Below are 576,716 nucleotides of genomic sequence, written 5' to 3' on the forward strand. Positions count from 1 at the left end.
GGCCAAATCTCACACCCCAGCACCTTCCAGGGCTACAGTTCCTGTCTCAGCCTCAGCACTTGAGTTCCAGCCCCCATTTCCCAGAATACAGAGGCCACCCCAAAATCCCCGAGGAAGAATAGCTATGGGTGAGGCACCCAAAGGGACACTGTAACTGGGATATCGGTGGACAACGCAAGGTCTTTCCTGCAGATCCAAGGGGACCCTTAAGCCTGTTGCCTTCTGCAGCACTGGGAACAAGCAGTTCTTCCACTGTTACTAATTTCTTGAGCCAGACCCTTGGCAGGAGCAGGGGAGGACACAGAGGTCATCCAGGAATTGGTTCCCATTGTGTTGAGTGTTTGGACTGGACATCTAAGTTCACTTGAAGCCCTCACCGGCTCAAAGGTCTACTTTCCAGCACCCCTGACTCTCCATTTCATGCCCCCCTTTAGTCAGCACCCTTCTAAAGAGGCATCTCTAATCTGCAAAGCCTGGCAGATCTTGCACGGGGTGGGCAGAGAGCGGTAGTCGGTGACCCAGTGGGGTTCCCTTTGGTGCCTGTGACTTGTGCCGTTTGGACTATGTCCTTGCCCAGCGCTGGATAGCACAGACCATGACAGCCACCCAACCCGTTGCCTTCCAGCCTGCTCAGAGAGCTCAGAGACTGAAAAGCAAGATGTAGAGAGCACATTGGGTAAGTGGGGCTCACCCTGGAGGGACCAGACATGACCATCAAACACTTCCAGGGGTGTGTCAACCCATGGACCCCCGAGGTCAAAGCCAGAGAGGACCTCTGCCTGTCACCCACAGGCACAGAGACTGTGAGGGAGCCGAGTCTCATACGCCCACAGAACCAACTGCCCTGGGAGGTCTCCCACGTCCCTGGGGCCTCGGAACCACCAGCAGCAGCCCTTCTTCCTCAAAACCCATGCTCACCCCACCCCACCCCGCATTCCAGATCCTTCTTGCACTGTGGCCTTGACCCCCGCACCCGCCCCCCACACACACAGACACACCGAACTCAGCGTGGCCTGTTTCTGAGCCAGGCCGGCCAGTTCAGCATTAAAGCCAACACAGAGTCCAAGGAGCCATAAAGAAAGTTTAGAGACTTTTAATTTGCCAGCACGACTCTGGCGACGGCCAGTAGGTTGAACAGTTGAGGAGAAGGGCAGCTGCAATAAAGGCTTATTGTTCCTCTCTGAGCCACTGCTCTGTGACTCCTTTCTTAAGTGAGACAAAGGGAACCCAAGGCCCATAGGCATCCACATCCACAACCCTAGAAAGCTGGGCCTACAATTAACCAGTGTGCCCACAGCCACCGCAAGCCAGGCCTCAGTGTGGGCAGGACTCAGAGGGGAGGGCGATTCTGAGTGCCGTCGGGTGGAACTGTACTCCAGAGGAGGGGTCTCTGCCACTCTGGAGCTCCAGAAGGCTGAACAATGAGAGGGAGGGACCCAAGAGTCTGCCAGGAAGGGACTGTGCTTCATAAGAGCAGCTCCCAGGGACCCTGGGAGAAAGAAGCCTCATTTTCTGAGTCCTACCCTACAGGTGGGAGTGTCTCTGGAAAGGTTTCCAGCAACCAGAGAGTCCATCTCAACAGAAAGTGAGCCTCTCCCTCATATCAGAATCCTCTTGCCGGGAGGGTGCCCAGAGAGACAGCTGAGCTCTGACCAGAGTGGTCACTTCCAGAGCCCACTGGTCAGTGTTAGGGACTGCAGGCAGGCCATACAAGCAGAGAAGGGGAGGCGTAGAGCAGAGGCATGTAGGGACCCCTCCAGAGACATGGTCTGCACTTGAGATGGCTGCCTGCTGCTGTGTATACCTGAGAGCCAGATATCCTTGCCCCTGGGGAATGGAGGCTAAAAGGTGGCACTGGGTCCTTAGGCACCGCTTGCTGTGAGCACCTGGCCTGTATCCCATGAGCTGTCATGTTCAGGAACCCAGAAGGGAGCCACCCTGTTTGTCTCTTCCATCCTGTGCTCACCCACCATGAGACCTGAAACCTGACAAATGCATCCTGGTAGCTGGTGCTAAGAGAAACATCTTTCCTCACCTCCCCGCACCCCCCACCCCCACATCGTCCCCTCTAGAGATGCCTTACTTCATTGCCCAGGACATTAATGGCTTTGGAGACTTTGTTCAGCCAGTGAGCCACTGAAATAATGGCATTTTCAGGCAGCGAGGCTGCTGGCCGGGGAAGGGGTCCTCATGTATAGTTGGCTTCCCAAGGGCTCAAGGAGCTGATGAGAGCAGCAGCCTGACCTCTGCTCTGCTGGTCCATCCGAGGGCCCTTGCCTTCAAGGAAGGGGTTAGCTTTTCTAAGTTTGACATACCTGGAGCTAGATGCTGTAAGGACAGATGGAGACCCTGAAGGGAGGAAGACATTTTATCCAAGAAGCAATTATCGGGCCTATGAGGACTGCGTTCCATTGTGGGATGCTTCCCTCCACCCATGAATTACACTGCTGCCATTTGGGTGGCGGTCACAGACTCAGTTCTGAGGCCCCTGGGTTGGGGTCCCTGCCCTTACCTAAGCAGGTGCCTACGATTTTCATGTCTGTACACAGAGCTTCGGCTCTGGTGGCATGGGGGGGCACAGCTGAGCCAGCCTCCCACCTCCCGCTGCCTCTCTGCCTTGGGTAATTGGATTGGGGAAAGGGAGTATTATTTACTAGTAGGAAGGACCTATTCCTCTTAAGCCTACCCTCCCTCCCTCCCACATCTCTGCCTCACCAAAGAACAAAGATTGGGGGATGAAATAAATTTGATAATAACCAATAAGGACCCCCAGAGAAAATAAAACAGCTTTTATTAAACTTCTTCCAAGACCTTTTGTACTGAGCCTCCACAGGCTCTCAGCATTGCACCTCGCAGGCCTGGATCCTTTTCTGGCCAGCTTGGGGAGCCCCTGGTGTGACCCCAACAGCCACTCCTACAAATACCCTCACTGACTCCCTCCATTGGATGTCCCAAGTCCTTTCCTGTTTGACAAGCATTCAGGACCACAGAAGAGACTGTTTCAGCTATGTGTTGCTGGGGCCTGGGAGTTTGGTTGAAGTGGCCTTGCACGCTAGGCCAAGGTTCTGGGTGACCTGTAGTGACAAATCCCCAGTTCCAGAGAGGAAAGAGTCGAGGGTCGGGGCCTGCTGCCATTCATCCCTGAAACCATCTCTCCAGGTTGAGTATGGCACGATTTAATGCCCCCCCCCATCCCTCCATTCCTGCTCTGCATGACAAATTGTTTTAATAAACATAAACCGAGTAATAATAAAGTCATAATAAGCCCGCGACTCACCTTATATCACTGCAGTTAAATCCTCCCATAAGCCAGCGCTGGTTACAATGACAATTATGGCCGGGCCAATCCGCAGGCAGGCCTGCGTGTGGACAGATTTAATATCGTTTGTAAATATGATTAGTGGGCTGTCATGTTATTGCAGGCTGCTATTTACATTTCTCTCCGGGGTTATACACTCCGCCAAATCAACATTAAGTAGTGGGTCTCTCTCCTCCTTAAATCATGCATTCCCCCACTGCTTGCGCCTGCTCCTGCAAAATGAAGAAGGGAACCTGACGGACGACAGGCGCGGGGCAGGCTGGAGCCGAGCCTGGGCATTTTCTGAAGACGGATGGGCACAGAGCTCACTGGTGGGTGCCCAGGCCTGCTGCAGCCCCCTCCCAGCCACCGCCGCCCCTGCCCCTCTCCCTGCCTGCTGGCTTATGAAAAATGTTCAAATAATGAATGGTTGTTGTTTACAGAAGTAATTTCATGCTACATTTCCATTATTGCCTGGATTTGTTTAGCTTCGCACACTACACCACTGCCTACCGTGAACTTTTAAGGAAATATTGCCTGTGCTTCCCGTTCTGCCGTTCCGCTCCTAATGGAAGCCGCTTGCATTGGAGACATATTGTGACATCTCGTAACTGTGCAAATAAGCATCCTTAAACTGCTAGGGCCAATTAATCACTGTTGCAGAAGCTGATCTGGTCTAGGGGCAGCACAACCCACCCCACTAGAGACCCCAGGTGGGCAGAAAGAGCTGAAAAACGGGTGTAGAGTGCAGGGACCAGGCCCGAGAGACCAAGGTGGCACAGTTGTGCTTCCAGATCATTCTAAATCACGAGAGACAACACAGGTGTGCTGTTCTCCTGTCTTCGGAATAGTTCAGTGTGAGCTCCTAGGCCAGAGCGTGTAGAACGGCCGCCCTGGGAGCCGGCTTGGAGGAACTGGATAACAAATGATCGCCATATGCTTTCTTTAGAGAGCACTGTGCAGAGGACTTCATCTTCCTGTGATGGCTGAGGTCACAGTTCTGTTTGAAAGAGTTTTCACTGATGTAGTTTGAGGCTTTCGAGGCAACAGGTCTGTTTATACACAGAAACAACCCAGAGATTCAGATCAGTACTGAGAGTTCCCGTCTCCTTTCTCAACTGTGTTACAGTGACTATCTCTTTTCTCCACTGCATCACACAGTGACCATCTCCTTTCTCCACTGCATCACACAATGACCATCTCCTTTTTCCTCTGTATCACACAATGACTGTCTTCTTTCTCCACTGCATTACACAGTTACCATCTCCATCTCCTTTCTCCACTGCATCTACACAGTGACCGTCTCCTTTCTCGACATTCTTTAGCATCCCTCATACTACACCCAAGTCTCTAGTGAGCTTAAAGGCCAGGCAGTTTTGGAGCATGAAGACTGGAAAGCCAAATGTTACTGATTACTTATGAAAGGAAAGGAAGTAAGCATTGGGTGAGAATATGAGAAACCACGTCCAGGTATGGTGTGGGATGTGAACTTTCTTCAGAGTACTTGGTCTCCCTCCTGACTCTCAGCTGACCAGGAGCTAGGCACTATGGAAGGACCAAGATGGAAGCTTTAAGAAGCTATATTGCTAAGGCAAAAGCAAATCATGGATTCATTCAGCAAACACTAGGTTTGATAGGTACAGAGCAGTACCAGAACAGGGCACTGGATAGGTTCCCAGTACTTATGAAATTTACACTTCAATGAAAAAGCTGCAGGGGGACTGGAGATATGGCTTAGCAGCTAAGACACTTGCCTGCAAAGCAAAAGGATCCAGGTTCGACTCTCCAGGCTCCACGAAAGCCAGATGCACACGGTAGCACATGCATCTGGAGTTCGTTTGCAGTAGCTTAGAGACCCTGGCATGCCCATTCTCACTTTCTCTCTCCTTTTCCCTTTCTCTGTCTTTAGTCAATAAATAAAATAAATTCTTTGAGGGGAAAAAAAAAAAGCTGCAGGGCCACCTGTGTGTGGTCTCAGAGACTGCACACTGAACAAATCTGGGAGAAGGTTATAGGCAGGAAGACTATGATGTGACTCGTGTTTTCTGGTATCATGCAACTGTACTGCCCTAAAATCAGACAACAAAGAAATCAGATAACTTAAGAGCAGGATGAAGGAAATAGTGTGGTATACAAAACAAAAATTGATTAGGAACATGGAGTCACTTTCCTTTCAAGAGGAAGTGATGCTTTGCCTCAGATAAAAGCCACCATAGGGCGTATGTGCAAGTTCTTACTGAGCCCGTGAGCATGCACGCCTGTGCCCATGTTCCTTTTTATTAATGGCTCCTGAATGACATGATCCCTCTTCATAATGGCCTGCAGTTGCCAAACTTGGCATAATACATATTGATTATTTTAATAAAAATAAATAAAGATACAGGGTTTAAATTTTTTTTATTTATTTGAGAGAGAGAGAAAGAGACAGGGAGAGAGAAAGAATGGGTGCACCAGGGCCTCCAGCCATTGCAAACAAATTCCAGACACATGCTCACCTTGTGCATCTGGCTTACGTGGGTCCTGGGAAATGGAACCTGGGCCCTTTGGCTTTGTAGGCAAGAGCCTTCACTGTTAGGCTATCTCTCTAGCCTGTTTTTTTTTTTGTTTTGTTTTTTTTGTTTTTTTTGTGAGGAGGGGGCATCAAAGTAGGGTTTCACTTTAGCCCAGGCTGATCTGGATGGAATTCACCATGTAGTCCCAGGGTAGCCTCAAACTCACAGTGATCTTCCCACCTATGCCTCCTGAGTGTTGAGATTAAAGGCATGTGCCACTATGCCAGACTGTTTTGTTTTCAATATTACATTTATTTACTTGACAGAGGAAGAGAGGAGGCAGATAGAGAGGTGTGCCAGGGCCTCCAGCCACTGCAATCAAGCTCCAAATGCATGTACCACCTTGTGCATCTGGCTTACATGGGTCCTGAGGAATCGAACCTGGGTCATTAGGCTTTACAGAAAAGTGCTAACTGCTAAGCCATCTCTCCAGCCCAGCCTGTTTTGTTTTGTTTTAATCCAAAGAGAATTGGAAACATTTGGGAAGATTTTCATCCAAAGGGTTAAAGTAGTATACAGTTGGTGCTGAAATGACCACACATCCTATGATCTGGAATGTGTAGGTAAGTTAGTTGAAAGCTTATTCTCTGGTGTGTGTGTGTGTGTGTGTGTGTGTGTATGTGTGTGTGTGTGTGTGTGTGTGTGTGTGTGTGTGTGTGTGAAGGAAAGATAGAATGTGTGTCGTCCCAAGGGTTTGACTGTAGGCCCAGGGGACCCCTGGTTGGAGGCAGTGTGAACAAGGACCTCAGAGTGCAGCACCCCATGGTAGCCTTTCCTATCTGCAAGTACAGACCAGGAGGAGGCAACGGCCTGAGAACTTCTAGGTCCATAGGCAGCAGAGAGGAGCCTTGTGTAAGGGATCTCGGGCTTCGGAAGTAGAAAGAAGTATTAATTTTCCACTGTTAGGTGGCTCTGGGATCTCCACCACCAGCAGTTGACCTCCCTGGCACCACCTCTCTCGTGGAGGGCCCTGCAGACCTGTGGTGCCCCCTGCCCGCCTTGTTCGGCCACTCCATGCTGCTGTTCTCCCAACCCAGCTACTGAGAAATGATGTGTGTGGGGGTCTTGTCTTCTGTCCCCTGGCCCCGTTCAGAGGTTTGAAAGGGCGGCAACCACGGGACAGAAGAGACCGCAACTTGATAGGCACAGCGCTGGTGTGCGGGCAGAGGGCAGAACCTTGCCAGCAGGCCACGTTGCTACTGGGTTCTGCATACCTCCCCTGGCTGCCAGACTCCTCTCTGAGCCTCAGAGCTCATCCCTGCAGGAAGAAGGAAAAACTCTACCTAGGTTCAGGGAGGCATTGGAGACTGTTAAAATGCTGAATGTTAAAATTACTGAAGAGGCTTGAATGGATATAGTTACTTAATGATCTCAATTTATATCCTGGACTTTTTCCTAGCCAATGTAAGGTAGCTGAAGAAATATCAGATTTAGTACAACTGAGGACTATAAGCAGTGTCCACTTCTTCCACGACCCCCTGAAGCAGTTCGCCTCCAAGAAAAGCCCACAAGGAAATGTCCTCTTCATGGGTGCTGAGTAAGAAACCTGGGCTGTCACCAAACATGAGAACAAATGTGTATTACATGGGAACTGTGGGGATGGCTCAGTGGATAAAATGCTTGCTGTGCAAGCCATGAAGACCTGAATTTAGATTCCCAGTATCCATGTAAAAGACGGGGATAGGGGCACAAATCTGTAATCTCAGCACTGGAGAAGCAGAGACATTAGGCTCCCAAGGTCTTGGTGGCAGGATAGTCTACTCTAGACGCATTGGTGAGCTCTAGGCTTAGTGCAAGACCTTGTCTCAAAAAATTAGGTAGAGGGCTAGAGAGATGGCTTAGCAGTTAAGGTGCTTACCTGCAAAGCCTAAGGACCCATGTTCTCTCCAGATCCCACACATGTCAGACACACAAAGGTGAGGCAAGTGCAAGGTCGCACATGTCCACTAGGTGGCGCAAGTGTCTGGAGTTCAGTTGTAGTGGCTGAGGCCCTGGTGTGTCAAATCTCTCTCTCCTCCTCCCTCCCTCTAAAATAAAAAAAAAATTAAAAAATGTTAGGTGGAATGACTGAGAAAGACACCTATTGTCAGCCTGATTTGGAGGTGAGATCGGGGTCTAGGCTTCCTGCAACCTGGGGGGCGGTGTTCATGGGGGAGGGAGTAGCCTCACTCCTGCCGGCTGCCAGGTAAGATCGGGGTCCAGGCCTGCTGCAACCTCCGGGGTCCCTTAGTCATGCCTGACAGCTCAGGCCTGCTTAAACCTCCAGTGGCCAGGGGCCCTCAGCCTTGCCGACAAAACGCTTCACTGAAGGGTATTCTATTTCTGGGTAATTTTACCAAGGCAAAGAACCTCAGCAGTAAGGATGAGACAACTGACTTCTGGTCCTTGTTGGCTTTGGAAGGCTGCATTCCCAGTCACTGGGAACGGTAGGTGGCCACCAGTGAAGAACTGATTCCCCTGGGTCTGGAATGTTCTCTCCAGCTTACCACCCTGCAACTCTCAGGCCCTAGCAGCCAACCCTTACTGAAGGAAAAGTGCCCTCCACCTATACCTTGCATGGACTTCCCTGTCTCTGCTCTGGGTCGTCCTGGCTCATCCTGGGGCAGAAGCCAGGGCCTCAGGAAGATGCTAAGTTACTCCACTGCCAGAAACTCTCCATGGCTCCCCGTTGCCTGGAGGTTAAGAGACATCTTTTCTAAGACATTCTAGACCCTTCTTGATCTAGTCATGGCCCAGCTTTTCCTTTTCTGCCCTTCCCTTTTCTCTGCCATCAATCCCTCTGCTCCTCAGTACCTACTCTGACCAATTAGTCTCATATCTCTAAGGCTTTATGACCACATCCTGGCTTACATGACCGTGCGAGGCCGGAGGGTAGAGGCGTTCGCAGCTAGATAGTCTTTCTTTTATTTTTATTTATTTTTTTTAATTTTTTAATTTTTTATTTGAGAGCGACAGACACAGAGAGAAAGACAGACAGAGGGAGAGAGAGAGAATGGGCGGGCCAGGGCTTCCAGCCTCTGCAAACGAACTCCAGCTGCGTGCGCCCCCTTGTGCATCTGGCTAACGTGGGACCTGGGGAACCAAGCCTCGATCCGGGGTCCTTAGTCTTCACAGGCAAGCACTTAACCGCTAAGCCATCTCTCCAGCCCTTTTATTTATTTTTTAAGACAAGGTTTCGTTTATCTCACGCTGACCTTGAACTCCCCGTATAACTGAGGATAACCTTGAACTTCTGATCTTCCTGCCTCTACCCTTTCAGTGCTGGGATCACGCCCCATTTATATGGTGCTAGGAATCAGACCCAGGGACTTGGGCATCTTAGGCAAGCACCTTACTAACTTAGCTGCATCCCCAGCCCTTCATTAATTCTGCGTGTATGTGCGTGCGCGCACACAGGTGGAGGCCGGAAGACAGGGTCAGGCACCATCCTCAGAAACTGTCCGCTTGGTCAAGACATGGTCTCTGATTGGCCCGAAGCTTCCCGATTCAACTAAACTGGCCAGTGAATCCCAGGGGTCCTCCCATCTCCACCTCCCCAGTGCTGTGATGGCAGGTGGGCACTATAACACCTGGCATTTTCTGTGGGTACTGGGGACAAGACTCAGGTTCTCATGCTTGTGAGGCAAGCAGGTTAGCAACTGAGCCATGTCCCCAGCCCTCGTTCATTCTTTAGTTGAAAATGTGACAACGACCTGAACCCAAGCAGTGACTTCTGGGAGCTGCTTATCTCTCAGGAGAGAAAGAATGGCAGACTCTCCACAGGGCAGGTAAGAGATCACCTGGCAAGGGTCATAGGCGTGTGCCTAATGCGCAAAGAGGAAAACCACCCTGGAGGCCAGGAAAGGCTTCACACTGATGCTCAGCTGAACAGACACCCCAGTGCGGGATAGGAGCCATCCAGGTGGGGTCAGGGAAGGACATTCAGCAGGGGAAAGCACAGAAAAGGAGCGGAGGGCAAGAACCGCACAGCACGAGTTTAATTGGCATGGTTGGGGTGGGCTGGAAACAGAAGTTGGCTCTTGCCTCCACGGCCCATGGCTGGGGGCTGTATTGGAGACTCTTCTGACTAGTGGAGGGTGGGGCAGTGATGACGCAGGGGACCTGGCCTAGAAGAGGCAATGGGGACAGATCAGTGGCACCTGGTTGGTTGTTGAGCAGCGTGTTATGGCTCCTGTCCAGAGGATTCTGTGCATCAGGTGTCTGGCTGCTACCTTGACATTCTTAGAATGTTGTCTTTGAACTTGTCTCATGTGTGAAGCCCAAGGGAGGGATGAGAGTGTCACTGTGGATGCTTAGAGAAAAGCCCTGCGGCCACCATCTCCCTGACTTGAGTTCTTAGCAGCTGGCTCCCTGTTGCCTGGTGCCCTGGGCCGGCTGCCATGCTTCACTGTAGGTAGGACAGTCACCATGGACGTGGAGTATCCATGCTGCCCGGGGTCCGAGCAGAGGCACGGAGGAGCCAGGTGTGGGTGCTGCATGAAAGCAAGGCGGCTGCTAACCCCACCTCGGTTCTGACAGCTCCAAGCTGTGAACCACACTCCAGTCATGGGGCCGAGCTCAGTTCCTGAGCAAGTCATGGCGTGAAGAAGGCTCTGGTCCCCTGGTGCTCACTAATCTGCAATGGGCAGGTAAAAAGAGGAGGTTGACTGCACCAGTCCAGCAGCTGGCTGTCATTCTGCCCTGTGCATAGTGAATGGTGTAGTGGCCCCTGGCTGGCTCACTGGCCTCCAAAGTACTGTGCTTGGACCTTAAGTCAGTCTCTCTCTCTCTCTCTGTCTGTCTTTCTCGAGACAAAATCCTACTAAGTAGTCCCAATTGGCTTAAAACTTGCTATGTAGACCCGGATGGCCTTGAACTTGCAGGGATCTCCCTGCCTCTGCCTTCCTCTGGAATTCTAAGTACGTACCACGGCAGCTGGCTTTCATGTGATTCACATGAATGAAATTTGGTCTGAAATCCAATGACAAAAGTCAGTACCCAGTCAGTGCCATCACATGGACAGAGGTGGCTGCTGGGCTAATCAGGAAGGAAACCTTTTGAAAGAAGATCAGAGACAGCCACAGCTGTGCCAGGCTTAGCCACTTGGGAGTCCCTGCTGGCAGAGACAGGTTGCCATCCCAGACATAGGGTCTTTTCTTTTTTTAATTTTTTTGTTCACTTTTATTTATTTATTTGAGAGCGAGAGACAGAGAGAGAAAGAGGAGGATAGAAAGAGAGAGAGAGAGAGAGAGAGAGAGAATAGGCGCGCCAGGGCCTCCAGCCTCTGCAAACAAACTCCAGACGTGTGCACCCCCTTGTGCATCTGGCTAATGTGGGTCCTGGGGAATCAAGCCTCGAACCGGGGTCCTTAGGCTTCACAGGAAAGTGCTTAACCACTAAGCCATCTCTCCAGCCCATAAGGGTCTTTTCAGTGTCCACGGGTGAGGAGTAGATGAAGCATGTGGGGTTTCTGTGAACTGGAACTAGGAACCAAGCCAGAACTCCATGGAGACCAAGATAATGGACTCCCATGAGAAGCTCCCACTAGCTTTCATCCCAAATTAGGCTACACCCATTAAAATAATGCTTACCTACTTTAACCTGTGCTGATATCCCTCTCCGTTGGAGAATCTCTTTTTGCTTTTCAGAAAGCAGCAAGAACCAAGGACAACCATAAACTACAAATAAGACAAGAATTGAAAGCTGTCTCCCTGTAGGAGATGAACCACCCCTCACACAGCAGCCAGGGCCCAGGTGAAACCACAGAGGACCTGTCAGGATGAGCAAGGGCTCTGCTTCCATGGAGAGCCTGATAGCCTGGGCCAGAGTGAGGAAGACAGACACAGAGGACACTCAGAATGCACCAAAGCAGAAATCCAGACACTGCTGAGAGCTCAGCACTAAAGTAGACTTAAAACACACCCGCCACGGTTCAGGAAAGTTTGTGGAAGAGAGGGCAGAAAGACTATAAGAGCCATAGGGTGGGGAGGGAATATCCAGAGACACAGCCCTCCCCACAACGACAGACGGCTGCTCCCACAATTCATAATCCACAACTCCACGGTGAATACCAGCAGTCCACTGAGCGAGGCCCTCAGTGCAGTGGGGGGCAGGGAGGAGGGAAATGATGGTACCAACACATGATGTGTCCATGCAAAGCTTCTACTTAATTAAAAAAGGGGGGCTTCTGTCCTTCCACATGGCTTAGGTTGCCGTTAGGACCTTCACTAAGGTGCTTCCAGAAACTACGCCGGAGGTTTGACACTGCTACTTAGCCTGGTAGAACTGCAGGCAAGTCATGCAACCTCTCTGAACCCCAGACTCTCTGTAGAAGGGGTCCAGTCACTGCACCCACTTCATGATGCTGTTGGGAGGATTAAATGAAGCCCCCAAGTTTGCTTCGTAGTCTGTCTGCCATTGACTGGACCGTTGAATAATGATAATAATACAGTCAGCCCTCTTTTTACAAGTCAAAATCTCTGCAGATTCAACCAAGGATGGAGAATATTTGACAAAAAAAGATGTATCTTTCTTGAGTAAATACAGAGGTGTTTTTCATCACTCCTTAAGCGATACAGAACTATTTTCACAGCACTGACATCAAATCGCACATCATAAGTGGAGTTGAAGCATATAGGAGGGATGTGTGTAGATTGTTTGCAAACACTACTCCACTTTGTGTGAGGGACTTGAGCTTCTGGATTTTTGGTATCCATGGAGGTGTGTCCTGGAGCCAATCTCCTCTGTATGCAGGAGTGACTGTAAGAACAATTGACATGGTGTCATACTGTGTTATTATATGTTATATATACAAGTATAAATGTATGTATCCTACACATGCAGAAGTAACTACAATAACATCTGGTATTGTGTCATACTGTGTGGTAGTTTGAATGCATGGTGTCATAGAATCAAGGGTCCTATTGAAATTGAGTTTGCAGGACTAGAGAGATGGCTTAGGGTTTTAAGGTGCTTGTCTGTAAAGCCAAAGGACCCAGGTTTGATTCCCCAGAACCCACATAAGCCAGATACATACACAAGGAGGTGCATGCTTCTGGAGTTTCTTTGCAGTGGCTGAAGGCCTTGCTGCACCCAATCTCCCCCCGGCTCTCTGTCTCAAGTAAATAAAAACATTAAAAAAAAATTGGTTTGCAGAGCCAGGTGTGGTAGTGCATGCCTTTAATCCCAGCACTCGGGAGACAGAGGTAAGAGGATTGCATGAATTTGAGGTCACCCTGAGAATACAGAGTGAATTCCAGGTCAGCCTGGACTAGAGTGAGCCCCTACCTCAAAAAACCAAAAAAAAAAAAAAAAAGATAAAAAAATAAGTCTGCAGCTTTGGCCCCTAGCAGGCAGATTCCTGCTACAGTGGGTGTGTCACTGGGGTCAGATCTGAATTCCAGCCCAAAAGTGTTTGCAAAGCATTTGAGTTCTGGTGGTTTGTACTTGCTTGTGGTGCTGGCTGTTGGAGACTTCCCTCTGCTTGAATCTATGAAAGGGAGCCAGTTTCTTCCAACATTGATGGTGTTCTACTGGACTTTGTAAGCTTGAAATAAATCCCTTTCTCCAATAAGCTGTGTGTAGTGGGATGTTCACCCCAGCAATATAAAAACTCACTACAAGGAGATTTTATATATATGTGTGTGTGTGTGTGTGTGTGTGTGTGTGCAAACAAACTCCAGACACATGCAGACACATGTACCCCCTTGTGCATCTGGTGTACATGGGTCCTAGGGCACATGCACCTAGGCCCTTTGGCTTTGCAGGCAAGTGCCTTAACCACTAAGCCATCCCTCCAGCCCTTTTTTTTTAATTTTTATGCTTGTGTGTATGTGTGTGCAGGTAAGCCTGCAGATATGTGCATACATGTGGAGGACCTCAGTTGTCACCCTCAGGAATGTCATTTGTGTATGTTTTTGAATCAGCATCTCTCACTGGCCTCGAGCTCATCAGGTAACCGGTGAGTCCCAGGATTCCTCTTGGCATCCCCAGTGCTGGGCTGACATGCACACGCCACCACACAGCATCCAGCTCCCTACATTCGGATGGAAATCCAAACTCAGCTCCTCCTGTTAGCATTTTACCAACTGAGCTAAGTCCCTAGCATTTGAGGCCTGTTCTTATATACACATTTTTTAGATGGAAAAATTGAGATCCAATGACAGGAACTTATCCCAAATCATACGGCTGGTAAATAGAAGAAGCAGACTCATGACCCTAGGTGGTTTGGTGTTTATTTTTAAATATTTTATTTATTTATTCATTTATTTGAGAGAGGGGGGAGAGGGAAAGAGGCAGATAGAGAATGGGCATGCCACTGCAAAAGAACTCCAGATGAACATGCCACCTTGTACATCTGGCTTACGTGGGTTCTAGGGAATTGAACCTGGGTCTTTAGGCTTCACAGGCAAATGCCTTAACTGCTAAGCCATCTCTCGGGTCCTGTTTGTTTGTTTTTGAAAATTCTTCCTTTACATAAATGCATTTGCTTCATACTCATCAACCCTTAACCCCATGTATCCATTTGTGGGCTCTCAGATGACAGCTTGCCTCCAAGGCAGTGGATTAAGGTCAGCTCCCTGGGATCAGGTTGGGAAGGCCATTTCTGGGGAGCATGGGTCCTGCAGGGAAAGCAAGCCCATTCCTCTCCCCTCAGGTCAACTAAGGGCATGAACAAGAGCCAGGAGCTAAACCCATCCAAGGATCCAGTGATCCCTAGTGTCACATGGGTGTAAGATCTGGGCCTTGCTGTCTAGAGGGTGGACCAAGAACAACCCAAGCCCTTTATGACTATGGTATGATTTTGGGGAAAAGGTCCAATTTCAGGCTTCTGGGGAGGGAATAGGAGGAACGCCAGTTGACCTGTCCTGTGATCAGACCTCCAGGGACAGGGACCTCAGGGCCTCCTGGGTGGTGATGACAGTTACTCATCAGCCTGGTGTCCTACCCACCTGCCCACGCTTTTCTCCTCAGAGCCTCGCTGGGCCTCTTGGTGCCTCTAGGAGCTCGTAGGATCCTCCTGCCACTTCTTGGCAGCTCATTGGCTCTCCTTTACCACAGGCCACAAATCTTCCTCTCTTCCCCATCTGCTCAGACCTCCTCCTCAGCCAGACAACTCCTACAGCAGTAGGTCCTGGGACAGGAAAACACGGGGTCTTGAAGATTGCTCTATTGGAGTCTGCCAGAGCCAGCTAGCAAATATTTAGGAATTTGGGGGACTGGAGAGATGGCTTAGTGTCTAAGACGCTTGCCTGTGAAGCCTAAGGACCCAGGTTTGATTCCCCAGTGCCCACATAAGCCATATGCACAAGGTGGCACATGCGTCTGGAATTTGTTTGTAGTAGCTGGAGGTCCTGGTGCGCCCATTATCCCTCTTTATATCTGCCTCTTTCTCCGTCTCTCACTCTCTCAGATAAATAAATAATTTTTTAATTTAGGAATTTTGAAAACTGGTTATCAAATGTTAGTTTCCTAAATTCTGTCACAGTGGGATATAGCATCAAGGAAATTATAGACCGTATATACCAGTCCTGCTTTTCCTCTGTAAGTCAAGGAGCACACCACTACTTGGAGCTCTGATTCCTAAGGGCCAAGTGTTTGAAAGGGCACAGGTGCACTCTTAAGATGCTCAAAGGCTTGCCTGGCACACAACACACGTGCACACACACACTCACTCTTTGAAAAATCTTTAGTAGGAAGGAGGGAGGTAGGGAAGGGAAGGGGAAGGAAGGAAGGAAGGAAGGAAGGAAGGAAGGAAGGAAGGAAGGAAGGAAGGAAGGAAGGAAGGAAGGAAGGAAGAAGGAAGGAAGAAAGGGAGGGAGGAAGGAAGGAAGGAAGGAAGAAAGGAAGGAAGGAAGGCTGGCTACTGGAAGTTAGTTAAGAATAATCTTAGCTTTCCATGCTAAATTATGTTCCTACCAAATCCAGAGTCGATCGATGAGAAGGTGGAAATATAGCAGATTGGTTACTACGGCAACAAGCCTTTCTGTTTACCAGGAGAGGAGGGGAGATGACAGGGTTCAGTTGAGCCAGGTGTTTGTGAAAGAAAGTGAAAGCTTCTCTCAGTCAACACAGGTCCCCGGCACAGCTGGGGCGCTCGGCACTGGGAGGCTGATGGGTGAGCTCTCATTTCCCAACTTAAGAGCTCCATGAACGCCTTCGTTGTTGGCTTTCCAGGAGAAAGACAGATAAAAAGCTGAGACATCTGCCTCCCTTGGGTGCCCTGAACCCGGGTCAGAGCCAGTGAACACAGGGATCCAGGGCCTGCCTTGAACACCTAGAAGGGCAGGACTTTGTTGCTGTGGCCTGGAAGAGCCTCCGCCTGTGGAATGGGCGGCCAGCAGGGTACAGCTCTGTACCCTCCGAACTATAGCTGGCAAAACTCATGGGACCTCTTAGAGAAGATGGTTGTAAATTTCTTGAGAGGAGTCCCAGCTGAACCCCAGAAGCAGCAGCCCTCCTGCTTGTTCAGGCCATTTTCAGGAGCCCGGGGGAACCCTGGAGCAGGCCGTGCGGAAGGCTCGAGCCAAGCCTGGGACTGGGATGCTTAGGGGCTGGGAGGATAGGAACTAGACTGAGAGCCTGTGGGATTCACCTGACCACTCCCCACTTGCAGGATCGTCTCCCCACAGCACCGTCTTCCTAGGCTAGGCACCCCACCTCCCCTCTCCTGCCCTCAGCTGCCCAGCCCGCCTGCTAACTCCTGCCAAGGGCCCGGCCTTTCCTGGCCTCGGGCAGTGCGTGTGTGCTGGCCTTATCCTCCAAGGGGCAGCAGAGAGCGCAAGCTGGACAGCCCAGCGGGCCAGCTTCATTGCGGTCCCTGCGGTGCTGGGAGCCTCGGGGTAACTCACCGGCCTCTCTGGTCCTCTGTTTCGACATTTGCTTATTGGAGCAACGACTCACAGTGGTCTCCCTGTCACTGCAGGGAATCTAAGAGGAGGTGGAAAGGCAGCTGAGGGGAAGGAGGATCACTGCGTGTGGGGGGTGTGGGGGTGTGGGGGTGTGTGTGCTGCGCAGCCCGGCTGCACAGGGAGGTGAGCTGACAGCTACAGTCAGGCATGGAAGGAATGGTGGAAGTTGTGGGATCCTGTGAGAACTGGACATGGCGTAGCTGGGTGCCTTGCGTGCCCAGGGCTACCTCTGTACACCTGCCTGGTTTTCCTCCATTCCCTGCTTGACTTCTGCACTCATGGATCTAGGATTTCTCTTGGTAGAGAAATAACACCCCAGCATGTGGGGGACCAGCAGGTCCCCAAGCCCACCCAGATCCCGAGCCCTCAGCTGTCCCCTGGGACGGCTGGAGCTGGCCCTGGTCTCCCCGGGAGGGCCCCGAAGTAGAAGAAACCAATGAGCCCAGCGCTGGCCTCTGCTGAGCTTCACCGGGAAGCCCCGAGGGGTTTATTTGGATTTTTTAATTATCTTTTTTTTTTTAAACTTTTTTTCTCCTCATGAAAAAGTTTTAATATACACAGTAAATTAAGCCCAGAAAAAGGGAGGGGGGGCACATTTCATCTTTAATCTATTTACTTCTGAATATTTAACATACAATTCTGGCACCAATCACCAAATTTAACTGGAAAATTACTCACTAATCTGTTTGCTTATTTGGAATAATTGGGTCGGCTGCCAGCGCGAGGATTCCCCCCCCCCCCCCGTTTAATATCTCAGTTAGTAGTCCAATTTCAGCTTGGCGGCATAATTACTCTGACAGAGCTGTAGCCACGGGGCCTGTGAGTGGGGCTGCTTTTAAACCGTAAATTATGAAGGATTAGCATTTATGAATTTTAAATCAGGGCCGGGGTAGGAGACACTAAAGCTGCTTAACGCTGGGGAACAGCCGCCTCCACTCAGCGGCAGAAGCCGTAACCCTTCCTCTCCCACATCAGCCACGGGACCAGGGGGACAGGGCTGTGACCCCGCGGGACGCAGAGATCTGTGCTGTGGGAGGCAAGGGACACGGCGGGTGCTGAAGCAGTGAAGGGGACCCTGGGGATCGGAACTCCTAGGTAATGTGGTGTGGGTGGGGGGGTTTCCCAGCAGGCAGCAACAAGATTCCACTCCTCATTGCTCTGAAGGAGGCTGGAAGTGACAACCTAGAAGCCAGCCGAGGTCAATCCTTGCAGCCCCCTGCCTACACACACACACACACACACACACCTGCAGCCTCCCACAGGGTAATGGGCCTCTCCTTCTCCAAGAATCTGGGGCTGGCTGAATGTGACTTCCTGGTGGGCCCACCTCTGGATAGGTCAACAGTGCCCTCCCTGCCAGGCACGCCAGGGCAGTTCTTACCCCGCCCCCTTTTCCTGGATTCTTATGTGCCACTTTTTGACACCTAGTGACATCGTCTGAGTTGAAACTAAACCTATTTGATGTGAAACCAAGCTGTGTCCCTTGCTAGCTATGTGGCCGCTGTGGACGAGTTACTTCATCTTTCAGAGTCTGCACAGCTCACTGAAGAAGTTCTTACCCTCGAATGACCGCAAAGGGACCTTCGGGGACCCCTGTGTGAGGCGCAGGACATGGTGCTTGGCACACAGACTTGTGGGTTCAGTCAGCTACGTGCTCTTTGTCCCCCCCACCCCCAAATCCTGAATCAGTGTCCTGTGTCCACTACCCTCTTCTGGTCTCTAATCCCTCACATGGCAGAGTACGTCTCAGTGTGTGGTCTCAAGGCCTAAGGGACTCTTCTTAGAGTCTGTTCCCGTCACCTGACCTGGCGGGGCAGGTACAAGCAGTTCCAAGGTGGGTCTCAGGCTTCTGCTGGGCTCTGGACACTGATGACCACCTGTGAATTCTTCAGGGTGAATAGATTTGAACGAGTGGGGTGCCCCACAAATGAAATAGCTTTTCTATGACTTAGTTTTCTATTCCAAAAAAATGAGAATGATAACAGAAGTATCTCACCAAGGAAATGTTAATAAGGATATAAATATATCCATGAAATATATATTATATCTATCTATCTATCTACATATATATATATTATATATATATTATATATATATATGTATGTATGTATGTATGTATATATACATCTCCAAGAAATAAATGAATCCATGGAGTCACAGCTGGAGCGCAGTAAGTGTCAGCTGTGCTTGTTACATATTATCCATACCAGGGAGGTGACTGTGGCCTCTCCGTGGGTCCTGTCTATTCTGAGGATGACCGGCCCTGGGCTTTGGGGATCCCCAGCTTGCCAACAAAACCAGGTGGAAAGGAAGCAGGGTCTGAGTGGGTGGGGCGTGGCTGGAGACCCGGCCAGACCACACACCCCACTGCACCCAGGCTCCAGCAGACCCTACAGTGGTCAGGCCTCTGCCTGCCCCACCCACTGGTCTTGGGGCCTTCCTGTGACCTGCAGCTTTGACAGAGGGCCACCCAGGGACCTGGTGGAGATGCCAGGGCCCAGCGCAGACTGGTGGGGCAGAAGAAAATGTACCTGGGCTCCTCAGCCCAGAGACACTTAGGTGTGAGCCAGAACTCCTTGCCAGACGCCCACATCTCTACCACCTGAGTTCTTGGGCCTTAGGCTAGCATAGGCCAGGGGAGAGCCTGGCAGGGAAGTGGGCATGGGGGAAGCCAGTCTAGAGACCCTCAGCATGAAGGATGAGCGAGTTGAGCTGCTGCTAAGCCCGGAGGTGTGACATCTAGGCCACTGGGCCTTGCCCTGTCTGATTGTCTGCCGCCCCCACCTTCAGCCATATGAAATCCTAGACTGTGGTGTGCACAGTATGACAACCTACCATTGCTTTAGTGTGAGTCCACGAAGGAGAAATTGAAAGGGCTTGCCTGCCTTTAAGTAGCCCAGTCAGGTTCACATACTCTTGTAGAGTCGAACTGGCACATCGCCTGCTCTCTATAAGGGTCCGGTGGTTCCACCCAGGCTCCAGACTGGATAGAGAGTTTCTGGGTATTCCTTTATTATTTATTTATTTGTGTATTTATTTTTGAGACAGAGTCTCCTATAGCGCAGGCTGCCCTCAAACTCACCGTGCGGCTGAGGATGGCCTTGAACTTCTGACCCTTCTGCCTCTACCTCCCAAACTCCGGGATTACAGACATGCATGGCCACACCCCATTTAGTTGGTGCTAGGAATTGAACTCAGGACCTTGCGCATGCTAGAAAAGCCCTCTATTAACCGAGCTATATTCCCTAGCCCCTGGAAGGCGTTTGAGTGCATGTGACACGCTGGATGGATCTGACTGCCCAAGACCATCCATGATCTTAGGGCTAATGACTGGCCAAGCCCAGTTCCAGCAGCCCTAGCATGGCTGGAAGTGGGGGGTCCTGGGCCAGGCCTCACATGCCACTAATGTTCTCTTAAAAAATGGCCTGTACAATCATTTTACCTTAGCAAATAAATCTTGAGTCTCCCTTTTGTTTCTTTTTACCATCTCCCCAGGGATTGTGGCCCTCACAGACCACGTTTTTTTTGGGGGGTGGGGGGAAGGAAGCAAAACGGGCAGGAGGTGGCCACAGTGGTTGTGTGTGTACCAGCCGAGGCAGGCTGTGTTCCCAGGGGCTTCGCAAGATTTCTGGCACTGCTGGTCTTCGACCACGCTAGGATGCTTGATGGATGGGAGGCGCCGGGTTTGTGGAGTCCTTGCTGGGCTTTGTGATAACTCATTATATTTCTTTCTTTACAAATTGCCCCATTAGCACTCCTGAATTGAATGGAACCATAAAGCCCGGAGCATCCCAGCCTGGGCTGAGCCTGAGCCATGAATTACCTGTGGAAAGGCTTGAGGCAGATGGCTGGAGCAGGTTCTAAATCTGCAAGGGAAATGGGTTTGTTTTCTTTAAATTTAAGAGAATAAAAGAGTTCTAACCAAGTCCTGCTGGATTTAAATAGCCAAGATCTGCCTCGCTGATCATTGGCTTTCAAAGCTGGGGGCTCTGATCGCTGTTTGAGGGGTTAAACTCTAACCCCATTAAGCCATTTATGGAAAGCTGACCACAGAGAGGGAAGGAGGCACCCCCTCTTCTGCAGCTTCCCTAAACCCCACAGATTCTGAAATTGCTTGTCACTCTCAGTCGAAGGATTCTAAACAAGTAGGCACTAATCCCCTCTGTTAAGGAGATACTTATTTTGTCTGAAAAACTTCAAAGAGCCCATGACAGACACTCAAAATCAAAATTAGCATTCCAATGAGGATTTAAAAAATAATAATTCTTACAGTTCTGTAGAGGCGAGGAGGAGAGGTGAAGTGACTGGCCTGGAGGCTGAGGAGAAAAGCAGAAGGGGGGTACCTTTTATCTGCCCACTCTAGCCCGCGTGCAAGCCAGGAGCTCTTTAGGGTCAGTCCTTGCCGTCCAAGATATGGGAGTCTCCCCTCTCCACAAAAAGGGAACGGCTACTCCACCATCCACACGCTCCAAGATGGACAGGCAATGACCATGACCCCAAAGGCTCATGCAGATGAGAAAATCAAGGCTGGGCTGCAGTGGAAACCCAGGGGCTGCCTTAGGGTGGCTTGCCTAAAGGTCACAACGATGTTCTCTGCTTACAGGGTTTTGAGGTGTGTGGAGATGTCAACAAGTGTCCTGGGGCAGGTGAGTGGTAGACTGTGCAGCCCAGTTGCCTTGCGAACACACCTGTTTGTGAAAAGGTTGTATCTAGGGGTTAAAACAGCGATCGTGATATTCCCTTCAAGCCGGGCCGTCTCTCCTCCTGTACCCAGTGAGCCATTACCCACCCTCAGGCTAACCCTGGCCCTTTTAAACTATTTCACCCCAGCCTGCCCCACAACCCACCCATGCCGAGGACCTCTCCAGCCCTCTCATCGCAGTCACCGGACATTTTCATTTCCCGACAGACCCTCTGTTCTAGAAACCCGGCTTCCAAGACACTTAGGAGCCACCCATCTGCAGAAGGGTGTTCCACGCCCACAACCTCACACACGAGTTTACAGTCCCTTTCTTTGTGAGACCGTACATATGCCGCGGGGTTGCCTGCCCACCCCCCAGTCTCTGGCTCAATTCCCCCACCTTCTCATGGGCTCTTGACAGCGCCACCTGGGATGACGTGCGACAGGACAGGTAGGTCCCGGATGATATACCAGGGATCTGGGTGGCCAGGGCTTCAAGAGGAAGCCACCAGGACCCTCTAGCTGGGGAGGCAGTGCAAGTATCGAGAGGGCAGGCAAGCCTGGGGCTGGTAGGGCCTGCCTCAGGTCTGGTGACTCTCGTGTTCCTTCCTGGTCCAGGTGGCCTTGGTTACGGGTTCTGGTAGCAGTGTTGGACAGCACGTGAACTTCAGAGAGGCAAAGAAGGGAATACAACATGGAGCACCTCTCCTCTGCCCACCCGTGACTCCCTCTGCCCAGTTATACACACACACAAGGGAGATCCCTCAGAAGTGCTGCCTCATGCAGGACTACAGTCCAATTGGTTTCTGGTACCAGAGGAGTCTGAGGAGACTTCCAAAAGGCCTGTTGTTGGACATCAACCTTTCCAAGGTCTCTCCAGTGAGTGCGACCCTTTCATTCCCACTACTCATGCCAGGGCTTCTCAGAAACCATGTAGGCCATGGTTGGCCAATAGAAATATGAGGCAATAATCACATTTTAAAAGTTCAAATCAGGGGCTGGAGATATGGCTTAGCCGTTAAGGCACTAGTCTGTGAAGCCTAAGGACCCATGTTTGATTTTCCAGATCCCACCTAAGCCAGATGCATAAAGGTGAGGCAAGCGCAAGGTCATACATGTCCACTAGGTGGTGCGAGTGTGTAGAGTTAGATTTCAGGGGCGGCTTAGCAGTTAAGGCATTTTCTTGCAAAGCCAAAGGACCCAGTTTCAATTCCCCAGGACCCATGTAAGCCAGATGCACAAGGGGGCACACACTTCTGGAGTTTGTTTGCAGTGACTGGAGGCCCTAGTGTGCCCATTCTCTCTCTGTCTCTTTTTTCCTTTTTCTCTGTCAAATAAATAAATTAATTTAAAAAAATTTAAGTTCAAATCTGGATGGAGAGATGGCTTAGCAGTTAAGGCGCTTGCCTGAGACACCTAAGGACTCATGTTTGACTCTCCAGGTCCCACATAAGTCAGACACACTAGGTGATGCAAGCAGGCAAAGTTGCACATGCACACAAGGTGGTGCACACATCTGGAGTTCAGTTACAGGGGCTGGAGGCCATGGCACGCCACTTCTCTCTCAGCTCACTGTCTTGCATTTAAACAACGACAACAACAACAAATAAAAGGCCAGTCTGTTGTGCTTGCTTAAAAAAAGATCTAAGGGACGTGCATGGTGGTGCACGCCTTTAAATCCCAGTACTCAGGAGGCAGAGGTAGGAGGATTGCCATGAGTTTGAGGCCACCCTGAGACTACATACTGAATTCCAGGTCAGCCTGGGCTAGAGCGAGACCTTTCCTCAAAAAAAAAAAAAAAAAAAAAAAAAAAAACAACAACAACAACAATAAAAAAAACCCAAAATTCAAATCAATGTAATCACTCATTTGTTGCATTATATTGGGTTTATAAACTCTACATCATCATCATTTCAATATGTAATCTGTTAATCAGACTTTGTCAGTACATCAGATACCTGAGAGAACACTACACAACCCAATGTGAATACCAGCAATCCCGCTGAGGAGGGCACTCAGTGGAGTGGGAACAGGGAGTAAGGAAATGATGGTACCAACATGACGTGTCCATTCAGAATTTCCACACAACAAAAAAAAGGAAAGATTTATTTTGGCTCACAGTTTTAGACGTCACAGTCTATGGTTAGCCTTATGGCATAGCAGAGGAAGAGGGCTTACCTCATGGCAGCCAGGACGAAGAGGAGAGGAGGAGGAGAGAGGGAAGAAGGAGTTGAAAGAAGACGAGGAGGAGGAGAGAGCAGAAGAGAGAGAGAAAAAGAACACTGGGAAGGGGTCTAAAATGAGATCTATGCTTCTACGGCACACCCCTGTTAACCTTCTGGAAATTAGGCCCCACCTCCTACATCTGACCACCAAGCCATAACGCTATCATAGCATAAATCCACCAAGGAATTAGTCCATTGATGAAGTCAGAATCCTCATTGTCCAGTCGCTTCGCCAAAGGCTTAGGTCTGGACACACTGCTTGCATGGTGGGGTGGGGGGGGGGCAGCCTTCAATACATGAGCCTTTGGGGGGGGGGAGACACTTCATATGTAAACTGTAACATAGCCCATATAAATCTTTTACTTTTTCTTTTTTTGCCTTGGTGGAAGTTGAACTCAGACACACTTTTAGTGAGATATTTTACATTCATTTTTAAAATTAATGAGTGATAGAAATTTAGTGTGGATTTTATGCTTTCAGCAAATCTCAGTGCCTAACAGCTGTTTCAAGCGGCCCATAGCTACCTGCGCAGGTGGCTGCTGCTCTGGCAGAAGGTGGCACCGAGGAGGAAGGTAAGAGGGAGGGCAATGGACGCGCCCAGGGTCGAATGCCAACTGGGTGTTGAGATGAAGTCCTCCGTCTCCAACTCTCAGCCCTCCCACTGCCCGGGAGCCCCCGAGTAGATGGGGGGAAGGGGAGGGCTCCAGTCCACGTCACATGCTGGGTCTGCTGCTCACCTAACAATATGGACTGGGTGGACTAGGAAGCACTACCTTGAACACAGGACCCCCTGACTTTGCCCTCTTGCCCTGAGGCTGTGGAAAGAAAGAATGTAGAAACACTAAATGCGCTTTCTGGGACTGGAGAGACGGCTCACTCAGTGCAGTGCCTCACAAGCATGAAGACCTGAGTTTGCATCCACGGCACCCACATAAAACGTGAAGTGTGGTGGGTGCGGACCTTCAGTCCAGTACTGGAGGGGAAGGGACAGGGGAACCCTGGGGCTCACGGTCTAGCTAGTCCAGCTGAACTGGTGGGCTCTGGGTTCAGTGAGAGACCCTGTCTCAAAGAACAAGGTGGAGAATGGGGAAGGATGGCGGCTTGACATCGACCTCTGGCCGCCACACGCATGCACGCACGTGCATATACACATACACCTGCACGCATATGAACACACCACATATATGCTCTTGCAGTCAGGTTCACATTGCTGCCAGAAATCACCTGAACGAGAACAGCTTTTGGGGAAAACAGGGTTTGTTTTGGCTTACAGTCTCGAGGGGAAGCTCCACGATGGCAGAAGAAAACGATGGCATGAGCAGAGGGTGGACATCACCCCCTGGCCAACATCAGGTAGACCATAGCAACAAGAGAGTGTGCCAAGCACTGGCAAGGGGACACTGGCTATCACACCCATAAGCCCGCCCCCAACAATACACTGCCTCCAGGAGGCGCTAATTCCCAAATCTCCATCAGCTGGGAACCTAGCATTCAGAACACCTAAGTTTATGGGGCACACCTGGATCAAACCACCACATATGCACACACACCATATAAATATGCACACGCCAAGTAATTCTAAAAAAATAAATAAATATTTAAAGTCACTTTGTGCCAGGCATAATGTGTCTGCTACAAGCAGGGTGCCCACCCAGGAGGAGCCAGCAGTTGGAGGGGCGTCAATGACAGCACAGCGTCTACACGTGGCTTATTATGGGGAACCCTCAGCACATGGTGGGGCTCTTACTGAAGACAGGCTATTTCCTTTTTGTTTGTGAGATAGGGTCTCATGTTGTTCGGGCTGACCTCAAACTCACTGTGTAGCTGAGGGTGACCTTGAATTTCTGATCTTCCTGCCTGCACCTCCCAAGTGCTGTGATTACATGGGTGCACCACCACTCCTGGCTAGCAGGACTGGTTATTTATTTGTCTTTTGTTGGGAATTGGAAAGGGACATACTTGAGCTGGGTCTATGGGACCGAGAATCTTCCCAGGACAGCTCTTTCTGCAGCTGAGGACCCACTCAGCTTCCAGAAACCCCGGGGTCTCCGCACTTCCTGTCAGGAGCAGAGAGAGAGAGCGTCTTCAGTCAACACCAGGTGGGTGGCCCAACCCTCCCATAGTCTCGTGAGGCCTGCAAAGCCTCCTTAGACTGGCTGGCTGTGGCCTCAGCAGTCCTCGGAGGCAGACCCAGACTGCCCTCTTCCTGGGTGCCACCCAGAGTTCCTTGGCAGAAATCCCTGCCTGTGAGGAGATTCCATGGGTCTATTCATGGGCAGGAGAGACAGCCCAAGTCTCCTGGGCCTCAGGCCAAAGTTGGAGTCCCGCCTGGGCCTTGGTCTGGCCGGGCTTCGAGGCCCACACCCCGCAGGCAGGGCCTAACTGCCTCTTGCCCCATCTTGGCCATTAAGCCCTGCTGCCAGTAATGAGCGTCTCGCGCTCCACAGAGGCTCAGAGGAGGCCTCCTGGCAGCCTGGCCTTGTTCTCATTGTCCCGCTTCAGCCCAAATGCACCAGGCCCAGGCGTCAATCGTGATCAATGAGCCGAGGATGTGCTGACGCCGGCCCTTTCATCTTTTCTCAAGGCCAGTGTTTGAACTTCTCGGAGCTAGCAGCCTTCCCAAATGGGCTTGTCTTCTAAGAAGGCGGCCAATCTCCCTTCCCTTGCTTCCTAAGCAGGCTGATCCTGAGAGTTATTGAGACACCAAAAAAAAAAAAAAAAAGGAGACGTTCAAAGGCAAATCTAAATTAACGTTCTCTTCAAACTGGGGGAAAGTCTTATTAAGTCGCCGTGTGTGAATCCCGGCCTATTTCTGTCTGCAGACCTTTCTTCCTTTATGCCACACAAATGGACACATCTTATTGATTTTCTTTCAGCCTGGATCACCTCCGCCACTGTGAATATGGGCGGACAAGTGCCTCTCCTTCCTTCCCTGAGGGGCTGAGGAAGAGTGGGTGTGGGCAGCCCAGGGGGACCCCGTCTCCGCGCTGTGCTGGCTCCGGGCTTCCTTCCCGCAGGACTTTGCAGAGCTGCCCGAGGCGGCCGTGTCCTCACAGCGGCCGGGGGAGGTCCCTGTTGTGGGCCTGCGGGGAGGGAGGCTGTGGAGGCTCGGGAGGAGGACGTCCTTGCCCTCGGCCTCTTTCCTCACTCCCCGCTTCTTTCCGCGTGACTTGGCCTCTCCCAGCCCTCGCCCTTTCTTCACTCCACCCAGCCTTGACTGCCTACTGGAATATTCCGCATGCACAGGCCCATCTCAAGGACCCAGCGTGGCTGTTTCCAGACACAGATAGCTCTCCCCCCAGCTACATTTCCCAGGCTCCTTCCCTCACCTCCTTCGAGTCTCCTCTCAAGTGCCCGTCACTTAGTGAAACTTCCTCCAGCCACCCCGTCTAAACTCTCCCCCATCCCTCGGTGCTCCCTGGTCCTCCCTTGCTCCGCTCTGAATGGCTCTGACCACAACTGACTTTCTTTGCTCGCGTTGTCTATCTCCCCTCACCAAAATCTACATGTCAGCTGGGTTTAGTGGTTCGCGTCGGCAATCCCAGCGACTTGAAGGTGGAGGCAGGGGAATTACCGTGACTTGGAGAGCAGCCTGGTCTACATAGTTCCAGGTCAGCCTGTGCTACAGAATGAGACCCCCCCATCTCAAAAAAAAAAAAATTCCCCAAACAAAAATAAAACCACATAGCAGGGATTTGTTCTCCTTTCCTCGCCAAAAAATGACTTACAATGGTATTCAGTGTATGAAGAAAGGCAATTCATTGTCCCATACATGAAGGACCATGGCAGGCCAGGACGGGGGGGGGGTGGGGGGGGGGGGAGGGGGCGCCCATCAAGAGCCTCACCCGCCTTCTGTGCCCCACCCACCAGCCTCCAGAGGGCGCCTCACTGGCCACTTGGCCTCACACCCCTCTCCTGGCCTGAAGCTTGGCTTGGACACTGTCCCCTCTTTGCACTCAGGACAGATAGCCTCTATGTCCAGGAGGATGCCACTGATCTATTCACAGCAGGAAGATAGATGCCCAGCTGGCCAGGATGGCATCACATGAAGGTTCAGATCCTCTCGCTATAAGCCACTCTCCCAGGATGGAGTACCCTGTGGGAACCCTAGGGCTGTCACCCATTTCCCTTGCTACATATAACCACAGGCAGGGCAAGGAGGTATAATAGTCACTGTTACCAGCTATCTTGCCCCCCCCCCCCCCCCCCCCCCCGCCACCACCACCACCAGTTTCCATCTCCTGGCCTCATTTCTTCATGTGAAATATGGAAGACTTGGATCTGACAGTCGATGGCCTTCCTATATATATCCCTTTCGGCCAGTAGGCTGAGTCTATGCCTGAATTTTCTCCTTGCCCACCCTAGGGCCTAGCTTGGAGAAAGTTCTCCATTGGTGTTTGCTGATTGAACTTTGATGGGATTAAAGAGAGCCCACAAGTGTGCAGTCCATAAAAGAACCACCTGTTAGCCCCAGTCCCAGCTGAGGAACCCCCACCACACACGCACACACACGCACACACACGCACACGGAGATCCCACACACTTGCTTGCTGAAGACAAGCAGACAGACAGATGGAAGCCAGGCCTAGGAATTCTTAGGGGGAAAGAAGCTCATTTCTGAACGTGAAGCTATAGGCTGTTGGCAAGACAAAAAAAAAAAAAAAAAAAATCTCAAAATTAAACCAAAGGAGGGGTTTGGGGAGCAGTGGGGCTCCGCGGGATTTATTAATGCACGCCTCTGAGTGATTCTTCCTCTTGCAATCTAGCCACTGGGTTAGCACCGACTTCCAAATTATATTTAATTGGACAATTATTCAAACTGAAAAACCTGCACAGGAAACGAAGGCAGTCCTTAATAAACACCTTGTCTGCTCGGGCCCCAAACAGGCAAGTCGTTTACTGACCCAAGAGGCACAATTTTGTCTTTGGTAAATTTATTTTGAAGTAATTGCCGACTCCGGGAGTAACCATTTTTCAAAAAGAAACTTGGCTCCAGCCAGCAGAATAATAAATTGTTCCCTGACCCGTGTGACGCCTAATTCCATTAGAAAGATGTGCGCAAGGAGGGCGCAGGGCGGCGCGCAGGGGACCGGGATGGCTCTGCGGGGCCGCGGGTGGCTGCTGACTGGTGACCCTGGGAGCCTCGCCGGGCCAACCTGGACGCAGCCACAGGGGCTGGCCACACTTGTTTGTTACCAGGTCACTATTGCCTTGATCCCAGATGAAGATCTCTCCTCCTCCCCTGAGGCATCCATGCACCAGCTTGGTCCCCATTTCCATCTCCCCGGCCCCCCGAGACCCCGTCAGCTTCTTGGTTCTCCTGGAGAGGTTACGCAGAACTAGAAGACCTGGCCCAGGCGCCCTCCACGCAGCCTTGTTGGGACAGCACAGGGCCCGTGGGGCCAGCAGCTTTAACACGTAGCAAGGTGTTTCTCAATAGCATATCCGGGCTGGAGGGATGGCTTAGCAGTTAAGGCCTTTGTCTTCAAAGCCAAAGGACCTAGGTTCGATTGCCCAGGACCCACGTCAGCCAGATGCACAAGGGGTGCATGCGTTTGGAGTTCCTTCACAGTGGCTGGAGCCCCGATATGCCCATTCTCTCCCTCTCTTTCTCTCTGTCAAATAAATAAATAAATAAGTAGCATATCCATATTCCAATGAGCGCCTCCCACAGCCTGGGAACTACATGGTCCCTCTTGACTTCTTTTTAAACAAACACAATTTATGAAAGCTGGGGGTCTTTTGTAGGAGTGAAAAATAAAGATTTCAACTTTGTTTCCTTCGGGGAGAACAAGTTTCTTTCCTTCCATGCTCAGGACAGTTCGATGTTCCCAAACACATGTTTGGCCTAAGCGGTCTCTGCCAGGGCACGGAACTTTGTTCTGGTTCACTGATGTGTCCCAGGGCCACAGCAATGCCTGCCCTGAGGTGACATAAAGTAGGCAAGCCAGGTGCCCCTCAGCGGGCACGCTTCCCTTAGGGCATCCAGGCTGGTTAAGCCTCGTGTTCTGTGGAGCTTTCCCCAACCACAGAGCAATTGAGAGAGAGAGCCTAGGGCTCTAATTCCTAGGGCTCCGGTCTCTCCAGTCCAGGCTGCCTCACAGTACCTGCCTGCTCCCTGTGAGGGTGGAGCAGACCCTCAGAGAACACCTGGGGCCATGCACCCTCCTTTTACAGTTTGCGAAACTGAAGCTCCAGAGCTGGGTCTTGCCCCAGGTCAAACTTTGAGACTCTGTCTCCCATGCTCTTGGGCATCCACATAGCCTAGGGCAGGGCTAGCCACCATCACTATCTTTGCCCCTCTAGGAACCAGAACTTGGATTTTGTTGTTTTATTTTGTTCTGAGGCGGTGTCTCTGGTAGCCCAGGCAGGCTTTGAACTTACAAGACCCTGTGTGTGTGTGTGTGTCTGTGTGTGTGTGTGTGTGTGTGTGTGTGTGTAGTCAGTGATGACCTTGAACTTCTGATTCTCTTGCCTCTATGTCCTAGGTTTAGCAGAATGTGCCACCACATCCATTGTGTGGCTTCCTTAGATCTTGAAGGCCACATTGTTAGAGGACAGGGACCTCACAATGGAGAGAGACCACCTTTGTTCTAACTCCTGGACCTTTCTACTGCCTCCCAGGCAGCCTCAGGTTCCACCATAACCCTATATTTCCTTTACCTAATAACGTGATTTCCAAAAACCACATCACTTCTCAGAGACTTTTTCCTTGGCTGAAAAATGGAATGGTCAATGGAGCCCAACTTGTTAAATTGTTGTGGAACCTTTAGGAAGCAAATAAATAAATAAGTAGCATATCTGTATTCCAATGAGCGCCTCCCACAGCCTGGGAACTACATGGTCCCTCTTCTTTTTAAACAAACACAATTTACGAAAGCTGGGGGCCTCTTGTAGGAGTGCAAATAAAGATTTCAACTTTGTTTCCTTCGGGGAGAACAAGTTACTTTCCTTCCATGTTCAGGACAGTTTGATGTCCCCAAATACATGTTTGGCCTAAGCGGTCTCTGCCAGGGCAGGGAACTTTGTTCTGGTTCACTGATGTGTCTCAGGGCCACAGCAATGCCTGCCCTCTCTGGAGGAAAGTGGGTGACTAGAGGGTGGAACTTGAGGTTTCATAACTGGGTCCTACTTCCATCTCTGCTTTGCTTGCTCGCTGCAGATGCTGTGTGATCTGTGTGATCAGTCACCTCACGCTCCCACCACCTAGCTTCCCACCGTGATGGACCATAGCCCTGCTTAAACCTTAAAAAGACTAAAAATTTTTTTAAATTTTTAAAAATTATTTATTTATCTATCTATTTATTTATTTTAAGAGAGAGAGAAAGAGACAGAGAGAGAGAATGGGCACACCAGGGCCTCTAGCCACTGCAAATGAACTCCAGATGCCTGTGTCCCCTCGTGCTTATGTGAGTAGCAGGGAATTGAACCTGGGCCCTTTGGCTTTGTGGGCAGGCACCTTAACCGCTAAGCCATCTCTCGCAAACTCTCTTTTACTCATGGTTTCCCATGCTATAGTCTTGGTTACCAACAAATAATCATCTTCAGAAAAATATTAAATGGAAAATTCCATAGGTTTTAAAGTGAATGCCGTTCTTAGTGGCATGATAAAAATCTCACACCATCCTGCTCTGTCCTACCTGGGACCTGAAATATTCCTTTGGCCGAGGTGTACGCTGCCTGCCCGTTAGTCACTTATGCTCTATCTTGGTTACCATATTGACTGTCCTAGAGTCACAGTGGGTGGGGTCAAGTAACTCCTATTTTACTTACAAGGACCAAGGCCGGTGATGCAAAGGAGCCGCGAGGGCACGAAACCTGGAAGGACAGACTCCTTCACAGGACTATACAGCAATGCGAAAAATGGTCACCAGATGCAGGCTCTGGTCCTATCCAAGATTTGAGGCATCTGTTGGGTCTCTTAGGACATATCCTTTCTAGGTCAGTGGGAGAATCCCTGCTTCTTATACTCGTAGGCTTGGGTGTTGATACCAGGCTGTTTGTTTCTGCGGTACAGAAAGGAGACCTTGATGGGCTGGAGAAGTGGCTTAGCGGTTAAGCCACTTGCCTGCAAAGCCTAATGACCCCAGTTCGAGGCTCGATTCCCCAGGACCCACGTTAGCCAGATGCACAAGGGGGCCCACTCATCTGGAGTTCGTTTGTAGTGGCTGGAGGCCCTGGCAGGCCCATTCTCTTCCTCTCTCTCTCTCTCCCTCTCTGTCGCTCTCAAATAAGTTTTTAAAAAAATTTTAAAAAGAAAGGAGACCTTAAAGCTTGCCTGAGTGGGATCACACACCACAGCTGGCTGGTGACCTTGGAGGTGGAGAGGGCTCTGATGCCCACTGCCGAAGCCATGCTGCCTCAGTAGGAGTGTCCTCTAAGACACAGGGCCCTCCCCGGGCAGCAGGTGCAACCTCCTCTCTCCCTCTGGGAATTGTACAGTTCTCTCGTGCCTGCGAGTTGCTTCAGGTCGCTTCCTCGGTTTCCACAATGTCCAGATCAGCTCAAGATCCCACAGAGAGGCCGTCCCAAAGACTTCCCCCAGTGAGGCTCTTTCCTTTCCAAACCTCACCCCTTGGCCACCCCACAGGGTTCCCTGCTAAGCCCCCAGAGAAGGGTGAAATCAGAGCTCAATGTACCAGGCATCCCCAGAGCATCCTATGAGAGGCTTCGTGGAGTCAAGTGACAATCTAATGTCCCACGATGGTTCAAAGTCCCGCCACCAGCAATCCCTATCATCGAATCCAACATCACTCAGGAGCTCGTGGCTAAGAGCAGGTGTGCAATTGCCATGTCTCTGTTAGCACTATTAGAGGCCAGTCTTTTGCAAAGAGAAGACAATATACCGAGGCCCAGATCAGGGGAGAGGCCGATCCACTTTCATCTCTCTTGCTTCCTCATAAAAATGTATGTGGAACATTTGTGTCAAGGCCTAGGATGAGGAAAATGCTAGGAGACATCATCTTGGTTGTCATGGAGTTAACACTCTGTGGGAGACAGACTTTGAGAACTGTAAGGAAGCCGAGGAGCCAGAGAACGTGCAGCTTCACCAGGAGGGGGTCCAGGAAGGTTGGTGGCCTCTATGCAGGATGGGTGCTGAGAACCAGCAGGACCTTGCAGGCCACGCTTAGAAACCTGGGCAGCATCTAAGTGACTCCTCTACAGAGAATCTAGTGGGGAGTTGTATGAGGTGAATGTGATAACACTACAGTATGGAAACACCAAGTGGGGAGGTGTAAGCTTCGACACGCCCCACGTTCATTCCACAAAGGGAGAAGGAGTGAGTCTGGAGGCAAGAGCACCCCGAGGACAAAGATGATGGGCAGAAATACAGAGGAGGGGCCGCTCCCCGGAAAGTGGTGGTGAGGCTGGAGAGAAATGAGGCTGGGAGCTGTATTTACGAAGTAACTGTTAATCACAGCTCTGTAGATTGATTATTGAGTGTTTGATCTCATGCCTTATGAGAGGTGAAGGGTGGTATCCTGAGGTGGATCCAAGAGAAAGGACTATGGGGTACCGTAGAGCACTGCCCTGCGTCCACCCTTGAGGTTCCACATGGCCTTCAAGACTCTGAGGCCCTGGTGAAGTGTCTCATTTTGTCCTCCCCTTTCTTTACTTCCAGAGCAAACAGCTGGCCATGTTCATGAAAGGGGTACCTCCTGGTTGTCTTGCCTTCCTCAGCTCTCATCTTTCTTGCTGCCACCTCTCTGGACCAGGCACATGGCCCCTTGGAGCCGCTTCCTTCCCAGGGCTAGCTAGGAGTCAGGCTAACATGAACTCTCTGGGGATAGTCAGAGACAGAAAGACTTATATACACACAGTTCTACATTCTGGATTCAAACCCCACTGAGTATGGCAGGCACAAAATTGAAATATTTTCTCCATTCACGTGTGCAAAATCATAGTCCTTTGTCTTCCATCACTCACCTCATCCTGCCTTTGAGTTCATGTTTCAGGACAGAGCTCAGGGGCTAGGGAAATGGCTCAGCTGTCAAAATGCTTACCATGCAAGCATGAGGACCTGAGTTCAGAGCCCCAGAGCCCAGGTAAAAGCCAGGTATGGCAGCGAGCTCCTGGGACCTCAGCACTAGGGCGGTGGAGCCAAGCAAACCCCTGGCACAAGCTGGCTCGTTAGTCTAGCTAAATGGGTGACATCCAGGTTCAAAAAAGACTCAAAAATAAGGTCGATGGTGATTGTGGAAAACACCCAGCATTGGCATCTGGCCTCCATATGCATGTGTACACATGTGATACTACATGCACACCCACATGCAGAGAGACATGCATACACGCATGCATATGCACACACATACACACACACGCAAACACACACACACACACACACACACACACACACCACAATATATAGGAGAGAGAAAAGAGAGAGAGAGAGAGCATTCTGCCTTTCCCAGTTCAAAAGTTTCTTTCTGGGGCTGGAGAGTTGGCTTAGAAGCAAATGTGCTTGCCAGCAAAGCCAACGGACTCAGGTTCGATTCCCCAGTACCTGTGTAAAGCCAGACGCACAAGGTGGTGCATGGGATGGGAGCAGCTCGAGGCTTTGGTGCACCTATATTCTCTCTCTCTCTCTCTTATCTATCTATCTATCTATCTATCTATCTATCTATCTATCTATCTACCTATCTATCTATCTACCTATCTACCTACCTATCTATCTGTATCTGCCTCTTTCTCTCTCAGAAATAAATTAATTAATTAAAAACTTTTAATGTGCCTTTCTGGTTAACTTAACATCTTATGCATAAATGTTGTCTTTGGAATTAAAGATCTCCTTGAGAACTGTTTCTTTCTTCTTTTATCCTACCTCTCTCTTTCCCAGATGGCAGTCACATGCCAGGGCAACTTGTAGCTCTCACAGTGCCAGGGAGAAAGGGATCACACATGCCCGATGCCCTTTGGGCTTCACTAGTATCAGACAGCTGGCTGGGCCAGCTTCTGGTGCCCACTGACGTGCCCAGAACCCTGCCATCTCCCTGCTGGTGAGGTTGGGACCAGTGAGGTTTAAGCTAGCCCATGCTATGACGACAAACTCTGCCCAAATCTCAGAGGTACACATCAGAGGTTTATTTCTTGCCCGTGTTACAAGCCAGCAGGAGTCAGCTGCGGGCTCTCTCCGTTGCCTTCACTCCAGGTCTGGCTGACAAAGCCATCCTTGCCTGGCACAGTGACCATGGCAGAGCGAAGGAACCAGTCAGGAGGACTTCATGTTGGAGATTAAATGCTCCACCCTGAAGTGGTATATGGCATTTCTACTCATATTGCTTTGCCTAGAACTCATCATGTGCCCCCCGCCCAGCATGGAACGAGAAGCTTAATCCTGCCACTTGCCAGGAAAGGGCGCGGAATCATAATTAAGCCTTGACAAGCAGGGATGGGAACGCAGCTCTGTGGCTCAGTGCTTGGCCAGCGTGTGTGTGAGGCTCTGGGTTAGAGCTCAGGCCCAGCAAAGGTAACCAGCCAAACACAAGGTAACAACCCAGGACACACTTAGGTTCCACAGCGTCCTTACAGGACCCTTGACCTCTTTGAATCCACCATCACTGTCCTCAGGGCCTCTTCAAGGCCTGGAAATACTGATTGCTCTCTCTGCGTTATGGCCAGTGTGACGATACCCTTTGGCTAAGTGCCTTGACCCCTTCGCCTGCCATTTATAAACCACTGCTTGGGTGGTATCTGGAAGCAGAGGAGCTGGCCTTATGAGGACCCTCACTGGGAAGCTCTAAGCCCCTCCTGGGACACCCTTCTCCCCTGAGCTTTCAATACCAGGAGCAGCCAGGCCCCATGGCGGTCCTTGCTTCATTTTCTCTTCCAGCAGAGGGCAGCAGAGGGCATGTCCCTTGTGTCAAATCCTCCATCTTCTCTGGGAGGCATAGTGAAGGATCTAAGCCCATTGGACTGACTCTGCTTCATTGAAAGGAGTTGCAGGAACTTGGAAGCCTTTCCTGTCTCGGCTTAGCCTGGGGTGCGGCATCTGTCACACAGGGGCACACATCCAATACAGAAGTCTGGGGCTGGGGAGCTGCCTCAGAAGCATTAGCTATGACGCAAGGACCTGAGCGACCTCAGCAGCCACACAAATGTGAGGCAGGTGTGGCGGCCCACCTGTTCTCCTGGGCTCAGGTACGCTTGCTCGCTAGACGAGCTGCTGACACGTCAGGGTTTAAGTGAGAGATCCTGGCTCAGTAATTAAGATGGAAAATTGGGGAAACCACTTCAACATATTGGCATAAGCAGTGACTTTCTGAATATAACTCCAGCCATTCAGGAAGCGAAACCACTTCTCAACTGCTGGGACCTTATGAAACTGAAAAGCTTTTGTACAGCAAAGGACACTGTGAATAGAGCAAAGAGACAACCTACAGAATGGGAGAAAAATCTTTGCCAGCTATCCATCTGACAGAATTAATATCCAGGCTATACAGAGAACTCAAAAAACTAAATAGTAAGAAATCAAACAACCCAATAGAACTGAGTAGAAGGTTCTCAAAAGAAGAAAATAGATAGCCAATAAACATCTAACAACATGTTCTATATTCTGAAGCCCCAGGGAAATGCAAATTAAAACCACACTGAGATTCCATCTCGCTCCTGTCAGAATGGTTATCATCAAGAAAACAAATGACAATAAATGCTGGTGAGGGTGTGGAAAAAGAGGAACCCTTCTACACTGTTGGTGGGAATGCAATCTGGTCCAGACATTGTGGGAATTGGTGAGGAGGTTCCTGAGACAGCTAAAGACAGATCTGCCACATGACCCAGCTATACCACTGCTTGGCCTACAACCTAATGTCTCTATTCACTGTCTAAGAGATTCTTGCTCATCCATGTTCATTGCTGCTCTATCCACAGTAGCTAGGAAGTGGAACCAGCCTAGATGCCCATCAACTGATGAATGGATAGTGAAGATGTGGCACGTTTACACATGAAGTTTTATTCAGTGGTAAAGAAAAAATGAAATTACGAAATTTTCAGGGAAACAGATGGATCTGGAAAGGATTATACTAGGTGAGGTAAGCCTGGCCCAGAAAGTCTAATACTGTATGTTCTCTTTCATATGTGGATTCTAGTTACAAAATGTTTATTTAAATGTGAGTTGGAGTAAAAGTCAGTCAGTTGTAGAGGCCAAAAGGCTAGAAAGGGGATTTGACGGGGAGGGCAGGGAGAAGGGGGAGGGCTTAAGGTGAGGCTATTGTCGATATGCAGGCAAAGGGGCAGACTGCAGGGGTGGAAAGGTGTAAGTGGAATTAAGGGACAAGGGACGGGATGAAGGAAAGAAAGGGTGGGAGGAGGGTTAATCAAAACTTAAGATGTTGGGCTGGGGAAATGGCTTAGCAGTTAAGGCATTTGCCTAGGAAGCCTAGGGACCCCAGTTCAATTCCCCAAGACCCGCGTAAGCCAGATACACGAAGGGGCACACAAGTGTCTGGAGTTTGGTTGCAGCGGCTGGAGGCCCTGGAGTGCCCATTCTCTCTCTCTGCCTCTTCACCCGCCCTCAAATAAATAGATAATATTTTTAAAAATTTAAGATGTTAGAAATAAGCCATATGGACACCTACTTCTTTGCTAGCAATAATATATGTGTTAAAAAAGAGAGAGGGGGCTGAAGAGATGGTTTAGAGGTCAAGTGCTTGCCTGTGAAGCCTAAGGACCTCGGTTCGAGGCTCAGTTCCCCAGGATCCACATTAGCCAGATGCACAAAGGGACGCACGTGTCTGGAGTTTGTTTGCAGTGGCTGGAGGCCCTGGCGTGCCCATTCTCTCTCTCTCTGTCTGCCTGTTCTGTCACTCTCAAATAAATAAATAAAAATAAACAAAAATTTGAAAAGAGAGAGAGAATTTGGGCAGAAGTATCCTATGGGCATGAATAATGGTGTACCCAAAAGCCATAGATTGGTATTAGAAACATTTCAGTGCTGGGGGTAATATACCTCCCAGCAAGTTGTTGTCCACGGAGGCCCCTGATGCCTCCATACCATTACAGGCCATCGCCAAGGCTCTCAGTTGTCCACCAGAACTAGAGGGTGAGACCCTATTGCTAAAGCCTCGACATGCTTGGGCTGCAGGTAACTGAGAAATGAAGCTGGAGCTGAGCTGGAACATTCCTCCCTGCTGACCTGCTGACAGAATGCAGGAAAGAGCTATGCAGCCTTTGGGGAGAGAGAAGTCACCAATGGTGTTAAACATCAGTGGATCCTGCAAGCCTTACCGCTGGCCAGCCAGGCCAAATGTGCCAACTGGTACAATAGTGCCATGTCTATTATGAGGAAAACCAACTAAGGGCTCTCTGATTGGACTGCAGGCCTACTCCATGGAAGGGAATACATGCCTGACGCTGAAAACCTAAGGCAAAAGCCTATGAGTGGGGAGGTCATGAGCCCTACGGGAGTAACGACAACTGTTATCTGGCTAGATACACATATTCTGCCCGCCAAAGTGACCTCTGAGCATCTATATTTTTGCCCATATATTAATGCTACTCCCGCTTTTGGTTAGAGAAACTTCTCTTTCCAGATGGCGATGACCACTGGGGGCACTCAAAAGTCACCATACTCCTGAGAAGTGACAGTGGAACGTTCAGCACTAAGGGACACATCTCTATCACACCCTCTAAGGCTCTAAGTCTCTAAGGGGGCCACTGTTGAAAAGGCAGCGGAAGGAAGATAAGAGCCGGATGAAGGGCAGGATTGCTTACACTGCCGCCATCCACAAGGTGGTCTTGACGTTCAGAACCTCACAGTGGCTGATGCTGCCTACACAAGACCTTCCTAATGGAAGGGAGAAGATGATGGCATCAAAACAGAAGAGAGACTGTTTGGAAAGAAGAAGGGGCTCAGCGGAGTGGGTGTTGTGGAGGAGGGAAGGTGGTGAGGGGATTATGATCATGGTGTATTGTCTATATTTATGGAGGCTGCCAATAACAAATTTTTGTTGTGTTTTTCAAGGTAGGGTCTCACTCTGGCCCAGGCTGACCTGGAATTCACTCTGTAGTCTCAGGGTGGCCTCAAGCTCACGGCGATCCTCTTACCTCTGCCTTCTGAGTGCTGGGATTAAAGGCGTGCGCCACCACAGCCGGCTCAATGACTAATTTTTTTTTATAAGAGTGAGAGAAAGAGCGAATTGGCACGCCAGGACCTCCAGCCACTGCAACTGAACTCCAGACACGTGCATCATCTCATGTGCATGTGTGACCTCGAGCATGCATCACCTTGTACATCTGGCTTAGATGGGATCTGGAGAGTTGAACATGGGTCCTTAGGCTCTGCAGGCAAGCGCCTTAACCACTAAGCCATCTCCCCAGCCCAGTAAATAGTTTTAAAGAAGATGTAAAGTGGTTGAGAACAATACCTGATACCAACCTCTGGCCTCCACAGGCACGCATGTATACATGCGCCCTCATGCATACGGGCAGCCCGACCCATCCAAACACACACACACGGGAAAAGAATGAAAAACAAAACAAGACTCTGCTCTCTTACACACATGCTCATCAACCTGTGCACCCCTCAAAGAGCTGGTGCCTCTGGCTGAGCGACGGGTGTGGGAGGTGACCTACGAAGGGGAAGAAAGCCACGTGACTGCATCACCTTTTACCTTTGGTTGGAGTTGCATGAGATAGGCAGCCTGCAGTGAGTCTCCTCACTCAGCACTCAGCGACCGCCGCTAATGAGCCCAGGTTCAGCCAGGCCTGCTTCGTGGCTGCCGGGAGTTCCTCTCCTCGAGAACAGCCCTGGGACTTGACTCCCCCTGAGGACACCGACTGTTTTCTGGCTAGTCCTCTTTCTCCTGCTCATTTCTAGCTGTGTGACCTCAGGTAAATTGGCTAACTTTGCCAAGCATCATGCTCTTCATCTGCAAATTGGAGGCAGTAATGCCCTCTACTTCATAAAATCAGTGCGTCAAGTTACATAAGGCCACTGGAATAGTAGCTGATGAGGGAAGGGCTCTGCAAATGTTAACTTCTCTCATGATTGCTATTTCCCCATTTTCTCTTCTTGGAGAACCTGTTGTCTCTTGGAGCCTGTTTCCCAGAATCTGGCTCAGTTTGGGATAGAGTCACACTCGTTGCTACTTCATGCCAAGCTGGTGGCCTCTCAGCCACCTCAGGACTCACATGGTAGCCCCCCCTGGGGTGCTCTGCTCAGGACCCCTCATATCTCCGCATGCCTGTGAATTCCTCCCCTTCTTCAATCTCTTCAAATGCAACTGGCTGAGCCAGATGCTTGGAGCTAGCACCTCTACTGCAGACCTTGGCTAATGGCCCACAGGCGCTAGAGGACAGAAATCCAACTCCCTTGCCACGGTGGGAAAAGATAGATGTGGCAGCACATGCCTGTGGTCCTAGCACTTGGTGGGGAAGGGGGGCTGAAGAAGGGGGGTCAAAAGTTCAAAGCCGGTGAGATCCTGTCTTTCAAACAAGAAGGGAGTGAGGGAGGAGGAAGAGAGATAGGGGGTAATGGTTTGCAAATGAATGGCCCCATAGCCTCAAGTGTCTGTTTAAGCTTTCTCTTTAGTCCCCAGCTGGAGCCCCTGGGAGGGGAGCCTTGCTGGAGGAGGTGTGGTTCTGGGGCAGATCTTGGGTTGATTAGTTTGGCCTGCTGGCCATTGAGAGTAGGCTGGCTTTGACACCTCTCTGTCTCTCTCTTTCTCTCCATGAAATGAGCCAGCTTCCCCTGCCATAATGAAACTTCCTTTTGAAACTGTCACTTGAAATAAACTCTTTCCTCCCATAAGCTGCTTCTACTCGGTGGTTTGCCCAGCAACAATAAACGAACTGCTACAGCAGGCAAATGCAAAATATAATTTCCCAGGGCTCCTTCTGCAAGCTCAGATGGACACTTCTCTCCAGGAAGTGACACGTCTGAAGTTCCTGCTAACCCTGCCTACCAGCTTGGCTTCTCCCACCTTGACTTTTCAAACTCCTGACAGGCTTCTCCTGAGGGCGCCTCTTCACCAGTCGCTCGCATCTTCATCTCAGGGTCTTTTCAAAGGTCAGTGCCCAAGAGAGCCATAGTAGCCTGGGATGGCTAATCTCTAGTTGTAATTTTAAACATATATACATATACATACATACATACATACATACATACATATATATATATATATATATATATATATATATATATATATATATATGGTACTTATTTATTTGCAAGAAGAGAGAAAGGACACACACACACAGAGAACAAATGAGTGCACCTGGGTGTCTAGCCACTGCAAATGAATGCCAGAGGCATGTGCCACTCTGTGCATCTGGTTTTACGTGGGTACTGGGGAATCTAAGCCGAGTCTTTTTTTAGGCTTTGCAGGCAAACACTTCAACGGCTGAGCCATCTCTCCAGCCCTCTAGTTGTAAATTTGACAGGATTTAGAATCATCATGGAAACAAGTCTCTGAATGTATCTGGGCGGGATTAGGTTAATTGAGATGGGAGGACAGCACCATTCCACGAGAAATTTCAGGAGAAAGCGAGGAGAGCGGCAGCCTTCATCACTCTGCTTCCTCACTGTGAACGTGAACAGCTGCCTCGAGCTCCTGCTGCCAGGCCTTCCCCACCATGATGAACCATGATCTTGAACGATAAACTGAACAAGCCCTGCTTTCCTTAGGTTGCTTCCTGTCAGGTATTTGGTCATGGTAACAAGAAAGGAACCGACACACCCCATAGTTTAGACTGAGCATCACCTGTCTGCTGTTGACACTGGCTGTCTGCATGGCACTTCGCATGTTTTCTCTCACTCCCCTCAGAGATGCTCTACCCCATAGGGCACATTACTTTATGGCTGAGGAAACTGGAGCTTGGAACAGTTATATGACTTGTTAAAGCCCAGCCAGAGGGTATATGATGGAGCAGGATGTGGGTCTAAGCCTGGGATCCTGTTTAGCTCGTCCTCCTTCAGCCTACCTCAGAGTGCGTGGGCGGATGGGAGTTGGGCCCAGATTCCCACAGCAGGAGTGGAGGAAGGTAGTGGAAGGGGAGAGCCAGACCCTGTCTCCCGTCGACAGGGCTCTCACCTTAAAGGGGATATGAGCTAGTTTATACTGGAGACAAATATGAGTGACGTTGGCCCCGGGAACACAGTTAGGTTACCCCAATTCCATGTCCCAACATGTTAACAATTTTATGAAGGTTTTATAGTTACAGAACAAAATAAAGTCATAAATCAAGGAACTTCTCAAATACACTGGCTGATCATCGGATAGGCGGGTCACAGCAAAGTGGGGAAATCTCCACCATAGGCCTCCGATGCTACCTGACGACATCCTCAGTCCTTGGGTTGGGGGAAGCTGAGGGGTGTATTTGCACATTCCAAAAAGGTTACACCTGATCAACAGATAGTCGTAGTCACCAGGATGGCAGGTCAGACACAGAGGTGGGCGATCGATGGCTATTCAATGGCTAAAGGGTGAGCCCAGGGTAATTCCGCTCTGATCCTGCAACATTCCACCTCTCTGCGGTCACAGGAGTTGTAAAAGCCAATTCAGCCCCATTTGAAGAAAAGGCAGCCCTTCTCTGGGAACTTTAGTTCACAGTCCTTTCTTGGGGGCTGAGGGGGAAGCAGGAGAGGAAAGCAAAGAGCCGAAAGTGTTGTATGAAGAGTCAGGCTGCTGCCAATACACGATAGGCTGGGCGGAGCTGAGCCACCCCGGGCACTAGAACTGACAAGAGCCAGGCCCAAGGCTGCTTGCTCCCTCGACCTGCGCTGGGAGTTGGTGACATCTTACTACTCCCTTGCACAGGCTGTGGTAGGCTTCATGCCAGGCTCGCCTGCTCAGAAGCTCCCACGAACGTCCCAGGGCACAGGGAAGGAGTGGGCTGGATGGTGTGGGTCATGATTGTGAGCAAATACAGGAGTGGCCAACCTGCCGCTGAGTGACCTGCATCAGGGTTAAGTGGCAGATATGGCTAGTGGTCATGACTTTGGGCACAGAGGACAGAAAGGGGAAATAAGGACTGTTGTCCCCTCAAGATAGCTCATGCTGCCCATACTGGTATGATGCAAACGCCTGGGGACCTTCTAACTCACAGCTGTCTAGCCCCCAAAACTTCTGCCCCAAGAAATTGTGTAAGATAGAGCCCACGGGACAAGAACAGGGGAAAGGGATAGCGCACTGGGCTGGGAGGAAGGAACTCCCTAGCTTACTGAGAGTGATGTGTCTGTCTTGTCCTCTATCTGCGTCCCCAGACAGGCCTCTGAGAAATAAGGAAGTGTCCCCTAAACAAGGAGCCCCACACCCTGACATAAACATAGTCCCCAACTCTACACTCACCCAGGACAAAAATATCTTTCCTCTCAAACCAAACACCATTCCATTCCCTAGAGCTGGTCTCTCTCTCCCATTCAGCTAGAAGTTTTACTTGACCCCTGACTTTGTCCAGCCTACCCTAAAACCTCCCTAACAGGCCAAACCCTGAACCTTGTTCTGTCTCCATCCTCACTTTAATGTCCCTCACTGTGTTGGTCATTTTTCTTGTTGCTATGACCATATACCTCCTAAGAAGCAATTGAAGGCACAGTCGATCGTGGTAGGGGAGTCACGCAGCAGGAGTGTGACTCGGCTGGTTATGTCGTCTCCACGATCAGGAAGCAGAGAGATGAATGCTGATGCTCCTCTCACGTTCTTCTTCACCCATCCGGGAGCTTGGCGATGCCCACATTCAGGGTGGGTCTTCCCTCTTCAGTTAAATCTTTCTGGAAACCCCCTCACAGACACACCCAGAGGCGTGTGGTTCTAAATCACAAGTTACCAGTGAAGATCAGCCATCGCACCCACCTTGCAACATGGGTCTTGACACAAGTCCATAATCACCACGTGCCCAGGGCCACGGCTTTACTGGACACACTGGGCACCTGGTGGCTAGCAGCTGCTTCCTATCCCACTCTAATGGCTGGAAGGGACACCTTGGACCAGCTGATGCTCTGAATAGTTCTGGCCATGCCTGCACCCATAATAGATGAACTTGGGAATTATCAGCACCCTGGCCTGTGGGGAGGGGAGTGTCACCAATTTCTCTGCTTTTCACTTCACCATAATTTCTAAAGCACAGGCAGCTGATCTCGCACATCTTTGACTTTCTTCCTGCCCCTGTGGTTCCTTTGGGCCAGACTGAGGTGCATTCATTTTCCAGATGCTAAAAAGCTCTCTCTACTGGCCTCTTAGACAGATGCCATGCTGGGCCCACTGGGTCCTGGCTTCAGTCACACTGCTGGTTCACTGAGACCTTGGGCCACCATGATAACTGCTTTTTCCTTGGAGCTGAAGGAGACACGTGACGGACATGCAGTTGGAGCTACCTACTCCTTTGAGAGATGTGACAGAAATCCTAAATCCTCTGAGGTGCTCAGGGACCGAGGACAAAGACCGGCTCAGATCTAGGCAGGCTCTCTGTGGCCTCAGTCCCATTGCCATTGCCGTTCACAGTGGTGCAACAGACTGAACGGGAGCTGCCTTTGCTTCTATCAAAGGACCTCAGGGTCAGGGCTGGGAAGGTTGTCCGGCAGTGACAGCCCCTGTTCGCAAAGCCTGCTGACCTGGGGTCAGTTCCCCAGCACCCATGTAAAGCCAGAATCAACAAGTGGAACAAACATCTGGCATTCCTTTGCAGTGGCAAGAGACCATGGCATATGTGTGTACAGACACACATGTTAAATAAATAAAAACCTTAGGGATAGAGAGATGGCTTAAACGTCAAGGCACTTGCCTGAGAAACCTCAGCACCCATGTTCAACTCCCCAGATCCCATGTGAGCCCGACACACAAGGTGGCGCATGTGCAAAGTCCTGTTGCACATGTGCGCAAGGTGGCACATGCATCTGGAGTTTGATTTCAGTGGCTGAGGCCATGGTGCATCAATTCTCTCTCTCCCTTTCATTAAAAAAGTAAATCTTGAGCTGGAGAGATGGCTTAGCGGTTAAGCGCTTGCCTGTGAAGCCTAAAGACCCCGGTTCGAGGCTCGGTTCCCCAGGTCCCATGTTAGCCAGATGCACAAGGAGGTGCACGTGTCTGGAGTTCGTTTGCAGAGGCTGGAAGCCCTGGCACACCCATTCTCTCTCTCTCTCCCTCTATCTGTCTTTCTCTCTGTGTCTGTCGCTCTCAAATAAATTTTTAAAAAAATTTTAAAAAAAGTAAATGTTAAAAATGTTTAAAGGGAGGGCAGTGGCTGTGTGAGTCCTTTTAGAGCTAAGCATTGCCTGGGGGAAAGGGTTGTATGTAGGGAGACAAGCCCGCAGGCAGCAGGCAGCGGGGTGCTGAGGCTGGAAGGGTTACCCCGTCACTGAATGACTTGAAGGCTGAGCCCACGTGGGAGACTAAGTCTGCCAAGGTTAGAGCCCCAGAGTTTCAGCCCTGGGCTCAGAAGCACAAACCACTGGGGGGAGAAATGTGACCCTAGGACTGGTTGCTTCAGCCTAGGTGCTTCTAGGGGCGTCAGGCCAAGGTACACGGTGGGAGTAACAGGCTAAGATACTTCCTCAGGTCCATAACTGGGAAGGGAATAGAGGCTTATGGGGAGACTACATACAAGATAAAATTCCCAGCTAATACAGTATCCAATTTAGGAGAAAATCTAGGAGGAGGACATCCCATCAACCCTCTGATTGTTTGCGGGCTTTGAAGACTGCCTGTAAAACCTCCTCGGTAATTAAGTAGAATGATTCCATGTTGCCACATAAGTATGGTTATTGCTCCTCAGTGGCTGCGATTAATATAAAAGCAGATTAAGGAAGCCATCATCAAGGCATAATGAGTTTTAAAATATTAATTAATATGTTAATAACCATTCTAGGTTCAGGGTGAGGTTTGGGTGCTGTTAGGAGATTATTTCTGCCAAGGACCCAGGAATGCCAGCATCCTTCCCTGCTCACGACTACAGTCTCGAGGGGCCGTGAGGGAGCGGGAGCGGAATGAAACTCAGAGGTCTGTTTTATTACTAGCTATGCTCATTCCAACGTCCCCTCCCAGAGTGACCACAGCGGATGGATGGAAGTGCGAGGAACGTGGATAAGTAGGTTCAAGGCATTCCTTGGGCCTATCACTCCCGCTACCATAACTATGGCCTCCACAACCCTATCTGGCCTGAAAGAGAGTAAGAACTCCAGGGGAGGGTTGGGTCCATTTCTCTCAGCAACCTGGAACCACCAGCAATAAGAGAAGGCTACGGGGCTCAGAGCTCACACCTTGCATGGGCTACTAAGATGCTATGAACTGGTGCCCACCCACTAAGTACAGCTGTGCCTGTAGCCCAGGCAGTGTCTTGGGTTCTGAACAAGCAGGTTGCCAAGGTTACCTCTGGAATGAGCTGGGAAGACAGTGGTCAGGGAGGACATACATAGGAAAGGAGAGAGTCCTTCTTAGGAGACTCAGCCTTTAAAAATATATTTATTTATTTATTTATTCATTCATTTATTTATTTGTAATAGAGTGAGAGAAAGAGGCAGCTAGAGTGAGAGAGAATGGACATGCCAGGGCTTCTAGGCACTGCAAATGAACTCCAGATGCATGTGCCACCTTGTGCATCTGGCTTTATGTCGTTACTGGAGAATCAAACTCAAGTCCTTAGGCTTTTCAGACAAGTGTCTTAACCACTGAGCAATCTCTCCAGCCCCACTCAGCTTTCTAAATGCACATGTATTTATGCATGGGTATGTTCATATGTGGAGGAGTGCATGAGTGTGTGTATGCATATATGTGGTTGTGCATGTGGACATCTAAGGACAACCTTCAATGTCATTTCTTAGGAACTGTCTACTCTTTATTTTGGAGGGGATAATAAGCAGTCAGAGGTTAGGTTTGAAACAGACTTCGGAGCTAGGGGGATATATGCTGAGCTGGGGGTGTCGTGGTTTGAATAGATGGCCCCCAATATATTCAGTATTGGAGGCGGTGTCACTGGGCAGATCTTAAGGTGCGGTGGTGGGTTTCAGATTTCAATCTAAAGATATGCAAAGTGTGCCTAGCTGGAGTTCCTGAAATGCGCTGTGCTGTGTGGCTTTTGGCTTTTAGGCCTGTGCTTCTCTCTCTCTCTGCTTGGTCCTGTGAAAGCAGGCCAGCTTCTTCTGCTATTATGGAACTTCCCCTGGATCTGTAAGCTTCAATAAATCCCTTCCTCCATAACTGTGCCTGGTCTGAAAGTTCATCTCAGCGAACCTGAACCTGTCTGCTACAGGGGGTCATGGTACTTTAGGCCAAGCTGGCAAGTGCCAGGTCAGCCAATTGTCGACTCTTTTTGATACAGGGTCTCTCACTGGTCTGGAACTCACAAAGTAGGCCAGACTGGCGGGCTGGCCAGCAAGCCCCAGGGATCTGCCTGCCTCAACTTCCCTGGTACTGGGAGTACAAGCTTGTGTCACTATACCTGGCTTTTTATGTGGGTTCTGGAGATGGAGCTCAGGACCTCACATTTGCAAGGCAAGCACTTGACTCACTGAGCCATCTCCTGGCCTGACACTCAGCGTTTGTCTCTCGACTTCTGGCCCGTGATATAGGCCCATCCCCATCTGTCCCCGGCCTCTGAAGCCATCCAAATAGGTTAGAACAAGATGCTAGTTGACCCCAAAGGCATATTTTGGCCCCAAATTCACATCCTTCTCAAATCCCCATCTCAAGTAACAGCCATATCATCCTGACTAGGTCACGTGAGTGTGTCATGAACACACAGTGGTAAAAGCCCTTGAGATCTGAACCTTATAAACAGCCTTCTCCCACCATTAATTTCCTACAGAGAAACAGACAACCAAAATTAAATCCCTTTCCATATGTGAATCCCTGTCTAAAATTCTACCTTCCCTATTATTTTTCAGGCATTTTAGAGAGAAGGCCTTCCTTAGGGGATGCCTGGGGCCCAGGGTACCTCTTTATTCTTGCAGCCTGAGTGGAATTCTCAAGTTATTTTCAAGGTTGTATTGAGCTAATAACATTCTCTCATTTATACCAGGTTTCTTAAAACTCCACGTGAAGGGGCTGGAGAAATGGCTTAGCGGTTAAGCGCTTGCCTGTGAAGCCTAAGGTTCGAGGCTCTGTTCCCCAGGTCCCACATTAGCCAGATGCACAAGGGGGCGCACGCGTCTGGAGTTCGTTTGCAGAGGCTGGAAGCCCTGGCGCGCCCATTCTCTCTCTCCCTCTATCAGTCTTTCTCTCTGTGTCTGTCGCTCTCAAATAAATAAATAAATTAATTAATTAAAAAAAAAAAACTCCACGTGAAGCATGAACCACAGGCCCAAACCCAAGCCATTTGGAGCCATACATGGTGACTCCACTTTGGCTTTCCAAAATCAAAGGCCCTCTGGCCTCTCTATCTGCACCCAAGGGCCTCAGCCTGGTGTAGAGTCCTGAAGCAGGGAGTAAGGGTGGACCTTTCTTCTGCCTGTGTGGCACCTAGTGGATTGGTTTCCCTTTCTGCAGAATGGCCTATCCGAGCTGTGATAAGAAGCCTTTTTCAAACGGTAGAGGTGCCAAGATGATGCTGCATATAACTGTGCCCCTTCCTCTCTTCCTAGTGCTTTCTCCCTGGGAGCCAGCTCCAAGGACACAGGGGCCTGGGCTGGTGAGTGGGTGAGTGCGTGCCCCTGCCTGGCCCAGCCTGAGCTGCCTCCAGGAGTCCTCCCCCACACCTTTCCACTCCCTCGCTCTGGCCTTGCCTTTGTCATCCTTCCCATCCTTGCTTCTCCAGATAAAAGGGCATGGTGTCCGGTCCTCACCCACATGCTTGTATCCAGAACTAGGAGCCCAGCACTCCCTCTGACACCCACATGTTGCTCAGCACAGCTCAGGTGCAGCCCCAAGGAGCCCCCAGAGGTGAGGCTCCAGCATTGTGTCTTGACATCTGCCCAGGGCATGAAGAACTCCTGGAATGCTGTGAACATGGGGTTGTCACCTTGCCTCCAGGTGGTTTTCAACTTGCTAGGACAAAGGGCTGAGCCACTTCCCAAAGAGCAGCAGTTGGGCTCAGTGGCACCTGGTGGGGGTGGGGCCGCATAAGTTAAGCCCTGGTTAGTGGGGAAAGGGTCCTGGTGGGCTGCTGACTGAGCGCTTGCCACTGCTCAGCTGAAAGCTCCTTCTGTAATTGGAAGCCCAGCCTGGCAGGGCCTGGCACAGACTTCATGCAGAGAGGTGCCAGGCAGGCACAGCCTGAATGCTTGTTTCTGATCTTTTCTTGCAGGCAAAGGAGCTGCTGTTTCCAGGAGAACACATCGATTGAACGGGGCTGTCCTCTGCTAATTGCAGCTGCTGGGGTTTGACTGGAAGGTAGGGGTGTGTGTGTGTGTGTGTGTGTGTGTGTGTGTGTGTGTGTGTGTCAGGGTGGGCGAGGTGACCCATGTCACCAACTCTCCCAGCACTCCCCCCGTGCTGCCCCTGACAGGCAGCTGGTGTTCCCAGAGGCTCAAGAGCGGCAGAGGAGAAGAGGAGAAGATGTCTAACAGTTTAGGACTCAAAGTTCTGCCTCAGGTTTGGTGCTCTACGTGAATTCAGCATGGGCTGGTGCTGACCTCAGAGGTTCACACTCTGCATGTGACTGTATACATGAAAATGAGGCTGGAATGAGGGAGGAACCATCGCAAGGTGTGTGTGTGTGTGTGTGTGTGTGTGTGGCCTGTGAGCACATGTGTGTGAGGAAGATTATGTCTGCCCACGTCTGCTTAGGCCTTCGGGGGCAGAGGTTGACACTGATGTCTTCCTCAGTTGCTCTCCATCTTACTTTTTGAGAAAGGGTCTCTCACCAACTTAACAAGACTGGCTGACCAGCAAGCCTTGGGGACTCTCCTACCTCCTCCTCCCCAGTGCTGGGGTGACAGGTATGTGCCACTATGCCTAGATTGCACGTGGGTACTGGAAACCCGAACTCAGGTCCCATGCCTGTGCTGGAAGCCCTTTACCCACCGCGTCATCTCTGCAGCCCGTCCGCGTTCACACAGTGCACGTAACAAGCTATGTGGTGGATCTAAGAGCGTGGACGTGGGGAAAGCTGTCCAGATTCTCCACAGCTGGTGCCCACTTGGTTGAGAACCTGAGGGATGACACGGCTGTTCTTTGACCCGGTCACCTTCACCCACTGAAAGCAGAGGAGGGAAGGAAAGAGTGGAGCCCCGAACTGCTCCATGGTGGGCTGATTGATGAGGGACCCTGCCCTGGGGAGGAGGAAGGGCAAGGATTTCTTGAGAGGCAAACAGGCATACAGACAGACCTAAAGATTCCACGCTGTGGATGACAAGCTTGGGAGGCAAGTTCAGACGGGTTGAGATGACCACCAGCTGATGAAAGTGATACACCCTGGAGACTGTGCAGAACCCCTAGCCTTGCCAGCTATTGGAATAGTCCTGTAGGCCCCAGCCCAGGGGTCTGAGGAGTCTGAATCCAGTTCCTGCTAGTTCCAAGGCGGAGAGACCTCAGCCATCAGCTGGGACAGAGCCCTCCTTCTTGGGCAGGGGTGACTGCTCTGGGAGATGCAAGGCTACCAGTAGCATCTGGCCATGACCCACTATGCCAGAGGAGCCCATTGGGGGCTGAGCAGGGACCCCAGGTTGGTCCCTTAGGTGGAGGAAGCTGTCCCTGATTGGCCAAGGGGGGGTCCCACAGCTGGGTGGCATTAGACCAAATCAAAGGTGACGCACTGTCCCTCGGAGGGTGGGAAGAGCGGGCGCAGCTGCTCTCCTCCTCCCAGCAAGAGCTGTCACCGCACCCGGGCTCCCAAGTTCTGAGATGAACTCTGCTCCAAGTAATTACAGCTCTTCAAGTTTCCTGTCCTCTGTTTAAAGAATTCGTCCTCTCGCCCTCAATGCCCCATCAGTTCCCTAATTAGCAGCGAGCAGCGCGATTACACATTCTCCGCAGCTCGCTGGGTCCGGCCCCCCTAATGAGTGTTTGTGGACAGCTGGGAGCCGGGCCTGCCGCCCGCGAGCCAGGAGTCAGGGCCCAGGAGTGTGAGCTGTCAGCGCCGTGATGGGGCTGGAGCTGGTCGCAGCCCTGCGGGCCTCTATGAGGAAAGGCCTTGAAATATAAATGAAGATGAATATTCATATTTGGTTCAATAAGTGCCAACTATTAATATACATGTCTGTCGGGAAGAGAAGGCAGTGCAGAGCCAATTGTGCCGGGCATAATTGGGCTCCTAATTCACAATTAGCCTGGAGCTCCAGAGCCTGCACAGCCAGGGCCTGGGCTCAGGACTGGAGTGCAGGGGCTGCCGCAGGGGAAGGCAAGGCCAAACACCCCGGGGTCCCCTCCTCTCTCCACCCTGCCCCAGAGCCCTCCGCAGGAGGAGAAATGGGAGAAAGAAAAGGAAGCCTGAACCCCTTTCAGGAATCGGGTCCTGCAGTAGTTTTGGGGAATGCATAGGTGGACCTTGCCCCCCTGGGTCACATTTGAGCAGGCACCATACTCCCCGAAGCTAGGAGTCCCTATGGAGGCTGTCAGTGCAGAGGAACTTGTGCCCCAATTCTAAGCGGAGTCCACATTAGAACCTGTCTTCAAATCCATGGGAACTCAAGCCAGAAAGCTGGTATTGGGATGATTTTCGAATGCTGGCTTCTCTGAGGTCTGACTTTCCAAGGCTCAGCTCCAGAAGCCAGAGGAACAACTCCTGCGGCCTCCCCATTCAGGACCTGGTGTCGTTAACCTTCTCTTCCTCACTCTTACTCAAAGCCTCCTTCCTTGGTCCCCAGTCCCCTCCCACCTGGCCCCACCGTGACACAGCCGCCATCGAGCTTCTCTCCCATTGGCAATCACGCCCTGCAAGGCCCCAGATTCCTGCTCAGTGCTTCCCTGTCCTCCCCCACCTTAGCAGACATCCATCAAGGGGTGGGGCCTGGGAACAGTGACACCCCAATAGCAGAAATCATACTGTGCGCCCAGATCTTGTTTTTTTTTTTAATTTTAATTTATTTATTTGAGAGCGACAGACACAGAGAGAAAGACAGATAGAGGGAGAGAGAGAGAATGGGCGCGCCAGGGCTTCCAGCCTCTGCAAATGAACTTTCTTTTTTTTTTTTTTTTTTTCAGATCTTGGTTTTTAATTAGGCATGTCCACTAACACGAGCCAGGACTTTGAGAAGCGGCCGTTCCCTGGGCCGGGATAGCAAGGCAAATGAGCTTGTTGTCCTGTCAGCCAATGAGTATGCAAAGAATGCCAGGGACATTTTCAAAGGACACAGACACCAACTCGAGGGGACAATTCATAACTATTTAAAATTAAACGGTAAGCCATGAATCCATCCTGACATAAATGAATAAATTGAAATTTTAATGAGGAATGAGATGTTTGCATGGACTCAAAGATCTTCCCACATTATCATCGTGAAGGACAGGGAACACTTTTTCAGGGAAGAGTGTGATCAACCGCCCCATAGTCATGTGACCCGGCTGAGCCGCCAGGGAGAAGAGCCCACAGTCACACCTGCCCAGTCTCAGTCTGAGTGGGACTTGGCAAAATGTGGGCCAACCCTAATTGACAGATGAGCTACCAAATAACTGTCCAGTCCCCCCGAGGGCAAGAGGGACATGGACAATGCACAGTCCCCCACTGAAAGAGAATGGAGAGACATGATGACCAAGCAGGCCGCTAGCACTGCAGTGACTTCGGAAAGTAACTGTACGGCTCCCCATGGGGGGTGAGGACAGTGGGCAGGCAGCCTCTGTCTGCAGGGCTCACCTTGTTGGGGGTCCTACTCCAGGATCTTCAAGCCGTTCCTCCACTGGCCCAGTCTGCTCCTGGCTGTTGCTCCCATGGAGATATCTGTAGGACAGACCACCTCAGAAGCCCTGGGCGATAGCTATAGCATCCTGCTCCTGCTCCTGGGACAGCAGGGTGGCTGAATGACTCTCCTTCAAGGCACACGTTAACTAGCAGAGAACCAGGACCAACAGAGAAGCCACTCCTCACTGGGCCTGAATTCCCCAAGCTATCAGAAGACATGTTGATCGGAAACCGTGCCTGGCCAGCGCCCACTGCCCAAGACAAGTCTCAGGGTACATTACTTCTATCACTGCATATCAACATCGTGGCTTACAGCAACGCCCATGTGCCATTCGTAGTCTGGAAGCCTGGTGGCATGGGCTCTCTGGCCAGGTGGCCATCAGGTGTCTGCTGCCTGACACTCATCGGGAGCTGGGGCCATTCGTCTCAGTTCGTTTCTGTCACTATAGCTACAGGACCATCCATGCCACTGCAGGTCTGAGCTCACCATGTCCCTGTTGGCTATTAGTCAGAGATACTTCCAGCTTCTAGAAGCTTCTCACATTCCTCACCATGTATCCTCTGCCTTTAAACTAGCTACAGGTCTGTAAACCTTTCTTGTACTTTGAATCTGTCTGACGTCCTTCTTCTGCTGCTAATCAGAGAAAAATAATGCCAGTTATTGTTATTATTATTGGGTGCATGGGTGCACCACACACATGGAGAGCCGAGGCCAACCTCGGGGTGTTTGTTTTCCACCTTCTTTTTGAGACAGGGTCTCCCTTGTTTTTGCCAGAGCTTCCAGGTTCACCTGGCTCTGCCTCCTACTGCTGTAGGTGTGTTAGGAATCACAGATGCATGTGTTACTTTGTATCTGGCTTTACATGGGTTCTTGGGAATTGAACTCAGGCTGGCAGGCTCACAAGCAAGAGCCTTTAACTGCTCTTGCTTTAAAGGGCTGGGCTCACCTGATGGCGTATCCATCACAGGGATCCTGGGACACCTGGAGATGACATATCAGACAAGAGTACCTGGAAAGACCCAAGGAGACTGTATACCTCTTCCCCAAAGATTTATCACTGTCCTCTTCCCAGGATCCTCTTCCCAGGATGGCCTGGGCTTGCTCCTTGTGTCTGAGCTCCATGTCAGCCCTAGGGACCCTCTTGAGCCCTCCCTGGGATCCTGTTCTGTCTCATTATGGGCCACTGTCCAACAGTTACTTCAGCCTACACAGAGCCATTAACCCAGGCCTGACCAGACCTCAGAGGTGCCAAGTCACCCCTGCCACTCTGGGATGCAGGCTGAATGGCACTGTTCCTCCAGCCCTGAGTCCACGGTTCTCCCTCCCGCATCCACCCTCCACTCGGCCCTCCGCACCCGTCTGTCCTTCTCCAGTGCCTGACACCTTGTTTGTCTTATTTGCTCCTTCATGAAGCCCTGACCACACCATTCCACCGGGCCCAGTTAAATCTTGCTCCTGGGAGGCATGGTGCTTCTCTAGGAGGAGCCAGGGCAGGTGGCAAAATCCCTCGCTCTCATAACACAGTGGGTATAGAGGTGTCCCAGGGTAGGGAGTGGCACCCCAAGGTGCTGGTGCGCCCCATCACTATTATAAACCCTGTCCTATATGAAGGTCAGCAGGGACAGTCTATGCACACAGGTGTTCACCCACCGTGGGCCTGCTCAAGACGCTCTACGGCTCCTGCACACTGTAGGATGTCCCTACGGACAGCTGCATAGTGAGGCTTCCTCTGCCCAGGTGGGACATCTTTCTAGAACAGGCCTTTGCCGCCATGGGCCCAAGAGCTGGCTCAGTTTGGGCAGGCCGGCCAGCTCTTCTTGCTCCAGCTCGGCCAGTCCTCAGCCGGCACAAGCGCTGGCAGGGAAGGTGACCAGGACGAACAAGGGGTTTGGAGAACAAGGTCACATCTCAGCAACCCAAAGCTGGTCGAGCTCCCTCCATCAAGTTTTTAACTAGAAAAATAGTGTGCCCATTTCTCTGTAATACACCTCTGGGCTTTTTTATTATGACTTCATTTCCCCTTGTAATATTGGAACGTCTCTATAATTGTAAAAGTGTAATAGAATCTAATAGAATTTCATTTGGCGCCCGGAATGCTCCGTGCCATGGCCGCTCATTCGGAGTGAAATAATGATGTCTAATGCCCACACACGGCTCCCTGTGACCTTATTCAATCTTGGGGCTGATCGGGAAATATATTGATTCAATTATACACTGATGACAAATGAACTCAAAGAAAGAGGAAAAAAGGTCAGCATATATTTGAAAATGTAAATCTTAGCAATGTCTTTGGGGTTCACCAAAAAAGAGAGAGAGAGAGAGAAAGAAAAGCCATTTCGAAATGCCATTTATGGCTAATAGTATACAGTTCCAGACTCCATCAGGGAGGCTCGTTGGGTGTCTGGGAAGGCATTAATAGGGTGTCGCTTCTCTCACACTGGGATTAGGCCTAAATCCCCTCTGAGACCTTCCTGCCCTGCAAGACTTTTCTTCAAAGCTGCCTCTTCTGCCTCCCTCCCTGTTTACCGTCCCTCTTCTCTCCCTGTTATCATCCCTCCCTCTCTTCTTTCTTTCTACCTTCTTTCCTCCCTCCCACTCTCCTTTCCCTCTGTTCTTCTTTTCCCTCCTTCCAGGAAGCGGATGAAGAGACAAGGTGACATAGTCAAATCACTGAGCACATATGGACAGAGAAGGGAAGGGCTCCTGGTCGAGGGGAGTCCCAGATCAGCAGGGGTGAGCAAAGGGAGAGGGGAGGGGAGCAGGTGGGAGATGGAGGGCAGAAAGGAAACTGGGAGAGCGGGTCACAGAAGTCAGACAAGCCCCATTGGAAAACGAAGGAAGAGGCCGGCCATCCCTCACAGCTCATAAGAGTTGCACAGCTCTTTGACTCTTTTCCGGGCAGTCAAGATGTCTAAGCGAGGAGCCAAAAATCTGTATATCATCTCTGTGAAGGGGATCAAAGGACGCCTGAACAGACTTCCTGCTGCTGGTGTGGATGACATGGTGATGGCCACAGTCAAGAAGGGAAAACCAAAGTTAAGAAAGAAGGTCCATCCAGCAGTGGTGATTCGACAACAAAAATCATACCGAAGAAAAGATGGGGTATTTCTTTATTTTGAAGATAATGCAGGGGTCATCGTAAACAACAAAGGTGAGATGAAAGGTTCTGCCATAACAGGACCAGTTGCAAAGGAGTGTGCAGACTTGTGGCCCAGGATTGCATCCAATGCAGGCAGCATTGCATGACCCTCCAGTGTGTTTGTAAAATATACCCATTAAAAAGTATTTGCTTCAAGTAAAAAAAAAAAAGAGTTGCACAAACATCCACAGAGTTCACAGAATTTCTCCACTAAGAAAAAAAGAGAAGAGTAAAAAGAAAAGAGCCAGGCATGGTGGCACCTTTAATCCCAGCACTCAGGAAGCAGAGGTAGGAGGATCGCCGTGAGTTCGAGGCCACCCTGAGATTACAGAGTGAATTCCAGTTCAGCCTGTGCTGGAGTGAGACCTTACCTCAAAAAAACAAAACAAAACAAAAATAGTCACTGGGCCTGTGCTAGAGCTCAGTGGCTGAGCACTTGCCTAGCATATGCAAGGTCCTGGTTTCCATCCTCAGCAACACACACACACACACACACACACACACACACACACAGAAAATTAATTTAGGAATCAAGTCTAACCATAGGGATCTTAAATACAGTCAGTGGTATCTGAGTAAAATATTTACTTGAGTAAAACTCAAGTCCACAACTTGGTTATTTTTCCAAATTCACAATGCCTGAAACCACGACCCAAATCAAGATCTAAAATATACCTGTAGCACCCCAACAGCCTGCGCCATGACCCTTCCCATTAATTCCCTACCTTCCCCCACCCCTGGGTCTTTCTGCACCATGTTTGAGACTCATCCACATGGCTGTGGAGCAGCCGCCCTGGCTTGGCTTGGTCGTGAGTGGGGACTATGAAAACTGTAGGTGAAAGTCCTGCAGAGAAATCTTAATAATCAGCAGGGGCAATTATGAGTGCTTTGCAACCTCTATGAACTTTTATCAAACCATGAAAAATGTACAGTTGGTTAGAAATGTATCATGGAATTTTAAAATTGCAAAACAAATATTTAATGCAGTGAAAATTTTAAAATATTTTATTCATTTATTTGTGTGTGAGAGAGAGAGAGAAAGAGGAAAAAAAAAAAAAGGATATGGGTGTGGCAGGTCCTCTGACCACTGCAAACAAACTCCAGACACATGCACCACATTGTGCATCTAGCATACATGGGTACTAGGGAATTGAACCTGGGTCCTTTGGCTGTGCAGGCAAGTGCCTTAACAACTAAGCCATCTCTGCAGGCCAAACCCATTGAAATTTAAGACATCAGAAACATTAAGAATTAAAACACGTTACTTCTTTGTAGCTAGTGTAGCAAGCATAGCGCACAGAGCCTATCTGTGTAACTTACAGTAGGGGCAAGAGCTTTTGCATGCCTTGGAAAACTGTCACATTATTTTCTAAGTCTGAATTGGGTTTCCAACATTTTTCCCCCCTTGGTGTGCTTCAGGATTGTGAAGTCTTTCTGAAAGTTCCTTTACTGTGAAGGTCTTTGTGTCACTTTCCCCAGGACATCCTCCTCTTCTTAGCCACAACTTCATTCTTCATGTTATATGCATCTCTAGTGGTGAAGGAAGCATTTTGCTATTTCTCCTATAATTCCATTTATCTTTGAACAGAATGCTACTGCCAGCATAATTGTGTGTGTGCGTGTGTTTTCTTTTTAAATTTCTCTGTTGCACTTCTCTCTTTTTTTTTTTTCTTTCTAAATTTTTATTTATTTATTTGAGAGCGGCAGACACAGAGAGAAAGACAGATAGAGGGAGAGAGAGAGAATGGGCGCGCCAGGGCTTCCAGCCTCTGCAAACGAACTCCAGACGCGTGCGCCCCCTTGTGCATCTGGCTAACGTGGGACCTGGGGAACCGAGCCTCGAACCGGGGTCCTTAGGCTTCACAGGCAAGCGCTTAACCGCTAAGCCATCTCTCCATCCCTGCACTTCTCTCTTAACTGAGCCCTTCCATGCATTACTGACTTTTGCAGAACGTCACGTGAGTTCCTAACTGGGACGTAAGGGGGATCCCAGCTGTGTCTCACTGGTGCCTATGCATGAAGTGACAGCAGATCCTCAGTGGCCAGTCATAGACGGGCTCTGAGGGAGAGGCGACAGGATTGGTGGCAGCTCCAGATGGGCACCTGCCATTCGCAGAAGAGCCAGCAGGAAGCTTATGCTTCACACCATCGTCCGTGGTTAGTGACGCACCATACTGACCAGCGCCATACCGAATGCCTTTGGGGGAGGCTGGTATTATATGGAACAAACCATGGTAACTAGGAGAAGACTGTTTATATAAGCAATGTGTTGTCATTGTTGTTTCCTACTCCACTGTACAAATGTCATGATTTTTTTTTTTTTCAAGGTAGGGTCTCACTCCAGTCCAGGCTGACCTGGAATCCACTATGTATTCTCAGGGTGGCCTTGAACTCACAGTGATCTTCCTACCTCTGCTTCCTGGGTGCTGAGATTAAAGGCATGAGCCACCACGCCCAGCAAATGCCATGATTTCTTTATCCCTTCATGTGGTATATTAGAGCTACTTCTGTTATGCGTAAGACTGCTGTAAACCTGTCTTTGTCAACGTATACATTCTTTTCTATGGCTGAAGCATTCTCTACTTGGATCCCCTAGTTATTTCAAGTGACCCCAGACAAGTTCTGCCCCTCACAGAGCTTGGGAACATCACAGCCACACCTGCAAGACAAGCTGTGATTGGGCAGATGTGATCTGCGGGCCTGCAAAGCCATTCTATTCCTCCAGACCTGTTTTTCAGATAGGAAGATGGACGCTAGACCTGAGGTCACACAGGGTGATGCCAGGGCCTCTCAGCCACTCCGATGGGGCCTGGTGACCTTGCTCAGACCTGTGCCCTCCCCTCCATGCCACTCCTCCTGCGGTGGGGCAGGAGCTTGCCTGGCTCTGGGGCCACTGAGCTGGGATTCTCTTTCTTTCATTATCTTTCTTTCATTCTTTCTTATCAAGGCAGGCACCCCCCCTCCTCTGACCAACAGGAGGGTCTAGGCCAAGTCAGGAGCATAGGGAGGGAGGTGGAGGAAACTCTTGTCCCCTGACACCCAGGAAACTTTTTAGCAAAACCTCCAGCCACTGCCCCATTTTACTCTCATAATTAGCTGGCAGCTCATTAGCAGCTCATTAGCGGCCCTCGAACTGCAGTGACAGTAACAAATTCAGTGCAGCCAGGCAATCTGGGGGTGTCCCCAGAGGCCTGAGCCAGGGCTGGGCTTGGGGAGGGCTGCTGGAGATAACTCACCGTGGGGCCCCTTTCCGGAGTCTCAGAATCTGAATCCCATTCCTTGGACCCTGGGCAATGTCTCTCCCCCATCCCACCTGCATGCTGCCCTTCTTAGCACAGCTCCCTGTTGCAGAGCCGTCAGCTCCCCCGCCTCTCTTCCTTTCTGGGAGGAAGGATCCTGGCTCAAAAAATGGCAGGGGGACCTTAGAGCTTTGAGAGGGTCAGAGAGCCCAGACTTCCCATTAATGGGGGCCAGCCAAACCCACATCATTCCTGGGTGCCCCTTCTACTCCACTGGCTTCTGAATGCAAGCTCCCAAATGCCCCTGGCCTCTTGACCTGCCCGTTCAGGTCTTGGCCTCTTTGTGTCTGTCTGTCTCAATCTGCTCTGCTTCTACTTATTAACATTGATGTAGGAACGTACCGTTTGTCTGATCTGACCTAAGTATGAAATAACTATAATGGTCTGTTAGACAAAGCCTATCTGCAAAGAGTTTCTGATCCAGTAAGGAAAGAGGCCATTATCCCCTGTGAAAAGGAGTTGGGTGGGGTCAACCTTGCAGGCATTAGAGGGGAGACCCCTGCTACAGTGGGTCTGTCAGGGAGGATTCCTGCAGGAGGTTGAAGCTTGGAGAAGGATCAGCAGTTCACTGGTCCATCTGTCCTGTTGAGGCCTTCTCCATCTTCATCCTTCTTGCCAGAGCCTAGCACCCCGCCCCGCAGGCAAGCCTCTCTACCTAATACTCTCCCCACCCTGAAGACAGAGGGTCAAAACCAGCTCCAAGGAGCAGAGACCAAAAGGAGGAGGGAAGAGGTCAAAGGGAGGTACTAGGGGCTGAGTCCTGCTCAGTAGTGGCCCAAGCCTCCAGCAACCCAGTGGCCATGGTTAAACTGCTTATCTCCCTGGGGTTGCATTCCTGTCTCACCTCTCTGTGCTCTGAGGAGGTCTGTAGGGTGGGGTCACCCTAGTCTGGTCTGTGTAGGGAAACAGGGGCTCCTGGTGAGGCCCTCAAAGGTCGTGGCACAGTGAGAAAGGCCTGGACTCCAATCCCAAGATCCCAGCTCTGGCCATACATCTGCCACGGGGATCGATGGGAAGCCATTATCATTGCCACATGTTAATGACTCCAATTAATTCCCCATCTGTGGATCCGATGCAGCCTTCAGTGCTGAAGGTTAAAGGGAGGGGACTGTCTCAGGGTGAGCTTCCCTGGGGAGGGCAGTTCCAGGCCTGTGTGCTTGGCTGGTGAGAGCTGGGGATTTTGCAGTAATGAGGGGCTGAATGGTGTGTACGCACATCATGCACTATACAGCAGTCCCTTGTTAAAAAAAAGGGGGCTAGGACATATAGATACACATCTGTGCACTCTATGTGTGCCTGCCTTGGCACACATACATGGTATTTATGTGTTCAAAGTATAATTTCTGTAAATGTGTATGAACAAAGCAGCATCTGTCCTGTCTTCATACTTTATTTATGCTATCTATGTTCAAAGTGTGTGCATATAAATTATGCTTCGAGGATTGTCTGTGTGAATCCTGAGTCCGCAAATGCTGAATGAAGACATTTCTACCCGTGCATTGTATGGAGTGCCTGCAGGTACATTTCACCCATATGCGTCATGTACAGATGTGTACAAACCCAAGTTCATGTGTTTATGCGCGTGAGTCCTGACTATGAGGGTCTCTTCTGCTTTCTTCTTCTTTGGAGACCTTGATTCTTCCCTTGAGCCCGGAACTCGAAAGGTCGCTCTCTGTGTGCGGTGACATGGACCTGACACTGTCCAGTCTCCAGGTGGGCTTTGCAGGATCCACAGGAGCTCACAAAGGAAGCCCTAGGCTAAGGATGGTGCTTAAGCCAAATGACAACAGCAAGCCCTCGCATGGTGCTTCCATATGCCCAATGATGCTGTAAAATATTTTATATTTGTTTTTATTTATTTGAGAGAAAGAGGGGGGCAAATAGAGAGAATGGGCGCACCAGGGCCTCCAGCCACTGCAAATGAACTTTATGTGCCACCTTGTGCCTCTGGCTAACGTGGGTCCTGGGGAGTTGAACCTGGGTCCTTTGGCTTCGCAAGCAAGTGCCTTAACTGCTAAGTCATCCCTCCAGCCCCTGACAAGGCTTTAAGATGGCATGGGCATTCACACACTCTTCACTGTAATGCTACGAAGTGACTACAATCGTGATTTTGTTTGCAGCTGAGGAAAATGAGATCCAGACATGCAAGAAGCTTGCCCAAAGACCCACAGCACAATCAGGATAGGTGTCCACACACACTTACAGGCACACCCTTGCTCACACACAATGGGATGCACACAACATGTATATACCGGATAGTGGATGCACACTCACCATCACGCAGGCACAGTGATATGCATACACACGCGTGTGCGTGTCCACACCCGGGCTGCCTCCAGTGTCCTCACCTGTACAGAGCACCCTAGGACAGACCTTCAGCTCAACCCAAGCTTCTCTGGGGTGGTAGGAGATGGGAAATGAGCATGAGATGAAGGGAGACAGACAGAGGTGCCTGAGGAGTTCCCACTCTCCCTACAGCCAAGAAGCAGAGGGCAGGCGCCCTGCCCACCAGAGCCAAGTGGCCACTTCCCGGTGGTCAGCTCAGATCTGTTTTCTCCATCTGCAGTGGGGATAGGAATGCATCCACCTACCCTTGGCCACGCCTGTGGTGAGGACTCTCTGGGGAACGAGGGCCTCCAGCCTCCAGCCGGGTCTCATGTGTCCCCGCTCTCCTTGAGGAATGCTGGCTGCCAAGGTTCACACAAGGGAAGCCTAAAGCTGGTACCTTCCCCTAGATAAGGAGGCTTTCTGTGGGCCAAACTCTCCCTACCCTGTGCCCTCAAGGTCACACTATGTCCCAGTGCCCCCAGCAAGCCCAGGATGGGCAGCCTTCCAGACGGGCCAGCGCCAGAACGCATGGCCCGCTGCCTCCCCCGGGCCCTGGTGCTTCTTAATTAACAGAACACCATTGTGAATACTAAGGAAGAAATTAGCACATGCCAGTCATTTCCGGGTGTTTATAGATTTCTCAATCCATCCGTAATTAACCCCTCCAGTCCTGAAGGCTGGCCCTGCCCTCAAGAAGCCGCAGGCTGGCTGGGCTTGGTACCTGGCTTGGAGTGGTTTCCCGTCTGTCAGAAATCTCAGACAAGGTTTTCAGGGCCCCCAAACGAACAGCACATGCAAACATGTTACATGCTCTTTCATCCCCAAAGCCACACCCAGGAACTTAGGATCAGCTAATCACCCTTCTTTCTACAACTGTACCCCCTTCACCAACAGCACCACCCGGACTCCACGCTGTTGGGCACCTTATCCTCGACTTCTCACACGGCTTCCTTCCTAGGAAGAATTTTTCTAATTTAACTTTTAATTGTTTTAGTTGCTCTACTCTATTTTGTTTCATTGTACATGATACTGGGTTACAAAAGGACATTTTCATACAAGTGTATAGCGATTTGAGCATATTTTCCCCTGCTCTGCTACTGTTTTCTCCCTCTCCCCTCCTGTTAGACATTTTTGTTTCCCTAGACAGTTTCACTTCTACCTTCATGTAATATGTACATATATGAGTTTATATATATATATAAAATCTAGGAGTCACACATGAAAGAATGCATGAGTTATTTGTCTTTCTATGATTGATTGACTTACTGTTATAATCACCTCCAGTTGCATCCATTTTTTCCTGCAAATGACATAACTTCATTCTTCTTCATGGATTAAAAAAATCCATTATGCACATAAACCACATTTTCCTTATCCATTTCTTTAATGGTATTCTTTTTTTTTTCTTTCTTCCTTTCTTTCTTTTTATGGCAAGCCCAACAGACTGCCTTTTGTTGGTTTATACAAGAGAAAGAGAGAGAGAGAGAGAGAGAGAGAGAGAGAAAGAGAGAGAGAGAGGCAGGAAGAGAATTGGCAGGCCAGGGCCTCCAGCCACTGCAAGCAAACTCTAGACACGTGCACCTCCTTGTGCGCATGTGCAACCTTGTGCACTTACATCACTGTGTGTCTGGCTTATGCGGGACCTGGAGAGTTAAATTTGAATCTGTAAATTTCGCAGGCAAGTGCCTTAGCTGCTAAGCCATTTCTCCAGGTCTAATGATGTTTATATCTTTTTTTTAAGTATTTAAAAAAATTTAAGGGCTGGAGAGATGGCTTAGCGGTTAAGCGCTTGCCTGTGAAGCCTAAGGACCCCAGTTCGAGGCTCAGTTCCCCAGGTCCCATGTTAGCCAGATGCACAAAGGGGTGCACGTGTCTGGAGTTCGTTTGCAGAGGCTGAAAGCCCTGGCACGCCCATTCTCTCTCTCTCCCTCTATCTGTCTTTCTCTCTGTGTCTGTCGCTCTCAAATAAATAAATAAATAATTTTTTAAAAAAGCTAATAATGTAAAAAAAAATTTAAGCTTTTTTTTTTATTTTAGAAGGAGTGAAAGACAGAGAGAGAGAATTGGTGTGCCAGGGGCTTAGCAACTGCAATCAAACTCCAGACACCTAGTGGGCATGTGTGACCTTGCGCTTGCCTCACCTTTGCGCATCTGACTTACATGGGATCTGGAGAGCTGAACATTGGTCCTTTGGCTTTGCAGACAAATGCCTTAACCACTAAGCCATCTCTCCAGCCTGCCCTTGTTTTTGTTTTTGAGGCAAAATCTTTAACCTAGGCTGACCCTGAACTCACAATGATCCTGCTGGGATTACAGGAATAAACCACCATAACCAGCTTCCATTCCTTTTTTGATGGCCACCAAAGTTGGTTCCCTAACTTAGCTATTGTGAATAGTATTGCAATAAACATTGACATGTAGATAGCTCTGTGATATGTTGATTTGGAGTCCTCTGGGTAAACACCCAGGAGTGGTATAACTGGGTCATATACTGGATCTTTTCTTAGTTGAGGAGCCCTACGAGGCGGCGTTTTAACAAATAACATGTTCTCTATCATACGACACAGATTTAACATATTAATGTGTTTCCAGAGCCTATTAAGGATCGTGATGCCAAGCCTTCACGAGACATCTGGCAGCGCTCACGTTTCAGGGCCATCAGTGCACACTGCGGGTTTGAAAGGCCATTGTCCTGAGTGGCTGTGGTTTTAATTTGCCGCTGTTGCTAGTCTGCCCTGTGACTACAGACTACTATTAATTTGGCTTCATAATTATCGATTTGGTTGCTTGTCAGTTAACCCTGCAACATGCAGCCACACTCACTTGCAACAACAGGGTTCTCAGCATGTAACCTTCCGACCACAGGCTGAAGGGAAGCACTGGTGGTGCTTCACATGTGAAACATTTACAGCCTGCGGTGGCCTTTGAGGCATACATTCCTTCCCACTCCCTCTCCTGCTGCTTGTATATAAAGAAACTCATTATTGGTGATATACTCCAGAATTTGTGTTACTTAAGGAACTAACAATACATCACCAAGGTAAAAATAATAGAAGTACTATATGATTTTCGAGTTCACAGGGAATTGCTTTATAATGTGTTTAAGCTTATACTCTCTAATAGTGCATAAGGAATTCATGCGCACTGCCAGCAGCAAATTGTGTGCAACTTACTTATTTGCAAATTCTTTGTTGCTAGGAAGTAGAAGCAGATGGGGGACACATCTTGGGACTCAGGGGTTCTAGTCTGGGGAGGCAGGTATTCAGCTGGGACAGCCACGTAGAGATTTCCAGACTTCCAATGGGACAAATGTATTGCCTTGCTGAGCTAGCTACCTAGGAGGTTTTCCAAAGACACTCCAGGAAGAGAGCTTGTAGAGCTGAGGTTTCAACCCAGAGCCCCAAGCCAGACCCAGCGGGGCAGGGCTCCTGGGAACAGGAATCTCAGGCGAGCTTGTGTTCTGGGAGGAAGGGCAGGCCAACGAGCTCTGGAAGGGTCCTCCGCAGCCCTGAGGGTGGGCAGCTCTGCACGCGTGTGCGCGCATGCGTGTGCGTGTTTGGGGGAGGGTCCGGCCGAGCGCGCAGCAGCAGCTCTGGTCTCGGATGCTGGAACTGGTTTCCAGCGAGATGCCAGAGCACAGCTGCCGTCCCTGGTGCCACCTGAAAAGTGAGGTACCACCAACCGGACGGGGACTATTCCGACTTCACAAGGAGGGTCTGAAGCTGTTTCCTCTCCCTGCTGCTCCATTTTCTGCCGAAGTTTGTTCATTACTCAAAACCGCTGGCCCGGCTGTGTTCCTTTGTACCTTGCAAAACGGCTCACTTTCCTTCAACCAGGTCACAGGCCAAGTGAAAGCCCGAGGTGATGCTGCTGTCCCTGCTGCCTAGGCCACAGCCACTGCAGACGGCTCAAAAACTTTTTTTTTTTTTTTTTTTTTTTTTTTTTGCTTTTCAGGTAGGGTCTCACACTAGCCCAGGCTGACCTGGAATGCACTATGGAGTCTCAGGGTGGCCTCGAAGTCACAGCGATCCACCTACCTCTGCCTCCCCAGTGCTGGCATTAAAGGGGTGCGCCACCACGCCCGGCTCAATAACTATTTTGTTGCCACATAACCCCCTAGTACTGGACAGTTAAAATTCACCTCGTTATACATCTCCTAACTCCTGAAGGCAGTGATGATGGGGATCTCGACGTTTGACTAAGTGTATGCCAGGAAATCCAGGTTAGAGTCCCCTGCCTGTTCTTTTGCCCTTTCATGGTAAGGGTTCGGGGTTCTGCCTCTGATCCAGAGAATGGAGGCAGGTACTATGGGACACTAAGCCACAGGGGCCAGCACTTGCCTTCACCCTATGTAGGGGTCCAGAAGGTCAACCTGCAGAGGACATGCTGAATGCTGAGCCCCAAGAGATCACTCAGCAGCCAGCATCCCTTCCACGCTGGCACCGTGCCTGGCCACATCAGCATCCATTTTCCAGAGGCTTGATTTATGAGAGTGGACCACTTCTCGCTGAAGCTCCTAGAGAGCAGGTGGGCCTGTTAACCAATTAACTGACCATAACTTTGGTGCCTATGGAGAAATGGATTAGCACAGGTTCAGAGCCAAATGAACTTGAGCTACCTTGGACCCTCTGGTCCCATGCATTGCCCACCTTTGTGTCTGACTTAACATCCCGTGACTAGATCAGTCTTCTGGAATGTGCAGACAGCTCCTAGCTTCCACCAACCCCAAAGCTAAGGATGCCATCAGAGAGCATCTGAGGCCCTCAGCAGAGATTTGGCTGCTTTGCTGTAAACTGCCCACCTGACATTTCTACCGATGTCCTGGAAAAGTGTTTCTGTTTGTTTGTTTGTTTGAGGTAGATCTCACTGGGATTTAACTATGTAGTCTCAGGGTGGTCTTGAACTCACAGCGGTCCTCCTACCTCTGCCTCCCAAGTGCTGGGATTAAAGGCGTGCGCCACCACACCTGGCTTGAAAAGTGTTTTGATTTGTGACTTTCTTTGCTTTGTACTACAAAAACTTCATAAAATTGTTAGCATATTAGAACATGAAATTTGGCATAACCTAAATCGGTGTTCCTGGGCCATGTTCACACATATTTGACTCCAGAATATGCTATCCCTTTGAAGTGAGAATTTTGCTTTTTCCATTATTAATACCTCCAAACATACCTTTTTTGTTTGTTTCTGAGGTAGGGTCTCACTCTAGCCCAAGCTGACCTGGAATTTACTGTGTAGTCCTAGGCTGGCCTCAAACTCACAGCCATCCTCCTCCCTCGACTTTCAGATTGCTAGGATTAAAGGCATGCGCCACCACACCTGGCAAACATGCCTTTTATTGTTCTTCATAAGCTTTGTCTTTTGTACCACCCCCAAACCTGAGGGCCGAGCAGCGTGGCCTGAGCCATCCGCTCCAGGGGGTCATGCACTTTCCACCGTGGCCCCTGAAATCTGAAACAGCCTGCAGGTTACCTCACTTCAGGTTCCATGTTGGGAGGAGACCCCTTGCGTGCCAGGACTGCTGGTGGACATTTGGGGACCCAGGGATGGGGCTAGGGAAGCCTAGGTGATCTCTGACACACCCTCCCTTCCACTTCGATCCCATAAGTCACCCCTACCCACATACTGCCATCTAGCCCCCACGCCACATCCTCTATCACCTGCCTCCAGCAGTCCCTTACCACCCATATCCTCTCTACCTCATATGGCCGATCCGTGAGGATACCCTGCCACAAGGGACAGGAGCGGAACCGAGGGCCCAAGCTACTGCGTCATTCCCTGTGGCCTGGGATTGGAGCCTGGCTCTCATCACTTTGGACATACGGCAGCAGCTTCCTGGTGCACCAGAGCCTGCACAGTCGCTTGGGAAGCCTGGGAACTAAAAGTGGGGGATGAGGAAGAAGCACCACTGTTTCGAGGGTCACGCATGAGCCAGGACCAGGCAAGGATGAGCCGCTTACCAGGGAAGAGGGAGAGGGGATTCCTTCTATTGGCACAGGGGGAGGGCTCAGGGCCTTCCAGTTCAGATGTTAATGTGCTCCTCCGTGCCTGTGGACAGGGCACCTACACCACTCAGACACTGCCAGGTCCCTCTGTAGTAGCAGAGCTGCTAATGTGTTCTCTGGCAAGCAGACCAGTAATTTGGTCTGTACCTTCCCTCTCCCTTCCTCCCTCCCCCTCTCTCTCTCCCTATCCCTCCCTCCTCCTCTCTCTCTCCCTCCCTCTCTCCCTCCCTCCCTCTCTCTCTCTCTCTCTCTGTGTGTGTGTGTGTTAACAGGAACACACAAGTCAACACAATGGAGGGGAGAGGGGAGGGGCGCAGTCCAGGCCATACTTTGGATCCCAAACTAGACTGCTGAAGAGGAGGCCAAGAGAAGTAGTGGTGTCTGGGCAGGAGGAGGTTGCAGCTTCTCTGGCAGAAGTCCCCCTGATTTTTTTTTTAATTTTTTTTGTTCATTTTTTATTTATTTGAGAGCAACAGACATAGAGAGAAAGACAGATAGAGGGGGAGAGAGAGAATGGGCACGCCAGGGCTTCCAGCCTCTGCAAACGAACTCCAGACGCGTGTGCCCCCTTGTGCATCTGGCTAACGTGGGACCTGGGGAACCGAGCCTCGAACCAGGGTCCTTAGGCTTCACAGGCAAGCGCTTAACCGCTAAGCCATCTCTCCAGCCCCCCCCCCCCCTGATTTTTGTACCATGAACAGGTCTGAGCCTGCAGGCACCATGCTCAAGAGGACTTAAGGAGGCCAGGGGAAACCGCCCTTTGCCTAATGCTGTCCTAAAGCTGCACACGATGGCAAAAGCCAGAGGCTCACAAGAAATGTATCTGGAGATGTCCTAGGGCTGATTCTGAGTGGCACATCCTCAGAGGTACAGGGATGACAAGGAATACAAACAGTACCGTGGACCCAGGCTCCCAACTGCCCTGTGGTGTGGATTACCACGCTAGGCTCCTGGTCAACATTACTGGGTCCCCTCGGTCTGGAAAGGACCATGCACGTGAACACCTAAGAAGGCCACAGAGCCTTTTTTCTGTGGTCAAAAGTGTATGGAGGCTGTGAGAGTCGCCTTCAGTGACCTGTTCACGCACTGGGAACTTATTTTGATCATGCCAAGTCTTTCAGTTGTGTGTTTGATGTGAGACTTGAGCACATTTGTGCAAAATCATCTCCCCTCTCCTCTAAACTCTCAAGGCCTAAGCTTGCTGAAATCACACTCCAGGCTCTTGCTGGGAGACACAGGTGTTCATGAATCACTTGGCCATTTGAAACCCGGCGTTCAAACTTTGCAGCGGTCTCAGACACAAGACCAAGGAAGGAAAAGTACAAATCGCATGACATGGTGACACCTGAGCTGCTTCATATTCCAGTTCTGATACTTCTCAACTATGTGACCATGGAAATTTCTGTGTGTGCATGCATATTTGAGGGTGTGCATACATGTGGAGACCAGAGAAAACCTCAGGTATTAGTCTTCAGGTGCCGTTGGCCTTTTTTGAGACAGGTTCTCTCATTAGCCTGGAACTCACCAAGACTAGAGTCCCAGGGATCCAGCTGCCTCCACATCACCAGCATTGGGATTACAAGCATCTGTCACCACACCTAGTATTTTTTTTAATTTTTGTTTATGTTATTCAATTATTTAGGAGCAACAGATAGAGAAAGAGGCAGATAGATAGAGAATGGGCACATCAGGGCCTCTAGCTACTGCAAACAAACTCCAGATGCATGTGCCCCTTTGTGCATCTGGCTAACATGTGTCCTGGGGAATCAAGCCTCAAACCGGGTCCTTAGGCTTCACAGGCAAGCGCTTAACCGCTAAGCCATCTCTCCAGCCCCGTAGCCAGTAGTTTTATGTGGGCTCTGGGGATTGAACCCAGGTCCTCATGCCTGTAAAGTAAGTGCTTCACCAACTAAGCTACCTTCCTAGTCTGACCTGGGACAAATTTAATTTTTTTGTACCTCAGTTGTACCTCTATGGGTATAGCAACAATAGTAGAACCATCGTTATAGACTGTTATAAGGATCAGGGTGACAGGCCCAGCTCAGTGTCTGGCATTTGGTTAGTACTCAGTAAACACTACTGATGCTATTCTTGTATCATGAATCGGTGGGGGGGGGGGCTTGTCTAAAAACCATATCTCTAACATTAGTATAGTTCAAAACAGATCCTGAGAGAACTTGATGTCAAGTAAATGCATTGTAAACCAGTGCTCGACCAGCACATACTGGTTGCACCTCCTTGCAAAGGTCTCTTGCTCAGGATCTGGGAGGGTTTCAGTTCCCATCCTCCACTGCTCATGCCCTGTCCCTTGGGAAGGCTGGATATGCTGTCCCTGGTACCCTGCACTTGCTCCTGGGGATGGAAACACCCTGCTGTGCAGGCGAGGGACAGTTTTCCTCAACAGAACCTGGGTTTCAGAATCTCACCCGCAGAGGGTAGGAGACCTGTGCTTCAGTCCCTCAGGAGCAGAGAGACTTGGGAAACTTCGAGCGATGCCATGGACAGGGCATGGAGCTGCTGCAGACCCTGCTTAGGAGAGAGGTGGCTACAATACCCGACAGCTTAGAGGAGGGTTTGTTTTGGTTCATGGTTTGAGAGGGTCCATGTCTGTGAGAAAAAAACAAACAAACATGGCAATGGGACGGAGCATGTGGCAGACAGGAAGGAGAGAGGTGGGGGACACAGAAGCAAGGTACAGTCTCCACAGACAAACTCTTGGCAGCTGCTGTTTCCTTCAGCTTGGCCCTACTCCATGCCTCCTACCACCTGCCAATCATGCCATCATACTATGAGTCCACAAAGGAATGAACCCTCCCATCATACCAGAGACCCCACAACCTAATGTCTCTGGAGATGTCCCATGAACTTTTGGGGTGATGTGGGGAATTTGCAGAGCGAGAACAGTAGAGTTGATAATGCCAACTGGGACAGCCACACATACACGCAAGATGTGGCCTTCCTTTGAAGAACAAAGGCAGAGGAAAAAAAAAGGGAATTAAGTGATCACCATGCACTGCTCAGAAATTAAAATTAGTTCAAAACCCGTTCACTCAGAAAAACACAGGGTTCTGAAGAGGAAAATTGGGCTATGTGAGGCCTTTGAATAGTGGAAATTTACTTTCAAAAGCTTTTGTTAAAGGACTTTGGTGCTTGTAGAAAGGAAGTACAGGCCCAGCCAGGCCCAGGCTTCTGCCTCAGCTCCCGGCCCCTGAAAGTCCCTCAGAGCCTTCATCCACAGCCAGGAGGCGGCAGGATAGCCCACCCCAGCCAAGGGCCCTCTTGTCTGTTGCCTTCTTAGGCACCCACAGCTCAGGTTGGAATGTCAGACCTACACACAAACCATTTCAGGGGCCTAGACCATTTCAGCCCTGATATTCAGCTGGCAGTGGTGGGTTCATCTTGTTCATCCTGGACCCCAGTGATGGTACTCCTGTACCCCTTCCTCCAGCCTCTGGGACCACCGGGGGCCATTGTGTTTTTAGGAGGAATTCACTTAGGCTAGTTGCTTTTTTATAATCTGGTCGGAGCCTGGTGTGGCAGGTTGAATGTGGAACATTCCCCATAGCCCACGTGTCTATGAGGAAGCCTCATGCTCAGTCCCTCACTGGAGGAGGTGTGTCACTGGGGGCGGCCCTGGAGGGTTCCTGGCCCCCAGCTTGCCAGGCCTAGCTCAGCTCACTTTGGACGCCACCTCCTAGCTGCTACGGCAACATGTTTTCCCCAGCCTCTGCTCTGCCATGCTTTCTCCGCCACAAGGAAGTGGCCCCTTAAAATGCTAAGTCTGAAATAAACCCTTTTGTCCCATGAGCTGCTTCTGGCAGGCGATGCCTCAGCTATGAGAAGGTGACTGCTACACCTGCCAAGCAGAGACAAGCTGTCTGAGGTCAAGACCACTGTGGGATGGACAAGGTGAGGGTTGGGATTGTGCTGGGTCACAGGAGAAAACAGATGCTCAAATGGGGAAGGACAGCATTCAAAGGAGGGCTGGTTTATGATGGCACATGCAGAAGCCCAGGTCACAGGCGCCAGGGGGCTCTGGCCAGGAGCATGCCTGGAAGGTGGCAGGAGGAGCCTGCTCATAAAGAAGGCAAAGGCTGGCAGTGCCCCATGGGTGGCAGGACAAGGATCCAGGTCTGGATCTTGCTCAACCGTCCCCTGCATTCCTACTGGGGTCTCCACTGACAGAACCCAAACAACCCACGCACCATGGGAGACTAACACTGTAGCTTCAAAGGTCAGCCACTGGGCAGAGAAGGCAGAGCATTCTAGAAAGGTAGGTGTGAAATATGCAGCCCAGGGTCATTTCCCAGAGGCCACAGCCTCTTGGCATCTTCTCCAGCCAAGTGCAGCCATTATGGAATATAACTTGGGCTGGAGAGTGGCTTAGCAGTTAAGCACTTGCCTGTGAAGCCTAAGAACACTGGTTCGAGGCTTGGTTCCCCAGGACCCACATTAGCCAGATGCACAAGGAGGCGCACACGTCTGGAGTTTGTTTGCAGTGGCTGGAGGCCCTGGCGCACTCTCTCTCTCTCTCTATCTGCCTCTTTCTGTGTCTGTTGCTGTCAAATAAATAAATAAGTAAATGAAAAAATAAATAAATAAAAAAGAACATAACTTCTCTGGCCAGTTTCAAAGTCCTGCTTCCTGCTGGGAATGCAAGTTTTAACAAAACCTTTATCCTCTATTCCAACAGCAGGGATAGAATTTTAAAAGCTTCATTTTCATGACTGGCTGTTTTTGATCTGTCTAACCTGGAACTTACATTTTGGAGTCAAATAGAATTATTTAAATTGTTTTCATGAGAACAACATTTCTTTTCTGCCTGTGTCTCTGTATACCGTGAGTGTATGAGATGCAGGTTTGTATGTGTGTGGGCACATGAGTGTGCATGTGTATGGAGGCCAGAAGTCAACATCAGGTGTCCTCCTTGACTAATCTATTTACTGAGACCAGGTCTTGAACCCAGAGCTTGCCAATCTGTTTAGTCTAGCTAGCTGGCTTGCCCAGGAGGTCCCATTGTTACCTCCTGAGCTCTGGGATTTCAGGCAGCCCACAAAATCCACACATTTATATGGGTGCTGAGGGTCCACACGCAGGTCCTCACATTTCCACAGCCAGCACTTTGCCAACTGAGCCATTTCTCCAGCCCCACAAGATATTATTTTTTATTCTCTCCACCTCAACGCCATTATGGGACCAGCACTTCAAATCCAAGCTTCTCTGTTTTCATATCCTGCCTTTGTCTCTTGAGCCTGTCTAGTTTTGCTTGTGAACAGGCTGTAGTGGGGTCCATCTGACCTCAGCATGGCGTGGAGAACAAGCCATCCTTGAATGATGCTCCCTCCTCTGACTCCTGCCTTTGGGCTTGACCAGGCCACCCATGCACTGGCTTGAGGTTTCACTGACTGAACTGTTCTCAGCCTGCCCCCTCGCCCCCTGCTTCCCTAAGGCCTCTTTCTGATAACAGCTTCTGTTCTCCTCAGCTGAACTTTTCCACAGTTCCAAACCTGCCTCCCTCTTTCTTCATATTCCTCCTGCTTTATCTGCTATTTAAGTGGGAGTGTTAGTATTTGCTGCCCTTGAAACCTGTTCTGTACTGTTCTAGGTAAAGCATGTTCCTCTGGGTCATAATCAAGCCCAGTTCTCCATGTTGTAGAGCACAGAAGCTGTCACAGAGGTTGTTGTGGAACCCGAGAAGTGGTCTATGGTCATGGGAAACCAATCTGAAATGAAAAGGCTGCTTTTGTCACAGCCAAGGTAGCAAGTGGAGAAAGTAAGGGCATGTTTCTATCCCCAGCTATGAAATAGGTAGGTTGGAAAACAAAGATCAGAGATAGTCTGTTCTAAGTAGGCTCCATGCAAATAAAGAACAAATAGAAACAATACAGAAGTTCTCTAGAAAAAAAATAAGCCAAATTCTATCAGAACAACTCCATACTAGTAAGGCGAAAACATTAATAGAGCACTTTCGATGGTTAGGAGAGATAACAGAATGTGTTTCATGATGGGAAGGACAACTGGCCTTGTCTGGTGTGTAGCAATAAAAGGTGAAAATACACTCCAATGTTATAACTTTATTTTGCAGCAATTGGCTAGCTCTGGACCTTTGCTCAAGCTGACAGGGCAGAACCACTAATTTAAGGCAAATAAGAGAAATGTGAATAGTATTTTCTTTTCTTTGAGGTAGGGTCTCACTCTAGACCAAGCTAACCTGGAATTCACCATGTAGTCTCAGACTGGCCTTGAACTCACAGTGATCCTCCTACCTCTGCCTCTTGAGTGCTGGGATTAAAGGCATGTGCCACCATGCCCAGCTGAACAGTACTTAACACCAGAATGATCTAATTCCAACAGATGTTACTGTAAAGGCAAGAGCATTTTTTAATACAGGGATTTTCCATTTTCAGGTCAAGTGATTGGTTGGTTTTTCTTCAAGGAGACTCAATGGGCTTCCCACCAGATCCTTGGCACCTACTCTTCCCTGCCAGGACTGACAGAACTGCAGCTCTCCCCTCTGCCTCTGAGCACTACTTGGGAAGGAAATCTCCACTAAGTAGTGAAGCCAGGGTTCTTCTCATATAGACATAATCCACTCCTCAAAGACTGGACCACCAATGCCCAAGAGAAGACGTCAAGATCAGGAGTTGATGTGTCATGCAAGCATGTCCAACCTTTTGACATTTGGTGCTGTCATCTACAAAGTTCACATCTAAGAACCATGACATCAAGGTACAAAAAAAAAAAAAAAGTAGTAAAAAAAAACTCATAGTATTTCATGCATGTTTATGTCATAGCTCTCCTGGGGTAGAAGTGGCCAGATGTAGCCCATGGGCCATGTGTTGGACTTACTTGACTATACAGGCTACTGACAGGTCTTGAAATAATAATCCAGAAGAGAGAAAGCTCTGAAGAAGCTAGTTGTAGATAAAATTCAATTTATACTGGGCATGTTTGGACATCAGCTTTGCCCAAGGACAGTGTGCTGAACACATAGGGAAACACTGGCAGAGCCCTCAGCCTGATTAGGATAGCACACTAGTGTTCTCTGGCCTGTGCACACCACAAGGGTGTTTCTAAACTAACAAGCAGCCACACGCGCACATCACTTGGCCTTGAGAAGATCTGTAGGTGTGCATCATTTTGTACACAAACTGACAATCCCATGAGTGGTAGGAATAAAACCAGGTTATCACTGTGTAAATATAAAAGCAAATACAGATGCTTTCCTAAACATTTGTTTGGGACATCAAGAGAGGCATCTACTTACTCCATTTAACCTCCAACAGCAGAACTGCTTAACTAGGTGGAGAAGGGGCGGGGGGCAAGGCAAGTCCTGGCACTTTGTTCTGTGCGTCCAGCCTTGCGCCCTGCCCAGAGCACACGCCTCAGCTCGGCAACAGGCCGTCTTGCTACCCAGATAGTCTTAGAAGGCTTGTGCCTACCTCTCCTTAGCATAAAAATTAGTGTGCACAGGTAGCAAACTGGTTTTTATTGATTTAATTAATACATTAGAAATTTAGCAGCAAGTTAATGGCAAGTAATAACAAAATGTCCTATTTTCCTATATTTAAAATAAGTTTTCTTAAAGAATCTCTAGCAACTACAGTCACAAAAACACATGTGAGGAAATGAGGCACTTCTGCCACACGTGTGTGGTGATTCCGTGAGTCATCTTCAGATGGAGTCCTCTACTGCAAGGCACACAGAATTATTCTGAAACCTCCATTACCACTTTCGGCCTCTTGTTTTCCCTAACAAATAATTGTGCCTAAATATAAGAATTCAGAGTAAAACTGAGCAAGCATGCCCACAGCTTTGTACTGGGGGCACCTGTCCCTAAGCAACCGTGATTACCTGGGGTTGGTGTCAGCCACAGCCTGCTGTCAGGCCTGTTGGAAGCTGCCCTTTAATGGCCCGTGCAGCGCATGCTGCTTTAGAGATGCCTGGCTTCAGTCTTAAGCTGGTGCAGACGCTGGCGGGCTCTGCAGAGCCGGGGGCTGACGGCTCAGTGTGGCCTGCCTCTGCGCTCCTCTCCCTCCCTTGGGCCCCGAAACAAACTTCTTCCCGTCCTGTGCCACACCAGAAGGAACCTCAGAGTTTCTTTTTGCCTCGAGACAGAAAGGAGGATTTCGTGGTGTGCTTGGATGTGGTTCCCTGGCTTACTATCCTGGGACTTCGCTCCTCTCCCTTGAGTTCAACAGAAAGGGCTTTGCTGGAGGAGGTCTGGTCTGAGGAGCACACGTTGTCATTCGTGTCTGCCTTCCTACTGGTTTCAGGCAAATTCTCTGGAACAGAAGTGGACTACAAATGAAAGAAAAGGCCTGGGTTAGTTTTTGGATACAAAACAAGTGCACATCAGCTCAAGGAAACAACGCTTTGTCCAGGATATGCATTGGAACACTCTAGATTCATGTAGGACTATGAGAAATGCCCACCGGCTCCTTCCCCACCTCCATGTGAACTGACTCACTCAGTGTTTGGTATAGAGCAAACCATTCAGGCTGTTTCAAAAACCTTGTCCATGCAAAACAGAACTGTGCAGTAAGTATCGTCCACTTGCACACGGATGCACTCATTTCTTGTCATGTGTAGGGAGGCCTTGACGAGTACACGGGAGTGCTCTTTCTAACCTGGGCACAAAGCTGCTGCACTTGAGCCTGCCACATGCTTACCATCCCCCCACACTCACTCCGGGCATGGGCCTGAAGTACCAATCACACCAAGTAGGAAGGTCTGTAGACCTCTTGGAGTCTCAACTCCTCACTGGTAAAGGGGGTGTTGTAGTCAGCTCCACGTTGCTGGGATGAACTTCCACACCAGACACAGTTTATGGGAGGAAGGGATTTATTTGAAGCTACAGATCCAGAGGACGTTCCGCTGATGATGGGAGAAGCCGGCCCCCTTTCACGGATGCAAGCAGAGAGGCACAGTCAGGCGCCAGCACCACAAGCCAGAGCAAAGCCAGCAGCCCAACGGCAGGGATCCGGGCAGGGCTCAAGCGCTCTGTGTACCTTTAGGCTGGAAATCCCATTCGCCTCCACCAACACCTCCTCTAGCCAAGTGGCTGGAGACAAGCTTTTAATCATAAAACACCTGAGTCTATTGGGGACATACATTCAAACTATTGGGGGGGGGAGGGAATGAATGAGGGTGTGGCCACAAAAGTAATGTAGATGTTTAAAGCAGAAATAAAAGGTTGTAACTGGCAACAGCATGTCCTTTGATCACCCTACTCCACAGATAGAAGAAAACCGCCTTGAATCCTGAGGTCTCAAGGGAGACAGAGCTCACTCTGACCTTAGGCTCATTTATAGAGCCATCACTTTAATTAAGTGAAGCTGAGCAGAGAAGCTAAAAGAGCAGGGGATGTCCCAGGAGGCTGACAAGGCAGGTCAGAGCAAGCTTTCATTGACCAGGACCATTTGGGAAAGCACATGAGGCTAACATTCTGGTAAATTGAGTACACTTGGACTAATAAACAGGTTAACAATGGTCAAAGAATGTGAAAGATCCCACAAACACGAGGCACACAGATGAGTGTTTCTTTGCTCACTCTGGCCCTTGTGACACAACAACATGCTTTGTCTGCACTGGCAGACACTCTGTGAGCATCTGCCCAGTGACTAAGTGAGTTCTACACTGCAGCAAAACTGGGTCATTGTCACTCTCTGGGTCCCTTATTTCAAGAAAGAGAAGATATGTCCCATGTTTGTTTATACCACATAGTCCTTAAACGTGTGCTTTGCAAATCATCCTCAGGCCTGATTTATCAGGCTGTGCTCATTCATGAGCAGGTGATACCTCAAGAGCATTTTGTACCTTGAAATTTAATTTGTACATATTTTTAAATATTTTGTTTATTTATTTGAGAGCGACAGACAGAGAAAGAAAAGTGGCAGGTAGCTAGTGAGAGAGAGAATGGGCACGCCAGGGCCTCCAGCCACTGCAGACAAACTCCAGATGCGTGCGCCCCCTTCTGCATCTGGCTAATGTGGGTCCTGTGGGATCAAACCTGGAACCAGGGTCCTTAGGCTTCATAGGTAAGCACTTAACTGCTAAGCCACTTCTCCATCCCAAATTTGTACAAATTTTGAAATGTAAAAATGTCTCTTCCTCTACTCTTCTTCACCCAAGAGAACCTGCGGATTGTTTCTGTTGTATTATTTCAAGAAGCAGAAGATGCTTATATCTTTGCTACTCTCTGAAGAAGACTGCGTCCTGCCACGGAAAACTATGTTCACTGACGGGGCAAAGATGCAACACCCTGGAGTTCTAGGATCCTTCAGAGGGACCAACTACTTTCTGCTGTACAGTTTTGGTCTCCAAGACATGGAACCCATTTGGAATTTTCAATTCATAAAAGTTAATTAACTTTATATACAAATACTATTAAAAGACAAAGCTAAGCATATAACCCTCTCTCCCATTTGACATTTCAACTTAGATTATTATCCAGGTAGTTGAGGAAATGTTTTACAATATGCCCAGTACAGCTATTATCCTATAAACCAGGTGCAGCTTCAGTCATTTGCTTTTTAATGGGCTCGTATTAGTACCTGGCGACTGTCTCCCTCCCTGCACTGCTCCACTTTCAGCACACCTGGCTCGGAGGCTGAGGTCGCCAGTCTCTGCACACAGGTCAGCAGTGTGCATGTCCCCCCAGGACTGCACAGGCTACAATATTTTCTCTTGGAAAGAGAATCTTCATATAATTCTTAAAATCTTCTGAAAATGTGGTTAAAAAAAGAAAGAAAGAACCAAGGAAAGAAAGGAAAAAGAAAGAAACCCAAAATGTCTAGTAGATTTTGGGGTAGAAACATGACGTTTCTTTCATCATGTAGCAAGATAAGGAAAATCACACTTCTCTGCCACATGTATTTTAGTAATTTAAAGAAGTACATAATAGTTTAATAGTCACAATGTCCAAAATTTCTTCACTTCCTAGTTAACCCTGTTGCCAGCAAAAAAAACCCAATTCTGTCAATTTCCAGAGAGATTTTACGCATCTTCTGGTAAACACATGCAAGCAGTGTACCAGGACGTTCTTCCGTCATCGTTTTCTTGGTCACAGGACACAGTCTAATGCTGACAATCTCATATGGCTCAAACCTTCCCCATGGCCCTGACCTTTCTTTCACCTTTGCGCATAAATGGTAGTGCACTATACACATCCTTTTAAAAAATTTTTTTGTTTATTTTTATTTATTTATTTGAGAGTGACAGACAGAGAGAGAAAGAAGCAGATAGAGAGAAAGAATGGGTGTGCAGGGGCCTCCAGACACTGCAAATGAGCTCCAGACGCGTATGCCCCCTTGTGCATCTGGCTAATGTGGGTCCTGGGGAATGGAGCCTCAAACCGGGGTCCTCAGGCTTCACAGGCAAGCGCTTAACTGCTAAGCCATCTCTCCAGTCCTATGTACATTCTTTTATTCCTTGATTTTATTTTTACAAACCTAATGATTATTTTAACACCTATGGCAATTCACAGAGTGCTCATTCTGTCTTCAGACTGGGCAGTAGCTCTCTAGCTCGGATGCACCATGGTTTGTGGGGCTCATTCCTTTACAACACACCTTCAGGTTGTCTCCACACTTTAACTATCATAGCAGTAACAGGAGTACACTTGGCTGTGTGTAATTTTGCACACATGCACCAAACCTGCAAGACACTTTAGAAGTAAAAATCCACAAGATAAAGGCTTATGGACTGGTAATTCTGAAAACTATCACCAGATTACCTTCCATTACTATTGTGCCAATTAATACTCCTGCCCTCATCCTGAGGAGGACCTGCCTGTTTCTTTGTCACTTTGGAGCTTCATGCATGTTGAAACTGATTCTGACAATCATACTTTCATTAAGCCTCCGAATTTGCCTACAACTAGCTGCAATGAAACAAATCACAGTATTTGTTCCCTCATTCCTTGTTAGCATCAGTGCAAATATACTAATGTTTATGCAAACATTTACTGCAAGTGCTTTACCTGTGACAAGCTCCTGTCCCCACCCTTCCTCTCTGCATTGAGCTTAGAAGCAGAATTCTAATGGTTGTTTATCCTAATGGTTGTATTGTTTTTTCTTTTTAGAGCCTGAGACTTCCCTCTGGGCGCCGCCTCACTGTAACCATCCACCGAGGCCAGCCCAGATGGATGCAGAATGGCCCTGTCAGTGCTCTTGGGGCAGGCTGCACCTATGAAGAGCCCAGTCTCCCATCTGTGAGGAACATAAATAGCCAAAGCAGATTCCTGCTTCTATGCGTCTTCTAGAAATGAACAAATCCTAATTTTTCAGGAATTTCTTTTGTTAGGTTATAGACCATCTAAGTTTGTGTTTCTCTTTTCCTCTTTCATATCTAGTGGAATTAACTCCTCAGGGATCTCTGCTGTCGCTGGTGCAATTTTATTTTTGTAAGTAATAGGACAGAGAAATGAAAAGTGAAATTGCCAAGGTCACGGGATCTTACAGGTCAGAAAAGGCAAACAGAAGGAGAGGTGCTCCCTTTGGCCTGTTTGGAGGAGGGAAATGACAGAAGAATTTCAACGTTCGCTCCTAGGGAGAAGATCCTGAGTGACTATCCTGAGACTGCTGTCTATCTCTTTATCAGTCCGTGAGAGGATGAGAAGATGGCTGTATGAAGATACTATGTCTCCAAAGGACCACTGCACAGAGGCAAGAACCGGGCTGCTTCAGAGAGCATCTCAGACACCAAAGGGAAACCCTTCAATCCTTCTATAAAACCTGGTGAAACCATAAGTGAGATGTTTTACCGACTGGCTACTAATGTAACCAAGAGGTGGGGATTCCTTTAGAAGAGTGGTCTTCAGGCTAAAAATAAAGACTATTAAACTATGACATGAAGAAGGGGTAGATCCAGCACTGCAGAGCGGGAGGTCAGATCTGAGTGCGACAGCCAGGCACGGCGCTCACACCAGGGCTGTCCCCAGTAGCGTTTCAACTGTTCTTTGCCTATGACAATTCTTGTCACTTGAGATAGTTAAAGAACAGTTAGTCCTACTAGAGGCAGTGATAAGAAGATGACCTCACATGTCTCCCCTGGCTGTAGCTTTTTGTCATTTAGTACCTTTGGTCAGATTTCTGTAGCTTGTATTATTAATCTTGAAAAGGGGGTCCATGTGTGCAAGGGAAAGATATGTAACAAGAAATGGGGCTAAATATACATATTTCATCATTCACTGGCGTAACTTTAACCTGATGAACTTATCTGGTGATAACGGATGCAAAACCTGTCAGCTCTCGGCATATCCCTGAAAGTTAATACCAGCACATGATTACTAGACACTGTTACCATTTCTCTGAATTTTGAGTAAAATACATGCTATTTAAGTAAAGTGGTTTATCACCATAGCAACCACTTCTAGAGTCACACATTCAAATTATAGGCCTGTACAAGGTCCAAATGACAAAATTCTGATACAACTTTTCTGCTCTAGTTTTGCTCATGATGGTCATCTGTCTTATCTCACATGCCTGTGGTTTTCAGAAGAAAAAAGGAAGGGAAAGAAAAGTAGAAAGAAATCAACCTCCAAATATACAGACTTCTTTTGTAAGGTACCAACATAAAGATCTCAGTCTTGTGTGGAGCTAATGAAAGTAAAATGTAACTTGCTAATTAGAGAAAGATATAGATATCTTTCCATTCTTTGTAGCTAGAGCATAATTTCTATGCAGTAGAAATCACAAAGTCCAAGTGCACAGTCTGAGGAATTTTGACAAATGCATAGGCTTGTTTGTGTAACCGGCGTCACAGTCAAGAAATGGGAGACTTCAGAACGTAGGGTGCATGCAGCTCAGTGGCACAGTGCTTGCCTAGCGCACAAGGCCCTGGATTCAATCCCAGCACGGGAAGAATCGCCAGAGAGTGCCTTTGTATCCCATTTAATTCTTACAGTTTATCCTCAGGCCACAACTGTTCAGATTTGTGAACACAGTTTGTCTTGAGAAATCTTACAAACATAAGGAGTACAATGTGTGTTCTTCTGTATGTGCGACTTCTTTTGCTTAACATTGTAGTTAAACTTTTATTGAGATATTTGTAGATTCTTGTGCTAATATAAGGTTCCTAATGTTCATCTGTGTATTGGAACTCACTTTTTTCTAATAGTATTCTGTTACATGGGTTTGCCATTTTCTAAACATTCTTCAGTTAATGGACATTTGGGTTGTTCCTCCTTGTAGAATGTTTATATGTAAAAATGCTATCAATATCCTATAAATCTTTATGGGAATTTATAAATCTCTCTGTAAATTTTGAATTGCTAGGTGAATGGCCAGTGAATGTTTAATTTTACAAGTAAATTTATAAGTACTGCCAACTTATATTTTGAAAAGACTCCTCAGATTGTACCATTCTGGTTTCCTACCAGTAATGTAAGAAAACTCCACTTTTTCCATATCCTTACCAACTTTTTATTGCCTTTAATTTTGACAATTCTAGAATGTACATAGTGATACCTTATTACAGCCTTAACTTTCATTTGTCCTGATGGTTGATGACTGGGATATTTTTGCATGCTTACTGACTGCTTGCATAGCTCCTTATCTGTAATGCCTTTATCATTACTGAGGGACAGAAGTTGTCTTCACATTTTGAATGCAAGTCCTCTGTCAGATATATTTATTGAAAATATTTTCTCTGAGGCTTGTTTTTTTCATATCCATTTTAAAAATATTTATTTACTTACTTGACAGAGAAAGAAGGAGGGAGAGACAGGAGAGAGACAGAGAGAGGGGGAGGAGAAAATGAACATGCCAGGGCCTCTAGCCACTGCAAATGAACTCCAGATGCATGAGCCCCCTTGTGCATCTGGCTAATGTGGGTCCTGGGGACTCAAACCTGGGTCCTTTGACTTTGCAGACAAACGTCTTAACCACTAGGCAATCTGTCTAGCCCTTCATATCCATTTAAAAAATATATTTTACTTATTTATTTGACAGAGAGATGTGCCAAGGCATATAGCCACTACAAACAAACACCAAATGCATGTGCCACCTTGTAGATCTGACATTACATGGGTACTGAGGAATTGAACTTGGATCCTTGGCTTTGCAGGCAAGTGCCTTAACCACTGAGCAATCTCTCCATACCCCTGTTTCTTCATATTATTTTAGGGAAATGTGTGTTTATTATTGATAAAGTCCACTTTGTCATCTTTGAGAAGTGTTTTCTGTGTTTTAAATAATTTTTGTACCCTGGATAGAAGGCTTTCTCCTAGGAATTTCATGGTTTATCTTTCAGATTTCTGTTCACTCATATCAAATTAATTTTTGTACTATTTTGAGCTCCTTTTCCTCCATATACCTATAAATAAATACTATTCTAGTACTATTTATGAAAAACACTCTACTGAGTGTTGGAAGACTCAAAAATCAACTGACCATGTAAGTATGGGCCTATTTCTAGATGCTCAATATTATCCCATTTATTTACTTGTCCTTATAGGAATGCCACACAATGTTGACTGCTACAGCCATACAGTAATTATTGAAATCAGGTCCATAAATCCTTAAAAGTTGAATTTTTTATGTTTAGTTAGTTTGGCTACCTTAGACTATAAATTTATGAATCAACTTAATTTTAATCAGAAAATCAAGTATTGTAGATTTCAACTTGAATTGGTTTAAGTTATAAATCAGTTAGGTGAGAACTGACATGTTAACAGTCTCAGCTATTCCAATCCATGAACATAGGATATTTCTCCAGATAGTTCAGTCTTTTTCAGTTTTATTCAAGCATATTATGTGGGTTTAAAATTCACTGTACACAGGGTTAGTGGTTAGGCACTTGTCTGTGAAGCCTAAGGACCCAGGTTTGATTCCCCAGTTCCCACATAAGCCAGATGCACAAGGTGGTACATGAGCTGAGTTCATATGCAGTGGCTAAAGGTCCTGGTGTGCCCAATTTCCCTCTCTCACCTGCCCCTCTCAAATAAATAAAATATTTTTTAAAACTTTGTACATATTTTGTTATGTTTATGCTTTATAATAACATTTCAAATGGTATTTAAAACTCTTGTATTGCAGGTACCCATTGCTAGTGTATAAAATTATAATTGATTGTTTATATCACTAATTCACTTTGTGTATATTCCTTGGAATTTTTCATGAACACTATATTGCCATCTGCAAGTGAAGACAGGCTTATTTTTCCTTTCTATTCATATAATTTTATTTCTTTTATTTGGCTTGTTGTGTTGTCTAGGACCTCTATATGATGGGTAACAGAAGTGAGAGATTATCCTTGCCTTCCTTCTACCTTTAGTGGGAACATATTCACTATTTTACTATGAAGACTGATCCAAGTGTCACTTTTGAGTTTATTTTATAAAATTCTTCTTTATGTAAAAGAAGTTCCCTTCTATTCATCTATGCCGAGGGCTTCTCTCAGCAGGAATAGCTGTACTGACTTCTGACAAAAGAGACTTTAAACTAAAAGTACTCAAAGGAGATAAAGATGGATGCTTCATACTCATTAAAGGAGCAATTCAAAAAGCACCTATTACAATTATAAACTTATATGAAAAAAACACAAGAGCACCTAACTATATAAGCAAAGTTTAATAAACAATAAAATATATAAATCCCAATACAATAATAGTAGGAGACTTTAATACCCCACTATCCTCAATAGATAGATCTTCTAAGCAGAAAATAAACAGAGAAGCAATGGTGCTAATCAATACAGACTAAATGGACTTAACAGATTCCTATAGAACATTCCACTGTATATCTACTGAACATACATTTCTCTCAGCAGCTCATGGAACCTTCTCCAAAATAGACCATATATTAGGACATAAAGTATGTCTCCACAAATTTAGAAAAATTGATAAATTCCCTATATAATATTTGACCACAGTGAATTAAAATTAGAAATTAACAGTAACACTAGAAAACACCCCAACTCCTAAAGACTGCAACACTACAATGAATGGGTTGTTGAAGAAATCACAAAGGGCAGCCATAAATTTATCAAACCACAATGAAAACACAACATACCAAAAGTTATGGGACACAATGAAGGCAGTTCTAAGAAGTTTATAGCACTAAATGCCTACATGACAAAAACAGACAAATCTCGAATAACCTAAATATCTATTTGAAGGTGCTGGGAAAACAAGAACAGTCCAAGCCCAAAAGTATCACATGGAAAGAAATGATCAAGATCAAAGCAGAAATCAATGAACTAGAAATAAAGACAACAATTAAATTGATGAAATGAAGAGCTGGTTCTTCAAAAATAAACAAACAAACAAGATTGATAAACCGCTGGCCAAAATGATCAAAAGGAAAAGAGATTGCCAGGTAGGGTGGCACACATCTTTAATTCCAGCATTTGGGATGCAAAGGTAGGAGAATCACCAAGAATTCAAGGCCAGCCTGAGAGTATATTGTGAATTCTAGGCCAGCTTAGGCTAGAGTGAGACCCTACCTCAAAAACCAAAAAGAGAAGACTCAAATCAACAAGATTAGAAATGAAAACAGAGCCATCACAACTGATATCAAAAATATTGAAGAACCATCAGGGCATATTTCAAAACAATTGTTTCAAAACCTAGAAAAAAATGAATTCCTTGACTCATAACACCTTCCAAAACTAAATCAAGAACAGATAAGACTTCCTAAATAAATCTATTACTTCTAACTAAATTTTTTAAAAAGTAATTAAAAAGCTCCCAACCAAAAAAAGTCCAGGCCCAGATAGATTCACCATGAAGTTCTACCAAACGTACATTCAAGAAATCACTTCTTCTCAAATTATTTCTTACAATTGGAAAAGAGGGAATGCTCCCAGACTCTTTCTATGAACTCAGTATTATTCTAAATGCCTAAATCAGACAGAAACCCAACAAAAATAGAAAATCCTAGACAGTCCCTAATGAAGTTAGTCACAAAAATTCTTAATAAAATCACCACAAACCAAATTCAAGGACACATCAAAAGCATCATCCATCTTGATCAAGTAGGCTTCATCCCAGGGATACAGGGATGGGTCAACACATGGAAATAAATAAATGTAATTCACCACACAAACACAAGAATCACATAATTATTTCAGTAGATATCAAAAGGGTAAAATTATTGATATTAAAACACTGGAGAGACTAGGGTTGAAGGGAACATATATCAACACAATAAAGTTTATAATGCACCTAAGGCCTAGATCATATTTAATGGGGAAAGTTTTGAAGCATTCCTATTGAGGTCTGGAACAAGACAGGGATGCCCATTCTCACCATAATTTTTTTTTTTTTTTTCTCAAGGTAGGATATCACTCTAGCTCAGGCTGACCTGGAATTCACTATGTAGTCTCAGGGTGGCCTTGAGTTCATGGTGATCCTCCTACCTCTGCCTCCCAAGTGCTGGGATTAAAGACGTGTGCCACCACAACCAGCTCACCATAGATTTTTTAAATTTATTTATTTATTTGAGAGAGAGAGAGAGAGAGAGAATGGGTGCACAAACAAACTCCAAGTGCATGAGCCACCATGTGCATCTGGCTTATGTAGGTCCTGGGGAATCAAACCTGGGTCCTTGGGCTTTTCAGGCAAGTACTTTAATCACTAAGCCATCTCTCCAGCCCTCACGCTACTTTTTCAACACAGTTCTTGAAGGTTTATTCCAAGCAATAAGACAAGAGAAACAAATAAAAGGGATATAAATTGGTAAGGAAGAACTCAAACTAGTCCTACTTGCAGGTGACATGATTCTATATGTGAATGACCCCAAAGACTCCACCAAAAAACTTCTAAAGGTGGTAAATTCTCTCAGTAACGTGAACAGATACAAAAACCAATACACAAAATCATTAGCCCTCCTATATGCCAAAGATAAATTATAAAGTAAGAGATAAGTGATACTATCCTATTTTCAATAACCACACAAAAAAGTAACTACCTTGGAATATCACTAACCAAGGAAGTGAAAGACATATACAAAGAAAACAAACAAAAAAAAAACTGAAGAAATGAAATAGAAGAGGATATGATAAGATGGAAAGCCCTCCCATTCTCATGGACTGAAAGAATTAATATTGTGAAAAATGGCCATGCTATCAAAAGCATTGTACAGATTCAATGCAATTCCAGTAAAAATTCCAGCAATGTTCTTCACAGAGATAGAAAAAACAGACTCATTTCTAAATCCAAGCAACTATAACTACCTTGTCTTTGACAAAAGGGCCGAAAATACACCTGGGTAAAAGAAAGCATCTTCAACAAATGGTGCTGGAGAAATTGGATAACCACATATAGAAAAATAAAATTAGACCCACTCCTCTCACCCTACACAAAAGCCAACTCCAAATGGATTAATGATCTCAACATAAGACCTGAAATTCTAAATCAACTAGAAGAAAAAACAGGAAAAACATGCCAAATATAGGTATACAGAAAGACTTCCTGAATAAAACCCCAACTGTTCAGGAAACTAGATCAACACCCAGCCACTGGGACCTCTTGAAACTAAAAAGCTTCTGTACACACAAGCAAGCCGTCAACAGAGTCAATAGCCATCCTATAGAATGGGAGAAAATTATCACCAGCTATACCTCCAACTAGGTCTAATATGTAGAATCTACAAAGAACTAAAAAAAAAAAACAAAAAAAAACTAAACAATAAAAAATGCAAATAACCCAATCAAAACTGAGGTAGTGATTTGAACAGAGAATTCTCAAAGGAAGAAATACAAATGGCTATTATACATTTAAGAAGATGTTTAATATCTCAGGCCATCACAGAAATGCAATACAGAACAACCCTGAGATGCCATCTCTCTGCAGTCAGAGCAGCCTTCCTCAAATAACTGAATGACACCGAACGCTGAGGCAGTGGGGAAAGAAGTCTTAGCCCTGGTGGGGAGCAAACTTGTACAGCCACTATGGGAAGCAGCATGGAGGCTCCTGAAAAATATAAACCTGCCATTTGACCAGCTACACCACCCCTGGCACATACCCTAAAGGCTCCACTCTCCACTCGAGATACTCGCTCAATCATGTTGGCTGCAGCTCTGTTCACAACAGGTAAACTTGGGATCAGCCCAGATGCCCACCAACTGATGAATGGATGACGAAGATGCAGTACATATATACAATGGGATTTTACACATCAGTAAGGAAAAATGAAAGTGAAATTTTCCAGAAAATGGATGGCATTGGAAAAACTCATTCTAAGAAAGGTCATACAGGCACAGAAAGACGGACACCACATGTACTCTCTCATATTAGGTTCCTACCTGGGCCTAATTGGAAATGAGCACATATGGTAGTTAGCATCAGGCTCAGGTCTAAAAACTAGAGTGAGACCCGGAGAGAGAAGAAATGGATGGGGGAGGAGAGGAGGGGGCGCCTGACAGGTTGGGAAAGACACTGACTGTTGGGTGGGGCAGGTTTGTAGAGGGTGCAGAAGATGGGGAGGGGATTACTCAGAAGTCAAGATAGCGTGAATCAGATTCACAGCATGAATCATGGAAACCCTCTTCTGACTAGCATTCTACAAGACAAAACCACCAATAAAGGGGGAGGGGGCAGTTCAACAGAAGGTGGAGAAAGCTTAACCTTACAATCATGGCCTCTGGCTTGTAAATCCCAGACCCAGAATTGGGTTGCCCCTCCCACAGTGAGCTGTTGCCAGGGAGACCCATAAGGTCTCTAAAACAATGTAAGCCATTGTCCAAACACTTGATTACCTGCCAGAGCTAAAAAGTAAGACCCTATTGCTAAGACAGCTCAGGCTGCGGTCACAGGACATCAGAACACCACGCTGGAACGGAAAGGGAAACCAGCTCCTTCCTGGCGAGCCCTCACAGTGCTGCGGGAGAACAACAGTCACCAGCAGCATGAAGAAGCAGACTACGAAATCAGCCAGCCCGACACGACGTACATATTTGTGCAATAGTTGGCACACAGCCTCTATGGGTAACAACTTTTCTCTAATTGGACACGAGGCCTGCTCCGTGAGAGAGACCTCATATCTGGTACTGGAAACCAAGTCAGAATCCCATGGTCAGGAAACCCAGACTTCAGAGAGAAGCCCCCTCGGCCATTTGGAGAAGAGTGGCTTGTACACCAAAAGTCTCTCAAACAACTTTGCATATCTCCTTTAACCCAAATTGCTCTCACCCTTGGTTGGAGAATCTGTTTTATTTTACATGTGGTATAGAAAAATGGAGAAGGGACTAGATCTAGTGATAAGACAAGAAGATAGCTGACTGCCCACCATGAGACTTGCTACGTTTACCTCATCAGCCAGGTCCCAGGAGAAATGGTCGAGGAAGCAACAACATGAATACTCTTGTCACTGCAAGCCTGACAACCAGCCCCAGGATGATGGTGACAGTCGTGATGACTAAGCAAATCCTATCTAAGCAGAAATCCAGAGGCTACAAAGAACTCAACACTCAATAAAACTGCCAACAACCTGTCATGGGTCAAGGGAACATTGCGGAAGAGGGGACAGAAAGACTGTAAGAGCCACAGAATGGGTAGGAATGCCCTGAGGCAGAGTTTACCCACTATTCCATAGAACTACCTTAGGTCTTCATGACTCCACAGTGAACTCCATAATCCCACTGAGGAGGACCCCCAGGGTAATGAGAGTTGGGGTGAAAGGATAAAAAAATTAAATGAAAAATAAAAGTAGAATGAGAAAGGAGACAAAACATGTTCTAGTTAAATATGTACAGATGAAAAAGGTAGAAAAAAAGAAAAATTAAAGGCTGGAGAAATGGCTCAGTGTCTAAAGGCACTTGCTTGCAAGGTCTGTTGGCCTGGGTTTGATCCCCAGTACCCATGTAAAGTCAGATGCACAGAATAGTGCGTGTATCTGGAATTTGTTTGCAGTAAAAGGAGGCCTTAGCACACCCATACTCTCTTTCTGTCTGCTGCTTTGTCTCTGTCTCCCTCTCAAATAAATAAATAAAATGTTTTGTTTTTTTTTAAGAAAAACTGGGGAAAGAAGAGAAAAAAGAGAGAAATGATTCGATTAAAGATTTAAAGGGCTGGGTGTGGTGGCACATGCCTTGAGTCTCGGCACTTGGGAGGCTAAGGCAAGATGGTCACTGTGGGTCTGAGACCAGCACGGGGTACAGAGTGTGTTCCAGGTCAGCCTAGGCTAAGCGAGACCTGGCCTTAAAAACGCAACAAAAAAAGATTTTTAAAGGTATGGGCAAGAAAGAAAGGATGGAAAAATATTAAAATTAAATATTGAAAGGAGAAGAGATGGGAGAAATGAGAGAAAAACTACAATATATAAATGTTCAGACTAAGTAGGTATGACCCAAAAGTCTTAATTTGAAATAAAAAAGGGCTGGAGAGATGGCTTAGCTGTTAAGTGCTTGCCTGTGAAGCCTAAGGACCCCCGTTCGAAGCTCGATTCCCCAGGACCCACGTTAGTCAGATGCACAAGGGGGCACACGTGTCTGGAGTTCGTTTGCACTGGCTGGAAGCCCTGGCGCGCCCATTCTCCCTCTTTCTCTCTCTGTCTGTCGCTCTCAAATAAATAAAGTAACAAAAAAAAAAAAAAAGGAAAAGAAACAGATAAAGAAAAGCATTCAGGTTTCCTTTCCACAGAGAGTGTATGGGTAGAAAGCTCTCAGCTTTCGCTGAGACCTTTGCTGTGTGCCCCCTGGAGAGAGCACCCCTCGATTCTACAGGTGTTTGATCTTCGTCCCTCAGTGGTGACCATTCAGCTAGCAGAGGGAGTGGTGTTTGGGCATAAGCAGTTGTAATCACTCTCAGCTGCCCTAACCTGGGCAGAGAACAAGGCCTCCACCAGCACCAATTACACAGGTTTTCTTTTCTCTGCACATTCCTATGGCTGTTCTGGGATGAAGAGGGACCATGAAGTTACAAGCAAACACGCTGAATGGAAGACAGTGGACCTAGATCATCTGTACCCCTCATCCTCCAATTCTGGTGTTCTGAAATTCAGCTCCCACATATAATCACTTGGAATGGTTCATTCTGCTTCCCATCCCAGATCCCACAGCTGGTTTCCCAAATGGCTAGTGACCTTTGTGTCTTAAACTGGCTCCCACGACAAGGAGCTCTCAGTGATTCTGATTCATTGTGTTTCTCCCACAGCCACACTGGCCCTCTACTCCACCATTCACTGGACCAGGTGAATTGTCCTGGCATGATTTCTGCTCTAAGTTCCCAATGGAAAAATGTAGAGATCTTTGACTCCCAAAGCAGAAAGCTCAGACAAGACCTTTGTGAAAAGGCTGCCTGACACTGCACTGGTTCCGTCTTCGAAAGAAGGGCCCCGGTGCCAGCAAGCTATGAAAATGCCGCCCCTCTCTCTTTAGGCTGCACTTCTGCACAGTGCTGAGACCAGTGCTAACTGTATTTTCTGAGTTTCTCCCTCTTTCCTTTCCTTTCTTTTCCTTTTCCCTTTTCTTTCCTTTCCTTCCACCTCTACCCTCAACCTCGGCCAAACTGCCACAATATACTTTTTCCCATCCTATGCTCCAAAATCTCTGTGTTTTCAAGTCTCCACAATTCAACTTCACCACCTTCCCACCACCCAACTTGAAGGTCAGCTGTTCTCTCACCACACTGACTCCATCTCCCAGAGCAACACTGATTGTGTTTCTAATCCACCATTTTGGAGTCTTTCTAGGACTTTCTATGTACAAGGTCATGTGATCTGCAAACAAGGACAACGCATTTCTTTCCATTTTAGATGCCCCTCATTTCCTTCTGTTTCCTAATTGTTTTGGCTAGGGCTTCTAGTACTATGCTGAACAAAAGTGGGCATCCTCAACTTTCCTTTGAATTTACTACCCCAGCAACCAGAGGTGTGGTTTTGGGGTACAGCCAAGTAGGCATCCTGTTCTTCTCCAGATCCAGAAGAAAAACTAATAAATTTTTCCTTATTATGGAATATGATACATACTGTGGATTTTTCATATATAGCTTTTTTTTTTTTTTTTTTTTTTTTGAGGTAGGGTCTCTCTCTAGCCCAGGCTGATCTAGAACTCACTCTGCAGTCCCAAGCTGGCCTCAAACTCACAGTGATCTTCCTACCTCTGCCACAAGAGTGCTGGTATTAAAGGCATATGCCATCATGCCTGGCTTCATATATAGCTCTAAAAAAATTATTTGAGAGAGAAAGGGAAAAAAGAGGGGTTGAGAGCACAGGCACACCAGTCTCTTGCTGCTGTGAGGCAGCACCAGATACATGTGTCACTTTGTGCATCAGGCTTTACCTGGGTTCTAGCAAACTCAACCCTGAATATCAGGCTTTGTAAGTAAGGGCCTTTAACTGCTGAGCCATCTTCTCCAGCACCTATTTATGAGATTTACTGTGTTGAGATATATTCCTTTCAAACTTAACTTGTTTTATCATAAAAGTATGCTGAATTTTATTGTTTTCCTCACATCTACTTAAGTAATTGCATGTTTTTGTGCTTGATTTTTCAAAAAAATGTCATGTATTGCATTTATTTTTTAAAATATATTTTATTTATTTGAGAGGGAGAGAGGGAATGGGTGTGCCAGGGCATCCAGCCACAGCAAAGGAACTCCAGATGCAGGTGCACCCTTGTGCATCTGGCTTATGTGGGTCCTGGAGAATAGAACCAGGATCCTTTGGCTTTGTGAGCAAACGCCTTAACTGATAAGCCATCTCTCCAGCCCTATTGCATTTATTGATTTGCATAGTTGAACCATCCTTGCATCACTAGAATGAAGCCTATTTGATCATGATGATGGATCTTTTCAGTGTGCTGTTGAATTCAGTTTCCTAGTACTTACTGGAGGATTTGTACATCTGTTTTCATGAGCATTCCTTCTTTTTTTTTTTTTTTAAGAGACAGCAAGAGAGTGAAAGAGAGAGAGACAGAGACAGAGGGAGAATGGCCTGCCATGCCTCAGCCACTGCAATTGAACTCTAGATGCTTGTATCACCTAGTGGGCATGTGTGACCTTGTGTTTGCCTCACCTTTGTGTGTCTGGCTTACATGGGATCTTGAGAATTGAACATGGATCCTCAGGCTTCACAGGCAAGCATCTAACTGCTAAGCCATGTCTCCAGCCTGCATTCCTTTTTTGTTGCCTTCCTGTCTTGTTTGATGTCAGGGTGTGGTGGTTTGATTCAGGTGTCCCCCATAAACTTAGGTGTTCTGAATGCTAGGTTCCCAGCTGATGGATATTTGGGAATTAATGCCTCCTGGAGGGAGTGTATTGTTGGGGGCAGGCTTATGGGCTTTATAGCCAGTTTCCCCATGCCAGTGTTGGGCACACCCTCCTGTTGCTGTGGTCCATCTTATGTTAGCCAGGGGGTGATGTCCACCTTCTGCTCATGCCATCGTTTTCCCCTGCCATCGTGAAGCTTCCCCTTGAGCCTGTAAGCCAAAATAAAACTCTTTTTCCCAGAAGCTGCTCTTGGTTAGGTGATTTCTACCAGCAATGTGAACCGGACTGCAACACAGGGTAAGGATGGCCTCAGAGGATGAGTTTGGAAAGATTCCCCTCTCTCTAGTCTTTTAAAATAGTTCTGGAGAACTGGTATTGGGAGTTAGCATAAGTTTTTCTTTAAACACTTGGTATGATTCAGTAACACAACAACAGATCCCAAGCTATTCTTTAAAGACTTATGACTGATTCAATCTTGTTTAGTATTAGGTTTTCTTTATTTTTATAAAGATTCAATTTTTGTAGTTTGTATAGCCTGGGAACTTACCCATTTCTTTTGGTTTTCCCAATTTTTTGTTGTACTGTTCATAATAGCATTGTATGGTACTCTGTATCTCTGTAGCATTGGCTATAATGTCTCCATTTTTATCTCTTTTCATTTTTTTCTTAGTTTTAACTAGAGATGTGTTGATCTCATCTTTTCAAAAGACCAATCCTCTGTCCCAATTATCTTTCATACTACTTTCTTTAAGGGAATCTTTTTTTCATTTCATTACTGTCAGAAAAGATGCTTGGTATGATTCTGATTTTTTTTTTATCTGTTAAGACAGTCTATGGCCTAACACATGATCTAATCTGGAGAATATTCCATATACAGTTGAGAAGAATGTATATTCTGTAGCTGTTTGATAGTTTGTTTAGTAGATGCCTATTAGGTTCATTTGGTCTAAAATTCAAAAATGGTATGTTCTGTTGTTGATTTCTCTTTGAATGACCTGCTTATTGATGAAAATAGGGGACTAATGTCTCCTACCACTATTGTATTACAGTATCTCTCTTTCCCTTTAGATCTATTAACGTTTGTTTCACATATCTGGGTACTCCAGCATTGATTGCACAAATGCTTATAATTATTGGTAAAGGCTATGGAACCTTTAGGAGGTAGAGACCTAGCTGCTCAAAAATGCATGTTAATAATAATGGGGTTTTCAGTGTTATACCCTACCTCTGATTCTGCTAACTCCCTACTTTCTATCTGTTGCTATGATATAGCCAGTGGTCAGTTCCCACTGCCAATGACCAAGCCACTTCAGCCACCATGCCTACCCTGTAATGATAAACTGTATCCCCAGAACCATGAGCCAAAACAAGAAGAAAGAAAATTGATTTCAAAGCTTACTATTCATGAGTCCCAGTGATTCACCAGTCCTACTTCCCACAGAACTGGGATTATAGGTGTCATGGCCACACCCAGATGTTGATGTGGGTTCTGGAGATTTGAATTCAAGTAATCTAGGGCCCTCATACTTTCACAAGAAGCAAAGCACATTTAACCTTTGAGCCCACTCTCCAGGCCTGTATTTATTTATTTATTTATTTATTTTTTATTTTATTTTTTTTTCTTTTTCTTTTTTTAGGTAGGGTCTCACTCTAGCCCAGGCTGATCTGGAACTCACTCTATAGTCCCAGGCTGGCCTTGATCTCACAGTAATCCTCCTACCTCTGTGCCTCCCCAGTGCAGGGTTGAAAGGTGTGTGCTGCTACGCCTGGCGTCTGCCTTTGATTTTTGATATTTTATTACTGCGGGTCGTGAACTCCTCCTGTGTTGTACTTCATTGCACATATACGAACCTTCTGTAAATGGATGTTGGCTTCTTCCCTGAAATTAGGGAAAATTTCATCCAATAATTTTTGAAAAATGCTTTCTGGCCCTATTCCTACCTGTTCACCTTCTTGAATTCCTATTATGCACAGAATAAGTGTCTTGATGGTACCCCACAATTCCTATAAGCTTTCTTCATTCTTTTTCAGCCCTTTTGGGTTTTTCTTTTTGATCTTCAGTTGGGAAATTCCAAATGTTCCATCTTTAAGCTGACCGTTGAATCTTCTATTGTATTCTTTAGTTCACCCACTGAATTATTAATCCAGGATTGTTTAAATTATTTCCTTTTCTCTCCTTCTTTCTTGATTTTACATAGTTTCTCATTTAGTTCATGCACTATTTTCATATTTCACTTGATTTTCTTCATATATTTTTGGAGTTCGTTGAATTTCTAAGAGGATCATTGAGAATTCTTTTCCTCACATTTTACAGATCTCCCTTTCTTTAGGGTCCATGGCTGCAGCTTTCTTTAGTGATGTCATGGTCTGCTGCCTTTGTAATCCTTGTGTTCTTTCATTGGGCTTTCATGTTTGCAGGGGCGACTGTCTTGTCTAGCTTCTGCGCGATGCCATCAGTGTTTATACCAGCCTGTGATTTCAGTCGGAGCGGCGGTGGAGCTGGCTTTCAGGATCTCTGGGTGGCCAGGCCGCCTTTACTCAGAATTCCGTGGTGGCAACTGGCTTTGCTCTGCTCTCGGGCACGACTGCTGTTCATGCTCTGTAGTCAGGCTGACTGCTCAGCGCACAACTGCCACCGATCCAGCCAGGCTGCAGGTGTATTTGGTGGCACTGTGGTAGTCTAGGTGCTCCCGGGGTGCGATCTAGAGGTGCTTGTTTTAACTTTCAGGTGTGGCACAGCCAGTGCCTGTTAATAGTTGTAATTGGCCATTTGAGTGATGTTCTTCCCTGTGTGAGGTCTGAGGGAGGCCTTCCCAGCCCTGAAGAATGCTACATTCCAGGTGTTGTAACACAGAGCTTTGGTGTCTATCCCTAGAAAGAGCATGGAGGAAAGCGCTATTTAATTAACCCAAGCTTGGTTGTTATTTAGACTTGGTCGCTTCCCATTCAGGGTAGGGTCTGGGGATGGGTGGTCTTTGTGGTCCCAGGAAGCACAGATGAGTCCTGGCAGTTTTCAGAAATTATTGTGAGGGTCTTTCCTGCTCACTGGGCAGACTTGGGACTACAAAAGAAAGCTGGGTCTGGAGGCTGGCCTTCTAGGAATCAAGACAAAGCATCTCTACCTCTTCTGGGAGCCAAACAGACTCTGTGACTCGGTTGTATTGCTGCTGGCCGATTTGCTGTGTGTTCACTACAACTGCTGCTCTGGGCTCAGGAAGGTCCTGCTTTGTTTCTGTCATGCCCTGGAAGGTCCAGCTGTTCAATTTCTCTCAAGGTTCCCATAAGCTGACAACAGAAAGGGCTTCCCAGACAGAATACAGGGAAACTAGGTATCTGCTTTCCTTCTTTTCTCTTCTCTCTGGGGAAGCTGTAGGTTCTGAGGACCTTCCTCTGTGTGGCAATGTGAAGGAAGGAGAAGCAGTGGCCCAAACAAGACCTACTTTTTTACTCTATCAATGCAGATTTTTATTCTGTCCTGTGGAACACACGGGTGACTCAGTTTTATTCCCATATGTTGGGACCTCCACTCAGGTATTGTTTTCTGTGGACAGTTGCTAGTTGATCTCTCTGGGGTGCAAGGGAGGAAAGCAAAGGCTGGGATCTCCTACTTAGCTTTCTCACTGAGGTCTCAACATTCATTTCAGATTTTTCTATGTGTGTGTACATGTCTGTATTTATATGTATGTGGGTATACATGCACATGTGTGTGCATCCCTGTGGAGGCCAGAGGTCCACCTCTGGTGTCATCCTCAGGAATGTCTTCTTTTTTTTTTAATTTTGAGACAGGATTTCTCATTGTCCTGGCGCTTTAAAACCATGCTTGACTAGTTGGCCAGGTAGCCCCAGAGAACCACTTGTCCCTGCCTTCCCAGTGCTGGGATCACAAGCATACACCACTATGCTCAGTATTTCATGTGGGTATGACGTATCAAATTCAGGTATTCATGCCTACAAGGCAAGCACTTTACTGACTGAAATATCTTCTTAGCCCCTCATTCCAGGATTTTTATATTCCACCTTTTATTATTAAAAAGATTTGAGGAGTAGAAGTAATCTCAACATAAAAATTGATACAATGAACAATATATTTATCAAGATTTATAAAATATAAACATATAAATGTGTGAGAAGTCTATTTAAGAGGCAATAAAACTTCAGGAAAAAAAAAATCCCAACACATAAAGTATTCCTCCCAAGATACCACACTCAAACCTGAGCATGGGAAGGGCCGTAGAGGACACTGAAGGACGACTCTTTCCCACCTTGCAGAAACGGCTGCCACAGCACTCAAGCCATCCAAAGCCTGCTTGGAAGCTCCCAACAATCAGAAGTGGGGTTGCTGGTGAGTTCTGAGTATGGGGGGCTTTTTTTGTTCATGAAATCTGCATACGTGAAATGCTCTATATAGTGTATATTTGTACGCATGTATGTAGATGCCTGTGTGTATGCATGTGTGTGCATGAGTATGTACAGTATGTCTGGTTGTATATATGTGTGATTATACATGTGTATTCTTCCAAGATAGCCAACAGAAAGATAATCATCAAAGTATGTTCAACAAGAAATGCAGACATGGAGTTTAGAATATTATTTTTAAAGGAAACATAAAATAGTTATACTGCTAAACAATGCAGGGCTTATCAGACTAAGCAAGAGGAGAATTAAACAAGCATGTGACTGTAATATAATAAAGTGCGGTTATTTCACCACTTTCTAAGTCTTTATGTTATGCTCGTGGTCTACACATGTACATCTACTAGACACAGAAGTGCTCAGAAGAAAGCCAAAGTGGATCAACAGATCTCTCTCTTCCAGGGCCTCTCCTGCACAGTTTGGACAGGAATCGCAGTCTGGGAGGGCGCAGAAGGCAGTGCTGCTCCTTCCTGGCCCTGGGTCAGGGTTCACCCTGCCAGCACCCCTATGCTCTTCCTGTCTGCAGGCTGTGGAGAACTGCTCAGCAAGGACTCCTCACAGGACTTCTGAACTGTCCTGAGTCACATACAACACACTGGCAGGATGAGTAGTTTATTTATCTGTTTGGGTTTTTTGAGGTAGGTTCTCACTCTATCCCAGGCTGACCTGGAATCCACTATGTAGTCTCAGAGTGGCCTCAACTCACGGGGATCCTCCTACTTCTGCCTCCCAAGTGCTGGGATTAAAGGCGTGCACCACCACACTCAGCTAGGATGAGTATTTTATTCAAGAGCTAAGATAGGCTCCTTAATTATCAAGAGAGAAGGACAAACACATACAAAAAAAATCTTACAAACAAAAAAGAAAAAGAGTGGCTTGGGTCAACTATCACAATATACTGTTAAGAGGCTGAAACCTAGAATCAATAAAAATTCTAATAAAACTATATTGATCACAAAAAATGACTCTATATTTAGAACTAATAAGGTAATGTGAAAAATAGACTTAGTTGTTATAAAATTGTATACAGCCGGGCATGGTGGTGCATGCCTTTAATCCCAGCAATCAGGAGGCAGAGGTAGGAGGATCACTGTGAGTTCAAGGCCACCCTGAGATTACATAGTAAATTCCAGGTCAGCCTGAGCTGGAGTGAAACCCTACCTCAAAAAAAAAAAAATAATTGTATATAAAAGAAGGCTGGAACAATGGCTTAAAAGTTAAAGGTGCTTGCTTGCAAAGCCTGCCTGCCTGGGTTCAATTCCATATTATCTATGTAAAGTCACACACACAAACTGGCACATACAACTGGAATTTTTCTATAGCAACAAGAAGCTATGGTGTGCCCATGGTCTTTCTCTCAAATAAAAAAAGAAATACAAGTATATAATATTATATAAGAATAACAAAATAATGTAATAATATTTTGTGGGTAATACATAAACCAATTTTAAATTCTGTAGCCTGATAAAGTATGAAATGTTAATGTGAACACATGGGTCAAATCTGGCATGCCAACTATTTTGTTTTAAAAAAAATTTAGTTGGAATACAGTCCTGCTCAGTGGTTTGCTGTCTATGGCATTTTTCATGCTATACTACTGGAGTGGAATAGACAGACGTGACAGAGGCCAACATGGCCCTCAAAGCCTAAGTGTTTATAACAGGCTGAGCAGTCACCATGTGAGACAGCTGGATTATCAGATTAGGCATGCTCAATCCGTGTTTGCTCTCTCACAGAAAAGTCAGCAGAGTCCAACTCTACAGAACTGATCTTAAACACTAGGACATGCCAAATCTCTATAGTTTACTGGGAAAAATAGAACTTTACTAACTACAAAATGCATGTGGAAGGTCCTTTGTTACAAACAATAACAAAAAATGATTGAACAGAAAAGGAAATGTTCCAGGACTGGGGAAATGCCTTGATGTTTAAGGCATTTGCCTGTGAAGCCAAAGGACCCTGGTTGAATTCCCTAGGATCCATGTGAGCCAGACACACAAGGTGGCCCATGCATCTGGAGTTGGTTTGCAGGGGCTAAAGGCCCTGGTGTGCCCATTTTCTCTTTCTCTTTGTCTGCCTCTACTTCTCTTTCTCTCTCTCTCTCTCAAATAAATAAACAACATATATTTAAAAGGAAAAGCAAATATTCCAATGGCAGAGCGTGTGGTATATGGTCTGGAGATGTGAAATGACGGTATGAGTCCACCCTACAGTCTGAGTCATGAAATGAAGGCAAGAGTGTACCCTACAGTCTGAAGACATGAAATGAAGGCATGAGTGTACTATACCCTACAGTCTGAGACATGTTATGATGAATGAGTGTAACCTACAGACTGACACATGAAATGAAGGCATGAGGGCACCCTACACTCTGAGACACGAAATGAAGGCTGAGTGTACCCTAGAGTCTAAGACATGAAAGGAAGGCTGAGTGTACCCTAGAGTCTGAGACATGAAAGGAAGGCTGAGTGTACCCTACAGTCTGAAACAACAAATGAAGGCAGGAGTGTACCCTAAACTCTGAGACATGAAATGAAGGCATGAGTCAACCCTAAACTCTAAGACATGAAATGAAGGCTGAGTGTACCCTACAGTCTGAGAGATGAAATGAAAGCACGAGTGTACCCTACAGTCTGAGACATGAATTGAAGGCATGAATGTACCCTTCAGTCTAAGACATGAATTGAAGCCATGAGAGTACCCTACAGTCCGAGACATGAATTGAAGACTTAGAGTACCCTACAGTCTGAGGCATGAAATGAAGACTTAGTGTACCCTACAGTCTGAGGCATGAAATGAAGACTTAGTGTACCCTACAGTCCGAGGCATGAAATGAAGACTTAGTGTACCCTACAGTCCGAGGCATGAAATGAAGACTTAGTGTACCCTACAGTCCGAGGCATGAATTGAAGACTTAGAGTACCCTACAGTCCGAGGCATGAAATGAAGACTTAGTGTACCCTACAGTCCGAGGCATGAAATGAAGACTTAGTGTACCCTACAGTCCGAGGCATGAAATGAAGACTTAGTGTACCCTACAGTCCGAGGCATGAAATGAAGACTTAGTGTACCCTACAGTCCGAGGCATGAAATGAAGACTTAGTGTACCCTACAGTCCGAGGCATGAAATGAAGACTTAGTGTACCCTACAGTCCGAGGCATGAAATGAAGACTTAGTGTACCCTACAGTCCGAGGCATGAAATGAAGACTTAGTGTACCCTACAGTCCGAGGCATGAAATGAAGACTTAGTGTACCCTACAGTCCGAGGCATGAAATGAAGACTTAGTGTACCCTACAGTCCGAGGCATGAAATGAAGACTTAGTGTACCCTACAGTCCGAGGCATGAAATGAAGACTTAGAGTACCCTACAGTCCGAGGCATGAAATGAAGACTTAGTGTACCCTACAGTCCGAGGCATGAAATGAAGACTTAGAGTACCCTACAGTCCGAGGCATGAAATGAAGACTTAGTGTACCCTACAGTCCGAGGCATGAAATGAAGACTTAGTGTACCCTACAGTCCGAGGCATGAAATGAAGACTTAGTGTACCCTACAGTCCGAGGCATGAAATGAAGACTTAGTGTACCCTACAGTCCGAGGCATGAAATGAAGACTTAGAGTACCCTACAGTCCGAGGCATGAAATGAAGACTTAGTGTACCCTACAGTCCGAGGCATGAAATGAAGACTTAGTGTACCCTACAGTCCGAGGCATGAAATGAAGACTTAGTGTACCCTACAGTCCGAGGCATGAAATGAAGACTTAGTGTACCCTACAGTCCGAGGCATGAAATGAAGACTTAGAGTACCCTACAGTCCGAGGCATGAAATGAAGACTTAGTGTACCCTACAGTCCGAGGCATGAAATGAAGACTTAGTGTACCCTACAGTCCGAGGCATGAAATGAAGACTTAGTGTACCCTACAGTCCGAGGCATGAAATGAAGACTTAGTGTACCCTACAGTCCGAGACATGAATTGAAGACTTAGAGTACCCTACAGTCCGAGACATGAAATGAAGACTTAGTGTACCCTACAGTCTGAGACATGAAATGAAGACTTAGAGTACCCTACAGTCTGAGACATGAAATGAAGACTTAGTGTACCCTACAGTCTGAGGCATGAAATGAAGACTTAGTGTACCCTACAGTCTGAGGCATGAAATGAAGACTTAGTGTGCCCTACAGTCTGAGGCATGAAATGAAGACTTAGAGTACCCTACAGTCTGAGGCATGAAATGAAGACTTAGTGTGCCATACAGTCTGAGGCATGAAATGAAGACTTAGAGTACCCTACAGTCCGAGGCATGAAATGAAGACTTAGTGTACCCTACAGTCCGAGGCATGAAATGAAGACTTAGAGTACCCTACAGTCTGAGACATGAAATGAAGACTTAGAGTACCCTACAGTCTGAGGCATGAAATGAAGACTTAGTGTACCCTACAGTCTGAGACATGAAATGAAGTGAGTGTACCCTACAGTCTGAGAGTGAAACGAAGGCTGAGTGTACTTACTACATAGTCTGCATACATGAAAGAAAGGCGTACGCGTACCTGTATGTCTAGAGACATGAAGGACTGTTTTTCATATTTTTTTCTTCATTCCTACCTGTTTTTCTTCCTTTTTATCTGCAGTGTTACTGGTATTGGGGACATTTCCCCTGTATTGTTTACTTTTCTGCTTTTCTTGATTGGACCTGTTAGTCTTTGCATCTGTCTTGTTTTCCTCGTCACTTCCTGGGTTATTTTTCCATTCTTTCATCATTTCTAATACATTGGTTTGTCTCATTGAAGGAACTGTATTGCCCTGGTAACAAAAAAATCAGTGTGTTATAAACAGTTTAGATAACTCATGTCTCTTACTTAATATATTCTCCCTTAATTCAAAGATAGTCATATGGAAAATTATAATGCAAAATCAACAGCAAAACTTATGATGCCAATTAGAGCAGAAGTTACAATACAGCAACTTCCTGGAATGTACAGACCCCTTTCAACTTCTCTTAGAAGCCCAGTAAGACACTGCCCAAAAGCTAGAGTCCAACATTGACAGTACATTTATTTTTTTTATTTATTTATTTTTTTTTTTTTTGGTTTTTTTGAGGTAGGGTCTCACTCTAGCCCAGGCTGACCTGGAATTCACTAAGGAGTCTCAGGGGACCTCGAACTCAAGGCGATCCTCCTACCTCTGCCTCCCAAGTGCTGGGATTAAAGGCATGCGCCACCACGCCCGGCTTTGACAGTACATTTATGCAACACTAACATGGCCAGGCAAAACATTAAATTCAGTTAATTAGTTAAACCTTTTGTCCATGAATATACTTAATTTGAATGCTCTTCTTGGAATATTTAGATATAATGTGGTTACTTGACTCATCATACACTATAACACACTCAAATTGACCATTTTACTATGCTTTCCCAAATACAATAGCCCATTTAATGTATCAAGAAACACACAAGAGGGCTGGAGAGATTGCTTAGTGGTTAAGCGCTTGCCTGTGAAGCCTAAGGACCCTGGTTCGAGGCTTGATTCCCCAGGACCCATATTAGCCAGATGCACAAGGGGACGCACACATCTGGAGTTCGCTTCCAGTGGCTTCAGGCCCTCGCGTGCCCATTTTCTCTCTTTCTCTCTCTGCCTCTTTCTTTCTCTGCCACTCTCAAATAAATAAATAAAAATAAACAAAAGAATTTTTTTAAAAAAAGAAACACACGAGAGCTGGCAAGATTGCCTGAGAGACTGTTCAAGTTCAAGGTCCAGGACCACATCAACAATTGGCTGTGGCCACCATCTGTAACCTCAATCCTGCAGAGAAGAGAAGCTGAAGAATCACCAGGGATCACCACAGTTATCCAGCAAACTCTGCGACCAGAGAGAGACTCTGGCTTATGCAAGGACAAGCAGAAGAGTGACAGAGGGAGGCAGCTGATGGCCCCTTCCAGCCACTACAAGCAAGCCCAGCCAACTGCAGATGAGCGCGTGGGTATATACTCATGCATACACTATACAACGTTATATTACATGCACACACGTGTGTCCACATGTGTGCACACACACATGAAATATATGAATGCAGGGTTAAATGGCTTCGGCTTGACTTGGAAATATACTTAGAGAAAATTTGGGCAAGAAATTAGGATCCCACATAGGTCAACTCTAGAGCTTCAGGTGTAGACACAGCTATGCAGCAGTTCTGAATTAAGCTTCATATGTAGGTGGACTGAGGTGCTAGGCATCAGTGACACACAAAACTATGAGACAGGACCCTCTGACAGCAGCCATCTGAACACACTGGTGAGGATCTATTTAGTTTAATATAGTCACGCTAAAAATAGATCAACACTAAGTAAGGAAAGGAAACAGCAAGTCAAGATCATGTGAGTCACTGGTTCTTCTATTTCACCATGTTTCAGAAGGCCAGTGTGCTTACTGTCTCCATTCGAACTGAGGACACCACCTACTGGTTACACCTCCTCCCTTCACAACGCTTTTGCCGTTCTTTACTGTCAGCCATATCCTATATTTCCTTCTGTGCAATTTAAGAGTCACCTCTGTCAGGTATCCTAGAACTGGAAGCACATATTGGGGCAGGGACAGTAGCTGGAGAGGGTCAAAGTCATCCAAAATACTGGATCTGCTCACTCATCCAAAATGCTGGATCGCTCACTCATCCGAATGAGCTCTCTCTCCAGGGCCTCTTGATCCCTAATGAGCCACCTCTCCTCTACCGCCTCTGCGGCGACCTCTTAACTGCACCCTACCCTCCACCACACCTGTCTTAAATGCAAGTACCCTGGCTGAAGGACTGCGAGTACAAACATCTTGGCTTCAACTTGAGGCTTTCACTAGCAACCGGACAATCTGACCTAGCTGTCTGTAATCCTGGTCCTCAATGGCTCAACCCTCAGCTTTCTCTTTGATCACTGAAGGACTCATTAGTGTGGTTCACAATTCACCTTTGTGTCCTTCTAGGTACATGGGAAATTTTGCTTCTCTCCCCTTCTCCAGCATGACTTACTTCGGCCAGTGAAATGCTCCTCTTCTAGGTGGAAACTTTCACCAGCCCTACCTTGGTACTGAGAGAGGCCATGAGCCCCCTAGCCTGGCACCCCAGTGAGGACAGAGCAAATCAGCTCCCCCTCCTCCTCTCCTGCCAGGCAGTTTGCAATGGGAAGACTAAGAGCCAGGGATGTGGAGGCCGCTTGTTGCCACAGAGCCTGCACCTGTCCTGATTTAGACAACAAAGTAACGCTTAAAGTCTACAAGTCACCTCTAGAAAGCTGTAAAAAGAGCGAATGTAGTATAGAGCCACCATGCCCAACAAAATTACAATTACTGCGGAACTCATATGTGATCAGTACAATGTGACAGCCCATTTATTCTGGCAATCTTTGCTTTTCAAAGTCCTGCTATGCATATATTTCAGTTATCATGATTTAATTAATAGCACCATTCCCCCAATAAGCAGAACAGAAATTTCAGTCACCATGGTATATTAACTGTCATTACATAAAGTTCAAACTTGACTGCTACTTCTTTCATCCACAAATCAAACAGATGTGTCATGATCAGTGGCCAATCATGTCACTTCTTTCAAAGTGTAATGGTTACGCTGGCTCTTGGACACTGGGCTTCTGTCGCTCAGTTGACTCACAGACAGCTTAAGTACGCATCAGGTCACCCAGCAATTAGCTAACAAAAAAGTGGAGAGAAACAAATGGTGACGCTAAAGGTGAGATTTAAACCAAATGTAACTGGAGTAACAGCAGCCACCTACAAGACCAGCAACACTGCCCATTTCAAGAATATAGATCTAAAGCCGGGCGTAGTGGTGTATGCCTTTAATCCCAGCACTCGGGAGTCAAAGGTAGGACGATTGCCGTGAGTTCAAGGCCACCCTGAGACTACCTAGTGAATTCCAGGTCAGCCTGGACCAGAGTGAGACCCTACCTCGAAAAACCAAAAAAAAAAAAAAAAAGAATATAGATCTATGCTGGGCGTGGTGGCGCACGCCTTTAAACCCAGCACTTGAGAGGCAGAGGTGGGAGGATCACCGAGAGTTTGAGGCCACCCTGAGACTACATAGTGAATTCCAGGTCAGCCTGGATCAGAGTGAGACCCTACCTCAAAAAACAACAACAACAAAAGAATATAGATCTGCAGGCCAGGGACCTTAACAGAGGCAAACTTGCCAGCAACTGAGGAAAGGAGTGTGCCAAAAAGGATGACGAAACTCTGGAGGAAGTAATGGCTGCAAACAGCCACCATGTCTGAAGAACTTTCAGAGGTGTCTCACGACACAGAAAGCACAAAGAACAATGCTGAAAGCAGATTGAAATGTAGAAAGCTGGAACAAGTTGCCAAGGTATAAAGAAGATCCTCCCCCCACTACTTAGACTAATCTCAGTAAATGTTTTAACCCCCAAGTTCAATTCTTAGTATTTCTAAGATTCTAAAATATAGTATATTAAGTGAACACTGGTTTATTTTGATTCATCTTCAGAATATTTATAACCAACGGACAGGGTCTTGTGTTTTCATAAGGATCCTTGGGCAAAGACTCTTCCCAATAATCAGGATTTTATCTGTGTTTTCACTCTTCCCTTCCTGCTTCCTCATGTAAAACAAGGGCTGTCTACATTGCCTTAAATATGTGCTTCTAGCAGTCTTTAAGGCGCTGGGTCACTGCACACATGCCCAGGAGCTTGGGGCTAGCACTTTATGGCTACAGTATCTTTGTACTTACAGATATTGCTCTGTATCTCATTCCAGAGGGATTATGAAGATGAGCAAAGGATCTAAGACAAGAGCATCACCACCACACTCTACTACGCAGAAATGTTAGTTCTGCCTCCTGTACTTGTGATATGAAGGTTCTGTGCGATGATAACCAGGCTTCCCTTACTGTCTAAAGTCCATTAACACACTACCCACTTCCTGCTTTCTAGCAGTCTAAGGAGAAATTGCATCAGGTATTTGAACTAACCAATATATAAATGGCCAAATCTGTGTCATCATGAGCCTTCCAGTATAAGAGAAATTATAAGGGAACCAAGCAAGCACACAAAACCCAGGTTGCATTGACAGGACTTACACCTCCGTGTCGAGTGCCAACCTCTGAGCTCCCATCAGGGCTGAATCGACATCAGATACTGAACTTCTCACCATGATGCAGCAAATGGGAAGAAGGCAGCAGTGACAGCCCGGAGGCTTCCATAGAGGAGACTGGGCTTTGGGGCCAAAGCATTCCCACTTGTCTAACCAGCAAATAGTGAAGACTATTAATTTTATTTTGAAAAATTAGAAGGGGGAAACTCATGGAAAAGCTTTAGTCAAAGAGTAGGATTTAGGTTTAGTTCCCTAGTAGACAGGCCCACCGATGGAGATGTTAACATAATTCCTCATCCAACACCATCTGACATCTAAAGAAAGTGTCTATCAGTGTTTTGTAAATAATACATGACTAGTAAGTATTTTAAAATGAATTATACATATGAGCTAGAGCAAAACAATATTAAGAAAACTGGCAAACTAAAGAATACTCAGGATCTTTGCTTATAGCCGTTTTCTGTTTTTGTAAACAACTAGAACACTTCCTTTGGTGATGTTTTTATTGATAATTTTTTCAACAAAAAGTACTTTATCAAAACATATAGAGATGCTCATTTTCAAAAAATTTATAAAACACACTCCAAACAATGAGGTATCAATTGTTATCTAATTAAATTGAAATCTGATAATGCCCTGTGTTTGGGAGGGTATAAGGAAACAAACAGAATCATTTGTTAGCTTCTGTGGAAGGGTAAATTAGTAACCAATCAAAAGGCTTAATGCATGGTCTCTCTGACCAGCAATTCCACTGTTTGGAATCCATCCTACAGATAATGCTAACACATTATACAAAATGTATTTATAAGAAAATCTGTTACACCACTGATCATAATAGGAGAGATCTGAAACAATTCATATCTTCTATACTCATAAGAGACCATTTACAAAATAATGGTGTCTTCACAGTTCAAAATATTGCACTTTTAAAGAAACAAGGAAACATCCCCTATATATATTAGGCACCGTTTAATATGTATATGAATATGGACTATATATGTATATATTAGGAACCATTTACACAGTAAGAATCTATGTTTGTAAAGTGCATACAGAAGCCTGTCCAGAATGTTTGAAAGCACCCAGAAGATGCTTCAGGAATGGGAAGAAAGTTCTTGTTCCTGTTTTACATACCATTTAAATCACTTAGCATGGGTAATCTCAACTGCTACTGTTACATGACAAATAGCAATAGGATCTGTAGCAGGACAAAGTGGGATGCAGCCTTTAGATGCCCACAAAGGACTGAATGAGCAAACACCCCAATGGGCCACAGCCAGCAGAGGAGGCTGCAAATCAAGGTAACAGCAGTCACTATGGAAAGAAATTCTGTACTACTTGAAGTGTTTCCAAAGGACACGCCAGCGATCTCTTTTTGCAAGTAGCAATACTGTGAGTGGGAGAGGCTGGTTGACATTTCTAGTCTTCAGGAGAAAAGAGTTTGAGAAATTAATTCACTGTGTTTCAGAGGTGCATCTCTAACTTCAGCGAAGGATTCCTAGTCAGAGGCATAAATGAGCTCCTAAACTCCCTCTATTCCTAACCATTTGTCACACCAGGCACCCAGGCACCCAGGCACCTGGCTATACAGGGACATGCGTGCTAAGATTGTTTCGGGATAAGTGTCAACATCCTCAGTTTCTCTCACCTGCTTGAGCAGGATTGGAAGTAATCCTCTCCACATCTTTTTCTTTACGTCAGCCTCCTCTACTTCACAAGGAAAACAAAAGGCCTAGCTCTCTTGTCCTGAGTCTCATCTAAAATATTTTTTAAAGTCTCTGGAGCACTAGGGACAATTCAAAATTCTTGTGTCAGTGCAAAAGAAGATGAACCCAATGGTTTGGTAGAAAATCTCTTATAACTCAGATGCTTTATGTCTTTGCTTCAAACAAAAATGAAGAAAGATTAATTAAATTTTCAAATGGTGGCACATTAGAAATCATTTTTATGATTTATTTAATCATAGGACTTTAAGTACCTTCTCCTGGACTTCAGGTGCACTGCAAATAGATTGCAGTCCTTATTGCCTCAGAACATATTTGGTCATTAATCCATTCAAAGGCTTATTTTCATTTATTGATTCATATATGCGTGTAATATATATATATATATATATATATATATATATATATATATATATACACACACATGAATGATACATTTCCCTAATAGAATTGCACATCTAGAAAACAGGTATCAACTTGTATCCATGAACCTGGCTTTTCTCTACCCTGTCTTCCTGGGGGAATCTACTCTCAGATCTTATAGTTATCATTCCCTTGATTTTTTATTTATATCTTAATCATATCTATATGTATTTTTTTAAATAATTTTTTAAAATTTTTATTTATTTATTTATTTGAGAGCGACAGACACAGACAGAAAGACAGATAGAGGGAGAGACAGAATGGGCACTCCAGGGCTTCCAGCCTCTGCAAACGAACTCCAGACACGTGCGCCCCCTTGTGCATCTGGCTAACGTGGGACCTGGGGAACCGAGCCTCAAACCGGGGTCCTTAGGCTTCACAGGCAAGCGCTTAATCACTAAGCCATCTCTCCAGCCCTCTATAAGTATTTTTAAAGGAATATTTAATTAGGTGGTTTAATTTGACAAAATGAGTATCAGGACTTGGGACTTTTTTTGTTTTTCATTCAAAATTACATTGCTGAGGCTACTGGAAATCATGTTGAAGGGGGAATAATGAACTTTGATTGCTACATTAAAATACACACAAAAATTAACTCATGATGTGACGACAGTCCTATATGTGAGAACTGAAAATAGATAAACCTCTGTAGGAAACCTTAAGGTGGGTAAAGAATTACTGGGCAGGACTCAAAGACCATTAATCATAGAAGAAAATAAGTAAATGAGATTTTATTAAAGTTATAAGTGTTCACCAAAGACATCACTAAGAAATGGAAAAGTCATATAGTAGACTGGGGGAGAGTTTACATAAATGTGTGTGTATGTGTGTGTGTGTATATATATATGTAACTGACAAAAGGCTCACTTCCAGAACATAAAAAGAACTTGTATGAATCAATAAGAAAAGATTTTTCATACAAAAGTGAGGGAAAAGTTGAAACAGGCATCTCACAAAAAAGTACATCTAAAAGGCCAATAAGCATATGTACAGTAAAAGGTACAACAGGCCTGTAATCCCAGCACTTGGGATCGTGGGGGCAGGAGGACCAAGAATTCAAAGCCAGTCTCAGGAGGTACAGAGCAAGTTTGAGGCCAGACTGGGCTACTGAGACTCTTGTCTCAAAAAAATTAAAGGTGACCATCCTCATTTATCATTCAGGAAGTACAAAGCAAAACCACAGTGAGTCTTGCTGTCATTGCCTTTAACTTAATTATGAATTAGCAGACAATGTAATTGATGTTTAATTTGTGGAGGTTTGCTTGCTTCATGGCTCAGTGCATGATCAATTTGGTAACTTCCACAATGTTCTTAAGAAAATGTATATTCTTGGGCTGGAGAGATGGCTTAATAGTTAAACTGGCACTTGCCTGTGAAACCTAAGATTATTACCCAGGTTTAACTCCCCAGAACCCACATAAGCCAAACACACATGGTGATGCATGCAACAAGGTTGCACACGCCCACAAGAGGGCGCATGTGTCTAGAGTTCGACTTTAGTACCTAAGGGCCCTGGAGCACCAAGTCATTCTCTCTCTCAAAAAATAAATAATAATTAAAAAATACTTTAAAAAGACAAACCATTTTTATTTTTTAAAGATATTTTATTTATTTATTTATTTATTTGAGAGAGAAAGAGGCAGAGAGAGAGAAAAAAATGGACATGCCAGGGCCTCCAGACACATGTGCCTCCTTGTAGATCTGGCTTATGTGGGTCCTGGAGAATCAAATTGGGATCCTTTGGCTTTGCAGGCAAACTCCATAACTGCTAAGCCATCTCTCCAGCCTGAAAAACCATTTTTAAATATATATTCTTTTTTATTTGTTTTCATGGTAGGGTCTTACTGAAATTCACTATGTAGTCTCAGGCTGGCCTTGAACTCACAGTGATCCTCCTATCTTTGCCTCCAAAGGGCTGGGATTAAGGGGGTGCACCACTGCACCTGGCTGAAAATGTATATTCTTTAATTGCTAGGTATACAAAGGGAACATATCTACTAGGATGAGCTTGTCTATATCCACTATAGTGGTAACTACTAATTCTTCAGGTAACCTTGCAAATTTTATATACACATTTTGAGATATTTTATTGGTTACATACATGTATAAAGTCATTATATGTTTTTAAAGCTGAGCTTTTCTCACATTATCTTTCAACGATGATTTGTTTGTGTTAAGCTATGTTTAATTTTAACTCAGTGCTACTGGCTGTCTTTGATTACATGTCCCTGAGCTGTCCATTTCCAGCCTTTATCTTTCAATATGTTCATTCTGTGCTTCAAATGTGCTTTATTTATTTATTTTACTTTAGAGAGAGCAAGAGAAAGAGAGAGAGAGAAAACTGGTGTGCCAGAGCCTCAGCCACTGAAATCGAACTCTAGACACTGTGTGCCTAGTGGGCATGTGTGACCGTGCACTTGCCTCATCTGGCTAAAGTGGGATCTGGAGAGTAGAACATGGGTCCTTAGACTTTGCACCACGAAGCCATCTCTCCGGCCCCTCAAATATGCTTCTTAAAAACAGCTAGATATATATGACAATGTATCCTGAAACAGGCATTTATTTGTAACTATTTCTATTGGGAGGACACGTTTCTACATTTGTGTTTTTCTTAATCTATATACTCTTCAATACACTCTCATCCATATTCATCTCCCTTCCTGGCTGTGTCCTCAGATTCTAACTCTTATTTATTTTGAATATATTTTTTTCTTCTGCTTTGGTCTTATTTTTTGTTTGCTCACAACACTCACAAACCCTACCCTGAGGTACAGAAAGGCTCCTGCTGCACCTGGCTCTTTTCAGCATCTCCTGGATTTGTTTGTCCTCCTGGTTAAGTGCCTCCATCAAGTGTCTGAAGTGTAGGACTCTATGGCAAACACTCTGAGGTTCTATATATTAGAATTTTTTTTATCATTCCTTTTCATGTGAATGATAATTTGTACAGGTATAAAATTTAGGTTTAAAGTTCATTTTACTCTGCTATCATTAAAATATTATCCCAGTTATTCTTGCATCTGGTACTACTGCTGAAAAGTAGAATATCATGTGATTTTTCTCCTTTGTATGATTTGCTTGTGTTTTTGTTTTAAATCCTTTACTAGGCTGTAACCTTGGTTATGGGCAGGGATCAGGCAGACTGATCCTATGTCCTCAACACACAGAAGTTATTCAATAAATATCTGTTACATTTCTGGATAAATATTAATAATTGAATAAATTGTGTGTTTGCTTATGAGCATCTTAATTTTTATTAAAGGATTAGTTAAGTCAGGAGATAACTGAATAATCATATAGACATATACAAGAAAATTCAGTATTTAAGAGTAACTATAAAAATCATGGCAGCAATTTTAATATGTTTAGGAAGAAAACATACAGAAACAAAAAGTAATACCTCATGATCAGCTAGGCATCAAAAATTTTCATCATCTTAGGAAGCTGCATATGTCAAGGCCAAAGTTAAAAAGCTAATGACCAAAACCTGAGTAACAATTTGTTAAAGAACCCTGTTTACACACTAGAAGACTACCTCTGCCTTGGTCACAAATGCTTCTGTATATGGTAATGACAAAGCACAGTGCAGTAACTTGTGGTAAGTTATTTCAGGGGAAGAGTTTGTACCTTTGTACCCAGAGAATGCCGGATGATTAAAGCCAAAAGATCCACATTAAGATCAACATAGACATTTAAATGATTGCTGTCTCATTAAAAAGAAACCACCTTAAAGTCTGATGTATCAACAATTTCTTCATTTCAAAAAGCACCAGTTGTTCTTCGCTAAGGAATGAAGGGAAAACTCTAACCTGGGACTTAAGCCCCCTTTCATTGTCTCTTGTCCACTCCTTTCCCACTCATTTCTTTCCAGTATTTATCTGCCAGTTTGACTGAACTTCTGGACTTTACCATCTGCCTGCCTCTGTACTGTTTATAATTCATCTAGAATTTCCTGCCATTTATTGCCTGCTTCCTTGTGTTGAATGTTTCATATAGATACTTCATTTTCCTTCCTAGATTGCAAGCTCTTTATGTTGGAGACCATAGCTCACATGTACTTAACTATATTTTATTAACAATCACAGGGCCTGACACAATGTAGGCCTATGAAACCTGTTGAAGGAATTACCAGTGTATGTAAAATACCAATACAACTCTAAACTGGGTGCTATCTTTTTATATGCCATAGGAGAAAAAGAATTTTTCTGATTTATACTAGTAGTTTTAAAATGTATGTGGTCAAAATAAATTCCTCAGAAATATATTTTTTAAATATATTTTATATATGTATTTGAGAGAGGGAGAGAATGGGCACATCAAGGCCTTCAGCTACTGCAAACAAACTCCAGATGCATGTGCCCCCTTGTGCATCTGGCTTACATGGGTCCTGGAGAATTGAACTGATATTCTTTGGCTTTGCAGGCAAATGCCTTAACCACAAAGCCAACTCTCCATCCCCAGAAATTTATTTTTTAAATGTAAATTTTTGGTGTTAATCTGTGACCAGGCGATTTGAACCATCAAGAGGCCACTGAAATTATCAAGTAGGAAGCAATCATTTTCTAAACCACTGATAACAGGAAAAAGGAAAAAGCAAGCAAGACAAGGAATAACAGCCACATGTCCATCCAAGGGAGTCATCTGCGAACCCTGCCTTTGCCCAGAGCTGTGGCTTGGCTGTTTTTTTACATCTAACATTTAGCTTTAGAAATTGGGAGGACAATACATGTTTATTTGAAATTCCATTCACTTAAATGTGCACAGAAAACACAGTTCTTTTTGTTAGAATACTTTTCAGATATATGTCATGTCTGAAAATGTACAATACATAGGCTAAACCACAGACACGTTTTCTCCAATAAAGCTCTTTGGAAAGAAAACATCACTAAGTGTTAGGTACAGCTCTGGTTATAAAGCAGTAAGACACTGAGAGCACCATCCTACTTTCTTTTAGATTATTTCAAACAAAGGACACCAGCCAAAGGAAGTTAGATTTCAAGTGCTAAGAAGAAAGAGTTTTGCCTTTCAGAAGTTTGTCAAATGCCAGAATTCTAAATTCCATGCACTGAACTCCTTAGGAGACTCCAATATAGTACATGGTATCTGTCATGTCTATCTGCTTGGCAAGAACTGCATAGAGACAAATGTTATTGAGGATCAAAAATGGAGACTTCTGGAAAAATGACCAAAGCCAGAAATAAAGCTGTACTAATTAGAAAACAAATAATTAAATGGCCCAACCCGAATGCTGGGTGATGCTGAAAAGAGATAAATTTCTAAGGCACACCATCTGCTTTACAATTTTTTATTTTCCTGTACTACAAATCTACTCAGTATATTTTTATGATGATCTAGCTGCTAACTAATTTGCACAATTATTTTAGGCCAGAAATAATTACTGCACAGAATCCTAGGAGTGATCAAAATGGTCCACATAAGAGGGTAGGTAGAATCCATTCTTGAGTGAAGTGGTTTTTTTAGTCTTAAAGAATTTTTTATTCAAATAATTGATTTGAAATTGTCAAAGAAAAAATAGAGAAGTTAAAGGAATGATACCACAATATAGTCATGGTATCTCCACATGTGGGGTTTAGAAGCACACTGCTGGGCCTCTTCTCTGTGTTTGCTTCCCAGCTTATCTCCTTAGCCCAGTGGCTGCACGTGGCACCTACATACTCAGGACTCTCCAGTTTGTATCCCCAGGTCCACTCACAGATATTCATTACCTATGAGAGATCTTGCCTGTCACAGGAATTTCAAACTAATGCCTAACTCCGAATTCGATGCACTATCTCTAGGGGCAAGGGAATCTCTCTTCCAGTTTCCTCACCATAATAAATGGCACCAATGGCCTAGCCAATTGTTGAAGGAAAATCTTATTACTCATACAGTTCATCACCAAATTCTGTGATTTAAACTTTCCTTTTTCCTTTCTTTTGCCCTCCACGTGCTGAGGCTGAAGCACAGGGCCGTTCACACGCTGTGTGGGTGCTCTCCTAGCCCTGTCACTTACACCCCGGAAGACGCCTCATTTGTACTTCTCTTCATTGCAATTGTTATCATCCCATCCAGACCATGAGCACAATTGGCACATCAGCATCTGTCAAATTCCCTACTTTCAAGTCATTGCCATCCACTAAGCAGAATGACCTACTTATTTATTTATTTATTTATTTAATTTGACAGAAAAAGAGAAGGAGAGAAAGAGAATGGACGCACCAGGGCCTCTAGCCACTGCAAACAAACTCCAGACACATGCGCCCCCTTGTGCATCTGGCTAATGTGGGTCCTGGGTAATCAAACCTGGGTCCTTTGGCTTTGCAGGCAAATGCCTTAACCGCTAAGCCATCACTCCAGCCCCAAAGTGAACTTTTAAAAAATATATTTATTTATTTGCAAGCAGAGAGAGAGAGAAAATGTGTATGCCCAGGCCTCTTACCACTGCAAATGAACTCCAGATGCAGGCACCACACTGTGCATCTGGCTTCATGTGGGGAATCAAACCAGGCACACAGGCCTCGCAAGCAGCTCCTTTAGCTGCTGAGCCATCTCCCCAGCCCAGACTGACCTTTTAAGAATATAGTTGTATGATAATTTATATTCAAATGTACCTAACATAATACCTAGCAAACAATGTATTTGTAGACATATTGCTTAATAGAGCTCCCATGTATATCTAGTAATCTCTAGGCTCAGGTCTCAGACTTCTGAGATATTTATAGACTTACTGACTCAACCACTCACCTACAAGGATTATTCAGCAACTGTTTATTGATCTTTACAAAAACTAAGATTAGGCTATCCTGCATATTTTACAGTGCCTTAAAGACTACACAAATTTACTTCCTGCTCATATGTATTAAAACATCTTCAATGGGCAGTCAGAGGTTGGCCTAGTGATTATGCAAGCTGCAAGTGATGGTTTCTGGTGTCCTAAATCATGCTGCTTTGCCAGCCACAGTTAAGAGATTTCACTTTGTTGTTTAGCATGGCTTCTCAAACACCAGACATCACCTCTGCATTACAAGTCACCAGGAAAGGGGAGTGGGTGGGCAGAAGAAATGTGATGCCAGTTCCAAGCAGGAGGAAAGTGTATGCTCTTACACTGACATCTCATTGGTCATCAATGATAATTAACTATGAAGAGTACACAGCAGTGTTTCCAGATACACGTTCCAATCTCATAACCACATAAGAAAAGGAGAAAAAATATTGAGAGGAAGGAGTAGGCTCTTCCAAACCTGCTTCTGTGACAAGGCATTGTCTGGGAGCAGGAACAGAGTCAGTCAACTGAGGAAATCAACATGTAAATAAATATCTATTAAAGCTTTCAACCCAGAGAACAGAGCCTGTTTGGAGACCAAGGTTTTCTGAGGTCCTCAAAGGTAGGACCTGTATTCAAAAGGCTGAAAGAGTTAGAAAAGGTTCCATGACTTTAGATCACTGAACCAACTGGACTGCTTCAATAAGACATTGATGTGATAATAGACATTTCTTAGCTCTGTTCTGCTAGACATGGAATCTTCACTACAAGGAACAAAACGAAGGTCATTTAAGCATCTATAGACACACACGTAAGCAACTGTGATGATACTTGTGACCATACGGAAATGTCCATTTCAAAAATGTGTCAAGACTCAATAATAATTTTTTAACTTGTCAAAAAACAAAATTAACTAGCTCTTTTAATGACTCTACAAAACTACAAGGCCAAACAAAATGAGCAATGTCAGGAAAAGTGTTACAGTAACTCACTGTCAGCCACTGGCTATCTAGTAGCTCCTTAGCTGTGAATCTGTGTGCAGGATCCACCTTTATGAGTTGTCCCAAAACACCTTTTGCTGTAAATAAAGAAAAAAATGAACTTGTAAATCTTATCTCTCCCATTCAGGTACTAACCAGGCCTGACCCTGCTTAGTTTCTGAGATCAGATGAGATCAGGCACATTCAGGGTGGTAAGGCCATAGACAGAAATCTTATTTCTCTTAACCTCAATTAATGTCAGACATTAGCAGGTATGATGGCACACACTTGTAGCCCCAGGTACTCCAGAGGCTAAGAAAGAACAATTGCTTGCATCAACAAGTTTGTGACCAGCCTAGGCAATGGAGCAAGACTCCATCTCAAATGAAAAAAAAGCAAAACAAAGTCACTTTCCTGATTCATTAGGACACAGTCATATTACGCAGCAAAGATGCCCAGTACCATTGAAGCTGAACTGCTTGGAGTCCCTGGCTTACTGGTCTGTGGTGAAAATCAGCTAGATAACAGCAAAATTTCTGTTTAATTTTATTCTATATGTTCTGCTTTTCTAGAAGTTCTAACTATGAACAATCACAGGAAAGGTAGTATTACTATTTCCACAAGCAAATACTGTTGAATTCCAAAGTAAATGTTATGACTAGCTAGAACAGTTTTATTACTGGTCAAAATCTTACATTAATTATGTTTGGCTTAGTAAATAATAACAAATCTATACTCACCAGAATCACTAACAGAATCCCAGATTGGATTTTCAAAATTCAGTTCTCCCTTTCTTATTAATTCAAAGAGTTTTTCTTCTGTGCTTGCCAAAAATGGTGGTTCTCCACATAATCTGAACAAAAGCAAAATTTTTAAGTGTTTTCAAAATAAAGCTATTAAAATTAACTTTCTGCTGGTTTTGGATGTAGTAGTATAGCACAGTTCAGAAAAGAGCAGAAAAGAAGGGTGCTTCTCTGGATGTAAGAATGGAAGCCATAAGGCATTGAAAGAAATAGGAAGAGAACAATGCAAACACTGACACCTATAGACTAGCAACTGGGGAAACACCAAGCTTAAATGGGATTAAAATACATGAAGGCTGGGCTAGAGGGATGGCTCAGCAGTTAAGGCATTTGCCTGCAAAGCCAAAGGACCCAGGTTCAACTCCCCAGGACCCATGTTAGCCAGATGTACAAGAGGGCACATGCGTCTGGAGTTCATTTGCAGTGGCTGAAGGCCCTGGCATGCCCATTCTCTCTCTCTCTCTCCCTCTTTCTCTGCCAAATAAATACATAAATAAAACATTAAAAAATATATACCAGAAGGCTGTGAGGGTAATGAATAATAATCATACCAGCTGATGGGGAGACAGATTGATATGAATAAGGGAAAGACATGGCTAAAGATACAGAATATACACTGGGCTTATGGAAACAAAAGAATTATCTGAGTCTATCAACAGTAATCAGAGTCTAGTGGCAAGTTTTATCCATAGTCTAATACTAAACAAATGTTAGTAATAATAAAAAAACATAATAAAACCCAAAGCTGGGCGTGGTGGCACACACCTTTAATCCCAGCACTTAGGAGGCAGAAGTAGGAGAATCGCCATGAGTTCGAGGCCAGCTTGAGATTACACAGTGAATTCCATGTCACCCTGAGCTAGAGTGAAACCCTACCTTGAACACCACCCCCAAAAAAACACAAGAATAATCCTAATAATTTCTGTAGGCTCTGAGCCAAAGCCAAAAGCCATTACAACTGTCACCAGTCTTTAACAATGGTATTCAAGATGAAGGAGGTCAGGATGAAGACATCAGGTGATGAGCTGACCGTTTCAGTGTGACAAGTGGGTACTGGAACCAACATCACTAAAAGGTGGAGCAGTTTGTGCAGTGAGTGTGACCCATCTGTCCTCCTGTGACACAGGGTCTGTGTTGTTATTAGCATCTTTTAGCAGAGTATGGCAAGTTTATGAAGCTGCCTCAGTTAATCTGATGTAGGCTAAAACTATAATATGCTTCAAAATTGAGTTTAGTTCACCAGATTCCATTCCCAATAAATGTCATTGGCCAACATCATCAACCCCAACATGAAAGAACAACCCTGTAGCAACAGCTAGATGTGCCCAGGGACCTTCACCTAGAAGCTGAAGCTAGGATAGTGAGGAAACAATTCTATGTGCCTACTATTCAATTTGTAGGATATTTGTTCACTTTTTTAGACAAATAAAATGGGGCTGAGAAAACGGCAGCATGATAAAGTTCTTCCCAGGCAAATGTGAATGCTTGAGCTCCGAGCCCCAGAACTCACACAAATCCTGATGCAAGAGCACATGTATCTGCAATCCCAAGGTATCTACAGTGCAGTGGGAGGCAGAGACAGGAGAATCCTCCAAAGCTCATGGGCCACCTAGTCTGCCGCACATATATGGCAGTGAGTACAAAGAGGCCCTCCCTCAAACAAGGTGGACAGTGAGGACCAACACCTGAGGTTGTTGTCTGACCTCCACATTCACACTGGGACATACATGTGCCCCTCCACATATACAGCATGCACACACATCATACAAAGAATAATGGTACAATTACACTATATTTCCCAAATTATAGCTTATTCTTAATAATCTCTAAGTCTTTTAATAGTTACATTTTTACTTGTTTTTTTAGTTATATCTTCCAAGTTCTTTAAAACTCCTAACACAGAATATTTTCTGATCAAGCCAAAATTTAATAGATAGTTTTCATGATGATTTTCCCAGTGAATAAAGTAACTTTCATTCTAATAGTTTAAGAAACTAAGTTGGAACACAGAGCTTTTTTTTTGCCAATAGGTTCTTATCAAGAGAACTGATTGGTAAAAGAAAAATTGACAAAATTGGTATTGGTATTGTCAAAATTCTACATAATTCTTGATATTTTTTCTCTCTCCAGTTCATTCTGATCTTCCTCTCTTTCTTCTTATTGTTCAGTTTTAAAAATGCAATTTTAGAAGCCATAGAAAACAAAATGAAAGGGGCCAGAAAATGGCCTTATGCACAATTACTATCTATTATAACAAGCACAGGCCAACAAAAGCGCAGCTCACTGAGCCCATTTCCAACCAGCAATATACACGGCTGCCAATCTCTTAGCTGCCTCCACATGCAGTTATAGCTTAAGGGCTACATTTAAAAAATTCCACTTTTTCTGTCCTTTGCAATTTTATTTACACAAAATGTATCTAATGGTTGGTCAATCAGCAGCATATGGAATTTTATGACAGCAATATTCTTGCACATCCAGAAAAGGGAAACTAAGACATGAAAAATGCCTCTAACAACCTTCCTATTATTTGCTGTTGCATTCCTAGGAACCAAAACAGCAGAGGAAAGAGACCATAAGGACTATTTATTTATGTTAATTTTACCTTGAGAAATTATGTTATCATTGTCCAATTAAGTAGAAATGAATCCAAGTTAACTGATACACAAGGAAATAGCCCTGGTGGTAAAGGTAATGTGCCTGGCTCTCGATGAAGGAAATTACACATAGCACCACTGGGCTCAGACAGATTAATGAATAGGCAGTGATGAGCTACGTAAGAGTACACTGCAAAGAAAGGAAGGTGCCCTTAAGTTGACATGAAGCCACATTCTGGTGCAGAAAATTCCAAATTATACATTTAAGAAAGAATAAAAAATTAAAGATATATAATATACTTGGTTTCCTTAACACCACAAATTTAAACTATGAAGATAGTAATCATTACAGGAGTTGTTGGGCAACACTTAATTGGGCATATTAATTTTGACTTTGGTTATAGAGGAAGTCAGGAGTATAAACAATTTATTTTAAATGGTTATATTTTAATTCAAGACTGTGGCTCAGAATTTTTTGCACTATGATCCTAATCAGCACAAAACAATGATCAAAATTTTCTGAAAGCATTAACACTTTATGCACTCTAAGCAATGATAGCGCTGGACGGCTGAGTTACATCAGCAATCACATCATTCCGTCTCTATGGCCTGTGCCTTCCATTTCACACCACTGCAAAAATGTAACTGCTGTGATGTCAATATTTTGAAACGATCTGGAAGAGGTAGTGCATAGTGAAATCTCAATATGACCATAAAACTAATGTTGCATCAACACAAAAATGTTCATATTCACCAACAGGCAGAACAATGGTCACTAACTTTTCAGAACACCTCTTCGACAATTCACTTAATTCAATTTAACACCCATACTGAGCCTTGAATATGTGCCTAATATTGGATCAAATGGCAGAAATGCAAAGATGAATAATCTAAGATATTTGTCTTTCATAGAATTTAGCACATATAAAACAGATAAAACATATAGAATATTACAGTATTGCAACATAATCTGGTTTAAAAAAGAGTTATTGTTCCCACACCAAAGTGAGCAGTGACCTCTGTCAAGGTTACACATATGCATACCTCTTTGGTCAAATATTTCTGCTTTTTAAAAATTTCAGTGTTACTATCTTGTATGTATTTTAGTACAGTGTCTTAAGTTCTCTGTGGAATATAGGAATTCATATACATGTAAATATAACTCTATTCTGTAGGAGTTAGAAAAATAGAATGCTTTAATGTTTGAGCTTGACCCATCCAGGAGAGAAGTTTACAGGAAGAAACGGGTACACACATACACACGCATGCACACATCATGCAATGCAGGGTTTGAGTGGAGTAATGGAATGGCCTAGAGTTGCCACAGAAGAGGGCAGACACAAAAGAGTCCACCCAGCCCAAGACTGAAAAGATACCCTATAATCCGGTCATAATAGTTCTGCTAAGTCATGCAATGCCATCCCATGCAGGGAGCTCTGGTATGTTCTATAGCAAGGAGTAATCACTAGGGTTTTTTTATGAGGAAAGAATATGCTACCCAGCTGGTAGCAGTCCAAGTAAAGAGTGACGAGAGATGAGAGAGGGATGGATAAAAACAGGGAGAGCAGCCAGACAGACCCAGTGATACACTATAAAAACACTACATAGTGGATGCTTCAAAGGCCAACTTCCCAGGATGTGGGTCTGACTAGATCTTGAGAGAGAAGCGGGAGAGGGACACAAGAACAAGAAGCAAGCACTAAGGTCTTCATGGTGTCAAGCTAGTTGGGACGTACAGAACAATCCCTACATCCTAGATGAACCTAGAAAGAAGTCCTATCTGTACAGGCAGCTCTAAAGCCTAGCACAGTACTTCCATGATCCCAATGGACTACAGGCGAATCTCATGGGAAAATACACAGAAGCCTGTGGGATATAGCAAAAAATGGGAAGAAACAGTTTTCCCACTTTGCCTGGATCATATGGTATAATGTTGCACTTATAGATCAATGAAAGCAAAGCTGAAAGTTATAAATTCATAGTACAAGAATATCTAAGGGATGATCCTGACAACTAATAAGAGAGCTTCTGGAAAGACTTCCCAACTGGTTTTTAACTCCCTTCTTTAAACAATATGTTGCTTAGCTTTAATTTAAAGTCTATGTCATTCTATGGCAGGAGACTATTCAGTCATATTACACTGTACATTGAGTAGACTACTTACAAAAAGTACATTATGACACCTATGCTCCAAATGTCACACTGTTGGCTATAGTCGTGGGCATTGATAACTTCTGGTGCTGCCAAATAAGTAGAAATAAAATAATATTAATAATACAATAAATGACTTTTAAATGCTTAAACACAAAGCAAGAAAAATGTGCTGATGTGCTGTAATTTATTCCCCCATAGGGAAAAAAATGAACCAACAGCAGATGTTAAATGAATAATGCACAGGCCTTACCAACTGATGTCACTGTATCCTCACTCCTATCAATTAGCTTCTAATGGAACGATGGCATAAATTGTATAACTAAATGTTCAAAGCTTATTCCTGTGAAATTGTTCAGAAGTGATATTACAGACTGTGTGGCTATAGTAGAAGAAAGTATCATCTAATCTTTTTCCCAAAAATGTACTTAAATAGATATAATTTTAAAAGGACAAAATGTAAAAATATTAACTCCCAAAAACTAAGATGCATGGTTACAACTCACTTTAGTAAAAGAAAAATAAACTTTGAGCACTCCTATGATACAATTTTATTTATTTTCCACATTTTCTAAGTGAGAAAATTGAGACAGAGAGCTTACATAAGATTGTGTCAACAAAGCCCAATTAGGGGAGCAGAGATGGCTCAACGGGCAAAGGCGTTTGCTGTGTAAGCACGACAGCCTGAGTTGCGATTCCTCAGAAGCTATGTAAAGCTGGGTGAAGCAGCGCTCCTACAAGCTGGGAGGTGGAGACAAGAGACTCCCAGGAAGCTTGTGGGCCAATGAGCTTGATGTCCACAGCAGCAGACAGCAGACCCCGCCTCGAACAAGGTGGAAGGAGAGGACTAACACCAGAGGTTATCCTTTGCTCTCCACATATGTGTGCCCACATGAACACACACACACACACACACACACACACACACACACACACACATGTAACTTTTTAAAGCCAGTTTGTCACAGGATAGGACTAGGTGTCCCAGATATTGATGGCTCCTCAACTCTGTGCTCCTTGCTTTACAAAGGTGTTTACAGCAGGGTCCCTTTAAGCAGCTTTCTCAGAGTTTAAAAAAAAAAAAAAAAGTGGCACAGGCTTTAAGATTAGAGCTTTTCTTTTCCATGTTTTTCAATGGGTAGCTTTCTAGAAAGTCAATACAATACTGAAGGAACATGCTACTCTACAGATAAGAATCAGACAGCTTTCTTTAAGATGTCTTTCTTTAAGTCATAAATATAAGACATATGTATAAATTTCAAAGGAACTCTAAAATATACGACATATTCTTACATAACAACCATGTTAAGAACCCTGTGAGGTGTGCAGGCATTTGATTGCCTTTGCCAATGAAGAAAATAAGGTTAAAATTCATTAAGTGATTGCCTGAAATCACACAGCCGAATGCTTACCACAGAAAAGGTATATTTAGAAAAAAAAAGTTCATCCTACACACACACACACACATGTGCACACACACACACACACACACACACACATCTTCTATAGTTTTTGTATTTTCTCCTTTTTATGTACTGTTAAAGGAATGAAAAAGGAATAAAAGGGAGTCCAGTGACACATGCATGTGTATGTAGTCTTTAACTCCACTTGAGAACTTTACGTATTGGACCACAGCAATCATGCCGTTCCAGGGCTGTGCGCTACCACAGGGCTGTCTGTGATTAGATTCAGTGACAGCTCGCCAAGGTGATGCGGCCCGCAGCCAGGGCCGGGAGTTCCTATATTCACTTTCTCAGTCTTCTTAATTATCAGGGGCATTTCTACTTGCACTGTCAGCCCAGCCCTCAGGGAGGCAGAAGCCAGAATAACTGTGCCAAGGATCCATTTAGGAAGTCAGCAAAGCTCCACAAACCATCTGTCTTCCCTCTTGTTCTCTCACTTGTTATCAATGTAGACAACTAATAAGCAGGCATAAACTCAGGGTGCTTGGATAAATTTTACCCATGTAACTACCGACCAGATGTCTTTTGCCAATAGGAAGATATGAGCAGAATCTAAAGTAGTATTCCCAAATAAAACAATTTTAAAAAGTTTAGCCATCAACAAGACAAAAAAAAGATGAATGAGGTATAACTCTTTAACAATGAAAACAGATAAACAACTGATACAACATGCATAAAATAGCAAAACTGTTATGTGAAACAGAAGGCAGACACAAATGCATATGCACTATATGACTGAATTTACAGAAACTTCTAAAGAAGCAAACCACGTGTGCTGATAGAAAGCATCAGTAATCAGTGGGATCTGAGTAGGGGATTGACAGAATGGATGTAAAGGAACTTTCTGAGGAGATAAAAGTGTTCCATTTCTTCACTGGGATGGTGATTATATGAGTGCAAGCATCTTTCATGACTCACTGAACAACACACTTAAAACATGGGCATTTGATTACATGCAAATATTTCTATAATGTAGAATTTTTTTGTTGTTGATTTTTTGTTTTTCGAGGTAGGATCTCACTCTGGTCCAGGCTTATCTGGAATTAACTCTGTAGTCTCAGGGTAGCCTTGAACTCATGGCGATCCTCCTACCTCTGCCTCCCAAGTGCTGGGATTAAAGGTGTGAGCCACCACGCCCGGCTGGTGTAGAATTTTTTAAGCATTTAAAGAACCTGGAAAATTCCTACTTTGGAGGATGACTTTAATAACTCTCACAACTCAATAGAAGTAGGGCTGGGGAAGTGGCCCAGCAGTTAAAGGCACTTTTTTGCAAAGCTTACTGGCCTGGTTCAATTCCCAGCACCTATACAAATCCAGCTGCAAAGTGATATATGCATCTGGCATCCATTTGCAGTGGCAAGAGACCCTAAAACACACCTGCCTAAATAAATTTAAATAGTAATCAACAAAAGCAGAAAACAAACAAATTAACAATATGGAGAACTGAGTCACAAAGATGCCTATTGGATTTAAGAACATGCAGAAATTTTAATTCTCAACAAACTTAGTACATACATGTTTTAAATATCCAATACAACATCTACAGAAACTCATCATGTGTTCCATCACAAAGAAAATTCCTGCCAGGTGTGGTAGTGCATGCCTTTAATTCCAACTCTTGGGAGGCTAAGATAGGAAGATCACTTTAAGTTTGAGGCTAGCCTGAGACTACATAGTGAATTCCAGGTCAGTCTGGGCTAGAGTGAGACCCTACCTTGGAAAGAAAGTCTGCATGATACAATAACCTCCTACAAGGAAGAAAAGCATACAGAGAAACCAAAATTTTAGGCAACTAAAACACATTCATGTGAACATCAAACCCATCCCAATCCACTGGAAGCAATCTAAACACCCTTCAAATAATGCTTGCATCCAAGACAACATAAATTATAATTATAGTGCAATAAGAAATTAACCACAACCAGAACACTGTATGTTCAAGGGAATAATCAAAGAAATACTCATAGAAAACTATAAACTTTGCATGCACTTAAATGGGAATGCAACTGAAGAAGTTAAAAAACAGACAGAAGGGCTGGAGAGATGGCTTAGCAGTTCAGATGCTTGCCTGCAAAGCCTAAGAATTTGTGTTTGAATCTGTAGGTCTCACGTGAGCCAGATGCATAGTGATGCAAATGCACAATGCTGCACAAGTGCACAAGGAGCGCATGCATTTGGGGGTTGTCCACAGCAGCTGAAGACCCCGATGCACCCATGCTCATTTTCTCCCTCCCTCTCTCTCTCTCTCTCTCTCCCCACCCCAAGTAAATTTTTTAAATAGACAGAAAAAAGTCCAAGAGGACTGGGTAGATGGCTTAGAGGTTAAGATGCTTGCCTGCAAAGCCTAAGAACCCATGTTTGACTCTCCAGATCCCACATAAGCCAAACATACAAAGTGACACAAGTGCGTAAGGTCACACATGCACACAAGGTGGCACACACATCTAGAGTGCAGTAGTTGGAGGCCCTGGCATGCCAATTCTCTCTCTCTCTCTCTGTTTCTCGCTCTCTCTTTCTCTCTCTCTCACCCTCTCATAAAAAAGGCTAGTCTGTTGGGCTTGCCTCAAAAAAAAGTCAAAAGAAGGATAAAAGCACAAATGAATAAGCAAATAACATTAGATTTAAGTTGGTTCTCTAAAAGTCCCATGAACTGCATTGGATGTTATAATTTTGCTCTGAACTTACTGAAGTTGAGCACTAAGTGCCAGGCACTGTGTGAAGCACTCGACATGTTTTCTTGGCTAATGCTCAAATCAACCTATTAGGAAGATGTGAGCATCACAGACACAATCATCCTCCTCATTCTGTCTGCTGTCCTCAACCTTTCTCCTAAATGTATTAGATTTTTTTAAATCATGTTTGATGTTTACACCACTATAATGTTGAGCTCTGTGAAGACAAAACGTCATGATTTGTTCACTGTTGCATTCCTCACATCTAGGAAGGTGCGTGCACACAACGTTGAGCAGCAGGGATGTTTGATAACTGAGTGACATACACGTGTCATACACAAGTACTGCTGTGACAAGCAGGTAGTAAGTGCACAGGTGAAATCCTAAGACAGCCAGGAGGCTTCCAAGGTTGCACTGCTAATCCTATATTATAATGCCTTCTTAAGAAAATCATTAGGAACTTATAGGAGAATCTGAAAATTCTAAGAGAATATAATATGCATATTTATGCCAATTAAACTTAAAATCTCAACAAAATTAATAATCTTATAGAAAAATATAAATTACCAAAATTACTTAAGATGTGGAAAACTTAAATAACCAGCATAAATTAATCTATTAATCTATTTGGTAGATTCAAAATACAATATATTTAGCTGGGCATTGTGGTATTGCCTGTAATTTCAGCACTTGGAAGGCTGACGTAAGAGGACTGCTGCAAGTTTGAGGCAAGCCTGGGCTGCACAGTGAGCTAGCTGCAGGTTACTTTGGTTACAGTGGAACCCTATCTTGGAAAAAAATACATAATATTCCTTACAGGATAACAAATTTAAAGAAGAAAATCCTATTAATTAATACATAAGATCTATTATTTAAAAGGACCATGAGCATATAAAAAAAAATGAAAAACAATTTTTTAAGGCAAGCCCATCAGACTGGCCTTTTTTATGAGAGACAGAGAACTGGCATGCCAGGGTTAAGACACTAATTGAACTCCAGACATGTGTGCCACCTTGTTTACATGTGCCACCTTGCACATAAGTCACCTTGTGCATCGGGCTTACATGGGATCTGGGGAGTTGAACATGGGTCCTTAGGCTTTGCAGGCAAGCCCCTTAAACTGCTAAATCATCTCTCCAGCTCAAAAAATTTATTTTTAAATGAGGCTGAGTAATTAAATAGCTGGATTTTTTAGCTTAACCCTAACAGCAGCAAATACAAGGGCAACCAAAAGGAAGAAAGCTACAACCAAAACTCCTACATAAAGTAGCAGCAGAATCAATAAAGCAGTACAGTACACCAAATGAAGTCCGATCCAAAAGTGCAGGATGATTCAACATTTCCAATCGATTAATACAATTACTTCATAATATACTAGAAGAAACAGTGTAGTCACCTCAACAGGCAGAACAGACATTCAATAGACATGGTCTTACTAATGACTAAATGTCCAACACATCAATCATTATGAACTTCAAGTTAAAACTGAGGATGAGATACTACCTTACACCCATAAAACGGCTAGAATGAAAGAGGCAGGAAATATCAGAATCAGCAAGGATGTGAAGAAACTGGAACTTTCCCTTGGTAAGGTTGCAAAAACAAGCCAGGTGGGAAGGTAATAGGCACTTTGGAAACAAATCTGACAGCTTCCATAAAAGTTCAAGAGACTCAAAGTATGACTCACCACACTCTTCACAAAGGTTCATGCTCAGATGTTCACAGTGGCATTATTAACACCAGTACCATGTGGAAACAATCCATATGGCCATCAGTTAATAAATAAGTAAACAAAATGTGGCATCTCCAGACAATGGCTGACTCTCCAATGTACGGGAAGAGATTGCAGATAAATAAATGCTACAACACAGACACACCTTCGAATTACGCTGAGAGTAAGCCATATAAGTGACCATATACTGTATGGTTGTTTTTATGAAATGTTCAGAAAAGGAAACATCTAGGGAGACAAAAAGAAGAAAAGAAAGGAAAGGGGAAGGGAGGGAAGGGGAAGGGAGGGGAGGGGAAGGGAGGGGAAGGGAGGGGAGGGGAAGGGAGAGGAAGAGAGAGGAGGGGAGGGGAGAGGAGGAGAGGGGAGAGGAGGGGAGGGGAGGAAACTAATGGAGGGAGAGAGGGGAGAATAACAGAAAGAGTAGTGGTTGCTGTGGACTGGGATGAGCTCAAAACTGAGGCATGGGTCTAAGGGAACTTTGGGGGGGCAGAACTGTTTTATGACCAGATTGTACACTTCTATGACTTTATTTTTAAAAAATCGCTGAATCCTCTTTTAGGGTATTTAAATTAAACTTTAATGAAGCTGTTAAAAATCACATTTAGAACGGTCATGTGTTACTTAAATATTTTAATCAAAAATCCTTATGAAAAATGGATGGTAATGATATTGGGTAAAATGTGAAAAAATAAAACAGAAAAAAAACCCATATACATGAGGTTTGCATGACCTAACAGCAGTAAGAGTATAAGTAACTTTAAGAAGTGCCCAGAAAAACAGCAAAAGTTGCAAACTGGGCTAGGCAGGTAGCTCAGCTTTTAAAGCATTTGCCTACACAGCCTAGCAAAGGACCCAGGTTAAATTCCCAGCACCCAAGTAAAGCCAGATGCACAAGTGGCACAGGCATCTGGAGTTCATTTGCAAAGCCTGGAGGCCTTGGTGTGCCTATTCTCTCTCACTCTTTTTCCCTCCCTCTCTCTCTCTCTTATTTCTGTATATAAATAAATAAAATATTTTAAAAGTTACAAAACTCTGAGAAACAGAGAAATGTTTGAACAAATGTATTTGGTCAAACTTGTTTGGCCTAGGAAAGTATAAAGTAGCCTGCCAAGGGCCACTAAGTCAGGGCGGCAAAATCACTTTGTTCAAGTTGTAATCCATATTAATTTTTTTTTTTTTCCTTAGGCAGGACCTCACTCTCTAGCTCTTTAGCTCAGGCTGTTCCTGGAACTCACTATATAGCCCCAGACTGGCCCTCCAATTTATAGCCATCCTTCTGGAATTATAAGCCTGAGCCATACTGTCAGGTGTTTTTCTCCTTTTTTACATAGGAAAAAAAAAGACCCTTTCAGGTTTCCTAACTCACCCATGTAGATGGGAGTGCCACATGTGGTCTGCATCATGCTGTCCATCCCAGCACCATGTTTCTTCACTGCTAGGCCAAAATCACTCACCTACGAGCAAAAAGCAAGCATTCACCCAGGGCCTGATCTCCAAGACAGGACTTCTGCCCAATGCATTTGTACTTACTCTGTTGCTCTTGTGGGTAGTCCTTCCTCATATTACTAATGAGTACCTGATGTTCCCTCCCACCACCCTTTCCGGGTGCAGAAGAAACTCTGTAGAGAAGTGTGGCTTCTCAAGTCCTGAGAGGACGCCCATGGTGACTGTTCATGCCTTCAAGTCAAATTCACTTGTTCAAAATAGGAAGCTGTGTCATGAAAGAAGGCTTTACCTCTTGTCTAAAGTCCTTTTATTGCAATTTTTTCAGCTTTACTATACATACTTACCTAATTTTCTGATACTTGAGTTATGTTCCAGTGAAAACACTGTTATAAATGCAAATAATTATCCTTATCAGCACTCGCTGAAGCTCCACACTTTTGTAATTATTTATAGCTGGTAAATACTATCTTCCTTTGCTATTATTTCCTTTGTGAGTCTACAGTGTACTAATTAAAACAATTACTACACTATGAAAACCTATGAGAAGCAAATTAGCAAGAAACACCAGTCCACGCCAACACAGCAGGGCTGCAGATGCGCTGGAGATGCGCTATGCAACCGCTCAGCCTGCTCAGCCCTACCGTGGGAAGCTAACCCCTGCTCTTTAAATATCCAGCCTATGCCCTTGGCTTTCTTTCTCAAGGTGGAACATACTTAGACAAAAAGAAGAAAAGCAGCCACGCTTATGGATCACACAACCAAATTATTAGTTCTTGGTTCCCACTAAGTGCTAAGTGTAAGGTTGGGGAAATGGCTTGGTGGGTAAAAGAGTTTGTGGCACAAGCTTGAGGACCTGAGACCATTAGCATTCAGTGGCCACACATGCCTGTAACCCCAGTTCTATGAAAGACCGTGAAGGAGAATGAGAGCAAGATAGCTGTTTGTTTGTAAGTAGTCAGCCAGGACAGCGGCCCAAGGAAATGCCACTTTGCCTGCCCAGCAGGACTAGACCCTGTATCTGACCAGTCCCATGCAAGATGGCTGCAAACAACAAGTCGGTGCTTCCTGTTTCTTCAGGTTGCCAGGCTCAGCACACCTATGGTCTGGGCCTCCTAAGTCAGCCTCTTGAGTCCACCAGCCAATCAAGTTTCTCCCTTACATACCTGAGTCTGATGATGGGGCTCATCCTAATTGGATGTGTGACCCACATAAGGAGCCTAACCACGTTCTCCTGCCTTTGGGTCCCTCTGGACACATGTCAGTCTCTCTTAGTCTCTTCTCTCCTTCTTTTTGTCCTGTACTTTCCTGCCTTGTTTTGGGGTGCTTCCTGCTTTGCTACATGTACGGCTCTCAGTCTTCTCTGACTCCCAATGTGAGGGGATCTGGTGGCTTGGGGTTTCCTGTCTTTCCCGTCTTGCTTTCTGCGTGGGTGCATGCATGTGTGCATGCATGAGTGTATGTATGCATGTGTCTCTGTCAGTTTGTCTGTCTAGACTTTTTCCTATGGGAGAGAGACTTTATCTCCCACCTGAGAATTTCTTTTTAGCTTTCCTGCTAGGCTTCCCTCTGGATCCTAACTCTCCATAAAAATAAATGGTATAATTCATAATTTTCATAATTCACCCCTCTTTGAGTCCATGTTTTCAATTCTTTGCTAAATTGGACAAAGGACCTAAAAGTTGGGGTCCATGGACCTGGAATCTCCTACATATATGTGGAATTTAATCCTTCCTTAGACCCAAATTCTTGCTTCAACAGGACCTGAGAATCACTGGGGTTCACTAGTCAGCCAGTCTCACCAAAACAGCAGCTCAGAATGACAGACTCCATCTCAAGAAAACAAGAGTGGGAGAGAGATGGAGCTAAACACCCATCAGTTCCCTCTACGCTCCACAGGCATGTGCATAGGCATACAAATCTGCATACACACTATACACACGTACTGCCTACACCTTATGGAGTAAGAAAATGTTCCTAGTGAATGTGTGATATTTATTACCTCTTTCTTCTCCATTTCTTATTGATGTGTTTTGTTTCATTGTTTTGGTTTTTTTGTGACAAGGTCTTCCTCTGCATCCTATGCTGATCTAGAACTCACAGTAATCCTCCTGTGTCAGCCTCCACATGATAGGGCTGCATCTGTGTACCACCAGTCCAGGTAAATCAATTTCTCCAGAGTTTTCATAGTGGCCACAGTTGGAGTTGGGCGCATATCCTCTCTACAGATCTCTACAGATAGGAAGCACATTACTAAAGGCTTCCTGGCCCAATTCAGGTCTCTGGGGAATATCAAGTCTTTCATCAAATCTCAACCAAACACATTCTGTTTCTGGCACTCCCCGTGGTGCTCGCCATGTAGAAAGCGGACACGGGTCCTGCCCTCACGGTGTCCTCCAGTGGAGTGACTCAAGAACACTCACTCGAGTAACACAGTACTGCTTCTGAGCCTGTCTAGTGACACGGGGACTTTGCTTCTGCAAAGGTAGACACATTTCATTCCAAAATTAACACAGCCACACATTTTGAAAGCAACCACTATTAAAGTGCTAAGTAATAAATAATGTATTCTATCATTTACTTAACATTAAGAAATACTTAATTTAAGTAAAATCTTTGAGAATAAACACTTGGCACATAAATTGTGCTTAAGACATAAATATTAATACCCAGGAAATTTTTCAATAAAAAATACAGACTGTAGCATTAATTTAGAAGCAAAAGCACAGCCAAGGTGTGTTTTTCTCTAAATCTGTAGCACATTTACATCAAATTGCTAGGCCTAATTTTGAAATTAATTAGAATTCATAACATCTGTTTGCTTACTATTAACTAATGGTTTAGAATTATCCAAGTGGATGTGTGCTTTAAAAACACATTCAGTAGCACCACTTAACCTGTAAAATTATTCTTGTCAGTTACGGCCTCTTTTGTGAAATTTTTTTTTTAATTTTTATTTATTTATTTATTTGAGAGTGACAGACACAGAGAGAAAGACAGATAGAAGGAGAGAGAGAGAGAATGGGCACGCCAGGGCTTCCAGCCTCTGTAAACGAACTCCAGACGCGTGCGCCCCCTTGTGCATCTGGCTAACATGGGACCTGGGGAACTGAGCCTCGAACCGGGGTCCTTAGGCTTCACAGGCAAGCACTTAACCGCTAAGCCATATCTCCAGCCCAGAAATTTTTATTTTTTTTAGCACAAGCCACTTAGTTTCAAAAGCCACCAAAAATTACCTAAGCTGTTCTTTGCCACTTTGCTATCAAGCTGTTTATAGGCAGATATTCAATGCCATCCCAGTGCCTTACCTTTATGTTCAAGTTCAGCTCGTTGTTAGCATCAATGAAGCTGCTTTTAACCATGATGTTTTCCAGCTTTAGGTCCCTATGTACTATGTCTACCAAGATGGCAAACAACACATTAAATGAAATGAATGATGGGGAAATAATTAGAGAAGGCATGAAAAGAACAAATAAACATATTTAATGATTAGCATCCACTGCTGAGCACTGCTCGGGAAGGCCAGGTATAGTTCTTTCCTGTTTTGCAAACTTTTCTCCACATTACTAGCCCAAGAAGCCATTTTATTTGCCTTCCCCCTCTCTAGCCATTCTCCTTTTGCCCCAACATCAGGCCCAGTGAGTATACAGGAGGACCCTGTAGGTGAATGGCAGTCTCAGTTGCACCAGTAAGGTTTCCCATTTTCCTAAGTCTATGAACTTTTACATTTTAACATTTTAGTACATTATAACTTTGAGGCATGTGTAAAAACTGCATTTCAGCTTATTTTTCTATAATATCAGCATACATTTTCCTAGTCTTTATATGTTAAAATAAAAAACAAACAAAACCCTTGCATCACAAATCTCCAGGTGAAAAGGTCAGCGCTTCAGTAGGACTTTTACATATATGTAAATAAATCACCTACCAAATATTTCTTTGCAAATGCCTACTTCAGTTTATAACATAGCAATAACTTTTCTATCCCTAAAAAGGTAAGGTTAGGGAGATGGCTTAAAAGCTTGCTTGCAAAGCCAAAGGACCCAGATTCAATTCCCCAGGACCCATGTACGCCAGATGCACAGGGTGGTGCATGCGTATGGAGTTCATTTTCGGTAGCTGAAAGCCCTGGCATACCCATTCATATTTCTTTCTCTCTGTCTCTCTCTCTCTCTCATAAATAAAAATAAAACATTTAAAAAGTTACATGTGTAATTGCTGAGGAAATGAAGTTGAATGAGCCCTGGCCTGGTTATACCCTTATTGTTTATACTTCCCATAAATAAACTTCTAGACTTTGATTTTAGAATTCTTACTGTTTGTACTGTGTCACTTGTCTCTTCTCAGGTAAGCATAAGTGCCACACTGTTTGTATCAGTATATCTTTACAACACGTTTTGGTCCTTAGTGGAGTAAGTCTTCCTATGACCCCTGCAACCACTATGATTTTTCATTGTTATCTTGGTTATTCTCACCAATTTTAGAATAAGCTCATGAAAAATGCCATGAAGATTTTATTTGGACGTATAGTGAATTTATAGCTTAGTATGAGAGAACTGACATGAGCATGCTTGTTGTACCTAGAAAGCCCTCCCTTTCTTGTCTGAGTTGCTATCCTCAGATCAAATTTCTTTCTGACCTTCCAAATCAACGAGATACTCCTATGTGCCTGGGATTCTTGCAGTTTTAATAGATTTTCAGTATGAAACCGTCACACTGGATTGCAAGCTGTTTCCTCTATTCAGTCTCCCACTAACTATCCTATGTTGCTTGAGGGACAGGGTTGGGGACCTGATTCTTTCATTTTGTCAAGTCTAGGGCTAACCCCAATGCAGTGGGTGCTGAGTAAGTATCTGCCAAAGGAGCAGTGAGGGCCACTGAGGCACAGCTCTGCCGCTCCAAAGCCTGTCACGGACCCTTTGGAACAAGTATGTTCTCATCTGTAAAGGGAGAAAGTTCCAAAGTCAATGTCAGTCAAAAGAGCCCTGAAGGGCTGGAGAGATGGCTTAGCAGTTAAGCACTTACCTGTGAAGCCTAAGGACTCCGGTTCGAGGCTCGGTTCCCCAGGACCCACGTTAGCCAGATGCACAAGGGGGCACATGCATCTGGAGTTCGTTTGCAGTGGGTAGAAGCCCTGGCGCACCCATTCTCCCCCCCCCCATCACTTTCAAATAAACAAATAAAAAATGAACAAAAATTTTTAAAAAATATAAAAGAGCCCTGAAGACAGAAAGAGGAGCATGGGGCACAGCAACAGCATAAGCTCTGGAATAGTAGAGCTGTGGAAGCAGTTAGAATTCTCTGAGTGCCTTTTAAAATATAAGGGAGCCACTGTGCATGAGAAACACAATGGGAGATAACATCACCACATTTGCCAAAAGCCCTGGCATGTACACCACCAAGAGTGAGCCCTGTATGAAGTGTAGGCCTTGAGGGTCATGATTTGTCAAAGCAAACTGGCCACCTGTACATGGGTGTCACTCTGATGTAGGATTTTGATAATGGAAAAGGCTGTGCCTGTGGCTTCAAAGGTATATGGGAAATCTTTGTACCTTTTGCTCGATTTTGCTGTGCCCCAAAACTACTCAACAATTAAAACATAGACTTTTTTTTAAGAGAGAGAAGAGGAAGAGAAAAACTGGTATGCCAGGGCCTCGGCCACTGTCATTGAACTCCAGATGCTTGTGCCACCTAGTGGGCATGTGTAACCTTGCACTTAACTCACCTTTGTGCATCTGGCTAATGTGAGATCTGAAGAGTCAAATATGGGTCCTTAGGCTTAACCTTAACCACCAAACCTCCAGCCCTAGACATTTTAATAATTCTAGAACATATACATTTTAATATTATTATTATACAAGTATTTGAGGAAATTTCCCCTTAATCACTAATTTTTCTTTGTGATTTAATCATATTAGCTGCTTCTTAACTTTTAGAACAAAAATGTTCATAACTGTTCCCTTTTCCATATACACTGTAATTGTATACTATTCATATATCTATGAATAAAATTAAAAGGAAAAATATAGAAGTATTGTTATCCACTTTAGCAAGTTCTTCTGTGAATACAGATCCTAAATGCATGCACCCTTAAAGGGATGTCTGCATCTATGGAGTCAAAAAACTGCGAAGTCAACCGGGCGTGGTGGTGCATGCCTTTAATCCCAACACTCAGGAGGCAGAGGTAGGAGGATCACCGTGAGTTCGAGGCCACCCTGAGACTCCATAGTGACTTCTAGGCCAGCCTGGGCTAGAGTGGCCTACCTCGAAAAACAAAACAACAACAACAAAAAAAAACAAAACAAAACTGGAAAGTCTCTTCCTACCTTTGTTGTGAAGGTACGCTATAGCTGATGCCAGACTTTGAATGATCCACCTTGTCTCATTCTCTGAGAAATGCCCTTTCCTGTCCAGGATTTCTTTGAGCTCTCCATCTTCACAAAGCTCCATCACAAGGTACATTTTCTGACATTTAGTTTAAAATAGAGAGTAAATTACATAGTTGGTTATTTTCACAATATTTAAAATATTTATGTATATATGATTACATGTGTGATCAGACTCTTAACCATAAATTTCCTCACTAAGTAATTTTTGTGTACATGGCTGGGGAGATGGCTGAGTGGGTAAAAGCACGTGCTGCCTAAGTGTGAGGACCTGAGTTCAGGATGCACATAAAAACAGGGTGAGTAGTGTAATCCCAAGCCGTCTATGGTGAAGGGAAGCAGAGACAGGAGAGTTCTCCTGAGACTCAGAAACCAGCCAAGCTGATGCTCAACCAGACTCTGGTGAACAAGAGCCCCTGCTTCCAACGAAGCCGAAGGCAAGAGCGAGAACCCAAAGTTGTCCTCTGACCGCCACCTGCACGCCGTAACACACGCACACGCACACGTGCATGCTAACAAAAAAGAAAAGTCTTAACATACTATATGAAAGCTACTATACTGGATGCTAGAGGAACCAAGATACATGAGAGATCATCTTTACTCTCAAGATGCTCACAGTATCATGTAGCATGTGCTAATGGCGAAGTGCCTTCAGGTTGTGGAGGAGAGGCAACCTTACGTAGAATATTCCCCAAGGAGACATTAAAGTAGGTCTGGAAGACTGAACAGATTTCTGGGTAGGGTAAAACTCATAGCCTGTGGTATGTGCAAAGATTCTAATGCTTGGAAGCACTGGCTATTAAAATAACAAGTGGCTCTGTACAGCAGTAATGTCAGCTTGAGGGTGGGGAAGAGTGAAGTGTGAGGGGTGAAGCCAGAAGGAACAGGTTAGTACCAGTTTGTAAAGAGTCATGTCATAGACATCATGCTGAAGAGCATGTATCCCTAAGCCCCTTTCCAACAAAACACTGGAGATTTTTCAGCCAGTGTGTCAGGGGACTTGTTAATACCAATTTTGAATTTCTAAGTGAGTACTTTCTAGCAATGTATAGCAAAGTTCAGCAACATTTTTCTATAAAAGCCAAACCCAAGGGTAAGTCTTACAGACTTTGAAGGCCACACAGACTCTTTCATGAGTCTGCAGCTGCCTATGAGAGCAGCCATAAACAACACAATTTACTCCATAAAATGCTGTATTTGTAGATTCAGGTATTTGGTTTCATGTAATTTTCACATGTTATACTACTCTTTTACGTTTTTGTCAATGACTTGAAAATGTAGAAAACTGAGTTTATGGTCCTACAAGAGCAGGCAGTAGGCCAGATTGAGCTCAGAGACTATTTGCATGTGTATAGGGGGACCTAAGAGGCACAGACTGGAGAAAAGAAGGGAGAGAAGGAAAAGATGTGAAAAATAGCAAAGAGGAAGAGATAGCCAGAAGTGGTGAGTAATGGGGCAAGTGACATAGACGTGGCTAAAATGCCTCTGCTGTATTTGCCATCTCTTCTGAGAACATTAAGATTTTTTTCCTTGGTCAGAGAAGCTTCTTTTTGCAGTGAGTGGTGGTTAATGCAGAGACTCATAACTCATTTAAGTACTAAAAATATGTTACTATTGACTGCTGAGCCCTAAGTAGGACAGCTATGTGGCCTTCTTCAAGGTCAAGGAACATCATGAAAGAGGAGACAGAGTGTCAGAGCCAGCAGCTGGGGAAGAGCGCTGTGAAATGCTCTTTTCTGGACTCCACATGGCCATCATACTCATGAACTTGCAGCAGCTGTCGTTGCCTGCACAAGACCTATACAAGACTGAGTCCATCAACACTTCCTTAAGGATCGTGGAGGGGCTCGTGAGGCCCCACCCCTTCCTGAGGTGCTATTAATGGTTGCTGGGCAGGGTGAGTCAAGTTATAGTGCTCTAGCCACTGGTAAACTACTTATGTTCCAGTAAATAATACCACCCACGATCATGCAAGAAACTCTTATTATGTGAGGGTGCCAAAGAAACATGAAAATCAGTGAAAGTTTAGTTGGGATGAGAGATTTTGTGGGAATCAGCGGTGGGGAGGGCCATGGAGTGAACATGTTCAAAATATACATTATACATGTATAAAACTGTCAAAATAAATTTTAAAAGTATAACAGAAAAGATTTCTTTTTTAAAAAAATTTTATTAGCATTTTCCATGATTATAAAAAAAATCTCATAGTAATTCCCTCCCTCCCCCAGAAAAGATTTCTTTAGGTATCCCAAGAGTAAATCTATCTATCAAGTCACAAAAATTAATCGTTAACTAAAATACACATCTTTTCATATGTATTCAGCCTACCCTTCACTCCATGTCTCCATTCTAACGTGACTGCTAGATTCCTGTTGTTCTGGAGATTTGGGGGTCTGACCTTCTTCTAAGAGCTGCTAATCCAACTTCTGCATCCAACCAGTCAGCATTAAAGCAGGAAGAAGAGGGTCACACCCTCTCTTCCCACAGCTACAATTCTGATTCATTGAATTTCAGGCTGCTTTAGAATTTCAAAAGTAACTGCAACATCTGGCACATAAATAAGCTTTTGAACTGAGCCACACTTTCTTCGTGGCAGCACTGTAGGATCCCTGGGAACATGAAATGGTAAGTGGACTATTTACAGGGAAAAGTTGCATTAGAAGGTTACAATATAAATTGGCATCAGCTTTAAATATGGAAGCTGTTCTGTGTTATAGAAATAAAGCTTATTATTTCTTTTATAACCAAGAGAAACAAAGATGCAGGTCCAGAGCACATTTAGATTTAAAGATACCACACGTTAGTCAGAGTGGGGACAGCATTTACTTGAGATGGCTTCAGTGGGATATCAGACATTTGAGTGTATTTATGGGCAGAGTGGGAGGATCTGGCCCATGTGAATCATTGAGAAGCAATACACAAAATGACAATTACAGGTGATGATTTGACTTTAAATTCTTTTCGATTTGGACTCCAACTTGTCCCATGATGGAGTAACTGAGATAGAATTTACCATTCTGCCTAAACTAAAGAACTGGACAAAAATGTCTACAGTCACAAGTTTCACACAGGAACATCAGGCAACACAGGGAAGTGGTCTCAGAGAGACATGTGAGGCAGCGCATGACTGTCCTCTTCCTGACTACGGAGGGGCCACTTACAGGGCAGGCAGAGTGTCCGCAGAGACGGCGCACTGAGAAGAGCACTGTCTATCGTGTGGGATTAGACATTCTGGAGGCTGTAGCACTCAGCAGCAACACAGGAGGGCAGAAGAGCTGTTAGGGACCTACAGAGGCCAGATGCAGAGCCCATAGGTGCACACCCTGGGGACTTCCAGCAGGCCCAGCAGCCTCCTTGAATTGAACATGTCGAGCTGGCAGTCCAGCAAAGCCAAGACACAGGACAAATTCACATGGCAGAGCAGCAAAGAGGAGAAAGCTGGGTGGACAGAAAACGCCAATCCCTCTGAAGCCTACAGCGGGGCTAATGGGCTCAGGCTCTTTCCAAACCTGGGGAAAGAACCAGGCAAAAAGGGCAGAGGGGCACTGCCTGGAGCTCACATGTGACCAGGAAGAGTCTGTGTTCCCACTAGCCAGTAATTCATGTGACCACAGGTAGATCATGAGTACTCAGAAAGAATGCACCTGATGCTACCTCACAAGACTTAAGCAAGCTTCAAAGGTATCAAATATCTCCAAATGACTGACCCACATCCTAAAATAAAGCTCAAGAACAGCTGTAAGATCTGGGTGTGGTAGTGCATGGCTTTAACCACACCCTCACAGGCAGAGGCAGAAGGATCACAAATTTTAGACTGGTTAGGTTACATAGGAAGTTCTAGACTGCTCTGGGATACAGAGTGAGACCTTATATCAAAACATACACACACACACACACACACACACACACACACACACACACACACACCAGGAAATAAATAAGTAGAAGATATACAAAGCAGGAAAAATGTAATAGTGAAGGGAGCTTAAGCCAATCAGAACTGACCTAGTAATGACACACATGATAAAATTTTTAGGGAAAGGATATTAAAATAGTTACTATGGCTATATTCAAGGAGGAAACATTGACTATGCTGAGATGACATGGAATATGCATATATAAGCAAATCAAATTCTCACTGAAATGACTACTAACACATTGCAATGTTATGCAGAATATCAGTGCATTTGTGGACACAGGGGGAAAAAAAGAAAGAATAGAAACTGGAGTGAGTCAAGAAACAAGCTAAATAAGTGTGCAAAGCACCAACATGCTGTGAAAAATAGGAAGCAAGCCAAGATGTGTACTAGCAGTCCTCCAAAGAGGGGACCAGGGGAGACAGAAAGAATATTTGAGGAAATTGTGGCCAAAATTTTCCTACATTTGATGAAAATCATGAACTTACAGATCCAAGATGTTCCACAAACCCCAAGCTCAAGAAACATGAGAACTATGCCAAGATACATCATAATCTAATTCCTTAACACTGATTATAAAAATATGAAGCCATGCAAAGAATATTTTGGAATAAAATAAATCAAAACTTGGGTGGGATATAGCTCAGTAGTAGAATATCTGCTCGATATGCTCAAGGACCTTGGTTCAATCCCAGAACCACTGAAAAGAAAGAAGAAAGAAAGAGGAGGGAAGGAGGAAGGGAGGGAGGGAGGAAAGAGGGGAAGGAAAGGCGGGCTGAGGAGATGGCTCAGCAGTCTGACCCAAGTGTGACTCTTCCTGACACCAACATGCAGTCAGGTAAACTGACACTAGTGCGAGTTAGGCCTTGAGACCCTAACGTGACCACAGCAATGGGTGGCGAAGCCAAGAGAATCCAGAAGCTCATGAGCCAGCTAATCTACACGGTAGCAAAACAAGAGACTCTGTCACAGAGAAGGCAGAAGGAAAGGAAACCTTGAGGTTTTTCTCTGACTTGCCCAAGTAGGCCATGGCACATGAGTGTGTATGTGTGCGTGTGTGCACGCTCACACACACACATAAATTTAAAATTTTTTAAAAAGAAAGTATGAGACTAAAAAAAGTGCAGAAGACTTTTGGTATCACTGCCATATACTACTCCATAAAAGACTAGTTAGTACTTTTAGTGAATGACTTGAGATGGTGATTACTTTAAGATTGGCAAAGAAAAGGAAGAACACGAACTAATATTTGATGAAACAGATGCTTCAGGGCTGGAGAGATGGCCCAGCAATTAGAGACAGATGATTTCTATGCAATGTCTCATTTAATCCTTTAGCAACTAAATGAAGTTAAGATCATTATTGAACCTATTTTACAGATGAGAAAATTAGGTTTACAGAGGTCAAATAGCTTAGCTATGTTCTCGTGGCTAGTAAGTGGTGCAGTCAGAATTAAAATTCATAAGCAGGGCTGGAGAGATGGCTTAACGGTTAAGGCACTTGCCTTTGAAGCCTAAAGACCCTGGTTTGAGTCTCTATTCCCCAGGACCCACGTTAGCCTGATGCACAAGGGGGCACACACATGTTTAGAGTTCATTTGCAGTAGCTGGAGGCCTTGGTGCGCCCATTCTCTGTGTGTGTGTCTCTTTCTCTCTCTCCCTCTTTCTCTCTCTGTCTGTCACTCTCAAATAAATAAATAAAAATAAACAAAAAATCATAGGCAATTCGACCACATAGTCCATATGACTAACACGCCAAGCAGCAGAAGGACATCTTAAGCTCACAAGCAGTGAACGAAGACTGCAGGCAGCTAAAGTCACACAGAATGATAACGTCTAGAAAAGAAAGACAAAGCACACCGTAAAGACACAGATAACGAAATAGTTTCTATATAGTGCCACACACACCATGCCCATTTGATTACGAGGCTAACTTTGCAAAACTATATGACAATAACCCCAGAAACTATCATGGAGAGACTAAGAACAAATGTGAAAGTGATGTCATCTCTACGGAAGCCTCATACACAGCACTTGACTATGCATGAGGTTATTCTAATACTAAACATGTGTTTACAACACGACACCTAAAACATATAACTAAAGGCATCAATGGATTCACCACACTCCTAATTATACAATCCATAATAAAAGTCCTCCAGAATGTTCACATCTATCTCTAGTGACACACTCATGCCAAGGACATGAGCAACTGTGCCCCAAAGGAATTACTTTAAATGGAATAATATTCATTTTGCAATAATCACAACTTCAAAACTGCAGCACCTGAGGGAGCTTTACCTTAGGTGTCTCAAATACTTGCTGCAACTGTATGATGTGTTCATGTTTTACACTTTTCAGAATGTTCACCTCTCGCTCAAGTAACTTCACAGCATAGCTTCCAGCCTTAATCAAGGAAGAAACAGAGATGCACATATGAATGTCATTCCTACTTTCCTCATTATAAAAGTTAGCTATCTGATACTTCTCCTACATTTCTTGAGAGGTTTCTTTGTCAAACGATATCATGCACTTTGTTCCACACTCAGATTAAACACACCCCTTCTTTCTTTTGTCCAGTTTCAAGTTGTAGTTGGCCTCAAGGCACACCTCTCTCTTGGACTCTGTTCCTATACACTAGCTACTGCATCTTTGACCCTTCACAAAATTATTCCAAATTTTAAAATGGTTTTTATATTTCCTTCAAAATCACATTGATCTTCTGATGTTAGCATAATAAAAACAAAATATTCTAGGGACATTAATTGGAGATGGTTTATAATAAGTTTTTGTTTTCTTGCCTTGATTTATTTTTATATATGTATATGCACATATATGCACACACATACACACAATTTATACACATATGTATGTTTGTATGTATGTATGTATGTATGTAAATTAGACAACAGGCCCCCAACACTAACACTGTATTACTTCCTAGGTTCACTAGTTAACTGAGAAAAAGACAGACAGAGAGACCTTGCCTTCATACCAACCAAAACCTAACTTTATCACCTAAGACGGAGCCCTTATCATGCCTGGGGCAATACTGAAAGTCAGGAGCTGTCCAAGGAGCACGAGAACTTCATTCAGCATGTGGTAACTGATGGCCTACACCATCATCAAAGGACCCTGCGGAGGGCGCGCTTTTCCACCTTTATCAGCAGCAGCCCAAACTGCCAACCCCACTGATACTGAAATGGGCATTAGCTAAGGATGTGCATTGTTCTCCTTTGAGTAGGATAATAAAGGACCTATCTGTACACCCACTACCTGTGCCCAGTTTAGGAAAGTATCTAATAATAGTTCTTAAAGGAAATGGGGCTAATCGTAAGATAGACATTTTCTAGTTAAAATTTTACTTAGGGTCCTTCCTACATCATATTCCCTTTAGTATTCAGCTTTTGCCATCTTTGGATGGTAGGATACTGACCACCTGCTAGGTAGCCCCATGTAGGACAAAAGCACAGTTAAGGTTAACCTAGAGAGCCAAAATAAAGAGTGACCATGAGGGGGGGATTCTGTGTAGACTAGACCTGGACAGTTACCACAATTTCTCCTAATATCCATCTCAACAGATAATGTGTTTATATAATGCAAAAAAAAAAAAAAAGTGAATCCTTAACCCTACCTGGAAACAAAAGAGCAAATAAATAACATCACAGGCAGCACCGTGGAATGCCACCAGAGTTCTAAAGAATCACAAAGACTTCTAGAAAGCCTCCTTTTTTAAAAAATATTTTTTATATGTTATTTAAGAGAGAAAAAAGAGAGGGTGTGTTGTGTGGGTGCACCAGGGCCTTTATTCACCACTACAAATGAATTCTAGACACATGTGCCACTTTGTGTTTCTAGCTTTATGTGGGTCCCAAGGAATTGAACCTGGGTACTTTGGCTTTGCAGGCAAGCACCTTAACCACCAAGCCATTGCTTCAGCCCTCAAAAGTCTTTCAATTGCTTTGTTAAAATTGATATGTTACCACATTAAACTTAAAAGAAAAATTGGCTAGTTTTTTGATAATACATAGAACCTAATACTTAATTTTATAAATGTAATATTTATCATCATAAATCCATACTGGTGTGGTTTCATTTTTTAAAAAATATTTTTTATTTATTTGTAAGGAGAGAGAGAAAAAGAGAATGGGCACACCAAGGCCTCTTGCTACTGCAAATGAACTCCAAATGCTTGTGCCACTTTGTACATCTGGCTTTATGTGGATTCTGGGAAACTTAACTCAGGCTGTTAGGCTTTGAAAGCAAGTGCCTTTAGCTACTGAGCCATTTCTCCAGCCCTCATTTTCTCCTCTAGGACTTTTTTTTTTTAAGGTAGGGTTTTACTTTATCTCAGACTGGCCTGAAATTCACTATGTAGTCTCAGGCTGGCCTCAAACTCACAGTGATCCTCCTACCTCTACCTCCTGAGTGCCGGGATTAAAGGCATGCACCACCATGCCTGGCTCAGATTTTTTCTTTTACATATATATAATAGAGAAAGAGAATGGGTATGCCAGGGCCTCTAGCCATTGCAAATGAACTCCAGATACATGTGCTGCCATGTGCATCTGGATTATGTGGGATCTGGGAATCAAACCTGGGTCCTTAGGCCTCACAGGCAAGCACTTTAACTGCTAAGCCATCTCTCTAGCCCCAGAAATTTTTAAAAAGTGATAATGATCAGATGTAGTTTGAGATCTGAAAATTCTATTTTAAAGAAAATTCAAGTTGTTCTCCACACTGGGAGGAAATTCAATGAGAAATAAAGTGGATACACAGCAAAATAAGGTGGATACTAGTCATGAGGGAAGTGAATTAGCTCAGCAAGGAAAGAGATAATCAAATGAAAGGATAGAAGTGCATCAGAGCAACACGAGAGAGTAATGGGAGTATTTCCAGCTCAGGCGTCTCTAGCCCACAGTCCTGCACAGACTGAGCACCCTTTAGCTGCTTGACCATGTAGTTAAGTCAACCCTTCCTTTGCTTTTTCTAGACAGATTTGTCTACCTGAGTTCAGGAACTAGTCTCTTCTCAGAAGGCTAGAGAAATGGCCAGAGTTCTCTGACCATCAGTCCTGCCTGGGCCCTCAAGGCCAGACATGACATAGTGTTAAAAGCTGTGCTGCCGACCCCACCTCACATGGGCACGTTGTCTTTGGGATGTGCTACAAGGAAGCCTTACCTTATCTTTGTTCACTTTTTTAATTGCGCACTTCATTTCTGTTTGCTTGTCTACAGCTTCAAAGACCATGCCAAAGCTCCCTTGTCCCAACACTCTTCCAAAGGTATAGATTTCCTGGAGACAAAATAAGACTTCTATCTCTCTGCCATTCATCACACATTAAAAATGAACAGATAGAAAAAATGAACATATAGTACTAGTATCCACACAAGGAAAGAGAGATTCTCCTCCAAAATGAAATCTGATGGAAAACACTGCATTAGTATTGACAAATATATCTTAATTAACTAAAATTAAGTTTTGATGAATTTTGCTAAATATCTTCCTTTTGGAGGAAAACCAGAGTTTTAATGGTGAAATGTGGGAAAGTTCAAACATATTAATCTCTTTCAAATTACATATTATGAAACATTATGTGAAATATCAAAGGGATTAAAAATCTATAAAAACTAAAATATAAAGCCAGGTGTGGTGGCACATGCCTTTAATCCAAGCACTTGGGAGGCAGAGGTAGGAGGATCGCATTGAGTTCAAGGGCACCCTGAGATTACAAACTGAATTCTGGGTCAGAGTGAGACTCTACCTCAAAACCGCCCCCCACCAAAAAAAAAGGAAAAGAAAAAGTAAAAACTAAGATACTAATATATATGTGAGTTTGTAGATATAAAAATATGCACAAATAATATATTCACCCAAAAATTACCCCAAAACTCTAAGAGTTGTACTACAGTATCAACACGAATAGCCACTGAAAAGGTTATACATAAGCCTCAGTGGAGTGCTTGTCTAGCATGTACAAGGTCCTGAGTCTGATCCCAGCACCTCAAACAAAACAAAGAAGTGCTTTTTAATCTCCTTTATCTCTATTTGATATTGGTTTTCTTGTCTTATTCTTGTTTTAGAAAAGGCCATTATGGGGCTGGAGAGATGGCTTAGCAGTTAAGCACTTGCCTGTGAAGGCTAAGGACCCAGGTTCGAGGCTTGATTCCCCAGGACCCATGTTAGCCAGATACACAAGGGGGTGCACACGGTTGGAGCTCATTTGTAGTGGCTGGAGGCCCTGGCGTGCCCATATTCTCTCTCTCTCTCTCTCTTTCTCTCTCTCTCTCTCTCTCTCTCTCTCTATCTGCCTCTTTCTCTCTATGCCATTCTCAAATAAATAAATAAAAATGAACAAAAAAATTTAAAAAAAGAAAAGGCCATTATGTAACAGAAAATTCAATATAAAGTCAGAACTGAAAAGAGAATAAACACTACCCATAATATCACCAACCAGACCAAGAATCTTTCTGTGTTATCACTTAACTGTTGTTTAAAAAGAACGCATTAGTTTTCCAACAGCATTGTTGTGGGTTACAATATAAAATAAAAATCACACAATTTACCAGGTGTGGTAGCACACACCTTTAATTCTAGTAGGAGGATCACTGTGAGTTTGAGGCCACCCTGTGACTACATAGTGAATTCCAGGTCAGCCTGGGCTAGAGTGAAACCCTACCTCGAAAAAAAATTACATAATTCATCACATCTTCAATTCTTGTGAATTTGTTGGGAGAGAGGGAGTGAGTCAGTTTCCATGACGTAAATTAGCTCCAAGCATTGATGAGAATGTCTAGAATCATCACACATGGGGATCAGCACATGGGAGAACAGCCAAGATGATGCTCATGGGTGAAGCCTCTGTGTGATTAGACAACCAAGGCCTTCCCTAGAAATGCCACTCTAATTCTACGTGGCCACTTACACCTGCACCATGAAACTGGTAGCTTAGCTGCCAACATTTCCCACTGCCTACATTTCTTTCTTGTTTTTACAAAAGAAGATTTAATGCCCACTGCTGGGATTTGCAGCTTAAATCTGCACCATGGTACTCTCAGCCTATATGCTGGTCCTCAGACTATATTATCACTTTCTTGCTTGTTCTGGCTCATTTTTCCTTCTAACATGGAACAGAAATTCCTTAAGGAGGTATTTATCTTATATCACTTTAAAAACCAAGTTCTAGGGTTGGGAAGATGGTTCAGCAGTTAAAGGTGCTTGCTTGCAAAGCTTGTTATCCTGGGTTCAATACCCCAGCACCCACATAAAGCAGGAGGCAAAGAGGCACATGTATCTGTGATCTCTGTGATTCCACTGAGCCTTTGACAATTGGAGATGGAACCAGGCCAATTCAAAACTGGTGGGCCAGATTTGTTTGCAACAACAAGAAACCTTGTCTCACAGAAAGTGAAGTATAGACACCTCAACATTTTCCTCTGATCTCCACACATGCCATGGCATGCATGGACATGCATACAGACATACATACAATAACAATTTAAAAATAAAAAACAGTTCCTTCCTCTTCTCCACCCACATAATAGTGTAAGAGTGAAAGTCAAAGTCGGAAAACCTAGATGATTAATGACAAAGACAAAGCAATTTTGTTATATTTATATGTAACTTCTACCTACACTCTACACTAAAGTAAAACAGATCTCAATAAAAAATCCTATCTTCATAACATTTCCCAAAAAGTTCCACCTAAAAATGAAATGCTCATGTCTCTCTAAATATAAATAATGAGGGCTGGAGAGATGGCTTAGCAGTTAAGGTACCTGCCTGCAAAGCCTAAGAACTCATGTTTGAATCTCCAGATCCCATGTAAGCCAGACACACAATGACACAAGTATGCAATGTTGCACATGCACACAGGGGGACACATGCATCTGGCGTTTACTTCCAGTGGCTAAAGGCCCTGGTGTATCATTCTCTCTCTCTCTCTCTCTCAAATTAATTAATTAATTTAAAAAAGAATGAGTATTTGGGTATAGTATTGTAACACTGTCTACACAGAATTTTTTAATAGGGAATCACCAGTTAGATTTTATAATTTAACTGCTTTGACATCATAATATAATGGAAAAATAAAGAGAAAACATATTATTATCTCTGAGAATTTTATTAGGATGCTATGAAAATGATATTGTAGATCTACTATAACAGCAGAGAGGAAGTCCATAACCCTAGTGTAGGAACACGTGTGCATGTGGAGGTGTTCACAATGATGTTTGGAAAGATATCCATCTAAATGTTGAGAATAGATGTCTAAGGGTAGCAGAAATATAAATTATCATAAGTGCTCTTCAAACTCTTCTGAAATCTTCAAAATATTTGTAATGAGCCTGTCCAGTTTACTGGAGAAAGAAACTTCAACTATGTTATTAGTGTTACTTTTCTAAAATATGTATAAATCTTAAATATTTCATAGTTTCAAATGGGAAATCTTTAAAGAAAAATAGGATAAAACTAGTATATGCATAGAGAAAAAGGAAGCAAAGGTAATTCATGCTAAATCGGCTATATTGTCACTTTTTATTTACATTTTCATAATTTTTCCACAATGAACACATTTTACTTTTAGAAAGGCTGTTATGAATAAACTTAAGAGTAAATTTCTATATATTTTAAGCACAGGCTTTTCATTTAAAGAGAGGAGACTTTAACTTTTCAAGTCAAAACTTCTCTGTAGGTTTTCCTGGTCTCTTAAAAATCTGGAAAGACAGTTTTTCAAAGTTACGTAACATTAATGAATTTTTTTTTTCTTATAATTGTTCATGCTATAGTTCCTTTAACCGGATATCAAATGGACATGTTTTAAGTGGTTATGTTTAATTCATTTTTATATGATAATTAGAATTCTGAGAATAATACTGATACATATCCAATCTAAAAACTGGAGGGTTCACAAAGTTGAAACTGAGCCTCACTACCAGTCACCAGGGAAGTGAGCAGGAGACACGTCTACAGTCCTTTGACTTTGGCATCTTTAAGAAGTCTGCACAAGCCAGGCATGGTGGCGCACGCCTTTAATCCTAGCACTCGGGAGGCAGAGATAGGAGGATCGCTGTGAGTTCAAGGCCACCCTGAGACTCCATAGTGAATTCCAGGTCAGCCTGGGTTAGTTAAAGTGAGAGCCTACCTTGAAGAAAACAAAGAAGTCTGCACAGACTCCACTGTTGTCTTTAGGATAGCCAACAGCCCTAAACCAGCTGCTCCTGTTGTCTAATTAAAACTGCCCCACCTTTTATTAAAGTCAACTCGTACTCCATGAACAAAAAATACACTGCATATTTTATTATTTTATTTAGTGAAAACTTTACCATCTGGAAAATGGTAACTTTTCTCCTGTCAGTACTTCCTTTCCTTAGTAAGTGATTTTTAAATCATTTTTGTCATTAACCGTTGGTTTAGAAGGAACATTTCGAGTGGCTTTGGTGGCTTCTCATGTACCTGGATATCAGATCCATCATCCATCCTGATGTGAGGAACTTTGCCTTCTTCTGCTATGTTGCTCCGATACCAGTGCTGTTGGGAGGATTTTCTCTCTACGTTTAAAGTTTTTGAGGGCTAGGGCAAAAAAAAAAGTTGGTTGAAAAATAACTCTTAAGATATAATATTCCTGAGAAACCTAGTAGACCCTAATTTGTACCATAGTATCTCCTGTGTACAAATAGTTTACTGGCTCATTAGGCTAAAGAAGTAAATCACTCAGTCCCCTCTTCCCAGTCTTGCAGGGCTCCATAATTCCCAGCAGAGTAGGTGCATTAGAATTTACTCGATTCTTTGAACTCACCAGAGAAGGTGATTTCACACACCTTTGGCTCAAAATGTTTACAAAGGGCTGGAGAGATTGCTCAGTGGTTAAGGCACTCACCTGTGAAGCCTAAAGACCCAGGTTCAATTCTCCAGTACCCACATAAACCAGATGCACATGATGGCACATGTGTCTGGACTTCATTTGCAGGGGCTGGAGGCCCTGGCACACCCATATATTCTCTTTCTCTCTCTGAAGAAAGTAAATAAAGGACAAAATGTAAAAAAAAAAAAAAAAAAAAAAAGATTCAAATTGCTTATACATAAGTTGGTTAGACATTCAGAAAATATGCTCTGAATGAAAATGACATTCAGAGGTACCTCTGTTCCATTAATCATACCATAATACAAATCACAAGCAACAGCTGATGGTGAAAAGGTTCACACTGGAAGAGCGAGAACCTGACTTTTTTGTTGTTGTTGTTCATTTTTTATTTATTTATTTGAGAGTGACAGACACAGAGAGAAAGACAGATAGAGGGAGGGAGAGAGAATGGGCGAGCCAGGGCCTCCAGCCACTGCAAACGAACTCCAGATGGGTGCGCCCCCTTGTGCATCTGGCTAACGTGGGACCTGGGGAACGGAACCTCAAACTGGGGTCCTTAGCTTCACAGGCAAGCGCTTAACCACTAAGCCATCTCTCCAGCCCCTGACTTTTTTTTAAGTTACTGCTCTGACTCCAAAAGTGTACAAGAGCAACTGCAATCTTGCACAGAGCCTCTTCTCTACATATTTGAACATAGCCACATGGTTCAATGGTTATCCACGGGTTCTTTGAAATGAATGCAAATGAATTTTTGCAAAGTATACTTGATATTCAAGTAAATAATTGGAACTTTGTCAAATAATGAAGTTATAATCACACATACCATAAATTTCATTTTTCATTAGCTAAAAAATATTCAAAAATTCAGATTTAATTTGACTTGAAAACTCAATCTCTTCTATACAATCTATTTTTAAGAACTAAGAAATCACTGCTAATTGTTTAGGATCCTAGGAAATAACTTGAGCACTGGTTAAAAATATAAAATATATAACTATCTAACTTTGCTCACCACTTCTATGAGAAAGCAGTTTTCCTGTAACAGTTAAGACAATGAAGGAGCTGACAGGCTTATGGGGTGTGGAAGAAGCTAGAGAAAGGATTTGAGAAGGAGACGTCAATGTGGATCGAGACGTATAACCTTTAATATTTACCGAATCTTTCAAGGCAGTTTCTTTGCTGGAAGTTTTTTCCTTTATTCTCTCTGGTGCAACTAAAATTTCTGCACTGTTGATACTCGATGTCTGTGACATCTCCACCACCAAGACTGGAGCAATGCTGGAGGTACAGGAGTTCACACAGAGCAGTTCTGCCTGAGAGGATTCACGGGTAGGGCATTTCGTAGGCTTTTTATCCAAGCCATTGTTAGCCATTTGCACGTTTGCAACAAAAGTGACTTGATAGAGCTGCTTCTACTTTTTGAGGAAAAAAAAATTGATCAAAAGGGATATGGCGGGCTGACATGAAACTGCAACTTCCAATTGGTGAGGTCCTCAGGTTATGACACACTAGACTTCAGATGTGAGGGCTGCAGGCAGAAAACAAATCACCATTTAGCAAATTCTTATCCTATCATCCTTACAAAAATCACAGCAAGACTAGCAACTAGCACAAAAGTATCCTATATAAATGCAAAATGTTTATATTTACAAAACAGGACCACAAGACTTCTAGAAAACATGATTAAAACAGCACCTTACCAAATTGTAAGGAACTATAAAATCAACTTGGTGGATTCCTATTATTATTACTTTATTTATTTTTTTTTTCTGGGCATGGTGGCCCGCACCTTTATGAGAGAGAGGAAAAGAGAGGAGAGAGCGCTAGTACGCCAGGGCCTGCAGCCACTGCAACCGAACCCCAGAGGCGCCCCCTTGTGATCATGTGCAGCTTTATACGGTCGTGCCACCTTGTGCGTCTGACTTACATGGGATCTGGAGAGTAAAAACATGGGTCCTTAGGCCTTGCAGGCAAGTACCTTAGCTGCTAAGCCATCTCTCCAGCTCTCATACTTTTTTTAATTTGTTAATTTTTTTAAGAGATAGACAATTGGTGCACCAGGCCACTACAATCAAACTCCAGATACTTGCAACACCTAGTGGCCATAAGCAACCTTGCACTTGCCTCTCCTTTGTGCATCTAACTTACATAGGATCTGGAGAGAGATCGAACATGGGTCCTTAGGTTTCACAGGCAAGCACCTTAACCACTAAGCAATCTCTCCAGCCCTCTCACATTATGCACACTTTGCATATCTTTAGATTGAAATCTCAAACCCACTACCACACCTTAAGATCTTGCCCAGTGATACTGCCTCCAGACAGGTGGCTGCAGATGCAAACTACAAACTAATAAAACACTGAATATATTGGGGCCATCTAGTCAAACTGCCACATGACCTATTCCCACATAAACACAAAAAAAGTTAATGAATAAAAACATGACAATTGACTAATAAAATAAGGATAGCTATCATTAAAAAAATACAAGAGGTAAATAAAAAACATAAGAGATAACAAATATTGATGAGGATATAAAGATAGTACCCTAGAACACTACTGGGAGAAATATAGAATAATATATCCAATATGGAAAACAATATAGTGTTTACAGATTAATTTGGCGGGGGGGTTAAGGTAGGGTCTCACTCTAGCCCAGGCTGACCTGGAATTCACTATGTAGTCTCAGAGTGGCCTTGAACTCACAGCAATCCTACCTCTGCCTCCCGAGTGCTGGGAGTAAAGGCATGCACCACCACGCCCAGCTTACAAATTGATTTTTAGAAATGGTGAGGTGAGCTCATGCTCAGCTTTTCCCTTCCCCCAACCCAGACAGGTTTAGGCTGCCCAGAGCAGGAGGATCAGGACTGATCCAGCCCAGATCCCCACTGAGTTCTTGGTTGGCACCTCCCTCACCCAAACCAGCACTCATGTTTGTTAAGGAAACAGTCCTAGCCCCATTCCACCCTGTGTCCCCTGTAGAGCTGCTATTACTACCTTTATAGAAAGACAAAGGGATTAACTCCAGGTGGGCAAACTCCAACCAAAACAAGTAACATAAGCAACCAAGGCAAGATATCCCTGTCAAGAAGGCCCCATAGTTGAACCCTCCATGAGAATTACTTTGTGGAAATTCAGAAAAGAATTCTAAAGTGCAGTTATGGTAAACATACACAATAAACTTAAAGAAGGCATGAACCAACACTTGAGTGAAATCCAAGAAAGCTCAACAATCAAGTAAATGAGAAAGAAAGTCAAACCAAGAAAGGAAAATGGAATTCAACCAAGAGACAGAGATGCTGAAGAAAAAACAAATGGAAATTTAAAAAAAAACAAACAAACAGTAACTCAGTTTAAAAGCAACCAAGAAAGTCATACCAATAAGATAGACTGTGTGAAGGACAGAACATTAGGACTTGGGAACAAGGTAAAGGTAAATCAGGAGACTAAAATCAATCACAAGCTTCAAAACAATATGACAAGTATGCGGGACACCTCAAAAAGACCAAATGCTCAAATTATGCATACAAGAAGCATACAAGAAGGAGAACTGAAGTCAATGCAATATAAAGTATTTCAATAAAATTATAGAACAAAGCTGAGTGTGGTGGTGCACACCTTTAATCCCAACACTCTGGGATGCAGAGGTAGGAGGATCACCTTGAGTTCAAGGCTACCTTAAGACTATATAGTTAATTCTATATCAGCCTGGGCCAGAGTGAGACCCTGCCTCGAAGAAAAAAGAATTAGAGAACAGGGGCTGGAAAGATGGCTTAATGGTTAAGGCGCTTGCCTGTAAAGCCAAAGGATCCAGGTTTGATTCTCCAGGACCCACATAAGTTGGCAGCTGCATCTGGAGTGCATTTGCAGTGGCTGGAGGCCCTGGGGCGCCCATTCATTCTCCTTCTCTTCTCTCTCTATCTCTTTCTCCCTCAAATAAATAAATAAAAATAAAATACAAAATAAAAAAAACTATACAACAGAGCTAGAGAGATTGATCAGTGGTTAAGACACTACCCTGCAAAGCCTAATAACCCAGGTTTAATTCCCCAGTACCCATGTGGAGCTAGATGCATGGAGAGGCACACACATTGCAGTTTGCTTGCAGAGGCTAGAGGTCCTGGCATACCCATTCTCTCTTTCCTTTCCTCACCCCAACTCAGACATGGTGGCGCACACCCTTAATCCCAGCACTCAAGAGTCAGAGGTAGGATGATTGCTATAAGTTTGAGGCCAGCCTGAGACTGCATAATGAATTCTAGGTCAGCCTGGGCTAGAGTGAGATTCTACCTCAAAAAAAAAAAAAAAAAAAAAAAAAATATATATATATATATATATATATATATATATGTATGTATGTATATATATCTTCTAAAAGAAAGGTCTTATCCAGGTACAAGAGGCATGTAGAACACCATATAGGCAGGAGGACTAGAAAAGAAATTTTCCATGTCATATTATAGTTAAAATACTAAACAGACAGAACAAAGAAAGGGTACTAAAAGCTGCAAAAGAAAAACATCTAGTCACTTATAAAGGTAAGCTCTTCAGAATGACAACCAGTTTTTCAATGGAATTCTGAAAGTTAAAAAGACTCAGAATTGAATATTTCAAATATTGAAAGACCATGGCTACCAACCCAAACCCAGCAAAATTACCCTTTATAATAGAAGATGGAAAAAAAACTTTCCATTATAAAAGCCCTACATAAATATAAATAAGCACTAACTCAGACCTATAGAGAATATTGGGTGGACTACTTCCCACTGAAGAGAAGAATAAACATAATCAAGAGGCTATGTCGGGGGGGAGGGTAAAAGACAATATCCAAAGCCAGAATAGTTGTTAAAGCAAATGAAGATCAAGTAAACACCAAACTCCACAAAATCATCAACATTACAGGGATTAACTCATACTTTTCAATAATAACTTAGATATTAATGGACTCAACTCCCCAATCAAAAGACACAGACTAACAAGCTACATCATAAAATAGCATCCATCTTTCTGTTGTCTTAAAGAAACTTACTTTACTGTCAATCAACTCAGTCAAAAGCTGGGGCATGAAAATGAACAGAGTTCTCAAAGGAAGAACTACAAATGACCAATAACATTTTTTTAAATATTCAAATCTTCAGCTATTCGAGAAATGCAAATTAAAGCTAGTCTAAGATTCCATCTCACTCCAATCAGAATGACTATCATCAGAAAATCAAATGAGGCCTAGAGGGATGGCTCAGTGGCTAATACACTTGCTTTCAAGGCCTAGCAACCTGGGATCGATTCCCTAGTGCCACATAAAGCCAGATGCACAAAGTGGTGCATACATCTGGAGTTCATTTGCAACAGCTCACGGCCCTGACACACCCATTCTCTCTGTCTCTCTTCTCCCTATCTCTCTCTGTTTGCAAATAAATAAATACATTTTTTAAAAAATCAAATGGCAACAAATTCTGGCAAAGGTATGGGGAATGAAAACCCTTATTCACTGTAGATGGGAGTGTATACTGGTACAGCCACCATGTATTTGGAGATATTTTTCAAAAGCCTATAAGCAGATAAACCATATTGTCCAACTACACCACACCTAGTCATATACTCTAAGAGTCTGTACAATAGAGATACTTGCTCAGCCTTGTTTGTTGTTGCTTTATTTACAATAGCTAAAAAATATAACCAGCTTAGATGCACATCAACAGAAGAAAGGTTAATGAAGGTGAGTGTCTGTGAAGAAGAACATAATTATGAAATTTGCAGAAAATGGATGGAGCTGGGGAAAAAATCATACTAGGTGAGGTAACTTAGGCTCAGAAAGACAAATACCACATGTTCTCTCTCCTCTGTGGATCATAGTTGTAAGCTGTAATAAGAGTCAGTATAAAGACAAAGAAGCTAGAATGAGGCTTGGAGGGAGAGAAGTGGGGAAGGCATAATTGACAAGTAGAAGAAAAGAATACGGGGGGGGGGGAGGTGTTGAGGTCTAGGAGGGGACAAAGGAAAGGGAGAAAGGAGAGGAGGGAGAGGGATACCCAAAACTAAAGATGCTGTGAATAAGTACTGTGGAAATCCACTGCCTTGTTAGCTAATTAAAATATAAACTTTTTAAAAAATAGAAAGAAAGATAGGTAGGTAGGTAGGTAGGCAGATAGATAGATAGATAGATAGATAGATAGATAGATAGATAGATAGACAGACAGACAGACAGACAGACAGACAGACAGACAGACAGACAGACAGACAGACAGACAGATAGATAGATAGATAGATAGATAGATAGATAGAGTTTGGACAAAAGTGGGGTGGAGAAAGCTTTACCCTGAAACCATAGGTTGTTGCAGGTAATTCCCAGTGCTGGCGATGGGTCAAAATGCCCTCCAACAGCTGTTGATCAGGGAGGCCTATAAGGCCCCTAAAACAATGTAGGTCATTGCCAAAGTGCTTGGTTACCCACCAGAACTAGATGGTAAGACTGTTGCTGAAGACACCCAGGCTGCAATTGCAGGACACTGAGAAATTAAACTGAACCTAAGAAGGAAACCATCTCTCTGATGGCTAGCTGCCATAGTGCTGAAAAGTGCTATTAGCTGCTGGGGGAGAAGAATCACCAACAAGCCTTAACAAGCACTGGATCCTTCAAGCTACACAATCAACTAGGCAGGCAAGATGTGCCCACTGGTACAATATAAGTTAAGGGGGTAATCAACTGTTCTCTGCTTGGATGTGAGGCCCACTTAGTGGAAGGAAGTTCATTCCTGGTACTGAGAATCAAGTCAAAAGCCTATGGTTTGGAAGATCATAGACCCCCACGGGAACTGTTCTTTGGCTAAATAGAGATGTTATACCCACCAAAAACCTTCTAAATGTATGTGTTTTTGCCCTTTAATGCTCTTTTCACTTTTGGTCAGCAAAGCTTCTTTTTACAGGTGGTGGCAAGCACCCGGGAAACTTCAACGATGACAAGAAGCACTGAACAAGTTATCACCATCACACCTGCCAGGCTCAGGGGCACCACAGTGTTCTCTATGGGGATGACACAGACACTAAGAGACTTCAAACTCAAAAATAAGAAAATAAGAGGTTACTGGGAGCTCAACACTAAATGAGATATATATCATGCTCTTCAAGGCTCAGGAAACACTGCTGAAGAGAGGTTAGAAAGAACGTGAGAGTCAAAGTGTTGTCCTGACATGTACTAACTGTTGTACTTATGACCCCACAATGGTGGCAGGTACTCCCACAAGAACTGCACTGTTCTGAACCCATCAACATTTTGACTTGGAGGACAGAGGAGAACAAAAGAAATTAGACAAGAAAACAGGAATAACTATCTGAAAAGAGGAGAGTCCTCAGTGGAATGAAAACAGGGGAAAGGAGATAAAAGAGGAATATGGAAGAGAATACAATCAAATTATAATATGTTCATCTATTAAAGTTCTCAATAATAATTAAAAAGAAAAACAAAGCCAAGCATGGTGGCACATGCCTTTAATCCCAGCACTCAGGAGGCAGAGGTAGGAGGGTTGTTGTGAGTTCAAGGCCACCCTGAGACTACATAGTGAAATCCAGGTCAGCCTGGGCTAGAGTGAGACCCTACCTTGAAAAAAAAAAAAGAAGAAGAAGAAGCAGTAGCTGCTGGGCATGGTGGCGCACGCCTTATCCAACACTCAGGAGGCAGACAGAGGAGGATTGCCATGAGCTCAAGGCCACCATAAGACTACATAGTAAATTCCAGGTCAACCTAGGCTAGAGTGAGACCCTGCCTTGAGAAAGAAAGAAAGAAAGGAAGGAAGGGAGGGAGGGAGGGAGGGAGGGAGGGAGAGAGGGAGGGAGGGAGGGAGGGAGGGAAGAAAGGAAGGAAGGAAGGAAGGAAGGAAGGAAGGAAGGAAGAAAGAAAGAAAGAAAGAAAGAAAGAAAGAAAGAAAGAAAGAAAGAAAGAAAGAAAGAAAGAAAGAAAGGAAGAAAGAAAGAGAGGAAATTAAAATAGAACTATCATATGACCCAGAAATCTCTGCTCTGGATATATAACCATAGGAGATTAAATTACCAGTTGCTAAAGTTCTACACTTCCATGACCACTGAATGATTTGCAATAGCCAAGATATGGAAATGACCTAAATGTCCATTGACAAATACACAGATAAAAAAAATGATCACATATGACTATAATTCAGGCTTTAAGAAGGAGATCCTGTCATTTTTCACAACATGAATAGACCTGTAGGACATTATACCAAGTGAAGTAAGTCAAACACAAAGAAATAAATTACTGTATAACCTCATGTATATATGAAGTAAGAAACAAAAGAGCTCAGATACATACACAGACACAGAATGAAAGATGGTTATCACAGTGGCAAAGGAAAGGAAACAAGGAAATGAAAATCAAAGGACAAAGCAGGAGAAGTATAGTATAAACACAGTCAAGAGATCTAATATACAACATGGGATCTAAAATTTAAAACTTGGGGGCTTAAGAGATGGCTCAGTGGTCCAGGCACTTGCCTGCCAGGTCTAAAGACCTGGGTTTGATTCCCCAGTACCTATGTAAAGCCAGATGCTCAAAGTGGAACATGCATCTGGAGTTCATTTGCAGTGGCCAGAAGTCCTGAAACACCCATTGTATATTAAAAACTTTTTAAGTGTATCATATTAGAAATTTTTGCTAAAATAAATATTTTTGTTGCTCCCTGTCATAAAAAACTATGTAAAATGATAAATATGTCAATGTGTTTAACTAACTATAGTATCCACAGATAGTATATAAACATACATGTGGCCCATGATGTTATGTAGCAAACATAAAATACACACACTAAAATTTATTAAATAAATAATTTTTTTCATTTCAGGATGAAATTTAGGGATTTTAAAAGTTTAATCTTAGCTTTATTCAGAAAGCATTTCTTTTCCTTTTCATCAATTCTCAATAAATCATCATAAGATCGCTGACACTAACATAAACTTCTGAGCACTCTCATGCTCTAGCTTTCTGATTTATCCATTGCCTTACAAGAATTTGGTGGCTATATTCTGGAGGCATAGGAGTTTCTATTACTCACTGAGGAGTTTCATTTCTGCTCTCTAGCTTAACAACCAATACATTTGCCAAAATAATGTTCTACTTTCTTACCACAGCAATTCTGAAACAATACTGTAAATGGCTACATACAAAAGTTCTTCAAAGAATTAGGTTTTGAATTTTGCTTCTGTTTTGGCTGGTTGAATTCTAATTATTTTAGCTTAACAAAAGCCAAAATAGGATAAATGTTTACTCACATTTCTTTCTCGTTTATGAACTCATTTGAAAGATTTTTTAGTAAATCTGACATTTTAGAGGTATAAAATTAAGTATTACAAATCCATCTTTATGTAAACACAAAGATTAGTAGTTCTTTTTCTATCGAATCATGGAATTATATATAAGCATGGCTATAAATTTTAAAAGATACATTAGAAAATCAATGATGCTTCTAACATTATAATGTTTCTTTGTCTCTCCAAAGACTGGACATATGTATTAAACATAATGTAAGCAAATAAAACAGATTCAAATCATGGTAGTATTTAACTAATGTATGAGCTTTCCTTTGGCTAAAAGTTTTCATTTCATTTTCAGAACTAAGGCAAGTCAATACCTGAAAATCTTTGAGCTTTTATTTAATCATAAAAAGGTCTCTTACATATTGGCCCTAGAAAATACACTTATAGCAATTTCCTCAAGAAAATGAACACAAGAATGGTTTTATGAGATATAACTAGCTACAATTTTCTTTTCCAAAAGCAATTTTTCTAGTTTTCTTTGCTAAGACTGTATCTACAAGAAACCTAAGCAGCCAGCCAATTCAGACAAAAATGTGTTCTACTCAAGTGAATAAAAAAACAAACCTTTCTGGTTGTCTGATATTGTGCTGACCAGCTGACTGAATATTCACTTTTTAAATATGGGCAAGGGGGTTGTTTGCTGTGTTGGGTTTTGGGGGAGAGGTTCTAGGTAGGGTCTCACTCTAGCCCAGGCTGACCTGGAATTCACTATGTAGTCTCAGGCTGACCTTGAACTCACAGTGATTCTCCTACCTCTGCTTCCTGAGTGCTGGGATTAAATTAGTTTTCTAGATCTTATTCTTCTATTTTAAAGAACACCAGTATTTGTTTACAATTTCCATTAAGGACATGATTAGAGAAATAAGACTATATTATCTTATAAAATGATATATGGTATACTTAAATTTTAAATTATTTCAAAAGTTTTTGAAGATGTCTAATTAGTAATATGAGCTATTGTATTTTTCCATTTTGATTCAAACCATTCCTCATTGATTAAGCTGTCATATGGAGAAGTTGTCTAGCAGACAGCTTCAGGTTCACTGAGATGAACTTCCAGACCAGGCACAGTGATGGAGGAAGGGATTTATTGACACTTACAGATCCAGGGGAAGTTCCACAATGGTAGAGGAAGCTGGCCTGCTTTCCCAGGACCAAGCAGAGAGAGAGGAAACACCAGCCAAAAAGCCACACAGCACAGCACACTTTGCATATCTTTAGATTAAAATCTGAAACCCACCACCACACCTTAAGATCCGCCCAGTGACATTGCCTCCAGCCAGGTGACCGCAGATACAAACTACAAATTAACAAAAAACTGAATATAGCCACCAGGCGTGATGGAACATGCCTTTAATCACAGCACTCTAGAGGCAGAGGGAGGAGGATCACCACAAGTTTGAGGCCACACTGAGACTACATAGGTAATTCCAGGTCAGCCTGGACCAGGACCAGAGTGAGACCCTGCCTGGAAAAAAAAAAAAAACAAAAAAAACACCTGAATATATTGGGGGCCATCTATTTAAACCACCACAATTATCTTATAAGATGATATATAGTATATTTAAATTTTAACTTATTTTTGAAGATGTCTAATTAGTAATATGAGCTATAATTTTTTTTTCCATTTTGATTCATACCATTCTTCATTGATGAATATGGAGAAGTAGTCTCAAATGTGATCCATAAATTGATAGTTTTAAAGAACAGAAATGTTACTAAGAAAGCATGGCTCAAAGAGGCTAGTTAAAACTAAAATACTCTCTCCCTGACTGTGGTGGTTTGATACAGGTGTTCCCCATAAACTTAGGTGTTCTAGGTTCCTAGCTGATGGAGATTTGGGAACTAACACCTCCTAGAGAGATTGTATTGTTAGGGATGGGCTTACAGGTGTTATAGCCAGTTTCCCCATGCCAGTGTTTGGCACATTCTCCTGTTGCTATTGTCCACCTTATGTTGTCCAAGGGGGTGATGTCCACCCTCTGCTCATGCCATCGTTTTCCCCTGCCATTGTGGAGCTTCCCCTCATGTCTGTAGGCCAAAATAAACCTCTTTTTTTTTTTCCTACAAACTGCTCTTTGTTGGGTGATTTCTACCAGCAATGCAAACCTGACTGTAACAGTAAAGTGGTACCAAGGAGTGGGATTGCTGATAGACACCTGACCATGTGGCTTTGGCCTTTTGGAGCTGGTTTTCAGGAGGAATGTGGAAGGATTTGAAAACTTAGCCTGAGAGATGCCTTGCAGTGCTATAAGTATAGCTTTATTGACTATTCTGGTCTGAGCTGCAAGACTTGAATACAGTAAGAACTATGGACTATGAGGTTTGGCTTAAGAGGGTGAGAAAGAGCTTTGCTTAGACTGGGCTAACAGTTTGTGTAAGAAGCTTGCTCTTATGCCTGTGTCCTGAGAAGTTGAGCAGGATTGTTTTGTGTAGAAATAAACTGGTGTGAGCAGAGGGAACACAGAAAGAAAAATCTTTGGGTGAACTGCTGCCCGTTCAGCTGCAAATGAGATATTACAAAGTTTGAGACTGGGCTAGCTGACCTGCACTGGGGCAACAGGAAGAATGTAAACTCTTTTGAAGGGGCCTGGGCGCTTAAGGAGTTTCCTGTTCTCCAAAGTCTGCTTTATTCCCCCCTGGATTAGCAAATTGGCAAAATTACCAAATTGGCACCCTACTTGGTGTTGTGGAGTATAAGAAATGCAGGAAAGAGAGTCATTGAGTTTGCAACACTGTCTTGTGTTTTGGAAATAGCCACAGGCCGTGTGAAGCAGGTTTGATGATGCCTGCATGGAGACCCCATGGGGCCATGAAGATGAACCATGGATGGTAGTGGGGACCCTTGGAGATGCCAAGACCATGAGATGGCTGCCAAGGAGAGCTGCCAGTCCCAATGAAGTTTTCCAGGACTGTGAGTGCCTAGCTGGAGGGGAATTGGAATGCCAGAGACTTGTTGCTAGTTAGAATTATCGGACTTGGAGATTTGTCACTGGCTAGAATTGTTGGACTTGAAGCTACAGTTTGATGTTTGCCCTGTTTGTTTTAAATCTTGTATTGGTTGAATACTTCTTTGTTATGTCCAATGCCATCTTTTGCAGTGTAAGTATTTATTCTGTACTATTTTGGGATTTGGGGGAATTTTTGGTTATTATGGGTCAGTTAAAAGATCTTGGACTATGAGGATGTTTGAACATCATTGGGATTGATAAAAACTACAGGGACTTTTAAAGTTGGACTGAATACATTGTATTTTACATCATGTATGGACATCAGTTTTTTGGGGGCCAGGGGTGGTGGTTTGATTCAGGTGTCCCCCATAAACTTAGGCACTCTGAATGTTAGGTTCCCAACTGATGGAGATTTGGGAATTAACGCCTCCTGGAGGCGGTATACTGTTGGGGGTGGGCTTATGGGTGTTATCCCCAGTTTCCCCTTGCCAGTGTTTGGCACACTCTCCTGTTGCTGTTGTCTACCTTATGTTGGCCAGGGGGTGATGTTCACCATTGTTTTGTCCATCGTTTTCCCCTACCATCGTGGAGCTTTCCCTCAAGTCTGTAAGCCAAAATAAGCCTCTTTTTTCCCAGAACTGCTCTTGGTTGGGTGATTTCTACCAGCAATGCGAACCTGACTACAACACTTACTGTTTCTTTTATCCACTTTCCCTATACAACCAAAACCAACCTTTGTACTTAGACCTTTCACTGTACATAGTGTAGGAAAAACAAGAGTAAAATATCTTTTTACAGGGAGTTATTCCCCAGAGGAAACACAGAGATGCCACCCTGCCTGCCCTGGCAAAACTAGAACTGGGCATCTGTTCCAGTCTCATCCAAGAGGACTATGAGCAATTTCTCAGGAACAGCACCTGCTCCTTTCCCCAGTCTAGCACACCTGGGTAGGCTGGCCCCTCCGAATCAATCCCCTGTGTTCACAAACCAATTCTCCTCATACATCCTAACCTGATAACAAGGCTTGTCCTAACCTGATATCTGATCCATATAAAGGAGACTAACCACGTGGGCCAGCCCTCTTTTTTTCTTCCTGTGATTTCACCTGAACACCAGTGCGTAAGCCCGGCTGAGAAGAAGCGAGCACTTCTTTCCACTTGCCTTCTACACACATCTGGCTTGCTTTGGGGCACTTTCTCATTTGTTACATGTATGATTCTTTGACCTCTGAGGCCTTTACTATTTCTTAATCCTCTCTACCTTTTTTTAAACCTTTTTTATATTTATTCATTTTAGAGAGAGAGAGAGAAGGGAGAGCAAGAGGCAGATAGAGAGAGAACGAGCACACCAGGGCCTTCAGCCACTGCAAATAACTCCAGGCATATGCAACACTTTGGGCATCTGGCTAATGTGGGTCCTGGGGAATTGAACCTGGGTCCTTTGGCTTCTCAGGCAAACACCTTAACTGCTAAGCCATCTCTCCAGCCCCACTCTGCTATTTTATCTAGAGGGATCTTTTGGTTCTTATGCTTTGCCTTCCACATGTGGGTATACGTGCCTTCTCCAGCCCTTTCATCCTCAGAGGTTTCTCTTCCTTTCCTGACAGGTAAGGAGGGACATTCTCCTCTGTTTGAATCTTTTTGCTAGCCTCCCTCTTGGATCTTAACTTCCCCCACAATAAAGCTCACCATTCATAATTTTCCTGTTTTCTCAATTATTTGTTAAAATGGGTAAGAACCCAAAGGTTGGAGTTCACAAGCTAGAGGGACTTCCCCCCAAGTCCCCAAATCCAGCCATCAATAGAAGGAATTCGGTGAAATTTTAGTGTGGATTTTATGGAAAAGAACCAAAATCACTAATCACTAATGTAGAAAAATGGGCAGGTATACATTAAAGTTATCAAAGAATCATATGAGAGAAGTATATCTCAAAGGGAATGCAAGAGCTGGGTATGGTAGCATACCCCTTTAATCCCAGTACTCAGGAGCTACCCTATGATACAGAGTGAGTTCCAAAAAGGTCTGGGCTACACTGAGACCCTGTCTCAAACAAACCAAAATAAAAATAAAAGGCAAAGGACTCTATGGATTTGAAGATTAGTAAAGGATTAGACTTCTGTGTGGTCAAAGAGGAGGTATACACTAATTTTAATGTAATATAAAGGAGTTCCTAATATTGGCGGCTCTCAATGATGAAATGGGAATCTATATCTATACCAGAAGTGTCTACATAAAGGTTAGAATGTCAGCTGGTAGAAAAGCCATAGAGATATTTAAATACAGGCTAGGGCATCCTGAGGTTCCTTCTCGCACTACAAGTCTATGAGAATGAACCACACCTTCTAAGAGCTGAGATATAGCAGATGTTTATAAGAAATGAAGTAGTAAGTGACCTTACTCCTACTGTGGAAGTTCCAACCACCCACAGGCCAGACCAAACCAATGACAGTCCTAACATTTACCTCAGCCAACTGTAATTTCCCCTGCAACAGAACAGCCTCATTTGAATTTACCATGTGGGTGAGGTGGTAGAAAAATAGAGGGAGAGGACGAATTGAAAGCTACAGATGCAGAAAAGTGGCCCTAGTTGAAAAAGACATGGCTAAATACCAAAAGATAGTATAAGAAAATTACATAAAACCTTTTTTCCCTCATGAAACCAGTGGTTAATAGGTCTAAGAGTCAAAAAGTTGGCTCATGGGCTGGAGAGATGGCTTAGTGGTTAAGCACTTGCCTGTGAAGCCTAAGGACCCCGGTTCGAGGCTCGGTTCCCCAGGTCCCACGTTAGCCAGATGCACAAGGGGGCACACGCGTCTGGAGTTCGTTTGCAGAGGCTGGAAGCCCTGGCGCGCCCATTCTCTCTCTCTCTACCTCTATCTGTCTTTCTCTCTGTCTCTGTCGCTGTCAAATAAATAAATAAAATATTTTTTTAAAAAGTTGGCCCACATACATCTAAGCAGAAGGACTGTGGGTGGATGGATGAGCAGATTAGGCAGACAGAAAACTTGAATGGATCCTCTAGGAGAAGTAGAACTGTAAGGGTATGAGGACTGTGGCATGGACATTCAGTTGTGCTCCTTCCAGGAAGCCTAAACAAAAATAGTCTCATCCTCAGGAATCTTAGTCCAATAAGCATCAGATCACTAAAACCAGGCATCTGATAGCAAACTGAAAGGGCTTTCTAATTGTGTTGAGTAAGCACTGATTTAAAATTCTGCATTAAGGGCTGAAGAGATGGCTCAATGGCTAAGGTGCTTGCCTGTAAAGCCTAATGATCTGAATTTGAGTCCCCAGTAATCATATAAAGCCAGATGCACAAAGTGGCACATGCTTCTGGAGTTCATTTAAAGGAGCTGGAGGTCCTGATGGCCCATTCGAATTCTCTCCCCTCTCCTCTTCCCCTTTCCATCTCCCTCCCTTTTTAAGGGTCATGGTGGCACACACTTCTAATCCCAGCACTTGGGTAAGTGGAGGTAGGAGGATCGCTGTGACTTCAAGGCCAACCTCAGACTACATAGTGAATTCCAGGCTAACCTGGGCTACAGCAAGACCCTACCTTGAAATGTGCCTCCAAAAATAGTAATAAAAATTACATTAATAAAATATATGAATTTAAACTTTATAGCCAGAGTACCTTTCCTCTCTGTGGAATGTTCTCAGGTATACAGAAAGAAAAGATCTTTTCAAAGCAAGAAATTTTCCATGAAATTACTTCATTAGCTAAGGAGATAGGATATAAGGCTCTAACTCATATGTGAGAAAATACATTCTAGACACTTAATATCATGATCAAAATCATCATAAGGGTCAGGCTGGAGGTTGGCTTAGCCGTTAAGATGCTTATCTGCAAAGGCAAAGGACCCAGGTTTGGTTCCCCCAGGACCCACGTACGCCAGATGCACAAGCCAGATGCACAAGTGGTATAGGCATCTGAAGTTCGTTGGCAATGGCTAGAGGCCCTGGTATGGCCATTCTCTCTGTCTTTCTCTGTTTCTCTGTCTCAAGTAAATAAAAAAAAAGTTTAAAAAAATATTTTAAAAAAGCATAAGGGTCTAAAGCTATTCCTGTTAGCCAGACCTCATACCCTGGGCAACATCAATCTACAACAAACATCAACAGTTGCCATGATCAGTTTCAAAGAAATAACGTTAATTTCATAAAATACAAAACAACAAAAGTTGCTCATCTGTCCTATCACCCCTCCAGAAAAGAAACCATATCCCATTCAGCTTGCTCTTGTGTCCAGTAAAGGTCTCTGTTAAACAAGGCTGACTGACTAAAAGTAATTCACTGATTGGAAGAGTTTCAGAGCTAACAAATACAATATGAAACACAGGTGCCTACTGTAAGAAAGCCAATAATCTGGCATGCAAGTCAGAATGTATTTGTCAAATCCCCTGGCCAAAAACACAGTTACACATTATAATTCCAAAGCAAAGCACCACAACCCCTATATAAGCCAGAATCCAATCAGACTAAACTTCTACCTGTTTCACTTCTATGTTATTGTTCCAGTCAAGACTTGTTTTTTAGGAGTCTGGAAGAACATGAACACATAACTATTTCAGTGATGAACCATGTTGCCAGACCCCAGGTATTTCTGCTAGCCTTCCCTAGTCCCCAACAAGTACAGATACTGGCCAAAATTCTTATTACTAAGATCTTCACATTGAAAAAAAATCACTATTTTTCAGACAATGTAACTAGCAATAACTGTTTTATATTTCTTTCATGATAAAACATATATGTCATAGCTAAGACCAGTAATATTCATGTGACACATAGAATGCTCCTCCCAGGCTTAATAACACATCATCTCCGGTAAGGATGCTTTTTTTCTAGAAAAGCCTATTTCTTTTCCTTCCAGTGATGAGTACACAAACCTCAGACTTACAGGTGCAGCAAACCTTATCTAGGATGTCTCACTGCAGGGCTCAATGCGTCCTGGCTGCTAATGTCAACAAAGCAGAAAGGCAAAGAAAGGTCTGGCTCCAGCACAGCACCGCCAAAACAAGACTGTTCAGAGACACTTCTTGGCAAGGGTTCTGTAAGTATGGTCAGTAAGACCACGGACAAAAGCAAGAAGCCCAACTAGGAGGACAGGCCAACTGAGAATCTAGCCATCCATATCCAGCAAACACTAGTGCCTGTTATTTACTAAAGACTGTACTTGGTGCTAGGGGCAAAGATTCTCAAAATGATGTCTTGGACAATGGTAGTGAGTATGAATGAAGCAAGAAAGATATACAACAGCTGGAGAGTGGCTTAACAGTTAAGGCATGTGCCTGCAAAGCTGAAGGATCCCAGTTCACTTCTCCAGGACCCATGTAAACCAGATGCACAAGGTGGCACATGCGTCTGGAGTCCATTTGCAGTGGCTTGAGGCTTTAGCGCACCCATTCTCTCTCTCAAATAAATAAATAAATAAATATATTTTTTAAAGATTTTTTAAAAAGATATACAAAAGAGGAAGTGGTTAAGGATGAAAGTGACAGAGTGGAACTCCAGCTCTATTACTTCCTGGCTTCCCCCAAATATAAAGTGGAAAGAACATCTATAAGAAATGGCTGCTAGAAGTTGGGTGTGGTGGCACACACCTTTAATCCCAGCACTTGGGAAGCAGAGGTAGGAGGATCACTGTGAGTTCGAGGCCACCTTGAGACTCCATAGTGAATTCCAGGTCAGCCTGGGCTAGAGTGAGACCCTACCTCTATAACCCCCCCCCAAAAAAAATGGCTGCTAGAATACAATCTTCCTAGATGGCCAGGTCCAGGCCTGACACTATTCAGCCCCACACTTGAGCGAAAAGAGAGTGACCACAAATTGTTAGCAGAAACCCTTAGTGCAAGCAGGTAAATCTCAGTGGTAGAATGTCTGGTAAAAATACAAGCACTAAGTTTCATAGTGTGGAGAGCAGGCTGTAGCCAGTACAAACAAGCTAATGACTGCTATATGAACTTATTATTATTTAGTGACCTGTTTACTGAAGCCAAGGTTTCAATGCCATAAAATATACGACTTATTTCTAATTTGTACCAAAATAATAAAAAAAATCAAAATGAAGTATTCTACTCTAAGTTTCATGATAAAACATTAAGTCCTTTATTTTTTACACACACACACACACACAATGTACAACCCTATTTCAAATTTATCTCCACTTCCAAAAAAACTACATCAATCGTAAGAAACAGAACAGCAATGTTCTATCATTTGAGAGTCTAAGAACCTCAAATTTGTAAACCAGTTGTGAACATTCAAATACCAGAAGTAGGGGATGGAGAGATAACTCAGTAAAGTGCTTGCTTTGCAAGTTTGAGGGCCTGAGTTCAATATCCAGTTTTAAAATATGCAAGGCATGGTATATGCTTGTAACCCCAACATAGGGTGGTGGAGACAGGAGGCTCCCTGGAGCTTGCTAGCCAGACAATCTTAATTGGTGAGCTTCAGGACAATGAGAGGCCCCCCTCAAAGAAGGCATATGGCATTCCTGAGAATAACACCCAAGAGGGTCTTCTGGCCTCCACATACATGTGAACACACACACACATGCACGTACATTTAAAAAGACCAGAAGTAATCAGAGAAAATGATTCCCACTTACATGTACAGAAACTTAAAACTATAAATCATATGCCATTGTTAAGGCAAGAACTCATCAGGTTAATGAAGACTCAAATTCCTCACCAGGTCTCAGCTTCCTCCTGTACAATATATATAAGTGAGGCCTATATACTTTATAGAAGAATTGTTAAGGGAAAGGTATAATATATGTGAAATCCTGATACACTTTGAGCTCTTAATAAATGGAGGCTTTTATTATTGTCATGCAGATCAACCAAAACCCAGGGGGCAACAGCATCAGAAAATTATTGTAACAGTCTTAATCTCTCAACCTAGTGATCTACATGGATTCTGAGACACAAATCATCTTCTAATAAACTCATGTAAAGCTCGGAACACAACTTTTGGGAGCCTGCTTTAGATGTGTGCTGACGAGTTACAGAGGAAATGACTGGTGAACTAAACCACAAAAAACTTGTCTTATGCTAAACTAAGAATGCTATAAAGCATCCAAATATCTGTCAAACTTGAACTAACTTTAGTTTTTAAATATGTAAATGCTCAATATCAAGAATAACATTTTAGCTTGGCCAACACCACAATTATTAAAGACAAAATACTGCCCTGTTATATCTTAAAAACTGACAGAAAAGGAATAATGTGCAAATGATTAGGTTTTCAAAGAGTCATCAATATGCACAAATTTATTTATCTGATGAGTTTCTGAAGTCTTGCAATAGAATTGTGAAAGCAATGTGATTAAAATCGATACAGTACAACATTTGCTGGCACCGATATCCAAGAAAAGGCAATAAAGCCCTGGCCATGTTATTAGTAGATTATATGATTTCATTGATATGTTCAAGATTTTTAAAGGCACCTGAGAATAGAGAAGATTGCTCTTGTGGAGCCAAGATAGTTCTCTGCAACTCTGCAATTAAAAGGAAACCATTATAACCATTATTGTCCTTTTTATTTATTATTTGGTTTTTCGAGGTAGGGTTTCACTCTAGCTCAGGCTGATCTGGAATTCACTATGTAGTCTCAGATGGCCTTGAACTCACAGTGATCCTCCTACCTCTGCCTCCTGAGTGCTAGGATTAAAAGTATGCACCACCATGCCCAGCTTCATTAATGTCTTTTTAAATACGAAGATTCAAATGTCCCCTGTAACATTTTAAAACTAATATTGACATTATATTTTTATTTATTGCCTAAAATAAGTGTTAAGACTAGTGGCAAATTTCTATAGTCCCAGCTACTTGGGAGGCTAAAGCAGGTGGATCACTGGAGCCTAGGAGTTTGAGGCAGGTCTGAGCAATACAACAAGATCTTGCCTCAAAAAATAAATGAATGAATTGACAGTCTTGTTTAAAATTAAGTTGGAAGCCACTTCTGTTTAACAATGATACATCCAACTTCATATCCATTCAGTAAATACTATGTTTGTTTAGAGAAGAGTAATTATATGCTTGTTCTGAAAAGTCCATGAAGGAGAATATGAAAGTCTAAATGTATGAGTTTAGGAAATAAGTCTTTCAATAAACTTTGCTTTAAAGGAAGGAACATAAGCTGGGCGTGGTGGCACACGCCTTTAATCCCAGCACTCGGGAGGCAGAGGTAGGAGGATCGCCATGAGTTCGAGGCCACCCTGAGACTACAGAGTTAATTCCAGGTCAGTCTGGACCAGAGTGAGACCCTACCTCAAAAAAAAAAACAAAAAAAAGAAAGGAACATAACAAGAATTGTGCACCAAGCCAAAGCACTTGTATGTGTTCATGCACTGGGAGGTAACCAGAAGAAATAGTAACTTTCTAAGACACAGAAAGAAAGGAAGTCAAGAAAGTATGAATAATTATGGAGGAAAGAAAACAGTGTATCATTCTGCTATCCAGTGAAAATCTTTAAAATAAGTGTTTTGATTTCCTTAGGCCCACATCCTCATAGGTCCATATACAGCAGAAAGGAGCAAGTTCCATTTTTTTTTATAACTCCGAAAAGTCCATGGATTCACCCTAACGGGATCATGTTTTGCACTCTTCTTAAAATAATCATGGAGACCAGACAAAGGATCACACTGGTTTGGCAAAGTTTTGTCATTCACCTGTCTCTGAAGCCGCAACACCCAACTCAGGTGTAACCAACGTGTTCTACTTCTAGAGCCCTGCTACTCACTCACAGAACAGCTTCCACAAAGGAAACTAGAACTATCACCAGAAAGGGGGAATGATTAGGAACTATCACCAGAAAGGGGGAATGGTTAGGAACTATCACCAGAAAGGGGGAATGATTAGGAACTATCACCAGAAAGGGGGAATGACTAGGAACTGTCACCAGAAAGGGGAATGACTAGGAACTATCACCAGAAAGGGAGAATGGTTAGGAACTATCACCAGAAAGGAGGAATGACTAGGAACTCTCACCAGAAAGAGGGAATGGTTAGGAAGTATCACCATAAAGGGGTAATGACTAGGAACTCTCACCAGAAAGGGGATATGGTTAGAAACTATCACCAGAAAGGGGGAATGGTTAGGAACTCTCACCAGAAAGGGGGAATGGTTAGGAACTATCACCAGAAAGGGGGAATGGTTAGGAACTCTCACCAGGAAGGGGGAATGACTAGGAACTATCACCATAAAGGGGGAATAACTAGGAACTCTCACCAGAAAGGGGGAATGGTTAGGAACTATCACCATAAAGGGGAATGGATAGGAACTGTCACCAGAAAGGGAGAATGGTTAGGAACTATCACCAGAAAGGAGGAATGACTAGGAACTCTCACCAGAAAGAGGGAATGGTTAGGAAGTATCACCATAAAGGGGTAATGACTAGGAACTCTCACCAGAAAGGGGATATGGTTAGAAACTATCACCAGAAAGGGGGAATGGTTAGGAACTCTCACCAGAAAGGAGGAATGACTAGGAACTCTCACCAGAAAGGGGGAATGGTTAGGAACTATCACCAGAAAGGGGATATGGTAAGAAACTATCACCAGAAAGGGAGAATGGTTAGGAACTATCACCAGAAAGGGGGAATGACTAGGAACTAACACCAGAAAGGGGGATGGATTCTAGCCTGCACAAACAGCACATACCATTTCAATTTCTGACAATGAAAACCCCACTACTGGGAAAGGAAATGGAAATGTCTATACAGACTGTAAATGCTCATGCCCCACACCAAGTCACCCAACACCAAGGAAATGTTCACACATGCAGATATCTCTACTCAATTACTTCCAGTAGAAGATAAAAAGAGGGCAAAAATTAACTAAGAATCTACCTGTAGAAGATGGTTAAATAAAATTTAGTAACTTACTCATATCATGGAATATTGTACAACTATTTAAAAGATGATCACATCAAAAGATCTGTAGAACATTAATTTACTTTTAATTTTTATAAGGTTTTTGGTTTGTTTGTTTTTTTTTTCAAGGTAGGATTTCACTCTAGCCCAGGCTGACCTGGAATTCACTATGTAGTCTGAGGGTGGCCTCAAACTCAAAGCAATCCTCCTACCTCTGCCTTCCAAATACTGGGATTAAAGGCATGCACCACCATGCCCAGAAATCTTTATAGGTCTTTTAAGTTGGCATATAGGATAATGGATTTCATCACAATCATTTTATATAGACTTTGTTCTTATTTACCTCCCCCCCTTCTTGTTGATCTTATTCCTCTTCAAATAGTTCTTTCCATTATCCTCAAGTCACATATATTCCATCACCCTCTCACCACCCCTTAAGATCTCTTCTTCCTCTATCATGATTGATCCCTTTCTAGTTTCATGACCCACAGGGACATACACACTCCAAAATCTAGGATCCACATATGAGAGAAAACATGAAGTGCTTATCTTTCTGAGTCTGGCTTATTTCCCTTAACATATTGATCTCCAGTTGCATCTTTTCTTGCAAATTTCATGATTTTACTTTTCTTATGGCTGAATAAAATTCTATCATGTATATTATATGTACCACATTTTCTTTTTTTTAATTTTTATTTATTTATTTGAGAGCGACAGACACAGAGAGAAAGACAGATAGAGGGAGGGAGAGAGAGAGAATGGGCACGCCAGGGCTTCCAGCCTCTGCAAACGAACTCCAGATGCATGCGCCCCCTTGTGCATCTGGCTAACATGGGACCTGGGGAACCGAGCCTCGAACCGGGGTCCTTAGCCTTCACAGGCAAGTGCTTAACTGCTAAGCCATCTCTCCAGCCCCTATGTACCACATTTTCTTAATCCATTCATTTGTTGTAGGGCATCTAGCCTGATTCCATTTCTTAGCTATTGTGAATAGTGCAGTAATAAACATGGATGTGCAAGTATAAGATATTAATTTAAAATTTTTTTTTGTTTTTATTTATTTATTTGAGAGTGATAGACAGAGAGAGAAAGAGGCAGAGAGAAAGAGAGAATGGGTGCATCAGGGCCTTCAGCCACTGCAAACAAGCTCCAGATGCATGCACCACTTTATGCATCTGGATTACATGGGTCCTGGGGAATCGAGTCTCAAACCTAGGTCCTTAAGCTTCACAGGCAAGTGCTTAACTGCTCTACTATCTCTCCAGCCCAAGACATTAATTTTTCAAATGTATGAAAAGATAAGAAAAATGAATTAAATTTGACATTATACAAATAACATTTGTGTTTATAGACATTGTGGAAAGTGCTCAATATAATATACACCAAACTGTTAAGAATGGTTAATCCTAGAAAGAGACTTTTGGCTATGGAGTAGGAGAAGACTTCTTTATTTACTCTCACTTGGTTTTAATTTCTTGTAATAAGAAGCCATCCATATGTTATTTGTGCTTTCAAAAGTTAAAAAATTCCAAGAAGGTCAACTCACCTCATTTTCCTTGTATCACTGTGGAGCAGGAGCAGCTCTGTACCCATGGATGCTCAGGCTGTCATAGGCCCTGTCCTCAGACTGCTAACCCTAGATGCTTTTCCAGCACAAAGGTCTGTATATTTAACCAGCCTTCAGCAGTGTATTCCTGCTTTCTTTCTTCCTTGATGAAAAGCCCTTTTTAATTTCTCCCCGTCTGCACATCTCAGCCTCTTACCGTAATGATTTAACCCACTAGGCTTCATTCTTTTATATCTCACTTATCAGCAATCTCCTTGTCCACAGGATAAACAAAGCCCAAAGGGTTCCTTCCCCTTTCTAATATTTCTCTTGAACTTGAACTAAATTAGAGTTCTGTGTTTGAAATGGGTAGGACACCTTTTTTCCTCCAGCAATTAGAAAACATCAAATGAAACAAAGCAGCTTAAAAAAATTACATAGTAATTATTTCACAATAAGTTCTATTCTTAAACCAATAAGAAAACTATGTTCCTCTGATTCTTGGCAGCTAAAAATAGTTATTTGACTTGCCAGAACTCATAAGATGGGAAATTTCCCCACTCCATGTTTATTTCCTCTACACAATAACAAGACAAGTACAAAAGGCTATTTGAACCAAATCTAAGACCAGCAGAGCTGAGAAACAGTTCAACAGGATGGACAGATTTCCCATTGCACTCTCATAAAGCTGACCACTGCTGTTCTCATGAGCCCACACATCTTTATTTACACTGGTCTCCAAACATGTAAGCCTTGTAGGAAGCTCACAGAGCCTCTGTCAGGCTGGCCAGTCAACAAGGGAAGACGCTGAGCAGCCCTGCCGCGCATGGCTGCAGTGCTGCTCTAGCGCTGGCCCGCGTTAGCTCTCAAGAGCCGAATGTCACATTTACAGGAATCTTTTGTTTTGTTCTGCAAAGTAGGGTCCCATTCTAGCCCAGCAGGAATTTTGAAGACTAGCTGTAAATGCAACCATTACTAAAAAATTAAACTGGGGCTGGAGAGATGCTTAGCGGGTAAGGTGCTTGCCTATGAAGCCTAAGGACCCAGGTTCGATTCCCCAGTACCCATGTAAAGCCAGATGCATAAGATGTCACATATGTCTGGAGTTCGTTGGCAGTGGCTAGAGGCCCTGGGGTACACTTATTCTCCCTCTCTCTCAAATAAATATATATGAAAAAGATAAAATATAGCAAAATATGGCCAACCTACCTCACATTAGATCTAAAACAATATAAACTATATAACTATATATAAGCAATATAAACTATATAACTATATAAACTTATAATGAAATAAGTTATATTATCAAAAAAAAGGTAATGAATACCCAAATCTCATTATTTCCTAGTATTTTATCACATTTCATGCTATGCAGTTAAGGTACTATTTGAGCTTATTACATATGTATGGTGATAATACCATGTCATGGCATGTTTATACACCTTTCTAGCTCCACATCAGTGATGGTAACAAGACTGAAAACACTTATAACATGGAAATGCTAAAAATTAGGGCTTATTTATCTGGAAAGCTAGTTTTCACACTTTTACCAACATACCAGTAGGTAGCCAGAGCTGTAGTCTGTTTACCTCCTGGGCTAGTCTACCAGCCCTATTCCAGAACTCTTTTGTTCGGGCCTTAGAACCTGACTTGTACCTACATATGTCTGGTATAGAATGTAAGCTAGAGATAAAAGTCCAGTGAAGTCATGAAACCTGTTACCTGTTGAGGTGGTTTGATTTGTGTCTACCATAAACTTACGTGTTCTGAATACTAGGTCCTTGGATGGTGGAAATTTGGGAACTGGAACTTCGTGGAGGTGATACATTGTTGGAGGCAGGCTTATGGGAATTATAGCCAGCTTATCCTTGCCAGTGTTTGGCACATTCTCCTGCTGCTGTTGCCCACCTGATGTTGGCTAGGAAGTGATATCCACCCTCTGCTCATGCCATCATTTTTCCCTGCCATCATGAGGCTTCCCCTTGAGTCTGTAAGCCAAAAAAAAACCCTTTCCTTCCACAAGCTACTCTTGATTGGGTGTTTTCTGCCAGTGACGTAAAGCTGACTACAACACCTATACAAATATTTCTTCATAGAATTACTGAATCTTAGAGCTGGAGAGATGTCTTAGTGGTTAAGCGCTTGCCTGTGAAGTCTAAGGACCCCGGTTCGAGGCTTGGTTCCCCAGGTCCCACGTTAGCCAGATACACAAGGGGGCGCACGCGTCTGGAGTTCGTTTGCAGTGGCTGGAGGCCCTGGCGCGCCCATTCTCTCTCTCTCCCTCTATCTGTCTTTCTCTCTGTGTCTGTCGCTCTCAAATAAATAAATAAATAAATAAAAAAGAATTACTGAATCTTAAAGTTGGAAGGAGCCTTAGAGGATACATACCCACTCTCTTCTTGTAAGGAAGGAATGAGGAGGTATGAAAAATACTGGCTTCTGAACCCTAAGACAAGTCATCTCAGTTCCCAACTCTGCTCTTCACTACTGTGAGCCCTTTATTGGCTTCCATTAATCCTCCCAGCCCCCATTTATTTAACATGAGAAAAACAACACTAACTCACTGAGTTGCTGAGGTTTAACTTATGAATGTAAAGCTCTTGGTAAGCTGCAAAGTGTTTTACAAATGTCATGCAACCTCTGGAAAAGGAGAATTCATATTTGTCAATATCATCCAGTTTGATTTTGTTGGATATAATTTCATACTCTCTATAACTTCCACTTTGGCCTAAATTCTTCCAACACAACATAATAGTCTAATCATTTCTCCATATGACAGCCTTTTGAATACTGATAAGTAAATCTCCAGCTCCCTTGTTAGCTTTGCCTTCTTAAGGCCAAACAGCTTCAGTTTCTGCAAGCATATGAAGCAGCTCTTACCTTCCTAGACCCTCTTGTGGGGATAACTAGAAGGGCGCTAAAGAGCACTGTGTTCATTTCTTATTGCTGCTCTGATCATCACCAAACTAGTGCCTGAAACAATGCAAACATGACCTTACAGTTCTGTGGGTCAGAAATCCCACAGTCTGGCTGGGCTAAAGTAAATGTGTCAGCAGGAGTGAGTTCTTCTCTGGAAGTTTTAGGCAATAATCTATGTATCATTGCTGTGAACAAATACCTGACCAGAAACAACTTAGAGAAGGAAGAAGCTCATGTGGGCTACAGTTCCAGAGGGCAGAATCCATCATGGTGGGGAAAGCACGGCAGAACAGAAAGCTGGTGCCACATCATCACATCAGCATGAAGTAGAAAAGAAAGAGAGAGAAGGAAAGACTTCAAGAGTACCCCACTTGCTATTAAACATTCTTTCAAAATTTTTTTTTCATTAGGTCCCAGTGGTTAATCTGTGGTTTTATTGCCTGAGCAATTGGGGTTGTATTCAGAAAGTCTTTGCCAAGACCAATATGTTGAAGGGTTTCCCCTACTTTTTCCTCTAGCAGTTTCAGAGGTTCAGGTCTGATGTTAAGGTCTTTAATCCATTTGGACTTAATTCTTGTGCATGGCGAGAGAGAAGAATCTATTTTCATCCTTCTGCAGATATTTATCCAGTTTTCAAAACACCATTTGCTGAAGAGGCTGTCTCCTCTCCAATGAGTATTTTTGGCATTTTTATCGAATATCAGGTGGCTATAGCTACTTGGGCTTACATCTGGGTCCTCTATTCTGTTCCACTGATCTACATGTCTGTTTTTGTGCCAGTACCACAAAGATTTTGCACTGCAAAGGACACAGTGAAAAAGTAAAGAGGCAACCTACAGAATGGGAAAAAAATCTTCGCCAGCTATATATCTGATAGAGGATTAATATCTAGGATATACAAAGAACTCAAAAAGTTAAATAATAAGGAATCAAACAAGCCAATCAAAAAATGGGCTATGGAGCTAAATAGAGAGTTCTCAAAGGACGAAATACGAATGGCATATAAGCATCTAAAAAAATGTTCCACGTCACTAGTCATCAGGGAAATGCAGATTAAAACTACATTGAGATTCCATCTCACTCCTGTCAGATTGGCCACCATCATGAAAACAAATGATCATAAATGTTGGTGGGGATGTGGAAAAAAAGGAACCCTTCTGCACTGCTGGTGGGAATGCAATCTGGTCCAGCCATTGTGGAAAACAGTGTGGAGGTTCCTAAAACAGCTTGAGATTGATCTACCATATGACCCAGATATAGCACTCCTAGGCATATATCCAAAGGACTCATCTCATTTCCTTAGAAGTACGTGCTCAACCATGTTTATTGCTGCTCAATTTATAATAGCTGGGAAATGGAACCAGCCTAGATGTCCCTCAACAGATGAGTGGATAATGAAGATGTGGCACATTTATACAATGGAGTTCTACTCAGTGGTAAAGAAAAATGAAGTTATGAAATTTGCAGAAAAATGGATGGACCTGGAAAGTATTATACTAAGTGAGGTAACCCAGGCCCAGAAAGCCAAGTGCCACATGTTCTCTCTCATATGTGGATCCTAGCTACAGATGACTGGGCTTCTGCATGAGAATGAAAATACTTATTAGCAGAAGCCAGTAAGTTAAAAAGGAGACATAAAGGGTAGAGAAAGGAAGGGAGGAGGATACTTAATAGGTTGATATTGTATATATGTAAGTACAATGATTGAGATGGGGAGGTAATATGATGGAGAATGGAATTTCAAATGGGAAAGTGTGGAGGAGGGGAGGGAATTACCATGGGATATATTTTATAATCATGGAAAATGTTAATAAAAATTTAAAAAAAAAATTTTTTTTGTTCATTTTTATTTATTTATTTGAGAGTGACAGAAACAGAAAGAGGAAGATAGAGAGAGGGAGAGAAAATGGGCACGCCAGAGCCTCCAGCCACTGCAAACGAACTCCAGACACATGTGCCCCCTTGTGCATCTGGCTAACATGGGAATCAAGCCTCATACTGGGATCCTCAGGCTTCACAGGCAAGCACTTAACAGCTAAGCCAACTCTCCAGCCCCTATTAAACATTCTTAACTTTAAATGGGCTTGACATGAACATGCACTTTCCTTTCTCATTTATCTTTAGCATATGACTCTGGGTCTAGTAATGACTTAGAGAGAGAAAGAATAGAAAGTAAGGTTGAGTTATAAAACCTCAAGGCCATCCCACAGTGACACACTTTCTCCAGCAAGGCTCTGCCTCCTAAAGGTTCCTCAACCTTCCAGAATAGCACAACTGACTGGAGATGAAGTATTCAAATACATAAGTGTAAACGGTCATCTTATATTCAAACCACCACAGTCTGTTTACTTACTGTATTATCCACAACTAGAAAACATTCTCCAGTTTTAAGGTTTGATGTGATTAGATAAAGACCACCTGGATAATCCAGGAAAATTTTCCCATCCCACTTTAATCAGTTCTACAGCACTTCATTTGTTTTATAACATATACAGGCTCCAAGGATGTCTTCGGAGAGCCATTATTCCTCCTGCCACGAGATCCTTCAGGACTTTTATTGTACTATTTCCTTGATTACATTTGTCAACATAATTTACCCATATCCATAATCTTACTTTTAAAGTTGACACAGATACAAGACTAAATCATAGCCAGACCCAGAATCATGTATTCAAAGACAAATGAGTGCTGGAGAGATATCTTAGTGGTTAAGGCCAAAGAACCCAGGTTCAATTCCCCAGTACCCACATAAAGCTTGATGCACAGGGTGGTACATGTGTCTGGAGTTCATTTGCAGTGGCTAGAGGCCCTGGCATGCTCATTCTCTCTATCTGACTCTTTCTCTCCTCTCTCTCTCCCTCTCAAATAAATAAATAAAATATAAATGAGGAAGGAGGAAAGGGTACAGGTCTATGTCAAGCCCATTTAAACTTAAGAATATTTAATAGTAGGTAGGGTACTCTTAAAAACACTCTCAATCCCTGCAAAGCCAAAGGACCCAGGTTCAATTTCCCAGGACCCACATAGCCAGACACACAAGGGGAACATGCATCTGGAGTTCATTTTCAGGGGCTAGAAGCCCTGGTGGGCCCATTCTCTCTCTTTCTGTCTCTTTTCTTTATCTCTCTCTCTCTTTCTCCTTGAAAATAAATAAAATTTTTAAAAAACACTCTTGATCAACAATTTCTGTATTCACAAGCCAAATCAGAAATTGCTTGGTTAAAAAAGCTTCTCTTTTTAAATACATGGTGACAACTAAGAACTATATTTTAATAATCCCATGGCATTTAATAACCACTTGTAGTATAAGTTTAAAGCTGATCTTTGAATACAAAGATAAATCAGATTCCTATCACAAGGCTCTTTCAGATTCATTGAGTATTTGTCAGACATGTATAATCTGATTCATTATAACAAATGCAATTTTGCATTATGACACATTATACATTCATATATACCAAAATAAATATTTTATGGAAAATACTGATAGTATTTGTAAAGCATCTACATTCTATTCATGTCTATCTATATTATTCCCTTAAAAAAATTCTTGTCACAACACTCTTCAGCCCATTAAATTGATCTTATAGCCCAGGAATGTTCATGGTCTAAAGTTAGACCAAATTAGTACTGAAAAATATCAATCTGGACATATGACCAGTTAACTCTAACACAAAGGAGAATTAATTAAGCACTCAATAGAGGTTGATACTGTGGGAACACACAACAAGTAAATAGCTTAACTGGGACATCCAAGATCAACTACACAGACTACAAATATGGAGGGAAATTCAATCAGTAGATATTAAGAATGGGTCATTATTGGTCTCCTTTTCACTACTATTTGCTCAGACTAGGTTGAAGACAAGCTACCAAAATATTTGATACACAAATTAATGGCTAAGCTTAGTTGTAAACTTGGGAATTTCTTGAAAAAAATGTCTCAGCGGGTCACCTTAAACACTGTTGTTTATCTTGTCCTTGTTTTCCCTGTCCCTCTGGGATCAATAGTCAACCAACACAATCCCCAGTTTTCAGTCACAAAATCCACTCTGTTCAGATGCCTGCCTCGGCTTCTGATGACTCCCCAGTCAAAGCTGACACACAATCTCCCAATTCTCTAAACACTATATAGCACTAATAAGCAGCATCAAAACTTAGCCAAAATCTGGTTTAAATGCTTTGAGGAGACAAAAGAGGAGGCAGTGTTATATCACATATGCATGCTTCAACTGACCCAGCCAAACTCAAATCTCTCCAAACCCACTGATCTTATTAAAGAAAAGGAATTATAATATGTCTAAGATTTGAGATGTACATATGGAAAGCTTCTTATAATTTAACCTTCTATGTGTTTATGTGCTATATATTATTTTGATTATATCAAGAAAATTTTTCTGTAACAGTATATTCTATATAATCAAGAGAAGTTACTATGGTAATTATATGGACAATTACTAAAATTATTTTATTATTATCACAATGGTAGTTTTACCCATTGATACAATTATTTCTTTAATTTGAAATCAATAGTTGCTACAATGTGTAAAGAATTACTGCACTCATGAAGAAAACAAAACAGTAAGATCGTTGATCCTTTGGATCTAAAAGGTAGTAAGAGAGCAAATCATTCCAAGGCATGGCAGAGCATAAACGTATAATGTACAAAGTCACATTGGTGGTATAGTGGTGTGCATATCTGTCTTCCACAGTGAAAGAGCAAGGTTTTCTAATTTGGGTGCTCAAGCTGGGTATGGTGGTGCATGCCTTTAACCCCAGCACTCAGGAGGCAAAGGTAGGAAGATCACTGTGAGTTCAAGGCCAGTCTGAAACTACATAGTAAAGTACAGATCAGCCTAGGCCACAGCGAGACCCTAAATTAAAAAAAAAAAAATCAAATAGTAATTTGGATTATCAAAACACTCCAATTTATGAATTCCAAACTGGCTTATCAAAATTTTGATCATGGGCTGGAGAGATGGCTTCGCAGTTAAGGCACTTGCCTACAAAGGGTAAAGACCCAGGTTCAACTCCCCAGTACCCATTTAAGCCAGATGTACAAAGTGGCACAAGTCTGGAGTCTGTTTGCAGTGGCTGGAGGTCCTAGTACACCCATTCTCTTTCTCTCTACTCTCTTTCTCTTTCTCTTTCATTCTCTCTCTCTCTTCCCCTTGCAAATAAATAAATATTTTTAAAAATTAACAATTTTTTGGTAGGGTTGGAGAGATGGCTTAGCAGTTAAGGTGTTTGCTTGTAAAGCCAAAGGAACTTGGTTTAATTCCCCAGGACCCACAAAAGCCAGATGCACAAGGTGATGCATGCATCTGGAGTTCGTTTGCAGTGGCTGGAGGCCTGCCGTGCCCATATATTCACTCCCTCCCCCCTCTCTCTAGTAAATAAATAAAATATTCTTTAAAATTTTTGGTGATATTTAAGTGTCTTTGCAAAAAAAATGTTGGCTGAGAAGATAGCTTAGTGGTTCAGATTTGTTTGGCATATAATTTATAGAGAATCTATGCTTGCCCTTATGGAAATAGAGGGTAGAGATGTAAAACTACTAGCCAGCATCTCAACTACATACATCTAAAGTAAAATGCTATAAATATATAAAGTATGCAAAATGCTACTGCTTCTCAGAGAAGGGAGATGGTTTTCAGCAAAGTAAAAAGTTAACAGTTCATGAAAAGAAGTGGCATTTGTCCTAAATCTTAAAGGATGGTGGGATTTTCACTGGCAGATGTTAAGGACGGAGAAGCATTCCTAAAATAGGTATTAAGGATCCTAGGGTAAGAATGCTATAGAAATAGTAGAATGTTCAGAATTTTGTTGGAAGCTCATTTCTAAGCTCTTGAGCCTCCGATCCTTGAATCTATAAACTTAAATCTAACACATAAGACACTTGCTAAATCTTTAAGACTAGAACCTCTACCTGACACTGAGATCACCCTTAGGTTCTTGCTCACAAGACCCATATGACATTACTTTGTTAATTTGGTGTCTTCTTGCTCACAGGACCCATATGCAGGTGGAAAGCCACTTTCAGTCACATGTTGTCTGTGTCCTGCTTTGGATACACCACTATCTACTTCCCTATTTACTTTGATTTTTGTTGTGTTTCATGGCTATTCATTATATTAATGATATATAATGTATATAATGTAATTTATATTTAATATATTCAGGGTCCCCAAGCTTAGAAATGAGTTACTTTTCACATCAGATTTTCCAAGGACTAAAAGTGGAAAAAAGTTAAATAAGTGATGTAATTCATATCACACATTCCTTCATTTCTTAAGTGATGATTGATGCTCTAAGTATAAGTAGCAGCCTTTTGAATAAGGATGCATATAGTTGCTAATGTACACCATAACTTTCTTCTGCAGTTACCCAGGGCTACTTTCCAAAGTGAGCAAGGAGTCCCATGCCATCATGGAGTCCACTAGGCTAACCACCTGACAGCCTCTGCTCATCAGAGATCAAGAACCTGATGGCTGAATCCCCGCCGACTCAATGTCTGCCTTGTCTCTCATCAGTACAATGCAATTAATTTCAGCTAACAAAACCCTTCTATAGTCCCTTCTCATCACCTTACTTCAAAATGCTGATCAATACCTCAAAAACCACTCCCTTTCCATGTGTGTTACTGACAGCACTGTACCAACCAAAAACAGAACTGAGCCTGGTTATGAAATCATATTCTAAATAGAAACCATGCTATCCAGCTCAACAAATTCTTGTAGACCCAAGTTATCCCCTCAAGATTTTCATATTTCTATGAATTTGTTCACCCTCCTGAATTCCAGGTTGTTTGAAATTCAAAGGTATTTAAATATTCTTTTAGTTAGTTGTGATGCTTTCTATTTTCTATTAATACAATCACTACTAAAACATCTTGTACAACTTTTAAAAATTTCAATAGTACATTAAATCATTTTTGTGAGTTAGCCTGGATACTTAACCATCATGAATTAAACCATTCTATGGACAAGGGGGTAAATCTGAGCTCAAAAAATTTTAGCCGGGCATGGTGGAGCATGCCTTTAATCCCAGCACTCAGGAGGCAGAGGTAGGAGGATCGCCATGAGTTCAAGGCCACCCTGAGATGACAGAGTTAATTCCAGGTCAGCCTGAACCAGAGTGAGACCCTACCTCAAAAAACAAAACAAAACAAAACAAAAAAATTTACTAAAACTAATTTATAGACTCCATTTGGAAATGTGCAATTGCCTATAAAGAAATAATGGCCTCACGACCAAGAAAACCCAAAAGAAAGGTACTGACTATCTTCTGAAATACCAAATCCAATTAAGGTCAATCTTGGAAGTTGTGATGACAGGGAAAGAGAGAGGAAGCACTCCTAAAGTATACAGCATTTTTAAATATGTGTCATAAAATAAGCTAAAGACTGTGGTAAGAACAATTAATTCAGCCTAGGGATATTAGACTATTTCACACACAAAAAAGTGACATTTGGAGGGTGCACTACAATGTAATTCAGACCAACCAGTCTGCTGGGAACAACTAAAAAGGCTAGACCAAAAAAAAAAAATGTTTGAAGGAATCAAAGCACTAACATAAAAAGAAAGAATCACCAGGCTAGAACAGGGCAAAGGATGGCAGTGCAGGGAGGAGAGAGCTAGCCAGTGTCTGAAGAAACAGCTGATGGACAGAGATGTTTCAGATAGCCTCCCGGGAATGCAGGGATGAGAAGCAGAGGGAAGCCTATCAAGGTTGAGTACCTCAGGAAGCACCATTACAGTGAGTAGAGCTCTGAAGGATTTACAACTTACAGCAATAGGCATCAAATCCTCACAGTCCATAAAACTGATCCTGGACTGGTTATGCCCCAGGTAATGGCAAAACAAACTAATCCTCCTCTAGAGGAACATGACATCAGTTGGACCTCAGATTGTTTCTAAAATCTGCAAATATGATGTCTGACATGTGAGTGAAATTTCAAAATGAGGCATATGAACTGACCAGCAACCATGACAATTGAGAACCGGAAGAAAAACTCATCAACGGAGACTGCAGACCTCAGACCTTAACTCAAGAAGATAAAAACAAGGAAACGGTGGTAGATAAATAAAATTCTTTTTTTAATGAGCAAAAAGTGTTGATATAAAGCACAGCTCTCCCCTCAGAGGGAATAAGAGATAGTTGATTCTTGAGTAAAATATGAGTGACTGTGACCTGTGAACACAGATTTAGGTTGCCCTAACCAACATGTGCCAATATGGAAGTGGTTTCAGGAAGATTTCATAGTTACAGAGTAAAATAAAGTCATTTATCAAAGGGTTTCCCAAATGCATTGGTGGGGACATCAGAAGACATGTCACAGAAAAATGGGAACAGCTGTGCTATACATCTCAAATGCTCTCTGATGACATTCTTTCTGGGTTGGGGGAAGCCAGTGGTCTGTCAACAAAATATTCCAAAGGTTTTTCTTGATAGTAAAAGGATATTAGGTCACACAGAGGTGAGTAATGAGTTGCTATTAAGGGGGCTCAAAACAGCCCAAGATCATTTGGTGCTGAATCCCATGGCCAGGAAATGTATAGACTCCAGAGAGAAGACCCCACTGCTCTCTGAATAAGAAGCGTGGGCACACACACCAGAAAGTCTCTCAAGTAACTACACATATCCTCTTTAATCTAAGTTGTTCTCACTCTTGGTTGGAGAATCTGTTTTGTTTTACAGATGGCAGAGAAAACTCAGGAGATCCAAGATCCATCAACACAACAAGAAAAGACAGCCAACAGCCTGCCACCTCTGTACCATCTTCCAGGGCTCACAAGGAATTCCAGAGGAAGCAGCAGTGTTGCTCCGACTGCAAGTCTGACAGCCAGCTGTGGTCAATCCTAACACACTGAATCAGAAACTCAGACAATACAGAAAACTCATCACTAACCCAGACTGCTCACAGACCCACTAAGACCCAGGGACCATCTCAGAAGAGAGGGGCAGGAAGACTGTAAGAGCTATGGGCTGGGTAGAAATATCCTGAGGCACAGCCTCCCCCCCACCACCACCACAGAGACTGAATTGAGGCCTCAATTACCCAACAATAAACACCAACATCCCCACTTAAGAGAGCCTTTAGGGAAAGGGGGATGGAAGGGAGAGGTGGTATAAGACTAAAAGTTATAAACAATAATAATAATAATAATAATAATAATAAAGGATTAAAAAACAGCATGATTATCCCACTAGGTATAGAAAATACTCAGCATTATTCCATTATAAAACTCTCATAAAGGAGGTAGGCATGGTGATGTACATCTTAACCCCAGCACTCAGGAGGTTTGGCAAGAGCAGGACATGTTTGAGGCCACTCTAGACTACATAGAGAATCAGCCTTTAGTAAAACTTATCTCTGAAAACAAAACCAATGTTACACAAGGAAGACCCTCTCCACAAAGTAGGAATACAAGAAAATTATCTAAACAAAATAAAGGACATATATGAAAAGCACACAGCTAATATCATATTCAGTGGTTTTAAAAAAATGAAGGTTTTTTCCTCTTAGATCCAGGAAAAGGTGATCATGTCCACTGAGATGGGAACTGACAAAGAAAATGTAGTACATACACAGTGGAACAGAATTCAGCTTTTCAAGAAAAGAAATCTTGTGACATGGATGAGCCTGTAGGGCAATAAATTAAAAAAGCCAAACCCAGAAGGATAAGGCTACACAGTACTACTTTGAAGACTCTAAAATAGGCAAACTCAAAGAGGACAGAAGGGAGAGAGGGGCAGAAAAGGGGGGGGAAGGAGAGGGGAAGGGAGGGGGAGGAAGGGGAGGGATGGAAGAAAGGAGAGGGGAGGGACAGACAGAGGAGCAGAGAAAAGATGAGAGTGAAGAGACAGGAGAGGAAAGAGGAGAAGAGAAGAGAGGAAGAAGAGAAGAGATGAAAAAGCTATGAGTCCAAGGGTACAAAGTGCCAATCTGTCTTATGCACGGGTTTCTCATGAGCTTTGTTAGTACCTATCTATGATCTTGAATCCAAAATACCCTAGGCTACGGACAAGATTGTATTTAGGAGCCTTTATGACCAAAGACCAGAGCCTGAAACCTAAGTCCACTCACAAGACAATGACTAAGCCTCTTGCTCATTTTTGGCTATATCTGTCTGGATTACCCTATAATAAAAAAACAAACAAACATGAATTTCAACTCAAAACATCTCTAGGAAGTTTTTTGGTATGTTTGGGGCATGCAACACAGTAGAGTACAAAAGGACACATTCAGCTGGGCATGGTGGCCTGTAATCCCACAACTTGGGCAGCTAAGGGAAAAGGAGCAAGAAGTAGAGGGCAGCTTGGGCTGATACCCTGACCACTACCCCACCTCCTCAGAACACATGGAAAACAAAATGAAACTTTTATATGTCATCCCACCTTAGTTTACTTACAGGAACAGTATGTACTAGTAAACTGAGTACTCACTATGCCTACCTTACCTAATTTAATCACTGCTGCTAGAAAAAGTGAGAAACAAGTAGGAATATCTACAACAGAGAAATTAGACCTCATTGGAAGAAAGTCTAGCCATAGAAGGACCCTTCACATCTCAACAGTAGAGTCTCTGGAAATGCGAGGTGCCCACACAGCATTTGGCAAGGGGAGAGGGGTTATGTCCAAGGAGGTTGGGAAGGCGGAAGAAGAAGGATTTGCAAGTGGGAAGGAAGCAAACTTCTTTGAATTCCTTTATCCCAAAGATAACCAGCCAGGTATCTGGCTCCCCTGGGGTTACCAAAATAGCAGGGGGCAGTCTCCAGACAGACTTCTTGGCATTCAACAGGAGCATGATGAATTCTTCCGAGTCTCAATAGATTTGCTAACTACTTCAATTATAATATCATTATTTGACGTTAATATGTTATTCTTATGTTTTACAGGAGGAAACTAAATCAGTACAGCTATGTGCATTGTCCCATGTCACAAAAGTAGACAATGAATTAGGATTTGAACACCAAAAGTCTGGTTCCAGAGCTCTTGTTTTTACAATTAAACTTTATTCTAAGCTAAAGTCTAAAATTAGTACAAAAGGTCCTTGATTCAATAAATATGTATTTATTTAGGATATAAGGAGAATGATCCTAGAAGACATCAACCTGAAAATGTAACTACAGCCTCTTTGCCTAACAGTAATACAATGCTTTTTCTTAGTTGTCTACAGGAAGTAGGGCTGGGAGAGCAAGTCTCAAACAGAGAAAGCTCGAATGATTTTTTTTTTCTTCGTTAAGCCAAAGGATAGGTGGAGAGCCAGTGGCAAAGAGCCATGGGTAAGAATCAGTAGTGAGGGCTCCCAGGACAAGTTTGGTCTTGAGCGATCCATGGGCTACTATGATAGAACAATGGACACCTCAAAATATTCACACCCTAGTCCCCAAAACCTGGGAATGTGGCTTTGAGGACATGATGACATTATGAATCCCAAGAGGATGGCTGTCCTATGTGGTAGAGATATGGGTTCTTCTAAGAAGAAAACAACAAAGTCCACCAACGACAACAGGAGATACAATTACAGGAGTGCCACAGTAATATGTTAGACTTGGGTGGCTTATGGACAGTGTCACCCCTGAGTTCTACATAACTTTTCGAGAAGAAAACTGGGGTAGTGTTTACACTGAGGTCCCTTCACCCGTCAGTGAGTGTGGGCTAGCAAATACGTGGGTCCCAGGACTTCTCCCAGCCTGAGATTTCAGTCTAGGACAAGCATCTACATTCTTGAAAGCACACGTGTGCAGCTGCTAAGACTGCCCACAGAAAATGCTGTAACAATGACTTGAGCCAAGGGTTAGCAAATAGGCCCAGTGGCCAAATCTAACCTGTTGCCTCTCTTTATAAATCAGGTTTTAGAGAATCATAGCCGTGCTCATTACTTGTCAACTGCTTGTATCACTTTGGCAGGACTCTGACAGAGCCAAAGAGGTGCTACAGTGTGAACAGTTAACCCACAAAGCCTAAAAGACCATCTGGTTCTGAGAGGGAGTCAGGTAGCTAAGTACTTTCGGGTGACTGGACCCAAAAGCAAAAGCAGAAATGTCCTTAAGCCTGCCCTTGCAATTTCCACTTTACTAGAGACCAAGAGAAGGATCTCTCCTCTCCTATCTCTTGACTAAAGAAGTTTCCTAGATCTGTTTCTTCATAAACAACATGAGCCCCTCCTGGGAGGGAGTTTCCCTTTCCTAGAATTTAAATCTGATCTTGGCATTGTGGTTGGTTAAAACTTAGCTTCATGGCTGACCTCTTCCTGAGCCAGGCCCTGAGCCAGACCAATCATCCCTCACTGGCTAACCAGAGCCTGAAGGTAAGGCCCACCACAATAGGTTATAAGGAGAAGCTTACCAGGTAGGCAGGATGCTTTTGCTGGCTGTTCATCTCTCCTGACCTTCCAGGTTCCTGTCCTGGTAAGCCCTGCTCTCCCCCATGGGCTCACTACCCCTCCTGCCTCCCACACGGCAGGAGCTCTCTGCACTTTCTTCCCTTTCCTCCCTGAATCCCTCTTCATATTCCAAGGCTCATGTTTGCCCTCCCACATGGGCTCATAAGCCACATAAGGGTACCTATTTTCCCTTCCTCAGTTCATGGACCCTGTCTGTCCCTTGTATATTCCTGAATAAAAATGTGGTGTTTCATAAATTGTCATCTTCAGCCTTGTTTTATCCAATTCTTCAGTTAAAAAGCAGACACAAACTCAGGGTTTGGAGTTCAAAGTCTATTCCTGAATCCCATCACTGCATTAAAGCTCTTTACCAAAAAGCCTGCTATTCCCTGACTACTGCACTATCTTTTCCCACCTTCTATTTTCCCTGTTCCAAACATGCTCATCCCAATGGCTAAACTACAAAGTCAACTCAAGTCACTTCCATGGCATATGCAGTTTGCACTCAGCTGCGATCCGGACCACTGTGTTGAAAAGCACGGAGGTCCCGGTGGACAGAAGAAGGGTGCCATGGATGAGCATAGACAAGGTAACTCACGGTGAGCATGCTGTGCACTGGATGAGCCTAACTGTAAAATATGCAAGGTTTAAAAAACTGTTGGATGACTGGAACAAAATATGAATGCAATGCACCCATTCTTAACTGCACCATTAACAATATATAGCATCTGCTCTGATGGATGTGGGAGTTATTGTAATGATATGCAAATGTTTCACATTCATAAAAACGTAGAGAAAATAAAACCATTTTGCGATTTTATCAGAGTGTAATATGAACCAATTTTGTCATGTTTGTACACAAGATTTCTGAGATTGATGTCTGCTCTTGAGAGAATACTAATGACATTTTGAATGCTACAAGACTACATTTTATCTGTTGAAAATATTCCCATTATTAAGACATCTTTCAAAGATCCTAACTCTAAATTTGGGGGGTGATTTTTGCACATTAACACTATTTTCCCATGATGTTAGTTCTAAAATAGTGGCCCAGAACATATCAACAACAGAAATTCTTCCTAAGATTTGCATATTTATATTATTATTTAAAAGGAAATCTGTTGGTTGAGCTAGGCAAAAGAAAAATTACACAAGAAAATTGATGCTTATGTTTCTTATTTTAGGCAGAAGAAAAATTGCAGATGAAAATTTCCACTGAGAATAAGAAACAGTTAAATGCTAAAACCAACCAGAGCAATAAACAAGTAACAGAGCTACCACTGAGGAAACTGATGGTACTACAGGAAAGCTACTCACCAAGGAAGGTCCTAGAAAAATGAGGGCTGATCAGACATGGCCAGACATGAAGCTTTACCACCACTGTGTTTCCCACATGCACAGAGCCTGGCTCACAGAAAGAACTCAGTGTTTTTGGAAGGACAGAAGGAAGGAAGGATGAAAGGAAGGGAGGAATCAAAGCCAGTGTTTCCTAAGCCACTGCAACATTCCTGTGGGACTCCCAGATGGCATCTATACAGAATGGTCAGGAAGGTGACTAAGTCAGGTAAGGCTCTTTATCAGAAATGGAGGAGGCCAAGAATCAGCAGCTGCTAAAGGCTTGCTAAGGACTAGAACAGCTCTGCAAAGGACATAATGGCTCCAGACATAGCAAAAGCAAGTTTGTTTCTTTCAGTCCCATGTGCATTGCCTTTAAACATTATGAAGACAATGATATACCCCAGAAGGACATAGGGATTCTGAGACTTTTAACCTTGATGTGCAAGATGAGGTTGTATGTATTTCATGGTTTTATTTATTTATGTCATGGTTTATCTGTTACATGGTTTTTCTGGTAACCATACATTAATAATACTTGGCAAGAGGGAGGGAGGGAGGGAGGGAGGAAGGGAGGAAGGGAGAGAGGGAGGTAGAAAGGGAGAGAGGGAAGAAGGGAGGGAGGAAGAGAGGGAAGGAGGAATAGAGGAAGAGAAGGAGGGAAGGAGGGAAGGAGGGAGGAAAGGAGGGCAGAGTATCTGCTGTGTAGTTGATGGCACTTGTCCGAGCATGCTGGGTGAGAAACATCAGCAAAGCAGGGTAATTCCAAATCCTGTCTAGTGGATAAGTTCTAGAACTAGGGAGCCATGTTTATGCCTCAAAACTATGAATCTCTTGAAAAATCATTCAAAAATATGCAGGTGTGTATTTCTCTAAGGAGATTTTCTAGTACTTTCATTAGAATCCACAAAGGGTTCAAAATTTACCCCATTACCCTGCAATATTAAGCAGTACACCTGTAGTGTTTTATAAACTCTAGGGTACTTGTGGGACATACATTTTAAAATTAAATGTAGCAAGGTAAATTTTTTTCATGTTGAAGTCTGGGTCAAAAAAATTGAAAATCACCACTTTAAGGCATAGTGTTATATTTAGTGGATTGCCAAGAATTCAACTGTGGAACACATTAAGTCATCATCCACAGAAAACAATTAGACAATCTGCACTCCAGTGGGCATCACACTTCTTTGAATGGCATCGGAGCCACCAAAATGAAACTGCTATTATTAGAGAACTACTATGTACATTCCTCAGAAGTCAGTGTATCTCCGTCTGGCCCTGTTGATCTTAAGACCAGGTTCTATGAAGAGGTTGCCACTGGAAGAATTCTCCACACTGGTTATCTCTGGAGAAATGTAAAATAATAAGGAAAGTGTTTCAGGGATGAGAAGAGAACAAACATTCCCTAGGGCTAGTGAAGTAAGTCCTCTGAGCATCACAAAGGGAAAGCGAAAGCATGGAAAAATCAGCTCTACACTTGTACAACTGTGAGTTTTAGAAAAAAGTATTTCCTATACAATACACAGAGTGCATTGACAATCTGTCATGACTCCTTGTGGGAGTGTCGCTCTAGCCCCAGTGACCCCAGAGTCTAGTATGTCAACAATCCCCTTCTAAGCTTCAGCGTAAGAAAACATACATGATCCAGGCTTGAAGTCGTGAACTTGGCTGTGGGTTAAATCTGAAATGTCACACAATGCAAAAAGCAACTGTGTAAAATCTTGTGAAACCAGCTTAAAGGTTCTAATTGCCCTCATCAGTGGAAAACTACTGAAGCCACATCATCACACTTCTCCAATTTACAAAAAAACAATCTAGAAATCACCCCTTACTTGGGGTTCAAGAATGTCTGAGACAAAAGGCAAACCACTACACTGGCAACCCCACTCTTTGCCCATCTGTCGCCAAGAACACTCACTGTGGAAATTTCCGGATGCTAGAAACAGGCAGATACCAGCACAGCCAGGTTGCTTCCTACCCACCCTAGGATCCTTACCAGGCCACTTCCCTCTTTAACATGGCTTCTGATGCAATTTTAATATCTCGTTATTAAATGGAAAATATAGGCAAGGTAAGTTGGCATTTGGGGAAAGATTCAAATGTGAAAGAAAACAAAACAAATACAGGAAAAAGGAATCATCTTCAAAAGAAGGCTGATGCAGAGCTCCAAATACATGAAAGTGAACCCATGAAACAAGATGCTACAACAAAGACGATTTGAAAACCAGGAAGAGCCTTTCAAAAGTTTATGTCACTTTTAACTATCATCAAACTGAACAGATTTATTGGGTATCAAGTGATATTTTGACACATGTATACATTTTGTTCAAATCAAGGTAAGCATATCTAACTCCACAACCATCATTTCTTTGTAGCAACAACATTCCAAACCCTTCCTTCTTCTTTGAAATACACAGATAATTATTACCTATAGCCACCTACTGAGAAATGGAATAGACTTGCTTTTCCTAAGGGTAATGAACCCTTAAATTTTTAAAATAAGGATCTTGAAAATAAATCAGCAGTCAAGGGTACTTGTTTGAAAAGCCAATGGATCTGGGCTAGATTCCTAAGCCACCCATATAAGCGGGATGAAAAAAGTGGCACAAACACCTGGTGTTCATTTGCAGCAGCAAGAGACCATGGCATGCCCATATACACACATATACATGCATAAATAAATTTACCAAAAAAAAACCTAAAGAGTCAGAACATAGATTTTGAAAAAACATTAAATGGCAAAAAATGGAAAATTCGAGTGAACAGATGAAAAAATTAAAAAGAATTGGTCCAGAAGCAGATCTTACATTTGTCCAATAGGAGGTAAAGCAAATAAAAACAGAAAAATAAAACAGGAGAAAGTATGAAAGAATAATACAAATAGGCCTTCCTGGAACTGGAGTAAGGAGTGTAAGTGTCCCACTGAAGCTCCCATCGACTGTGCGGCACAGGTGATGAACACGGGCGCACATCAAGAATCGCTGCATCCCATCAGAACAGAACAAGAACCAAGAACAGAGATGGTCTGTGAAGACCCTGTACCACGTAGGTTCAGGCTAAACCACTCACCCCATCAGTATCAGCTACACTCACGGCAGGGGAGGACACCATTCCATCCTCAGGATGTGATGCCGCAGAAGTACACCACACCAGCCACCAAGTATCACCATTTGACAACTCAGCTCGAAGGCAATCAAGCCTAACTCTAAATGCCCCTTTCTCTTTTGACTGCTTTAGTTTTCAGTACTTAAATTTCACTTGGTACTTCTTTGCTGAGAAAGTCTGTGTTTTTTTCTTTTGTTTTAAGTGTGTTTATAATTGCTCAATGAAGCATTTCTATCATTGTGCCCTTAAAATCGCCAGATAATTCCAACATCTTTGTCATCTCAGTTTTGATGTCTGTTAATATCTTTTCTCACTGAAGCCAAGATTTTCCTGGTTTTGGTGTAATGAGTTATTTTCCTACTGTATACTGGACATTACTGCTTAGATGAACATGAAAAAATGGACATACAACTGATTAACAAGAGTAGTTTTCATGAGCAAACAAAAAAACAGTGAATAAAAACAAAGCTAATCAGCAAATAACCTGTTGTGATGCCCACACAAGTGCAATAGTGGCACACAGCAATGGTGGGGAACCAACTGCTCTTGATTCGGCTAACTGATCCCCTCAGTGGTACAGGACCCATAGCTGGAGCTGGAAAACAAGTCAGAACCATATCCAAACATAAGCCTGCTCTCTATTATCAAGCTACCACCAATCGTGGGCTACAAGAGGGCCTATACCTATTAAATTCTCTATAAAATGTAAGGGTTATCTCATTTGTCCTGGTGCTAACTTACTCTCTGTTGGAGAATCTGCTTCTCTTTTTCAGATAGATGTAGATCCTAAGGAGAGAGTCCCCCCCATCATACTTCAAAAGGGCCCAGGCTGAAACTAAGAAAAATTGGCGAAACAAGTAAGGGTGCTGTTTTCCTGGTGAACCAGGTACCAGCACAAGGGGGAAGGAGATCAACACAGAGAAAAATCAACTCCTACCAAATCAGAGAGCCAGAGACCCAGAGGCCCCCAACACCTCATCACTGAAGCAGACCAAAAATGAACCCAACATGGCTCAGGGAAATTTTGCGCAAGAGGGGTCAGAAAGAATGTCAGAGCCACATGTTGGGTCATGATATGCAGAAATATTTATCCTACCCATAACTATGGGCTAACTCCACAATTCATGACCCATATACCTCAACAAGAAGGGGCCAATGGGAGAGGGTAGGTCACAGATGAGCCTAATAATGGTACCAAACTGACTGTATTTGCTGAATACAAAACTAATTAATAAAAAATAAATTTAAAAATAAAGCTAATAGTTAAAAAGCCCATTCTACATGTCAGACAACATACTGAGTATGTTATAGATATTATAATCATAGATTATGTAAATATTTATATAGATATAATCATTGGATGCTTACAACAACCCTATGATGTAGGAACTATAATTATTTCCATTTTACAAAGGAGGAAACTGCCAATGTCACACCTCTGGCAAACAACAAAGCTAGAATATGAATTCTAACAGCCTGCCTCTGAAGTTTGTGCTCCTGAAATCAATATGTCAGAGATCTTTAGTATCTTACTTATCACTGCATTTTTACTTGTGTAAAAATGTCATTATTTCACTGTACACAAAAATGGGAATTAAGGGTGAAAGTTGTCATTTGAGTACTCACAGAACAATATTATGTAGTATTTTGTGGCTACCACTAAAAGAAAAAAGCTAAAAGCAGGAAATTTTCTAGAAAAAGAAAGAATAAGGAAATAAAGGCAATTTCCCATGAATTTTGCAGTGATCCAATCTCTTGTGTTCTTTCCTACACTAGTTTCTAGTGTCCAAAAACTTATTGTTAGAATAAATGAATGAATCAATCAACCCATCAATGAATGCATATAAACCTGTCTCTACAGCCTTTGAAAGATAAAGAGGTTGTCTAAGCCTCACAAAAGATACCACAGTCACAGTGTGGGCGTGAGAGATGGCTCAGCAGTTAAGGGGCTTGCCTGCAAAATCTAATGATCTGGGTTTGACTCCCCAGTACCCATGTAATCCAGAAGGCATAAAGTTGCATATGTATCTGCAGTTCATTTGCAGTGGCCGTAGCCTCTGGAGTGACCATTTTCTCCCCCACCCCTCTGTGTGTGTGTGTGTGTGTGTGTGTGTGTGTGTGTGTGTATCACTCTGCTTGCAAATGAGTAGGTAACATAACTTTTAAAGAAAAGATACCACAGTGGTTTAAATATGAAATGTCTCCCATCAGCTCATGTGCCTGAATGTCTAGTCCCCAGTTGGTGGCGATGTTTGGAAAGGTCGAGGCACCTTTTGAAGATGGAGCCTCACTGAAAGAAGTAGGCCACTAGAAGTAAGCCTTGAGGTTGTATAGTTTAGCACTATTTCCCATTCACTTGCTAAGCTTCCTGAGGGTAGATGCAATGTGACTCTAGCCACCTCCCACTCCTGCCTCCATGTCCTCTTTGCCCTGATAGACTGTATCCCCTCAAACAGGAAGCCAAAATAAGCCCTTAAGTTACTTCTTGTCAAGTATTTGGTTATAGCAATGACAAGTAATTTATATAGATCCTAAGAGGGGAAAATATAGAGCCAACCTTTCCAGATGAGTTCTCTAAAAGTCAGGGTCAGAAGCTAGCTGTTTTGTCCCATAAACTCCTGATATCTGGCCAAGTAACCATTCTGACAGTAGGGTGTTCTCTAAGAAGAAAGTTTCCAGATACACTGACGGCATAAACTAGATGCCTAACATTCACCCAGAAATTCTTCTTCCCTTGATATGCAACCTCATCTAAGAAACACCAAATCTAACCAGAAAGATTTTCATAAGTGCACTACTTGGAAAGTTAAGAAAAAAGTCTTTGTGGAGGAAAAATAAGTAATGACTTTCTTGTTTAAAAAAAAAAGTAGTGTTTTTAAAAATATAAAATGTGGGCTGGAGGGATGGCTTAGCAGTTAAGGCATTTGCCTGCAAAGCCAAAGGACCCTGGTTCAATTCCCCAGGACCCACGTTAGCCAGATGCACAAGGGGACGCACATGTCTGGAGTTCGTATACAGTAGCTGGAGACCCTGGTGCACCCATTCTCTCTCTCCCCCCCCCTTTCTCTGTCAAATAAATAATATATAAAAAATACATAATGGGGATGGAGAGATGGCTTAGCAGTTAAGCACTTGCCTGTGAAGCCTAAGGACCCCGGCTCGAGGCTCAATTCCCCAGGACCCACATAAGCCAATTGCACAAGGGGGCACATGCCTCTGGAGTTCATTTGCAGTGGCTGGAGGCCCTGGCGCACCCATTCATTCATTCTCTCTCTTTCTCTCTCTGTTGCTCTCAAATAAATAAATAAATATAAAATGTAATTCTGGCCAAAATGTATATCCATCTAGTCCTTACCAGAGACTGACACTGCCATGAAGCTCAGTGCCAGGGCTTGATGAAGCCTCCTAACATTGTACTGCATCCCAAAAGCTATTCTCTTGGTGGAGGTGACAGATCTCTCTCTCTCTCTCCCTGGTCTGACTAGGCCTTCAAGGATCACTTCATTGGTGCGCATGTGAACATGATGCAGGAGTCAACCAATTGGTCAACATGGAGATTAAAAACACATAGAGCAAAGCATGGTGGTTCATGCTTGTAATTCCAGTACTCAGGAGGCTGAAGAAGGAGGACTGGCATGAGTGTTAGGGCAGCATGAACCCCAGAGTCAGACCCAATCTCAAAAACAGCAACAAAAACTGAACTGTGTACTCACTAAAACCAAATCCAGCAAAACAGACTATATCCTGTAAACAAGAACTGTTTCCACTGTTAGCCTGAAGCTATGAGGCCCAGAACACCAGCACCAATAGGAAGCAGCAACTCAGTGGATTGCAACAGGACACCAAACCACCTGGCAAGTGAATCTGTAATCGCTTCTTAAAGAATGCCTCTTGGCAACCCATGCAACAATCTTTGGTATTAAAAAAGACATATGATTTATTTGACATTTAGCATATAAAGAAACCTGATAAGTTATAATACATCCTTCATAGCTCATTCATAACTACAGCAATATGCAGTTATAGACAAATATAAATTTTAAGCTTCTATAGATTAATATTTGCTATATCATCCTTGAGTAAGCCTCCTACTAAAGAAAAGATTTTATAATTAATTTATGCCCTAAACATTTACAGCTGGAAACAGATGAAGCAACTAAGGATTTTTAAAGAATTCAGTTCTGTTGTTGTATCTTTAAGACATGAAATTATAGCAATTCCTGAAGAAATATGCATATTTTCAATGAGCATATTATTTTTAAAATAGCCTAATTTACTATGAAAAACAAGAGGCTTTCATCTCTTCTTTCCACAAAGGGTTAAAAGAAACAAAACAGTGCTCATTTTTTTGCCTCAGTACTACAATACTTTACATTTCCTACTTTATCTACTGAAGCAAGGTAGCTAAGCAGCTACTGTCCAGATTTTTTTCATCCACACCATTGTTTTATATACAGTACATTTTCTAACCTCAGAGAACTTAACAACTACCCTAATCACAAGCTCTTTAGGCAGTGCCAAGAAGAACCCAGTGAAAGAAATCGTTATGCACAGTAGACACAACTCCTTACAAAACAGCTTTTCTAGCCAGCTCCAGTGCAGTGTGTCCCATGCATATCTTTAGATCACTGTATATTTTGAAATAAAAATATAAAATCATATAGTCTAAAGTCTGTTGCTATTTTATTTTTCATTTGTTTCAAAACTAAAGTCTTGATATTACAAGCCTTTCCAACAGACTTAAATAGTATTAAAATGCTACTTTCAATTTAAAGGGCAAAATACCTGGAAAATTAAGGTCACAATGTTAGAGAGTCTAATAGAGTATGGATTTCTGCTTGAAGTACTTCAACCAGAAACCTCAGCAATCTTAAATCTGTCTCTCCTGGATATAATAAGTTTTAAAGCTTTGAATGAATTTTCAGAGTCTGTTTGATATCTCTCATACCTTCAGAAAAGAATACAGCAGAGGAGCAAAGAGAACACTCTATAACAATGGGGTTGTTATGCAGTGCCAATAAATTACAGAGCCTTTAAAACAGAAGATGAACAGGATTAAAGTAGGAAAAACAACTCGTATTCAAAGGAGTCTGCTTAAGAACTTGTTCTCAGGTACAAGGTACTCCTGAAAAGATTAGGAAATATCTTCTTTTATTTGAGATGTTATTAATGCTGTAGATCATTATTAAATCAACTACTAATTTTAAAGTGTGGGGCTTGTTTTTCAGTATGCCTACACTAAACATGGTGTTGCAGTCAGGGTCGCATTGCTGGTAGAAATCACCCGACCAAGAGCAGCTTTAGGGAAAAAGGGGGTTTATTTTGGCTTACAGACTCAAGGGGAAGCGCCACGATGGCAGGGAAAATGATGGTATGAGCAGAGGGTGGACATAATCCCCTGTCCCACATAAGGTGGACAATAGGAACAGGAGAGTGTGCCAAACACTGGCATAGGGAAACTGGCAATAACACCCATAAGCCCGTCCCCAACAATACACTACCTCCAGGAGGCTTCAATTTCCAATTGCTATCAGCTGAGGAACCTAGCATCCAGAACACCTAAGTTTATGGGGTGGGGGGGAACACCTGAATCAAACCACCACACATGGCTAGTTTCATATACCATTATAAAACCTAAGTCACGTTTTAGACAAAGTACTACCCTGGAAATCACACAGAATATATATGAAGCAGGAAAACAATGCAAAATACATTTCAATTTTTTTTTCATTTAAAGTGTCTGTCATCTAAAACAGTGGTTCATATCAGAGGTGATCTTGTCTCCCAGGGGACATTTGGGAATGCCTGGGGACATTCTTAGTAATGCCAACTGGAGAATTGCTACTGGCAGCTAAGCAATAGAGATCAAGAGCTAACTGAACACTCAATACGCAGGAGAGTTTCATGAAGAATGCTCCAACCCCAAATACAGACAGTCCCAAGGCTGAGAGGTCCTGGCGTTAAGTCAGTGCCAAGCACATCACTGAATATGCTGAACAATCAACAAATATTTGCTGAATGCATGAATTTTAATAATCAAAAAGATGCAGTTTTTACTTGCTGGCTTCTCTTATTACTTGCATCAATTTGAGGCTGCTTGATATAAACTCTGTTTCTATTCTCAAGGTCTTAATCTACTTATCCTTCAGAGTCCTCTTGCTGCTAAATGGAATCAAACAGATGAAAAGTTACATGGATATTAAACATGTGGTTCTGTGATCTGATTTCAAGGAATTCAAAACAAAAACACAATGCTGGCCATTAACCTGTCATTCAACTTATCAGGTGATAATATTTCAAATGCCTTCAGTGATAAGAAGCTCAAAGATGTACTTTACTTGTGCCTGATTTTTGTTAGCTTTCTTTGGAGACTTTTGGTTTGCTTTTTGGTTTTGGTTTTTGGTTTTTGGTTTTTGGTTTTTGGTTTTTGGTTTTTGGTTTTTCAAGGTAGGGTCTCACTCTCTGGCCCTAGCTGACCTGGAATTAACTATATAGTCTCAGGCTGGCCTCGAACTCAGTCCTCCTACCTTTGCCTCCCAAGAGCTGGGGTCAAAGGTGTATGTCACCACGCCCGGCACTTGGTTTTGGGGTTTTTTTTAAATTTTGATTTATTTATTTATTTATTTGAGAGCAACAGACATAGAGAGAAAGACAGATAGAGGGAGAGAGAGAGAGAATGGGCGCGCCAGGGCTTCCAGCCTCTGCAAACGAACTCCAGACGCGTGCGCCCCCTTGTGCATCTGGCTAATGTGGGACCTGGGGAACCGAGCCTCGAACCGGGGTCCTTAGGCTTCACAGGCAAGCGCTTAACCACTAAGCCATCTCTCCAGCCCGGTTTTGGTTTTTGAGACAGTGTACATATTGCTATGCAGCCAAGGCTTCACTCAAATTTATCCTGCCTCAGCCTCCTGAGTGTTGGGATTACAGCTATGCCCTACTATGCCTGGCTAAAACTATATATATATATATATTTTTTTTTTTACATGTGTGTAGTATGTGTGGGGTGGGGTGTGGCATACACACATGTATGTGCTGGGGTAGCACCTCTTGGGCTTTCCTGTAGGGGCTAGATGAGAACATCAGGTGCCCTCACTCATCTGTTTTATCCTTGCAACAGACTCTTACTATTCAGGAGCTGACCATTTGAGGGGCCTCAGTGATTCTCCAGTCTGTCTCTGTAACCCATAGGACTGGGCTACAGACATGCATGACCATGCCCAGCTGTCTTTGTGGGTTCTGGAGATTCGAGCTAGGGCAGCCTCGGGCTCCCTCGGGTCCTTGTCCTGCTCAGGAAGTGCACTTCATGGCTGAGCCATCTCTCCAGCCTTAAGAGTTTTAAGTATGAAAAGTAAAACACGTTTCTAATGGGAGCAGGGGTAAGGGGACACCATGTGTGTGTAAATATAATTTTTAAAAACACTATCATTTTGTGTTTGGCCACATTTGCTGATAAGTGAGGTTTTGGTTTGTTACTGTTGTTTTTTCATTCATAAGTCAAGACCAAGTAACTGAAACTGAAATACTCTAAAACATACTCAATGTGGAACCTCAACTAGAAAAAGCTGAAAGGTACAGAAATAGCCTTTCTATCATTCTCGAGTAATTTGCAATTTCTGGTTCAAAACAATCTTCTTTTTTTTTTCTTTTTTAAAATTTTTTGAGATAGGGTTTGTCTCTAGCCTAGGCTGACCTGAAATTCACCACACAGTCTCAGGCTGTCCTCAAACTCACAGTGATCTTCCTTCCTCTGCTTCCTGAGTGCTGGGATTAAAGATGTGTGCCAACATGCCCAGCCAAAACAATCTTAAAGGAATTTTTTTTAATTCTGATGTACCCAGATTAATCTAATATAAAAATTTCACCAGAGTAGAAATCAAGTTTTGGTGTCTTTTTATCCATAATTACATATATCCCTGTTATCTAAAGACCGATTTTATTTAGAAATAACTAGAATGGGTCAAGCATAGTTGTGTACCCAGCACTTGGGTAACTGAGTTAGGAGAATCACCATGAGTTTGAGGCTAGCCTGGGCTAGTGTGAGACCTTGCATCAAAAAAAGAAAAGAAAAAGTTGGGCGTGGCAGTGCATGCCTTTACTCACAGCAGAGGTAGGTGGGTTGCTGTGAGTTCAAGGTCACCCTGAGACTGCATAGTGAGTTCCAGGTCAGCCCAGACTAGAGTGAGACCCTACCTCGAAATATAAAAATAAATAAATAAAAGAAGAAAGAAAGAAATGAAAGAAAAAGGGCTGGAGAGATGGCTTATTGGTTAAAGTGCTTTCTTGCAAAGCCTAAGGACCCAGGTTCAATTCCCTAGTACCTACATAATCCAGATGCACCTGCAGCACATGTATCTGGAGTTCATCTGAAGTGGCTAGAGGCCCTGGCATGTCCATATTATCTCTATCTATCTATCTATCTTGTAAATGAATAAATAAAAATATTAAATATTAAATAAAAATTAAAAATTAGAAGAAAAGATGTCAGCCGCTCCTTCCTGCTCCCCTCCTTTGGGGAAGGGCTTCTGAGGATGTAACTGAACATTGCTGCCATCTTTTTTTTTTTTTTTTTTTTTTTTGAGGCAAGCCCAACAGACTGATCTTTTTTTTATGAGACAGAAAGAGAATTTGTGCACCAGGGCCTCCTGCAACTGTGATAAAACTCCAGACATGTGCATCACCTTATGCACATATGAGACCTTGTGCATGCCTCACCTGTGTGTCTGACTTATGTGGGATTTGGGGAGTCAAGCACGAGTCCCAAGCCTTCACAAGCAAGCACCTTAACCACTAAGCCATCTCTCCAGCCCTACTGCTACCATCTTTTAAAAAAGAAATGAAAGAATGAACTCAAATGATCATCCTCTCCAAAGAAAATCACAACCATGAATACTTTTTTCTTTACAGATTTTTTTTCAATTGTATTACTACATATATAATAATTTTTTAGGGAAAATGACCTGAATGATTTAGTCAAAGAAACACCTCTGATAATTCACAAGTCTTCATTAATTTATATAGAACCATATACTACCTGAAACTAAACTTTAAGGACAATAGCATTAATCATAAAGACAAGAAATTCATAAACAATTTCCTTGTAAAGAATCTACCACTTACATAATTGGGAAAACAGTATAACTGAAAGAGACATAAAGAAGTGCTTCTAGCCAAAATAATAATGCCATTTATAAATTCTAAATGGATCATAAATATTAGACACTGTTCTGCTACTGTACATTATGTTAGTTGTGCTTAAAGATAAGCACTATTATGGAAAATAAAGCATTGGCTTGCATGCTTAAATACTGCCCTGGTGTTGTTTCAGCAAGAATTGCATCAGGCCAAGTCACAGCCTGGTCCTGCCTATCTCTTTTAAACTGAAGAACAATCTAAAAACCACTCAAATATTTATTCAGGTAGAAGTGAAGGGCACAACTTTTCAATGGGAAATGATTTTTAATAAAATCTTATAAATGGAAAGTTGTCTACCAGAAGTATAAATACAAATGAAGCAATGAATAAGGAAATTCAATGTGGGATTATTCCAAGCTCATCTAAGCCACATACCCTCAGAAAACCCAAAACAATCAAAGTAAGTACATTACCTAGACATGCTTTCAAATTGACTTCTCCCAACTGGAATCAACCTCTGGAGAGGAAGCTGATTTGTTCCTTTCACTCTTTTTACAGCTAAATGAGCATGTAAACCTTCAAAAGAGAGGCAACAATGGATATGACAGCACCATTTATGAATCTAAAGTAATCTCTATGAAAAAGTATCGCTGAAATGGGAAAAAAGAAAACATGAATATCCCAATGAAGAAGTATCCCTCCATTTAAAATAAAATACTAATTTCTGATCACTAACATTACAAAGATACACACACACACACATCTTCTTGGCCTTTGGCTAAGCTCAAGTGTAATATCTGTTATTACTAAACAAAAAGGATAGTTAGATACATACATACATACATAGATATGTAAAAAATCAGGCTCTTGGTACATTTGTTTAAAGATCAGTAACTTCCATTTTTCTACCTTAAAAAAATTTATCTATTTATTTGAGAGAGAGTATGAGAAGGAGAAAGAGAATGGGTGTGCCAGGACCTCCTCTCACTGCAAATGAACTCTAAATGCATATGCCACTTTGTGCATCTGGCTTTACATGGGTGCTGAGAAATCAATGGGAGCTGGCAGTCTTTGCAAACAAGCACCTTTAACCACTGAGCAATCTCTTCAGCCCAATAACCACCTTTGAAGGGCAGTTTGTCCACTAATAATTGGCTTGTAACTTCCTTTAACAAACCTTTATTAAAAGCCTACCATAGGCAAGAAGATGTGTTACACACAGTGACAGAAGCAAAGACTTGTCTGTTACAGGCTTTGACAAAAGAAATTTAATCAAGTTAGGAATATAATATACAACATGCTAAAAACTAATTTAAAAACAAGAAAACAAAAAAAACATAATCTGGAAGGGGAAATAAAATCTAGAAGTATCATACTGCTTGATTTCAAATACAACACAGAGGGGCTGGAGAGATGGCTTAGCGGTTAAGCGCTTGCCTGTGAAGCCTAAGGACCTGGGTTCAAGGCTCAATTTCCTAGGACCCACATAAGCCAGATGCACAAGGTGGCACATGCATCTGGAGTTCGTTCACAGTGGCTGGAGCCCCTGGAACTCCCATTCTCATCCCCCCTCCTTCTCTCTGCCTCTTTCTCTGTCACTCTCAAATAAATAAAAACAATCAAATACAACATAAAGCTATTGAAACTAAAAAGTAGTATGGCACTGACACAAAAACATACATGGAATTTGGTAGAAATGCAAGAGGTAAACTCATTTATAGTCAACTGCTTGTCAACAGTGCCAAGAAAATACAAAGAGAAAAGGACAGTTTCTTCATAAGTATTGCTGGGATACTTAGGTATCTTCATGAGGAAAAAAAAAAAAACTGTATACTTTTTACTTCTGCTATAGCATATAAACATATTAACTCAAACTGGAATCAAGTCTTAAATGTAGGACCTGAAACTACAAAACTACTAGAAGAAAAACATAGGAGAAAGCTCCATGAAATTGTTCTAGGCAATGATTTCTTTAAATATAACCCTGAAAGCCTGGCCAAAACAAAGCCCAAGTGGACAACGAAGACTGCATTCCACTATAAAGCTTATGCACAGCAAAGGGAAGAAAGTTTAAAGGGAGGAAGCTATCTGCAGAGTGGGAAAAATATTTTCAAACTATACCTATGGTGATAGGTTAATGGGCATTAACCAAAATAAGAAAGGAATTCAAGAACCTCAGCTGGAAGAAAACAAATTACTCATTTTAAAAATGGACAAAGACCCTGGACATTTATTTTTTAAAAAGAAGGCAAAAATGACCAAAAATTTCATGAAAAACAATGTTCAACGCTATTAGTAATCAGTGTAATGAAAGTAAAAATCACAATGAGCTTCCATCTTAACCTGCTAGAATAGCCATTAACAAAAAGACAAGTTACAAATGTTAAGCAAAAGTAGGTACTACAATATCTGTATTTAGCATGAGTATAATTTGAAAACATAAATAAAAGTCTGTTTTATTTTTAAAAAAAGGACAAAGGATCAGAGCAGGCAAGGTTATAGAGAAAAAGGAAACCCTTTTCTACCATTAGTTGGATTGTAAATTAGAGCAGCCATTACTGAAAATAGTATGGAGGTTCCTTAAAAAAAAAAAAAAAAAAAAAAAAAGACAACTAGCCAGCTATGGTGGCTCACAAGTGCCAAGTGAAATCAGGTGTAGGACAACAAAAGGTGCATGATCCTACTTATTTGTGAAACCTAAAATGTCAAACTCACAGAAGCAGAAGTAATAGTTACCAGAGGAGGAGGTGGGAAGAGTAGAAAAAGAAAAGAATTGGAATTAAGTACTGGTCAAATTGTATAACGTTTCAGTAAACCAGAAGACTAAGTTTAGAAATGGACTGTATAGGCTGGAGAGATGGCTAAGCGATTAAGGTGCTTGCCTACAAAGCCAAAGGACCCAGGTTTGATTCTCCAATACCTACATAGCCAGATGCACAAGGGGGCACATGTGTCTAGAGTTTGTTTACAGTGGCTAGAAGTCCTGATGCACCCATTTTCTCTCTCTCTCTTCTCTCTATCTCTCTCTCTCTTCTCTCTATCTCTCTCTGCTTGCACATAAGTAAAATAAAATAAAATAAAATTTTAATGTACTGAACAGCAAGATGACCACTATCAAAAGTACTGCTTTGTATATTTCAAAGTAAAAGTAAATTTCATATGTTTCACCATAAAAATGATAAGTGAGGTAACAGATATGTTTAGTAGCTTGTCTTAACCCTTCCACATTATGGATGTATATCAAAGCAACACACTGTACCCTATAAGTGTATGCAACTATGAGTTATCAATTAAAAAACACATTCAGAACCGGGTGTGGTGGTGTATGCCTTCAACTCCAGCACTCAGGAGGCAGAGGTGGGAGAATTGCCCTGAGTTCAAGGCTACCCTGAGACTAAATAGTGAGTTCCAGGTCAGCCTGGGCTAGAATGAGACCTGATCTCAAAAAACTAAAACACACACACGCACACACACACACACACTTAAAGCAGGAAGAAGTGCCTAAAAACAGTGAAAATAAAATGTCATAAGAAGTCAGAAGGAAAAGCTATAACTTGGAGCTGGAGTGATAGGAAAGACAGAGCAAATGGGACTATGTAAGGTGGGCCCAGGTATAGACAGGATTTTGACATTCTAGAAGGAGGGAGCCAATCGGAAGGGAAGGCACGGAAGCACAGGAGAAAGCACCCATGCTCGCCCACTAACAGAAAGCACTGCAGAGCGAGGACTACTGACAGCTGAAGTCGGCTCCAGAGGCCAGGACCAATTTGGGAGGGTTTGACCACTAGGCTGAGAAGTCTGAGTTTTATTAGGTAATTGGGGAGCTGGTGAGGATGTCTGAGCAGGAAGAAGAATCATCAAAGTTATGCTTTAGAAAGATCAATCTAGCAGTAATTGAAGTAACTGAACATCAATCAAAGGCACATGATATAGCACTGTGAATATAATGTAAGCCTGCAGGAATTCAGGGATTCATTTATAAAAATGTAATTTATATGCATCTTTGCAGTAACATAGCTCTATAAACTGCCTTGCTCATAGTCTAGTACCTAATTATATAAGCATCTAAAAAGGTCATAAGTACTATAAAATGATATCACAAAACCTCTTGCCTCTGCCTGGAAATCCTTCCAGCCTCTTTCCCTTCCGGTAAACTCCTCATCTTGTAGATCTAACTTAAATGTCACTTCCTAAGAAAGGCCTGCTTTAATCACTTATCCAAATTGAATCCCCCTTTCTCTCTTTTCAAAGGAACTTGGACTTCTCTTCATCACACTTACTACAATTTATAATTAGGCATTTGGATCACTAATTAAAGTTTATGTCCTCTGCTAGATTATAAAGGGAGGACTGCCTTATTGCTCATCATTAAATTCTTCAGAGTTTACGGGTGACATAACACATGTGACAGAGCACATAGTAGGCACTTAACAAATATTTTTTCTTTAGGAATGAATGGACAGCCAGTTGTGGTGGTCCATGCTGGTAGGAAATTGCTGATGACTAAATGGACAGATGTGGAGGCAAAAGCAAAGAGATCATGAGCAGCATGGCAAACTAGACTAAGTAGTCTGTGTCCAAAAAAAAAATTAAAAAAAAAAACGGACTGGACAGATGGCTTAGTGGCCAAGGTACTTGCTTACAAAGCTTAAGGATCCAGGTTTGATTCTGCAGTACCCACATGAGCCATGTGCACAAGGTAGCACATGCATCTAGAGTTCATCTGCAGTGGCTACAGGCCCTGGCACAAGCATTCATTCTCATTCTCTCTTTCTTTCTCTCTCCATCTACCTCTTTTTCTCTCAAAATAAATAAATAAATAAAACAAAAATGAAGAAAATATTTTAAGGTTACCTCTGCTAAATGTACTATTAGCCAAGAAAGGCTCCTCTTTGCTAAATGGACTTTGGTAAAGCTACCTTGTTTCAAAGAGAAAATTAAAAGTAATGTTACATTTCATTTTAATGCCAAATTCCTATATGCTAACCTCAGAATAGAAGTCTAGACTTCTACAAAGAAAACCTTAAAGCAAATGTTTAATTCATAATGTGCTTTATCTCCCATAATTTTACAAAAATAATACATATTGCAACTATTGGTGAACTGGAATAGGGAGCAGACTCTGGGAGGAATGCAGTAAGCATTATAGGCTCAATGTAGAGTATTATTACTTGAAACTGCTTAACCCAGACACAGCATGTCCAAGCCTCCATAAGAATTTCAATGTTCAACTCAAAGACAAGTAAGATTCTTCACAAACAGTTCATTTCCAAATAATATATGAATTGGTTTTCAGTCACATACTACTTGTATTTCTGTATTTCATTCCATAAACAGTGCAAGCTTGCCTTCAAATAATAATGAGCATGAGGAAGACTATCAATACAATGAACTTAAGGTCACAGAAGTCTAGAGAAGCCCAAGGAACTTCACCCTAAGGCATCTGAGACCTTATCTCAAGACACTGCCCTTTGCAAAGTTGTAACGTAGAAAAATCACGCGATTTGCTAGTACATATGAACTGGGAAGACCAAACCAACTGTCAGTAAGGATTCAGGGAAGTTGATATAAAATTGGAAATCTGAGCTAACTTGGTACCTGTAACAAAAAGGAAACTACAGAATTTAACACTTAAGGCTGTTTGTAAATCAAATGGAATACATCAATTTAAATTTAGCTAGGTGTGGTGGCACACACCTTTAATTTTTTTTTGTTCATTTTTTATTTATTTATTTGAGAGCGACAGACACAGAGAGAAAGACAGATAGAGGGAGAGAGAGAGAATGGGCGCGCCAGGGCTTCCAGCCTCTGCAAACAAACTCCAGACGCGTGCGCCCCCTTGTGCATCTGGCTAATGTGGGACCTGGGGAACCGAGTCTCGAACCGGGGTCCTTAGACTTCACAGGCAAGCGCTTAACCGCTAAGCCATCTCTCCAGCCCCATCAATTTAAATTTAAAAGGAAATATGACAAGAATAGATTTGTTCAAGGAAGTACAGTCAGTTTTGCTAAAGAAGTTCCTTCCAAAAATCATTCCATTGTGCAAAAATCTCACAACAGAAATACAGGAATCACAGAGGGAGGTACTGAGGAACACAAAGTACACACACACACACACACACACACACACGCACGCACGCACACACAATAAGAACCTAACAAAAATACTAGTACAGTTTTAAACATGTCAAGTGGTTAGGAAACACAAATATGGTACAATACACTACCTTGAGAAAAGTGTTAATTGCCTGTGAGTTGGTCATGAACGGTGGAAGGCAGGCAGGCTCTCTGAAATCAGAGGGAAAGGCTAACAACAGAGGAGGTGGGAGGCATGCACCTGAGAGGGCAGAGAGCCGCGGCCCGGGAGGTAACCTGGCTGTGTCCCTGTGCATGACGGGTCTGTTCCTTGTGGGCTGGGTTCTACCAGACGCAGTACTGTGTGTTCACCTGGTGCTTCTCACCGACAACACTAAGCATAAGCCAATGTGAAGTTCACCGATGCTCAGACTGTTTCCTAATAAGTCAGTGGCATTGCAACTAAGTCACGGTCAATCAAAATTCAAGATATTCTGAATAAGACATGAAAATCTACTTTCTTGAATAATGGCACATCCAGAAGACATAGATTGTTACTAGCAAATTTTCAGTGCCAGAGATGTGATACTGCCCAATGAGCTGTTGGCCAGGGAGGTCCCTGTTGCCTCCAAAACATAATAGGCTATTGCCAAGGACGTTGGTTTCCCGTGAGAAAGAGATGGTAAGACCTTACTGCTGAAGACTTCACATGCCTGAGTGGCAAAGTCCTGAGAAATCAAGCTGGTGCTGAGCACAAAACCTTCTCCCTCTAGCCCAGCCAACTGAAAGCGGGAAAAAGCTGCACTGCATGAGGCCCTATGGGAGACAGAAGTCATCAGTGGTGAAAACAGTGGACACTGAAACCTCAAGTTTGGCCAGAAAGGCCAAATGACTGAATGAGTGCAATAGTGACATGTCTGCTCTGGGGGAAACCAACTGCTCTCTAATTGTCCTGAAGGCCCACTCCATGGGAGGGAATACATGCCTGATACTAAAAACCTAATCAAAAGCCTACAGCAGGGGAGGTCATGAGCCTCAGGGGTATAAGGCCTGCTCTTGCCTGGATAAATGCATATATTACTCTCACTAAATTGCTCTGAAAGCACTACATTTAATGTTCATATTCATATATTAATGCTACTCTCACTTCTGGTTAGAGGAGCTTCTCTTTTCAGATGGCAATGACCACTGGGATGACCCAAAAGGCAACATAGTGCAAATAAGAAGGGACAGAGGCGTGTCCAGCACTGAAACATCTCACACCCTACAAGGCTCAGGGTCCACTATGAAAGAGGTGGCAGAAAGAATATAAGAGCCAAAGGAAGGGTACCACTCCTTACATACAACTGTCCAGACAGAAATTGGCCTCAATATCCAAGACCTCGCAGTGCCTAGCAATACAAGACCCTCATAATAGGAGAAAAAGATGATGACAACAAATTAAAAGAGAGACTAGTGGGGAGAGGGAGGGTTTATGACAGAGAGCAGAACTATGAAAGAGAAAGCGGGGTAGGGGAGGGAAATACCATGGTTTGTTGTCTATAAGTATAGAAGTTCTCTCTCTCTCTGTCTGTCTGTCTCTCTCTATATATATATTTTTAAAAAAAAATACAAAGTCACGGTTTTCAAAACAAGCCTTAAAAGCTTCAAACAGTGGGGCCTGGTGAAATGGCTTAGCAGTTAAGATGTTTGCCTGCAAAGCCTAAGGACCCTGGTTTGATTCCCCAGGACCCATGTAAGCCAGATGCACAAGGGGGTACATGCATCTGGAGTTTGTTTGCAGTGACTAAAGGCCCTGGTGCACTTATTCTCTCTTTCTCTCTATCTGCCTCTGTCTCTCTCTCTCTCTCTCTCTCTCTCTCAAATAAATAAATAAAACTTTAAAACTTCAAACAGTGGATACCAAGTAAATGCATAATCATTTTCCAATGTGCAAATGTCTTGGCTTCAATGGACTCTTAAACAAAAAAATAAAAATTCCTAAATACATTTATATAAATCCTACGGCCAAACTCTAGAAAAGGCTAGTGCCTACACAACTCAATGGAAATCTAATCTTCTTCATAAAATCACTGCTTTCCAGTGAGAAGTATACCTTGACAAAACCAATCTAAGCAGTAAATTCAACATTAGATAAAACTTAGGTTTTTGCTCAGGAATATTGGGTCTTTTCCCTGACATACAGCATGATCACCAACACAATTTCTCAACACATGCCAAACCCTGCTGCAGCCACTGTGATAACCTAAGCACAAAGCCAACAAAATAGTGAGGCCAGACTCCCCAACCTCAGCAACAGCACTTTCCCTGCCTTGGTGCTCATTTCTGGGTTGGTATCACAGCAGTGGTCATGCAATGAAAACATGCTTCACTAACAGATCTCATTTCATCTGGTTTTAATTAGGAAAGTCCAGCCTCTAGGACTGAACTCTCCTGGTAGCAGTATCAAGTATGACGTGGTCTACAAGCAGGAAGGGTGTCACTTGAGTTCTTCATGCAAAGTAAGATCTTACTTCACTGACTTATTTTGTTATTTAAGCAAAGTGATTTTACTCCCAAAATGTTAAATTCCATCTTCAAAGCCAACACGGTCACCACCATCTGAAATAATATTGTTTTGTTTTTGATTACCATAAAATCAGAACTGCTATAATAAAGTTGGAAAGGTCCAGGACACATCAAATTAAAAGCTACAGCATTTCTATTCCTTTTCCTACTGAAGAGACAACTATTTTTAGGGGTTCTTACAGAATATTTGAGAAGTCTTCTATGCCCTTATAGAAGTATTAATGATGTATTATATTTAGTAAGTAAGTTTATCATATTTTCCCTATGCATAACAGCCTGGTGAGCTTTCCACATTTAGTACAACGTCATTCCTCAGTATCCATGGAGGATCCCTTTACACACACAACAAAAACCTGTGGATGCTCAAGTCCCTTATTAAAATTGTTCTTATATTTGTACACAACCTACAATCCTCACCATAGGTTCTTTATGACACCTAGTACAATGAAATACTATAGCAGTGGTTGCTGCATTGTGCTATCTGGGGAATAATGACAAAGAAAAATGTCTGTACATGGTAAATATAATGCAATTTTTCTTGAATACTTTCTATCTATATTTGGTCAAATCTATGGATGTAGAATCAACAGATATAGAGAACCAATTACATATATTCATTCCAATTTTAATAATATAGTATTTCAAGTTATACAAGCACTCTAACAAATTCATCTCAGAATTATTTCTAATTTGTTTCCATTATAAATCATGCTATAAGCAACATCCATTTACCTATACCTTGTAAGTAAAATGAATGTATTGGTAGAATCTATTCTTAGCAATAGTATTGCAGAGATACAAAATATGAGCATTCACAATTTTGGTAAACACCAAATTGCTCTCAAGAAAGAATATGAAACTGGGCCTCATGGCACAGACCTATAACCCTAAATTATCAGGAGGTTGAAGCAAAACAATAAAAAATTTAAGGCCTACTTGCCTGGGCAACAGAATGAGTGCAAGTCCAGGTTGGGCAACTTAGTAAAACCTTGCCTCAAAATAAAAGATAACAAGAAGACTAGGAATTTAACTCAGTGGTAGAGTATTTGCCTAATCCCCAATATAAAGAAAGGGAAAGAGAAAAGAAAAAAAAAGAAAAAGAAAGGAAACAAGTGCCTATTTTACCACATCTTTCCATTATTAGATATTTTCAAGCCTTTTTCTCTTTGTCAATCTCAGAAAAGAAAAAGTAGTGCCTGCTTAATTTTTCCTTTCTTACATTTCTAGCTCCTTCATTTTAAGTGAGAGTTTTTTAATCTGTTTTCTGTAAACAACTGTTTATAATGATTTTTGTTAATCTTCTCATCAACTTATCAGTGATTCTTTAATAGTAATGACACCAATTCTTTTTTTTGGGGGGGTAGGATTAGGTAGGGTCCCAGGCTGACCTGGAATTCACTAATTCACCTGGCCTCAAACTCACCGCAATCCTTCTACTTCTGCCTCCCAAGTACTGGGATTAATCACGTGTGCTACCATGCCTGGCATCAATTCTTATTCTGTCAAATATGTTGTAACTATTTTTTACCACATTATCATTAACATAGTTATTTTACTAAGTAAAAACTTGTGATGTCAAATTATCAGTCTTTCCTTTTATTGTTACTTTACTGGGTTTAGTGTTATGTTTAGAATGTCTTTGTCTGTCCCAAGAGTATAAAATGATCTGCCCATGTTTCTTCTTAAAATAGGTCATTTTTAGTGGCTCTGTGCCAGGCACAGTTCTAAGTACTTCACATGCATTATTGCATTTAGTGGGGGCATCACATCCATGATATGGATAAAGACTCTGTAGCTACATGAGATACAACAGGCATCTCTAGGGTTGAACAGCCTGGAATGTGACAAGGCCAAGATTTCTACTCAGACCAAGAAGTTCATTAACCTCAGGCTATATAACTACTGATTCCACTGAGATAATGAGTTCACATACACGCCTGTTCTATTTTTACCACTTTATATTCTATAATGTAAATCCTTTACCCATTACTAATTTTAGAGCTTTTACATTTTCCTCTGTTTGCACTGAAGGCATAGTTATTTTACACTTGAGTTAGTCTACACTAAAATACATTCCAGGCGCCATACCAATCCTTTCCTACCTCTGCTTCTTGGTTCCTAAGTTCCCCTCCTTTCTTGCTTAGATGATTCATTTTATTCATGAGGCTATTTTCAAGTACTTGAATTCTTGGGAATATTATTTGCTACTTTTATGCAAAAAACAACAACTTAACTAGATATCCTATCTGTGGGTGACACTATTCTCTGCCCATGCACCCCCACAAAAGCTGGAGCAGCACCACTCCCCCGCCCGCTGGCTTTGGCTGGGCTGTGAGGGGCTATGCTGATGACCCCTCCCCACTTTGGGCAGTGTGCTTTGTTCTACCTGCACACCTACAGGATTCTTTAATCTTGTAGTACTTAACTGTTAAGGGCAATTTTTTTAGAATATGGTGTCCTTTCAATTTGTAGACGAAGCTTTTTCTCCTGCTCTGTGCATCTGAAACCTTGCCGTCCATTTGTTCTGCTCTCGTTCTTAGGTATGTTGGATCTTCTCTGCCCACCTATATCTGTGTTATGTTAAACAGAACTCTTAGTTGCAGCCTATGGAAGAAGCCTAACAAACTAAATCAAAGGAATTTATTGAAAGAACTCTGGAGTACCTCGTGTGACTCTAGGAAATGCATAAAAGAGTAGCAGAGCCTCAGGAAAACAAGAACCACAGACTTGAAAAACACTAGGACTAATTATCTCAAAGTGGGAGAATTTCTCTCTTACCTCTATGTCAATGTGTTTGCTTGGTTCTCACTAGTACAGACAGACCAAATTCCTCCAAATGATGCCTACCACCTACTCTAAAGCCTCACATCCCATGTTTTGCTGTCCTTAATTTCAATTTTTAAAATCCTATATTCATTCCTCTTCAATTTGAGTGAATATAGCTATTATTCTGAAATTTGTTTTCCAAAGTAATTCTTAGTCTGAAATGTACTTTATCTGATGATTAGAATAAAAACAGCTTAGCCATCTTTGGCTTATGAATTTATTGCTCTTCCACTTCTATCCTTTTGATGCTAGTCAGGTTCTGCAGCAGTCATTGCCATTTTTCTTTCTTTCTTCCTCTTCAAAGTAGGTTAGAAGTCAAGTGTAAGAAGATACTGTCCCCTTAGCATCTCCTCTTTCACTATTTTGACACAGTACTCGCTCTGTTAAGGGCTTTCCAGTTTATTCCATGACGTGCCCGACTCCTACCTCACCTGAGAAATCGGGGCCCTCGAACACTGTTCAATCTGCATTTGTTTGCAGTTTAAAGAAGTATGGGTCAGCTCTTCGCATCCTTGGAAGACTAGAGCCTTATTTTATCACATACTCCTTTGGATTCCCACCCACAATTCAGAACTGAGCCACTTCCTAGTTACATGAATATGTTGAGGTATCCATTCCATGTGTTTGCTTCAAGTAGTCCCATGACAAGGAATGCCACTTCTTTACTCTTCTGAGCAGCTCCTGAATTACTAAGACAGCTATTGTTAAACTGAGAACACAGGTTAACTATGCAGTAGGCATTTTGAGAGGCATTGACAATGTAGCCAGGGAGACCTAGTTCTGCTCTTCTGAGAGCTTAAATTGCAATGGAAACACAAACTACTCATACAAACTAATGGTCACAACAGTGACAGGACAAACGGTGAATAAAAAGGTAGTGGTTTAAGCAGAAATTAACTAGAGTACTCAAGAGGGAGAGATTAAATCATTTTAGTAGTGAATCCCTAAGTTACTTTTCTCCGCTCCAAGAGAGGTAAAGATCTCCTTAAAGCTCATTTCCTTTATTTTGTAGAGTCACTTAAGTTGCCTCCTCTAGCGATGGGCTACAGAATGAGAAAGCGTTCTCTATTCTGGGTAATAGGACCTTTGTAGTGTACAACATAGCAATACTACATTCATCTTGTAATACAAAGCCCATATGCCTTCTAGGAATGCTGCCTGGAATTCAAAGTCAGAGAAACCTGGCATGGCCCTAAATGGCTTCTGGCAAGAAGGGTACAAATGGCACTAAGGAAGTACTCACTGGGCAGGAGTTCGGGCTGGTAACTCAAGCTCAAAGTACCCAAGGGGAACTCCAGCACAGTCTGCAACTACCTTGACACTAGGTTTGCTTTGGAAAATGGCTACTATATGAATTCAGCTCTTTACACATCATATCAATATAAAGTGGACATTCTGCAGCTTGGGAAGATCACCATAAAGACAGTGGACAATCAATCCTTTGGGCTTGGCAGGACCATTCTTCAACAGCAGTCTTCTGAACTTACCGGATTCCTGGTGCACACTCCACACGTGCACAGACCTGCTCCTCCCCGCAATCCCCAGGTTCCCAGGAAGCACATAAAGTGACAGTCCTCAAGAGGGAGCTACTGACTTGTACTCAATAAAAACATGTAGAACATAATGCAATGAACTTGAGAATTAAGTGCTATGATTACCCTGGAATTTCCCAAAAAGAATACTGCAAGCAGAGATGCAAAAGACAAGGGAGAGTTGGCATAGGGAAGAAAAAAAATGAACATATTCCAAAGCAGAGTACTGAGGAAAGAACTTGACAGATCTGAAGAAAATAGAATCCCCAGCCGGCTTATGAATTACTACATGGTTTTATCCAGAAAGGATGAGCCAGGGAAGGCCAGATCCACAGGAACTTGCAACCTAAACAAAAGATCTGAGACTTTATCCTAAGAGCAGTACAAAGTATTACATTAGTTCTAAGTAAAAAGAAAAAAAAAAGTGGCGTGGTCCAGTTTACATTTGTAAATACAGCCCCAGCTGAGGTATGCCAGTGAGTGGAGAAAGGAAGGCTGAGGGAAGCCGCTGGGAAGTGAGTTGAGGAAGAGGGAGGGCAGGCAGATGGGAGCTCACAGAGTCTGTTGTAGGAACTTGGGTCATTCCTGTCAAATGGCTTCTTTCCCTATGTAGGAAAAGGACAGACATTGGACATTGGTGATTACAAAGAGATCTAAGTAAAGTTAGCCCCCAAATCCTTCTAGAAGAAAGCAGGTACCCTTGCCCTGAAATACTCTGCTGAATGGGGTTCTGCCCTTGGGGATCCAGTGCTACCTTGTACCATCAGTTTAGGAGATCTGTATTATTTTTTCAAAATAAAGCAAAGTTTTATCCAAGAGATTAAAAGCCATTTAAAAAGAAGAGCTTGCTGTTTGTTCGCCCTGGTACAACATTGGATGGACTCCTCCTAAGATCACCTTCAAGCAACTTCAGGAGAAAAAAGTGAAGGAAACTTGGGAAAGACTTTTTGCAGTTGACCAAAGACAGACCTTGACTCAAATACAAAAAAGAGGGATTTATTAAAAGCATTCTCAGCTGATGGACCTTTCACCATTAACCAGTCACTTGGGTCAAAAAACAAAAGATCAATGCTATTCCCAGGTCTAGTGATACCATCAACATGGAGGAAATGATGAAAGTCCTAGATTACAGGGGAAATTCAGCAACGGGGGCCTTTGGGAGAAGAAAGCTGACATTCTGTCCTCGCCCCTTCAAAAACATATCCCAAGCAGAAAGGGATCTAGGATCAAAGCTGTCTTTAAAGGACTAAAAGGTCTCAGAAGCACTGCTGCCTGCAGGTGTAAAAATAAAGTGACAGAAGTACACCGACAGACCAAATTCATGAGCCTCAACGCCCCTCAGGCTGGCCCACTACTCTGCCTATTAAGGCCCTGCAAAGTCCTTGAGAGGCACCTCCACAAGGGTCGTTGATGAAAAACCAAGCTAACAGAGAGAACACCAAGTAGGATAATTAGTGGATTCAGGAGCAGGGAAAACAACAAAGTAGTGAGAAGTCCAAGAGGCAGATTCACAGCCATCTAATCAGAGAACTGGGGTCTTTATGGTGATGTGTCGGCAAAGGTTAGGAAACTTCACATTTTTAACAAAAATATCCCCTCTCCAACTCCCTGAAAGTTATAACCCCTGCTTCTGTAATAATTGAGGTTTACCTGTGGGGTTAATTTCACATTGGAAGTAAGCCTACAGTTACCCCTACACTACAGGCAGTATAAAACCAAGGCAAAAAGAAAATGTCTTCTTCCACTTTAGGAAGCAAGAGTTTCAGAGCAGGAGTCACAGCCCTGGGTCCAAATCTCAGTTCTGTCATTTACAAGCATTAGGACCCAAGTAAGTTATTGAAACCCTCTGGGTCTCAGCTACCTTGTCTGTAGACAGGGATTAGAACCTCCTCATGAGACCATTACATGGGAAAGAGAGGTACTGCACTGAGGCTCTCAGCTCACAGCAAGAGTGCAACAAGAAAGCATCAGCTCTGACATTCCAGCCTGTTCTCCTTGGCGGCCTCAGGAGACTTAAGTCTTCAAGGCAACTTGTTTACCTAGCTTTGTACCCCGTCTGCTCCACCAACCTCTGCCCACAGGACGGCGTGTCCGCACTCAGTTGAAGACGCCCTCCATTTACCTGAGTCGCTATCCGAGCCTGCAGCCTGTGCTGCCCACCTCCTCCCTGTTCGGCGCTGCTGCACGCTGCCATCAGCGCTGGTGTGACAAATCTCAAGTCAAGTCAGATGGCTGCAGCTCGTGTGAAGGCTGCCTGAAAGCCTTTATGTAACCCACAGGCGCCAGAACCAGAACCATTGCTTACACCTTGCTAATGTCACTGGCCAAGTGACTAATTACGTACTCAGGACCATCCAGACCCTCCAAATAATGGTAAGCGAAGCCTCTCTCCTTTAATAAGCACAAAAGTCATCTTGAAATATTGCTTCTAAATAAGGACTCTGTTTCTGCATCTTAAGCCAATACCATTGTACCTTAAAACCCAGGTGCTGAGAAATAAGAATCTCTAGACTGGGCTGTAGAGATGACTTAGCGGTTATGGCACTTGCCTACAAAGCCAAAGGACCCAGGTTCAACTCCCCAGGACCCATGTAAGCCAGATGCACAAGGCGGTACAAGCGTCTGGAGTTAGTTTGCAGTGGCTGTATGCCCTGGTGCACCCATTCTCTCTCTCCCTCTCTCTGCCTCTTTCTCTTTCTCTCTCTCTCTCAAATAAATAAATAAAAATTAAAAAATAATCTCTAGACTGCTTTTTTTTTTTTTGAGGTAGGGTCTCACTCTAGCCCAAGCTGACCTGAAATTCACTATGTATTCTCAGGTAGCCTTGAACTCAAGGTGCTTCTCCTATCTCTACCTTCCCAGCGCTGGGACTAAAGGTGTGCACCACCACACCCAGTCTAGGCTACTTTTAAGAAAAGTCTTAGGAGTGGAGAAATGACTTAGTGGTTAAGGCACTTGCCTGCACAGCCTAAGGACCCAGTTTGATTCCCCAGTACCCACGTAAGCCAGATGCACAAGGTGATGCATGTCTCTGGAGTTCATATGCAGTGGCTGGTGGCCCTAGCACACCCATTCTGTCTATCTGCCACTTCCTTCCTCCCTCCCTCTCTCTCTTTCTCTCTCTCTCCCCCCCCCAATAAATAACTATTTATAAAAAGAAAAAGTCTTGGACTTATGTCTTAAAATCATCAGAACAGCTTTCTGTAAACAACAAATCATTTCACTTCTTCACTGCCCTGTAAGTATCTTGTATCCTTGACAGAATTAAATAAGGCAAGAAAAGGAATCTGAAGAACTAGTAATCCAAAATTGGTTTAGTATTTAACATGAGATTTATTTACAAGGTACAAAGGTCAAGGACATTCGCCTTTTCTATCCTAGACATCACTTTATAGAGGATCGTTGAATTCTGAAATTATAATCTACTAAATCAACAATGGCTCTTAAAAATAGTCATATCTGGGCTAGAGAGATGGCTTAGTGGTTGAGGCATTTGCCTGCAAATTCAAAGGACCCAGGTTCAATTCCCCAGGACCCATGTCAGCCAGATGCACAGGGTGGCACATGTATCTGTAATTCCTTTTATGGCAGCTGAAGGCCCTGGAGGGCCCATTTTCTCTCTCTCTCTCTCTCTCTCTCTCTCTCTCTCACTCTTTCTCTCTCCCTTATTGTATCTCAAATAGATAAATATAAATAAAATAATTAAACAAAATAGTCGTATCTGCATTTCCACTACAGAGGTAGTTGAGTTACTCAGGCTCAGCAGTAGGTGCTTGTCTAACATATGAGACATGCTGGGTTTGTTCCTAGCACCACAAAAAATGACTCTGTGTTTTGTTGTTGTTGTTGTTGTTTGGTTGGTTGGTTGGCTTTTTTGAGGTAGGGTTTTACTCTAGTCCAGGCTGACCTGGAATTCACTATGTAGTCTCAGGGTGGTCTCGAACTCACTGAAGTCCTCCTACCTCTGCTTCCCGAGTGCTGGGATTACAGGCGTGCGCCACCACACCTGGCTGACTCTCCATATTTTCAATTCAAGAGTCATTCTACTACATAGTTCTCTTTCTAGGCATACTTTTCAGGTAAACTAAAAATTTCACTTTTAAGAACAGAGAATAGGCTGTAGAGATGGTTTAGTGGTTAAGGCACTTCACTGTGAAGCCTAAGGACCCAGGTTCAATTTCCAGTACCCACATAAACCAGATGTACAAGGTTGTACATGCGTCTGGAGTTCGTTGGCAGTGGCTAGAGGCCCTGGAACTCACTCACACTATCTCTATCTCTCTCTCTCTCTCTCTCTCTCTCTCTCATAAATAAATAAATAAATAAATAAATAAATAAATAAATAAATAAAATATTTTTTAAAGAACTGAAAAACAATCCTTATATTACCAGGTGATAGAGTGACCTCTAGTGGCAATTACAAAAATTACTCAGCAAGCTTTCTGGGAAGTCTTTAAGTTATAGCTATTACCTACGAGGTTGCTAAAATAATGTTTCAAACACTGATAACAAGCTAGGCCTGTAATCACAGCTACTGGGGAGACTGGCAGGATATTGTAAGTTTAAGACCTTCTTGGGCTACAGAAACCAAGGTCAGCTTGGAAAACTTAGTGACACTATCTTAACATAAATCATTTTTTGTTTTAGGTAGGGTCTTGTTCTAGTTCAGGATGACCTGGAATTCACTATGTTGTCTCAGGCTGCCCTCAATATCAGTGATCCTCCTACCTCTGATTCCTGAGTGCTGTGATTAAAGTCATACGCCACCACACCCAGCTCAACATAAAACTTTTTTCATATTTTATTTATTTATGTGAGAGAAAGAGAAAATGGGCATGTCAGGGCCTCCAGCCACTGCAAATGAACTCTAGATGCATGTTCTCCCTTGTGCATTTGGCTTACAGTGGTCCTGGGAAACTGATCCAGGGTCCTTAGGCTTTGCACACAAACGCCTTAACCATTAAGCCATTTCCCCAGCCCCAATATAAAACTTTTTAAATGGAGGAGTAGACATATAGCTCAGTGGTACAGAGCTTGCCTACCATGAACAATTCCCTAGGATTAATTCCCAGCATAGAAAATAACACCAATAACAAAATTCATTTCTTTTATATTTTTATTTACTCCTTAATTTCAAATGGGAAAACACAGAATAGGGTTCATACTCACTTCTGTCATTTTCTAGCTGTGTAATATTGTTTCCCATCTACAAAATTGGAAAACTAATATGGCCTAGATCATGGGGTTAGTACAGAGATCAAGTGAGTCAAAATATGAAAGTATCCATAATTCTGTGTGGTACATGCTTCAGTGCTATAAAGTTATTTATTTTTACTTCTGGCTGTAAGAACTCATGGCTGGTGGGGCTGGAAAGGTGGATCAGAGATAAGGGCACTTGCTGTGCAAGCATGACAGTCCCCAGCACCCAGGTAAAATGCAGGGTGTGGGCGTGCACATTGTAACCCCAGTGCTGAGGAGAGCAGGGACAGGAGACTCACTGGGCATGTAGCTCAGCCAATCTAACCAAAAAAAACAGCAAGCTCCAAATTCAGTGAAGGATTCTGTCTCAAGGAAATAAAGTGGAAAAACAATAAAGAAGGATCCCAGTGCTCTCCCCTGGCCTACACATGTGTGCACAGAAGACATGTTCATACATCATACATACTACACACACACACACACACACACACACACACACACACACCAACCAAAAAAAGAGGAAGGGCTGGGGAGATGGCTTAACAGTTAAGGTACTGGCCTGAAAAGCCAAAGGACCCAGGTTCAATTCCCCAGAACCCATGTAAGCCAGATGCACAAAGTGGTGAATTTGTCTGGAGTTCATTTGCAGCAGCTCGAGGCCCTGGCATGCCCATTCTCTCTCCCTCTTTCTATCTGCCTTTCTCTCTCCCTCTCAAATAAATAAATTTTTTATATCCTTTAAAAAATAGAATAAGGGTTGCCGGGTATGGTGGCGCACGTCTTTAATCCCAGTACTTGGGAAACAGAGGCAGAAGGATCGCCGTGAGTTCGAGGCCACCCTAAGACTCCATAGTGAATTCCAGGTCAGCCTGGGCCAGAGTGAGACCCTACCTCAAAAAACCAAAAAAAAAAAAGAACAAGGGGCTGGAGAGATGGCTTAATGGCTAAGGAGTTTGCCTGTCAAGCCAAAGAACACAGGTTTGATTCCCCAGTACCCATAAAAGCCAGATGCACAAGTGGCACATGCGTCTGGAGTTCGTTTGCAGTGGCTAGAGGCCCTGACATGCCCATTTTCTCTCTGTCTCCCTCCCTCTTTTCTCTCTCTGCTTGCACATAAATAATTTTTTAAAAAAGAGAAAAAATGTTGCTATAGTAAAAACATAATTTCAGAAGACATGAAAAAACAACAAGTGTCTCTATAGAGCATATTTCTTTAGAGGTTCAGCTATAATAAACCAAGATAGCACTAATTCATTTAGTTTTCCCATTCCCAAATATATATGAACCACACATGAATATAACCAAAGAGGAGTCAAAAGCAAGCAACTATGGCTGAGAAGCACTGTGTGGAAACACAAGGATCCCTCCATGCTGTCCCCATACGAGCATGGGAACATCGCATGCTCTCCCAAACCAAAGTCAAACACAGCTCCAAACCACACGGTCCTTTCCAGGCTCTGAACTCCTTCTCTACCTCATGCCTCTAAACAACATATTAGCACCTAGCTATGCGCCACATTAATCACTGGCCTTGGGTTATCTGAATCGTCACATGGTGTAAATTTTTTTCTTATTTTTTTCTACAGTTAATTTGTTTACTCTAGTTTTTGATTGTTAGTCTGTTGTTGGATGGCTGGTTGGCTTTTTAGTTAGTTTTGAGATGGTTTCATGTAGCCAGACTGCCTCAAATTCTTGACCTTCCTGCTTCAACCTCCCACGTGCTAGGATTACAGGCATGAACCACCAGGCCAGTCATCTGACACTTATTTATGTCCTAATTAAGCTTATGCAACAGGACTCTAAACCTTTTAATAGTATACTACTGCTTCTTAGCAATATATTTGACTAGTGACTATAAAATGCCTCCCTACAAAGTTAATAGTATCTTTTCCCATGAAAAGTACAAATCAGCAATTATTTGCAGCTGACATAACTGTATATAAAATTGAAAACTATCTATAATTTCAAGATACTTCTTCACTACAAAATAATTGCCATCTCAATGAAATGGCATGTTTGCATCATAAAACAATATGACCACTCAAAGAAAAAACTAGAATTCTTAGTTCCTTCCATCACTGTCCTGGAACACCCTCATTCATTTCAGAACTTCATATTTTTTATTCTAGGAACATTCCAACTTGAAATTAAAAGTTGCAGTTCAAGCTGGGCATGGTGGCACGTGCCTTTAATCCCAGCACTTGGGAGGCAGAAGTAGGAGGACTGCCATGAGTTCGAGGCCACCCTGAGACTCCATAGTGAATTCCAGGTCAGCCTGGACTACAGTGAGACCCTACCTCAAAAAACCAAAAAAGAAAAAAATTGCAGTTCAGTTATTTAATATATGGATATGCTTATTAAAATGACTTAAGTATTCTGTTAAAAACTTATTCGTAACATTTACACATATTTAGTACAAGAGAAAAAAAAGGAGATTTATGTAACTTGAATCCTAAATTGTAAATACTGTTTTATATTTATAAAATCACAACAAGAATAACTACAAAAGTGATATGCAATTTGAACAGAGGATATCCACATTGTAATATATTTCTCTCTGCCACTAAAAGTCACTAGCAAATGCAGCATTGTTAAGATATTTATTTCAATGTAATATAAAAAAGAAAAAAAGAGCAGGTTTAAGCCGGGCGTGGTGGCACATGCCTTTAATCCCAGCACTCAGGAGGCAGAGGTACGAGGATCGCCATGAGTTCAAGGCCACCCTGTGACTCCACAGTGAATTCCAGGTCAGCCTGGGCTAGAGTGAGACCCTACCTTGAAAAAAAAAAAGGAAAAACAAGAGCAAGTTTTTAAAAAAAAAAGATCATCTGTATTTGGAAATATACAAATAATAAATCTACTTCTTGTGGCACTTGCTATTTCGCTAAGTACAGTACCGTAAAACTTGATCCATCGACATTTGCCCGACGCATTCCAGGAAATTCGCTCAAGCAGCAGCAGGTCAGGGCCGCCGCCACGGGGGGAGCCCATTCTCCTCCACGCCCTCTGTAGGCAGACCGCAACCATGACGGGCAATGCTCTCTGTTTTTCTTGTACTGAACCAGCACTTAGAATCAACCAGTCCTGAATCTACTGGGCTGGCAGAAGTTACTTCTACCAAAGACATGAGAAAGTAAGTAAGGAAAGGCAAAGGCTGAAAAACAATGTTACTTGTCTAAATTTCATCTCTAGAAGAACAGGGTGACATACACCTGTAACCCCAGCTACTCACAAGGATGAGACAAAAGGACTTTAAATCCAAGGCCAAAATTTAGCAAGATCCCATTTATAATTAAAACAGAGGGCTGGCTGGGGATGTAGCTCAATGATAGGATGCTTGCCTAGCACATATGAAGCTGAGTTCAATCCTCAGTACCAAAAAGAAAGAAAGATGAAGAAAACTTATGGATTTGCAAGATATAAGCATTGAAACAGAATAAAGCCAGATGGTCAGAAGGCCCAAATGATGACTTCTATGAGTTTGAGGCAAGAACTCTCAACCTGTCTTCACATTTTACTGAAATTGGCAAACTGGTTCTCAAATGTACTGATAAAGGCAAAAGTCCCATAAAAGCCTAGACAGTCTTGCAAAGGAATACAGTTGGAGGACTCGTACTTTTTTGCTTCAAGCTTTACTACAAAGCCTTACTAGCCAAGACAGGCAGTATTGGGGTGAGGAGAGATAATCAGCAGTTGAACCAAGACCAGTTCTTTACAAAGGTGGTAAAGCAAGCCAGCAAAGAAGACGTTTCAACAGATGGTACTAAAGTAACCCTGTATCCACCCGGGGAAAAATAAATGGGACTTCAGTTCCTGTCTCACACCACACACAAACAGTAACCTGAATATGCTACAAATAAAAACTTCTAGGGGAAAAAAAAAAAAAACAGAATTATTTCCCTGACCCATGTTAAAGGTTTCCTAGAACATGGAAAGCATTTGCCATGAAAGGGAAGTTGGCAGACATTGCTGCATCAAAACTGAAACACTTCTGTGCCTCTAAAGACGCCATTTAAACAAATACATACGTGATTCAGATCCTGGAAGATAATATCCACAATTAAATTAAATTAAAATAAAATAAATTACATTGAAAGAATTTCTACAACTCAGTAATAAGAAAGAAATCTATCTCATTTCAAGAAAAAGGCAATTGGGAAGGGATTAAAAAAAGAGTAATGGGATGATATGATCAAAATATATCATGTATGTGAATAAAATTGTCAAAATTAAATAGACAAAGGACATATGAATGTGACATAGAAAATGAACCATGAGTTATCATTGGAGTCTAAGTCCAAGGCACAATGAGGTATGTCTACACTCTCTCCAAAAGGAACAAGACGACAAGAGGAGCAGTAAGAACCCAAGCTGTAGATGGGGGAGGATCAAGTGGGAAATCACTTTGGGAGTTAGTCTTGTTTTTATAAAGTTAAACAGCCATTCTATAAACAAGTAAATCTAATCCTAAGAATTTAACTAAGAAGATAAAAACATATGCTTACAAAAAGACTTATAGAAATATGCTCACAGCAGCTTTACTTGTAAGGATTAAAATTTACAAAATAATATGGAAACCAAGGTAATATGACTCCTCCAAGAATTAACAAATTTTGGCTGGGCATGGTGGCGCATGCCTTTAATATCAGCACTAGGGAGGCCAAGGTAGGAGGATTGCTGTGAGTTCAAAGACAGCCTGAGACTACATAGTGAATTTCAGGTCAGCCTGCGCTAGAGTGAGACCCTACCTTGAAAAGAAGAATAAGAAGAAGGGGGAGGAGGAGAAGAATTAGCCAGGCGTGGTGGCACACGCCCTTAATCCCAGCACTTGGGAGGCAGAGGTAGGAGGATCGCCGTGAGTTCGAAGCCACCCTGAGACTCCATAGTGAATTCCAGGTCAGCCTGGGCTAGGGTGTAACCCTACCTCAAAAAAACAAAAAAAAGGGGGCGGGGCTGGAGAGATGGCTTAGCAGTTAAGGCATTTGCCTGCAAAGCCAAAGGATCCCAATTCAATTCTCCAGGACCCAGGTAAGCCAGATGCACAAGGGGCTGCATGTCTGGAGTTCATTTACAGTGGCTGAAGGCCCTGGCATGCCCATTCTCTCTCTCTCTTTCCTTCTCTTTCTCTCTCTCTCTTAAATTAATTAATTAATTAATTAAAGAAAAAGAAGAAGAATGAACAACTTTACAATAATGATCCCAACAATACCAACATGGATAGAACATTGAACAAAGAGCAAAAAGATTAATTTTTAAAGTAACCAATGACTTCAAGAAGATATAAATGAAAAGCTAAATAAAATAAGGATGAAAATACAGGATTTACATGAGCAAACAATAGATCAACAATCAAAAACAACAGATTCTGAAAAAAATCTTAGAAATGAAAAGCTCAAAAAAATTAAAAGATTTAATGAAAATAATCACCAGTTGTCTAGGTTAGCTTATCAGGTAGGATATATGGGTTGGAATATAAGATGTAGTCTGACATTCAGACAATAATAAAGAAAAAATAAGAAATTATAGCAAAAACATTCAAGGCCTATGAAATACGAAAAAACAAACAAGAATTTTTGCATCAAAGAGGTACAGAGATTGAGACTACAGGCACAGAATGTTTGTGTTATTAAGTAATCACAGAAAAATTCCAAAGCTAGAGAAAGTTTAGACATACAGGTATAAGAGCATTTAGAATCCCAAATAGACATAGACAGGAAAAAAAACATTCAAATCATATTATAGTTAAAATGCGAAGAGTAAAGTACAAAGAAATAAAACCTCTGAGGCTGTAGGAGAGAAGCGCCAAGTGACTCCCAGCAAACCTGTCAGAACAGCCGCAGGCCTCAGCCAGGTCCTATGGGCCAGGAGAGCATGGTCAGCCTGAGCTGGAGAGAGACCTACCTTGGACAAGAAAAAAAAAAAAAAGATGGAACTGTTAACTGTCGATAACAAACTCACTACATAGTGAATTCCAGGCCAGCCTGAGCTAAAGTGAGACCCTACCTCAAAAAAAAAAAAAAACCTGGTGACCTCAATTCCCCACTCTTATTAAATTATCATCAAGAAGCTTCTAAGTTTAACTGTATTTTAGATCAAGTGGTCATTTACACCTACTGAATACTCCATTCAACAGCTGAGGAATATATAGTCTCTCAACAGATTGTGGTACTTTCTATAAAAATAAATCATACCGGGCTGGAGAGATGGCTTAGCGGTTAAGCGCTTGCCTGTGAAGCCTAAGGACCCCAGTTCGAGGCTCGGTTCCCCAGGTCCCACGTTAGCCAGATGCACAAGGGGGCGCACGCGTCTGGAGTTCGTTTGCAGAGGCTGGAAGCCCTGGTGCGCCCATTCTCTCTCTCTCCCTCTATCTGTCTTTCTCTCTATGTCTGTTGCTCTCAAATAAATAAAAAATGAACAAAAAAAATTAAAAAATAAATAAATAAATAAATCATACCTTAGACTACATAGAAATTCTTAACAAATACCAACAAATGAAATAATTTCTCATATATTGCTAGAGCATAATGGATAAGCTAGAAATCAATAGAAAAAGAAACTACACAGATACATAGAAATTGAACAAATAACAAAAACGCTTCATGATATAGATACAGGGAATGACTTTCAGAATAGGACTCCAATATCTCAGGAAATAGTAGCAAGAATTGGCAAGCAGGATTGCATCAAATTAAAGAGTTTATACACAGCAAAAGAAATAACAAAATGAAGAGACAGCCTTTGGACCGAGAGAAATCTCTGCCAGTTATTCATCTCACAAAACAACATAAAAAGAACTCAAAAAATTAAACACCAAAAGATGAAATAATCTGATGAATAAATTGGCAAATGAATTGAACAATCTCAAAAAATAAGTATAAACAGCCAATAAAAATAGTTTTGAAATGTTCAACATCCTTGGCCATCAGAGAAACACAGATCAAAACCATATTATCAGGCTAAAGGGATGGCTTAGCAGTTAAGTGCTTGCCTGTGAAGCCTAAGGACCCCAGTTCAAGGCTAGATTCCCCAGGACACACGTTAGCCAGAAACACAAGGGAGCGCATGCATCTGGAGTTCATTTGCAGTGGCTGGAGACCCTGGAGCGCCCATTCTCTCTCTCTCCATCTGCCTCTTTCTCTCTCTGCCTGTCATTCTCAAGTAAATAAATAAAAATAAACAAAAAATTAAAAATAAAATTTTTTTAAAAACGTATTACCTAGCTCCAAAAGGAATCAGTCACAATACAATAGATATGCCTGTATGCCCATATTTATCGTGACCAAATTATGAAGTCAGCCTACATGCCCATCAATAGATGAATATATAAAGATAATTTGGTATAGATGGACTAGTGAGATGGCTCAACAGCTAAGGCACTTGCCTTCGAAGCCTAATGCTCCAGGTTCAATTACCCAGTACCCATACAAAGCCAGTTACACAAAGTGGCACATGCATCTGGAATTCTTTCACAGTGGCTGGAGGCCTGACATGCCATTCTCTCTCTATCTCCTCCCTCTCTACCTCCCCCCCACCTGCAAATAAATAAAAATCTTTAAAAGATAATCTGGTATAAGGCTGGGGAAGTAGCTCACTGGTAGAGGGCTTGCCTAGAGGCCCTGGATTCAATCTCCACTAGGACAGAAATAATAATGATGTGGCTAATGTGATGTGTGTACACACTGGAGTAATGTATTATTCACCCTTAATGAAGTAACAAATTATGTCATTGGCTAAACATGATGAACTTAAGACCATCATGCTAAGCCAGATGCAGAAAGACAAGGATCACATGCGAAAGTGAGATTTTTAAAAAGGCATGAAAATAGAAAGGAACTATTATCAAAAAAGATGAGGATTGGAAGAGGTAAGAGAGGGAAGGGAAGATGAATACGCTCAACGTACCTAATACAAATACATACACACACATGTACAAATGTCACCAAGGGGCTAGGTGGTTAAGACACTAGCCTTGAAAGCCTAATGACCTGGGTTTGATAACCCAGTATCCATATAAAGCCAAATGCACAAAGTGACACATGCATCTGGAGCTCATTGGCAGTAGCTAGAGGCCCCAGGGCACAAATTCATTCATTTTGAGTTTGAAGCCAGCCTGAGACTGCAGAGTGAGTTCCAGGTAAGCCTGTGCTAGAGACCCTACCTCACAAAAAAGTCACAGTAAAATCCATTATTCTACACAATTAATATATAATATTAAAAAGGGAAGTAACCAAAAAAGGTAACTCACCTTCATTCTACACCCTACCAAAAAAAGAAAACACTGCGGAGATGTTAACAGATGGGCAGATCAGTGGGTGCCGGGGCACGGCGAGGGAAGGGCGTAGCACGAGAGCTCCACAGTGACGGGAGCGCCAGTCTCGTGATTCGGGTGAAACTACCCATATACTCAAACTGAATGAGTGAATGAATAACTGATAAAGTCTATAAATTCTATGATATTGATGCTCTGTTACAGTTATACAAGACATTCATGCTAGAAAGATGTAAAGGGTGTGTAGGTCCTCATGTACATTATTGTGTAATATTCTATAAATCTATAAACATTTAAAAATAAAAATATGAACAACCATAAGTACTTTAAAAGAAGGTTAAAATTGTAGTTAAAATTTTTTAAATAAATTCTATGCTCAGATAGCCTTGCTGGCAAATTCTACCAAACATTTAAACAGCATTTAAAGAAATAGCACCAATTTTACACAAACTTTCAGAAAATAAAAAGGATCATTTCTTAATACATTGACATATTATGAAAACCAAAGGCACTGTATGAAACACATGACCACATCCTTCTGAAAGATGCAAATTTTCTTAAGAAAATTTTAGTAAATCAAATCCTCAACACATAAAGTGACAATTAAATGGCTTTAATTTTTAAAAAATTAAATGACAAGTGGTGGTGAGGCTGTGAACAAAATGGAACCCTCGTACATTTTTGATAGAAATTTAAAATTGCATTCCTATTATGGAAAACAGTTTGGAAGTTCCTCAGAAAGCTAAATATATACTGACCACATAACCAGCAATTCCTTTGCTAGGTACTACATAAAGTGATTGAAATTAGGAGTTATCCGCCAACACAGATAACCTTATTATTCACCATAGCCAAAAGGTGGAAAGAGCCCATATGATTAAATAAACAAATTATGGTATATTCACAGTGAAATGTTATTTAGCTGTGAGAAGAAATGAAGACACTCTAAACCATGCATGAATGACCCTTCAAAACACAACAGGACAAGTATCATGTGACTAAGTAAGACCTCTCAGGCTGGAGAAATGGCTTATCAGTTAAGGCCCTTGCCTGCAAAGCCTAAGGAACCAGGTTTAATTCCCCAGAACCCATATAAGCCAGATGCACATGGTGGCACACATATCTGGAGCTCTTTTTCAGTGGCTAGAAGCCCTGGAACATCCTTTCTCTCCCTCTCCCTCCCCCCCCCATAAATAAATGGAAAAATTGAAAATAAATAAATAATAGAAAAATTAAACTTAAATAAACAAATAAGAACTCTCTAGAGCAGGTACAGTAAGAAAGCAGAAAGTAGATGGGAAGTACCAGGGGCTGAGGAAGAGGGAAGAGCAAGGAATTAAGGGTTTCTAGCTGGGCGTGGTGGCACACTCCCAGCACTCAGGAGACGGACAGAGGTAGGAGGTTTACTATGAGTTCAAAGCCACCCTGAGACTACATAGTGAATTCCAGGTCAGCCTGGACTAGAGCAAGACCCTATCTCGAAAAAAAAAAAAAAGAAAAAGAAATTTATTTGGAAATAGTAGTGACTCTATGAATACCACTGATGAGTGAAAAATAGTTAAAATGGCAAATTGCATCTTCTAGGTAGAAAGCATGTTATACGTGTCTCACCACAATTTAAAAAAAAAAAGCTAGCATCGTGACCAAGCAGGAGGGTGCAATTCACCAGTTATAGACTAAAAGAAAGCCCATATCATCATCTCAACAGAGGCAGGCTGAGGAGGGCGGTAGAGACTAACTCAAGAAATACTTAGAAGCTTAGAAGCATCCTACGAACTACCTTCCCCACCAAGAAATGGAGAGCGTGATGGTCCTGTAACTGCCATCGTGACTGGGTTGAGAAACACCACATCAGGAAAGCACTCTTGGGGGGGGGTGTGATGTTGCTTCCAGAGACCCCATGTGGGGTCATGTAACCAAACAGAGGAGAGGGGAAATTTTTAGCAACAAAAAACTTTCTAAATGTGAAATAGCCAAAAATTCAAAATAAAATCCGCAACGAGCTGGAAATGGTTCTGGCAGTGCTCACCCGGGCTGCTTCACACAGCCTCCCTGCAGCCTGGGCTCTGGACACGCAGCGCGCACGGCCAGGCTGCGCCACACAAGCTCCTGAAACTCCTCGGCTCGGCCTGGAGACTATGAACTGCAGTGTCTTACTGTGCAATGTACAGCTGTCTACAGGTATGGTAACAAAGGGTTTAGTTATGAAAGCCAATTTTTGTTTGTTTGTTTTTTGTTTGTTTGTTTGTTTGGGGGGTTTCCAGGTAGAGTTTCACTCTAGCTCAGGCTGACCTGGAATTCACTATGTAGTCTCAAGGTGGCCTCAAACTCAAGGCAATCCTCCTACCTCTGCCTCTTGAGTGCTGGGATTAAAGGCATGTGCTACCATGCCTGGCTCCCAAATTTTTTAATATGTTCCTACCACTATTCCTCAGCATGTAAGTATCAAATTAGCATACCTCTCGATAGTAATGCATTAGAATATTTGATTTTAATATTTTTTTTTATTTATTTACTTATTTGATCGGGAGAGAAAGAGGCAGAGAGAGAGAAAGAGAGAGGATATAAATGACTGTTCCTGGGCCTCCAGCCACTGCAAATGAACTCTGGACATATGCACCACTTTGTGCATCTGGCTTATGTGGGTTCTGGGGAATCGAACCTGAGTCCTTAGGCTTTGCAGGCAAGTGCCTTAAACACTAAGCCAGCTCTCCAACCCAGAACATTTGATTTTTTAAAAACTGCTATTTCATTTGCTAACTTGAGTTTCATTTTAAAAGGTTATTAGAGCTGGAGAGAATGCTTAGTGGTTAAGCACTTGGCTATGAAGTCTAAGGATCCCAGTTCAAGGCTCAACTCCCCAGTATCCACATAAGCCAGATACACAAGGTGGCACATGCATCTGGAGTTTGTTTGCAGTGGCTGGAGACCCTGATGCATCCATATTCTCTCTCCCTTCTCTTCCTCTTTCTCTGTCTGTCGCTCTCAAATAAATTAATATATATATGTATATGTATTTAAAAGTTATTAAACAAATTGTGGCTTTGGATTAGGACAAATTTTCAAATAGTTTCTGAAATGGTCCTAAAATATATTTCAATCATTGTGTACTGCATATTTGTGTGAAGCAGCATGTTAGCACTGATAACCTTGAGATCAACATATCCTTGAATTCTGAAAGATGCTCAAAATGCTTTTGGTCCTTTGTTTTGCACCATCAACAAGAAGGTAGCCACAAGAGTAAGTGTGCTCTGTATTGAACCCAGGGCCTTGAGGATGCTGGGCGCTCTGCCACTGTGCTACAAAAGAGCCTAACTCCATGTAGTTAGCCAATAACTAACTGACAACTAACCTCACAGGTGGCATGGGAAATGTCTGCAGGGCAGCAAACAGGGACAGGGAACATGAAGAGAACCCTCGCAGAGGAAAGTGGAAGGAGAGCTATGGCTTCCTAATCACTGGTGACAGCCCCTCACGCCCAGCACAGATGGAGTCTGGGAAGCTTGCGGGTTCATGCTCATGACCTGCAGGGACAACAGAAGCTGTCTGTGCTATGAGGTGGCCTCTCTCTTTCCAGCCAATGAGACTCTGTTCTAGGCCCTCAGGATTTTGTCTCCTTTTTACTTTCCAGAGTATTTGATGTTCATGAAGCCATCTAACCTAATAAATAAATGAGCCTGAAATCCATTTTTAAATTAGATAAAATTCTTACATGTTACTACCTTCCTTGTTATATGTATGCCACAATCTGTGTTATTTCAACTGTTCTGTTGCATGAATATTCCAGAGGCTAACTTTCTCATACTGAATAATAGTAGCAAACATTTACCAAATGTCTTCTATATGCCAGGAATTGGTGTAGTGCTTTGGGGATACTGTCTCTCTTATTCTTATAACTATCGAAGATTGGATCTACTACTATTATTATTTGCACTTTGTAGATTCTGGAACTAAGAAACAGAGAAGCTAGGTAATTTGTAGAAGGTCATTCAGCTAATAAATGAAGGCTTCAAACCAGGAAATCTACTGCCAGACCAAACTCCTAACAGTAATGCTATAAAAATGAAGCCAGCAGTATTAGTTTCATCAAGTCATGAAAAACTGTTGGATGACTTAACCCTGAATCAGTGCAGAAGAATTACTCTACCTCCACAGATTAAATTTTTCAAATCAGACATTGGCTGATTAATTACAATAAAATGATCTTAAACATCATTTCCTGCTGTCCTCAAACTGAGATATAAAAACTTCTCATGAAAAAAATCTTAAGAAATAGACTTAAAAGGTATGTTTCCAGACTTTCTTATTCTGTGACAGAGAATTCAATCAGTGACAGAACTTTATGTATAGGTACCACCTTGGGCACCAGAAATTCAAACTGAACCCACAAATATGATCTCTTCTCTTACAGAACTTATATTCTAAGAGAATGAAGAGGGAGGAATGGACAAATAAATGAACACAAAACTGCTATAATGAAAACAAAGACAATGAGGTCTCAATATAATCAAAAGTGCCTCTAAGAAGATGATATTTAAGTGGAAAGCTAAGTTACAAGCATTTTGAGGGAGCCAACTTACACAGACTTAATAATTCAGCATTTTACAACATAAAATTATAGGTTAGGGGCTAGAGGGAGTTCGGTGGACAAAGCCCTTGCCATGTAAGTGGGAGTACCTGAGTTTGGATCCCCAGAACCCACACTGGAGCTATAGGAGACAGCTGTAACCCCAGCATTCCCATGGCAGGAAGAGCAGTAAAGGAACCTGTGTCATTTCTTACAGCTGCGGGTAACTCTACAAGTCTCTCAAAGTTAAAAGTTGCTTTTAAACAGCATAAGACTTAAGAGGAAGGGACAGTACCTATGTAAGTACAAGGGTAGAATACTGTGGGTGAGAAGTTTCAGTGTGGTCAGGGGAGGGGACAGTGGGGCGGAGGGAGTGGGGATGGTAACCAAAGCTAAATACATCATGAAGATGCAATAGGGAAGCCCACTGCTTCGTTAGCTCATTTAAAAGTATAATTTAATACTGAGGAGACTCAAAACTTGGTAAAAAAAAAAAAAAAAAAAAAAGTCAGGCATGGTGGTGCACACCTTTAATCCCAGCACTTGGGAAGCAGAGGCAGGAGTATTGCCATGAGTTCAAGGCTACTCTAAGACTATATAGTGAATTCCAGGTCAGCCTAGGCTAGAGCAAGACCCTACCTCAAAAAATAAATAAATAAATAAAAACGGCTGAAGAGATGGCTTAGTGGTCAAGGCGTTTGCCTGTAAAGCCAAAGAATCCTGGTTCAATTTCCCAGGACCCACATCAGCCAGATGCACAAGAGGGCGCACGCGTCTGGAGTTCATTTGCGGTGGCTGGAGGCCCTGGCGCGCCCATTCTCTTCCTCTCTCTTTCTCCCTCTCTGCCTCTTTCTCTCTCATAAATAAATAAATAAAATATATTTTATATATATATATTATATATACATAATTTAAAAGAGAGAGGGTGAGTGAGTTCGGGCAAAAGTCTCCTGTGAAGGTAGACAGCGCTGCGCTGAGCAGGCACGGGTACAGGGGAAACCGTGGTGCTGCGGTGGGATGCCTCCCAGCAGTTGTTGGTCAGGGAGGTCAGGGAGGGCACAAAATGAATCCAGACTGCTGCCAATGCTCTCGGCTCTTCACCAGAACTAGACGGTGCCTGTTCCTGAAGACACCACATGCTCTGGCTGCAGGACACTGAGAAATCAAGCTGGAACTGAGTCAGGGTGCTGTCGTAGTACTGGAAGGTGCTGCTGGGGAAAAAGCAACCAACAGTCTTGCCCACCTACACAACTGAGCAAGCCGGCAAGGCGTGCACACTTGTCGCATGACTGTTACAGGGTGACTACCTTCCCTCTTGTTGCACCTGACACCTCCTGCACAGAAGGGAGCCCGTGCCTGACCCCAGAAACCTACGAAAGCTGACGCCTGAGAAGACCGCAGGCCCTAGCAGGTCAGGCACTGCTATTATTTAGCTACATGGACATGCTGTGCTCATCAAGTGGCCCTCTGAATGCTTGTGTTCATTCTCAGCATTAGACAGAGGAGCTTCTTTTTGCAGATGACAGTGACTACTGGAGAGATTCAAAAGTAACCAAAGTTCTGAGAATTAGTGGCTGCTTAAAACTCAGTGTAAATGAGACGTCTCTACCACACCCTCAGAACACTGCAGAAGACCACAGAAAGAATTTACGAGCCAGAGGATGGGTGGAATGTCTTGGTATGCCATCTTGTAAACATGAAGTGGCTACTGCATTTATGACCCTTCAGTAGCCATCACTACCTGCACCAGACCTGCCATGAACATTTTGACATGGATTATGAAGAAGGGGCAAAAAAATACATGAAAATAGAAGAGGGGCTTAATCAGAAAGAAAGAGTTCAATGGAGGGATGGGCTGGGAAGCTGGGTGTCAATCAGCCAGCCCTGCTCTAATGGGACTTTGATCATAGGCAGGCAGCAGGGAGGTCAAGAGCTCACAGGTCTATGTGATGATGTGAGATGACACATTTAGAAGAGAACCAGGGAGGACAGAAGTCCCAAACCTATCTAGTACAGAGTTAACAGAAAGCACTGTAATGATACAGTATGACTGCCCACTCTTTATTCAGAAAGTCTTTGCCAAGACCAATATGTTGAAGGGTTTCCCCTACTTTTTCCTCTAGCAGTTTCAGAGTTTCAGGTCTGATGTTAAGGTCTTTAATCCCTTTGGACTTAATTCTTGTGCATGGCGAGAGAGAAGAATCTATTTTCATCCTTCTGCAGATATATATCCAGTTTTCCCAACACCATTTGCTGAAGAGGCTGTCTTTTCTCCAATGAGTATTTTTGGGCATTTTTATCGAATATCAGGTGGCTATAGCTACTTGAGCTTACATCTGGGTCCTCTATTCTGTTCCACTGATCTACATGTCTGTTTTTGTGCCAGTACCATGCTGTTTTTGTTACTATGGCTCTGTAGTATAGGTTAAAATCAGGTATGGTGATACCACCAGCCTTATTTTTGTTGCTCAGTATTATTTTAGGTATTCGAGGTTTTTTGTGATTCCAAAAGAATTTTTGGATTGTTTTTTCTATTTCCATGAAGAAAGCCTTTGGAATTTTGATAGGGATTGCATTAAATGTGTAGATTGCTTTAGGTAAGATTGCCATTTTCACAATATTGATTCTTCTAATCCAGGAACAAGGGATATTTCTCCATTTTCTAGTGTCTTCTGCAATTTCTCGCTTGAGTGTTTTAAAGTTCTGATTGTAGAGATTCTTTACTTCCTTGGTTAGGTTTATTCCAAGGTACTCTTTTTTTTTTTTTTTGATTCAATTGTGAATGGAAGTGATTCTCTGATTTCATCCTCTGTGTGTTTGTTGTCAGCATATATGGAGGCTACTGATTTCTGTGTATTTATTTTGTATCCTGCTACATGGCTGTAGGTTTTTATCAGCTCTAACAGTTTGTTAGTAGAGTCTTTAGGGTCCTTTATGTATAGAATCATGTCATCTGCAAATAATGATAACTTGATCTCTTCCTTTCCAATCTGTATCCCTTTTATGTGTGTCTCTTGCCTTATTGCCATGGCTAAGACTTACAGAACTATATTAAATAAATGTGGGGACAGTGGACACCCTTGCCTTGTTCCAGATTTTAGTGGAAAAGCTTCCAGTTTTTCCCCATTTAGTAATATGTTGGCTGTAGGCTTGGCATAAATAGCTTTTATTATATTGAGATATGTTCCTTCTATTCCCAGTCTCTGTAGGGCTTTTATCATGAAGGGATGTTGGATTTTGTCAAATGCTTTCTCTATGTCCAATGAGATGATCATGTGATTTTTGTCCTTCAACCCATTTATATAATGTATTACATTTATAGATTTGCATATATTGAACCATCCCTGCATCTCTGGGATAAAGCCTACTTGGTCAGGGTGAATGATCTTTTTGATACACTCTTGTATTCTGTTTGCCAATATTTTGTTGAGAATTTTTGCATCTATGTTCATGAGGGAGATTGGTCTGTAATTTTCTTTTATTGTTTTATCTTTGCCTTGTTTAGGTATCAGGGTGATGCTGGCCTCATAGAAGGAGTTTGGTAGAATTCCTTCTTTTTCTATTTCCTGGAAAAGCTTAAGAAGCAATGGTGTTAGCTCTTCCTTAAAGGTCTGGTAAAATTCAGCAGTGAATCCATCTGCTGCCCACTCTTTATAGTCATTATTTATGTGCCCAACACAATAAAAGTAAGCATAGAAGCTGTAGTTTTGGAGAAAACATTTTGAAATCTTTATTAATTAAAGTGACTTAAACCTGCATTCTAGATTCTAAGAAACAGAAAATAGCCAGAAAAAAAATCAAAGATCTTTCAAGAACACATCATTAATCGGAATATGAGAAGAACAAATCAAACTTAGTCTTAACTCAAATTTTAAAAACAAAATGGCTTCTAATAGACTTCACTTGTCATCACACTATAAGCAAAATAAGTTTGCTTCTGCCAGGCCCCCGCCTTGAGCATGTTCAGCCAGGTGCATGCACCCATTGTTTTCCAATGGAGCTACAAGTGTCCTTTCATAACTATCTGGAACCACTCAATGGCAAGAAAAATATAAAGCATTGTGTCATGCAGGGGCTGTCTTCATGCTCACATTACACTCTCTCTCCCAGTTGCAAAGGCTCTGCTAATGAAGCACACTCACCCTCTATTCTCTGCAGGTCTAAGAGCTTACTTTAGTGTACTTCATATTATATATACACAAAACTGCCCTTTTGTGATTTGGGGAATAAACTCTATAGCAGTAGAACTAGTAAATCCATTTTCATGTGGTAACTTTCGTAAGCAGGAATCATGTCATCATTTTAATAAAGGTTAAACGCCTCGGTGTCTCTCCAGGAAGTTCTTCCTGTAGTAGTGTCAGTTTTCGTTAGGAATCAAAGTTTCACTCTGCTGATTACTTACACACAGACATGACTTACTCAAGTCAGTCAACTGTGCCATAACCGTCTCCTTGCTCCTCTTACACAAGGTGATTGCAGTGCCTCTGGAGCCCTGCTGAAAGAAAAGTACTCACAAATTTCTAATTTATTACATATCCATACTTAGAATAAAAAAGCTTCCATATTGGTAATTTACTCTTCCAAAAGTGACTTTCATCATACTCATACCAACTCCCTACTTTCTTATTTAACATATAAAATGAGCTTATGTATGTATTATTCATTATATCAAAGTTATTCATTATATCATTATTATAAGAGTAAGATATTAGAAAACTTTCAAATGCCCTTTAATGAGGGGCTAATTAAATATATTGTGGTATAACCACACAGAATACTATGCAACAATTAAAACTGAAGACAGGGCTGAAGAGATTTCTTAGCACTTAAGGCACTTGCCTGCAAAGCCAAAGGACCTAGGTTTGACTCCCCAAGACCCACATAAGCCAGATGCACAAGATGGCACATGCATGCAGAGTTTGTTTGCAGGAGCTGAAGGCCCTGGTGTGCTCAATATCTCACTTTCACTCTCTCTTTCTGCATCTTTTTCTCTCTCAAATAAATAAAAAACTTAAAAAATTAAAACACTTTTTAAAAATTGAAACAGGGGCTGGAAAGATGGCTTAGCAGTTAAGGCACTTGCCTGTGAAACATAATGACTCAGGTTCAATTCCCTAGTACCCACATAAGCAGATGTTCAAGATGGTGCAATCATCTGGAGTTCGTTTACAATGGCTGGAGGCCCTGCTGTACCCATTAATTCTCTCTCTTTCTATCTCTCTCTCTCTTTCTCTCTGTCTCCCACAAATAAGGTAAATAAATATTTTTTTAAGTTGAAATAATCTCCAGACATTTTAGGCAAAAAGTATAAGACAATACCTATAGTGTACTAATATTTGTGAAAAAAGAGCAAAATTTTTTTATCATATAACATGTTTATATATATTTTTAAGATATATCATTTTGTGGTACTGAGGATCGAACCCAGGGCCAGGTCCCTTGCACGCTAGGCAAGTGCTCTGCCCCTGAACGATGTCCTCGGCCCCTGCATATGTAGTGTATATACATGTACACGGAACATCCATGACAAGTGCTCATTATTTGCTTCCAGGAAGGTACAAGGGTATCAAGAAGACAGAAACAAAAGACAGATTTGACACACAGGCCCTGCTAATTCTAAATTATGCACTACATACAACTATTATTTATTCAAAAAATGATTAAGGGCTGGAGGGATGGCTTAGCACTTAAGGCACTTGCCTGCAAAGCCAAAGGACCCAGGTTCAATTCCCCAGGACCCATGTAAGCCAGATGCACAAGGTGGTGCATGTGTCTGGAGTTCATTATCACCAGCTGAAGGCCCTGGCATGCCCATTCTCTCTATATATGCCTCTTTCTCTCTCTCTCTCTCTCTCTCTCTCTCTAAAATAAATATTTAAAAAATAAATTTTAAAGCAATAAATAGTGTAACAGTTACATGCAGAGGCTCTGTAGATAAGGTTTAAGACTCAACTTAGTTTAAGTCCCAACCCTGCCATTTACCAATATGTAACCTTAGGCAAGTTCTCTGAGTTCCATTTTCCTCATCTTGAAGTAAAAATAGTTACTGTGAGAATTAAAGCAAAATAAGTGAAGAAAACAATTCCCACAGGGACTGAAATTATTATTATTATTTAATACTGTCTTCTATATAGTACTGCAGACTTGGAAATTATAAACTTAGGGCCATCACTAAGTCCTTTTTTTGGACTTAATACTTAGACAATTTCAGAAGAAAGTCTATCCTGAAAGAGAGCTCTCTGCCCCTAAAGGATGCATCCATACTAAAGAGAAAACATGAAACATCCCCTTTTTGGCTCATCTCCTGGCACAATAGCTTGCATCCGTTGAAAGCTATCTTATCTCAATGGAGAGCTGTTTGGGAAGCGGAATGCATGGAATCTTCCTCCTCAAGCCCTGAGCACATTTTGAGCACTTAGTATTTTATTTCAAGATCAGGTCTAATCATCTCATATGACCAGTAGTCCTTTAGGAAGATGTACTTCATCTACCTGGACATGTATTACCCCTGGTCAGACCTGCAATGAACTGTGGTGCCATTTGAAGCACTAATATAGTGCTCTACAATCCAATTAGTAAGTGATTCTGAAAACACAATTTTCCAAAATGACCATAGTGCTCCCACTTCCTACCCTCAAATATAGAAAGCACTAACTGAATGTCTGTACTATTTATAGATCTTCCTGAAATAAACTCACAATAAACCAACAGTTTTCAATTGCTACTCCCACAAAAGCTCTTTATTGGCTTGATTTTGAAGACCAAACAGGGGAGTATTTTTTTCAAAAAATCCATGTGATCAATAAAGTAAAAAGCATTTGCATGATAAGAGATCTTTATAGCATATCTCTTGATATCCACTTATAACAACAGGGACAATGGACAACTAAACCATACAGATCAGTTACGTAAACAAATGTGCACATGAACATGTGAGTAGGGCAGGGCTATGGCTCAGCCGTGGAGTGCTTGCCTGAATTCATGAAGCCCTGGGTTCAGTCCTCACCACGACATAAGCCAGGCAGAGTGCTCCGTGCCTATAATCTTAGAACTTGGTAAAAGCAGGACGATTAGAAGTTCAAGGTCATCCTCACCATATCGAATTTGAAGCCACGCTGGGTTACATGAGATCTTGTCTCAAGGAAGAAAAACCACTTTTCGATGCACATGAACACACACACACAAGACTAGACATGCAGGGCTAGGGAGATGACTCAGTGAGTAAGAGTGCTGGGTGTGTAAGTATGAGGGCCTGAGAATGCTGGAGACCACCTGAGTTCAATTCCCCAGCATCCTTGTAAATAGCCGGGTGACTACACGTGTCTGTACCCGTCCTGTGGAGAACAGAGACAGGAGGGTCAGTGGGGCTTCATGGTCCGCTAGTCAGAATGAAAACAGCAGTTTCAAGTTCACGGAGAGACACAGATAATCAATAAAGAATACCCAGAATTCTCCTCTGGCCTCTACACACATGTTCATGTGACACATGTATCTGAACATGCACATGCATGCATCAAACACACACACAAAGAATATATATGCAGTGCCAGGTGTCAGAGTACATGCCTGTAATCCCAGTGCTCAAGACACTGATGTAAGAGGATAACAAATTTGAGGCTAACCTGAGCTATACAAACAGCTCTATGCCTGGACTATAGAGCAAGATCCTGCCTCAAAAGAAAAAAGACAATCTTCACCATCTAGTCACTTCACGCGACAGGTGAAATTCAACTTGTCAGTATGTCCACTGAACTAAAAGTCATGTTGCAGAAACTATTACTACCAGCATTCACTCACTAGGAAACAGCTAAGTGGGAAAGGCTCAAACTCAAGAACCTTCTGCTTCCATATGACATATCTTGATATGCCTACAAGAACAACCAAAATTTGAAAACATAAGATCAATGCTACCCAAAGATAATAAGAAAAATGGGAGAGGGTAATAAGATAAAATGTCATCAAGCTATTCAATGTGAGAGAAATTAACAACTCTATATGCTAGACCATCACCTAAATTATCTGAGATAATCATAATAGGTATATAATATAACCTAATTTCCTGAATTTGCAGTAAGTGTAGTTACATTAAAGCAGTCATATCCTTTTTAAAAAAGGCTACTTTTGATCTCATCTTAAGAATCAAATGAAATTAAAAATAGTAGATGTAATTAACACTGTAGTTTCCCTGAAGATTATAGTAATCAGACATCTTAAACATTCTAGGAATGAAACATTTGATAGAATTAAGAACATGGTACTGAAAAAAATTAGTCTGTAAAACAGAGATAATACAGCAAAGAACAGCTTATTAATAACTCATTCAATTCTGAGCATAATAAACACTGCCATTACAACTTCAACCCACTGGCGGCTGAACTCAAAGAGCTAAAATGCTGCCACTCACTCTGCCTCAAGAATCCAGATCTAATCAGTGCAGTCACTGCCTGCTCTGTTTTTGAATCACAGAATTATTTTAGGCTGAAAGGAATACAGATAGAAAAAAAAATCTGGGTCTCAATCTAGTTTATTTAGCTCTTCAAATATTTGAAAACAGCTGCCATTCTCTCCTTTCCCACTCTAATCCATCTTCTTTGAGGCACATTTCTTCAATGATTCTGTCGGTTGGTTTGTCTCCCTGGCCGACCTGTAACTCACTATGTAGACCAGGGTGGCCTAGACCTTGCGACAATCCTCTCTCTGCCTCCTGAGTGCTGGGATTACAGGTATGGACCATCACGCTCCCTTCTTCAGTGATTCTTAATGTGGGAGGATTGCAGAACAAAGGCCTACATAAAGTGACTTCTAGAACTCCAGCCATGCTCTTTCATGGCTAAGGGCCATCAGCTTAGGTTGTGTCTTGAGGGGATAAATAACTGGTCGTATGGAAGATGACTACAGGCAACAAGACTAAATGAAACTCCTTGAGTTTCTGATTCATGCCTCAACCCTGAGTCATCCAAATAAGGCAAGGCAAGAGGCTGGGAAGACGGCTCGACTAGTAAAGCGCTCAGTGCATAAACATGAGGATCTGAGTTCAGATCCCCAACACCCATAAAAAGTCAGATACAGGGCTGGAGAGATGGCTTAGTGGTTAAACTCTTGCCTATAAAGCCTAAGGACCCACGTAAGCCAGATGCACAAGGTGGCGCATGCATCTGGAGTTCGTTTGCAGTGGCTGGAGGCCCTGGCATGCTCATATTCTCCCTCTCCCCCTCCCTCCCTCCCTCTCCCTCCCTCCCTCTCTCCCTCTCTCCCTCTCTCTCTCTCCCCTCCTTTTTCTGACTGTTGCTCTCAAATAAATAAATAAAAGTAAACAAAAAAATTTTTTTAAGTCAGGTGCACAAGTGTACATATAAATCCAATGCTGTGGAGGCAGAGACAGGAGGATCTCTGGGGCTTCCTGGCTAGCTAGCTTAGCTAAATAACCAAGCTCTAGGTTCAGTGAGCGAGCTTGTCTCAAAAAATAAGGTGGAGGGCTGGAGATATCATTTAGTGGTTAAGGCACTTGCCTGAAAAGCCAAAGGACCTGCGTTCAATTCCTCGGGACCCATGTAAGCCAGATGCACAAGGTGACACATACAACTGGAGTTTGTTTCCAGTGGCTGGAAGCTCTGGTGTGCCCTTTCTCTTTCTCTTTCTCTTTCTCTTTCTCTCTCTATTTCTCTCTCTCTCTCTTTCTCTCTCTCTCTCTTTCTCTGCCTCTTTCTCAATATTTAAAAAAAAAAGTGAATTTTAAAAATAAGGTGGAGAGCAATTAAGGAAGACACCCAATGTTAACCATTGGCCATGACATACATACATCCACAGAGTACACATACCATACACATGCAAAAAGTTTTCAAAAAGAGGACTGGAGAGATGGTTTAGTGGTTAAGGTGCTTGCCTGCAAAGCCAAAGGACCCAGGTTCAATTCCCCAATAACCATGTAAATCAGATGTACAAGGTGGTGCATGCGTCTGGAATATTTTTTTGAAGTGGCAAGAGGCTCTGGTACACCCATTCATATTCATTCTATCTCTCTTTCTCAGTAAATACATAAATAATATTTTAATTTATAAAAGAGAGGCAAGAGAGACCTTACACAGCCTGGGAGCAATGAGTGATGTGCAGATCAAAAGGGGAGCTATGACCATGCAGAGCAGAGGACAAACCTCAGGCTCAGAGACCTTCACCAACAGTTCTTTCTCCACCAGCCCTCAGCCACCAGATGAATACTACACCAGATGAATAAACCCTACACACAGGAGACAGATCCTCGCAGACAAAGAATACAGCCACGGGTTGAGGGGAAGGTCTCCATGAGCTAGTCAAGACCCCTGAGGAAACAGATGCATAACTCAGGGCAATGTTAAAGAGGCAGATTCACTGTCAAGAAAATGAAGAAGGCAAAAACTCAACACAGCAGAACCTTACGGAAAGTGCTAAAGACATCAGGACAAGACAAGACCTTTTAGAGGCAAGCTTAGAATAAGAAGCCTAAAGCCAAGATGGTGGATAATTCTTAAATACAAATTGTGTTTCTGTGATCTCCACAAAAACAGACCTCAAATGTCAGCCCAGGATAGCAGGCTATTTGTAACTGGTGCTACCAGACTGTCCCATTATTTCCCTGGATTTCAACTTCCTCTGAGAATAGAAATCCTCACACATTAATGGTACCAAAGTAAAATGGCACAGTGATTTTGGAAGAGTTTAGCAGTTCCACAGTTACCATAAGAACATCAATTTCAAGAAAACTGAAAAAAATATGTTCGCAGTGAAACTTGTACACATATTCACAGCAGCATTATTCATAATAACCCCAAAGAACATAACTCAAATGGCCATTAACTGTCGTCTATAAAAATGAAGCACTGCCACACAAGCAACAGAAATGAACCTTGAAAACATCATATGAAATGAAATGAGCAAGACACAAAAGGCCACATGTATTGTTGATTCCATTTGTAAGAAATGGCCTTAACAGACAGCCCTGCAGAGAAAGTAGACTCATGTGTCAGGGGCTGAGGAGGTGGAGAACAGCCAGAGTGCAATGAGTGGGGACTTTTCTCAGGGTTACAATGATATTATAGGGCTGGGAGGTAACTCAATGAATGGTACAGCCTGTGCTCTGGCATTGGATAATGGTGATGGTGACACAGCCTGTGTAAATACTAAAAACAAGTATACTTTAAAGGGGAAATTTTATAGTTTGCAAGTTATTTCAATTTAAAAAGCAAGATGCAACTATAAAAAGTAGTTGAGGACTGGAGAGATGGCTCAGCGTTTAAAAGCACTTATTGCAAAGCCTGATGCCCTGGATTCAACTTCCCAGTACCCACGTAAGACAGATGAACAAAGTGGTACATACATCTGGAGTTTATTTGCAGTGGGAGGAGGCCCGAGCTTGCCCATATTCTCATTCTCATTCATCCTCTCTCCCTCTCCCTCTCTCTCTCTCTCCCTCTCTCTCTCTCTCTCTCTCTCTCTCTCTCTCTCCCTCTCCCTCTCCCTCTCCCTCTCTCCCTCCCTCTCCCTCTCCCTCTCCCTCTCTCTCTCTCTCTCTCTCTCATAAATAAATAATATTTTTAAAGGAACCAGGGTGGCTAAAGAGATGCTTAGCAGTTAAGGTGCTTTCATATGAAGCTAAAGGGTCCAGGTTCGATTCCCCAGTACCCACGTAAGCCAGGTGCACAAAGTGGTGCATGTATCTGGAGTTCATTTGCAGTGGCTGGAGGTCCTGGCATGCTCATTCTCTATCTATCTGCCTCTCTGTCCTGTCTGATAAATAATTTTTTAAAAAGAAGTCAAGGGCATATAAGTGTAACTAAAGACCTATGATAGAAAAGCAGTTAAGTTCACCAGAGGGGCTGGTCAGGGGTAGAGCACAAGACAAATATGCACCTAGTTCATCCCACCAAGAAGAAGGTAACTTGAGAATCACTGGTGGACAACAGTGTTTACTTTCATAACAAATATGAGAAACATTGTTTATTTTAATGCTATAAACTGAACACTGAAATAACACTGAGAGGAAAATTCTTTCTATTTCCATAAACAAAAAAAAAGAGCCCAGGCTAAATATTTTTCTTTGTCCCCAAATCTCAGGTGGTGAGGATCTGTACTCCCCTGAGCACATGTGAGACTCTACCAGCAAACAAATGTGAGAGATTGAGCAAAACAGCATGAGACCTGGGCCTCACGGGTGTGGCCTCTGATGAGGGGTATGTGGACCCCCAACAGCAAACTGGGCCACTACAGGTGAGGACAGAAACAGAGCCATGTAGTCACTTCCCACCATCTCAGCCTTGGAGGATGGATGAGCATTTTTCAATAAGGCTTTTGTCATGAGTCCATGAACTCATATGTGTGAGTCCAAATAATCAGTTTTTCTAAATAACTCCCAGTTCATGTGAAAAATACTCACAAATTAACCTTTCATACCTGCAATGTAAAAGTGAAGATATGAAATAATGTTCTAAAACTATTAGATTAAAGGTACCCATTTTTGGTTAAATAAATGTATGCAATAGTTACTGTTACTTACAAAATAACTTAGATCAAAAATAAGGCAATTCAACTGCTCACCACAAGACCTGCCACCTCTACCACATTTGCCAGGGCTCAGGAGAAATTGCAGAGGGAGTGGCAACATGAATATTGTTCTTACTGCTAGCCTGACAACCAGTTCCAGGGTGATGGTGACAGATATAGTGATCAATCAAAACCTATCAAGGGGCTGGAGAGATGGCTCGGCAATAAATTCACTTGCCTACAGAGTCTAACAACCCAGGTTTGATTCCCCAGTACCAACATAAAGACAGATGCACAAAGAGACACATGCATCTGGAGTTCATTTGCAGAGACTAGAGACCCTGACACACCCATTCTGTCTGTCTCCCTCCTATCTCTACTTGCAAATAAATTAATTAAATATTTTTTTAAAAAAAACTATCAAAGCAGAAGTTCAGAGGCTACAGAGAACTCAACACTAAGTCAGACTGCTAAGAGGCCTGCTGTGGCTCAAGGAACATTGTAGAAGACGGGGAAGAAAGATTGTAAGAGCCACTGAGTAGGTAGGAATACCCTGAGACGCAGTCCCCCAGCTACCCAATAAGGACTGACTGAAGCCTTTATGACCCCGCAGTGAATACCATAAACCCACTGAGGAGGGCACCCTAGAATAATGGGAGCTGGGGTGAGGGGATAACAGTACAAGCTGTTAAAATTTATATAAAATTAAAAAAAAAAAACAAGGCAATTGAAAAAAAAAAAGGCAGTTGGTAACAATAATTTGTGCATGAGAGAGACAAGCTCTTGCCACATAGCCTAGGCTGGCCTCAAACTTTCAATCCTCCTACCTCAGCTTCCCAAGTGCTGGAATTACAAGTGTGCACCACCATGCCTGATTCTGGTAACCGTACTTTTTAAAAATCATTTATTTAATTCTCAACAAAATATTGGCAAACAGAATACAAGAGTATATCAAAAAGATCATTCACCCTGACCAAGTAGGCTTTATCCCAGAGATGCAGGGATGGTTCAACATACGCAAATCTATAAATGTAATACGTTACATAAACGGGTTGAAGGACAAAAATCACATGATCATCTCATTAGATGCAGAGAAAGCATTTGACAAAATCCAACATCCCTTCATGATAAAAGTCCTACAGAGACTGGGAATAGAAGGAACATATCTCAATATAATAAAGGCTATTTATGACAAGCCTACAGCCAACATATTACTAAATGGGGAAAAACTGGAAGCTTTTCCACTAAAATCAGGAACAAGACAAGGGTGTCCACTGTCCCCACTTTTATTTACTATAGTTTTGGAAGTCTTAGCCATAGCAATAAGGCAAGAGACACACATAAAAGGGATACAAATTGGAAAGGAAGAAATCAAGTTATCATTATTTGCAGATGACATGATTCTATACATAAAGGACCCTAGAGACTCTACTAGCAAGCTGTTAGAGCTGATCAAAACCTACAGCAATGTAGCAGGATACAAAATAAATACACAGAAATCAGTAGCCTTCATATATGCTAACAACAAACACACAGAGGATGAAACCAGAGAATCACTCCCATTCACAATTGCATCAAAAAAAATAAAATACCTTGGAATAAACCTAACCAAGGAAGTAAAGAATCTCTACAATCAGAACTTTAAAACACTCAAGCGAGAAATTGCAGAAGACACTAGAAAGTGGAGAAACATCCCTTGTTCCTGGATTGGAAGAATCAATATCGTGAAAATGGCAATCTTACCTAAAGCAATCTACACATTTAATGCAATCCCTATCAAAATTCCAAAGGCTTTCTTCATGGAAATAGAAAAAACAATCCAAAAATTCTTTTGGAATCACAAAAAACCTCGAATACCTAAAATAATACTGAGCAACAAAAATAAGGCTGGTGGTATCACCATACCTGATTTTAACCTATACTACAGAGCCATAGTAACAAAAACAGCATGGTACTGGCACAAAAACAGACATGTAGATCAGTGGAACAGAATAGAGGACCCAGATGTAAGCCCAAGTAGCTATAGCCACCTGATATTCGATAAAAATGCCAAAAATACTCATTGGAGAAGAGACAGCCTCTTCAGCAAATGGTGTTTTGAAAACTGGATAAATATCTGCAGAAGGATGAAAATAGATTCTTCTCTCTCGCCATGCACAAGAATTAAGTCCAAATGGATTAAAGACCTTAACATCAGACCGGAAACTTTGAAACTGCTAGAGGAAAAAGTAGGGGAAACCCTTCAACATATTGGTCTTGGCAAAGACTTTCTGAATACAACCCCAATTGCTCAGGCAATAAAACCACAGATTAACCACTGGGACCTAATGAAATTACAAAGATTTTGCACCGCAAAGGACACAGTGAAAAAAGCAAAGAGGCAACCTACAGAATGGGAAAAAATCTTCGCCAGCTATATATCTGATAGAGGATTAATATCTAGGATATACAAAGAACTCAAAAAGTTAAATAATAAGGAATCAAAGAAGCCAATCAAAAAATGGGCTATGGAGCTAAATAGAGAGTTCTCAAAGGAAGAAATACGAATGGCATATAAGCATCTAAAAAAATGTTCCACGTCACTAGTCATCAGGGAAATGCAGATTAAAACTACATTGAGATTCCATCTCACTCCTGTCAGATTGGCCACCATCATGAAAACAAATGATCATAAATGTTGGCGGGGATGTGGAAAAAAAGGAACCCTTCTGCACTGCTGGTGGGAATGCAATCTGGTCCAGCCATTGTGGAAAACAGTGTGGAGGTTCCTAAAACAGCTAGAGATTGATTTACCATATGACCCAGCTATAGCGCTCCTAGGCATATATCCAAAGGACTCATCTCATTTCCTTAGAAGTACATGCTCAACCATGTTTATTGCTGCTCAATTTATAATAGCTGGGAAATGGATCAGCCTAGATGTCCCTCAACAGATGAGTGGATAATGAAGATGTGGTACATTTATACAATGGAGTTCTACTCAGCGGTAAAGAAAAATGAAGTTATGAAATTTGCAGAAAAATGGATGGACCTGGAAAGTATTATACTAAGTCAGGTAACCCAGGCCCAGAAAGCCAAGCGCCACATGTTCTCTCTCATATGTGGATCCTAGCTACAGATGACTGGGCTTCTGCGTGAGAATGAAAATACTTAGTAGCAGAGGCCAGTAAGTTGAAAAGGAGACATAAAGGGTGGAGAAAGGAAGGGAGGAGGATACTTAATAGGTTGATATTGTATATATGTAATTACAATGATTGTAATGGGGAGGTAATATGATGGAGAATGGAATTTCAAAGGGGAAAGTGTGGGGGTGGGGAGGGAGGGAATTACCATGGGATATATTTTATAATCACGAAAAATGTTAATAAAAATTAAAAAAAATAAAAATAAAAATAAAAAAATAAAAAGAAATCATTTATTTATGTTTAATTTTATGTAAACAGAGAGAGAGAGAGAGAGAGAATAGATGTGCCTATAGCCACTGCAAATTAACTCCAAATGCATGCACCACTTTGTGCATCTGGCTTTACATGGGTACTAGAGAAGCAAACTCGGGTCATTAGGCTTGACAGGCAAACACCTTAACTGCTAAGCCATCTCTCTGGCCCTTTTAACAGTACTTTTAAGTCAATCTATTTTCATTAGTAGAAAAATTATTTTTATTACTTTACTAATATTATACCATAACCTGATTGATAGCGAAACTGATAACATCAATGGTTACTTTATTAATTTCTTTAGTAAATGTATGAAATAAAGGGTTACTTTATTATATATTCATGTATGTATATATTGAACTTTGCTCATGTTTATCCTCCATTGCCCTTCCTTGTCCTCTCCTCCTTTTGGAGCTGGTCTTTTTCCCGCAAATATTCCCCCTTCTGCTTTCATGTCATATACATATGGTCACACATATAATCAAAAGTTAGGGGTCTGGAGAGATGGCTCAGCAATTAAAGGCACTTGTTTGCAAAGCTTGATGGCCTGGGTTTGAATCCCTAGTACCCACATAAAGCCAGATGCACTAAGGGCATATGCGTCCATATTTGCAGTGGCAGGAGGTCTGGGGCACCCATACTCATTCACTCTCTCTGCATTTCTCTCTCTTTCTCAAATCTGTACAAGGACTATTGCAGTCAGGTTCACAATGATGGTAGAAATCATCCAACCAAGAGCAGTTTGTGGGAAAAAAGAGGTTTATTTTGGCTTACAGGCTCAAGGGGGAAGCTCCATGATGGTGTGGAAAACTACAACATGAGCAGAGGGTGGACATCACCCCCTGGCCAACATAAGGTGGACAATGGCAACAGAAGACTGTGCCAAATACTGGCATGGGGAAACCGGCTATAGCATCCATAAGCCTGCCCCCAACAATACAGTGCCTCCAGGGGGCTTTAATTTCCAATTGCCATCAGCTGGGGAGACTAGCATTCAGAAGACCCAAGTTTATGGGGGACACCTGAATCAACCACCACAATCCGCCTCTGGCCCCATAAACTGATAACCATACGTGATTTAAAATACAATATATTCATCCAACTTTAAAAGTCCTCATAGTTTTTATCAATCCCAATGATGTTCAAACATCCGCATAATCCAAGGTCTTTTAACTGAGCTATAATACCAAAAAAGTCCTCCAAAAAAAACATAATGGCACAGAATAAGCATTCACACTGCAAAAGATGGCACTGGGCATAGCAAAGAAACATTCAGCCATACAAAATTTAAAACAACCAGGGCAAACATTAAACTCTGAAGCTTCAAGTCCAACAACTCTAGTCAATGACAAGTCTCCAAGTCTGATAATTCTAACCAGCAACAAGTCTCTAGTATTCCAATTCTGCCCCTCTAGCTAGGCTACTCACAATCCTGAAAAACTGCATCCGGGGCCAGCAGCTGTCCTTGGCAGCCATCTCATGGTCCCGGCATCTCCACAATTCATCCTCAGAGCCCCATGGGGTCTCCATGCAGGCATCCAGCAAACCTGCTTCACTCTGCCCACGGCCGTTTCCAAAACACAAGACTGTGCTACAAACTCAATAACCCTCTCTTTTCTGCATTTCTTGTACTCCACAATACCGGGTAGGGTGCCAATTTATTAATCCAGTGGAGAATAAAGCAGACTTTGAAGAACAGGACACTCCTTGAGCACTCAGGACCCTCAAAAGAGTCTATATTCTTCCTGTTGCCCCAATGCAGGTCAGCTGGTCCAATCTCAAAGGTTGTCATCTCTCAATTGCAGGTGAATAGGCAGCAGTTTCAGCCTAAACATTTCTTTCTGGGCCATATCCCTCTGCTCACACCAGTTCATTTCCATGCAAAGCAACCCTGGCACAACTTCTCAAGACACGGGCATAACAGCAAGCTTCTCACACAAACTACTAGCCCAGTCCAAGCAAAGCTCTTTCTCACCCTCATAAGCCAAACCTCACAGTCCATAGTTCTTACTGCATTCAGGTCTTTCAACTCTGACCAAAATAGTCCACCAAGCTATACTTACAGCACTGCAAGGCAGCTCTTAGGCCAAGGTTTCAAGTCCTTCCACATCCCTCTTGAAAATCAGCCCCAAAAGGCCAAAGCCACACAGTCAGGCATCTATCAGCAATCCCACACCTTGGTACCACTTTACTGTTGCAGTCAGGTTCTCATTGCTGATAGAAATCACCCAACCAAGAGCAGCTTTTGGGAAAAAGAAGCTTATTTTGGCTTGCAGGTGTAAGATTCCCGGGGGAGGGGGAATCTTCCATGGTGGGAGACCCGCGCCCAAGAACCAAGACCGAGCCACTGGATGCAAAGGCAAGAGGCAGCTTTATTGTTTACACAGGCGCCTGCGGGCACTCCAGTCCTTCGAGAGGCTGAGTGCGCTGGGCAAGGGGAAGGGTCTCTTTTTATAGAGTTAGGGAGAGCAGAAGCAGGTTTACAGAAGCAGAAGCATGATTTCAGTCCCAGCACTGGTTACTGGTTACTTATTAATAGACTTGGAGTCGGTGGGGATCCCTTTTTTTGTTTTCTTCTCAGAAACATCCTGACAGGGTTATCTATAGTACATTAGGCGGGGTTAATGGTCATGCTATGGTCACAAGGTTGTCTGCCTGTCTGCATCTGGGGGGCTGTTTTGGGCTCCTGGTATTTTTCCATGGGTTTTACAGCAGGCTGGAGGGAAAGCTCCATGATGGCAGGGAAAACGACAACATGAGCAGAGGGTGGACATCACCCCCTGGACAACATCAGGTAAACAATAGGAACAGCAGAGTGTGCCAAACACTGGCTTGGGGAAACTGACTATAACACCCATAAGCCCATCCCCAAAAATGTACTGCCCCCAGGAGGCTTTAATTTCCAGTTGCCATCATCTGGGGAGACTAGCATTCAGAACACCTAAGTTTATGGGGGACACCTGAATCAAACCACCACAAGGACTTGGTATAGCATCAATGAATCATAAAGGAAAAGATAAACAGGAAATGCTCATGGCGTTTTAACTTTGATAAACTAAAAGCTAACAAAGGGCAGGAGGTGTACAGTATATGGTGTGAGCCTCTGAGTTAGATCCCCAGGGCTAACAAAAATGTAAGTAAAATGAAAAGGCAGGTATAAGGAAACTGACCTACATGACAAGCAAAGGGTTAACATTCTTAGTGTATCAAGAGAGTTCACAGAAGCCAAAGTGTGACCCAAACTGTCCCCTTGGCACCCTTCTTCCACCACAGAAGAATCTGCAAGGTCCCTTCAGAAAAGTGATTAAGCTTCTCATTCGCAGCTCTGAGCCCCCGACATCTGCTCGGTCCTTTGCCTCCTGGATATCCTCTTTCTCCCAGGTGTTTGGCTGAAGGTTCAGATAGCCTTGTCTAGATTTCAGGTTTTCCCCAAGGCTCAACCTGTGAAACACTGGTTTCTATCTTACTAAGTAGTCACAGGCAAGTCACAACCTGTCCCAGGCTCAGTGACTCCTTATACAACTAATTCTTGCTAAATCCCAGCATGCTGGCTCCTGCCCGGGCCAAAGAAGATCGAAATCAAATAAACAAGAAAAAGTAGAGAGGATGGTGAATGGAGACAGGGGTGCTGGTGTCTATGAAGAATAACTTATAACATTCCTAGCACAGTAAGATAGTTATGGTTGACAGCAATAAATTTAATGCTTCAAAACAGCTAGTAGAGAAGATTTTGAATGTCTCTTTTGTGTAGTACATTCCTCCAAATTGAAATATTCCCTCCTGAAGAGAGGAAGGAAGCTCAGAACACTCAGGAAGTCAACAAGTCTTTTTGCAAGATCCCACCCTAAGGCTGTGTAAAAGGAAAAGAACTGCTTGGGATGAGACTCTGGTTGAGCTGCCTGCAGGTCACACAGTGTGCTCGAGACTGCGGCTGGCCAAGCTGCCGGCAGGTGGTGCAGCGAGCAAGCTCTGGAGACACAGCATCCACGAGTCGTCACCAGGCTGGAGTGGGCTTTCTGGTAATACTACTGCCTTTGAGTCACCTATTGCTCCTGTAAGCAGCCCCTCGCCCTGCTCTGTAAGTAATCCCAAGAAACGTGTTGGACCATCAAAACTGGTTTTGGTGTAATCACCCTGTGGTCTGTCCATTATCTGTACCCTGTCTGGAGTGAAGACATGTCCTCAAGGGAAAAGGTTTACCGTGACAGCCTCCAACACCAAATATGATGAGTATGTCTTATTCTGATCAGATTGTGACCTCTTATATCCATGCACCAAAATACCAAACTGTACCATAAAAATGTGTACAACTGCTGTGTTCATTAAAAAAAAAAAATTAAAACTGGACATGGTGGCACATGCCTTTAATCCCAGCACTCACGAAGCAAAGATAGGAGGATCGCCATGCGTTCAAGGCCACCCTGAGACTGCATAGTAAATTCTAGGTCAGCCTGAACTAGAGTGAGACCCTACCTCAAAAGAACACACAAAAAAAAAAAAAAAAAATTAAAGAGCCGAGAGTGATGGCACACACCTTTGATCCCAACATTTACGGAGCCAGAGGTAGGGTGAGCACCATGAGTTTGAGACCAGCCTGAGACTGCAGTGAATTCCAGGTCAGCCAGGGCTGACCCTACCTTGAAAGAAAACATACATACATACATACATACATAGATATATTTCTGGCCTAATAGACAATCTATCAAACAGCTTGTTCAGGCAATTAACAGAAAAGAAATATATAATAGCTAATAATAAGGGCTTTTAGTGCTTAAGCACATTGACAGATGGGAATTAAAATAATAAGGTACCATTTTTATCTGCAAAATAACCAAAGATTTTTTAAAAAATAATGCTAGCACAGGGATCATAAAACTGACCATAGGACTATAAGCTGTGTAAACTTTACGTTTTAGGGGTGTGTGTATGTGTATATGTGTGCGATGTACGTGCATGTTTGTGGGAGTATACGTGGGTAGGGTGCACATTCACATTTGGGAACATGTGTGTAGAGACTAGAATGTCTTCCTCAATCACTCTTCATGTTATTTTTTAATGTTTAATTTAATTTAATTTTTATTTATTTGAGAGAGAGAGAAAGTTGGGGGGGATGGGCATGCCAGGGCCTCCAGCCACGGCAAATGAATTCCAGATGCATGTGCCACCTTGTGCATCTGGCTTACATGGGTCCTGGGGAGTTGAACATGGGTTCTTTGGTTTTGAAGGCAAACTGCTAAACCATAACTCCATCCCTCATGCTACTTTTTGAGGCAGAGTCTCTGTTGAACCTAGAACTTACCAGACTAGAACTTGCTAGACAGCTAGCCAGCATGCCCAAGGGATCCTCCTCCACCACTTCCCCAGCACTGAGATTACAAGCATGTGCAGCCACACACCTGGTTTTTATGTAAATACTAGGGATCCAAACTTGGGTACTCAGGCTTATGTGACTATTACCTTACCAACCGTGTCATCTCCTCAGCTGTCTGAAGAGAACTGTGGCCATATGTTTCAGGAACACTCACAACATTCCTATCCTTTGACTCTGTACTTTTTTTTTTCTGGTTTTTCAAGGTAGGGTCTCACTCTAGCTCAGGCTGACCTGGAATTCACTATGTAGTCTCAGGGTGGCCTTGAACTCACGGTGACCCTCCTACCTCTGCCTCCCAAGTGCTGGGATTAAAGGCATGCACCACCATGCCTGGCTCTGTACTTTCACTTTTAAGGAATTCATCATAAATAACAAAAATAGATTTTAAAAAAAGATTTAAGTATAAAAAATTCATCATTATATTCAGCACTTGACATATAAATATCCAATAAGTAAACAGCAAATCAATAATGCATCATTCTTTTTTTATCATTCTTAATTTTGTGACAAAGTCACTGGTTGTTACACCTTGGCGTGACTGATAGGAAACTGGGTCATCTCTCATTTAGGTGGGTTCATTCTACTGAAGATAAGGCATGTGATGGCATAAAAACTGCTATTCTGGATCCCACTAGAAGGGATTACACTGGCTATACAAGCTTCAGATAAGGAATGGTGATGGAACTTGAATTCAAATCTAGGCCATCTGTCTGCCTTTGGAGCCTATGCAACTAACCACAAGGTGTTATTTTCAGAGACTGTTGAGTGTCATGAGAAAATACTTGTAATTCAAACATTCAATTACTTATTAACTACATAAGATATTCCAGTCACACTGACAAATTTACATTGCACTTGTGACGAGAGCTACTAAGGAGAAATAGCAGAAGCCTATGTTAAGGTTTGTCCCATCTCTATCACACCCTCCAAGGCTCAGGGGCCATTGCAAAAGAGGCAGTGGAGGGCTGGAGAGATGGCTTGGCGGTTAAGCGCTTGCCTGTGAAGCCTAAGGACTCCAGTTCGAGGCTCGATTCCCCAGGACCCACGTTAGCCAGATGCACAAGGGGGCGCATGCGTCTGGAGTTCATTTGCAGTAGCTAGAAGCCCTGGCGCACCCATTCTCCCTCTCTCTCTCTCTCTGCCTCTTTCTCTGTCTGTAGCTCTCAAATAAATAAATAAAATAAACAAAAAGATTTTTTTTAAAAGAGGTGGTGGAAAGAATGTAAAAACCAAAAGCAAGAAAGACTACATACAATGCTATCATCCAGACACAAAGTGGCCATGGTTTTCATGACCTCACAGTGGCTGCTGTATGACAGGAGAGGAAAATGACATCAAAATAGAGGAGAGACTAGTTGGAAAGAAGGGATTCAGTGAAGGGGGGACTTGGCAGGGGGAAAAGGAAGGATGTGAAAGGGGACTATGATCATGGTATATTGTCTTTATGTATGGAAGTTGTCAGTGAAAAGTTTTTTAAAAGGTTTGTCCTATACAAAGCAATCAAAGGCAGTTTTCCTGAGGGGGGAAAAAAATGGCCTGAGACAAGAGGGATGAGCAGGAGTTAACTGGGGAGAAGATGGAGGAGCACAGCGGGCAGGGAGAACAGTGCGGACACCCTGCCGTGGTGACTGAGGGTCGCCAGAGTCAGTGCTCAGCAAGTGCAGCAGTGCACACGCGCAACCCCAGGTACCGACAGTGACTTCCAGGCCGGCACTGGCAAAAAAATAAAAGAAGCCGGGCATGGTGGCGCACGCCTTCAATCCCAGCACTTGGGAGGCAGAGGTAGGAGGATCGTCGTGAATTTGAGGCCACCCTGAGCGTACATAGAGAATTCCAGGTCAGCCTGAGCTAAAGTGAGACCCTACCTCAAAAAAGCAAAAAAGAAAAATAAAAGAAAATATATGACTGAACATGTAACTCACTTGGGTTCAACCCCAGCACCACATAAACAAACAAATCAAAAGATTAAAATGCTACTGAGGGCTAGCTATAATGTAGCACAGTGGTAGAGTACAAGCCTAGTGTATGCAAGGTCCTGGGTTGGATCCCCAGTGCTGAAGGAGGAAGAGGAGGAGGAAGAGGAGGTGGTGGTGATCAGCCTGCTCACTGGCCTAATGGCCAGTCTCAAATTAAGCCTTTCTGTCCCAGTATAAATAATACTATACTCTTCTACTCTCTTTTTCTAGGTGATTAAGGTCACCCAGCTTACATATTTGAGAGAAAGAGGCAGATAGAGAATGGGCCGTCTAGGCACTGCAAATGAACTCAAGACACATGCACCACCTTGTGTATCTGGCTTTACGTGGGTACTAGGGAACCAAACCTGAGTCCTTTGGCTTTGCAGGCAAGCACCTTAACCACCAAGCCATCTCTCCAGCCCACCATCCATCATTTTTGAGAACTACTTAGAGCAGTCTGCATCCTAAGACTAAGGAGACACCATGGTGAGTTTCAAGCCAGGAGTGGGGGCAGGATCACTGATCAGTTTTGAAGCTTTAAAACATAGCGGGGCATGGTGGCGCACGCCTTTAATCCCAGCACTCGGGAGGCAGAGGTAGGAGGATCACTGTGAGTTTGAGGCCACCCTGAGACTACATAGTGAGTTCCAGGTCAGTCTGGGCCAGAGTGAGACCCTACCTCGAAAAAACAAACAAACAAACAAACAAAAAAAACCATTATTCCTGCTTCAGGGCAAAGAACAGAGAGGAATGTGCTTTTGACCCATTAGGATGCAACTACAATGAGAGAACAAGAGTCAGTAGTTTGTTCTACGGTGATAGAAGCAAAAACAAAAATTAATAGTTGGTTTTGACACTTAAGACGACCAAACGAACACAAGCTGGTGGTTCTATGGACATAGGGAAAGGGGTGCCGAATGCTATGATAGCATTATGATAGCATTAGCAAGGCTATCATTGGCTTGAAAACTGGATAGAGGGACATACGATTGAGTCATTGGGGTGGGAACCCCAGAACACATAAGCAGACTAAAACCTTAAATGTGTAAAAAATTCTGGATATCAGTCACAATTTGAAGGCATGGGCCTGGGAAACAAGGAGAGAAAGCTTAAGTTCAAAGCTTAACCTGTTGGGCCGGGGACTGGGGGTTTGGGGAGATGGTTCAATGGATTAGAGCCCTCGCTGCATAAGCAAAAGGACCTGATTTTAACCCCAGCCCTGTTGGGGCAGAGACAGGAGGATCCATCCCTCCGTCTCACAGGTCAGCCAGTCACAGGACCCTTCTCGCATGCAAGGCAGGCAGTAACCTGGTCGGAACCTGGAGTTGGGTGGTCTGGGATCCTGAGAATCTTATGCATGCACCTCCCCGTCCCCTACGGTAAACTTCCCTTTTGCCACTCACAGGACAGCACCACGTATAGGCTCATTTCAAACAATACTGTGAGAAACTGTAACGTGCATTCAGGAAACTGAGGCAGAGTGCTTAAATGACCTATGCACCGGGTCAGCAGGGGGCTGCTCTGATGTCATCCCTATCTCCCTCCCGAAAGCATCCTGCGTGCAAAGTCCTCCGTTCAGAGCCGTGCGAAATCACCACCACCGTACAACGCTGTCCTTACTGGGCGCCAGACTCTTCGGGAATTTAAAAAAAAAAAAAAAGAAAAAGAAAAAAGAACTCGCAGCTTCAGAATTGCGGAGGGTGTGTTTTGACCGCACACTTACCCTTGGCGAGTTCACACGAAACTTTCAAAAAGGACAGGTTCTTCCCCGAAAGCGAGCGGGATGGAGGCGAGGGGGAACCTATCGGCGGAGCCCTCCGAGCAGCCACAGACACCACCCCGAACGGCAGGCAGGCGCAGGCCCCGGGGGAAACGGGGTCCCAACTGCTCGCCCCGGGAGAGGCGCGGGCGCGGGCGGGCGGGCGCGCGGGCGGGCATCGCGGCCCCGTCGGCCCGGCGAGCGCCGCGCTCCGCCCCGGAGGCCCGTTTGCCCGGCAGTTGCCATAGCAACGGCCGCGGGCCCGCCCGGCTCTGGGCCGCCCACCGGGTCCCCGAGCGGCGACCCCGAGAAGCCACCCACCGCGGCGGGGACGCGCACCCCGGGCGCCGGCCGGCCTCACCTGGAGAAACTTTTGGGTTTTTGTTTTTTTTTGGGGGGGGGGTCTGGTTGGTTTGGGTTTGTAGGGGGGGAGGATTTCTTTGTGGGGGAGACCGCGGAGCAGACCCGGGGAGGTGGACGGGGGCCGCAGAGGGACAAAGCGTGCCCGCGAAAGCGAAGCCCCGTCACCCCTCAGTGGCACTGACCCGACGGCGCGAGCGGCGCAACGTTGCCAACGTGCCCCCTCCGCTGCCCGCAGGTGGCGCCCGGAGGACTCACCCGGGAACCCTGGCACATAAACTCTTAAAACTGGTGAACAGGGGCTTAGCGGTTAAGGTGTTTGCCTGCAAAGCCAAAGGACCTAGGTTCGATTCCCCAGTACCCACGTAAAGCGAGATGCACAAGACGGTGCATGCATCTGGAGTTCGTTTACAGTGGCCAGAGGCCCTGGTGAGCACATTCTCTTTCCTCTCTCTTTCTCTCTCTCTCTCCCCCAAATAAATAAAATGCTTTTTTAAAAAAATTAAACTTGTGGGCTGGAGAGATGGCTTAGCGGTTAAGCGCTCGCCTGTGAAGCCTAAGGACTCCGGTTCAAGGCTGGATTCCCCAGAACCCACGTTAGCCAGATGCACAAGGGGGCGCATACATCTGGAGTTCGTTTGCAGTGGCTGGAGGCCCTGGCATGCCCATTCTCTCTATATATATCTGCCTCTTTCTGTCTCTGGGTCTGTCGCTCTCAAATAAATAAATAAAAGTAAACAAAAAAAATTAACTTGTGAACAGTAATATCACGGTAGTGACGAGATATCCAGGCCCATCCTCCTCACTGAAGGCCCAGGCCTAGGACGCCCATCCATCGGCTGGAGCTAGGCCTGCAAGCCCCTCACGTGTGGTGGGTTCCCAATTAGCCTAGGACGACAGGACAATGATGGGAGCATCTCTGCTGGGAGGTAGCTGTTTTTTCCCACAGAGGGGCTGAAAGGCGCCTGACAGATCACGTGACACATCCCAAGAAGAGGTTTTAAGCCACAAACCTCTATGGGACCATCTGTATGCATGGCGCCTGCAATAAAGGCTTGAAATACGGGCTCCAGCTGTATGCTAATGTTCTATTGACCTGAACTAGGAATGGCTTCTGTGGGCGGGTCTGGCTCTCCAGCAGCTGTGGGGCAGGAATTCCACTCTCCTTAGAGAAGTCTAATTATTTGAAGCAGATGTATGTTCTCTGAAATTAAGTTGATTGATAGCCAGTCACAGGAAGCAGATCGATTCTTTTTATTGCTTACAGGTGTACCTTTGGAAGCTTAGTCAGTCCACCCTGTCCCCTTCACGCATTAAATGGGCCTGATGTGTTATCGGTAACTTCAGTTTTGAATTTTTTTTCTCCAAACACAAATTATCTCCACCATGTGCAATATTGTAGAACTTTGGAATCCTGGCCAGTCATTGTTTGGGGAAAGTACAACATGGGGCTGGGGAGATGGTAAGGTTGGTGAAGTACTTACCTCACAATGTGGTACCTGAGTGGGTTCCCAGTGCCCATGCCCCACAAGTGTGGACTGGAATCTTCGTTTTCAGGAGGCAGAGATGGAATCCCGGCACTAGCTAGCTGGATTAGCTGAATCTGTGAGCTCTGGGCTCAAGTGAGAGACCCTGTCTCCCTACATAAGATGAACAATAATCAAAGAAGACAACTGATGTCACCCTCTAGCCTCTACACGTATACACACTCCACACAGATGCACACGTGTGTGCATATCAGTCAGAGAGAGCGTGCACATAGAACTCTTGTCTCTAACAATTCAGCGAAAATTTTGCTCTGCTCCACCCCAACCCTGCCCCTTGGGGAGATGGAATGGCCATCGGCTAGTGATCATGCCACAAGGTCCAGAAAAGGAGATGACCTTGCTTTGTTCAAATATGAACTATATGGATTTCCCCTTAATAAGCAGTTATGAAGCCTTTTACACCCAGACCCTATCCAGGAAATACTTTTGAAATTCCTATTTCTTTTTAACTACCTATTCCTAACAAAAGTCTGGTTAAGAGAAACTACCAATATTGAAAGTTATTTGAAAGGTGTGCAGATGACTCCTTGGTATATGATCTGTGGGTCAGGGGTTCTCAAACACGCTAAACCTTAGATGTCTGAGGAGTTCTTTTTGTTTCACTTTATTTTCTGTTTAAATGTCAGATTTTCGTCCAGAAATTTTAATTAAATAGATCCCACTAAATCTGTTTTTACAAAGGTGAGTTTGACTTTTCAGGTTGGAAGTCAGTGGGATTGTTTCCTCCCGGGTTAAGTCAGACCATCCAACACAGTGTGTTTGTGCCACTCACCTTTGCCCTTGCAGCACTACCTGTTAGTTGCAAGTCTGTCACTTCAATCTTATTCCACTTGTTTACATTAAAAAATATTGAGCTGGGGCTGGAGAGATGGCTTAGCGGTTAAGCGCTTGCCTGTGAAGCCTAAGGACCCCGGTTCGAGGCTCGGTTCCCCAGGTCCCATGTTAGCCAGATGCACAAGGTGGTACATATATCTGGAGTTTGTTTGCAGTGGCTGGAAGCCCTGGCACTCCCAATTCTCTCTGTGTGTCTCTCCCTCTCTCTCTCTCTTAAATCGATAAATAAAAATAAGATTTTTAAAAGTAAAGAGCAAACTATCTTTAAAAAGAAGAAAAAAAGAAAGAAAGAAAGAGAGAAAAGAAGAAAGAAAGAAAGAATATTAGAGGCTGGAGAGATGGCTCAGAGGTTAAGTTGCTTGCGTACAAAGACTGATGGCCTGGGTTTGACTCCCTAGTACCCAAATAAAGCCAGATACATAAAGTGGCACATGCATCTAGAGTTTGTTTGCAGTGGAAAGAGGTCACATGCCCATTCACTCTCTCCCTCTTTTCTCTCCCTTTCTCTCTCCTTGCAAATAAATAAAAATATTTTTAGAAAAAGAAATGTCGGGCTGGAGAGATGGCTTAGTGGTTAAGCGCTTGCCTGTGAAGCCGAAGGACCCCGGTTCGAGGCTTGATTCTCCAGGACCCATGTTAACCAGATGCACAAGGGGGCGCACGTGTCTGGAGTTCATTTGCAGTGGCTGGAAGCCCTGGCGTGCCCATTCTCTCTCTCTGTCTCTGTCTCTGTCTCTCTCTCTCTCTCTCCCTCTTTCTCTCTCTGTCACTCTCAAGTAAATAAATAAAAATGAACCAAAAAAAAAAAAAAGACTGTTTAAAAAAAAAAAGAAATTTCATTTTAAAATACTCATAGGTGGGCTGGAGAAATGGCTTAGCAGTTAAGCACTTGCCTGTGAAGCCTAAGAACCCCAGTTTGAGGCTTGATTCCCCAGGACCCACGTTAGCCAGATGCACAAGGGGGCGCACACGTCTGGAGTTCGTTTGGAGTGGCTGGAGGCCCTGGCGTACCCATTCTCTCTCTCTCTCTCTCTCTTTCTCTCTATCTATCTATCTATCTATCTGCCTCTTTCTCTCTCTGTCTGTTGCTCTCAAATAAAAAGAAAATTTTTTAAAAAATTAAAAATACTCATAGGGGCTGGAGAGAGGGCTTAGTGGTTAAGCACTTGCCTGTGAAGCCTAAGGACCCCGGTTCAAGGCTCGATTCCCCAGGACCCATGTAAGCCAGATGCACAAGTGGGCGCATGCATCTGGCGTTCATTTGCAGTGGCTGGAAGCCCTGGCGCGCCCATTCTCTCTCTTTCTCTCTCTGCCTCCTTCTCTCTGTCGCTCCCAAATAAATAAACAAAAATAAATAAACAAAAAACTAATTTGTAAAAAAAAATTACTTATCTTAAAAAAATACTCATAGGCTGGAGAGAAGGCTTAGAGGTTAAGGTGTTTGCCCATGAAGCCTAAGGACCCATGTTCAAGTCCCCAGGTCCCATGTATGCCGGATGCACAAGGTGACACAAGCGCGCAAGGTCACACGTGCACGCTAGGTGCTGCGTGGATCTGGAGTCCAATTTCAGTGGCTGGAGGCCCTGGCATGCCAATTCTCTCTCTCATAAAAAAAACCATAAAAACAAATCATGACCCCTCAACATTTACTACAAGGATTAAGAATGATGTTTAAAGCCGGGCGTGGTGGCGCATGCCTTTAATCCCAGCACTCAGGAGGCACAGGAAGGAGGATCACCATGAGTTCAAGGCCACCCTGAGACTAAATAGTGAATTCCAGGTCAGCTTGGTCTAGAGTGAGACCCCACCTCAAAAAAAAAAAAAAAAAAAAAAAAAATGTTTATTATAACCATGGAACAAAATCCTACATCCTACAGGTTATGTTAACTTTTTGGACCTTGAGCCACTAAAAGTAATAAAACAATAATCCTTTAAACTTCCAATCCTCTTGCAAGTCTATAATTCCAGTGGGATGTGAAGGCAAGAAGCCAGTAATTCAAGGTGATTGCATCAGTTACTTTCTCATTGTTGAGACAAATACCCATCAAGAAGCAGTTTAGAAAAGACAAAGAGGGGTTGGAGAGTTGGCTAAACGGTTAAGCGCTTGCTTGTGAAGCCTAAGGACCCTGGTTCGAGGCTCGATTCCCCAGGACCCACGTGAGCCAGATGCACAAGAGGGCGCACGCGTCTGGAGTTCGTTTGCAGTGGCTGGAAGCCCTGGCAGGTCCATTCTCTCTCTTTCTCTCTGCCTCTTTCTTTCTCTCTGTGTCGCTCTCAAATAAATAAATAAAGATAAACAAAAAAAAGAAAAAGAAAAGGAAAAGAGTTTATTTCAGCTTATAAGTGCAGAGTCTTTCATGGCAGAGCAGGAAACTGGCATCACATATTCACACCACAGGGAGGAAGTACTGCTGGGCTGGACTTTCAAACCTCAAGGCCCAACCCCGTGACACACTGCTTCCAGCAAAGCTGCGCCTCCTAAAGGTTCCACAAGCTTGCCAAACAGCGCCACCACCTGGGAATTAAGCATTCAAACACATGAGCCTGTGGAGGAGAGTTCACAAACTCAAACCACCATAGTCATCCTTGGGTAAATGAAATCTTGTCTCAGACATCACACACACACACACACACACGGACTGAAGGGATAGCTCAGCAGTTAGGGGTGCTTGCTTGCAAAGCCTGACAGCCTAAACTCAATTCCCCAGTACCCACATAAAGCCAGATACACAAAGTGACGCACGTGTCAGGAGTTTTGTTTGCAACTGCGGGAGGCCCTGGCACACCCATCACATTTTCCATTTTACACTGGCTTCCAGAAAGACTCAAATTTATAGCTCAGCTTTCATAACTCTGCTGAAGTCCATGGCTTGCATAGCTCATTACACCTTCCACCTGTTCTCTCTTCCATCTTTCCTGCATTCTTATATTTTTTTTTGTATTTTTCTCATTGCATTTATTATTTCCAGAGTATTTCAAATACCTTATACTTGTTGTTCGTTTTCCCTTCATAGCTAAACAAACCTGGCCTTCTTACAATTGAGACAGCCCATTTGCCACCTCCTCAGCGAAGGCCTTCATGGTCTCCCTATCTAAAGGGTACCCACCCCCTAGTCCACCACAGTACCCTGATTTGTTGCCTAGAACACATAACACCATCTGTATTAGTTACTTTTCCCATTGCTGAGACCAAATACCTTACAAGAAGCACGTTGAGGAAAGATTTACTACAGCTTGGAGTTCTCTGGTGCCCTGTGGTGGGAAAGCCACATCAGCAGGAGAATAAAGCTGCTGGTCACATCAGATCGGTAGTCAGGAAGCAGAGAGAGATGAGGGCTGGTGCTCAGCTCATTTTCTTCCTTTTTATTCAGTCCAGGACTCCAGCCAATGAACGATGCTGCCCACAGTAGGGTGGGTCTTCCCACGTCAATCAACCTAATCCAGAAAATTCCTCACAGACATGCCCAGAGGTATGTCTCTAGATAATGCTATATTCTCTCAAATTCACACAGGGATTAACCACCACATCATCTAAAACAACCTTGTTTCTTTTCTTTCCCCACCCCACCCCATCACCACCAGAAGTGGAAAGCCAGGTATATGATCTCTTTGGTTTTTACTGTTTCCTGCACTTGGTGGAGTATCTGACAGTAGAATAAAAAATGTGGTTTTAAACTGGGCGTGGTGTCACACGTGTTTAATCCCAGCACTCAGGAGGCAGAGGTAAGAGGAACACCATGAGTTCAAGGCCACTCTGAGACCACAGAGTGAATTCCAGGTTAGCCTGGGCTAGATCGAGACCCTACCTTGAAAACCAAAAACGAATTAATGGAAAGACAGAAGAAAATGAACAAGGGAGAGGGTAGATAGAATGAGGTAAGATGTGGATGGATAGGTAAATAGGTGGATTGAGAGACTGATAAACAGGTAAATATTTATTTCCACTGTTCAAATATTACTCACATTAATAGGGAAAGACCTATGAAGTTACACAGGAAAGTGAAACACACACAATTCCCAAAAATAAAAACACAAGCTTAGTTTTCTTAGAGAATCCTTGATGTTATGCCTTAGACAAAAACACTTCTAAAGTATTCGAGTAGCTCACGGCAGCCACATTAAATATTATGGCTGGTTACCATGGCTGAAGCCAGTTCTCGGCGAGATGATGAATTGCAACAAACACTATGACCACTGATACAACAAACTCCAGATTCAGCTGAGGGCTCTCTCTACTTCAGGGGTCATCACAGCACAATATGCTCTCATCCTATTCCTGGAATTGTTAACGTCACCACCAGCAACAAGTATTACATACAGTTTATTCAAACACTCTATGGTAACGTCATTGTTACCCTGCTATATCAAATCACTCAACGTTTAGGGAAAGGAAGTCAGAACTGAAGTGTGTCAACAGAAGAAAACCCCAGAGCAATCAGCACAGCTTATTCCAAAGTTTGTTGACTCTGTTGGTAAAAATCCCAGAAACCAGGAGAAGAGGACTATGGTTCTCTTAAGTCGAAAGCAGTTGGTTTATACATTAATTAAATTTTACCTGTTATTCAAAGTATTTTAGCACAGTGCTAAAGTACTTGGTTCAACCACCCCCCCCCAGCACTGCACACACAAAAAAATCATTTTTCCTAGCATGTGTGTGTGGTATACATGCATGTGTGTTCATACACGTGTTAGTACACATGTGTGCATATATTTGTCAACACTGCACAGCTTTTGACCCTATTCATTGAGACAGGCTCTCTCACCAAACTCGGAGCTGTCTGATTTGGCTGGTGTAGCTCAGGAGCCTGCTTACGCCTCCCAAGCTCTGGGATTAAAGGCTTATGCCATCACACCTCCAGCACTTATGTGAGGGCTGGGCATCTTAACTCGGGTCCTCATGCTGGTGTGGCAAGCACCTTACTAAGAGATCCATCAAAGCGGAAAAAAATATATATTTAGAAGACCTTACATCACATACTCAAAAACATAATCTTCTTTTTCTGTTCTCTAAGATAACTTGAGGGATGTTTAGATTAGTATATATTGTTTTAAGACTTCCTGAATGGGAACTTGTATTTTAAAAGTATAAAATTCAGGCTGAAGAGATGGCTTAGAGGTTAAGGCATTTATCTGAATAGCCAAAGGACCCACGTTCAATTCTCCAGGATCCATGTAAGCCAAATGCACAAGGTAGCACATGCATCTGGAGTTCATTTACAGTGGCTGAAGGCCCTGGCATGTCTATTCTCTCACTCTGACTCTCCCCTCCTCCACTTTCTCTCTCTGAAATAAAGCTAATAAAAAAATTCAAAAAATGTTTTAAAAAAGCATAAAATTCAAAATATAATTGTCCTCATGATATCCGTTTTTGATTTCTGGTCAACTCTACCAAGCTATACAAGTCTTTTTACACAGCTCAAAAATGAAATAAATATTTGTCAATTAATCCTGTTTGTCTGATCAGTTTTGAATGTCTGACCCAGCCTGTTTTGTCAGATAAAAGTAGAGTTCAGATTAGCAGACACCAAGCCCTTGAATTGGGAGGCTTGACATGGAATGATACAAGTTCCTACTCAGAATAATAAAAGGATTTCTGGAATTTTCCGTTTAGTATTTTCAAACTGTGGCTGGTAATTAATGCCACAGATTTTGGCTCAAGGGAGGTCTGCTGTATTTCACAGGTAATATTGTCCTTCTGGAAATCTATGTATCAGTTCTCGTGACTGTGACCAAATACCTCACAAAAAGTGATGTGGGGGAGTGTTTTTGCCCGTAGTTTGAGGGCACGGTCCATCATGGCAGGACAAGCACAGCAGCAGAAACGTGAGGCAGCAGGTGACATTGCGTCCACACTCAGGAAGCAGTGAAGGATAAAGGCTGGGGCTCGGTCTTCATCTCTTTCCTCGGCCTGGCCAACGTCAAATGGACAACAGCAACAGTAGAGCGGAACTGAAGACAGGGAAAGTTAAGGGAACATGAGATGGGAATGAAGCCCCTCACTCTGGTGTCTCTTTTGTCTTTCCTGCTGGCTGAGAGTCAAGAAGCTTCAACACGGGCTGGAGAGATGGCTTAGCGGTTAAGCGCTTGCCTGTGCAGCCTAAGGACCCCGGTTCGAGGCTTGATTCCCCAGGACCCACGTTAGCCAGATGCACAAGGGGCGCACGCGTCTGGAGTTCGTTTGCAGTGGCTTGAGGCCCTGGCGCGCCCATTCTCTCTCTGTCTCTATCTGCCTCTTTCTCTCTCTGTCTGTCACTCTGAAATAAATAAATAAAAATGAACAAAAATTTTTTTTAAAAAAAGAAGAAGCTTCAACACCACTGAGAAAGCCAAGACTTCCACAGATACTATGCATGCATTCCTACAGATATCTGAAACAAGGGTTATTATTTGAAGTGTGCTACATTTACTTAGGGCCAGAATGCCTTGAGGTTTTTAGTATCAGCACTCTCTCCCATCCTTCAATCTAAACAGTGATGAGTTGAGTCAACTTCTAAAATACTGCACAGAGGGAAAAGGCAGTGAAACTCTCCCCATCCTCATTTTGCCAAGGTTTTTACCATCTTCTGTCCTGCTGAGTTCCCTCATATGCAAACAGGCTGTTGAACAGCTGAGCCTGACTTCTTCTTTCCAGAAGCTTCTACTCCCTCTCCCCATTTCCTCCAGTAGAGTCAGCAGCATATGAACGGCACCTCTAGCTGTACTTCATCCCCAGAGGCCAGAAGCCAAGCACTGTCCTTTCTGACCAGAAATTACTAGACACATGCTGGCTCCAAATTGTTATGCAACAGAAGGAAGGGTGGGCCGAGAAGACACCTGGAACAGCCATCCTTTCTTATCTTTAAATTTGGCTTGGAAGTCACCTGGAATGTACTTAAAGATGTAAAAATAAAAATAGTAAAGCTAATGCCCATATATTCTTTACTCGGGTTTTATTTGTAACTACGTTACATGCACATATATAATTACAATATATTTCTCTATAGTTTTCTGTACTGGTTGAGTTGCATACCCTATAGTCTTCCACTCCTAAACACTGCAAAGCACTCTCCTTAAGACTCACAGCTAAGATTCTTTTTCGTAACTGCAGCACAGTTGTCAAGGTTAGTATATGTCACAATATAAAAATGTCATGTACTATCTATTTCCCAACTTTGTCCTAATAATGTCTTTATTATGTTTCCCTCCTCCACTACAGGACCCAGTCTGGGACCAAGTGTCACATTTAGTTGTCATGTCTCTTTAGCCTCTGTTAACCTGGAGCATTTTACTAATCCTTTTCTGTCATTAACAACGGGGCTTTTATGTATATTTATGTACTTATGGGTTGTTGTTTGTGTGTGTGTGTGTGTGTGTGTGTGTGTGTGTGTGTTTTTTTTTTTTTTTTGTTTTGTTTTTTTTTTGAAGAATCCAGCCTCCTACCTCCTGCCTTTACTTAATTTGGCATTTCTTATTTCTGTGTGTGTGTTTCTCTGTGGTCAGATTTTTTTTTAATTATTTTATTTATTTATTTGAGAGCGACAGACACAGACAGAAAGACAGATAGAGGGAGAGAGAGAGAATGGGCACGCCAGGGCTTCCAGCCTCTGCAAACGAACTTCAGACGCGTGCGCCCCCTTGTGCATCTGGCTAACGTGGGACCTGGGGAACCGAGCCTCGAACCGGGGTCCTTAGGCTTCACAGGCAAGCGCTTAACCGCTAAGCCATCTCTCCAGCCCTGTGGTCAGATTTGATGTATTCATTCTCAGTCACAAGGCTGTAGGTGGCACCGCAACTTTCTCAGGGTATCACATCTGAATGCACAGCTCCTCATTGGTGATGCTATTTCGGTCACACAGCCAAGGTGTTATCTGATTTCTCCACTGTGTAATTTTTCTTCCCTCACAACTAGTGAGCAGTCGTGGGGAGACAACAACGTTAAGACCATGCGAATAACCCTTCTGCTTATCAAAAATGTGAAAAGTCCTTTCCAAGCTTTCCTCCCTGTCCTGGGAGCTAAGGGAGTGCCGTGAGCGCCACCTGTGGGTCTTTCTGCACACTGCAACAAGGGCTGTGAGCTAGAGACTGACTCCTGCTGAAGCTGGTGCCCCAGAGCGACTTCAGAAAGGCCTGTGGACCCCAGTCTCAAGATTCAGTTCTAATTGCGATGCCACGGCTGCCTGGAGAAGAGGCTGCGACCATTTCTTCTCAAGATTTTAGAGTACACGGTACAATGTAAGATAGGCAAGGAATGAGTTACTGGGAAGTTTCAGAAGCACAGCCTCCTGGGCAGAGGAAGAGGGGTCAACGATGGTTAGGTGTTTGGTACTTTCTACTTCCAGACCTGACATTAGCTCAGCAGCAGATTTCCAAATGTCCCTGAAGGAGAGAAGGGGGGGAAAGGAGGAGGAGGAGGAAGAGAGGAGGAATGGAAAGAAGGAGAGGGGAAGAAAGGAGAGAGGATAGGAAAGGAGAGGAGAGAAGAAGAGGGGAGGGACTCTGGAGAGCAGATAACTGAACAAGCTTTTGAAAGATGAGTTAGCATTTTTGAAAGATGGACTATAGAACAGAAAAAGGTCATTCTATACAAGGAGGGGGGTCACAAAGGAGCTATAGAAATTCTGAAATCCAACTAGTCTCCGGTAGCGATTACTCATTATTCTCAGATTCCAGTCCCTGGAAGTAGCTCCCTTGTCCATCCTTCCCCCTCAGCACTTGGTTCTGTTTGCTCACAGGGTCTTCCCTTTCCAATGTCCCGGATGATAGCAGGGTGGAGGAATGCGCTTCTCTGGGGGAGGAGCAGTTCTCTCAGCCTTAATCCTTACTTGGGCTGGAAGTCCAAGGATTGTTGGAAGTCTTGAAGTTACTGCTTCTGGTAGTATAGGATCATCTTTCCCTGGCAGCAAAATGCTCTTTTTAACATAACATCTCATTGTGCTTCTATCTTCTTGAACATAGCATCATGTGTCAAAAGCTATAGCACGCCCATTTCTAAGAACTAGTTTTCATGACCAGATCTCCTTCTCTCTCCTATTTCTCCTCTCCTGCAGACGTCGGTTGGAAAAGCCACATCCTCAAAATCTTATCCAGCGAAAAGATTTACCGGCCACTATACTCCTAACTTTACATTTTCCCTGAAGTACTTTAACTCATTCAATTGTTTTTTTTTTTTTAGGCATGCCCAACAGACGGGTCTTTTTTTTGAGACAGAGACAGACAGAGAGAAAGAGAAAGAGGACTGGCACACCAGGACCTCCAGCCACTGTGATGGAACTCCAGACACGTGTGCCACCTTGTGAGAATGTGCAACCTTGCTCATGTGTCACCTTGTGCATCTGGCTTATGTGGGATCTGGGGAGTCAAACATGGGTCCTTAGGCTTTGCAGACAAGCATCTTAACTGCTAAGCCATCTGTCCATTCAATCAGGCCCCCATTCAAGGTTTTAACAAAGAATATTATGTCCATACCTTTATTGTCAGGCATGGTGGTACACGACTTTAATCCCAGTACTCAAGAGGCAGAGGTAGGAGGATCACCATGAGTTCAAGGCCACCCTGAGATTAGTAAATTCCAGGTCAGCTTGGGCTACAGTGAGACCCTACCTTGAAAAACCAAAAAAAAGAAAAGAAAAGAATATTATGTCCATATCTTTACTTTGATCCTAGTTTCAGGCTGAATCTTAATGGACCTTCAATGTTCAAAGGCTTTCTCAATTTTATCTTCCAGTCTTCAGGGTCAAAAACCAATTACCTTTTCAAAAACCCCAACTCCCTGAATTTTTTTGCTTTACTTTCTTTTACTCCTGCTTAAAAGTAGGTTGATAAACAGAAAATCATTGTGCTACCAATGTTCTAGTTTCTAACCATGCCTCCAGTACTGAATTCACTAACATAATCTGCCTCCCAAATTATAACAAGCTATACAAGTTTTCTTCAACTTTATAACACTAACCACCAACTCTTTTGAACTTTTGACAATTTTCATACATGTAGACAATAATCCCTTCCCACTACCTTCTTTTGTCCCTCCCCATCTCCCTTCCACTGGACCCCTTCTTTTTACCAACTAGTGCCTCTTCTATTTCAATGTCTACTAATTGAATATAGAATGTCCCCTATAGCCCCATGTGTTTTGAATGCTTGATCTCCAGCTGGTGGCACTTTGGGAGGTAGAACCTTGCAGGAGGTGGTGTGTTGCTAGGGACAAGCTTGGGTATGTTATACCCAGCTCCCCTGTGCCAGAGCTCAGCTCACTCTTGCTGCTTTCTGCCAGCTTCTGTGGCAAGATGTGATGTGTAGCCTCTGCTCTGCCACCCTTTCCCTGCCATGCCGAAACCTACCTACAAGACTTTAAATCAAAACTAAGCCCTTTACTTCTTTTACTTCCTAAACTCTTTTCAACTGGGTGTTTGGTCCCAGCAACAGGGGTAACTACAGTATCTTGTTTTTTTTTTAATATTTATTCGACAGCAAGAGAGAAAAAAAAAAAAACAGAGAATGGGTATGCCATGGCATCTAGCCGCTGCTGACAAACTCTAGATGTACACCCCCCTTGCGCATCTGGCTTTATGAGGGTTCTGGGGAATCAAACCTGGGTCCTTAGCTTTGCAGGCAAGTGCCTGAACCCTGAGCTATCTCTCCAGCCCATGAATGTCTCTTTTTTTTCCCTTCTCCATCATATAGGATAGAATGTTGATGGGCCCAATACTGTGCAGGTAAAAACAGATGCTATGAAATCATGAATGCAATGGCCACATCATGTATGGAAAATAGCATTCCAAAGCTCTCTCCCTTATCGTCCAGCTTCCTCCTCCTCTTCTGCAGCATTCTCTGAGCTTTGAGAGGGGTGATAGCGATATCTCGTTTAGACTGAGGGCTCAACCGCCACTTATTCTCAGTGCTTTGACCAGTTTTGAATCTCCCGAGTAGTCGCTGCCATCTGCAGAAAGAAGCTGCCCTGACCCAAGGAACCACCAACTTCCCAGTCACCAATATCAACTACTCTGGGGCTGGAGAGGTGGCTTAGTGGTTAAGTGCTTGCCTGTGAAACCTAAGAACCCCAGTTCAATTCCTCAGGACCCACCTTAGCCAGATGCACAAGGGGGCGCACATGTCTGGAGTTTGTTTGCAGTGGCTGGAAGTCATGGTGCACCCATTCTGTCTGTCTGTCTCTCTCTCTCTCTCATAAATAAATAAATCAACTACTCTGCTCCACACCTAAGTCAATGCCTGGATTTATTTTATTTTATTTTATTTTATTTTATTTTATTTTATTTTATTTTATTTTATTTTATTTTATTTTATATATAACAAGTCATACACCTTTATTTTTCAAGGTAGAATCTCACTCTAGCCCAGGCTGACCTGGAATTCACTCTGTAGTCTCAGAGTGGCTACAACTCACAGTGATTCTCCCACCTCTGCCTCCCAAGTGCTGGGATTAAAGGCATGCACCACCACGCCCAGCAGGCCATGCACTTTTATCCTCTCACTCCTGCTCCTGTTACCTTGAGGGGCCCTCCTCGGTGGTGTTAGGGTATTTACTGTGGAGCATAAAGGCCTCAGTCAGTCCCTGTGGGATAGAAGTGGGACTATATCTCAGGGTATTTATTCCTACCCACTCTGGGTCTCTTACAATCTATCCTCCCCTGCTTCCACAATGTTCCCTGGGCCATATGCCTTGGATTTTGTTATTGTGATTTTTTTTTTAATTCTCCAAAGATAACCAAATTCGTCTGTACTTTGGGCTAGTTTATGCTATACTAATGAATAACCTCACAATTCTCACAAGGTTAACACAACCGAAGTTGTCACTAATGTACAGATGCAGGCAGTATTCTAAAGCATGGTCTCCATATCAGCATAGCCAAGCAGGTTGCCTAGATCTCAAGCATCTTTGTATCAATACATGCTCTCAGAATCACCTCAAAAGGGAAAGAAACAAATGAATCAGAAATCAGAAAAATTAACATTTTCTACCTCGAAATAATCTACATTGCTTCTCATTAGGATAACAAAAATAGAGTGTGAAGCAGTACAACCCTGTGCTACCGGAGCAGGGAAAACTCTAGAAATATTAGGACAAGTTCATGTCTGGCCCTCTGCTGTGCATGCATAGGATCTTCCTTTGTCTTTTGGTCCTGTGTTTTAATATACTATATCTATTTTTTATGTTTTCTAGTTAGTATAGTTATTCTGTGTTTATTATTATTATATTGTGTGTGTGTGTGTGTGTGTGTGTGTGTGTGTGTGTGTAGGTCCACACATGACCCAGCACACATGTGGATGTCAGAGGACAACTTTGGAGTATTGTTCCTCGCCCACACGTCCTTATCATTCCTCACTTTTAGGAAGTTCTCTGCCATTCTCTCCTCAGCATGCCTCCCCTTGCTCCTCCATAAGGGTGTACTAAAAGGCATGGTTGCCCCCTTGTCTCTTAATCTCTTTTTATGTCCCATTCCTTGTCAAAGCTCCCGTCTGCACTTGCTTATCGCTTCCGATCCTTACTCAGAATGGCTCATTTCCATACTTCAGTTATTTGTCGGGAATTGATATCTTGTTGGGGTTACTATATGGGACATCTGAGGGCCATGACACTTTCTCCCTGAGAGGACTGACAGTCATATCTGCCAAGAGAAGAGAGCATCGTCATCCTGACATGACTGTCTGCCTGGAGGAGCTCCAGTGTGGAAGTCTCATGGTCGGCGTGACTGAGGCTATGTGACCAGCAGTGCAATGATGTTCCTCTGAGGAAGACAAGAAACGTCACTAAAACATGTCCTAATATATACACAGCTTCTCATAACTAGTTAGCTAGAACTTATTCAAAAAATAATTTTAGGGATGGAGAGATCAAGGCACTTTCCTGCAAAACCTAAAGGACCCATGGTAAATTCCCCAGTACCCATATAAAGCCAGGTGCACAAAGTGGCACATATATCTGAAGTTTGGCAGTGGCTAGAGGCCCAGGCATGCTTGCTCTCATTCTCTCTCTTTCTCTCTCTCTCTCTCTCTCTCTCTCTCTCTCTCTCTAGCTCTTGCTCTCTCTCTCTCCTTGCAAATAAATAAAAATATTTTTAAAAATTATATTAATTAGGCATTTCTTTAGGTATGTTTTTCCATTTTAAAATGTGTTTTTAGGACTGGAGGGATGGCTTAGTGGTTAAGGAGTTTGGCTGCAAAGCCAAAGGACCCTGGTTCAGTTCCCCAGGACCCACGTAAGCCAGATGCACAAGGGGGAGCATGCATCTGGAGTTCGTTTGCAGTGGCTGGTGGCCCTGGCACACCCATTCTCTCCCCCCCCCACCACCACACACACACCCTTTCTCTGTCAAATAAATAAATAAATAAATAAAAACAAAATATTTTAAAATGTGTTTTTAGGACTTATTTTTATAGTACCTGAAAAGCTCTCATGCCATGGATAATACACGTACGCTTGTGTAGTAGATAAACAATCCTGGGGGGCAGGTATGAGGAAGAGGCCCCAGTGCTGCGGACCTGGCTGTGGCGAGGAGGAGAGCCTTGGGAGAGGGTCTGACTGGCTGCTCACCCTGGAACCTCAGAAGTGGGACGTAGAGAGGCTCCGCGCCCAGGGCTGGAGACCAGCTCCTGCTACTCAAACCAATCTGAGCAAAGCACAGGAAGGGTCAGCAGAGGGACGCAGAGAGGCTCAGGCACATGCACGGGTCACAGGGTGGGTGGGAAGGTCAGAGAGGTCCAGGTCTCATCTCGAGCACTGAACCTGCCAAGCATCTTTTTGTGAAACACAGACTACCTTGGCTTCTCCCATGGCCACACGTCCAGGTTGCCTTCCCCTGTGCCTGGCTGCTGCTATGGAAATAGCAGAGGGAAAATGTTAAGGGGATCTCGGGATAGCTAGTATGTCAGGTGACACTGGGATATCCCAGTGAGTGCCCAACAGATCACAGGCTGTGTGGGTTCATGACTTAGCAGATTCTCTAGGATTTCTGCATTGGGATGTTTAGCTGCAAATCATAGAAACCAATTCTTACTAACTGAAACAGAAAATGAGTGTATTAAGAGTTTCTTTTTGGGCTGGAGAGATGGCTTAGTGGTTAAGTGCTTGCCTGTGAAGCCTAAGGACCCCGGTTCAAGGCTCAACTCCCCATGATCCACGTTAGCCAGATACACAAGGGGGCGCATACGTCTGGAGTTTGTTTGCAGTGGCTGGAAGCCCTGGGGCTCACTTTCTCTCTGTCTCTGCCTCTTTCTCTGTCTATCGCTCTCAAATAAATAAATAAAAATAAACAAAATATTTTTTAAAAAGAGGTTTTTTTTTACTTTAAATCATTCACAGGGTCATCAAAAGGGCTAGAGAATTTGCATCTAAGCTATGAAGCCAGGAACAATTCCTAAAAGCATGCATAGAGCTGGTCTGAAGAAACCATCAGCTCTGGGAGTTCAACTGGCAGTGGTACCCTGCTGCCACCATGGAAACCAACTTCCTCACAGCCACAAACCACCAGAGGAAACTCTGCTCTTAATTCATTTAGTCTTTAAGTGCCACCACTAAACCCGTATCCTGGTTTCAAGGGGTGCTGGGAAATCCATTCTAGTATATTTGGTTTCGGTAGTGAAGAGTTTCCAGAGGTGGATAATCCCTCAAAAAGTAACCAGTGAGTGCTGGGGAGATAGTGCTTGTCTTGAAGCATAAGGACCTGAGTCCACTCCCCAGAACCCACATAAAAAATTGGGGAGGTGGAATGTGCTTGCAGTTGCAGCACTGAGGAGACAGATAAGGGGGAACCGGAGGCTTGCTGGCCAGTGAGTCTAGCCTCATTGGTGAGCTCCACGCCAGTGAGAAACCCTGTTTCAAAGACAATGGATGCAATACCTGAGGATGACACTGAGGCTGTTCTCTGGCCTCCACACATGCTCACGCACGCGCACACACACACACACACACACTCACACTCACATATACTCCCAAACACATGCATACATACACGCATGCGCAACACACAACATGCAACAAAAATTAGGAAGGGCTTTGCTACAGGGAGCAGAAAGGACAGCTAAGAAAAAGGTGCTGGAGAACATCACTATACCAATCTTCTTTTTTGGTTGATTGATTGATTTGATTGACTTTTTTTGAGACAAGTTCTCACTATGTAGTCCAGGCTGGCCCAGAACTCATAATCCTCCTGTCTCAGACTCCCTAGTGATAGGGTTATAGGGGCACCACTGTGCCTGACATAAAGCATTTTCTTGAGGTGTTTGAGCTTGACAATGGTAGACACAAACCACTTTTCCTGTATACACCCCTGGCTTGATACCAGCATTTGAATGACCAGACCGTATTCAGGCAGTAAGAAACAGCTGTGTCTTCCCTCAAGCAAAGGACTGCTCCATGTGGGGAGCCCCTCGGCCCACATGGCCAAGGCCTATGGGGAGAGTACCCCTGGCCAAGCCCTAAAGATGGCACCTGACGGAAGTTCAGTGCTTGGGACAAACAAGTCCATATTTGGAGGAGTTTGCCATCTCTGCCGCTCATTGGTTTCTGATGCTCGTCTGGAGGGGTTGTGTGGCCTGGAGTGATTGGGCGGAGTGAGTGTGCTTATAAGGAATCCCTGCCCGAGGCTCGGGGGAGATGAAGCTTGAAGTTGCCTGAATAAACTGCTGTAAGAAGAACTGGTGGTTGTGTCTTCCTTGCTGGTCGAGGCGGACGCGACAGCTCCACTCTGTGCTTTTGCTGATGTCGGAATCCAGGTCAAAAAAGGCTATGGGGAACCAGGTGTGGTGGCGCGTGCCTTTAATCCCAGCATTCGGGAGGCAGAGGTAGGAGGACTGCAGTGAATCCAAGGCCACCCTGAGACTACATAGTGAATTCCAGGTCAGCCTGGGCCACAGTGAGACCCTACATTGAAAAACTAAAAAAAAAAAAAAAAAAAAAAAAAGAAGAAGAAGAAAAAAGGCTGTGGGGTAGGCTTGACGATCCTCACTCAAAACACTCTAGGACACAGTTGCTGGTAAAGAAAAGTGCTGTTTTTATTTGTTTTTGAATGTGTGGATCCATCAGTTACACGTCCCCTTACGATATTCCTCCATTGTTCCCCTAGCCGCTTTGGATCCAATCACTATGTCTGGGGAAGACCCAGGAAGAACTCACCCTGGATAGCCAAGAGGGGTACAGCTTGAGGAGGGGGCATATGGCTCAAGAAAAAGCACCAGCTGGTGAGCAGCTCACTTTGGCCTCTGAGTTCTTCTCTGCCCTGACCAGGGCTCCTCTAGCTATGTCCCACCTCCAGAGTTCCCCTGTCCCTGCGTGACCTGAGCTTCAGTTAGAATAACGATCATCCTCAGTCATACCGCCCGTCATTGGAAAAGCCAAAATTGAGGTATTCAAACTCTCAAGTCAGATGTCTCTCTATGACAGCAACTGTCATCTACCTGCAAGGTGGGTGCTAAGCCAATGCCACCCCATCTTCCCCACTGCTAGAATGGTACTAGTGGTAGGCACCCCCACACCGCCTGTCAGGACTGTCCTCCTGGCTACAGCCCTGGATCCTGAATGGAAACATGCCACCCCATGGTCCTCAGCTCCCCGTTGACAGGGGCAACTTCCACCTGGTGTGCATCGTGGTGGTGAACTGCCCACCAGCCTGGGAAACCAGCTGACCTATACTGCAGGGAACATGTTGTAAACTCTGATCCCCCCACCAACCTGAGCTGACTGGGACGGGTGCTCTGAACACACTCCGCCAGGGTCTGTCTCGGTGCTGTTCTGGAAGCAATGGAGGGGAGGGCTCACAGATGCTGTGCTGTCCACGGGAGCTCAGAAACATGCTTAGCATGAAGAGAACTGAGTCCAGAAGAAAGCACCCCGGACAGACAAAGGAGTAGGAATGAGAACTAGCTATGATTCTTCCTAGCTACCCAGCTCCTGATGAGAAGAAAATATAGACAGCTACACACATTCCCCTAGGTGTCAAGCAGAGTGTGCTGGAGGAATGAGGGTGATCAAGTAACCTGTGGTGTTCTAACAGCCCAGTGAATGAAGGGCCTGGTAGGTGGGGCGAGACGTTGTGGAATCCAAGGTGCTTGAGGACTGAAAGGTGTTCATTTCATTTGGCAACTGGATGGTCGCTGGTGACTTACGAAAGCCTACAAAGGACTAAAGAGGAAAAGGATTATTTTCAAAAGAAACCTGATGGACAAGAAAAAAAAATGTGTCAGGGACAACAGACTATGAAGTTTCTGTTTTAATCTTGGGCGCTTTGGTTGATGGAAGGCTGTGTGAACTTAACCCATGCAGAGTGAGGCTGCAGAGTCCAGAAAGTGGGAACTGTGAGTTAAATGAAGGAGTAGATCTCGGAGGGCCTATAGCAGGCTTCAGAAAACAGAACTAACAAGGATCATAAAGGAAGAGGAGACAGGATACAGACCTGGGAGAGGAGAAGTGTGCAGAGAAGTGCTTGCTTTAAGAGCTTGCTCTGTGGGCTGGAGAGATGGCTTAGCGGTTAAGGTGTTTGCCTGCAGAGCCAAAGGACCCTGGTTCAACTCTCCAGTACCCACGTAAGCCAGATACACAAGGGGGCGCGTGCATCTGGAGTTTGTTTGTAGCAGCTGAAGACCCTGGTGCGCCCATTCTCTCGCCCTCTCTCTGCCTCTTTCCCTCTCTCACACACACTCTCAAATAAATAAAGTAAAAATAAAGTTGTTTTTTTAAGAAAGAACTCTCTCTGTGAAGTAGACAGTGAGCTTCGACCTTGGCTGACTCAAAGACGGAAGGACGTGGCTGGGAAAGAAGAGTAATAACAAATGCATGCATTTCCAATCCATACTGAGGTTGTGAGCTGTGACTCTACCAAGGAGCAGAGAAACGGGCTGAAGCAGGGGACAGAGAACGCTGAGAGCTTCAGCAGAAGCTGAGGAGGACAGGGAAGTTTGGGATGTTGAGAACCATGTCGGTGCTTGGTGGGCCCTGGCTCAAGCTGGGCAGAGGAAGAACTACCGGTGGCTGAAGGCCTGGAAGGAGAGTTCTGAGGTATGAAAGCCGTCTAGAGGGGCAGGATTGTCTGCAGCAGCGGGTGGGGCAGAAGACGCCCAGGACAATCCGGAAGCAGCACGCTCAGCTCAGGAGTTTACCAGGCGACCCATGCAGCGAGAGAGGGAGTGGAGCAAAACCCAAGAACAGACAAGGAGGGACCTAGATTAAGAAGCAGACAAAGACCCATGGCCAAAACAATAGGCGACAGGAAGCCAAAGTCCACTGAGTTGACAGAAGGGAGTGTAACCCCAAAACAGAACCACCCTGGTGATTGCCGTTCAGCACTTGCGTACCTGACACAGGCAGGGTCCCCCGGGTGTCCCCTTGCTAGGATTCAGGAAGAGTCAACCTACCCATGCCCTGCGGATGAAGGTAAGTTCATTCTGTACCAAGTTTTTTTGTTTTTAGCTAAAACCCACTTTGCACCAATTGAAGTCACCCAACTGTCCCATGTCTTCTCTTCGAAGGCTACATGTTACTGCATAGGGACCAGGACTCGCTGTATTTCTATTGCATGACATCCTTGGGGGCCAAAGGGTTTGAATGACTCCGCAGTGGGACCAGATGGGAATAAGCCACTGCAGGACCAGCAAGACTGTGAGCAAGGAGTCAAAGAGTAAGACAGATACCTGGCGAGCAGGTGTGTGGTTTTTGTTTGACTTTGTCGTTTTATTTCTAAGAAAATAATATTCTGTTTTATTTATATGCAAAAAAAAAAACATAACCATGACTTAAAAAATTGTTCTAAGTATTTTAGAAAAGTAGGGAAAGGAAATGCCCCAGCCTAACCAACATAAAGAAGGTGTGGTCAGACCTCATGCCTCTGGAGGAAAGAATGCCTTCGTCCCACCCTCCCTGCTGAGGTGCCTGAAGGGAGCCTCTCAGCATGCATGGTCTCCATGATGGGACAGGAACAGGGGACTCTACAACACTACCAAGATCCCCTCACCCCAAAGTTGATCCTTGAATCGGGCAGGCCACACCCAAGCTGAGCACTCTAATGAGGAGGGGAAGCCAAGCTTTGAACCAGGCATTTCTGTTTCACGTTTGAGGTCTCCAGCTGGTCCTGGGGAAGGACCCCCATGGTTTGAGCCCTCTCGCTTTCCAATGCCCAGGACCATGAAACCCACTGGGGAGTGGTGGGAACATGGGCCACACAAAGGAGAGACGGCCAAGGACAGGAACTCGGAAGATACGCACAGAAAGCACCTTACCAGGCAGGTTTAGAGGAAAAGATGCAAACATTGAAGGAGGAACAGCCAGAACCTCAAGCAAAAAGTCACGTGAGTCCCAAGGACCAAGGCCTAGGTCCAAACACCATGTGACTAGCAGTGCTTGGAAGACCTGGCTGTCCCAACCTGGAAAGCAGGATTATGGGAGTCCGTCTGCTCAGGAGAGCTTGGCAGTGCTTCTGAGTGAATGGCAAGCCAGCGGGCCAGGTCTACTGTGAAGGGAAGGTGGTATCTCCCCCTGGGCGGAGAAGGAATTGAGTGCTACCATCAACTCAGAGGGACAGACATGACTTCTGGTGAAAAGGAGTTTGCTTATCACCAAAGGCCCCACAAACAAGCATCCTTAGACAACGTCTCTTAGTAGAGACAAATCCATGGCCTAAGACTCCCCTGAAATCAGACATGCCATGCCCCAGGACATGGCTACTGAATGCCAGATCCATAGCTCCACAGCCCCCCCCCCCCACCGCCAACAATATCATCAACAGGTAGTCCTTCTTCAACCAACCCCTTGAGAAGATGTCCTTAGTATCCGTCTCTGCCACTTACTCACAGACACCCCATAGGCACCATAAAAATCCATCCTAGAAGTAGCCTGTGGCTCCTATTCCCAAGGCTTCCAGAAAATATCCCTGCATCCTATGGAAACCAAGGTCCCAACTAGCCTCCTGGATGGCTGGCTCCTTACCCTCTTGACTCCCCCCACCCGACCCCTGACCTAGAGATGCCAAAGTTTGACTCCTGTTGGTCACTATGACCTTCTCTAATCTCCAGCCACACAATGGGTGCCATAGAGTATTGGCTTTTCCTGGACTGTGGTAAGTCAAAGGATTCATTTCTGATCTTTGGCTGTGTGAACTGGAAGAGACAGAGAACCAGAGCCTCTGTGCAGGAGGAGAGGCCCAGCAGAGGGAGCTAGCTGTGGCTCATTCTCCTCGCCCAGGGAACTCAGGGCCTGAAGCAGAAAGCAGCACTGCCTCACTCATCCGCCCGGCAGAACTGGGGCTGCAGATGTCTGAATGGAGATGAGGAACGGGTGGCCACTGACCAGCACAACAGTCACTTCTGAGAAGGCAGGTTCTGAAGTGGTAGGTACACAGGGCAGATTCTGAAACTGGCATCTTCTTGATGCAAGTACAATCTGAGCCAGAGATCCAAGGGGTCTCTGATACTGCCACCCAGCTCAGGCAAGAATGCCAAGCCACCTGTAGCATTTTCAAAGGGACCACCTAATTCAAACCCCAAGAGGTATGGAAAACAGATACCCTGAAAACCGTTAGAACCCAAGTAGGCACCAATTAAGACCTGGGCTTCTAGAAACCTCCATTATCTCTGCCCATGGCAGGTACCTCTGTCCCAACAGGACAAGCAAAGGCAAACTGGCAGTCTTTGGCTGTGCTGGACCAGGGATCACAGGCCTGCCATATGTCCAAACCTTGTTCCCTTCTTTTACCCACTTCCGAGCCAGGAGGAGGTCAGACATATACACTGCTCCTGGGCCCTGGCCACTGAGAGGCGAGAAAGGTCTGCCTTCCTCAGCTGAGAGAGTTCACCAGGATAGCTAGGTCCTCCCAAGCCCGAGGACCCTGTCTGATCACTCTGGCATCGAGGAACGCCTCCCTCTTTCCTATTTATTACTGAAATCATCTCAGCAGTGGATGCGCCGTGGCTCCCAAATAAACGCTATAGATGCAAATGGTGAGGAGGAGCACAACAGGCTCCACGAGACTCATCTCACATCCACACTCTGAAGAGAATAAGCTGGGGGGTGGGGGGGCGGTTACGAGGACGGGACACCAGCCGCCAGAGTGCCCGTCTCCTTCGAGCTCTCACACCTGTGAGATGCTGTTGGCCAGGCGAAATGACATTCTTTTTGCCTTTTCGTTCTCCTGAGAAGAGAGAAAAGAAGGAATCCGTGTGTGTGTGTGTGTGTGTGTGTGTGTGTGTGTATACATACATAATACATACATACGTATTTTCATACAAACAAGTATATAGTCAAGATTGAGATTCTTCAGATTGTGTTTTACTCTGCCCCAGAACTGCAATAGCAAAGCTTACTGAGGGTCTTCTACAGTATACCAAGTTTGATAAATAACTAGGGATGAGCCGGGCACAGTGGCACACGCCTTTAATCCAGTACTCAGGAGGCAGAGGTAGGAGGATCACCGTGAGTTCGAGGCCACCCTGAGACTCCATAGTGAATTCCAGGTCAGCCTGGGCTAGAGTGAGACCCTACCTTGAAAAAACAAAAAACCTAGGGGTGGCTGATAAGACCTTGATACACAGGAAGGAAGCCATCAATATATTTCAGGGGAATTTCACACACTGCCAGGTGTGGTGGTACACCTCTGCACTGAGGAGGCAGAGTGGGAGGAAGATCACCACGGGTTTAAGGCCAGCCTAGTCTCCATAGTTAGCTGTATTCCAGCCAGTGTTACGTAGTGAGACTGTCAAAAAGAAAGCAAAGAGATGGAGGGAGGAAGACGGAGGAAAGTAGAGAGAGGGGATAAAGGAGAGGAGAGTAAGGAGAGGGAGGTAAGAGAGGGGAGGGGAGGAGAAGGAATGGGAGGGGAGGGAAAGGAAGAACGGATGTGGTGTACACAGGTAGACCAGGCAAAAGGTCACAGAAGTTCTCTCTGTTGCAAGTAAACCTTTCTTTCATATGTGGTGAAAAAGATCCCTTCTTCTCTCCCTCAGACCAGGTAGGGATCAATACTGAGGCCTGCTCTTCTCCTCTTGTGACCATCACAACCACAGCATGTAACCAACGCTGAGCTGGAGCCAGGACAACTTGCCGAGGTAAGAAAATTCATTCTCATTCTTTCTCTCCCTCTCCCCCTCCCTCTCTCTCCCTCTCTCTCTCCCTCTCCTTCTCCCTCTCCCCCTCCCTCCCTCCCTCCCTCCCTCCCTCCCTCCCTCTCTCTCTCTCTCTCTCTCTCTCTCTCTCTCTCTCCTTTCTCCTTTCCTCTCCTAAAGTTGGATATGCCACTGACAGCAACTTCACCATGGGTTGCTCTCCATACACCCAGCTGTGACTCCAGCCTGCGCCACCACCCCACCCACCTTGCCCAGCAGCTGGCAGTAGCTCCTTACCATATGTCGCCTCCGCCTCTTTGGCTGGATGCCCTCCTGCATGTAGGAGGGCCATGGGAAACCTTGGGCAGTGGAGCAGCCGCTCTCACAGGACACCTCCTCGGAGTCTGAGTCCTCTTGCTGGGGCAGGGCAAAGTGCTTCTCTGGGTAGATCTCCTTCAACCAGCCCTCAAAGAACACTTCCAGGCAGCGCCCAGCCTCCGCGACCTCCGAGTCAGGCTGAGGGCAGAGAAAGAACTTGCTAGCTTCCCCTAAGCTCGTAGATAAACAGTTCAGCAGCAGTTCATAAAGCAGAAGTGGCCTTAATAGGTGCCCACAGCTGGCCCATCACTTGTGCCTCTTCATTCTCCTCCGTGCTGAGGGCCCAGGGGTGAGAGATCTTTAATCACTCCCCAGAGGACGTTGCTCTTGGGTCGTCTTGTAGCCCACCCCCAGCCATTCTAGTCTTAGGGGTAGCTAGGAAATCAGAGAGAGGGAGACAGGCATGACATACGTAATTGAACTTAGCACAGTTCCAAAACATGAGGCGCACATCGGACACCACTTCCTCCGGAGCGGTGTAGTGAGCCGGGTCCCTCTTTTGTAGCTTCCTCCGGATGATCGACAGGTCCATGGGCCTCTTGATAATCTGGTAATAATGCCTGGCCTTGGGGATGAAAAGAAGGGGAGGAGAAGTCAAAGGAGGAAAAGAAGAGAGGAGATGGAGAATGATCTAGAAAAACAGAAGACAAAGATGAGGGGCAGAAAGAATAAAACTATGGAAGAAGATTTAAAAGAGGAGAAAGGAGGCTGGGCCACTTGCTAACTCACGTCTGATGTGGTGGCAGTTGTGTCAGGGAGGGAACAAGCTGCGGTGACCACAACCCCCAGGGTCCCCCTAGACCATCCATAAGTGATACCGTCCCTACTGCTGGTGCCCATGCTCCGGGCCCACCCCGGGCACTGCCACAGTCCCGCCCCACGGCTGAGGTCCTCGGAGCCGAAAGGAGGGCAGCAGGCAGAAACGGCGGGGCCTTCCTCACCAGCGGGCTGACCGGCTCGTGGAAGGGCAGGCTGAGGCTGTTGCAGCACAAGGACAGGACCAGCTTCTCACACTTCTGCAGAAATCAGAATTGGCAACAGGGTCACTTTGTTCTGGCTCCACCTCAACGCCGACTCTGAAAACTGTAGCTCAGGGCTGGAGAGATGGCTTAGCAGTGAAGCGCTTGCCTGTGAAGCCTAAGGACCCTGGTTCGAGGTTCGATTCCCCCAGGACCCACGTTAGCCAGATGCACAAGAGGGCGCACGCGTCTGGAATTTGTTTGCAATGGCTGGAGGCCCTGGCACGCCCATTCTCTCTCTCTCTCTCCCTCTCTCTCTCTTCCTCTTTTTCTCTCTGTCTATTGCTCTCAAATAAATAAATAAAAACAAACAAACAAAAAAAAAAACTCGGAGGAGAACTGCGGGGAGAAGGAAAATCACATCAGGTCTCACGGGCTAAGTTTTGAGTCCCAGCCCATGTTGTGGTTTATAAGTTAAGTGTCCCTGGTATCAGAGGCGGGAGACATGTTAGGTGGTGACTGACCTCATGAATGGACTAACGCACTTGTGGATGGTGGCTCAATGTACTACTGGGAGGTGGTGGCGCTGTTCAGAGGTGGGTCCTACGTGGAGGAAGTAAGTCATTTGAGGCTTTTTTGTGTGTGTGTGTTTTTCATGGTAGGGTCTCACTCTGGTCCAGGCTGACCTGGAATTCACTATGTAGTCTCAGGATGGCCTCGAACTCTCGGTGATCCTCCTACCTCTGCCTCCCGAGTGCTGGGATTAAAGGCGTACATTAGCACGCCAGACCATGGGGCATGTTTTTGGCCCTGGCACTGTCTTCTCTCTTTATGCTTTCAGGCTGCCAGGAAATAAGAAGCTTTCCTCTATCATGTGCTTCCCTGCCACCATGCTCTGCCTCCTCTCGGGCCCCAGACAAAGTGGAGCCAACTGATCACGGACTGGAACCTTTGAAGTGGTGAGCCAAATATACTGGCCCTTCTTTAAGTTGATTTTTCTCAGGTATTTTGTCACATCTATGGAAACTAACAAAGCACAAAACCCTCTGAAAGACCTTGGGGTGGGGGCTGCCCCCTTAAAGGCTCTTTCCTACCTTCTGGTCATATGCGTTCAGGCCAGGAGGGGCTCGCATCCCAGGCTGGCAGTAACGGGCATTCTCACAGTCATATTCCATCTCGGGATGCATCAGGCTGCGGCATAAGGTACATACCCACTCTCCCCTGCGCAGGTAGGCAAGGCCATTTTAGGATTCAGCACAGTGCCCACAGTACCCCTCCTCTGTCCCTCTGCCCCAAGACAGACACAAGGGCTGGGGCTTGATATAATAGGCAACTGTGTCTGGAAAGAATGGCTTGCTGGCCATAAGCCTGTTGGAAATTCAGTAACTGAGGATTTAATAAATCCAGAAAAAAAAAAAAATAGGAGTTGGGAAGGAGCTGGAGCAGGAGAACAAGGTCCAGACATGGAGAATCTGGGAGCAGAGGAGGAAGGGAAGCCAAGCACGGGTCTATGTGAAGAAGGTGCGTGGATGGAAAGCCCGCTAACAAGAACGGCACCCTGTGTAGGCCCAGAAGAGGGGAGCTGAGTCCACCCTGGGGAGACCTGGGGGCCCGGCTGGAATCATGACATAATCATGCCTGGAAAATAACCCCGTCAGCCAAGGAACAGCCCTGCAGCAGCGTGACTCACCCTGGGAAGCTGAGCAAGGCTGGCACGTGGCAGGAAAGGTGGTATACTTTGGGGCAGCGGTCACAGCACAGCAGCTCTCCCCCATTGAGACACACTGCACAGAAGTCCTCATTCTCTATTGGTGCTGGCGGGCACTTCTTGACTCCAGGGGTTCGAGGGATGAGCCTGTGCTCTTCAAGAGATGTGTTCTCCACTTCCGGTGGCCGCTGCCCAGCCAGAGACGTGACAGTGACCTTTCTTCCTCCGAGACCTAGGCCTTGGGTGGCATTTGGCAGGCTGTTCTGGCTGACCTGGAAGAAGAAGTAAGTCTGAGCAATCAGGGCACAGGGCTGACAGGCTGCTGGGGACTGGGGACACGGACTGCCGGGACCTGGCACTTACTGTGAGTTCTCTCACTCCAGGACCACAGGCCAGCCAAGGCCCCTGAGTGCTGGGATGGCTCGTCTCTGCTCTAGAACTTGGCTCCCTTGCAGCAGAGGGCAAGGCTGGCTGCAGTCCCACCCAAGAGAGACCCTAAAGCCAGATTCCTGGCAGCAGCAGAAAGAAGAGGCTCCTAAGCAGCACCAGGGCAGAACCCAGTGGTACCTTGATGGACATGCTGGAGGACTCGGAGCCACACTCGATCACCAGCAGGAAGCTCCCATCTTGGTCATTTTTCTGAGGTTTCAGCTTGAACACGGGCATCTCTCCCGACGAGGCAGCACAGATCTTCAGTCGCTCCAGTCTCACGTAGGGAATCTTGGGTTCACTATTGAAGGCCCTGGGGTAAGAGAAGATGCCCCGGATCTCACAGGAGCCCTCTCTGATCTCAGCTTGTAAGTTGGGATCAACCATAATCCCATGACTGAATAACTATTCTCAAAAGCTTGTAAGTTGGGATCAACCATAATCCCATGACTGAATAACTATTCTCAAGGCCTCCCCTCATGTCCAGCTCTGCCAGACACTGAGAAGCGCATTGGTGTTCCTGTGGCCAAAAGGAGGGCTCCTTGAAGAGCGAGGACTGAACCCAGAGAATAGGCATCTTGATGTCTATTTAACCAACCCGCACCTATCTTGACACCCAACCATGCAGAGCCCACTTGAGGATCTAGGAGCTAAAGAAGAACAGATTCAGACAAACTCCTGCTTTGAGTTCACATCAAGGATGCTGATTTCCTGTGCTGTGTTTCAGGACATGAAGCCGAGGGTGGCCAAGCTGTTACCTGACGCTTGGGTTCTCCTTTGTATCCAGCTCTAGGGCTCCTTGTTCAAAATTCTCATGCTCTAAAGCAAAAGACAAACAACACTTGTGACATTCATTTGTGACAACATTCCCTTTCACCTATACCTTCCTCTCACTTCTGCCAATCATGCCTTTTGCCACATAACTGTTGCCAACACTGTAATCATTTATCATAGTGGCAATCCTACCACAAGTCTCCTTCCTAAGAGAGGAGAAAGGGCCACAGGTAACACTCATAGGTTTGCACAGGGGACAGTTGGCTCAGATACTCAAGGGCCAGCTTCTGACCTTTGAAATAAGCTCACAAATTACTTGTTTCCTTACTTGGGCACTGGTGTCACCTGTTCTGAGGAGTCAATCTACAACCACCGAGAATCCAGCTCCAGAGGCTCCAAGAGAGCCTAACACTGCAAAGCACAGTTGACAGAGATGGGCAGGGAACAGACAGTGGTGGGACAAAAGGAAGGAACTAGCATTTGTGAAGTGCCCACTGAGCACCAGGTGCTATCTTGGGCATTTTTCATGGGCAAACAAGATCTCAATTTTTTAATTTGGTTGCATAAAAGACAGGGTTCCACCACTATATACAACAACAAACAATAATTTTTCAGCCAGTCTTTGCATTAGTGTGAAAAAAAGAAAAAGAATTGTTTCATGTATTAAGTGCATACAAAATAGACTGATCATTACAAAATAAGAATAACTTCACACTGACATGAAAAAGTTTTAAGTCAGCAGTGGCATTTGACTCCAACTTCCTGACTGAAAAAAAAAATTAACCCACTTTAAGAGGATGTGGGTAGCTAAGAAAAATGTCCAAGCCAATCTCCAACAGTCCAATTTCCCTTTACTATGACGCTTACCACAAATCCACATGACTTCTGGGTACAGGGGAAATTCTTGCACTCCAGAGGAGCAACCAATGATTTCACTGTCATGTGTCCCCATGCCTATGCAGTTGGCGTGTTAAGCACCATGTACAAGGGGGCGGAGACCAGCTCTGGGAGGTCACATATCTCACAGAAACAGTCTTGGTATCCTAGCTAGATCCATCTCTCCAAGATCAGACTTTTTTTCTCTCTTATGGAAATTTGCCAAAGCTGCCCGCTCTTAGGGGGAGTTCTTCCTGTGGTGTCTACACACACACACACACACACACACACACACACACACACACACACACTGTACTCCAGACCTTGGTCTGTGGGGAATGTTACAAGGAGGCCATGTGGGTGAGCCCTGGCCACAGTCAAGGAAGCAGAACACGGGTGTCACTTCTGGAAAAGTAAATGTCATCTTGGAGAGAAGCAGCATCCCCAGGCTGAGCCCATCTGCCCACAAGCATCTTACCTGGAGGCGCTGAGTCCACCTGCTCAAGCCTGATGCCAACCCGAAAGGCAGGTGCTTACTTGAGTCTCACCTTGTGGCTTCTGGTACTGCTGCAGAGCTGTGGAGGTGTTGATCACGGGTTCCACTGAAGGTTTCTTCACAGAGAGGTTAATCGGCTCCTCCAGTTCTGAAGGGACGGCCAAGTCCTTAGGAGAATCGAGGCGAGGGGCTTTGGGGCCTTGTCCCGCTGAGTCAGCAGGGCGAAGGCCATCCTCACTTTCCATCTTTCAAAAGCAAAAAAGGTCAACGAGAACCAGATCAGACATCGGTTGCCCTCAGCTGACTCCAAGCTGTTAAAACAATCTCCAGATAAGGCTGCCGAGTGGCCAGCCCTCTGCCCGGCAAGAAACAGTGGGAATTGAGTGGCCTTTCCCCAAGACTCACCTTGCACAGGGCATTCCCCAGGGAGGGATCAGCCCCATCCCTGGGGCCCAGACTCTCAACAGCTCGGCTGCAGCCAGGACTGGAAGCGGATGTAGTCTCCAAGTGTATGTCAGAAGCCGGAGGCACGCTCTGCAGAGGACAAGTGGCCAGACTCGGCACAGCCTGGGGGTGCCCAGACAGCAGGCTAGGCCCAGCCTGCGTGTGGTCACTTGCCAGGCTTGTGATGGACTGGGAGGAATCACTCAACAGGTTGGGCATGGGCTGGAATGTGCTACGCACGAGGCTTGGCACGGGCTGTAGGTGAGTGCTTGCCAGGCTGGGCACGGCGTGGTTTTGAACGCCTGTCAAGCTGGACGCGGTGGGTGGAGGGCCACTCCGCAGGCTCGGGGCTGTGTGGGAGGCGCCGGCTGTCAGGCCGCCCCCACTGTGCAGCTGTGGCTCTAGGGTCTTAGCCGGCCTGGTGGATGACAACTCCATCTCCAAAGTGTTGGAAAAGCCCATGATGCTCACGGAGGTGGCGTGCTAAAGGAACAGACAAGGGGAGTCGGGCTGTGGGTTAAGAATGCAGAAGGGGTGCTGGAGGGATGGCTTAGTGGTTAAGGCATTTGCCTGCAAAGTCCAAGAACTTCTGTTCAAATCTCCAGGACCTGCATAAGCCAGACACACAGTGACACACACGCTCAATGTCGCATATGCACACGTGTCTGGAGTTTGTTCACAGTGGCTAAAGGCCCTAGAGTGCCCATTCTCTCTCTCTCTCTCTCTCCCTCTCTCTCTCTCTCTCTCTCTCTCTCTCTCCCACTTTCCCTCTCTCTCAAAGTAAATTATTTATATATAAAGAATGCAGAAGGAGAGAGGAGACCCAGCCCATAAGAGCTTCCTGGTTCCAATTCCCAACATGAAGAAGGCTGATAACAGAGAGTGAAAGGTACAGGTCCTCTCTCTCTCTCTCTCTCTCTCTCCCTCTCTCCCTCTCTCTCTTTCTCTCTCTCTCCCCTCCCTCTCCTTCTCTTTCTCTTCTGTGTCACAGAAAAACAAGAACAGGAGAGCCTATCACCTAACCTGCGATACACACACCCTCCAGCAGCCAGTGTACTTAAGCAAATAGGCAGTAGGACTATTTTCCAATTTCACATTTCACACTTGACTAATTCCACTAATGGTTTTTTGTTTTTTGTTTTTTGGTTTTTGGGTTTGGGGTTTTTTGTTTTGTTTTTTTTTTTTGTTTTTTCCTTGAAAAGGTCCTACAGGCTAATCTACATGAAAGTGGCTAGGGCTTAAGAAGAATCAAACTCTTATCTGCCTTGGAGCCACTTCTCTGAAAGCATGCCAAGGTTCTAGGGTTTCCTGCTCCATCCAGAGAACCTGGGTCAACTCCAGAGCCTCTCATAAGCCTGTTCATATCAACTCCAAGCAACATCCACATTTGATGAAGGTTTAACCAAGGTACCTGAAGGGTTTGGTTTTTTTGTTGTTGTTCTTGTTGTTTTTGTTTTTTTGGCCCTAGGATGCCTGCCAAAGACATTCCAAACCAGAGAAAAAGAACTTCAGGACAGCTAACTCTTAACACGCTCTCATCTGTATAGCCATTAAATGAAGTGATAATGTTCTAACTCCAGAAAGTCTTTTCTCACGTTTTAGTTTTTTTTTTCCTATTTTTTTATTTATTTATGAGAGACAGAGGAAGGGAGGGAGAGAGACTGAGAGATAATGGGAGTGCCAGGATCTCTAGCCACTGCAAACAAACTCCAGATGTGTGTGCCACCTTGTGCAGATCTGGCTTACATGGGACCTAAAGAATCAAACCTGGATCCTAAGGCTTCACAGGCAATCACCTTAACCCCTAAGCCATCTCTCCAGCCCTTCTCTTGTTTTAAATGTGTGTGCATGTGTGTGCAGACGCACATGTTCGTACAGGTGTGGATGCAGATGTGAGCACATGTGTGTGGAGACAAGAGAACAATGTAGGATGTTATCCTCAGGAACACTCTGCCTTTTCTTGGAGACAGGGTCTCTCACTGGCCTGGGGCTTGCCAATTCAGCGAGACTGGCTGGCCAGTGAGCCACAGGAATTTGCCTGTCACCATCCCCCAATGCTAGGACTAGAGATGCCCACCACCACACCTGACATGTTTTCATGGGTATTGAGATCAAGCTCAGGAGTTCATGCTTATAAGGCAAGCATCTTACTGACTGAGCTAGCTCCCCAGACCAGAAATTCTTTTCTCACATCTAACTACCTGGTGACCTAAGGAGAAGAGACTTAAAAGGTTAAATGAAAAGAGTTGAAGGCATGGAGATTTTTGCCACTGAATCTATTCAGTTTTTCAGATTGAAGAAACAGATTTGATGGCAGTGAAAAGGCAGGAGACTAATTATGAATATAACTTTCATGAATTTATGACTCTGATAACCCTGTTCTTCCTTTAAAAGATTAGATATAAGTCAGGCATGGTAGCACAAGCCTTTAATCACAGCACTCAGGAGACTGAGGTAGGAGGATCACTGTGAGTTTGAGGCCAGCTTGAGGATGCAGAGTGAGTTCTAAGTCAGCCTGGGACAGAGTGAGGCCCTGCCATAGGGGAAAAAAAATTAAATATCAATCAATTTGATTGCTTCTGAAAATGAAAGGGAAAGCACCTCTGAGCTTACACATCGGTGCCCAGATCTGTCATGCTTCCCCCTCGTGTAAGACACTTAACTTCCTCAGGAGGCCTTTAATCCCAGCATTCAGGAGGCAGAAGTAGGAGGATCGCCATGAGTTCAAGGCCACCCTGAGACTACATAGTGAATTCCAGGTCAGCCCGGCCTAGAGTGAGACCCTACCTCAAAAAGTCAAACAAAGAAAGAAAAATATTCTCAGGAAAGTAAACGCTTCAAAAAAGCAGTCTCTAGTTTCAATATAAAGTGAGTAGAGCTATTCCACAATGCAAAAAAAGACCATCCTCACCTCAATGAATATCACTTCTTTTTTGTTTTAAATTTTTGTTTATTTTTATTTATTTATTTAAGAGCAACAGACAGAGACAGAAAGAGACGGAGAGAAAAAGAGAGTGAATGGACACACCAGGGCCTCCACCCACTGCAAAAAAACTCCAGATGCATGCACCACCTTGTACATCTGGCTTACGTGGGTCCTGGAGAATCAAGCCTCGAACCGGGGTCCTTAGGCTTCACAGGCGAGTGCTTAACCGCTAAGCCATCTCTCCAGCCCAGTGAATGTCCCTTCTAGTCTCCTAGCTCTGCAAGTCAAATCCTTGGACTGGGCATCATTAATTCACTTATGCATCCAAGCACTCAAGCTAACACACCAGGCCCCATCAATTCTGCCTTAAACATCTCTTAGATGTATCCACTGACTCTCTCCACCTATGGTGCCCAAGCTTAGCCTTCTTTCCTATATTCTTACACAACAGGAGAGGCTTCCTCAGTGGAGACACACTTTGAAACACACATCATATCACATCATTCCTTTTCATAAAACCCTGCCATGCCATCCACTCTTCCTAGGATGAATGCAAAACTGCTAAACAGAATCCTGAGACCTGAGTCACCTGCCCCCCATCTTTGGCAACCATAGGTCTTAAGACAACCCTCTCCCCACTCTGTGTTCCAGGCCTTCAGTCATGGTCTTTAGTTTCTCAAGCATGTCAGACTCCTCCCAGAACAGCCCTCTTCCCAGCCAGAGAGACTGCCTCCTTTATCTAGAATATTCTCCTGCCCATCTCCCTGTTCCACTAATCCTTCAGCACTTAACCCAGCTGCCAGTTGGGGGGGAGGGTACCTTTCATTTTCTCTTAATTTTTTTTATTCCATTACATGATGATTTTTCTTACAGTCCTTTAAATATTTTGTTTTATTTTATTTTTATTTGAGAGACAGATGGAGAGAGAAAATGGGCACACCAGGGCCTTCAGCCACTACAAATGAACTCCAGATGCATATGGGTCCTGGGAAATGGAACATGGGTCCTTTGGCTTTACAAGCAAGTATCTTAACCACTAAGCCATCTCTCCAGCCCTTGGTGTCTTTCTTTTTTTTTTCAGTATTTATTTGCAAGCAGAGAGAAGACAGACAGACAGAGAGAACAGGTATGCCAGGGCTTCTAACTGCTACAAACAAACTCCAGGTGCATGCACTAGTTGGTGCACTTGCCTTTATGTGGGTACTGGGGAATTTAACCCAGGTCGTTAGGCTTTGCAGGCAAGTGCCTTAACTGCTGAGCCATCGTTCCAGCTCCGCCCTGTTCATTTTCCAGTCCACGCCAGAGCCCCTCCCCCTTTATGCTCATCCCCTGTCTTGTCCTGTTAATCTCCCAGCACTGTCTGCAGTAGCATTTGTTTCTCTGCATTTGTTGCCCCGGTGGAACTGTAAATGCCATCAAGCCTGGATTTTGTCTATTTGTTTATTAATTTTATTCCTAGACCCAAGAGCAGTGCCTGGATGAATGTGAATTAATGAGCTACTTAAATCTTCAAAACAAAACTACGTGACTGTTTATTTAACAAATCTTAAGCCAAATGAACAGCCACTTAGTCCTACTAACTGAGTCTATAAGGCTCCCTAAAATAATGGTTATTTTTGTAGAGCTGGAATTTATTGAGAATTTATACATGCAAGGCAATTAGCTAAGTGTTTTACATGAATTGTCTCATTTAATCCTCATAATAACCATTAAAGGATTGTTGAAAGGTGGTGAAGGTTAAAAGAAATAATCTTTGTAAATATTTGGCACAATGTCTGATATAATTCAGGTATTCAAAAATACTCTATGTAAACATTTAGAGCAATGTCTGGGATACTGCAGGTATTCAAAAATACTCCATGCAAACATTTAGAGCAATGGCTGGGATACTGCAATATTCAAAAATGCTCTATGCAAGGGGGAGGGAGGGTATTACCATTGGGTATTTTTTATAATCATGGAAGATGCTAATAAAAATTTGAAAAAAAAATGCTCTATGCAAACATTTACCACAATGTCTGGGATAATGCGGGCATTCAAAAATGCTCTATGTAAACATTTAGAGCAATGTCTGGGATACTGCAGGTATTTGGAAATACTCAGTGCAAATGTTAGAGCAATTTCTGGGATGCTGCAGGTATTCAGAAGTACTCAATGCAAACATTTAGAGCAATGTCTGATACACTGCAGGGATTCAGAAATACTCTACGCAAACACTAGAGCACTGTCTGGGATACATCCCGCAGGTTATCAATGGACCTCAGCTACTTCTGCTGCTGCTGCTGCTAGTGTTGCTGTTGTCCTGATTTTACACTTGACAAAAATGATACTCAGAAAAGCATCTTAAGGTCTGCTAATGTTTCTGTGAAACATGATTTATGAAATTTCCATCTTTAAATTTTTATCTTGGGCTGGAGGGATGGCTTAGCGGCTAAGGCATTTGCCTGCAAAGCCAAAGGACCCAAGTTCAATTCCTCAGGACCCATATTAGCCAGATGCACAAGGGGGCACACACGTCTGGAGTTTGTTCACAGTGGCTGGAGGCCATGGTGCGCCCATTCTCTCTGTCTCTCTTTTTCTCTCTCTCTCCCTCTTTCTCTGTCAAATAAATAAAAATAAAATATTTTTGATTTATTTTATGTGTGTATGTGTGTGGAGTGCATGCATGTCTACATGGGCATGGGTGCACGTGTGAGGGTGCTCACGCACCTGGGAATGTGTGGATGGAGTCCAGTGGCTGGTAGTAGATGCCCTGTTCTCAGCCACTCTCCACCTTAGTTTTTGAGACAGAGTTGCTCACTGCACTTGGAGTTCACCAACTTGGTTAGACTTGCTAGACAACAAGCCCTAGGGACCTTCCTTTCTCTGCCTCCCCAACGCTGAGATCACAAGCATATGCCTCCATGCCTAGCATTTTATGTGGGTAGTGGGGATCTCAACTCAGGTCTTTAATGCTTGTACAGCAAACACTTTACCCTACCCACTGAACCATCTCCTTAGGCCTGCTCTTTATTCATTTTGTGTTATTATTTTGTTGTTGTTGTTGTTTGTTTGTTTGTTTGTTTTTTGAGGTAGGGTTTCACTCTAGCCCAGGCTGACCTGGAATTCACTATGGAGTCTCAGGGTGGCCTTGAACTCACGGTGATCCTCCTACCACTGCCTCCCAAGTGCTGGGATTAAAGACGTGCACCACCACACCCGGCCATTTTGTGTTATTTTTTGCTGGGCCTGATGGCATGCACATTTATGAGACAGAGAGAATTGGCACGCCAGGGCCTCTAGCAACTGCAACTGAACTCCAGATGCCTGCGCCCCTTGTGCACATGTGCAAGCTTGGGCATGCTCCACCTTGTGGGTCTGGCTTACAAGCAATCTGGGGAGTTAAACATGGGTCCTTGGGCTTCATAGGCAAGCGCCTCAACCAACTAAGCCATCTCTCCAGTCTTGCTCTTTATTTTCTGATTGTATATAGAAATACAACAGATTATTGTGTATTGATCTTGTGCCCAGAGAATTTGCTAAAGTCAGTTTGGAATTTTCCGTGGATTTTCTACAAATAGTGAGGCTTAGTTTGTTTGTTTTCCCTTTTATGTTGCGCTTACTCTTCTAGCAAACCCCTCCTGTATGAGGCTGGATCAAAATCATGATGGTAGTCATCCCAGTCACACTCCTAATTCCAGAAGATTCTTCTAGCATTTCGCGCCTAAGTATACTGGAGGTTGGTTTCATGTAAACTTAGAATCCAGACGCCTGGGACCAGAGCCACACTCAGTTGTATCTAGCTGCTCTATTCTTCCTCTTCCCTCTCTCCCATCTGTGCTTTTCATCTTCTCTCATCTGCTCTCCCTCCCCCTTTGTCATGGCTCTCTCTCTCTCTTCTTTTCTTTCCTGTTACCCTCTTTTTCTCCTCTCTACTTACATTGTCCCTACATCAGTTAACAGCTCTTAAAGCATCTATCTCTCCTATTCCTAATTCTCAATTTTAAAAGCAGATGAGCTAAACACCTTTTGTTTTTTTTCCAAAGAAAAGTATGCTTTGATGTTTTCCTTTTTAGGCCAATAGTCTTCAGCAAAATGATTCCAATTTGCTCTGTAGTCTAAGTTCCAAGAAAAGAAAGTCTAAAGAGCAGAGATGGGAGAAATGTCCCAACCAAATTAAACAGGCCAGAGAGCAATGGCTTTCTCAAGAATGTCCTCTAGTTGTCCTGATTATACACTACCATGGCTTTCTGATAGCCTGTGCTTTCTAATCTAAGGGAAGGGTATACAGTGGTTACTGCACTCTGCTTGTGATACGTGACAGTTTAATCATCTGAACTGGATACTTCCACCTTTTCCACGTGTGCTGCGTGTATTTAGCCAGTTTGGTGTTCATTCCATCTGTCCATACTGGACACGGAGAATTACATGGATGGCTCTCAGTGAGCTCCTTGATGCTAACTCAGAATCCACCAGAACCCATCTAAACCATCCAACTAATCATGCCAGGAGCTGTATATCACTACTTGTATACAAGGTGAAATCTCCAAGGACAAGCCTTGACAAAAACCCCATTTGCAGGCTATCCACTCTCCTCTCCATTATGTTCTGCATGCCGTGAAGAGTTAGTATAATGACAGGGGACAGGCAGACTGAGCCAGGGAAGAACTGTGCAGGTAGTCACAGTTTATTTTGAGCTGATGTGCTGGCAATCTGCTGCCATGACACCCTTAAGACATTGTGAAGTAGGTAATGTTCCTACATGACTACAGACCAGACTGATCTCTTTCACCGCCATATCTAAAGCCAATCTCAAGGAGGATGAGTTGGTAGGAGGTGGAGATAAGCTCTGCTAGTGATTACAAGACCTGGGAACTTTCCATGGGGAGCCCAGAGAAAGTACTATTCCTACAGGATGTAAAAACACATGGCATTTTTGGAACCTATACCCCATGTGTTAGTTGTTTTTGACACTTTATCTGACTCTCTGGAATAATGTACTACAAAACTCTTAAAGAAAATGCACTTGGGCTGGAGAGAGGGCTTAGCAGTTGAGGTACATGCCTGCGAAGCCTAAGGACCCAGGTTCGATTCTCCAGGTCCCACATAAGCCAGATGCCGAAGGTGGTGCGTGTGCCTGGAGTTCATTTGCAGTGGCTAGAGGCCCTGGTTCTCTCTCTCTTCTTTCTCTCTCTCCCTCTCTGTCTTAAATAAAAATAAAAATAATTTAAAAAAGAAAAGGGGGCTAGAGGGATGGCTTAGCAGTTAAGGCATTTGCCTGCAAAGCCAAAGGACCCAGGTTTGATTCCCCAGAACCCATGTGTTAGCCAGATGCACAAGGTGGCACATGTATCTGGAGTTTGTTTGCAATAGCTGGAAGCCCTTAGCGTGCCCATTCTCTCCCTCTCTCTCTCTCTCTCTCTCTCTCTCCCTCACTCCCTCACTCCCTCCCTTCCCCCCCCTTTCTCTCTGTCAAATAAATAGAATATTAAAAACCAGAAAGGGTACAGATTTCATGGTCAGGAAGAGCTGCTGCCGGGCTGCAAGAGGAGCGGGCGCAAGGGGAGGAGCCGGCTTCCGGGAAGGCAAGAGCTGCATCTCTAGGGCCAGGAAGGAAGGAAAGGACTTGGGGAGCACAGGCTAGAGCTGGAGGATTGGCCACACTCGTGGCTGGTGCCCCACACTTCGAAGAAGCCCATCTGCCAGTGCAGATGAGGACACTGGTCCTCAGTAGCACCCAGGATGGTTCTGAGGTCAAACACGGGAAAGTGAAAGTGCATTCCCCAGCATAAAGTCCTAAAAGACCATCATTTACATATCTAGGCTGCCAACTCTGGAACACCTCCACTTCACCACATACAAAACCTGCACACTTTGGGGGGGGGGGAAGGTGTATTTTAAGGTGGCAAGTGAAAGTAAACTACTTTACTTTAGTTGGGAAGAATCAACATATCAAAACATTCACCTGATACTGAGCTCAAGCCACGTTTAGCGGATCAGAGGAGGCCACCGTCAGCCTAAAGATCCCCTTTTTACTTTCCTTAAGTTGCCATCTTCTTGCTTGCTCCCAATTTCCTTCTCCCCAACTTTGCTACAGATCCTGTTCTTTTCCTCTTCTTATGTATGTCTTCTTCATCTCTGTCTGCCATGGGCCTGACTTGTTTGAACTACTGCTACTATGTTTTTAACCAATCTGTCTTTACCACCTGACTTGGCATCTTGCCTAACCCAAGGACTCCCTAATTTTGGCCTCTTCCGCTTTCATGCTGTATGCAGCCTTTTATCTGGCCACCCTGTGTCTTCTGCTTGACCTTTGACCCGCTGTCCCTTCCTCTCCCCACGTCACTACCTACATGTGTTGACATTACTGTTCTAACATTTGCCACATGGTGTTGTCAAAATTCACAGAAAACATTGTTCTTTCATTTTAACAGATAGGAAATTAAGACACAAAGTGATCATGCAGAGTTCCTAAACCCATCCAGAGCCAAGACTAGGAACTCTGGGCTGGCCTTGAAAATCTGCTGGTTGGTCTTAATGTTGTGCCACTAGCTGGAAATCTAGTGCCTTAGTAAATGCAATCATGAAGTCAATAAACAGACACGTAGTGCGTATGCCCTGAGTTTAATATGTCTCCGGTTGTGATAGCAAGGTAACATTCCTGGGGATAAAATAGTGCAGATAAGGTAGTGCGCCACAGAAATTAATTTTCCAGATATCTGAAACATATTTTTTCGGTAAGAAATGAATTGTCTTAACATTATTTTGATGGGATTACGTCTAAAACACTTTACACACTGCTGTTTTATGAAGCCTAATGTATCAAGGAACTGTGGTAAACTTCACCTCTCATGAGCCAGGGCTGCTCAGCCAGCCCTACCCATGAGCAATCTCCTGCAGCGGTGCTTCTCCGGCTAATGGTGCTTCTCTCCTTTCCTGGGAGCTTCCACTATAGAAGCCCCAACCCCCACCTTCTAATCTGCTTACAGCTCTAATGTAGAAAGCTAACCATTTCCAACCAAAGTTTGCTAAATCAAGAATGTTAACTAGGGGCTGGAGAGATGGTTTAGCGGTTAAGCACTTGCCTGTGAAGCCTAAGGACCCCAGTTTGAGGCTCGATTCCCCAGGATCCACGTAAAGCAGATGCACAAGGGGTGCATGCATCTGGAGTTCATCTGCAGTGGCTGGAGGCCCTGGTGTGCCCATTCTCTCTGTGTCTGCCTCTCTTCTATCTCTCACTCTCTATCTACCTCTTTCTCTGTCTGTCTGTCGCTCTCAAGTAAATAAATAAAAACAAAAAAAATAAAAGAATGGTAACTGCATTTGTGGTGGGGGAGCGAGTCTGGGCTCTCGTACATAATATAGTGCCTGGGTTTTGGGTCATCTGTTTCTGTCGCTGTTCCAAAGAGATGCCTGGCTCACTTCTGGTTTCAAGGTTTGCTTGTTTGTTTATTTGTTTGTTTTTCCCCTTAAGTGGTTAAAGTCACTGAGGACTGACCACTATGTAAACGTGCAAAGGGAAAGGAGACCAAAGACTTGAGAGTTGTGTCTTGTCTTGCACATGCACTGAAGGCTTTCACGCTGGTCGAGGAAACAGGTAAGAAGAGTGGACCAGAGGTAAATTGTTTCGTGAGTTGAGCCCTTATAATATTTGAGTACCTCCACAACTTCCAGCAGGCAGACTGGCTTGGCAGGAGATGGTGAAATAGCTGAATGAGACAGGTGAGGGAGAAACCAACTTTTCCGGTAACACTTTCACATGTTGGCTTTTATACGTTGATTATGCACAGTAAGGCTGTTGTTCTTCTTGATGGCCAGTGCTCCCTCATCTCAGTGAGAAGCTCTCATAGTAGTCAAGGCCATGTCTGTGGACGTAACCACGCCGACAAGCCAGCTGACCACAGCCAGATGGGAATAGGTTCGTGGAACATAAAGAAAACAGAAACGAAAAGTGCCCAGTGCCCTGATGAGCTGAAGAAGACAGAGAAGCAAAGAGGACCCCAGAATCTGAAGAGGAAGGAAGAGGAAAGGAATAAAAGGAAGTCAGTAAGTATCAACTGAAAGTCAGGTGAGGGAATGCTCACAACGGTGGGGGCTAGGCAAAAGTTAGGGAGATATCCAAGCTTGTCTCTCACTATTTGCACTGTGGTAAATGAATGAGGTGGAAAGATGAATTCACTATTTCAAGAAGCATACTCCTTAGTAAAGTACCTATGCCCCTAGGAAGACAGCATCAGACTCATCCTGGAGCATATTGGAGTCATTTTTTCCATTACTCCAAACTTCGTTTTTTTATTTCCTGAGCCTGGCTTGGACCTTGGCATTCCGTTTGAATTCCTTCTTCTAACTGGAATATTTGGGTTGTATCTGTAACACTGGCACTGAAATAAAGACCACACGGTTAAACAAGTCTTTCCTATATTGTACTTTATGGTGTTGAAATGAAGCCCTGTAGCTTCCTTGTCCCTTATGTTAGAGGAAGTCTTATGGTCACCATAAAGTAGGGATATCCTTTATTGAGTCTGAGAAATTGGTCCTTTGAAAGGAACCAATCTCATGAATATCTGCATTAAAGATTTGAGCTTTAAGAAAAAAAAAAAGTTAGGGAGATATCTACCCAAGCTAGAGGAGGAAACAACTAGCCCCTGAGCAAGGGCCTGTTGTCTCATGGACCAAGAGATACAGGCAAATATCTTGGGTTTAATCTATGAAGGAAATTAAGATAGAACCAAGGAGACAGGCTTCTCAGAGGGCGCGAAGTTCAGGGAGCCAGCCCTGAGGAGCACTTGGCATGAATCCTGAGGAGAGGAGAACGCTGCCTGGTTCTGTAGGTACAGCTGACCAGGGCCCAGAAATGCCCTAAGAAAGCCTCCCTAGCCCCTGGGAACATTCTGGCTACTTCCAGGTTCAGGTCATGAGCTAGTGAATGAAGCTGGGTATCCATGATCTGCCCACAGCAGACAACAAGATGCCCAGCACCTCCTTAGATATGCCAGTCTCTCCTCATTTGGGGGCCTTGTATTTCCTCCTCCACAGGCTGATGTCAATCTCACGGAGTTGTTTTAAGAGTTAACATGAGAGTTCAGGCATCAAAGTGCTTTGGTAACGGTATGAATGCTATCCGCCTGGGTCATTATCCTTCATTCGTCTGCATCACTCAATAATTTGAGTCACGGATGCCTTTGTTTCTGCATCATTTCCTAGAAATACATTCAAGACTCCTCTTAAGCCATGGGTGGCATCCTGCTGGCCTCAAAATCCTCAAGAGACGTACTGGCGCTGCACCGGAAGTAACAGGCAGCTCTGTGATGGGAGGCGGGGGCTGCATGGAGCTCTTTGTGCACTTACAGTCCCCAGAGAGAGCTCTGAGGACAGGATCGTGTGTATCTTTAGCAGGTTATTAGGTCAGAACCATGAAAAGAGCCATGAAATTGTCTTGCAGCTTCACCTGGGATGCAGGGAGGTTCTGTTGCCGAGTGATGACTGTGGCACTGACTCTCTCGTGTGGCTGAACCAAGACTGGAAGGCTTGGGCAACAGTCAGTGCCAGGGTGGAAATAAAGTCAAAATTCGCTTTAAAATATTCTGCTGGGTGCAAGGAAGGTGGTAGAATAAACAGCTTCTGTGATAGCAGAACTTTGGCCTCTGAAAACCCATTCTCGAAAGCATTCTCATCTCATTGTTAGCTGCGACCTGTTTTCATCGAGGGGTCATTTAGCGCCAGCTCCAAGGTCCTTGGGCACAGTTGCTCGGCTCTACAAAAAGTCCTCCTGGTGGTAATGGGCACTTGGCACGCAGTGCACAGGAAAGTGCCTGGGGCCACAGGTTCCTCTGGTTCGTGAGCTGCTGAGGAGTAGCTGAAAGCCAAAACACCTTTACCAGGTAAAGATGCCAAAGTCCTATGAGCTCTCCTCAGCAAGGCCTTGGGCCACTCCAAAGCTAAGATGGGAAAATCCAGCAGGTGAGAGACCAGAATGGAATCCTTTTCTGCCACTGCAGGACACAAAGAGAGTCCACTGGACCTAGTCATGGAGCACTGGGGTGAGTTTGGAACTTGTCGTGTTGTCCTAACATTGCCCATAACCAGCTGGGTAACTCTTAGCTGGGTTACTTAACCTCTCTGTGTCTCAGTTTCCACATCTTTCAAAGGGAAATAAGAAAGTGGTTTCCTCATAGTATTGCTAGGATAAATAGAGAGATAAAATGAAATAGTCCATGTTTTAACCTATGAAGGAAAATTCTAACTGAATGACATATTATCAATGTAGCATCATGAAAGTGCTCAAAATATTTGGTACCTACAAGCTTCATACCCTCCACCTCACCCAATCCAAGCTTACAAGCAACTAATTCCTCCAAAGATAAAGCACTTTTTCTTATGGTATAACCATTCTGTTTGTATAACCAGTATCCTTCTTGGTCAATCCAAAGGTTCCTCTGAGCCAGGATAGCGACCGTGAGGGTCCTTATTATGGGAGTCAAAGGCATGAAGAGGTCAATAAAACATCTAGAAAATGTCAGGCCATCTTCCCCTGCAAACGCACGCATGAGCCCCAGTTCGTAGCTCAGAATGAGGAGCTAGAGTGTCCAAAGCTTTCGCTAACCCCACTACCAACCGCAGCCACACAGGAGGGCGGTGCCCCTTGGTACTCAGAGAGCCCATGGGCCGTTCACTCAGGCAACACAGCCTCCATGCTTGCACGTGCTCGCCTCCTCTACTCCTATACCACCGACTTCATTCAGCTGCCTACTTCTCTTTTGTACTATTTAGGTCTCTCTTACCACTGCTCGCTTGCTCGCTCTCTCTCTCTCTCTCCTTCTGTCTTTGAAGTCATCTTTCAAACTTATGTCCCTCCTTACTGAGAATCCAAGACCAAACCGAAACTCCAAGCCTAATCTGACAAGGCATTCTGATCACTCCCATTCCCGCTGCATCGCTTGTCCCTGTCCAGTAGCATCATCTGAAGCCTCCCAGCCCCACCGCTTCCTCTCGCTTTCAGACCTTCCACTAATTTACTCTATCCTTCCTCCCTCCACTAGACCAACTTCTCCTGCTTCAAACATTTTATTTACTCATTGAAGAGAGAGAGAGAGAGAGAAAATGGGTGCTCCGGGGGCCTCTAGCCACGACAAATGCACCCCAGACGCATGTGCCACCATGTGCATCTGGCTCGCATGGGTTCTGGGGAATCGAACCTGTGTCCTTGGAAGGGCTTCACGGGCAAGTGTCTTAAACACTAAGCCATCTCTCCAGCCCTCAAATGTTAAAGTAATAATGTCATCTAGGAATTTACCTGTGAACAGTCCCCTATCCAAGAGTTAGGAGCACTGGGGTATACACCAACAGCTGTCATGGTACTTCATCTAATTCACTGCTGTCCCCTAGTGACCCCTCTCACCAGACAGTAAACTCTATGAGACTGCCCACCTTTTCCACCAGTGTATGCACCTAGCAGATTATTTGATGCATACTAGATGTGAGTGTGCTCCTACGTATGTGTACAAATTGTGTTAACATTGAGTTAATATATGAGTGGACAGAAAGATGGCCCAGGTGTACGAAGTTCAACCACTAGGAGCTGCAAAGGGCCTATTTATGGCATCTCTAGGCTAAGCTGCTTTCAACAAGGTAGGTAGGACAGGCACAGATAGAAGGCCACCAATAACAGAGGCCTGCCCAAACTCTTTTTTTTTTAATTTTTTTAAAAATTTTTCATTTATTTATTTGAGAGCGACAGACACAGAGAGAAAGACAGATAGAGGGAGAGAGAGAGAATGGGCGCGCCAGGGCTTCCAGCCTCTGCAAACGAACTCCAGACGCGTGCGCCCCCTTGTGCATCTGGCTAACGTGGGACCTGGGGAACCGAGCCTCGAACCAGGGTCCTTAGGCTTCACAGGCAAGCGCTTAACCACTAAGCCATCTCTCCAGCCCCTGCCCAAACTCTTTGAGAGTCACCAGGGACTTCCAAGTTAACATTTCATTTCTGCTCTCCCTTCCATTCCCAGCATCTCTGAGACTGACCTAAGCCACACGTTGCTGCTGGGAAACATGAGGGTTTGTACACAAAGTGACGAACAGAACTGGGCACCAGGCCAGGGGGATGCTGCAAGGCCGAGGGGCAGCTGGGAGGGCACAGACCAGCTCACAGCGCTTCAGAGGCAGGGCTGAGGGGGGGTGTGAGCAGGATAGCACACCCGGCTCAGGAAGGCAACAAGTACAGGGGAACCAGGCAGGGGTGAGTGAAGAACATCACACAAGACTGTGTCCAGCGAGAATGAGGAAAGGGGTAGGAAAGGAGAATGGTAAGGGTAGTCGACAGGGATTACAGGGGTTTAGGTTGCCACCACACCCAATGAACACCTCCAGCAAGCTGGCAGGCAAGAGGACTAGAGGCTTCTCATAGCTCGTCTTCAGCGTCCCTTCAGATCTGTGACTCTTGAGGGCTCAGCTTCAGGACATCCCTGAAGACCCTAACCCAACCAATTCCATTCATTCAAATTCTGAGTCTAACTAACTTTGGGTTGTGGGGGCCATATCAAATGTTTCCCTCATTTTCATTGGAGAAGGAAAAACGTTTAGGCTTTGGATTCATTTTTGTTTGTTTCTGTTTTTGTTTTTCAAGATAAGGTCTTGCTCTCACCCAGGCTGACGTGGAACTCACTATGTAGTCTCAGGGTGGCCTTGAACTCACAGCGACCCTCCTACTTCTGCCTCCCGAGTGCTGGGATTAAAGGCGTGCGCCACCACGTCCGGCTCTTGGGTTTTAGATTCTAATGACTTTCCTTTTAACATCAGCTCTTTCTTCTACTGGACTTCAGTTTCCTTAGCTACCCAATGGGTGGCCACCTCGTACAGTGATTGGGAAAGCAAAGTGAGATGGTGTTCACAAAACACCACGTGCAGTTCTAAGCACAGGATGACACCTCGGCTCTCTTTCCCTTTCACCTGCTCGTGCTAAAGCCCAGCAGACCCCATGTTAGGCCTGTACATAGGTGTGCAAATGGAGGTGGGAAAGGACCAGTATTACTGACTTCTTAGGGCAGAAGACATGATTCAGGGGTGGGTAGAAACCAGGGATGGAACAGGGACATGCCTCCCTCCACCCCATCAACCTCATCCAGGTGCCTGGGTTCTTGCCTGGTAGCAGGTCCCTTGTCAGGGAAAGCAGACTCCATTAGTACCTTTCTCATCACATTTGGAGAGCAGTGCTGGCCGACGCTGTCCACTGGAGGGGCGCTATGTGGAGTTTCTTCCGCAGGCGTCTGAGGCAACAAGGCATTGGTATTCTTGTCAAGGGGGAGAGCTGGTTTTGGGCCCTCAGACACTGTTGTTTCCTCTGTGACCTAGAAAGTCAAACAAAAGCTTAGGTGAGTTTCATGGCGGTGAGGGGCAGCAGAGGCGCCCACGAAGCCCTGCCAACCACACATCATAAATGGCTCTAACAATTCTCAAAAAGAATAATAATCTTATCTAAACTGCTCCCAAGACTGTGTCCTAATATGATAGTTGGGTCAGAATCAAAACCAAGAATTCTGAGCGCACTGTCATATTCGCTTTAACGATCATAATACCACCGGGGTGGTTTGTTTGTTTGTTTGTTTGCTTGTTCATTTGGCAGGCTGATTGGTTTGGGTTTGGGTTGTTTTTGTTTTGTTTTGCTTTGCTTTTTACTATTGTGTTGTGGTACTGGGGAACAAGCCCCGACTCTTGTGTATGCTAAGAAAGCACTCAACCTCCCACTGAGCTTCAGCTTTATGATACAGTTTTGACTTATATTTAGCTTGTGGTCCTCTGTGAACCCTGGACAATTCTCTGCCATCACAGGGACTATTTTATATGCCTCAAAAGGAGCCAAGCCTCAGGAGATAACATTTGAAGCATTACTAAGGTTGTCAGGGATGAGGCCTTACACTTTATAGTAAATCAAACGTCTTTAGAGCCTCTTTGAAGATGTGTAATCATAGATTTAAAGGAGACATTGCTATAGAAAAAGCGAGAAGGGGTAGGGGAAATAGGCTGGAATTGGAGATCTAGAAAAAAGAAAAAGAAAGAAAACCATGAGCTAAGAATGAAGACTGGAAATCAGCAAAGACCCCAGAGGTGAAAAGCGAACTTCTCCAGTTGTCTTAGCTGAGCAAACTGGATCAGCACTGAAAACTTCAGAGTCCCCGGAAGAAGAGACTAGCGTCTCTTCCGAAGCCTTGTCTAGAAGTCAGCAGACCAGGACTCAGATCTTGGCTCTCCTTCTTCACCATGCGCACGTATGTATATCCATATGTGCCCAGACGTGTGGGCACGAGTGTGTGTGTGTAGACACATATGCAAGCGTAAGCATCTAGGGCAACCACAGGGGTCGTTCTTCAAGTACACTGTCTACCTCTCTCTTTAAAAATATTTCCTTTACTTATTTTCAAGGAGAGAGAGACGGGTGCGCCAGGGCCTCCAGCTGCTGCAAATGAACTCCAGATGCACGCACCACTTTCTGTATCTGGCTTCATACGGGTACTGGGAAATCAAACCTGGGTCGTCAAACTTGGCAGGTCCAGTGCCTTAACTGCTAAGCCATCTCTCCGGCCCATCCACCTTGTTTGTTGAAACAGGGTCTCTCATTGGCCTGGAGCTCACCAATCAGATTGGTTAGCTAGTGACCCTCAGGGATCCTCCTGTCTGTGCCTCCCCAGTGCTGGAATTACAGCATCAAACTCATGTTTGCAAGACAAGTGGTTAACCTCCTCAGTCTTCAGCTCTCCTTCTCAATGCTGTCTGGCCTTTAGGCAAACTGCTCGCCCTTTCCAACTCCTACTTCTGAACCTATAAAATACAGAAGGTGCCAACTACTGAACAAGGTTGCTGATGATATGTTGTCTGTACACATACAACATACCTAGCTCAGTAGATGTGAAATAAAGTTTAGAGCTCTGCCTATGTGGTGCTGCAAAAGTGCCACCCACTAGGATCTAATGCTCCCGTGACTCCACTCCTCTAGCTCCCCCCTTCTCCCTGTCAAGGACCCCTAAGGTCCCAGCAAGGGAGTAGTTTAAGAGGCTATGCAGAGAGGAGTTGGCCTCCCTTCTGTCTTGGCCCAGTGCCTCGCACTGCTCAGAGGATGTGATCTACAGACAATACCCCTGTGTCATCACAGAGGACAGAGCTAAACCACACTACTCTGAAGGGTACTGAGCCCAGATCTCTGTTGCAAAGCAGCGCTAGGTGCTCCTCAGCTTTGCTCCAGCGGGAGGTCCTGGGTAGCTTTGAGATGTGAGGGCTGAACTCAAGGCCACACTAAGATGGAGAAACCCTCTCCTGCGCGCGCCACGGCCGGGACTGCGAGGCGGTGTTCCCAGAGCTCACCTGCAGGGTGTCCTCCTGACTCTGGGACTGGACGGGCGGCGCCGGCTGCCTCACGATGTAGTTGATCTGCCCCACAATGGTCTGCTGAAGATGCTGAGGGGATTTGGTCTGACTGAGCTGCAGGCTGGGCTGCTGGGCCTGCAGCAGCAGCTCCAAGTCCTTCTGCATCTCCTCCAGCTCAAACTTGTGCTGCATTATGTCCACGTTCTGGGAGCAGGGGGGCCCGGGGGGGCTCTCGTGCTGGCTGGAAGCCAGATGCTGGGGCGGAGGCGGGGGAGGGGGCGGCGGCTGCTGGGGCGCCGGGGGCGGCGGGGGCGGCGGGGGCAGCTGCTGCTGGGGCGGCTGCTGGAAGTGACTGAGCTTCAGCTTCTGGTGGTGCCCGAACTGGACTTGGATGGAGGGTGTCTGTAAGGCGGGCTGGGCGTGGGCTCCCGGCTGAACGTCCTGCGGGGGGACCACGCACACGGGCTGGGAAGAAGTCAGCGGCTGCGCGGGCCGCTGGGAGGAGCTCTCGGGCTCCGGCGGGGCCGGGGTTTCCAGCCAGGGCTGCATTAGCTTTGGAGGGTGGGGGCTGCAGGTCAACTCCTTCTCCCTGGGCAGCAGGGTGGGGCACTGCAGCGCGCCCAGCTGGTGAGGCACCATCTCAGAGGGCTGCCGAAAACCGTGCGCTGGGTGAATGCTGGGTGGGGGGACCTGGCCCTTGAGGGAAGGTGAGGCTGGAGCGCAGTGGGAGCAGCAGACGGAGGACGAGCACAGGGCCGGAGCCTGGAACTTGTGCGAGGGGTGGCTGAGGGCCTCTTGCTGAGCCGCCGCGGACTGGTGGCTTTGATAAAAGGACGACGGCCCCTGTAAGCCTCCATACGCCGCAGTGTCCACTCGAGACAGTTGTCCGCCTTCGGTGGTGATGCAGCCTGAAACACAGAAGACAGAGGTTTTCCAAAAGGCAAGGTGCAGCTGATCCTCTCCCTTGCCACTTCCTCCTTCTAGGCTAGGGCCAAGGAATATTCGACAAACCTAGACCTGGAAGAGAGATTAAGAACCTCAACCCTTGATCTCCAAGATTCAGTCTAGAATGATGCCAGAGGTAGCACCTGCGTGGCCTGCTCTGGAGGGCAAGGATGTCGATGAATTGACCACTAGATGATCAGCCCCGGCTCTTTGCAGCTAGGGAAACCATGTGCTCTTTCCAATAGCATCTATCCCTTTTTACACAACAGTGCAGTGGAGACTCACTAAGACACTCAACACGCAGAAGGGCTGGAGAGATGGCTCAGTGAGTAAGAGCATTTGTTACACAAGCATGAGAGCCTGAGTTTGATCTCTAGCACCTACATAAAAATCTGGCCATGGGCTGGAGAGATGGCTTAGCGGTTAAGGCACTGGCCTGCGAAGCCTAAGAACTCATGTTCAAATCTCCAGGTCCCAGGTAAACCAGACGCACAGTGGCACAGCATGCAATGCCACACATGCGCACAAGGGGGCGCCTGCATCTGGAGTTCATTTGCAAAGGCTGAAGACCCTAGCATGCTCGTTCTTTCTCTGTATATCTCATAAGTAAATAAATAAAAGCTGGTTATGGCTGCGCATGCCTATAGCCCTAACACTAAGAGAGCCGAGACAAGAGGATTACTGGGGCTCAGTGGTCAGACAGTCTAACTTGAAAACGGTGAGCTCTAGGTTCGGTGAGAGATTCTGTCTCAGGAAAATAAGGCAGCAGAGACAGAGGAGGGAGGATACCCTATGTGTATAGACTATGTACATCTGCACACACATGTAAGAATCTCTCTTCCTCTCTCTTTTTCTCTCTCTTTTACACACACACACACACACACACACACACCAGAAATAAATATAAATCAATATCAAGGCAACAGTGGGGATAGGGGGAAGCATGCTGGAAAATAGCAAAGGGTACATATGAAAAAATACCCAGGTACATGCCTGGGAAATCATGTGTAGGACAGTCTGATGAAGCTCCCATGCCAGGTCAATGCTGGACACTGGCACTGCCCTCTGAGGTCTGGGCATTGTGAGTGGCTAGGCCACATCTAGTGCCCCTTCACTTCATAGGCTTGGGAACTGAAGTCCTTCGGACCCTTTGATCTGCCTTTGACTCTCTAGTGCCCAGCAGGTGCCCACCAAAAGTCAGCCAAATTAAACCAAAGAGGAGAAGGAAGCAAAAGGATGACTCTGATACCACTTCTCACTTTGCCAAGTTCAAAAAACTTTCAGTGAGATTCACAGCCTCACGTGAAGGCAGCAGTTAGAGGTTAGCTTAACAAGCCCATCAGGCTATCCACCTGGCACATCTTCAAGTTGTCCACACTCTGCCTAAAGACTGATTGGCAGCAAATTACTGCAACAGGGAAGAAAATGCTCAGGGTCATTAATTTTCTGCTTCCACTGCCACCACAAAGAAGGCTTATGTGTTACACGCATCACACAGTCTGACAATTGCCACAATGCCCCTGCTCACACTCACACAGCTATACCCTATGTGGCCACGGAGACACATTCACCTACACGGCCACACGGCCACACAGCAGTCTGGCCACATCTCCCTCAGTGAAACGTAGGTAACGGGGGTATTCATGCAGAACAGAAGGCTCAGGCTGCAACTGGTGTCGCAGACTTCTGCACTGCCACCGTTAGTACACTTGCCCGTCCTCCCGACTCCTCCTCACGACAAGGTTTACGTGATGCTTCCACGCCCCTGGCAATCTCAGGCAGTGCTTTCTCTTCTGTAGTTGTTGGCCTACCCAGAAAGCTAAGCAGATTCCCTCAACTTGTTCCTAGCAGTTAAGACAGAGGCTGCGGAGTAGGTCTTGGCTCACCAAGGGAAGCTAGCTGCTTGGTCCAGAAGTTGGGCTCCCAAGTGAACCGGATACTCCAAGGAGAGCCAGGGTCCGTGTTACAACTTGTCTCCAGTAACCGCTGCATCTGAAACACAATCTGACAGCAGCGCCCCCAGGTTATTTGTTTGGCCATTTTTGTGCCTACAACTTCTCTCCCTCGGCCTTTGGACAGGTTGGAAGTTTGAAGGTCGTGGCCCTTTAGCCTCTTGGTCATTCCCCATATTCTTGGTTCCTTGCCCCTTAGGATCTTCCTGTCCTTCCAACCCCTTCTTCTTCTCCAGGCTTCTTAAATCCCTTCATGCTTATCCCAGCCAGGCGTCACGTGATTTCTAAGTCTCTCTCGGGACGTCAGTTGCCTGGCAGCTCCACTCATGCTGGCATCACTTCATTTTAAAGCTACGCAGACATTCTCTGAGCTCACCATTGCTGTCCGTCCACCAGGATGTAAATCACCTTCCAGCCCTCTCGGCTTCCTTCTTCCTTTGTCATCTCATCCGCTTCCCTTTGTGAGCTACCCTGTCACTCAGGACTTCGGCAAAATCCAACTCACCCCTTTCCAATCAAAATAGACAACTGATGGCTCGGGCGACAGCTTCGCTTATTTTCCTGACTTTTTTTTAACATCAACAATTTTCACCTCTATTTGCAGTTCAGTCACCATCACTAGACCCAGCTCATTATCTAGACCATGAACTCCAATAACCTGTTCTCTGATCATAACTGGCTCCTCGCCTTCGATCTCACTAAACTCTGCAAGCCCTGCTCCTCCAGGCCACAGTCTTCCCAGCGTCCCACTATTTTCAGTTACCGTATCGTTAGTGCCCTAATTCCCTCCTCATCGTCAATTCCTGAGCTCAGCTCGATCCAGGCACCCAAAAGCCATGTTCTGTAAAGCCGTACACGTAGTGACTACTTTCAGGATCATCCTTAGAAGCCCAGCCTACCCCTTAGCTCCCTTTACTTGTCACTTCCTTTCTTGTCACCTTCCTCTTCCACTGTGTTCAGTGACACTTTGAAAGCTTCAGTACCAAAATAAATAAAAGCTTCAGTACCACTCACACCCAATGCCTCTTATTATCTATTACTCTATACTTCACAGAGGAAACAAGAGATTATAAAAAGCAGACTCCCAGCCAGGCATGGTGGCGCACGCCTTTAATCCCAGCACTCGGGAGGCAGAGGTAGGAGGATCGCCAGGAGTTCGAGGCCACCCTGAGACTCCATAGTGAATTCCAGGTCAGCATGGGCTAGAGTGAGACCTTACCTCGAAAAAAAAAAAAAAGACTCCCTAGGGGATGGGGATGTGGCTCAGTGGGTTGAGCGCCTGTTTAGCATGCACAGGGCTCTCGGTTCCACCCTGGGCACTGCATGAACTGAGCACCGTGGCACACGCCCGTAATCTCACAGCTCAAGAGGTGGAAACAGGAGGATCAGAAGTTCAAGGTCATCCTGACTATGCAGCAAGTTCAAGACCAGCCTGGGCTTCATGACGGTTTGTTTGTTTGTTTGTTTGTTTGCTTGTTTGTTTGTGAAAGAATGGGCATGCCAGGGCCTCCGGCCATAGCAAATGATCTCCAGACGCATGCTCCACCATGTACCTCTGGCTTACATCGGTTCTGGGAAATTGAACCTGGGTCTTTAGGCTTCACTGACAAACCCTTTAACCACTAAGCCATCTCTCCAGTCTGAGACCCTGTTTAAAATAAATAAAATACAATAAAATAAACCTCCCAAACACAGAACTCTGCTACTTGCACACTGACCTCCATTGAGCACCTGACTGTGTGGGAGACTAACCAGTTCCCTCTGAGCCCAGTGTGCACGCTCCACCACACACCTCTCCCACACACTAACTGGGCAAATATTTGCCAAACTTGAAAACAAAGTTTCCCCCAATTCTGCCTCCTCCTCAAACTCCTTTATTTCCCTCCTAATCTTCCATCCTCAGTCTCACGCTGATCTGACTCTTCTGCTTTGCTGGGACTTAAGGAGGTCACCAGGGACTCCGGAGCCCCAGCTCTACGGGGTCATCCTCACTGTTCATCCCGTTTCACTCTTGAATGACGCTGACCACTTCAGTGTGGAGCTGTCACTTAGCACACGGTGCCCTCCCAAAGTTATTTTTCATTCTTTGTCACCCATCTTCTGCTGCCTCTGTAGAAATGCTGACATTTTCTCTGGGTCCAGATTCACCCTCCTCTTCTTCTTCCTCATCCTCTCCCATGGTGTCACCACTAATGTCCCAGTGACTCCCACATCTCTTTCCCCAAATTTGACTGTTCTGGCTTTTAGACCAGGCTACCAAACCAGCCTTCAGATGTCCTATAGAATCTCTGATTCAATACATCCATCTCTCAGAGTTCATCCTCTGCCAGCTGGGTGTGTTCTTGCACACTTGGAATCCCAGCACTCAGGAGGCAGAAGCAGGTGGATATAGAGTTTAATGCCTGCATTGGCTACACAGCAAGACCCCTGGGAGGAAGGGGGAACTCTTCCAACTTCTGGGAATTACCATCCTCCCAAGCCCAACACTTTAAAATCTTCTTCAGCTCCTCCTTTCCACTTGGTCACCGATTTAGAGCCCAGGAATTGTCTAGATGATGTCTGCAGATGGCTCACAGCCAAGATAATGTCTGAGTCCATGACCTATAACAAAGAACTACATCCTTTCCCAGACGTGTTACCTGGAGGAGCTAGAACCAGATATTTGTTCTATGGGATTTGGTAAAAGATGGCATTCATTTACTAACCCAAACCAGTGGTGGGGTTTGGAGAATAGATGAAGCTGCTATCTTGCTCCTCTTTCCAACCTAACAAACAGGCCCATCTGAGGACAGCCCCCCTCTGATCTGCTTTAAGGGAAGGCTCGGGGGAGTGAGGGTTGGGGTTCCTCTTACCAGCTCTTTGCTGAAAAGGAAAGGGACACTGGTTTTGCTGCAGACAGCCCAATTGATGAAATTCTGCACGTGCTCGAACTGCCGGTTGAGAACCATGATGCTCTGTAGCTGCTGCTCCAGCTTCCGCTTCCTCTCGTTAGTGATGCCCTGGGACACACGGAGAAGACAGAGTCCTCGGTGCTGCTCATGGACCTACTAGGAAAGCCTGGTGGCCGGCGTGTGTCAGTATGAACCCCGAGGGCAGGTGAGACTGCCCCCCCCCAGAGAAGCAGCCATGGGCTGCAGATGGAAGGAGGAAGGGACAGAGAGAGATGGTGGGAGAGTTTATAATGTAAAATGGATGGCGAGTGGAGAAAGAAATGAATGTCACATCTCTTGGGCATAACCTATGGGAGGTGACCCTCTTCCACGACTTCAACCCTGCCTAGACAAGGACGGCAGCTGCCTAAGATCCATTGCACTGATGAATCTGGACTCGTTTTCCAGCCCGTAACGAACCACCCTCCCACAATTAGGCTAGACATTTTAAGCTGCAGGGACGAGCAGGGAGCGGTGGAAGCTGAATATCTGGACTCCAGCCCTGGCTGCTGATGGATACCTCCAGCTCCTCTATGAGTCCGTTGGCCTGTTTGTTGAGCTCGTTCATCAGGACCATCTTGGCCATTTTGATCTGGTTTTCCACCTTCCTGTGCTGGTGCTTCACTTCGAAAATCCTGGAAACGTGAGGACACTCCGTGAGCCCTTCCCTCGGGGCCCGTGAGGGTGGAGGCAGCACACATGAAAGTCGGCGCCGTGGAGGCTGCCTACAGACCAGGGCCCGGCGAGCTCCTCTCTTAACGTCCATACCCGTACATTAACGCTGCTCTCACTTTGGGTAGAGAACCTTCTCTTTTCAGATGGCGGTGACCTTGGGATGACTCAGAAGGCACCATCGTGCCAAGAAGAAATGACAGGAGTGCTCAGCACTGCAATATCTCTATCACACCTTCCAAGGCTCAGGGTCAATTGCAGAAGAAGTGGCAGAAAGAGTGTAAGAGCCAAAGGAAGGGTAGGACTCCTTACAACATGCTCCTCCAGACACAAAATGGCCTGTATATCCATCACCTCACAGTGCCTGACACTACCTACACAAGACCATCATAACAGGAGGAAAAGATCATGACATCAAAATAAAAGAGAGACTGATTGAGAGGGGAGGAGATACGATGGAGAGTGGATTTTCAAAGGGAAAAGTGGCCAGGCGTGGTGGCGCACGCCTTTAATCCCAGCACTTGGGAGGCAGAGGTAGGAGGATTGCCATGAGTTCAAGGCCACCCTGAGATGACAGAGTTAATTCCAGGTCAGCCTGAACCAGAGTGAGACCCTACCTCAAAAAAAAAAAAAAAAAAAAAAAAAAAAACAAAGGGAAAAGTCGGGGGAGCAAAGGAATTACAATGGGATATTGTCTATAATTATGGAAGTTGTCAATAAAAAATTAATTTGAAAAGAAAAGGGAACTTTTAGCTCCCACTCCTTATACACCTTAGATCCCTTGCTCTAACCGGGCCAACACCTCAAATTCAACTTGGTTTTCTCTAGGTAAACTTCAAATCCACACCCAGGTCAACCCACCAGCTCGCCAGGTGGCACATTACTGGCAGCACATCTGGGTGTGATTTCTTATAATGCACTGTCTGCAACAGCAGGATGCTCCAGAGGCGGGAGGAAGAGCATGTGTGCAGATAAGACAGTCACTAGCGGTTTCCAAGACTACGGACGGCCAGGGCGCAGGGCACGTATATAGCAGTGTGTGCAGGGCTTCTTCTGTGATAAAACCAGATAACAATGGTACATTGCACAAGTCTGTGAAATATCAAAAAAGCAGTGAATTGTATGCTTTTTTTTTTTTTGGTTTCTTGAGGTAGGGTCTCATTCTAGTTCAGGCTGACCTGGAATTGACTATATAGTCTCAGGATGGCCTTGAACTCATGGCGATCCTCTTATTTCTGCCTCCCAGATTAAAGGGATTAAAGGTGTGCACCACCACACCGACTCTGAATTGTATACTTTTTTAAAAAATATTTTCCTTATTTATTTTATTTGAGAGAGAAAGAGAGAGAAGCAGATACAGAGAATGAGAGAGAATGTATACACCAGCCACTGCAAACTAATTCCAGATGCATGTGCCACCTTGTACATCTGGCTTACGTGGGTCCTGGAGAATTGAACCTGGGTCCTTAGGCTTCACAGGCAAGGGCCTTAACTGCTAAGCCATCTCTCCAGTCCCTGAATTGTATACTTTTAAAGGTTGGTTTATGGTGTGTAAATTACATATCAGTAAAACTACTTAAAAAAAAAAAAAAAGAGAGAGACAGGCATGGTGGCGCACGCCTTTAATCCCAACACTCGAGGAGGCAGAGGTAGGAGGATCGCTGAGAGTTCGAGGCCACACTGAGACTACAGAGTGAATTTCAGGTCAGCCTGAGCCAAAGTGAGACCCTACCTTGAAAAAAAATTGAGCCAAAGTGAGACCCTACCTTGAAAAAAAAAAAAAAAAAGAGAGGTCATGGACTTTGAAGTCACCAAAGGGTTAGCTTCCAAACCAGCTTGGTCACTGATTAGCTGTGTTACCTCAGAGAAGTCACCTAGCCTCTCTGAACCACTGCCTCCTCATCAACAAAATGGAGGCAGTCCCTGACTGGGGACTGCAGGGAATGAACAAATGGTATATATGCCCAACTCCGCAGCTCCTATGCAACTAAGCTTCTGGTTCCTGTTCTTCCTATGTGAAAACCAATGCCATGCCATTTGTATATTCATATGGAAAACACTGGGAAATGATAAGAGAAGACAGATTGAGACTTGTTACAGCCTAGTAAAGAAGAGCTCTCTCTTCCCCAGGATCCACTGCACCCCCTTATTCTCAGGTCCACTCCTGGATGGCTCATAGGCATGTACTTTGGCCCAGATCCACCCTAATCATCTAGACTCAGCCTCAGTCACCAACCGATGACCCAAAGAAGCTTCGCTGGCACGGACACCTCTGAGGCCAGGACATACACCCTATCTGCTCAACCTCACACCCCCCTGCCCATGAGCACAAAGTCTCATGGCATTGTATTGGCACCCAGGGGGAGAGAGTGTTTCCAGGGCTGGTGAGGAACCAGCCTGTGCTACCTGTCCTCAATTTGCTTTGCAGATGTCTGGAGGCTGGATTTCTTGTGTGCCACCTGCGTCGTCACACTCTCCAGAAGCATCCTCTGGTTCTGCAGAACTTCTTCGACGTGTCTGCACCTGAGGGAGGAGACAGAGCAGAAGCTGGGGGGGGGGGGGGGCTGACTCCTGTCCCAAGCACGTGGCGCACTGTCTCAGGCCAGGGTTACAGTCAAAGGCACTCTGACTTTGGCATACAATGCACTTTGTCCCATGAGTCCTTCAGAGAAGCCCCACAAGAGTAGGGAGAAAGCTCAAGAAGACTTTTTTTTTTTTTTTAATTCCCTTGGGATAGGGTTTCACTGTGTTGCTCCATCTGGCCTTGAACTCACCATCCCCCTGCCTCAGCCTCCTAAGTGCTGGGATCATAGGTGTGCAGCACCTTGGCCTGCTGAATGGAGAGGATTCTGATGCCCCGGGAGCCCGGAGCCCTCTCGGCGAGGCAGAGCGGAGCCCTCCCCGGCCCATTGCAGGTGGCCCGGTGGCCCCACCTGTGTTCCTTGTGTTCCACCATCAAGCAGCTGTGGCAGGTGAGCACGTCACAGGTCTCGCAGTACAGCTTGAGCACTTCCTGAGCGTGCAGAGGACAGTACAAGGCGAAGTCCCCAGAGCCTCCACTCACCCCTGCCAGAGAAGATGACAGATCATGTAGGCGTCTCCTGTTCGCGGAGACCTCTCAGTTAAGTTCTGCTGAGCAGCCCTCGAGCCCCAACACAGACACGGGAGTCTGAGGGGGGTGATGCAAACAGGGGAGGCCTCTCTTGGGAGCAGTGAGGTTCCAGGGGCACAGGGAAGCATGCAGGTTTAACCTGGCTGAATTTACTCCACGATCCACAAACAGCACACTATCAAACCCTGGCATCCTGCCACCTTCCAGAGATGAGGAAGACACTTGTTCCTACTGTGTATGGATCTCCGGCAGGGTGATGAGCCCTTCAAAATAAGCCTGAACCTCCTTACTCATCAGGACTCGGTTATGATGGGGCTGAAGCTGCTCCTCAGCCTTGCTAGGCCGTGCGGCCCCAAACTCTGCTTCCTGTGGACCTGACAAGCACAAAAGCCTCCCACAACTCAGGGGCTTTCAGAGAAGGTTTTCTCTAGAAGACTGACAGTGAAACAGCTGACTCTGGATGGGCAACAAGGGCACATGTGATCCAGACTGTTAAGTCCCTAGCTCTGAGATACACGGCTCTAAATAAAGGTGCAAAGTAGGAGGTCAGCTAGCTTCCACGATGATGATGACTACGCTCCCAGCAGCATCTCGCCCACCCTTGTCCACCCCCACCCCCACCCAACAGGCAGAGGCTGGGGTGAGTCACCCCTTTGACTCTGTGGCAGGTTTTTCGTTTGTAAAAGACTCTATAACCACCCCTACCATCTGCCTCAGCTGTGAAGCAAGGTCAGAGAGCTGTTCTCCAGGGACCTAAGGGTTCATCCGTGTTTCAGGGCATATGAGAAGATAGGGGGAGGGGGGTACCTGAAGATCCCTTCTGGGCCCGGGCAAAGAGTGGGCCCCCCGGGGCAGGAACGTGCCGGTGCTCCTCTGTGCAGGAGCTGCACAGCCAGCGGTTACAGTAGGTGCAGAGGATGTGGGCCGCCCTCTTGTCTTTGCACTCGGAGCAGTTCTGGAAGCAGAGAGTTGGCAATCGCGGGCTCTGTCCTGGCCAGGGCCTCCTGCCTCTGCAAGCAGCAGAGGCTGCAGGCGCTGGGGTCCTGCAGGGGGCCGTGCCTCCACGACAGAGGAGAGGGCTCTGCTGAAGAACTGCTCGGCAGGGTGCATCGGGGAGAGCACCCTCTGTGGCCTAAAGAACAGTGGCCAGGGCTGGAGAGATGGCTTAGCGGTTAAGCGCTTGCCTGTGAAGCCTAAGGACCCCGGTTCGAGGCTCGGTTCCCCAGGTCCCACGTTAGCCAGATGCACAAGGGGGCGCACGCGTCTGGAGTTCGTTTGCAGAGGCTGGAAGCCCTGGCGCGCCCATTCTCTCTCTCCCTCTATCTGTCTTTCTCCCTGTGTCTGTCGCTCTCAAATAAATAAATAAATAATGAACAAAAAATATTTAAAAAAAAAGAACAGTGGCCAGTCCAGGGGCTATCCACACAAGTCCTGTGCTGAAGCCAAGGACACCAAACTGAGAGCATGCAGAGCCTGGGCAGGGTGACCCCTGTTACATGTGACAAAAAAGGTGTGACAAGTGCTGAGGATACAAAAGGACGTTTCGGGGACCTGGGCCAAGGACTGGCCAGGGACCTGTTCACTAAGAGCTAACGTGTGAGTTGGACACTGAATGACAAATAAGTTTACCAGGCAGTCAAAGGAGGACAAAGTTACAACGGTGGGTTAAAAAAATGGGCAAAAGCAGAGTATTATTTTCCTTCAGAGTCGCAGGTATCCAAGGATACCAAATGATGATTAGACACAGCCAAGAAAGACCACATGCAGGTCCACTTATAGAGCCGTGCTCCTCACGCAGAGCCTGCCTGGCCTGTGAACCCCTATTGCTCCTGATCCAAATGCTTGTTCATTTGGTCAACAAATACAGTGCTAAGTCTAATGGAAAACAAAAGCAAAAGAGATCCAACAGCCTATCCATCTGTCCATGCCTGAGTCACACAGGCCTGAAGTAGAATGTATGAGTTTATCTTCCTAGCACCCAGCACAGGGCCTGGTATATAAAAGACATTCAATAAGAATTAGATACAGGAGGGCTGGAGAGATGGCTTAGCACATAGTGCTTGCCTGTGAAGCCTAAGGACCCTGGTTCAAGGCTCGATTCCTCAGGTCCCACGTAAGCCAGATGCACAAGGTGCTAGGTACATGCATCCAGAGTTCCTTTGCAGTGGTTGGAGGCCCTGGTGCGCCCATTCTCTATCTATCTGCCTCTTTCTCTATCTGTCTCTTTCAAATACATAAATAAAAATAGGGCCAGGCGTGGTGGCACACGCCTTTAATCCCAGCACTCAGGAGGAAGAGGAGGTAGGAGGATCACCGTGAGTTCGAGGCCACCGTGGACTACATAGTGAAGTCCAGGTCAGCCTGAGCTAGAGTGAGACCCTACCTCGAAAAATCAAACAATAAAAGTAAATAAATGAAAGTAAATAAACAAATTTTAAAAAAGAATTACCAACAGGAAGAAGTGAGTAAGGTAGTGAGTGTACAAAGTCCAGTGGTAAGGGTAAACTAGTGGAGAAAACAACAAAGGCCTATTGGTGAGTAAGCGATATGAGCTTTAGAAACACAGGGGAAAGGTGAACATTGTTAAATATAGGCAAGATTAAAGGGCCCATTAATCTAAGCTGTGTGTTAATTGCAACTGGGAGGGGTACTTTAAAAAAAGCCCACACTGATATTTTTCTTTCTTTCTTTTTTTTTTAGTATTTTTATTTATTTATTTATTTGAGAGCAACAGACACAGAGAGAAAGACAGATAGAGGGAGAGAGAGAGAATGGGCGCGCCAGGGCTTCCAGCCTCTGCAAACGAACTCCAGACGCGTGCGCCCCCTTGTGCATCTGGCTAACGTGGGACCTGGGGAACCGAGCCTCGAACCGGGGTCCTTAGGCTTCACAGGCAAGCGCTTAACCGCTAAGCCATCTCTCCAGCCCTCTTTCTTTCTTTTCTTTCTTTTTTTTTTTTTTTTTTTTTTTCGAGGTAGGGTCTCACTCTAGCCCAGGCTGACCTGGAATTCACTCTGTAGTCTCAGGGTGGCTTTGAGCTCACGGTGATCCTCCTACCTCTGCCTCCCAAGTGCTGGGATTAAAGGCATGCGCCACCTCGCCCAGTTTACACACTGATATTTTTCACTAAGAGCTATTAAAATAAAAAGAAAAACACCTAGATAAATTAAGTAATGCTTAATGTACTTTAAAATGCATTCACCTTTCACTCAAAGCATTGACAAAAAAAAAAAAAAAAAAAAAAGCCTGTAATTTTCACTTAATAGAAAATTGCTTTGCTTCTCCAAACTGAAGCATTTTTACTGCCTTCCATATAAAAGGATGGATGGATGGTTTGGTGGATCAAATGGATGGGAAAACTGCCGGAGTCACAAGTCGGAGTGACAGGTTGGATCGACCTATAAGCTAGGGCCTCAAATTTCCAAAAGAGACTGTTCATTTCCTTGTCTTGACTTACCCTGGCCATGTTGGATTGCCCAGTAGCAAAGCGCTGAAGGAACGAGTGTCCAGTCACATCCCTGGTAAGATATACTGGCGGATACCTCCGGCTGGAGATGAGCTGTGGGGGGAGAAGAAAGACAACTGAGTTGAAGGCCCAGACAGTGCCAAGCCATGGGGCCACGGCAATGAGAGCCAAACTCCCCAGGCGTCGGTGCGGCTAGGGGCTCAGCTCCAGTAGTAAGGTTTTCGTGTGCCAAGACCACAGATCTCACAGCTGGCGCTCCCAGCAGGCTCTAGCCAAAGGCAGAAAGGGCCTCTGACTGCTCACGTGGGCAGTATTTTTCTCTTGGTATGGCCAGCACCAACCGGGCTGCTCATGGGGCTCCAGAGGTCAGGGGCTGGGCTACCTCCACCGAGACCCTTTTGGGTCCACTCTATGTATGTATCACCTGTGAACAGCGTGACTTATGCCACGTCCCCAGAAGAATGGAACACTCTCCGGCTCGGTCCTCAGCACCGTGGGCTCCCAAGTTACATGAGAAGCAGGAAATTTCTACTGTGGGAGCTACAGTGACCCTTTAGGCCCAACTCCAAGAAAGTCAGCCCTCTGGGAACAAGGAAATGAGGGTCCTAAGGGAAACGAGGTACTGATGTGCGGAAATGAGACCAGCCTGGAAAAGAGGCTGGTAGGGGCAGTGAGGGCAGCAGCGCCAACACAGTGTTTTCTGCCTCACGCATCAGCACAGAGATGAATGTGACAACGGCAGGAGCTCCACTCTTGCGCGCAAATAAAAGCTTAGACACCAAGTTTGCCTCGCAGTGACCTTGGCCAAGTCATTTTATCTCACTTAACCTCCTCTGTGCCTATGTCATTATATGTAAAATAAGAAAGGAAAGGAAGTGCTGCTGTGTTAGGTATGGTTGTACGCATCTATAATCTCAACACAAAACGGTCTGAGGCAGGACAAATCACAAGTTCAGAGCCAACACGAGCTATGTTTTGAGACCCTGTCTCAAAAAGGCAAAAAGGCTGACAGAAAGCTGGAAGAAGCCATTCTGCATGCAGTTCAATGGGAGAGAGAAATCACCAGTGAAGATACTCAGCAGTGGACACTGCAAGCCTTATATTTGGCCAGCCAGGCCCAATGAGCCAACGGGTGCAATAGTGGCACATCTGTCATGGTGGAAACCAGCTGCCCTCTAATTGGACTGAAGGCCCGCTCCATGGGAGGGAATACATCCCTGATACTGAAAACTTAAAACAGGGGTAGTCATGAGTCCTAGGGGTGTAACGTCTGCTGTTGTCTGGCTAATTGTATATTCTATGCTTATCAAACTGCCCAGTAAGCACTTCTATTAACATTCACACCCTTATATTAATGCTCCTCTCACTTTTGGTTGAGAATCTTCTATTTTCAGATGGCAGAGACCTTGGGACAACTCAGAAGGTATCATGTTGATGGAAAGAAATGACCACAATGCTCAGTACTGCAATATCTGTATCATACCTTCCAAGGCTCAGGGTCTAATGCGGAAGAGGTGATGGAAAGATTGTAAGAGCCAAAGGAAGGGCAGGACTCCATACAACATGCTCCCTCCAGACACAAAATGGCCTGGATATCCATGGCCTCACAGTGCCTGACACTACCTGCATAAGACCATCATAAGAGGAGGAAAAGATTAAGACATCAAAAGTAAAAGAGAGACTGATTGAGATGGGGAGGGGTATGATGGAGAGTGGAGTTTCAAAAGGGTAAGTGGGGGGAGGAAGGGTATCACCATGGGGTATTTTTTATAATCATGGAAGTTGTTAATAAAAAAATTTAATTTAAAACTAAAGCAAAAATTAAAAATTAAAATAAAGGCAAAAAGAAGTCTGGAGAGATGTCTTAGCAGTAAAGGTATTTGCCTGCAAAGCCAAAGGACCCAGGTTCAATTTTCCAGGACCCATGTAAGCCACATGCACAAGGGATACATGCATCCGGAGTTCGTTTGCAGTGGCTGGAGGCTCTGGCACACCCATTCTCTCTCTGTCTGCCTCTCTTCTATCTCTCTCTCTCTGCTTACAAATAAATTAATTAATTTTTAAAAAAAAAAAGGCAAAAAGAGCCAGGCATGGCAGCTCATGCCTTTAATCCCAGCACTCAGGAGGGAGAGGTAGGATTGCCGTGAGCTCAAGGCCACCCTGAGACTACATAGTGAATTCCAGGTCAGCCTGGACTAGAGCAAGACCCTACCTTGAAAAAAAAAAAAAAAGCCAAAAAGAAAATTCTGTAAGAATTAGATCATACTTAAAATAACATATACTCCTCCTTAAATGTTAACATTGATTTTTTTGGTGTGTGTGTGCATGTTCATGTATGCAAGCGTAAGTGTGCACATACCATGGCACATGTGTGAAGTCAGAAGACAACTCTGGGTGTCAGTCCTTGCCTTCCACCTTGTTGCGGTAAGGTCTCATTGTTCACCACTGTGTACACCAGGCCAGTGCCCATGAGGTCCCAGATGATTCTCCTGTGTCTGCCTCTGTAGTACTTTGAATGTGAAGTGTCCCCCATAGCCTCATGGGTTTGCGATCAAGCCTCCTATTCAATCCCCAGCTGCTGACACCTTTGGGAAGTGAAGCCTTGCTGAAGAAGGTGTATCACTGGGCAGACCGCTTGCCAGGGCTAGCTATCTCACTCTTGCTGCTACTTCCCAGCTGCTGTGGCAAGAGGCAATGCCCAGCTTCTTCTCTGCTATGCTGTGCTGCCATGATTAAACTTCACCTTGAAACTCCAAGCCTAAAACCAACTCTTTTCTCCCATAAGCTGCTTCTGGTCAGGTGTTTTGTCCCAACAACAAGAAGGTAATTGCTACGGTCTCTCTTCTTACTATAGGTACATGGGGATTACAGGTATTCAAGCATTGGCTTTCTGTGGATTCGGGGGCTCCAAACTCAGGTACTCACACTCGCACAGCAAGCACTGAGCCATCTCTCCAGCCCATTAGCTTTAAATTCAAAATATTCTTCGAGCCGGGCATGGTGGCGCACGCCTTTAACCCCAGCACTCAGGAGGCATAGGTAGGAGGATCACCATGAGTTTGAGGCCTTCCTGAGACTATATAGTGAATTCCAGGTCAGCCTGAGCTAGAGTGAGATCCTACCTCAAAAAACCAAATTACAGGGCCAGAGGAATGGCTTAGTGGTTAAGGTGCTTGCCTGCAAAGCCAAAGGACCCAGGTTCTATTCCTCAGGATCCACATTAGCCAGATGCACAAGGGGGAGCATGCACCTGGAGTTCATTTGCAGTGGCTGGAGGCCCTGGTGCACCCATTCTCTCTCTCTCTCTCCCTCTTTCTTTGTCAAATAAATAAAATAAAATATTTTTAAAACCAAATTTGATATATATACATATATTCTTCACATCCCAGTCATACATAGTAAAATGATATCCTTAATCATCGACTCCACTCATGATGAAAACCAGACAGTCTGAGAGGTACACTGAAAAATCAGCCACAAATTGTTCTCCCTTGTGAGCTTTTCACCAAAAAGGACTCCCCCCTTAGACTCTAGACTCACCGCCTGACTTGCTGTTGCCCAAAGAACACAGCAAATCTGATCCTCAACAACCCCCCAGCCCGACCTCGGTGCCTCTTTATGACTCTGCTCTTGTTTTTAGAACTCTAGGGCCAGCATGTACAAACTCTATCTGCAGTTTAGATTGCTGGAAGATGCCAGAGCCCAAGTAAAGAGGCCCTGGCTGTCTCAAACACCCCTCCAAAGACCATCCTAAACCAGCCTGATCCAAGTGACCGACCAGCTAACGGCACGCAAAGGAGTAAGAACAGCTGAGATCAGCCAGGCTCAACCCAAACAGAAGAGCTACTCAGAGAAACCCAGCCCAGACTGCCAACCTGTGAAATCACAAACTAAATACAGTCTAGTCACCTTAACCACTAACCTTGGGGGTAGGTTACTACGCAACAAAAATCTTACTGTCGTAATCTGAGAAGTCACAAATTACATAAATAACAGTTTAATACTCCCTCGGGCTGGAGAGATGGCTTAGCGGTTAAGGCACTTGCCTACAAAGCCTAAAGACCCAGGTTCCCCCAAAACTCATGTAAGTCAGATGCACAAGTTGACACATGCATCTGGAATTCGTCTGCAGTGACTAGATGGCCTGGTGCACCACCTTCTATTTTTCGCTATCTGCCTCTTCCTCCCCACTCCTTTTCTGTCTCTAATAATAAATAAATAAATAAATTTTAAAAAATATTCTCTCTTTTCCCTAAAGAACTCCCCAGCCCCCACCTAGTCTTTGCATAGCCACAATCTTTAATGACAAAACTACATCTGAAGGCTGGAGAGATGGCTTAGTGGTTAAGGCAGTTGCCTGTGAAACCTAAGGGCCTGGGTTCAATTCCCCAGTACCCATATAAACAAGATGCACAAAGTGATGCATGCATCTGGAATTCATTTGCAGTGACTAGAGGCCCTTGCATAACCATTCTTTATCTATCTTATCTATTTATCTATCTATCTAGCTGCCTCTTCCTCTCTCTCTCTCTCTTTCTCTCCAATAAATAAATAAGATAATAGAACTATATCTGGACTCTTTTGAGTATTTTCCTACTGGTCATAAACAGTGACCAGAAGTAGAGAAGTGTGCTCTTCACAGGTCCTATCATCTAGGGCAGTCAGGTGAATGTATCTTCCATCTACTTGACTCACCCTGGGGACTACTCTCTCATCTACCTCCAGGCGGAAAAAAAAAAAATGCTGCTTTATTTGTTGAAAATTATTCCACAAGACTTCCAACTCCTTGGTACCAAATGCTAAAGCATCAATCATATTAGCACAGCCCATCACCAGATTAGAAAAGGAAGGAAGGAGAACAGCCTCACAGCATTTCTTCTGCCTCCCTTAGCCGTGGACCCCAGCTCCTCAATTTGGCCCTACCTCAAATCTTATCCGTAGTTTCATCTGCCAAGTACCCTATGTCTGTCTGTCTTTATTTTACTTTTCTTTCCTTTCTTTCTTTCTTTTTTTTTTTTTTTTTTTTTGAGGTAGGGTCTCGCTCTAGTCCAGAGTTGACCTGGAATTTACTCTGTAATCCCAAGCTGGCCTCAAACTCATAGCGATCCTCCTACCTCTCCCTCCTGGGTGCTAGGATTAAAGGCGTAAGCCACCACACCCAGCATTTTTTTTTTTTTCTTCTTCTTTGAAACTGGGATTTAAGCAGTCCAGAATGGCCTCCAACTCATTCTGTAGCCAAGACTGGTCTTGAACTCCTGATTCTTCCCTCTCCACCTCCCAAGTGACAGGATTACAGGCATATGCCATCACACTCAGCTTATCCTGGGCCTTTGTCCCGACACTATCTCTGCTGCCACTGGGCCAGGCCAAACCTGTGCAGAATCTGCCAGAGACAACAACGCTTCCTCTTCCTGAAACACTCTTCCTCGCCTCTCTCCTTTTCAGCTACACTATTCAACCTTCTGAACCGGTTCAAATGTTCCACCTGTGAGGAGCAGAGTTGATTTCCCCTAGGATCCGTTAATTAGTCCCTCCTTGGAAATCCTTTCAGTATAACAAGTATCACACAGTGTTTAAGCTACCTGTTCAGATGTTCACACCCAAAAATAACCCGTAGTTGGCATGAAAGGATATACAGCAGGAGTTGTGGCAGACCAGATAAGTGACATGTCTCTGGGCTGGTGTGCTCCATCCACTCACAGCCGCGGACAAAGGGGGGTTTCTGGCTGATGGGGGAAAAGCTACCCGAGAAGACGAAAGGGTCGTGTGGTGCTTGGGAAAGGCCCTGAGATGTGAGTTCCAAGCCCGGGGCTGCGTGTAGCCTGACTGTGTGATCCTGGGCGAGTCACCCTTTTCCCTGAGGAGAACAGAAATAGCAGGAGAGCGGGGATTATGGTTTCCCTTCGTGTGTCCACCGCAGTCAGCTTCAGAAGTAGTTCTCAAGCTGGGACTGGAGAGCACAGCCGGTCAAATGGCAATTTGGGCAGCTGCCATTCTTATCACAAGTTAGGGGTGGGCTGGAGAGATGGTTTAGTAGTTAAGTCACTTGTCTACAAAGCCAAAAGACCCAGGTTTGATTCCCCAGGACCCAGGTAAAGCCAGATGCACAAGGTGGCACATATGACTGGAGTTCATTTTTGCAGCGGCTGGAGACCTTAGCATGCCCATTCTCTATCTGCCTCTTTCTATCTCTCTATCAAATAAAAACACCAAAAGGTTACTGAGGAAATAAAAAATAAATAAATAGTATTTTAAAAAGACCCTCCAGCCCGGCGTGGTGGCACCAGCCTTTAATGCCAGCACTCAGGAGGCAGAGGTAGGAGGATGGCTGTGGGTTCAAGGCCACCCCAAGACTACATAGTGAATTCCAGGTCAGCCTGGGCTAGAGCAAGACCCTACCTAGAAAAATAAAAATTAAAAAAGAGGTTAGCTTGCCAGGCATGGTGGCATGTGCATGTGACCCCAGCACTTGGGAGGCAGAAGCAAAAGGATTTCCAGTTTGAGGCAGGCCAGCCTTGGCTACACAGCAAGACTCTGTCTCAAACACACAAAGAAACAAAAACAGAAAGTCAGGTGGCAGGTTGTGGTGGAGGGAGGCCTAGAGGTAGGGAATGGAAGCAGAGCTGGAGAATAACTGCACCCAACACGTACTGAGAGGGTTTACTGCTTGTATGTTTCCAATCATACAAGGCTGGAGAGATGACTCAGCAGTTAAGGCGCTTGCCTGCAAAGCCAAATGACCCAGGCTTGATTCGCCAGGACCCACGTAAAGCCAGATGCACAAAGTGGTGCATGCATCTGGAATTTGTTAGCAGTGGCTAAGAGGCCCTGGTGTGCCCATTCTCTCTGTCTCTCTCTTCTCTCTGCTTGAAAATAAATAAGTATTTTAACTCAATATACATAAAATCCTATTTATATATAATGCTTTGGCTTTTAAGACAATCTCACTGGAACTTACTACATAGACCAGTCTGGCCTCAAATTTGCGGCAATCCTCCTGTTTCTGCCTCCCAAGTTCTGGGATTATAGAATTACCATGCCTAGCTATCCTGGTGCTTATTTCTATTTGAATTATTCAATCCGTGGGCTTGAGTTTTTATTTCACCAACAGATACATCAATCCTGAGGTGCAGGAAGCTGAGACGCCGGGACCTCCTAAGGAAGCTGAGGCTTTTACTTCCACAGTGAGGAAGTCATAGGCACCAGAAGTCTTCCTCAGGGACAGGGACCTGGGAGGACAGCCTTGAAACCAAAGCCATTCACCCCATCTGCCATGAGTGAAAGCTGAGCCAGGAGTCATGGTGCAAGCATGGAATTCCAACGTTTAGAGGGCTGAGACAGAGTTCAAAGCCAAGCTAGGCTACATAGCAAAAGTCCAGGCCAACATAGGCTACACTATAAGGCTCTGTCTCAAAAAGCAGGTAGGGTGCTAAAGAGGTGGCTCCACAGTTAAGGCGTTTGCCTGCAAAAACAAGTGACCCGAGTTTGATTCCTCAGTATCATGTAAAGCCAGATGCACACAGAGGTGCATGAATTTGGAGCTTGTTCTCGCTCTCTTTCTGCTTGCATATAAATAAATAAATATTTTTTTTTTAAAGGAGCCAGGTGTGGTGGTGCATGCCTTTAATCCCAACACTCGGGAGGCAGAGGTAGGAGGATCACCATGAGTTCAAGGCCACCCTGAGACAACATAGTGAATTCCAGGTCAGCCTGAGCTAGAGTTGAGACCCTACCTCGAAAAAAAATTTTAAAGGTATTTTTAAAAGTAGGTACGGAGATAGATAGATAGCCAGATAGATAGATAGATAGATAGATAGATAGATAGATAGATAGATAGATAGATAATATTTCTGGTCCCTAGGAAATGTGAGACAAATTTGCATCTGCTTAGTACCAGTTTCTTACCACACTATACATGTGTTATTTCATTTAATCATTAAACCATCTCTTAGAACTAGATCTTGTTTCCATTTTACTACTAGGGAGACTGAGGCTCTAAGAAGTCATCACCTGTCAAACATGGTAAAAGTCTGGGGCAAAACTGCGTGACTGAAACCCAAATATGTCTGCCTTTAAAACCATGTCTTTGATACTATGCTATATTCCTCCCTAGTCCAATTACAAACGAACAATATAATTTTACTTTAACTAAGTAGATCATTTAGTTTTAAATAAAATACTCTACAAGAATGATCTAGCTATGATAATGACCCTTTCCCCAGCCCTGGACTCTGAGAATCCAGGAGCCAGGGAATAGGCTCCAAGTGTGCTTAAAAGTGTAAGAAATATGATCTTTGAGAAAAAGCAAGTGGAATGCAGTTTTTCTGCCTTGAGAAAATAAATCTGGAGGCAGTTGCATTCTTTTCTGCAAGTCTGAATCATAAAGGGGCTTCAAATCTCCTCATGCGGAGCTAGGAAGGGTCTCATGAGCACACCACCCGCCTATCGTGCGTGAGGCTCTGAGCTCCATCCGCGGCAGCACACGTGCGTACCAACACAAATCCTGGTGCCCAGTTTGTGTCCCATACCAATTACATCAGAGTTCCAGGAAGTACACTCTAGGCACTAGTAACTTTTTTAAATATTTTATTTATTTGAGAAAGGGAAGGAGGGGGAGAAAGAGAGAGAATGGGCACTCCAGGGCCTCCAGCCGCTGCAAATGAATTCCAGATGCATTCACCCCCTTGTACATCTGGCTTACATGGGTCCTGGAGAATCGAACCAGGATCCTTTGGCTTTGCAGGCAAAGGCCTTACCTGCTAAGCCATCTCTCCAGCCCGGCACTAGTAATTTTTTAAACTTATTTATTTATTTATTTGAGAGAGAGAAAGAGGGAGAAAGAGAGAGAGAGAGAAAGAAAATGGGCACTCCAGGGCCTCCAGCCACTGCAAACTCCAGATGCATGGGCCACCTTGTGCATCTGGCTTATGTGGGTCCTGGGGAGCCAAACCAGGGTCCTTTGGCTTTACAGGCAAACACCTTAACTGCTAAGCCATCTTCTCCAGCCCCAATTAGCATTTTTTTTTTAATTGGTCAAGTCACTACAATGTATAACCATTTGAGAAACAGTGCCTTGGAGAGAAGGCACTCCCCCTCTGACATCTCTGTCCCTTGTACTATGTAGATGAGAAAGTTCAGAAAAATATGTACATTTTTCCCCCTCTGGCAGGGAAATGGACGGATTCCTCACAGACGGAAGGATGTCCTGACGCCCAGGTATTCTGGGTATAGGCACTGAGCTGCAGGACACCTTTTGGCTCCCATGTCTCACCACTCAACTAAAAGACTGAGGCTTAAGCTGGTTGCCTGGAAAGTATGCTGAGCCCAGGCCAGGAGAGGAGCCTTCCCTGCATGCACAACAATTCTGCATAAACAGCAGGCCCACACAACCTGGCCACCGGAAGGCTAGGGTATGAGAGAATTCCAAGGAGATCCCAAAAATCTGGCATGGGTCAGTTCAGGCCACCAAGTGAGCGAAGCCACCCCAGATACAGTAGACCAAGACTCCATAAAACTTTGCCACTGGGACGCAAGATCTCCCTTTGACTGACAGCGGATTCCCTGAGCAGCCTGACGCTCCCATCCAGTGCCCAAGGCTGGGCAGACCTTCACTGCTCATCTAGCCAATTCCTTGCCTCATGGAGGGTGATATGGAGTCCCTGAGAGGAACTTAACAACAATATAGTCCTTATAAAACCTTGAACCACTGAACAGCCACGAATTGCCTCTGTAGCCACAGGTAAGATACTGCTTCATTATGCCTCTGCCAGGCATTAAGAGAGGAGAAAGAAAAAAACCAAAACTCACTCTGCTTACATGCCCAGGCAAGCTGGCCATCCTTACTGACCACTTCTGCCCTCCCAACCTAGGCCACCCCAGGGTGCTGAGCATCAGGTCAGACACCCCCACACACACTGAAGCCCATGAAACCTTCCACTAGCCCAGGTCTCAGAGCAGCATCACCTCATGAAACCTGCTGCACGCCCACCTCACATGACAGAAAGGCAGGTTGTGATCTCAGACACCCCTAAGTCGGCTGCTGATTTTGCCCAAGCTGCCAGCAGGCTTATCTGTCGCCCTGCTGCCCTGTCATTAGAGCAACACCTGGGAGAGAAGTCAGAGGAGCGACAGGTGAGAGAGAGAGAGAGAGAGAGAGAGAGAGCACCACCAGTCCTGGAGCACGGTGCCTACCAGGAGCCCAGGAGCACCCACCCTTCATGCAGCAGCCTGCCCAGGCCTCGGGGCCTAAGCCTCTGGGGACTGGGTTCTGGGTGGGGTATGGCGAGCGGCCTGGAGCCTCTCTCCTCGCTGCTCTGATGCACCCTCGGCCAGGGCTGCATTTCTCTAGCTCACCTGAGATGCTCCTGCAAGAATGAGCTTGCTCGACTCCTCCTGTTCCTGTTTCTCTCCCAGGCTCTGCAGCAGTTTTCCCAAACTGAACAGCAAGAGGGAGCCTCAAAGAGGCGACTCTCTCCCTGGCTGCATCTCCTTCCTAATCCTCTGGGCGCCTCTGAACAGAAGCTCAGAAGGAAGGGATCGAGATTTTCAACTTTCAGGAACTAGCCCGTCGCCTCTGCACGGCTCGGAGGCCATCACTTCCAGCCGCTTAGAACTCGATCCAAAAAAATCCTTCAGCCCTCCATGTTCCCCCAAAATGACAGTGCTCATGTGTGGCTGGAACCTGCCCCCGATCCGGCAGCTCATTTAAATAGAGCTCATCACAACAACAGTGTTGGTGGAGAAGTGAGTGGCTGCAAGGCCCTGGGGACCCCCTGTTTATACGTAGGAAGAATGATGCAATCTGAGTATCAAAATAGCAATCCAGAAAGGAATAACAGGCTCACGCAGCTGCGGTGCCTGCACAGCCAGAGCTCAAGTTGACACCCTCTGTCAGCCCCACACTGCTGCAGCACGCAGATGCCAGGCACACACTCTCACCACATCATTTACAAAAAAATAAAACAGCAAGAGCCCAAGAGATCCCTCCATGCCCCCGGCACTGGAGGAGGGTGCAGGGTGGGGAGGACCTGCAACAGACATGAAAATCTGTCTCCTACACACTCACCTGCTCCTGCCACTTCACCTGAAGTCCTTATCCTGTGACGTCACAGTCAGTTGCCATAGTGACCAATTGTCCGTCACAAGCAGAGGATTAGGACTTCAGATGGAAGAGACACATATTTATGATGCACGAAGGTCCTGGCAGCCGTCCCTGGACAGTTACTCCCCAGAGAGACACAGACACACACGAGCTGGAAGAAAGGGGGAAGGAAAACAGGGTGAGTTGGAGTAAAGACTTTAAGACGTGGTAAGGGGACAATGACAATGACACAGAGCACTTGGATGCAGGAGGGTGTCAGGGAATGAACTTAGAACGCTGGCGGGAGCAAAAGCTTCTGACGGGCCTTGAATGCTAAGCAAAGGAGCCTGACCCTGATCGTAAAAGAAAAGGCGCTAAATGAGGTTCTAGAACATGACCCAGCTGGGACTTGTCATCATCGACGCTGATGGACTGGTGTCAGGGAATTCAGAAAGGAAGCGTCTCAATATGGACACTGAGATCTGAATATAGGAAGAAACTGCAAAAGGTAACAAAAGAGTCGCTTCAAAGAGAAGCAACAGGACAGACCCAAAATAGAACCAACAGGACAGACCCAAACGACCACCGGATGGTATCTAGAGACAAGGAGTCAAGAGGGTGGGCTGTCATGAGCAGAGACAGGTCATGGGATGGGGGACAGGGCCACTGCCGAATCCCCTCTTACCTGTGTCCTGGTTTTTCTACCACCCCCCCCCCAAGAGAGGGCTTCACGTGAATCTGCCAAGTTCAAAACTCCTGGGCGCAGAGATGAGACTAGGAATTTATGTTTAGTGAGTTTCCCAAATAATTCTTCAACATCCAGAGCAGCACTGGTTCAAAAACTAACAATCTGAAAGCAATGGCCTTGGCAGCCATAGTAGACTCCTGGTAGACCGTCCTACACGCATCCAGGGGGTTTCAAACTTATTATGTACCCAGGACTGGCCTTGATGCCCCTGCCTCCATTTCCCAAGCACTGGGATTTAGTCATGCGCCATCACACCAGGCCAGAATGGCTTTCTGTGACACAAAGTTGGAAGCCAGGGAGATGGCTCAGCAGTTATAGACAGTTCTTCGCAAAGCCCATGCAGGCTCAGCTCAGTTCCCTAGCCACCCACATAATGCCAAATACAATAAGTGGTGGGAGGATATGACGTTCATTTGCAGCAGGAAGAGAACCTGGCATGTGCATGCGTGTAAACAAATAAATTTAGGTTTAAAATAATAGATTTGATCATGTTCCACTGACCCAAAAAAAAAAAACCTTCAGTGGCTCCTACTACCTAAAAATAGCATTCAGGAGTGGAGAGATGGCTTAGTGGTTAAGGCACTTGCCTGCAAAGCCAAAGGACCCAGGCTCAATTCCTCAGGACCCACATTAGCCAGATACACAAGGGGGCGCACGCATCTGGAGTTTGTTTGCAGTGGCTGGAGGCCCTGGCGCACCCATTCTCTCTCTCCCCCGCCCCTTTCTCTGTCAAATAAATATTAAATTAAATTTAAAATAGCATTCAACCAGGCACCGTGGCGCACGCCTTTACTCTCAGCACTTGGGAGGCAGGGGTAAGAGTATCATTGTGAGTTGAAGGCCATTCTGAGACTACATAGTGAATGCCAGGTCAGCCTGAGCTAGAGGGAAACCCTACCTCGAAAAACCAAAAAATTAAAATTAAAAATTAAAAATAGCATTCATTTGATTCATTTGTCAAGACCCTTCAGAAAATTTCCAGAGTCCTGAGTTCTCTCCATCAAGCATTCCATATTTCAGCCAAAACTAAGTCCCTTCCGCTCTTGTTATCCACCTCCCTTCTCCATGGGCCTTATTCTAAAACTGCTGCCGACCTTCTATCCTGAGTGTCTCTGCACAGCCAGTCCTACCTGATGCCAGCACAGGTTCAAACCCACCGACAAACAAACAGAGGTCAGAAAAGTGCAGGCTGTCTGCTTTGGTCAGTACAGAGCAAAGGCAAGAAAACAGCTTCCTGGAATGGTCAGGACCAGGGCCTTCCCTATTGCCCATGGCTGCATTTGCGGCAGCAGCTGTGATGGAGGCTTTACAACTGGCAGAGCCAAAAATATTATGTGGCACTTTTTAGAAAAATGCTTACCCACCCTTGCCCCTAAAATAGCTCCTACTTGAATTATTCCTGCCTCCCCATTTGGGATCCAACCCTCATGACAAGAGCCCTGCGGCTTCTCCCCAGCCCACTCCCATCCTTGCGTGCTCTACTTATGCTAAATGGCTCACATAGGGGCCCTTCGGAGTTGGATCGGGTGTTACTGACGAGGAAAGAACATTCAGGATAAAGGAACATCATATACGGACGATTGCAAGTGTCAAGTATAGGGCCTCCTTGGGCAGCATTGTATTGGTAATGCTGGATCATATGTGGGAATGGGAAGAAACAGAGCTGCACAAGTTAATTTGGGGACAGGCTGGGAAGATCCTCGAGGGCCAGGCTGAACTGCAGCCAATTCAGAGTCTTCTGTCTTGAAGTGACAGAGGAGTGCTGACACTGAAACATCTCTATCACACCTTTCAAGGCTCAGGGCCCGTTGTAGAAGAAGTGGCGGAAAGAATGTAAGAGCCAAAGGAAGGGTAGGACTGTTTACAATGCACTCTTCCAAACACAAAATGGTCTGGATATCCATGACCTCACAGTGCCTGACACTACCTACACAAGACCATCATAAGAGGAGGAAAAGATGGTAAGATGATGACGTCAAAATAAAAGAGAAGGGTTGGAAAAATTGCTTAGTGGTTAAGGCACTTGCCTGCAAAGCCAAAGTACCATGGTTCACTTCCCCAGGACCCACGTAAGCCAGATGCACAAGGTGGCACATGCATCCGGAGTTCATTTGCAGCAGCTAGAGGCCCTGGAGCACCCATTCTCTCTCTCTCTCAAATAAATAAATATTTTAAAAATAAATTTAAAAAATAAGAGAAGACTAATTGAGAGGGGGAAGGGATATGATGGAAAGTGGATTTGTGACCAGGAAAGTGGGGCTGGGAAGGGAATTATGGCTTTATTGTCTATAATTATGAAAAGTGTCAGTTAAAAAGTTTTTAAAAAGTCTTCTTTGTCTTTCATTCTTTCTCTTTTCTTTTCTCCTGCTCCTTTTCTTTCTCCTCTTCTCTCTCTCTCTCTCTCTTTCTCTCTCTGGTACTGGGATTGAGCCTAGGGCCTTGCACATACTACCTAAGTCTTCGACCTCTGTACTATATCCCCAATCATCTTTTTACTTTTTATTTTGAAACAGGGTCTCAATGAGTTTCCTAAGCAGGCTTGAAATCCTCCAGCCTCAACCTCCCAAACTGAGGATTGCAGGCCTGCCCCTCCAGTGCCCGCTGCAAATCCAGAGCCTTTAGGTAGCTAAGAGTGCAGGTCCAGAGTTAGAGGGGGTGATCAGTGGCTAGAGGATGTAGAAGCAATCGTAATAGCAACAGGTATGATGAAGGCAGGGAAAAAAAACTCACTATAGGGAAAATAATGAATAAAAAAGTTCAGCCAGGGGCTGGAGAGATGGCTTAGCGGTTAAGCGCTTGCCTGTGAAGCCTAAGGACCCCGGTTCGAGGCTCGGTTCCCCAGGTCCCACGTTAGCCAGATGCACAAGGGGGCGCACGCGTCTGGAGTTCGTTTGCAGAGGCTGGAAGCCCTGGCGCGCCCATTCTCTCTCTCTCCCTCTATCTGTCTTTCTCTCTGTGTCTGTTGCTCTCAAATAAATAAATAAAAAATTAAAAAAAAAAAAAAGTTCAGCCAGGATGATCTGAAAACTAGAGGCAGGGCCAGCAGCTAATCTGATCAGTTCCCCCAGCCACCCAGGTAAAGCTAGATGCTCAAATTCTTTCAGAATGTAAGCCAGGAGATTGGCTGAGGCTACAGATGAATGTACGGCCCGTTGCATTTAGAACTCATGCTACAAGGAGCCACCTCCATGTGATCATGTGAAATAGGCTTGCTGTGACAAGAGACTACCTATGCAAAATTTCTGGAATGGCCCTGGTGAGCCCATTCTTTCTCTCTCTCTCTTTTTCTCTCCCTCCCTCCCTCTTTCTCTGTCAAATAAAGAAAGAAATAATTTCTGGAATGCACAGGGTAGGGCAAATCTGGGTCCATTTCATTAGGCCAATTCTCACTGACCTGCATAGCACCTCTATCTCTTTCACCCCAAATCTCAGAAGTCAACCCAAATGGTGATTACTGACACACTTCCCGCAAAGCCACTGATGCCATTGCAACTGGTCTTTGAGAAGGAGACAGTGTGGGAACCAAAGGCAGCATCCTTCTCTAGGTCCACACTTTCTGTAGCCTGAAAGTCCAAACAAATTCTGGACTGTCAGCCAAGGAAGGGAGCTGTTCCCTTTAAAGGAGAGACACAGAAACACACGGCCCCTCCAAGACTCTCTTCATCAACCAGGCTACCTTGAACGCCTCCCTTCGCAAATCTGTTCCAGCCATAGCTTTTCAGCAGCCAGCACAGGCAGCCCTCCCCCTCCTCCTCGCCTCCAGCCCAAACAGTCTGCTTCTTTCCCATCACCATGAGAATTGTGCTCCCAGTAACAGGTACTGTTTAGAGGTGCCAACGCTACTCCTGGGGCCCTAGAGAGCCAATTAAGGTGAGGAAACTGCTCTTGAACTAAAAAGCCACCCCACTGACAGGGCTCCAGAGCTCCAGCTTCTGCACCTGCCCTGCACCTGGGCGACTCGGGTCACTGCCTGCCACAGACCCCACCAAGCTGGCAGTACCGTTCAGCACTCGGAGTAGGCAAACAGACGTCACCTGCCTCCCAGTCTCCTGCAGCCATCCCAGCCCATCCCCTGCCTCCTATTTTTGCTAAAGGCCATTAGAGCCCCTCCAGATGAGCTACTCATTAAGACAGGAGTCATTTCCCTCTCTGACTCGGAAGTTGTAGCATCTTGCATCAGTTTCCTCTCTTTGGGTCTTCCCAAAGCCCCCAAGGGCTGCCCACCAAGGGACAGGGATTGCTTCCCCCTTCTAGCATCAAGCAGCGAACAAGGAACATGCTGTCACCCTTAACTAGCTTCAGGAAACATGAGACTGCCTGGAGTGGTTATTTGGTGCTCAAGAGCTCGTCAAGTCCAGCCTTGAAAGCCAGAGGGGGCTAAGATTGCCCAGTCAATTAGTACTGTTGTCCAGATGAGCCCCAGAGCTGTGACAGCCACCCAGGGCTCTTCCCATATCTTCATCATATCCTCCACTTCGAAAATGGGGAAAGGGATGGAGAGATGATGTGGTGCTTACAGGTCCTTGCTTGCAAAGCCTGATGGCCTGTGTTCACTTCCCCAGTGTTCCTACAAAGCCAGCGGCACCACAGTGCCTGCGTCTGAAGTTTATTTCCAGACTCAGGAGGCCCTAGTGTGTCCATTCCCCCTCTCTCTCTCATAAATCAATAAATAAAATATTAAAAATAAAATTGGGAAAGTAAGATTTTAAACAGCTAGATTCTGGAATTTGGATGTAAGAATCAAAGTTTCTTGGTCACAAATTGTTATTTAGTTGATTTGAAGGGGAAAAAAATTGTTCCTTTTACTCACAACAAATTACTCCCTAATAGAAGTCAAAATTTAAGCCAGGGGCTGGAGGGATTGCTTAGTGGTTAGGGCCCACGTACGATTCCCCAGGACCCACGTTAGCCAGATGCACAAGGGGGCACACGCATCTGGAGTTCATTTGCAATAGCTGGAGGCCCTGGCATGCCCATTCTCTCTCTCTCTCCCTCTTTCTCTGTCAAATAAATAAATAAATAAATAAATTAATTAATTAAATTAAACCAGGCCAGGCGTGGTGGCGTACGCCTTTAATCCGAGCAACTTGAGAGGCAGAGGTAGGAGGATCGCCATGAGTTCGAGGCCACCCTGAGACTAACTACGTAGTGAATTCCAGGTCAGCCTGAGCTAGAGTGAGACCTTACCTCGAAAATAAAACAAAAAAGTAAAAATAAATAAATAAAATAAACCAGGCTAGAGAGATGGCTTAGTGGTTAAGGCTAAGGGCTGGGCTCCTTTGACTCCCCAATTCCCACATGAGCCAGATGTACAAGTGAACGCAAGCGCACAAGGCCACACATGAGCACAAAGTGGTGCATGTGTTGAATTACAGTGGCTGGAGACCCTGGTGTGGCAATTCTCTCTCTCGCTCTCTCGCTCTCTCGCTCTCTCGCTCTCTCGCTCTCTCGCTCTTGCTATCACTCTATAGGAACCCTTAGAATACTAAAGAAAGAGCCAACACCTAGTGAATGGCCGTCACAGGAATGCTTCCTTCAGAGGTAGTTAAATTTATTCAATGTCTTTGGTACTTACTAGTTAATTTTCAGATAGAATTTGACCTGGGGACCCTTCTCAGTTAGGCTTAAAAGGAAATATAGATATTCTTCCACTTATGGATGTAGTTACATTCCAATAACCCATTATAAATGGAAAATATCATAAATTGAAAATGTATGTAGTACACTTAACCTCGCTTGGACTAGCCTACCTTAATTTTGCTTAGTACACTTACATTAGCCACCAGTCAGGTGAAATCACCTAACATGAATACTGTTTTATAATAATAATAAAGTATTGAGGGCTGGAGAGATGGCTTAGCAGTTAAGCGCTTGCCTGTGAAGCCTAAGGACCCTGGTTCGAGGCTCAATTCTCCAGGACCCACGTTAGCCAGATGCACAAGGGGGCGCATGCATCTGGAGAACTTTGCAGTGGCTGGAGGCCCTGGTGTTCCCATTTTCTCTCCCCCCCCTCTCTCTCTCCCTCTTTCTCTCTCTGTCTGTTGCTCTCAAATAAATAAATAAAAGTGAACAAAAAAATTTAAAAAAAATAATAAAGTATTCAGTGTCTCATGAGCTCATGAGCACTGTACTGAAAATGAAAAACAGAATGTCGCATGGGTATGCTTTTGCACAGTCATAAAAACTGAACCATCTAGCTGGGTGTGTTGTTGCACACCTTTAATTCCAAGAATCAGGAGGCAGAGGTAGGAGAATCACTGTTAGTTAGAGCCTTGCTTGGAACTACAGGATGAGTTCCAGGCCAGCCTGGGCTAGAGTGAGACCCTACCTCCAAAAAAAAAGAAAAAACCTGGACCATCATTAGAACCATCTGTAGCCCTATGGTAGAGTAGATGCCTATCTAGCATCCAGTCTTTCTGCAGAATCTGCAGCTGGAATCATCACGCCACATGCCACTGTGGTCTCTGCACATGGCTTCCTTTACTCTGGTCTCCATTTCCAGCTTCTAAAGATCTTGTCCAGGAGGGCATGGTGACACATGTCTGAAATCCCAGCACTTGGGAGGTTGAGGCAAGAGCATGGAAAGTTCTAGACCAGCCTGTGTTCCACAGTGGGGCCCAGGAAGGAAGGAAGGGAGGGAGGGAGAGAGGGAGAGAAGGAGGGAAGGAGGGAAGGGAGGGAGGGAGGGAAAAAAAGATTTTGCCCAGCTGCTATCCTCAGAGCCTGAGACATAACACAGACACATTTTCCTAGTGTGCTGGACTTGCTGGGGTGAATCTGAGCTAGGCTATGGATATCTGAAGATCTGCACTTCATCTGGCAGTCTCATTACTGGATGGGTATGCAACACCAAAGGAAATGAAATAAGTATCCAAGATGCATCAGCACTCCCGTGTTTATTATAGCATTATTCACAATAGCCAAGACATGGAATTAACCTGTCTATTGGTAGATGAATGGAAAAAGGAAAGGTGCCATATGTATACAATTCCACTAGGAACACAAAGGAAATCCCATCATTTATGACAGCATGGGTGAACCTAGATGACATTTTGCTGAATAAAATTATCTAAGCTCAGAACAACCTTGCTTTTACTACTATGAGATCTGAAAAAGTTGGTCTCATAGAAGTAAAGAGGAGAGGGTAGTTACCAGGGGCTTGGGGGCGGTGGTTAATAGATAAAGAAATATTGATCAAAGCATGCAGAATTTCAGTTAGATATGAAAAATAGGTGGGGCATGATGGCACATGCCTTTAATCCCAGCACTTTGGAGACAAAGGTAGGAAGATCTCTGTGAGTTTGAGGCCAGCCTGGGATTACAGTGAGTTCCAGGTTAGCCTGAGTTAGAGTAAGACCCTTCTTAGAAAATAAATAAATAAATAGTAAGTAAGCCCAGGGGATCTATTGTTTTACATGGTGACTTACAGTTAATCATATACTATGGTACTGAAAAATGCAAAAAGAATAGATGTAAAGTATTCTCAAAATGATTACCACAAAATGATAATATGAATTCATATACTAAATTAGATGTAGTTAGCCTTACCAAAACATCATATTGTACATGGTAAATACCATTTTATTTACCAGTTAATGTTTTCTTCATTTAAAATAAATGTTTTTAATTTTCATTTGCTGGGCTGGTGAGATGGCTCAGCAGTTAAGGCTCTTCAAGACCCATATTTATGTTAAATTGTAAGTGAGAGGGACTCAGTATCATATTCAATTAACAACTAATTCTATACATCTGTCTGTGTCTTTGTGTTGCTGGAGTGCAGAGATTTTCAGCAATTTAAAGAAAATACCGGGATTGGTGAGATGGCTCAGTGGTTAAGTCTCTTGCCTGTGAAGCCTAAAGACCCAGGTTCAGTTCCCCAGTACCCACTTAAAGCCAGATGCACACAAGTTGGCACATGCGTCTGGAGTTCCTTTGCAGTGGCTGGTGACCCTGGTGTGCCTATTATCTCTCTCTCTCTAATAAATATAATATTTAAAGAAGAAACTATAGCCAGGTGTGGTGGCGCACACCTTTAATCCCAGCACTCAGGGAGGCAGAGGTAGAAGGATCATGGCCATGAGTTTGAGGCCACCCGGAGATGACAGAGCGCATTCCAGGTCAGCCAGGGCTAGAGTGAAACCCTACCTGGAAAAACTAAATAAAGAAATAAAAAACAACCCTCAGGCTGAGCCGCCGGGGAGGACGGAGACCAACCTATGCCGCCCTGTTCCTGCGCCGCCTGCTCTGGTTCCCGCAGCTCGCTCTCGGGTTCGGACTGGCTGGTGCGCAGGAGGTGTCTGCGTTAGGTCTCTGTGTGTGCGTGTGTGCAAGTGTGTGACCATGGATTTGTGATCATGTGGGGGGGAGCACATACATGTGTGCATGTCTGTGTGTATGTGCGAGGATGTATGTTTGGGTATGTGTCCATTTGCGTGTTTGTGAACAAGTGTGTGCATGTGTGTGAAGGTGGGTGTGTGCATGTGCATGAGTGAGCATGTGTGTGTGTCAGCATGTGTGTGCACACATGTGTTCATGTTTGTGCAGTGAAACATGTGTGCATGGGTGTGTGTGCAGCGGTGTGCATGTGTGCCTGTGTGGGGGCATGGATGTTTATGTGCAAGCATGGGTGTGAGAATGGATGTGTGTACGCCTGAGTGTACATGCATGTGCATCTTTTATGTGTGCATATGTCTGTGTGTGCATGTATGTTTGTGTTAGCATGTGTGGGCACGATAGCGCTGTGTGTGCACATGTGTACATGTGTGTGCATGTTTTGTGTGAGCACGTATGCATGTGTATGCATGTATGCATTTCTCTGCGTGTCATGTGTGTCTGTGTTTGCATATGTGTACTGTGTGCATGTATATGTGTGTATGATGTCTGTGTGTATGTGTGTGATGTCTCTGTGTGCATGTGTTCATGTGTGTGCATGTGTGTTGGTGTGTGAGAATGTGTGTACACAAGTGTGCATGTGTGTGTGCTCTCACAGTACCACGTAGGGGGACGTGGGTCCAGCACACCTCTCGCCCTTGTGTCCACACTCCTGGCCCTTCCACCTCGCAGCAATCCCCACCCACACACTCGGGGGGCCGAGCCGGCTGTGCAGCGTGGGCCGACCTCCTGGGAGCTCCTTTGAAACCACTCCTTGCTGAGTGTCCGCCGCCACATCCCCCTTGGGGCCGCCCAAAGCAGATTCTCTCACACAATGACGGGGAGGACAGATGTCGCCTGACGTCCTCAATGGGCCACTTCTTTCCAGCTGTCGGGAGTCTGGCACAGCATGGCCACCGCCGCCGACCGCGTGGAGAACAGAGAGGAAGGAGGACCCATGAGAGCCCGAGCGCGTCACCGCCAGTGTCCTGAAGGCTGCGCGGTGCTGGCCATCACGTTCTAAGTAAGCAATTGGTTTTTCCCTGACAGTAAAGGCACAGTACTGGGGCCGGGAAGATGGCACAGTGCTGGGCACGCTTGCCTGCAAGGCCCAAGGACCCAGATTCAATTCCGCATGACCCATGTAAAGCCAGATGCACAAGATGGAGCTACTTACTTATTTTTGTGTTTTTGTTTTTTCAAGGTAGGGTCTTGCTCTAACCCAAGCTGAGTCAGAATTCACTGTCTCGCACTTGATTCAAACTCATGGCGGCAATCCTCCTACCTCTGCCTCCCCAAGTGCTGGGATTCATGGTGTGAGCCACCATAGGAGGCAAATTTTTTTAAATTTATATTTATTTGAGTTTGTTTTCATTCATTTTTTTTTTGTCAGCAGCTTTTATGAAATTCTCCTTGTGAAAACACATGGGAAGCTACTTGTATTTTATAAATTTATTTTAAAAGTAATATCACCTGTAGCAGTTTATTTACTAAAATTTCTGTTATTTAATTCTTGTTTATTTACATGTTCAAGCATCATCAGAACTGGCAGTTGAAGACAGAGAGCCTGTGGATTTGAGAATCAATGCTGATCAACAGTTTTTCTCCATGGTAGAGACACAGACACATTCTCTGTGTGGCAGTGAAGACAGTCACATTAGCCGGGCATGATGGCACGTGCTGATAGTCTCTGCACTGGGGAGGCACAGGTAGGAGCACAAGTCAGGAAGACTCTAGTTCATGGGGAAGCGGAATGTGCGTGGTCCTGACGACGTAGTGGAGAAGGTGCTCAGGGCCTTCCCAATCCTGTCACCATCAGTGAGAACCTGTAAGAACACAAGTATAGAAACGGTCTGCACACCGGTCTGAAGAGATGGCTCAGCAGTTAAGGCACTTGCCTACGAAGCATAAGGAGCCAGGTTCAACTCCCCAGAACCCACATAAACCAGATGCACATGGTGGCGCATGCATCTGGACTTTGGTTGTGATGGCTAGAGGCCCTGGTGTGCCCATTCTCATCCTCTCTGTCTAGCTCTCTCTCTCTCTCCCCACCTCTCTCTCCCCTCCCCCCCATTAAATTATAAATAAATAAATAGATTAAAAATGGCCTGCACATCTTTAATCACAGTATTCAAGACATTTCTGTGAGAAAGATACATATTAAATTTTTTTTTTAATTTATTTATATGAGAGAGAAGCAGAAAGAGAGAGAATGGGTGTACCAGGGCCTCCAGCCACTACAAACGAACTCCAGACCCATGGGTCACCTTGTGCATCTGGCTTTACGTGGACCCTGGGGAATCAAATCTGGGTCCTTAGGCTTCACAGGCAAGCCTTAACCACTGAGCCCCTGGTGTTACCTTGGAGTGCTGACATTTCTGCACAGAAAGTCGTCCTTTGAGGAACAGAACCCAAGAATACAAATACGCATGAGAACCCATGCAAGCTCTTTCGTCTTACAAACACTTGGCAGGCACGCTGAGAGAATGGTGTCTGGTACAACTCACAGGCAGCAGGTGACTGTGAGGGCAGCCCTGTTGGGTGTCATGGTTCACACTGATGGACAGCTGCATAGCATGGACGATGGCCGAGGAGTCATACCCTGGCCTATCTGGGAGGGAAGTCTACACTGGGCTCCCTGAGGTGGACATCTTCAACCCCACAGACAGCTGTCCACCACCAAATGCCCGGGGGAGGCCAGGTTGAGCACCCATGCTTATCACCCTCAGTGTGACCTCGGAGGCCCTGCAGCCAGCTGCTCAGTGGCCTGCCACCAGGCCTTCCACACCATTACGCTAGGGTGGACAGTGTGACCTGAGGCTGGGAGGGCAAGCTACTCATCTCTAGGTAAGAAGAGGTTTGAGGGCTGGAGGGATGGCTCAGTGGGTAATGTGTTTGCCTGCGAGGCCTAAGGACATGGGTTCAAGTCCCCAGGGCCCCTATAAGCCAGATGCACAAGGTGTCACATGCATCTGGGGTTTGTTTGCAGCAGCTGCGGAGGCCCTGGAGTGCCCATTCTCTATCTGCCTCTTTCTGTCTCTCTTAAATAAATATTTTTTTCAAAAGAAGAAGTTGGAATTAGGTTAATCAATCTGTTCAATAGATTTTTCCTAAAGTTACATTTCTTTCTTGTTTGGTTTTGCTTTTTGTTTGTTTGTTTGTTTTCCTGGCTTTTCAAGGTAGAGTCTTGCTCTAGTCCAGGCTGACCTGGTTGACCTGGTTGGTCCGTCCTCTATGGAGAGGAACAGTACCAGCTGTCTGAGTGCTCAGTACTCCACGGGTGGAGGGTCGGGATGAACGTTCAGTCAACACCCCCCCAAAAAAAATTCAAAAAAAAAATAATAGTGCATGCGCAGTGGAGTGGACTTTTAGACCAAATATTGACGGAGAGAAAAAGAACAGAGAGGGTCTGACCGGTCGAGCAGTGACAAAAAGAGCCGAGCGACCTCGGATAAACCGAGCGTGTACGGAGAGGGCCGAAGGTGGAAGAAAGAACCGAGGACGGCCGAAAGCTGGCACACGGAGAGCCGGAGATCTCCGGAAAGAGCCGAAGATGATGGCTGGGACGAGTGCTGACGGAAAGAGCCAAGAGTCGGCGGGAGGGCCGAGTGTGGACGGAAGAAACCGACGATCTCCGGAAAGAGCCGAAAGTGGATGGTGAGTCCAGTGTTGACGGAAAAGCCCGAGCGTCTTTATGACAGCCGAGTGTAGACCGAAGGACCCAAAGATCATGAAAAGAGCCGAAGGGGACAGACGAGTGTTGAAGGAAAGGGCCAAGCGTCTCAGGGACAGCCGAGTGATGACGGAAGTAACCGAAGATTTCCGGAAAGAGCCGAAAGTGGATGACGAGTCCCTAGTTGAAGGAAAAGGCCGAGCATCTTCGTGACAGCCCAGTGTAAACGGAAGGACCCAAAGATCTCCGGAAAGAGCCAACGGTGGCCGACAGAACGAGTGTTGACGGAAATAGCCGAGCGTCTGAGGAACTGCCCAATGTGGAGGGGAGGACTGGGTGGAGATGGACTGGGAGTACGGTGGGGGGAGGAGACCATGTGGGAGGAGATGGAGGGGGGATGTAAGGGAGGAGGGTGAAGGGAAGGGATGAGGAGGACTTGGAGGCCTGGGCAGGATGGAGCAGGGCAGTATGTGGTGGAAGGTTCTTCTGGAACCTTCTGAAAGGGGTGCAAGATTACACTGGTGGGATGCACATGATGGACTAAAACTGCCCACCTCATGACCAAGGAGTAAAGACAGGAAGAAGGAATTGGGGTGCCACAGTGACCCCCAAAGGTTCACCTTCAATGACTTAAAGGGTCCCAACAGACCCCATGTCTTAAAGGACACACCACCTCCAACTAGCACCATGTTGGGGCCCAAGCGTTATACCATATAGACATTTACGATCCAAACTTCAGCAGCAACAAATTAAGTTGAAAAGAAATATAAAACATATAACATACTGGCAGCATTCAGCTTAAGGCCTCAGCTTTTAGCCATGGAGAAACCTGGACTAACTAAAACATCATGTAGAGCTGGAGAGATGACATACCAGTTAAGGCATTTGCCTGCAAAGCCAGAGGATCCCAGTTCAATTCTTCAGGACCCACATAAGCCAGATGCACAAGGTGATGTATGCGTCTGGAGTTCGTTTGCAGTGGCTGGAGGCCCTAGCATGCCCATTCTCATTCTCTCTCTCTCTCTCTCAAATCAATAAAATATATTTTTAAAAAATAAAAATAAGCCGGGCATGGCAGCGAACACCTTTAATCGCATCACTGGGGAGACAGAGGTAGGAGGATCGCCATGAATTTGAGGCCACCCTAAGACTACCTAGTGAATTCCAGGTCAGCCTGATCAAGTGTGAGACCCTACTTCAACAAACAAAAACAAAACAAAACATCACCTAAATAGAATGGAGAGAAGGGAAGCCTCACACCACACTGTCTTGCCACAAGCCACTTTCTTGACAGTTCACAACATCTGAATCTGTGGCAAGGCAAACAGTCACTGGACTTCTTTAGTCTTGCCAGGGAATGGTGGCACTAAGCATCCCACATTACACTGGGAGTAGGAATTCCAAACAGTGGTCACTTGTATAGTTAAGAACTGATAAACATCAACATTTAGCATTCCCTCGAGAGGAGACATGAGGGAGAAGCCTGGGGTAAGGAGAGAGCATCCACTCTGTACCAGACCACGGTGCATATGACATTCTTTTGTTTGCTCACTACTGTCTTAGACACAGTCCTAGAGTCACAGCCCTAGAGCAGGATTTTGTCTGTCTGTTTGTCTGTCTTTCTTTTTTCTTCTTCTTCTTATTTGGTTTTTCAAGGTGGGGTCTCACTCTAGCTCAGGCTAACATGGAATTCACTATGTAGTCTCAGGGTGACCTTGAACTCATGGCGATCCTCCTACCTCTGCCTCCTGCCTGCTGGGATTAAAGGTGTGCGCCACCGCACCCGGCAGGACTTTGTCTTTCTCGTCACTGTCGTATCCCCCCTCACTGCCTGGCATCTGTGTTTAGTGCCAGTACATAGTATACTCCCAATATTTGTAAAACCGAATGACTGAATGGAAAACTGATGGTTAATCGGGTTGTCAAATCAACAGGATTTGAATCATCCTGGAAACAAATCTTTGGGAATGTCTGGGAGGGATTTTCTAAACTAGATTGAGGTGAGGGAACTGTGGTGGTTTGATTCAGGTGTCCCCCATAAACTTAGGTGTTCTGAATGCTGGGTTCCCCACTGATGGAGATTTGGGAATGAACGCCTTCTGGAAGCAGTGTATTGTTGGGGGCGGGCTTATGGGTGTTATAGCAAGTTTCCCCATGCCAGTGTTTGGCACACTCTCTTGTTGTCTACCTGATGATGTTGGCAAGGGGGTGATGTCCACCCTCTATTCATGTTGTCATTTCCCCTGCCATTGTGCTTTCCCCTTGAGCCCATAAGCCAAAATAAACCCTTTTTTTTCACAAGCAGCTCTTGGTCGGCTGTTTTCTGCCAGCAATGGGAACCTGACTTCAGCAGGAACCTAAAAAAATTTGGGTTCGAACTCTGTGGTGCTGTGGGTAGCATGTTCCATGGGCCGGAGTCCTGGATGAATAAAAGGAAAGAAGTTAGCTGAGCACAGCATTCATCACCCAGCTTCCTTGCTGGGCACAGCAGGGCGGCTGCCTGTAGCTCCTGCCACTACACCTGCCTCACCAGGATGGACTATAACCTAGAACTGTTAGCAAAAATAAACTCTTCCTAGGGGCTGGAGAGATGCCTTAGCAGTTAAGGTGCTGGCCTGCAAAGCCAAAGGACCCAGGTTCCACCCAGGACCCACATAAGTCAGATGCACAAGGTGGTGAATGCATCTGGGATTCATTTGCAGAGGCTTAAGGCCCTGCCATGTCTATTCTCTATCTGCCTCTCTCTCTCAAATAAAATAAAATAAATAAAAGAATGTGTTGTTGTTGTTGTTGCTTTTTAATAGAGCTGGGCATGGTGGCACATGCCTTTAATCCCAGCAGTCGGGAGGCAGAGGTAGGAGGATTACTGTGAGTTCAAGGCCACCCTGAGACTACGTAGTAAATTCCAGGTCAGCCGGGACTAGAGTGAGACCCTACCTCAAAGAACCAAAAATAAATAAATGAGTGAATGAATAAGTAAAAACCCTTACTTAAGTCCTTCTTGTCAGGCTTCTTTGGTTACAATAACAATAATGTAAATAAGACACTCAATCTTTCATCAGAGGATAAAAAATCTAAGATTCAACGAGAATATGCTCTAATCAGCTGGTAAAAACAACTAGGAAATAAACCCAAGCTTTAGTGTTCTTTCAATTAATTAAATCCTGTGAAATCAAATTAGGATCTAAATATTTAAGCCCCTCTTCTTTGTGTTATTGGATAAACTAATCTCCAAGGTACTAGAATTACTCTCTTCACATTTTATTATCATGACTTAATGGCATCCTCCTAGATTCCAACAAAGCTTTTAGGAACACAAGTGCCATGTAGTACAACAAGATTTAAAACAAAATTCTATCCAACACAGGAAAGGAGGAATACTAGAAATCACTAATCCTCAACTAGATTATTTTTGCTTGGTGCTAAAGAAAACACCTATTAGCCAATGGATTTCTCCTAAATACCATGTATCAAAAATTACTGTAAAAGGCAAACAAGGGCTAGAGAGAGGGCTTAGTGGTTAAGGCGTTTGCCTACAAAGTCAAAAGGACCTCGGTTTGATTCCCCAGGACCCATATAAACCAGATACACAAGGGGACACGTGTCTGGAGTTCGTCTGCAAGGGTTGGAGGCCCTGGAGTGCCCATTCTCTCTCCCCCTCTCTCTGCTTGTTTCTCTCTCTCTCCCTCTCTCTCTCTCTCTCTTAACTAAATTAATTAAATAAAGTTTTGGGTTTTTTTTTTTGTTTATTTTCATTTATTTGAGAGCGACAAAGAGAAGGAGGCAGAGAGAGAGAGAGAGAATAGGCACGTCAGGGCTTCCAGCCACTACAAACAAACTCCAGATGCATGCACCCCCTTGTGCATCTGGCTAACGTAGGTCCTGGGGAACCGAGCCTCGAACCAGCTTCACAGGCAATCACTTAACCGCTAAGTCATCTCTCCAGCCCATGTTTTGTTTGTTTTTGTTTTGTGTGTGTTTCTTTTTTCTAAAGGCAAACAAAAGCTCCAGGCCTTGGGAAGTTGAAATGGATTTGGAAACTACATATCACTGGTACATACATTGATACAATCTATCTGAAAAAATAGCAACATAAGATGAATCATAAAAATGCTCATTCCAGCTAGGTGTGGTGGTGCACACCTTTAATCCCAGCACCCAGGAGGCAGAGGTAGGAGGATCGCTGAGAGTTCGAGGCCACCCTGAGACTCCATAGTGAATTCCAGGTCAGCCTGAACTAGAGTGAGACCCTAACTTGAAAAAAAAATGTTCATACCTTATAATCCAGCAATCTCCCCACCTGGGAATTTTTCTTAGAGAAATCATTTGCCAAAAGGAAAAAAAAGAAAAAAGAAAACTACACAAATGTTAATTACATCTTTGTCTCTAGCAGCAAATACATTAAGAACCAAAATACAAAAACAAAACACAGAAGAATATGCCTTAGTACATGCTGAAGGTAAATCAATTCCAACTCTTGAAAATCATCCTGAAGGACTGGGGTTGTTGCTGGCACAATGCCTGAAATGCACAAGGCCCTAGGTTCTATCCTTAGCACCACAGTAAATAAATAAATAAACCAACTTACCAAGGGCCGCAGCACTGAAGAAAATGACTGCCCCCTCCTCGAGTACATTTTAACTGCCATTGGCTCCTTCGAAAGGGGAGGGGCCTCATAAGTGCGTCTACATCCCTGACAGAATGTTGACTGACCCACCTTGTGCAGGTAACCACAGCTGCTGTGAGCTGGTGAGTGTAGTGGCCCTGCCATGTCCAGAGCACCAAGTTCCCTCACCCCACCCCGCCAGCTCTTATATCCTCTTTTTTTTGTTTTGTTTTGTTTTTTGTCTTTCAAGGTAGGGTCTCACTCTAGCCCAGGCTGACCTGGAATTCATAATGTAGTCTCAGGCTGGCCTTGAACTCATGGTGATCCTCCTACCTCTGCCTCCTGAGTGCTGGGATTAAAGGCATGCACCACCATGCCCGGCTTTATATTCCTTCTGCTCCCTCTGCTGCAATGCCTATAGCATATAATTGTTAAAACTATGGAATAAATTTGCATTTATGAATTTTTCTCAAATACTAACTTAAAAATAACAACAGAAATTAAGGCTTTTCCTATCAAGTTAACAGTAGTCTGTTTTAAAAAGGAAAGCAGCATAGTATATCTAAAAGCCAAACTGGGGAGCTGAAGAGCAAAGACAGAGCTACAACAATGGCTGCTGTCTGAAGTACTGGACAAAATTAGGAACCTAGAGGCTGGAGAGATGGCTTAGCGGTTAAGGTGTTTGCCTGCAAAGCCAAAGGACCTCAGATCAATTCCCCAGGACCCATGTAAGCCAGATGCACAAGAGGGCACGTGCATCTGAAGTTTGTTTACAGTGGCTGGAGGCCCTGGCGCGTCCATACTCTGTGTTTGTGCGTCTGCCTCCTTCTCTCTCTCAAATAAATAAATAAATAAATAAATAATTAGGAACATAGAGAAGAGAGAAGGGAATGGAACCTCTGTTGCATCTCTTCTAGGTGGCAGTACAGTCCCAAGGACTCTTGGAGAAAGGAACGAGACAGCCGAAGGCCAGTATCACATTCCCCTGCCTCACCAGGTAGCTGTGGTCCGTACCACCCCCTTCGCCTCATGGCACAGAAATTTTCTGAGTTCTGACCCTCTGAGGTAATCACATGACAGAGACATCACAAGGTCATGCTGGACTTCAGGGGAGCTGTCACAGAGGACTGTTCTCATGCTTCATGTTAAAGGTCATGTCCCATGTGCCCAGCTGGGAGGGACAGGTCACCTAACATCTAAGATCTGGCTGCTCTTCAACTTTGCAGAGACAGAACTCAGCTTTTTCTGTACTCTCAGAGCCACTATACCTAAGAAAACAGACCTCACTGAAGAAACAGAGCAGGAGCCATATGTTTAAGTCATACGGTTACCTCATGAAGGAGAGGGAGTTGGCTAGAAAACCACAGCTAGACAAGTCCCTGGGGTACTCTCTTACTCTGGAAATCAAACTGTCATTGAGGAGAGTATTAGGGGAGCACAGAACCGCAAACAGAGTTCTGGGCCACTCAGGGAGGCTTTGTGTTCAGCCAGGTGGTATGAGGGAGAGGATGCAGTTCCCCTATGACCAAAGAACTTGGCAAAGTATTGAGAAACAGGGTCCTACCACCCAGAGCTCTTCCTCCATTCTTTTACAGTCTTGATTCGTATTCCAGGTCCCAGTTATGATATACATGGTGGTTATTTTCCATTCTCAAGGTTGTGCCAAGCTTACCTACACTGATAGGTCATCTTCTCAATGGTGCTTTCTGAGTAACGGCTCATTCCTTGTGCATTTTTTAGGCCAGTTTTGGTGTCAAATAGAGAATGATTTCCCCACTCTCAAGAGACCTCTTTCTGCTGGTCAGCTATGATTAATGTTAGAGTGATAAGGATCATAATATGATGAAGTCAGGGGGGTGATCAGTGAAGTAAAAGCAGGGGAACTGGAGGGGGAAGGATAAGGCTAAACCCAGGATCTGTATCTCACCAGAAATGGAGCCTCTGACAAGTCACACTTCTGTGCTGAATTCTCATGTGTAAAATGAAACCAGCAGCTCGTGACGCTTAATTCTCACGCAGATGCATTTTGTAAATTATGAGGTGCTCTGAAGATGTTGGGGCTGTTATCACTGTGGTCCAGAGTGATACTGGAGGGAATTGGATATTGGATATAAGTTAAAAAAGAGAGCTGGGCATGGTGGCACATGCTTGTAATCCCAGAACTTGGGAGGCTGAGGCAGTAGGATCATGAGTTTAAGGCTATTTGGGACTATATAATAGGAAGACTGTTTCGTAAAAAAAAGATATTGAGGGAGACTTATGATACGCTAGCAGCTAAAGGATGGGCACTCCACGCATGAGACGTAGCATGAGTAAAGACAAAACGGAGATAGAAAGCAACAAGTATGGCTATAAGAGAAAGTTTGTCTAGGGAACAAGCTGGAGTTAAGGCTAGAAGGCAGGCAGGCCGCATTCTTTGGGGAATAGACAGCTGTTGCACTCTTTGATCTGTGAAAGAATTCAAATATTTGGGAGTACTGACCAGGTGGAGGGTGACAGTCAGCACACTGACTGCAGGAGGCTTTAAAACTCCAGCTAAAAAACAAGGGCCCTCACTCGCAAGGAAATGGCACAGAAGGCTGGAAAGGAAGAGGATTTGAGAGCTATGGAAACAAAAGATGACGACTTTGCAGTGAGAGAGGGCTTTTGAGAAAATTTTCAGTTCTCTCTGACACCATTAGGTGGACAACAGAGCCACACGACCGATATATATAAAACAAAGAAGGCACCAGTGAGCAGGGAAGATTGAGCTCCTTCTATATTTGTAGACTCCAAGGAATACTGGTCAGTACTTAAGTGAATATTTGGATGTGGAACTCAGCAATAGAGATGTCAACTGGAAGGTGCCTGTGGTGGTTTGATTCAGGTGTCCCCCATAAACTTGGGTGTCCTGAAAGCTAGTTTCCCAGCTGATGGAGATTTGGGAATTAACGCCTCCTGGAGGCAATGTATTGTTGGGGGCGGGCTTATGGGTGTTATAGCCAGTGTTTGGCACACTCTCCAGTTCCTGTTGTCCACTTGATGTTAGCCAGGAGGTGATGTCCACCATCTGCTCATGCCATCGTTGAGCTTCCCCTCGAGTCTGTAATCCAAAATAAACCCTTTTTTGTCAACAGCTGCTCTTGGTCGGGTGATTTCTGCCAGGAATGCAAACCTGACAACAGTGCCCAAGAGGACTGTGTACACTATAAGGACTGGCAAGGGCAGACAACAGACAAAAATTAACGTCTAATGGTGGGCACACTAAGAAGAACAAGCCTGAGAAGCTGTCAAGAGGACGACAAGGGATTTCTTGAAAAGGAAGTCAAAGGAGGAAAATCCAACAGAAAAACAAGTGCTATGAAGAATGAGAAAGGTCAAGCCCGGTGTGGTGGCGCACGCCTTTAATCTCAGCATTCGGGAGGCAGAGGTGGGAGGATCTCTGTGAGTTCGAGGCCACCCTGGGCTACAGTGAGACCCTACCTCGGAAAAAAAAAAAAAATGAGAAAGGTGTATTCAGGTTTGATCATTAGTTTAGTGTGAGTAATCTCGCCAGGATTCATGGCTCATGTGTGTCATCCCAATTCTTAGGAGGCAGGTCAACCTTGACTACAAATACTTTGTCTCAAAAAACAACGGCAAAAAATAAAAAACAACTAGCATCATCATCTTAAAGTCCCATGGCTGAAGCTGGATTGTTTAGATTGCAGCAGATTAAACAACGAATAAAAACCTAGCAAATGGACAGGATTTGTACTCTTGCGGAATTTAGCTGAATGGAGCAAGGTAGTAACTGGGAAGGAGAACCCGGGGTATGTTGACTAGAATATATGCTTAAGAGCATAAGACAGAGACAATACACTCACAATTGAAGAAGTAGGATCTTGTACACTGGAAGGATGCCTTTTCATTCAAGTAAAATTTAAAAACTTGAACATGGACTACATGCCAGGAATTGACAGTGCATGAGAAAAAAAAAAATCCTTGAATTTCAGGCTAGCTTGGGCTAAACTGAGACCCTACCTCAAAAAAAAAAAAAAAAAAAGTAACCTGGTACTTAATTTTAGGAGCTAGGTACTGGACTGTGTGGTACAAGTATGCAACTCTAATTGAATAGATCATAAATTCCTAGGCAAGAAATGCTTGTACAAGGCGCAGGACGGGCCTCTGGTCCAAAAGGAGTCGCGAGCGTCCCAGCCAGGCTGTGGGGAAAACGAAAATGTGGCGTTTATGTCTTTACAGAATCTATGTCCCTGAAGGACAGCGGCTTTTCAAACCTGAGGGGCAAGGGCTGGAGAGATGGCTTAGCGAATACGGCAAAAGATTGCAAAGCCTTAAGAACCCAGGTTCGATTCCCTACGACCCATTTAAGCCAGCTGCAAACCTGAGGGGAGGCCCGAAAGGAGACCAGGGGAAGCACTGAAAGGCAGGGTCCCCTCAGCAGGGGCGCTGCGGGTCCCTGAGGGACAACAGGAACTGCAAAGTATCAGTGACGGACACCCGGGGCTAAACAGCGCTCTATGCTTCCTCCCGCGGCCGCAGGCTGCGACCAGTAACAAACGTGGCGCCCCCGAGGAGGTCGCACCCCACAAAGCCGCACCAGCCCGCCGCAGCGAAGAGAGAGGTACAGGCCGCAAACCGAGGAGGTGGCCGGGGGAACCGGAAACACGCGAGAACAGAAGCCCCGCCCAGTGCCGGAAATGAAGCCCATCGGTCCCGCCCTCGCGTTCGATATCTCGCGAGACTTCGCGCAGGCCTCCCTCTTTCCTTTCGGCCGCCGCCATGGTAGGTGTTTCTTTGCTTGCGTCCGCTCCCTTGCCGGCGGAGGCGCGCAGCCTTGCTCCCTTTTCCTGCCGGGCATCTCGCACCAACTTTAGCGGGTCTGCCAGGCTCTGAGTGGCCGGCGCCAGGGCACGATGGCTTGCCTGGGGCTGGGGAGAGGGATCTCGGGCCGCGTGTTAGGCCCAGGCTTGGGATCTCTCGAGACGCGTGGGCCGGGGTCGGTCGCTCAAGCTCAGCCTGACCGAATGTGCCCAAGCCAGGATGGGTGGTGGACCCTCCTAGGGCTGGCAGGCCTTACCACCCCCGAGGCCTAACCGACTAAGCTGCTTTCCCCACACAGCCGTCTAGACTGAGGAAGACCCGGAAGCTTCGGGGCCATGTGAGTCACGGCCACGGCCGCATCGGTAAGTGCCCGGCTCCCCGCTGGTTGGCCTTGGTGCATCATCGGGAGTGGGTAGATCAGAAGCGAGTTCCACCAAAACCTTAATGCTGCTGAGTCCTGTTTAGCGGAACGAGTTTATTCGACGAGTCCGTTTCTTTTTTAAAAAAATTGGTCTTTGTTAGAGAAGGGGCGCTCCAGGGCCTCCAGCCACTGCAAACCAACTCCAGATGCGTGCGCCACCTTGTGCATCTGGCTTCTGTGGGTCCTGGGGAATCGAACCTGGGTCCTTCGGCTTTGCAGGCGAGCGCCTTAACTGCTAAGCCATCTCTCCAGCCCCCAACGAGCCCAGTTTTATTTTTGGCGAGTTGGGGGAGACTTGGTAGGGGGGTGGATCTGAAGCAGGGCAGCGGGTTGAACTAGCTGAAGACGAGTGCAGTGGTGTGGACCCCCGAGGAAGGTTTTGTAGACTTGGGGTTGTAAGCAAGGACCCAGAGACGCGAACCCCTCGGGCTTGGCTGGTGTTAGTGGAGAAGGCTACGATAGCCATGTAGTTCTGTGTACCTGCAGGCAAGCACCGGAAGCACCCAGGAGGCCGGGGTAATGCTGGTGGCATGCATCACCACAGGATCAACTTCGACAAATAGTGAGTGTGTCCCTTGGAATTGGCTTTTAACTGAGACGGCTTTGGGGGAAGAGGCAGGCTGGGCTGCCCTGGAACAGTTCCCCCCTGAAAACGTGTGCCGGACTGTTGCTGGCTTTAGCAGGGCAACGCTTGGGTTCGAACTGAGAAACTGTCGAGGCTAGAGTCACGCTTGGGTACTGGTGATTGCCTTAGTGTGCTAGAGTCCTCGAAGAATAACGACTGACCTTATTCACTGGCTGTGGGCCTTGTGGCACAGTCAGTCACCAGGTTAGTGACATGCTTCAGATGAACTGATACCAGGGGGGGTTGCTAATCTGCCTGTTATAGCCTTGACGTTTAAATCTGATTCCTGCTGTGTTGGCCACCGTTTTTTACAGCGGGGATAATTTTACATTGCAGTGGGGGGGGGTCGCTGCAAAACTTGAGAAGCCACTTGATTCGAGTGAGGTTGTTAAAGGCACTTGCCTACTCTTCCCAGTCACCCAGGTTACTTTGGGAAAGTTGGTATGAGGCATTACCACTTAAAGAGGAACCAGAGCTTCTGCCCCACTGTCAACCTTGACAAATTGTGGACATTGGTCAGTGAACAGACCAGGGTAAATGCTGCCAAAAACAAGACTGGAGTTGCCCCCATCATTGATGTTGTGCGATCGGTAAGTAAAATAGTTATTGCCAGCTGCCCACAAAACTAGCCTCCCGTCTGGGGTCTGACTTATACCTACTGATTACTTGGCCCCCCTTTTAGTAGAGTTATCACCACAGATAATTGGCTTTATCTAAAATGGAAAGATGGCCCTCAACAATAATGGTTATTTGTAGACGCCCAAACCCTAAGGAGGCTTTCTGGGTGGTCAGACTTAGCCGAGACTAGAGTCACATCCTGACATGGCCCGTGTCCTGGTGTGCTAGAGTTCTCGGAGAGGATCTGCTGGTCTTGATTCACTGGTAGGGGCAGTCCGTGCCCCTGTTAGTGCCCAGATCAGCAACATGTCCCTCCCTGGATCCCAGTTTGGGCTGGTGGGCCCCTTTATCCAGGCTGTGGTATACTGTAAGTTCTTTTTTTTTTTCTAGGGTTACTACAAAGTTCTGGGGAAAGGAAAGCTCCCTAAGCAACCTGTCATCGTGAAGGCCAAATTTTTCAGCAGAAGAGCTGAGGAGAAGATAAAGGGTGTTGGGGGCGCCTGTGTCCTGGTGGCTTGAAGGCACCCAAGGAGGTTCATTAAATGCTAGAAAGTGCTTTTCTGCTATGGTCTGAGTGTAGTTCTTTTGAGGGATTTGTCAAGGGAGGAAAAAAAGGTGAAGTATGTATGGCTTTCTTTGTGTGGATGGTATATAGATACCACCAGCAGTTTGAAGACCTTTTCATTTATAAGGTGAGACTGATACAGTTAGTGATAGAAATATATTAAAAAGGCGTGGCTGGGTATGGTAACACACACCTTTAGTCCCAGGCAGAGGTGAGAGGATCATCGTGAGTTCCAGGCTAGCCTGGGCTAGATGGAAAATCTACCTTGAAAAACCAAAAAAAATGGACCTATATTGTGTTGTATAGCAAATGAGAATGCCTTTGACTGTTTATTCAGGTAGAAAGGGAAGATTTAAAAATATATATATATATATTTTTAAAAATATATATATATATATTTTTTTTTTTTTTTTGGTTTTTCGAGATAGGGTCTTGATCTAGCCTGACCTGGATGGAATCCACTACGTATTCTCAGGATGGCCTCGAACTCATGGTGATTCTAGCACACAGTGAATTCCCTCAAAAAAAAGCTGACAATGTACAAAAGATTTAAAAGGGAAAAGCTACCAGAAATTGGTCTCTAGTTTGGATTTTCCGGGCCTTGACATTACATATCCACAGGCAAGTGCATTTAGGATGTTTTAGAGCAGATAGTAATCTGTAGTTGTAATCTCTAGTAAGACTGGTTAAGGTGCATGTACACTTGTGGCTTTATTTCATTTTATATCCTAGGTTTTTATTTTTTTTTAAGATTATTTATTTGATTATTTGAGAGTGACAGAAAGAGGCAGAGTGAGAGAAAGAATGGGCGTGCCAGGGCTTCCAGCCACTGCAAAGGAACTCCAAACGCGAGCGCCCCCTTGTGCATCTGGGTAATGTGGGACCTAGGGAACCGAGCCTCGAACCGGGGTCCATACACTTCACAGGCAAGCGCTTAACGCTATGCCATCTCTCCAGCCCAGGTTTTTATTTCTTTTTGAGTTGAGGTAGGGTTTCACTCTAGCCCAGGCTGACCTGGATTTCACTATGTAGTCTCAGGGTGGCCTTGAACTCAAAAGGTAGTCCTCCTACCTCTGCTTTCCAAGTGCTGGGATTAAGGCGTGCGCCACCATGCCCAGATCCATATCCTAGTTTTTATTTTATTCTCACTTTCAGTTATACCATTTAAGTCATTTGTAGTACAAGGTAGGCTACACACTTGAAAGGATACTTAAAACTTAACCGGGCCATGATTAAAATTTGTTTTCTTGGACTCCTAGTTCTAAATGTACATACTGTTTTCTAAACTAAAATAATAAAGCTGTATGTCTGCCAGGAGGGAGATGGCAACCTCTGAGCTAACAGGGTCAAATGGAAGGCAAAACATGCAGTCAGCCCTCAAATACTCCAGTCAGCAAGTGCCAGGTAACAGAAGGATGTAGCATAGTGGTAGAACACTTGCCTTCCATGAGTTCTCAATCACATTAAAAAATAAAGGTCTGGAAAGATGGCTTAGTGGTTGAGGCATTTGCCTGCAAAGCTAAAGAACCTTGGTTAGATTTCCCAGATGCACAAGGTGGCACATGCGTCGAGTTTGCAGTGGCTGGAGGCTCTGGTTTGCCCATTCTTCGTACCTCCTCTTTCAAGGAATCCACTGGGTCTGTAATTTGTGCAGTGCTGAGGACTTAACCCAGCAGGTCCTCCAGTATGCTGGGCAAGCACACTACCACTAAGCTATATTCCCAGCCTCAACACATTGGCTTTCGGAAGCATAGATTTTTAAACAGGCATGCATATTTAGTCAACAGGACATTCAGAATGGTGTAATGGTTGAGTGTTCAACATTTTAAAAAAAATGGCAAGTCATCCATTACAGGAGATGGCCAATCAAGGGCCTTACTTTTTTTTTTTTAATTTTCTTCCAGGTAGGGTCCCACTCTAGCGCAGGCTGACCTGGAATTCACTATGTAGTCTCAGAGTGGCCTCCAACTCCCACGATCCTCCTACCTCTGCTTCCCAAGTGCTGGGATTAAAGGCGTGCGCCACCATACCCGGCCTTTCTCTATTCTTGAGTTAAGAAAAGCCCTTACGGGCTGAAGAGATAGCTCAGTGGTTAAGGTGTTTACCTGCAAAAAAAGGGGGGGGGCTAGAGACATGGCTTAGCGGTTTAAGTTTACCTGTGACGTCTAAGGACACAGGTTTGATTCCCTAGAACCCATGTAAGCCTGGTGGCACATGGATCTGGATCTCTTGCAATAGTGAGAGGCCCTGTGGTATGCCCATTCTCTCTCTCAATAGAAGACTTCATAGCTAGGCATGGTGGTGCATAGCTATAATCCTAGAACTCAAGAGGACTACAAGTTCAAGGTCAGTCAGCCTGGGCCACATGACACTGAGAAAAAAGGAACAAAGGAAGGAAAAAAGAAGGTAAAGAGAGTAAGACCCTGTTAAGTGCTGGGGTCTTTTGGAATAGACCAGAGAGGTAGGTTGGCACCTGGTGGTTGTCCAAGTTGTCAGAAAGGTTCTGTTTAAGGACTTTTGTTCTGAATGGCAACAATACCATTCTCCAGGAGGATGCTTTTGAAGTTCACTGGGGCTTTTATTTTGCTTGTTATGTGAGGAAAGTGATCATAGATGCTAGATGTCTAGCAATGGATGGTTTGGTTCTACACAAACATCTAGTTTAGAGCCAGGTGTGGTGGCGCATGCCTTTAATCCCAGCACTCAGGAGGCAGAGGTAGGATCACCATGAGCTCGAGGCCACCCTGAGACTATATAGTGAATTTCAGGTCAGCCTGAGCTATTGTAAGACTACCTAGAAAACCATAAAAGAAAAATCTAGTTTAGAATTTAACTCAATTTACAGATAAAAAGGTACTGCCAGCTGGGTGTGGTGGCCTATTTGCAGATAAGGCACATCCCTCTAATCCCAGCATTCAGAAGGCAGAGGGAGGAGGATCACTTGAGTTCACCACCAGTCTGGGACTACAGAGTGAACCTGGACTAGAGTGAGACCCTACCTTGAACAAAAACAAAATTTAAAAAAAAAAAAATCCCATCCCAGGGTTTTCATAGACTTAACAGCTTTCTAGAATTCCAACAGCTTTGTGTGTGTGTGTGTCTGAGCAAATGCACACCTCGTCCTCCCCCAACCATGTACTTGCTTTTTGAGGCCAGAGAACCTTGTCTAACACTCAAACATGTATTTTTTTCCCCTGAGACACGGTCTCGCACAGCAAGCCCCATTGATTCTCTGTGTCCTGTGGACACCAGGTTTTTCCATGGCTTCTGGAGAGTCTACCTTGGCAGTCTCCACTCAGGAGACCCTCATGCTCAAGTGGCATCTTAGCTGCCCTCCTTCCCCCAGCACCAGCTACTTTTTAAATCAGGAAAGCTCATGCTTTGTTTTGCCTATACTACTACCAAAAATTGTTCTCTCAAAACAATCATGACAACTATTCAGTAGGGCCTGAGTTAGAAACAAGTTATCCACGGTTGTTGCTGTCACATTCACAGTCATTCTATGTACAGGTTTAGGCATGTGACTTCACAATATCTTCTAGAACACATGTACTTATAACACTTTCCATTTAATTCCCCTCCTCTGGGTAAGATGTTTAACTAGATTTGGTAACTATGACTTTCACTCCAAGATAGCAAAATACTTGCTATTAAAGAAGCGAAGGGGCTGGAGAGATGGCTTAGCGGTTAAGCGCTTGCCTGTGAAGCCTAAGGACCCCGGTTCGAGGCTCGGTTCCCCAGGTCCCACGTTAGCCAGATGCACAAGGGGGTGCACGCGTCTGGAGTTCGTTTGCAGTGGCTGGTAGCCCTGGCGCGCCCATGCTCTCCCTCTCTCTGTCTCTGCCTCGTTCTCTGTCTGTTGCTCTCAAATAAATAAATAAAAATAAACCAAAAAAAAAAAAGCGAGGGATTAGAGAAATGGCTTAGTGGTTAAGGCGCTTACCTGTGAAGCCTAAGGACCCTGGTTCGATTCTCCAGTACCCATGTAAAATAAGCTCAAAGTGGCACATGTATCTGGAGTTCATTTGCAGTGGTTGGAGGCCTTGGTGCACCCATTCTATCTGCCTCTTTCTTTATTCCTCTTTCTCAAGTATTAAAAGAAGGGAGGCTGAAGAGATAGCTCAGTGGTTAAGGTGCTTGCTTACAAACTGTGACAGCCTGGGTTCCATTCCCCATTACCATAAAGCCAGTTGCACAGTGGTGCATGCATCTGGAGTTTGTTAGTAGCCGGAGGCCCTGACATGCCCATTCATTCCCTCTGTTCCCCCTCCCTTGTTCTTGCATATAATTTAAAAAAAGGGGGGGGGCTGGAGAGATGGCTTAGCAGTTAAGGTGCTTGCCTGTGAAGCCTAAGGACCCAGGTTCAATTCCCCAGTATCCACATAAGCCAGATGCACAAGGTGGTGCATGCATCTGGAATTTGTTTGCAGTAGCTAGAGGTCCTATAGTGCTCATTCTCTATCTGCCTTTTTCTCTCTCTCAAATAAATAAAATATTTTTTAAAGATAAGAAAGGAGGGGACTGGGGACATGGCTTAGTGGGTGAGATGTGTCACACAAGCATGAGGACCTGAGTTCAGATCCGTATCACCCACATAAAATGTCAGACACGGCAGCATCCACCGGTAACCCTCCAGAGTGGGGCGGCAGACAAGCAGATCCCCACAGCTAGTCTAACTGAATGGGTGGGTCAGCTACAGGTTCAGTAAGAGACGCTGTCTCAAAAATTAAGGTGAACAGCAGTTGAGGAAGATCCTGGATATCAGGCTCTGGTTCCATAATCAAGTGTACACACACACACACACACACACACACCTCTCCCCCCTCCCCAATACACACGTGAGCAGAAAGAGAATTGAATCTTGGAATTGAGAAGCCTTGGATTGGGTGAACAGTGAAAGAAGCCTTGAATAGGCAACTGCTTTTAACAATAAAGCGAGTTCCTGCTTCGACAAGACTCCTGACTCACTGTGGTTTTTCTCTGGCGACTAGGAAAGGTTTTGAGTCGTCCAATGCTCATTCCTTCTCCTTAACCCCTTGGGAGGAACCAGCTGGCCTGGTTCTTTCTTCAGCACCACTTACCTGCCTGGCAGGAGCCTGCCATCTGGCGCCTAACATGGGGCTCCAGGAACCCGGCCGGCTAGTGCCCCGTGAGAGGCAGTCGTTGATGAGGTAATCGGTGTACATGTGCAGGTGAGCATACCCTCATAAGTTATGAGGCAGTCTTTATATTTCATGCACTAAACCTTGCTTCTACTTGCTTGTCAACATCTCTTCGTTCTCTTTCCTTTCAGTCGGTTCGTAGGCAAGCTGCATCTGCGGCTTTGGTACATGTTTACCTATTTTTTGGATCCTTGTGTTTGTGTTATACTCGTGTGTCTGTGGGTTGCTATCGCCCTAATTTTATGGACATTTCTCTCTCAACTTTATAATATGGGACAGTCTATCTCTAATCCAATCCAGCCTCAAAATCTCTCAGGGCACTCCTAAAGAGTAGAGGGCTTAATTTGACTGATAATCAGGCCGGCAGACCTGGGATTGCCTTCTCAAGCTGGCGCCATGGCTGCTGGAAGGAAATCTCTCTGATTGGGACAAGGGTAGAGGCCCTTGTTTGTCGGGCACGTGGAGAAGGGTCAAATAACTCCCTGAGGGGTCCTCCTTATGATCTCGACCCTCAAGGACTGCTTCCCTCCAAGGCCAACCAAACAAACAAAAGACAGAGGGAAAAGATAGTATACAGCCTGATCCGGCTACTCCTCCTAGAGATACAGCTTAAAAAAACCCAGAAAAGGGTACATCTTTATACTCCTCACTCAATCCCTTTGAGAGTGCTTCCTTGTCTTCCGGGGACCTCCTCCATCGACTAACCCTTTCTGAACCCCCTCGACCCCTCCTTCATATTCAGCCGCCAAGCCGCCAGAAAATAAAGCTACTTTATTTCCCATCAACCTAAATCCTGGGGGCAATCGCCTTGCTGCCTGGTATCCATGGGAAGCTCAGGACCTTAAGGAGCTTAAAAAGGCGGTCTCGGAGGATGGACCCAACTCTCCTCTTTGGACTTGCCCATCAACCTTGTACAACCCAAGGTTGGAAAAATCTAGCCAGGGCTGTCTTGTCGGGTCCCCTATACATTAAGTGGCGTGCCTTTTTTAAAGATGAGTGCCATACACAGGCAGAACAAAACCAAAGTCAACAGCCCCCTGTGCCGATAACTTTTGGGATGCTCTCCGGTATCTCTGATCAGCATGCTACAGGCACTCAACAGGCGGCTATCCCTGACCCATATAGGGACCAGGTCAGGGCACTAGGCTTGGCGGCATGGAAAAGGCTTGATGAGGGACCCTCTGAACCCCCTCCCCCTTATGGATATTACTCAGAAACCATCTGAGGACTTGGCTACATTTTGGGTGGAAAAAAGCCTCCAAAGAAAATTGCCCCCAGGGGCATTACGGGATCAGTTTAGTTGGTCTGGGATGGAATGACGGCGGCCGATCACTGCCTCACCTGTGCAGGTCTCAAGGACAACTCCATGAGTAGCTGGATTGTAGCCACGAAGGACATTGGCACTATATCTCATCAGGCTAGGGCCATAGCTGCTGCCCTTCAGGAAAATACACAGATTTGGCCACTATGTTCTGCACATTACAGTTAAATCCTAAAAATATCAATGTGTTTCAGGTGTGGGGAAGAGGGCCACTTTAAAAAGGAGTGCCCCAACAAGACAAAGCCTCCCCCACCCTCTGGGGTATGACCAACGCCCCTTGCCCCACTGCCCTAAATGCAGTAAGGGGTTTCATTGGGCTAGGGAGTGTTGGTCGAAGTTTGACATACAGGGAAAGCCTTTAAGCTCCTCCTGGGGCCCCCCCCAGCCCCGTTAAATAAGGGGAAAAAGACCATCAAAACCCATTGGACTGTCCCTCTGGTCCCTGGCCTTAGACCCAAAATTATTTTATTATTTTAAAATATTGGCAATAAAAAATTCAAACTTCTCAACACTGGAGTGGACCGAACGGTCCTGAGAAAGGAGGAAGTGCCCCCCTCCTGGCAGCTTGTGCCCTGCCCTCCCCACTGGGAGTTGGCGGGCAGTCCACCTCCCGGGAGACTGCCACATGGCTCCCTTGGACTGACCCAGGTGGAGACAGGGGAGAAGTCCACCCTCTCATGGTGACTGGGCTCACTGCTAACTTACTGGGGCAAGACATCCTTGGAGATGCCAAGGCTTTCATCACTACTGACCATAAGGCCTTTTATAATGATTTGTTAGATAAAAAAGAATATCAACAATAGTTTGAGGAAGGGAGGGAATGTCATCCCAATTACTCCAATGAACACCCCCAATTATAAGGGACACTGCTCGCCCCCCCCCCCCCATTTAAAATTCAGTGGAGACCGGGAGACCCTATATGGGTTGAGCAGTGGCCTCTCCCTTCTTCTAAGTTACACCAACTCCACATACTTATTGATCAACAGTTGGAGGCCGGACATATACGTCCCTCAACTAGTCCCTGGAACTCTCCTGTCTTTGTCATAAAAAAGCCTAATGGGTTCTGGAGATTTTTACATGATTTAAGAAAGATCAATGAATGCATGATCCCCCTCAAGACTCCCCAGAGGGGACTCCCATGGATCCCAGCTATTCCCAATATATACCATATTACTATCATTGACATTAAAGATTGTTTCTTCTCTATCCCTCTCCATCCAGGAGACATGGAAAAATTTGCATTTTCTGTACCCGCTGTTAATTTTTGTGGCCCAGATAGGAGATGAGTGGACTGTGTTACCTCAGGGCATGGCTAATAGCCCACCCATTTGTCAATATTACCTGTCATCCATTTTCTCTTATCAATCTCCCCAATACCCTATTTTATATTTACATGGATGATATTATTCTTGGGTGCCTAGATTCCTCCACACTCCAGGACCTTACCCACCAATGTCTAACTATCCTTCATACTCATAGCTTTAAAGTAGCTCCTGAGAAAGTTCAAACTGTGCCTCCCTTTAAGATCTTGGGCTCGGGGCTGGAGAGATGGCTTAGCGGTTAAGCGCTTGCCTGTGAAGCCTAAGGATCCTGGTTCGAGGCTCAGTTCCCCAGGTCCCACGTTAGCCAGATGCACAAGGGGGCGCATGCATCTGGAGTTCGTTTGCAGAGGCTGGAAGCCCTGGCGTGCCCATTCTCTCTCTCTCCCTCTATCTGTCTTTCTCTCTGTGTCTGTTGCTCTCAAATAAATAAATAAAAAATTTAAAAAAAAAAGATCTTGGGCTCGATCATTACCCTAGATACAGTTTCACCTGTTAAACCACAACTTTATACTCAGGATTCTTAACACCTTGCCTCAACTCCAGAAGCCCTTGGGAGAAATTAATTGGATGAGGCTTTGGATACCCATAACTACTGAAGAGCTGTCCCCTTTGTTTGACCTCCTAAAGGATCTTAACTTCTCTCAGGTAATTTTGTCCCTTTGTCATGAAAAAGTTTTTCATAAGGTACAACAGGCTATAAATGCTGCGACCCTAAAGAGGTTCAGTCCTGATTTGCCCATCTCCGTCTACATTTTCTCTGGGGTACATTATGCACTGCATGGTTGGCCCAAGAAGGTGAACCCATCCAATGGGTCCACTTCTCAATCAATGGGGTCCCCAGAGTTTATTCTATAACCAACCAGGTTGCTGATTGTATTATCAAGGGCAGAGACACCTTTGTCTGGTTGTTTGGCACAGAACCTCACCTTATTGTCACTCCCTTTAAGATAACAGATTTCACCTGGCTTCAGAGAAATAACAGAGTTGCTACGGCTCTGTAGGGGTTTCTAGGTAAAATTGATTGCCATTATGGCCCCCACAAATGGATGAGTTCTTTCTCCAGGTTAGAATGGAAGCCACCCAGGCTTTTCCTGTCTCAACCTAACCCTGACATTCTTACCGTGTTTACCGATAGAGGGCACCTGGTGGCTTCCCTAGTCCTTTACCCTCCCTTAAAACAGGAAAAAGAGCCTATGCCCATAAAGTCAGTCTCCCATGAGGTTGAGGGGTCAGCACAATTCAAAGAACTATTTGTTCTAGCTTTGGACACTATTCAAGAGCCATTTAACTTGTTTTCTGACAGCCTTTATGTTGTTAATTTATTGCCTAACCTGGTTGATGCCCACATTAGACTGGACTCCAACCCTATATCTCCTTTGATAATTCAAGCTCATTCCCTACTCAAACAAAGAATTAACCCCATTTTCTTCAACATCTCAGGGGTCATCAAAACTTACTGGGATTTCTCTCTCGTGGAAACAATTTGGCTGATAAAATGGCTTCTATCCCTCAGTGTGATACTATTACAGAAGCTACACGCTTCCACTTATTGACCAATGTCAACTGGAATGGTCTCAAACACAGGTTTCCACAGGTACCAGTCAAGGACCTTAAAAAAATTGTCCGGACTTGTAAGTCCTGTCAGCCTTTCCTCCAAGTACCCTCCCTTCAAACTACAGGAAGCAATCCTCAAGGGCTCCACCTTAATCATCTTTGGCAAATTGATGTCACACACTATTCTCCATTTGGAAAGCTTAAATATATTTTTCTTTCAGTTGATACCTTTTCCTGCGCCTGCTGGGCATCGGCACATGCTGGGGAAAAATCTAAACATGCAATTAGCTATACGCTTCAAGGCTTTGCCACCCTTGGACTACCTAACCAAATTAAAACAGATAATGGCCCCTGCTTCATAAGTAAGGCCTTTGTAGATTTTCTCCAGACCTGGAAAACTCTCACATTCCACAGGCATCCCATATAACCCCTGGGGCCAGGCTATCCTTGAAAGATATAATCAGACTCTCAAGTCTCAATTACAAAAACAAAAGGGGGAATCCTTACCCCCACACAACCAACTAAAAAAGGCATTATTTACCCTAAATATTTTAAATTTTTCTAAAGAAAATAAACAATTATCCCCTTTTCAAAAACACTGGTCCTCATCCGTTACCTACAGTTCTATCTGGGTAAGATGGAGGGACCTATTGACTGGGGCCTGGAGAGGACCAGACCTGCTCCTCACAACAGGGAGAGGGTTTGGATGTGTCTTCCCTCGAGATAAGAAAAGACCCATTTGGGTACCAGCGAGAGACCTAAAATATTTGTCCCAACAAGGGGACACTAACAATCACTTCTCCAGGGAGTGTCCCACCCCGGAGGACTATTCCTAAAATGGTCTTCACCCTGCTCTGGCTTTGCCTCCAATCTGGGCCTCCCTGGCTGTTTGCAGTACAGTTGCCCATATGGCCTTAAAAAATTGCTCAGCCACCTTCCCCATCCCCGTCCAGCTTTTCCCAACGTTTCCTCTGGAACTTGCATTTGGGCCCCGCCTTCCCCTAATAATTCCGGTATAGATGTGGGGGTACATTCATCCTTCCTTATATACTTTTAACACAATGCTCAACGCTGCCTGACTTCTGGAATGGTTTGTTTGTGGAGGTGGGATGGCCTATAACTTTCTGCCCACCAATTGGATGGGCCTTTGTGCCCCAGCCACCTTAATCCCAGATGTAGATATCATTCCTGGAAGATAGATTCCCTGGCTGAGGTAGTCCTAAAAAACAGGAGGGGACTAAACCTGCTAACAGCCAAAAAGGGAGGCATATGCTTGTTTTTACAGGAAAAATGCTGCTTTTACACCAGTAAATCAGGAATCGTCCAGGACAAGATTAAGAGGCTCTAGGAAGACTTGGAGAGGAGGCGATGGGACCCCCCCCCCAGGACAGCCCACTGTGGATGGCCTTACATGGCTTACCCTACCTCCTCCCTTATCTTAGGCCCCTCTTTCCCCTCACTGTCGGGCCTGTGTAATTAACAAAATTACACAATTCATTAATAAATTCATTAATAAAACTCCATCAGGTTGAGATACATTACCACAGGCTGGCAACTCAGGAATTAAGTTCCTGACCCACTGCCACCTCCTCTGCCCTCCATGTGACCAATGATGGATAAGATCTTAGACCGACTGAGACAACCTAAGACAGGCCATGGAGTGGGTTCTCAGCGAGCTAAACACATGGTACCCAGTGACGGGTAAGATCCTCAGAGGGGGACAACCTAAGACTGGGGCCATGGTGACTAATGCTCTTACAAAAACAAAAGGGGGAGATGTTGGGCCTTGAGAGGCCCGGGCGTGAGGCCTAGTGGAACTTCCTGAGCCTAGCTAAAGTTTGGCGACCTGTCTGTGGCCAGTTAGGACTCAGCAAGACGCCTAATGGCTTCTGGCCTGCTACTTCCATGCAGGAGCTGGAATTATCATTTCAATAGTCACAGTTTACTATTGGCCCTTACCTCTTCCCCCATCCTAAAATCTCTGCCTTCATCCCCAACATTATATGGGCAACTGCTTTTAGCAATAAAGCGAGTTCCTGTGAGTTCCTGCTTCCACAAGACTCCCGACTCAGTGTGGTTTTTCTCTGGTGACTAGGAGAGGTTCTGAGTCATCTGACGCTCATCTTCCTCCTCAACCCCTTGGAAGGAACCAGCAGGCCTGGTCCCTCCTCAGCACTACCTGCCCACCGGGGAGGAACCCACCACCCTGGACAGGCGGGGACCTGCACAGGTCTCAAGTGGAGACAGAGTCGAGGACAGAAGCAAGTTCGTGATGGGGTCATCTCCTGTTTAAACAGGCTCCAGGCTTGGGTACAAAGACAGTAAACTTCCTAGTTCACACCCGGCCACACCCAAGCCCAGTATCAATTAAGAGTTCCAGTTGAAGGCCTCATTTTTGGAGTTTTCAAGGTCTTGGCTGTTGGTGGGTAGAAAAACTAGACTACTCTTATTCCCACCTGCGTCTCTCCTTGCTCGTCCCTGAAATGTAACCGAACTTTCTGGGTGTGCACCTAGAGTTCTAATGGAAAAAGTAACGTGGAGGAGTCCTAAGCCCTGGGTCAGGGCTGTGTCCAAGAACAGCATTAGCATAAACCAAGCTCCGGTCTACCAATGTCAGGGTCTCCAGTGATGCCACCTGATAATGGAGCCAAAGGACACTGTGCACTTTCTTCCCGTTGCTGGAAGCATCCAAGGCAGCCATGGGCTAGCTACCGGAGAGGGAAGCTGAACTAGGGCCATGACAGGTGTCTACTAAGACCAGTCCTACTACCTGGGCCAGAGAGCTCAATATCAGGGACAGTAGGAACTCCTTTATCAAATACCCAAGTCCTTGCATGATGTTTTATCCCGGATCCACCTACCTCAGAGAGGACTGTAGATAAAGAAGCCAGGGAACACTTGGGACTCTTGGGCTCAAATGACTGCACACTGTTTATTGAGAACACCTGTAGACGGTGGGGGGGGGGATGCCCTGTACCGCATCATGGCCGCCGCTGGCTGGGAGCGTGGGCCCAGGAGCGCAGGCCGAGCTGGGGGTGGGCTTCCCGTGATCGCTGACCATCTCGGAGGGTGACAGAACAAGAGAACCAGGCCCAAGAGCCTGGTTCCACATTGAAAATGTGGACAAAGTGGCCTTTGCCTTTCAAAAACAGAGGCTAGAAGAGAGGGGGCTACTAGAAAAAAAAATAGAAACTCTTAAAAAAATAGTCCTCTTGTACATCACAAGACAGCATCTGCTCTCCAGGGCCCAAGACCAGCAGCAGGGGCCTTAGGCAGGCAGGCCAGAAGCCTCCAGAAAGGTCAGTGGTTCGGCTGAGACAGTCAGCTGCACATAAACGGCCAGTCACCAGCACCCAGCCAGACTCCATCCATGCTCGGGCAAGGCAGGACAGCACCTGGCCCTTGTGAATATACAAATATTTACCAGCTTCCCTTTGCTTGTTACAAAGCAGTCAAGAAAGCTTACAGCAGATTATTTACAAACAGTATCCTGGGATGCGGTGAAGGCGGAGGTGGGCTGGCTTGGAGGTGGGGTCTGTGGGAGCAGAGTGGCCACAGCAGCCCAGAGGCCCAGGCTGGGCCTTCTCCCCAGGCTCCAGGCTCTGTAAGGCACGGCGCTCTTGCTACTGGGAGAAGTGTTTAATTCTTCTTGTGGAGGAACTTCATTTTGTTGCCTGTGGGCCAGAGGGGGCAAGAGTGAGAATGTTTCCATGACAACCACCACCCTTCCTTACACCCCTTCTCAGTGGGAGAGAATGGATTAGGAGATGCTGATCAGAGAATGGAGAACAGGAATAACGAAGCTGGTGCTGGTGGGGCAAACGGTTCATGACAAGCTTCAGGTTCCTTCTAAACGGACATGACCTGCTCTGATCTGTGACGTTGCTGGCTGAGGGCCCTGAAGGAGAGAGGCTTTGGCACCTGGAAGAGAGCTCACGTTCTCTCACAGCCCTCACATGCATATGAGGGATATGAGGAATAATCTGTAGTTTCTTTTTGTACTACAGCTGCTGAGTCCTGCACCAGCTGCCCGTGGAGCAGGGCATGGGCACTTCTACATGGGGTCTCCTCCTGCTCTGACCACAGCTTCTACACACATACCTGGTGCAACGGGCTTACAAGAATTTTAACGGGCTGGGGGGATGGCTTAGCAGTTAAGGCATTTGCCTGCGAAGCCAAAGGACCCAGGTTGGATTCCCCAGGATCCACGTTAGCCAGATGTACAAGGGCACATGCGTCTGGAGTTCGTTTACAGTGGCTGGAGGGCCTGGTGTGCCCATTCTCTCTCTGTCTCTCGTCTATCTCTCTATGCTTGCAAATAAATAAATAAAATTTAAAAAAATATTTTAAAAAAGAATTTTAACTAACAGATCCCACAGACTGCCCCCCTCACTGAACAGCTACTTCGTCACTAGTGGGTAACTTACCCAAACCACGGAGGAATTTATTCATTCCACTCTGCTCAGTGTCAGGAAGCTCCTCCAGATACTGCTCCACTCGCTGCTCAAAGAGGCCTGGGTGAGAGGAAGGGTGAGCACAAAGACAGCAGGTGAGAGACATCTGCACTGTGGGATCGCAAGGCGCAGATGTCAAGAAAGAAAAACTAGACATCTGGATTACAGCTTGTGGGAGCATTTTATCAGAAATCCGCCTGCTCATAGAAGTGACTGTTAGTGACCTCACACAGGTGTCCAGTGCAAACAGGAAGAAGACCCCTCAGTCCACCTCCTGGTGCCCACCCCTGGGCTGCACTGTGGTGGAGAGGCCTCTGTGTGGACACCTCTAACTTCTCTTAAATCATTCTTCCATGCAGCTCCTAAAAGATTAGAGGGCTGAAATAGGAATCCTGAAGGTAGACATGAGGCCTAAGGTAGAGGTGACCTAGAGGGAGCTGACAAAATACTCAGACGTGGGGCTGGAGAGATGGCTTAGTAGTTAAGACCTTTGCCTGCAAAGCCAAAGGACCCAGGTTCAATTCCCCAGAACCCATGTAAGCTAGATGCACAAGGGGGCGCAGGCATCTGGAGTTTGTTTGCAGTGGCTGGAGGCTCTGGCATGCCCATTCTCTCTACCTCTCTCTCTCTCAAATAAATAAAACAAATTTAAAAAAATACTCATAGGCAACCCTAGCCCATACTCTCCAAAGGACTTCCCAACTCCGAGGTCATCAGAACCCCAAACATTGCTTAGTCTGGTCTGGTCCTTTTCTATGAATTAAAGGACAGTGTGAGGAAGGGATAGGCAATCAATGCTAGCTAGCCACTCTCTACTCTGCCACGCCTTGTGTTTTGCTTTGTTGGTTGTCTTTGTTTTTTGTTTTTCCAAGGTAGGGTCACACTCTAGCCCAGACTGACCTGAAATTATGTAGTTTTAGGGTGGCCTGGAATTCACAGCAATTCTCCTACCTCTGCTTCCTGAGTGCTGGGATTAAAGGCGTGCGCCACCACACCAAGCTTTATTATTGTTACCATTATTTGAGATGGTCTCATGCAGCCCTGGTTGACCTTAAACTCATTATGTGGCCAAGGATGACTTTGAAGTCCTGATCTTCCTGCCTCTGCCTTTCAAGTGCTGGGATTACAGGTGCCACCACACAGACATGTGCTGGAACAGAAGAGAACATAACTCCAAGCTAGCTGTGGTACTGCACATCTAAAATCTCAGCATTTGGGAGGCTAAAACAGGAAGATTGCCTAGCTAGGCTATATAAGACCCTGTAATAAAAACAACAAAACCTACACCACCACCAACCAACCAAACACCACCAATAAGAAAAGAAAAAAAAAAAAAAAAAAAAAAAACAACCACCAGAGGGCCCTTGGAAGTTTGTATCTAAAGAAAGGGAGGTTGGAAGTCTGGCCCTTACTGACCCTGAAGAGCTTCCAACATGGTGCCCAGTTACTCAGCAATGCTGTTCACAGAAGGTTAGAGAAAGGCCCTCTGCCCCAGCTTCCTTACCCTTTGCCCGACATTTTCTTAGCTCCCTGTCTTGGATGAAGCCAGCAAACATCTGAGACTCCATAAAAACCTCAAGAAAACGGCGGATGCTTTTAGAAGCCACAGACTTGCGGAAGGCCTCTCGTTGAAAAGCCCTCTCCCCCTTGTCACTCTGGGTCAGAAAGAGGGAGTAGTGTCCCACAGTCTCCACAAAGAACCGGATAAACACCTCCGACACCAGTCCATTGAGGGTATTACATTCTGGAAGGGAAAAGAAAATCTTTGAGGTTTACAACAAAACCCTGCAACAAAAGCCGTGTGTAGTGCGTATGCCTTTAATCCTAGTACTCTTGAGGCAGAGGTAGGAGGATCACTGTGAGTTCGAGGCCAGCCTGGGACTAATGAGTGAGTTCCAGGTCAGCCTGGGCTAGAGTGAGACACACTACCTTGAGAAAAAGAAAGAAAGAAACAATAAATCCTACAAGACTAAGCCATTGCCAAAATACTTGGTTACCTGCCAGTTCTAAATGGCAAAAATCGAGCCAGGCGTGGTGGCGCATACCTTTAATCCCAGCACTCAGGAGGCAAAGGTAGGAGGATTGCCATGAGTTCGAGGCCACCCTGAGACTGCAATTCCAGGTCAGCCTGGGCTAGAGTGAAACCCTACCTTGAAAAACCAAAATAAATAAATAAATAAATGGTAAGACCCTACTGTTGAAGACACCACACAGGCTGTGGCACAGGACACTGAGGGATTATGCTGGACTTGAGAAGGAAGCCTGCTGGCTCACTCTCACAGTGCTAGAAAGTGCTATGCAAGCAGCTGGGAGATAATGGTCACCAACAGTTTGAACAAGCAGGGGATCTTAAAAGCTGTAAAATCAATCAGCCAGTCAAGAGAGGCACACAGGCTACTGCTCTCTGGATATGAGCCCATTCCGTGGGAGGGAATTCATGCCGGGTACTGGGAACCAGGTCAAAAGTCGATGGTTAGGAAGGTCCCCACCACTTCCCCCCCCCCCTCCCGGAAGAGACAGACTGGTATATTCAAGACTCCACAGGAGGACCCTCAGTGAAATGGGTGTAGGGAAGAGGGAACATAAGAGTATAGCAGGATGGGAATATGACCAATAAGCAGTTATGTTCATACAGTAAAGTCCACATTTAATGCAATTTTAAAAAATCCTGCAAGGTCTTCTGTAATCTGCAGCTGACGTATACTCTCTTCCTAACAAAATCTCCAGCTAGGGCCTGGATGGCTCAGTGGTTAAGGCACTTATCTGCAAAGCCTAACAACCCAAGTTCAATTTCCTAGTACCCACAAAACACCAAATGCACAAAGTGGCACATGCACCTGAAGTCCATCTGCAGTGGCTGCAGGCCCTGGCATGCCCATTCTTTCTGTCTGTTTCTCTTCTATCTCAGCTTACAAATAAGTTTTATTTTACTTTTTTCAAAGTAGGGTCTCACTTTAGCTCAGGTTGACCTGGAACTCACTATGTAGTCTCAGGGTGGCCTCAAACTCACGGTGATCCTCCTACCTCTACCTCCTGAATGCTGGGATTAAAGGCATGCACCACCACGCCCGGCTGATATCAAAATATTTTTAAAACATCTCCAGCTAGCATTACTGTTCTTGAAACCATCTCGTGTGTGCACACACATTTAAGTAGCTATTCAACTCCCATAGGTCAGAAATTGTACCCTGAACATGGAAGTTGGCAAATATTTATTGGATGAAGAAAAGTAGAAACTGGAGACTAATGCACAACTTTTCCACACTCACAATGAGAAAGGCCCCTCCATCTCCTGCAACAGCTAGAAGCAAGGCGTGAGGGGAGGCCTAATTGGTTCCTTGTTAACAAGAAGAATCTCTTTGGTTGCCATGTCTTTGGGTTTTTCTCCCCAAACCTCCTCACAGAGCAGGTGCTGGGGGAAGACCAAGGTCCCGCACCTGGAGCCTCCTCAGCCAGAAAGGGACTGGTGTGCAGGCTCGGGCCCCAGGCTCACCGCGCCCAGCCTCGCAGCAGAGTGTGGGACCAGCGGGGTTCTGCCCTCACCGTCATCTGAGTCACTGTCCGAATCCTGGGAGATCAGTTCATTCTTCCTCTCCAGAGCCTGCTCCAGAGCCGCTTGTAGCTTCCTTGGTAACAACGTGTCCTCATCATCCATCTGTAGACGGAAAGGACACGGGCATGATATCCACAGCTGACGCCGAGAAGCGCCTACTGTGTGCCAAGCCCTGTCCGAAAGCTTAAAGACAATCTCGGTCACTTCCAATCACACGGGTGCTTTTATCATCCGTATTTCGCATTGAGAAACCAAAGCACAGGAAAGTTAGAAACCTGCCCAAAGTTACACAGATTAAACACAGCCATTGCCCGGGGGACGCCTGAGGAAGAGGCAGCAGAGAACAAGGAAGACGCAGAGGAAGGAGCAAGCGCTCTGCGATACTGTCTTCCAGATACACGTGGCCTGGCATGCATGGCCTCACAGGGGTGGACACTGCCTACGCGAGACCTGCCTAACAGGAGAAGGAAAACGAGGACATCAGAATAGACCAGGGATTGATTGGAAAAAAAAGAGGGGGTTGGGGCAGCAAAGGAGGGTATAATGTATATGTGTGTGGAGGTTATCAATAAAAATTTTATAAAAAGCCGGTCGTGGTGACACTCAGTAGCCTGGGCTAAAGTGACACCCTATCTTGAAAAAAAAAAAAAAAAACAAGCAAACAAATAAACAGAACTGAAACCAAGGTTGAGTCAAGTGACATTGTGGCCCGGACCAGCCAGGGATTCCTACCACATCCCTGACTCCTTCTGTCTCAGCTCCAGCTGAGCACAGAGCAGTGGGACGGGTCTAGCATTCCCGACTCCGCACCCTGGTTCTGTGTCGTATCCCGATGCTTTGGCCCTGGGAGTCCTCAGCTCTGTCAGGGGTGTGCAAAAGACCATCCCCTCCCAGAGGGGACACATTGGGTTATGCTCCTTTGTAGAGAAACAGAAGGTTTCCAAGACTAACAAAGGTTTTGTTTGTTTGTTTGTTTGTTTGTTTTTGTAGCTGACAATGACTGCAAGCTTTTACACTACAAGGCACATTCTGGTGAAGTTTGTACTCCCCTGAACACTGAAGGCGGTGCTATCACCATGCCCACAGTGCAGATGAAAGAACTTGCTTGGACAACACACTGAGACAGTATCTCAAAAGAAAAAAGGGAAAGAGAGAAAAACTGAGACCCTGTGGCTCAAAGGAGGCAGAACCGAGATCTCAAGCCTTAGGATTTCCAGGTCCTACTCTCTGTACTCCCACTGCCTTCCTGAAGGTGGATTTGGTGGCGCGTGCTTATGATCCCAGCCCTGAAGAGGCAGAGGCAGGAGGCACAAGTTCAAGGTCGTCCTGACTACCTAGCAAGCTCCAGGCCAAGTAGGGTTCTGCATAGCAGGGCCCTGTATCAGATAAAAAGAAGAGGCCAGGCATGGTGGCGCAGGCCTTTAATCCCAGCACTGAGGGGCCAGAGGTAGGAGGATCGCTGTGAGTTTGAGGCCACCCTGAATAGTGAATTCCAGGTCAGCCTGAGCTAGAGTGAGACACTAACTACAAAAAAAAAAAAAAAAAAAAAAAAAAAAGGAGGGAGAAAAGGAGGAGGGAAAGGAAAGGAAAGGAAAGGGGGTGGGAGGAGAGAGAAGGGAATGGTAAGAGAATTTGGGGTGTCTGAGAGTGATGGGGCATTTCCTAGCTGTCAGGTGGGTGGGCTCAGGGGCCAGGATACTAGAAGGCAGGCAGATGCCGCTGAGGTTAAGGGTTCTCACACCAGCGTCTCCCCCACCTGTGAGTTTAGAACACAGAGCTCTACCAGCAGGCGGGGAAGGCTGACCGTGCCGAGTGCTTAGGACCCCCAGCGTACAGGAGCCCACCCCAGGGCAGGCCCAGGTTCTGCAGCGCGCTGCTCTTACCTGTCGGATGAATCGGTCTGATCCCAGATTCACCATCAGTGCCTGGGAAAAGGAGTCATTAGTGGCAGTGGGTCAGGCAATGGGTGCTGCGGTACCCTCTGCCAGATGACAGGCGGGAAAAGAAGCCAGCCAGAGAGAGACCTCCCAGGAGAAAGAACAAGCAGCCAGGTGGAAATGCCCCAGGCCTCAGGTAGGAAAACCCCAGCAGCTTCTCTCCCCTCCTCACCCCTCCCCGAGGCTGGCTCCCCATGTGGCCTACCTCCTCCACAGGGAGCTCCTTCAGCTTGGGGAGGGAGCTGGAGAGCAAGCCAACCAGGAAGGGGGTGGGGCAGCAGACGATGTCAATCATGGAGGCTGGGAGGACGGGGATGAAGGTGTGCTGCCAGGAGAAGGGGTAGAGCAAGGCTACCACCGCATGGGCGCAGCTGGACAGGGTGCTGATGGACAGAGAGACAGAGCACCTGAGCCCCTTGGGGAAAAGCAGCTGGAAGCCACCCGGGGCTTGAGACATCTTTTCATGTGAAACTTCCTAGAGCAGCAAGAATGCAAAGGGGGCTGAACATGAGGGCCTGGTCAGATTCTGCAGGGAGGTAAGGCCCACATCCAGTGCTTGGGGCCTCAAGAACACCAGTGCTGTACTCTTTGGGGGCTCTGCTAAGAAACAGCCACACCAGTATGCTGACAACACCTGAACATACAAAGGACTCGTGTGTGTGTGTGTGTGTGTGTGTGTGTATGTGTGACACGCGCGCGTGTGTACATACACACCCTGATGCACAGGCAGGCCCGCTGGGAGTCTCAGCCCAGACTGGGGAGCACACAGGCCAAGGCAGCAAGAGCTGATCCCAAATCCATGGCGGGCAGGAGCTGGAAGGTCTCACGTCACGAGTCCTCACGCCAGCTCAGTTTCACAGTGGGGGCCCTTGATACCCAGGGTCAGCTTGGTCATATGTGGTGGAGCCAAAACATTACCAGTTCTGCCATCACAAAGCCAGGGCTATTTCTGCTCTACCTCTGGCTTCCATTCCCTTTTCATCAGTTGGCAACACAAGTCTGACTGAGGACCCGGTGTAGAGAAATCACAGGCTGAAAAGCACACTACTCTCTTAAGCCTCAGTGGGGTTATTCCTTTCTTGGCCTGAAGGGGGCTCCAGGACTCCAGACCTAAGAGTCCACAGGCTGGCTACTCAAGCCCTATGACCAAAAGAAGGCCAAAGGGGACAATCCCAGGGGTACATACTGAACATGCAGAATTAAGTGCACACTCCCTATGTATGGGGAGACCTGGTACGGGGCACCAGTGAGCCCAGGAAGCACAGCTGGCCTGAAGGATTCCCATAAGTCAGGAGAGATCCACAGTGGACCATTAGGGGCTGTGACTAGACAGCTACTTACAGGCTTAGGGCAGAGGATCAGCTGAACTCAGGAGTTCAAAACCAGTCTGGGCAACAGAGCAAGGCCCTTCCTTATGGGCTGCATTACAGATGAGGACGCAAGGGGCCTAGAGGTGAGTTCATTTTATTTATTTATTTTTTTAATTTATTTTTTTTTTTTTGAGGTAGGGTCTCACTCTAGTTCAGGCTGACCTGGAATTCACTATATAGTCTCAGGGTACCCTTGAACTTGTGGCAATCCTCCTACCTCTGCCTCCCTAGTGCTCAGATTAAAGGTGTGCACCACCATAACCAGCTACATTTTATATTTTTATTTAGGTTATTTTTATTTTGGAATTCTTTTTTTTTTCTTTGAGAGAGAGAGAGAATGGGTGTAGCAGGATCTTCAGTCTGTAAACTCCAGACATGTGTGGCGCATATGTGACATTGTGTGCCTGCATCACTGTGTGTCTGGCTCTGTGGGACCTGGAGAGTTATTTTATTTATTTTATTTATTTACTTGAGAGTGACAGACAGAGAGAGAAAGAGGCAGATATATATATAGAGAGAATGGGAGCACCAGGGTCTCCAGCCACTGCAAACAAGCTCCAGACACATGCGCCCCCTTGTGCATCTGGCTAACGTGGGACCTGGGGAATTGAGCCTCAAACTGGGGTCCTTAGGCTTCATAGGCAAGCACTTAACTGCTAAGCCATCTCTCCAGCCCGGACCTGGAGATTTGAATGTGAGTTCTTAGGCTTCACAGGCAAGTGCCTTAACTGCTAAGCCATCTCTCCAGCCCTATTTTGGTTTCTTGAAGAGGAGTTTCATGTATCCCAGGCTGTCTTTGAACTTGCTAAATAGCAAAAGTTGGTCTTCAATTCTGGATCCTCCTGCTTTTGCTTCCTGAGTGCTGAAGCTATAGCCAGTCTTCAACCCAATTCATTTAAAATATTTTATTTATTTATTTTGGGGGGTACAGAATGGGCATGCCAGGGCCTGTAGCCATTGTAAAGGAACTCCAGGTGCATGTGCTACCTTGTGCATCTGGCTTACATGGGTACAGGGGAATCGAATCTGGGTCCTTAGGCTTCATAGGCAAGTGCCTTAACCACTAAGCAATCTCTCCAGCCCCCAGCTCATTTTAAAACTTGATTTTGGGGTTGGAGAGATGGTTTAATGGTTAAAGGTACTTACTTACACAACCTGATGGCCAAGTTTGATTCCCCAGTACCTCCACAAAAAGCCAGATGCACAAAGTACCTGGAGTTTGTCTGTAGTGACAGGAGGCCCTGGCTCACTCATTCTCACTCATTTTCTCTCTCTCTAATAAATAAATATTTTAGAAAAATACAACATGATTTTCTCTTTACATCACCCATCAGCTATAGAAGCCCTGGGCTCAGTCAGGCATGGTGGCACATGCCTGTAATTCCAGCACCTGGGAGGCTATAGCAGGAAGACTGTAAGTTCCAGCCCAGCCTGGGATATAGGATAACCAGCCTGGGCTGTGTTGCTAGGTCCTGTCACCCTGGGCTCTGCCTGAGCAGCTCCAGCAAGGGCTCTCACATTTAATTGTGCAACAGAGAGGGAACCTGGGCCTATCATCTAGGAAGTAAATCCCAGTCCTTTCCCTCAGAGTCACAAGTGTTTGTCAGCCTGGACCTTAAGCCGTTGTTTTGCCTCCCTACAGACACTTAAAATACTGTTGGAACGAGAGAGAGAGACAGATACTCAGGTGTCCTGGACCTAACAGCCCCTCCCCTGGAGGCAGCAGGAAAATCATCTGGAAAAAGGCTGATCACCACAATCTCCGCCAATGGACCAATAAATAAAGACCCCCCCCCCCGCAATCGCCATCAAGGATAAACCCCTAAAATATGAGCACCGGGACAGGAGCTGCAGGAGCTGGCTGGACCTCCCACAGCTCTGGTCCGTGCTCTATCACACAGCCACCCACCCGGCCGCTCTCTCGTCAGAGGCAGACCCCAGTGGAGAGGACATCTTTCTTACGACCTAAGACTGGCAGAACATGAATGCCAAGCAGGCCAAGAACAGGACCCTGGGGTATTTTTCTCTCAGAATGGTCCTGGAATGTGAGAGGCAGCTGCAACCACAGGAAACAATAGCTGTATTCAACAGCCCTACAGGAGCCAGGCTGTGATGGGGGTGGCAAAGAGGAGGTCCTGAGTGTGTGACTGGGTCTAGGCTCCATAATCTAGCCAGGCCAGAGAAGGCACTAGAGAGAGGCTGGGAAGTCACAGGCCTTAAGACCTGCCACCCCAGCTACTGCACTGGGCCCCTCCACAAAGGCAGGATGGGCTCTGAAATGCTTAGTCTGTGAGACAGAAGCCAGAGGCTAGGATGGAAACATGGGAGGGAAAGACTTCATTTATAAACGCTGGTCATCTCTGGAGAGGCTGGCAGCTCGGCCAGGCACGAAGAAGCACATGTGTAGTATCAGCCTCACGAACGAGGCAGGCAGACTGCGGGCTCCAGAACACCATGGGCTGCGGGTATGACCCCGGCTCAAAAGAGACAACTCAAAAAAGTCAGCTAAAGTTTTTTCTCCTTTCTTTCCCTGCGCTGAGGGTGGGCCTGGGTTCCTGACTGATTGCCCAAGGAGAACAATTGGGAGACTATGTCTCCTCTGCTCAACAACCCCATCATACAAAGAGGAGAAAATACTCCGGGAATCTGGTATTTACTGGAAGACCAGCAACGGGGTTTTTCTTTGCTGCCCCTATTTCAGCAATGGCACACAGTAGGTGGCTTAGTGCCTGTGGTTTCTCAAAGGAATCTGACAAAAAGAACAATGTTAACCAACATCCCATCCTCTCCCTGGCAGGCCTATCCCTACATAGTCTTTTTGTAAATATTTTTGTTTTAATTAATTTATTTGATAAAGAGAGAGAGAGAACGGGTGCACCAGGGCCTCCAGCCACTGGAAACAAACTCCAGATGCGTGCGCCCCCTTGTGCATCTGGCTAACGTGGGTCCTTTGGCTTTGCAGGCAAACGCCTTAACCACTAGGCCATCCCGCCGGCCCCCTACATATTCTCTCTCTATATATATACATATGTATATATAAATGGCTGTGGAGAATTCCCACTTCTTTCTTCCTAGGTGCCTCATGTTTCTGCCACTTGTCTCCAGCATCACAAATCCTGAGTGGACCCATCTAGCTCTTTTCTTATCCTTCCGAAGCCAGCTCCCTACACTGTCTACAGACGTCGTCTGACTGCACCGTGACTACTGTCCTGCCCACACCTCCAAAGCTTCCCCTTGTCCTTCTCCACAGCTCCCTGGCAGCCGGCCTCAGGTGGACGGCTCAGCAGCAGTCCTAACACTGCGGCACTGCCTGGACTCCATCTCCCTCTGCAGCCCACAGGAGCGGCTGCGCCACCCTCAGAGGAAATGCGGAGCCATCCAGAGAGCTCCACCTCTTACCTTCCTCCTACAACTGTACCTGCACCTGCGCACACGCGGCTCCTGCACAGGAAGTCCCCCCTCGTCAGTCCTCAGTTCTGCCCGCCCTCCCAGTACAAGTCTGCTCACCTTCCTATGTGACCTGTATGGTTTCTGTACGCGTGGCTGGTTTTAGTTTTCCCTGTATGTGTGTGTGGTGCGTATGTATTCCGGTGGTGTCCCGTGCACTTGCCTGTATCAGGGTGCCTGTGGTGGCCAGGGTGAAGGTTGGTTATCCTGTTCTCTATGGGACTGGAGTTACGTACGGGAGGGAGTGTGCGGCTATACCCAGCTGTTTACTGCATGTTCTGGATATTCGATCTTGGGTGGTCTCATGCCCACATGCTTGGGCAGGAAGAGTTCTTAACCACTGGGCCACTTCTCCGGGCCTCTAGTTGATCTTCATCATGCGCCACACCCACACACAGTACGTGGCATACACCAGAACCCGAACACCTGGGGAGTTCGTTCGTGGGTGTGCCTTCCCCTTCTCCTTCCTTTGCTCTGTTGGACCCTACCTGAGCTTATCTGCCACAAAAATGACCCTGCGCTCCAGCAGCAGCGAGGCAAAGATTCGGATGAGCTGGCGCACACTGAGGCAGGTGAAGAGGCACTCAAAGTCCACGTGCTCCAGGCGGGAGTCCATGGGCCGCCGCAGCTCCAGCACCTGCGGGAAAGCGAGGGAAGGGAGTGACAGGAGCCGGGCTCGGGAGAGCCTCCCAGGCCCCCCACAGCATCTTGAGCCTGGCTCCCCCATGCTGAGAGACAGGATCTCCCTCCCCTCAGGCTGTAGTTCTGCTCCCAAGGTACTCAAAACGGCCAGCCTGTGGGCAAAGGCGTTAGAGTGAGGAAGGCCTAAGGCTCTCTGAGGCACGGAGGGCTGACTGCTCTTCTGGGGACTGGGGACCAGCAAGGGTGTCACACAGCCTCATCTTCTCGGTCCTCCTGCCCTCCTGCCCATTTCCTCAGGCACAATGACCCGACCCCATCACCGGTCACTGCCTGTCAGGTCTCAGGAAGAGTCCTGCACCCTGGGACTCAGGTGGCAGCCATCTCAGGGAAGGCAACGCTACTGTTCTTGTCACCATGTCTCCTCCCTTTCCTGTAGCGTTTCCCTCCAGGGGCTGCGTTCCTGCCATCCTGCCCTTATTTCTACCACCCTAACTCTGGTGCCAGGGATTTGGAAACACACGCAGGAGGAAAGGTCTGGCTGTCTGTCAGGCCAGGCCCAGCTCTTCTCTCTGTAGGAGCTATCCTAGGGGTCCATGCCACAGTTCCAAGAGCCATTTCTCTGGGGACAGACGCTGGGGGGAGGAGAAAGGGTTAGGGTAGCCCATGACCCCAGCAGTAACAGCAGGAGGAAGTGCTGGGACAAAGCAGCTGTCACTGGGGCCTGCCTAGTCTCAGGCTTGCTCCCTCAGCATCTGTGAGACAGTGGGGTGTGCAGGCCTCCTGAGCACTGGGGTAGAACACCAGCCATCTCCGACAGTCCTGTGGCAGAGCTAACTGCGCAAGGCGCATCTCGCACCCCGTCATCTCCATTGCTCTTCAGCATCTAAGGGCAGGGAGTCTTCGCCCAGGGTTCATCCCTCTTGGCGCTAAAGAGCAAAAGGCGTACAAGGGCTCGCAACAGCCCGAGGGCTCTGCCACTCCTGCCGCAGCTCCTCCAGGAAAGCGCAGAGATTAGCACATCTCCAAGGACATCCCACGCGGCTCAGTGAGTGCAGGCTGAAGGGACGCTATGCCACCATTACTCCAGAGGCCTCTGCGTCCTCCCCAGTCCCTGTTCCCCAGCAGAAAACCCAGCAAACCTCCCTCACCCTCCCATCTTACAGGCCCGCACGCAGCCCAACAAGCGCTTCTTCCTAGGCCCCAGCCACATGGTGGCCCTGCCCCCAGGGGGCTCGAGACCTCTCAGGGGTCCCGCGCCTCTTCCCACATGTCCCTGCCCTTATGGAGATGGTAGACCAGTGGGGCAACCCCAAAGGGGAAGCGTTGTGAGGAGTATCTGCTCAGAGGGCTGACGGGCATCTCAGAGGGGCAGCCAACATCTGCCCACGTCTGGGGTGGAAGAGTCGGAGAAGCATCGTAGAGACAAGCTGCTTGACCTGGAGTCCACAGTGACATGAAGGGAAGCATCTTCCCTTCAAGCAGGACTCAGGGGACAAGAAGTGACCCAAGTATGAGAGATGAGAAATGAGGTCAGGGTGGGATGGGGGACAGAGCAGATCTGAAGAACTCCTGGGCACGTCACTCAGCTGACAGGGCAGGTTATGCCACCAGGCAGTCCCTCTAACCAAAGCAGCTAAGTAGAGGCTTTAAGGAAGGCTGTCCGCAGGGACGTCCACTGCTCAGCACACCTGTGTGTTTTTCAAGTCACTTCCTCTCCCATTTTGCCACAACGAACTAGTTTCTACTTCCCTCTCCTCGAACCCAACTCCCACCTCTTACTCTAAGGTGGTTCCCCCCCTTTATTTTTCTATTTTCTGGAAACTAAAGCTATCGTATGAGAGTTCAGAGTCTACAAGCTACCATCACCCCTTCTCTCCTATGGAACCCACCTTCTTGCCCAATATGGAGACCACTACTACCTGTGTCTTTCAGGTGACAGTTTATTATCTCTTTCTCTTGTACATCCTTAACTTCTTTCTCAGCACCAATCCTTCTAGCATATACACAACCATCTGTAACAAACCCCTGTCACCTCTAGGCCCCTTCCCTGTTGTCTTCAAAGACGTGCGCCTTAAAAAAGCTGTCTACACACTATAGACACTGAGAGAGACTGGACGCACCAGAGCTTCTAGCCAATGCAAAGGAACTCCAGACACATGTGCTACCCTGTGCACCTGGCTTCATGTGGGCGTTGGGGAATCAAACCCAGGTCCTTAGGCTTTGAAGGCAAGTGACTTAACTGCTGAGCCATCTCTCCAGCTCTTAGATGTTTCCTAGCTACCAAGTCTCACTTCCTGTGTCTTCCAACTTACTTGGCCTTACTTGTGAATTCCTCAGGACTGGACTCTCTTCCCTATCCACACTTTGCTACTACCTTCTCATGGGCACCTCAAATGTAACGTACAAAATTGAATGACAGAAGCCAGGCATGGCGGCACACGGCTTTAATCCCAGCACTTGACAGGCAGAAGCAGGAGGATCGCTGTGAGATCAATACCAGCCTGAGACTACAAAGTGAGTTCCAGGTCAGCCTGGGATACAGTGAGACCTTACCCTGAAAAACAACAAAACAAGACAAAAAATTCGAATGCTTCTTCCTCATCCTTAAGACACTCCCACTTCAGAGTATAGTTCCATCATGCTTTTCCTCAGGAAGTCACACATTTTCCTCAGGAAGTCACACACTGGTTCTCATCCATCTACTTTCATCTTTCCTAAGCCTTGACCCAAGCTCTCACCTCTTGCCTGTACTACTGCGATTGTGTCCCAGCTGCCTCCTTGCTTTCACTCGGGGGCACTGTCTACAGAGCAGCCAGAGTGGCCATTTAAGAATACATCAGCGGCACATTAACCCTCTTTGAGATCACACTTTGCACATGGCCTGGCCAGAACACTGTGGTTGGGTCCTTGCTTGCCCACCCACCCCTACCCAACACCTTCCCATGCATCCGACCGCATTTCAGCTGTTTGACCAGCACCTACACCTTTCCAGCTCCTGCCTCTACCTCTGCCGTTCCCAGCACACCTGGAATAATACTCCTCCTCCCTACCCCTTCTGTCAGTGTCCCTTGTCCCACTTCGTCTAGCCGATGAAGACTCACTTTCTCAGGGAGGTCTTCCCTGGTCCCTTACCTAGAATAGGGCCCTGGTGGCACTTTCATGAGATCCTGTGTCTCCATAGCACTCCTAACATACCACTCTTGGGATTATCTATTTATAAGCAGAAGTACTTACTTAGGGCCAGGTCATCCTCTAGAAAGCTCATGAGAGCTCACATACTCACTACTGACAAGTGGACAGGGTGCAGTTTAGACCAGCAGGTGGGGGAAACTCTCTGAGGAGAGCTGGCATCACGTTTCCAGTCGAATCGTTAGGGGCACAGACGCAAGGAGCCAAGGGGCACGGTGCTCTGCACTAGCCCGGCCCAGCCCAGGGCAGGGGGAGGGGAGCAGCACTGCGTACCTCATTGCCGGCACCGGGCAGAAATGTCTTCACTTTGATGGTCTTTCCTGGAGCTGGAAAGGGCGACTCCATGAGACTCCTCATGAAGGGATAGACCAGGGCAGCCGAGGTCCCGCGCCGGCGCTCCACCTCGTCTAGGACCTGTGCCCACCGCCAGCAGCCCAAAGGAAAAGGGTGTTGGGAGCTGTCCTCCCCACCAAGAAGAGAGCACGCTGGCATCTGACCAGACTAGGCCAGCAGCCGGGAGCCCAGAGGGCGGCCCTGCCAGGACCTTTGCCCCCTTCCCATTTTCTTGGCACTGCGTCATTGCTCAGCTCCCTCAAGGGTCTTGCTCTAGTTCCCATGAGGGGAGGGGTGGCAGCTGTGCAAAGGACACAGCACCTGAGTCAGCACCCTGGCTGCTCCAGGGACTCCGGCTCCAGCCACGGCCCGTGGTGGGCAGCAACAGGAAGTCACTGCCACCGCAGGAGTTGGGGCAATGCCAGTTGGCCAGGCAGGGCTCAGGCACAAGGAGTCGCTGGCTCGCATTTGCTCTGCCTGCCCGCCTCCCGCGCACAGGTGGTTTTCTCATCTGCGCTGGTGCCCATGCGATCCGCCTAGGAGTGCTGTCAGCTGTGGGGCGGGGAGGAAGCCAGCGCCTCTTACCTTGGAAAACAGGCCGAAGCATCCAAGGCGGCTGATGACACAGTACACCTCTGGCAACCGAGGCCCTTTCCCGCTTGGCTGGGCAGGACAGAATGAGGAAAAGAGAAAGACAGACACATGGGATGCATGAGAGCCATATCTGATGAGGACGAAGAACCGCTTCACTAGTTGAGGATGACTCCCAACCTTCGCCATACCCAAGCAGGTCCCCAAAGAAAGATCACCATTCCCGAGGCCAGGGCCAGGCTCCTCCCATGCGCTACACAGGCTTCCTCCTTCCTCCCAGGACAATACAGAAAGCAGGTGGCAATGGACAGAGCAGGGTGGCAGAGGTTACAGGGAGATACGCAGATTCGTGTTCCTAAGGCTGCAATCCACAGGAGGTGACGATGAGGAGAAGGACTTGTGTTTTTTGTTGTTTGTTTGTTTTTGGCTTTTTGAGGTAGGGTTTCACTGTAGTCCAGGCTAACCTGGAATTCACTATGTAGTCTCAGAGTGGTCTCGAACTCATGGTGATCCTCCTACCTCTGCCTCCCAAGTGCTGGGATTAAAGGCGTGAGCCACCACGCCTGGCTCAGACTTCTATATATTTTTAAAATTTTTTTGTTTATTTTATTTATTTATTTGAGCACAACAGACAGAGAGAGAAAGAGGCAGAGAGGAGAGAGAATGGGCGCGCCAGGGCTTCCAGCCACTGCAAACGAACTCCAGACGCGTGCACCCCCTTGTGCATCTGGCTAATGTGAATCCTGGGGAACTGAGCCTCAAACTGAGGTCCTTAGGCTTCACAGGCAAGCACTTAACCACTAAGTCATCTCTCCAGCCCTTGTGCATATTTTTAACAAGACATGCAGCCTTATGCCCCACACTGGCAAATTTTGCAAAATACTCTTTAAAAATGTTTTTTAAAATATTTTTATTTTTATTTATTTATTTGACAGAGAAAAAGAGGGAGAGAGAGGGAACGGATGTGCCACGGCAAATGAACTCCAGACATGTGCGCCACCTTGTGCAGCTGGCTAGCGTGGGTCCTGGGGAATCAAACCTCAGTCCTTTGGCTTTGCAGGCAAATGCCTTAACCGCTAAGCCAGCTCTCTAGCCCAAAATACCCTTTTTTCTCAGTTATTCTTTTCTCCCTTCTTTGATCCACTCCCTAGGCAGACAGAGAACTACCGTTGAATAAGTGTTCTTTAGTGTACCTCAGTCCTGGGTTTGGTAATATACAAAACACTATGAGGCATTCTTATCCCCATCTTAAAGATGAGGCAACTGAGTTCAAAAAGATTAAGCCATTGCCCAAGGCCACATAAACAGACATCTGGAGCAAGCCAGGAGTCTGTTCTAGCATTTGCTTTTTGTGGCCTTACCTCCAGATGTCCTGTTTCTACTAGGAAGGAAAGGAAAGGAACACAAAGACAGGACAGAGGTATAATACAAAGCAAAAGAGGAAGAGGTGTTTACAAGGCGGGCAGTTAGAGAGGGAGACACACACTGGGAGCGCCCCTTGTCTGGAGCCCTTCGAGCAGGCTGGGTGAGCTCACTGGTGTCCGCGCTCCAGCAAGGAGCGGGCAGGACCCTGAGGCTACTTCTGCACTGAGGGGCCCAGTGTGCCTGGTGCAGGCCTAGCTGGGAGGGAGCAGAGCAGCAGGTGCCGGCCCCTCCCGCGGGCTGCTAAGCAAATGCAGATGGGGCTCTTTCAGGCTCCGGACCTGCTGGCCATGCCACGTGTCACAGATCTAAAGAGAAGGCAGAAACTGTTTTTGTCCATATTAGGCCTGAAACTTACTCCTCTCTTTTTCTCTCCCCTCCCCCCTGCCTCCTCTAAAGCCCCGAGTGATTAAATCAAGTGTGTGGGATTTGGGTTAGAATCCTTGTGTCCAATCTACAGGAATGCCGAGCCAGTGCCAGCCCCCTTGGCAGGTCCCCAGCCCAGGCCCTCTCTGAGCACGCCAGGACAAACATGCTCTTCCCTGGGGGCAGCAGGCCCACTGCTAAGGAGCAGTTCTGTTCCATCCACGCTGGCAAAGGCAGCCTTTGGAACGCTCCTCCCTGGGCCCAGGGGGCCCCCGGCGCATGCTGGCCTCTGCCTGGCTCCCAACCTGGCATCTGGACCCCTCCCCGCTTCCCTCAGCCCCACATACTGGGCATTCAACATCCAAATACCCCTTCTCCCTAGACCGCCCTTTGCCAGGATCCAAGAGTAGCAGATGGGTGATGCTCAGAGCCAATTACGGCTCTGCCTTGCATTCTGAGTGATCTTGGACAAGCCATTCCACCTCAGGCTTTCAAGTTCTTTATCCGTAGGTCAGAGATTATAAGAACACATGGGCTAGTACAGGCATTTGATGAAGAAACATCATACACACTTGAAGCATTTGCCCAGGAGCATGATGGGTCCTAAGCAGAAGTTTATTTCCATAACCCTTCTCTTCCATGTTGACCGTCAGCCTCCCCTGCCAGATCAGCACAGGATCTGTGCCCAGCGCATCTTCCTGTACTTTCAGCATAGGGTCTGGTCTCTGATAGGTGTGTGATGCATGTGAATGAATGAATGAATGAATGGCCCCAAATCCTCCTTTCAGGGTTCTTGCTATATATGACTCCTGTGTAGGCTCTCCCTCATCTATCCCTAGATTGGTACCTGTCCAGACCTTCCACCACTAAGGTCTAGAAACCACAAAACATTGTCAACAACCTACTGGGTGACCTCTGGACGCAGTGAAACAGAGGCCCACACCCTGGCCCTGTGCTCCCCTGCTTCTCTGTAGGTCTACCTTAATCTTTTTCTCAGGACTGAAGGAAACAAAGATTGTTCTTTGCAAAATGGCATGGAATTCCGATGCCTTTCCCTTAAGTTCAAAGTATTTCCTCAGGACTCCCAGAGAAGAACCCCTGCCCTTGCTCAGGCTTTGGCCCTCCCAGACTGTGGACAGGGCCCTTCACCTGGCCAAATGTGGACTGTGAAGGCCTTGCTCACACACACAAACCACTGGGCTAACATTGGGGTCACACACACCCAGAGGTCAGTAATCAGAGGCCACAGCTCAAAGAAAGTACAAGTATAGGGCTGAAGAGATGGTTTAGCGGTTAAGACGTCTGCCTGCAAAGCCAAAGGACCCGGATTAAATTCCCCAGTACCCACATAAGCCAGATGCACAAGGAGGCACATGCATCTGGAGTTTGTTTGCAGCGGCTGAAGGCCCTAGTGCGCCCACTCTCACTCTCTCTCTCAAATAAACAAATAAAAATTATAAAGAAGAATCTCTCCTTAAAAAAAAAGAAGCCGGGCGTGGTGGCGCACATCTTTAATGCCAGCACTTGGGAGGCAGAGGTAGGAGGATCACGGTGAATTCAAGGCAACCCTGAGGCTACATAGTGAATTCCACATAAGCCTGGGCTACAGTGAGACCCTACCTCAAAAACAAAAAAGAAAAGAACAAGTACAGAAAGCTAAAAAGATCTGACAGTCCGGTAGAAGGTGATCCGCTCCGTTTCTTATTGCATATGCTCTTAGAGGTTAGGGTCCAACCAGGGGAGCTACTCTGGACTCTGCTGTCTCAAGAATGCCTCATTTGTGCAAGTGTGTGTGAGAGGAAGGCTCAGTAGATTCACTGCAGAAAGACACACAGACACAAACAGACACCCTGGGCCCATCCCCTGCCCACCAGCCTCTGAGGACTGAATGGCCTTACTCACCAGTAAGCGCCTACAGTAGCCAAAGCGTCTACTGCCATCTTCCCCAGTCAGCATGAAAGAAAAGGTCTCGCTGGAACAGGGAAGTGGGAGAGATCTCATATCAGGAAAGTCATCCGAGGAGCCAGGACAAAGCCCCACCAAGAACAGGGACTGTCATCTCAGGAGTGGGAGGAAGGGCCAGGTTGCTGAGAGACAGCAGATTGGGACTGGGGCGAGCTTCATCTAGCTGCCCATCACTGTGTGGGACAAGGAGGCTGTGCCTCCACTCTTCTTTCGGCTAGGCCAGGGGACCTCACCTACTGTACTCTGACACCGGAAGCCAGTCCTTGGCATCTGGAAAGCAAAACTGAGGAATAGCCTTGAGTCTTTCCTCTGCCTCCCGCATCTGTTTGGTGGGTCGGTCCAGCTGTGGGAAGGAGGAATAGGGGAAGAGGTGACCAAGAGATGACCAGGAACAAGGGGTGCTTAGGAAGCAGCTCCTCCTGTGTGCTTGGAAGATGGACACAGTGACAAAGTCCCTGGCCTGCATAGTCTGGTCAGGACAGTGAGATAACCAAGATTTTTTTTTTTTTTTTGGGGGGGGGAGGCACCAAGGAGGCAAGCAGAGTGATGGGAGAGAGAGAACTTTGAGAGGAGGGGCTGCACCAGAACACTGGGAAAGGCCTCAGAAAGGTGCCACCCAGGCTGCCTGGAAGGTGTGAAGGAGCCGGCAGCCACCTGAAGAGCAAGAGCATTTCAGTGCTGCAAGGAGACCAGGCTGGTGGGTGAGCTCAGGAGCAGTCAGAGGTAGGGGCGTAGGGGAGAGTGGGAGGTGACTGCTTCTGGGCCCAGGGTTTCTTTGGGAGATGAGAAAGTGCTGGAATGATTGTGGCAATGATTGTGCAGCTCTGTCAGTACAGTAAAGATCACTGAATTGTAAATTTGAATGGGGGAATTATCTATCACCCATGAATGGTGGAGAGAATGTGAGCGAGAGAGCGTGGGGAGAGTGGCCGAGGTCGCGCTCTCGGGACACTGCGGTCCTGATGAGAACGCACAGGGCGAGGGGCTCTCAGCCCTCGGCCTCTGAGCAAGTGCTCAGGCCCTGCTGCCCTCCAGGCACAGCACAGGCTTGGGCTGCGGTGGCTGGGACACCTAAGAAGGAAGCAGCAGGTGCAGGTGCCAGATGGGCCAGCAGGCAGAAGTGAACAGAAGAGGGAGGAACGGCAGGCGGGCACCTCACCTTGGGAAACTGGTAAGAGACTTCGGGGAGGTAGGTGTTCCGCGAAGGCTTCTTCTTGAGGGACACAACCACGAAGTACTCGAAGAGCTCCCGTTCCTGCCATTCAAGCAGCTCCAGCTCCAGAGTCCGGTAGCTGGGTGCGCGCTTCAGCATTGACTGGATGTGGACCAGGCGCTGCGTGTGAGCTGCGGGCAGGTCTCTCATCAGAGGACAAGCCGGCTGACCCCTCACAGACCTCCCGTCAGCCCTGTCCGCCTGACTCAGGGTCCTGCCTCTGTGGATCACCTCCACAGGCATAAGCCTCGTCTGACACACCTCAAGCTAAAGTTCTAGGGGATAATGGCAGAGAGGAGGAGTCTATACCTACATCTACACCCTCATGAAGACTCTGCCCTAACAGACAGCGGGTGGCCTGGCCCTTCTGGAGTCTCTGAGAGGCTAACAGGACTGCTGAGGCCAGGCTAGCCTAGGGCCATTGCCACCACCTGTGGTAGAAACATCCATGAAAGCTTTATCACTGGACCCCCTGATTAGAGTCCTTGTAGTTGGGCCTTTGGTCTATGTCCCCAAGTCCAAAGTCCTCCTGCTAACTTCCTTGAGGAACAGTGGATGAGGGGAAGAGGGAGCAATTCCCACATACTTAAATTACCCAATGAAGGTCTGAGCAGGGTTTCTAATATAGAAAACACAAAGATTAGTCCAAGGCCTTTGGAATACCAAGGTCACAGGAACTTTCCAGGGAGGTGGCCTTGGGGTCTCCAGAGGACCAATTTCTACAGTCTATGGCACAATTCTTACAACCAGAAAAAGTGCTTGCAGTCTGCACCCATTTCTAGCCCTCCAGACTTATAATATTTATCAGGTAATTCTAGTGCCCAGTACCTAGGGGCAACAGCTTGGGAGGATATGGGCTGAGTCAACAACCTGGCAAAGGGAGCTCAACATTTGGATTTACCATTGCAGGGCCCAGACCCAGGAAGGAACTTCTCTATAGCGTCTTGCTCTGGTGGCATGACAGCTTGCCTGTCTCTTGCCTCAGGCCAGTCTGGAATACTGGGACCACACATGCAGAGGACTGGGATGGGGTTCCAGGCCTCACCTTTGAACCTGTCGTCCGAGTCACTCTCACTCTCGCTGTTCTCATCTGGAAAAGCAACAGAAGGCATGTCTACTTACTGAGCTTCTGCCCTACAGCGAATATGTTTGGTGCTGCCCTCCCCCAACTAAATTTTCTCTCACAAGGGATGAAGCTTAACTAGGTGACTGTGGGACAATGGGAAGATATGTGAGGATACTCCTATCCTCAAGTTGCATGAGACCAGGGTCCCTCACAGCTCAGACCTTGCCCAGGCCTGATCTAGGGCAAGCTGAGGGTCTGTGCTGGGGGCTGAGCCAGCAGAGGCCTACGCCTGGAACACAAGAGCCCTGCTCAGGCAGGCCAAGATTTGAAATGGAAAACAGACCATAATGCTCAGTAAATCTGGCCTTTCCTTTTGCCAGCAGCAGATTCCCATACTAACCTCCCTTTTAGGGCCTCAGAGCCCAAAGCCTGAAGGAACCAGCCCAGGCCAGGGCTGACTTCCCTCACTGGCCCGCCCACCTATGTGACCTTTTTTTTTTTTTTTGGCAGGGCTCTACCCTCCTAGAAAGTAGAAGGATCCCATGACTGGCCCATGGCAGGTAAACTGAAGTCAGCCCTTGCCTCTCCAACTGCCAATGCCTAAGGGCCCCCAGAGGGTGGAATCAGCTTAGGCATCAAGGCCTACCTCGCAATGACGCCGTCTCCAGGCTGGACATAGACAGCTTTTTTAACCTCTTCTTTCCTCTCTTGGCATTGTATATGGAGTTAATTCTTTGGACAAGCTGAGTGAGAAAAGGAGAAAGGTGACCCTAATGCCCACTGCCTCTATTTCCATGCGTGGTGCAAGCTTTCAGCGCTCTCTCTACGCGCTGGGTTGGGTGCAGCACTGGCCTTCCTGCTGAAGCTGCCCAGGTGGAGGCTCACCAGCCTCGTAGCTTCTCCAGCTACCTTGTTTCCCGGGAGTGGTCTCCTGCCCCAAGACAAGGACACTAAACTTAGCTCCCCCGAGGAAGGAACTGTGATCAAACTAGACAGGATGAGAGCTCCTGGGACCCAAGAGTCATTGAACCAACTGAGACAAAGAGCTTCTGGGATGCAAAAACAGGAACAAGGATTCTAGCCTTTCCCCTCTGGGCCTTAACCTGGGGCCCTCACAGGAAGAAGCTAAATTCCCACTATACCCAAGCATTGTTTGCAGGCTAAAAATATCATTTAGCTAAATCCTGCACTTCTGAGCTGAGGACCCGGGTCTAAGCGCCACATGTGCAAATCATTGCTGAAAGCTCTTCAATCTCAAGAGATAGAGAAGAAAGGAGCTGGCCCCAATCCTCAGGTCTCTGGAAGCCTGGGAATGCTTATATGTGCACCCGACCCCCAAATTCACCTATCTCACTCGGGAATGGGGCTTTTCAGCTAGTCTTTTCCTCCTCTAACATCCATACTGCGAAGGCAATGGACCAAGGAAACAAGGGATTCACAACTGACTCAAAGGGAATTGAGGAAACAGCGTAGATTGAGCAAGCCAGGAAGGCAGGCGGACCAGAGCTGAGCTGGCCGGCTGCCCTCCCACCTGCCTCGCGCTGTGCCGTGGGCTCCAGGCGGGGAGGATACCTTGGGAATGCGGCGGGCCCTGCGGCTGGACAGCAGCTCGCTCGTGGTGCTGAGGCTGTCCTCATTGAGGCTGGAGGGTGAAGACGGCAGGCTCAGCTGAGCCAGCAGCAGCATGTCGTCATGGCTATGCCTCTTGGGTAATCGTGGCAGCCGATGGCTCTTTCTCTCGGACCAGTTCCCACTACGCAGGGACTGACTGCTGGGCTTCAGGGACAGCTAGCACAGAGGACAGGATTTGAGAGAGGGGCTCACCACAAATGTCTTGCCAGTACCCATCTGTGGGATCTGGGGGCAGAAGCCAGAGGCTCTCTCCAGTTTCATGCTGGAAATCCTATGTACTGGGAGTTCCTCTTTTAAGACCTTAGCTGCTCAAAGGCCAGGTAAGGGCTAGATTATACAACTGCTTCCCAAAAGAATGCCTCACTACCTGTGCCAGAAAAGCAGCAGCAAGACTAAGAAAGCGAGCTCATCAAGCGAGAAGAACAGAGACAAAGCAGGAAGTGTCCAGAAGTTGCCTGGTCTTTGGGAATGTGGAGGGCGGGGCCTGTCTTCCCACCTCCCCACTGAGCCAGTCCCACCTGCCAGCCTGCTCTGCTTGTGACCCTGGCAGCCTGGCCATGTCCACTTCCTCCAGGGAGAAAAGAGAGTTCTGAGCTCTGGCCACCAAAGCTGGGGCAAAGTGTACCCTTGTACTCATCATGAAGCCCTGGGCTTCCTCTCTCTCTCTCTCTCTCTTTCTCTCACCTTGATCTACATCCCCACCCCTCTCCATCAACATAGATGCTCTGAAGTACAGGACACCTACTTGGCAGTGGATCCCATGCACTGCTGATAAGAACTGTGCCCCCTGAGGATCCCCACATGATGCCTGGATCTGCCTCTCCTCACTCTTCAGCAAACATTCCTTTCTCTCCGCAGCTCCCTACCCAATTAGTCTGTCGATACAAATTCAATGGAAGTCTAGCTGAAGAGGACATTAGAGGGGTAAATGCTTTATGAAAACTACCACATGATTTCAAAGCCAAAAGAAACAACTGCTATAAAATACCCAAGTCCTTTGTGTTGGAGAGATGGCTTAGCCACTAAAGCATTTGAAAAGCCTAAGGGCCCAGGTTTGATTCCCCAGAACCCACGTAAACCAGATGCACATAGTGACACATGTCTGGAGTTCATTTGCAGTGGTTAGAGGCCCTGACATGCTCATTCTCTCCCCGTTCCCATACGTAAATAAAAATAAAATATAAGCCGGGTATGGTGGCGCATGCCTTCAATCCCAGCACTCAGGAGGCAGAGGTAGGAGGATCGCTGTGAGTTTGAAGCCACCTAAGACCACATAGTGAATTCCAGGTCAGTTTGGGCTAGAGTAAAACCCTACCTCGAAAAACCAAAAATAAATAAATAGAATAAAATATAAAAAAGTACCCAAGTCCTTTCATTTGCACAGGTAAGAGTCACCTGGGCAGGTCAGAGAAAGCCTGTCTCCTCGCCCTCCCGACTACTTCTCCCTCGCACCCTGGCAAGACCAGAGTGACCTATGTCTAGCATCCTCCTTTCATACTTTGCCATTCTTCTCACTCTGCCATTCTTCAAACACTCCTTTTTGCTCCCTCCAGCAAGAGGTCCTCCTCATACTGGCTGGATCTCCAACTCCAGCTGTGCGTGCCCACCCCCTCAAATGCCAGAGCAGAGACTTTCTGACCGGGCTGCAGAATGCCAAGACTCCAGCCAGAGCCCGGACTTCCTGTTTCCGCAGAAAGGGAGGAGGACTACTGATGGGAGTCTCCAAGAGCTCTTGATCTGATTTTGCTGCTCAGAACCCAGGCAGCGAGAGAAAGCAAGCACGACCGGACGCCCTGAGCACACATCTCAATGGTTCACGGGGGTTCTGACATGGCAGAGGTCCCAGGGCGCATGACTATCTCCCGGGGCGGCACTCTGCCAGGCACTGGCTGGGGAGCCAGACCAACTGAAAGCCGGGCCCACACCTGGAGAGGACAGGCCCTCCCCGCTGCCCTTGCCCTGCCCACACCACAACGGCATTACCTGCACGGGTGGGTTGTTGTACTTCCTGTCTTGGGGACTCCACATCCTGTGCAAAGAGTCCAGGGAGTTCTCAGACAGTTGCTGGGATTTTCGTCCAGCTCTTCGATTCTTTAAGTCCACATCCTCATACGGATTCTCCTTGGGTAGCTCTCCTGCAGAAGAGGCAAAGTTAACAGAAGAGAGAGCAGGGAAGAAGGAAGCATACACAAACACACACACATTCTCTCTCTCTTTCTCTCTCTCTCTCTCTCTCTCACACACACACACACACACACACACACACACACACGCATACACAGAATTTCTGTGAGTCGAAGAGAAGGGTTTCTGCCTGGCCCTTCAGCTCATGAGTCACACAACTGCCCGTCTGCAGCAGGGAGGCTACAAACAGATCCTGGCTCCAAGTCCAGAAGCTGAGGCCCCTGCTCCCCACCTCCAGTTCATCTCAGCTCAGTGTTGTCTGGCCTCTGCTTTATAAATTCAGGGATTGCACAAGACTGGCTGAGCTGCCCTGCTTGTGCCCAGCCAGAGGACAAAGCCAGCACTACAAGTCTGCCCCTGGCTCCAGCCCCTCTGCTAGTAAAGCCCTCCGGAGATACACATTGCTAGACAGAAATGGCTTTCAGGAGTTCCGTAGCCATCCACTTTCACAACTCTCAGTGGGTCTCCCTGGGACGCAGTTTCAGTCCTCTAACCTACTACACTGTTCAACGAGTCAGGATAGGGGTCTTGTCTGAGGCAGCCTTCAACCAAAAGGATGACAGGCAACAGGGAGCACTCAGTCACTGGTCAACGGATCTCTCTCACCGTAATGTCTGTCTAGCTCCTTGACTGCTGATCTCAGCAGAAAGAGAGCTGTCCGCACTCCCTCTTTGGCACAGCCTCCTGCAGTGACACGGGGGGTGTGCAAGGCTTGGAACAGTCTGCGCCGAGGAGGAGGGGGAGTTCGTGCTTCTAAAAGCTCTGGCAGTGGGCACTGACTGTACTGACGCTACCAATAATCTCAGAAAAGTCCCAAAATAGTTGGTGCCCTTAGAAACCATAACATGGAGCTGAAGAGGTGGCCCAGTGGTTAAGACACTTGCCTGCAAAGCCTAATGACCCAGGTTGGATTCCCCAGTACTGATGCAAAACCAGGTGTGCAGGGTGGTGCATATATATGGAGTGCATCTGCAGCAGCAAGAGGCCCAGGTGTGCCCATTCTCTCTCTCTCTCTCCTTTTCCTCTCTCTCTCTGTCTCTCCTTGCAAATAAATAAAAATCTGTAACATGTTGAGAGCCACTCTATCCCTTTCTTACCAGTTACACCCTTCTACTCCGTTCCTTCCAATACATAGCTAGGCTTTTCTGAAGTGCAATAATATGAACAGCCACCCCAGTCCTCGCTTAATCACAGCAGCGGAATCAAAGGGGTGACAAAGTCCACAGGACCTCCAAGCGATAGCATTCCTCACTCTCCTTCCCCTTTGTCTTTCTGAATCCTTGCCCCATTCCCACTGCCACTGCATGGAACTTGGGACCTTTACTGAAGTAACCCTGGTGGAGCTGGACTCATTCCAGAAGCATGAGCAGCGAGACTTGAGTGAGCTTGGGTGACTGCTGAGCCCCGCTCAAGTCCTGCAGCCTCTGGCCTGTGCCTTATGCCCCACAGCGTCGCAGGCATGTCAAATTGGAAACAAAGGTTGCTGGGACTGCAACTCTCCTAGACAGGACATAGGAGAAAAACCAAATCCAATGTGCTTAGAGATGACTGAAAAAGCTAAGGTTCTCCTACTAAACTGTGGCATCCACTTTTTACTATCATGAGAAATCACAATGGATTCAGGAAATGCCCTTGCAGAGATAGAGGAGTGAAAGGAGGGTTTCAGTCACAGCTAAATTAACTGTACCAAAAGCAATATAAATCTCTGAAAATTTATGAGTCAAGATAGGTCAAGAAGAGATTGGATGAAATGACTCCCAACATTGCACAGTCGCAGCAATGCAGCAGACCTTTTCCTGTAATACAGTCATGCCATTAAAATGACTTGTCTCCATTCCAGGGCCCTGACTAAGCAAAGCGGGCCCAGCACTCTGGCCTCAAGAAGTGGAATCACAAACCAGCATCCCCTGCGTGGCATTCCCAGGCCACCCCATTATGGGGTGTGCTTTGGGAGGAGTGAGGGTAGATTTTCTACTTCTTGATCCCTCTCTAATATATAGTTTGTAAGGGTGAAGGGTGATCCCATAAAACAGTGCGAGCATCACTGTCCAGCTAAGGATGGGGAGAACACTTATTCCCAGGCTCATGAAAGCTAATCTGTCTTGGGTTAAGTGACCAGCCAGAATCCTTATCATTGTTCCCAACCTACAGGCAGACCTGTGTCCATCATTTTTGATCAGGATTGCTTTAAGTTATTAGCATGTTGGGTTGCTAGACTAACCTGTTTATTTGTAGGATATTCAGAAGCAACCCTCGGTTGTAACAACCAAAACAATCTCTAAACATCACCAAACCCCCTGTCAGGGTGGGAGACATGCAGTGAGAAAAGGGAGTTACACAGGCAGATGGCTGGAACTGCCCCTCACTGAGAACCAATGTTTTAGGCTTTTTTCTCCCCGAGGTAGGGTCTCACTTTTAGTTCAAGCTGACCTGGAATTAGTCTCAGGGTGGCCTCAAACTCACAGCAATCCTCCTACCTCTGCCTCCCAAGTACTGGGATTAAAGGCGTGTGCCACCACACCCGGCTTGTTTTAGGTATTTTTAAACTTCCTAATAAGCTTGAGTACCATGCCATGAGTCCTGAGTCTAATTCTTTTTCTTTTCATCCTTTCTTCCTTATCTGTTTCTCTTCTTTCCCTAACATCATTTTTTTTTGGTGGGGGGGGGGGGAGAATGGGAATGCCACAGCCTCCAACTGCTACAAACAAACTCCTGACACATGCGCCACCTTGTGCATCTGACTATACAGGGGTACTGGGGAACTGAACCTGGATCCTTTGGCTTTGCAGGCAAGTACCTTAACCATTAAGCCCACTCTTCAGCCCCCAGAGTTTTAATTAGCAATACAAAATCTAGAGCTCGGGCTGGAGAGATGGCTTAGCGGTTAAGCGCTTGCCTGTGAAGCCTAAGGACCCCGGTTCGAGGCTCGGTTCCCCAGGTCCCATGTTAGCCAGATGCACAAGGGGGCGCACGCGTCTGGAGTTCGTTTGCATAGGCTGGAAGCCCTGGCGTGCCCATTCTCTCTCTCTCCCTCTATCTGTCTTTCTCTCTGTGTCTGTCGCTCTCAAATAAATTGAAAAAAAAAAAAATTAAAAAAAAAATCTAGAGCTCCAAGAAAAAGATGGAAGGATAATGAGGCCCAGAGAAGTAAGTCATGCAAAACTGATAAACTTCAGTGACAACTTGAAGAGACACCTGGAAAATCCCAGTACCACCTCTGAAATGCCTACTTCCTGCCTAGCCCGACTGCCAGCCTCTTTCTTTGCTGATAACTGCGCCAAGCCCCTGCCTCCCTGCTTTGGTCTGGTCCCCCATGCAGCCCTGGCACATTTGCCAGCCCCAACCTCATAGATCATCCCTGATGACTCTTCTGTCCCACAGACAAAATCCCTATCACCTCTGCAGGCAGGGGGGTGGGGAGCAGCTCAGCGGGTGAGGATGTGCGAAGAAGAAGACCCTGGAAGCACCAAACCGAGTTTACCAAGAACATGCAGACCCCAGAGCAAGGTGTGGGAGGCAGCGCAGAGCTTCCTAGAGAGCAGAGCTGGGGGCAGCTGGAGAAGCCAGAGCTGGGTGGAGAGTCCTGGAGAGGCTTTAGCAGGCATGGATGGAGACAGAGCCTGGCAGACTGCAGGGCCTTCACTCGTATTCCTGTCCTTAGGATGGTCCTCACTGCACTTGGAGGAGGACAGAGTGGTCAGCCCTTGTCTCAGACGCTCGGTCTCTGCCCAGCCCCACCTCACCCAGCTCAGCCGGGAAAGCAGGGTGGGGGTGGGAGGCTCAACCTCTTTCCAGTTTGCTCATAAGAGACAAAGGGGGGCTGGAGAGATGGCTTAGTGGTTAAGCGCTTGCCTGTGAAGCCTGAGGACCCCGGTTCAAGGCTCAATTCCCCAGGACCCACGTTAGCCAGATGCACAAGGGGGCGCACACATCTGGAGTTCGTTTGCAGTGGCTGGAGGCCCTGGCGCGCCCATTCTCTCTCTCTCTCTTTCTCTTTTCTGTCTGCCAATCTCAAATAAATAAAAACAAAAAAAAAATTTTTTTAAAGAGACAAAGGGATCCCTAATAATTTCTGTTTTGCACTCTTTTAAAAGAGGTCTGCAAGAGCCCACGCTTAGCATATTGACCCTTCTGAAGGGAGAATACAAGCCCACCAAGCCTGACCCCCACTCTCCCCACAGTTCCTTGGGGTATTACACACACATGAAACACCCCCTTCCCCTCCCTACTGCCTCACAACTGGAAGAACCAGTTTGAAACCAGCATGTGCACCGGAGCCCAGAACAGCCAGGCTTCCTGGACCACAGCCATGGCTGCGGCCTTGGGTCTGCAGTTTCCCTTCCCACCTCTCTTCTGTCTCTAACTAGCTGTTTCTCCTTGGTCTCTGCCTTTCCCCTTCACTTCCACAGCAGGGAAAAGGCCAGGCTGGGGCCCAGCTCCCCAGGGGCCATCTGTTACCCACCCGCCAAGCCATGGCACCAATTCCTGACAGCCCCAGCACTTGCCCCGGGCTGTGCCCCTTGGCTGCTTTGCTTGCAGGTGGCTGCCCTCTGTCCTGATTGTTGCCCAGCTGGGGGTGAACTAGAGAAGGCAGAAAGTAGAGGCTGCAAAGGCTTTGCAGGACAGATTGACTGGCCCTGTCCCCAGCTCGCATCCCACTGAAGTTCCTGGAAGCCCTCCCTGGGCCCCAGCTAGCTGATGAGAGTGGGAATCTTAGCAAGAATGTAGCCGAGGCCACTCCACATAACTCCCTAACAAGCTGCTTCCTTGGGTGCATTTTTCAGTGTCAGGCTCAGAATGCAAACGATTATGAGGCTTTGTAGAAGAGCATCTTCCAAGGGCAGATGTCATGTTAGACAAGCGAGAATTAACAGCCCAAGGAAACAGCAAGACAACACTTTCATTTCAAATTCTTCTACTGCAGATTAGCAGGCAAAACTTCAGCCTGCCTGGAGTGTCCCATCTCATAACCCAAGCATCACATCAAGTGTGGGCCAGGGCCCAGCAAACTCCGCAAGGCCCCTTACTCAAGTCTGCGATGCTCCCGACTTCTAACAGGCCAGTGAGATGTACCCAAAATGGAGATTTAGCATAAGTGCTTTCTGACTCCTTCATAGACCCATTATCACATGCCCGGAACAAAGCTCCCTTTGTCCCTGAGGAATTGAGGTAGCACAGAGCTGGATAATCCAGCTAGAACCAGAGCAGAGGCTGGGCAAAACCAAAAAGGCCCCCGGAAGTCGCAGCCACTGATCAATCCTAAATTGAAAGAAAAAAAAAAAGTGAAACCCAACATTCAGAGTTTAGCAACAAGAGACTCTTGGGATCCTCTATGTACTAAGAGGGCTTCAAATTCTTGAAACTCTCTATGTGTGGGGAAAGGCATAAACCAACCAGAAACTGAAGAGGAAAAAATATTCTCCCATGAATTTCCCTCGAGTCTCTGTGATCAGGTCCTCTGACTGAAGCTGGGCCGCTATGGGATACAGAGAAGGAGAAACATGCCCAGGGCGCTGCCCTGACCATAGACTCAAACCCACCTGCCCACCCCGCAAAGCCCAAACACCCAAGTCAATGCCTGGGTCACTCCCCTGCCCTCTCTCCTATACCCTCCTCCCTTCTTCCTTTCCTCTATTCTCTATAAAATGCTCCAAAGTTCCAGAAGTTAGCCAAGCAATTAGGGAAGACGCCCCAACCCAACTTCACCCTAAACAGTCCTTCCCCCTACCTCTACCTCATCCATCCAAGGAGCCAACAAGACGTCCCTCCCCCATATTTTCTTGCCACTTCATTTTTTTTCCAAAGTGGAAAAAGTTCTAACAAGTAAGGGGCGAACACCCTCTTCCTCTAAGAAAGTCCAGGAAATAGCTCTGTTGTGCAGGACAGGGCCTCTGAAATTCTTTCCCGAAACAACCCTTAACAGAGCCTTGGATCGTGAACAGTGGTGGGGGGCGGGGGGGTTGAAGCCATGCATCTTCTCCTGTTTCAATTCAGTTCGTACAAGAATATATCCCTGCCCCAAATCTTTGGAGAGGGCCTCAGTCCCGCCCGCCAGGTACGCCGCAGGGATGCCAGAGGCATCCTTTCTCTGGCTGCTCTAGCTGCTCCCAAGACTTCCCATGCACGCTAAACAACTTCTGTCAGATGAGCGGATTGGAAAGGATGGAGGGTTTCCTCTACTGGGGCCACCTTCCTCTCTAATGTGTTAACTAACCCCGTGCTCTCCAGCTTTAAGGCCTGAAACCGAGCAAGGCACTTCTGAGCTCAGGAGCAGACAGCACACTCCACTAGTCTATCCTGTACACGTGTTCTGAGCAGAACCAAAGTCCCCTACTAACAAATATATTAAAATGTATACCCAAAACAGCTAGGCATGATGTGTCTGTCATATCCATAATCCTGGTACTCAGAAAGCTATGGCAGGAGAATTGAGAGTTTGAAACTAGCCTGGAATACACAGTGAATTCCAGGCCAGCCTGGACTACACAGCAAGACAAATGGAATAGAAGCATATTGGCTGGGCACAGTAGCACGCCTTTAATCCCAGCACTCAGGAGGCAGAGGTAGGAGAATCCAGTGAGCTTGGGGCCAGCCTGGGGCTACAGAGTGGGTTCCAGGTTAGCCGGGGCTAAACTAAAACCCTACCTCAAAAAAGCCAGGCGTGATGGTGCATGCCTTTAACTCCAGCACATGGGAGGCAGAGGTAGGAGGATTGCTGTGAGTTTGAGACCATCTTGAGACTACATAGTGAATTTCAGGTCAGCCTAGGCTAGAGCAAGACCCCACCTCGATAATAAATGAAACAAGCCAAAAATGAAAAGAATATAAAAAAATAAACCCTAGGCTAGAGATATAGCTTAGCAGTTAAGGCACTTGCCTGCGTAGCCTAAGGACCTAGGTTCAAATTCCCAGAACCCATGTAAACCAGATGCACATGATGGCACATATGTCTGTATGTAGTTCATTTGCAGTGGCTATATGCCCTGGTGTGCCCATTCTCTCTCTCTTATTCATGAATAAATAAATTTTAAAAAATTAAATAAAATAAAACCAACACAGGCTCACAGTCCATTCTTCTGTTAACAAGGTTACTAACACCATACTCTGTACTTTGTTGGAAAACTATTCTCTAGAGTATTAAACTTGTGCCCCTCTTCAGAGCAAAAGGAATTGACAATTCCAGACTATATTTTCAAGGGCATTTTATATATAGCAAACAACCTTGGAAGATGGCTATAGTGTCTCCCTCCTAGCTGGAAACAGATCTGTTGCCATACCAGAAATGATAATTTCTTCTTACAGGGCAAATGGGCACGTTTGCCAGCAATCCTTGAAAACACTGGGGTCTCCTAAGCATAGGATCCTCAGCTGGGACATACAGCACTTTCTACCTGGGCCTCCCCAACACTACCCCATAGGATTGGGACTAAGGGGACCCAAGGCAATACAGAGCTCCTGCTGCGTGCTGTGCTATGAATAATAAAATGCTTTGTCTGTGACCCAAGAGCCTTGTGTCTTCTGTCAGAATCTACGAAACTGGGTTATGCAACTTGTTAAATTTGTATTTCCGACTGTGTCCCTTCAAAATTCACATGATAAAAGCCTAACCCATGCCAGGCGTGGTGGCACATGCCTTTAATCCCAGTACTTGGGAGGCAGAGGTAGGTGGATCATCATGAGTTCAAGGCCACCCTGAGACTACATAGTGAATTCCAGGTCAGCCTGAGCTAGAGTGAAACCCTACCTCAAAAAAACAAAGGAAAAAAAATGGCCTAACCCTAGACTTTAGATGGGGTCTTTGGAAGGTAATTAGGCCAAGAAGGTAGGGCCCTCATGAAGGGACAAGTACCCTTATAAAAGGGACCCAGGGGAGCTGGAGAGATGGCCTAGCAGTTAAGCACTTGCCTGTGAAGCCTAAGGACCCCCGTTTGAGGCTTGATTCCCCAGGACCCACGTTAGCCAGATGCACAAGGGGGCTCACGTGTCTGGAGTTCATTTGCAGTGGCTGGAGGCCCTGGCACGTCCATCCTCTCTCTCTCGGCCTCTCTCTGTCGTCCTCTCTCTCACTGTCTGTTGCACTCAAATAAATAAATAAAAATACTAAAAGAAATCATTAAAAAAAAAATAAAAGGGACCCAGGGACCCCACTATGCTCCCTTCACCATGCAGCCATGTGAGGACACTGGGGGATGATAAATGTCATCTATCAGGAAGTAGGCTCTCATCAGACACTGAATCCAGGGCTGGAGAGGTGGCTCAGCAGTTCAGGAATTTGCCTGCAGACACTGAACGTACCAGTGTCTTAGTGCCAGCTCACCTAACCCTGGAAATGACTTAAGAAGTATTACTGGGCTGGAGGAATGGCTTAGCAGTTAAGGCGTTTGCCTGCAAAGCCAAGGGACCCAGGTTCGATTCCCCAGGACCCACGTTAGCCAGATGCACAAGGGGGTGCACATGTCTGGAGTTTGTTTGCAATGGCTGGAGGCCCTAGTGTGCCCATTCTCTCTCTCTCCCTCTTTCTCTGTGGAATCAATAAAAATAAAGAAAAAGTATTACTACTGTCCTTGTTCATATCATCATATCACCCTGATTTTGTAGGAGAAAGCCAGAGCCCTCACAATAGTGAAGGGATTTGCTTAGAGGTACAAAACTAAGGAAGAGTACCTGTCAGGCTCTCAAGTCTTCCAAAAACACAAGGAAGGAACAAGGTCATCCGCCCCGTCCCTGATCTGCAGATCACTCAGGGTCAGGCTACTCACTCCACGGCTCTGCCTTGCTAGGGTGCTTCCTTTAGGTCCATTTCCAGAAGTTACGCCAAAGTGGGACCATGCTGGCCCACAGGGTGTGAGGCAAATTTGTAAGCATTTCTTCCAGTTGCAGCTCTACAGACCCCAGAGATGACCCACCCACCACCTCCATCACTGCTTACCCACAATATCTTCATAGGCATTCTCTTCTAAAGTGCTTTTGGATCCAAACTTGGGTTGGCTCTCAGTACCATTCTCAGTGGGAGAAGAGGGATACAGGGACTGGACACTGGATGCATCCTCGAACTCAAAGGATTTTCTGAGGATAACAAGAGCAAAAGACGTTTGGATTAAACCAGGTAGGTCCCTGCTGACTTGCTAGGAAATAGCCATGGGCAACAGTAAAGACTGGAGGCCTCCCTCCTACCACCTGCACCCGTTCCATGCAGATGAAGACGCAGGGGCCAAGAGGGCCCAGCCTGAGTGGCCCGCGAGGCGCTTAAGCTTAAGAATACCAGCATTAGATAACACCTCCCATGGCGTGGCCACATGCAGTCAGGTGCTATGCTCAACGCACCTGTGTGCGCATCATCTCACAGACCTTCACGACAGCGCCGGCAACTACTGCGCCATTTTACAAGTGAAGAGACTGAAGTGACAGAAGCAGGACTTGCCCAGACTGCTTCGGCCACAGCCTGAGCTTCCAACAACTTTGACCTGACCTAGAAAGCATCCTGCTTGAGAAGAACCTACCATTTCCTGGGCTGGAGAGATGGCTTAGTGGTTAAGGCCCTTGCCTGAGAAGCCTAAGGACCCAGATTTGATTGTCCAGGACCCACATAAGCCAGATGTACATGTATTTGGACTTCGTTTGCAATGGATGGAGGACCTGGCGTGCCCATTATCTCTATCTGTCTCTTTCTTGCTCTCAAATAAATAAATAACTTATTTTATTTTATTTGAGAAAAGGGGGGGGAGAGAGAGAGAGAGAAAGAATGGGTGCACCAGGGCCTTCAGCCATTGTAAACCAATTCCAGACTCATGCACCACCTTGTGCATCTGGCTTATGTGGGTCTCGGGGAATTGAACCTCAGTTCTTTGGCTTCGTAGGCAAATGCCTTAATGGCTAAGCCATCTTTTCAGCTTAAAATAAATAAATATTTTCTTATATTTTATTTTTATTTATATTTGACAGAGAAAGAGGCAGAGAGAGTATGGGTGCAACAGGGCCTCCAGCCACTGCAAACAAACTCCAGACACATGCACCACGTTGTACATCTGTAAACACGTGGGTCCTAGGGAATTGAACCTGGGTTCTTTGGATTTGACATCTCTCCAGCCCCATAAATAAAATATTTCTTTTTTAAAAGAAAGAATCTACCATTTCCATGGGAATAGAGAGCCAGACTGGCCTCCTAGTGAGGGCTCTGTGCAGGCTATGAGAACTCAGCACTGGGAGCTCAAGTCCAGGACGTAAGACGGTGGAGAATCAGTTGGTACAAGGTGGTTTATTGAAACAGGAAAGGCTAAGACCTGAAAACAAGGCACACCTCTTCTGAGGTGGAGCTTGGAGGACAACTTGATGCGTCTTCCCCCGCTCCAGGTAAACTGTTTGCTCATTTCCATTCCCTAGGTAATTTCAACCACAGCTTTTAGATCCTAAGATGGCCTGAACATAAATCATTCCCTCTTCCTCCCCTCCCTTCTTTGAATACAAGAAATAATCTTTCAGTCCTTAAAATAAAAAAAAAAGTTAAAAAACAGAACAAAAACCCAGCCAGGCATAGTGGTGCATGCTTTTAATCCCAACACTGGGGAGGCAGGAGTAGGAGGATAGTTGTGAGTTCAAGGGAGTTCCTACCTCAAAAAATCAAATATATATACACTATCACACCTGGAATAATTGACACAAACTTACCATCTTCACTCCTCAGGGGAAACATGCTCCAGGTATATAAACACAAAAGCTTACACATAGGATGAAGAGATGGCTCAGCAGTTGAGGCACTAGCCAACAAAGCCTGAGGATTTGGGTTCGATTCCCCAGTACCCATGTAAGCCAGATGCACAAGGTGGCACGTGTGTCTTCATGTGTTCATTTGCAGTGGATAGATGTCTGCACAAATGTGTGCATGAAGACAAAACAAGCTTGGCAGGCTGGGGAGAATTAAAGAGCCAGTGAGCATTCTGGGGTGGGCCAAAGCACAGGAGTGTCCTGAGCTGCTCTGGCTCAGGGGTCAGAATGTGCCTGCCCCTCTCTGCACAGAGCTGGCACGTTTAGATGAGAGGTGGGTGTGCGGGATGAAGCCCGAAGTTCAGGAGCAGAATGAAGAGTCCCCGGAAGTGAAGCAAGATGAACGCCCACCTAGTTCGGGGACAGATGACTTAGGAGTAGGTCTTCTGAAGGAAGCGTGCTTCCCCCTACCCAAATTCCGACGACAGATGCCTGTCAACTTCCACCAGCTCCAGCTTCCAAGTCATTCCTGGGAGCTGTCCCTGTCAGTCCAGAGTCCAAAATGTCAAGACTGACCAGGAATGAGAGCCTCAGAATAGTACAGTTCTTTTTTTTTTGTTTTTCTTTTCTTCTTCTTCCTCTTCCTCCTCCTCTTTTATTTTATTTTATTTTTTTTTATTTTTTTTTGAGGTAGGGTCTCACTCTACCCAGGCTTACCTGGAACTCACAGCAATCCTCTTACCTTCTACCCTCCCAAGCACTGGGATTAAAGGTGTTCACCACCATGCCTGGCTTCAGAATAGGTAGTTCTTGGAGTTGGCCAAGAAGCAGGTAAGATCTATTAGTCTTCCTTTTAGGATCCAAGAACCCATGTGGCCTGAAGGCCCTCGGAAGAGAGGAACCGTGTCACTCACTAATGACAAAATGTGCCCTGTGGTAGAGCTTCACCGGAGCAGCCACTTCTCAGTGTGGGCACTCATTCACACAGTAGCAGTGAGGCCGGCAGCCCACGAGTCCTCGACGTAAAAACAGGTGGCTTTGACCTTCCCTTGAAGACCAGGGAAGCGCTGACAATCCCAGCTGTGTCCCAAGGACCAAACCCAGCCGACATCTTCAGTGCACAGCCCTGGAGAAGGGCTTCCTCTCCCCCCAGTCCAGAGCGGAAGAACCAGCCCAGTTTTCACTGCCACGCTTCTAAGTGTGCCGGCACTCACTCACACAGCGCTCCAGCGACCCACGCCATTCTGCTCCTACAGCCTCCAAGTTAAAAAAGAAAACAGAAAAAACGGCTATCAACCCCACTGCAAGACGCAGGAGAGGCATGCCTTACCTGTTCTGTGACTTGCGGTGAGCGCGTGTGTCCTTCTTGGGTCTCCGGGTGACTGGGGGGGCTGGGGTGGAGGGCAAGGGGGGTGGAGCAGCAGGTGTGGGTGAAGGAGGTAGACCATTGCTTGGCTTACTCTTAGGGTTCTTATCAGCCTCATATTCAAAGGTGCGCTTGGGTTTGGGGACAGGGTTCACAGCGGGATCTGGGGAGCTCTTTGACGACAGCCGCTGGGAGCTTGGGCTATTTCCAGGGGTCCCTGGCTTTGTGGAGCCACTGCCTTCCCTGTCCAGGGGTGGACCTGCCTCCCCGCCAACTCCAGCCACTCCTACTGCCTGGCTGCCACAGCTCACACCCGTGCTCCCCGTTGGCTCCTCCAAGGTGCCCAAGGTTCCAGTCTTCCTTCTCCCATGGTCTACACTATAGCAGCTGCTGGGCAGCTGGGGGAGCCCCCGGCCAGGCTGCTCCTTTAAGGCCTGTTCAATTTTCTGGATCCGGCTCAGCACCGCTGAGCTCTCCTTCCTGCTGCCATGGCCCCTGAGCAAGGCACTGGGCTCACTCCGGCCTGGCCGCTTCTCCAGCCGGTAGAAAGAGTCCCGCACGGGCAGTGCCTCTCCCTCCTCCTCGGTCTCAGGGTAGGAGCACTCAGAGAAGGTCCTGCTCATCCTCCGGAGGCCCTTGAAGTCAAAGGTCTTCTCTGAGCCGCAGGGAGATGGCGCCACGCTGGGGCAGCCCTCACTGCCTGCCCACTCACTCCCGGAGCCCTCCCGCTGCTTCTCTCCACACAGGCTCATCCTGGGTGAAGCCTCTCGGCGACCTTCCCATGCTGAAATCTTCTCCCGGATGCCCAAGCTGTGGACACGGGTACCAGTGTAGGTCAGCAAGACACTCCGCGAGCCAGCCACTGGCCCCAAGGATGGGGTACTCTGGGCAAGAGGGGGGCAAGCATCCACTTCCTCTACGTCCTGGGCACCCCCCTGGACATTTTCCTTGGGGCCCTCTCTCTGTGACACGGAGGGGCTTCTGTCCAAATGGCTGAAGCTGGTGGCCTTGAGGGAACAGAGAGGTGGTGAAGTATCTGGGGAAAGATCTTGAGGATTTGGAGGTGAGCGATGGCAGCAATGCCGTTCCTTAAGGAGCACCCGGGAGCTGGAGTGGCTGGGGTATCTGCAGGCTGAGGATTCGCTGTCACTAAGGGGATAGATGGGACTCCTTGGTGGAGACAGAACTGGAGGTGGAGAGACTGACTGAGACCTAGAAGAAAAAAAAAGAAAGAAAGAAAGAAAAAGGAAAAGGAAAAAAGGAAAAGACAAAGGAAATGTAGTGAGAAGTCTGGCAACCTCATCTGAGGTCTCGGCCTTCTCTTTCCCACACTGCGACTCTCAGCAGTGCCCCGTAGGCGTGCCTAGCACTGTCGCACGCCAGCGAGACCGGCACTTAGGAAGTGGAGGCTGGAGGATGAGGAATTCTAGGTTGTCCTCGGCTGTACAGCCAGGCCAGCCTGGGCTATGGCACAGTAGCAAGGTACTCTGTAAGTAACGCACCTTTAAGGCTATCCTCAAGGAAATAACTCCTTAGCCACAGCAGGCCAAACTCAATGGGCCTCTGTGCCTAAGCCATTCCCAGAGACCCTGAAACTTGTGTGGAGTGGAAGCCTGTTCTGTGACAGGCAAGGGTACCCCCGAGAGTCTACATCGACCAGCCAGTGAACAGTAAGACCAGCGGTGGTCTGCTAAATGCTTAGTAACTGGCTCTCTGAGAAGAAAGCAGAGATTGATTGCAACAGGTAATTTCTACAATATAATGACTATCATGTCTCCTGAGCTACCAATGTGACATCGTGGCAGGGACAGTTGAAAGAGAAGGCAGAGACCTCAGAATGAGGTTGCTAGACTTCTCACTACATTTCCTTTTCCTTTTTCTGATGATAAATTTCTGTGAGGAGGGACAACGCAGCCCCAGCACACCACTTCCTAAAACAGTCTCCAGTAGACACGGCAAGCCCTCTGGCCTTCCAGCCCTCTGCCATCCCTCCTGAGACTTGTGATCAAGAGTCCACGGTCCTGAGGCTGGGGAGGTGGTTCGGTGGTTAAAGGTGCTAGCTCTGCATGCAGGCTGACCTGGGTTCAGATCTCTAGAATCCTCGTAAAGCAGGATGGACAGTGGCACACAGGTTTGTAATCCCGGCGGGCCAACAGCAGTAGGAGGGGGAGTCAGGAGAACCCCACAGCCCAGAGGCCAGCTAGTCTGTCCTTCACACTAGCAAATGATAAGAGAGACCCTGTCTCAAACAGGGTGTAAGGAGAGGACCAATGCCCTGAGGTTGACTTCTGTCCTTCTCAGATGCAATGTGGCATGCAGGTGTACACACACACACACCACTGTCCTAACCATAATTGGGATCCCCATGGGTATCAAAAGGTTGGGGAAACACCTCAGGAACATCCTTTCCTCTCTCTCAGGTCAGTGGGAAGGTGACACCAGTCTTTAGGCAGCGCCACCCTATACGAATATTGGAGCGTCACATCCAACGGGCCTCCACCATTTCCCAGCTGGAAATCCTTACACAGCAAGTGTTTTCACATGTATGAACTCAATTAACCCTCACAAATTCTAAGATGCTATTATTATTATTACCTTGTAAATGAAAGACACAAAGATTAAATATGGCACCCAAACGGACTACAGAGAAAGCTTAGTGGTTAAGAGTTTTGATATTTTTGTTTTGCAAAGCCTGATGGCCAGGTTCAATATTTATTCCTATGACCCATGTACAGCCAGAACCACAAAGTGTCATGTGCATCTGGAGCTCATTTGCGATGGCAACAGGCCCTGGCACAGCTATTCTTTCTCTTTCTCATACACAAATAAATGAATGAATACTGCACCTAGGTCGCTCGGGAGAGACCGTGGAGTGAGGACGTGCATTTACGCCACTCTACGGTGCTCTCCAAAGAGTGAACAGCCCAGGGCTCCGCAGTCCCAGCACAGCAACAGTGCCCAGCCCGCTTCCTGCTGGCCTAGCCTCAAAAGCGAGGAAGAGCCAGCCTCGGTGTCCATCAAAAGATAATGGAAATGTAGCACAGATGGAGCTTTATTCAGGCCTAAAGAAAAATGAAATCAAGGCATCTACAGACATATGTGGATGGGGATTAACGTAGAAAGGGGAGCATGAGAGGGGGAAGGTGATGTGATGTGAAAGCGGAAGGCTTCAGGGAGGGCAGGGCTCAGCTAGAGCAGGCAGGGGATGGGAAGGGGACTGGGAACACAGGACCAAAGAAACCAGTGTTAGCATGCGATAATGAAGGCGGGAAAATGGCTGAACACTTAAGAGCACTTGCTGCTTAAGCAGGCGGGCCTCCCAGGCCGGACACTGCCAAGTTCAAATCCCCAGAACCTACGTAAAAAGCTAGGCATGGCCATGTGGGTCTATAACTCCAGTGTAGGGGCAGAAACCAGAGAATCTTGGCTCCATGTTGAGGGAAAGACCCCATTTTAAGGAAATAAGCAGTTGAGTGAAAGAGAAGGGCACTGATGCATTCGAACATTCACATACATGTAACACATCACACATGTATTCTACACACATGCTCTCGCCATAATAAAACCCATTACTGTATATGCTAATTTTAAAAAGTATTAATGGGGTTCAAGTGAAAAAAAAAAAGTATTAATAGAAGCTGGGTGTGGTGGCGCACGCCTTTAATCTCAGCACTTGGGAGGCAGAGGTAGGAGGATCACTGTGAGTTCAAAGCCACCCTGAGACTACATAGTGAATTCCAGGTCAGTCTGGACTACAGTGAGACTCTACCTTGGGGGGGGGGAGTTTTAATGGAGAAGGACATTTATTATTATTATTTTTTTATTTGACAGTGACAGACAGAGAAAGAGAGAGACTGGGCGTGCCAGGGCCTCCAGTTGCAGCAAATAATTCCAGACACATGCCCCACCTTGTGCATCTGGCTTATGTGGGTCCTGGAGAATAGAACTTGAGTCTTTTGGCTTTGCAGGCAAACACCTTAACCGCTAAGCCATCTCTCCAGCCCATTTTTATTTATCAATTTGCAACCAGAATGAGAAAGAATGAGAATAGATAGTGCCTCTTACCACTGCAAATAAACTCCAAATGTATGTGCCTCTTTGTGCACCTGGCCTTATGTGGGGGGTACTGGGGAATTAAACCTGGTAGGCAGGCTTTGCAAGCAAACACCTTTAACTACTGAGCCATATCCTCAGCCCTAGACTAGTGCTTTTAAGCATCAGAAGACTTCTTGGTCTTCCCTGTCAGAGAATTTCTTCTAGGTCAAGGGTCTTTTTAAAAATATTTATTTATTTGCAAGTGGAAAGATAGAAGAGAGACAGACAGACAGAATGGACATGCCAGGGCCTCTAGCCACTGCAAATGATCTCCAGAGCATGTGCCACCTTATGTATCTGGCTTACATGGGTACCAGGGAATCGAACCTGGGTCCTTAGGCTTTGCAGGCAAGCACCTTGACAGCTAAGCCATCTCTCCAAGCCAGGTCAAAGGTCTTTAAGAGTGCCCAGTGAATGGTGAACAAAAGAGCGGAAACGGTAAAGTGGGCAAGCTCATGAGGAGAGGAGGAGAGGGTTTACTCTTGAGTGCTTCTCTAGGTGTCCACTATAATAATCCTTGCCAGTTTTGAGACTCCTTTCCAAATAGCTTAAGGGCAAAGGTGACAGGGTTGTACCAATATCACACACAGAAAAGGCCTAACTGATCACAAACTGGGCTGTCCAGCCGCATGGGCTCCAGCATGCCATGCCATCTGCAGGCGGGCAGCCAGCTGCCCGAGCCAGGCTGCTGTCACTGCTTGCTCACACACAGAAAGCTGGAGCTCGGGTGAGTCAGGGGTTGGCTGACAATTCCCAGTTGGGTCATAGCCTCTGGCTGGCCCCGATCAACAGGAAACCTCAACATGCTTAAGTTGTTTTTAAAAGGGCAAGTCAAACAAGAGCCTTCCCACGTGCACATGGGCATAGATGAGAGAATTTCAGCGCCTAGCCACGCTTATGGCCAGAGCCTGCTTGGTGAGGAAGCATGAACAGAATAAGCCTTGAGCCTGCAAAGGGTAGGCAGCGACAGGGCAATGATCCAGGCTCGAGCGTGGGGAGATCCCAACATACAGTGGACGGGGACCCGAGGTCTCTCCTGTTTCACAGGCACAGAAGGTCACTGGTCCCACCCTCTTGACAAGTGACTGCTTGTACTCTGCAGAGGACTATGTCTCAGTGACTCTTCGATGGAGGTGACAGAAGTGCTTCCATCACCCTATTAAGTTTAAGTAAGGGGGTCAGGGCTGTCAGGATCTCTGTGGCCCTGAGATAACAGGGCAGGTAGCATCTGCTGACCAGGACCAGAGACAGGGGTCACTCTTGGGCTTCCATTTCCCATTAGCTGTGTCTCAGCCCTCAAACTGAGACTGGGAGAGAAAGTGAGTTGGGCAAGAGGAGCCAATGACCAGTATAATGACAGTGCCTGGATCAAGGGGTTCTCACAAGGGAAACCACCAGAGCAGACCTGTCTAGCATCTGGTCTCCCATTCTGCTGCTGACAGTCTCTAGCTGTCACCCTCAGGGTCCCTAGGATAGCTCTTTGTTAACCTTCTCTGAACCTGAACCAAGGAACAAAGGACACCGGCTGATCACCCAGATAGAAGTGTCAGCCACACTAGGCTTGACACACACTTTGCTTGGCTCTTAATCCACTCAGCAATCAGCACTGAGCACCAGGTATATCTCAGGTACTCTTCTAAAAATGAAGGGTCAGCAGAGACCCGGCACAGACAAAATGAGCTAGACTAAGAAAGGCAAATGTCATCTATTTTCTCTCATACATGGAATCTAGATTTCTTAAAAAGACATGAAAGTAGAATAGAGACTATTAGGGAAGAAGGAGGGACCCAGCAGGGGGTGGGGGAGACAAGAAAGGGTACAGGGGACTGAGTATGATCAAATGATATTGTATAGATACGTCATAATGAAATCGTTATTTCGTGTTAAAAAATTAAAAACTGAAGCTGGGTGTGGTGACGCACGCCTTTAATCCCAGCATTCAGGAGGCAGAGGTAGGAGGGTGGCTGTGAGTTCAAGGCCACCCTGAGACTACAGAGTGAATTCCAGGTCAGCCTGGGCTAGAGGGAGACCCTACCTCAAATAAATAAATAAATAAATAAATAAATAAATAAATAAATAAATAAATAAATAAGATAAAATAAATTAAAAACTGAGCCTGGTGTGGTGGCACACACCTTTGATCCCAGCACTCAGGAGGCAGAGGTAGGAGGGTGGCTGTGAGTTCGAGGCCATCCTGATACTACACAGTGAATTCTAGGTCAGCCTGGGCTAGAGTGAAACCCTACTTCCAAAAACAAACAAACAAACAAAAAATTGGGCTGGGGAGATGGCTTAGAGGTTAAGGCACTTGCCTGCAAAGCCAAAGGACACAGGTTTGATTCCCCAGAACCCGTGTAAACCAAATGCACAAGATGGCGCATGCATCTGGAGCTCACTTGCAGTAGGTAGAAGCCCTGGCATACTCATTCATTCTTGCTTTCTCAAATAAGTAAATATTTTTTAAAAAAAGAAGGGCTGGAGAGATGGCTTAGCGGTTAAGCGCTTGCCTATGAAGCCTGAGGACCCCGGTTCAAGGCTTGTTTCCCCAGGACCCACGTTAGCCAGATGCACAAGGGGCACACGCTTCTGGAGTTCGTTTGCAGTGGCTGGAGGCCCTGGAACACCCATTCTCTCTCGCTAGCTATGTGCCTCTTTCTCTCTCTGTCTGTCGCTCTCAAATAAATAAATGAAAATAAACAAAAAAAAAGAAAAATTAAAAACTAACACAAGAAAGAAAAGAATAAGGGAGGGTGAAAAGGATAAAAGATGAGATTAATAGCGGAGATAAGTGGCTCTTTTACGTAGGGAGATCAGAGAAGACCTTTCTGCCAAAGGAACATGTGAGCATTACCTGAAGGAAGTGAGCCTTGTATATGGGGGAAGAGCATTCGGGGCAGGAAGAGCAGTGAGGCAACTGCTCCACACAGCAGCACACACACTTACTGTACCAGGAGACCAGAGTGGAATGAGAAGAGGCGGCTGGACACTAGACAGAGAGGCACCAAGAATCCCACGGCCACTGGTAACCCTGGTCTTGTGCTCCCACGAGAAGGATGCCCCTGTGTGTAGCAGGCTGACCTTGGAGGAGAACACCAGGAGCAGGGAGGCAGGGACAGCAGCAGGGAGGCACTGAGAAGGCCACGCAACAATCCAGACAAAGCAGCGGATGGCTTGCATTACAATGAAAGAAGCAGAGAAGGAGCTGAGCCAACAGACTTCCTGATAAGCGGGGTGAGGGGAGGCAAGGAACAAAGAGAATCAAAAGTGGCATCAAGATTTGTGAAGCTGGGCATGGCGGCACATACCTGTGATCCCAGCACCAAGGAGGCAGAGGCAGGAGGATCTTGGGTTTGATGCCAGTCTGGGCTACCCTCACTCACCAAGGAAAGGTTTTTGGCCTGAGCCCCTTGGAAGATGGATTTCAGATTTTCATTTCAATTTGGGAGTTACTAGTAGAATATAGAAATTACTTTAGACTGACAAATGACTAGATGAGATCATCCAGAGTATAATCATTGCCAGAGAGGTCCAAGGACTGTGTTCTGGGATTGTCAGCTTCTCAAGGTCATAGAGGAGGAGCTAACAAATGAAACTAAAAGGGGCATTCAGTGGGGCTGTGGAGACAGCTCAGGTGACAAAGTGCTTGTCTCCCAGGCATGAGGACCTGAGTTCAATCCCCCAGGACTTACATTAAAAATGACTGTGACACACATCTCGGTGGCATAGATAGACAGATCCCCTAATTAGTGAGCTCCAGATCTACCAGATCCTGTCTCAAAAAGGGATGGACTGTATTACTAGAGGAACCACACCTGAGGCTGATCTCTATCCTCCATATTCACACAAGCAACCACACACACACTTGTGTCTCCCCTCCCCAACAAACATGCATATCATATGCCTGTGCACGCGCACACACACACACACACGCAAAGGTATTTAATGAATAAACAAGAAAAGCATCAATATCAAGAAACAGAAATCAACTGAACCTAAGCTGCCTAAAATTAAGTAAGAGAAAGACTGAGAAATGATCACTAAATTTGGCAACATGGACACTGTGACCTTGAAAAGAGACATTTTGGTGGAGAGTAGGAGAGGAAGCCTGACTAGGAATTCAAGGTGGGAGGCGTGGAACCAGACGACAGTTAGGCGCCTGAGAGTTTTCCTAAGAAAGACAAGAAGATGGGGTGGTAGTTGGAGGGAAATGTGGGGGTAATACAAGTGTTTTGCTTGTTAGTTTGGGCTAGGCGACAATATGGCATACTTCAACAATGACTGGAATGACCCACAGTAAGAGATAGAAATTGTGTCAATGTGAAACACGGGCTACAAATGCAAGAGCCTTGAGCCAGCCTAGAAGGCGGTGGAGACCCAGCGCTCACCTAACAGAGTGGCCCGTGTCTTCTCCCGTCCCACGCTGCTTCCTGCTTCTTTGCTGCTTGAAGCTTACCACGATGGGCATGCCATCCCATTGCACGGGAGACACGAGGTCAGTGAGTTCCCTTCCTTCCTGCATCAGGACCACCCTGGCCCCAGCACACCCACCTAACTGGTGACTACATCCTATCCATTCAGCTTCCTAACAGCCCTCGGGTTCCCACCCCCACTGCCCTGTATCACACTTCCTTGGTTCAGATCTTTCCTTTGGCCACAACTGTGAAAACAGTCTCTCTGCCTTCACTCTCACCCCTGATCTTGTCCATTTTCTCATCTTTATACTGGTGCTAAACCCACACTATCCGCCGACTAACATGCAAGTTCAATGGCACAAGGCTGACAAGGGGGCCCTCCTGCTTCTTATCTGCTCCCTAAATTGTCCCATCCTGTCTTTTTCTCCACATCAATCCTGTCTCCCACCCACAAGCACATCAAACTCGCAGCTGTTCCTCACCCTATCCCTTTCACCCAAGTGGAGATGGCCATATGTGAACTCCTCCACCACCTCTGAGAAAATGTCTGTCATTGCATCGCACTGTTTTCATTTTCATGTCTTCTTCACTACACTGAGAATATTACCTATTTAAAGATGATGACAATATCTTATTAGTTTTTATATCCCCTGCCTTTTGCATGATACCTAAAATTAAGTAATAATTTATTTGTGAGGAGAGGAGTAAAAGAAGGAAGGAGGGAGAAGGAAAGAAAGAGAAAAAAATTAATTAAGAAGTAAATGCCTAGGGCATCAAACACATCCCTGTCTCTCTGTGGGTGCTCTATGGTCTAAGAACAATACAGTAGGGTATTTAAAACGCCAGTCAGGCATTCAGCTCCAAAGCCCTGTCTCCCCTAAGATAACAACTACATAAAGACCAAGAGCCAGTTGGACATGGTGTGTTATGCTAAGTGCTGAGGGTAGGAAGATCGCTGGGAGTGGAGGCCAACCTGGGCTGCAGAGTAGGCCTCAGGCCAAACCAGGCCAAAGTGAGACCTTACCTCAAAAAAAAAAAAAAAAATCACCACAACAAAAAAGACCAAGAGCTTAGAGATCTGAGTCCTGGGAGTCCTTTTTTTTTTTTTTTTAAATTTTATTTATTTATTTATTTATTTGAGAGCGACAGACACAGAGAGAAAGACAGATAGAGGGGGAGAGAGAGAATGGGCGCGCCAGGGCTTCCAGCCTCTGCAAACGAACTCCAGATGTGTGCGCCCCCTTGTGCATCTGGCTAACGTGGGACCTGGAGAACCGAGCCTCGAACCGGGGTCCTTAGGCTTCACAGGCAAGCGCTTAACCGCTAGGCCATCTCTCCAGCCCCCTTTCTTTTTTTAATTTTAGAGAAACAGCAGCGAGCGGGAGAGAGAGAGAGAGAGAGAGAGAGGGAGAGGGAGAGAGACAGAGAGAGAGAGTAAGAGAGAATTGGTGGGCCAGGGACTCAGCCACTGAAATCGAACTCCAGATGCCTAAATCACCTAGTGGACATGTGTGACCTTGTGCTTGCCTCACCTTTGTATGTCTGGCTAATGTGGGATCTGAAGAGTAGAACATGGGTCCTTAGGCTTTTCAGGCAAGTCCCTTAACCGCTAAGCCATCTCTCTAGCCCTGGTGTTCTTCATAAAACAGGGAAAACACTTAATTTCAGGATCCTCAGACACTGGCTGTGTGACTAAGATGATGTCAACGTGTGAAAGTGAACATTAAAAATAATTCTGCAACAGTAAACGAAGAACAAAACAAAAGCAAACACAGAACAGCTGATGGCCAAGATTTCCATTCTTGTCATCACTTAGTCTGGTCTACAGTTACAGCCCCAGAGCTTGCCCCTGGGGAGGCAGCCAGGGTGGAACTGGGTACCTGGTGTGCCACAGCTTGTCAGCGGCAGCCAGTTCTGTTGCTTAGCATGGACATAGATGGCAATACCAGGCATACAACTGGCCAAAACCAACACTTTCAGGAGATATGGAGTTAAACAAACAGATAAAGAGAAAACAGGGAAGGGTGTGTGCGCATGAAATTAAAAAAGAGAAAAAAACACCTAGCACTACAAACACATGCACAGAGACAAATATGCATGACAAGGAAGCAGGATAGATAGGTATGACCTAAGGCTGGGCGTGGTGGTGCCACACCTTTAATTCCACACCCACAGGCAGAGGTAGGAGGATGGCTGAGAGTTCAAGGCCACCCTGAGACCATATAGTGAGTTCCAGCCTGAGCTACAGTGAGACCCTACCTTGAAAAACCAAAAAGGTATGGCCTATCCGGGCATGGTGGCGCACACCTTTAATCCCAGCACTCAAGAGGCTGAGGTAGGAGGATCGCTGTGAGCTCAAGGCTAGCCTGAGACTACAGAGTGAATTTCAGGTCAGCCTGCACTAGAGACCCTACTCACAAAACAAAACAAAACAGGCATGAACTATGGTATGAGAAGAGAATAAACTTAAGTCTTTTTGCATGGTGTGCATACTTGCAAAATACAGACAGAAAGTGAATGTTAAGGTGCAAAATACTAATATTGCCTTTGCTACTTTTTTTTTTTTTTGAGACAGGATCCCACGTAACTCGGGCAGGCCTTGAACTCCCTATGCAGCTGAGGAAGACATTGAACCACTAATCCTTCTGAGTCTGCCTCTGAGGAGCTGGGATCACAGGCGCATACCACCACACCTGGTAGGCAGGCCCTCTTAAGCAATGCAGCAAGAAGCGCCTGTGCTACTACAATTACTGGTGTCAGTAAGGAACAGAACCGGGACCATTTGGGGAAAGTCCTAGAGGCCACACAGCAGTGCCAGAGGCACAGGGCACACTTGGGTGTTAGACAGTGAGCCTGTGTGCAGGGGCCTATCTTTCAATACGCCGTTTCCCCCTTACTAAACAGGGGTCTAGCCTGCTTCAGAGAAAACTGCCACTCACCGTGCTAGGACTGCTCAACTGCGAGGGATCCCACTGACTCAGCAGGCATCTGCATTCACCCACCGCTCAACTCCAGAGACAGCACCCTCCCGTATCCCAGGCACAGGAGGAGGAAAAGGAGGGGGCAGCAAAAGTCCTATCAGTAAGACCGCTGCTTTGTTCCCCAGCCCAGAAGTTCAATAACTGCTGAGCTCCAGCTGCAGAACAGCTCCTGCTAAAAGCTCATGATCCGAGGCCACGACATGAACGGTGAGGCTGACGAGTCCAGCGCCACGTTCCAGCCAAAGTGCAGCAGCCAGGGCAAGCTCAAGCCGCTGCCCAGGGAGACAGGAATGCTGGGTGAATGCAGTTTCACCAACAGGACAACACAGCCATCGTCCCCATCTACGTGGGTCTGGCCTTCCAGGAGGATGATGGCTTCGAGGCCCTGCACACTGAGCCCTTCTCCAGTCCAGTGTTCAGACGTGATACAATCTCAGGACTCTGCAGGTCACACCAATAAACAAGCTGTTCAGGGAGGGTCCCAAGCACCCTCAAAGGCCTGTCCTCCAGTAAAAGATTCGGGTGTCTGCTTGAAAAAAAAAGCAAAAAGACAGGGTGACACCCACAACTTGGCCTTTTTGCTCCCAAGCCAATCACAACTCAAAAGGCTAAGGGCCTTCAAGGGTCCAGGACAGCCTCAGCCTCCAAGCAGGGTTACATCCAGGTCACTGTGGAGGGACTCGCAAAGTCAGTCACAGCCTGTTCAGGTACGCAGAATGGCACCTGGGGTCCATGTATGAATTGAATCCCCTTTTCACTTCCAGAAGGCACCTCCAAGAGGCAATCAAAGTGCTCTCTGCCCCTTCCACAACTCCCCCATAGCTGATTTCCAAGGGAGCACAAGAAGAACTGGTGAGCTTTTCTCTGCATGGGACCAAATGGTCCTCTAAGCAGCGATGTGAGCATATCAAGAACTTACAGCACACATGCCCTCTCTGAGGCATCTCGTCACTGACAGGAAAATCCCCAATGCCCTGGTCCAGTACAGACGGGGCTGCTTTGTACGGGAGGGCCAGGTAGCCAAGGGGAACAGAAAAGAAGTTCCAGGAAACTGTGCCAAAGGCACTTGTGGTGGTTTTAGAACGTGGTCTCTGACTCTCCCACGTGCCTGTCAAGGTGACCTGCTTCTGGAGTCTGGGCTCTGCAATGGCGTGACCAGTGAATATAGCAGAAATGACACTGCACCACTAGTCAGGCCCAGGCCTTAAGAAATCAGCAGCGGGCTGGAGAGATGGCTTAGCGGTTAAGCGCTTGCCTGTGAAGCCTAAGGACCCCGGTTCGTGGCTCGGTTCCCCAGGTCCCACGTTAGCCAGATGCACAAGGGGGCGCACGTGTCTGGAGTTCGTTTGCAGTGGCTGGAAGCCCTGGCGCGCCCATTCTCTCCCTCTCCCTCTATCTGTCTTTCTCTCTGTGTCTGTTGCTCTCAAATAAATAAATAAAAAATGAACAAAAAAAAATGAACAAAGAAATCAGCAGCTTCTGTATCATAGTGCTGGAAAGAAGTGACTGGAGTACTGAGTAACATCTCAATCACACCTTCCAAGGCACAGGGTCTAATGTGGAAGAGATGGCAGAAAGAATGTAAGAGCCAAAGGAAGGGTAGGACTCCTTACAACGTGCTCCTCCAGACATAAAATGGCCTGCATATCCATGACCTCACCGTGCCTGACACTACCTACACAAGACCATCATAACAGGAGGAAAAGATGATGACTTCAAAATAAGAGAGACTGGGGGATATGATGGAGAATGAAATTTCAAAGGGGAAAGTTGTGGGGGGGGGAGGGAGGCTATTACCATGGGATATTTTTTATAATCATGGAAAATGTTAATAAAAATTGAGAGAAAATAAAAAAAGAAATCACCAGCTTCTAATTCCTGTGTCCTGTGCAACGTGCAGAGCCAGGGCGAATGGAGAGGGCAAGATCACGCATTCTGGCTCAAAGATCCTTGGGAGGTCACAGAGTCACCCAGCACCAGCCTCCAGATGGCTGAGTTAATACAAGTAACACAGCCGCAGGCTACTGAATCATTCCAGGCCTACCATCTTTTTAGCAAGGCCTTAAGACACTGTGAAACAGGAACAAGCCATCCCTGCAGTGGTCTGAACTTCTAATTCACAGACTCTGGAAGAATGATAAGATGGGTTTTTAATGCCATGAAATCAGAGCATGGTTATCTGGCAGTGACAAACTTGGACGGGTTTTGTGGTCTGTAATAGGGTGCTACTGAAGCAAAGTTCTAAAATACTGACTTCGAGCTGTCGGTAGGGGACTAAAAGGCAAGTAAGGAAAATGCTATTCAAGGCTGGAGGAGGGGCTTGGGAGACAGCTCAGTGGGTAAAGTGCTGCTCTGCAGGCCCGAGGGCCTTGTTTGCGCTTCAACATCCACACGAACAGGCCAGGCGTGAGCCAGGTATGACCTCAGCGCTGGTGAGGTGGAGACAGGAGAATGCCTTGGGTTTGCTAACCAGCCAGTCTAGACTAACTGGTGAGCTCCAAGCTAGTGGGAGAACTTGTCTCAAAGAAGGTCGATGTTGTTTCTGAGGATGACCTCTGAAGCTGTCCTGATGTTCACATGCATGCATGCGTACATGCACACACACAAAGATGTACACACATAATACATAAAGCAAATAAAAAACCGTGAAGTTAGAGGATAGGGGACCCTCACTGTATTTAAACAGTTTGATGATTCTGTCATCTGTGATATCAGAGAAAATAATAAATATAGCTAGAAACTTTGATGAACCAAGAAAGAAAAATTTCAGTCTCTCTAGGCAGGAAAATTCTTAACTAATGGCTTCCAGAGTGTGGTGATGGCTTTATTAATTAGGTGTGTATATGTACATGAGTGTGTGAAAGAAAAACTCAACTTGCACACATTATATTGAACAATTCACTATATTTTATGACATAATGAATCTGTGAAAAAAATTTAAGAGTGGGTCTAAACTAATCATTAGGAACCTAAAAAATGAATTAAAGTACTGCCATGGAGAACCTTCCAGGCAAAGTATATGAGAGCCCGCCTTGCAGAACCTCTCTGGGGACAAGGCTTCTAAGACGCCTGACAACCTCTTTCCACAGGAATCTCAAGGGAAACATAGAGCAGAGGGGGCTCTGCCTGCAAGAGACTGGTATGTGCTGTCCGTCTGGTGCGTGGACTGTCATTCAACATCAGCGTGGGCTGAAAAGACTAGAGCACAAAACGAAAGGAAGATGTTGGCTTTCTGGCATAGCATGAAGCAGATGGAAACACAACAACTCACCTATAAAAATGAATGAACTATTTTATTGTTTAAGATGTGTGGGAGCTGGAGAGACGACTCCTTGATTAAAGGCCACTTGCTTGCAAAGCCTGCTGGCCTGGGTTTGATGTTCCAGTGCCTACATAAAACCATATGCACAGAGTAATGCAGGTGTCTGGAGTTCATTTGTGGTAGAAAGAGGCCCTGGTGCACCCATATTTATTCTCATTCCCTCTCTTCCTCACAAATAAATATAATTTAAAAATATTTGTATTTATTTATTTGCAAGCTGAAATATATACAGGAGACAGACAGAAATGGGTATGCCAGGGCCTCTAGCCACTGCAAACAGACTCTAGATGCACACACCCCTTTGTGCATGTGGCTTTATGTGGGTATTGGGGAATTAAACTGGGTCAATCAGGCTTTGAAGGAAACTGCCTTAACCACTGCGCCATCTCCCCAGCCCCAACAATTTTCTATTAAAAAAGGAAGAGGAGCTGGGCAGGGTGGTGCACACCTTTAAACCCAGCACTCGGGAGGCAGAAGTAGGAAGATTGCTGTGAATTCAAGGCCACCCTGAGACGACATAGTGAATTCCAGGTCAGCCTGGGCCACAGTGAGACCCTGCCTGGTGGGGGGGTGGGAGGAAGAGGGTGCTGGGGAGATGGCTCAGCAGTTAAAGGCATTTGTATGAAAAGCCTGCCAGCCTGGCTGGAGATGTAAAGTGGTGTGTGCATCTGTGAACCCAATGTGCTTATGGCAACAGGAGGCAGAGCCAGGAGAACCTGAGCATGCTCACATCACAGACCAGCCAGCCTATCCGCTGCAGTCTGGCAGTTTGCTTATAGTGGCAGACGACCCTTGTCTCAAAGACTGCCACTTACTCACACGTACACAAATAATTTTTTTTAAAGGAAAGGGACTTGAGAGATGGCTCAATGGCTAAAGGAGCTTGCTTGCAAAGCCTAAAGGCTCAGATTCAATTCCCTAGTACACATACAACCAGATGCACAAACTGATGCAATGTACCCGAAGTCTGCAGTGGTAAGAGACTGCTCTCTCTTTCTCTCTCTCAGATAAATAAAAAAACTTTTAAGAAAGATGGGCTTGGGACAAAACACAGTGGCATATACATCTAGAACTTGTTTGTAGTAATAAGAGGCCCTGGAGTGCCCACTCTCTCTCCCTCTACTTGCAAAAACAAACAAAAAAAAAAAACTTTTAAAGGAAGGGGTTATGGGGCTGGAGAGATGGCTTAGCAGTTAAGAGTTTGCCTATGAAGCCTAAGGATCCTGGTTCAATGATCAATTCCCCAATATCCACGTAAGCCAGATGCATGAGGTGACACATGTGTCTGGAGTTCATTTGCAGCAGCTGGAAGCCCTGGTGCACCCATTCTCTCACTCTTCTGCCTCTTCCTCTCTCTTTTATATTTTTTATAAAAAAGGAAGGGGATGGGGAGATGGCTCAGTGGTGAAAGGCACTTGCTTGCAAAGCTTGCCAACCTAGTTTAGATTCCCCAGCACCTTGTAAAGACAACCCCAAAGTGGTTTATGCATCTGGCATTCTCTCACAACAGCAGTAAGACAGACAGACACACATACACATATGCTTGTGTGGTCAATAAACAAATACGTGGAAGGGGCTGGAGAGATGTTTAATGGTTAAAGATATCTACTTACAAAACCTGCCAGCCTAGGTTCAATTCCCCAGTACCCATGTAAACCCTGGGCTAGAGTGAGATCTTACCTCAAAAAACCAAACCAAACAAACAAAAACACCTTGCAAACAAACATCTGCGCAGTCCCATCAGGTCCCACATGTCACATGTCCTCCCCCATCAGTTCCCATGTCCCAGAGCTCCCCCTTTCCAAAGCTACATCAGTACTACAGGGTTCCATGGACTCTGTATGATGTAAAGGTTCCCAAAGTAGCCAGGATGTCAAGACCCAGCTTAGTAAGGATCTACACCCTGTCCCCTCCACCCCACCCAAACTTCTTAGCCATACCAGGGTGCAATGATAAAAGCCCCAAGTCAATGCCAATAATCTAGCAAAAAGTCACACTAAGACATTCAGGAGCCAAAATCATGGCGAGAGATGGTGGGTCACCCCTCTTTGTTCCCCACTGTCTGGCACCTAGAAGAACCCTCTCAGGTTGCAGACAATGACTTCCTGGATGAATCAGTGAGTTCCTGCCCAAATATGCCCAGGTAGTGGCTGAAGTGAAGGCAGCCAGAGAAATCACCAGATCACCCTCAGCACAGGGGTGGCTCCTGAGTGTAGACACAGAGGCCCGGGACTCCGTGCCCACAGTGAGGTTTCCAGAGAAGAGGGAGGGGGACAGGTGGGAATGTGGCAGGAAGGCAGCAAAGGCGCGGGGGGTGGGGGGCTGAAGCTCAAGTACTTACAAACACTGGGCAGCATGTTTGGATGGCGGGCATGGGGGGAGCTCAAGGGAAAGCAGTTTCTGAAAACATTTAGAAACCTGTAGGCATGTATTCCAAACAGAACACAGCAGTCTTGATGCTGCTTTGCAATGTGATGTAAATACTGCACAGCCGTGCCTCCCCAACCCCAGCAGGGTGAAAATCAGAAGAAAAAAGGAAAGAATGTTTAATAGGAGCTGAAGGCTGCTAGTTATGATAAATCACCAAGTACATTCCTAAACATGCTAGTCCTCTAAAATTAAGAATAGCACTATATAGTCACATGAGTTTATTTCAGGGTGTCTACAATACACACACACACACACACACACACACACACACACACACACACACACGGGCCAGACACAGTGGTGCATGGCTATAATCCCAGCACTCAGGAGCCTGCAACAGGAGAATTGCAAGATCAATGCCAGCTTAGGGTATACAGTGAGATCCTATCTTAGAAAAAAAAAAGGTGTGTGGCACATATGTATCATGTGTGTGTGTGTGAAGGCTGTGCACATATACTATGCTATGACTTCACAGATGAGGTAGCTAAGGTTTTAGAGGGTACTCAAAGTAGAATGAGATCTCACTGTCTGGTGAGTAGCTAGAGCTCAAATGTGAACCCAGGCGTATAGGACTCCAAACTCCAAGGTTTCTCTAGACTTTTTTTTTTTTTGGTTTCTCTAGTCTTATGTTCCCACATTTTGTAAAGGGAACAGAAACCAAGAGAGTGAATTATACTTTATTGACTAAAATACTAAAATTCTCCACACTGTTTTATTTGCCACAAAGCCTCCGCTCTTACAGAGCCAAACTGCTGCTTGGAACTTGAGCTCACAGACATACTGCCTGTCCACCCTACCTCCATGCGGTCAGCTTCCTCACAGCAGAGCAGCCCAGCTCAGGCAATGGTCCTAGGCTGTCCCACCTTGGGAAGAGGCTGCAGCCAGAAGAACATCAGCTGTTTCTTGCTGTCCCCTTTCTAGAATGCTAAGGCCTCCCACTGCACCAAGCAAACCTTGTTTTAGGGTGACTGCTGTCTCTTTCAGAGACTTACAGAAGGAGAAAATGGAATATGAATCATAGAAGACTTGCCCAATACTCACATTAGCTGAGCCCAGAAAAGTCATCTGGATAGCTGGAAGTCACAATGACCCTACCCAGGACTCAAGCCATTTAGCTGATCCCTTGATGCCACCCCTCCTCCAGCAGTGATCCCCTACCTACCTGCTCAGAGTCTCCCGAGGGGCCTTAGTGCCTCCGGCTCCATGGGTGATGCTGGAGTTCTTGTTGGCAGTCATGGTCATTTCGGCTCTCTGCAAACCCAGAGCCCTGCAAAGAAGACAAGCCTGTAAGCCACATTTGCACAGGCAGCACCTCAGACATTTTGCAGATGAGCTTCACAAGGGCTAGAAGGGTGTCTAAGGCAGATGGCAGAAGCACTTTCCCACACTCTGAATGAAGACAGGAAAGAGTCTGTGGGCTAACAGATAATTTACTACCTTGTAGAATTTTGTTTTGTTTTCCATGGTAGGGTCTCACTCTAGTTCAGGCTGACCTGGAATTCACAATTTAGTCTCAGGGTGGCCTCGAACTCTTGGTGATCCTCCTACCTCTGCCTCCCAATTACCGGGATTAAAGGTGTGCACCACCACACCCAGTTTAGAAAATGATTTTTAAAAGAAAAAAAAGTAACTCCTTCTCTATTCCACCTCTCATTTTTATAGTATTTTTAAGTGTTTTTTAGAGAGAAATGGAGGGAGGGAGGCAGGGAGAGAGGGGGGAGAGAGAATAGGTGCACCAGGGCCTCTAGCCGTTGCAAACAAATTCCAGATGTATGCACCACCATGTATATCTAGCCTACATGGGTTCTAGGGCATTGAACTTGGGTCCTCAGGCTTCATGGATAAGCACCTTAACTGCTAAACCATCTCTCCAACCTTCATTTTTATAATATTTTTATTTATTTGCAAGGAGAGAAAGAGAGCAAATGAGAGAGAGAGAAACAGCTAGAATGGGTACAACCACTGCAAACAAATTCCAGATGCATGCGCCACTTTGTGCATCTGGCTTTACATGGGTACTGGGGAATCAAACGGGTTGTTTGTTAGACTTTGCAGGAAAGCACCTTAACTGCTGAGCCATCTTTCCAGACCCCCTCCTCTTATTTGTGAAAGCTAGATTTCTTTCTTTTTTGGGGGGAGGTTCAAGGTAGGGTCTTGCTCTACCCCAAACTGACCTGAAATTCACTATGTAGTCTCTGGGTGGCCTTGAATTCACGGCGATCCTCCTACCTCTGCCTCCCAAGTGCTGGGATTAAAGGCATGCACCACCACGCCCGGCCCATCTCTCACCTTTAAAAAGTTTCCCAAACTTATATCATTCCATATAGTATTTATAATTGTTGCCACATTTCATACCTCCTGTCCTATTATTAATTCATTTTTATGGGTAAACTTGAAATATTTTCCTATCTTAAAGTTAACCATCAAAAAATGATAAAAATGAATAAGCTAGATGTGGTGGTACATGCCTTTAATCCCAGAGGCAGAGTAGGAGGCTTACTGTGGGTTTGAGGCCAGCCTGACTACAGAGTGAGTTCCAGGCAGTTTGGGCTACAGTGAGGCTCTACCTTGAAAAACCAAAACTAAGTATATAAAAATAAAAATGTTAAGTTTGTTCTAAGCAATAGACCATTCACTCATTCAGCAAGTATTTACTGAACAACTATGTCCAAGGCTACTGACCATCCAGCAAAGAATAAAACAGAGCCTCTGCTCTCAGGAGTGAGCAGCCTGGGCAGGTGGCCTGGGGAATGGGTGGACAACAGACATGCAGGTATCTCCTGTGTGATGCTTAAATGTATATCCGTGTATAATACCCTATGTGTTGATAAGTGATACGAAGGGAAAAAAATGAAGGAACAAGGAAGGAGAATGAGACGGGTGCGGTATTTGATGCAGGATGTTTAGGAAAGACTATTCTGATAAAGCCATTCAGCCGTGGGCCAGAAGCGTTAGTCATGCTTTTCTGGTAACCATTAGAATTAACATATATAAAGCCAGGAATGGTGGTGCAGGCCTTTTATCCCAGCACCCGGGAGGTTGAGGTAGGAGGGACAGATACCAAGAGTTCGAGGCCAACTTGGGCTACAGAGTGAGCTCCAGGGCTGGAGTTAATCTGCATCAAAATAAAATACAAAGAATATATATAAGGTATCTAAATATTTACAAAGCCAAAGAAAATGCCCATCTATGAGTGGTTAGCTAACATGTCACCAACAGTAAAAGGAACCTTTAAGGAATACTACTTTATGGCAAATCATGAAGAAAACAGTTAAATTTTAAGTGTATATCCAGATTGGAAAGGTAGAAATAAAATTACCTCTATATGCAGATGACATGATTTTATATGTAGAAAATCCTAGGAACGCCACACACACACATACACACACAAAACACACTAACCTAGTAAGTAAAATGCTGTAGTTTTGATCTTGATGTTCCTCAAACACCTGGGTGTTGAAGGCCTGGGGCCCAGCCTGTGGCGCTACTGGGCTTAGGTAAGGGAGTCAGGCCACCACGAGGGACCTCAGTCTCCTCTGCGGTGTGTTCCCACCACAGACTCAAAGTGACCATGGACTCATGGATCATCAGAGAATGAGCCAAAATAAACACTCTCTTGATGATTTCACGTGCTTTCTCACAGTAACGCAAAGTTGACTAACAGTGTGTTCAAGATAGTTTGCAGGACACAAAAATCAATTTTTGAGATGGGGTAAGAGGAAAGGAAAAAAAGGAAAATAATCTATTTGGGGGCTGGTGAGATGGCTCAGCAGTTAAAGGAACTTTCTTGCAAAGCCTGCTGGCCTGGGTTCAATTCCCCAGTATCCATGTAAAGCCAGATGCATAAAGTAGCCCATGCATCTGGAGTTTATTTGCATTGGCAAGAGGCTCCGGCATAGCCATATTCTCATTCATATTCTTTCTCATCACACATAAATAAATAAATAAATAAATAAATAAATAAATAAATAAATAAATAAAAATTTTTGGTCGGGCATGGTGGAACACAACTTTAATCCCCACACTTGTGAGGCAGAAGAGGATTGCCATGAGTTTGAGGCCAGCCAAGACCATATCTCAAATATTTTTTTAGCTTTTCAAAGTAGGGTCTCACTCTAGTGCAGGCTGCTCTGGAATTCACTCTGGCACTTCCAGGTTGGCCTCGAACTCATAGCAATCCTCCTACCTCTGCCTCTTGGTGCTAGGATTAAAGATATGTGCCACCATGCCCAGCTGAGTAATAAAAATATTTTCAAAAATTGATTTCATTTCTGTACACTAACAGCAACCAATTTAAAATTAAATTAAGAAAATAATTCTACTAATGACAGCAGCCAAAAGAATAAAATACTTAGAAATAAATTTAGTAAGAGACTTGTGGGCTGGGAAGATGACTCAAAGGTTAAGGCACTTGCCTATAAAACCTAACAACCCAGGTTCTTGATTCCCCAGTTCTTGACTCCCCAGTACCCACGTAAAGCCAGATGCACAGTGACATATACGTATAGAGTTTGTTTACAAGGGCTAGTGGCCCCAGCATGTCCATTCTCTCTATCTCTCTCTCTCTGCTTGCAAATAAATAAATAAAAATATTTTAAAAATATAAAAATAAAAAGACTTGTGCACTATAAACTAAAAACATCATTGAGAGAAATTAGTCATTAAAAAATGGGAAAACATGGGCTGGAGAGATGGCTTAGCGGTTAAGCGCTTGCCTGTGAAGCCTAAGGACCCTGGTTCAAAGCTCGGTTCCCCAGGTCCCACGTTAGCCAGATGCACAAGGGGGCGCACGCGTCTGGAGTTCGTTTGCAGAGGCTGGAAGCCCTGGCGCGCCCATTCTCTCTCTCTCCCTCTATCTGTCTTTCTCTCTGTGTCTGTCGCTCTCAAATAAATAAATAAAAAAAAAATTAAAAAAAAATGGGAAAACATTCTATATTCATGAATTAGAAAATTTCACATTGTTACCATGGCAACACTCCCTCAGGTTGATCCGTGGATTTGGCAGAATTCTCATCAACACCTCTTCTGGCTTCTTTACAAACATGGACAGCTGATTTAAAATATATTGAAAATGCCAAGGACTTAGAGCAGCCGAAAAAGTTCTGAAGAATAATAAATATGGAGGCCTCAGACTTGCCAGCTTCCAAGCATACCGCAGAGCTATGTAATTAAGACCGCACGACACCAACACAGGAACACCAACAGATCAACGGGAGAGAGCCCAGAGTCCAGAAATGAACACGTGTATGGTCAACTGATTCCCAAGGATATTAAGACTATTCAGTGAGGGAGGGAAAAGTCTCCACAAATGGTGCTGGAAAGACGGGGCATCCACAGGCGGAAGCTCACAGCAGGGACCCGACCACAAGCCACGCAGCATCGCTGATAAAAATGAGCCACAGGACCCACAGGCCCAAGTGCAAGAGGAAAAGAACAAGAGCTCAGACAGAAACACAGAAGCAACTCTTTGTGACACAGGCTTAGGCTTAGTTTCTTAGATACATCAATAAAAGCAGAGGTAACACAAGAAAAATGCATGAACTATTATTTCTAAAAATAAAAAAAAAGCTTTCATGCTGTAAGAAAGGTCATTTAGAAAGTGAAAGTCGGCTGGCCATTTTAGTGATGGAGATAGGAGATGGAAAAGGGACACCACGAAATGCCACTCATGGAGGATACTGCAGGTACTTCTGAAACAATGAAACCAACCGCTCATCCTTTATAAAGCAGGAAAAGCCTTCCTTACTTAAAGGAAGAAACTCTGTCAACAGGGGCACAGCATGATGCTAGGGGTGGGGAGGATGACGTAATGATATGCCCAGCTCTCATGATAAATTCTCCAGCATCCCAGTACCCAGTTCTGTGTTTGAGAATGATGGTGTGTGCAACAGAAAAGACAGAAAAGATGGCCTCTGTAAACTTGTCCAGCTAGCTCTCAGGGTCTTCGGGGAGCTGGGTGCTACCAGGAGCCAAATGGCCACACATCAGCTTCCGACGTGGTTGCAGTGATCTCGGTGACTGTTGTCACCTATCAGCGAACACTGCGCACGCCTCTTTCTCTCCCAGGGCAGGCCCCCAAGGAAAGGGTGAAAGATGTGTGGAAAGGCCAGGAACTGAAATATACTACAATGATACGATGAAAAAATATTGTTTCTCTCCCTGAATGTCCAAACTTAGGAGGGATGACCCCCCCCACCCCGCTCTGAAATGCTATTATGTAGTCGTAGCAGGGACACAAAGCCAACGGGTGCGAATGGAAATGTCGCTGGCTCTGACTTTCAGGGGACACAAGAACAGTCCTGTGAAGGTGTAACAAAGACAGGGGCAGAGCAGACTGCCCCCAGGTTACTACTGGTTACACTTCTGCAGGAGAAGACTTGACAGCGGAAGGACATCTCTATCACACCCTCAAAGGCTCAGGGTCCATTGCAAAGAGGTGGCAGAGCCCAAGGAAAGGCAGGACTGTTTACAGTGTGATCTTCCAGACACAAAATGGCCTGGATATCCATGACCTCACAGTTCCTGATGCTACCGACACAGGACCCTCATGACAGGAGGAAAAGATGAGCACATCAAAATAAAAGAGAGACTGATTGAGAGGGGGAGGGGATAGGACGGAGGGTGAATTTGTGGGGGCGGGGAGGGAATTATCACATTGTCTATAATTGTCTATAATTATGGAAGCTGTCAATAAAAATAGGGTTTTTTTTTTGTTTTTTTTTGAAAAAAGAGTCCAGCAGTCATTCTCAGAAACGGCCTAGGAGCCAGGCATGGTGGCGCACGCCTTTAATCCCAGCACTCAGGAGGCAGAGGTAGGAGGATCACCGTGAGTTCAAGGCCACCCTGAGACTACATAGTGAATTCCAGGTCAGCCTGGACTACAGAGTGAGACCCTACCTCAAAAAAAATTAAAAAAATAAAAAAAATTTTAAAAAAAGAAAGAAAAAGAAAAAAACATAGGAAATGGCCTAGGATTTTAGATATCTGGGCAAACACCACTGACAGCTCCAGAAGGGATGGGAGGATTAGACACACCAACACAGGAGCATCCTCTGGGCCAGGCCTACTAGCAGAAGAGAAGAGCTTGGGTTTGAGGAGCTGAAGGGCAGGCTAATCTTTTATACCCATAGCTCGGCCTGAGTACTCTCAGCATGCTGACTTCCCGGGCCATAATGCTTCGCCCAGGCCCTTAAGAGCAGACCCAGGTGTCCTGTAAACTTTTAACCTGGCACTTTAAGTAATCAGGTTAAAGAGAGGGGCCAGCCGGTGGTGGTGAAAATGCCCACAGGAAATGGGACAGAGGGGCAAGGGAGATGACAAGCTGTTTGCCAGTTCAAAGGTCCATCAGTGGCACTCCAGGCAGAAACTGCATGTTTGGAAGATGAAACTGTTCAATTAGTGTCTACCACAAATCCAGGGAAAGAAACAACAGGACTTCCAGGCACATGCTGTCCAGTGAAAAGAACACCTGACAGTAAGATAATGGCACCCAATCCTGTCAGTTGCTAGTTCTATGAGAGTTCCAAAGTCTCGCTTTTTTTTTTGTTTTGTTTTGTTTTGTTTTTTTCGAGGTAGGGTCTCCCTCTAGCCCAGGGTGACCTGGAATTCACTATGGAGTCCCAGGATAGCCTTGAACTCACAGCGATCCTCCTACCTCTGCCTCCCGAGTGCTGGGATGAAAGGTGTACGCCACCACGCCCAGCTTCAAATACATACATACATACATACATACATACATACATACATACATACATATATATATGAGAGAAAGAGGGAGAGGAACAAATGGAGAATGTGTACACCAGAGCCTCTAACCCCTGCAAATGAACTCCAGATGCATGTGACTCTTGTGCAGCTGGCTTTATGAGGGTACTGGGGAATTGAACCTGGGGTCATTAGGCTTTGCAGGCAGGTGCCTTAACCTCTGAGTCATCGCTCAGCCCCAAACTCTCTTGATAGAACAGCAGCAAAACAACAAGCCCTACCTCCCAGGATTGCTGCCAGATACAAAGAAGCTTACGAAATGGTTCTTCTTCCAGATCATGCTTCTCTGGGTATTGGGAAGACAGCCTCCCAGTTCCCAAGCCCATCATTTTCACACTCCCATGTATGGTCATTAAGTCCATTTTTCCTATGCCAGGCACTGTGCAAGGAGACAGGACATAAAAATAAGTGGTGTCTGCCAGGCGTGGTGGTGCATGCCTTTAATCCCAGCACTCAGGAGGCAGAGGTAGGAGGATCACTGTGAGTTCAAGGCCACCCTGAGATTACATAGTAAATTCCAGGTCAGCCTGGGCTAGAGTGAGACCCTATCTCAAGAAACCAAAATAATAATAATAATAAAAGTGGTGTCAAGCCAGGCATGGAGGCGCATGCCTTTAACCCCAGAACTTGGGAGGCAGAGGCACAGGCAGGAGGATCGCCATGAGTTTGAGGCCACCCTAAGACTATATAGTGAATTCCAGGTCAGCATGGGCTAGAATGAGACCCTATCTCAGAAAAAAAAAAAAAAAAGTGATGCCTTGGTGGGGTTGTCAAGGGAGAAAGGTCAAGTAAGATGTGGATATCAGAAAGGCCTCATTGAAAGGTCAATTAAGCCTTATTTGTTATTCACAGGGAAAGAACCTCAAGACCTTACCTGGAAAAAAAAAAAAAAGCTAAGGTATGTTCATTAAGATGTGCTGCTAGATTCCTTTGTAACTCTATGGTTAAAATTATAAGCACTTACATGGAATAAATCATTAAGTCCTTTGACAACCCTGTGAAGTAGGAACTGCTATTATTTGCACTTTACAAAGGAAACCATGATACAGAGTAGGGAACTAGCCCCAAGGGACACAACTAGGAAGTGGCCAGGCGGAGGGTGGGAACAGGCAGTCTGTAATGGAGTCCCAGCCCCAAGCCAGGGGTCTTCTAATTCAATTCTTAGCATTCTTTTTTTCTCATAGAATATCTTATTTTATTTTTATTTATTGGAGGGAGGGAAAGACAGACAGAGAGAGAGAGAGAGAGAGCACAACTGGGCACACCAGGGCTTCCAGCCACTGCAAATGAACTCCAGACGCATGGGCTACCTTGTGCATCTGGCTTACGTGGGTTCTGGGGAATCGAACCGAAGTCTTTTGGCTTTGCAGGCAAGCACCTTAACTGTTAAGCCATCTCTCCAGCCCCAATTCTAAGCATTCTAAACATTCTAAGGGATAGTAGTAATACAGGAAATTGAAATTAAATTAAATAATCAGCCCAACTTTACTTATCCAGTGAAGGGACAGAGCAAGACTGTGACCCAAATCTTTGACTTTACTGTGCACTTACCTTAAGATTGATGGGGCTTGTTAAAAATGCAGGGTCCTAGGCTGGAGAGATTGCTCAGTGGCTAAGGTGCCTGCCTGCAAAACCTAATGACTTGGGTTTAATTCCCTAGTACCCACATAAAGCCGGATGCACAGGAACATGCATCTGGAGTTCATGTGCAGTGGCTAGAGGTCCTGGCATATACATATTCTCATTCTCTCTCTCTCTGTTTCTCTCTCTCTTCTCTCTGTGTCTCTGCTTGCAAATAAATAAATTTAAATTTTTTTTTGTTTTTTTGAGGTAGGGTCTCACTCTAGCCCAGGCTGACCTGGAATTCACTATATAGTCTCAGGATGGCCTTGAACTCATGGTGATCCTCCTACCTCTGCTCACAATTGATGTGATTAAAGGCGTGTACCACCACACCAAGCAATAAAAATATTTTTTAAATCCAGGTATAGTGGTGTATGCATTTGATCTCAGCATTTGGGAAGCAGAGGTAGGAATACTGCTGTGAATCTGAGGCCAGCCTAGACTACATAGTGAATTCTAGGTTAGCCTGGGCTAGAGCAAGACCCTACCCTCAAAAAACAACAACAACAAAAATTTTGGGTAGGGGAGACAGCTGGAGAGATGGCTTAGCAGTTAAGGTGCTTATCTGCAAAGCCTAAGGGCCTTCCAAGTGCCCACATAAAGCCAGATGCACAAGGTGGCCCATGCCTCTGGAATTAGGTTGCAGTGGCTAGAGGCCCTAGTACACCCATCCCCCACCCTCTGTCTCAAATAAATAAATATATATTTTTTTGAGGTAAGGTCTCACTTTGGCCCAGGCTGACCTGGAATTCACTATGTAGTCTCAGGGTGGCCTCGAACTCACGGAGATACTCTTACCTCTGCCTCCTGAGTGTTGGGATTAAAGGTGTATGCTGCCATGCTTGGCTAAATAAAATATTTTTTAAAAATGCTTCTGTCCCCCACCAAAAAATCACACCCACCCACACACACACACACACACACACACACAGGGTCCTGAGCCCCACACCTTAACTACTTAAGTAGCAACCTGTGGAGACAGAACTAGGAATCTGCATTTCCAGTGAGCTACTCTTACACACCCTTAAGTATGAAAACGTGTGATTTGCAACATGTTAAGGACTTGAAAAGGCCTAAGCAGTCGCCACTCCCCATCTATCTTCTCACAAGGCTGCGCAGCTGTGAACAAGCCAAAAATGGACACGTCGAACACGCTGCAAGGAACTACTGACTCTCCGCAACCAAGACGCAGGTACATGGCTGGAGCTTCTGCAAGCCTCATCCACGCCTCGTCTAAGCAGCTTCCTCAGCCATGAAGAATGCTCCGGCTTCTTGTATTTCAAAACAACGCTTCCTGCCACCCACCCGGTAGCCAGCATTTCTTTCCTTGCTTTGTCCTTAGAAACTCCTGAGAAAAGGAGTTTACACTGGAAGTTGTAAACTCATAGCCCACGAGAGCAAAGACAAGTCTCACTTGGCTTTCTCTTTATTTTTAAGTCATTTGAATGAGTCGTCAAACATTTAAGAAACTGAGTGTAAAGAGAACTGCAGATTCTAGTTTCTCTTGAGAAATTAGAAAATCTGCCAGAGTAACCAAAGTTTCTGGACTGCAGTAGCTAGCCAGCGCTGAGCAGAGTGGCCCATCTCGGCAGAGAGCCGTCTCCAGGTCAGCGCCAGACCTCCCTGCCCGCGGCCTCCACCTGGCCAGGAGTGCAGCTGGCACCTGCATCCCAGTTAGGAGGCTGGGCCAAAGCAGCAGCCAACTAAGCCTCCTGGACGGCAGGGTGTGCGTGCTGCAGACGGGCAGCCAGTCCCAGGGCAGGGCACAGCCTTTCGGACGGATGCTAGAACCCCCTCCCACACCCACCCGCCCTCTGGAAGACTCCTGTTTTTGCTTGGGTTGGCCTCCCTTCATCTGGCAGTGTAATCCAGCCTGTCACCTAGTCCACAGCTACTCTCCCAAAAGCCTAGTGGGGATGGCTTGGGGCATCATTCTGTGAAGGGGACACATTCTTGGGAGAGCCCAGCCTCTAATGACGAACATTCTCACCCTAGACAACAATGCCGTTTGGGAAAATGACCCCTTGGCCTAGGTGCCCATCTATAGGTGGATTCAACAAAACTTGCAGGGCTGGGGAGATGGCTTAGCCGTTAAGGCGCTTGCCTGCGTAGCTAAAGGACCCAGGTTTGATTCCCCAGGATCCTCATAACCCAGATGCACAAGGTGGCACATGTGTCTGGAGGTCATTTGCAGCAGACAGAGGCCCTGGCGTGCCAATTCAGTATCTCTCTCTCTCTCCCCCTCTGCTTCTCTTTCACTCTCAAATAAATAAAAATAAAATATTTTTTAAAAATCTTGCAGAACCCTGACAGAGCTGAGGAAAAGATGCAAGCATGTAGGGAAAGCCCTCCATCCTGCTGGGGCCAGAGCTGTCACCAAGAACAAACAAATTCTGCCAAGCATCTCTGCTAGTGAAAGTCAAGACACCTGACAAAGGAAGCCTCTATCTACAGAGAAATTCTACTAATGCCACTGCTCTAACTGTCTAAGCAATCAGCTTGTGTAGAAATCATAGCTTAAGAAGCAGCCTCGAGGCTGGGGAGATGGTAAAGCGCATGGCACACAGGACCCGAGTTCAGATCTCCAGCACACATGTAAAAACCAGTGGGGGGGGCGCTATGATCCCAGCAGTGGGGAGGTGGAGATGGGATTCTTAGGGCTCACTGACCAGCTAGTCCAGCCACATCTGTGAACTCCAGGTTCAGTAAGAAATTTTGTCTCAAAAAAGGAAGGTAGAGGGCTGGAGGGATGGCTTAGCGGTTAAGGTACTTGCCTGCAAAGCCAAAGGACCCCGGTTCGATTCCCCAGGACCCACACTAGCCAGATGCACAAGGGGGCATACGTGACTGGAATTTGTTTGCAGTGGCTGGAGGCCCTGGTGCGTGCTCTCTCTCTCTCTCTTTCTGACAAATAAATCAATAAATAAAAACTATATATATATATATATGGAAAGTCAAAAGTGATGAGAAAGACACCAAGTGTCAACCTCTGGCCTGGTCATGGGCAGGACACTGCAACTAGAGCAATGACAATGACACTGCTGTCATGACAGTGTATGGTCATGATCTGACTGCCCCGGGGCCCACCCGCCTGCCAAACACCTGTTCTGACCCTCTGCGCCTTCTTACTGACTGCTTCCTGTGCCTTAGCACTGGCCAAAAAGATAAGGGAAGAGATAGCAACTCTCTGAGGAGAGCATCATCTTTCATTTCTTCCCCCCACAGTCCCAGCAAACAATACTGGCACTCCTTTCCCAGACATAACTAAGTCAGGAGGAAGGACCCTTTGCTCCATGGACCTCCTCCTCACACTAGCTCCTGTTCTTCCTGAAGCATGGAAGTCCCCTGCAAAATGCCCTGTGGAAAAGCTCCCCAGCTCTCAGGAGGGAGATAAGAATGCCCTTCCCTGTGCCTTCTCGCCCAGTCAGCCGCCCACCTGGTTCTAGAAGTTTAGAGTGCCTAGGAGACTAGCTACGGCCCTCTTCCTAACTTTTTAGGGCTGCTTCCTACACTCTCTCCCTGCCAGGCTTCCCCTCCCCTCACTTACATGCAGGGAAGGTCACCATTAGGATGGGCCTGTGGCTCTGCTGTGCCAAGAGATAAGCGATTACAGGTGACAGGGGAGCGGGCAACCCAGAACATCTGGGTGGACATCAAACACGCTTGAAGACCCACCAAGATTCCCCCATTCCTTCCAACATGAAAGACCCTTTTTCTGCTTCCCTCGTTCTGCATACCTCATACCTTGGCTCTTTTCCAGGGTTCTGAAAGCCCTTCAAGCCAACAATGTCAAGAGGATAATGAGCCTGCTCAGGTGGAAAGGCCCAGGGTCTGCATGACTGGGAGGTCAGAGAACTGCCAGTCTTTATAGGTCCCTACAAAGCTGAAACTTCATTCAGTAGCCATAGGAAGGGACAATTTGTTGTTGTTGTTGTTAATGAATAATAATCAGAAAAAATGAAGAACTCTGTATAGCTCTTCCCTATCCACCGTCCACTCCTCCTCAAAGAAAGCCCTTTCCATTTCAATCCTTTTTCTTGCCAGATGGTCTGTCTCCACTTCAGCACAGATTCTGTGGTGACTGTAAGCTGTGTTTAAACACTTCCCAAAAGCCTGAATTAGGGTGAGGGCTCATGAGGCAACTCTAGGCCGAAGGAAATCCAGTTGCTTCCAAGATAGTTTCAAAAACCTCTATAGAGCGGTTTCTGCCAGTCTGGACGTGGCTTCTTAGCAAGTGGCTTAACCTAGGGCTGGCAAGACAAGAGAAGCCACTTTGTCTGGTGATATGTTACCACTGTGAGAAAAAAAGCCGGATGGCGTCTCACAGCACAGCTGCTGCCCAGGGCCTCCTTTCACGCGGACGGGCTCGTCATGAAGACGGCAATGCAAAGTCCACACTCCTACCCCACATCTGGGGCTGAGGGTAAAGCTCAGTTGGTAGAATGCTAATCTATCATCCACAAAGCCCAGGGGCAATCCCTAGCACCACACGAGCTGGGTGTGGTGGCCCACGCCTGTCATCCCAGCACTTAGGAGGCAGAGGCAAGAGGATCAGAGAAGTGAAAGGTTGTGACATATAATACTAGAAGTATTATGTGTGTAACACACACACAAACACGTCCCAAAATCTTTTTTTTTTTTTTGTTTTCCGAGGGTCTCACTCTAGCTCATGGTGACCTAGAATTCACTATGTAGTCTCAGGGTGGCCTCGAACTCTCGGTGATCCTCCTACCTCTGCCTCCCGAGTGCTAGGATGAAAGGTGTGTGACGCCACGCCCGGCTAAGAGCCAAAATCTTTACAATGACTTGCGAGACCCTTCATCATCCAAGTTCCTATTACACCTGTGACTTCACTGCACCTACCCTTTCCCCTACATCTTTAAACATGTCAGGCACAGTCCTATCCCAGGGCCGTCACACCTGCCGTAGACAGAATGCATCCCCCACAGAGAGTGCTCCCTTCTTTCCTCAAGTCTTTGGTTAGCTGCCATCTTCTCAGTGAGGCTTCCTCAACCACACTAAGTTAGAACCCTCCCCACCTGAGACTTCAGCATACTCTTCCCCCTCCCCTATCTCCACCCCCCCACCAGCTGTTGTCACCATCCAACAAGAAGCCAGGCATCCTTGTCTTTGGCTCAATGGTCTGTCCTCAGTGCCTACAACAGTCATCGAAACACAGCAAGCTTTCAGAAACACCAACACCTTAGAGTGGTCCTCCTTGGACAGGGTGGGCAGCTTGGGGCTCCATTTTCCATGTCTATCTCTACCAGCCTTGCAGTGAAGGCACCGCGGCGCCCACACGCTGAGAACGTTTAAAGCGGGGCCATGCTCTCGATGCCCGAAACAGCGCAGGCAGGGGGGCTCTCTGAGGACTTTCCAATCATACAACGCAAAGGTCTTTTGCTGGCCTTCCTTTCCGGATGTGTAGTGTTTTGGCCATTCCTGATCAGTTGTCCCTGACGTTCTGTGACTTTCAATCTAGGACATACCCTGTGGCTGTGGAAGATCTTTATGCTGGCCAAAAGGAAACCCAGGTTAAAAACATAGACTGAGCTGGATGTGGTGGTGCACGCCTTTAATCCCAGCACTCGGGAGGCAGAGGTAGGAGGATCGCTCTGAGTTCGAGGCTACCCTGAGACTACACAGTTAATTCCAGGTCAGCCTGGACCAGAGTGGTGAGACCCTACCTTGAAAAACCAGACCAAAACAAAGCAAAACAAAAATACACTGAAACTAAACACATGCATATACTAATCCCAGCAAGTCCTCTCCTGCAGACACAGTGTGCACCACAGGCAAGTACAAGAATGGAGGAAGCGGCATCATTCCTAACAGCTCTGCATCTGGAAACTACTCAAACGCCATCACCCATCAAACACCAATGAAAAGTAGGTTACAGAATATTTACATAGTGGGATACTACACAGCAATGGGGATGAACAATTTATAGTTTAACACAACATGAATAAACCTCAAAACTAACTAAATAGACACCCAGAGCATATCCTACATGATTCAATTTACAAAAAGTATTAAAATACAAAAGCTGGGCGTGGTGGCACACACCTTTAATCTCAGCACTCGGAAGGCAGAGGTAGGAGGATCGCCATGAGTTCGAGGCCACCCTGAGACTTCATATTTAATTCCTGGTTAGCCTGAGCTAGAGTGAAACCCTACCTCAAAAACAAAACAACAACAACAAAAAAACCAAAGCATTAAAATAGGGGCTGGAGAGATGACTCACAGGTTAAGGTGCTTGCCTGCAAAACCTAACAACCAGGGTTCAATTCCCCAGCACCCATGTAAAGCCAGATGCAAAGTGTGGCATGCATGTGGAGTTCGTTTGTAGTGGCAGGAGGTCCTGGTGTGTGTCCTCGATCTCTCTCTCTCTCTCTCTCTCTCTCTCTCTCTCTCTCTCTCTGTGTCTTTCTCTCTGCTTGCATATAAATAAAATATTTAAAAAATAAAATACAGAAATAGTTTAAAAAAAACCCAAAAAGTCATGTGTGTTGGCGCACACCTTTAATCCCAGCACTTGGTGGGCAGAGGTAGAAGGATCACTGTGAGTTTGAGGCCAGCCTGCGTCTACAGAGGGAGTTTCAGGTCAGCCTGGGCTAGAGTAAGACCCTATCTCAGAAAGAAAAAAAAAAAAAATAGTTAAAAAAATCGATGCTATTAAAAATCAGAAGACTAGTAGTGGGTGGAGGCAATTCTGAGATAGAGAAGGGCTGCAGAGATGCTCAGTGGCTCATGCTAATATTGTGATTCTTAATTTGGTATTGGTTACATGGGTTCAGCTATAAAAACTCTTACTGAACTGAATATGTAAATTCATGTTTATATCACATATTTCAATCAAAAGCTTTAACACAGCACAGAAGCTACAGAGCTCAGCAGACTTGGAAACTTTTAACCAACATACTGCCAAGGCAGAACAGGGTGGCACACACCTATCCTTCTAGAATTTGGGAGGCCTAGGCAGGAGAGTTCTGGGTTTGAGGACAGCCTGGGCAATTCAGAGAGACCCTGTCTCACAACAAAATATCCTAGGGCCGGTGGGTTCAGTGGAAGAAAACTCACCTAGCATGCACAAGGTCCTGGGTTCAATTCCCAGTATCACCCCCTCCCCCCAAAAGCAGTAGCAACAGAAAACAACTTTCAAGCTGCAGGTTGTAGCCAGGTCATTACAACTTAACTTCTGCTTTCTACTCTTCGGGTATCTTTTCTAGTCTCTAAATGCCATTTTAAAATATATTTTCTTATTTTTATTTATTTGACAGAGAAAGAGGGAGAGGGAGAGAGAAAATGGGCGAGCCAGGGCCTCCAGCCGCTGCAGATGAACTCCAGATGCATGTGCCCCCTTGCGCAATCTGGCTAATGTGGGTCCTGGGGAATGGAATCTGGGTTCTTTGACTTTGCAGGCAAACGCCTTAACCACTAAGCCATCCCTCTAGCCCTAGATGCCATTTTTTGAATGAAAAGAATGCTTATTTAACGTAGTCTCAATTCTGGAGGGCAGCAGAAGAGAACGCACCTGTGTGGCCATGGTCTGCTGACTGATGCACTTACCTCATCCAGCCCCTACACCACAGTACGAGGCAGCTGTCATCGTTCCGATTATATAAATGAGGTAACTTGGGCTCGGAGAGTTTATTTGCCCCAAGTTTCATAGTAAGTGGCAGAATGCAGAGTCGGGAGAGGCTGGCACTAGGTTCTATAATTGATACCAGGGCACATTAGGCCTTTGGTCTCATATGTTTTGTGGCAGAAAGCCACCTTCCACCCCAAGTACATCCCTGCAGACCAGCTCTGTCTGGAAAGAGTTAGAAAAAGATACTGGCAAAAGAAAAAAAAAAAAAAAAAACCTGATGCCCAGCCCTTGAATTCTTAGTGTTTAGACTGCATTGTTCTTCACCTAGTTTAGAGTTTTGAATCAATACAAAGTAAAGGTGAGATGCTCCTCATTTTTCCTCACTGAGGGATGGAGGGGCTCACACACTTGTCAAATAGTAGGCCTTCCCTACTAGGGCAGCCCTTCTGCAGATGAGAAAGCAGGAAAGAGGAGTCTGCCCACCTGTCGCCCCACGCCCTTAGTCATAATAAAGACAGAATTTGCCTCATTATTCTTTCTTCCAACAGAGCGTGTGCATCAGCAAGTCTGTGGTTCTCAAACTGTGTACTGAGGTGCCCAGAGCACCCTGATAAACTCACATGGGTGAAGATATTATACATTTTCCCCTTAGGGCAGGTCCCACTCTAGCCCAGGCTGATCTCCTCATGTAGCTCAGACTGGCCTTGGAATCCTCCTACCTCTGCCTGGAATTCCAGGTGTAAACCACCACACCTGGCTAAGACATTATACATTTTTAATAGAAATAGCAACAGTCAACATTTGTCACGCATCCCTCAAGTTCAGTTTCAACATTAGCCTGCATTCCATTCTTCTCAATGATGTCATTTCTTTGTGTAGCTGGTTTTCAACATTTGCTATGATAAAAAAAAAAAAAGTAGTGTGGAGCAGGAAATGAGGATTTGATCTGAGACATTGTGCAGCATTGCAGTACATCCCATTAGTAAATAACTGTGGTTATTTAAGCATGAAATAAAAATATTTTCCTTTCAATTTGTGTCTTTTTTTCCCAGAGAGCTACACACTATCTTAGGATAAAGATATAATCATACAAAATTGTTAAAAGCTATTTAATCAGTGAAACTTAACTAGTTCTTTAGGCCAGTGGGAACTATAAAACGTTTAGTGAAGCAGCAGGACCCATAAACTGAGAGTCTGGAATCTTCTGTGGCAAGTGTTTTTAAGTCTCGGCATCCAGGAGCCATGAGGGAGCTCCTGGGCAGCCCACACCTGACCCAGAAGCAGACAGACAGTAACACTGGGGTCTGTGGGCAGCTCGCTCCAAGAGTGGCACAGACCCTCTGGCTTCTCACCAGCTTCCTCTCAGCCCAGGGGCCTCGCACACATGCCTCAGGCTCACCCCAGGGTCCCCTCTGAGCTCCATCAGAGAAAAGCTCTGTTCAGCCTACAAGCCAACCAGCCAGCAGGGGACTTCTATACACGCTGAGACTTGGGCAATGTCCACACATTTTGTGTGTGTCTCTCCCTCCCTCCATCTCTCTCTCTCCCTCTCTCTCTCTCTCTCTAAATATGAGATCATATATATATATCAAAAACAGGGTATAATGGGAACCAAGGAATCCAACCCAGTCTTCGTGGGTGAAGATTTGCATGAAAATACTCTCTTATTTCCATGTAGTTTCTTCCAGATACACATTCCCTTTTTTCTTTCCTAAAGTCATAATCCTCCCTTGGTGAAATCACAATTGAGATATAATAGCCAACTGTTGTGATGTCACAGGACTTAACTATTCACATTGTAGGTATGGGTGGCGGGTGGAGAATGTGACAAAGGACCAAAATAGAATATAGTTATGCTAGGATTTGTTTCTTCACGCTAATTTCCAGGGTACTGAAGGGTGATTACTCAAAAGGAAAGGCAAATCCTCACAAGCAAGGTTGTGTGTAGATCCACCTCTGCCAGTGGGATGGGGAACAGGAGCACGACAGAGGGAGATGAAGGCTGGGAGATGCTGGATTCAGGACGGGTCAGCTATGAAGATGTCCTGAGTGGGGCCTAAGCCAGGACCTTCTCTTTCCACCACCTGCTCCCTGGGCGCAAAGAAAGCAAAGAAAAGTGGACATCTAGGAACGGCCCCAGGCTGGGACGCTCCCTGGAAACCAATGTTTGGGATACGGTATTGTGTTCCAGACTCCACACTGGCAGAGGAACAGACTTTGTCCCTCTGGACTGTATCGTGCTGATAGTGACCAGGATGGAGAGGGCACTCAGGCCTGTCACAGAAGAAATGACTACAGGAACTGAGAATGTTTACCTTACAGAAGAGAAAGCAGGGTGGGGAAGGGTGGTAATTGTCTTGAGAATCCTGAAGGCTCCTATGTCAAGAAGGGATGAGACACGTTTTCTGTGGTCTCCCAAGGGGATCTCGGATAATAAGGTGATACAGGGACGCCAAAATGAAGAAGAATTTCTTATTCTTTTTTTGTTCTTCCTTGGAAGATTGCAGTGGGATTTTTTTATTGATTATTTTAAATTTTTTATTTTTATTTATTTGAGAGTGACAGACAGACAGACAGAGGCCGAGAGAGAGAGAGAGAGAATGGGCATGCCAGGGATTCCAACCACTGCAAATGAACTCCAGATGCATGTGCCCCCTTGTGCATCTGGCTAACGTGGGTCCTGGGGAAACGAGCCTCGAACCGGGGTCCTTAGGCTTCACAGGCAAGTGCTTAACTGCTAAGCCACCTCTCCAGCCCTTATTGACTTTTTAATACAGGGGTTACACTCTTATATCCCCTCTCCTCTGGTTCCATTCTACTAAGGGTCCTACTTGGTGGGGTTACTGGTATTTACTGTGGCATCATAAAGGCTCAGTCCCAGTCTCTGTGGGGAGGATGGTGCCTCAAGCTAATTATGTCCACCCTGAGGCCCTTATAATCTTTATACCCCTTCTTCCACAATGTTCCCTGAGCCTTGGTGGGCATGGTAGAGATCTGATTTAGTGTTGAGTTCTTGTAGCCTCTGGATCTCAGGATGAGATCTGAGTGACCAGTGTCTGTCACCATCTCCCTGGAAATGTTTTTAATGTCTTTATTTCACCCTTAATTTTCACATCTTAAACTTCTTTCTTTTCAAATTTTTAAATTATTTATTTTATTTGAGAGAGAGAGAAAGAGAAAGAGGCAGAGAGAGTGAAAATGCCAGGACCTCTAGCCACTGCAAACAAACTCCAGACACATGTGCACTTTGTGCATCTGGTTTACATGGGTACTAGGGAATCAAGCCTGGGTCCTTAGGCTAAGCAAGCAAGCACCTCAACTGCTATGCCATCTCTCAGGCCCTGTGCATTTTAGATTTTTACTTATTTTGTGTGTGTGTGCATGTTCATTATCTTGCGTGTGGATATATGAGGGCCATGGTGCGCATGTGGAGGTTAGGTGACAATGTTCAGGTGGGTCTCACCTTCAGCCTCTCTTTGGGCAGGCAGGGTCTCTCATGTTCATCACTCCACTCACAAGCTTCTGGGAAATTCTCCTGTCTCCACTTTCCAACTCACAATAGGTGCACTGGGAGAACAGAAGCCGGCCACAGCTTCTGACCTTTACATGGGTCTGGGGATCTGAACTCGGGTACTCAAAGTTATGTAGCCAAGCACCTTCTCCACTGAGCGCTCTACAAGTTCCAGAACTTCATCAATTCATCTTGCAGACTACAGCACCTTTCCAACTCCTTATTTCTCAAATGCAAACCACACTCTTGAGGATGAGGACTATGTCATTCACTGCGCTACCTCAGAGCTTGGAGCAAGGGCACATAGTGGGAAGTAATGAACATGATCAAAGAGACGGACACACAGCCCGGCGTGGTGGTGCACGCCTTTAGTCCCGGTATTATTTTTTTTTTTTTTTTGCCTCTTTCTCTCTCTGTCAAATAAATAAATAAGTAAATAAATAAAAATATATATTAAAATCAAATATTCGAATGCATTATTACTACTGAGAGGTATACTAATTTGATACTTACACGCTGAGGAATAATGGTAGGAACATATTAAAAAATGTGGGAGCTGGGAATGATAGCACATGCCTTTAATCCCAGCACTCGGAGGGCAGAGATAGGATCGCTGTGAGTTTGAGGCCACCCTGAGACTACGTAGTGAATTCCAAGTCAGCCTGGACTACAGTGAGACCCTACCTTGAAAAACCAACAAAACAAAACACAAAGAGACCACCATGATCTATGGGAGCTGCTCTTTGCCAGGACTCACTCCATAGGAATTTTTGGACCCCTACCGTTACTGGAGTCCAGTAACTACTCACTGCTCCGCCGGAAGTGCAGGTGACAGGAGCTGGTGGAAGGAAGCAGGTTTATTCACAGCTGAACGTGAAGACAGAAGCTTTCCGCCTCAAGCCTGTATCTCAGGCATTTTCAGGGCACGAGGGGCTTTTTTATAAGAGAAAAAACAGGCCCAGTGAAACAATGAGCAGGAAATCTGTGTGTGTGTGTGGCGGGGGGGTGTTGTCATCCAGAGGTGTGTCTCTGTCCTCTTCTCTGGGACAGCCACAGCAAGAGACTTCAAACTATTGCAGCTCGTTACCTAAACCCAAGGAAGGGCTTCTCTTCAGCAAAAAGGATGAGGGAGGGTGAGAGGAAAAGGAAGGGGAGCCAGGGACGGTTTCAAGACAGCCCCTTTTATTCTGCCCCGTGCCTTCCACACCCACTTACACGCTGGGATTCTGAGAAGGGCAGATAAGGCCTGACCTCCTCCCTCTGTAGACTGACATACGTGGCACCTAATATCCCTTCTGCTATTGGAATTCCTCGATTCTTACAGGTGACTGAAAGAATTATAGAAAGGAAAACATCTAAACTGAGAAAGGAGAACTCCAAGGGCCACAGACACCACCCCCCCCAACACACGCACGCACGCAGAGTCCAGGGGAGGTGATGAAGCCCCGGCTTTCTCCTCAGCTCCAGCAGCACTGACAGGCCAGAACAGAGCAGCCAGACTGGGCAGGCATCAGGCCCCACCTATCACCAAGGAAGGCTCCCTGTGAAACCGGGCTCCTGAATCAATACCGTCCAGCTAAGTGACATATGGCACAGCAGACACCCTACTTCTCTTAAAGAACTTGAAAATTTCCCATCATACTAACAGCCATTTGGATGACAGCCTGCATAGAACTCTTTTTTTTTTTTCTGAGGTAGGGTCTTGGTAGCCCAGGCTAACCCAAATTGAGGCAATCTCAAGCTTGCTTCAAACTCACAGCAATCCTACTAATTCTGCCTCTCGAGTGCTGGCACTTATATAGAAACTTAAAAATACGTTTTATCTATTAGTTTATTTGTTTTTTTCAGAGAGAGAGAGACAGAATGGGTATAAACAAACTCCAGAGGCATGTGTCACCTTGTGCATCTGGGCATTACAGATAAGTACCTTAACTACTAAGCCATCTCTCTAGCACCCCAGGAAAATTTAACTAAATAGAAATATATTTTCTCACAGTTCTGAAAACCTGAAGTAGAGTATCAGGGTGTTGGCATGGTCAAGGGTGGGTGAGGGTATTCTTCCTGGCCTGTCACTGCCACCTTCCTTCTGGGTCCTGACTTCGGGCGGGAGAACTTGAGGGAGCGCTGGAGATACGGCCTGGTCCCACTGGGAGGGCTCGAGAGCGCAGTCCAGGAATCCTCTTCAAAGTCGTCCTCGGAGGCCTGCGCATGTATTCTGATGTGTTCTCAAAGCATTTCTGCTTGGAAAATACCCTCATAGAATTCAGAACATTATCTGAAATTTCCATTTCCCTGGGTGTAGCTGCCAGGCTAACAGGCACCTGTGTAAAGCCAGATGCAAAGTGACACATGCATCTATGATTCCAATGGCCCTGCTAACAATGGGAGGTAGAGCCAGGAGAATCCAGAGCTCCAGGGGTCAGCAAAACTGCTTTAAAAAAAAAAAAATCATTTATTTGAGAGTGAGACAGAGGCAAGAGAGAGAGAGAGAACTGGCACACCAGGACCTTCAGCCATTGCAAACAAACTCCAGATGCACGCACCATCCTGTGCATATGGCTTATGTGGGTTCTGGGGAATTGAACTTGGGTCCTTTGGCTTTGCAGGCAAACACCTTTACCATTAAACCTTCACTCCAGTCCCCTAGTCTGCCATTCTTTGGCAGCCTGGCAGTTCCTTTGCAGTGGCAAGATAGCCTGTCTCCAAGAAGGTGAGGCAGAGATACCTACAAGTTGCCCTTCAAACCCACTTGTGCATCATGGCATGTGTGACCCCCCACCCCAGAAATAAATTAAAAAAATAAAAAACAAGACTCAACAATGCTAAACACCTATACAAACATAATATTTTTCTAACGTAGTCTGTAGCTTGCCTCTGGAGATAACTCCCACAGAGGGGTCAAATGACCCTTTGGGTAAGCAGACCTGTTGGCTGAAGACGCGCAGCTGTGAACTGCAGGCAATGGCACCAGCTTGTGTTTCCCCAAAGTCCGCCGGCTCCCTATGGGCAACTTGGGAAATGGGCCTCTGGCCCTCTTCCGGGCTGGTCAGCACACTAACCAAGCTGCTTCCCACATAACCAAAAGCCACCCAAGTCACAGCTGACTCAAGTCACTGCTCTGTGAAATGAGGTATGCCATGCATTTAAAGCCCTGTGTATTTTCATATTTGCAGCCTACAATCAGGCATTCTTGAGGGATGTAGCCAACTAGTGGTTTTGTAAAGTGACCTATAATTATTCACATAGGCATCACAGTCAATCCAGACAGCTACCAGGCCTAGAGGCATTATGAGCTCAGACCTCAAGGAAGAGGCTACAACAGAGAAAACTGTGAGCCACGGGTCTCAGAAGGGCCACACTGTCCCTCTCTGGCTGCCTGCGGAGGCACACACTCCATCCTGCCCTCTTTATCCTTCTTCCTCGTCCACTTGCCTGGCTCAGCACAGCTCACTCTCCGTGCCCAAGTGAACACAATGTGGGTCCAAGCAGAGCAGTGGGCCACTTTGTGGGACCCATGAATATTACCAAGAAAACAGCCATGTAAGGCAGGTTCTAAAACTGCCTCCAAGTTTTTCACCTGAGAAAACTGTGCCTCACCCAACAGCCCGTCAAATCCATAGCCAGCGGTGTACAGCCGGACCACGGGAGCTGACATGGGCCTCCTGAGAGAGCCTTTCTGTCACCAGTCCCCAGGGCCCAAGAGAAGACACCACCCAAGCAAAGGGCTACTATCCTACTTCCCCACAGCTTCCTTGGTTGGAGGGGAAGGCTGCTTTAGCACAAAACATCATTCCACATATATCTTTTGGCTCCAAAAAATAAACAAACAACCTGGTTTCTAAACTGGGTGTGATAGCATATGTGCCTATTTAATCCCAGTACTCAGGAAGCTGAGATAGGAGGATCTTCAAGAGTTCAAGGCCAGCCGGGGCTCCAGAGTAAGTTACAAATTAGCCTTGGTTAGAGTAAAACCCTAATTGGGGGGGGGGACAAAAACATAATTTCTTGATTTTTTTTTTTTTTTTTTTTTTTTTTGGTTTTTCCAGGTAGGGTCTCACTCTAGCCCAGGATAACCTTAAACTCACGGCAATTCTTGATTTTGTTTGTTTGTTTGTTTTTCAAGGTAGGGTTTCCCTCTCTAGCCCAGGCTGACCTGGAATTCACTATGTAGTATCTGGCTGGCCTCAACCTCACAGTGATCCTACCTCAGCCTCCCCAATGCTGGGAAGGCATTTGCCACCATGCCTGGTCAATTTCTTGATTTTAAATTTAAATATTTATTTATTTGCACAGGTGGGGGGCATGTCAGGCTCTCTTGATGCTGCAAACCTAGCTGGCTTGCTTATAAAGCAAACACCTTTAACCACTGAGCAATCTCCCTAGTTCTCTGATTTTTAAAATATTTATTTATTTGAGAGAGACAGAGATAAGAAAGAGAGAGAGAGAATGGGCACACCAGGGGTTCCTGCCACTGCAAACATGAACTCCAGACATATGTACCACTTTGTACATCTGGGTTTATGTAAGTACTGGGGAATCAAAGTCCGGCCATCAGGCTTTCTAAGCAAGTGCTTTTGATCACTTAGCCATCTCTCTAGCCCTTGGCACCTCAAATCATGATTCTAAATATCAGCAAAAATTTTTGCCACTAGTCAGCCTAGAGCAGCTGGAAAGTAGAGCTACAGCCGGCATCTCAAAGCAGCACTCACACTGGGTGGGAGCCAGGAGCCTTTCACCCAACCTCACTCGGCAAGTTTCCCTTCTTCTCCAGTGCTGGCTTTGCATGTGGTTTTATTTTTTTGTTTTTGTTTTTGTTTTTTTGAGTAGGGTTTCATTCTAGCCCAGGCTAACCTGGATTCACTATGCAGTCTCAGGGTGGCCTTGACCGCACGGTGATCCTCCTACCTCTGCCCCCCAAGTGCTGGGATTAAAGGCATGAGCCACCACGCCCAGCTCTGCACTTGGTTTTAGCCCAAAGGTGAAATGATCACTACTGCTCTGAAAGATCCCAAGTGCAGTAGTTGTAATGGGCCCTGGCAGACTATTAAAACAATGGTTCCCAGTGAATTAAAATTCCCCCAGGAATCCCAGGCTGAGGGAAGTGAGACACTGAAGGCCTCCCAGGAAGAGATTTCACACTGTTCTGACAACTTATCAGACAGCCTAGTAGAAAAGACCTGACTGAGACAATGGACTTTGAACCGAGGTGTTAGGGGTTGAGGAAAGTTCTTGAACCCCCAAACTCTGGGTTCGTGTTTGCATTTAGCCAAGGAGTGGGCAAACCAAACTAAGAAGGATAATTATTAAATTATTGTATTTATTTAGGAAGTACAGAGCCAAGGAAGGAAAATGAATACACCCACGTGGCTTAACAGCCACATTACACGTTCACACATTACACAAGCTGGGCAGGACCATGTCAAGACCAAGACTACTATATTATGTAGGTCTCTTGCCCTTTCTTCATAAACCTCATGTGAGCACCCCTAAGACAGACTTGGTAATCACTCCACCCCTTTATTTACTCCTCTTCGCAATGTGGCCACAGGGAATAAATTTCCTTTCTCTGTTTTTATTTTTGCCTGTCTCTTGAATTGGTATATTGGCAACAGGTGGACAAGCCTAGGTTTTCAGGACTTCAACACCCCAGGCTTTGTCCCTCAAAATTCCAGTAACACATTGTTTTAAACACTTTCGCATTCTGTCATTTGGATCTACCAAGAAGCCCAGGTAGAAAGGACAATGGTATTTTCTCCACCTCACAAAGAAGAAAGCTGAGGCCCCCAAGGATACTCATCTGTCAAAAAATAAAAATAAATAAAAAACTAAAAACCAGGTATGCTTATTACTGTGGGCCATGCAGCATAGCTGTGTGGCCTCGGTCTCTTCACACGTCAACATGTAGTAGTAGCGACCTCACAGGCTCCTCTAAGCATAAATGAGTTACTATGCATGAAGTGCTCGAGATTAGGTTCAGGAGCCACTGCAGAAGAGGTGGCAGAAAGAGTGTAAGAAGCAAAGACTGGGAAGGAATGCTTTGAAATGCAGTCTTCCAGGCACCAAGTGGCGGGGCATTTAGGAGCTCACAGTGGCTGTAGCAACCTGCCCAAGATCTGCATGATGTGAGGGGGGGCGGGAAGCTGGATATCGTGGTGCAAATCTTTAATCCCAGTGCTTGGGAGGCAAAGATAGGAGGACTGTTGTGAGTTCCAGGTCAGCCTAGGCTGAAAAAAAACAAAACAAACAACAACAGAATTTTAAAAAGACATCAAAACAGGAGAGGGACTAGTTGGAAAGAAGGGGTTCTGTGGAGGACGGACAAAGGAGGCCGACGGGAGGGGTGATGGTTGTGTGTCTGTATGGAGGTTGTCAATAAAAGTTAAAAATAAGGTGCTTGACAAACAGAACCCAGGTGTAGCTTAGTAAGTTTTAGGACATCCTCAGATTGGGGCTAAGTTACCTCTTTTTATAACCTAGGTGTCTGGTGAAGAGGAGACAATGTTTTATGTTTACAGTGATGTAATAAATGACACGTGTTAGCCAAAAAAATAAATTAATTAAAATAAGTAAATAAGGTGCTTGAGATGGTGTCTGCTTCACAGTAGGGACTATGCAGTCGCTGTCATCATTACTAAGAGGACTATCACTGCCTCCACCCCCGCAGAGTCCAACTCCAACGTGGAGCTCTTCCTTCTCCATCCAGCTTGCACAGATAGGGAGGGCTCAGGAAGTACTTTTATCTAACCTTGAGTGTGTCCAGCCCAACCCCAGTAATTTATCTGTGAAACAAAGAACTCACTGGGCTCTCTATCTTGCCACTGCACAAACTTCTCCATGCCATGTACACACACCCACCACCTTTTCTGTTTTATTTTAAGGGTCAAATCATTTTAAATATTTTTTTAATTTATTTAAGAGAAAGAGGGAGAGGGAGGGGGAAGAGAATGGGCACGCCATGGGCTCATGCCTTGGCAAAAGAATTCCAGACACACGGCCACTTTGTGCATCTGACTTTAAGTGGGTGCTAGGGAATTAAACCTGGGTTTTTAGGCTTTGCAGGCAAGTGGTTTAACCACTGAGCAATCTCTCCAGCCCACCTTTTCTGGTTTTGTTTGCTTTGTTGTTGTTGTTTTAAACTTATTTTAATATTATTTGAGAGACAGAAAGGTTGATAGAGAGAACGGGCACACCAGGGCCTCTAGCCACTATAAATGAACTGCAGTCACTTGCACCACCTAGTGCATCTGCCTTACACGGGAACTAGGGAATTGAACCTGGGTCCTTAGGGTTTGCAGGCAAGCACCTTAACTACTAAGCCATCTCTTCAGCCCCCATTTTTTGATTATTTATTTATTTATTCATTAGAGAGACACAGAGAGAGAATGGGTGCACCAAGGCCTCTAGCCATTGCAAACAAACTCAAGATGCATGTGCCACCACGTGCATCTGGCTTACATGGGTTCTGGGGAATTGAACCTGGGTCCTTAGTCTTCACAGACAAGCACCTTAACCACTAACCCTTCTCACCAGCCCCCTTGGTTTTGTTTGTTTGTTTTTGAGCCAGAATTTCAGGTAGCCCAAGGCAGCCTCGAACTCTCTATATAGAGACAAGGATGACCTTGAACTTCTGAGCCTCCTGCCTCCACATTCCAAATGCTGGGATTACAGGTGTGTGCCACCACACTGGGGTAAGGCAGTGCTTTGTACATACAGGCCAACACTCTGCCAACTGAGCTACATTCCTAGCAACCATACCACCTTTATTCAAGTTCACATATGGTCTCCTGACAGCTAAGCTCCCTTACGGTAAGCTGGCTTCCATTCGGCAGCTGCCCCCCCGCTTATCTTCAACCTTCCTGCACTGACTACTTCCGAGGCCCTTCCTCCAAGCTGGGTTCTGGGACACCGGTCTCTGTTCTCCAGAACATCCTGCAGGAATGGAAGGATGGCAGCGAGGGCACCGAAATACCAGACGGTAACTGTCTGGTGGGGGCATCGAAATTTTCTGGACAGGCAATCCTGAAAGGAGTTTTACAGTAAGTGCAAACAAAAGGAAAGTGGAACATTCCGAGCTAAGAGAGGAATGTATGTGGAAGATTTCAAGACATCGTCCCGAGCAGGATCATGACGTGTTGTCAGCATCCAGGGGCCGTGTGCGCTGCGACAGAACAAACAACGTAGATGGTCTCCTTCCTGCTTCCTGGCAACACAGCTCCAAACACTCTTGAAATTCCCTTGATGATATATCCAAGTGGTACCAGGAAAGGGCAAACAAGCCCCTCTCAACCACATCTGAGTTTATGCTGAGATGTTCGGTGGCTGAGGTCTTCAGCCATCATACTTACATTACAAAGCTTCCACAAATAACTCCTGAGAGTTCAGATAGCTTCCTGGTTGCGCAGGGCAACACTCTGGGAGAGAACAGAGAGGCATCTTGTGTGCACGGCATACCCCCAGTACCCTGTTCTCTGCGTGTATTTCAACTGATGATTCCCGAGTTCTATCCTTAACAATAATAAACCAGTAATAGTAAGCTATTTTTCTGCATTCTGTGAGAGAATTGTGGGAAGCCTCTCAAAACTTTAGAGCTAGTTGGCTAGAAATATGGGTGTCCCAGACTAGTGACTGGAGGCACCCTTGTGGAGGCAGCCTTGTGGAACTAAGTCTTTTAATGGTGAGGCTTGTGCTAACTCCAAGAAGTCAGTGTCAAAATTGAATCTAGGGGCTATGGAAATGGCTCAGTGGTTAAAGGTGCTTGTTTGCAAAGCTTGACAGCCACAGTTAAACTTCCAGTTCCAAATAAAGCTGAACAGACATTCATTCACAGCAGCAAGAAACACTGGTTGTTGTATGCTCATGCGTGTGTGCATACACACACATGCAAAGCAGCAGTTTAAAAACTGAACTTATAGACGTCCAGTTGGTGTCCAGAGTTGCAGAACGCACTGCTGGGGGCACATATTTGGTGCCACAAGTGTAACAAGTAGAAATAAATTAATGGAGACGGAAGGAGGCAGGAAGGGAGTTGAGATTAGATGTGGAGAGGTGGGCAAAATGAGGATAGGACAACAGGACTAGATCTTGAATGCCAAGTCAAGGGGACACCTCTGTAGCCTAGCCCACCAGCAACCACAAACAGACCCCCTCTTGCCCTGTGTGAGCCCCTACTGCCGGGGTGGCAGCAGCTGGGACAACAGCGGCAAGCCTTCCTGCCATGCAGAGTGGCGATCCAACTCCCGGGGGGTACCAACTTTAAATGCAAAATTCTCCAGCAACTGTTTTCTCTCTCCTGTCTTCCCGTCCTTCTACAGGGAGATGTTGATCCCACTCTCGCTTCTGCCCTTCTCTGAGCCCTGTGTTTCAGTGCCAACGCTTTTACACAAATCCAGCTTCACGTCTTCAGTGAAATATAATTTCATAGGAATGCGATTTTCTAGAATGACCTCATTGAAAAAGCACACCCAGCGAAGACCATGAGCAGACTTCGGGCCAGCCCATTCACACCCAGAGCCAAGAAGGCCGCAGACCCCTTTCCCGTAAGTGGAGAACGTGCCTGGGACCCGAAGCAAAGCAAAGCGCAGAGCTGCCGTGGACGCCGCCCCACCCCCTGCCCGCCTGCCTGCAGACTGAGGCCTGGGCCCCGAGCGACCCCCAGAACCACCCTGTCACCATACAAGGACAGACTCAAGAGCATCCAGCAAACAGGACTCACTGCGCAAATGTGGCCTCAGTCCCTCAGGAGGGTGCTGGCCATCAGGCATCTGAACACACCCCCGGGAAAGCCCCCTTGGACAGCGGAGTGTGCCGTAGCCAGGCAGCGAAAGACCCCCCAGCAGCTGCTGCCTTTCCCAATTCTCTGGAGCTTGGTTACCTGCCACCTAATCCCACCAAGAAGCAGCAGAAATGGGAAATTTGACTTTGAAACTAAATGGCAGGGCTGGGTCTAGCCCAGTCCAACTGAGACACAGTGGGCCAGAGAAAGAAATAATACACTCTGATGGACTTTCAAAAACCCTAGCTGAAAAACCGTCAAGAAGGGGAAAATGTCCTCAGTCCAAATCTGCCCCCCACAATGAAGCCTTATAAATAGAACAAAAAAGGTGAGGGGAGGGTTAATGGCTTACAGGGTCTGTGGGAACATTTAGTACTATTTTTCCCACTTTTCTGTAAATCTACTCTAAAATTTAAAAAGTTCACTTAAAATAATGACTTGTCATGGTTTCCTCCACAAGGAATAATGGGAAGAGTGGTCTTGGAGTAATTCCAAGTAGTTGACGAAATTTGGGTATAAAACTCCCTACTGGTTAAAGCTTTGGATGCATTACTAATCTCTCTAAACTACACTTTCCTCATCCATAAAATGGAGATGACAGTTCAAGCACACAATGTGTGTGGATTAACTAATATTCCGCATTTCCTATAAAGCATTACAAACGCGCCTGCTTTCTGGGAAGTGGCAGTCTTTAGCTCTTGGCAGCCCTTGCCTCCACTCCTCGGCCCTGCCTACCTGCCTGCGGTTGCGGCCTCTGTCGCGTACAGCATGACTCCTTAAACCCAGTGCAACCACCCAAGAGGCTGAAGGAAGGCTGCCCCAACAAGTTCCAACTGGTAAAAGCACACCTTTGTTGACTGAAACATGTTCTCCTCCCTGCCTTCCTTTCCTCTATTAGAATCCAATGTCACTGCCATTAGCTGAATTATTTCCTTAACACGAGGATAGTCGAAGTAGAGCTAGCTCCACACCGATAATTTATTTTCAGAGTTCCCACCCACCATCATGACCACCAGCCCAAACCCTGGCTGCACCTTGCTTCCCTGCCCTGGCCCCACAGAAGGCCAGAGTGACAAACAAAATCTGTTAAGGCAATGAGCTTAGCAACTTCCTCAAAACAGTGTGAGGCATGAAATTGTCCCCAACTTCATGGGGACAATTTCATGCCTCCAGGCTCTTCAGCCTTAACCGCCCTGTCTTTAGCTCTGTGACAATGTCCCCACTTCTTTCCTAGTGGACCAACACTAACGCATGGCCTCCTCCGGTCTCATGGAGGCCAAGAAGAGAGGAGTCAGGTAAGAAAAAAGTGTGTGCCTTCACATCCAGTTATCTCCTTGAGAATCACTCACAAGGCTGTCCGATATTTTTAAAACTCGCCCAAAACAAAGGAGAAGTCTAATCTCACCCAGAAAACTTAGTGTCCAAATAAGGGAGTGGTTCGTTCTACAACAGTTGGCCTGTTCCAACTGTGACAGGCCCTGTGAGAGAAGTAGTTCCCAGGATTCCACTGACAGGTTGTAACCCCTCCAAGTACTAATGGGCACATTCTAGTGGCTAATTTCTCTGACCTTCCAGATGGCTGGATTGAGGACACACCCCAGCTGAGGCCCAAGGACATTAGTTCCTGGCAGGGAGTATGCAAGACAGCTCTTCAGCCCCAACCAAGCCAGATAACAGTCCTGGGCCTTCAAGGACAAGCCCAGGAAGCAAAGCCCAGGAAGCAAAGCCCAGGAAGACGGCCTTGGAGTCATTTCTTATTTAACCAAATAAGAGCCAGATGCATCCAAATTTGAATAAGTTAATTGTGTTTTGTTCTTTGCAATTGTTCTCTAGTTCTTTGCCTCACACTGAAACAGCCTCTGGTTTACTGAGTGCCAGAGGGAACGCTACATAAATGCCAAATATTACTGTGATATAGCTATTTCCCCTTCATGCTGCTGCCTCCAGCCCTTCTTGCTCCTAAGTGACAGAGTCAAGCTTCTTGGAGCATCAATGCCATCATGTCATTCTGCACTCCTAACTGCCTGTCACCAGCACCATTCTTTCTTCACCCCCATTTGGCCTACCACCTCACCCTCACTTCCTTCCCCACAAACTTGCACAGACACAAGCACACAAACACACACACAAAAACCCGTGCTCGCTCCAGGCAGGCACCTCCTGTGCCAATATGCCCAGTTCTGCCTCCACGTTGTTGTGCTCAAACCACTGCTGGCCCAGAGTGCTCACCCAATCTCCTTCACGCTCCAAGGCCTAGTGCAAGGTCCACCTTAAGTTCAGGGTGGGAGACCATTTGATCCACAACTAGTGACAAGGCATGTCCTGTGTGTCAGGCACTTGGCCAGTCACTACAGACACAGGAAAAGAACACAGTTCTACAAGCTCTGGGCTGGTAGGAAGGGCTTCAAAATAAGCCTGCCTGTTCACCTGAACCATATGGATAGAAGAGTCAACAAGCAGACCTCACAGGCTTCTTGTTACGACACTGATGGGGACTAAGATGGTGTGCAGAACGTGAATCCCAGTTAGAGGAGGCCTTTTTGCCGCCTCTTCTGTCTTTCCACGAAGCCTGCTGGCCCTGGTGACTTAGTTCACTCCATCAGTTACTGTTGCTTGGGTCTGAAGTCCTCATGCTTCCCTCATCCTCCGTGGAGCCCCTACCAACGCCTCATTCCCTAACCTATTTGTATGCTGTAAGAAGGAAGCCCTTTAAGAGCCAGCCTTCAGCGAAGCCTTACAGCCAGTCATTGCAAGAGCCCCCACCCTCGTGCTGAGGATGGCATGCACTCTGCCCTAGTCTGGGGTTTATCAGCTTCAGAACTGGGCTGGGACCAATCTCATTCCCTAACAGCCCTAGTTAACCTGCCCTTGGGACCAGGCACAGGGCTTCACCCCCTCGCTCTGAACCAGGGAACAGAGAAAGAATGAACAACGCTATCTTCAGGGGTTCCTAGCCTTTGTACCAGTGTGATCACAAGGATGATGGAGTTCATACCACAAGAGAGCAACACCCCTAGGCACCTGAGGATAAGGTGCAATCTCAGACCCTTAACAGTAACCCCACCCTTCTGCCTCCTATTTAAGAAAGCTTATGAGAATATGAGTCAGACTGCCATTATTACGGTGACAATCCTGCATACCTTCCCAACTATAAAAGAGGTAAACCATTCGGATGCACCTTGGTCCTTCAACTCTGATAGTAACAAATGCCATATGACAGAACCTCCCATCTAGTCCCAAGCTACCAGTGAGTCAGGACTCCCACGTGGAAACAGCTGCTATAAACTGTCTGGCTGCCCAGCCTGGATAGCCAAGGGAGGTGCCAAACAAAGATGAGACCCTTCAGCAGATCTGTAAGCCTAACGCAAAGTGATAGTTCTCATCTACTTTCCCTAAGCCAGGAGAGAAAAACGCTGTGACATCAGCGTGTGGGGAAAATCCCAACCAAGGAAAGGGTAATGAAAGATTTTTCTGGGGCTCGAGAGATGGCTTAGCACTTAAATGTGCTTGCCTGCAAAGCCTGATAGCCCAGGTTCAATTACCCAGGACCGATATAAAGCCAGATACACAAAGTGGTGCATGTGTCTGGAGTTCATTTGCAGTGACAGAGGGCCCTGCACACCCATACATACTCTCAACGTGTCTGTCTCTTACTCTCAAATAAGTAAAAATATTTTTTAAAAAGGATCTTCCCAAGGCTGGAGAGATGGCTTAGCAGTTAAGCGCTTGCCTGTGAAGCCTAAGGACCCTGGTTTGAGGCTCAACTCCCCAGGACCCACGTTAGCCAGATGCACAAGGGGGCGCACGCGTCTGGAGTTCGTTTGCAGTGGCTGGAGGCCCTGGCGCGCCCATTCTCTCCCTTCCTCCCTCTCTCTCTGTCACTCTTAAATAAATAAATAAAAATAAACAAAAAAAAAATTTTTTTAAGGCTCTTTCCAACCCTAATTGACCTTCTGCGCCTATTGCTCCAAGTCCTAGGGAGCCAACAGCTCTGTTTTCACATGATTCCCAGACTGGAGCGGCATCTCGTTCTGAGACTGGAGCTATTATGCAGCCAGTAGGCTCCTTCAGTCTACATGGCACGAGCCCTCCCTACTTCAGAGTTTATCAGTTTCAGAGTGCTGCTGGAGCAAATCTCAATCCCTAGTAGCCCTAATTAACCACCTGTTCTCAGGGCCAGATAAGCATGGTCAAGAAAGTGCTAAGATGGTGAATGAGCCCAGCCAAGCGCCACTTCAAATGCCCTTGCCTTCAGAAAGTCATCTGGACAAACACTATGAGCCAAGTGCTCAAAGAGGTATGTTAGGGAGGGTGGTGGTTTGATTCGGGTGTCCCCCATAAACTTAGGTGTTCTGAATGCTAGATTCCCAGCTGATGGAGATTTGTGAATTAAAGCTCCCAGGAGGGAGTGTATTGTTACAGGTGGGCTTGGCCAGTTTCTCCTCGCCAGTGTTTGGCACACTCTCCTATTCCTGCTGTCCACCGTATATGGGCCAGGGGGTGATGTCCACCCTCCGCTCATACCATCGTTTTCCCTGCCATTGTGGAGCTTCCCCTTGAGCCTGTAAGCCAAAATAAACCTCTTTTTTCCCACAAGCTGCTCTTGGTTGGGTGATTTCCATCAGCAATGTGAACCTGACTGCAACAGTAAAGTGGTACTGAGGATGGGGTTGCTGCTAGACACCTGACTGTGTGGCTTTGGCCTTTTGGAGCTGATTTTCAAGAGGAATGTGGAAGGACTTGAAGCCCTGGCCTAAGAGACGCTTTGCAGGGCTGTAAGTACAGCTTGATGGACTATTCTGGTCAGAGTTGAAAGACCTGTATGCAGTAGGAACGATGGACTGTGAGGTTTGACTTATGAGGGTGAGAAAGAGCTTTGCTTGGACTGGGCTAGTAGTTTGTGTGAGAAGCTTGCTATTATGCACATCCTGAGAGCTGTGCAGGGTTGCTTTGCGTAGAAATGAACTGGTATGAGCTGAGGGATATGGCACAGAAAGAAAAATCTTTGGGTGAACTGCTGCCCGTTCAGCTGCAATTGAGAGATTACAACCTTTGAGATAGATTGGGCCAGCTGACCTGCACTGGGGCAACAGGAAGAATGTAGACTCTTTTGAAGAGGCCTGAGTGCTCAAGGAGTGTCCTGTTCTTCAAAGTCTGCTTTATTCCCCCTTGGGTTAACAAATTGGCACCCTACCTGGTACTGTGAAGTATAAGAAATGCAGGAAAGAGAGGGATCATTGAGTTTGCAACATGGTCTTGTGTTCTGGAAATGGCCATGGGTACTGTGAAGTACAACTGCCTGCATGGAGACCCCATGGAGCCGTAAAGATGAACCATGGGTTGCAGTGGAGACCTGGGGAGATGCCGGGACCATGAGATGGCTGCTAAGGACAGCTGCCAGCCCCGGATGAAGTTGTCCAGGACTGTGAGTAGCCTAGCTGGAGGGGTGGAATCGGAATGCCAGAGACTTATTGCTGGTTGGAATTATCAGACTTGGAGATTAGTCACTGGTTAGAGTTGCTGGACTTGAAGCTACAGAGTTTGATGTAGTTTTAAATCTTGTATTGGTTGAATATTTCTTTGCTATGCCCAGTGTCATCTTTTGCAGTGTGAATGTTTATTCTGAGCCATTATGGGTTTTTGAGACTATTTTTTGTTATTATGGCTCACTTACAAGATCTTGGATTATTGGGATGTATGAACATCATTGGGATTGATAAAAAATATGGTAACTTTTTAAGTTGGACTAAATATACTGCATTGTACATCATGGATGGTTATCAGTTTATGGGGGCCAGGGGTGGAATGTGGTGGTTTGATCCAGGTGCTCCCCATAAACTTAGGTGTTCTGAATGCTAGCTGATGGAGATTTGGGAATTAACACCTCCTGGAGGGAGTGTATTTTTGGGGGTGGACTTATGGGTGTTATAGCCAGTTTCTCCTTGCCAGTGTTTGGCACAATCTCTTGTTGCTGTTGTCCACCTTATGTTGGCCAAGGGGTGATGTCCACCCTCTGCTCATGCCATCGTTTTCCCCTGCCATTGTGGAGCTTCCCCTCGAACCTGTAAGCCAAAATAAACTTTTTTCCCCACAAGCTGCTTTTGGTTGGGTGATTTCTACCCTCAAAGTGAACTTGAGTGCAACAGGGAGCATTCTAGAATTCAAACTAATTTGCTTACTTTCCTTCTAGAATCACAGCACTAAACAGCCTCTCTACATATAACTGTAGATGCCTATAGGACGGGGAAGAGGGACAGGAGAACAGTGAATGCTATCCCTACTTAATACTCTTTATCACCCAGCAACACCACAATGGGCACCTCAAATGCCTATATAAGCACTAACTGTTCAGCCTCCTTCTACTAACAGCACCCTTCCAGAGAGGCGGAACCAGCCTCACCCACATGAGGGATGCTCAGGGCTGTCAAGAGCTTACACTAGTCATGAAGAGGGGTGCAGACCTGCATGGCTTTCCTAGGTCAGGTGAGACCACAGGTGCTGTTGGCCCATGGAAGCACCGACAAGGATCAGAGAGTGAAGCCTTAAAGCAAGGGCAGGAGAGAGAAAAGCAGCTTTCCTCGGCCTTGCCTGTGACCACCGCACCTGGCTTGCAGGAGCATCAGCCTAAGCAAAGCTTTAACCCACCGTAAGAAGCACCTCAACCTTGAGACCTGCGGCTGCCCCAGGGCCCTCCCACACAGCAGCCCTGGGACAGACCCATTGGTAGAGACTCGGCTACACACATTTTCAGTTCCTGTCCACTTTGCCCGTTCTCTCTGTCCCTTACATTTTCAGTCTCCACATGTGTTTTTGTGCCTGTGTGTCTGTGTTTTATTTACACGACTCACATCTGTTGTTAGCAACAGAAACGAAGTACTTAAGGCAGAAGAGGCAAGTCGGCCAACTGGCTTGCTGCTCTCTGTCCTGTTTCCAGCCCAGAAAAGGGGCTTTGGGAGAACCCTTCCAACCCCAACTGACCATGTGTGCCTACAGCTCTCGCATCCTAAAGGGCATGGTGCCAGTTTATCCCAAACCAGTTACTGCTGCTTGTGTTCTGAGCCCTCGTGCCCCCCTCTTCCTCCCCGGAGCCCACAGTGACCCTCTTCCCTACCTGCACGTGTGCCGATCATCGTGAGAAGGTCGGTTCAAGAGCGAGGGCCCAGCCACACCACCCTCCTCCTTGGACAAAGGAGACTGAAAGAGGAGCAGCCGTGCTCCCCAGACCAATGCTGGACAGTGGCCAGAACCAAGCTCTACCTTCGCATTCTTTCCCAGTCCTCAGCCTTTCTGCTCTCAGTCACCTCCCGAATCCCCAGTATCAGATGCCTCAACAAAACCGGTAGGAAATACTAATTTCATTTCAGTGGAGAGAAAGCCAAGGTGATCCTTACAGTCAGATCACAGTCAGGGGCACAGATGGCCAGGATCTAGCGCACAGCGGGAGAGGGGCAGGAGCCGAGCAGCTCAGGGCAGATTTCCATAGGAGAAGAGACACGAACCAGGCCTTTAAGGATGAACTGTAACGGGACAAAATGAGGCACCGGGCTGACATGAAGAATTAGACTGTGACTCAAGGTCCCAAGACAGGGAGAAGGGCGAATGCGCCTGTAGTGCTTCCCCGTATCTAGCTGGGCCCCCGCTGCAGGAGCCTCACCGGTGACAACGCAGCCTCACCTCAGGGCCACCACGCTCCCGTCCTGCTCTCCATGCTGTGCCGAGGGCAGGCTCGGGGTCTCCCCTTCCTCTGCTCCCCAACCCTCCCCTCCCTAGAGCGTACTGATGGAGCGCCTGGTACTCAAGACCTCTCCTTCCATTCTAGGAGAAGCCGCAGGTTCTCCCGGCTGCAATGAGGGACGGGGAAGGAGAAGGACGGTGGTACCAGTTCCTGACAAGCCAGGGGCGGGGGGTCTTTCCTCCTTCCATTCACATTTACAATCATGTGTCCATTCAACTACTACACATCAAACACCTACCAAGTACACACCAGGGTCTTAGGGCTGAGACCCAAAATGCGCAGGACATGGGTCCCTCCTCAGGACCTTATGCTCAAGAAGGGAAGATGCAGAGACACAAACCTAACAAATACCAAGATGATGATTTTAAGTATTTTTATTTATTTATTTGACAGAGAAAGAGAGAGGGGGAGAGGGAGAGAATGGGCATGGCAGGGTCTCCAGCCACTACAAACAAACTCTAGACACATGCGCCCCCTTGTGCATCTGGCTAACGTGGGTCCTGGGGAATCTAACCTGGGTCCTTTGGCTTTGCAGGCAAATGCCTTAACCGCTAAGCCATCCCTCTAGCCCAAGATGATGATTTTAAATGTCATTAAATGATATAGGTGCCCTAAGGGATAGACTATTAGAGAGAAGAAATGCTGTGGGTTTAGGTAAAAAAAGAACAATTTTCAACTAACAGACTGTGAAGGCCTCGTAGAGGGAGTGGCCCCCACATTGGGCCCACACAATCCCACAGAGGGGCGTTTGTGGGCAGATGGAGCTGCACGTACAAGGCTGGAAGCAGAGAGGACGACATGAAGGACAGCAAGGTGTTCAAGCTTCTGGGAGCCACGCTGAGGGCAGACAGGGCAAGGAGCCCCAGCACCCATGCAAAAATGCTGGGCGCAGCAGCGTGCACCCGCAACCCCAGTATTGGTAGGCAGAAAAAGTATTGGTAGGGCTTACTGGCTAGCTAGTCTAGCCAAATCCATGAGTTCTAGGCTCAGTGAGAGGCTGTCTCGAAAAATAAGGTGCAGAATGACTAAGGAAGACACCAGGCTCCAGCACCAAGCGCATGAGTACACACACACACACACACATCCATGTGCCCATGTGTACATACATGCATACACAGGCACATACATGCACATGCACACACGTGCTCACAAATGCGGGCTCTGTGACATTTATGAGGCAACCCAGACATCCCAGCGGCAGGCAGATCTCCCTTCCGAGTGTGGTGCCACTGCCACACAGGCACCATGGGGAGATCACCTGAAACGCCGTGGTGTCTGCCAACGTTAAACCATTCTTGCCCTTTTGGACTGTGGGTGTCATCCAAACAGCCCAACAGACAGCGTTTCCACAGTCAGTTTCATCCCCAGAGCCACAGGCCTGAATATGCTGTAGGACAATGGAAAAAACATCATCAGCTTTTCTTTACAATAAAAACGGACTGTGATCAACGGGGCAGGTTTTCTAAAAGGTTTCTAGAATCTCTGATGCAAAGAGCTGGCACACGAGGCTGAAGGACAAACACGCAACCTCTTCTCTCTCCACCTTTGACCAACGAGGATGACAGAGAAAGGAGCCCAGGGACACCCACCGGGAGGCAGTCACCTGCCCGCTTGGAATGATACCCCTCCCAGCAGGAGCCCCCATCACTAGCATCTCGCTGTACTTGCGATGTCAGTGGCTTCCTTGTGCAAGTGCCCAGGGCTGGTGTCACCTGGAAGTGATGAAAGTTATATCCAGACCAACAAGAGTCAGTAGCTGGGCGTGGTGGCGCATGCCTTCAATGCCAGCACTCAGGAGGCAGAGGTAGGAGAATCACCATGAGTTCAAGGCCACTCTCAGATTACAGTGAATTCCAGATCAGCCTGGGCTAGAGCTAGACACCACCTCGAAAAACAAAGCCAAAAAAAAAAAAAGAGAGGGGTGCTTAGTGGTTAAGGCATTTGCCTGCAAAGCCAAAGGATCCAGGTTCGATTTCCCAGAACCCACATTAGCCAGATGCACAGGGAGTGCACACATCTAGAGTTTGTTTGCAGTGGCTGGAGACCCTGGTACACCCATTCTCTCTCTCTCTCTCTCCCTCTTCCTCTATCAAATAAATATAAATAAATAAATAATTTTTTTTAAAAAAAGACAGTGAAGCAACTGACCATTTTCACCTAGCACTTATAATCCAAGAGACTGAGACTGAGAATGCAACGTGCTTGTCCACCTGGCCTCTCAGCACTGACTCAGCCTCCTATCTGTCTTGCAGGTAGAGGAAATGCCCAATCAATACCTAAGAGGAAATCAGATTTTAGGTTGATCTCCTTTCCGACAAGGCTATAATAAAGACTAATCAAACTAATGTATTTATAGGGCTGGAGATAGATGGCTCAGTGCTTAAAGGGCTTGCTTGCAAAACCTGGTGGCCTGGATTAGATTCCTCAGCATCTATGTAAAGCCAGATGTACTAAGTGGTGCATGTGTCTGGAGTTCATTTGCAGAGGCAAGAGGCCCTAGTAAGGCCCATACTCACATTCTCTGTCTACCTCTTTCTCTCAAATATTAAACAATAAAATATCTTTAAAAAATAATGTATTTTCAGCCTTGTAGTGGTGCAAACCTTTAATCATAGTACTCAGGAGGCTGCGGTAGGATCACTGCTGTGAGTTCAAGGCCAGCCTGGGGCTATAGAGTTCTGGATCAGTCTGAGCTAGAGTAAGACTCTGCCTTAAAAAAAAGGCAGACGAGGGCTGGAGAGACGGCTTAGTGGTTAAACGCTTGCCTGTGAAGCCAAAGGAGCCCAGTTGGAGGCTCGATTCTCCAGGACCCACGTTAGCCAGATGCACAAGGGGGTGCACACATCTGGAGTTCATTTGCAGTGGCTGGAGGCCCTAGAGTGTCCATTCTCTCTCTCTCTCTCTCTCTATCTCTATCTCTTACTCTCTGACACTCTGAAATAAATAAATTTTTTTTTTTAAAAAAGGCAGGGGAAGCCGGGTGTGGTGGCTCACGCCTTTAATCCCAGCACTTGGGAGGCAGAGGTAGGAGGATCGCCGTGAGTTTGAGGCCACCCTGAGACTCCATAGTGAATTCCAGGTCAGCCTGGGCTAGAGTGAAACCTTACCTCGAAAAACCAAAAATAAAAAATAAATAAATAAAAAAAATAAAAAGGCAGGGGAGGTTGAAGGGGGTGGAGAGATGGCTTAGTGGTTAAGTGCTTGCCTATGAAGCCTAAGGACTCCTGTTTGAAGCTCCATTCCCCAGGACCCATGTAAGCCAGATGCACAAGGGGGTACATGCATCTGGAGTTTGTTTGCAGTGGCTAGAGGCCCTGGCGCACCCATTCTCTCTCTATCTGCTTCTTTCTCTCTCTCTAGTCTGTTGCTCTCAAATAAATAAATAAAAGTAAACAAAAAAATAAATAAAAAGCTGGCCTTCAGAGATGGCTTAGCAGCTACGGCATTTGCCTGCAAAGCCAAAGGACCCAGATTCAAGTCCCCAGGACCCATGTAAGCAAGATGCACAAGGTGACAAATACATCTGGAGTTCATCTGCAGTGGCTAGAGGTCCTGGTGTGCCCATTCTCTCTTTCTGCCTCTTTCTCTCTCTCTGAAATAAATGAATAAATAAATAAATATAAAATAAAATAAAAAATAAAAGCAAAAAAATAAATATTTAAAATTTTATGTATTTGCACGTGCATGGTCTCTTATCGCTACAAACAAGCTCCATACACATATGAGAATCGCTGTGAGTTCAAGGCCAGCCTGAGACTACGTAGTGAAGTCAGCCTGGGATAGAACAAGACACTACCTCAAAAAAAAAAGGGGGGGGAGTGTATGTGTTGAGGTTCTAAATTGTTAGTAGGAAGCCAATCTTTTCTATCTTTTTTTCCAAAGTCTGTGGGTCTGCTTTTGGTTGGAAATGCAGCCTAGAGAGAAAAGTAAACAGAACCCAGAGCCTTGAATTACAGAACAACTGAGGAAATACCAATGCTCTGGGTATTTTAAGCTCCATTTTTCTAAAAGTTAGGTTCTATGAAACTATGTAAGATGCTGTTAGCTTAGATCTCGAGATAATAGCTTTCATCAAGTTGCAATTTTTTATAATACATTTAAATTTTATTGATAGACTGTCTATGAGAGCTATAGAAAATCAACACTGCCTAATCATTTGTTGTAAAAAGGGCACATAAATTTGTCATTGTAGTTCTGAAAAGCAAACCTGCTTCTTGGTTAATTAAAAAAAAAGAATGACAGGCTGAAGAGATGGCTTAGTGGTTAAGGCACTTGCCTGCAAAGCCTAAAGACCCAGGTTTAATTCCCCAGTACCCACATAAGCCAGATGCACAAAATGGTGCATGCATCTGGAGTTCATAATGCAGTGGCTGGAGTCCCTGGTGCACCCATTCTCTCTCTCTCTCTCCCTCTCTCTCTCTATCTATCTATCTCTCTGCCTCTCTCTTTCTCTCTCAAATAAGTAAATAAATAAAAATAAAATATTAAAAATGATTACTGTCTACCCCTCAACATTACCTTAATCAATATTAGTTTCATTAAAATATGAAACTTAAAATTTTTTAAAGAACTTTACTCTGAGAAACTGATATATCTACTGCCAAGGAACTTAGAATCAGAGCGGGAGGCTATTCACAGCAACTGCAGAAAGGAACAAGATTAGAATACTGCAAGCCCTTCTTTTCTTTGGTGCCAATTACCTCTTACTCTGTCAGCTCTTACTCTGTTATTAACAGGGTTAAGGGCTATCTTTACCAGTCATCTACTATATGCCAAGCATTGTTCCCACATGTTGATTATGCTAATTCATTTAATACTGCAAAATAGTCATGAGGTATTACCAAATTCCATTTTACCAGACAAGAAAACCAAAGCTCAAAGTATGCTATAAAAAGAGGAGCCAGAATTCAAACCACAACCTCACTGCAAAATTCCTCTTCCTACTATTATCCCTTGCAAAACACAGTAAGGTATTTCTATTACGTCTTCTGTAGCCAGCCACCTGGATTCTTCTGAAAAGACAAGATACAAGCCTGAAGAAATAACGCATGCAAAAGTGTTTGCAGGCTGACAGGCAGTATTCATATTTAAGCAGCAGTTCCTATCCTGGAAAAGATGCATGTGGCAGAGCTGACATTAACAAGTACACGTACCAGCAATGTTATCCGGAAATGAGCTGCCAACACAGCTTAAAAAAAAAAACTTGTGTCCCAGCATAAGACTCATCATAAAGCCATGGAAGTGTATGGGTCAGTTACTCCCTTAAACAGAGGTGTTTGTGTCCCCTGGGCACAGACTCCTGTTGGCTTCACAGTCAAGGGCATGCTGGTACCCAGTCAGGTAGACCTTCTTTCTTCCAGCTCCCTTCACACTATTCTCCATCAGTAATGACCATCCTCAGAACACTCTTTTAAGACATGCTATCCTTTGTTTTATTTTCCTCTGTGGTGCTGGGGTTCCTACCCCTCAGCCACATACCCAGTCTCAAAGGACAGTATCCTTGGGAGGAAGAATTATTGTTTAAAATGTTTATGGCTGGCTCATGACACAAATCAAAGTTCCCCCAAACTCTGAAACCTTCAATAAGTTTCTTCACTGTAAGTTGGATGATTACTATTTAGGACATGTATGCCTTCTCTGGTTCTTTAGAGACAAGCTGAGTTCAGGAAAAGGGGGGGCTCCCCCTCCAGTCTTGCACATCAGTGGCAGCCCAGCATTTTACAAGGAAAGTGGTCACTAGCAGCAAGAACATGCTGGAGTGGCTTCATCCAGGGAGAAGTGGCCCCCTGCCCCATCCAAACCTGGGAAAACATATGTAGCAAACACAACACAAGGTCTTGCAAAGATCAGTTAACAAACCACAGTGAAAAGCATTTGGAGCTCCTTTGCAAAGGGAACTCTGCTGATCAGAGCTCTTCTGACAGTGTCTCCTCAAGAGCTCCTGTTTCAGCTACTCCCACATACAGCAATTCTTTCCTTTTCATTGTTTTTTGTTTATTTTTATTTATTTGAAAGCGACAGACAGAGAAAGAGGCAGAGAGAGAGAGAGAGAGAATGGGCACACCAGGGCCTCCAGCCACTGCAAACGAACTCCAGACACATGCGCCCCCTTGTGCATCTGGCTAACGTGGGTCCTGGGGAATCGAGCCTCGAACCGGGGTCCTTAGGCTTCACAGGCAAGCGCTTAACCACTAAGCCATCTCTCCAGCCCCTTTTTCACTATTAATCTCTTGTGTCCCTTTAGTTTTCTCTCACACCAACAGGAGGACCATAGTATCTTAGAGTCAAACAGCATTAATAGCTGTATAAAATGATGTTTTGTATTTTTCTCACCTTGTCTTCTCCCCGATAAGACCTTGAAACTTTTCACCACATCACACACCATCTCCCTCCCTAACCTATGCCAGTTCTTGCTGACGGCTCTCTTCACCCTGGCAGTGCCAACACTGACCCCATCCACACCTGTCACCTCCAGATTAACTCTGTGACCACCATGCCTGGCCTGACCTTTCCTTTCTGTCCATCCAGGACAGAATCCATGAGCCATCAAACGCAAATCCATCCTCCCTCTCTACTTCCCTAACTCTGGATCTATCCTACCACTGCTATTCCCCTTCCTTTCACGACAACTGAAGATTACAATCAGAAATTAACATGTCATGGGCTGGAGGGATGGCTTAGCAGTTAAGGCACTAGCCTGCAAAGCCAAAGGACCCAGGCAGATTACCCAGGACCCACGTCAGCCGGTGGCGCATGCTTCCGGAGTTCATTTGCAGCAGATGAAGGCCCCGGTTCACCTATTTTCTCTTTCATTCTCTCTCTTAAATAAATCAATAAATAAAATTTTAAAAATATTTTAAAAAGAAATTAACATGTCTAAACATATGTTATGGGGTCTTTAGAAATCCATTCTGTGGTGGTTTGGATGCAAAGTGTCCCTACTGGGTGTGGAGAGCTAGCTCATTCAGACCACTTCCTTCCTGCTCCTTGCGGAGATGTGACGTCCCAGCTGTCTGTTCTGCTATGCTACTTCCACCATGATGTAACTTCCCCTCAAAACTGTAAGCCTGAAATAAACTCTTTCTTCTTATTTTTTTAAAAATTTGTTTATTCATTTATGAGAAAGAAAGAGACAGATAGAGAGAAAGAGAGAATGGGCACGCCAGGGCCTCTAGCCACTGCATATGAACTCCAGACACATGTGCCCCCTTGTGCATCTGGCTTACGTGGGTCCTGGGGAAATCGAACCAGGGTCCTTAGGCTTCACAGGTGAGGGCTGTAACCGCTAAGCCATTTCCCCACTCCCCAACCCTTTCTTCTTAAAAGCTGTTTCCAGTCAACTGTTTTATCCCAGCAATGAGAAGGTAAGTACTACACATTCTGAAATGTACAGTGAGATGGTACAATTGTTGAAATGATATGATTGATGCCTGCGAGTCCTCAAAGGACTAGCAGAGGAGGAGGAGAAGCGGCGCAGAGACAAGACAAGCTAGTCCGTGGGCTGACACTGACGGGTGGCTATAGAGGTATTCATCTTCTCTACTTTTGAATATGTCTGACATTTTCCATAATACCAAGTTTAAAAAATAAAACCACTTAAGTGAAAGATTAAAGGGAAGCTGTGCCAAAGGTCACCCACAGATGACCTTCATAGAATGAAAACTATAATTTTACAATGGAGAAATGTGGCTGATCTACTTTAACCAGTAACCAAATTTAGCATCAACAATAGTGGGATAACCAGACATGATGTGCCTGTGATCCACTGCACTATTTATACAGAAAGGTCCCCCATCATGCTTAACCTAATCTAGAAGGTAAGTACTACACATTCTGAAATGTACAGTGAGACACAGAGGAGAGAGGAACAGCCTGAACAAGACCCCAAAGACATAACTGAATAAATCCACTAAGTGAAAAGAAAATAAAAGGAATGTCTCAATTGAGCTCATCATTTCCACCCCTAATCACAACTCCCTCTTCTCTGGCTTTTCCACAAGTCACCCAAGTTTTTGCAAGTCACCCCCGACTTTTCATGCTCTTCCTTACTCCCTCCTGTTCATTCAGTCACCAAGTCCTTCAGAGCCTACCCACTCCATGTCTTGGCCTCGCATTCTCCATTCCCTGCTCCTCTTGACCTGTGATCAGCAGTTTCTTGGATTACTGTAACAACCTCCAAAAAACAACTCCTTGCTCTAGTAGAGTCTTCATGTCTACCCTTTACCTTCTCTCTAAAATGTACACTTGATCACATTAATTCAGATTCAAATCCTCTTGGTGGTTCCACCGTTCCAGGGTGCTTCCCAAAATGTAGGGAACTGCAAGACATCCATCAGCAGACAAGGCACCCCCATGCAGCACAGCGCTCACTGTAGAGCAGACGTGGCAGGAATCCCCGCACGGTAAGACTTCCACGTCTCAGCTCTTCCAAGCCTAGTTAGATGAGGGAGGAAGCCTCTGCTTGCTGCTGTGTTTATCTATGAACATTTGATCATCTTTAAAAAACAAAAAAAAACCTTTTTTTCTTTTACTTATTTATTTGAGGGAGAAAGAGAGAGAGACAAAGGCAGACATCTATATAGAGAGAATGGGCACGCTAGGACCTCTATCCACTGAAAAAGAGCCTCAGACACCTGTGCCACCTTGTGCATTTGGCTTACACGGGTACTGGGAAACTGAATCTGGATCCTTAGGCTTTACAGGTAAGCATCTTAACCACTAAGCCGTCTTTCCAGCCTTTTGATCATCTTTTTTCTTTCTTTTTTTTTTTTTGGTTTTTCGAGGTAGGGTCTCACTCTAGCTCAGGCTGACCTAGAATTTACTACGTAGTCTCAGGGTGGCCTCAAACTCTTGGTGATCTTCCTACCTCTGCCCACTGAGTGCTGGGATTAAAGGCATGTGCCACCATCTTTTCATGAGGGAGGACATTCACAGGCAGCAATATTTGGCTAAAAATATTTACCTTTTTTTTTTGTTTTTATGGTATTTACTCTAAAAGTTACCTTCTATGTATACAAGCAATACTGGTTTTTCACTTTAAGAAACTGGAGTATTTTCTTGAAAATAAATTTAAGTCAGAAAAATGAAGTGGTTTAAAAGTTATGTAAATAATAGCCCAGGTATTATTAAGAAGCTCCAGTGAAGACAGTAATCAATGAATTAAGCCTGTGGGAAACTGTCCTATAGTGTAAAATTAAAGCTTTTCTATATGGTGACAGTGGTCTCAAAACAAATACCACTACCTGGAGAAGAGAGGGTAGCCTACAGGAGAGTGTGTAAGTCCCTACGCTGGGGGAGATAAAGGCCATGCAACCTCTGCAGGCCTCTCTAGGGACATTTGCTTTCAGGTCCTGTGCCACCCTGTCCCAGCTGTGGGGCTGCAGGAGAGAAGAAACAGAGCCATAGTGGGAGTGGGGTCCAGGAAGCTCTCCAGAGTAAGGGGGCAAACTGGAGACTGCTGCGGTTTCCCCACCCACACCATCTCACATAGAGCAGGTGGGCAGACGAGCGAGCCTTCAGCCCCAGCCATCACCTAAGAGCTCAGGCAAGACGCCCAGAGCCTGGAGAGGATGGCACAACTGCCCAGGATTGAAGCTGCTGTGTGTTGGGGTGTGGACGGGTCAGACGCTGGCAGATCAGATCAGGCCTGTTGTTGGGAGCGACCCCAAGTTCTGTGCCATTTCTGTCCTTCATCCACGGACAGGCACCACTTTCACCCACCCTCACACAAAAACTCTGTAAGCAGAGCCAAGGACAAAACACACATCCTGGCAAAGGCTGGCTGGCAAAGCAGATGCCCCTGCAGGACACAGGCTGCCGGCCGGCTCCATGACCCCCCTGCAGGGCGGAGGCCCTGGAGGTCTGCATGTGGCTGCCCTGCAGGTGCCTACTGAAGACAGATCTGAATACTTTCCCTCCTGCTTCCTGACTTAGCCTATTTCCACCAGCGTTTCTACCTAGGCTCCCGGCTGCCAGAGCAGAAATGAGGCCAGCTCGTTCCCGCTCTTCTCAGGCTCCCAAACCCAGGTGGCCAGTTCCAAGATTTTACTTATACTTTGACCATTGTATGAGGCTTTTCCTGTGTTGATGCCCTCTAGGAATCGCAACCTTGGGCTGACCCCGAACCAAAAACTGCCCTTTAAAACACAGTTAAGGTGGCTCTCAATAGCTTAGTGTCTGGGAAACAAGTGAGCTCTCAATTAACAGCATTCCTTGGCCTTCCCTCACTTCAAAAACTTCCTTCCTCCCCTCCTCCTCTTCTTTTCTTTTTGGTTTTCCAAGGTAGGGTCTCACTCAGGCCCAGGCTGACCTGGAATTCACTATGTAGTCTCAGGGTGGCCTCGAGCTCATGGCAATCCTCTTACCTCTGCCTCCCAAGTGCTGGGATTAAAGGTGTGCGCCACTAAGCCCAGCTCCCTTCTTTTCTTTTGAAACTATGCAGACCAAGCTGGCCTCAAACCTGTGGCCATGCCCCTGCCGCTGCCCCTTGAGTGCTGGGGACTACACATGTGAGTCACAATACCCCACTCCTTTCTCATCTCCTAAGCAGATATATTTCATGTCCCCACCCCCAGAGCCACACCCTTTCTGGTCCTAACACTTCTGACTTTGGCCCACTGACTGTCACTAAGTCATAGACATCCGAAGCACCTGTCCTCCCACTTCAGGCAGCAGGAGCTTAAGAAGACACTGGTCACAATGTCATACAATGGCACACAGGGTTCACTGTAAAGTTTCTCCAAGGTTACAGATGTAATTATCCCAAAACACTAAGAAAAGAAATGTGGCTACATTGTGCCTAGGATAACAGAAATTAAACAGAAAGCAGGAATGAGGCCTTAAAATTGGGAAGACTTAGGTACAATATTCATTTTGCCTCTCATAAAAGGCTTTTTCTTTGCAGATTAATTTGGGAATGTTCCTCTGTAAATATTGAAAGAATGTTTTTATGATACATTCTAAACAGAAATAGTTCAGGAATCTGAATGTAGGTACCTCAGCTAAAAAGAAAGTTTATAGATTTATATAAATAATTTAATAGGAAAATGATTATTCTTAGGACTTGAGGGGTTTTTTTATTTGTTTTTTGTAAACAGGGTTTCATATAGTCCAGGCTGACTGTGAGCTAACATGCCTGGCTAGTTATTAGCTGTTTTGTTTTGTTTTTCCAAGGTAGGATCTCACTTTAGCCCAGGCTGACCTGGAACTAATTCTGTAATTCCAGGCTAGCATCAAACTGACAACGATCCTATCTCTTCCTCCCAAGTGATAGAATTAAAGATGTGCGCCACTACTGCCAGTTATTTACTAGGGTTTTTAATTTAAAAAATTAATTCTGGGCTGGGCATGGTGGTGCACGTCTTTAATCCCAACACTCAGGAGGCAGAGGTAGGAGGATCACTGTGAGTTTGAGGCTATCCTGAGACTACATAGTGATTTCCAGATCAGCCTCGGATAGAGTGAGACCTACTTCGAAAAACAAAAACCAAAAAAATTAATTCCTATTTAACTAAAAACAAAGTGCCTATTTCTTTTTAAATATTTTTTTCTCTTTTTATTTTCATTTCTTTCTTTATTTATTTTACAGGGAAAGAGAGAGAGAGAATGGGCATGCCAGGGCCTCCAGGCACTGCAAACAAACTCCAGAAGCATGTGCCCCCTTCTGCATCCGGCTTACGTGGGTCCTGGGTAACTGAACCTGCGTCCTTCAACTTTGCAGGCAAACACCTTAACCACTAAGCCATCCCCCAGCCCATCTTTTAAAAAATATTTTACTTTTACTTATTTGTTTGACAGAGAAAGAAGAAGAGAATGGGTGCGCCAGGGCCTCCAGCCACTAAAATCAAAACTCCAGACGCATGTGCCCCCTTGGGCATCTGGCTAAGTGGGTCCTGGGGAATCGAACCTGGGTCCTTTGGCTTTACAAGCAAACACCTTAACTGCTAAGCCATCCCTCCATCCCCAAAGTGCCTATTTCTAAAAGACATAAGAAACCATGTTTAGAAATATTTTTCTAATTTTGATAAAGAGAAGTTTTCAAAGTATAATACAAAAATTCAACTCAAAGCCATAAGGGGGGAGACAAATACCATGAAGGAAAACATGCATTTGCCTACATAAAAATTTAAAACATGTGAAAGCAGTAACACTAGCATGAACAAAGTCAAAACAATTTATAACTGGAGCAAAAAGTGCCAGCCACACATATGGCACAGCAGTCTGCACATAAAAGCTCTTGCAGGTCTACACAGGGAAAAAAATTACCAAACACAAACACGAACAACATATTTGCACACAAAATTCACAAAAGAATAAAAACAAGTGCCAATAAATATAAAAAGATGCATGACTTCTTCAACAATTAAAGATTCCCTAGGTAAGGCCTGGTTAGTTAGCTCGGTGGTTAAAGGCACTTGCTTGCAAAGACTGAAGGGGCTGTGGTTTGATTTCCCCAGTGCCCACATAGAGCCAGATGCACAAAGTGGTGCAGGCACCTGGAGCTGGTTCATAGCAGCGGGAGGTCTGGCATGCCATCCTCCCCGACCTCAAATAAATAAATAAATAAGATTTTCTAAGTAGCAGTAAGAAGCCCTTTTCTACCTATCAGATTGGCAGAGACTGCAAAGAGTTGATAAGGCCCCAGTTGGCGAAGGCACCTCCTGGAAGCTGCCCAGCAGGAGTTCTTAAGCAAGCACACTCTGATTAGCAGCTCTTCCCTCAGGAAACGCAAGTGCTGGGAAACGAGGGGTGGGCAGAGATGGTGAACGGTGATGCTCAGAACAGAGCAAAACTGGACACGAGGCAAAAGTCCATCCTCAGAGGCTTGGTAGGTCAGCTATGAGACAGCCATCTGAAGTAACACCTACCCCTATTTGGAGAAGCGGACTAATGCAGAAAATCAGCCTTAGTAAATTACAAGTGAGAAATTATTCCACCAAATGGTAAAATATAAAATTTGCCATTTTAGCCACTAATAGTACAATTCAGTGGCATTAAAAAGTTGTGCAACTATCACCACCACCCCCAACTCTGCAACGTTAAGTGGTGACTCCCTCTTGTCATCTCCTTCCAAACACTAGGTAGCCACCAATCAATCCACTTTCCGCGTCTGCGAACCTGCCGTGTCACCGTCAGCGCTGTGTTACACAAGCGGAACCACACAGCACTCCGCTTTAGGTATGGCTTATTTCAGTTAGCACGATGCTGGATGCTCATCATGTAATGGACTGCAGAATCCCATGTTTCTTTCCTTATTTATTTATTTTGTTTTTCAAGGAGGGTTTCACTCTAGCTCAGGCTGACCTGGAGGTCACTGTGTAGTCTCAGGGTGGCCTTGAACTCATGACAATTCTCCTACCTCTGCCTCCTAAGTGCTGGGATTAAAGGTGTGCGCCACCACACCCGGATGTTAGAATCCCTCTGTTTTCATGGCTGAGTAGTAGTCCACTGTTTGCATAAACCGCATTTTATTCATCCACTCAGTGAACACTCGGGTTGTTTCTATCTTTGACTATGGGGATAATGTTGCAGTGAACACTTGCTTTCGAGGAGCTCAGTCTGTTTTTGATTCTCTTCGACACACACCTAGGGCGGCTGGGTCATATGCAGGGGTCTCAGGAACAACCAAACTGTTTACTATGCAGTCACATTCCCACCTTGGACCACTCTACATACTCAACAACACATTTTATTTTCCATTTTTTGTTAAGGTATAATTTTATAAAAGTTAACATAGCCAGCTGTGGTGACTGACGCATGCCTATAACCCCAGCTCTCCGAAGGCAGAGGTAGGAGGTTCTGTGAGTTCGAGAACGGCCTGAAACTACACAGCGAGTTCTAGGTCAGCCTGGGCTAAAAAAAAAAAAAATTAATGTACATACGAGTGTATCATTGTAACTGTAGCACTGATTCTCTCTGGGGAGAATGGCTGATAGGAGAGGCCTATCTTCTATCACTAGTGTCTACTTGTGAAAGTTTTAAATCATGTGTCCCTTTTGTTAATTTTAAGTTATGCAAAAAAAATTAGCCTAAGACAAGGTCATGCATGCTTGCTAACTGTGTGTTAGGCACCCAGCAAGGCTCCAGTCACAGAAGTGACAAGACCTGTATCCCAGTCCCTTTTCTGCCAGCGGACAGCCAGCTTTCTCACTTCTGGGTCTGGAGTTCCTGGGACGAGGTGCAAGTTCCCAGCTAGCGCTGCGGCCAGAACGGACTGCAGCTGTTTGACCGCGCGGACCCCTCCCACCCGGGCAGCAGCACTGCGGCCAAAAGAGCTTCTCTCACAGCTGACAGTGACCACTTCCAGTCGTCCCAGCAGAGGTTCCCAGGATTCGACCGAGGAGCACTGCGTGAGGCAATCTTCAACACGCCCCTGCATGGAAACGAATTCTAGAATCATGTTGATCCAATGAGGGAAGCTAAAGAAAAGGAGAACAGCCTAGAATGGTGGCTCACATCTATAGCCCCAGCAGCTGAGGCAGGACTGTCCTAAATTCAAGGCCAGCCTGAAGGAGTCAGGAAAGGAGAAGGGGAGGAGGAAGAGAGTAAGCACACAGCAGGGAAAACACAATTGTCACTGGCCACCAAAGAGAAAGGCTCAGGAAAGGGGACTGCAGAACTGTAACGTCAGGCTCTCGCACCTTACCTGAAGTCTCTGGCCCTGAGGTGGGTGGTGAGGGACAGTGGCCGGAGACATGCTGCTCTGAGAGGAACAAGCACAAAATGTGACCTCTGTGGGAAGCACAAGTGAAAGCGACATCAAGTCCTCTCTCACAGCTGCCGAATGTGGACTTTGCCCTTGAAACTCAACTCTGGGGGCCACAGAGATAATCTCCCAGGCATGTCCTGTGTAAACCTGCCTAATCAACAGAACACACTGGGTGCCCAGCCTGCCTGCCGCGCTGCTACAGCCCTGCCACCCAAGAGCCTGTGCTCAAGGGCATCGAGGTCTCCTATCCCAATGGAATCAAGGCCCCAGGATGGGCATTTTCTGAAAGTCAGATAAGCAGCCATTTGGAGACAACCTATACTGTCACCCAGAAGTGACGAGAAGAGTCACTGGAGGGGCACAGACCTTTTCAGGCCTTAGCTGGTGTTGGGGCAAGCAACTCGAGAACTTCTGAGGAGCAGGCTTGTGCACATGAAAGCAAGCCAGCTACGAGCATCTGTCCTGGAGCCCTCACTGTGCCCCAGCCACCAGGCCTCTTCAGCAGTTCTTGGAGTGAGGCTCCAAACCACCACCACCACCACTAACATCACCACCACCACCACCAGCAGCAGCAGCAGCAGCAGCAGCAGCAGCACGATGAGCGGCAGCTGTGCCCCCCTCCTTCCAAGCTCATCAAAACAGCAAGCGGTCAGGCCCTCTGCAGCCTTACCGAACTGGACACAAGCTCTCTGGGCATGTGGTGCATGTTCAAAGCTGAAAGCCACTAAGGCTACTGGGAGCTGTTCAATGGGGAGTTAAGACATCACCCCCAGACTTTCCTTACTTTCTACTTTAAATGAATTTCAAGGTGCTCAAAGATCACCGCTCTGATTACACCCGGTGGGCAAGATGCCTTCCACTCCCACTGTATCAGCTACATAGCCTAAAGGTTTCTCTTCTACATACCAATTGTGTTCCTTTCCCGCTTTCAGCAGACCGTGACTACCCAATTCCTAGATGGTTCGGGTCTTTAAGATCTAACTTTAACCCATCTTTTCAGCCCCGTCCCCTAACTCATCTGTGTGTTCCTGCTCAACGTAGGTGACTATTTCACGTTTGCTCAGTGAACCAAGGTTAAAACCAGTCTGAAAACACTCTTACTTCTAAGAAGTCCTTCCCAAATGCACATCTTTTCCTTCAGAAGCAAAACAGTTAAACAGAGAGGGGTGGAGAGACAGCAAAGTCCCAGCTCCCGGGAAGTCTACGCTGCATGGGAGCCAGTGTCACCCTGTTTTGTCCCACAAACGAGCCCATCCCTGCAGGCTGACGAGGTAGAATGCAGATGTCATGAACACCTAGGAGAGGTTATAAACACTCTTCATGTTTCATTTCAGGACCCTGGGCCTCATTTATAGAGTCCAGGCAGGCTAAGTCCATTAAAGTAAAGAAGTATCTACAAATAGAAATGAGTCAATGCTCAACTTCCACGAAGTCAAAGTCATGGCCTGATAACTTTCTTTCTTCAAATACATCTAACAAACTTGGAGGATCTAGGGAAAAAAAAAAAAAAAAAAAACCAAAAAACTGGCAACTAGGAAATCAGGGTTTCTTTACAAATGCTAGTTTACTGACAAATCACTTATATTTTTCCAAATCTAAACCTCACCTTCTTACAATAAAACAGGAGAAATCAGTCTGAAACATCTAATTGTACAACAACAGGAAGGAACCATTGTGTTCCTGCCCAGATTAAGGGGGTTAATTCATATGACTTGTCTCCAAATCTTGCCACATACCTCATCCTCCCTTTTCTAATGCTGACTCAGTATTTAACAGAGAAGAATAAAAACAATGCCTTCAACTCCACAAATATTCAAAATCTATTCTAGAAGAGATGGCTTAGTAGTTAATTAAGGTGCTTGCCTGCAAAGCCAAAGGGCCCCGGTTCAATTCCCCAGTATCCACATAAAGCTAGATGTATAAGGTAGCGCATGCATCTGTAGTTTGTTTACAGTAGCTAAAGGCCCTGGCAATGCCCAATCTTTCTCTCTCTCACTCTCTCAAATAAACAAATAAATAAAATAAGATTAAAAAAAAATAGCTGGGCATGGTGATGCACACCTTTAATCACAGCCAGCACTAGGGAGGCAGAAGTAGGAGGATTGCCGTGAGATCAAGGCCAGCCTGAAACTACATAGTGAATTTCATATCAGCCTTGGCTAGAGCGAGACTCCCCCTCAAAAAATAAATAGAGTTCTCAAAATCTATTCTATCTGCCAATGGACAGAAAGGTGAACATGGCAATAAATCACAGAACTCTGCTGAGGGGAGGGACTCAATTGTTCTAGATGACTGAGAGGAGTGACATTTGGTATGTCAATCAGAGGGAGGTATGGAAAGAGCTCACACTTTGGAATCACAGACTTAAATTTAGATTATTTTATTTATTTATTTATTTATTTATTTATTTATTTATTTACTATTTGCCACTGTAAACAAACTCCACATACATGTGCCCCTTTGTGTGTTTGGCTTTACATGGGCCAACAGGCTTTGTAAGTAAATGTAAGTAAACTGCTGAGCCATCTCTCCAGTCCCCTTAAATTAAGATTTATTTTTTGGTGGGGGAAGGGTTTTGAGGTAGGGTCTTACTCTAACCCACAGTAACCTGGAATTCACTATGTAGTCTCAGGGTGGCCTTGAACTCACAGTGATCCTCCTACCTCTGCCTCCTGAGTGCTGTGATTAAAGGCATGTGCCACCATGCCCGGCTTAAATTTAGATTTTAAGCAAGTGAGCTGCTCTGTGTTCCTATAACAAGAAGTTCACCCATGGGTTATCGTAAGTGTTTACTAAAATGACACAAGAACACTTAGTATAAGAATACATCTTCCGGGCGTAGTGGTGCACGCCTTTAATCCCAGCACTGGGAAGGCAGAGGTAGGAGGACTGCTTTGAGTTCGAGGCCAGCCTGGGATCCCAGGCCAGCCTGGGCTACATTGAAACCCTACTTCAAGAAAAAAAAAATAGGTCAACTAATTACTTAACATAAACCTACAATCTGTAGAAAATTATGAGATGTATATTGTTTGACCCCAAGAATTCTGCAGAATGCATTCAGTTAGCTGAGCAGGTAGATGCCTATCCCTGCTCCAGAGTGTTTCCACTTCTTCCTTTTCTTGATTCCTCACAATCAGACTAAATTCTCCTCTTAGCTAGCCTCCCTCTTGAGTACATTTGCACACTCCACCCCAGAGTGCGCCACAGGCCTAGATGTCTACCTGCCATGTTGGTCCTCCAAGCCCCCAACATGGCGAATAAGCTCCATCTTAGCTGCCTCTGCCAACCTCGTACGTGCTCCCTGTGTTCGAGGCATGTTCTTTCCCTGCCCAGGGCGTGGCCTCTGCTGGTCCCTTCAAAGCCCCACACTCAGGGCTTCTTATCTTGGTGCTCACAGCTCAAACCCCACAATCTCTGTGAGGCCTTTCTAACCTCTCAAGTCCCCAGTTCTTTCGCTCTCTTTCTCCTTCCCTTCTTCCCTCCCTCCTTCCCTCATCACCATTCCTTCATGTGTAGCTACCATCACGGTATTTGTCTTATTTATTGAACTGTTTACTAGTCAACCGAGCCCTTCCCTGCTTTATAAGCTCCATGAGAAGACTTTATTCTCTTAGTTATCTCTACATCCCTAACAGAGAGTAACAAAACAAAACAGATAGTAAATAGCTATTAAATGAGCCAGGCATGGTGGCCCACACCTGTAACCCCAGCCCTGAGGAAGATTAGGCAGGAGGGTCTCAAGTTCCAGGCCATCCTCAGCTAAAGAGAGATCCTACCTCATAAAACCAAATTGTATACATATATGTGTGTGTATACACATGTATATATCTATATGTGTGTACATAAAATTAGATACTTGTTACATTTTAAAAGTCAGCTTTTAAGCAGGGGGTGGTGATGCATCCCTTTAATCCCAGCACTCGGGAGGCAGAGGTAGGAGGATCGCTGTGGATCACTGTGAGTTTGAGGCCACCCTGAGACTACATAGTGAATTCCAAGTCAGCCTGAGCTTGAGTGAGACTCACCTCAAAAAACAAAAGCAAGAAAAAAAAATTTCAGCTTTTGAAATGAGAGGCCGAGGTGGCTCTACCCTCTTCCTTCTTCTGACTAATGGTGAAAGAGAATGCGACCTAAGGGAAGACAGTGAATTAGAAAAACCCGAAACCCATTAATAAAGTCATCTCTGTTCCTCAAATGACACAACATTAAATGAGGCCTGGAACCTAGAGGGCTTAGAGATGTTGTAGTCTTGAGGGTTTTACTGCATTAAACCTCTTCCAGTGAGACCTAAAGACATCTGACCTTAGGTTTGTGAGTGGAGCAAAGTTTATGTAGCATTGCTTTTGAAACCCACCTGGCTTTACCAAACACTTGTGCGCCATGAGATGGAAAAGGACAAAGAACAAAAAAACATAATTCCCACTAAATGATATTCAAATATTCCCAGTTTGTTATTTATTTGTGTGTGGGGGGGAGTGGCACATGCATGCCACGCATGCGTGGGGATGTCAGAGGGCAATCTCGGGGTGTCTTCTCTCCATCCGCCTTCTTTGAGACAGGTTATGTCTCCAGTGGTTCCTCTGCAGATGCTGCTTGCTATCTTCTGACTCTGCCTCCCATTGCCATGTTAGAATCACAAATGTGTGTGCCACTTTGTGTCCAGCTTTTACGCGGGCATTGAACTAGGGTCAGCAGCTTTGCAAGCAAGGACCTTTCACTACTGAACCATTACCCAGCAACCCCTCCCCATAATGCTTTCTTTCCTTTTTTTTTTTTTTTTTTTGTGGTTTTTGAGGTAGGGTCTCACTCTAGCCCAGGCTGACCTGGAATTCACTATGTATTCTCAGGGTGGCCTCGAACTCACAGCGATCCTCCTACCTCTGCCTCCCGAGTGCTGGGATTAAAGGCGTGTGCCACCACGCCTGGCTGATGCTTTCTTTTAAATTTGGTTTCTGCCACTCTCTTTGGGCATGGTTTAATGATAGTAAAAGCCTTCCTCCTCCCCCCTACCACCACCCAAGCTGGCTCCCAGCACAGTTGGGTCAGTGATGTCCATTCTATTAATAGCCGAACCCCAAGGGTGAGTGCATGGGCAGGGGGTAGGACAAGGCCAAGATCCTAAGGACCTTCTGAACTTCTATCTAGAATCCAGAGCCTTCCTCCTCTGAACAGAGCAGCTGAGTTAGTCAAGCCAAGGACTGCAAACCAAGGTCACTGCTACTGCCAAGATCCTGTCAACTGATGTAGGTATTTTCCTGTCATACGCATGTATTCTACTTCCTTACAGTTGTAGGTCAGTCACCTTCTTTAATTTCCCCTCTGTTGGCCTTCCTTTTTGCTAAGTGTCACAGTCTATATGCGCATGACTCTGACCTTCTTGTTCCCAGATGTCTGACAATGAGAAGAGCCCCATGTGTCATTTCTACATCCCAGTCTGCACCATCTTTTCGTTGTCCTAGCAGAACACAGGATTGGCTGTAAATAGCTAATAAAATACATGGGGAGGGAAGAGAACCTAGTGTAACTTTGTGTCAAGGAAATTCACTACCAATCGGGAGCAGGGGGCATAATTTTAGTGAGTTATCAAAGCGGAGGCTTCCATTATGCAGGGAGCAGCATGCTACGGAGCCTAAGCCTTCAGAAGTCACTGCAGACTATGTGGTCAGAGAGAGAGAGAGAGAGACCTAAATTACAAGCAGCCTTTCTCAAACAGAAAATCTATGAACCACCTACTCCCAAGAACTCCCCATTCTGCCCTAGGCCTGCCTGGGTTCAGCAGGCCCATAAATTGGCACTGTTAATATGACCTTTCCAAGCTGTATTTCAACACGCGATAACAACAAAGCAGAGAGCTTTGGTAGCACTCAAAGGAGATTTGAGGGACTTAAAACACACTGCTAAATTTGGCAGCAAAAGTTCCTGTTTCTTGCAGATGGAAAAGGAAATCTCTTTATAATTGCACTTGTAGATAAAGAGCTACCACTGCTAGCTCTGGAGAAACAGATGAGATCCTCCTCACCCAGAGCCCCCCTCCCCCGCTGCTCTGGGAGCGGTCAGTGGGGTGAGTGCTGGGTGAGTCCCACCTGGGGCTGGAATAAAGATGTCTGGGGTGGGGGGAGTGCCAGGAGCTTGTCCAGATGCCCCTTGCTATCTTAACCACATCCACTTGCCCCTTTTCAATCTGGCTCTTTTAATACCTACCTCTTCCCATCCCTGTTTCCCTTCTCCTTAGACTCCCATCTTGTTCTTTCACGTAGGGTTCTGCCATGCCCTGACCCCTGTACCACAGAACACGCATTGCTCATTACACTCAGTCCACTCTGTCTCAAGATTCCTTAATTTAGCCAGATTCTGTGTTGGGTTTGCTGCTGTGTTCGGTTGCCTGATTGGTTGACTGGTTTGAAACAAGGTCTCACTACGAAGCCCTGACCAGCTTTGATCATGATCCTCCTGCCTCAGCCTCCCTGCTTGGATTAACAAGCATGAACAGTCCTAGAGAAGAGAGTGTAGGTATGCCAGGGACTCTTGCTACTGCAAATGAACTCCAGACACATATGCCACTTCGTGTATCTGGCTTTATATGAGTACAGGGGAATCAAACCCAGGATAGCAGGCTTTGTAAGCAAGTGTCTTTAACCACTGAGCCATCTCCCCAGCCCACAGTTTGTATATTTCCTCATAAATACAGAGTACAAGATTTCTGAAGTATTGCTGATCAGAGGACACTTTAAGAACCAGCTAATGGACTCCTTACAACGTGCTCCCTCCAGACACAAAATAGCCTGCATATCCATGACCTCATAGTGCCTGACACTACCTACACAAGACCATCATAAGAGGAGGGAAAGATCACGACATCAAAATAAAAGAGAGACTGATTGAGATGGGGAGGGGATATGATGGAGATTGGAATTTCAAAGGAGAAAGTGGGGGGAGGGAGAGTATTACCATGGGATATTTTTTATAATCATGGAAAATGTTAATAAAAATTGAGAAAAAAAAAAGAATCAGCTGATGGTAGGTTTTAAGACATAAAGGAAGGGGGTATTATCTCACATCACCCAGAAAACAAACCCCATAGATTTGCCACAAAGAAACAAACACTGCTTGGTTTACAAGAGGATCGTATATAACGTTGCCAACATTTTATACAGCAAGTTAGGAGATGCCAGCTAAGAACTTTACACTTAGGCTTCACCATAACCCTATGAAGTGGGTCTTCTGCTGCCTCAGTTTTACAGAAGGGGAACAGGCCTCAGGGGAGCTAGGTCACAAGGACAAGGGCGAGGGCCCAGAGTGTAGCTTGACCCTGGAGTTCAGGCTCCAAACACCTCTCTTACTTGCACGGCTCTCCTTCTAGTGTGCAGATCTGTCACTCAAACTCCAAAGGAGAGGAGGCCATTCAGAAATCATTGAACTTTTCCCCACTAGAGTAGGAAACAGTGATGGCAATATTTTTTCTGAACAGCCGAACAAACAAATGCCCCTACTGATCAATATTTTCCTGCGGGCAGTATGTGAAAACCCACCTCTTTTCTTACTGACTGCAGACTTTCTGGCACACAAACAGCTGGGCATGGTGGCACATGCCTTTAATGCCAGCACTCAGGAGGTAGAGGCAGGAGGATCTTTGTCAGTTTGAGGCCAGCCTAGAACTACAGAGTGAGTTCCAGGTCAGCCTGGGCTAGAACGAGACCCTACCTTAAAAATAAATAAATGAAACTGTGTATGTTGACTATTTGGGAAAGTAAAGAGCATGCATAGCATGTCTAATTTCATAGAATTTCAGGGATTCTAGCTGGAAAGACAAGATATAGACATTTGACAGGTCAAGTGAGAAAGAATGTAAATCAGGACTCTCAATCCATACCTCCCGCGTTCTTGAAGAGGAAACTGAAACCCAGAGAAGCCAAGTTACTTCCTAAGGTCATGGGTCAGATACAGCAGGACTGAAACTGTGATTTGCCAGTGGCATGACCAAGGTCTCCATCCTCCTGCTGTAACTCAGTGGAGACGCTCATTAACGGAGGTCATGGACAACAGCAGCAGCCAATGGTTGTCAAAAGCACTTGTGGGTCCAGAACTAAGTGCTCAGCATAAATTAAATCATTCAAGTCGTGCAACAGCTCTTTGAGATGGCTACGATCCTTACCCCCAATTTGCATATGAAGATGCTGAAGCTTAGAGAATAACTTTCCAGAAGGCCAGACAGTAAGAAAGACTACAATACTCCCCTGCCCCTCCCCACCCCGGAACTGACTGCACAGCCTGTGTCCTCAACTGGGTCTTGTAGAATACATGAAAGGTAGTTGTGGAAGCAAGGGTGAGGAGGGCTGGACGGGAGCTTGTGCCCGGGCACTGACAGCAGCATGTCCAGAGCCTGCAACAGAAGCTCAAGGAGGACCTCAGGGCCTTGCCTGCATAGGCCAGCGGGAAAGGGCAGTTCTGGAAGGGTCTCTTCCGCCTTAGGAGGATAAGCTGCACCTGGCAAGCTGGAGAGAGACCCTCCCGGGATCTCGGCAGAAAGATGCACAAAAATACACAGGGTACACTACTTCGGAAAGAAAAATGTGGGTCGTTCCCAGTGTAGTAAGCACACTCTGACTGAGAGATGCCAGCCTTCCTCTCTTCAAAACGCTGCTCTAGTGAGGCGTGATGGCGCACGCCTTTAATCCCGCACTTGGGAGGCAGAGGTGCGAGTTCAAGGCCATGAGTTCAAGACCACCCTGAGACTACATAGTGAGTTCCAGGTCAGCCTGGGCTAGAGTGAGACCCTACCTCGAAAAACCAAAAAAATAAACCTAATAAAAGCCGGTCTAAGTTGATAGCTATAATGGACAGCCCTGCACATTCACTATGTCCTAGGCAGTGAGCTATTCATAGGCCTTGCACTTAATGCTGAGGGATACAACTCTTAACAAGCTAAGTACTATTACTTTACCATCCATCTTACAGACAGCTCAGACTTGCCCAAGTCCACACAGCTGGCTCACATTCTAACCTTTGGCCTATAGGACCTCTGAGTTCTAGCTTTTAATTACTGCACTGCCCTCTGCATGTAAAGTTACCCTCAATAAGTATGGCTCCTCCTGAGCTGCTTCAAGCGAGAACCACACACTCAGTAAGGATCTAACAATCACTGGTGAAAACACACACTACAGGTGAATTCATTCTGAAAATGACCTCTAGGGGGCTGAAGAGATGGTTCAGTGGTTAAAGGCATTTGCTTGCAAAACCTAATGGCTGGGTTCCATTCCCCAGTGCCCACGTAAAGCCAAAGTGGCACACATGTCTGAAGTTCTTTTATACAGGCAGGAGACCCTGGTGTGCTCCATACTCTCTCTCTCTGGCTGCCTCTTTCACTTTGCCTCTCAAATAAATAAATCACACATACATATATGACCTACAGGGGCTGATGAGAAAAGTGCCTGTTACGAGCCCTGAAGCTCTGAGTTTGGATCCCCAGAACCTACATAAAATCAGGCTGTGGTGGCATATCCCTGTAATTTCAGCCCTGGAAAGGTAGAGACAGAAGAATCCTTGGGACTTGCTAGCTAGCTTGTCTAGCAGAATTGGTGAGCATTAGGTTCCATGAGATATCCTGTCTCAGAAAGTAAAGTGGCTGGGTGGGGTGGCACATGATTTTAATCCCCGTACCCAGGAGGCTGAGATAAGAGGATCACTGTGAGTTCAAGGCCAGCCTGGGCTACACAGTGAGTTCTAGGTCAGCTTGGGAAAGAGTGAAGCCTTGTCACAAAAAAAACAAAAGAGGGCTGGAGAGATGGCTTAGCAGTTAAGGTGCTTGCCTTCAAAGCCAAAGGACCCAAGTTCGATTCCACAGAACCCACATAAACCAGATGAAGAAGGTCACACATGTGTCTGGAGTTTGTTTGCAGTGGCTGGAGGCCCTGATGCGCCCATTCTCTCTCTCCCTCTCTCCCCACCTTTCTCTCTCACCTAAAATAGCTGGGCATGGCCACATGCACCTGTGATCCTAGAAGGCCTTATGTGAATGTTTTAATGAAATACTTTTTATTTTAATAATATTTTTAAACTCAATTTTAGAAGTTTATGATGCAGCCTGTGTTCCAAGACACGAGTAAGTGCTCTAAAATCCAGTTTAAGTAAAGCCAGAGTTCACGAAAGTAGCTGACTTCATAGTGTTTTTCCCCAATGTTCCCTTTCCTGTCTTACTCTACACTTCATCCTTTAACACTTTGAGAAGTTTTTGAAGTAGCTTAGAACCCTGCCTTCCTCTTATTTTCAGACCTCTACTTGGCTCTCTTCATACAGTGCTTTAAATCAGTCTAAGAGCAGGACCCTCCTCCCTTTCCCTGGCCTAAGAGCTAAAGATGGCCATTAACCCTACCATCAAAATCCCAAACTCATCAGGCACATGCCTTTAATCCCAGCACTTGGGAGGCAGAGGTAGGAGGATTGCTGTGAGTTCGAGGCCAGCCTGGGACTACAGTGTAAGATCCAGGTCAACCTGGGCTAGAGGAGACTCTACCTTGAAAAACAAAACAAAATCAAAAAAAGGAAGGAAGGAAGGGAAGAAAGAAAGAAAAAAAAATCCCAAATTCCATCAGGTCTATGTTTCTTCCTCTTTTAAAAATTTTAATTAAATTAATTAATTAATTAAGTTTTTGAGGTAAGGTATCACTCTAGCCCAGGCTGACCTGGAATCCACTCTGTAGTGTCAGGGTGGCCTCAAACTCATGGCAATCCTCCTACCTCTGCCTCCCTACTGCTGGGATTAAAGAAGTGCACCAACATGCCTGGCTCTGTTTCTTCCCTCTTAATCGCACTGGCAGAGGCTCACACTGGGGAAGGGGAAGCAATGAAAAAAATCAGAATTAGACAGCATAAACAAACGAGGGAGTCCCACTCGTGATATGTTTTTGGATCCTCCTCGGCTCTTGGCCCGGACGCTCTATCCACTGTGAAAGGGCAAAGAGACTAAAGGCACATACAGTAGGCACCGGAGATGGCTCTGGGCCCAAGAGCAAATGCGCAGGGAGGGATGCTGACCCCGCTGCCAGCCACCCATCTTCGCAGTGCTTGCTAGGGCCTGCTTTACGTCGTATGTCTGGCCCCCTGGAAGCAGATCAGCCTTCCACTATATTCGGACAGCTCCCAGGCCAGCCCATCTATGACCACCTGCTGCCCCTGAGAACTGTGTTATTTCCAAGTCCTGGTCCCATCGTGGGTCAGTTTATCTCGTTTTGGTTTTTTTTTTTTTTTTTTTTTTCCAGGTCCAAACAGCAGCCCCACCCACTGTGCTGATTCCTAAAGGCAATCTTCAGTGTGCAGCCACAGCCTCACAACAGGTCTCCCAGGAGAAGAGACAGGTCCCTTTGAGAAACCAGAGTGGCGTCGTGACAAGTCCTTAGAAACGCGGCCATCTGTGTAAAGCAGCTTTATTCCCTAATCGCTTATAATTCACCCTTTTATAGGGACGGTCTCAGAGAAGCCCAAATATTCAGGCATTGTGATAGTTTCAACAGTGTATTCCTTATATGAGAGCCAAAGAAAATAAGAGAAGGGATCTTTAGAGATCTTCATCCCCAAAGAGGTAGTCTAGCCTCACTGAAGACTCTCCGCTCCTCTTACTGTGCATATATACATGTACCTGCACAACCCACCCCCACCACACACAGAGAATTTTGCTAGGGCCTAGGGCTAGAAACAGAGATTCCAAGATTTCCCGAGTCAGTACAATGTTACATGCTGTGCGTTCTCTTAAGACAGATAGACCTCCCTACTGAGACAGAGGATCACTGTGCCTCCCCTCTGGCATAAAGAGACACAGGCACAGTCTCTCTCCTCTAGAAGAAGCCACATGCTAATGCAAAAGTTTTCCCACAGGCTTTGAAGAGAAATCTCTGCCTATTATATTATGCCAGATGGTCTCCGCCCCCCACCTTCATGCCTCCCAGCCCCTCCTCCACTTTCCATGGTTTCTCTAACTCAAAGAACTCGATTATCTGCCTAAAGATTCCCCTTTCCCTCCCCCAGCCCCCATGCCAACATATAGAGGCACAGAGGGGAGGCCAAGCCAGGATCTGAGGGTCTGCTGCCTGGCCATAGATACATTTGCAAGGCTGCCTTAGCAAACTCTCTTGGGCTGGGCATGGTGGCACATGCCTTTAATCCCAGTACTCTGGAGGCTGAGATAGGAGGATCACCATGAGTTTAAGGCCAGCCTAGGGTACAGAGTAAGCTCTAGATCAGTCTGGGCTAGAATGAGACCCTATCTCAAACAACAACAACAACAAACAAAAAGCAATCTTGGGCCCAACAGTGGAAATCAAGAGTCACTAAAGCGGTGATAACAGCTAATGGCCCATTTCCCCACAGGTACTCAGACCCTTCCACCTCTCTAACTTAGCATGTAGAATCAGATGCAGAAGGCATATGGGGTGTGCCTCTCCCCATTCCAGGGCAGGGATGAGGCCATGATACTTGGAGTTTGAAATGTCTCTCTAAAACTACTCAGCCCCGTCTTCCAATGATAAGGACAGAGTCCATCCTTGAGTGACTGATTATTCTAATTTTGAAAAGAGAGAGGCCAGAGGGAGAATGTACAGGGAAGGGGGGCAGAGGAAGAGGGGGAGAAAAGGGGAGTGAGAACAGAAATCTTACTTTTTAATCCTTAAGGAACATAGAGGGATCCAATTTGTGACTCAGCCCTGGGAAGCTGGACCGATGAGGAGGGGAGAGCTAGGCCCAGCCTCGGCTGCGGAGGCCTCAGGCACCACGGTGCTGTGACTCACCTAGGTGCCTCAGTTGTTTTATTAAAAAAAAAAAACAAACCTGCCTACTCTGAGTCTGTTCTTCCCAGACACTCCTCCAGGGCATGGCTGGTAGGTTTTCCCCGTTCTAAGGTAGAGGATGAGGGGGTGGGGTGGGGTGCCCTAGTGTACCACACATTCTGTAGGCTCACTGAAAACAGATCAGGGCACCCTTGCCTGGATCCTTCCTCACCCTCCCCCCACACACACACCCTTTTCAATTCCTTGGCAAAGTCCCACAGCATATAGATATCTATCCTTGGAATTCCCACTTCCTTGTTTTTCTTTTTAGTTTCCTCCTAAACTACAGCCTTATACTTTCCTGAAAGAGCTGCCTAGCCTCTGTGAGGCTTTCTGAGCAGGAACACTTCCTGTCAATTAGAAGATTACCCTTCAAGCCCACAGCCAAGGAGGAAGGCCCCTCTACCCACTCAAGACAGCTTCCCAAGGAACCCCGCAGGATGAGGGACTCGGGCCTGGCACCCAGCAGCCTGTCTTCCAGCCAGAAACTGCAGGGAGCTGTGGAGCACGGAGAAAGGAAAGGGTCTCCTGGAATCCCCCTCTATACTAAAACAGCAGGAAGGGCCACTTATGAGGCTCAAAGTACATTATTCAGCTCAACTTCCCAACCCAAAGAGAGCAATGTGTCTTTAAAAATCTCAAGGAAGACTTTGAGGGTTGTTTTTTTTTTTTTTTTTTCTTTCCTCATTCTGCTCTACAAAGAGAGACAGCATTGAGAGTAGAAGTCACTTTATAAACCAGAAGAAAGAGGCAAAGTGACTTTCCCCAAAGTCAGGCCCTTTCTCAAACTCCAACTCACAACATTAACTACATTTAAATAGGACATGATTTGTTTACAATGGCTTTCATGGAAACGATTCCATTTGCTTATTCTCAACAGTCCTGTTAAGTAGTTATTATTATTATCTCCATCTCAAAGCCAATAATCTGAAGCTCATATTGCTTAAGGGACTTAGCAGCAAGCAGCAAAACTCCCAAGGGACCGCTGGACTCATCGACCTCCTCCTCACCTCCACAACCCTCCCCCCTTTAATTCCAATCAACAAGTAGAGGATTCCCAGAGTGTAGTCAAAGGAGGAATTAACTTTGGAAGTTGCCCATCTGAAGTCCAGGGCCACTGAGTTCATGCTGGCGGAGCCTCGGGCCACAGCACCGATGCATGCGTGCATACGTTCGGGCTAGAATCAGGGACATGACAGCGCTTACACTGGCAAGCTGACCCGGAGTTCATCAGAAGGCCCCTTTATTGTTTGCCAGAACACAAAAGACATACTGTTCACAAAGTTCAAGAAGAAAAACCAAAGAGCCAGGAAAACAGCTGTTCCCTCATCCCACTGAGAGACCCAAATCAGTCACAAAGTTCCCTGAGGCCAACAAGTAGGTTTAAGATGGAAGCCCGTTTCTTGGAACCAAAGCAACCCCTCCATCACCTATAAAACTACCTTTCTGGAAGGGTCTCCTTTCCCAGGCCACACTGAGCTCACCACACACTGCTCCTCTAGGTCAGGACAGACCGGGGGGTGGGGGGGGTGTGGACACTGTGTGCTCAGAGATTTGGTTAAAAAGTTTTTATTCCTATTCACCCAAGGAATCCACCCGGCATAAGCTCAGTCCAGTCTAGCAAGGGCACACTCTGCAACATCAAGAGAAGAAGACAGCCCTTTGCGGGGACCCCGAGCCTAAGAAAGCTTCCTCCTCCACAACTCGAGAGAGTCTGTGCCAGCCCTTAAGCAAAAGCCGAGCACAGACAAGTCTTAGGAAGCGACCTCGGAGAAAAGAATCCAAGCGCCACAGCTCGGCCACCCCGCTCCGACAGTGCCCGTCGTGGGCTCCTCGCGGAGCTTCATGAGCTTCCTAGCCGCTGCAATTACAGATCAGTGTCTGCTAGAATGGATGGCCCAAGCCACCCAAAAGACGCAGGGGTTTCCACGTAAGGACCGACAGATTCTGTAAGTGGGGGTAGGTGGGAGATGAGCTGGATTTGCGAAGTCTAGAAAACTGGCCCGGTCTCTGCTCTTCCTCCTCCTCTCGCGGCTAACAGACTGTGGAAGCATGACATCATCCCGGAGCCTCCAGCCGCCGGCAGCTGCTCCGACAGCACCGACTCGGGCCGGCCTCCCTGGAGAAGAGCGCGGCCGTGGCCGTGGCCGCGGGCGCAGAGGTGCCCTTACCTGGACGTCCCGGCGCTTTCCCGCACACTCCATTCTCGGCAGAGGCTGGCTCACACCGCAGTCCGCTGGGAGGTGTGTGTGCGTGGAGGGGGGGGGATGGTGCCCGGGCGGGCGGGCGGGCGAGGGGGGCGGGGAGGGCCCCCCAAATCCACTGGCCTCAGCTGCGGTAACCTGCCGCGAGCTTCCCACAGCTCCTTCCCCCTGACCTTTCCAGACGCGCCTTCCAGCCGAGTGGAGCGCCGCGCGGCGCGGCTAGCCGGCCAGGCCGGTTGTCATGGAGACCCCGTGCTTCCGTCCTCCCCGGCTGCGGACGCGGCCGAGCGAGCCAGCGAGAGCGAGCCAGCTTGCAGCGCCGCGCGCGCCCGCGCGCACACACGCACGCGCCCGCGCGCACACACGCACGCACGCGCGCGCATCAGTCCCAGACTCGCGCGCCGCGGCTCGGCCCTTCGCTGGGCTCGGTGCGTGCCTGCATGCCGCGCCTCCCACCCGGTCCCCGGGCAGCCCGGGGGGCTCCGAGCAGCTCCTGGGAACTGCCTTCCACAGCTCGGAGGGGAGAAGGAAGAGGGCAGTGAGTGAACTTTGCTTTCCTCCCCTCCAGTGCCTTGACTTTTTTTGTTGTTGTTTTGTTTTGTTTTGTTTTGTTTTTTTAAACTCAAAAGAATCTCGGCCAAGGGGAAGGGAGCTGGCTTGGAGGCTGGAGGGGAAAGCAAGCCCTTCGTCTGGGCCCTGCAGTAGCTGCCGTGGGGGCAATGGAGGGACCCTGATGCACAGGCCTGGACTTGTTTGTTGGTTCGCCTGGGATTTCCCGGGCAGCAGATGGGAGGGGAGTGCGCACACCTCTGGGCTTACCTTGTTTACTGTCCGGGGTCGAGGGGAAGGCTTTAACCGGCACAGGGAGCCATGGTACTAGTGCAGGCGCCTAAGTATTCTCTCATCTTCCTGCAAGGAAGAGGAAACACTAGGTCAGGCCAGTCCAAGTCCCCCCGCAAGTCTAGAATCACAGCCGGGCGGGCAACAGACATGACAGAAAGTCACCTCTCTGCCCTACGCAAGACCTGTGGCTAAAGCCCAGGCCCCCCGTGAGCAGCTGTGCAAATAGCAGCACGGAACCTGGGGCACACACAAGTTTGCTGCCCCTTTTGCACGCTCTTGCTCACACACCGGTTAACATACTTCCACGTGTATTTTGTCGTTGAATCCTCATAACCCTTTCAAACACACTAGATAGATAGGTGTGCAACCATTTTACAACGGGGAAGAATGACACCCACAGAGAACAGATGTTTAAGTCATAGCTATACAGCAAATTATGAAAAGAAATCCAAGTAGAAAACAGTCAAGGACCCCTGAATCTCACATATTCTTCAGGCTCATTTTCTTTCTTTGTTTCTTTTTTTTTGTTTGTTTGTTGGGGTTTTCAAGGTAGGGTTTCACTCAAGCTCAAGCTGACCTGGAATTCCCTGTGTAGTTTCAGGCTGGCCTTGAACTCACAGTGATCCTCCTACCTCTGCCTGCCTCCTGAGTGCTGGGATTAAAGGTGTGCACCACCATGCCTGGCTCACACTCGTTTTCTGATAACCAGTTTGAAAACACAAGCCTTGGTTCCCAAGGAAAGTAGAGACTCTTTCTGGGTCCTGCTACAGTATGGCTGGCTGACAGCCTCCCTTCTAGCCTAGGACTTGATAACATCTTTGGCATGTAAGAGCCTGCTGCACACACTGGAGGGAAAATGTCCTGCCTGCCCTTCAGCTAGCCATGTGTCTGTCACCTTCCATAATCTCACTCATCAGTGGCTCCTCTGTACCTCTCCCAACAGAGTAGGCCTGAAAGTTAGGACTGGTGTCACTTTACTAATTTAACACATTTATAGACCGCTAAAACAAGGGTAAAACTGCTTATCTCAGTTCAGAGAGCCAGAAAATAACAGATCCGAAAAACTGTACCTAAGCCTTTTAACTCTTAGGCATATGTTAAGCAGAGTAGTCACAAGAGAACAGGGCAGAGCAGCAATTGGAAGAGCTTTGGCACTGCCTGACCTCACCACAAAGTGGCCGACTACCATTGGGCAAAACATCTGACCTTCCAGTTTCCACCTATTTATCCTATCATCAGGGCAGGGGAGAGACTCAGGTTCAGAACCTCACTCACTTCAGCAGCTCCTCCCCCCCCTCCAAACAATCAGGAATAACCAGCAATCACTCTTATAACCCCCCACCATCATATGAAGACACTGAGGCTCAAAGAGGACATTGTCCAAAGGTAGACAGGGCCTGATGGAATCTTTTAATCTCTTTTAAATTTTTTAAATTTTATTTATTTATATTCACAAGTCACTTTGTTGCCAATGCAAACAGACTCCGGAAACATATGCCACATATATACGTGGGTACTGGAGAATCGAACCTGGGCCATCACACTTTGCAAGCAAGTGTCTTTAACCACTGATCCGTCTCTCCAACCCCCTGATGGGATCTTTTTTTGTTTATTTGTTTGTTTTTGTTTTTGTTTTTTGAGGTAGGGTCTCACTCTAGCCCAGGCTGACCTGGAATTCACTATGTAGTCTCAGGGTGGCCTCGAACTCACAGCGATCCTCCTACCTCTGCCTCCCGAGTGCTGGGATTAAAGGCGCGCACCACCACGCCCGGCCCCTGATGGGATATTTTTTTTTGTTTGTTTTGTTTTGTTTTGTTTTGTTTTTCGAGGTAGGGTCTCACTCTAGCCCAGGCTGACCTGGAATTCACTATGGAGTCTCAGGGTGGCCTCGAACTCACGGCGATCCTCCTACCTCAGCCTCCCGAGTGCTGGGATTAAAGGCGTGCGCCACCACGCCCAGCTCTTTATGGTTTTTTTTTTCTTTCTTTCTTTGAGAGAGAGAGAGAGAGACAGAGAGAATGGGCACACCAGGGCCTCCAGCTGCTGCAAATGAACTCCAGATGCATGTGTCCCCTTGTGCATCTGGCTTATGTGGGTCCTGGGGAATTGAACCTAGATCCTTTGGTTTCACAGGCAAGTGCTTTAATCACTAAGCCATTTCTCCAGCCCCCTGATGGAACCTTTAATGTTGATCCTTTGCAGAGTCTTTGTGATTTGATGTGTTTTCAAACAAGATTTTAAATGACTTAAATTTAAAACATAAATGTATACAGAAGCCAAAGTAGGAGAAATGTCATGAAATGCAACAAGAAATGACAGGCTAGCACAGATCCTACGTGGCGGGCACTCTGGCTTCAGTGAAGCAACCAGATCGTCAAAGTGTATACGTATGTACCCAGTCACCCACCCTATATTCCCAACCTCATCCAAGCTGGGAGCAATGGCCCCTCATAGACCCACCTGAGTCCCAAGTCCGCAAAAGAAGACAAGACCGAGGAGCAAGTGCAACGCCATTTCATCTCCAAACTTCTCCCTCCTACTACATCCAACCCAAGTATCTCTGCTCTTCCAGCAGAATCCAGAAAATGTGCATTCCATGAGCTCAGTCTTCATACTGAGCAAGGAAGGAGAGGTGGTCCCGCCCGGTATAAAATTCACAGGATAATAATAATGGTAACTAACATCAAGCACTCACCATATGTCAGACATATTTTAAACTACTATGAGGAGCCTGAGGTCAGAAAGACTACCAAAGCTAAGCCGGGCGTCGTGGCGCACGCCTTTAATCCCAGCACTCGGGAGGCAGAGGTAGGAGGATCGCCATGAGTTCAAGGCCACCCTGAGACTATTGTGAATTCCAGGTCAGCCTGGGCTAGAATGAGACCCTACCTTGAAAAAACCAAAGCTGATAAGAGTCAGCCACTGAAGCAATCCAAATTTTAAAGGTCCTGAAGACCAGATGTACAACGTGAGCCATGCTCCCCCTAGTGGCACACTGGAGTTACAGAGCTTTGTCCTCAGGGGTTAGGGACAAAGCAAGGGCCCCACTCACTGGTGGCCCAGAATCCTTGCTTGGGCAATTATGATGGTGGTGGGCTGGAGCTCCTTGAACTGAATAGAAGCAGAGGCCAGCGGCCTTCCCGGTGCCCCGGCAAGGCTGGATCAACCCTGACTGATCTTTCCTGAAGGATCAAGATTTTACGGATATATGCTATCTCCATCTATTAAGAAGCCCAAAGGGCTGGGAGATGACTGTTGATGAAGTGCTTGCTTGGCAGCATGAGGACCATAGTTCAATGCCCAGTAAGCACATCAGTGCCATGTGTGGCGGTGTGTGCCTGTGATTCCTACAGGTAGTATGTGGAGCTCACTGGCCAACTAGTCTAGCCTAATCCGTGAGCTCCTAACCAATGGTAGACCCTATCTCAGAAAGAAGTGAATTATGGGACTGGAGAGATGGCTTAGCGGTTAAGGCGCTTGCCTGCAAAGCCTAAGGATCCAGGTTTGATTCCCCAGAACCCACGTGAGGTGGTGCACGCATCTGAAGTTCATTTGCAGTGGCTAGAGGCCTTGGCGCTCCCATTCTCCTCTCTCTCTCTCTCTCTTTCTCTCTCAAATAAATAATAAAATAAAAACATTATTTTGAAAAGAAAGAAGGCAGGCATGATGGTGCACACCTTTAATCTCAGCACTTGGGAGGCAGAGGTAGGAGGATCACTGTGAGTTTGAGGCCACCCTGAGACTACATAGTGAATTCCAGGTCACCCTGAAAAAAAAAAAAAAGTGTACCATGTACCTGAGGATGATACCAGAGGTCTCCATATACACACGTGCATGTATATTTCCACACATACACAAAGTCCACAAGCAACCAGGCCTAGTGTGCCTCAGGCTTGGAATCTCAGAATTTGGGGAGGTTGATGACTCCCAAGTTCAAGTCCTGCCTGGGCAACTTAGTGAGACCTTGTGTCCAAAATTGAAAATTTAAAAAGGAATGGGGATATAGCTTATTGGTACAGCACTTGTCTGACATGCACAAGGCCATAGGAGCCATCCCTAACACCATCACAAGAAAAAGCCTACAAGGCACACTTGAGCCAGAAACCTGGGAGACATCTCTAGCCTACCTGCCTCTGTCTCCTAAGGTCTAATCAATTTACTAATTCCAAATAATTCTACTTGAGAAATGTATTTAATATGTTCCCTTTCTTTCCTTCCTTCCTTCCTTCCTTCCTTCCTTCCTTCCTTCCTTCCTTCCTTCCTTCTTTCCTTTCTTTTTCAACGAAGGTCTTGCTCTATTCCAGGCTGACCTGGAATTAGTCTCAGGCTGGCCTCAAACTCACAGCAATCTTCCTACCTCAGCCTCCCAAGTGCTGGGATTAAAGGCATGCGCCACCACACCAGACTATGTTAATATGTTCCTTTCTCTCCGCTTATATTGCTACTTATCGCTCACATTAATTACTGCAAAAACCTCCAAACTGTCCCAGTTTCTATTCTTGCTAGTCTAGAATAGACTATAATAAGGAAAAATCAAACTCAATTTCTCTTCATCAATCAACAGGGCACTTCTGCTGCCAGTTGGGTAGAGGTTTCTCCCACACACCAAGTAAGTCTTTCATTTTATTACAGACATAATCACACATCCTCCACGGCAATCCTGACACTGCCTACCTAGAGCACGCACCAGAACCCATAAGACTCAGGCTTTTATCTGTGCTCGTGACCAAACACCTCTAAATCTAAATTAGAGCTTCCAGGACCACCTCCTTGGGTTAATTTGCTAGACTGGCCTCAGGAAATAGTTACACAAACCGGTTCATTATAAATTATCTTACAAAGGATACTACGATGATTTGAATGTACAATGCCCCTCCTAGGCTCATCTGTTTGAATGCTTAATCCCCATCTCCTGGCACTGTTTGGAAAGGTTGTGGAACCTTTAGAAGGTGGAGCTTTGCTGGAGGAGATGTGTCATTCATTGGAAGCCTGGCCTGGAGGGGTTGGTTTTATGTCCAGGGCTCTCCTGTGAGTTGACTGCAGAGATGTGATGCAGGCTTCCTGCTCTGGCCTGCCAAGCCTCCCTTGCCATGATGAGACTTGACACTTGCCCTTGACACTGTACGCTGCATTAAACCCTTGTCCTTCCGTAAGCTATTTCTGGTCACATATTTTGTCCCAGCAGAGACAAAGTAACTGATACACACACACACACACACACACACACACACACACACACACACACACCATATATACAGATATGATACAGATATGAACAAGATGGGGGAAGGAGCACAGAGCGTCAAGCTAGCCCCAGGCATGCCACCCTGTAGGAGCCACCACACATGTGGCTACGTAAAGCCCCCAGAATTCAGTCCTTTTGAATTTTTTGGAAGCTTCATTATATAATCGTGATTGATAACATTACTAGTTATTGGTGACCAACTTAATGTGCAGCTCCTTTTTCTTCCCCTGAGGTTGGGGAGGGCTGAAAGTTTCAATCCTCTGATCAAATAGGTAGCTCCCTCTGGGAAGCATCCCCTTCCAACCATCACTCAGTTCAATGGCACACAAAAACGACAGCATGTCAGAGATTCCAAGGATTTTAGGAGTTGTCTACCAGGAAACAGAAGGAAGTCCTAGTATATTGTTCATATCATAGCCCCCAAGTTCATTCTCCAGTGGAATCACCTTTTTTGTTTTTTGGCTTTTCGAGGTAGGGTTTCACTCTAGTCCAGGCTGACCTGGAAGTTACTCTGTAGTCTCAGGGTGAGACTCGGCCTCACGGCGATCCTCCTACCTCTGCCTCCTGAGTGCCGGGATTAAAGGCGTGCACCACCACACTGGGCTCTGAATCACCTTTCAGGCAGGATCGTGTCATTTCCTGCTTAACATGCTCCAGTGGCCTCACACCACACTTAGGATAAAATCTAAATGCTCAGGACACTTTCTGCCCTTCCCCCTCTGCACATAGCCACACAAAACTAGTAGTTCCCTATAAGTGTGAGGTTTTTCTTTCCAGGCTATCTAACTAAGCCTGGGATGCTCCCCCCCGCCCCGACCCCAACACCATCATCTTTGCTCTGGTAACTCTTACTCACTTGCCTCCACTTGACTCTTTTTATCTCTTGATTTCTACAATCTGCCAAGTCTAACTGCGGCTCGTGTACTTATCCTTCAAAGCACGCAGCAGGGTTTTAAATTATACTTTTGTGCAATTATTTGCTTAATGTGAGTCTCTTCCCCCAGCACTTCCTTGGGAGCAGGAACCTTGACTATCTGGCTGTCCTAAGTCCATGAGTTGGTATGGGGCCCAGTGCGGAACGGGCATTCAAACATCTGCAAAATGAATGCGTAAAAACCCACTTCTTCCTGTCCTCCAGGAAGGAGAAACTCAGAACAGCTACTTCATGTCACTCATGGCGTCTTTTCATAAACTTACAGACTATAATTACATCTCTTTTTCTGAATGTGCCTTGCCTGTGGGCTCAACCAAAAATTCCTGTAAAGTCTCACTGCGGTTTGTTTCCCAGAACTTTCCTGGTAAGGTCACTCTCCTGGGGACACACTCCAGGGTTTTACAACCTCTCTCACTACTAGAGTGCCCACTCACAGGCCCTCCTCCCCCACCACGGCATCACTGCCAAACCAAGCAGGCTACAGCAATGGCCCAGCTCCCACGGTGCCAGCCAGGGTTCTTTGGGGTTAACTCCACCCAGGGACAAAATACTATCTCTCCCTTTCACTGTACAATGCAGTCAGCCAATGTGCTGACAAAAAAAATTTTTACGAAAATATGCATGTATTTTATATATATATATATATATAATATCATAATTTACAATTTTAAAACATTAAATGAATTTGAAACACAGGGTTTTGTTACTAAGAAAAATCGTTGAGCCAGATGTGGTGGTGCACGCCTTTAAACCCAGCACACAGGAGGCAGAGGTAGGATTGCTGTGAGTTCTAGGCCACCCTGAGACTACATGGTGAATTCCAGGTCAGCCTGAGCTACAGCAAAACCCTATCTCGAAACCAAAACAAAAAGAAAAATTGCTAAAACCACTGTATGTGGAGCAAAATAATGAACTCCTAGGTAGCAGCAAGAGTATTGTGTCTAAATCCAATCCCTCTAAGATATTCTTCCTCGGGCTGGAGAAATAGCTTGGCAGTTAAGGGGCACCTTCCTGCAAAGTCTAACGACCCAAGTTCAGTTCCACGGTACCCACGTAAAGCTAGAAGCACAGAGTGGCACATGCATCTGGCATTCATCTGCAGCTGCTAAAGGACCTGGGGTGCTCATTCTCTTTGTCTCTCTGCCGGGTGTGTTGGTACATGCCTTTAATCCTAGCACTCAGGAGGTAGAGGTAAAGAGGATCCTGCTATGAGGATCACTGACCAGCTAGAGTGAGACCCTGCCTTGAAAACCAAACCAAACAAACAACAACAACAAAAAAAGATATTCTACCTCCATCTCCGAGTCCGAGACCCTTTCTCCTTTGTCTCACTCAGCAATCGCAGAAAAGCCAATACCTTCCCTAGCCACAGCTCCCCCGCCGCCACCACCACTTTGTAGGCATGCAACACGCAGCATGGTGCTTTGAACTTGGCTTGCATCTTCTCCCGCCCTCTGCTGCTTGGAGCTGTTACCTCATTGGCCCACTTGTCCTTCCTTCACTAACAAATCTTAAGCCACCTCCTCAGTGAAATACTTCTTGATCGCCTAGCAGAATCTCTCTCCTGGGCTGGAGAGATGGCTTAGCGGTTAAGCGCTTGCCTGTGAAGCCTGAGGACCCCAGTTCGAGGCTCGATTCCCCAAGACCCACGTTAGCCAGATGCACAAGGGGGCGCACCCGTTTGGAGTTCGTTTGCAGTGGCTGGAGGCCCTGACGCACCCATTCTCTCTCTCTCTATCTGCCTCTTTCTCTCTCTGTCTGTTGCTCATAAATAAATAAAAATGAACAGAATCTCTCTCCTTTGGTGGCCCATAGTGGTTCAAAATTGCCTTCACAATGTTGTGTCTAGCATATAATTTATGTCTTCACCCCCCTCCCACAGGCCTGAGCACCTCTAGGTCTATGGACTTTAGTATCTCACTCATTATGGGTAAATCCATGTGTGTGGGACTAATTAAAAACTGAAAAGACTCCCCAAACAAACAAACAGAAGCAACTAGGGTAAGGGAAGTGGGTAGATGTGCTTATCTATACAAAAAGACTATACATACATCTATATTTTTATAGGCAGATATGATAATCAGTCTAGATTAGACCAAAAGAATTCATAGTATTTTCTTGTCTCTATAAAGATAATATGGTGGGGGGGGCGGGTTGATGGAGGGATGGCTTAGTGGTTAAGGCACTTGCCTGCAAAGCCAAAGGACCCAGGTTCGATTCCCCAGGACCCACAGAAGCCAGATGCACATGGTGGCATATGCATCTGGAGTTCACTTGCAGCAGCTGGAAACCCTGATGCACCCATTATTTCTCTTGCACACACTCTCTCTCAAATAAACAAATAAATAAAAAGACTTTTTTAAAAAGAAGATAATATGAAAAAAATTAAAAATTAAAAAAAGAAGATAATATGGAGGCTGGAGAGATGGCTTAGTGCTTAAGGCACAGTTAAGGCACTTAAGGCTAACGGCCCGAGTTCAATTCCCCAGTGCCCACCTAAAGCCAGATACACAAAGTGGGGCATCCATCTTGAGTTTGTTTGCAGCAGCTACAGGCCCTGGTGCATCCATTCTCTCTGTCTCACTTCTATCTCTCTCTGCTTGCAAATAAATAAAATATGTATATATACTTAGGATTGGAATGATGGTATAGTGGTTAAAGCTCTTGCCTGTGAAGCCTAAGACCACAGGTTCGATTCCCTAGTATCCACATTAAGCCAGATGCACAGGTCATGCATGTGTCTAGAGTTCATTTGCAGTGGCTAGAAGCCCTGGCACATCCATTGTCTTTCTCTATATGTCTCTTCTCTCTATCTTTCAAATAAATAAATAAATAAAATATTAAAAGTAATTTTTAAAAAAATTCTTTATTTTTTTTAAAAGAGTTGGGTGTGGTGGCGCATGCCTTTAATCCCAGCACTCAGGAGGCAGAGGCAGGAGGATCACCGTGAATTTGGGTCCACCCTGAGACAACATGCTAAATTCCAGGATTCCAGGTTGGCCTGGACTAGAGTGAAACCCTACCTCAAAAAACAAAAAAAAAAACAACCACAAACTGGAAAACAAAAAGCATTTTTAATGAAATGCGTACATATTTACACAATGTGTATTTGTATATGATATGTTACAGCATATAAACACATCCACACTAGCACGCACACACATTCAAGGATGCTAGAAACATAATCTATCTGGACTTCAGAAAGTCTCTCTCAATCCTGTGAATGAAATACAGACACACAGGCTGACAGACTGGCATCTAGGGACAGCTGGAATTGAACAGTACTGCAAAATGGATGCATATCAACCAGGAAGAAAAGGTCTGAATTCCTAGCAGTTTGGACACTTCCCAACAGCTTTTATCACATGTGTTCATTTGCATTTGCTGAATCAGTTTTGCATCCCAGGGATAATTCCCATGTGATCCCATTTCAATATGCTCATGAATTCAGTTTGCTAGTATTTTTAAAATATTTTATTTATTTACTTATTTAGGAGAGAGAGAGAGATTAGAAGCAGATAGATATAGAGCTAGAAAGAAAGAATGGGCACACCAGGGCCTCTAGCCACCATAAACATATAGATGCATGAGCCACCTTGTGCATCTGGCTTATGTGAGTACTAGGGAATCGAACCTGAGTTATTAGGCTTCACAGGCAAGTGCTTTAACTGGTAAGCCATCTCCCCAGTCCAGTTTGCCTGTATTTTATTAAAGATTTTTACATCTGTGTTATTCAAGGATATAATCTTGTGGCCTGTGGTATCCTTTGCTTTTCCCATTTATTCTATTTTTTTATTTTTTAAATATTTTATTTATTTATTTATTTGAGAAAAAGGCAGATAGAGAACGGGCATACTAGGGCTTCTAGCCACTGCAAACAAACTCCAGATACATGCACCATCTTGTTCATCTGGCTTATGTGGGTCCTGGGTCCTTAGGCTTCAAAGGCAAGTGCCTTAACTGCTAAACCATCTCTCCAGCCAAATTTATTTATTTTTATTTATTTATTTTGGGGGGTTTTTCGAGGTAGGGTTTCACTCTAATCCAGGCTGACCTGGAAGTCACTCTGTAGCCTCAGGTTGGCCTCGAACTCACAGTGATCCTCCTAGCTCTGCCTCCTGAGTGCTGGGATTAAAAGCGTGTGCCACCACGCTCAGCACCATTCGTTATAGATGCCATCACAGTCATCCAATCATTAATTTAGATAGACACACTTATCAATTATGCATGTGACAAATTAATCAGAACAGATAATCAGAAAAAAAGCCTCCAGCAACTGTAACCGTAAATAGGTTAAATATAACAAGGTTATGTAATTTCATGCTTACATGTTTTAAAAACTTGCACAAGTATAGGATGATAATAGCATAAGTAAAAAGGCTGGAGGAATCCCAACCAACACTCAGGAGGCAGAGGTAGAAGGATCACTGTGAATTTGAGGCTAGCCTGGGACTACAGAGTAAGTTCCAGGTCACCCTAGGTTAGAGTGAGATCCTACCTCAAAAAATAAAATAAAAAAGACTTAAAGAAATGTTCAATACAAGTCAGCTGATGAATAGATATGATTCTAAATTTAACTTTTATTTTATTTTATTTATTTGAGAGAGACAGAGAAAGAGGCAGGTAGAAAGAGAGAGAGAGAATGGGCATGCCAAGGTCTTTAGCCATTGCACACAAACTTCAGACATATGTATCACCCTATGCATCTGGCTTATGTGGGTCCTGGGGAATCAAATCTGGGTCCTTTGGCTTTGCAGACAAGCACCTTAACCACTAAGCCATCTCTCCAGCCCTGATTCTAAATTTTTTGTTGCTGTTGTTGTTTTCCAAGGTAGGGTCTCCCTCTAGCCCAGGCTGACCTGGAATTCACTATGTAGTCTCAGGGTGGCCTCAAACTCACTGCAATCCTCCTACCTCCCAAGTGCTGGGATTACAGGCGTGCACCACCACGCCTGGCTGATTCTAAACTTAAATAGCTGAAATACAGAACCCAGACAAATGGGGCCATACTCCAATTAGAACAAGTGCTTCCAAGGGTTAAGGAGGGATATAGCCCAGTGGTAGAGAGCTTACCTAGTGTATCTAGCGCCCTGGGTTTGATTAATCCCTGAAACCACAAGAAAAAAAAATGTTTGTAGAGCTAGGCTTGGTGACACACACCTGTAATGCCAGCATTTGGATGTTTGGGACACTAAGTCAGGATCTCGAGTTCTAAGCCATCCTGGGCTACACAGTGAATTCAAGGCCAGTGTAGCTACATCCCAACCACCTTTTTTTAAACACAATTTTTATTTTTATTTTTATTATTTTTTTCTTTTCACAATTTTTATTAACATTTTCCAAGATTATAAAAAATATCCCATGGTAATACCCTTCCTCTCCCCACCCCCGCACTTGCCCCTTTGAAATTCCATTCTCCACCATATTACCTCCCCATCTCAATCACTGTACTTACATATATACAATACCAACCTATTAAGTACCCTCCTCCTTTCCTTTCTCTTCCCTTTATATCTCCTTTTCTATTTTCACAATTTTTATTAACATTTTCCATAATTATAAAAAATAACCCATGTTAATACCTCCCCCCCTCACACTTTCCCCTTTGAAATTCCATTCGTCATCATATTACCTCCCCATCTCAATCACTGTACTTACATATATACAATATCAACCTATTAAGTACCCTCTTCCCTTCCTTTCTCTTCCCTTTATATCTCCTTTTTAACTTACTGGCCTCTGCTACTAAGTATTTTCCTTCTCACGCAGAAGCCAAACATCTGTAGCTAGGATCCACATATGAGAGAGAACATGTGGCGCTTGGCTTTCTGGGCCTGGGTTACCTCACTTAGTATAATCCTTTCCAGGTCCATCCATTTTTCTGCAAATTTCATAACTTCATTTTTCTTTACCACTGAGTAGAACTCCATTGTATAAATGTGCCACATCTTCATTATCCACTCATCAGCTGAGGGACATTTAGGCTGGTTCCATTTCCCAGCTATTATGAATTGAGCAGCAATAAACATGGTTGAGCACCGACTTCTAAGGAAGTGAGATGAGTCCTTAGGATATATGCCTAGGAGCGCTATAGCTCTAACCACCTTTTTCATAAAAGAGAGAGGGAAAAAGAAGTGTTTCTAATAGGAGGAAAAGACGATGACATCAAAATAAAAGAGGGGGGAGATACGATAGAGAGTGGAGGTACAGAGGGAAAACTGGTGGGGGAGGGCATTACCATGGGTTATTGTCTATAACTATGAAAGTTGTCAATAAAAAAAAATAAATTTTAGGGCTGAGGAAATGGCTTAGCAGTTAAGCATTTGCCTGCTAAGTCTAAGGACCCCAGTTTGATTCCCCAGGACCCAGATGTTAGCCAGATGCACAAAGGGGAGCATGTGTCTGGAGTTCATTTGTAGTGCTGGAGGCCCTGACGCACCCATTCTTTCTCTCTCTCTATCTTCCTCTGCCCCCAAATAAATAAATGATAAAATATGTTTTAAAAAATAAATTAAAAAAAGAAGTGTTTCTAAGAGACATACTATATTTTCCGTCCCAAGGGTAAATGTGATCTTGAATTACTAACCAAGCAGGCAAGCATACTTAAAGAAAAAGGGAAAATCAAGCCTGCAGAGCTGCTCTCACTGAGAAGTGAGACAGCACTGTCTGATTCAGAAGTCCATAAACCATCTTGCAGAACAGGGAGGTAGAAAACCACTACCTTTCCCCCCATGCAGTCATCTCTGGGAGACACTGGCTTAATGAAATGAAGAGCATCTCCCGAAAGAAGGGACAGGGACAGCCGAGCCCTGCCTGCTCTGTCCTCTGTCCCTCCTGCTAGCCACAGTCCTCCCAATTAGGGCTTTGACCTTCCGAGCCTTTGCAAGGACACTGAGCAGCTCAAGAATCCAAAACATCCTTACCACTGTCTCCTCAAACTACGGCTCTCCATGGTCAGCCCTCACAAAGTGCTATTTTTAACTATCAGAAAGAATTCTTGTGGATCTTTAACCTTCTATACTAAGCTGTCATCTGATAGCTGTTTGTGAGCAAGGCCTGTGTCTGAAACGTTAGATGGCAGGAATGCAGCCCTGCAGCCTTGTAGGCATTGTTGGGATGTGTGCAAGCCCGCTAACCTCCAGAAGCAGAAAACACAATGAGAGAACAAAAGCCGTCCGACAACAAGGTAGATGGCGCTGGTTTGCAGAGGCGTGCTATGCTAAGTAAATACTGAATAAACCTCAGAGTCCTATAACAGAAGATGGCCGTTGTTATTTACTTACCTGGGTGTGTGGGTATGTATATATGTAGTAGCAACTATGTGTGCCCCACGTACACGCATGTGGAGGCCAGAAGATGACACTGGCTGTCCTCTATCACTCTTTTGCCTTATTTCCCTCAGACATAGTCTCTCACTGAACCTGGAGTTCCCCATTATTCAGTTAAGACTGGTTAACCATGGAGTCCCATTGGTCTTCCAGTTTCCGGTCCCCTGGGCACTGAGACTACAGGCATGTACGGATGTTCCTGGTTTATTACATTGGTACCGGGGTCCAACTCAGGTCCTCACGCTTGCATAGCAAGCACTCTTATGGCTGAGCCATCTCCCCAGCCTCCAGAAGCCACCTTAAAAGAGGGAGAGAGTGAGAATGGGCACGCCAAGGCCTCTAGCCACTGCAAACGAACTTCAGACGCATGTGCCACCATGTGCATCTAGCTTATGTGGGACCTGGAGAGTGGAACCTGGGTCCTTAGGCTTGGCAGGCATGTGCCTTAATCTCTAAGCCATCTCTCCAGCCCAAGATGCCACTTTTTAATTAAAATGTTGTATTTATTTACTTATTTGAGAGAGAGGGAGAGAGGAAAGGAGAGAGAGAGGGAGAGAGACCATGCCAGGGCCTGTAGTCACTGCAAACAAACTGCAGATGCATGTACCACTTTGTGCATCTAGCTTTATGTGGGTACTCGAGAACTGAACCTGGGTCCTTAGGCTTCACAGGCAAGTGCCTTAACTGCTAAACCATCTCCAGCCCTCAAGATGCCATTTTTAATAAAAGTCATTCTCCCCCACCCTCAAGGTTAAAGATCTGGAAGTTTCTAATCTATGCAATTACTCTCTCCTTTGGTATCCACACAGGCCCTGGGAACATCCTGTTTTTAAACACCGAGCAGGGCTAACAGTTTGCCTTTCGTATAAAAACATGCTTGCGTGTGTCTGTTCACTTGAGATCAGCACAGAAGCACCACATAACGGAGGGAACTAAGCTCTCTACATGCAAGGAAGAAAGAAGGGTGTGACGATGTGAGAAGAGAGGACGACGGAGGGAATAACAAGATTCTGAAGGACAGAAACAGGAGGAAACTTGTTTGGCAGTCAGAACAACAGATCTGGGGGAATTCCTGAGCATTACTCCCAAGGAGGTCAAAAAGCACACTTGAGTATCACTTAGCCTATTGGAAGGAAGAAAGAATTCGGAAATTCTTCACCGCCCCGGCGGCTGGGGTTCCTTTCCCTTGGAAACATGACTGCCTCCACCACGTGGACGTGCGTGACCAGTGCAGCTGATGAGCGCGTGGAGGGAGGCGCATTGGAAAGAGCAAAGGGTCAGGGAGTCTGTGCCCAGCACAGCCGGTGCCAGAGAGGACAGACGTCCCTGTCCCGAGCCCCGTCACTCCAGAGGCTACACCTGGGCTTCACCGGCTCAAGATGAGCTGGGGCACACACAAGGAATCAGCCCTTGCAAGTCCTGCAGGTGATGAAACTTGTAGCCACCCAGCGTCAGGGTGGGGAACCTGTCTTCAGTGACACGTGACTCATTTTCAGGAAAGCTCAGCAAGGTGACGCTTGACTTCGTGCACTCCCAGGACTTAACAGGTTACCATTGCTTTAACCAAAGCCTGTCTCCTTGTAAACTCCGGGCTTCTCCAAACACAACCAGCAGAAGCACAACCACCAGCTAAGACAGGGCCAGAGACCCAGACAGATCTGCAAAGGGAGTCTGGGAAAACATGGAAACTTATACTCAGGATTCAGAGGCTTGCTTGAAGGGTCCACGTTGTTTTTGGTATTGTTTTGTTTTTATTTTAAATATTTATTTTATTATTTTATTTATTTTGTTTTTTCAAGGTAGAGTCTCACTCGGGCCCAGGCTAACCTGGAATTCACTATGGAGTCTCAGGGTGGCCTCGAACTCACAGTGATCCTTCTACCTCTGCCACTGCCAGCTGGTTCCAGGTCTTTTGTTGTTTTAATAAATAAAACTGCCTCGTCAGGCGTGGTGGCACATGCCTTTAATCCCAGCACTCGGGAGGCAGAGGTAGGAGGATCACTGTGAGTTCGAGGCCAGCCAGGAACTGTAGTTTCCGGTCAGCCTTGGCTGGAATGAGACCCAACCTCCAAAAAACAAACTAACAAAAAAAAAGATCATTAATCATCTCACACACCTAACTTCCTTTCCTCTACTACACATGAGGCTAGCAGAACAAAAGAGGAGATGAAGATGGATCACAGCAATGTCTCCTGGAGGAGCTAAAGAGGAAGACACAAGAAACGGACCCTAATAGCTAGATAGAGACTTTGGGACAGATACCAAGACCAAGGCTATTCAGACTAAACTGAAGGCACTATGAGTAGAGCCCTTGGAGAGCCTTTGGCAAGGGGCTGTTCCTCCCAGCATGTCCAGGTACGAAACCAAGAGCTTCCGCTGCGTCTCTGCATAGGCACAGCTGAGCTATCACAGAACTCGTCATCATGGCCCTGCATTGGGGTGGTCTAGAAAGCTGGGTGCCTGGTCCCCAGGCGATGAGCAGATTCCTGGCACCCCAAGATGTAACACTTCTCTGGCTTATCTTCCGGGGCTGCCATGTACCAGTGAGGAAGATAAGGGTCAGGACACTGATCATTAGAGCAGACTGGATGAAGGGCACGCTCTTCACAAGGCTTTCAGGGACAATGAAGGTGACCTTCATGTCTGTTTTTCTTTCTTCTACTACGATCCCTCTTCTGCTAGCCTCTCCTGATATATGAAGTGCAAGCTCAGAGATCTTTGTATAGGAAATAAGAACTTGGAAGAAAACAAGAACTTGGCCTTGAATGTGAGGAAGATTCCAGAATGACTCTGAGAGTCTCATTTGAAGCACTGACAGTCAATCACCATCAGGGAACAGAGACAAAACTGAATATTTCAGGTGCTTTGCTACAGTCATGTCTACATTTAACCAAGTGGGGTCGGGGGCCAGGATGGTGCTCCAACACAGGAAGCTATCCAGACAACAAGGCAGGCAGGAGCCAAGGCGGAGGGGCGGGGATAAAAGATGGAGAATAAGACAAGAAAAACAGCGGAGGAGAGAAAGATAAAAGGACAGGCAGGGACAGAAGGGAAGAGAGGAGAATGTCTGTGTACATGCCAGTGTGTGTGTGTGTGTGTGTGTGTGTGTGTGTGTGTGTGTGTGTGTGTGTGTGTACAGATGATTTTAGAAAGGAAGTAACAGGTCCCTGGCCCTTGGGTTTTGCTCACCACTGGCCAAAGCCTACCAGGGCAGAGAGGTATCCTACCCAGCTGTCAGGTTGTAATATCACACACAGTGAAAGTCACATGAAGTCCAATTACTTTTGAAATTCCCTTTAGAAGAAACAAGCCACAGTCCCTCAGGAACGTTATTTAAACATTTTTCACATAAATAATTTCTTTGCACTTAACCTCATCATCGCCGGGCGTGGTGGCGCACGCCTTTAATCCCAGCACTTGGAAGGCAGAGGTAGAAGGACTGCCGTGAGTTCAAGGTCAACGTGAGACTACATAGTGAACTCCAGGTCAGCCTGGGCTAGAATGAGACCCTATCTCAAAAAACTAACCAACCAACCAAACAAAAACAACCCTCATCTTCCTGGTGTGTAGCTCTCAGAAAACAATTCTTAGTAGGAGAATCATTAGTAGGGTCTGAATGCTTCTGGATAAGTTTCCTTCTGCTCAGGAAGACTGGGAGTTACCCTGTGACATGCCATTGTGTGGACTTTTTTCTGACCTCCATGCTGCTCTTACCTTAAAACTTCCCTGGGAGAGAGAGAGAAGGCTAAGACCAGAGGTCCTGCTCCAGCACGGACCAGCTCCACTCTCCTCACTGTAAAATCAAGTCAGACGACCTGAAGTCCAAGAGCCCAGCAACTCTGAGGTCCTGAATGAAAGCATTTAGGGCACTCCAGACGTCAAGCTGACAGTGTCATTCAGCTCACAGGACAGAAACTTTTCGCGCAATGTCTTTCCGTCTCAACTTAATATCCTTAACATCCCATGTCTAGAACGTGCCTGGTTCACCCTGGGACATGAGAGGACCACCCTTCCTCTCTGTTTCTACTGCAGATCTCCCATTTCTTTTAGTGGGACACCATACTACCAATTTCTTTTCTTTCTTTCTTTCTCTCTTCTTTTCTTTTTTTATTTTTATTTTGTTGGACAATGGGAATGTTTTAATTCAGGCATATTCACATGATAGGGTATTATACAACTACTAAAACTGACATTTTTAAAACTTTTTTAAATTTTTGTTTTTATTTTTATTTATTTATTTGAGAGTGACAGACAGAGAAAGAGGCAGATGGGGGCGGGGAGAGAAAGGGCGCGCCAGGGCCTCCAGCCACTGCAAACGAACTCCAGACGCGTGCACCCCCTTGTGCATCTGGCTATCGTGGGTCCTGGGGAATCGAGCCTCGAACCAGGGTCCTTAGGCTTCACAGGCAAGCGCTTAACCGCTAAGCCATCTCTCCAGCCCTAAAACTGACATTTTAAAGGAGTTAATGACAACAAAATGCTTAAAGTATTTAGGAAGTAAAATCAAGGATTTAAAATTATATACAATATTTCTCAACTTTGATAAAAAATTATGTACTTCACACATTTATATGCACAGAAAGACTAGAAGCATATTGTTTCATATGTACATCTTCCTTTAGACATTTTCATGATTTCCCATGTTTTATTTTATTTTTTCTCAACTTTTATAAACATTTTCCATGATTATAAAAAGTATCCATGGTAATACCCTCCCCATGTTTTATTTTATATACAGAATTTTCTTCTTTTAATGTGAGAGAGACAGAATTGGCATACCAGGGCCTCTAGCCACTGCAATCAAACCCCAGACACATGCACCACTTTGTGCGCATGCATCACCTTGGGTGCCTGGCTTACATGAGTCCTGAACAGTTCTATTTTCTTTTTTTTTTTTTTAATATTTTTGTTTATTTATTTGAGAGCTACAGACAGAGAAAGAAGCAGATAGAGAGAGGGAGAGAGAATGGGTGTGCCAGGGCTTCCAGCCACTGCAAACGAACTCCAGACGCATGCGCCCCCTTGTGCATCTGGCTAACGTGGGTTCTGGGGAATCGAGCCTCGAACCGGCATCCTTTGGCTTCACAGGCAAGTGCTTAACCGCTAAGCCATTTCTCCAGCCCAGTTCTATTTTCTTGAAGGGTCTCGCTCTAGCTGAGGCTCACCTGGAGTTCATTATGCAGTCTCAAGCGGGCCTTGAACTCACAGTGATTCTCCTGCCTCTGCCTCCCACCCCCACCACCTGAGTGCTGGCATTCAAGGTAAGTGTCACCATGCCCAACTTCTTGACCACCAACTTCCGTCCTCTCCAAAATCACCCGACTTTCTTATACAAGCGAGCTCCCCTTGAAATTCCTCACTCACTGCATCACTTCCCATTTCCTAGGCGCCAAGGCCATATTTACAGGGTTGAAATTCCTGGCTCAGCTCTGCCAGGCCTCCTGCTCCAAGGCGGCTCATCACGGCGACCCGAGGGTGCTACATTCTCTCTGTGTACTCGCTGTTCTCCACATTCGGAACATATCCCACCCCTCCTTTGCTTATAAAGTCCACCCAAGTTTCAAAGACCAGAAAAAAATAAAAATTCTGCCTCTTCCTACAAGGCTTTCCTATGATTTTAAGACACAATTTTCGTGTTCCCAAACTATATCTGTGGTTAGTAACAAATGCAGCAGAGAACGTGGATGGTCTCTAATTAACAAATATGGTCTCGCTCAATAGATCAGGAATACCCTCTAGTCAGAAGTGAGCATTGGGCTCAAGGGATGGCTTAGAGGTTAAGGCATTTGCCTGCAAAGCCAAAGGACAGAGGTCCAATTCCCCAGGACCCACGTTAGCCAGATGCACAAGGGGGCACACGCATCTGGAATTCGCTTGCAGTGGCTGGAGGCCCTGGCGCGCCCATTCTTCTCTCTCTCTCCTCTTTCTCTGTCAAATAAAAAAATAAGAAGTGAACATTATATATTATATAAGAATATATAATAATGTTGGTTATGCTGAAAAATTTAGCAATGCTTATAGACTGCCTGATGACTAGAGAGTAAGGTCTTGGCTTTGTCTCCCCAGCATTGACAATGTTGGGAGTGCAGGACAGGGGAAGGCATCAGATCAATACCTTCCTCATCCTGAAGTACTTTCCCACCCTCTCCTCTCACCAGCTCTGGGGAGAAAAGCTCCGTCCGAGGCTCAGTCAACCTCTCCTCTGTGGATGAGCCCAAGCACTCCAGGCAGTGTGTGGACAGTTACATTCAGCTCCATTCTTTTTTAAAAGATATTTTTTAAGTTTGTTTTTTAGAGCGAGCAAGAGTGAGAGAAAGAGAATTGGCACACCAGGGTCTCAGCCACTGCAATGGAACTCCAGATGCTTTTGCCACCTAGTAGGCATGTGCGACCTCTGCTTGCCTCACCTTTGTGTATCTGGCTTACATCGGAACTGGAGAGAGACCGCACGTGGGTCCCTAGGCTTCATAGGCAAGTGCCATTACCACTAAGCCATCTCTCCCGCCCTAGCTCCATTCTTTGTGTATCTGGCTTACATCAGAACTGGAGAGAGACTGCACGTGGGTCCCTAGGCTTCATAGGCAAGTGCCATTACCACTAAGCCATCTCTCCCGCCCTAGCTCCATTCTTTCCTTCTTCTTCTTCTTTTTTTTTTTTTTTTTTTGTATTTGTTTTCTTCAAGTTTGAGTTTCGCTGTAACCCAGGCTGACCTGGAATTTACTATGTAGTCTCAGGCCAGCCTTAAATTCACAGTGATCCTCCTATCTCTGCCTCCCAAGTGTTGGGATTAAAGGCATGTGCCCACCACACTGGGCTCCTAGCACCATTGTTTTTGTTTGTTTGTTTGTTTGTTTGTTGTTTTTCAAGGTAGGCTTTCACTCTAGCTCAGGCTGACCTGGAATTCACTATGGAGTCTCAGGGTAGCCTCAAACTCACTGCAATCCTTCTACCTCTGCCTCCCGAGTGCTGGGATTAAAGGCGTGTGCCACCACACCCAGCCCTTTAGTTCCATTCTTAATGTCCTGATCAGTCTGTGTGATAGAGACAACTGCTCATTATGCCCAATCAAAGATAAAGGGAAGGAAGAGGTGTGTGTGGAACTAAGAGTCTTTCAATATACACTTCAGATCTGGGCCCTTGAGATAGTTCTGCCCCAATTATTATTATTATTATTAATTTATCTTTATTTACTTATTTGAGAGAGAGATACAGAAATAGGCAGGTAGGGAGAGAGAGAACTCCAGACACATGTGCCACCATATACATCTGGCTTACATGGGTACTAGGTAATAGCATTTGCAATGTAATCATGGGGACCTGAGTTCAATCCCCAGCACATAAAAAAAAAAAAGAAAAAGCTGGGGCTGGAGAGATGGCTTAGCAGTTAGGGCGTTTGCCTGCACAGCCAAACGACCCAGGTTCGACTCCCTAGGACCCACGTAAGCCAGATGCACAAGGAGGCACATGCATCTGGAGTTTGTTTGCAATGGCTGGAGGCCCTGACATGCTCGCTCTCTCTCTCTCTCTCTCTCTCTCGCTCTCTCTCTCTCTCTCTCTCTACCTACCTACATATTTCTGTATCTCTCTCTCAAATAAATAAATAAATTTTTTTAATTAAAAAAGAAAAACATCCTTTGAAACCTCATCCTGTTGTACTTGTAGTAAAGCTTTGTACACATTTGTATAATAATCTGTACCTTGTGGTATTTGGTACTATTCGGGGAAAATCTTTCAATTCAGCCTTCTTGCAGCTTTTATACTATTACTTTTTGTTTTTTAAAATAAATCCTGGTGGTTTGATCCAAATCCCATTACAGTTGTATAAAGAAATAAGATTTTGTACTTATATTATTAAAGATCACATTTAAAAAAATAAAAAAGAAAAGCAAGCTGGGCACGAAAAGGCTTGCATGCACATCTGTAATCCCAGCACACAGTGGGGCAGAAATGAGGATGGGTGGGTGGGACTCGCTGGTCAGTCAGTCTAACTGACAATCAGTGTGCTCAAGATTCAGTGAAGAATTCTGTCAGAAGGAAATGAGATGAAACAGTAATAGGAGGAGGAAGAGGATGCTCATCTTCCTCCAGCCTCTACGTGTGTGTGTGTGTGTGTGTGTGTGTGTGTGTGTGTGTGTGTGTGTGTACCATATGCATACATTACACATACCCCGAACAACTCACACCCAAAATAAACAAAAACAGACAATACCTGCCATCAGAGAAGGGAATGCATATAGAAGCTTTTCAGAACAACACAGCCAGGCTGATGAGACATCAGCTACACAATAGTCAGCAGACAGAACCTCATACCTGTCTCTCAGCTCCTTCCTCACAAAAGGTACCTATCTGTTGTACCCATCTCCAGTGCCAAAGGAAGATCACAGGAAACAGTAATGACCTTGCTCCTCGCCCTCCTCCATTCAAAGGGGCAGAAAGCTGGGCGTGGTGGCACACACCTTTAATCCCAGCACTTGGAGGCAGAGGTAGGAGGATCACTGTGAGTTCTAGGCCACCCTGAGACTACATAGTGAATTCCAGGTCAGCCTGTGCTAGAGTGAGACCCTACCTCCAAAACTAAAAAAAAGAAAAGAAAAGAAAGAAAGAAAAAAAACTAAAGGGACAGAGAGACAGGGAGACAAGCAAAATAGTTTTTAAAAGAAGCCATGTTAAGCCCAGGTACGGTAGCACACTCCTATAATCCCAACACCACAAGAGGATCATAAGTTTGAGGCTATACTGGGCAATCTGGTAAGATCTGTCAAGGGGAAAAAAAAAATGAACCAATGCCAACATCCCATGAAAAGCTAGCTCCTGGCTCCACAACTTCAAACACCCCTGGTCACCTTTAGCAGATAGTCTCCAAGGAACTGCTTTAACTAACATTCCCCATTACAGAGGCATGAAGCAACCGCACCCCACACAGCCCCTGAGGCAGAGCTGGGCAGAAAGGAATGTAGACAGCTTCCCAGAAGCACCCCAAAGAGAAGGAAACCACAAAAGCTTACCCACAGTTTCCTGGGCCCAGGAGGGGAGGCCCTGGGCTTAGACCAAGGACCTTGGCAGCTCAGAGGCTATAAATGTGTCAGATCTGAAAGCCCAAAGAAAGAGGGCAGAAAAAATGGTGGAAAGACATGCAGACAGAACAAGTCTAAGCTGGCCCCTTTGCCTTTGGGTGAACGGTGGCCACACTTGAATATGAGCAAAGATTCTAGGGAAACCCTAAGCTATCAGTCACAGAAGCCAGGGCGTAGGAGCTCTGATCCTCTAAGAGTGTGACTTGGCGTCACCGACTTTCTGGGTAACAGGCATCATCTTCTAACATCTCAGGACACGAGGTGGGAACCAGAGGGGGAACCCGACTTCTGACAGGAGAACAAAGCTGGTGAGCAGCTGGGCTGGGCTGGCTCCAGTGCCTCCCGCGTCCGCTCTGTCGGCTTCGGAACCGTAAAGCCACTTCCACTCCTACCGCTGACTGCGGGTTGCCCACCACGCGGCAAGGCGGAGCCGCGATCGCCCTGCAGCCGGCCTTTCCTAACCTGTCTCCCTTGCGAGGCTCTGTTTGAAGATGAGCACTGGGAAAGGACAGGGCACAGAATCACTACGCCTTTAATCCCAGCACGGAGGCAGAGGCAGGAGGATGGCTGAGTTTGAGGCCAGCCTGGGGCTGCAGATTGAGTTCCAGGTCAGCCAGGGCTACAGGGAGACCCTACCTCAGAAAAACCAAAGGTGGAGGGGGTTGGAAAAAAAGACACGTCTTCTTCGTGAGACCTCACATTAAGGCATCGAATAACATGAATCTTCAAATGATTAGGATCAAGGACTGCTTTCCTTCCAAAGGGAAAGATACTTCCCGACACAGATTCCATATGCCCAGGCAGCACTTCCCCTTCTCGCTCCACATGCAAGCCCCCACTGGCAAACCTTAGTCAGCGCTGGCATCTCCGCGAAGGGCGCACACACGTCTGTCCAGTCCTCAAAGATTTGTTCCCACAGCCGACGCCCCAACTTCAGGTCCCCATGTGGCTAGCAGGAGTGGAGAACCAGACGCAGCCTCTCCCGAGCAGAGCCTCTGGCTGCAGACAGCGCTGGGGGTGGCTTTAGACACCCCCACAGGCAGGAAGAAGGCTAAGCACCTGGAATCCCCCCTTCCTGCCCCGCACCAGTAAACTTAGCTGATGTCATCTCTCTGGTCGCCACATGTCTGCCTCCCAGCCCATGGGATTTCTCCCATCTTCGTCTCAAGAATTGCACAATAAGGGTCTGCAGCTGGTTACTCAAGTTCCTCGCTGTCTGGTGCCAGTGAGGCAAGTGGAAAAGGGTCTGGACCTGAGGACAGCCATTAGTTTCCTCTGGCCAGGCTGCACTCCCAACCCAAGCTCCTCAAGGTGCTCATTCTTAAAGAGACAAAACCAGCCGGGCTGGTGGCGCACGCCTTTAATCCCAGCACTCGGGAGGCAGAGGTAGGAGGATCGTCATGAGTTCGAGGCCACCCTGAAACTACATAGTTAATTCCAGGTCAGTCTGAGCCAGAGTGAGACCCTACCTTGAAAAAAAGAGAGAGAGAGAGAGAAAGAGAGAGAGAACCAAACATGAATTCAAGAGGAGCATCCTGGTTACTACAGAGATCAAAGAAAGAAAAACACAACAATGCTGGCTGCAGTCAGGGTCTCTCTTTCTCTCTCTGTCACACACACACACATACACACACAATTAGGACAGACCTTCTCATTCTCACAGGACATTTTCAGTCACCTGGAGCCTTGTAGTTTAAAAAATTATTCAGAAGCTCATTCTACTTTCTTGAATTATTCACTCCTCAGGAGAAGCTGCAGGTCACACCCGGGGCACTGGTCACCTTCAGTGTGCGTCATTTATCAGGGTAAATGTTCTGTAAGAAGTACACGCTGGGGCTGGAGATGGCTTAGCAGTTAAGGCGCGTGCCTGCGAAGCCAAAGAACCCAGGTTTGACTCTCCAGATCCCATGTTAGCCAAATGCACAAAGGGGAGGCAAGTGCCAGGTTGCACTTGCCCACTGGGTGGTGCAAGCATCTGGAGTTCAATTGCAGTGGCTGAAGCCCTGGTGTGCCAACTCTCTCTCTCTCTCTCTCTAAAAAAATTTTTTTAATTAAAAAAAAAAGTACACACTGCTTCAAACCAGCAGCTCTGCACCTAAGACTTGAACTACATCATAAGAACTGATTCTTTCCTAGTCAAATCACAAAATAAAACAAACAAACAAAAAACCAGCGAGGAGGGGTACTGGAGATGGCTCAGCCAGTAAAGCACTAGCTTACAAAGCCTAATGGCCCAGGTTCAATTCCCAGTACCCACGCAGAGCCTGAGGTAGAGTTTACTTGCAGCAATTAAGAAGCATGGCATGCCCATATGTACATTTTCTCTCTTTCCCTCCTTACAAATAAATAGTAAATAAATAACAGGAGGGGCCAGGCGGCACATACCTTTAATCTCAACACTCAAGGCAGAGGTAGAAGGATCACTGTGTGTTTGAAGACAACACACCATCTTCACACCATCTAACATTTTGTCTTTTTTTTTTCCCCCTCGAGGTAGGGTCTCGCTCTAGCCCAGGCTGACCTGGAATTTACTATGGAGTCTCAGGGTGGCCTCGAACTCACGGTGACCTTCCTACCTCTGCCTCCCTAGTGCTAGGATTAAAGGCGTGCACCACCACTCCTGGCAATTATCTTTTTTTAAGAAAAAACATTATTTTTAATTATTTATTTGAGAGAAAGACACACAGAGAGAGCGAATGAATGGGCATACCAGGGCCTCCAGCCACTGCAAATAAACTCCAGACACATGTGCCACCTTGTGCATCTGGCTTATATGGGTCCTGGGAAATTGAACTTTCATCATTTGGCTTTGCAGGCAAGCACATTAACCACTAAGCCATCTCTCCAGCCCTTGTCTAACTTTTTAAAATTTCTCTATTGGTATACATTCCTTATACATAGGGTTAGATTTCATAAAGTCAATTTCTTTCAAATATGCACACATTTTTAAAGTTTTTTTTAATATGTTTTTTGTTCATTTATTTATTTGAGAGCAACAGACACAGAGAGAAAGACAGATAGAGGGAGAGAGAGAGAATGGGGGCGCCAGGGACTCCAGCCACTGCAAACGAACTCCAGACACGTGTGCCCCTTGTGCATCTGGCTAACATGGGACCTGGGGAACCAAGCCTCGAACCGGGGTCCTTAGGCTTCACAGACAAGCGCTTAACCACTAAGCCATCTCTCCAGCCCAAATATGCACACATTTTAACCATATTCACCCTCACCCTCACTTTTTCCCTTTTCTTTCTCCCCCTTCCCTACACACACATCTCTAATAAATAAATAAAAATAAAATCTTTTTTAAAAAGTCTATGAGGAGCTGGAGAGATGGATCAGCAGTTAAGGTACTTGCCTTTAAAGACTAAGGACCTGGGTTCAATTCCCTAGCACCCACATAAAGCCAGATGCACAAGGTGGCACATTCATCTGGAGTTCATTTACAGTGGCTAAAGGCCCTAGTATGCCTATTCTCTCTCTTTCTCTCTCTCTCTGTGTGTGTGTGTGTGTGTGTGTGTGTGTGTGTGTGTGTACTGCTTTCTTGGTCTCAAATAAATAAGTAAATAAAATATTTTTTTCTTTGGTTTTTTTTTTTTTTTTTTTTGAAGTAGAGTGTTGCTGTAGACCAGGCTGACCTGGAATTCACTATGTAGTCTCATGGTGCCCTTGAACTCACAGCGATCCTCCTACCTCTGCCTCCTGAGTGCCAGGATTAAAGGCATGTGTCACCACGCCCAGCAAATAAAATATTTTTTTTTAATTTTTTTTTTGTTGTTGTTGTTCATTTTTTATTTATTTATTTGAGAGCGACAGACATAGAGAGAAAGACAGAAAGAGGGAGAGAGAGAGAATGGGCGCGCCAGGGCTTCCAGCCACTGCAAACGAACTCCAGACGCGTGCGCCCCCTTTTGCATCTGGCTAACGTGGGACCTGGGGAACTGAGCATCGAACCGGGGTCCTTAGGCTTCACAGGCAAGCACTTAACCGCTAAGCCATGTCTCCAGCCCAAATAAAATATTTTTTTAAAAATTCATGATCCACAAATATGAGAAAACATGCAATGTTCATCTTTTCCGGGTTTGGATTATTTTTGTTAATATAATGAACTCCAATCACAGTCATTTTCTGACAAACAAAATAATTTCATCCTTCTTTATGGCTGGACACTGTCTACTTTCCCCAAAAATGTCTGACTTCCCTTTCAGAAGTGTTCCTGGTAAAACGCTCATCAGCTAGGATTAGAGCTAGCTTTCACCCCAAAATCAAAGAGGAACCGCTGGAGCAAGAAGGGTGTTTCCTGAGGTAACTAATCAAAACTCACAGGAGTGAAAGGGAAGAAAAGGTAGGGATTAGCTGGGCGTGGTGGCACGCGCCTTTAATCCCAGCACTCAGGAGGCAGAGGTAGGAGAATTGCTGTGAGTTCAAGGCCAGCCTGAGACTACATAGCGAATTCCAGTCAGCCTGGGCTACAGCAAGACCCTACCTCAAAAACAACAAAGAAAAACCACGATTGCCAAAGATTCTGAAGATTGTCTTTATCCAATTCTTTCTGCACTGAAAGGAACCAATGCACATCTTTACGCAAAGGGGGAAATGTCTAAATGAAGCAAAATCTGATTAAATCTCAGGGTCCTTGCAGAAGGAAACGGGGCTAAAAAGAAGTGTAGTTCTGCTTTTGCCAGAGGCTCTGATATCAGTGTCCACTGGGAAGGAAAGCTGGTGTTTATATAAGCAGAAGTTAAGCCATTGTGCCTCTCTTCAAAGACCCCTTGGTGTTCTTGAAGGGTATCTCTCACTTCTTTGGTCTACTCTTATTTCCTATTTCTTGGTAACTAGATCCCCCAAACACTCACCCTTTCCTAGTCAGAACCAAGTCATACCTCCTCCAGGGCCCAAATTTTGGAGCACAGCCATGCTCAGCCAGAAGGCTGGATGAAGAGCTGCAGAAGTTGGACTTGTTAGCAAACATTTAAGGTTTCTGGAAGCCACAACTTCCAAAGACCAATCTCCACATGAACGGGGAAATCAAAGCCAGGTGAAGATCTGGGCTGAGTTTCAACTATTCCGGGGTTTATGAAGGAGGTGGAAGGTGGGAGGAGGAATTCTGGAACTGAACCCATGGAAGGACAAGCCTATGTCCCAAGGGTGACAGCAAGCTGGTATGGACCCAGCGCAAACCCAGGGGTGGCCAGGGCAGTTCTCTTCTGAAGTGACCCTTGTTATCACACTGTGTACGGTTTCATAACAATTACATTTATCAGTGTGGTCTGGGGAGATGGCTCTGCGGACACAGCACTTGCCAATCAAGCCCAAGTACCTGAGTTTGGAAGCCCAAGACCCCTGGTGAAAGCTAGAAGCTGCAGGGGTTACTAGAATCCCAGCAAACTGACAGCAAGACGGGAGGCTGAGACAGGAGAATTTCCCAGAACCTCGCAGAACAACTAGGCCGCACACAGCAGAGGACAGCAGACAACGAAAGACCCGTCCTCAAAACAGCTACCTTTTGGGTTAGGGCAGAGGAGATGCTTTAGGGGTTAAAGGTGTTTGCTTCCACAGCCTGCTGGCCCAAGTTTAATTTCTTTTTTTGGCTGGGGTTTCTTTTTTGTTTTTTTTGAGGTAGGGTCTCACTCTGGTCCAGGCTGACCTGGAATTCACTATGGAGTCTCAGAGTGGCCTTGAACTCACAGCGATCCTCCTACCTCTGTCTCCTGAGTGCTGGGATTAAAGGCATGCGCCACCACGCCCGGCTCCAAATTTAATTTCTCAGCATTCATGAAAAGCCAGACACAAAATGTGGCACAAGCAGCTGGCACATCCATCCATCTGTCCATACACACACACACACACACACACACACACACACATACACACAAAAGTATTTTTTAGGACTGAGGAGATGACTCAGTGGTTACGGACACTTGCTTGCAATGCCTGGGTCCAATCCCATAGGACTCACGTAAAGCCAGATGCACAATGTGGCACATGCATCTGGAGTTCATTTGCAGTGGCAAAAGGCCCTGGCATACTGCACCCCCCCGGCCCCCCCCAAAACACAGTCTCTGTCTCTCTGTATCTTTCTCTCTAAAATAAATAAAGAGGGCTGGAGAGATGGCTCAGCAGTTAAGGTGCTTGCCTGCAAAGCCTAAGGACCTGGCTTTGATTCCCAGTACTCACGTAAAGCCAAAGGAACAAGGTGGTGCAAGCGTCTGGAGTTCGTTTGCGTGCCCATTCTCTCTTGGGATCCACCTGTCTCTCTCGCTCAAATGAAGAAATAAAATTTTAATATGAGGTGGAGGTGAGGATCAACCTTAGAAAGGTGTACTCTAACCTTCACACAGAGAGCATGGCACTCATACACGCAACACTCACAAATGCACACACACCCTGGAAAAAACCAGACTCCATATGTCAACCTTACATGGGTCACATGTGCTCTGCTAAGGAGAGCTATGCTCGCGGTACGGATCCACTTCTTGCCGCCTGTGCTCTCTGATCCCCAGGCTTGCTCCCTGGGCTCAATCTCACACCCATAAGATCCCCCTCGTAAGGAAAATGAGACGTGGAAAGGTTGTACAAGATCACACCACAAAGTAGAATTGCAGCAGGGATTAGAATCCAATTCTGCAACGTCGGGTCCAGCACTCCTCCCAACTGACCACAATGCCTCTGTTATAGGAGAAACAGCTGTCTCAGAGCACCAAGACCAAGAAACAAAACAGTTTATCTGCATGTCTTCTTAAGCGAAACAACACAGCCAGAATGTTTGGCAGAGATTAACTAAATATTTCCTCTGTGACCTCCTCCAGAGGGGAAGACTGTGGGAGAAGGGTAGGCACAGTACAGGCCAGCAGATGGGTGACAAGAACGGGAAAATGTGATGTCGAGAGCTAAGGAGATGGCTCAGTGGTTAAAAGTGCTTGCCACTTAACTCACCAGAGCCCACAGAAGGAAAGAAAGAAAGAAAGAAAGGAAGGAAGGTAGGAAGGAAGGAAGGAAGGAAGGAAGGAAGGAAGGAAGGAAGGAAGGAAGGGGCAAAGAAAGAAAGAAAGGAAGGAGGGAGGGAGAGAGGGAAGAAAAGAGGGTAGGAAAGAAACAAAGAGAAAGGAAAAGAAAAAAGATAAGCAAAAGCTAGGTGTGGTGGTGCACGCCTTTATTTTATTTTTTTAAATTTTTTAAAATTTATTTGAAAGTGACAGAGAGAGAGGCAGATAGAGAGAGAGAATGGGCGCGCCAGGGCCTCCAGCCACTGCAAACGAACTCCAGATTCATGTGCCCCCTTATATCTGGCTAACGTGGGACCTGGGGAATCGAGCCTCAAACCGGGATCCTTAGGCTTCACAGGCAAGCGCTTAACCACTAAGCCATCTCTCCAGCCCAGTGCACACCTTTAGTGCCAGCCTTTAATCCCAGCACTCCTGAGGCAGAGGTAGGAGGATCGCTGTACGACGCCAGCCTAGGGCTACAGAGTGAGTTCCCGGTCAGCCTCTGCTGGAGACAGACCCGACTGGCTGGGGAGGTAGGCACGGGCCACACACTTCCAATGAGGTGGAGGACAGAGACTGGAGAATCACTGTCGCACGAAATGTGCAGACGAGCGATGGGAGAGGGACACCGATGTCCTTCTCTGGCCCCTGAACCCAGGTGCAAGGGCAGCAAGCATCTGCACATATGCAGGCACCACGTAGTACTTTCTACACACACACACACAAAGTGAGTGTACACTGAGGACATGCTGGGCCAAAGAAGTCGTGGTTGAGATTTAAAAACAGGATTCTTGGGCTGGGGAGATGGCTCAGTGGTTGAGACACTTGCCTGAAAAGCCTAAGGACCCAGATTCGATTCCCCAGTACCCACGTAAAGCCATATGGACCAAATGGTGCATGTGTCTGCAGTTCATTTGCAGTGGCTAGAGGCCCTGGTGTGCCCATTCCTCTCTCTTAAATAAATAAATAAATAACATAACATAACATAACGCAACGCAACACAACACAACAATAGGACAATAGGACTCTGGCCAGGGATGGTAGCAAATACCTTTAATCCCAGCACTCAGGGGAGAGCGATAGGATTGCCACAAGTTCGAGGCCACCCTGAGACTACGCAGTGAGTTCCAGGTCAGCCTGGACTAGAGTGAGACCCTACCTGGGAAAAACCAAAAAAGAAAAATTAAATAATAATAATAATAATAAAAAATATTTAAAAAGAAATTGCTAAAAAATAAATAAAATAAAGCTGAGCATGGTAGCGCATGCTTTTAAGCCCAGCCCTCAGGAGGCAGAGGTAAGAGGATCTCTGTGAGTTTGAGGCCACCATGAGACTATACAGTGAGTTACTAAATAGATAAGTAAATAAATATAAAAAATGAAATAAAAATGGGACTCTAGATCTAACTGTGAACAAGTGGTTATCTAAGACAAAAGACTTTAGAAGAAAACTTAAAAGGGCTGCCTTCATGATTTTGGAGTGTAAAAAGAATTATTAAATAGGACATAAAAAGTTCTAACCAAAGCAAAAAGTGTGGTAAGAAGATTGGAAGACTCACACCTGAAATCCCAGGCTATTGGAAGCTGAAGCAGAAAGATCATCAAGGGGCGCACGCCTTTAATCCCAGCACTCGGGAGGCAGAAGTAGGAGGATCACCGTGAGTTCGAGGCCACCCTGAGACTACATAGTGAATTCCAGGTCAGCCTGGGCTACAGTGAGACCCTACCTCAAAAAACAAAACAAAACAAAACCAAAAAAAAAATGAAACGAAAGATCATCAAGGGTTTAAGGCCAGTCTGGGTTCCATAGTTCAAGGTCAGTCTGGGCTACTTAGCAAGACCCTATCTCAAAATAAACATACGGGTGCTTGAGAGATGGCCCAGCAGTTAAGGGCACTTGATTGCAAAGCCTGACAGTCTGGGTTTGATTCCCCAGCAACCCACAAAAAGCCAAGGTGTGGCGCATGTGTCTGGAGTATGTTTTCATTGGCAAGAGGCCCTGGTGCCCCTATTACTTACCCTGTGTCTGCCTCTTTGTATCTGTCTCTCTCTCAAATCAATAATAAAAATATTTTTTTAAAAAATTTTTTTTTTATTTATTTATTTGAGAGCGACAGACACAGAGAGAAAGACAGATAGGAGAGAGAGAGAATGGGCGCACCAGGGCTTCCAGCCTGTGCAAACAAACTCCAGACGTGTGCGCCCCCTTGTGCATTTGGCTAACGTGGGACCTGGGGAACCGAGCCTCGAACCGGGGTCCTTAGGCTTCACAGGCAAGCGCTTAACCGCTAAGCCATCTCTCCAGCCCAAAAATATTTTTAAAAACACACAAACAGCAACCACAACAAGGCTCTGGAACTAAAACGTCAGGCAACACAGAAGCAACAACCATTTCTAGGTCTAAAACACAGGAGAAACCTACATTGGAAATAAAGCCCAAAGGCCAAAGGTTAACTTTCCAGTTAAACAAAGCAGAGAATGAAAAAGATGGAGGATGAATACTACACTGGCCCAACAGACATCGGGAAGAGCTCATAACCCGATAAGCTAGACAAAAGCCTAGAAACCCAGGAGAGAGGCCAGGCAACAGGCCATTCCCACAGAGCACCATTAGGGAACCCGAAGGGAGCTCAAGGACTTGGACAAGCAAGAATCTTCCAAAAGCAGATAAAGCACCAAGATCAACCCACAGTAGGAAAGCTGGGGGTGAGGGGGCAGTAAAGACAGCCCTAAACATGGCTAGGTCCATTGCTTTAAAAAAAAAAATTGAGGGCTGGAGAGATGGCTTAGTGGTGAAGGCTCGTGCCTGCAAAGCCCAAGGACCCAGGTTCGGTTCTCCAGGTCCCACGTAAGATACACATGGTGATGCATGCATCTGGAGTTTGTTTGCAGTCTGGAGTTGGTCTGAAAGCCCTGGTGTGCCCATTCTCATTCTCTCTCACTCTCTGTCTCTCTGACTCTAATAAATAAATAAAAATAAAATCTTTTAAAAAAAATTGAGACTACATAGTGAATTCCAGGTCAGCCTGGGCTAGAGTGAGACCCTACCTCGAAAAAAAAAAATTGTAAAGCCGGGTATGGTGGCCACGCCTTTAATCCCAGCACTCGAGAAGCAGAGGCAGGAGGATCGCCATAAATTCAAGGCCACCCTGAGACTATATAGTGAATTCCAGGTCAGCCTGGGATAGAATGAGACCCTACCTCAAAAATAAAAAAATAAAAAAAAAACCAGGGGCTGGAGAGGTGGCTTAGCAGTTAAGTACTTGTCTATGAAGCCTAAGGACCCCAGTTCCAGGCTCAATTCCCCAGGACCCACATTAGCCAGATGCACAAGGGGGCGCACGTATCTGGAGTTTGTTTGCAGTGGCTGGAGGCCCTGGAGCGCCCATTCTCTCTCTGTCTCTCTCTCTCTGCCTCTTTCTCTCTGTCACTCTCAAATAAATAAATAAAAATAAGCAATAAAAAAAATATTGAGCATGGGTTACATTTAAAAAAAAAATCAAAACAGAATTGTAAAGCCGGGTATGGTGACCAAGTCTTTAATCCCAGCACTCGGGAAGCAGAGGCAGGAGGATCGCCATAAATTCAAGGCCACCCTGAGACTATATAGTGAATTCCAGGTCAGACTAGGCTAGAGTGAGACCCTACCTCAAAAAAAAATCTAAAACAAAATTAAAAAGTTGTAGGGACCATTGAGATGTTAAGGCATAGTGGTTAAGGCACTTGCCTGTGAAGCCTAAGGACCGGGGTTCGCTTCCCCAGTAAGCCCGTAAGCATAAGGTAGTACACGCATCTGGAGTTCGTTTGCAGTGGCTAGAGGCCCTGGTGCGCCCTTTCTCCTCTATTTTTCCCTCTGCCTCTCTCTTCCTCCCTCCTTCCTTCCCTGTCTCTCAAATAAAAAAAAATAATGTAATATAATATAAAATAAAAACTTGTCCATGAGTTGCCCAAGACAGAATTTCTGCAGAAGGTCTGGTATGAAAGCTATGAAGAAAGTGGAAAGTTACTGCCAGCAAACAAAATACACTTGCGCTTCCCAGTGACCATTTGCCAGAGAATCTGCCACTAACTAGCACTGCTCAAAAGAACGAGAGGAAGGCTTCCACGAAATAACAGCGGTCTAGGGACCTTCTACAGGGCCCAGAGGCAAGGGGCAAAAGGCTGCCTCTTCTGGGAGCCACAGACCAAGGAACCATCTGGTAAAGGTCAGCCTAAGAGAGGACTTGCTCTAAGCTAGCAGGCCCACACTGGGGGCAGGATGAGGTGACCCCGTGGCAAATGAAGGGAGCCACTGGAGGTCACCCTTCCCTCGGGGTTCACTTCTTCACTCACACACCTATAGACAAACAGACAAGGGGGAAGGAGCCAAGGTACTCTTGACAAAGAACGCAAGACCCCGATGTCCACACCAGCTCAACATGCAGTCCAGACTGACCCTCAGACCTCGGGGCTTCTTAGAGAGCGCTGGATGCAGCAGAGCCGGGCAGTGAGAAAAACGCAGCAGCCCCAGGAGAATTCAGGCCAATGGTCACTTACTGATCATGAAGCTCCCCCACTGGACAGCCTATGGGAGTCAAGTCAAAGAAAGTCTGGTGGTTCTTGGGGGAGTGTTTTGTTGTGGTGGTTGTTGTTGTTGGGGGTGGGGGTGGGAAGGGGATGTGATTTCTTAAGGCAGCTCTTCCCAGCTGGAAAAATTGAGGAAGCAGATAAAAGGAAGGAGTGACTTCTATGGAAGCAGGGAAATTCCCCACCCAAGTCCTCATTTGTAATCAAGGGCAGAAAGACCAAACAAATGTAAACAGGTCAGGGAAGCTAACATGCCTTACTCAAGACCTCAAGTCAAAACACATGCTTCCCAGCACCACCCCGGGAAATGCAGAAGGCAGGTACTCCCTAGGACAAAAATAAATAAATTAATTAATTAAAAAATATATTAAGCTGGGCATGGTGGTGCACGCCTTTAATCCCAGCACTCGGGAGGCAGAGATAGGAGGATCGCTGTGAGTTCAAAACCACCCTGAGACTGCATGGTGAATTCCAGGTCAGCCTGGGCCAGAGTGAGACCCTACCTTGAAAAGCCAAAAAACAAAATCAAATTTATATATATATAAAAGTAAATTAGGAGAGGTAGGGAACTCCCAAGGTGCTTTCTGGTTCTTTCTAGTTCCCAAGCACTAATAGCACTCACCAAACTCCTGGGCTCTGAGACAAAGAAAAAGGCAAAAGCTGGGAGAAAACAGTTTGAAAAAGTTCCACACAAGATAAACTCAGGGCCTGAAGAGATGGCTTAGAGGTTAAGGCGTTTGCCTACGAAGCCAAAGGACCCAGGTTTGATTCCCTAGGACTCACATACATAAGATGCACAAGGTGGCGCATGCATCTGGAGTTCTTTGACAGTGGCTGAAGACCCTGGCAGACTCTCTGTCTCTCTCTCTCTCAAATAAATAAAAATAAAAAAATTAAAGGTACGCACCACTAGGCCTGAAAAAAAAAGATAAACTCAGAAGAAAATAAGCAGGTAGAGCAACAGAATCATGTCCACATGTGAGCATCCACATCCCTCCTGAGCCCCAGTGCAATGAACCCTTGTCTGGAGAAAACAATGGGCCTTTCTGCCTTCTCTGGCACACTACCTTTGACAATTCCTTTTCTGGACCATTTCTCCTAAGTGTGACCCAAGCTATGGTGAAAGTGTTTAGCATCCACGGCACGTTTCTCGAGTGAACTCTTACCAATTCCATGATGCTGTGAGAGCTGTGTGCAGATCCCGTCCCCATCGACACACAGATTAAACAAGGAGACAGGCCAGGCCGCTGATAGACCTTCATCACTTAGACACCAGAGCTACGGTTCTTCCCTTCTTGCTAGCCTAGCCACAAAACTGAAAACCTAAGAACTGTTCTTACTCCCTTTCTGTCTATTCACCAGAATATACCATTGATTGCTGAAGTGCTTTACACAGCATAGCTACCAGAACACTTCATAGTAATTGGCGGGGAAGAGAGAGAGACAGATAGAAAGAGAGGTTACAACTGATTGGACAGTCCTAAGACTTCTCCAGACTTTACAATAATACATAAATTCAGTTTGACAAGCATATCAAGAAATGTATGTTGCAAGATTATTTATTTTTTATTTTTTTAAGATTTATTTTTATTTATTTATTAGAGATGGGGGGGGAGAGGAAGAATGGGCACACCAAGGCCTCTCTAGTCACTGCAAATGAACTCCAGATGCATGTGCCACCATGTGCATCTGGCTTACATGGGACCTGGAGAATCGAACCTGGGTCCTTAGGCTTTGCAGGCATGCGCCTTAACCACTAAGCCATCTCTCCAGCCTGCAATTTTATTTTTAATATTTTTATTTTGTTTATTTATTTGAGAGAAAAAGGCAGGTAGAAAGTGAGAGAGAATGGGCATGCCAGGGCCTCTAGCCACTGCAAACAAAATCCAGATGCATGTGCCACCTGGTACATCTGGCTTTACATGGGTACTGAGGAATTGAACTCAGGTCTTTAGGCTTTGCAGGCAAGCACCTTAACTGCTGAGCCAACTCTCCAGCCTGTATATTGCAATTTTACTTGATTCATAGTATTTTAACTGGGCCAAACATGGTGGCACACACCTTTGATCCTAGCACTGGGGAGGCTAAGGTAGAAGGATCTCTTGTAAGTTCAAGGCCAGCCTAGGGCTACATAATAAATTCCAGGTCAGCCTAGAATGAGACTCTGCCTCAAAAGAAACAACAGGGGCTGGAGAGATAGCTTAGCAGTTAAGCACTTGTCTGTGAAGCCTAAGACCCTGGTTGGTTCAAGACTGGATTCCCCAGGACCCATGTAAGCCAGATACACAAGGTGGCGCATATATCTGGGGTTCGTTTGCAGTGGCTGGAGGGCCCGATGCACCCATTCTGTCTCTCTCTCTGCCTCTTTGTCTGTCTGTTGCTCTCAAATAAATTAATAAAAATAGACAAAAAAAATTTTTACGTAACAACAACGAAACTTTACCTGATTTTGTAATGGAAGAGTGTAAGATACTTTCTTGGTTGAGTTATTGTCCCATTTTGTTTGGTTTGGGGGTTATTTGTATTTTGAGACAGGGTCTCATCTTGTAGCCCCGGCAGGCCTAAAACTCTAAATCTTCCAGGGTTTGGTCCCCGAGGACTGCACAAAACCAGGTGTTTGGAGGTGGAGCTAGGACGATCAGAAGTTCAAGGTCATCATCAGCACACAGCTTGAACCTGACCTTGAACTGATAACAAAGAAAGCACAGTTCAATGCCCAAGTGGTACAGAAGCAGGTCCCTGTACTGACTCGGTGCTTCCTCTCCTGCCCACCCCCTCAAAGGTAAGTTTTTCAGAGACTGTTCTGAAACAGATCTTGGGCGGGGGGGATGCCATCAAATACATTTTCCCACAAGAAATTAAAGGGGCACAATGTTCTTTTACCTTGCCCTGATGGTCACATTTCCATGGCTGAAAGAGTGGCAAGGCTTTCGGGGTCATTCTGGAAAGTATGAAATGTGAAAGAGACACACAGCCCACTGCCTCATGTTTCCGTGTGGTACTGACTCAACCAGAAATTTTCTTGTCCTCTGTAAGATCTGCAGGTCTTTTAAGGATACTGTTCCCTCGTCTAGGAATTCCTTTCCACCTCTGTCTATTTTGCTTAGACAACTCCAAGAATCCCTCAAAATTCATTTCCTGGGCTGGGGAAATGGCTTAGCGGTTAAGGCGTTTGCCTGAGAAGCCTAAGGACCCCTGTTCGATTCCCCAGGACTCACATAAGCCAGAAGCACAAGGGGACTTATGCGTCTGGAGTACGTTTGCAGTGGCTAGAGGCCCTGGCACACCCATTCTCTCTTCCTATCTTCCTCTTTCTCTCTCTCAAATAAATAAATAAAATATATATTTAAAAAATAAATTCATTTCCCATGCATTTCCTCTCATAGACTCTCCCTGACCATCTTTCCCTCAACAGTTTTTGCTCTCCTAAGGTCAAGCACCTGAATCACATTTCAGTGTAGCCAGGTATGGTGGCTCACTTGTGTAATTGGAGGCCAGCATGGGCTACAAAGCAAGGTCTAACTTATTTTGGGCTACAGTGAGACTCTGCCTTAAAAAAAAAAAATCAGGCCTGGCCTGGAGAGATGGCTCAGTGATTAGGGTTCTTGTCTGCAAAGCATAAAGACACAGGTTCAGTTCCCTAATACTCATGTAAAGCCAGATGCACAAGTGAGGCATATATCTGGAGTTCATTTGCAGCGGTTAGAGGCCCTAGTGCACCCAATTCTCTCTCTCTCCTTGCAAATAAATAAATAAAATATAACGGAAAAAAAACATCAATCAAATCAAACATACTCCACTGTAAATATTTATCATGTGCCTTAAGATACTTCATAAGATATTTATATGATATATATTTGGATATAGAGTCTTTTTTTAAAAATTTTTAAAATTTATTTATTTGAGAGCGACAGACACAGAGAGAAAGACAGATAGAGGGAGAGAGAGAGAATGGGCGCGCCAAGACTTCCAGCCTCTGCAAACGAACTCCAGACGCGTGCGCCCCCTTGTGCATCTGGCTAACGTGGGACCTGGGGAACCGAGCCTCGAACCGGGGTCCTTAGGCTTCACAGGCAAGCACTTAACCGCTAAGCCATCTCTCCAGCCCGGATATAGAGTCTTTTGAGGAGGGGCTCCTCAGACAGACCAACTTTGGAAAAGGACATAGGAAATCAAGTTTCTCAGTTCCCCTTGAGGATATAATCAAGTCCCTCTAAAATCAGAGCCCACATTTACAGTTCCAGCCTTGGTACCTACTACCCCTTCCACCGAGTACCAAAATGGCAGGGAGGAGGGAGTTGGTGTAATTAGATAATCATTAATTAAATCCCCATCATAGGTCAGCGTGTGAGTGCACACCTATAATCCCAGGAGCACTCTTTTTGTTTTGTTTTGTTTTTTGTATTTTTTTCCTGAGGTAGGCTCTTCACTGTAGGCCTAGCACTGTTAATGAGGAGGCAGGAGAATCAGAAATTCAAGACCAACCTTGGCCACATACTGACCTTGATAACAGCCTGGGCTATATGAGACCCTGTCTCAATCAAACAAGTCAAATTTGACCATCACAAAAATAAAAGTACCTTAATAGGTTGGTATTGTATATATGTAAGTAGAAGAATAGATGAACTGGGGTAAAAAGGCCCAAAGTGAGGTCAGGGGAGGAGACTGAGTAAAGGAAAGGTGGAGGGAGGGCTAATCAAAATCTAAAAGGATATAAATAAATCAGATGGAATTCTCCGATTGGACAATGGAACACTCAGGAGCCGTAGATCGTTGCCAGAAAAATTTCAGTGCCAGGGATGGGATACCTTCCAGTGAGTTGTTGGCCAAGGAGGTCCCTGATGCCCCCAAAACATTATAGGCCATTGCCTATGCCCTTGGTTTCCCACCAGGAATCAATGGTAAGCCCTATTGCTGAAGACTCCACATACTTGGGCTGCAAGGCCACTGAGAAATCCTGCTGGAACTGAGCTGATAACCTCCTCCACATAGACCAGCTGACAGAAAGCTAGAAGAAGCCATTCTACATGCCGTTCAATGGGAGAAAGAGATACCACCAGTGAAGATACTCAACAGTGGACACTGCAAGCCTTATAATTGGCCAGCCAAGCCAAATGAGCCAATGAGTGCAATAGTGGCACATCTGTCATGGTGGAAACCAACTGCCCTCCAATTGGACTGGAGGCCTGCTCCATGGGGGGAAACACATCCCTGATACTGAAAACAGGGGTAGTCATGATCCCTAGGGGTGTAACATCTGCTGATGTCTGGATAAGTGTATATGATATGCTTATCAAACTGCCCAGTAAGCACTTCTCTTAATGTTTATACCCTTATATTAATACTACTCTCACTTTGGGTAGAAAATCTTCTCTTTTCAGATGGCAGTGACCTTAGGACAACTCAGAAAGGTATCATGGTGCTGGAGAGAAGTGACTAGAGTACCGAGTAACATCTCAATCACACCTTCCAAGGCTCAGGGTCTAATGCAAAAGAGGCGGCAGAAAGAATGTAAGAGCCAAAGGAAGGGTAGGACTCCTTACAACGTGCTCCCTCCAGACACAAAATGGCCTGGATATGCATGACCTCATAGTGCCTTGACGCTACCTACACAAGACCATCATAAGAGGAGGGAAAGATCACGACATCAAAATAAAAGAAAGACTTATTAAGATGGGGAGGGGATATGATGGAAAATGGAATTTCAAAGGGGAAAGTGGGGGGGGGGTATTACCATGGGATATTTTTTATAATCATGGAAAATGCTTTAAAAAATTGAAAAAAAAATAAAATAAGATTAAAAAAATAAAAGTACCTTAATTCCTCAGTCCTTTTTAGTGAACCTGATACAAATTACAGTATATTATAAAGGCCAACTTGGCATGGTGGCACAATCCTTGCTGGAGAGTTGGCTCAGTGGCTATGACATTTGCTTGCAAAGCCTAACAACCCAAGTTCGATTACCCAGTACCCATGTAAAGCCACATGCACAAAGTGGTCCATGCATCTACAGTTAGTTTGAAATGGCTGGAGGCTCTGATGTGCTCATTCACTCTGTCTTCCTTCTCTCTCTTTTCTTTGACAGTGAAAGAGGAAGAGAGAGAGAGAGAATGGGCACACCAGGGCCTCCAGCCACTGCAAAACGTACTCCAGACACATGTGCCCCCTTGAGCATTTGGCTAATGTGGGTCCTGGGGAATCCAACCTTGGTCCTTTGGCCTTGCAGGCAAATGCCTTAACTGCTAAGCCATCCCTCCAGTTCAAATAAAAAATATTTTTTAAGGACTGGAGAGATCGCTTAGTGGTTAAGGCATTTGCCTGTAAAGCCAAAGGACCCAGGTTCGATTCCTCAGGACCCATGTAAACCAGATTCACAAGGGGGTGCACACATATGGAATTCATTTGCAGTGACTGGAGGCCCTGGCATGCCCATTCTCTCTCTCCGTATTTCTGTCTGTCTCTCTCAAATAAATAAAAATAATTAAAAAATACTTTAAAAAATTTAATTTAATTTAAAAAATGAACAACCAGCCAAAAAGATATAAGCAGTTTTTAAAAGGCTTACAATAGGAAAGAGCCAAGTTAATCTGTATAACTGAAGCCTTCTTCACAATAAATGATAAGTATTTCCTATCCATTTGTAGGATGGCTGATACATATTGCTAAGATGAAACCAACTAGCAAACTGGAAAAGTAGTTAAAAAATTAGGTCCATATAAAATCAATGAGTTGGGCAGGGAAAACAGCTCAGCAGTTAAAGGCACTTGCTTGCAAACTCTGATGGCCCAGGTTTGATTCCCCAGTATCCACATAAAGCCAGATACACAAAGTGGCATGTGCATCTGGAGTTTGTTTGCAGTGGCTAGAGGTTTTAGAGGGCCCATGCTCCCTCTTCCCCCCCCCCTCTCTCTCTCTCTCTCTCTCTCTCTCTCTCTCTCTCTATATATATATATATATATATATATATATATATATATATATATATATATATATATATATATCGACAAATAAACAAAAATGTTTTTAGGGCTGGAGAAATGGCTAAGCGGTTAAGGCGTTTGCCTGCAAAGTCAAAGGACCCTGGTTCAACTCCCCAGGATCCACGTAAGCCAGATGCACAAGGGGGTGCATGTGTCTAGAGTTTGTTTTCAGTGGCTGGAGGTCCTGGTACACCCATTCTCTCTCTACATATATATATCTGCCTCCCATACACACAAATATTTTTTTTAATTTAAATAAATAAAAATTTTAAAATGATCATCAGGAAGTTACAACTTACAGAAATACATTCTTACTGAAAACATAGATTAAAGGAATGCCCAAGATGACAAAGAGGAAAGGAATGCAGCTCCAGAGGCACCCTGCAAACAGAGGACCTAAAATCTATAATTACAAGTTTAATAGACAATCTGTCTAGAGATAAAAGGAAGGTTTGGTCTAAATATAAAAGACTTGGAGAAAGCCGGGTGTGGTAATACACGCCTTTAATCCCAGCACTCAGGAGGAAGAGGTAGGAGGATCACCATGAGTTCAAGGCCACCCTAAGACTACATAGTGAATTCCAGGTTAGCCTGGGTTAGAGTAAGACCCTACCTTGAAACACCAAAAAAAGATACTTGTATGCATCTTTTAAAAATAAGACCAGGGCTGGAGAGATGGCTTAGGGGTTAAGCGCTTGCCTGTGAAGCCTAAGGATCCCGGTTCGTGGTTCAATTCCCCAGGACCCACATTAGCCAGATGCACAAGGGTGCGCACGCATCTGGAGTTCGTTTGCAGTGGCTGGAGGCCCTGGAGTGCCCATTCTCTCTCTCTCTCTCTCTCTCAAATAAATAAATTAATTAATTAAAAAATACTTTTAAAATAATAAGACCAGCCAGGCACAGTAGTACATGCCTATTCCGCCCTCAGGATGTGTAGGTGGGACGGTCAGATGTTCAAGCTATCCTTAGCTACATAGCTAGTTTAGGATCAGTCTGGACTACATGAGACCCTATCTCAAAATGTTTTTACACGGTTGGAGACACATTGCTCAGTGGTTAAAGCAGTTGCCTGTGAAGCTTAAGGACCAAGGTTCAATTCCCCAGTACCCACATAAACCAGATGCACAAGGTAACACATGCATCTGGAGTTGGTTTGCAATGGCTCGAGGCCCTGGTGTGCCCATTCTCTCCCTCTCTTTCCCTCCCTCTCTATTTGTCTCTGCTCATAAATAAATAACTAAATAATATTTTTAAAAATACTTTTACATAGGGAAAATGAAGTTGAAATACAAACGACAAACTTTCAGAAATATATGCCATACATATTAGACAAGTTAATGTCATTAACAAGAAAAGAGTTGGTAAAGAGCCAAGTATAGTGGCCCATCACTATAATTCCAGCACTTGGGAGGTAAAGGCAGGAAGATCAAGGCCAGCCTTAGCTACAAATGGAGTTTAAGATCAGCCCAGCTACATGAGAGAGATCCTACCTCAAAAAAATTAATGAATTAATGAATTAATGAATTAATTAAAAAAATAACAGAACCATTAGGAGGCAGAGGTAGGAAGACTGCCTTGAGTTCGTGGCCACCCTGAGACTACATACTGAATTCCAGGTCAGCCTGAGCTAGAGTGAGACCTTAACTCAAAAACAAAAAAAGAAGAAGAAACCCAGGACTGTAGAGATGGCTCAGCAGTCAAAGGCACTTGCTTGCAAATCCTGATGGCCTGAATTCAATTCCCCGATACCCAAACATACCCACACAAAGCCAAATGCCCCAAGTGGTACATGCAGTGGAGTTTGTTTACAGTGTCAGAAGGCCCTAGTGCACCCATTTTCTCCTTCCTTCCCTCCTCTCTCTCTCTCAAATAAATAGTAAAAAAAAAAGGCCAGGTGCAGGGGCGCACACCTTTAATCCCAGTATTTGGGAGGCAGAGGAAGGAGGATCACTGTGAGTTTGAGGCCACCCTGAGACTATGTAGTGATTTCAAGTCAGCCTGGACTGGAGTGAGACCCTTCCTCAGAAAAAAGGGCAGGGAGTGCTGGAGAAATGGCTCAGTGGTTAAAGTATTTGCCTGCAAAGCCTAAAGATCTGAGTTCAATTTCCCAGGTCCCATGAAATGCAAGATATACAAGGTGGTACATGCATCTGGAATTTGTTTGCAGTAGCTAGAGGCCCTGGCATACCCATTCTGTCTGCCTCTCTCTCTATATATATATATTTGCCTCTCTCTCTTACTTTCTCTCTCTCTCTCTCTCTCTTAAAAAAAATAAATAAATAAAATAAAAAAATAAGATGGAAAGCTACTGAGGAAGATACCTGATGTAACCTCTGGCCTCTCACACATTCATGCATGTGCCCACAAACGTACAAATACCTTCACACTTGCACACATTATGTACACAAGCCAGGCATGATGGTGCACGTCTTTGATCCCAGTACTCAGGAGGCAGAGGTAGGAGGATTGTTATGAGTTCAAGGTCAGTCTGGGACTACAGAATGAATTCCAGGTCAGCCTGGGCTAGAGTGAAATCCTACCTTGAAATAGGATAAAAACAAAACAAGCATGTACACATAAAGTAAAAAAAGAATTGACTCAAGTTGAAGTTGACAAATGTATCATAAATCATGTGTTTTTATGTGTGTGGGTACATATATGTGTGTGTGTATATGTATATACACACACATATATATATATGCATATACATACATACTTTTTTCTTGAGACAGGGTCTCATTCTATATCCCAAATTAGCCTTGAACTCTCTTTATTATATTTTTAATTTTTTTTTAGCCAGGCGTGGTGGCACACACCTTTAATCCCAGCACTTGGAGGATTCAAGGCCACCCTGAAACTACAGAGTGAATTCTAGGTCAGCTGAGCTATAGTAAGACCCTACATCGAAAAATAAATAAATAAATAAAAATTAAAAATATTTTTTAAAATTTATTTGCAAGCAGAGAGAGAGAGAGAGGAGAGAGAGAGAATGGGCCAGCCAGAGCCTCCAGCCACTGCAAACAAACTCCAGGTGCACATGAAAACTATGAGCATCTGGCTTTATGTGGGTGCTGGGGAATCGAACCTGGGTCATTAGGCTTTGTAGGCAAGTGCCTTAACCGCTGAGCCATCTCTCCAGCTCCACAGCCTTGAACTCTCTATCTTGCTGAGGCTGGCCTTGAACTCCTCCTAAACTTCTCTAGTGCTGGAATTATACATGTGCCACTGTGCCTGGTCAATATTATTTAAAACCCAAGTAAAGTTGAACTACAATTTTGTAGTTTTCTATGAAGTAAACACAAAGAAATGGGGGTGGGGAGGGGGAGAGAAGCAGACTCCACTGGCTCCAGATGTCACGCAGAGAAAGAGGAAGGTATCATTGCAGTTGTCAATCCCAACACTCAAAAAAGCATATTCTTCTGTACCGTCTTCCTCTCTTTGTTCTGAACAGCTCCCAAATGTGGGAAACCCTTGACTGCCTGCATGCCTCTCGTTTGTGTCATTCATTCTAGGAACACCAGACACCGTGCCTCTGCCTCCAAAGGACACCAACAAAGCAGGGGCGTGGAGAAGACCCCGAGAATCCAAGCGCTGCATGCCCTGCACCCACACAGTTGGCACACGCTTCCACAGGAAGGAGAGAAGTTTACACAGGCAGCTAGATCTCCTGGAAAGGCTGCTAACCTCACGATCTCATCAAGGAAATGCTGAACCTCCTGATGGATGGAGCTTCCCAAGCTTAATGCAAAGGAGCCAATCTTCATAGCTCTCAACTCATTGTATTTATTGTTTTCTTTCTTTTCTTTTTTCTTTTCTTTTTTCACTGCTGAAGATCAAGCCACACAGATGTTAGGCAAGCAATCTTCCACTGAACTATATCCCCAGATATCATAATCATGTTCCTTAAAGAGAGGGGTAAGAAATCAGGAATTAGTGGGACTGGGAAGGCCCAGTGTAGACTGAGCAAGGGGGATACATAATTACTGGCTATATTCTCCCCTCTTGCCTAAGAATCTTAGAAAACTGGAGAAATGTCACATTCACTAAGTAAATTCTGATCAACCAGTTTGTTGTTTCACCAATTGTTTGTTTCTTTGCTTGTTTTTATTTTTTGTTGTTGTTGTTGTTTTTTGGTTTGATTTTGTTTTTTCAAGGTAGGATCTCACTCTAGCCCAGGCTGACCTGGAATTCACTCTGTAGTCTCAGGGTGGCCTCGAACTCATGGTGATCTTCCTAGCTCAACCTCCTGAGTGTCAGGATTAAAGACGAGTGCCACCACACCCAGCTCTTTGCTGCTTTTTTTTTTTTTTTTTTTTTTTTTCCTGAAACAAGGTCTCACCAAGTCCAGACTGGCCTTAAACTCACTATGTATCAGGTCAGCCTGCTTTGAGCCTCTGATCCTTCTACCTCTACCTCCCAAGTGCTGAGATTGCAGATGTGCACCACCATGCCAAGATCCAATGATTTTATTTATTTATTTAAAGAGAGAGAGAATTGGTGCACCTCAGCCACTGAAATGGAACGCCAGGCACTTGCGCCACCTAGTGGGCATGTGTGATCTTGTGCTTGCCTCACCTTTGTGTGTCTGGCTTACGTGGAATCTGGAGAGTCAAACATGGGTCCTTAAGCATCACAGGCAAGCGTCTTAACTGCTAAGCCATCTCCCCAACCCCCAAGATCCAACTACGATTCATCTTCCAAAGTACCTCAGCACCCAGCACAACGCCTGGTACTCAGCAAACATTAGTAACTGTGGGCCTTTGGACTAACTTATGTAACTTCGAGGGCTCTGAGAGAGCTTACTGGGAAACTGAATCAATGTTAATTTCCTATCAATGGCATTTGATGCCATATGACCAAAATATCAAGGTTCCAGTCCTCAGCACAGTATCTGGTGCTGGGGTTTAGAAGCTGTCCAGTAGATCTGCTGAATGCTGAATACTGCCTGCAAGCCAGATGCAGGATGAGGTAGCAAGTTTTCCAGATGTAAAGTCTTCAAGCTGACATCAGAGGATCTGATTCACCTTATACAGTCTACTGTCTCCGTGTGTGTGTGTGTGTGTGTGTGTGTGTGTGTGTTTCAAGGTAGGGTCGCATTCTAGCCCAGGTTGACCGGGAACTCACTCTGTAGTTCCAGGCTCATCTCAAACTCATGGAGATCCTCCCTCCTTATCTTTTCCTCCCCAGGGCTGGGATTAAAGGTGTGTACCACTATGTCCAGCTCTCCCAGTGTTCTTTCATAAACCTGCTGATTCAATTAAGACAACCAGATTTCTTTTTCTTTCTTTCTTTCTTTCTTTTCTTTTTTTTTTTTTTTTTTTTTTGAGGTAGGGTTTCAATCTAGCCCAGGCTGACCTGGACTTTACTATGTAGTCTCAGGGTGGCCTTGAACTCAGGGTGATCCTCCTACTTCTGCCTCCCGAGTGCTGGGATTAAAGGCGTGCGCCACCATGCCTGACAGACAACCAGATTTCTGTTCACATCAACCAACGTCTTTTCTTTCTCTCTTTCTATGGGCCTTTCCTGATACTGGTCCCCAGTCACCTTCAGTCCCCACAGTGTCACCTCAACTCTGGACATGGCGCTGCAGAGAGGAAAATGAACTGAAACACCCAGATCCCGGGCATGGCTCTGGCACAAGCTAGCTGTGTGCCTTTAGACACATTCTTTGCCCCTCTAAGCTCAGTTTCCCCATCTATAAACAGAAGGTTGAAGTAGATCACCTAAAAGTCCTAGCTTAAAAAAAAAAAATTATCCTGGGCTGGGAAGACACACGGTGGTTAAAGGTGCTTGCTCTGCAAGGCTGCTAACCAAAGCTAAGAGCCCCAGCACCCACATAACACCAAATGCCAAGAGTCGTAAGTGTCTGAATCCCAATGCACGTACAGCAACTAGAAGGTAGGGTTAGGAGATTCCCGAAGCTCCCTGGTCAGAAAGTCTGGCCTTCCCCGAAGCAAAGAACAAGAGAAAGCCTATCTCAAATAAGGTGGGAGGCCCCACATCCGAGGTTCTCTGCCTCACCAGCCAAGGTACACGTGCACTCACACACACACACATCACACACACACACACATCACACACAAACATACAAAATAAAACACAAAGTTATCCTGATTCCTACATGACCAACTAAATCCAGTCTCTCCCTGCAAATCCTCCAAGAATTTTCTCTGAGCACTCCAACCCACATTGCTCTCTCCCCTCTGCACGCCTGTCTGGAAACCAGAATAAATCACACAGCACATTCATCCAATCAAGACATTCTGACCACTTTCATAGCCAGATATCACAGCTAAGCCCTGATGAGAAACAGAAAGCCAATTAGGACCCACACCCTATCAGCTGCCTATCTCTTTCTTCTCCACTATTTTTAACCAAGTGAAGTCATGTTCAATACAAATGACACAAACATCAAATGCAAATGGACCGTTTATTCCTTTAGTCAACAAATATTTAAAGAAAACCTCCCACGTGCTATTCTCAAAAATAAAGATGCCAGTAAACAAATGGGCAGAGTCACCAACCTCATGGAGTTTATTTAGGAAAGCAGACAAATATGTAACAGAATTTTAGGAGCAAAAAACACAAAGGAGGGCTGGAGAGATGGCTTAGCAGTTAAGCGCTTGCCTGTGAAGCCTAAGGACCCCGGTTCGAGGCTCGGTTCCCCAGGTCCCACGTTAGCCAGATGCACAAGGGGGCGCACGCGTCTGGAGTTCGTTTGCAGAGGCTGGAAGCCCTGGCGCGCCCATTCTCTCTCTCTCCCTCTATCTGTCTTTCTCTCTGTGTCTGTCGCTCTCAAATAAATAAATAAAAAATTTAAAAAAAAACCACAAAGGATCAAAGAGTGGCTCAAGGCAGTTTCACACAGGCCAGTCAGGCAGGCCTCGCTGAGGCTGTGTGCTGGAGCCCACACTTGGGTGGGCGTGGGTACACTAACGATACCCGATACCTGGGAAGAAGGGTATCCCAAGGCGAGGGGGCAAAGCTCTGAGATGGGAGGAAGGTGGAGAGCAGGTGGAAGCCTAGGGGTTAGAGCTCAGCAGGACGGACAGTAAATCCAGACTCTGCCTCTAGCTGTGAGGCTTCCACGCAGATTACACAATGCTCTGGTTGCTACCTGAAGACAAGCGGGTAAAGAAACAGGAGGAATGGAGGAACGGGGCCCAAGAAGGCTCCACAGAACCAGTCAGGGCAGAGCTTTGGGAAGCCGCTGAGCAGCTCCGCATCCTCGCTCTCCACTTCATGAGCTGGCTGATCTTGAGTTCATCGCCTCTGGACCTCAGCTCCTCCACCTTCTGGTAAAGATGATAAAAGTATGGCTGTCTGGAAGGTTAAATTACTGCTTGTAAAACCCTTGGAATAGGGCTGGAGGGATAACTTAGAGGTTAAGGGATTTGCCTGCAAAGCCAAAGGACCCAGGTTCAATTCCCCAGGACCCACGTTAGCCAGATGCACAAGGGGGCGCATGCATCTGGAGTTCTTTTGCAATGGCCGGAGGTGCTGGCATGTCCATTCTGTCTTTCTTTGTCTCTCTATTTCTCCCTCTTTCTCTGTCAAATAAACAAGTAAAAATAAAATTTTGAAAAACCCTTGGAATAGAGTCTACCACAGAGTAAATACTCCATAAATTCTAACACTAAATTTAAAACCCTTGGGACCATGTCAAGTAGAGTGGAAAATGCCTATGTCTCAGCACTCAAGAAGCAGAGGTAGGAGGATCGCTGCTAGCCAAGTCAACATAATGAGTTCCAATCCAGCAAGGGCTATAGAGAGGCCTCTCCAAAATTAAAAAAAAAAAAACAGCCGGGCGTGGTGGTGCGCACCTTTAATCCTAGCCCTCGGGAGGCAGAGAGGTAGGCGGATTGCCGTGAGTTCGAGGCCACCCTAAGACTACATAGTGAATTCCAGGTCAGCCTGATCCAACCTCAAAAAAACAAAATAAATAAATAAATAAAACAAAACCGTGGGCCACCTAAAGAGAGAAGGGCTAAAGGACTAAGTCCTGGGGCACTCCAACACCTCCAATGTCTGCACAAGGCCAAGGTCTGCATCCGGCCACACATCCTAAGCCTTGTCTGGACTCAGTTTAGAGCTAGGTGACTTAATACTTAATACTTTAGGTAACAATGACATGTTTTAGGTTTCTCATATTCATCTTGCATATACATCCTTGGCATAGACATTTACTCAGATATTTGCAAACACTTATTCATAGAAAACACCATGTAAACTTCAAAGAAATCAATACATTACACTATGCTTTCTTGTCGTCGTTCCCCCCCCCCCCGCCACAAGGGTTTTTAAAAATATTTTATTTTTATTTATGGAGAGAGAATGGGCACACCAGGGCTTCTAGTCACTGCAAACTAACTCCAGACACATGTGCTACTATGTGCATCTGGCTGACACGGTTACATGGGTTCTGGGGAATCAAACCTGGATCCTCAGGCTTCGCAGAAAAGCACCTTAACCACTAAGCTATCTCTCCAGCCCTAATGCCTTCTTTTAAGGAAAAAATAATATTAATCCTCCTCCTCTTCAAGGAATGATGACTTGTAAGTTAGATCCTCACCACCGCACCACCAGAGCCCACTATCCGTCCCATCCTGGCAAAGAGAGCCACTCTGGCCAAAGCCCTTCCACATCTTCCATGCCACTTTCCCACTGGACTGCAGAATCCTTGTGCTCTGTGCATATGTCTCAGTCTCTTGGCCATTTCTACAAGAATAAAAATCACCAATACCAACCGGGCGTGGCGGTGCACACCTTTAATCCCAGCACTTGGGAGGCAGAGGTAGGAGGAGCGCTGTGAGTCCGAGGCCATAGTGAGTTCCAGGTCAGCCTGGGCTAGAAAGAGAAACTACCTTGAAAAAAAAAATAGCAGAGAAATAAAACAGGCATAACCCAGATAAGCATACAGAGAATCTTCTAGAAGGGCTCTTCCCACAAATGGACAGTATCACAGTGCCTTCAGCTAGTTACCATGAATATTTACAAAATGGTCCCAAGTGATAAGAGTTTCCCACAGAACAAATATCCAAGTTAATGATGAAAACAAGATTTGTAACTTTTTTGTGTGTGTTTTAAACTCAATTTCCACAGAACTATGTGTCCTTCTGATTTCCTCCTCTGCAGCCCCAGCCCCTGCCAGTGACCCTGGTTGTAACTGATAGGAAATCAAGCTGACCTACCAGAAAGTGGCTCCAACCCCCTTCTGAGTGTCATATACCAAGATGTACCCCAGGCCCTCTAGGGACAGTAACAAACCTATGGGAACTACGTAGGTGACGGAGCCCAGTTGGCCACACAATGCTGCTCCGTGAACAAATGTGAACGTAGAACAAAGATGTTATTTTAGGAACGAATTCTGTTTTTACTCACACTGATCACTGAGCTACTAATGGGGGTTGAGGGGAATAAAAGGCTTCTGAAACTATCTCCTGCGATACCTCCTTTTTCTTCTGTTGCAGAGTTGAGGATCAAACCCGAGGTCTTGCGCGCGCTCGGTGAGTACTCCAGCGCCCTTTCCCACGACTCTTGCAACACTTGCTGTACAAACACTATGGTCCTAAGTATTATTCTAATGCAGGGCAGTGGCCTGTCAAAACACAGATGTGGGGGAAAATAGCAAAACAAAATCATCACAATGGCTACCTCTGATTATCTGGACGTTACGGATTCAAACGATATTTTGATTTCATTTCCCACCTAATTTTTTTTGAACGCATTTTAAAAACTTTTATTTATTTATTTATTTGCAAGTAGACAGAGGTAAGACCCATTTTTCCGTGCTGACCCTAACTAGCCACAGGCACTTCTTCTTTCCAATGTGATTTCCTTCACTTTGGCATCTCTGTACAGATTCTAGTGCCCAGTGAGAAGTAGAAAGCTTTGATGCCCTCCACAATTTCTTTTTTTCTATTTCAGTTTTTTGACATAGGGTCTCACTTAGTGACCCAGACTAGCCTTGGACTTGCTCGTAGCTCAGGCTGGCCTTTAATTCTCCATCCTCTTGCCTCTGCCTCCAGAATGACGGGATTACAGGTGCATGCCACCACTCCCGACAAACACACAATTTTAGAAAGAATTTCCATGCCCCTTGGACTTGGGCCCAGCATATGGAAGCCTTCGGGTTAAGCACTTGGAACCCATCCCTGGCTCAAGAGAAGAGAACTTTAAGGGAAAGCGCATCCAGACAGCCCAGTAATAACTGAGTGGCACTCTCTAATGCAAGAGGATATCATGTTAACTGAGGTTCCTGGCAATAGTAAATGTAATCTGACATGACTAATAGGAAAAATAGCGGACTAGGCTCTGTTTACTCCCTAGAAAATACATCCCCACATGTTCAGCCTGCTTATCAGAGTTTATCTCAACACCCAGGACAGAGCCCAGAGTGATGTATAAACACTTACCAACAGCAGCATTTAAATAACCAGGTGCTCAACATCCGTATCTAAAATTCATCTCCCACCTAATTTTTTGAAAGTATTTTACAAATATTTTTATTTATTTATTTTCAAGTAGACAGAGGCAAAGAGAAGAGAGACAGACAAAGAGAATGGGTGCGCCAGGGCCTCCAGCTGCTGCAAACAAACTCCAGATGCATGTGACACTTTGTGCATCTGGCTTTACGTGGGTCCTAGGAAATCAAACCTGGCTTTGCAGGCATGCACCTTAACCACTGAGCCATCTTTCCAGCCCCCACCTAATTTCCCAATTTTTGTGTGATTGGTGCTAAAGACTGAACCTAGTGCTTTGCATATGCTAAGCCAGTGCACTACCGCTGAGCTGTATCCCTGACCCCTCCCCCCACCTTTCTTTTTTAATTTTGAGACAAGGTCTCACTAAGTTGCCTAGGTTGGCCTTAAACTTGTTCCCCTCTAAAATCAGCCTCCTGAGTAATTGGGATTTCAGGGCTTGCATACCAGGCCCAGATCTACTCAAATTTTTTTTTTTTTTTTCGAGGTAGGGTCTCACTCTAGCCCAGGCTGACCTGGAATTCACTATAGAGTCTCAAGGTGGCTTCGAACTCTCAGCGATCGTCCTACCTCTGCCTCCCAAGTGCTGGGATTAAAGGTGTGCGCCACTATGCCCAGCAAGATCCACTCTATTTCTTAATATCACCCACTCACTGACTCATCAGCACCCTAATATTAAGCATGCTCTCTACGGAAAATCAAGATAAACAGATGTCTGTTCGCCCAGTGCTTTTTCCATGGCAGATAGTTAATAAAAGACTGGATACAGGGATGGAGAAGTATATTAACATTAGTAACATTAGTAAGTATATTAACACTGGAAGAACATTAGTAACACAAAGTACTTTTTCCCAGGAGACCACTGCCTGATCAGAGGTTCTCTCTACAAGACTCCAGTCAGCCTCCTTCCCCCAAAAGAAAGACTGGGGAGAAGGGACTGGTGGATTCATAAACATCTAGAATCAAACTTATCTTAGCTAAATTAATGTCCAAGATCTCAGCTTCACATCAAAGAATGACAAAAAAAAAAAAAAAAAAAAAAAAAACACCAAAACTGATCCTTACTCACTCAAAGCAGTTTCAAGCAGCCTATTCTAATAACTGTGTGGTCTTTCATCACCAGAGGTCTATGGGGGGGGAGCTGTAGTTTTGTGCTATTAAACACGGTTAAATAGCTATTTCTATCATATTTGCTCGGGGCACTAAACTCCAGTTTAAACAAATGATTCCCACACTTCTAGAAGGACCTGGACGGAGTTCACCTAATCTTGCAAACACTTGATTCTTTATAAGCCCTTAAGAGACTTGGGCAAAATTCGGGCTGGAGAGATGGCTTAGCGGTTAAGCGCTTGCCTGTGAAGCCTAAGGACCCCGGTTCGAGGCTCGGTTCCCCAGGCCCCACGTTAGCCAGATGCACAAGGGGGCGCACGCATCTGGAGTTCGTTTGCAGAGGCTGGAAGCCCTGGCGCGCCCATTCTCTCTCTCCCTCTGTCTTTCTCTCTGTGTCTGTCGCTCTCAAATAAATAAATTTAAAAAAAAATTAAAAAAAAAAAAAAGAGACTTGGGCAAAATTGTCTCGCTGCTAATTTTTGTAAAGATCATCTCCAGAGTTTACATATGTTCCATAATTGCTTACGCTGGTGGGGGTTGGGAGCATATTTTATCCCTTCCAAGCCGAAAGCTCTAATTGTCGGCATATCTGATGCTGACTTCCCGTACAAAACAAAACACAGAGTAACAAGCACACGACATAATCATAGGTCTAAAAAGTAAGACTAACAAAGTCGGAACAGAAAGATAGGGAGCTCAGCTATTTGAGCCAGCGGAGGGCAGAGAAGGGGATGGATACAAATGGAACAGCACGTACTTTTGGTGGCTGCCACTGGGGTGGGGAAAGATAACCTGGTCACTCGGTGAGTAGCTGAGCATAGAAGGATGTGAGAACAGCAAAGCATTGTAAGAAAACTAACCACAAGGCGGTCACCCGTGATCATTAACCTAGAAACTTGGCAACGCCAAGGAAGGCTGTGAAATCTTTTGAGAGCGAACCTCTTGACAAACCATCAAGGATGTCTAGAGATGGAAGAGGTCAGACTGGTCCACCTTCTACACCAGGAGTTTACATCTGAGAAGCAACTTAGAGTCTAGTCCTATTTTTCTAAGCTTTTGGTTCTCAGAAAATGGAAATGATCCTTTTTCATGTTTTATAAAAATGACAAATGCTTACCAAATACATTAGCTGTGGAACCAGGTGCAGTTGCACACACATGTAAGCCCAGCACTTAGGAGGCTGAGGTAGGAGAATTACCATGGGTTCCAGGCCAGCGTGGGCTATAGACTGAATTGCAAGTCAAAAAAATATTTACTGTGTAAGCAATGAGTCAAAAAAAAAAAAAAAAAAAGGTCAGGCGTGGTGGCGCACGCCTTTAATTCCAACACTCAGGAGGCACAGGTAGGAGGATTGCCGTGAGTTCCAGGCCAGCCTGAGACTCCATGGTGAATTCCAGGTCAGCCTGGGCTAGAGTGAGACCCTACCTTGAAAAACCAAAAAAAATTAAAAAAAAAAAAAAAACTACCTGGGAAGAGAGTGAGCAAGAGAAGATAAGGGGATTAGATTATGGTCAACATACATTATATATGTGCAACAACTGTCAATAAAAAATGCAAGCAAGTACTCTGACATTAAAGTAACAGCATTGCCAAGCCTTCTTTTTGAGATTCAAGATGAAGCTTGTAGCCAGGCGTGGTGGTGCACGCCTTTAATCCCAGCACTCGGGAGGCAGAGGTAGGAGGATTGCAGAGAGTTCGAGGCCACCCTGAGACTACATAGTGAGTTCCAGGTCAACCTGAGCTAGACTAATACCTCGAAAAAAAAAACCAAAAGTAAATAAAAATAATAAAAATTACAGGAGGCAGAGTTAGGAGGCTCGTTGTGAGTTCGAGGCCACCCTGAGGCTACATAGTGAATTCCAGGTCAGCCTGGGCCAGAGCATTCTCACAGGAACTCAAAGGAGAAGCTCACCAGCTAACAACAGGGCAGCTATCCTCTGAGGAAACCCTAAACAGCCTGCTCTGTAAACAGAGGCCAAAGATAAACAAGATGGCTTTCTGGGGATACAAGATACAAAATGGGAGCAGGAACCCATCTTGGGGCTAACTCGGACATGACTCCCAATGTCTGACCTGATAGGATTACCACACTCTATACTGAGAAACACTGAGCTACAAGACCTCTCAGATATCCAATTCCAGAAACCTCTGGATAAATGGCAAAGCTGGAGGTTGAACCCATGTTTTTAGATTCCAAATACCCCACCCTGAGAAAGATGACATTTCTCAGAAGCCCAGAACCCGACATGAGTCATGTCCATACAGTTACTGGTGATCTTTTCATAACTCAACTCAAAGGGGCAGCAGCTCTCCAAGTAGAGGCTCTTACACACAGCAAAAGGGGGAAAAGAGAGCTAAGGCGCACTTTTATTTTGTTTTTCTTAATGGGCACTCCAGGGGAGTCATGGCAAATGAACTCGGAGCCAAATGCCCCACTTTGTGTATCTGACTTTACATGGGTACTGGGGAACTGAACTCAGGTCATTAAGCTTTGCATGCAAGCACCTTAATCACTAAGCCATCTCTCCAGTCCACACTTTGGTTATACATTTCTTATTTTTGTTTGTCTGGTTTTTAAATTTTTTTTTTTTTTTGAGGTAGGGTCTCACTCTAGCTCAGGCTGACCTGGAATTCACTATGTAGTCTCAGGGTGGCCTTGAACTCACAGCAATCTTTCTACCTCTGCCTCCAGAGAGCTGGGATTAAAGACGTGTACCACCGTGTCCTAAAGTTTTACATTTATATATATATATATATATATATATATATATATATATATATATATATATATATGTATGTATATATATTATATACATACATACATATATATATATATATGAATGATTGACTTCCACATTAGTTACAGTAAAACATTTCTAGCTGACAAATCTTAATTTTCTACCTTTAAGTCCTCTTCTATGCAAGCTCCCACTACCTGAGAATCATTGGCCTAAGAACCAAGTCTTGGGAGCTAGAGAGATGGCTCAGTAGTTGAGGTGCTTGCCTGCAAAACCTAACAACCCAGGTTTGATTCCCAAGTACCCACACAAAGCCAGAAGCACAAAATGGCACATGCATCTGAACTTCATTTGCAGCGGCTAGAGGCCCTAACACACCCATTCATTCTCTCTCCACCCTCTCTCTGATTGCGAAATATATATATATATTCTCCAGAACACCAACAGAGCTTCACAAGCAAAAACCTATAGGCTACACAAGGAACAAAAACTCAAGACTACTATCCTAGTGAAACAGCTCCACCCCCTGCTGCCCTTCCCAAGTCCTTTGATCTGCAGAGAATCAAAAAGCCTGATTATAAACTTGGGGATTCAATGACTGTATGCTTCCCACCAGTACATAGGAACACAATTCCCTGATAAGAAATGTGGAGGGGGCTGGAAAGATGACACAGCAGTTTAAGGTGCTTGCCTGAGAAGCCCAAGAACTCATGTTCAAATCTCTAGGTCCTACATAAGGCAGATGCACAGTGACACAAGCGCACAATGTCACACATACGTACAAGGGAACACACGAGTCTGGAGTTCATTTGCACTGGCTGAGGGCCTTGGCACACCTATTCTCCTCCTTCTCTCTCTCTCTCTCTCTCTCTCTTTTTCTCTCTTTCTCTCTCTCTCTTCCTCTTTCTTTCTCTGTCTCACATAAATAAATAAAAATAAAATAAAATAACTATGGAGGGTTAGGAAAGAGCCTTGCCCTCTCTAACTCCTGACACTTATAGCCCTTTGACATCCCACACAATAAAATCTCTGAAGGCTATTTTCCCCATAACAAGTGAAAAAATTGGTCTCATTTGGTATTGGTCTCATTATGAAGAAAGGAGCCAGGCATATTGGCACATGCCTTTAATCCTAGCACACAGGGGGCTGAGGTAGGGAGGATCGACGTGAGTTTGAGGCCAGCCTGGGCTACAGAGTGAATCCCAGCACAGCCTGGACAAGAGAGAAGACCCTGCTTCAAAACAGAAAACACAATCTTGATTAATCTTTATCATGTTTTAAAATTCAGCAGTTTTAAGAAACAAGAGAATTCTGAGAGGGAGACCTCCCAAACCCTTAGGCAGGGAAGACTCCTAATTCATAGCATTGATCTCCACCTCTTAGGATAGTTGTTAAAAGAAAGAAAACAAACAACAACAACAAAAAAAAAAAAAAACACTTTCACCAAATATTGCAAAACATGTGGGGGACATAAAGGACAAGCCACCAATCCTGTTTGCTACACACGCGTGCGCACATGCACACACACACACACACACACACACACACTCACACATTCAGCGTTTGCCAGCTAAGTTTCAGCCCTGTGGTCACGCCAAGCAGATCTTACCCAGTGAACCAATCCACTTACTGCAGGGTACTGTAAATGGGGCATCAACGGAAACACCCAGATACCTTGGCTACCCTCCCTTTCTGAACACCTAATGAAGGGCTCCGGGCCTGCACGTGCGTGTGATCCACACACGCATTCCTATACACAGATGTCACATTCATTTCCATTGCTCCTTTTCTCGAAGAAGAGAAAGAAAGAAAGAAAGAAAGAAAGAAAGAAAGAAAGAAAGAAAGAAAGAAAGAAAGAAATCTTTAAAAACCTGGCCATGTCCCATGGGATAAAGTTCCAGTCCCCAAGCCAGAATTCAAGTTGGACCTCCCACGGCTGGCTCTGGAAGCCACCCAGGAGGCTCAAGCCAGCCAACCCAGCACTGGAATTTCGCCTCTGCCCCCTAAGACTGGGTGATCTCAAGCAAGCTACCTACCTTTCTGAGCCTGCCTCCTAAGACAAGAGGGAGAATATCTAAATCACCGCAGGGAAGGATGAAACAGGGAACAGAACGGTCACAGCCTTGCTCAGTTTCTCTTCTTCCTGGTTCCCATGCAAACGGCCCCACTCTTGGAAACTGCGCTAAGTCATGGTCACAGCCACACTTCCAGGCCCAGCTGCAACTTCCTCGCTTCTGGATGCTGCCCTGCCTCATAATCACCTTCTGCCTGAGCGTCTATAATTCTCATACTCTAAGCCAGCCAGATACTCTCTGGTGTCACTCCTGGTACCCCCAACAAACGCTAAGCGTCCAGTAACAAATACGTGGAAAATAAAGGCTATCTTGAAATTGTCAGAAATGGCCCATTTCAGGGTGAAGTAACACTTCACATATACATTTTCCCCGTATGCATCTGAATAAATAAGCCTCTTCTCCATACCTTGATGAATCTTTCCAAAGCTAAACCTGGGAACTCTGCACTACGCTTCCGCCCCTCTTGAAACATCCAGCGCACACTTGGGAGTCTTGGTCTTTCCCTAACTCAGCGTGTGGGCTAGGCTTCTGACAATTCGGTCTGTTTGAGTAGCTTTCTGGAATCTAGACTACTTCTATTACAAAAAAATAAAAAATAAAATCAATAAAGGGGGCTGCTTTCTGAAAAGTAGCACTTGTAGGAGACAAAATGATAACGCAGTCACTTGTGTGATCACATACGATAAGGTAGCCTAACAACATCTTGAGATGGGGTAAGGACCTCTCCACCACTCCGAGCCCTGCTACCCACAAGCGTTACGGCAAATTCTTTCCCCTAGACAAGGCGCTGTTTTATTTCCATTCCAGCAATCAAAAGCTTTGGTTATACAAAAATCCCAGAAAACTGCAGTGTTTCCTCTTTAGAACCCGTTCAGTCTTTTGCACTCTACTCAGTGACTACATGATTGGACCCCCCATGTCGGAGGAGCGCAATCTGGCTGCAAGGGTAGTCCCTTCAGTCTTGAGACACTTTTTTTTGGGGGGGGGTAGGGGGGAAAAAAACCATCTCCAATAACTTAGCGCACACGGAGAAGCAGGAGCGAGGCGGGAGGGAACGGTCCGCAAACTGTTTAGCGGGCTGCAGTGATAGGATGCAAAGTTAATTTCCTTTGTTTGAGTCCAGTGCGGAGCGTGTGCGAGCGTGCACGCGTGTCTTCCCACGAGCCGCGCGTCCCGGGCCGTGCGGGGCCCATCGGGGGCTGGGGAGGGGGCTCCACGGGCGGGCTGGGCTTCCGTCCCTCGCCCTTGGGGGGGATCCCCGCCACCCCACCCCCACCGGCCAGGCCGGAAGACGGGGCTGGCCCCAGCGCCCGGGAGGACACCCCCTCCTCCGAGGCCGAGCGCCCGCCGCCCTCCCGCACGTACTCACTGGCTGGGCAGCAGCGGCCGCGCGCGCGCGGGGACCGGGATCGGAGTAGCGGGAGGAAGACGGCCGGGCCGGGCCGGGCCGGGCCGGGGCGGGGCAGGGCTGGGCTGGGCGGGAACCCGCGCCCTCTCCGCCCGCCACCCAGCCGGGAGGGAAGACAACTCCCCCCCTCCCGGGGAGGGGGGCGGTTAGCAGCCGGCGACGTTCTGCAGGGTCCCGAGGCAACTCACCTCCGCGCAGCCCGGGGCGGACCGGGAGCTCGGCACCGAGGGAGCCCGCCGCGCAGCCCGGAGGAGGAGCCGCTCCCGAGAGGGCGGGCGGGCGGGCGGGCATCCGCGCCCCGGGCTGCGGCCCGGCTGCAGGGGGGAGCGGGGAGGGGGCGTGGAGGATGTGTGCCTCCACCCAGGACCGAGAGGGTGGGCTGCCGGAGCCGGGAGGAGGGGTGTGCACGGAGCACGGAGGGGGCTGGCGGGGCGGGGCGGCGAGGCCGGGATGGGAAGCTGGCTTTCCCCCCCACCCAGACTGGACGGCCCCTCACCTCCGCACCAGCCGACCTAGAATTGTCTGAGTCTAGAGCAAAGCGCAAGGAGGTCTGAAACTTTATGTCATTTTCTCATACACACGTGACAACCCCCCCCCCCCCCGCCGTCCAGATGGTTTCAATCACTGGAGGAAAAAAGCGGCTCTCTTGGTATGCATGAAAAGCCGGAGCTTGGGAGAGTCTGGGAAAAGCCCGTCTGTATGGCCCGCCCGCCTTCACACAGACCAGACCCGTGAGCTCTTTCCAGGAGCATCGTGAAACCCAAAGGGCATTGAAAGGAGCTACCTTGGGTACTGTAGCCAGTAGCAGAACGCAGACCAGAGTTCCCAGGGCCCTGGCCTGAAGCTAAAGCTCCTAGGTGATTCTGAGAATTTGTTTATAATAGGGCGGGGGTGATGGCTCAGCGATTAAAGCAGCTTGCTTGCAAAGCCTGTGACCCAGGGTTCAAGTCCCCAGTAGCCACGGAAAGCCAGATGCACAAAGTGGCCCGTGTGTCGAGTTTGTTTGCAGCGGCATTAGGCCCTGGCATGCTCATTCTTACTTGCTCTCCCTCTCACCTTGCAGATAAATAAATAACTATAAAAATACTAAAATTCCCAGCCAGCACGCAAAAGCAAAAAGTAGAAGAGGGTGTCATTTGATAATGAAGCAGTGAGAATCTGATGTTAGTGAGGTTTTAAAGGAAATTGACAACCATATATGATAATCCACTTGGAAAAGAATAATTCACTTAAAATCCAAAGCCATACTTAACATGGTGGGATGTTCGGAAGCCATTTCACCCGGTTTTTCCTGCCACAGATCAGTATAAATGAACCATGATCCTGACATGCTCAAATCTAAGCAACAATGAAAATTGACTTTTGAAGTTGAGACTGTCGAATTTACAATTTTAGGGCTGAAGGTGTGGTGGTATATTAGAGCTTGCCTAGCATGGGTTGAATCTCTTGAGTTTGGTCTTCAACACCACACACACAGGTTTACAGTTTTAGTTACCTTTCCCAGGATCGGATGTGTAGAAATGAACATAAGCAGAATCTAAGACATGTCCAAACCCGACCCAAGTCAATTGTCACACATATCCCAAAGAGTTATGTACTCAGAGGCAAGGTGAGCGTCAAAAATGATGCTGGGCGTGGTGGCACACGCCTTTAATCCCAGCACTTGGGAGGCAGAGATAGGAGGATCGCCGAGAGTTCGAGGCCACCCTGAGACTACATAGCTAATTCCAGGTCAGCCTGGACCATAGTGAGACCCGACCTCGAAAATCCAAAAAGAAAAAAAAAAAAATGAGGAGCTGGGGAGATGGCTCAGCCGTTAAAGGCTCTTGCAAAGCCTGAGGGTCTGGGTTTGATTTCCTCAGTACCCACGTAAAGCCAGATGCACAAAGTGGCATATGTATCTGGAGTTTGTTTGCAGTGGCAGGAGGCCCTGGTGCTCACTCGCTTGCTCTCTCTCTCTCTCTCTCTCTTTACTTGCAATTAAAGTATTTTTTTAGCCAGGCATGGTGGTACACACCTTTAATTCTAGCACTCAGGAGGCAGAGGTAGGAGGATTGCCATGAGTTTGAGGCCAGCCTGAGACTACATAGGTCAGCCTGAAATAGAGCAAGACTCTACCTCCAAAAAAAAAACTACTTTATTTAGATGATGAGGGCTAGGGCTTAGCGGTTAAGGACTTAACTACACTTGCCTGCAAAGCCTAACAACCCAGGTTTGATTCCCCATCACTCATACAAAATCCAGATGTACAATGTGGCACATGCATCTGGAATTTGTTTGCAATGGCTAGAGGTCCTGGTGTACCCATTCTCTCTCCTTGCAAGTAAATAAATTAATTACTTAAAACAAAAGAAAATGATGAGCTTAAGGTTCAAAATGGAAATAATGTAACTCGTTCATGATGAAACATAAATATTGACAAGAACTAAACTGATAAAGCCTATTGCTCCTTCGATACAAAGGAAGGGAAGAAAGGAGCAAGAAAGAAGGGAGGAAGGAGGGAGGGAGGGAAAAGAAAAGATACTACACATGACTTACCAGCATGAACTCTGACTGGCTTCATTATATTGGAGTCAGCGAAGATCTTTGGACTGTCAATAAGACTTTACCTACAGTGTGACATGGTGCTGGTGTTGTGTGTAAAGTGAATCAATTCCTGGTGAGTTGACCTGGTGCTACATTAGGAAAACCCACAGTTTTAACTGCTGTTGACACACACTGGAAACCACAGGGACACCTTGAAGCCAGCAAGTCAGAACAAGCTGTACTCCAAACTCAAAATCTAACAGCTAGTTTCTCCCGTAGCTCACTGACATGTGAACCCTTGAGGAGAACAGGGTCATATTTACACAGACTCACCTCTCTCTCCAGTGTGTCCTGTCTCAAGTCAGAGTGGTTCTCCCCTCAGCATAGGAAAGAGGAACTCCAGCATGGGAAAGCAAGACAAGGCATGGAATTATGAAATTTAACACTCTAGCCAAATCTATCTGTCTGTCTGTCTGTCTTTCTTTCTTACTTTCTTTTTTTTTTTGGTTTTTGAAGGTAGGATTTTGCTATAGCCCAGGCTGACCTGGAAGTTGCTATGTAGTCTCAGGCTGGCCTCAAACCTTGAACTCACAGCAATCCACTTACCTCTGCCTTCCAAATGCTGGGATTAAAAAGATGTACCATCACACCCCACAAATTTTACCTATGGCTCCCTAGTTAGTCTTCAGGGGTGGGGGTGCTAGGGATTGGTGGTACAGAGACCTTGAACACACACGCTCAGCACAAGCTGGCCAGAGAACGACACGCCCAATCCTATAGGTAGATTCAGTTTCCCACTTCTAAAACTACTGGAACTTCTGTTAAATTCCTGTTTTGTTTTTTTTTGTTGTTGTTGTTGTTGTTTTTTCGAGGTAGAGTCTCACTCTGGCCCAGGCTGACCTGGAAATCACTATGGAGTCTCAGGGTGGCCTCGAACTCGCAGCGATCCTCCTACCTCTGCCTCCCGAGCGCTGGGATTAAAGGCGTGTGCCACCACGCCCAACTAAGTCCTGTTTTTCTTGTGAGTGACATCCGGAAAGAAAATCAACTCAACAGAAGGCATCAAGACCTTCCTCCGTCGAGACCTAAGATGTTAGTTTCTCGCATCCAGGCAGCTGCCTCCTGTGTGCAGCAGCAATGTAAGACGACAGTAATGAGACACAAACGCTTCTTTCTGTTTGCCAATTCTACCTTCAAATGAGGCATGGGACTTCTTCATTTCCGAAGAAAAGCCTTTATTAGCTCTGCTCTTTCAGAAGGAGAATTAACGTACCTGAAGTTCTCTAAATACAGGCTTGAGTGTAACCACGCTCCACTTATGTAAGCATTTGTGCTCTCTGAGCATACGCTGGCTAAACACTGACATCTGAGGCTTAATTTTTTAAATTAATTTTTATTAATTTACTTGCACATGTGTGCGCCAGAAGACAGCAGTGGTGTCACTGCGAATGAATGACTATCTGGCATTACACGGGTGGCTGGGGAATTGAACCATGGCAAGTGCCTTTAATGGCTGAGTTATTTCCCGAGCTTCTGATTGTTTTCTTTTTTTTCTAAACATAGATTATTTATTTATTCATTGTTTATGTGGAAGCAGATACAGAGAGAGAGGAAGTGGGCATGCCAGAGCCTCCAGCCACTGCAAACAAACCTTAGATACGTGTGCCACGCGTGCAGCTGGCTTTTACATGGGAATGACGTGGGACTTGAACTCAGGTTGTTAGGCTCTGCAGGCAAGTGCCTTAACCGCTGACCCATCTCTCCAGCCTCTGACTTTTTTCCTTAAAGACAGGAATTCATGTAGCCCAGGCTGCCCCTTGAGCTCATGATGTAACTGAGAATGACCTTGAACTTCTGATCCATGGGTTCATAGGGTGCTAGAGATTGAGTCCAGGACTTCTTGCGTGCTGAGCAAGTGCTCTGACTGACTTAAAATCCCAGCCCCCGACATTGGCACGTGTGTCACGTTCACTTTTTTGCCTGGACTAAGGAGTCCAGCTGTGTATAAGGAGCAAAGGGAGACTGGCAAACTGACAGGAGCCAAGCGTATCTTGCTCATAGTTATATCCTGTGTGCCTACCATGAAATAAAGGCACAATAAAGACGTGCTGTCTAAGAAATGAAAGCTGTGGTCCCAGCTTTCCCAGGAGGCTAAGGCAGAAGCATCCCTAGAGCCCAGGAATTGGACATCAGCCTGGCCAACACAGGGAGACCTTGTTCCCCCCCACACCGGGAGAGGGAAGGGGGCAGTATACTTAGAAAGATAAATGAAAGCCCTTCCATTAGATTACAATCCTGCAAAGGCATGCTGCTTGTAAACACCAGAATGAAGTGAGAGCTATAGAGAAGATATAAAAGAAAGCGGGGGAGAGAGGAAGAGATAATTAGCATTAGCCAGCTGTGGATTTTAATCACAGTATATATTCAGATGTAGAAATGCACAGAGACGGCTAAAATATGAAGCATTGGTAGAAGGAATTTGGTGCCTAAATTAAGGACTTCAGAGATACCACTTTCCCATGTCCCATTATGCAGTCCCCTCGACACAGAGCCAAGACAAGATTTGAGCATAAACATCCTGACTCTAATTTGGATAGCATGAATACGGTCCCTTTCATCCTCTTTCCTACTTCTCCTCCACCCCCAGCCATTTCTTCTGCACTGTCTTCTGTCAGGCCAATGAAGGTTTCCCAATCTTTAGAAGCAGTATGGTCCTCTTTGTATAGAGAAGCCCAGTACATCCTGATGACATGCTTATGTTCTACACAGACGCCTCGTAGCGCATCTTAAAGCTAAGGGTCTGTTCAGTATTTTAACTCTGAGGGGCTTAAAATTCAACTATTTTATTGCATACCAAAATAGAACTTGACATCACAGCGATGGGCTCTACTTCCTTTTGCTATTTTAAATCCTACACTGAACGAAAGCGAGTTGTTTGGGTTTTCTGGTTTGTGGATGTCGCTTTGGAGTTTTTTTTTTTCTTCTTCTTCTTCTTCTTACAAACAGAGGGGTTCTGATTTTCCGGGCAGAAGGTCAGGTCGTCAGCTCTAGCATTCAGAGTGAGTGCATCCTCCTAGGTCTTTTGTCTGCCATGTCACCAGTGTCTTCAGACCAACAGTGGAGGCTTGTTTAGACTTTGGAACAGCCAAGCTTCTCTGCAGCAGACAACTGGGGAAAAAATTGGCTGGTCTAAATAATGATCTAACTTTTCTATCTTTTTTGTTTCTGTTTATTATTATTATCTGAAAAAGAGAGAGAGAGAAACAGGCAGATAGAGGGTAAGAATGCCAGAGCCTCTAGCCACTGCAAACAAACTCCAGACACATGTGCCACTTTGTGCATCTGGCTTTATGTGGGTCCTGGGGAATGGAACCTGGGTCCTTTGGCTTTGCAGGCAAGTGCCTTAACTGTTAAACCATCTCTCCAGCCCTGTTTTTGATTTTTTTTGTTTTGTTTTGTTATTAATTAATTAATTTATTTATTTGAGAGAGAGGGAGAGGTAGATAGAGAGAAAGAGAGAATGGGCATGTCAGGGCCTCTAGCCATTGCAAACAAACTGCAGATGCATAAGCCCCCTTGTGCATCTGGCTTACATGGGCCCTGGGGAATAGAACCGGGGTCCTTAGGCTTCACAGGCAAATGCCTTAACCACTAAGCCATTTCCCCAGCCCTGTTTCTTGGTGGTTCTCCCCCACATCCCGAAGTAGGGTCTCACTCTAGCCCAGCCTGACCTGGAATTCACTATGTAGTGTCAGGGTGGCCTCGAACTCTCAGCAATCCTCCTACCTCTCCCTCCTGAGTGCTGGGATTAAAGGAGTGTGCCACTACGCCCAGCATTTGTTTCTGAAGTTTGTGAGGCAAGTTCTCACTCTAGTCCAAGCTGACCTGGAACTCACTTTATAGTCCCAGGCTGGCCTCAAACTCAAAGTGATCCACCTACCTCAGCCTCCTGGTATGAAGGTATGCACCACCACATCTGGCTTGTTTGTTTGTTTTTAAATATTTTATTTTTATTTATTTGGCGGAGAAAGAGGGAGAGAGAGAGAGAATGGGCGTGCCAGGGCCTCCAGCCACTGCAGACGAACTCCAGACGAGTGCGCCCCCTTGGCTTGTGTGGGTCCTGGGGAAACACCTTAACCACTAAACCATCTCTCTACCCCCCCTAAAATATTTTTTAAGTCACATGTCAACAATTTTTACATACAATTATATGCAATTGGGTTCTAGATATCCTATCCTATACAATTCAAAACAAAAAAAGGCCAGGCGTCTTAAATCCCAGCACTCGGGAGGCACTGTGAAGCCTAAGGACCTCAGTTCAAGGCTCAATTCCCCAGGACCCACATAAGCCAGATGCACAAGGTGGCTCATGCATCTGGAGTTCCTTTGCAGTGGCTGGAGGCCCTGGAATGCCCATTCTCTATCTATCTGCCTCTTTCTTTCTCGGTCTGTTACTTTCAAATTAATAAATAAAAATACACAAAAAATTTAAAAATATTATTTTAGGGCTGGAGAGATGGCTTAGCAGTTAAGACACTTGCCTGAGAAACCTGAGGACCATGATTCTACTCTCCAGGTCCCATGTAAGCCAGATGCACAAGGTAACGCAAGTGCGCAAGGTCGCACACATGCACAAGGGGACACACATATCAGGTGTTTGATTGCAGTGTGTGGAGACTCTGGTGCACCAATTCTCTCTCATTAAAAACCTATTATATAGAGCCAGGCATGGTGGTGCTCGCCTTTAATCCCAACACTCAGGAGGCAGAGGTAGGAGGACCACTGTGAGTTCAAGGCCACCCTGGGACCCCATAGTGAATTCCAGGTCAGCCTAGGCTAGAATGAAACCCTACCTCAAAAAACAAACAAACAAAAATATATATACACATATACACATGTAGACATATATGTATACATATATATTTTATAGCTGCACTTTCAGAGGTAGGAGGATCACCATGTGTTTGAAGCCACCCTAAGACCACACAGTAAATTCCAGGGCTAGAGCAAATATGTCTGTGTATGTGTGTGTATGTGTATATATTACAATATAGGTAAGATATACCTGGTTACAAACTTCAAAAACAGATTAAAAGAATATTCCAAGAAAAACAAATCTTCCCTCTCACTCCTGCCCTTCAGACAATCATTATTGCAGTTCACGTAATCCTTCCGGAGATGTTGAATGGGGGATGCAAAGCTATTTGCATGTGTAGAATTCACTGTATATGGCAAGGTTCATAGCTTTTAAAAGCTTTATAAAGAGGTCCATCTAAAACAATTTAAGGATTACTATTCTAGAGAAAAACTAAGGCTTTGCACACTTCCTTGATCTATCAGTAGAATTAAGCAGAATTGTAGCCTGCAGTTTACTTATTAGTTTTACTGTGTACAATTCCAGACAACAAAATTGTACCAAGCAATGTTGTTTAACATGCAGATGTGTTTATAAACAGCTTTATGATTTTATTTCTGTCTCAAACAATCTCCCCAAATATTAGTTCCTTCTGTTACTGTGTTAACTGACAAATAATGAAAATCTGTAGTAAATTTCTGGTATATGAATACATAACAAACACAGCAGACTTTTTTCTCTCATGACCTGAAAATTTTCTATCAGGATAAATTTTTGTTTAGATCTGCACAGAATTTAGGAGGAAAATTAACTAGTTACCCAGGTTACTATAATTAACATAAGTTACAGGGTTATTAATATAATATTAAGAGAAGAATCAGCATACATATGTATATGTCTATAATGCATATATCTTAATTTGTCTGGTAAATTTCTTTATTTAGAGAGGTTTTTTTTTGAGGTGGGGTCTCACTCTAGCCCAGACTGACCTGGAACTCACTCTGTCATTCAAGGCTGGTCCTGAACTCACAGCAATCCTCCTACCTTTGCCTCCTGAGTGCTAGGATTAAAGGTGTGAGCCACCATTCCTGGCCCACCCTGTCTGGTAAATTTCATTTGGAATTATTAATTCTCATGTTCATAAACTTCTGATCTTCTTTCCTCCCCTGCATGCTGCAATTACAGACCTAGGCCACCACTCTTGATTTATGTGGCTGGCACTGGGGATTGAATTCAGGACTTTGTGCATGCTAGGCACTACTGAGCTACATCCCCAACACTGGGGTGACATATTAAAGCATGTATATGACATGTAATTCCCAGATGAGGCTAGCTGGCCCATCAGCTCAGACATACATCATTTCTATGTGTTGAAAACACACAAAATCTTCCCTGTCAGCTATTTTGAAAAATTCAACTATAAAAAAATTTAAAATTGCCGGGAGTGGTGGTGCACGCCTTTAATCCCAGCACTCAGGAGGCAGATGTAGAAGGATCGCCGTGAGTTCAAGGCCAACCTGAGACTATGTAGTGAATTCCAGGTCAGCCTGGGCTAAAGTGAGACCCTACCTTGAAAAAAAAAATTAAAAATGGACTGGAGAGATGCAGGTGTTTGCCTGCAAAGCCAAAGGACCTCGGTTTAAATTCCCAGAAACCACATAAGCCAGATGCACAATGTGGTGCTTGTGTCTGGAGTTCATTTGCAGTGGTTGGAGGCCCTGGGACACCCATTCTCTCTCTCTCTGTCTCCTCCTTTCTCGCTCACTTTCTCAAATAAATAAATAAATCAAAATTTTTAAAAATAAGCAAAAGAGCTGATCGTGGTGGCGCACGTATTTAATCCCAGCGCTTGAGGCTGAGATAGGAGGGTCACTGTGAGTTTGAGGCCACCCTGAGACTATGGAGTGAATTCCACGTCAGCTTGGGCTAGAGCGAGACCCTACCTTAAAAACCCAAAAAGAGCCGGGTGTGGTGGCCCACGCCTTTAATCCCAGCACTCGGGAGGCAGAGGTAGGAGGATCTCCAAGAGTTCGAGGCCACCCTGAGACTACAGAGTGAATTCCAGGTCAGCCTGAGCCAGAGTGAGACCCTACCCCGAAAAACCAAAAAAAAAAAAAAAAAAAAAAAAAAACCAAAAAGAAAAAAACAAAACCAAAAACAAAACAAGTGAAAGAGGCTGGACATACTAACTCAGTCCTTTAATCCCAGCATTTGGGGGCAGAGGTAGGAGGATCACCAGGCCAGCCTGGGGTAGAATGAGACCCCCCCCTCAAAAAAAAAAAAAAAACCGAAGGAAGGAAGGAAGGAAGGGAATACCCATGGTTTAGGGAACTAGCTCAGTCAGTAAAGTGCTTGAAAGCATGAAGATCTGTGTTTGATCCCCAGTATCCATGTAAAATACCAGGTGTGGTGACATGTAATCCGGTAATCCTGACACTGGGGCTACAGAGACAGGCAGATTCCTGGAGTTCACTGGCCAGATAACCTGTCCTAATTGTGAGCTGCACACCAATGACGGACCCTGTCTCAACTAAGAGATGGGCAGCATCCAACACCTGAGGCTGTCCTCTGGCCTGCCTACACATATGCGCGTACAGCCCCCCATGTACATATGAGTGCGTGTGCGAACACACACACACACACACACACACACTGGAATAAAGAACCTCAGGCCTGGGGAGATGGCTCAGCTGCTACAGGCACTTGCTTGCAGAGCCTACAGGTCTGAGTTCAATCCTCAGTATCCATGCAAAGCCAGACACAAAGTGGCACGTGCATCTACGATCCTAACTCACTTAGGGCAGTGGGAGGCGGAGCCAAGAGAATCCAGAAGGTCTTGGGTCAGCCACCCAGCAGCAAAACCAGAGAAACCCTGTCTCAAAAAGAAGGTGGGAGGAGGGGCTGGAGAGATGGCTCAGTGGTTAATGGCATCTGCTTACAAAGCCTAAAGGCCCAGGTTTAATTCCCCAGTACCCACATAAAGCCAGATGCAGAAAGTGGCACATGTATCTGGAGTTTGTTTGCAGTGGCAGGAAGCCCTGGTGTGCCCATACCCACTCTCTCTCTGCCTGTCTCTTTCTCAAATAAATAAATAAATAAATTTTAAAAATGAAGATGGGGGCTGAAGAGATGGCTTACTGGTTAAAGGCTTACCTGCAAAGCTTAAGGACACAGGTTCAATTCTCCAGTATCCATATGAAGCCACATGCACAAGGTGGTGCATACATCTGGAGTTGGTTGGCAGTGGCTAGATGCCTTGGCATGCCCATTCTCTCTCTCAAATAAATAAATTAAATATTTGAAAGGGAGGAGGGTACTTAATAGGTTCATATTGTATATATGTAAGTACAATGATTGTGATGGGGAGGTAATATGATGGAGAATGGAATTTCAAAGCAGAAAGTGTGAGAGGGGAGGGAGGGAATTAACATGGTGTTTTTTTTATAATCATGGAAAATGCTAATAAAAATTTAAAATAAAAAAATAAAATAAATTAAATATTTGAAAAAAGAAGGCTAAGCCGGGTGGTGGTGGTGCACACCTTTAATCCCAGCACTCAGGAGGCAGAGGTAGGAGGATCACTGTGAGTTCGAGACCACTCTGAGACTACATAGTGAATTCCAGGTCAGCCTGGGCCAGAATGAAACCCTACTTCGAAAAAAAGGAAAAAAAAAAAAAAAAAAAAAAAAGAAGAAGAAGAAGAAGAAGAAAGGAGGAAGGAGAGGAAAAACACTCTGAGGCTGTCCTCTGACTCTGTGAACACGCACAGTGGCACATGTATGTCCCCACACTGGTCATACATGCACATCACACACATATAAACTTTAAAAACTTGAGACTGAACTTCCATCTTGTTTTCCATAACACTTCTCTAATTTACATTCCTACCAACAGCATGTAAGAGGTTTCCTTCCTGTATCCTCATCAGCATTTGTTATCTGAAAGACTACTCGTGGATTGGAGAAATGGCTCAGTGGTTAAAGGCACCTGCCTGCAAAGCCTGACCGCCTGGATTCACTTCCCCAGGACCCATGTATAGCCAGTTGCATAAGGTAGCACATGTTCCTGGAGCTCATTTGCAGTAGCTGGAGGCCCTTGTGTGCTCAATCTCTCTTTGTGCTGGGAGGCAGGGGTAGCAGGAGCACTGAGTTCAAGGCCAGCCTCAGACTACATAGTGAATTCCAGGTCGACCTGAGCTAGAGCGAGGCCCTACCTCAAAAAAAAAAAAAAAAAAAAAAGTCTATTTTTTTAAACTATTCACTTTTATTTATTTTTTAAAATTTTGTTTATTTTTATTTGAGAGTGACAGACGGAGAGAGAAAGGCACAGAGAGAGAGAGAGAGAGAGAGAGAGGGAGGGAGAATGGGTGTGCCAGGGCCTCCAGCCACTGCAAATGAACTCCAGACGTGTGCACCCCTTTGTGCATCTGGCTAACGTGGGTCCTAGGGAACCAAGCCTCGAACCGGGTTCCTTAGGCTTCACAGGCAAGCGCTTAACCGCTAAGCCATCTCTCCAGCCCCAAAAAGTCTATTTTTTTAATCTTCTTTATTATCTGTTAGCCATTCTAGCAAGTCACATATCACATTATAGTTGATTTTCATTTTCTTGATATTAGTGATATTAAGCACTTTTTAATATTTTTATTTATTTATTTATTTTTGTTTTTGTTTTGTTTTGTTTTTCGAGGTAAGGTGTCACTCTAGCTCAGGCTGACCTAGAATTCACAGTCTCAGGATGGCCTTGAATTCATGGCGATCCTCCTATCTCTACCTCCTAAATGCTGGGATCAAAGGTGTGTGCCACCATGCCAAGCTTTTTTTTTTTTTTTTCTTCTTAAATTAAAGAGGGAGAGAAGCCAGGCTTGGTGGCACACACCTTTAATCCCAGCACTCAGGAGGCAAAGGTAGGCAGATCACCGTGAGTTTGAGGCCACCTGAGACTGTATAGTGAATTCCAGGTCAGTCTAGGCTAGAGTGAGACCCTACCTCGAAAAACAAACAAACACTCAGAAGCCATAGATTGTTACTAGAAAATTTCCAGTGCCAGGGATGGGATACCTTCCAGCGTTTGCCAGGGAGGTCCCTGATGCCCCCAAAACATTACAGGCCATTGCCAATGCTCTTGGTTTCCCACCAGGAATAGATAGTAAGACCTTATTGCTGAAGATTCCACTTACTTCGGCTGCAAGGTCACTGAGAAATCCCGCCGGAGCTGAGCTGACAGAAAGCTAGAAAAAGCCAAATTGCATGCAGTTCAATGGGAGAGAGTGAAATCACCAGTGAAGATACTCAACAGTGGACACTGCAAGCCTTAAATTTGGCCAGCCAGGCCATGAAGGGAATACGTCCCTGATACTGAAAACCTACAACAGAGGTAGTCATGAGTCCTAGGGGATGTAATGTCTGCTGCTGTCTGCCTAATGTATATTATACTATGCTCACCAAACTGCCCAGCAAGCACTTCTCTTAATGTTCATACCCATATGTTAATGCTACTCTCACTTTTGGTTAGAGAACCTTCTCTTTTCAGATGGCAGTGACCTTGGGATGACTCAGAAGGCATTATGGTGCCTAGAAGAAGTGACAGAGGAGTGCTCAGCACTGCAATGTCTCTATCACACCTTCCAATGCCCAGGGTCCATTGTGGAAGAGGTGGCGGAAAGAATGTAAGAGCCAAAGGAAGGGTAGGACTCCTTACAATGTGCTCCTCCAGACACAAAATGGCCTGGATATCCATGACCTCACAGTGCCTGACACTACCTACACAAGACCATCATAATAAGAGGAAAAGATCATGACATCAAAATGAAAGAGAGACTGATTGAGAGGGGGAGGGGATATGATGGAGAGTGGAGTTTCAAAGGGGAAAGTGGGGGGAGGGAGGGAATTACCATGGAATATTGTTTACAATTATGGAAGTTGTCAATAAAAAAATAAAATAAAATAAAATAATACGGAGAGAGAGAATTGGGCACACCAGGGTCTGTAGCTGCTGCAAATGAACTCCAGACACACGTGTCACTTTTTTTCCTGGCTCTCTAACGTAAACTCCATGTTTGGAAGTGGAGCGGGTGATCTCTAGCACAAGCTGGCTAGCTAGATTAGGCAGATCAGCAAGCTGCAGGTTTAAGTGAGAGACCCCGTCTCAGTAAATGCAGTGGAATGTGACAGAGGAGGACACCCCATGTCACATCAGTCCCTGCCTCCACACATGTGTACCCACTCACAGAAGAACATGTATACACATAGGCACACACATGACACACACATACATGTGCAATATATATATAGAGAGAGAGGAAGCTACAGGTGAGTTTTGAGGAAGGAGATGATGAGTTCAGAGATGATCAAAGTCATCTATGTAGTTTAATCCTCTCCTGACAAATGGAATGGTACATGCTAAAGAAGTCTCTTTTAAAAAAAAAACACAAAAAACTCTTTTATTATTTATTTGCAAGGAGAGAGGGAGAGAATGGGTGTGCCAGTGCCTCCTGCTTTTGTAAAGAAACTCCAGATGCAGCTTCCACTGTGTGTCTTGGCTCTACATGGGCACTGGGGGATTGAATCGGGGACATTAGGCTTTGAAAACAAGAAGGCATATATAATATTATTATATTACATATTAACAACTTCTATGATTATAAAAAATACCCCATGGTGATACCCTTCCCCCTCCACTTACCCCTTTGAAACTTCACTCTCCATCATACCCCCTCCCCATCTCAATCAGTCTCTCTTTTATTTTGATATCATGATCTTTTCCTCCTCTTATGATGGTCTTGTGTAGGTAGTGTCAGGCACTGTAAGGTCATGGATATCCAGGCCATTTTATGTCTGGAGGGAGCACATTCCTTTGGCTCTTACATTCTTTCCGCCACCTCTTCCGCATTAGACCCTGAGTCTTGGAAGGTGTGATCGAGATGTTACTCAGTACTCCAGTCACTTCTTTCCAGCCCTATGATACCTCTGAGTCATCCCAAGGTCACTGCCATCTGAAAAGAGAAGATTCTCTACCCAAAGTGAGAGTAACATTAATATAAGGGTATTAATATTAAGAGAAGTGCTTACTGGGCAGTATGATAAGCATAGTATATACATTTTTCCAGACATCAGCAGATTTACACCCCTAGGGCTCATGGCTACCCCTGTTTTAAGTTTTCAGTATCAGGGATGTGCTCCCCCCATGGAGTGGGCCTCCAGTTCAATTGGAGGGCAGTTGGTTTCCACCATGACAGACCTGCCACTATTGGACCCATTGGCTCATTTGGCCTGGCTGGCCAATTATAAGGCTTGCAGTGTCCACTGTTGAGTATCTTCACTGGTGGTATCTCTTTCTCCCATTGAACTACATGTAGAATGGCTTCTTCTAGCTTTTTGTCAGCTGGTCTATATGGAGGAGGTTATCAGCTCAGTTCCAGCAGGATTTCTCAGTGGCCTTGCAGCCCAACTATGTGGAATCTTCAACAATAGGGTCTTACCATGTATTCCTGGTGGGAAACCAAGGGCCTCGGCGATGTCCTATAATGTTTTGGGGGCATCAGGGACCTCCCTGGCCAACAACTCACTGGAGGTATCCCATCCCTGGCACTGAAAATTTTCTAACAACGATCTATGGCTCCTGAGTGTTCCATTGTCCCAAATGGAGGACTCCATATGATTTATTTGCATCCTCTTAGATTTTGATTACAACTCCCTCCAACTTTCCTTTACTTAATCTCTTCCCCTGACCTCACTTTGGGCCTTTTCACCCCTGTAAATCTATTCTTCTACTTACATACATACAATACCAACCTATTAAGTACCCTCCTCCCTTCCTTTCTCTTCCCTTTATACCTCCTTTTAAACTTACTGGCCTCTCCTAATGAGTTTTTTCCTTCTCACACAGAAGCCCAATCATCTGTAGCTAGGATCCACATATGAGGGAGAACATGCAGCACTTGGCTTTCTGGGCCTGGGTTACCTCACTAGGTATAATCATTTCCAGATCCATCCATTTTCCTACAAATTTCATAACTTCATTTTTCCTTACTGCTGAGTAGAACTCCATTGTATAAATGTGCCATATCTTCATTATCCATTCCTCAGTTGAGGGACATCTTGGCTGGTTCCATTTCCCAGCTTTTGTGAATTGAGCAGCAATAAACATGGTTGAGCACGTACTTCTAAGGAAATGAGATGAGTCCTTAGGATACATGCCTAGGAGTGCTATAGCTGGGTCATATGGTAGATCAATCTTTAGCTGTTTTAGGAACCTCCACACTGATTTCCACAATGGCTGGACCAGATTGCATTCACACCAACAGTGTAGAAGGGTTCCTCTTTTTCCACATCCCTGCCAACATTTGTGGTCATTTGTTTTCATGATGGTGGCCAATCTGATAGGAGTGAGATGGAATATCAACGTAGTTTTAATCTGCATTTCCCTGATGACTAGGAATGTAGAACATTTTTTTAGATGCTTATACGCCATTCGTATTTCTTCTTTTGAGAACTCTCTACTTAGTTCCATAGCCCATTTTTAATTGGCTTGTTTGATTTCTTATTATTTAATTTTTTGAGTTCTTTGTATATCCTAGATATTAATCCTCTATCAGATGTATAGCTGGCAAAGAGTTTTTTCCATTCTGTAGGTTGCCTCTTTGCTTTTTTCACTGTGTCCTTTGCGGTGCAAAATCTTTGTAATTTCATTAGGTCCCAGTGGTTAATCTGTGGTTTTATTGCCTGAGCAATTGGGGTTGTATTCAGAAAGTCTTTGCCAAGACCAATATGTTGAAGGGTTTCCCCTACTTTTTCCTCTAGCTGTTTCAGAGTTTCAGGTCTGATGTTAAGGTCTTTAATTCATTTGGACTTAATTTTTGTGCATGGAGAGAGAGAAGAATCGATTTTCATCTTTCTATAGATACATATCCAGTTTTCCCAGCACCATTTGCTGAAGAGGCTGTCTTTTCTCCAATGAGTATTTTTGGCATTTTTATCAAATATCAGGTGGCTATAGCTACCTGGTCTTGCATCTGGGTCCTCTATTCTGTTCCATTGATCTACATGTCTGCTTTTGTGCCAGTTCCATGCTGTTTTTGTTACTATGGCTCTGTAGTATAGCTTAAAATCAGGTATAGTGATACCACCAGCCTCATTTTGTTGCTCAGTATTATTTTAGATATCCGAGGTTTTTTGTGATTTCAAATGAATTTTTGGATTGTTTTTTCTATTTCCTTGAAGAATGCTGTTGGAATTTTAATGGGGATTGCATTAAATGTGTAGATTGCTTTTGGTAAGATTGCCATTTTCACAATATTGATTCTTCCTGACTTTTAAATTTTTAAAAAAATATTTTATTTTTCTTTATTTATTTGATAGAGAGAAATAGGTAGGTAGGTAGAGAGAGAGAATGGGCGTGCCAGGGCCTCTAGTCACTGCAAATGAACTCCAGATGCATGCAACCCCTTGTGCATCTGGCTTACATGGGTCCTGGGGAATGGAACCTGGAACCTTTGGCTTTGCAGGCAAGTACCTTAACCACTAAGCCATCTCTCCAGCCCTGACTTTGAAATTTTAAACATCAGTAAAATGGGCGTGGTGCTTCATTTGCATCTATCAGCTTGTTTCATGGCAACCTTCCCAAGAACTTCTGTTATTATGGGAAACATGGTTGACATGCCAAAGACAGAGGACAGGGCCATCCTTAGTTTCCTGGAAGGCCAAGCTCTTGTATCTAATTTCTGCCCTTCCTTCCTTTTAAAATTTTCTTTTAGGATAATCAGCGTTCTATTCTTAGCTTCTTCTATACCCGTCAATCAACCCTCAACTATACAAGACTTGAAGAGCCAAGATTTTTAAATGCTCAAAAAACCTGAGTTATAGGTGGCTTGGAACGTGTGTGTGTGTGTATGTATTAATGCCAGTGTTATCTACTAGGTGAACTTGTTTAAAGCCTCAAATTTCTAATGTACATATTATAAAATATATAATATACAGAAGAACTAAATCCTGCCAGGCTTGGTGACAATAAAACTTTTTTTGTTTTTTCTGAGGTAGGGTCTCACTCTAGCCCGGGCTGACCTGGAATTCACTATGTAGTCTCAGGGTGGCCTCGAACTCATGGCGATTTTCCTACATCTGCCTCCCAAATGCTGGGATTAAAGGCATACACCACCAATAAACCTTTGATCTAAGCACTCAGGAGGCAGAGGTAGGAGGATCGCTGTGAGTTTGAGGCCAGCCTGAGACTACATAGTGAATTTCAGGTCAACCTGGACCACAGCAAGACCCTACCTCAAAAAGCAAAATACAAGCCAGGCGTGGTGGCGCATGCCTTTAATCCCAGCATTTGGAAGGCAGAGGTAGGAAAATCACCATGAGTTCAAGGCCACCCTGAGACTAGATAGTTAATTCCAGGTCAGCCTGAGCTAGAGTGAGACTCTGCCTCAGAAACCCCCCCCACCAATATATAAATAAACAAAACACAAAAACAAAACAAAACAAAAATCCTTCTCTAGTAATCAATGTGCGCAGCACATTGTGTACTCCCCAGCATGTCAGCAGAGTAATAAATAGTGACCTTCACAGTTTCTGAAACTTTACCATAAGCAGTGCAAGCAACATTAGTGGGCTTCACTACAGACCTCGGAGCAGTGAATACCGCTCAACACTCCCTTTACATCTAGTGATTTGGATCTTTTCTGCCTCCCACGGCAATTGTCCTAAGCCTGTCTAGTCTCAAAATTTCCAAGTACAGGAAGTTTGCATTCACCACTGCAAAAAACAGGTGTAGGAGCCTACATCTCAGCTTTCATCAATAGCAAAATGTCTCTTCATCGTCCCCTGCTGACTCACAAACAGGCCTGTTCTCCTGGAAGGGGGACCTCTCTTATGTTGGATCTCCTGTTTCTTCAAGCTTCTGGTTTTTTTTTTTTTTTCCTTCTTTTATTTATATTTATTTGGTTTTTCAAGGTAGCGTCTTGCTCTAGCTTAGGCTGACCTAGAATTCACTATGTAGTCTCAGATGGCTTTGAATTCACAGCAATCCTTCGACCTCTGCCTCCTCAGTGCTGGGATAAAGATGTGCACCACCATGCCCAGCCTGTTTTCTCTTGTTCTACCCTCTCATTTTTGTGAACACCTCCTGTTGTGGTTTTCTAAGAAAGTGTACATCAGGGATGGAGAGATGGCTCAGCCATTAAGGCACTTGCCTGCACAACGTAATGACCCAAATTTGTTTCCCCAGCACCCACATAAAGCTAGATGCACAAAGTGGTGCACCCATTTGGAGTTCGTTTGCAGTGGCTGGCATGTCTATTCTGTATCCTTCTAGATATCTTTCTTTCTCTGCTTGCAAATAAATTATATATATATATATATATATATATATATATATATATATATATATATATTTCTTTTAAGTATAGGCTTGGCATAGTGGTGCTCGCCTTTAATCCCAGCACTTAGGAGACAGAGATAGAAGGATGTTCATGAGTTCAAGGCCACCATGAAACTACATAATGAATTCCAGGTCAGCCTTAGATAGAGTGAGACCCTACCTCAAAAAAACAAAACAAAACAAAAATTAAAAAAAGAAAGTGTAGGGCTGGAGAGATGGTTTAGTGGTTAAGGCACATGCCTACGAAGCTTAAGAACCCAGGTTTGATTCTCCAGGTCCCACATAAGCCAGATGCCTATGGTGGCACATGTTTGTTTGCAGTGGCTGGAGGCCCTGGCACACCATTCTCTCTCTCTCTCTATCTCCTTTTCCCTCTCTCTATCACTAATAAATAAAAATAAATCTTAAAAAAAAAAGAAAGTGGCTGGGCATGGTGGTGCACACCTTTAATCCCAGCACTCAGGAGGCAGAAGTAGGAGGGTCGTCATGAGTTCAAGGCCAGACTACATAGTGAATTCCAGGTCAGCCTGAGCTAGAGTGAGACCCTACCTCAGAAAACCAAAAGAAAGTGTACTTCAGAGGCACCCTTTGTTGTTGCTCCTGTGCAAACCTGAAAGGGATATAATCTGTTCTCCAGCTTCATAGTCTGGCTGGCGAATGCAATCTTGGGACAATGTTTTTCTATTTTTTCAAATTTATTTAAGGGAGAGAGAGAATGGGCACACAAGGGTCTCTTGTCACTGCAAACAAACTCCAGATTTGTATACCACTTTGTGCATCTGGCTTTACTAGGGAGTTGAACCCAGGGTGGGCATGCTTTGCAAGCAAGATCCTTTAACCACTGGGCAATCTCCCCAACCTGGGAAAAAACATATTTTCAAGCAGAATTTAGAAGGCATTGTTTCATTGTGCATATACTTTCTGATATTGCAATTGGGCATAAAATGTATGTTTTCGTTTTTTTGAGGTAGGGTCTCACTGTAGCCCAGGCTGACCTGGAATTCACTATGGAGTCTCAGGGTGGCCTTGAACTCACAGCAATCCTCCTACCTCTGCTTCCCATGTGCTGGGATTAAAGGCGTGCGCCACCACGCCCGGCAAAATGTATGGTTTTGTCTTTGGAAGTTTGTAGGGCCTTTCTTAGAAATTATGTGATAATGTATCTTCGTACAGTACTTGCTCAAACATTGTACTAAGACAAGCCTCTTTAACCTAAAGGCTCAAGTTCTTTTATTCCAATAAATGTTCCTGTATTCTTTGATTCTCTAAATTCTCATTGTAGAACCCCTATTGTACCGTGGTGTGTGTGTGTGTGTGTTGGCACATGTGTGTTCATGTGCATGTGGAGGTCGGAGATTGATGTATTTCTTCCTCAATTGCACTCTTGAGGCGCCCTCCCAATGAACCTAGAGCTCACTGACTCCTACCTCTGCTTCCCATGTGCTGGGATTAAAGGCGTGCACCACCACGCTTGGCTGAAAGCAGTTCTCTTTGCCATCTCCAAGCCCAATGTCTATTATTTACGTGTTGGACTTCCTTGATTAATCTAATTGTCTACTGTTTATTAAATTGTTGCTGTTTTTTTTGTTGTTGTTTCATGAGAAATTTTCTCAATATTTTTGTTCTTGTTTTATAAGTTTTAAAATTTCAACTATTATATTTTTATTTTCCAGATGCTGTCTTCTTTTTGCTCCTTCTTTCTATAGTGTTTTGGGTCTTTTACTTATCTTCTCTATACTCCTAGCTTCATCAACAGTCCTTCTCCTGTCTCAATGGCCACTCTGCTTGTTTGTTTGTTTTTCGAGGTAGGGTCTCACTCTAGCTCAGGCTGACTTGGAATTCACTATGGAGTCTCAGGGTGGCCTTGAACTCATGGTGATCCTCCTACCTCTGCCTCCCAAGTGCTGGGATTAAAGGTGTGCGCCACCACGCCCGGCTCTGTGACCACTCTTTTGTTAAGAGTCTTTCATACTACCTCTTTTTCTGCATATCTTTTTTGCATGTATATATGTATGGCATGTGTGCATGCATGTTCATATGTGTTTGGGTGCACATGTGTGTGTGTATGAAGAGATCAACATTGGATGTCACTTTCTATGGCCACCATGCCCAGCTCCTTGTGATTATTATTTTTTTTTAGCTTGCTTGCTTTTTTAAAAAATTTTTATTAACATTTTCCGTGATTATAAAATATATCCCATGTTAATTCCCTCCCTCCCCACCCCCACACTTTCCCATTTGAAATTCCATTCTCCATCATATTACCTCCCCATTACAATCATTGTAATTACATATATACAATATCAACCTATTAAGTATCCTCCTCCCTTCCTTTCTCTTCCCTTTATGTCTCCTTTTTAACTTACTGGCCTCTGCTACTAAGTATTTTCATTCTCACTCAGAAGCCCACTCATCTGTAGCTAGGATCCACATATGAGAGAGAACATGTGGCGCTTGGCTTTCTGGGCCTGGGTTACCTCACTTAGTATAATCCTTTCCAGGTCCATCCACTTTCTATCGCCACCACGCCCAGCTCCTTGTGATTATTTTTTTAAGAATTTTTTTAATAAATAAGCTACTATTTTTAAGTACTTTCTTTTCTTTTATTTTTTTGTTCATCATTTATTTACTTATTTGAAAGTGACAAAGAGAGAGAAAGAGGGAGAGAATGGGTGCGCCAGGGCCTCCAGCAACTGCAAACTAACTCCAGACACGTTTGCCCCCTTGTGCATCTGGCTAACGTGGGTCCTGGGGAATGGAACCTGGGTCCTTTGGCTTTGCAGGCAAACGCCTTAACTGCTAAGCCATCCCTCCAGCCCCAAGATTATTATTTTCTATTTTAACCAAATGTTCTCAATCTTCCTCAAAGGCACATTCTTCATAGTCACTTGCACAGGTATAAGTTCATAATTTGAAAATCTAGTACCCTTTTTAAATCACTTGCTGGCCCAAGAAGCCATGTGAGTTTCCTTAGAATATAGGACACATGTCCTTGTTTGGGAAGACAAAAATAAAAGAAAAAAGGACAAAGGGAGACCTATTTAGAATGTGTCCGATGTAGCCAACCCTCTGATAAATTTTTCCAGAAATATTAAGTGGTTTGAAAGTAAGGGGAAGACAGACACCCCCGAGCCTTTACTGGAGCCCTGCTGCTGAGGGCGTTGGGGGGCTGAATAAAGAATGCTCATGTGAATGCTTAGGCACTATGGGCGGGCGTTTTGTTTACTTCAGTTTTGATTCCATTTTTTTTCTTTCCAAACGAAGCCCTAATGCCAAATCTTACTTTTTTTTTTTTTTCCTTTTTCCTGTTGAACTGATGCTATGTTAAGATAGAAGCACAAACATCTCCTAAGTGTTTCAAATCCATCCAATTGTTTGAGGAGGCATACGTGCTGGGCCATTGAAACCAAAACATGAGAGCTAAGAATTTTGATGAAGATAATAATTGCTTACAGACCAGCCTGTTTTAACTTGCTGAACAAAGAGCCCAATCTTATTCCATGCTTTCATCACGGGCTTTTCTCTGCATGCTTGCTGCTCTAATGAGCACTTTTAAAGGGAAGCTTCTCTATAGGTTAAGCAATAGGGAAGTTATCAATTAGAGTCTCTCATCTTCAAAATTGTACTTACTCAAAATGTATATTAATAGAAATGCTTCTTGGCTGACTAAAGCACGATTTTTTTATAAGCCATCCGCCAGTGTGCACAGCATAAATCCAGGAATGAAGATGCCAAGTCCACTTCTAATGTTGCTGTAAATGGTGGGATGGGTCAATAGTTTCCTTGCACCTTGGTTTACTATTAGGGTACTCCTCTACCTCTGTAGAGCTCAGGAGTGTCTCCCCTCACTTCTTCCTTCTCCTATCCAGTTTGCTTCAGTTTTATTTATTTATTTGAGACAGAGAGAAAGAAGCAGACAGAGACAGGGAGTTTGGGCATGCCAGGGCCTCTTGCCACTGCAAATGAACCCCAACCACAAGTGCCACTTTGTGGTGTCTGCCTTTATGTGACCGCTGGAGAATCAAACCCAGGCTGTCCGGCTTTGCAAACAAGTGCCTTTAGCCACTGAGGCATCTCTCCAATCCCCATCCAGTTACTTTTATCATGGTAATAGACCCTCAGGTACAATAGTCAATCTTTTCATGTATTTTATTAAGTAGAAACTTTGTATGAACACATCAAATGTTGGTACCATCATTTCCCACCTCCCTGCCCCCACTCCACTGAGAGTCTTTCTTAGTGGGATTCCGGGCATTCACCATGGAGTTGCGGGCTTTGAGCTGTGAGAGCAACAGCCAGTCACTGTCCAGGGGGTGGTGAGCGATGTCTCTGGATATTCCCTCCCACTCTGTGGCTCTGACATTCTTTCTGCCCTCTCTTCCCCCCAAATTCCCCGAGCCTTAGTGGGTGTGTTTTAAATCTACTTTTGTTTTTGGTTTTTTCTTTTTTTGTTTATTTTATCTTATTTTATTTGTTTAATTTATTTGAGAGCAACAGAGAGAGAGAGAGAATGGGCATGCCAGGGCCTCCAGCCACTGCAAACGAACTCCAGATGCGTGCGCCCCCTTGTGCATCAGGCTAATGTGGGTCCTGGGGAATCGAACCTCGAACCGGGGTCCTTAGGCTTCACAGGCGAGCGCTTAACTGCTAAGCCATCTCTCCAGTCCTTTTTCTTTTTTTAATTTAATTAATTTATTTATTTTAGAGAGAGGCATAGAGAGAGAATGGGCACACCAAGGTCTCCAGCCACTGCAAATGGACTCCAGACACTTGCACCACCTTGTGCATCTGGCTTATGTGGATACTGGGGTATTGAACCGAGGTCCTTTGGCTTAGCAGGCAAATGCCCTAACCGCTAAGCCACCTCTCGAGCCCTCAATTCTACTTTAGTGTTGAACTCTTGGCAGCTTCAAGATTTCTGCTTTGGTGTGTTTTGAGTGTCCTCAGCATCTACGTCCATCTGTACCTGCTCTGTGACAGGCGTTGCTGGCAGGGTCGGGATGAGCTTAGGCCCCGAGAGGGTCCTCAGATTGGGTTAGTCGCTAACAGAAGGATTCGCTCACATATCCTGCTGGTGGCGTCCTGATTCTTTGGATTTCCTATTCTTATGTCCTCTTCAATGTACAGCTAGATGTCCTACAAATTAAGGAACATTCCAGTTGCAGTGTTGGGTTAAGGCAGTCACTTAGGAACAGATGGTTCCAGGACCAGACAATCCAGGAATCAACAGGATTCCAAGACAGTGGTAGTAATAATTAACAATACTAAATGAACAGACCAAAGCCACCCATTCACAAGATATGATAACTGTGCGTGAGACAAGTGACGTCCGGGGATCTGCTACAACCTCCAGATGCATGTGTCATCATGTGCACCTGGCTTATGTGGGACCTGGCAAATCAAACCTGGGTCCTTAGGCTTCGCAGGCATGAGCCTTAACCACTAAGCTATCTCTCCAGCCTGGCTTGTGGCTTCTAACTAAGCCTGAATAGGGCTGGGAAGATGGCTCAGCAGTTAAAGGCACTTGCTTCCAACTAAGCCTGAAACATCCTAAAAAGAGGAAGGGAGGGTGAGAATGAGAGAGACCTCTGCTGTTCAGAGGTTCCAAGAGGCCAGAATCTAATGGTGGAATTTAAATTTGGGACTAAATGGTGGTCATTTCCTCATTCCTCTCCAACTGTCTCCCATTAGTATCCTGTGGTAGTATCCTACGTTATCAGTAACCTATGACTAGGTTCTGATCCAGGCCTTTTCTGATCTTGGGCCCCAGACATCTCCCGATCTGAAGCACTTTCCTGATTCCAGGCTCCTGGCCTAGTCCAGATCACAAACTGAACTCACTCTCTTGCCACTAAGCTGTTCCTTTCAGTCTTACTCCTGCATCTGCTCTCGCTTCCCAAGCCACTGACCACTTCAGTTCTAGTTCTGACCAGAACTAGTTTTTTGTATCATTCTGGTAGAAAAAAGTAATTAAATATCAATTGGTCTAACAATACTATGCAGAGAAGATATAAACTTCTTCACAATTAAGCATAGTATCAAGTTATCGCATATTTCTCCAGCTCAAGTTTGCCATCTTGTTCAGTGGAAATTTGAGGCAGGCCTCACTGTAGCCCAGACTGACCTGCAACTCACTCTATAGCCCCAGGCCAGCCTCAAACTCCTGGTGATGCTCTGACCTCAGCCTCCCTAGTGCTGGGATTAAAGGCATGTGCCACTGTGCCCAGCTGTCAGGTTTACCATCCTGACACGGATACATTTGCTACTATAACCTCTCCAAGATATATTTCTACATAACTAAAATATGCATTATGAAGCCAGGTGTGGTGGAGCACGCCTTTAATCCCAGCACTCGGGAGGCAGAGGTAGGAGGATCGCCGTGAGTTCAAGGCCACCCTGAGACTACATAGTGAATTTCAGGTCAGCCTGAGCTAGAGTGAGACCCTACCTTGAAACCCCCCCCCAAAAAAAATGCATTATGAGATTGCAATAAAGGTATAATACATTTCTCCATTCCTAACTATATAATGGTATTAACAATCATCTAGACAGGCTGGAGAGATGACTTAGCAGTTAAGGTGCTTGCCTGTGAAGCCTAAGGACCCAAGTTCAATTCCCCAGTACCCACATAAGCCAGATGCACAAGGTGGCACATGCGTTTGAAGTTCATTTGCAGTGGCTGGAGGCCCTGATGTGTCCATTCTCTCCCTCCCTTCTTCCCTCTCTCTCTCTCTCTCCCTTTCTTTCTCTTTCTCAAATTAATAAATAAAATATTTTTTAAAAATCATCTAGAAACAAGTTGGCTCCATAAGAGGAATGTAAACTTAGAGTAATTCATTTTGTAAATATAGTACTTTGCAAAGTATTTCAGCAATGGGATATAAAAAGAAAAAATATGAACCAGGTGACTTAACCCTTGGGAGGTTGAGGTAGGAGGATCACAGTAAACTTGAGTCCAGCCTGGGCTACAGAATGGGTTCCAGGTCACCCTGGGCTAGAGTGAGACCTTGACAGAACAAAAAGAAAAGTATTGAAAATGAATTAAGTTGCCGGGCGTGGAGGTGCACACCTTTAATCCCAGCACTCAGGAGGCAGAGGTAGGAGGATTGCCATGAGTTCAAGGCCACCCTGAGACAACAGAGTGATTTCCAAGTCTGCCTGAGCTAGAGTGAGACCCTACCTCTAAAAAGCAAAAAAAATAAATGAAATGAAATTAAAGTTAAATTAAAGAATTAAGTAAAGCATACTCTTCTAAAGAAATGATGAATTCTTTTTCACAGTGAAGGTCTGGATATATAAACAATGATTCCATAATTAACAGGTTTTATACATTCAGATATAATTGCATTGAGTTTTCTGAGGAATAGATTTATCTGAACAATCTTATGGGAAAGGAACATTGTTCTGGGTACATTTTATTG

At 45.4% G+C, this 576,716-nt stretch overlaps 4 protein-coding genes and 2 non-coding genes across 13 annotated transcripts; 3 read left to right on the top strand and 3 right to left on the bottom strand.

Moving 5' to 3' along the window:
* Positions 1 to 74,592: 74,592 nt before the first annotated feature.
* Stk33 (serine/threonine kinase 33) lies at positions 74,593 to 257,471 on the bottom strand. Of its 4 annotated transcripts, XM_045145752.1 has the most exons (14): positions 257,316 to 257,471; positions 201,752 to 201,854; positions 149,865 to 150,238; positions 148,302 to 148,418; positions 144,030 to 144,143; positions 141,150 to 141,254; positions 134,873 to 135,011; positions 131,855 to 131,943; positions 128,470 to 128,557; positions 121,250 to 121,325; positions 116,426 to 116,538; positions 115,698 to 115,783; positions 101,296 to 101,493; positions 74,593 to 75,421 (listed from the first exon to the last, which is right to left on the bottom strand). In XM_045145752.1, exons 3-14 carry the CDS (start codon positions 150,081 to 150,083, stop codon positions 75,212 to 75,214), a joined length of 1,554 nt encoding a protein of 517 aa, XP_045001687.1. In that variant the 5' UTR covers positions 150,084 to 150,238; positions 201,752 to 201,854; positions 257,316 to 257,471; the 3' UTR covers positions 74,593 to 75,211. The 4 variants fall into 4 exon arrangements, with proteins under 4 accessions (XP_045001687.1, XP_045001686.1, XP_045001690.1 ...); XM_045145751.1 differs by lacking the exon at positions 201,752 to 201,854; XM_045145755.1 differs by lacking the exons at positions 201,752 to 201,854; positions 257,316 to 257,471 and adding an exon at positions 225,300 to 225,350.
* Positions 257,472 to 278,812: 21,341 nt separating this feature from the next.
* Trim66 (tripartite motif containing 66) lies at positions 278,813 to 319,602 on the bottom strand. Its single transcript, XM_045146309.1, has 19 exons — positions 319,504 to 319,602; positions 316,854 to 317,001; positions 315,868 to 316,000; positions 315,341 to 315,457; positions 312,783 to 312,897; positions 312,185 to 312,331; positions 309,267 to 309,384; positions 306,433 to 307,343; positions 304,263 to 304,424; positions 288,138 to 288,659; positions 287,785 to 287,977; positions 286,345 to 286,405; positions 285,725 to 285,899; positions 285,140 to 285,429; positions 284,544 to 284,670; positions 283,432 to 283,506; positions 282,903 to 283,055; positions 282,410 to 282,628; positions 278,813 to 281,202 (listed from the first exon to the last, which is right to left on the bottom strand). Exons 1-19 carry the CDS (start codon positions 319,510 to 319,512, stop codon positions 281,143 to 281,145), a joined length of 3,735 nt encoding a protein of 1,244 aa, XP_045002244.1. The 5' UTR covers positions 319,513 to 319,602; the 3' UTR covers positions 278,813 to 281,142.
* A 33,069-nt stretch (positions 319,603 to 352,671) lies between these two features.
* Rpl27a (ribosomal protein L27a) lies at positions 352,672 to 355,018 on the top strand. Its single transcript, XM_004650887.3, has 5 exons — positions 352,672 to 352,753; positions 353,091 to 353,154; positions 353,700 to 353,775; positions 354,254 to 354,428; positions 354,847 to 355,018. Exons 1-5 carry the CDS (start codon positions 352,751 to 352,753, stop codon positions 354,973 to 354,975), a joined length of 447 nt encoding a protein of 148 aa, XP_004650944.1. The 5' UTR covers positions 352,672 to 352,750; the 3' UTR covers positions 354,976 to 355,018.
* Positions 353,926 to 354,055, top strand: LOC123459939. Its single transcript, XR_006636671.1, has one exon. It is a non-coding gene; the product is annotated as a small nucleolar RNA SNORA3/SNORA45 family (small nucleolar RNA).
* On the top strand, positions 354,636 to 354,766 carry LOC123459938. The gene has a single exon (XR_006636670.1). It is a non-coding gene; the product is annotated as a small nucleolar RNA SNORA3/SNORA45 family (small nucleolar RNA).
* Positions 355,019 to 367,285: 12,267 nt separating the features above from the next.
* On the bottom strand, positions 367,286 to 550,801 carry Dennd2b (DENN domain containing 2B). Of its 5 annotated transcripts, XM_004650885.2 has the most exons (21): positions 550,727 to 550,801; positions 491,593 to 491,682; positions 424,214 to 424,318; positions 405,776 to 407,023; positions 402,674 to 402,810; positions 393,544 to 393,695; positions 391,501 to 391,716; positions 390,575 to 390,671; positions 389,908 to 389,952; positions 388,809 to 388,993; positions 387,883 to 387,992; positions 387,587 to 387,656; positions 383,891 to 383,968; positions 383,246 to 383,386; positions 379,630 to 379,778; positions 374,530 to 374,707; positions 374,271 to 374,312; positions 372,378 to 372,489; positions 370,339 to 370,578; positions 368,808 to 368,894; positions 367,286 to 368,054 (listed from the first exon to the last, which is right to left on the bottom strand). In XM_004650885.2, the coding sequence occupies exons 3-21, from the start codon at positions 424,291 to 424,293 to the stop codon at positions 368,020 to 368,022; spliced, it is 3,402 nt and encodes a 1,133-aa protein (XP_004650942.2). In that variant the 5' UTR covers positions 424,294 to 424,318; positions 491,593 to 491,682; positions 550,727 to 550,801; the 3' UTR covers positions 367,286 to 368,019. The 5 variants fall into 5 exon arrangements, with proteins under 5 accessions (XP_004650942.2, XP_004650943.1, XP_045000973.1 ...); XM_004650886.2 differs by lacking the exon at positions 405,776 to 407,023 and having other exon boundaries at positions 550,727 to 550,797; XM_045145038.1 differs by lacking the exons at positions 491,593 to 491,682; positions 550,727 to 550,801 and adding an exon at positions 490,741 to 490,872.
* Between the last annotated feature and the right edge of the window lie 25,915 nt (positions 550,802 to 576,716).

The sequence above is a fragment of the Jaculus jaculus genome, chromosome 3 (genome assembly GCF_020740685.1).
Source record: "Jaculus jaculus isolate mJacJac1 chromosome 3, mJacJac1.mat.Y.cur, whole genome shotgun sequence".
Lineage (NCBI taxonomy): Eukaryota > Metazoa > Chordata > Mammalia > Rodentia > Dipodidae > Jaculus > Jaculus jaculus.

Coding starts and splice junctions, on each gene's coding strand:
- Dennd2b (XM_004650885.2), bottom strand. CDS start 424,293: ATGACCATGACTGCCAACAAGAACTCCAGCATCACCCATGGAGCCGGA. Junction 390,672..391,500: donor GGGCCCGCCGCATTCCCAAG/GTATCCTCCCCG, acceptor TTTCTCACTCAG/CTTGTCCAAAGAATTAACTC. Junction 383,387..383,890: donor GCTTCGGCCTGTTTTCCAAG/GTAAGAGGCGCT, acceptor CGGTGGGCACAG/GTCCTAGACGAGGTGGAGCG.
- Stk33 (XM_045145751.1), bottom strand. CDS start 150,083: ATGGCTAACAATGGCTTGGATAAAAAGCCTACGAAATGCCCTACCCGT. Junction 148,419..149,864: donor AAACTGCCTTGAAAGATTCG/GTAAATATTAAA, acceptor TTTTTGCCCTAG/CCCTCAAAAACTTTAAACGT. Junction 128,558..131,854: donor AGCTGAACTTGAACATAAAG/GTAAGGCACTGG, acceptor TTTTGCTCGTAG/GTGAGTGATTTTGGCCTAGC.
- Rpl27a (XM_004650887.3), top strand. Junction 353,155..353,699: donor TCACGGCCACGGCCGCATCG/GTAAGTGCCCGG, acceptor GTGTACCTGCAG/GCAAGCACCGGAAGCACCCA. Junction 354,429..354,846: donor TCATTGATGTTGTGCGATCG/GTAAGTAAAATA, acceptor TTTTTTTTCTAG/GGTTACTACAAAGTTCTGGG.
- Trim66 (XM_045146309.1), bottom strand. Junction 315,458..315,867: donor GTGGAACACAAGGAACACAG/GTGGGGCCACCG, acceptor CTCCTCCCTCAG/GTGCAGACACGTCGAAGAAG. Junction 285,900..286,344: donor AAGGAGAACCCAAGCGTCAG/GTAACAGCTTGG, acceptor CTCTTACCCCAG/GGCCTTCAATAGTGAACCCA.